The sequence below is a fragment of the Pinus tabuliformis genome, chromosome 3_2 (genome assembly GCF_031772625.1).
Source record: "Pinus tabuliformis cultivar Carrire ecotype Pingquan chromosome 3_2, CPIR1, whole genome shotgun sequence".
Classification (NCBI taxonomy): domain Eukaryota; kingdom Viridiplantae; phylum Streptophyta; class Pinopsida; order Pinales; family Pinaceae; genus Pinus; species Pinus tabuliformis.
In genome coordinates, this window is record NC_142302.1 from 878,092,820 (window position 1) to 878,669,535 (window position 576,716).

The window sequence follows — 576,716 nt, forward strand, 5'->3', positions numbered from 1 at the left end:
AGACGTCATATTCAATGAAAAGGCATTGTATAAGGATTAGATGTAGGGAAAGGAATAGGAAAAAGAAAACAAAGAATACACAATTCTTGATGAGATCAGAAAAAAAGTAAAGGATCCTAGAAATCATAATGATCAACAGCCACAACAACAACAACATCAACCACGACAACAATAGGAACCTCAAACACTTGAAAGTGGTGTTAGAATATCTATGAGGATAAGTAGACCCCTTGAATGATACCGTCCATTATATTATGTATTATTGATTGATTCTGGTGAACTAGAAAGATATGAAGAAGCAATGTAGGTAGAGACTAGGAAGAAGTGGGAGAAATCCATAGAAGAAATGGACTCCTTGATGCATAACCAAACTTGGGACTTAGTCAAGTTGCTTGTATGTAAAAAAACATTGCAGAGTAAATGGGTTTACAGGTTGAAGGAAGAAGATGGAGGTAAACTCAGGTATAACAATAGACTTGTGGTGAAGGGGTTTGCATAAAGGAAAGGTATAGACTTTGATGAAATTTTTTCTCCTATTGTTAAAATGACTTCAATCAGAACTATTTTAAGTCTAGTGGCAACAAAAGATTTTCATCTTGAGCAGTTAGATGTAAAGACAACTTTTCTCCATGGGGATTTGGAGGAAGAAATATATATGTAATAGCCACAAGGTTATGATATCAAAGGGAAGGAGAAATTAGTGTGCGGATTGAAGAAGAGCTTATATGGCTTAAAACAGGCTCCAAGGCAATGCTATCTAAAATTTGAAAAGTTTATGTCTGAACAAGGTTATACTAGATGTCATTTTTACCACTAATTTTATCTTAAAAAACAAAATAAGGACAACTATATTATATTTATATTATATGTAGATGACATGCTTGTTGCAGGGTCTACCATGTAGGAAATAAATGTGCTCAAATGAAAACTGGCAAATTCATTTGCAATGAAGGATTTAGGTGCTGCAAAATAAATTCTTGGTATGATAATAACTAGAGACGGGAAAAATTGCAAATTAACATTGTCTCAGAGTGAGTACATAGAAAAGGTGTTCAAAATATTTAATATGCATAATGCAAAACCAATTAGTACACGTTTGGATAGTCATTTATAACTAAGTAAGGAGATGTGTCCCAAGCCTCAGGAAGAGATGGATTATATGTGTAAAGTTCCATATGCTTAAGCAGTTAGAAGAATTAGGGGAATTTTGAGGTCTAAAATGGGCCTCCTAAGGAAATTATAGAATAATAGTGGAAATAATAAAATAATATTATATTACATCATCAAATTTTAGAGGGAGAAAAGAAAAAACTATTTTTTTCAACTCGTATTTTTAACTTATCTCCCTATTGGTTTACTCAAATTTCGAGCAACAACACTTGTTGGATGCAGAATTTGATTTCTCATCCCAGAACTACCAAACTTCCATACTTTTGATGGATCATACTACACTAAAAATGAGAAGGACATGAAAAAGGTGATTGCAATCACATTTTTTCATGTATTTCTCATTTTTCGTGTAGCAGGGTCCACTGAAAGTATGCAACATGGATACTCCTTGGATGAGGAATTACATTTTTCATCCAACGAGCACTCTCGTTCGAAATTTGAGTAAAACCTTAAGGATATAAGTTGAAAATATGAGTTGAAAAAGTAGTTTTATTATTTTATAATTTTTATAATTTTTACATTTTTACTCCTAAAATGGTGAATCATCCCCCATGGTTGACATCATCATCTTGAATCCTATTGGTTCTTATAAAGTTTATTTGGTTGTACATTTTTCCTAGGAGGCCCATTTTAGACCTCAAAATTCCCCTAATGAATGGACTGTAGAAGGCCTGATATTGCACATATAGTAGGAGTTGTAGGTAGGTATATGAACAATCTAATAAAAGAGCATTGGATGGAAGTGAAGTGGATTCTTAGGTATTTGAGAGGTACTACAAATCAAGAATTATGCTTTGGTGGTTCAAACATTGCTCTATAGGTATATGTTGATGCATATATGGAAAGTGATAGAGAAAACAAGAGGACCACCATAGGGTATGTGTTTAATATAGGTGGAACAACTGTCAGTTGAGTTTCAAAATTGCAAAACATTGTTGCACTTTCAACAACGGAAGTAGAGTATGTTGCTGCTACAGAGGCTTATAAAGAAATGATTTGGTTACAAAGGTTTATGTATGAGTTGGGCATGAAGCAGGGGATGTCTATGTTTATAGTGATAGTGAGAGTGCCATTCATCTTTCAAAGAACTCAAAATTTCATTCCAAGACTAAACATATACAACTAAAGTACCATTTCATATGGCGAGTGTTGGAAGATGGACAATTGGAGTTGGAAAATATACGCACTAGCTAGAATATTGTAGATATGTTAACAAAAGTTGTAACGAGGGAGAAAATGAGATTATGCTCAATTTCAATTGGTCTTCAAGTATGATGATGAATATGAGAAACAACCAGGTCCAAAGTGGAAGCATTGTCCAACAAATGAAGTAGCGGTGGAGTTGCTATAATTAGTCTCCAAGTGGGAGATTGTTGGGTGTGGAGCCTAATTATCTTCCTGATTCAAAGGTTTTACTTCAGCTAGGTGTATACCATAGGATGACTGTACACCCCTCCACGTGGGGGCTCGTAGGCCCCCGGAGGGGTTCTAGGGCAGGGCCTTTGAAGCTAAAAATAGATGTAAAATTGCCTTGTAAAATGTTGTAATTTCATACTTAATATAGGCCATTCATTAAGCAAATGATCTGATGGTAGAAGTTTTTTTAAATTAGGGTTTTTTACCCTAGAAGGAAACCCTCAGTTTATATGAGGGAATTGTATTGTGGCTGTGTATTATGATTCTAAGTGAGAGAGAGAGGAGGTTGTGTGAGAGAAAAGAGGAAATTATACAACATCTACTATAGGTTGTATCTCTTCATTTTGCTAGGTAATATAAAAGGAAGGACTGCTTGTTTCTCCATGGACATAGCCCAAATTTGGTGAACCACATATATCTGTGTCTCTCTTATTTTATGTGTTTCTATATTTGTGTTTCTACAATATTGTATGTGTTTCAATGCCCCATTAATTAATTTCTAACACTATGAAGCTGCTAGCGGGGCCAAAAACTGCAGAACCGAAGCTGGGCCAAAATTCCATAGTTGGGGGTTAAAATTCTATAACTGGGAACTTGTCAAATTTTTAGATTATTGCTAGGCTGAAGCTACTAGATAAGAAGAAACTACTAAATCATCTTTGAAGGTTGACTTGGTGGAGGAGGAAAGTTTGTTGGTCTAAGGTCTTATTCTATCTCATTTGAATCTACTGAAGGAATAGTTTCTAATTGGGTTTTCCATTATCTAAGGGTTTTTAGCCTTGGCTATGTGCCTACATTTGATGTCCATGATCTTCATGTTTTTTATTTGATAATTTCTTGATGAGAAGAAGATAAAATAATAACACAAGTAAGATAATAAGAAAATTAAGATATCACGAGTAATTATCATCATAAGAAAATATTTCTACCTTTCCGATTTTCTAAAATGGTATCAGATATAAGGTGAAGAAGAAGGAAAAATGAAGGTTGAAGATATATTGAGGAAAATGATATCAAAGAAAGGCCATTAAGGAAAAATGATCATATAAGGAGAGAATTCTAATATCTACAGGAACTATGTCAAATCGAATGAAGGGAGGAAACAAACTAGAAGGAGCCTCTAACTTCAACACCTGGAAAAGGAAGATAGATCTCATCCTCGAAAAGAACAAAGTTTTGGATCTTGTTCAAGGAGAATTCAAGAAGCCTATAGATGAAGTAGAGAAATAAAAGTTTAGAGAAACCAAAATATTGGCCATGAACCTAATAGTAGATGGCATAAAGGACAACCTCATCCCATACATATCCAACATAGATTCCGCTCAAGAAATGTATGAGGCTCTTTCCAAATTATTCATCATCAAGAACATTGGTAAAATAACAAGTCTAAAGAATTAATTAAGAAGTATTAAGATGAAAAAAGATGATATTGTATCATGCTACTTTATAAGGATATCTAGAATCAGAGATGAACTCCAAGTAATAGAAGAAGTTGTCCTCGAAAAAGAGCTCGTAATTACTGCTCTTGTAGGACTACCAAAACATTGGAGTTCCTTTGCATTAGGAATTAAAAGTTGGAAGGATAATCCAACATTTGAATAAATATGGAATGCATGCAGTCAAGAAGAAGATTGAGTATCGTTAGTAAACAAAAAGAAGGAAGATGAAGAAGAAAAAATCTCTAATGCCTATTCTTCTCAATACAAGAAAAAGGGAACCTTCAAGAAGTTCAAAGGGACAAAGAAGAAAGTTGACCTATCAAAGATTAAATGCTACAATTGTCATATGATGGGTCATTATAAAATTCAATGTCCTGAGAATCCAAGGAATAGGAAGAGAGAAAGAGAACATGCAAATGTTGCTGATGAAGGTCCACCAAAGAAGAACAAGGAAGAAAAATCTGATGTCAAAGACTTATTTGCTAGAGACTCTTAGGCATATTATCCCTTGCATATTATTCTATCTTAATTTTTGTATTTTTTCCTTTATGTTTTGATTTCTAGAGTTTGTAGGTCTAACATGTCTAGTTAGAACATTTTTGAATTATTTTGATAAGTTGTAGCTAACCCTCAGAAGGATTGGGTTAAGAGGGAGCCTTCACCATTTTACAAAAGATAAGTATTTTTTTTCTTTGTATCATATTTTCATTTTTGGTTTCCTTCTCACATAAAGACTTGTTTATATTGTATACTAATAACCTTTCTCTATATATTTCCTTGCTTAGAAAAGCTTTCTGAGTGCTCAAAGGTTATGGAGGATATTTCAAAGGATAGACTTGAAGAATGGTAGAAGTTCCATTGCAAATAAAATCTCTTCAAGAATTAATGTCCTACAAGGTTTGTTAAGGAACAACTCAAAGGTACATCTTAGAGTATAAGCTTTGTTATAAAGTTCTCTTCATATAAAAGGTACGATCATTCTTCTTTTAAAATTTTCTTTACATTATTGACATCGTTATGTATAGGGTTTTGAATCACAAATATTCTTGTTAGGGTGATTAATCATTAGATTGAATCTACCCTCATGATATTATTTGATCATTTTTGTGTAACCCTAACCTTTAGGCTTCAATATAAAACCCTAATCTATTTTGTTAAGGGTATGCCAATATTGATTATGAAACCCTAGTCTACTTAGGGTTGTTATTCTTTTGATGTTTAGGTTTTGATATTTTAGAAACCATAACCCTTTAGGGTTTGCTGTTAATGTCTAAATTAAGTATTGAAACCATAGAACTTTAGGTTTTTGCAAAACCCTTGTAATGACTATAGTAAGATCCTAGGAATGAAGCCCTAGGTGTATGCTTATATGTTTGATTGAAACCCTATCCTGATGAAAATTGTTCATGTATTGATGTTTATGTCACAAGTTTACCTAGTAGGTATGGATATTTATATGATATTCTAGTACATGATAATGTGATCCTATATATGTATATGCATGATGATCATGTTTTAGTTTATGAATTCTAGGGTATGTAGCAAAGCCCTAGTAGAAATTGATGTTCTAGGATATGATGATGTTTAGTTTTGATGATAAAATATAGGGTTTGTAACTAACCCTAGTAGAAGTATGACATGTAAAAGCATATTGTTGATGTAAATCACTATGATTGGATTGTTTTTTTTTTGAAATATAAGCCTTTGTGTCTCGAAGATGAAGTCTAAGATTTGTGGTAAAACCCTAGCAAGAAACTGGAGTCTAGTATGTAAAGAGATGTAACTTTTGTTGATTATGAACCTAACTAGGTGTTTAATGTCTAAAGTCAAAATGCTTCCATATGATTTTGATATAGTTAACTTCATGCTTTTGTATGTTTGTACTTGCTATTAAAAGTTTTGTAGGTACATAATCTTCAAGATGTTGAAGATGTTCGTAAGTAAATATGACTTGATAATATTGATAAGCATGATGAAGGAAGTTATGTGAATGATGATGATCAAGATAACCTTGATAATGTAAGAAGTAATAGAAGCCATGAAGGGTTCTCCAATGTTATAAAATAAGGAAGTGGGTGATCTCCCTAAGTTAAGAGGGAGCCTAGATAGAAGAAAGGGTACATCTCCCTAGTTAAGAGGGAGGACATAATATGAGAATGAATACCTTGAAGTAAGAAAATATACTATCAATGAATGTTCATGAAGTTCCAAGCAAAATAATTGAGAAAGATCTAAAGATGTATTTGGTGTTTCTAAAGAAATGAAAGAAGAAGAAATATTTTGACAAATTATATATAACTTGATGATGAAAGTAGCATCAGAATGATTGAGGACCCCGAAGGTTTGTATTTTCTTGTATGTATATTTGAAATTTTATTATTGATTGGGGTTTATGTTTGTACAGGTAAATCTCTCCATTAAAAGGTTGAACACTCTGAAAGCATGCTTGAACAAATGGATATATCTAGTTTGATAGGGACAGTTGAAGCATCTAGTGGTGGATGCTTTAGAGGACATCTTGCCGGCTTGTGTGTTGATGTACAAATCCCAAAGAGGGAGGGTGACATTTTCGATGGAGCTCCGACCTTGGATATACACCTAGATCGATGGGTTGATGCTTAGCTAGTAATCCTAATGGTACCTAGAATGGCTAAAAGTTTGAGTCCATCTTAGTGCCACCAAAATAGAATACCCTGGTTAGGTATTTAGCCTGCAACACTAAGTGTGCTAAAACTCTTCGTAGTTCATTTTGAGATCTTCCATGCACCTATATATATATATATATATATATATATATATATATATATATATATATATATATATATATATATGAATAAATACCTAGTTAAGAGGGAGTGTTGAAGAATGTAACTAGTGTCTGTCTTCATAATTTTATTTGATTCATAATGATATATATATTTGTCAAAAGAAAGAAAATAAATTATATTATTAAAGAAATTAACTTATTAAACATGGGTTTCATGCTTGGGGCAATTTTTTTTAGTTCAAAGCCTCCATTGAATTCCTCTTGGGTTTATGTCAGGTGTCCTTGTCCACATCATATTGTAAAAGACCCTTCTTGGTCTCTATTTTTCAAAAAATAAATTTATTTTATTGTAAAATAGGTCAATTAGGCCTCCTCCACCAAGTCAGCCTCAAATTGGACAAGTCATCCTAAATTGAGGGGCATAAACACCTATATAAATGCAAAAAATCAATCTCATTTGTCACTCACTCATCAATTTCAATTTGCAACTTCTAGGGCTAGAAAAAATGTGAATTTTAAGGAAAGAAGAGGAAGGGATAGTGAAGAAGAAGGAGGTATCTCTCAAGCATAAGAAGTCAAAATTATCTCTCTCTCTCTCTCTCTCTCTCTCTCTCTCTCTCACACACACACACACAAACACACACATGTGTGAAGTTGTAAAGATGTTGTAGGGGCCAAAACATGCAGAGCTGAAGCTGGGCCGAAATTATATAACTGGGGGTTGAACTTTTGTTGCTATGAAGTTGAATTTATGGATTATTGTTGGGCTGAAGATTCTAAATAAGAAGAGTTTCTAACTGGGTTTTCCCCTATATAGGGTTTTTAATCCTTAGATCAGTGCCTACATCTGGTGTCCATGATATTCAAGTATTTTCTTTGATAATTACTTCATGAGAAGAAGATAACATAAGAACACATGTAAGATAATAATAAAATTAAGATATCACAAGTGATTATCATCATAAGAAAATATTTCTTCCTTTATAATTTTCTAACAATTCTATCTCACTTTTGTTTTTAATTTTTTCAAATATTCGATTACCTATAGTGTTATCTGAATCTATTCATCAAATATTATGATAGTTATTTCATAGGAATTCATTTTATTTTTCTTTCCTTCTAATATAGTTTTCCAATACCTAGTTTAAATATTTACTCCTTTATCATTTGTATAGCTATATAATGTAATTATCTATATTTTGATTCTAGTTCAATGTCTTAGTTGTGTTTTACTTATAATGTAGGATATAAAAAAAACGTGTTGGCTCTACGCAATATGCCCCTTTTTCCTAATTTATATATATGTATATTTCAAACTCCAAATCAAACAATTCTTTGTTGCATTGATGTCACTTTTAACATTTGTTTCTTTGACATCATGCCCTGAGTTATTTCCCTTACTTAAGGTGAGTTTGAATACCTTACGATCAACTCCTCCTCCTCACTTTTAACTAACCCTATATTTATTATTCAAAATATTGCTAGACACTTTGAGCACTTCTAAGAGGAAGAGTGAATCAATAGTGTATCTTATCATATATTTCTACCAATTTTAACTTTAGTTGATTCATGCATTAACTAACCAAAAATACATTAGTAGATAAACACATAAGCATATACTCATGTGAGAAGCTAAACCGAGACAATCATAAGAGAAACAATGCATAACAAAATGATCATACACATGAGACACAAGGATATCTGATGGAAAACACTTTCAAGACAAAAACCACCCTTGCTGTTGCGACACTGCCCTAAATATTCTATTATGTGTCAAGAAAAATGAAAAATACAACTAGTTTGCCACCATGAACTATTATCTAGCCACCACTAGGTAGATACTACCCCTTACGCTACATTGTTTCTATCACCCACTAGCATGAAATAACTACTCCAACTTAGCAAGCACCCACTTGCTAGAGGCCACTCCTCCAAAACTCTATGTAGACCTCAATTTCATTCATTTTCAAACAATATCCACAAGACACTATTCTCAACAAGATTAAGCTCTGCTATAAAATCCCAACAATAAGAAAATATCAACAACTTAATAAAAATAAGCTCATCAACACAAAAAACCACCAACAATACTACTTCCCTCACACTCATCCATCAACAAAAACTGCAAAATACATAAAACCCTCAATATGTCAATTGCATAAAAGAAATATAACATTCAACCATATGCACCAATAACCATGCAAAACAAATGTCAAATAATGCAATAGATGCACTGCTCAATCCATTCTTTGTGTATTCTCTGTTATTAAATTCTAATGCATGTCCTCCATATGTACTGATAAGTAATCTCTTCTACATAACCATTAGCTATTCTCTGCAAATTTATATTATGCTTCAGACTCTACTGCCAGCTTTCGATATGCTCAATCCACTGCCATTTGCACTCATACGCTAAGGTATCTTTTCTCATCAATATATCTAGAGAATTCTGCCTCTCTGCAGATCTCCTACACTACAAATCACTCTAACCAACCAAATCTTAGATCCAAAAAGAGATATTTATAATGTGGTAAATTTCTCTTTTGGATTGAGTTCATAGGTGCAAAAATTTGACGAAATCCACCCATAACCATCACTACTTGTGCATTAAAGGAATTCACATGCAATTGATGGCTTATTCAAAAAAAAATGTGCTTACCCAATTAATTTAGAAGCTTCTAGGAATTTCCATTGATAAGCCCCAGTATTGCAACAAGAATGTTGCAACTCCTGTGGCTATCGACTTAAATTATCAACCCAGGGTTCGTACAAACTTAAGAGGGACTGACACTGTATGTGCAACATGCACCTTCCTCTTCCTAGTCTGACTCCCTTTGATGAAAATGAAAGAAGGCAATTAAAAAACTTCAAATGAGCAAAGATATAAGTAAACCTCCAATCCTAAGTTTCAAAAGGTAAATAATAATAAGTAAACCTATTATGCTTTTGCTAGAAAGTAAATGATAGAAAGGAAATCTATTCTATTTGAAAATATGTAAAGTACAATGAAAACCAATCAAATCTAATATATATTGTTTGAAAAATAAATGGAATTAAAGGAAATATATTCTATTTTGTAGGAAAGAAGAGTCCTAGATTACTTTTGCAAGAAGGAAAGCACACTTTGCTTAAAGTGAATTATGGAAAGGAAATCTAGACTAATTCCAGAAACCAACATTTAAGAAGCAACCAATGTAAGAGCTAAATGGTGACCTGACCAAGCCTCATATCAATCAAAGTGGTCTCAAATAATTCATAGGCTATAAATCTACTTCCACCATGAATTTGGAGTGAATTTGGGCAAGGAAGATATCAAAGACAATTTTCTAGAGGATTGCTACAAGATTTTTGTTTCTTGAGTTAATTTGTCGAATGCGCAAGAAAATCAAATGAAAATGAGAGGGGATTTTTTTATTATTAATTAGGATGTCCTAGGAATTCAACCCAAGTGGATTCACTCAAAATTACCTTTGTTAACACATTGAGCTAAAAAATAACAAAAAATTACAACTAGAAACCAGAAATTTTAGAGTAATGAACTAGTAAGTTGATCTAGGTGCCCAAATGCCTAGGCTAATCAAGTGAAAATTTTGTGGGGTAATTTTTTTATTAATTTATATGTTTCTAAGCTCCAATCCAAGTGGAATAACCTTGAAAGAAGCTCATTAATACGTGCTAAAAATTCACAGAAAATTACTACTATTTTGCTACAAGATAATTCTAGAAATTCCAAAATTGTGAACTAGTAAACCAATCCAAGTAGATCAATCATGAATATGAATTTGAAAGGTTGTTATAAATATGAATAATGCTTATGAATTCATAAATAATTTTTAAAACAACTCACTTCAATCATTTAACCAATATAACCTACAATAAATGAAACATGGATACAAAATGCAGAAATAGGAAAAGACAAGAATAAAATATGCAAGTAAAAACATTAAAAAAAGATAAATAAATTGTACAACAAGGCTCTGAGGCTCTTTGGGTGGCCAACCCCAAGGATACTGAGAATCATATGAAGGAAACCAAGCTTTAAAAGCTAAAACTGACACCAAACTTCGTTATTTGAATTAATCCAAGAACGTTCCTATTAGAAATGAAAGTAGAGTTGTTAAATAATAATTGTTCTCCACAACTATGAAACACATTCCCCTAGAGGAATATCCAAATTGGTACTCATAAAAATTGATGGGGTAGCATTATCCTTGACAAAAGGCATATTTCCCCTCCAAAATCCCTCAAAAAGTGGATATGGTTCCGAACACTAGGAATATGCATTAAATGACACAAAACACAATAATAGATTTTCTCAATCAATAGAGCTCCATAATATATTCAATAATTTGATCATATTATGTTCATTTATTATCCAATTGTTGTCACCAAAATGACCCTCCTTAGAACTAGGTATCCTCTGCAGGAGTTGCTTTATGTTTCCTTGTCATTTGACTCCTTATCATGCTCCTATGATTCAAATCGCTTCCTAAAATACAAAAGGGAAATCAATAGAAGAGATTAGAATAAAAATAAGTAGGGTTTGTAGCTAAGTGATGTTAAAGAAATGCCATATTATAAATATGCATATGAAGTACTTAATTATTATTATTGATTCTATATATGACATAAAAATCAAAATAGGAATGATTAAAATATTAAATAACACTAACTAGTACATGTGGCTAAAACATAATTAAATTATTATTACTATAACTAAGAACCCTAAAAATAAGGAAAGTGTTGTCCAAAAAATGGGGGAATTAGATATATAAACAAATTATTTATTATGCAAATCCTTTAATTCTTATATATTTGGGAGCATTGAATTTCCTAAAGAACGTATGTGATGAATATTTAAAATAGACTTTCATGAATGTAAAATATCTATTTTTTCCTCACATAATATCACCATTTATCTTATCATGAATTACTCGTCAAATTTTAACTTCTACTTTTACTTCTAGATATCTAAGCCCTAGGTGCAAATCAAGAACCAAATTTACCTTATGTTTTTTTTCGGATATACAATGCAGTATCACGTAAATACATTTAATGGAGGCTTTACTATTCAAATATTTATTAAAATGAAAACAAATTTTTAAAACTTTGTATTAGGTTTTGCGTAAAACTCATATTAAATATAAACTTTATATGAAGTTTTGGATAAAAATCATTGTAATATAAATACTATCATATTAAATATGAGGCCCTAATCACTTTTACTAAGGTCATCAGGGCGGATAAGGGAGGTTAACTCATCACCACCTTACCACTCGATGTGGAATGACCATCGTCCGATTAAATGAAGCTCACCGTAAGATCTCATCACTTTTAAAATGGTCATTAAGCCTCCCTCCAACTCTCCAAGCGACAGGAAGTATTAACCCTTGATTAAATATGGCTCTCATCTTGAGATAATTACATGCTTGTTGTAAAATTCAACGCCTTTCTAAATGTAATTCGAAATTGTTAGAAATAATACTGAGATGGGGGTGAATCAGTATTATCAGATCAATAATTTATTTCCTAAATAGATTTATATATGCTACTTCAGTGAAGTGAATTAGCGTGTACACGCAACTGTGTTTAGAGAAACTAACTTATATCCAGAGAACTTGTGATTTAGACAATTTATCATGTGTTGATATTAAACCAGTGCATCAGTAACATATTAGACAGTGCAGAAAAAACAGAATAAAGCATCACACATAAGCAACACACATGAACAACAAGATTTAAGGTGGAAACTCAATGTGGGTAAAAACCACCTGCTGCTGTCATCTCTGTCTTCTTTTAATAATAAGAAAATCTGTTTACAATCTTGTACTGGTGAAAAATCATACCAGTATACAGGCACCCAACTACAAAAGGCTACGACCTTCTCTCGTTTTCCACCTTCTACTGGAAGGGAGCTACAACCCACTTAGCTCTTGTACTAGTGAATTTGTTTACTAGTACGTAGGCATTGACCTACAAAAGGCTTTGACCTTCTTTCTTCCTCCAGGGACCACGTTTCATGAATTTTTAGACTAGATACTCCTGGAACACAACACCACAATTTGAAGGCCGCGTTTCATCCAATTTTCATACTGGACCCATCAACAACTTTTAAACTTAAACTGCATCAACCAACATTCAGTTAATCTAAACAATCATATCAATGACATCAGAACATTGTGCTGAACCCAGAAACCTGCATCATCATTTAGAACCAACTGTAACCTCAAAAACCATGCATCAGACTGTATACACTACTTGGCTGAACCCAAACTGCGTGTATACACTACTTCCATTAATAAAACCTGCATATACCTCCAAAACTACTGCAAACATAAACTTTTGAATCAAGTGATCCAGGTGGATATTGGTGGCCACCTACCAAGTCCACCTGGACCCCCACCATTGTTTCTCTCAGCATTTTCAGTTTCCTTAATTGTAGCACAACTTACTATTTTTAGCAATTTTTTGGGTCCTGAACTTCTCGAGCCGTTTTGAGACCCTAAATGACGTTTTTTTGGAAATCTGGGGGCAACATGGGTCCATGGACCGATGTTTCCCTTCCCAAAGTGGTAGTGCTCGGATAGATCTTTCTAACGAGCTATTGTACGTGTCAAACGGAGATCGTATGCCAAAGTTACGACCCCGGGAAGTTGATGTACCAATTTACCCAAACGGGGCCCACAGTTTGGCGTTCCATCTCCTAGGGTTGGGTTTTGGAATGTTAAGGGTTTTCCATTGTTTCTCAACAATAAATAGGCCTTCGAGCCTCATTGTAAGACAGTTCAGAGGTATGTAGCCACCACATCTCTTCTCAGAGATAAGCTACCATCGCCCTAGCTGGTTTATTTCCATTTCTGGTTGTAAGCATATTTCAGTATTTTCCATTAATGAAATGAAGTATTATTTCCACTGCATCTTTGTGTATATGGTTATCTCTGTAATTTGTTGCGTTCCTGTTTAAATCCAGATCAGTGTATCAGAGCGGTCTTCTTTTTCTCTTTTTTTCTTTGCATGTCCCCAACAAGGTCGGGATATAAGGAGTTAGGGCTTGAACTGGTTGAACCTTTGCAAGACCAGCCTCGTAAATCCCGACGGCCTCCCATGGCGGATGAGAAGAAAGACGAGGGGGCAGGAGATCCCATCAAAATCTTGCTCGAAGAAGCCCTCGAGCGACAACGGAACGCGATGATGGACAGCTTTGCCCAGATCCTTCAGGGGCTACCCAAAAGCGACACATCGGCTTCCAGCAGCTACTCTGGAAACGCCATGCCCTTTAAGGTACAAGTTAATTTTGAAATCCCCATATTCGAGGGTCAGATAGACGCAGATGCCGTAGATAAATGGTTAAATCTGCTAGAGGGTTATTTTTCTGTTCATGAATTTTCGAGTCGGGAACAGATTGTTTTCGCTCTTCTCAAAGTAGCCCCCCATGTCAAGGATTGGTGGGAAACCTACTGCGAGCAGAAGGATGAAAGTACTGGCTCACTATTTTCAGCCGCACCCACCTGGAATTCATTCCGGGATGCCATCAAGGAGCAGTACTACCCTGTCGGAAGCTATGAGGATGAATACATAAAGTGGACCACGCTGTGGCAGGGAAGGGACCAAGACGTGCCGGAGTTCACCAATCTTTTCCATACCCTTCGCACAAAGATGGGTATCAAGGATTCGGAGCAACATTTGATACTCAAATACCGTGGCTGCCTGCACAAGTACATCCAGGAAGAAATACAATTCCTGAACATCTCCTCACTCGGCGCAGCATACCGATATGCCGTCAAGGTCGAGCAGAAGTTTAAACAAAAGAAGCAAGACTTTGGATCTGCGAATCCAAAGCAGGGGAAAGGTGCCCCTAAACCATAGAACAAAGGACAAAGCCAAGGCGGGACAACCCAAGACAACCCGCCGAAGCTACAAGCAAAGAACAGTGCCGCGAAGCCGAAAAAGGACACTGGAAAATGGTGTGAGTTCCATAAGAGTTCCACTCACAACACAAGTGAGTGTCAGGCCAAGCAGTCACTGGTGGGAGAGCTAAAGGTTTCAGAATCAGAGGCATGTTCTGACTCTGAGTCAGAACCCGATAAGGGGAATGAAAAAGGGAAGCAGATCATTGATTCGGATCCCAACGCCACTGTTGCTACCGCCAAGATCCAGAAAAATGAACTCGAAGATCTAGAGGAGGAGGAGCGTCTCTTCCACTCCTAGATGTGGGTAAAGGGCTCCCCGATACAGTTCATTGTTGATAGCGGGAGTCAAAAGAACCTCATTTCGGCAGAGGTCGTGAAGCGGTTGGGCTTACCGACCACAGCACATCCACAACCATACACCATTGGGTGGCTTCACCAAGGACGAGATCTTCGCGTGTGCCAGCAGTGTCGCCTTCCATACAACATCAAGCCCTTCACGGATGAGGTATTGTGTGACATTGCTCCCCTTGAAGTTTGTGATGTATTATTAGGACAACCATACTTGTGGAAGCGACATGCTGTTTATGAATCAAGGCCCCGTGCTGTTATTATTACATAAGGAAATAAGTTGTACAGGATACCAGAGGTAGCACCACCTACCACCATCTCTTTGATTACTGCAAAACAATGTAGTAAGATCATTTCCAAAACTAGGAAATTTGTTTTCCTGATGATAAGCCCTCAAGGAAAGAAGAAGACAGTGGCCGCGACCTCCAAACGGGGTCCCTCTGCACGACAACTACAGATGGACAAGGTTATGGAGGAGTACGAGGACATCTTCACCTCCCCTGCAGGGGTTCCTCTGCACTGTCAGGTCAAGCACTCCATCGATCTGACCCCAAGTGCGCTGCTACCCAATGGACCAATTTATCGGCGCTCCATTCTGGAGAACAATGAAATCAAGAGGCAGATTCAGGAGCTCCTGCAGAAAGGTCACATCCGTCCGAGTTCATCGCCTTGTGGGAGCCCGATCGTGTTGGTAGAGAAGAAGGATGGGACGTGGAGACTCTGTATTGACTATCGGGCGCTGAACAAGATCATTGTCCATAATAGGTACCCGATCCCGCGGATTGATGACCTCCTGGACCAACTAAAGGGGGCGAAATATTTCAGCAAGATCGATCTGAAGTCAGGATATCACCAGGTACCAATCGAACCCTCTGATGTGTGGAAGACTACCTTCAAATCCAAGGAGGGCCTTTTCGAATGGTTGGTTATGCCTTTCGGATTGACGAATGCTCCTGCAACCTTCATGAGGCTAATGGATGACATCTTGCGGCCATTCACCAACTCCTTTGTACTAGTATACTTGGATGACATTCTGATCTTCAGCCAGAGTTGGGAAGAGCACCTCCACCACATCCGACAGGTTCTCCAAACACTGCGGCAACACAAGCTATGTGCCAATTTGGAGAAATGCACTTTTGGCATGACCCAGGTTTAGTATCTAGGATACATCATTGATGAAAAGGGGGTGCATTTCGATCCAGCCAAGATCCAAGTCATTCGGGATTGGCCATCTCCAACCACTCTAACAGAGCTCTGCAACTTTCTAGGTCTTGCAACTTCTACCGCAGGTTCGTGTTGGGGTTTTCTCATACTACTTGGCCCTTGAGTCAAGTCACCAAGGGAGGGGCGAAAGCAAAATTCTTTTGGTCTGAATCTCAACAGAAGGCATTCATGGAGTTGAAGGATCGCCTCTGCACGACACCAGTGCTCGCGTTACCAGATTTTCAACAACCATTTGAGGTCGAGACAGATGCCTCTGACTATGCTATTGGGGCAGTCCTTACTCAACATGGACATCCGGTGGCATATCATAGTGAAACACTTTTAGACACAGTCCGGAAGTACCCCACTTATGATAAAGAGATGTATTCCATTGTACAGGCCTGCCGACAATGGAAGCATTAAATTTTGGGGAAGGAAACGGTTATTCACACAGACCACCGACCCCTGCAGTTCATACAAACCCAAGGAAAATTGCAGAATGATCACCATCAGAAGTGGTCTACATACCTGCAACAATTCCACTTGAATATCAAGTATAAGAAGGGCAGCACCAATAATGTTGCAGATTGCCTCAGTCGACCACTGATCATGGCATTAACCACTGTGCTCAACTCTTGTGGGCACGAGACTTTTGATTGGCCACTTCTCTACAAAAGTGACCCAGAATTCGACCACACATACCAGACACTCTTGGAGGGTCGGCATGTTCCAGATTTTCACCTCCAGGATGCCCTGTTATTCCACCTGGGTCACCTTTGTGTTCCTTCAAGCGAGCGTGCCAAAATGATTTGGGAAGCACACTATAGTCGGGCTGCTGGGAATTTCGGGGTCAAGAAAATAGTGGCAGTACTACAAAATTATTTCTATTGGCCAAATCTTTGACATGATGTTGGGAAGTACATCAAATCATGTACTGCCTGTGCCATTGCCAAACCGACCATTAAGAAGCACAACCTCTATACCCCGTTGCCTACCCCTAGTCGACCTTGGGAATCCATCTCCATGGATTACATGTCAGGCCTTCCTTCAACTAAGCATGGAAATGACTGTGTTTTTGTGGTCGTCGACAGGTTCTTGAAGATGGCCATTATGGCGGCCTGCAAGAAGAATATCACAGCAGAAGCCACTGCTAAACTCTTCTTTGAACGAGTGTGGGTGCACTTTGGGATCCCACAGTCTATCATCTCAGATCGGGAGAGTCGGTTTCTCAGCACATTTTGGTCCAGTCTTTGGTCAATGCTCGACACCAAACTCACGAAGTCCACAGCCTTCCATCCTCAAACTGATGGCCAGATAGAGGTTGTCCATAGGATGATTGTGCACATTCTGTGCATGTATAACTCAAAGCATCCACGCACATGGGACGAGAGCCTCCCCTATGTTCAGCACAGCTACAACCGAGTTCTTCACAGCTCCACTGGCCATAGCCCTTTTCAGGTGAGTTTGGGATTCCAGCCACTATGCCCCATTAATGTGGCCATGCCACTTGCAGCTACTCACATAAATTCAGCTCATGTCCAGTCCGAAACAGATAAGGCCACCAGCTTCTTTGAGCGCATCCAACATATTCGCCAGTAGGTCCATGACATTCTTGAGAAATCAAATGCCAAGTACAAGCAACGACATGATCAACATCGAGTGCCACACAAGTTTCAGGTGGGCGACAAAGTCTGGTTGCATTTGCAAAAGGAACGCCTTACTGGAGCCTATCGGAAATTGAGACCACTCCGATATGGTCCTTACACCATTACTAAGGCCATGGGAGACAATGCATTTAAGCTCAGCATTCCCCCATTCCTTGGCTTGCACCCAGTGTTCAATGTGGACCGCCTTCGGCCATACATTCCACCATTGCTAGACACATCCCACATTGTAGAACAGCTCAAACCCACAAAATTAAATCCAGATTGCATGGAACAAGTTGCAACTGATTGGATCATGGACACACAGATCAAGAACACTCGCCAACAAAATATCCAACTGTATCGAGTTGTCAAAGCAGGCCAACTCCTTCAGCAGGGCAAGTGGCTCACCAGGGAACAAGTTCAGCAAAAGTTTCCTCATCTCATGGAGGAACTCAACGCAATGGGGACCATTGCTTCCTAAGGGGGGAGGAATGATCCAGGTGGATATTGGTGGCCACTTGCCAAGTCCACCTGGACCCCCACCATTGTTTCTCTCAACATTTTTAGTTTCCTTAATTGTAGCACAACTTACTATTTTTAGCAGTTTTTCAGGTCCTGAACTTCTGGAGCCATTTTGAGGCCCTAAACGACGTTTTTTAGGAAATCTGGGGGCAACATGGGTCCATGGACCGATGTTTCCCTTCCCAAAGTGGTAGTGCTCAGATAGATATTTCTAACGAGCTATTGTACGCGTCAAACAGAGATCGCATGCCAAAGTTACGACCCCGGGAAGTTGATGTACCAATTTACCCAAACGGGGCCCACAGTTTGGCGTTTCATCTCCTAGGGTTAGGTTTTGGAATGTTAAGGGTTTTCCATTGTTTCTCAACAATAAATAGGCCTTCGAGCCTCATTGTAAGACAGTTCAGAGGCATGTAGCCCCCACATCTCTTCTAAGAGATAAGCTACCATCGCCCTAGCTGGTTTATTTCCATTTCTGGTTGTAAGCATATTTCAGTATTTTCCATTAATTAAATGAAGTATTATTTCCGCTGCATCTTTGTGTATATGGTTATCTCTGTAATTTATTGCGTTCCTGTTTAAATCTGGATCATCAAGTCTGTACCAATCAACGATATACTGAACATCTACTGTCAACTTACAGAGCTTTACACAAGCAACAACAAAGATCACTTCTACAATCAACCAATCAAATATTAAACTCTTTATTCATTCAATTTTATATTCATATCTAAGAAGACTTCATTGACAAATATAGTAAAATAGCAGCATTTATCTGATAGATCAATCATCCTTGAACATCAAGCTTTTCTTTTGCATACACTACTTGGAAGAGCCAAACCAGCATGTATACACACCTTCACCAAAGTGAACCAATGTACAGATCTGCAAATACTTACTTCATAACTTCACTGCACATCCGGACTTCAGACAAACCTAGATCATGATATTTAAAGAATAAAACAGGTGTACATAATCAAATCTAGCCCAATATCAGATCATTCAATAATAAGTCATTCCAAGTCTCATGATCCTGATCCAATATTGAATTCAAGGTGCACAAAGTATTTCAGATCAAATCACAATCATATCCCCTACAACATAAAATATACTTCAGATAGAAGTATTCCTTAGAAACCCATACACTTGCACATAACACTTCATAAGATATTCATTACTTCGGTACTTATCCCTTGATCTTCTCCTCCTTATATACTTAGATCCTTTGTCAATACCTTGGACCAAAACCACATAGGACCAATACCTTAGACCAAAAACCTAGGGTCAATACCACAAACCAAATACCTAAGGTCAATACCACAGACCAAATACCTCGGACCAGGACCTTGGTTTTCCAACATGCACGCGTGTTTCTTCCTGTGGGAGTGCGTGTATATGTATACGCTCTTTTTGTTTTGTGGACCAGTGTGTATACACTGTTTTGACTAAGTGGACCTGCGTATACTTCTTAAATTGATTTTTATCAGCCTTTTCTTTTACCTTCTTTATTCTGATTAGTAGACCTTAGTTCCATCTTCCTGTTCTTCTGTACCACTGCCCTGTTACCTCTGAATATACCTGTTGTACTGTGAGTTGCCTTTTACCAAAATTGAATTGAGATATGAGTGAGTTTCCATCAAGGACAACACTTGTATCATAATGCCAACAAAAATTACAATCATTTTTGTAAAAGGTTTATATAGTCGTGTAAAACATTTAAGGTTTTCTTTACCTTAAATGAATTTAGGGTTTTCTTCACTTTAAATTAATTTCTTAGAAATATTTTTGTTAATGTTCTAGTTAACAGTTTATATTTACATGCCTGAATTGATGATGAGCCTCGGTATTGCAACAAGAATGTTACAACTCCCAAGGCTACCAACTTTAATTATCAACCCAAGGTTCGTACAAACTTAAGAGGTATCGACACTATATATGAAGCATACAATGTGTCCTTCCTTTGATGTCATGATGAACTGGGGTGAATGTAAGGAAATTAAATCCTAAACTAATTTTATAAATGGAAATTCCACTTTGGAAAAGAAATTAATCCTAAGCAAGAACAACAAATTGTAATTGAAATTCTAAGAGCATGAATTCAAATAAATAGGCCTAATCTACATTAGAAAAAGGCATGTCCTAATTGGTGTTTATTCTTCCTCAAGCATTGATTTAGAGCCTAGGGGTCATGATTCAACCCTAAGGGACCAAAACCAATCTTTTTGAGCAAATTTGGGCAAGTATATACACACTGGAAGAGTACTATAGGAAACAACAAATTTACTATAGGAAACTATAATTCACCGAATGACCAAGAAAATCAAATCAAAATTGGATTGGACAAATTTTGTTATTGACTAGGATGTCTTAAGTCTCCATTCCAATTTGAATCACTCAAAAAGACCTTTGTTAACCAATGCTAAAAAAATAACAAAAAATTACTAATCTAGAATATAGAAATTCGAGAACTAGTGAGCTAGTAAATCTATCAAATGCCTACCCTAATCAACCGCAAATGCAATGGGGTAATTTTTTTTTATTAACTAGAATTTGTTTTTGATTTAATTCAAGTGGAATCAACTCGATTGAAGCTCGTTAGCATGCTCTAAAAAATAGCAGAAATTTACTGTTATTTTCCACAAGGGACTTCCAGAAATCTAGATTTGGGAATAAGCAAGTTAATCCAAGTAGCTCAATGATTAATATAACCTTCCAAAGCTATTAAAATGATGAAATGATGCTTGTGATCCTGTAAAATAACTTACTTCAACCATTTAACCCAATCCTACAACAAGGAATCATTAATACTAAATGCCGAAATAGAAAAAGACAAGAATAAGAGATGCATGTGAATAAGAAGTGAAAGGAAGAAAATTAAACGATACAAAAGGTCTTTGAGGCTCCTCAGATGGAAAATCCCAAGGAAACTAAAAGTCCTATGAAGGAGACCAAGATTTTGAAGCTAAACATGACACCAATCTTGATTATTTCCATCAATACAATTACATCACTGCAAGAAATAACAATGGAGATGCAAAAATACGTGTTCTCTCCATAACAAGACTAATAAAAATAAACCCCTAGAGGAAAATTTGACTTGGTACTTATAAAAATGATTGGGAATCATTACCCATGAAAGGAGAAAGCTTTCCCCACCAAAATCTCTTGATTAGTGGATTTGGTTCCTAATACTAGGAATCTACATTAAATGGTAGGGAACACATTTTTATATTTTCTCAATCATTGGAGTTCCACAATATGTGCCATAATTCTAGAATATCTTGTTGATTTATTATTTAATATTGATCCTCCTGTAGTATGGAGCAAGTCCCTAGATTATCTCCTCCTCCAAATCTCCATAATTTGCCCAATATTCTCATAATATTCCACAAAAATAAATAACATTAGGCACAAATATACAATTATCCATAAACCTTATTAATGAACATATTAAAGTTAAAAATTCATTATCTAATGCAAAAGGAGAGGTTTAATGTGTTGAAGGATGGTCAAATGGGCCTTAATTTATATCTAATTTAGAGGCCCATCATACCCCCCTATTGAAAGTGTTGGTCATCCTTTGAGCAACTTAGTGAGCTCATTGTGCCTCATTGATGGCTCTGGTGGCCTCTATATTGTGTATTCCTCAGTTCTTTCTCTTAAGAATCTTGGCTGTAAGTTTTGCAAGGATAAACAAAAAAATGTAGTTATTCTTTTCATGATTGTTTAAGAGTCTTTCAAGCAAAAAAAACATAACTTTCATCTTAGAAAGTGAACTCTATTGGCTTGTAGATCCATTTCATTCATATCCTCTCCCTTGAAACCTTCATACCATTTTACTAATTTCTCCAAAATTGTTTGTGCACAGAAAAAATCACACTATTTCTTGAGACCATTAGCCTGCCTTCTTCCCCTTATTCAAGATGGGTTCTTGAATATTTTTTAGTTTGGAAAGGTCTTCCACATCCTTTTCCACCTTCTTCTACATTTTTCCACCATTTGGACATTTCTGAAACCTTTAAAACACCTTTAGATGAGAACTATGACATCCTGTAGTAATTCTTATACTAACTATAGGAAACCCTGTAGCAGTTTCTGTAGTACTACATGAAACCATGTAGTAGTTCCTCTAGTACTACAAGAAACACTGTTTAAATCTGTTTTGAGCAGAAATGATAGTATGAGCCTAGGGTAGGCCCTCAACTTGACTTCCATGCCTTTATCCCCTTTCTATAACATCTTTGAGGCCTTGGACAAAATCTAGAAAGAGATTAGAGACCTCTTGGAAAGCCTCTTTTCATCACTGTAGTTTGAGTTTTATTTTGATGGTAAATTCCTTCTTGCCTTTTGTTGCCTTCTTCTTCTGTTTTGTGTTCTAGATGGTTTCCTAATGGCCTTAGAGTTCTCTGTTGTGATTAGTTCTCTCTTAGGCACTGCCATTTTGTGTTTTAACACAATTTGTTCCTTTATTCCTTCTTGTAGCAACATTCTACCTTCATATAGCAGTCATTCCTTCTCTTTCAGGGTCTTCTAACTATATGGGAGTGATGAGAAATGATGTAGAGGGTTTGGAGGATGATGCTAGGGCTCAGAGGGAGTAGTTTAGGTTTTTGAAAATGGAGAGGATGTGCTTTGTGTGTTTTTTTCAAGAAATTTTTAGGGTGAGACAGAGTGTAGGGTTTGTCCTTGAAAAATATTATTTTTTTCTTATGAAATGGGATGGATTAATGATGGATAGATAGTGGATATGAAGTCAATGGAAGGCTTGAAGTGTTGTGGTGACTTGTCCTTTGCATAAATTTCTTGTTTTAACTGTTGTCCCCATTCCTCGAAATCATTGCCCTTCCTAATTTGGCTTTTCCACATTGCATGAGTGAAGGAGTGAGTTGAAATTAACTAGTTGAAGGTGGCCGAGACTGGTGACCCATCTTTAGCTTATAAAACCTCATCTCTCATGCATTAACAACAAATTTCTAACTTTAATATGCTCAAGAGAAGAGGTCAAGAATATTACATACCTATACCTACCTGATGATTGTTGGAGAGACATGCATGCTATTGCTGAGTTGATGATCAATCCATGGTCCTATGGAGGTGATAATTTCCTTTTTTTTCTTCTACATAGGTCTTCATAGCTTGGTGATTCTAAACCTCTGTCTTCCAGTTACCATGAGCAAGTTATCTTAGTTAAATCTGGCCTTCTTAGAGTGTTGGTCTTGGCCATGGGTGACGTTCACCTTCCGTATACTTATTCCACCATTAGACACCTTTCCCACATTTTACACCTTTCGTACCTTCCTATAATTTTCATCCTATTTCCTGTAGTAAACTAGGACTCTTGTAGTACTACAAGAAACAACATATTTGTCTTTTTTTGTCCATATCTCTCAAACAGTAGAATGGATTGACCTGAAATTTTCTGAGCATGTTGCCATCATCCTTACAAACCTCCCCATAAAAAAAAATTGGCCAATGGATGCATGAATCTCAAGAAAAATTAAAAATGGATGAAGTTGATGTGGGTCAATTTCTTGGAAATCATGCACTAAAATTCATTGAAATTGCTTGGGAATTTTACCATCGTCCATATGATTCTCCCCATGAAACAATGTTTTAAATGGATGCATGAATATCGAGAAAATTAAAAAATGGCTGTAGGTAATGGAGGTTGATTTCCTGAAAACTATGCACTGGATTTTTTTGAAATCGCTTGAGCATGTTACCATCATCCATATGCATCTCCACCTAAGATAGATTGACAAATGGATGCATGGTTTTCAAGATATGACAAAAATAAATTTATGCTCTATGTATTTCTGTTTCCTTTAGTAAAAACAGAGCATTCCTGCATTAGTTTAGGACAACAAGGAAAATGAATGGGAAAATCTTGGGAATGATGGGTGGATGGTGGAAATATATGAGGGTGATGGATTTACATGGCCTTGGCCTTTCTGGAGCATTAGGAGAAAATCCAAATTTCACTTTCATTGATTAGAATTTTGATCAATTTTTTCTTTTCTTGGTGCCAACTCATTTTTGTTGCTTGCAGATGTTGGAGAGCACCTACATTCATCATAGATATACATGGAGCAAAGATTTTTTATTTTTTCCTTTTTTTTTTCTTCTAGGCCTACTAGCTGCCTCAATGAGGTTTCCAACTCGTAGGTCTACCTAGGTGCCTCAAAGGAGGTTTTCACCTAAGATCTTTTCTTTTTCTGTTTTTAGTTTTTCCTTTTCTCCAACCCATTGACTGCTTCATGGAGGTTTTCAATCAATGAGCCAATCTCAGGTGCCTCAAAGGAGGTTTTCCCTTGAGATTTTTTTTTCTTTTATTTTTCATTTTTCATTTCTTTTTCTATCCTACACTACTTGAAAAAAAAACAAAATAATTTTCAAGTGTAGGAATATTTCCAATGTGTTATAGACATTTTTGTGCCTTACAGCTATAAGCATGAAATGTCCATAATTCAAGGGATCCAAAGTCCCTAAAGATGTTGTTAAGCTCCTAAAGGAACAAGGTCAACCAATGACAGCTTCTCCCAGAAGTTCTCCACCAAAAACCACTCAGAAATAGTCAATTCAAGATCAATTCAGAGGCTCCACTAGCTGCCTGCGTTGAAATGCAGAAGTTACACTGGCTAGGTGCACTACAACGCAGGTGGAAGCACTACCAGGGTGCGCTGAGCAGGAAATGACAAATGGCAAGCTCATTCAACGAGGTGGAAAGACCCTGGAAGCTTCCAGAATCTTCTCCAATGACACTTGCCTCAATGAATTCGACTAGTGATGAGTAAGAGGTTCCCAACCTCCAAGTGGAAGCAAGAACTGACAGAGAGAAGCCACAAGTCAAAACATAAGCTGACTCATCCTCTCTGCTTACATCTATATATGGATCTCTCACCCAGAGGTTCAGGAGGCTGGAATTTTGTACTTTGCAGAGAATTGCTGTTGGTTTGAGATTAAGATTAGTACATTGGGTGATTTATGCTTTGTTGGAGGAGAGAAAGGGATTCCTTTGCTGGGAGGTAGATGTTGGATCGGGCCTCACTTGGTTGTATCTCCTCTTGGACTTTATTACTCTATCAATAAACTATTTGAGTTTCTCCTACATGTTGTATACCAATGATGTTTTGTTATGCTTACATGTTTAGCTTAATCTGATCTTGAGCTTTTTATGAATGTATATCTGTACCTTCTTGTAGTTTCTCTCTCTTGTGATCTTGCAGGAATTCGGTGAAGCTGGGTCGGTGAGAGAGCTGGGAGCTGGGAGCTACTGAAGAGAGGAGCAATTGGATCAACAAACTAGCGAGAGACACAGGTTAGTTAGATCCTTTCTCCTCATTTACATTTCATAAAGAAGAAAACTCAATTAGTTTACCTTGTTTGTTGCTAAGGCACTATCACCTCTTAGAGTGGGATAGGGGCATTCCGAATTGGATACTTTTCCCAACAACAAATTGGCGACTCCGCTGGGGAACGTATCTTGTTGGTTTATTTGTGTTTCTATTGTTGTTCTTCTCATAAACTCAGGAGTGCCGAATCGAAATGCATTTGCCATTTTCAAATGCAAAGTAGAGATCTGCCACTCTAGTCCACTCACTGGACCTGTTTTTATGATCTGAACAAATTGATCCACAAGTGCTCTAACAGCCCTTTGTGATAGATCTTAGTCCTCCTTTAAATCATCCTCCTAATTGTACCTAATTGATAGCTTTGATCCGGCCAAAAACTGTAGATTTAACTGCAAATCGTAACCCAGAACCCAGAAACAACTCTCGTTTCTGCTTCAGCGCAGACTCTCTGAAGAGGTTCTGCATTTCAACGCAGGTCCCGTGAAGGATACCTGCAGTAAAGTTCAGTTTCTCTGTGCTGAGGGTGCGCTGATCAGCCCTTGCCTTGTGCAGTTGTGGTTCCCTGCTTCCTTTTGCTCAGTTTTATCTCTGTTTTTTGCAGCCTGTTATCAGTCAGTGTACCTATTTGAAACCCCTTTTCTTTGCCTCAATTCCGCCTTAGTTGTATAAAGAAACTGTATTTGTTCTTTGTGTATTTGTTACATCATTTTCAGTTTCCCATTACAAAAGTAAACTAGTCATACTTTCGCCCTTAGATCTAGACCTGTCGTAAGTGTCGTTTTGATCTTAGGAGTGGGTTTGTTTGCTATTCACAGTTGATTGAGCTTTTACTTTTGTCGTTTGGTTTGAATTTATGCATTTCTAGTGTCGAAACAAGTAAATCATAAAGTGTCGTAATCGTCTTTTTGATTTTGAAAAAGGAACTTGTTTATGTTTTCACTTGAAATCGAATTCAAATTTGTACAACAACTTTCTTTTTAGGCATCAATATTAAGAAAGCGAAAAAAAATAAATGCATTTGTGCATTTTCATTTTGATAGTTTGCATGGTTTGATTTAGGGAAAAGTGCATTACAGTGTGCTCTATGCTCTTTGAGAAAAGTTTGTGTCTTCCTTTTCCCCTTGTAGCTAGGATTTTCATTGTTGAAAAGATATAAAAGCTTGCTTATCATCTTTAGACTGCATTTAGGAATTGTATCATACATCTCGTGGTGATCCAAAAAGGCAAACTTCTAAGAAAGATCAACCTAAAATAAATTGAATGAACTTAACAACGCTTTGTAACTTAACGCACAACATAGAGGTCTAGGCTAGAGACGTGTTCCGGCGTCGTAAAACCTGGTGACTGTCAATCTCGCTGATGGTTCGGTGATTCCTCCTGAGAGACGATAGCGCCAGTACGGATTGTGCTCCCACGTACCGTCGAGTATATATTGGGAGACCCCTATAGGCATAAAACCTTTATCATTAGGAAGCCGTGTTGGCCGCCCTACTGATCGCAATGCACTGAACACAGCATTCGGGAAGATTGACCGTCCGTGCCTTAAAAAGTATTCTGCGGTTTTGCGAAAATTTTGGCACACCCTCTACCTAGAACTCCAGAGCAGTTCCTTTTGGCCTTTTTCAGACTCTATAACGGAAAAAGTCCATCCGAGAATTTGTCACTTCGGGCTCGTTAAAACATCGAAGGAGACTAGAGTCATCTTTAGCTTTTTCTCGACTCTTTAAAACTGAAAAAGCAAGTTGTGTCTGAAGCGTCGTTAAAATTTATTTTAAACGGAACAATCACCCCTTTTTCCTGCGTTGATCTTTAGGTTGAGAAAATGGAGTTCAGCAAAAGTTTCCTCATCTCATGGAGGAACTCAACGCAATGGGGACCATTGCTTCCTAAGGGGGAGGAATGATCCAGGTGGATATTGGTGGCCACCTGCCAAGTCCACCTGGACCCCCACCATTGTTTCTCTCAGCATTTTTAGTTTCCTTAATTGTAGCACAACTTACTATTTTTAGCAGTTTTTCAGGTCCTGAACTTCTGGAGCCATTTTGAGGCCCTAAACGACGTTTTTTAGGAAATCTGGGGGCAACATGGCTCCATGGACCGATGTTTCCCTTCCCAAAGTGGTAGTGCTCAGATAGATATTTCTAACGAGCTATTGTACGCGTCAAACAGAGATCGTATGCCAAAGTTACGACCCCGGGAAGTTGATGTACCAATTTACCCAAACGGGGCCCACAGTTTGGCGTTTCATCTCCTAGGGTTAGGTTTTGGAATGTTAAGGGTTTTCCATTGTTTCTCAACAATAAATAGGCCTTCGAGCCTCATTGTAAGATAGTTCAGAGGCATGTAGCCCCCACATCTCTTCTAAGAGATAAGCTACCATCGCCCTAGCTGGTTTATTTCCATTTCTGGTTGTAAGCATATTTCAGTATTTTCCATTAATTAAATGAAGTATTATTTCCGCTGCATCTTTGTGTATATGGTTATCTCTGTAATTTATTGCGTTCCTGTTTAAATCCGGATCATCAAGTCTGTACCAATCAACGATATACTGAACATCTACTGTCAACTTACAGAGCTTTACACAAGCAACAACAAAGATCACTTCTACAATCAACCAATCAAATATTAAACTCTTTATTCATTCAATTTTATATTCATATCTAAGAAGACTTCATTGACAAATATAGTAAAATAGCAGCATTTATCTGATAGATCAATCATCCTTGAACATCAAGCTTTTCTTTTGCATACACTACTTGGAAGAGCCAAACCAGCATGTATACACACCTTCACCAAAGTGAACCAATGTACAGATCTGCAAATACTTACTTCATAACTTCACTGCACTTCCGGACTTCAGACAAACCTAGATCATGATATTTAAAGAATAAAACAGGTGTACATAATCAAATCTAGCCCAATATCAGATCATTCAATAATAAGTCATTTCAAGTCTCATGATCCTGATCCAATATTGAATTCAAGGTGCACAAAGTATTTCAGATCAAATCACAATCATATCCCCTACAACATAAAATATACTTCAGATAGAAGTATTCCTTAGAAACCCATACACTTGCACATAACACTTCATAAGATATTCATTACTTCGGTACTTATCCCTTGATCTTCTCCTCCTTATATACTTAGATCCTTTGTCAATACCTTGGACCAAAACCACATAGGACCAATACCTTAGACCAAAAACCTAGGGTCAATACCACAAACCAAATACCTAAGGTCAATACCACAGACCAAATACCTCGGATCAGAACCTTGGTTTTCCAACATGCACGCGTGTTTCTTCCTGTGGGAGTGCGTGTATATGTATACGCTCTTTTTGTTTTGTGGACCAGTGTGTATACACTGTTTTGACTAAGTCGACCTGCGTATACTTCTTAAATTGATTTTTATCAGCTTTTTCTTTTACCTTCTTTATTCTGATTAGTAGACCTTAGTTCCATCTTCCTGTTCTTCTGTACCACTGCCCTATTACCTCTGAATATACCTATTGTACTGTGAGTTGCCTTTTACCAAAATTGAATTGAGATATGAGTGAGTTTCCATCAAGGACAACACTTGTATCATAATGCCAACAAAAATTACAATCATTTTTGTAAAAGGTTTATATAGTCGTGTAAAACATTTAAGGTTTTCTTTACCTTAAATGAATTTAGGGTTTTCTTCACTTTAAATTAATTTCTTAGAAATATTTTTGTTAATGTTCTAGTTAACAGTTTATATTTACATGCCTGAATTGATGATGAGCCTCGGTATTGCAACAAGAATGTTACAACTCCCAAGGCTACCAACTTTAATTATCAACCCAAGGTTCGTACAAACTTAAGAGGTATCGACACTATATATGAAGCATACAATGCGTCCTTCCTTTGATGTCATGATGAACTGGGGTGAATGTAAGGAAATTAAATCCTAAACTAATTTTATAAATGGAAATTCCACTTTGGAAAAGAAATTAATCCTAAGCAAGAACAACAAATTGTAATTGAAATTCTAAGAGCATGAATTCAAATAAATAGGCCTAATTTACATTAGAAAAAGGCATGTTCTAATTGGTGTTTATTCTTCCTCAAGCATTGATTTAGAGCCTAGGGGTCATGATTCAACCCTAAGGGACCAAAACCAATCTTTTTGAGCAAATTTGGGCAAGTATATACACACTGGAAGAGTACTCTAGGAAACAACAAATTTACTATAGGAAACTATAATTCACCGAATGACCAAGAAAATCAAATCAAAATTGTATTGGACAAATTTTGTTATTGACTAGGATGTCTTAAGTCTCCATTCCAATTTGAATCACTCAAAAAGACCTTTGTTAACCAATGCTAAAAAAATAACAAAAAATTACTAATCTAGAATATAGAAATTCGAGAACTAGTGAGCTAGTAAATCTATCAAATGCCTACCCTAATCAACCGCAAATGCAATGGGGTAATTTTTTTTTATTAACTAGAATTTCTTTTTGATTTAATTCAAGTGGAATCAACTCGATTGAAGCTCGTTAGCACGCTCTAAAAAATAGCAGAAATTTACTGTTATTTTCCACAAGGGACTTCCAGAAATCTAGATTTGGGAATAAGCAAGTTAATCCAAGTAGCTCAATGATTAATATAACCTTCCAAAGCTATTAAAATGATGAAATGATGCTTGTGATCCTGTAAAATAACTTACTTCAACCATTTAACCCAATCCTACAACAAGGAATCATTAATACTAAATGCCGAAATAGAAAAAGACAAGAATAAGAGATGCATGTGAATAAGAAGTGAAAGGAAGAAAATTAAACGATACAAAAGGTCTTTGAGGCTCCTCAGATGGAAAATCCCAAGGAAACTAAAAGTCCTATGAAGGAGACCAAGATTTTGAAGCTAAACATGACACCAATCTTGATTATTTCCATCAATACAATTACATCACTGCAAGAAATAACAATGGAGATGCAAAAATACGTGTTCTCTCCATAACAAGACTAATAAAAATAAACCCCTAGAGGAAAATTTGACTTGGTACTTATAAAAATGATTGGGAATCATTACCCATGAAAGGAGAAAGCTTTCCCCACCAAAATCTCTTGATTAGTGGATTTGGTTCCTAATACTAGGAATCTACATTAAATGGTAGGGAACACATTTTTATATTTTCTCAATCATTGGAGTTCCACAATATGTGCCATAATTCTAGAATATCTTGTTGATTTATTATTTAATATTGATCCTCCTGTAGTATGGAGCAAGTCCCTAGATTATCTCCTCCTCCAAATCTCCATAATTTGCCCAATATTCTCATAATATTCCACAAAAATAAATAACATTAGGCACAAATATACAATTATCCATAAACCTTATTAATGAACATATTAAAGTTAAAAATTCATTATCTAATGCAAAAGGAGAGGTTTAATGTGTTGAAGGATGGTCAAATGGGCCTTAATTTATATCTAATTTAGAGGCCCATCATAGCCCCCTATTGAAAGTGTTGGTCATCCTTTGAGCAACTTAGTGAGCTCATTGTGCCTCATTGATGGCTCTGGTGGCCTCTATATTGTGTATTCCTCAGTTCTTTCTCTTAAGAATCTTGGCTGTAAGTTTTGCAAGGATAAACAAAAAAATGTAGTTATTCTTTTCATGATTGTTTAAGAGTCTTTCAAGCAAAAAAAAACATAACTTTCATCTTAGAAAGTGAACTCTATTGGCTTGTAGATCCATTTCATTCATATCCTCTCCCTTGAAACCTTCATACCATTTTACTAATTTCTCCAAAATTGTTTGTGCATAGAAAAAATCACACTATTTCTTGAGACCATTAGCCTGCCTTCTTCCCCTTATTCAAGATGGGTTCTTGAATATTTTTTAGTTTGGGAAGGTCTTCCACATCCTTTTCCACCTTCTTCTACATTTTTCCACCATTTGGACATTTCTAAAACCTTTAAAACACCTTTAGATGAGAACTATGACATCCTGTAGTAATTCTTATACTAACTATAGGAAACCCTGTAGCAGTTTCTGTAGTACTACATGAAACCATGTAGTAGTTCCTCTAGTACTACAAGAAACACTGTTTAAATCTGTTTTGAGCAGAAATGATAGTATGAGCCTAGGGTAGGCCCTCAACTTGACTTCCATGCCTTTATCCCCTTTCTATAACATCTTTGAGGCCTTGGACAAAATCTAGAAAGAGATTAGAGACCTCTTGGAAAGCCTCTTTTCATCACTGTAGTTTGAGTTTTATTTTGATGGTAAATTCCTTCTTGCCTTTTGTTGCCTTCTTCTTCTGTTTTGTGTTCTAGATGGTTTCCTAATGGCCTTAGAGTTCTCTGTTGTGATTAGTTCTCTCTTAGGCACTGCCATTTTGTGTTTTAACACAATTTGTTCCTTTATTCCTTCTTGTAGCAACATTCTACCTTCATATAGCAGTCATTCCTTCTCTTTCAGGGTCTTCTAACTATATGGGAGTGATGAGAAATGATGTAGAGGGTTTGGAGGATGATGCTAGGGCTCAGAGGGAGTAGTTTAGGTTTTTGAAAATGGAGAGGATGTGCTTTGTGTGTTTTTTTCAAGAAATTTTTAGGGTGAGACAGAGTGTAGGGTTTGTCCTTGAAAAATATTATTTTTTTCTTATGAAATGGGATGGATTAATGATGGATAGATAGTGGATATGAAGTCAATGGAAGGCTTGAAGTGTTGTGGTGACTTGTCCTTTGCATAAATTTCTTGTTTTAACTGTTGTCCCCATTCCTCGAAATCATTGCCCTTCCTAATTTGGCTTTTCCACATTGCATGAGTGAAGGAGTGAGTTGAAATTAACTAGTTGAAGGTGGCCGAGACTGGTGACCCATCTTTAGCTTATAAAACCTCATCTCTCATGCATTAACAACAAATTTCTAACTTTAATATGCTCAAGAGAAGAGGTCAAGAATATTACATACCTATACCTACCTGATGATTGTTGGAGAGACATGCATGCTATTGCTGAGTTGATGATCGATCCATGGTCCTATGGAGGTGATAATTTCCTTTTTTTTCTTCTACATAGGTCTTCATAGCTTGGTGATTCTAAACCTCTGTCTTCCAGTTACCATGAGCAAGTTATCTTAGTTAAATCTGGCCTTCTTAGAGTGTTGGTCTTGGCCATGGGTGACGTTCACCTTCCGTATACTTATTCCACCATTAGACACCTTTCCCACATTTTACACCTTTCGTACCTTCCTATAATTTTCATCCTATTTCCTGTAGTAAACTAGGACTCTTGTAGTACTACAAGAAACAACATATTTGTCTTTTTTTGTCCATATCTCTCAAACAGTAGAATGGATTGACCTGAAATTTTCTGAGCATGTTGCCATCATCCTTACAAACCTCCCCATAAAAAAAAATTGGCCAATGGATGCATGAATCTCAAGAAAAATTAAAAATGGATGAAGTTGATGTGGGTCAATTTCTTGGAAATCATGCACTAAAATTCATTGAAATTGCTTGGGAATTTTACCATCGTCCATATGATTCTCCCCATGAAACAATGTTTTAAATGGATGCATGAATATCGAGAAAATTAAAAAATGGCTGTAGGTAATGGAGGTTGATTTCCTGAAAAATATGCACTGGATTTTTTTGAAATCGCTTGAGCATGTTACCATCATCCATATGCATCTCCACCTAAGATAGATTGACAAATGGATGCATGGTTTTCAAGATATGACAAAAATAAATTTATGCTCTATGTATTTCTGTTTCCTTTAGTAAAAACAGAGCATTCCTGCATTAGTTTAGGACAACAAGGAAAATGAATGGGAAAATATTGGGAATGATGGGTGGATGGTGGAAATATATGAGGGTGATGGATTTACATGGCCTTGGCCTTTCTGGAGCATTAGGAGAAAATCCAAATTTCACTTTCATTGATTAGAATTTTGATCAATTTTTTCTTTTCTTGGTGCCAACTCGTTTTTGTTGCTTGCAGATGTTGGAGAGCACCTACATTCATCATAGATATACATGGAGAAAAGATTTTTTATTTTTTCCTTTTTTTTTTCTTCTAGGCCTACTAGCTGCCTCAATGAGGTTTCCAACTCGTAGGTCTACCTAGGTGCCTCAAAGGAGGTTTTCACCTAAGATCTTTTCTTTTTCTGTTTTTAGTTTTTCCTTTTCTCCAACCCATTGACTGCTTCATGGAGGTTTTCAATCAATGAGCCAATCTCAGGTGCCTCAAAGGAGGTTTTCCCTTGAGATTTTTTTTTCTTTTATTTTTCATTTTTCATTTCTTTTTCTATCCTACACTACTTGAAAAAAAACAAAATAATTTTCAAGTGTAGGAATATTTCCAATGTGTTATAGACATTTTTGTGCCTTACAGCTATAAGCATGAAATGTCCATAATTCAAGGGATCCAAAGTCCCTAAAGATGTTGTTACAGCTCCTAAAGGAACAAGGTCAACCAATGACAGCTTCTCCCAGAAGTTCTCCACCAAAAACCACTCAGAAATAGTCAATTCAAGATCAATTCAGAGGCTCCACTAGCTGCCTGCGTTGAAATGCAGAAGTTACACTGGCTAGGTGCACTACAACGCAGGTGGAAGCACTACCAGGGTGCGCTGAGCAGGAAATGACAAATGGCAAGCTCATTCAACGAGGTGGAAAGACCCTGGAAGCTTCCAGAATCTTCTCCAATGACACTTGCCTCAATGAATTCGACTAGTGATGAGTAAGAGGTTCCCAACCTCCAAGTGGAAGCAAGAACTGACAGAGAGAAGCCACAAGTCAAAACATAAGCTGACTCATCCTCTCTGCTTACATCTATATATGGATCTCTCACCCAGAGGTTCAGGAGGCTGGAATTTTGTACTTTGCAGAGAATTGCTGTTGGTTTGAGATTAAGATTAGTACATTGGGTGATTTATGCTTTGTTGGAGGAGAGAAAGGGATTCCTTTGCTGGGAGGTAGATGTTGGATCGGGCCTCACTTGGTTGTATCTCCTCTTGGACTTTATTACTCTATCAATAAACTATTTGAGTTTCTCCTACATGTTGTATACCAATGATGTTTTGTTATGCTTACATGTTTAGCTTAATCTGATCTTGAGCTTTTTATGAATGTATATCTGTACCTTCTTGTAGTTTCTCTCTCTTGTGATCTTGCAGGAATTCGGTGAAGCTGGGTCGGTGAGAGAGCTGGGAGCTGGGAGCTACTGAAGAGAGGAGCAATTGGATCAACAAACTAGCGAGAGACACAGGTTAGTTAGATCCTTTCTCCTCATTTACATTTCATAAAGAAGAAAACTCAATTAGTTTACCTTGTTTGTTGCTAAGGCACTATCACCTCTTAGAGTGGGATAGGGGCATTCCGAATTGGATACTTTTCCCAACAACAAATTGGCGACTCCGCTGGGGAACGTATCTTGTTGGTTTATTTGTGTTTCTATTGTTGTTCTTCTCATAAACTCAGGAGTGCCGAATCGAAATGCATTTGCCATTTTCAAATGCAAAGTAGAGATCTGCCACTCTAGTCCACTCACTGGACCTGTTTTTATGATCTGAACAAATTGATCCACAAGTGCTCTAACAGCCCTTTGTGATAGATCTTAGTCCTCCTTTAAATCATCCTCCTAATTGTACCTAATTGATAGCTTTGATCCGGCCAAAAACTGTAGATTTAACTGCAAATCGTAACCCAGAACCCAGAAACAACTCTCGTTTCTGCTTCAGCGCAGACTCTCTGAAGAGGTTCTGCATTTCAACGCAGGTCCCGTGAAGGATACCTGCAGTAAAGTTCAGTTTCTCTGTGCTGAGGGTGCGCTGATCAGCCCTTGCCTTGTGCAGTTGTGGTTCCCTGCTTCCTTTTGCTCAGTTTTATCTCTGTTTTTTGCAGCCTGTTATCAGTCAGTGTACCTATTTGAAACCCCTTTTCTTTGCCTCAATTCCGCCTTAGTTGTATAAAGAAACTGTATTTGTTCTTTGTGTATTTGTTACATCATTTTCAGTTTCCCATTACAAAAGTAAACTAGTCATACTTTCGCCCTTAGATCTAGACCTGTCGTAAGTGTCGTTTTGATCTTAGGAGTGGGTTTGTTTGCTATTCACAGTTGATTGAGCTTTTACTTTTGTCGTTTGGTTTGAATTTATGCATTTCTAGTGTCGAAACAAGTAAATCATAAAGTGTCGTAATCGTCTTTTTGATTTTGAAAAAGGAACTTGTTTATGTTTTCACTTGAAATCGAATTCAAATTTGTACAACAACTTTCTTTTTAGGCATCAATATTAAGAAAGCGAAAAAAAATAAATGCATTTGTGCATTTTCATTTTGATAGTTTGCATGGTTTGATTTAGGGAAAAGTGCATTACAGTGTGCTCTATGCTCTTTGAGAAAAGTTTGTGTCTTCCTTTTCCCCTTGTAGCTAGGATTTTCATTGTTGAAAAGATATAAAAGCTTGCTTATCATCTTTAGACTGCATTTAGGAATTGTATCATACATCTCGTGGTGATCCAAAAAGGCAAACTTCTAAGAAAGATCAACCTAAAATAAATTGAATGAACTTAACAACGCTTTGTAACTTAACGCACAACATAGAGGTCTAGGCTAGAGACGTGTTCCGGCGTCGTAAAACCTGGTGACTGTCAATCTCGCTGATGGTTCGGTGATTCCTCCTGAGAGACGATAGCGCCAGTACGGATTGTGCTCCCACGTACCGTCGAGTATATATTGGGAGACCCCTATAGGCATAAAACCTTTATCCTTAGGAAGTCGTGTTGGCCGCCCTACTGATCGCAATGCACTGAACACAGCATTCGGGAAGATTGACCGCCCGTGCCTTAAAAAGTATTCTGCGGTTTTGCGAAAATTTTGGCACACCCTCTACCTAGAACTCCAGAGCAGTTCCTTTTGGCCTTTTTCAGACTCTATAACGGAAAAAGTCCATCCGAGAATTTGTCACTTCGGGCTCGTTAAAACATCGAAGGAGACTAGAGTCATCTTTAGCTTTTTCTCGACTCTTTAAAACTGAAAAAGCAAGTTGTGTCTGAAGCGTCGTTAAAATTTATTTTAAACGGAACAATCACCCCTTTTTCCTGCGTTGATCTTTAGGTTGAGAAAATGGAGCCCACCAACCAAGGAATTCCCCTTGGTGGAAATCCTAGTCCCTTCTCCTCTTGGGGAGATGTTGGTGCGCCCCATATGGCCACATTGTCGCTTCCAGGACTGGCAATTGGCTTGCCGGTCTGGCTCTTCTCAACCAATGTCATTTAGAACACCATTATTCCTGAACAGTCGAATCAACAGTTAGACCAGTCCAGAGTTGCCCACCATCCTTCTACTTACTATAATTCTTCCTCTCCTCCTTCCTCTTCGCTTGACGGAACTGGTAAAACAAAAAACCAAGTTCCTAAGGAGAAGAAGGAAAAGAAGAAGAAAGAGAAGAAGAAGAAGGAGCCAAAAGCGACTGGGGGCAAACAAGTGTCGTCTAACAAAAATCCACACACAGCACTGACTAGGCCTAAATCGCCATGTGTCATATGCAAGGGAGACCACTTCCACAGAGATTGTCCCTGCATCCCTCGGATACTAAGGGACTGGTCTACCCATTTGCACAATCAGGTGGCATCAACCTCTGATAGCCATGTTGAATGCATATCGTCAACTAGCGAAAGTGAAGTCCTTGGACAAAAAGGGAGAGTTAGATCCCCCTGTAGACTGTGCGAAGGCGATCATGCCATCCACCGTTGTTTCTTCTTAGACGAAGCAAAAAGAGTTTTGGATGATCGTCTGGTTTCACCGTTACGACTTCCTCCTGGATATAAAAAACTCTTGCTGAGTCCTTCGTTAGATGAAAATCCAGCTGGCCCGCTCAAGTGGTCAGCTGAAGCGCCGATCATTGAAGATGAACCAGCTAAATCCATACCTGACGAAAGTCAAAAGGTCGAGGCAGCAGTTGACCCAGTCTTGCCTTCAGAGGATTTATCTTCGAATGATATAGTCACTGAAGAGGATAAAGATGACACCATCCAAATTCTCTTCATCAACACAGACTCCGACGAGCACGGGAGCACTCCCCCCATTCCTTTATCGCAAGAAGGAAGTTCGTCAGAGTGATACCCGACCGTTTACTCGGTCCCACCACCAAGCAACCTAGTTGTCTCCTTCGACTGGAACCAACTAGGCAGACCCCGTTTGCCAGCAAGCATACCATTTAGAATTATCGTCCAAATATACAGAATGGTCATGGCTGGCACCATCATTGATGAGGGGGCATTTGTGAGTATCCTTTCCTCTATTGCTTGGAAAGCGCTTGGTTCGCCAGCGCTTTTGCCTGAAATGAGAAATCTGACAGGCTTTGATAAAGGAACTAGTCGACCTTTAGGGATCCTCCCCAATGTGCCCATAACATTGAGAGGGAAGACCGTTCAAATGAACGTGATGGTCGTTCAAGGACCCTTGGATTATAACCTACTCCTTGGACGAGACTATATATATTGCATGGGAGCCATCGTCTCCTCACTCTTTAGAGTAATGTGTTTTCCGCACGAAGGAAGAGTGGTCAAGCTCGTGGACCAGCTTTCATTTCCCGGATCACGCATCGCAAATAGTCATATACCTTCCCTAAATGGTCTCTTCACGCAAGAAATGTCTCAACCCATGGTTCATCCTCCCGATGAGTGCGAGTAATTCGGAAGGATATGACTGGAACCCAGGGGGCATGCATCCTGGTCTGCTTCGGCAGGAAAATTTTGGGTATAGGGTAGGTTTCCGTGGGAGAATATGACTAGTCTGTACCCTGCCCATGCTGGAAGAGGGTTATTCTAGAATAAGATTCTCTTTTCAAAGTTATGTGAGTTGACAGAACTGAGTCAATCACCTTTGTCTATCTCAGTAGACATTGCCGAAGAAATGTTTTGTTTGAAAGATTAATAGAACAATCTATGGGTGACCTGTAAGAGGTAGGCCTCTCTCGCTGAAACAAATGTTTTATCGGACTAAAGTAGGGGTAACCTTGAAACTCTGTTTTATACCTGGGGGCATGCAACCCTTTTGGAGTGCAAGCAAGGGGCGGCTATTTATTTTTAAAATCTTTAGGTCCTCCCTTTAAACCTGTAGGTCTAACCCTTTAAACTCGTAGGATTAGTCGTTTCTGAACTTGCATAAAGAAAGGATTCCAGGAGCATAGCTTTATGAGACGCAAGCTCCATAAAAAATGGGATCTTACATGAGACATTCTTATCATATGACTGGATAATCGAGCAGTTTTAGCACATAGTTCATGCTCGTTAAAAAATAAACATAAGACCGAGTAGTGTTTTTCCGCGTTTAAGCTCGTTAAAAAATGAACTATCCTCCGGTAAATAACCACCGTGAATGTAACATTATCGGCCACTAAAGCCTTGGTCGTGTTTGCACTGTCACCTCCACTTTTCCATTGGCCGATCATTCACCTCCATTTGATTGTTTACCCATTTTGAGGAACAGCTGCGAAGAGTGATTTCACTAGCCATCCTTGTGACACTGCCGTGATTGGAAAGTTCCAACCCTTACTTGGAATCAGCTGCTACCCGTTTTATCACTCGTTCCTCAAAAGACGAGTCTTCTTTAAGCTCTTTTCATCTGACTCGTAAAATATGAAAAGATTTCCGAGTTTTGGCCTTCCAGCTCGTTAAAGCGACCGAAAGTGCTATCCCTCCTTTAGATTTTAATCTTTTTGGACCTGAGGGATTATTGCACAAAAAGATCGAGCGCTTGTTTTGTTCGGCTCGTTAAAACTATCGAAAACTGATCCCTTCTGTATTGTTTCATACTTTTTTGGACTTAAGGGATTAGATGACGAAAAAGGACTTTCGGAGTTGACTTTACGTACCTTTTCAGACTCTCTTAAAATGAAAAGGGCCAAGTTATCTTTGTCGTTAGACTCGTTAAAAACATTAAATAGCGACAAACTTGTCTTTAGACGAGAACGAGTTTCACTATCGTTAGGCTCGTTAAAACATAGCGATGGGTTTGCCCGAAGGGAAAATTATAGAACAAGCATATGTTATCCTCCTCAAGCTTGAGAAAAATAAAGAGGTACTGGTCAGCAATGACTGGGGAAAAATTGGGAAGAAACTCAAAGAACTTTATTGGTAGCAAGTCGCTCTTGAACATGACACTTCCACTCCGTGCCTGAGTCGGGTTGGGTTGTTTCATTCACCGGTCACATCGCCATGGTTTCACCATACCATCCACCTTTGGGGTAAATGCTACCAATCCATCACACAAGTGTCGCCGATATGTTCAAGAGAAGTCATCCAGAGAAGTCAACCGTGTCCCATCCACTACCATACATTATCCTTCATTCTTTTCATGACTGCCACCCTGAACCATATATCATCAGATCGTTTTCACCTCCATCAAAATCATTTGCTCCGTTTCGTGTCACTGATGTGGGATACATCAAGGCCCTCCTTTGACGGATCGCTTCTTGTCGACATCAGCTCATTATCCAAGAAGTTGATCTAGGAACACCCCCCTCAGTACTTTGAAGCTTGCATGCCTCAATGGCAAGTTTCTCACTTCCGGCGATAGGTATACATCAATGACCTTCGACCGAAAGATTTTGCGTGGTGTTCGACGCCAAGTCCTTTATTCACACCACATGAATTATACTGCAGTACCTTGAGGGTCATTATCATTATCGGTGATTCCTCTCACGCTTGTTAACGGTTTACATCATTGACCGGTAATCAAGCGATGTCTTTCCATGTTCGACTTCATAACATTTCTCGCATGGATCGACTTGTACTTAGAGTGAAGATCGAACGAGTTTGAAGACCCCGGATCTAGTTTCATCCATCCAGGCTGCGATATATATTCAGGAAAAATAAAGACATTGACATGTACAGCATTGCAGCACAGATAATCATCCTACCAAAAGGATGATGATTTCATCAAAATCATCAGTCTACCATCAGACGATTGTCTGTCCTATGTACATCAAAATGAATTTATAAAGCTGAGCATGGGAATGCCCGCCTCAGCTAGATCATGAAAACAGTATGAAAAATAATGTATTGTATTGTATCTTATTACAGGTCTCCTCCCAGCATTGGAAGAACTTCGGATCCTCCTAATAAAGCATTTCACTCGATAAATGGCCTCATACTTTAGGGGGCAACTGTTATAGACATTTTTGTGCCTTACAGTTATAAGCATGAAATTTCCATAATTCAAGGGATCCAAAGTCCCTAAAGATGTTGTTACAGCTCCTAAAGTAACAAGGTCAACCAATGACAGCTTCTCCCAGAAGTTCTCCACCAAAAACCACTCAGAAATAGTCAATTCAGGATCAATTCAGAGGCTCCACTAGCTGCCTGCATTGAAATGCAGAAGTTACACTGGCTAGGTGCACTGCAACGCAGGTGGAAGCACTACCAGGGTGCGCTGAGCGGGAAATGACAAATGGCAAGCTCATTCAACGAGGTGGAAAGACCTTGGAAGCTTCCAGAATCTTCTCCAATGACACTTGCCTCAATGAATTCGACTAGTGATGAGTAACAGGTTCCCAACCTCCAAGTGGAAGCAAGAACTTACAGAGAGAAGCCACAAGTCAAAACATAAGCTGACTCATCCTCTCTGCTTACATCTATATATGGATCTCTCACCCAGAGGTTCAGGAGGCTGGAATTTTGTACTTTGCAAAGAATTGCTGTTGGTTTGAGATTAAGATTAGTACATTGGGTGATTTATGCTTTGTTGGAGGAGAGAAAGGGATTCCTTTGCTGGGAGGTAGATGCTGGTTCGGGCCTCACTTGGTTGTATCTCCTCTTGGACTTTATTACTCTATCAATAAACTATTTGAGTTTCTCCTACATGTTGTATACCAATGATGTTTTGTTATGCTTACATGTTTAGCTTAATCTGATCTTGAGCTTTTTATGAATGTATATCTGTATCTTCTTGTAGTTTCTCTCTCTTGTGATCTTGCAGGAATTCGGTGAAGCTGGGCCGGTGAGAGAGCTGGGAACTAGGAGCTACTGAAGAGAGGAGAAATTGGATCAACAAACTAGCGAGAGACACAGGTTAGTTAGATCCTTTCTCCTCATTTACATTTCATAAAGAAGAAAACTCAATTAGTTTACCTTGTTTGTTGCTAAGGCACTATCACCTCTTAGAGTGGGATAGGGGCATTTCGAATTGGATACTTTTCCCAACAACACAATGGAGCCATATGCACATCAAAATGACAGATAAGCTGATGTGTAGGCTTGCAATATATGATTTGACATGTACCTGAATTTCAGAGACCAAATGATTTGACTTTGAAAATATTAGGCATAGTTAAGGAAGAGAGTGATGCTCCATCTTGTTGATTTTCTAGAACCAAACCTCAATATAACTTTGATGCCCTTGGTTTGATTTATTATCTGGATCATTCTTCATGTTGTCTTCTACCATGACCTTCAAATTTGCCTCTTTTTGTTGATTTTTCTATTGAATACATGGAGTATTTTGTGGTAACCATGAGGGAGCCTTCTCAATCTTCGATTTTGATGTTTGCTCTCATCAAGTGTAGCCCATGATTCTTTGGTCTTCTTCTTCTTCTTCTTCTTCTTCTTCTTCTTCTTCTTCTTCTTCTTTCTGCATGTTGTCCTTCAATGACATCAAGAGAATCTCTTTTTTGTAATGTTCTTCCTGAGCTAAGATGAATACCATTGAGATCAAGAGGAGATATTTGGAAGTGTTGTAACTCAACATTGTAAGTGGGCTGAGCTACTTCATTGTGTGGGTTTGGAAATGGTGGTACAGGTAGTTGAGTGGGAGTGGATATTTGATATGGATGTGGTTGGGGTTGTGGTTGTGGTGGAGGTGAATGGTATGGATAACATAGAGTTGGGTATGGAGGATATTGAGGAAAATATTGAGGATATTGTGGATGGCTCCCATAAGTTCCTTGCGAACCTTGTTGCCAATATTAGTTTTGGGGTTGAGATAACCAATGTTGCCATGGAAAGGGTGTGTTCTAATTACTTTGAGGTGGATATGCATAACCTTGAAATTGTGAATTAGGATCTTGCATCATACTACGTTGACTAGGCTTCCATGGTCTTGTTGGAGCTACATAATATAGCTACATTGGTGATTGACTTGCTCCATTGTCCTCTTGGTAAACTTCCTTCAACCATGGTAATGAGGGGAAATATTTAACATTATGTGATTATGCATGGACAACGCAAATATAAACATATTAATTTTCTTCATCTTTCATTCTTAACATTTCTACTTGTTTGGTTAGATTGCTAATAATTTCTGTTTTAAAGTCATTAAACAAATTTCCAAGTTTAACTTGACTTATCGATCTTGATGCTGATTTACTTACTCTTACCCTTCCTCTTGATGTGTTTGCATGTTTCAAAAATTTCTTCAAATAATAATTGGTATATATCACCTCTACTCATGATATCAAGGAGATCAATCCACTCATCCCTAATTGTTCTAAGTAAGAGGGTTTTTAGTGTGTCAGATCCTAAATGATGTAGTTATTAACATTATAAATGAACCTCTCTATTAGTATCTCTATACTCTCATCTTTTTTTTGATTCATTCTAAATATTTCTTCTTTAAGATCATGATCTTTATATTTTTCTAGAAATATCTTTTGCATCTTACTCTTTGATATTATTGAATTAGTCCCTAAACTCATGAACTATTTAAGAGCTCTATCCCTCAATGTTGACGGAAACAATCTCAATTTTTTAGTGTTTAGTAAGTAACCATAAGATCTACAAAGGATTTTAAATTCAAATATAAAGGTTTCCAGATCCTCTAACCTTAGACCATGAAATTTGGAAGAAAAGATGGAGGGATGTTCTTCATATGAACACTGATATCAGTATCTTGAATGAGAAATCTAATAGGATCTTCTTCATTGTCATCATCTCCATCCATTTCTTCTATATTAGTTGTCATATCTTCTTCTTCTACCTGCAAAATTGGATGGTGGTGTGGCTTTTAGTACACCACGTGATCAAATGGGGGGTTGTTATTGAAGAAGTATTTTTTATTTATTTATAAAAAACTAGAATGAGAATTTTAATGCAATGCAATTTTCTATTCTTGAAATGAAAGATGCCTAATGCAATTTTTTGTTTTTGCAAAAAGTAAAAGAAACGAATCAACTAGGGAAGAAAACAATGCATACTTTGACGCCTCGCCAACAATGACGCCAAAAAGTGATGAGCCTCGATATTGCAACAAGAATGCTGCAACTCCCAAGGCTACCAACTTTAATTATCAACCCGGGGTTCATACAAACTTAAGAGGTATTAGCACTACATATGCAACATACAATGTGCCATTCCTTTGATGTCATGATGTACTGGAGTGAATGTAAGGAAATCAAATCCTAAACTAATTTCATAAATGAAATTTCACTTTGGAAAATAAATTAATCCTAAGCAAGAACAACAAATTGTAATTGAAATCCTAAGAGCATGAATTCAAATAAATAGGCCTAATCTACATTGGAAAAAGGCATGTCCTAAGTGGAGTTTATTCTTACTCAACCATTTATTTAGAGCCTAGGGGTCATGATTCAACCCTAAAAGACCAAAACTAATCTTTTTGAGCAAACCTGGGCAAGTATATACATGCTGGAAGAGTATTACAGGAAACAACAAATTTACTACAAGAAACTATAATTCACCGAATGACCAAGAAAATAAAATCCAAATTGGATGGGACAAATTTTGTTATTGACTAGGATTTCTTAGGTCTCCATTCCAATTGGAATCACTCAAAAAGATCTTTGTTAACCCATGCTAAAAAATAATGAAAATTACCAGTCTAAAATCTAGAAATTCGAGAACTAGTGAGTCAATAAATCTATCAAATGCCTACCCTAATCAAACGCAAATCAAATGGGATAATTTTTGTTATTAACTAGAATTTTTTTGTGCTCTAATTCAAGTGGAATCAACTCAATTGAATCTCATTAGCATGCTCTAAAAAATAGCATAAATTTACTGTTATTTTCCACAAGGGACTTCCAGAAATCTAGATTTGGGAATAAGCAAGCTAATCCAAGTAGCTCAATGATTATTATGACCTTACAAAGCTGTTAAAATGATGAAATCATGATTTTCATCCTGCAAAATAACTTACTTCAAACATTTAACCCAATCCTACAACAAGGAATCATTAATACTAAATGCAAAAATAGAAAAAATACAAGAACAAGAGATGCATGTGAATAAGAAGCGAAAATAAGAGAAGTAAATGATAGAAAAGGGATTTGAGGCTCCTGGGATAGCCAATCCCAAGGAAAATCAGAGTTCTATGAAGGAGACCAAGATTTAGAATCTGAACATGGCACCAATCTTCATTATTTCCATCAATACAATTACATCCCTGCAAGGAATGACAATAGAGTTGCAAAAATGCGAGTTCTCTCCACAAGAAGACTAATAAAAATCAACCCCTAGAGGCAAATTCGACTTGGTACTTATACAGAATGATTAGGAATCATTCCCCATGAAAAGAGGAAGCTTTCTCCACCAAATTCCCTTGATTAGTGGATCTGGTTCCTAATACTAGGAATCTGCATTAAATGGCAAGGAACACATTCCTAGATTTTTTCAATCCTCGGAGCTCCACAATCTGTGTCATAATTCCATAATATCTTGGTTATTTATTATTTAATATTGATTCTCCTGTAGTTGGGAGTGGGTCCCTAGATTGTCTCCTCCAAATCTCCATAATATGCACAATATTCTCATAATATTCCACAAAAACAAATAATATTAGGCACAAATATACAATTATCCATAAACCTCCTAATGAACATATTAAAGTTAAAAATGTTGGGTTGTGTTATATTCTTTCCACGACTAGCCCACGTAGTTAACCAGGGGGTTAGAGGGGGGGAAAGCCCCCCTTTGTTGCACCGATTGTGTAGCGGTGGGGGGGGGGTGTCACAGGGGGTTTGAGGCGTACCTGTAACCCCACTTTATGGGGTCTGGGGTAGCACCCCTGAAAATTTTGGTTTTGGATGCTATGTTAGGATGGGCAGACCCACCTATGGTTTTGTGCATGATTTTCACACATGTTTTTGGATGCGATGGTTTTCGGTCCATGGTATTGGACACGATGGTTTTCCGTCCATGGTATTGGATGCTTCGGCATGTATAAATATGTATTATAACATTGAAAGGAACATAATGAAAAATCAAGCTGGTAGTTTTGGTTTTGGGATCCAGGGGAAAATCTCTATGTATATGTGTTTTATGTGTTATGCTCTCGCATTTTTTATTTTGTGTTTTAGAATTCGTATGCCGGTAATTTCTGTACGAGGTTAAAACCTACATTTGGTATCAGAGCAGTTTTGGGTTCAAGGGGACACCTTTGTTGCTGAGGGGTTTCGCTCAAGCCTATGGTAGACCCTATTCAGTGGGAGATCTGTGAGATCGATTCTGGTGGTGAAAGAAGATGGCGAGCAATGGAAAGATAGAGATCAAGAAATTTAATGGTCAGAGTTTTGAGTTGTGGAAACTCAAGATGGAGGATCTGTTGGTGGGTAAAGATCATTGGATCGTAGTAGATCCGACTACTAAACCAACGAGAGTGTCCGATCAAGAATGGAAGAAGTTGGATCGGAAGGCAAAGAGCACAATACGATTTTGTTTCTTAGATTCAATATTGTTGAATGTATCAGGGGAAGCTATGGCGAAGGCTTTGTGGGACAAGTTAGGGACTTTGTACCAATCTAAGTCTCTAGTGAATAAACTGTTCCTGTGGAAAATGTTGTATAACCTGAGGATGAAAGATGGAGAATCAGTGATAGAGCATCTGAACACATTTAATACTGTGGTAAGTCAGTTAGCATCTGTTTATATTAAAATTTCAGATGAAGATAAGTGCATCAGTTTGTTGTGTTCTCCACCAGATTCATGGGATAGTCTGGTTATTGCAATAGGTAGCAATGCAACTTCCTTGCAGTTTGATGAAATAGTCTCATCCTTGCTGACGGAAGAGATGAGACAGAAAAATATGGAGAGCCAAAATGGTGATGCCTTGTCTATACGAGGACGGTCCCAGAACAGAAACAAAAATAAGTCAACGAGTGGGACATCTAAATCTAGAGGGAGATCTAAATCTCCAGGAAAACCTGTAAAGGTGGTGTGCTAGAAATGCGGAAAGGAAGGGCACTTCAAAAGGGACTGTAAATCTAAATATCCTGATAAAGGAAAGGGATTTGATGATGCTCCTTCTGTAGAGGCGAAAACCACCTTAGATGAAGGTGGGGATGTGTACTTGGCTTCTTCAAGTACACATGTAGATCATGAGGCATGGTTTACTGACTCAGGTGCATCCTTTCACTTCACTCCCCATAGAGAGTGGTTCTGCGAGTATGAGAAATACGATGGTGGTGATGTCTTCGTAGGGGATGATGGGAAGGATAGATTCATTGGTCGCAGAAAAGTAAAGTTGAAGTTGCAAGGTGGAAGGTTAGAGCACTTCCGGGTGTTCTGCATATTCCTGCATTGGCCAGAAATCTGATTTCTGTAAGCAAGCTAGATGATGCAGGTATAAAAACAAGGTTTGAGAAGGATACCTACAAAATGGTTCAGGGAGCACTGGTATTGATGCGGGGAGTTCGAATTGGAACTCTGTACAAGCTACAAGGTAGCACTGTTATTGATGGGTGCAACAGTTCTGTGGTTCCTAAAAGTGGAATAGAAAATCTAGTGGTCTCTGGAGAGAAGACCATGTGGTGGCATCAAACGCTTGGACATATTGGAGAGAAGGGCCTTCGAATACTTCATGGTAAAGGTATGGTAGAAGGTATGAGTAATAGCTCTCTGGATTTTGATTTCTGTGAAAATTGTGTATATGGGAAGCATAATCAGGTGAGTTTCCCCTCTAGTGGTAAGAGGGTGAAACATATATTAGAGCTTGTGCACAATGATGTGTTTGAACCTGTCAAGGTTCCATCACTGGGTAAGTCTGTGTACCATGTATCATTTATAGATGACTTCTCAAGGAATACATGGATATATTTACTTAAGAAGAAATCTGAAGCCTTTGATAGGTTTAAAGAATTTAAGGCTCTCGTGGAAAATCAGACAAAGAGGAAGATAAAGGTGTTGAGGACAGATAATGGTGGAGAGTTTTGCAGCAAGGAATTTGAAGAATTCTATAAGAAATTTGGTATAGCATGACAGAAGGCTACTCCATATACACCTCAGCAAAATGGAGTTACAGAAAGAATGAATAAGACATTGATGGAAAGGGCAAGAAGCATGCTTAGTGGTGCTGAGTTAGGACAAGAATTCTGGGCAGATGCAGTGGATATTGCATGTTAACTAGTCAACAAGTCACCTTCATTAGCGTTGGAGGATAAGACTCCACAAGAGGTATGGACTGGTAAGAAACCCTCTCTTTCACATCTGAGGGTATTTGGATGTGATGCATATGTACGTGTTCCAAAGGAGAAACGAACCAAGTTGGATAGTAAATCTGAAAAGTGCATCGTTATTGGGTATAAGGATGGTTTAAAGGGTTATAAGCTTTGGAACCCAATAACAAGGAAGGTTGTGTACAACCGAGATGTGGTGTTCAGAGAGGTGAAATATGTTATTAAACATGAAGTCCAACCAAAGGAACTTGAGAAGATAGAGTTTGAGCTAAAGGAGGAATAATCAAACTCTACAGCAGAGGAGGAATCAGAAGATGAAGAGCCACAAACTCCGACTGTGAGAAGATCAGTTCGAGAAAGAAGGCACCCAGAAAGGTGTAGTCCATCTACTTTCTATTCAAATTTTTCTTTGTCTATTACTGATGATGATCCTAGAACTGTGAAGGAAGCAGTAGATTTAGAGGATGGCAAACTCTTAAAAGAGGCTCTGGTTGATGAAATGGCATCTTTGCACAAAAATGAGGCTTGGGATCTGGTGGAGTTACTGTTACAGGGAAAAGTGTCTATATAGAACTGCTCTATCCCACTAAGGTGTGACAGCTGCCTTAGAAACAAACAGAGAAAAACTACTTTTGTCTTTCCTTTATGAATTATAGATAGAGAGGAACAGAAAGACCAACCTTTGTCTTGCGCTAATCCCTCGATTCGATCCCTCTCTTCTTTGATAGTCCTCAGATACCTGCTCCCTTGCACGCCTAGCTTCACAAAGTACCTATAATATCATAGAAGCATAGCACTATACAAAGAAATGGATCTATATTCATAAACAATCTAGGATCAGATGTAAATTGACCATACAAATGTAACAAGCATCAATGATACAAAAGCATGGAGGAAAACTCAAATAGTTTTTATTGATAAACAAGAAACGATCCAGGAGGAGTTACAACCAGTTGTTTCGACCCAGCATCAACCTCCCAGCAAAGAAGCCCCTCTTCACCTCAAACAAAGCATAGATCACCCAACAATCTGATGTTTGTCTCAAAAAACCAACAACAATTCCTTACAATATGCAAAATTCCAGCCCCTGGATCTCTGGGATGAGGGATCCATATATAGATATCTGTAAGGGGGATGAGTCAGCTTGTGATTTGATTAGTGTCTTCTCTCTGTCAGTTCTTTCTTCCACTTGGAGACTGAGGGCCTCTTACTCATCCTTCGTCAAATTCAGTGAGGCAAGTGTCATAGGAGAAGATTCTGGAAGCTTCCATTGCCTCTCCACCTCACGGAATGACACTGCCATTTGTCATTTCTCGCCCATCGAACCCCACAGAAGGGACTTTTGAAATGCAACGCACCCTCACAGTGTATTTAGGTGAGATGCAACGCACTTAGCCAATGGAGCAGCTGCAATGATCCTGTTTTGACCAATTCTGAGCAGTTTCTGGTGGAGAACTTCTGGGAGAAGCTGTAATCTGTTGACCTTGTTCCTTTAGGGGTTAGAACAACACTTTAAGGGACTTAGGAGCCCTTGGTTTATGGACATTTCATGCTTGGAGTTGTAGGGCACAAAAATGTCTATAACAGTTGCCCCCTAAAGTATGAGGCCGTTAACCTTTTGGTGTCGGGTGAAATGCTTTATTATGAGGATCCAAAGTTCTTTCAATGCTGGGAGGAGACCTGTAATAAGATACAATACAATACATTATCTTCATACTATTTTTCATGATCTAGCTGAGGCGGGCATTCCCATGCTCAGCTTTATAAATTCATTTTCATGTACATAGGACAGACAACCGTTTGAGTGTAGAGTGATGATTCTGATAGAGCCATCATCCTTTTGAGTGGATGATTATCTGTGCAGCAATGATGTACATTCAATGCCTTTATTTCCCTAAATATATATCGCAGCCCGGATGGATGAAACTAGATCCAGGGTCTTCAATCTCGTCCGATCTTCACTCGGAGTACATGTCGATCCATGTGAGAAATGTTCTGAAGTCGAACATGGAAAGACATCGCTTGATTACCAGTCAATGATGTAAACTATTAACAAGCGCGAGAGGGATCACCGATAATGATAATGACCCTCAAGGTACTGTAGTACAATTCACGTGGTGTGAATAAAGAACTTGGCGTCGAACACCACGCAAAATCTTTCGGTCGAAGGCCATTAATGTAAACCTGTCGCCGGAAGTGAGAAACTTGCCATTGAGGCATGCAAGCTTCAAAGTACTGAATGGGGTGTTCCTAGATCAAATAATGAGCTGATGTCAACAAGAAGTGATCCATCACAGGAGGGCCTTAATGAATCCCACATCAATGACACGGAACAGAGCAAATGATTTTAATGGAGGTGAAAACGATCTGGTGATATAAGGTTCAGGGTGGCGGTCATGAAAGAATGGAGTATAATGTATGGTAGTGGGTGAGACACAGGTGAATTCTCTTAATGACTTCTCTTGAACATATCGGTGACATTGATGTGATGGATTGGTCGCATTAACCCCAAATGTGGATGGTATGGCGTGACCATGGTGATGTGACCAGTGAATGAAACAACCCAACCCGACTCGGACATGGAGCGGAAGTGTCATGTTCAAGAGTGACTTGCTACCAATAAAGTTTCTTTGAGTTTTCTTCCCAATTTTCCCCAGTCATTGCTGACCAGTACCTCTTTATTTTTGTCAAGCTTGAGGAGGATAACATATGCTTGTTCTATAATTTGCCCTTCGGGCAAACCCATCGCTATGTTTTGACGAGCCTAGCGATAGTGAAACTCGTTCTCGTCTATAGACAAGTTTGTCGCTATTAATCTTTTTAACGAGTTTAACGACAAAGATAACTCGGTCCTTTTCAATTTTAGAGAGTCTGAAAAGGAACGTAAAGGTAACTCCAAAATTCCTTTTTCGCCATCTAATCCCTTAAGTCCGAAAAAGTATAAAACAATACAGAAGGGATGAATTTTCGATACTTTTAACGAGCCGAACAAAACAAGCGCTCGATCTTTTTGTGTAATAATCCCTCAGGTCCAAAAAGATTAAAATCTAGAGGAGGGATAGCACTTCCTGTCCCTTTAACGAGTTGGAAAGGCCAAGGACTCGACAATATTTTCATATTTTACGAGTCAGTTGAAAAGAGCTTAAAGGAGACTCGTCTTTTGAGGAACGAGTGATAACATGGGTAGCAGCTGATTCCAGGTATGGTTTGGAATTTTCCAATGATGGCAGTGTCACAAGGATGGCTAGTGAGATCACTCTTCGCAGTTGTTCCTCAAAATGGGTAAACAATCAAATGGAGGTGAATGATCGGCCAATGAAAAAGTGAAGGTGACGGTGCAAACACGACCAAGGCTTTAATGGCTGAAGTACTACATTCACGATGGTTATTTACCGGGGAATAGTTCATTTTTTAATGAGCTTAAATGCAGGTGGAAACATTTGCTCATGTCTTATGTTTATTTTTTAACGAGCTTGAACTATGTGCTAAAACTGCTCGATTAATCCAGTCGTATGATAAGAATGTCTCATATAAAACAGCAATTTTTAGAGTTTTGCCCCACATCCTTTCTTTATGCAAGTTAGGAGACGACCAATCCTACAAGTTTAAAGGGTTAGAGGTCCTATAAATTAAAAAAAAAAAATAGTTGCTCTTCTCTTGCACTCTAAAAGGTTTGCATGCCCCCAGGTATAAAGCAGAGTTTCAAGGTTACCCCTTCATTAGTCCGTTAAAACATTTGTTTTACCGAGAGAGGCCTACCTCTTACAGGTTACCCAAAGATTGTTCTATTCACAGCGCAAACAAAACACTTCTTCGGCGATGTCTACTGAAATAAACAAAGGTGAGCGGATGGTATGGCGTGACCGTCCTTGACATAACTTTGACAAGAGGATCTTGTTCCAGTCCAAATCCCCCTTCCAATCACGGACGAGAGTACGGAGGTCATATTCTCTCGCGGAAACCTACCTTATACCCGAATTTTTCCTGCCGAAGCAGACCAGGGTGCATGCCCCCTGGGTTTCAGTCATTTCCCCCCGAATCACTCGTGCTCATCAGGTGGACAGACTGGAGATTGAGACATTTCTTGCGTGAAAAGACCATTTAGGGATGGTATATGACTATTTGCTATGTGTGATCCGGGAAATGAAAGCTGGTCTACAAGCTTGACCACTCTTCCTTCGTGTGGAAAACACATCACTCTAAAGAGTGATGAGACAATGGCTCTCATGCAATAAATAGTCTCGTCCAAGGAGTAGATTGTAATCCAGGGGTCCTTGAACTACCATCACGTTCATGTGAACGATTTTCCCTCTCAATGTTATGGGCACATTGGGAAGGATCCCTAATGGTCGACTGGTTCCTTTATCAAAGCCTGTCAGATTTCTCATTTCAGGCAAAAGCGATGGCGAACCAAGCGCTTTCCAAGTAGTCGAGGAAAGGATACTCACAGAAGCCCCCTCTTCTATGATGGTACCAACCATAACCATTCTATATATTTGAACAATAATTTGGAATGGTACACTAGCTGGTAAACGGGGTCTGCCTAGTTGGTTCCAGTCGAAGGAGACAACTAGGTTGCTTGGAGGTGGGACCGAATAGACGGCCGGGTATGACTCTGAGAAACTTCCTTCCTGTGGTAAAGGAACAGGTAAATTTCCCCCATGTTCGTTGGAGTCTGTGCTTATGAAAAGAATTTGGACGGTGTCATCCTTGTTCTCTTCAGTGAGTGTATCATCTGAAGATGGAACCTCTGAAGGCAAGACCGGGTCAACTGACGCCTCGACCTTTTGACTTTCGTCTGGTATGGATTCATATGGTTTATCCTCCATGATAGATGCTTCAGCCGACCACCTGAGCGGGCCAGCCAGATTTTCAACTGGTGACGGACTCGGCAAGAGTTTTGTATATCCAGGAGGAAGTCGTGACGGTGAAACCGGACGATCGTCCAAAACTATTTTAGCCTCGTCTAAGAAGGGACAACGGTGGACGGCATGATCACCTTCGCACAGTTTACAAGGAAATCTATATTTTCCTTTTTGTCCTGGGGCTTCACTTTCACTAGTTGATGGTGTGTTTTCAACATGATCATCAGAGGTTGACGACACCGGGTTGTGCAAACGAGGAGACCAGTCCCTTAAGATTCGAGGGATGCAAGGACAATCTCTGTGATAGTGGTCTCCCTTGCAAATGACACATGGCGATTTAGGCCTGGTCGGTGCAGTGTGTGGATTTTCGTTAGACGACACTCGTTTGCCCCCATTCGCTTTTGGCTCCTTCTTCTTCTTCTCTTTCTTCTTCTTTTCCTTCTTCTCCTTAGGTATTTGAGTTTTGGCTTTACCAGCCCGATCAAGCGAAGAGGAAGGAGGAGAGGAAGAATTAGAGGAAATAGAAGGTTGGTGGGTAACTCTGGACTCGTCTAATTGCTGATTCGATTGCTTAGGAATAGTGGTGTTCTGAACGACAGAGGTTGAGAAGAGCCATACAGGCAAACCAATTGTCAGTCCTGGAAGCGACAATGTGGCCATATGGGGTGCACCAACATCTCCCCAAGAGGAGAAGGGACTAGGATTTCCTCCAAGGAGAATTCCTTGGTTGGTGGACTCCATTTTCTCAACCCAAGATCAACATAGGAAAGGGGTAATGAATATTCCGTTTAAAATAAATTTTAGATGCTTTGACACAACTTGTTTTTTTAGTTTTTAAGAGTCGAGAAAAAACAAAAGATGACTCTAGTCTCCTTAGATTTTTAATGAGCCTGAAGTGACAAGTGCTCAGATGGACCTTTTCCGTTAAGGAGTCTAAAAAGGAATGAAAGGGACTGCTCTCGAAGTCTAGGTAGAGGGAGTACCAAACCAATCGCAAAACTGCAGAATACGTTTTACGGTACGTCAGTCAATCTTCCCGAATGCTATGTTCAGTGCATTGCGATCGATAGGGCGGCAGACACGGCTTCCTATGGATAAAGGATTTAAGCCTATAGGGGTCTCCCAAAATATACTTGACGGTACGTGGGAGCACAAGTCCGTACTGGCACTTATCGTCTCAAAGTGGAGGAATCACCCAACCATTAGTGAGAACAACAGTTACCAGGCTTTACGACGCCGGAATACGTCTCTAGCCTAGACCTATAAATGTTGTGCGTTAAGTTCCAAAGCGTTGTTAGATTCATTGAATTTATTTTAAGTTGATCTTATTTATGAAGTTTGCCTTTCGGGTTCACCATGAGATGTAGATGTAATTCCTAAAATGCAATCTAAAGATGATAAACAAACTTTTTATCTCTTTTATGCAATGAAAATCCTAACTACTAGGGAAAAGAAAGACAAAATCTTTTCACAAAGAGCAAAGAGCACACTGTAAATGCACTTTCCTAAATCAAGCCAAACAGACTGTCTATATGCAAATGCACATGCATGTATTTGTTTTTGAATTTCTTAGTATATGGATGCTAAAAAGAAAGTTGATGCACAAATTTGAATTTCTTTTCAAGCGAGAAATATAAACAAGCTTCTTTTCGAAATCAAAAATAGAGATGATTACGACACCTTACGATTTTGAAATGAATACTTGTTTTTGACACTAGAAAATTATAAATTCAGACCAAAAGCAATAGTACCAGGATAATCAACCATCAACAGCAATCAAACTCTTTCCTATGATTGAAATCGACACTTGCGATAGATTCAAATCAAAGGACGACAGTACGATTATGCTACTTTTGTAAAGGAGAACTGTAAATGACTCAACAAACACACAAAAACATCTATAGTTATTTTGTACAAAGGAGGCGGAATAACAGCAAGGAAAAGGGGTTTCAAATAGACATATACTGATCACAGGCAGCAAAATTCAGGAATAGTATTGGAAAGAATGAACCACAGAAACCACAACTACACAGAGCTAGTCTGATGAGCGCACCTGTAACATAGAGAATCTGAAATGCAGCGCAGGTTGTCCACTCGGGAAGTGCGCTGAAATTCAGAATCTCTTAACAGTACCTGCGCTGGGCTAGAAACGAGACTTTGTTCGGGTTCCGGGTCATAGTTTGCAGTTCAGTTCTTGGTTTTTGGCCGAGTAAAAAGCAATCAGTAATTCAACAATCAGGGGTAGATCTAAGGAGGATCTAAGAGCTATCACAAGGGCAATCAGATTTTTTGTGAATCAGTTGTTTAAATCATAAGCAGATCTAGTGAATGGATTGAAGCAGTAGTTGTCTACTTTGCATTTGTTATGGAAAATGCAGTTCGAATGCTACTTATAAGTTTATGAAACAAACAAACAAAGAATGATAAACAAACAAACTAATTAATCTTCCCCAGCGGAGTCGCCATTTTGGTACAGGGAAAAGTGTCTATATAGAACTACTCTATCCCACTAAGGTGTGACAGCTACCTTAGAAACAAACAGAGAAAAACTACTTTTGTCTTTCCTTTATGAATTATAGATAGAGAGGAACAGAAAGACCAACCTCTGTCTTGCGCTAATCCCTCGATTCAATCCCTCTCTTCTTTGATAGTCCTCAGCTACCTGCTCCCTTGCACGCCTAGCTTCACAAAGTACCTGTAAGATCACAGAAGCATAGCACTATACAAAGACATGGATCTATATTCATAAACAATCTAGGATCAGATGTAAATTGACCATACAAATGTAACAAGCATCAATGATACAAAAGCATGGAGGAAAACTCAAATAGTTTTTATTGATAAATAAGAAAAGATCCAGGAGGAGTTACAACTAGTTGTTCCGACCCAGCATCAACCTCCCAGCAAAGAAGCCCCTCTTCACCTCAAACAAAGCATAGATCACCCAACAATCTGATGTTTGCCTCAAAAAACCAACAGAAATTCCTTACAATATGCAAAATTCCAGCCCCTGGATCTCTGGGATGAGGGATCCATATATAGATATCTGTAAGGGGGATGAGTCAGCTTGTGATTTGATTAGTGTCTTATCTCTGTCAGTTCTTGATTCCACTTGGAGACTGAGGGCCTCTTACTCATCCTTGGTTGAATTCAGTGAGGCAAGTGTCACAGGAGAAGATTCTGGAAGCTTCCATTGCCTCTCCACCTCGCGGAATGACACTGCCATTTGTCATTTCTCGCCCATCGCACCCCATAGAAGGGACTTTTGAAATGCAACGCACCCTCACAGTGTATTTAGGTGAGATGCAACGCACTTAGCCAATGGAGCAGTTGCAATGATCCTGTTTTGACCAATTCTGAGTAGTTTCTGGTGGAGAACTTCTGGGAGAAGCTGTAATCTGTTGACCTTGTTCCTTTAGGGGTTAGAACAACACTTTAAGGGACTTAGGAGCCCTTGGTTTATGGACATTTCATGCTTGGAGTTGTAGGGCACAAAATTGTCTATAACAGTTACCGGCTGGAAGGAAACCCATTGGCAGCAAATGGGTGTTCAAGAAGAAGACAAATGTAGAAGGAAAGGTGGAGAAATACAAAGCTCAGTTGGCAGCAAAAGGTTATTCCTAGGTGCTGGGAATTGATTTTGGTGATATTTTTTCTCCTATTTCCAAGGTAACTTCTATTAGATTACTTTTAACTGTTGCTGCTGCTTTTGATTTTGAGGTAGAATAGATGGATGTGAAGACAACATTTCTTCACGGGGATCTAGAAGAGGAAATATACATGAAGCAACTTGAAGGCTTTGCGGTGAAGGGTAAGAAAGAATTGGTATGCAAGTTAAAGAAGTCTCTGTATGGGTTAAAACAGTCACCAAGGATGTGGTATCAAAAATTTGATACATTTATACGGGGACTTGGCTTCACCAGAAGCAAAGTAGATCACTGTGTGTGTTTTAAATTAATTGTTGATTGTGTTATTTATCTGGTCTTGTATGTGGATGATATGTTGCTGGTTGGAAATGACAAAGAAATTATCCAAGATTTGAAGACCCAATTGTCCTCCAAATTCGACATGAAAGATCTTGGTGTTGCAAACTATATTTTGGGCATGGAAATTAAAAGAGATCGGGCAAAGAAGAAGCTCTGGTTAAACTAGAGGAAGTGTGTCGAGACAATATTGCAGAGGTTTAATATGTAGTATAGTAAACCGGTGAAGGTTCCTATTCTTGTAGGTGTGAGGTTATCTGTTGAACAGTGTCCAAAGACACAAGAAGAGGAATAGGACATGTCCAATGTTCCATATGCAAGTGCATTCAGTAGCCTGATGTATGCAATGGTCTATACTAGACCAGACATTGCACATGCTATGGGAGTATTGAGCAGGTTTATGTCAAAACTAGGAAAGGAGCATTGGACAACAGTGAAGCGGGTTTTCAGGTATTTGTGTGGTACTAGTGATTATGGTTTGTACTACCAAGGAAGACCAGGATTGGACAGAGTGTTGGATATTCATGGCTTTGTTGATGCAGACTGGGCTAGAGATCTGGATCAAAGAAGATCTACAAGTGGGTATGTGTTTAACCTATTTGGAGGTGCAGTCAGTTGGATGAGTAAGAAACAATCTATAGTGGCACTATCAATTGCAAAGGCAGAATACATGGCAACCACTCATGCAAGCAAGGAAGCAGTTTGGTTGCAGAGATTGTGTTCAAGTATGGGGTTAGTACAGGAAGCTATAAGGATAGATAGTGACAGCCAAAGTGCAATTTTCTTGGAAAAGAACCCTACATACCATTCAAAGACAAGGCACATTGATGTTCAATATCACTTTGTGAGGGATATGATAGAAGACAAAAGGGTGTTGCTGGTAAAGGTGGACACTTTGAAGAATACTGCAGATGCATTGACAAAATCTGTGAGCTCTGAGAAGTTCTCTTGGTGTAGAGAGACAATGGGCGTTTCAAGGCTAGAAAAATGACTAAGCTCTCTTGTGGCCCCCTGTGGAAAGAAAACAACAAGTGGGAGAATGTTGGGTAGTGTTATATTCTTTCCATGACTAGCCCATGTAGTTAACTAGGGGGTTAGAGGGGGCGCAGAGCCCCCCTTCGTTGCGACGATTGTGTAGCGGGGGGGTCACAGGGGGTTTGAGGCATACCTGTAACCCCACTTTATGGGGTCTGGGGCAGCACCTTGGAAAATTTTGGTTTTGGACCCTATGTTAGGATGGGTGGACCCACCTATGGTTTTGTGCATGATTTTCGCACATGTTTTTGGATGCGATGGTTTTCGGTCCATGGTATTGGACGCGATGCTTTTCGGTCCACGGTATTGGATGCTTCGGCATATATAAATATGTATTATAACATTGAAAGGAACATAATGAAAAATCAAGCTGGTAGTCCTGGTTTTGGGACCCAGGGGAAAATCTTTGTGTATATGTGTTTTATGTGTTATGCTCTCGCATTGTTTATTTTATGTGTTTTAGAATTCGTATGCAGGTAATTTCTGTACAAGGTTAAAACCTACAAAAAATACATTATCTAATGCAAAAAGAGAGGTTTAATGTGTTGAAGGATGGTCAGATAGGCCTTAATTTATGTCTAATTTAAAGGCCCATCAATTCATACATGCGAAATATATTTTAGGAACTAGAGCTTTATTTGTAGGTTGAGGAGGAGATAATGTTTTATGATTTGTTGAGGATTTATGGGGGTTTACTATGAAATCCAGAAGTAAATTAATTTCAGAATTTTGGATGCACACATATTAATCAATTCCTTTTAGTTGGAAATGGTTCCAAATAGATTTTACAAGATTTATCAGAATTTACATAGGGTTTAGTTATATTTTAGAAAACTTAACCAAGGTTTACTGTGCTGAAAAATATGAGGTACATAATGGTTTTCTCCTTAGATTTTCCTCCATTATTATGGACACAAATTTTGGGAATAAGATAGGAGAAATATGTTTCTTGCATTTACAATTTGTTATCTCATTACTTAAGAAACTAACTCCTATTTTCTTGTTACACATGTTACTCATTATGGAATGAATGTATTTCGGATAAACTACGATTATGGAAGACTATATTAACATAATGTTATAACCATTCAAGCCCATGTGCGTGGAGGTCCTAAGTTCAGGTAATGGGAAAAAATAATGTTTTAAACCATTTATGAAAGATGGGAAACTATTTGTAAATATTTTTGAAGATGTATTTGTTTAATATATAGTTACTTAAAGAAATTATCAATTCATTCGTATAAAACCCCTATTTTCTCATTCGGGAGGGAGCGAAAGGTTGGGTGATTCAGAGAGAAAAGGAAATTAACTATTATATGCATGTCTGTACTTGATGCATAGGCCAACAACTATTTTGAAACCCTTTATTATCTAATCTGAATTTGATATTTCTGTATTTTCCTTCTATTTCAATTTTTGAACATGTGTTGGGTTGAAACAATAGTTTAGATAATTGACGTGATCAATTATATGAATCGCTTTTATTATCTGATATGATTGCCTCTCTGATATGCATGTTATCATAGGTAAATAGACATAATTATTTACAAGTTTTATTATTGATAGAATTGCCCAATACTTTGACATTTATGTTCTATTACAATATCTCATGTAAATGTTATTTACAAAAGTACATGTTCTTTTTGTTCTTCTTTTTTGATTTGTAATCACAAAAAATTAAGTCTGAGGCTTGATCTTGTTTAGACATTAAATTCTTTAGTGTTGTGTTCTGATATCAATACTATCAGCTGTTGATTTGGGATAGAATCGGATTTGTTCTAAGCCTCAAATTTTGTAGAGAGGCTTGGGCACTTGTATTTCAAAGAACCCAGGAAGCGTTTTTGGAAATTCCACCTAGAAGTAATTTTATTAAAATAATTAATATTTTTAATGGGGTTCCTAAGTCTAAACTTGGGAAAATTAAAATATTAATGGGTATTAATCTAATCATGGGTGAAACTTCTAAAAAAAGACATAGGTCAAGCCAAAACAATTTAAGCCTTTGATTAAGATTTAATCTAGGTCGTTGGTTGTCCAACAGGAAGATATAAGAAGAGGTTTGAGGGTTATTTTGAAAATAAACTAAAAGCTCAAGAAAATTGATTTTCTGAAGTGAGAAGTTCTTAGGAGGAAAAATCAATTGAGGAGATCTTTTGTAGCAAAGGGGTAGTGAGAATCCGAAAGAAGAAATTTCTGGAGAGTCCAGGCAGAGGGAGGATAGAAAGACGTCCAGAGAGAGGTTGATGTTGGCCCAAGTAGTGCTGACACAAAGGAAACACAATTCTCGAGGGGAAGTCGAGTTTCCTACTAAGGGAAGTCAAGTTTTAGTTTCCAGAATTTGGGGTGTGAGACCAGGAGGCAGAAGATCGGTTTTCTCAGCCAGCAGAGGATCCAGAAGAGGGGAAATGTAATAACCAGCAGGGATGATGTTGTCAGGAGTGAAGAAGTTCTTCGTAAAGGCCACGAAGAGGGTGATGCATAGCCTCCAGTTCACCAGGATCAATCACCAATTCTCCGAGTGACAGGGTGAGATCATTTCACCATTCTTTTGTCCAGTATTCTCTATGTATCAAATTACTAGTTGAGCATCCTAGAATTGTACTTAGATTTTCTCTTGCATAGTAATAAAACTCTCATTGTTGTTACACCGGTTTTCCCACATTGGGTTTTTCCAGGGACTATTGTCCAAAAATAACAGTGTCCTATGTGTTTCTATTTTCCTTGCTCGGTTTCTATGTTTTAGAATCATATTTAATTTGGTGTAGGCTGCTTCAGTAATTTACTTCAATGTTTCAAGAAGAAATCTAAAATAAGTTTATACCGTAATTTACAATCTACGTGAAGTAGATTAAGATGGTTGCAGTAGGATTCCAAAGATTGTTAGATCTAGGAATTTTCACATCAGCACAATTATTGAATGAGATATCTTGAGTTATTCATGATGGAAGAATTATCTTTCATTGATATAATTCATGTTATATAGTGATTACAAATCTAGGTGTTATGTTACTATGTTGATACATTTGTTCTATCCTAAAAGTGTATATTTTTCTCTAAAATCCTTACATTTTACTCTTGCATGAATCTCGGTCATGATATATATTATTAACTCCTTTTCAACATATAGTGAAATGAATATGCTTACACCTGATGCACATGTTATGTTTTAAGTTTGGAGAATAGTTCTTACGATTTTCTTGTTTTTACCCTTTCTTTATTTCCTTTTCTTTTCATTTCCTTTGTCATTAACTTTTCATTTATCTCATATGCATATATCTCCAAATATGTGAACTAGATTATGCAGCGACTTGATCGCGGTTGTCTATTCGAAACCTATCTAGTGTCGAATTTTTTACCAATATATACACTATTGAACGATGATATTATCCTAGATACCCTTCTTTGTTGAGTGAATGATCAATAAGAATACATGATATTATATTGCATCGCATTTAGCACTATGATGGGTTACCATAAATGGGAGATAAGCATAACTAACATTTAATTGTTTTTCCTTTATCTCTAACCATTTATTTTCCTTTATTTTAGTTCTAATGGAATATTGTTTTCATGTTATATAATGAAGGTTACGTTTTAATATCATTCAGTAGATGTCATATAGGTCTCTCCCCACCTAGACCTCCATACCTTACACCTCTTTGCATCATATCTATAAACTGGCCTTAATTATTTTCCTAATTAGAAATATTTAATTTATAATATTCTACAATGACCATTTAATTTAAAGTATCACCAGGGATTACCCCCTATGGTGAAAGGGATGCCAACCCCTATCACCTAGAGCGGGGGGATCTAATATCCTCAGTGATGTGGTCTTAGGTTGTCCTTAGTTACCAAGACAATTTGTGCACCAACATTTTTTGGTACCATTGCTGGGGAGCGAAGGTATAGTTTTCATTTCCTTTGGTAACTTATTTAATGGTTAATTCTGTGATCCGTTGGTGGACTGGGTCACAGTTGTATGCACCTTATAGAATTTCAAGTTTATATCTTCCTTGTTTATTTGTTCACCTGGCAACTCCTTGTTTATAATTATTAATGGCTATTTATGGGATTGTGTCATGTTTTGTTCCTTTGGATTTCTCTCAGATTGTAGGGTTTTCAAATGAGTTACTAGTTAGAGACATATGCGACACCTACCTACCTCTTTTTCACGAAGATGAAGATGATGATCCAATTGAACACCTACTCCTGTTTCATGACTCCCTTCATAGGATGGGGGTCGAACATGAGGACATATAGATGGAATTATTTATGATGTAATTGGAAGGTAGAGCTCAACAGTGGTATTAGAAACTTCCTCCCGCAAGTATTTTATCATTAAAGGATTTCCATATAGTTTTCTATGAACACTATGCAACTTTGTATCCCTCTACTACACTTGTTGGAAATTTTTGTTGTTTACTAGATGAACATTGTGAATATTCTTAGTCAACATTGCAAGAAGATGAATCTTGTATTAATAATAAAATAATGAGTTGGAAAGATGGTGATTGTAATGAAAAAATCTTACCCTCTCTTGGTTTACCAAATGAAAGTTTAGATGGACTAGGATTAACATCTAATGTTGAATGTCAGGAGTACTTTTAAGAATCTAATCATTTAACCACCAATGGTAAATCCTATTTCTTTTCTTTTGATTCTCCTAAGGGTAGTGTTTATAAATTTTGCGAAGTAAATGATGTTAAAGGAGAAGTTATACCCATAACCATATCACCATCACACATTTATGATTACGTATATGAATCATCAATAGTCGAAGATTTTTTTTATCTAACGAAATGAAATGTAGTGATATATTTAGTAATTTTGATTCTTTTGTATGTGAGAGTTACGTCAAATTTTCAAAGCCACCCATATACGACACATATGAAGATGACTGATCAATTTCCTCTCACAATATTGAATTGGATAACAATCAAGTTACAAGAATAAATTGACAATCATGCTGTTATTTCAATTCTGTTAATACAAATGAATATGATGAGCATAATGATTTAACTAATTCAACATCACCGCACATTGCTGAATTTGTTCATGTTGATCATATGGTACAAAAGGAATACTATACTATAGATATTATGGTTGTTGATGTATTGAATTTTATTTCGATCTATTTATTTTTAAACTTCAACATGATCAACTCTGCAGCAATACAGGATATCCATGAAATATGAAAACATGAAAATATTTGTCACGGACATGTTGTTTATATTTCAATATTTTCTTCATTAGATGTTCATACATTCCTATAGGACTTCGTTGAAACATGGATGAGTGCTTACTTTGAAAATGTTTCTTCTTGTTTCCAATAAAATGCGAATATATTTCTCAATGTCTTAGTAAAACAATTTTTCCCCTGCTTCTTTCAACAGTTGAGTATGTTATTATTATTGATCAAATTGAGGCCTAAAGTAAATAAGTTTGCCACTGAAAATATTTGTGTTTGGTTACACTAGAGTTTTGACTTTTTTGATAAATATTGTCTTTAAAACACATTATATATAGATTATGTATATAAATAAACTTTTTATGCTTTGTAGGTTTAATGTAAAAATATGAAGGTTTTTTTTCATCTTTAAGAGTCTTTCGCGACATAGTAGAATGAAATACACATATATGAGTGCTTAGTATGAACTATATTAACAAGATTTTTAAACACATATTTAAAGATTCGTTTGTAAATCATGTTTAAGGGGTAACATCTTTAAAGGGCTCATATATTAATCTTTTAGTAATGTCACCTTCATTTTGAATATTCCTCACAACATTCCTCTTCCATATTACTTACACATAAATGATAAAGGATCACATTAAGTCAAAAGCGCTAGACTTATAACCATAAGATCAAGTTTTCATATATATATATATATATATATATATATATATATATACTTGAAGCTTTAGTAGGACTAGTTATTCACGTCACAACCATACACGAGATTTTCCTAATCAACATACTATCCTATGGATAGGAACTAATGGTATCTCGCATGGGGCATGTTGGTATCTCTGTTGGGGCTATAAATGCTCGTTGGAAACAGAGAAAGACCAGTAGCATTAGATATAATATAGTGTGTAATCCTCGAACTCATATTGAGGTGACTTTGATGGGGTATGCTGACATCTCCACCAGGGCTATGAACGCCTGCTGACAGTGGAGCAAGGTCAGTGGTATTGGACTAAATCTAGTGCATAATACTCCCATCCCGTGAATGTTATATTTACTAAATAAATTGAATGAAGAACCTCTAACGCGAAGAGAAAATAATATTCCAGAGAGTTCCTCATCTTAGGTTAGTGGATGACTCTGTCAGGGCTATGGACGCTCACTAGTAGTGGAGCGACATCCGATTTTGGAAACTCATGTTATGGACAAAAAAGGGAACCAAAATCCCTAACAACTAGCCTCCTTAGTTTCAATAAATTCAAAAAATGAAAGTCCCTTTTATGTACCTTAATTAGCTCCATGATTTATTTAAATTTCTTAATAATTATTTATAAGTAGGTATAACTTTTTATGGTATTAGCCTCAAGAGTTAGCTCAATCGGTCAAATCAAGTGCCTCGCCAATGGGAGGTCACAAGGTCGAATCCCGAAAGCTCTTGGGGTTAGGTCAGTAAATAGGCCGAGGGTGTTGATGCCTTCGGGTGCGTCCACTCAGTGTTGAACAACCCTGGATGTAGCGGCTACCCATTGACCCGGGTATCCGTGAACCAAAAATGAAAAAAAAAAAAAAACTTTTTATGGTATTAGATGTTCTTATGAAGTCACACACTTATAATTTTTATGATTATCTTCCCTAATCATTATTATAACTACCCTGATAGACTTAATATACAAAATATGTATTTTATGTATGTAAATAATCCTTGAACTTGTTAATATATACGTGTTAGGGCCTCGCATTTATTCTTGTTTCGTTCTTGCTGTCAATCGACTAAGCCTTTGATATGAAAAATATTTTATTTTCATTACTTTTTGTTTCTTTAGTTTCCTTTTGCAACTCCATGCTCAATACAAAGGCTTCTGGTCTACGTTCTTGATCCTCCACAGGGGAGCATCATCCCCAATCGGAGCCGAATGTTGTCACCAAAATGACCCTCCTTAGAATTAAGTCTCCTTTGAGGGTGCTTCTTTATGTTTCCTTGACATTTGACTCCTTATCGTGCTCCTATGATTCAAATAGCTTCCTAAAATACAAAAGGGAAATGAGTAGAAGAGATTAGAACAAAAATAAGTAGGGATTGTAGCTAAGTGACATTAAAGAAATGCCATATTATAAATATGCATATGAAGTATTCAAGTATTATTATTGATTCTATATATGACATAAAATTCAAAATACAAATAATTAAAATGCAAAATAACACTAACTAGTACATGTGGCTAAAACATAATTAAATTATTATTACTATAACTAAAAACCCTAAAAATAAGGAAACATTGTCCACAAAATGGGGGACTTAGATATATAAACAAATTATTTATTATGCAAATCCTTTAATTCTTATATTTTTGGGAGGATTGAATTTCCTAAAGAATGTATGTGATGAATATTAAACATAGACTTTCATGAATGTAAAATATCTATTTTTACCTTACATATTATCACCATTGATCTTATCATGAATTAGTGGTCAAATTTTAAATTCTACTTTTACTTCCAAATAGCTAAGCCCCAGGTGAAAATCAAGAACCAAATTCACCTTATGGTTTTATCAGGTATACAATGTAGTATCACATAAATACATTTAATGAAGGCTTAACTTTATATTAGGTTTTACATGAAACTCATATTAAATATAAAATTTATATAAATTTTTGGATAAAACCCATAGTAATATAAACATTATACTAAGTTTCAAATAAAACCAATATTAAATATAAAATACTATTGTATTAAAAATGAAGCCCACTCACTTGTACTAATGTCATTGGGGCAGATAAGGGAGGTTAACTCACCACCACCTTACCACAAATCACCATCGTCAGATTAAATGAATCTCACCGTAAGATTTCATCGCATTTCAAATGGTCATTAAACCTCCCTGCAACTCTCCACGCAATGGGAAGTATTAACCTGACTCTCATCTTGAGATAATTACATGCTTGCTGTAAAATTCAATGCCTTTATAAATGTAATTCGAAATTGCAATAAGCTTTCTAAAAGGTTTATAAAGCCACATAAAACATTTAGGGTTTTCTTCACCTTAAACGAGTTTAGGGTTTTCGTCACCTTAAATCATTTCTCAAAAATATCTTCGTTAATGTTCTAATTTAGGGTTTATATTTACATGCCTGAATTCATACATGCGAAATATAATTTAGGAACTAGAGCTTTATTTATTCATTTCTCAAAAATATCTTCGTTAATGTTTTGATTTAGGGTTTATATTTACATCCCTGAATTGATACATGTGAAATATATTTTAGGAACTAAAGCTTTATTTGCAGGTTGAGGAGGAGAGAATGTTTTATGATTTGTTGAGGGTTTACCATGGTTTACTGTGAAAGCCACCAGTAAATTAATTTCAGAATTTTGGATGCACACATATTAATTGATTCTTTTTAGTTGGAAATGGTTCCGAATAGATTTCATAAGAATTATCAGAATTTACATAGGGTTTAGTTATATTTTATGAAACTTAATGAGGGTTTACTGCAGTAAAAAATATGAGGTATATAATGGTTTTTTCCTTAGATTTTCCTCCATTATTATGTAAACAAATTTTGGGAATAAGTTAAGAGAAATACATTTCTCACATTTACAATTTGTTATCTCATTACTTAAGAAATTAACTCCCGAGAAATACGTTTCTCACATTTACAATTTGTTATCTCATTACTTCAGAAACTAACTCCCATTTTCTTGTTACACAAGTGATTCATTAGGGAAGGATTGTATTTCGGATAAACTACGATTATGGAAGACTATATTAACATAATGGTACAACCATTCAAGCCCATGTGCGTGGAGGTCCTAAGGGAAAACTTAATTTTTTAAACCATTTACAAAAGAGGGGAAACTATTTGTAAATATTTCTGAAATACGTATTTGTTTAATAGATAGTTACTTAAAACAATTATCAATGCATTTGTATAAAACCCTTGTTTTCCCATTCGAGAGGGGGCGAAAGGCTGGGTGATTTGGAGAGAGAAGGAACTTGACTGTTATACGCTTATCTGCACTTGATGCATAGGCCAACAATTATTTTGTAACCTTTTATTATATAATCTGAATTTGATATTTCTGTATTTTCCTTCTATTTCAATTTCTGAACATGTGCTGGGTTGAAACAATGGTTTAGATAATTGACGTGATCAATTATATGAATCGCTTTTATTATCTGATTTGATTGCCTCTCTGATATGAATACTATTAGAGGTAAATAGACAAAATATTTATAGGGTTTATTATTTACAGAATTTCCCAATGCTCGACATTTATGTTTTTTACAATATCTCATGTAAATGTTATTTACAATAGTACATGTTATTTCTGTTCTTCTTTTTGATTTGTAATAACAGAAAATTAAATCTAAGGCTTGATCTCATTTGGACATTAAATTCTTTAGTGTTGTGTTCCGATATTGTTATTATCAACATAATCACTGAATGAGTGATCTTGAGTTATTCACAAACAAAGACTTATAGTTCGTTGATATAATTCATGTTATGAGTGATTGCAAATCTAGGTGTTATGTTACTATGTGGATACATTTGTTCTATCCTAAAAGTGTACATTGTTCTCTAAAATCCTTACTATTAACTATTTTTCAGCATAGAGTGAGATGAATATGCTTGCACATGATGCACATGTTATGTTTTAAGTTTGGCGAACAACTAGTACGATTTTCTTGTTTTTACTCTTTCTTTCTTTCCTTTTCTTTTTGTTTCCTTTGTCATTAACTTTTCATTTATCTCATATGCTTATATCTCAAAATATGTGAACTAGATTATGAAGCAACTTGATCATGGTTGTCTATTTGCAACCTATGTAGGGTCGGTTTGTTGACCAATATATACACTATTGGATGATGATCTTATCCTAGATACCCTTATTTGCTGCGTGAGTAATTAATAAGAATACATGATATTATATTGTATCACATTTAGCACTATGATGGGTTACCATAAATGAAAGATAAGCATAACTAACATTTAATTGTTTTTCCTTTATCTCTAAAAATTTCTTTTCATTTATTTTAGTTCTAATAGAATATTGTTTTCATGTTAATATATAATGAAGGTTACATTTTAATATCATTCACCAGATGTCGTATATGTCTCTCCCCACCTAGACCTTTGCACCTTACACCTCTTCGCATCATATCTATAAAATGGCCTTAATTATTTGCCTAATTAGAAAATATATTTAATTTATAATATTATACAACAGCCATTTAATTTATATTATCACTAGGGAATACTCCTGTGGTGAAAGAGAGGAGAGCCCTTATCACCTATAGCGGGAGGATATAAGATCCTCAGTGATGTGGTCTTAGGTTGTCCTTAGTTATTGGGACAATCCATGAACCAACACCAATCTTGGTCCATCCTGTAGCAGGGAGAAAGTCCCTAAATTATTTTAGCCTTAAAATCTTCATAATATGCCCAATATTCTCACATTATTCTACAAAAATAAATAATATTAGGCACATAATATGCAATTATCTCTAAACCATTCTAATGAAAATATTAAAGCTAAAATTATGTCATCCAATGCAAAAGGAGAGGTTTAATGTGCTAAAGGATGGTTAGATGGGCCTTAAATTGTAGCTACTTTGGAGGCCCATCAACCATGTCAATTTTCTTTTGATGTGTGTGAGGAATGCGAAGAAAACCTCGTGTAATCCCACAATAGTAGGGACATAATTAGCAATTATTGGCTATAACTGAACTATTCACACTACATCCCAATGACTGAAAGGCTACAACCGTATTGAGGAAACTCTCTCCCAGCCATTGTGGTAGAGCATATGAAAAACATCAAATATTCTGCTCAAAACTTCTTCCAACTTCTTGCACATCTTCTTCAAAACTTTTACACACTTCTATGCCTCTTCCAAGCTCTGTGACACTTAAACAAATAGTCTAATTCATTAAGCAAGTTTCACTACCAAGTTGACCTAAATGCCAACAAGTCAATAAGTCAAGGGTTGACATTAGTGCCAACAAGTCCTCTACACTTCCTCAGACCTCTACATAACCATCAACACATCAGTAACATTATCATAACGCCAAACACTTCTATAACAAGTCATTAACATGAAGACCTAGTTTGGAAAACTCATTTCTCTGTCAAACCACATCAATGGCATCATCTAGACCATCATAAGGTTGACATCAATGCATCATCTATACCATCATAAGGTTGAAATCAATGCATCATCTATATCATCATAAGGTTGACATGAATGAAAACAAAATCCAACTACAACCATGAAAGCCATAATGCAAACAATCTCCCTCTTTAAGATTGATGACAACCACACACAATCTCAATACCTTCAATCGTTTCTTCTTCCTCTCCCCCATTGACATCAATGGGAAAGGGTCAAATACTTAGGATAATCTAGCAAGAGCATAAGCACTGTACAGTCTGATCTGTACACGGCTAGAAAATGATGCATATCAACAAATAACCATGATTTTCACTTCAGTAGCAACAAGCAACATAAAAAAACCAATCATCAAGCAGTCTGCTTTGAGTACATGTCAAACCAATCAATCTCCTGTAGCAATAGAAATATACACATGAGGCAACCACACATAGCACCAATGAGCAACATCAAACACAATCTAAAACAATATCCACATGAGGTACCAACCCATACTCTCCATAGTAACAAGCACATGTTAGTAGCACAATATGTTGGAGCAACACTTCTACAACAACCACCAACCATATCTAAATTCATATCTCCAATCAACAACATCAATCGCCATTATGAACTTATATATCCATATAATGAGGTCAAATAGCCCAACAAGAATAGCATAGCACCAAAAATGGATGGCTGAAATAAATAACAACACATAACGCTCCCCCTGAACACATGCCATCTCCAAAATTGTTTCTAGCCTGTAGTGAACCACTTCCACTATAATCATTTCTTCCTTGCCACAAGAAAGAAGCACAATGCTGACCATGACTCCATATGAATATGACTTATTGACACATAACATTGCAAATACATGGTTGTAGTAGTGAGACAAGACCTCATACATGAATATAACATGGCTTCATGACTCTCTTTTCTATCCACTAGAAAACCTAATGTTAAAAAAATTCAAGTACATGGCTTCATAAGCATTTTACATGGTTTTATCAATGAAATAAATTACTAATATAATCATCTCCTATGAACTAATGAACTAAAATCATAACATGATATGACTGATACAACATCATTAGCCCATACATATGGCTACAAGAAGACTTCATGAGACTCCAAAAACATGCATATCACCATGAAGACTCAACTCACTAATGACTAGACTCTCAACCAACATAATATGATGAAATAATAATAAATACATGGCTGTAATAATGAGTATATAACAACCCACACATGGTTGGTCCATGTCTCAAGTCACTCTATGCATGCCCATGCCACAAAGTCTCCAAGCTCATGTTAGGTAGCTGAAAAATAATCAATGATAACTACAACAAGGCTGATATAACATGTATTTCCACTCATAAACAATAAATACACCAACTGCAAGAAATATGAGTGAAGAGAAATAGAAATATAAATAACAAGCCTTGAAACCCTAGAGAAAATCATAGCCCCCCTGGCAAAATATACCTCATATGAGAATATTGACCCTGCTGATCTGAAAATGCATGAAGGCACTGGACCAAAACTCTATGCTATTGGTGCTCATCCATATGCCAATACTCCCCCTGAGACCATACCAGTCTCATACACACCTCTAAAGTTAGGTAGTTCTAACACGCAAGAATGGACTGTAATAGGGGTTGATATCTCTTACTCATAATTTAATGAGGAAGAGTCCTCCCCTAGTATATTCTTTCTCCTCACAGGATTCCTTTCAACACATACACATCATCTTGTGTCTCAAATCCTTTGGCAATCAATCTCTTTGACCCTTCTTTTCAAATGAAAAAAATGTTGGATTTACTGCTTACCAACACTCTTACTGGTTCATTACCTTCAAACACAACATGGCCGCTCTTGGTTTTCTTCAAGAAATGAAATATTCTCATATCTCTTGACATATGATGTGAGATTCGACTATAAATGTACCACTTACCATCCTAATCACTCAAGCAAAGAGAAATACCATACCTTCTGTTAGTGTCAGTCTTTGCAGCCTTGCACCAGTGACCAAATATGCTCTTATAAAGTGGTCTTGGGGTGTCCAAGTCAAATTTTTGTCATTTTAGTGAGTCTTCAAGTAAAATTTGGTCACTAGGTATTAGGTCTAGGATTGTTTTCACTCCTTCCAAAGTTTTCCAAGTATTGGTCCATGTCAGCATTCAGCTGAGTGTACCATCATTCAAAGAGTTGTCATCATTATTTCAGGTTCCAATGGGCAATTTTACACCTTGTTTGTTCTTCAATTGTACTTAGGTAAGGCTCATTTCCCTCTCCTAGGGTTTTGAAGGTAATTTATCTTGGATGGTCAAATCATCAAAAAAACTTGTATCGTGATGCTCATACACTTTCCCCCTTCCTTAATATACCTTCTTAAACACTTCCCATCACTGCTATCCCTCAAATTCATCATTTTCCCACAAACCCTAGCCTATTGCTACAATTTGACACTTTTCTAGCTTAGGCCTGTGTTTTTCCCTTTTGGACCCCTTCCCCTTACTCAATCCTTGAAATTCTACTTTCCCCTGCTTCCTAACATCCCTCCCTACTTTTAAAAATTTTCTCAAAAATTTAGAAGCCCCTCATCCCCTTCATTTCCCTTCATTTCTACAAATCCCCTATTTCACATACTGGGATAGTTTTGATTCAAATGATGTTTCTAACCAAGAAAATATGAATTTGACAAAAGTGAGAGAGGTTGTTGTCTATCATAGACCAAAGAAGAAAAACCTCCTTTAGTTTTTACACAGGTCTCATGGTTTGGGAAAAGGTCCAAAACATTAGAAAGTGGGTTTTTCTAATGAAAAAATCAAAATCTAATCCTATATAAGATGTCACATTCTATTTTCAGGCCTATCACTCTTATTTGAAAATGAATAAGATAAACATTGAGGGAGAAAGGAGAATTGGAGCAAATTCTTGGCCATGGAGAAGAGGCGTTGTGCTTAGGGAGATTGGTGCTGCGCACAAGGCAATTAGATGTGGCACTGCATATAAAATCTAGAGCAATGAACATAGGAAGGGAGCATTGCGCGTAGGGAAGTTTCCCCCAGTCAAAAACTGAACGGTGCTACGAATAGAAAGAGGCGCTACGCACCCATAGGTGGCGCTGCATGTAGGGACAACAAAGGCCAAAACACCATCCTGCCACACAAAAACACCAAATTTTCCTTCTTTGGTCCTCAAGCAAGTAAGTGTTTCCCTTAAACTTCACCCTTGGCGTTCAATTAATTCATTTGAGGTTAATTTGTTATGCTAAATGTGAAACCCTAGAATTTCCTCTACTTATGCCTTAAAACCAAAACCCTTTCTATACCTCCCATCACTCAATCCTAAAACCCTTTCTATCCCTCCCATATCTCCTTTCACCTATTCTCAAAACCCTAACCCCTTTTACATATCCCTCCATATCCCTTATTCCTTCATCCCCAAAGCAATATCCTAAAACCCTAGTCCCTCTCCCTCATTTTCATGGTCCATAACCTATCTGTCATTTTCATAGTCTATGTAGTCCACCAATACCACATAAGTTCATTTCCTCTTCCCTTATCCCTAATCACCAATACTCACTCCTTCCATACATTCTCTAGGGGTACACAACTTCAAAACTTGGCAAACATGGACAAAGAAGACATAGATTATGAGGAGGAGGAAAATAGTGGTAGTGACAGTTCGAGAGATGAACCTCAGCATCAGAGAAACTTGGCTTGATAGGGTCAATTTTCATTTAGAGAGACTGTTACAAAGGGCCAACATGGACAACCAAATCATCAGGCATATGGCTTAACATTATAGGACCCAGAACAAAATTTTTAATATAAGGATCAAGCAAATGAAAGCAAGGCTAAGACGAGCACTCAAAGGCAAAAAGGAGGAGGATAGGATTAGGTTTCTTGTTGAAGCTTCCTTGGATGATAAAGATACTTGCTAGTGGTATTTTCCACAAATTTTGAACAAATTTTGAAGACTTTTTTCCTTTTGACAAATTTTGGCAATTATGACACAGGAAATCTGGCTCTATGCGCAACGCCACTGGCGTTGCGCTTTTCCTAGGGACACCCAATGGACAAATAGTTTTCATTTTTGGATTCATAGTGATGAGTACATGCACCCTATGCATATGCTAAGATTTTGGAGTAGAACTATTCTACCAAAAGGTCAAAAAACACTCCAAAAATGACCTTTCTGCCCCTTTTTGGACACACAAAAGCAGTCTTCGGAGAATCAGCTTTTGAGGGGTCAAATGAGATTCAAATGAAGAAATTCAAGATGTTTTGGAAAGAAGACTTGAAGAGATTTCCAGTGAGCTAACATGAGCTCAATATGGATACCAGGAAGGTCTCCAAAAGGGACTTGCAAAAAGCGCTGCACATAGGGCTAGTGGCACTGTGCATAGGACAAAAATTGCACTGAATTGCCATTTCACTGTGCTTTGACTGTAATTTTGGATTTTATCTCATGGAGGGTGTTTTAATAATGTAAATGATGACTAGGCTTGTAATAATTACGGGTAATAAGTATTAGAAGGTAGATTCATTAGATTAAAGTCATTTTGAGCACAAATGAATCAGTTTCCTCACTTTTAGAGGCAAGTTGTTAGGATGCCTAGATTCCATTTTCTTATTCAATGTTGGTTAGATTAGCTCCTCATCTTATGGATTCGACCCCTGAGGATGGGAGGAGGTTGAATCAATGTCTATATCTTCTTATTCTTTCTCATTGTAAAGGGTTGGACTCAGTTGGATGCTTATGCCTTGATTGGACATCATTTTGTATCAGTTTAGCAAGAGATTAATGAAAAATTGCAGCTATTTCTTTGGGATCCCTATGACATGACGTTTAGTTTAGTTTCCTCTCTTGTGATAATATGTTAAAATGTTTTATGTACTTCATTAATCATTTCATTGCTTCTAAGTGGATGTTTTCAAGTTGATAGGTAGAATCCATAACATTAATGCTCTGCTTTGGCAAAATATTCATAGTTTATGTTTTATTTAGTTTAGGAAGGATCCATGGTGATCACATTCTATTCCTAGCTCCTCACCTATCTTGAATCACCTCACCCATAAAACTCTATAGTGTTGAGCCTTGTGCCTACCTTTTCCCATCGAGCACCCTGCAATTTTGACCTAATTTCCTTGCCCTAACTGGTTAGCTCCTCCTGATCCATCAAAACCCCTTCAAATCAAATCAAACACTGTGCTGATATACCTAGCCTAATATCATTTTCTTTGATCTAGTCATTTTGGCTGAGATCCTTACAGAGAGAGCCCTCTCCTGGCCTAGTAAGGCTAGCTACTTGGCTAAGTGTGATTTGTGGTTACCCTGGCATTACCTTCCTTTAGCCTGAGGTTCAATCCAGGTGATAACATAGTGGTGACCATACCGGGGAATGTAGTTTTATGTTCCTAAGCAAAATGTACCAAGTTCAAATCTGATTGTTGATGGTGGACAACGATCAAACATCGGAAGGCTGAAATCATTCACCTGCCGACTCTAAATCAGTTTCGAGATCAAATATAAGGACTCCACTGGAGGATGAACCCGACCAGCAGAAACATGAGAGGACAATATGGAAAGATTAGGTATTCAAGTTGGAATTTCATCCAAGACATTATGTTCTTTGTTATAAATTATTTCTTCTCTTTTTCTGTGAATGTCATGAAAGTTTTACAAAGTATATTGTATTTGAGAAAATATCCTAGACCTGCATTTGATTCTTTCCCTTTGAAGATTGTGAATACAAAATATTCGCATGCCTTTGATCTTGATCAAGACCCTTCTTCTAAATCTTATGATGACCGTCTTCAAACTAATGAGCCTCAAGAGATCAAGAATAATTCTACAACTTTCGTACATATTCCTATACCTTGTAAAATTCCAGATAGATACAAGCCTATGATTTTACCTCCTATATCCCATAATTTCCCTAAAAATCATTACCTATATCTACCAAGATTTGATGGTGAATGTGACAACATCATTGCTGAGAGACATGTACTAAATTTTGAGTCTTTTCTTGACCTTTTTGAAGTTGATGAAGAGGATGTCAGTATTAGGCTATTTTCTCTTTCTTTGCAAGGCAAAGTCAAGAGTTGGTTCAAAACCTTGCCTAATGCAAGCATCTCATATTTCCAGCAGTTTTTCAAAATTTTCCTTGACAAGTGGGTGGTCAGACATAACCATTTCTTGATTCTAGAAGAGTATAACCAGCTGAAAAGACAGCCAGGGGAGACAGTACAACAATTTTCTGCCAGGTTTAACCAAGTCTATTTTTCGATGCCTGTTAATATAAGAACTCCTCTTGATTCATCTCTCTTGCATTATCCGGAAGCCTTTGATCTGGAAATGGAGTTTCAGCTGAGAGAAAGGAACCTTACAACACTTGAAGAGATGCAAAACAATGCAGTAGATGTAGAGGCTAATTTGCTTATAAGAAACGAAAAGTTGAAGGAAGAAGAGATGAAGAACATAGATCCAGAGGAATCGACATATTTAGAGGTAAAGCTCGAAATTTTGGTAATTGTAGTGGAAGAGATTATGCAAAAGATCACCACAAGAAATGAGTATGATTTTCAAGACCATGGCTCGCTGATTGAAGAAAAACAAGTGGCTGATCCAAAACATTTTCTTTCTTATCCGTGTTGTCATAGATTTGATAATGATTGTTTTATGGATCAGCTTGGAGAAAAGAGATCTATTGATATGACATGTATGCTTGATGATGTGTTTTATATTGATTATTTTCTTAAGTTTGATCAGTATGATGATGATTATGTTCTCCAAACATAAGCTAATCTTGTAGACAAATCAACAGTTGGTTTGTGGAAGGAGGAAGTTCACTTTCAGCAACTCGAATACAGTGATCAACTGATGCATATCACTATGGAAGTGAGGAGGAAAGTGAAAAAAAATTTGAAGTAAGTGAAGGATCTTTACCTTTTTGTTTTACTTCGTTTCAGTTCATCAAAGACAACTTTCATGCAATCAGAAATCAATCATCGATAAGTTTTGATCTTGACCATCTAAAGGGCAATGAAATCCTTGCTCAAGACTTCTCATATCTAGATTTGCAGCCCCCGAATGCCATTGAATGTTAGGTTGAAGATGAATACTTGGAAGCTAGAACATATGATCAAATGATGCAAGATGATTCCGTACCATTATGTTTTGAATCATTTTAGTTTTTGAAGGGAAATTTGCATAGTATATCTTCAATAAAGGATGAGCATCCTGTAGAAAATCATGTAATCTCATTGAAACCAATAGAAAATGGGTTGCAACAGTCCTTTCAAGTTTTGCACGATCCAATAGTTGATGTGTTGGATGATATCTGCAGTCAAAGTCCTTCTCCATTAGCTAACTATAAGCTTGAAAAAAGTATTGATACGAACTTGATCCAGTAGCTAGTTTCTTTGTCATTTTTAGTAGGAGTCTCGTCACAAAGCTCAGATGAAAGTTTGCATTCATGGTATGAGGAGAAGCCAAGTAATCCATTAGATGAGCTAAGTCCCAGTGAACATGAATTTCAAGATCCTTATGCAGTATTTTTGGAGTCATATAGAGAATCTGTATAGTTCAATCTGGGAAAATTTTGATCCGTTTACAAGTTTTCATGGGAGTTTCATTTCGGTAGTTCTCTCTTGTGGCTCATCAGCAAGCACTTGTGGAGAATTCAAATAGCAGCCAGAATTCTTACTTGGTTGCATTGGTTGTTTTATTTCACTTGATATGGATCACTTAGAGTAAGGTGTGATTAACAAGCTCACATAAGTGAGCATGGTTGACTCAGTTTCAGAGCCAGTTTGTGTCGTCAAGTCGTCAATTTTAAGTCATGCATTTCAGTTTGAGTTTTTGACCGTATTGGCCCACATGGTTAGGCACTTGGTCTACGATGTTCTTGACACCTCCAAGGATCTTCCATCCCCAATAAGGCCAATGTTAGTGTCAGTCTTTATAGCCTTCCACCAGTGATCAAATATGCTCTTATAAAGTGGTCTTGGGTGTCAAAGTAAAATTTTTGTCATTTCAGTGAGTCTTCAAGTAAAATTTGGTCACTAGGTATTAGGTCTAGGATTGTTTTCACTCCTTCCAAAGTTTTCCAAGTATTGGTCCATGTCACCATTCGGCTGAGTGTACCATCATTCAAAGAGTTTTCATCATTATTTCAGGTTCCAATGGGTCATTTTACACCTTCTTTGTGCTTCAATTGTGCTTAGGTAAGGATCATTTCCCTCTCCTAGGGTTTTGAAGGTAATTTTTCTTGGATGGTCAAATCATCAACAAAACTTGTATCCTGATGCTCATACACCTTCTGCTCTCCTTAATATACCCTCTTAAACACTTCCCATCACTGATATCCCTCAAATTCATCATTTTCCCACAAACCCTAGCCTATTGCTACAATTTGACACTTTTCTAGGTTAGGCCTGTGTTTTTCCCTTTTGGACCCCTTCCCCTCACTCAATCCTTGAAATTCTACTTTCCCCTACTTCCTAACATCCCTCCCTACTTCCAAAAATTTTCTTGAGGATTTAAAAGCCCCTCATCCCCTTCATTTCCCTTCATTTCTACAAATCCCCTATTCCACATATCGGGATAGTTTTTATTCAAATGATGTTTTTGAGCAAGAAAATATGAATTTGACAAAAGTGAGAGACGTTGTTGTCTATCATAGACCAAATAATAAAAACCTACTTCAGTTTTTACACAGGTCTCATGGTTTGGGAAAAGGTCCAAAACATTAGAAAGTGGGTTTTTCTAATGAAAAATCAAAATCTACGCCTATATAAGATGTCACATTCCATTTTCAAGCCTATCATTCTTATTTTACAAAGAAGAAGTTAAAAATTGAAGGATAAAGGAGAATTGGAGCAAATTCTTGGCCAAGGAGAAGAGGCGCTACGCTTAGGGAGATTAGCATTGCGCACAGAGTAGTTGGAGGTGGTGATGTGCACAGAGGCTGGAGCGTTGCGCGTAGGAAGGGAAAGTTGCGCATAGGGCAATTTCCCCCAGTGCAAAACTAAATGGCACTGCACGTAGAAAGAGGCACTGTGCCACTATAGGTGGCGCTATGCATAGGGCCAGCAAAGGCCAAAACACCCTCCTGCCACCCCAAAACACCAAATTTGCCTTCTTTGGTCCTCAAGAAAGTAATTGTTTCCCCTGAACTTCACCCTTGGCATTCAATTAATTCATTTGAGGTTAATTTTCTATGCTAAATGTGAAACCCTAGAATTTCCTCTACTTATGCCTTAAAACCCAAACCCTTTCTATACCTCTCATTGCTCAATCCTAAAACCCTTTCTATCCCTCCCATATCTACTTTCACCTATTCTCAAAACCCTAACCCCTCTTACATATCCCTCCATATCCCTTATTCCTTCATCCCCAAAGAAATATCCTAAAACCCTAATCCCTCTCCCTCATTTTCATGGTCCATACCCTCTCTCTCATTTTCATAGTCTATATAGTCCACCATTACCACATAATTTCATTTCCCCTTCGCTTATCCCTAATCACTAATACTCACTCCTACCATACCTTCTCTAGGGGTACACAACTTCAAAACTTGGCAAACATAGACAAAGAAGACAAAGATTATGAGGAGGAGGAAAATAATGGTTGTGATAGTTTGGGAGATGCACCTCAACATTAGAGAAACTTGGCTTGATAGGTTCAATTTGCATTTAGAGAGGCTATTACAAAAGGGCCAATAGGGACAACCAAATCATCAGGCATATGGCTTACCATTACAGGACCTAGAACAAAATTTGTAATATAAGGGTCAAGCAAATGAAAGCAAGGCTAAGGGGTCAAATGAGCTTCAAATGAAGAAATTCAAGATGTGGTGGAAAGAAGACTTGCAGAGCTTTCCAATGAGCTATCATGAGTTCAATATGGATACCGAGAAGGTCTCCAAAATGGACCTGCAAAAAGTGCTGCACATAGGGCCAGTGGCACTATGCATAGGACAAAAATTGCACTGAATTGCCTTTTCACTGTGCTTTGACTATAATTTTGGATTTTCTCTCATGGAGTGTGTTTTAATAATGTAAATTATGAGTCTCATCACAAAGCTCAGATGAAAGTTTGTATTCATGGTATGAGGAGAAGCCAAGTAATCCATTGGATGAGCTAAGTCCCAGTGCACATGAATTTCAAGATCCTTATGTAGTATTTTTGGAGTCAGATAGAGAATCTGTATTATTCAATCTGGGATAATTTGGATCTTTTACAAGTTTTCATGGGAGTTGCATTTCAGTAGTTCTCTTTTGTGGCTCATCAACAAGCACTTGCAGAGAATTCAAACAGTAGCCAGAATGCTTACTTGGTTGCATTGGTTGTTTCATTTCACTTGATCAGGTGAGGAATGGATCACTTAGAGTTGGGTGTGATTAATAAGCTCACAGAAGTGAGCATGGTTTAGTTAGTTTTAGAGTCAGTTTGTGTCATAAAGTCATCAATTTTCAGTCATGCATTTTACTTTGAGTTTTTGACCATATTGGCCCATATGGTTAGGCACTTGGTCTACGGTGTTCTTGATACCTCCAAGGAGCTACCATCCCCAATAAGGCCAATATTAGTGTCAGTCTTTGTAGCCTTCCACCAGTGATCAAATATGCTCTTATAAAGTGGTCTTGCGGTGTCAAAGTAAAATTTTAGTCATTTCAGTGAGTCTTCAAGTAAAATTTAGTCACTAGGTATTAGGTCTAAGATTGTTTTCACTCCTTCCAAAGTTTTCCAAGTATTGGTCCATGTCACCATTCAACTAAGTTTACCATCATTCTAAGAGTTTTCATCATTATTTCAGGTTCCAATGGGTCATTTTACACCTTGTTTGTGCTTCAGTTGTGCTTAGGTAAGGCTCATTTTCCGTCTCCTAGGGTTTTGAAGGCAATTTTTTTTGGATGGTCAAATCATCAACAAAACTTGTATTGTGATGCTCATTCACCTTCCCCTATCCTTAATATACCTTCTTAGACACTTCCCATCACTAATATCCCTCAAATTCATCATTTTCCCACAAACCCTAGCATATTGCTACAATTTGACACTTTTCTAGGTTAGGATTGTGTTTTGCTCTTTTGGACCCCTTCCCCTCACTCAATCCTTAAAATTCTAATTTCCCCTACTTCCTTACATCCCTCCCTACTTCCTAAAATTTTATTAAGAATTTAGAAGCCCCTCATCTCCTTCATTTCCCTTCATTTCTACAAATCCCTTGTTCCACATATCCAAATAGTTTTTATTCAAATTGTGTTTCTAACAAAGAAAATATAAATTTGACAAAAGTGAGAGAGGTTTTTGTTTATCATAGACCAAATAAGAAAAACCTCCTTCAATTTTTACACAGGTCTCATGGTCCGGGAAAAGGTCCAAAACATTAGAAAGTGGATTTTTCTAATGAAAAATCAAAATCTACTCCTACATAAGATGTCACATTCCATTTTCAAGCATATCACTCTTATTTGACAAAGAAGAAGATAATCATTGAAAGAGAAAGGAGAATTGGAGCACATTCTTGGCCAAGGGGAAGAGGCACTACACTTAGGGTGATTGGTGCTACGCACAAGGTAGTTGGAGGTGGCGCTGTGCATGGAGGTTGGAGCGCTGTGCGTAGGAAGGGATCGCTATGCGTAGGGCAGTTTCCCCTAGTGCAAAATTGAACGACACTGCACGTAGAAAGAGGCACAGTGCACCTATAGGTGGTATTGCACGTAGGGCTAGCAAAGGCCAAAACACCCTCCTACCACCCAAAAATACCAAATTTGCCTTCTTTGGTCCTCAAGCAAGTAAGTGTTGCCCCTGAACTTCACCCTTGGCATTCAATTAATTCATTTGAGGTTAATTTTCTATGCTAAATGTGAAACCCTAGAATTTCCTCTACTTATGCCTTAAAACCCAAACCCTTTCTATACCTCCCATCACTCAATCCTAAAACCCTTTCTATCCCTCTCATATCTCCTTTCACCTATTCTCAAAACCCTAACCCCTCTTACATATCCCTCCATATCTCTTATTCCTTCATCCCCAAAGCAATATCCTAAAACCCTAGTCCCTCTCCCTCATTTTCATGGTCCATACCCTCTCTCTCATTTTCATAGTCTATATAGTCCACCAATACCACATAAGTTCATTTCCCCTTCCCTTATCCCTAATCACCAGTACTCACTCATTCCATACCTTCTCTAGGGGTACACAGCTTCAAAACTTGGCAAACATGGACAAAGAAGATAGAGATTATGAGGAGGAGGAAAACAGTGGCAGTGACAGTTCGAGAGATGAACCTCAGCATCAGAGAAAATTGGCTTGACAGGGTCAATTTTCATTTAGAGAGGCTGTTACAAAGGGCCAACAAGGACAACCAAATCATCAAGCATATGGCTTACCATTACAGGACTCGGAACAAAAATTGTAATATAAGGGTCAAGCAAATGAAAGCAAGGCTAAGGGGTCAAATGAGCTTCAAATGAATAAATTTAAGATGTGGTGGAAAGAATACTTGCAGAGCTTTCCAATGAGCTATCATGAGCTTAATATGGATACCGGGAAGGTCTCCAAAATGGACCTGCAAAAAACGCTGCACATAGGGCAAGTGGCACTGCGCATAGGACAAAAATTGCACTGAATTGCCATTTCACTGTGCTTTGACTGTAATTTTAGATTTTCTCTCATGGAGGGTGTTTTACTAATGTAAATTATGATTAGGCTTGTAAATATGATGGGTAATAAGTAATATAAGGTAGATTCATTAGATTAAAAGTCATTTTGAGCACAAATGAATCAGTTTCCTCGCTTTTAGAGGCAAGTTGTTAGGATGCCTATCTTAGGGATTTGACCCCTGAGGATGGGAGGAGGTTGAATCAATGTCTATATCTTTTTCTTCTTTCTCATTGTAAAGGGTTGGACTCAGATGGATGCTTATGCCTTAATTGGACATCATTTTGTATCAGTTTAGCAGGAGATTAATGAAAAATTGCAGCGATTTCTTTGGGATCCATGTGGTATGATGTTTAGTTCTGTTTAGGAAGGATCCATGGTGATCACATCTCTTCCTAGCTCCTCACCTGTCTTGAATCACCTCACCCATCAAACCCTAGAGTGTTGAGCCTTATGCCTACCTTACCCCATCGAACAACCTGCAATTTTGACCTAATTTCTTTCCCTAATTGGTTGGCTCCTCATGATCCAACAAAAGCCCTTCAAACCAAATCAAACCTTGTTCTACTATACCTAGCCTAATATCATTTTCTTTGATCCAGTCATTTTGGTTGAGCTCCTTATGGAGAGAGCCCTCTCCTAGCCTAGTAGAGCTAGCTACTTGGCTAAAAGTGGTTTTTGGTTATGGCATTGCCATCCTTCAGCCTGAGGTTCAATCCAGGTGATAACACCTTCCTGTTTGCTCCTTTTTCTTCTTCCATATGGTTCTTGGTTGGTTCTTTGGTTAAGAACTCTACTTTGTTTTCTGCTTTTGACCAAATGGCCTGAAGGATCTAGGCATCTTACAATATTTGGCCATGTGAAAAGTATTGGGACACACAAAACACTATATATGACCAAGATATGAATCCAAAAGATCTTATCTTTTGATGCTCATATCAGATCTCCAACTCCTCATGCTAGATCTATAATCAATGAACTTGTGTGCAAACAAGTTACAAGCATAAAATAACCATTAAATGAACTTTTATTCTTGAATGTGAGTTCTCTTCTTGGTTGTCTAGCTACTGCATAGAAGTGTACAATATTGTCCCACAGGTAGCCGATACATGTCCAAAATTGTGACAATTGAAGCGCTCGATCTCATACATCAAGGGGGGAAAAGAGTTTTAAATCCTCCTCTGAAATCTTCCACTATCAAATCTAGGAGTGAATGATCTTTTGGATGTGAAAGCTTATCTTGATTCTCTTCTTGGATGCTACTGATAGATCTTCTTTCTTTCTCCTTTCTTGCTTCTATTGCTGATCACATTCTTCACTGCAAGATTCTTTGGTTTCGCTTTGTTTTTCTTTCCTACTTTTGAACTAGACTCTCCCTTTTGAAAAACAAGACCTAATCTATCTAATCGTGATATTTGGTTTTCAGGAAAATTGTCCAAGGATATGGTGTTGTTTACTTGCTTCAGCTACTGGTCCTTTTCTTCAAGCCACTCTCTCAATATCGCAATTATAGCTTCAAGCTCTTCAATATAGCCTTTTTCCTCTTTTCGCTTGCTACACATAATTTACTCAATTCTTTTCAATTATGTAAACTGGTTCTTTAGATTGATGATCTTCTCCTTGAGATACTTCTTCTTTTCATCACAAATATACAATACCTTATCATGCTCTCTACATGCATATATTAGTCTACCAACTTTTATAAAAAGTTCTTAAATAACATCCATGGCAAATTCATCTTCAACTTTAAGGATCATAAAATGAAAACCATTAACTTCTTCACTAACCAGATCTCAATTATTATCATCACAACTATATAAAACATAACAACACTAAATCATTTCGACTTATACCTTCAGATCTTTTATCCTTTTGCATAACTAGTTCAACTGGAGCTTCTTCCTTCTTGGATCTCTTCTTCTTCTTATTTTTGCAGCTCTTCTCCACTTCTTCATCACTATTGTTACTATTGGCTCCATATAACATATGCATTCTATGAAAAATATCCCTAGCATATTTCATATATGTTATTTTGTTAATATATGTAGTATGGATATTCTCACAAATAATGCCCCTTGCTTGAGCATCATTTTACACCACACTTGTTGGCATGGAATTCTCTCCACATAATTCATGAACACATCTCAAATGTCAACACCACAAGCTTCCAATTTAGTTTTGACTTTAAATTCCCATACCTGGAATTTTGCAGCAGTTAGAATAGATACTCCTTGAGCATTCATCCTTAAAATAAAATATCAATATTTTCACCAAATATGTCTGGATCTACTCTCCAAATTAAGATGCAACCAAGAGCCCCGCTCTGATACCAATTGTTAAAAACCTTGAGCACTACTAAGAGGGGGGACAATCAGTAGTGTGTCTTATGATATATTTTTACCAATTTTAACTTTAACTATTTCATGCATTAACTGACCAGCAACACATTATTAGATAAACACATACGCAGATAATCGTATGAGAAACTAAAACAGGACAATCTTAAGATTAATAATGCAAAACAAAATAATCATACGCATGAGACACAATGATATCTAGTGTAAATCCTTTGAGGCAAAGAGACACCCTTGCTACTACGTTGCTCTGAATCTTCTATTATGTGTCAAGAAAAATGATGTCTTTTACATAGATTGATGGCACCCACCAGCTAGGAGACTTGACCTCAAACATAGTTTTCTGGTGACCACCATCTAGGAGACTTGATCCCAAAGTATAGTTAGTTCAGCACTATGAACTATTAGCTAGATACCATTAGGCAGAAGTGACCACTTCTGCTACACTGTTGCTAGCACCTAATAGCATAGATTCACTACTCCAACTTACCCACTTGCCAGTGGAAACTCCTCCAAAAATCTATGTAGACCTTAATTTCATTCATTTTCAAACTAGATCCCAAAGACAATATGGTCAACAAGATTCAACTCTGCTATAAAACCTCAACAACAAGACAGTCTCAACAACTCGATAAAAACCAACTCATTGACACTAATAACCACTAGAAATACTACTACTCTCACACTCAACCATCAACACAAAGTTAAAAATACATCAAACCATAAATATATTATCTGCATAAAAAAAAATATAAAATTCATCCATATGCACCAATAACCCTACAAAACAAATGTCAAATAATGCATTAGGTGCACTGCTCAATTTGTGCTCTGTCCCTTTTCTACCATTAACTTCTGCTCCATGCCTTGCATATGTACTAAAAAGTAATATCTACTACAATAGCATTAGATTTGCTTTGCAAATTGATATTTTTCTTTAGTACTCAGCTACAGGCCTTCGATATGCTTAATCCACTACCATTTGCACTCATACACTAAGGTATCTTTGCTCACCAATATATCTAGAGAATTTTTCCTATCTATAGATCTATTACACTCACATTCACTCTAACCAACCAGATCTCAGACCCAAAAAGAGATATTTATAATGTGTTGGGCAAATTCCTCTTTTGGACTGAGTTCATAGGTGCACAAATTTGCCTAAATCCACCCATAACCATCACTACTTGTGCATTAAAGGCATTCACACCCAATGTAGGAATTATTCAACCAATTTCATGCTTACCCAATTAATTTAGAATATTTTGGGAATTACCATGTCAAATTTCTTTTGATGTGCATGAGGAATGAAGAGAAAAACTTGTGTAATCCCGTAACCACAAGGAAAAAAATTGCAATTCTTGGCTATAGTCAAACTATGTACACTATATCCCAGATGTTGAAATGATACAACCACACTAAGGACACTCTCTCCCAGTGTTTGTGGTAGAGCATAAGGAAAAACATCATATCTTCCACTCAAAACGTCTCCCAACTTCCTTCACATCTTCTTAAACACCTGTACACACTTCCATACCTCGGCCAAGATCTGTGACAATGAAAAAAATATGCTAATTCATTAGAAAAGTTTCAATACCAAGTTCACCTAAATGCCAACAAGTCAACAAGTCAAGGGTTGACATTAGTTCCAAAAAGCCCTCTACTCTTCCTCAGACCTTTGCTTAACCTTCAACACATCAGTAACATCATCATAAGGCCAAACACTTATACAACAAGTCATGAACATGAAGACCCAGACTGCTAAACTAATTCACGCATCAAATCAAATCAATGCCATCATCTATACCACCATAAGGTTGACATCAATGCATCATCTAAAGCAGCTTAAGGTTGGCATGAATGCCAGCAAAAACTAGCTGCAACCATGAAAGCCATAATGCCAACAATATCCCCAATTAGCATTGATGGCAACCACACACAATCTCCAGAAATCAATGGCAAAGGGTCAACTCCTTTTGATAAGGGAGAAAGAGCATAAGCATTGTACAATCTAATCTCCACATGCTTGAAAAGTAATGCATATAATCAAATAACCATGCTTTTCACATCAATAACAATAAGCGACATAACAAACCAATAATCAAGCAGCCTCCTCTGAGTAACATGTAAAACCAATCAATCTCTGGTAGAAACAAAAATATACACATGAGACAACCACACATAGCATCAATGAGAAGCATCAAACACAACATGCAACAATATACACATGAGACAACCACACATAACATCAATGAGTAACACCAAACACAACATGCAACAATATCCATATGAAGCACCAACTCATACTCTCTATAGTAGAAAACACATGTCAATAACACAATATGCTGGAGAAGAACTTATACAACAACCACCAACCATATCTAAATGTATATCTCCAATCATCAACATCAACGACCATCATCAACCTCTCTGTTCATATAATGAGGTCAAAAATGCCAACAAGCATAACATCGCATGAGGCACATCATGAACACCTCCAAGCGGATCATAATACCAACAATGGATGGATGAAATAAATAAGAAATATAAGTCTTCCTCTAAACACATGCCATCTCTAAAGTCATTTCCAACATGTAGTGAACTACTTCTAGTGCAATCATTGTTTCCTTACCAACAGAAAGAAGCATGTTGTGGACCAAGACTCTATATGACCTTGAGGAATTAACATATACCATTGCAAATAGATGGTTGTAGTAGTGACACAAGACCCCATACATGACTATAACATGACCTCATGACTATCTTTCCAATAAACTAGAAAACCCAATGATAAAAATAAAACAAGTACATGGCTTCATAAGCGTTTTACATGGTTTTATTAATGAAATACATTGCTGCTATAATCACCTCCTATGAACCAATGACCCAAAAAGATAACATGATATGAATGATACAACATAATTAGCCCATACATATGGATGCAATAAGACTTCATGAGACTCCAAAAACATCCCTATCGCCATGAATACTTAACTCACTAATTACTGGACTCTCAACCAACATAAGTTGATGAAACAATAATAAATACATGGCTGTAAAAATGAGTATATAACAACGCACACATGGTTGGTCCATGTCTCAAGTCACTCTATGCATGCCCATGCCACAAAGTCTCCAATCTCATGCTAGGTAGATGAAAAATAATGAATGATAGCTACAACAAGGCTAATGTTGGCTTGAGCAGGCTTGGACCCAAGTTCAGAGTTAGTTGTGTTAACCAAAAAAGCCTTACACTACCAGCCCTTTTGGCAACAACCTGCGTAGTGCAGGCTAGAGTCTCACCCGAGGTAGTATTAGGGGATGCTAGAACATGTTTATGCATCAGAAGGGCTAGGTGATGTGTTTCTGTTAAACTCAGGGTTTATCCTGACCTTCGTGAACCCTAACCCTTAAAACCTAGAAATTACAGCAATTAACAGTTAGCATATCTAAGCCCTTCGCTGATTGCACTAAACATTTATAACGTCATATAAATAAGCATATATACTTATTCACGCATCTATTAAATATTTTTTTCAAATTAATTACATTCAATAATATCAGAAATGCAATAAATTCAAAGATAAACAATAATGCACAGATATGCGAATAACTCTCGAAAACAACCTTTGTTATGCTTAGATCTTCAATTACATACTCTTCCAACCCTATGTACACAGTTGCAGGACCCCGTGCACTAAGCTACAGACTTACCAAGGTCTTCGTGCACACAGCTGCAGGAACCTTCCCCTTCGCCTAAGTACATAAAAAAAAAACTTCTATCTCTTACTTAGATGATCAACTGATTCTTGTAATTCTTCTATGACTCCTTTTTATATCTTTCTTCATTACAATACCATGGTCCGCGAACCATGGGCGGGTCAAAAAACAACTTGATTCTTGTTAGCCTCTCTCACAAAACAATAATAAATCCAAAATAAATTAATTAATTAAATATTCTAAGTTAAGAATTTGTGCTTAACTCTTAGGTTGTTCCTCTAAGATAGGAGTTAGTTTAGGTAACTCCTATATTGGTGTATGTCTGGTGAGAAATTATCTCAACCAAAAGTGTCTAAGATAGCACGCACTATCTTGAGAACACTATCTCTCATCTATTTATTTGTAACACTATATTCAATTATTTTAAATGAATGAAAATGTGAGAGAGAAGCATGAGGCTTCAGCCTTTTTCCGCCACTATTTTGTGTCTGGTTTTTCTGTAGTCTGTTTGAGTTAATTTCATTTTCAATATGTGGTATCGGAGCCAGTGGGCAATCATCATCAGCAAACACGCTAGTGGGCGTTCATCAAATTGTGTCAGTGGACACCGGATGTTGTTTTCAAACAAAGGACAGTTGGATCCTTTTGCGGCTTTGCACGTGATGGAGTTGTCAAGCAACATTCAGAGATGAATCAGGCATGCAGCTGATTCATGTTCTCTTCAGATTTGAGTTTTTTCCAGCATCCAGTTTTGGCGGTTTTTTCAGGCAATGTTTTTGAGGATCAACATGAGAACTTGGAAGATGGTTCCTCATTCTTATTTTGGATTTATCATTGAGGGGGGGAATGTTAGCCTCTCTCACAAAACAATAATAAATCCAAAATAAATTAATTAATTAAATATTCTTCAACCAGTGGGCAATCATCATTAGCAAACACGCCAGTGGGCGTTCATCAAATTGTGTCAGTGGACACCGGATGTTGTTTTCAAACAAAGGACAGTTGGATCCTTTTGCAGCTTGGCACGTGATGGAGTTTTCAAGCAACATTCAGAGATGAATCAGGCATGCAGCTGATTCATGCTCTCTTCAGATTTGAGTTTTTTCCAACATCCAGTTTTGGCGGTTTTTTCAGGCAATGTTTTTGAGGATCAACATGAGAACTTGGAAGATGGTTCCTCATTCTTATTTTGGATTTATCATTGGGGGGGGAATGTTAGCCTCTCTCACAAAACAATAATAAATCCAAAATAAATTAATTAATTAAATATTCTAAGTTAAGAATTTGTGCCTAACTCTTGGGTTGTTCCTCTAAGATAGGAGTTAGTTTAGGTAAATCCTATATTGGTGTATGTCTGGTGAGAAATTATCTCAACCAAAGGAGAAATTATCTCAACAAAAAGTGTCTAAGATAGCACACACTATCTTGAGAACACTATCTCTCATCTATTTATATGTAACACTATATTCAATTATTTTAAATGAATGAAAATGTGAGAGAGAAGCATGAGGCTTCAGCCTTTTTCCGCCAATATTTTGTGTCTGGTTTTTCTGTAGTCTGTTTGAGTTAATTTCATTTTCAATAATTATTAACAAAATAAGGGGATTTAACCTTCCTAAATCCCCTTTTACCCTATCGACCTGCGCTACTCATGCTCTGCTCCTCAAAATGTGGAGACTTTACAATATTAACAAAAAATTTACAAAATTTAACCCCAAGGGACCCTGTCCCAATAGGCCCACAACACAAAATCATGATGCATCTCGAGTTACTCTGCTGGTGTTGCCTCGATCTTTGCCTACATACCGTTGAAATTTGTCTTCAATGCTTGAAGATCTGTTGCTCCCTACGTAGCAGCTTGATGAAACTCTTCAACCAGTTTCTTAGTTTCTCTGTGGTTGGACCTTTGACTATAAGGCCCATGGTTCTCTGTGTCTGTTGCATAGCCTTCAACTTGCTCTATACTATCTGTGTCAACTGGCTTGCCTCATCTTCCTAGGGCTACATCCTTGAGGATATGATGGAGGTCTTCCGACATAGCTCATCAATTTGGGTTTGCATGAACTTTAGCTCTTGCAATCTGGTGAAACTTTGCAGTGGTGCTAAGGTCGACACTATAGCCCTGATCTCGTTGAATTGCACCTATTTTTCTCAGATGTCTACTTCAATTTTATGCAAGTGTGGATCCTCCTGCAGTGAGGTCCACATCTCCATGGTCTACTCAAACAATTGGTTTTAATCCTTGATTGCAGTTTCTAGAGTAGTCATATCCACTTTAATAGCAGCCTCACACTACTCTCTGACTTCTGGATTAGTTGGTTGCAGCTTAAGTTGAAGCTCGGATATCTGCAGCTGTAGCTCAAAGTGGACCTTGCCAATTTCCTCCTTTGACTCCTTCACCACAACAACTAACTTCTTGATTTTCTCTGTGGAGGCTGCTTCTACTGGAATTTGGAGCTCGGGAAGCTCATTGCAGACCTGCGCTATCGCTACTTCCAGCTGCTAGCTATGCACAATGACATCTTCTTGTTCTTTGAGAACCTATGCCTTTTCCTCGAACATTTGCTGGTTGTTAGTTTTTATTTCACTGATAACCATAAAATGCCCATTGTTCCTGAACCCTGAGCTCATCTTATACTCCTTGTTGCAACTCATGGAATGTTTGAATGGGTAGCATCACAAGGTTAAGGCTCAAATTCTTCAGATGCAATAGGCGTGCCCTGTTCTTTGAAGTCTCAACATGCAAGGATCCCTCTGGTAGCTATACTACATGGAGGTATATGGTGATCTCTACTATTGAGGTTGTCACGCTCACTTGTCTGATGCTCGCTTGAATTACCCCTGTGTAGACCTTTAATTCCCTTAGGCCCTACTTGTTATAGACAATTTTGTGCCTTACAGCAACAAGCATGAATTGTCAATAATCCAAGGGATCCAAAGTTCCCTAAACATGATGTTCCTACCCCTAGAGGAACAAGGTCAGCGAACCAACAGCTCTCAGATCAGTTCTCCACCTGAAAACACTAAAAAACAAGCAATCCTGAAATCAAAGCAGGTGCTCCACTAGGTTTATGCGCTGAAACTCAGTTGCTCCATGGTGTACCTGCGTTGCAAAGCAAGTGGGACAAAGGCCACCTGCGCTGAGCGAGATGGGACAAGTGGCACAATGAGTCATTGCTTTGGAATCTTCCAAAAATGACACTTGGATCAGGGATTTCGCCTTGTGATGAGTCAAAGGCTCTGTTTCTCCAAGTGGAAGCAAAGTTCACCAAGTGGACTCAAGAACTGAAGATCAACTAAAGATTAACTGAAGAGAGAGAGGACACAAGGCAGCTACACATCAGTTGCAAGCTGACTCATCCTTTCTCAATTCATCTATATATTGAGCTCTCTCCTATGAGCTCAGGAGGCTGGAATTTGGTGCAAAGTAATGATATGCTGTTGGTTTCACTATAGAGCTATTGGGTGATTGTTTGAGAGAGGTGAAGAGGAGAAATTCTTTCTGCTGGGAGGTGTTGCTGGATTGGAGCCTTCAATGGTTGTAATACTCTCAGAACCTTTACTTCTTCATTAATAAAAGCTATTGAGGTTCTTCTATGTGCTCTTGTTTCAATAATATATTGTGATAATTGCATGTTTGGTTTACACTAATCCTTGAACTAGTTATGATTGCATGCTTCTTGTAGTTTCCTTCTTTGTTATTTTGCAGGATCTCATTGTAGCTGGGCCAGCAAAAGAGCAAGGAGCTGGGAGCAAGCAGCCAAAGAGAAGAGTTTGGATTCGACATTAAGCGCAAGGCAATGGTTAGTGCATTTCTCCATTCTCTTTTGCTTTCATAAAGAAGTAAACCTTAAGTAGTTTGTTTTACAGTTGTTGCTAAGGTACTATCACCCTTAGAGTGGGATAGGGTCATCCGAGTCGGATACTTTTCCCTACAACAAACTGGCGACTCTGCTGGGGATCGTATCCATTTGATTGTGTTTGTAGTATTTTGCTATTCATTTCCTGAACAAAAGAGTACCAAATCGAAAAGCTTTTGACTATATCAAAAGCGAAGTAGAGGGCAGCTACTCTAGCTCATTTCTGAGCAAGTTCATGATTTGAAGAGCTGATCTACAAGGATCCTTGTAAGCTCTTAATGATAGCTTTTCACCTTCCTAATCATCCCTTTGAGTGTGCTTGACTGATTGTCTCTGATTTGAGCAAAAACTGTGCATTTTTGAGAAAATTATGACCCGGAAACTGTGAAAACGCAAGTTTCGTTTTCCAAAGCAGGTAGTACACAGGCTACCTACTTTGCAACGCAGGTCCCGAAGGGGCTACCTGCGCTGAGAGCCAGATTGGCTGTGCAGCACCTGCGTTGGCCCAAATTTGCCTAGTGCATTTGGGGTTTCCTCACTTTCTCTTGCCTGTTTTCATTATTGATTTGGCTGCCAGTTACCAGTCTTGCACCTGTTCTGAAACCAATATTACTTGCCATCATTCTGCCTCTGTTATATAACGAAATTGTACTTGTTCTTTGTATTTCTTACTCATTTACAATTTCCCATAACGAAGAGTAAACTAGTCTTGCTTTTGGCCTCTTAGATCTGAACCTGTGTTAGGCGTTTTGCTCGTCTAAAGAGTTAGCTTGTTTGCTGTCCATAGCTGATTAGTCATTTTTACTTTCGTCAGTATGGTTTGATTTCATGTATTTCCAGTGATTAAGCAAGTAAATCTTAAGGTGTCTTTTGATTTTGGACAAACTTGTTTGTTTTCGCTCTAAATCGAAATCAAAGTTATATAACCACTTTCTTTTTGTAATCCATCAACATTAAGAAAGGGAAAAGAAAATACATGCATTGTGCATTTTGCATTTGAAAAAGTTTGCATGATGATTTAGGAGAAAGTGCATTAGTTTGTGCTGTATGAACTGTGTGAAAAGAATTTGCCTTTCTTCTCCCTCAGTAGTTAAGATTTTCATCAGTCAAAAAGATTTGAAAAAGCTTGCTTCTCATCTTAGGCTGCATTTAGGAATTTGTCATATACATCTCGTGGTGAACCTTGAAAGGCAAACTTTAAAAAGATCAACTTAAAATATACTGAATGAACCTAACAACGCATTGTAACATAACGCAAACATCTAGAGGTCTAGGTAGAGACGTGTTCCGGCGTCGTTAAACATAGTGACTATCGATCTCTACGAAGGTGGGTGATTCCTCCTGAGAGTCGGTGGCACTAATACGGAGTTGTGCTCCCACGTACCGTCGCGTATATATTGGGAGACCCCTATAGGCAATTATCCTTTATCCATAGGAAGCCGTGTCGGCCGCCCTACTGATCGCGATGCAGTGAACACAGCATTCACGAAGATCGACCACCCGTACCGTAAAACGTATTCTGTGGTTTCGCGAAAGGTTTGGCACACCCTCTGCCTAGATCTCCAGAGCAGTTTCTTTTGGCCTTTTTCAAACTCTATAACTGAAAAGGTCCAACCGAGCATTTGTCACTTCGGGCTCGTTAATACATCGAAGGAGACTAGAGTCATCTTTAGCTTTTTCTCGACTCTTAAAACATGAAAAAGCAAAGTTATGTTTAAAAGCGTCTAATAAAATTCATTCAAATCGGAAACACAAATTTTCCCCTTTATATTTTAGTTGATCGAGTAATCCGCAATCGTGGAAGAAAGTCAATTGAATATCCGTCGTTCTCGGAGGCTTGCGAGTCAACCGTCTTTGTCTCCGGAATCGAAAACAATCCGGGCAAAACGAACTCGTCGAACCAGTTCAAAATCTCCTTTAAAAGTTAGAACAAGTGTTCCAACAACATCTGAGATTCTGGTTACTCCAAACATTTCCGGAAACCCTGCCTCCATAGAAGAAGTTCAACTGCCACAGAGGGACAGTAATACTGATCCTAGTCTAGGGGCAAATACTTGTATGACTGAACCAGTTCCATCTGTAACCGGTCCAGAGAGTTTTGTTCCTCAAACATCTGTCGCTGTCGATACAACCCCTTCTTCGGCACCGGAAATCTTTTACGGACCTGACGGTCTTCCTCTTCCACCTGGTCTGATTGCGATAGAGGAAATTATAGAGGAACCGCAAGTATCCACTCCAATTCAATTTGGAGTAGGGGTCACTCTATTTCCTGCTACAACAGAAGTTTGTCCATCACCAGTGGAAGTTCCTGTAGAATCACTAGGCGATCAATTGGATAGACTAAAACTGTCTGAACAACCGTCGACATCTAGGACTGTGTCAAATGACACGGCGACGGCAGAATTACCTGCCGCAAATCCAACAATGTTCGTCGGCATACCATCTGTCCCAACTAGCTCTCAATCACTAGAAGGAGTCCACCAAGAGACTATCTCGACAGTATGGTCTGTTCCTGTTTGTTCCGGAGTAATGTCTGGTAACTCTCATGGTGAGACTCATCAAATTGACCCTTTTGGGAATCTAATTAGGCCATCCAGTCCTCCAGGACAATCAATTGCCTTGAGTTTTGGATTGCTACCGTATGGGGGGCAGTATGCCCTTTCATTACCCCCTCCGGGAGGGTACCCATACGGGAGTTCTCAACCTTATTCAAGTTATGGTGGAATTGCAACGAGTAGTTGGGTACCTATGCTATCCCAGCCACCAAGAGTTGTATATTCTATGCAATAGTGTATACCTGTGACAAACATCCCAACTACACCGGCTATTGTGACCGTGTCGCAAGTTCAAACAATGCCTGTTGTGTGTCAACCTCAGATTTCTCAGGTTCTCATGCAACAACCCCTTGACCCTGCGACCCAACCACAATCACCTACTGGTGGGGCAACACAAGTACAGTCGGGTACAACTACCCCACATCTTGGTCCAATGGTTAGTATAGCGCAACAACCCATGGTGTCGCAACCGTGGATAGTGCAATACCAACAGCCGCAATTCCAACAAGTGTACCAGGGTTCTGAACAGCAAATCTTTGCGAATACGGGACAACCATATATTCAAAATGGTCAAAATCAACCACTTTATAGTGGTCAAGTCCATCAACCGTATCAATCATACCAACATCAACTCCATTATGCTGGTATGCAAAGACCAACTGTTCAGGCGATTCCATCGTATCCTGGTTACGCTTCACCTAACTTGAATCAACAGTTACCATTCGTGGCGACTTTAGAGTTGCCTGATTTACATCGGTTAACCAATGATCCAATTGCTTACGCCCCATGGTGGCCAGTGATTCCACACAAACTTCCATCCGACATTCCTAAATTCAATGGAAATCCAGGTGAAGACCCGTCGAATCATGTGATGACATTTCATCTATGGTGTTCGTCGAACACTTTGAATGACGATTCGATAAGGCTTCGCCTCTTTCAGAGGACATTGACAAGACCAGCCGCAAAATGGTATATAGAATTGCCTAGAGCTTCGTTCGACAATTTTAGCTCCCTTGCCACGACATTCTTAACCCACTTTCAATTACCAATAAGGTATGAAACAGGAACAGAGATATTGACCAACTTCAAACAGACAACCGCAACTCATATATCAGATCATATACATGAGTGGCGACGTCGACGAAGAATGGTTAAAACATACGTTCTTGATCAGCTTTTAGCTGAGTGGTTTATAAAGTCGTTACTTCCGGCCATAACGGAAGATGTGGCAAAGGGAGGAGTCGTAACAGAAGAGCAGGTTATCGCTCGTGCACAATATTTGGACTTAGTATATACTCAGTCCGGCACGCTCTATGACAAAATACCAGACGCCCCTAGACCAGAGTTTTCAATCCCTCCTCCTCCTAAATCAAATAGTGACTCTCATGCCGGTGATGGCGTGATTGGCACGGCAAGCACGAATCCGAAAAATACCCATCAAAAGAAGGCCCGTAAGGATTCGAATCAAAATGCGCATGAAGAAGTTCTTGCTTCGGAAGTAAATGCCGTATCGACAGATAAGGGCAAAGAAACCAATCAACCAGGAAGCAAGAAGAAACAAAACCAGGGGAAGAAGAATAAACAAGGTGAGTCATCTCCTAAGAAAAATTCTTCAAACCCTCCTGGGAATAGGAAACGGTATCCATGTCAAATATGCGATGACAAAGATCACAACACTAAGGATTGCCCATTCAAAGCTGAGCTAAAGAGGTTCTTTAAAAGTCCTCATACCTCAACTGTGTCAAGTGATCAATTTCCTAACCCAGGTCAAAATCTGGTTGATAGTGGAAACGCTTCCCCATCTCAAGTGCTTATGTTGTCGGTTTCAAAACAGCAAAATGATGCTTTGATTTGGACAAGGAACAAAGATTACGGGAACACACAGGTGTCGAACGATAAAGGTAAAGATCAACCTAGCAGTTCGACAACAACTTCGACAGAAGTCGTACCCCCCATCACGCATGAATTAACAATAAAACCGCCAAAGGGAGTAGTGCACAAGTCGACCTTTAATCCTCGTGCCAGAGCGGCACAGCATTATAACATAGTAGAAGATTTGGCACAATCGCCATCTGCTATGTCGACTCTTGAAGTGCTACAACATTGCCCATCCCAAAGGCAGGCATTGTTATCAGCAATTGGTGGGGTGGATCCTAAAGATTCCAATCTGGTATCCTTTGATCACAAAGGGTATGATCCTCAGTTACCAGCTCAACTAGCTTTCCTCGTCCAAGTGAAAGCCCTCAACAAAACAGTTCACAGAACGATTATTGATGAAGGGGCATCGACATGTATTATGTCGATGAGTTGCTGGAAAACTTTAGGCTCTCCAACCTTGTCACGATCATCGACAACATTAAAAGCATTCGACGGAAGGATATATACCCCTTACGGTATCCTTAGTAACCTGAAAGTTGAACTAGGGGGCAAAACAGTAGAAATAGATGTTGAAGTCATTGATGGCAATCTTGACTATAACATCCTACTGGGAAGGCCATGGATTTATGCCATGCAAGCTGTTGTGTCGACTTATTTTAGGAATATCGCATTCCCTTTTGAAGGAGGGATTACGGTCGTCGATCAACAAAACTTCCTCCCTAATGGTTCACAAGTTACAGGAAGCGTTCCCATGATCCATGGCAGCGACCGGTCGATTCAAGATATTGGAGTAGGTCTGTTGAAAGATCCCACTATGATGGGAACTTTCGCGCTACCACCTCCTATTTGCATAGGAAATGTACCATTTGTGGCAACATGCAATATGGTATCCACCTTGAAAGTCACAGAAGGCAGAGTCGCTATGGATCACGCAATGGTTTTGCCACCAAGCCCCATTGAAATATTGTAGCAATCAATGTTTCATGCATGGGAGGCGAACCCAAATCAACGCTCGTCAAGCGTTTGGGTAGATAGATCTAGAGAATATGGTACCCCATTAGATCCTTGGTCGAAAGTACATGGGACTGACGAAGGAATCTTACAATCAATGATGATTGAGGAGGCACCATGGAATGATCACCACCATCGTTTCCTTCTTCCGGAATACGAAGAAGATACTCAGAAATATCTTTACCACCCTTTAGTCTTTGAATTCCTAACAAATACTGTAAACACGGTGGATTCCGAGCGAAACCTATCAAATATTGAAGAGACTATAGCCATAAATATCTCGACAAAACCTGATGTTGTAGAGAATATTCATGCTGGCAAAGGTTGTTCCCCTTCAGAACTGGAAATATATAACGCTCTCTTTCGCGAATTTAGAGATGTCTTTGCTTGGTCGTATGACGAAATGCCAGGCATCGACTCGAGTATCGTTGAACATGAAATTAAAATGTATCCTGATGTCAAACCAGTAAGACAACGGCTTCGACAGGTTCATCCTAAGAAAGCCGCTGCCATTAAGGCAGAAGTTGAGAAACTTCTCCATGCTGGATTCATCTACCCGGTTTCTCTAACCGATTGGGTATCAAATATTGTCCCTGTTATGAAAAAACAAGGGACGATAAGAGTGTGCGTCGATTATAGGGATGTAAACCAAGCTTGTCCGAAGGACAACTACCCTACACCCTTCATCGACCAGATAATTGATGAATGCGCCGGATGTGAAATCTTTTCCTTTATGGATGGATTTTCCAGGTATAATCAAATAAATATCCGCCCACAGGACCAGTCAAAAACTGCATTTATATGTCCGTGGGGCACATTCGCCTATCGAAAATTACCCTTTGGTTTAAAGAACGCAGGGGCGACATTTCAGAGGGATATGAATTATGCCTTCCACGACATCAAGAGCATTGTTCAACCATATCTCGACGATCTTCCGGCCCATTCGCGAAAGCGGACTGATCATCCGCAACATCTAAGAGCGATATTTCTACGTTGCCGACACTACAAGATAAGACTCAATCCACACAAATGTGTATTTTGCATCGGTTCTGGTCGTTTACTTGGCTTTGTAGTCTCCAAAGATGGGATTCGTCTCGACCCCTGTAAGGTTCAGGCAATCATTAATCTGCCTCCACCTTCGAATTTGCTTCAGATTCAGAAACTCCAAGGGAAAGCAAACTTTCTGAGGAGGTTCATTCCAAATTACGCAGAACTTGCTAAAGGTTATACACGTCTTTTGAAAAAGGATGTACCCTTCGATTGGGACCAGGTTGCGCAAGCTTCCTTTGATGCTTTGAAAGAATCCCTAGTAAAAGCATCATTAATGTACGCCCCAGATTATCTTAGGGATTTTAACCTGTATCTAGCTGCGGCGGATACAACCATTGCGATGGTTTTAGTACAAGAAGTCGATGGAATTGAACATCCTGTATATTATTTAAGTAAAAACTTAAATGATACAGAAAGTAAATATTCTTATGTTGAAAAGCTAGCGCTCGCTGCTGTTCAAGCGGTACAGAGATTTCGACATTATATCCTCTTTAGGAAAACTACCATTCTGTCAGATTGCAACCCCATGACTTACATACTGTCGCGACAGTTGCTGGGGGGCAAATATTCCAAATGGATAGCGATCCTTCAAGAGTTTGATCTGGAATTTGTGAAATCCAAGTCAAAGAAAGCTCTGGTATTCACAGAATTATTATGCGATCTCCCATCATCGTCCAACGACGAAACTTCCAAGGAGTCAATAGTGGATGAGACTTTATTTCTGATATCTGCAGGCGATGAATGGTATGGAGATATAATTATCTATCTCCAAACCCAAAAGTTTCGGCCTGACACCTCGCACTCCGAACAGAAACGTATACGATACCAAGCAAAAGACTACATGATCGTCGGTGATACTCTTTACCGTCGTGGTATCGATACCGTTCTGAGGAGGTGTCTCACCCATGAAGAAGCCGAAAAAGCCCTGAATGAGTGTCATTCAGGCGCGTGTGGGGGGCATCAATCAGGTTTCGCTACAGCCCAAAAGATATTAAGAGCAGGATATTTTTGGCCAACAATGTTCAAAGATTGCATAATCACAGTCCGAAGTTGTCATTCCTGCCAAATCTTTGATAGCAAAACCAGAAGACCACCCGCACCGCTGCAACCAATAGTTGCGGTTGGGCCTTTCGCCAAATGGGGCATCGATTTCATGCAATGTAACCCCACCTCGACCAGGGGGCATGGGTATATTATAGTCGCAGTTGACTATTTTACCAAATGGGCCGAGGCGATGCCTACATTGGACAATACTGGTGAAATAGTCAACTGCGACTATAATATACCCATGCCCCCCGGTCGAGGTGGGGTTACATTGCATGAAATCGATGCCCCATTTGGCGAAAGGCCCAACCGCAACTATTGGTTGCAGCGGTGCGGGTGGTCTTCTGGTTTTGCTATCAAAGATTTGGCAGGAATGACAACTTCGGACTGCGATTATGCAATCTTTGAACATTGTTGGCCAAAAATATCCTGCTCTTTATATCTTTTGGGCTGTAGCGAAACCTGATTGATGCCCCCCACACACGCCTGAATGACACTCATTCAGGGCTTTTTCGGCTTCTTCATGGGTGAGACACCTCCTCAGAACGGTATCGATACCACGACGGTAAAGAGTATCACCGACGATCATGTAGTCTTTTGCTTGGTATCGTATACATTTATGTTCGGAGTGCGAGGTGTCAGGCCGAAACTTTTGGGTTTGGAGATAGATAATTATATCTCCATACCATTCATCGCCTGCAGATATCAGAAATAAAGTCTCGTCCAACTGTTGGTCTTTGCATACCAGCATAATGGAGTTGATGTTGGTATGATTGATACGGTTGATGGACTTGACCACTATAAAGTGGTTGATTTTGACCATTTTGAATATATGGTTGTCCCGTATTCGCAAAGATTTGCTGTTCAGAACCCTGGTACACTTGTTGGAATTGCGGCTGTTGGTATTGCACTATCCACGGTTGCGACACCATGGGTTGTTGCGCTATACTAACCATTGGACCAAGATGTGGGGTAGTTGTACCCGACTGTACTTGTGTTGCCCCACCAGTAGGTGATTGTGGTTGGGTCGCAGGGTCAAGGGGCTGTTGCATGAGAACCTGAGAAATCTGAGGTTGACACACAACAGGCATTGTTTGAACTTGTGACATGGTCACAATAGCCGGTGTAGTTGGGATGTTTGTCACAGGTACACACTGTTGCATAGAATATACAACTCTTGGTGGCTGGGATAGCATAGGTACCCAACTACTCGTTGCAATTCCACCATAACTTGAATAAGGTTGAGAACTCCCGTATGGGTACCCTCCCGGAGGGGGTAATGAAAGGGCATACTGCCCCCCATACGGTAGCAATCCAGAACTCAAGGCAATTGATTGTCCTGGAGGACTGGATGGCCTAATTAGATTCCCAAAAGGGTCAATTTGATGAGTCTCACCATGAGAGTTACCAGACATTACTCCGGAACAAACAGGAACAGACCATACTGTCGAGATAGTCTCTTGGTGGACTCCTTCTAGCGATTGAGAGCTAGTTGGGACAGATGGTATGCCGGCGAACATTGTTGGATTTGCGGCAGGTAATTCTGCCGTCGCCGTGTCATTTGACACAGTCCTAGATGTCGACGATTGTTCAGACATTTTTAGTCTATCCAATTGATCGCCTAGTGATTCTACAGGAACTTCCACTGGTGATGGACAAACTTCTGTTGTAGCAGGAAATAGAGTGACCCCTACTCCAAATTGAATTGGAGTGGATACTTGCGGTTCCTCTATAATTTCCTCTATCGCAATCAGACCAGGTGGAAGAGGAAGACCGTCAGGTCCGTAAAAGATTTCCGGTGCCGAAGAAGGGGTTGTATCGACAGCGACAGATGTTTGAGGAACAAAACTCTCTGGACCGGTTACAGATGGAACTGGTTCAGTCATACAAGTATTTGCCCCTAGACTAGGATCAGTATTACTGTCCCTCTGTGGCGGTTGAACTTCTTCTATGGAGGCAGGGTTTCCGGAAATGTTTGGAGTAACCAGAATCTCAGATGTTGTTGGAACACTTGTTCTAACTTTTAAAGGAGATTTTGAACTGGTTCGACGAGTTCGTTTTGCCCGGATTGTTTTCGATTCCGGAGACAAAGACGGTTGACTCGCAAGCCTCCGAGAACGACGGATATTCAATTGACTTTCTTCCACGATTGCGGATTACTCGATCAACTAAAATATAAAGGGGAAAATTTGTGTTTCCGATTTGAATGAATTTTATTAGACGCTTTTAAACATAACTTTGCTTTTTCATGTTTTAAGAGTCGAGAAAAAGCTAAAGATGACTCTAGTCTCCTTCGATGTATTAACGAGCCCGAAGTGAAAAATGCTCGGTTGGACCTTTTCAGTTATAGAGTTTGAAAAAGGCCAAAAGAAACTGCTCTGGAGATCTAGGCAGAGGGTGTGCCAAACCTTTCGCGAAACCACAAAATACGTTTTACGGTACGGGTGGTCGATCTTCGTGAATGCTGTGTTCACTGCATCGCGATCAGTAGGGCGGCCGACACGGCTTCCTATGGATAAAGGATAATTGCCTATAGGGGTCTCCCAATATATACGCGACGGTACGTGGGAGCACAACTCCGTATTAGTGCCACCGACTCTCAGGAGGAATCACCCAGAAACGGCTGCCCTATTCTTTTTCAATCATGTAGTCGCCAGGTTCGGTGTACCCCAGGCTATAGTTACGGATCATGGATCGCATTTCCGCAATCACATGATGGTCGAATTAGCTGCCAAACTAGGGCTATCTCACGACAGCTCTACTCCGTATTATCCACAAGCCAACGGACAAGTTGAAGCAATCAACAAGGTCCTGAAGCGTATGTTGCAGAGGATGATCGGAGTTCATAAAAGAAGATGGCACCTAATCCTGTATGCAGCCTTGTGGGCCTACCGAACCTCGGTAAGAAACGCGACCGGTTTCACACCTTTCCAATTGGTGTACGGTCTAGAAGCGGTCTTACCGATCCAGTGTGAAATTTCGTCGCTTAAACTCGCAATTGATCTCCTCCCCGGAACTTCGGAAGAAGAGGCTCGTTTCTTGGAATTAATCCAATTGGATGAAACCCGTCGTGATGCCGCTTTGGCTAATGAAACCCATAAGAAACGAGTCAAGGCTCAGTTCGACAAAAATGTCAAACCCCGTATCTTCTCAAAAGGTGATTTGGTCTTGCTTTATGACCAAGAATCCGATAAATTAGGAGCAGGTAAATTCAATTCCTTATGGATGGGCCCCTATATTGTTAAAAGAGTGTTAGCAAAAGGAGCCTACGAGTTAATAGATTACGACGGAATTCCACTGGCGCAGCCCCGGAACGGGCTGTACCTCAAGTGTTACTATGCTTAAATAGTAACCTGCATGCTTTTGTTGTATTTCGTTTTCGCCAAAGTTCTTGTTCTGGTTGAGTGATTCCCTTTTTCATTCGATGCAGATGTCAAACCTTATGGAGACATGTGTTGGATATGCCGACGAAGCAAGTCGTAGTTTGCGGAACCTATCCTCCACAGCATGGGCCATTTTTTATCCAAGTGGTGAGTTAGTAAGTTTCAGAGGTGTATGTATCGGGCAATCAACGAATAACATCGCTGAATATAGCGCGTTGATAGAACTACTCTCTGATGCCATCACACGAGGCATACGCCGACTAATTGTCAGGCTAGACTCACAGCTCGTAGTACTACAACTCAATGGTATATATTCTGTTCGTAATCCAGCTATTTATCGCATGTTCCTAAGAGTAAAGATCTTGGAAAGACGATTTGATTCAATTCAATATCAACATATTTCAAGAAATCAAAACACATTAACTGACTCATTGGCAAACTACGTGTTAGATAGACATTTGCAACATTTATAAAGGACACATCATAAAAAGTGTACATATGAATCATCCAAATCAACCAGAATAAGACTCGAAAATCAAAATATGTATATAAGCTGTTCATAAAGTTCATACATAATGTTCTGTAACCAAGACAAAATTGGTCATACGACCTAAAAACTCAAAATGCTAGGGGGCACCCTAGCCTAGTGATGCTCCTGATAGTAAGCCACAGTCTGTGCGATCATGCGCAGAAGACGGGTCCATCGTCTAGGTACACCGATAGTATGCTGCTGCATCGGTAAAGGTAACTCGTCAATCTGTACGTCCGGAAGACCACGGGTAAGGTTCTCGACCTGCCCCTGCACAGCTGTAAGGGTCTCTGTGTCGCTAAGATCACGGATAATAACTCTCCGAGCAGGTTCCTCTGCCGGAGCAGTAACAGGTGGTCTTGGACGAAATGCCGGACGAACAGGACCGACATCTACAAGCGCACATGAGTTCAATTAAAGTCTTGAAAGAATAAAGCACAAGAACATTATGAATGAAAACAATGAACGGTAATATGGTTGAAGTTCTTACCAGTAGCATCCCACTGAGCACCGTCTGGCAGTACCATATCCGGATCACCCCGGAAATCCATACCAACATATGGGTACTCGGAAAAAGCCATCTCCTGGCGATCGAACCACCTAAAGAAAGCAGCATTAAAAGAAATCTGGGATTGACCTGCATGCCTGGACATGTGATCGACCCATCGTTGCATACGTGGCTCGGTAGGAGAAGGCACTCCGAGATCAATGTACTGAGGTTGCATCAGGGGGATCTTCTCCAAGGCGAAGGCAGTCAGAATCGAACCAAAACCAAAGTTCTTCAGCTTCCCGTCCTTCACCTTGTTCAATTGATTTTTCATCTGACTAAGCACTGCATCACTCCAGTTGAAGATTTTCGGTTGGAGACATTCCAAGGCATGCTGCATGTGAGACCTGTTGGCAACATGTAAAGATGCGCTACCGGCCATCCTACCAAGAGTATACAGAATGGACCTGAGAGGCCTGCTAGTAACATCACGGATAACCACCTTGCCGTCTCTGCTCAGCTGGGACCCTTCCCTGCAATACTGGCGAACATAATCTCTCACGGAATCGTTCCCCCGAACTGTACCTGATAAAGAAATGGGGGCACCCCACCTTGACAGGCCAGTCAAGAAGTAAATATCTGTCACAGTCAATGGAATAGGTTTGTTCCTGATCTGGAATACTTGGTTAACAGGATCCCAAGCATCAAGCAAATACTGCAGTAGTGAAATCTGTGCTCTCATGCTAGAGATATGGAAAAACTTCAGTAAACCACAGTCTCGTAATGCGCCCACCGTAACAGGATCATGAAGGGCAATCATATATTCTTCTTCATGTTCTCGTTCTCGCCATGTTAGGGCCATCTTGTTCAAGAATCCCTGCAAAACAAACAAGAGAATGAGTCAGCTCCTGAAATTGATGAAAAACTGGCGAAAATTTCATCAAAATCTGTAAAAAATTGTTGCTTTTATGCCCCAAAGCAGGTGCCCAGTGTACTACCTGCTGTTAGGATATTCCGACACATAGGATATAGTTAAGATCAACTTGGTCTAGTTTAGAGTTAGGTATAGAGTTAGGTAAAGTGTCTTTCTTTACCGTTGTACATATTGTAACTTACAATCCGACGGTCACGATATGTAGTGATCCGACGGTTCACTCTCACCTCGGTATTATCGACACTTGATCCGTGGCTTGACACCCGATTGGTCCATGAGTTCTATTTAAAGCGCATGGAGGGTCATTGTTCGGGTAATCCGTGCATGAGAGAAGCTTATGTAAATTTTCATTCTTTGATTAATAAATTGTCTGTACCCACGTTGGGACAGGCCGTGGACTGTTTCCCTCCTTGCACTCTGAGGGTTTTAACCACGTCAAAAATACTGGTGTATTGATTTGAGATCTGGTTGTGAGCGGTGTCCTTTTGGTATTCTTTCTGAGGAACTTACCCTGTAAATTCCTACATGGTATCAGAGCTATTTGAGGGCCGCGTCCGTTGGTGATCCAAATCTGAAGCCGGTAGAACTGCATGCGGCTGTCGTTTCCTAGATCTGTTGTTTCTGACTGCTTTCGGGCCGAGAGGACTGCTCTGTTGCGTTCGGAGCATCTGTTTCAGTGAGGAACCCCTTTCGTTTCACGCGAAAAGGTTTCCGGTAGCCCTAGCTGCGTCATTTTTCAGATCGGGAGGTATACAGTGTTTTTTTGCAGTTTACTGTCATTTTCTCTCTGCTTATTTTGGTTTCGGTTTATTTAGCCTTTTTTTTCCCGGATCTATACCTTTCATTTCTGCGTATGCTCTTTGCCCTGCGACTCTGTGCGATCTGGGCAAATCAGAAACAGAAAGAAAGGATTTTTCTCATGCGTATGCTCTTTTCCCTGCACCTTAGTGTGATCTTGGAAAATCAGAAACATTGAGAAAAATATTTAGTTTTTCGGTTAAAAGCTAACTTTGAGATTTTTTTTAAAATTCTAGTTTTTTGGCTAAAGCTAACTTTGAGCCGTAAGGTTCGTTTTTCTTTGCATATTCGTGTTGGGTTTTGTGTTTTGTGTTTTGTAGGGGAAAAGAGCCTTCCCAAGGCAAGCACGCAAATCGAGGCCCTACACTTTTTTGGCCTTCAAAGCCTTTGTTGAAAAACAATCTGGACATCAAATTCTTAAGCTACGAACTGATAATGGTGGAGAATATGTTAAAAACACATTCATCAACTTTTGCACTGAAAATGGAATTCAAATGCAACATACTGTTCCATACACTCCACAACAAAATGGTGTAGCTGAAAGGAAAAATCGCACCTTAAAGGAAATGGCTAATTGTATGCTGCAATCTAAAGGACTCAGTCTTAGTTTTTGGGCCGAAGCAATTAATTGTGCAAATTATATAATCAATCGCACTCCTACTAAGGTTCTAGAGAATATCACTCCAGAAGAAGCTTGGAGTTCCATTAAACCAGATGTAAGTCACTTTCGTGTGTTTGGAAGTGAAGCATGGGCCCATATTCCAGATGAAAAGCATAAAGCTTTAGAACCTAAGAGTGAGAAATGCACTTTTGTTGGATATTCTGAAGATGTAAAAGGTTACAGACTTATTCCATTTAAGTCCAAAAATGTTATCATTAGAAGAGATGTAAAATTTGATGAAAATAAATCGGCCTGCGAGCCTAGTCCGGCGGATGTGCCACCTCTTCCTATCTCTTCTACTTTTGAAAACATTTCTTCTTCAGATGATGAAAGTGAGGATGACAATCCTCCCCCACCTTCTCAGGATCCTCAACTTCCAAGATGGGTCCGTGCTACTCAAGATGCAGCAGGTGATCTTGCCGGTGATCCTACAGATCAGCGACGTACACGTTCTCAGTTTGAAAGAGCCTCTTCTTTACTGGCTCAAGCTCCAGTAAATCATGATCCTGACACTTTTGCAGAAGCTTCAGGCCATCCACATTGGGAAGCAGCTATGAATGAAGAATATCAGTCATTGATGACAAATGATACATGGGATCTTGTTCCTCTACCAACGGGACGAAAACTTGTAAGATGTAAATGGGTTTACAGAACCAAGTATGGACCAGATGGCAAAATTGATAAACATAAATCTCGTCTTGTTGCTAAGGGCTTTTCACAGGTTGAAGGAATTGACTACACTGAAACCTTCGCCCCTGTTGCCAAAATGAACTCTATCCACCTTGTTCTTTCCCTTGCTGCCTCTTTAAAATGGGAAGTCCATCAAATGGATGTTAAATCTGCCTTCTTGCATGGGGACTTGCAGGAAGAAATCTATATGGAACAACCCATTGGCTTCATACAAACAGACTCAAGCCTTGTGTGTCGACTTAAGAAATCCATTTATGGTCTCAAGCAGGCTCCTCGGGCTTGGTATGCCAAAATGGATAGCTTTCTTTTAGAATCTGGCTTTTCTAGGTGTCATTCTGACAATACTGTCTACACCAAGAAAGTGGGTGACTCTCTTATCATCCTTGTTCTTTATGTTGATGATCTTATCCTTACTGGTAGTGATCCCAACCTTATAAACCATGTGAAGTCTATCCTTAAAAAGAAATTTGAAATGACAGACTTAGGACACTTACACTATTTTCTCGGTCTTCAAGTCTTGCAATCCAAGGAGGGTATTTCCCTTTCCCAGTCCAAGTATGCTTGTGATATTCTTCGTCATTTTCACATGGAAGACTGTAAGCCAGCCCCTTCTCCCTTTCAGTCTGGAGTCAAACTTTCAGTCTCTTGTTCTTCTCCTGAAGTTGATGCTACCTTATACCGTCAACTTGTAGGAAAACTCTTGTACTTAACCCATACTCGTCCTGATCTTTCCTTTGCTGTTGGCCTTGTTGCTCGTTTTATGCAAAACCCCCGTGAAAGTCACTGGAAAGCAGCCAAAAGAATACTTCGTTATGTTCGAGGTACAGTACAGTTTGGGATTCATTACAGTGCCAAAGCAGCTCCTCTGTTAGTTGGTTTCACTGATTCTGATTGGGCTGGTGACCCTGATGATCGGAAGTCTACTGCCGGTTATGTCTTCACTCTTGGTTCAGGACCTATTACATGGGCTTGTAAGAAACAGGCTGCCATTTCTCTTTCGTCAGCAGAAGCAGAGTATCGTGGTGCCGTGGAAGCTAGTAAGGAAGCCTTGTGGCTTCGTCAGATCCTATCAGAGTTTGGCTTTGAGCAGCAGCATCCAACCTCCCTTTGGTGTGATAATCAAAGTGCCATTCAGCTATGCAAAGATCCAGTCCAGCATCAACGCAGCAAACACATCGAACTACACATGCACTTCATCAGAAAACTCATTCATGACCATGCTCTTGAAGTACAATATTGTCCAACAGATGATCAGATTGCAGACATCTTCACAAAGGCTCTCACAGAGGCGGAGTTCACTAAACTTCGATATATGCTTAGAGTTCAGGAAGTTGTCACTAAGGGGGGATAGGCTCTAGTGCCTCCTTCCTTCTCCTATTGTGTCATATTTGTAAATCCTTCAATCCTATCCCAAGTTGTTCTTAAGGGGGGATGTTAGGATATTCCGACACATAGGATATAGTTAAGATCAACTTGGTCTAGTTTAGAGTTAGGTATAGAGTTAGGTAAAGTGTCTTTCTTTACCGTTGTACATATTGTAACTTACAATCCAACGGTCACGATATGTAGTGATCCGACGGTTCACTCTCACCTCGGTATTATCGACACTTGATCCGTGGCTTGACACCCGATTGGTCCATGAGTTCTATTTAAAGCGCATGGAGGGTCATTGTTCGGGTAATCCGTGCATGAGAGAAGCTTATGTAAATTTTCATTCTTTGATTAATAAATTGTCTGTACCCACGTTGGGACAGGCCGTGGACTGTTTCCCTCCTTGCACTCTGAGGGTTTTAACCACGTCAAAAATACTGGTGTATTGATTTGAGATCTGGTTGTGAGCGGTGTCCTTTTGGTATTCTTTCTGAGGAACTTACCCTGTAAATTCCTACACCTGCATTGGGGGACAAGCTGCCTTCAAGCAGCTTGGATCCCAACGCAGTTTTTGAATGAGGAACCTGCGTTGATCAGAGGGCGCCCTGGCAAAACCCCAGAGGCTCAATAGAACAGAAAAACAGGCATAAAACAGGAAAATGAAACCATGAAAATGAAGAGCTAAGGTTTAGCTCCTACCCGGTCCAAACGGCGCCGAAAATCGTCCGCAGAATCTCCCAGAATCAGCTGATGAAAATCGAGGGGAAAGAGGCTCCTCCAAAGCTCCAACAAGCAAAATGCAAATGAAATGGTAAAATGAGAGGTAAAACCCTTTTTATTTGCTTTCTTACGTAATTCAAGGTAAATATTAATGTGTTAATCTCATTTTCAAGTAAATATTACCCATTTCTAACTAGTTTGTTGCAGCAAATTGAAAATGCAGTGCTATCAATGAAAAAGAGAAGATAATTATGGTAAAAATCAAAAGTAAACCATATAATTGAGCAGTTTTAGCAATGTTCATGCTCGTTAAAAAATAAACGCAAGAATTGAGCAGTTTTAGCAATGTTCATGCTCGTTAAAAAATAAACGCAAGAATCGAGCAGTTTTTGTGTAGAGTTCATGCTCGTTAAAAAATAAACATAAATTGTGAGCAATCTTTCCCTAGCAGTTCAAGCTCACTCAGAAAAAATGAACCGGTAAATAACCATTGAGAAAAGAAACCTTTGAAAGCCATATTAAAAGCCCTTGGTCGTGTTTATATGCCATCACCTCCATCTGTTCATTTTGGCCAATCTTTCATCTCCATATGTGTGTTTACCCATTTTGAGGAACAGCTGCGAAGAGTGATTTCACTTAGCCATCCTTGTGACACTGCCGTGATTGGAAAATTCCAACCTGTACCTGGAATCTGCTGCTATCCCTGTTTATCACTCGTTCCTCAAAAGACGAGTCTTCTTTGAGCTCTTTTCACTGACTCGTAAAATATGAAAAGTTTGCCGAGTTTTGGCCTTCCAGCTCGTTAAAAGGACCGGAAGAGCTATCCCTCCTCTAGATTTTAATCTTTTTGGACCTGAGGGATTATTGGACAAAAAGATCGAGCGCTTGTTTTGTTCGGCTCGTTAAAGAAATCGAAAATTCATCCCTTCTGTATGGTTTTATACTTTTTCGGACTTAAGGGATTAGAAGACGAAAAAGGAATTTTGGAGTTAACTTTCCGTACCTTTTCAGACTCTCTAAAAATGAAAAGGACCGAGTTTTCCTTGTCGTTAGACTCGTTAAAATGATTAAATAGCGACAAACTTGTCTTTAGACGAGAACGAGTTTCCCTATCGCTAGGCTCGTTAAAACATAGCGATGGGCTTGCCCGAAGGGCAGATTATAGAACAAGCATATGTTATCCTCCTCAAGCTTGACAAAAATAAAGAGGTACTGGTCAGCAATGACTGGGGAAAAATTGGGAGAACCTCACAGCATTAATGGTAGCAAGTCGCTCTTGAACATGACACTTTGTCCTCCATATCACATCGGGTTGGGTTGTTTCATTCACCGGTCTCATAACCATGGTCCTCGCCACACCATCCACAATTGGGGTAATGTTACCAATCCATCACATCAGTGTCGTTATATGTTCAAGAGATGTGGTTCTGCAAAGAGTCAACCGTGTCCCATCCACTGCCATACATTGTCCTTCATCCATTTCATGACCGCCACCCTGAATCATACATCACAGTTTGTTTTCACCTCATCACAATCATTAGCTCCGTTCCGTGTCACTGATGTGGGATTCATTAAGGCCCTCCTTTGATGGATCGCTCCTTGTCGACATCAGCTCATTATCCAAGGAGTTGATCTAGGAACACACGCTTCAGTACTTTGAAGCTTGCATGCCTCAATGGCAAGTTTCTCACTTCCGACGATAGGTATACATCAATGACCTTCGACCAGAAGATTTTGCATGGTGGTCGACGCCAAGTCCTTTATTCCCACCATGTGGATTGTACTGCCGTACCTTGAGGGTCATCATCCTTATCGGTGATTCCTCTCACGCTTGTTAACGGTTTACATCATTGACCGGTAATCAAGCGATGTCTTTCCATGTTCGACTTCAAGAAATTCTCACATGGATCGACTTGTACATCGAGTGAAGATCGGAAGAGATTGAAGACCCCAGATCTAGTTTCATTCATCCGGGCTACGATATATATTCAGGACATAAAGACATTTGATATGTACATCATTACAGCAGATGATCATCCTTGTCAAAGGATGATAATTTCAGCAGAGAATTATCAGTCTACAATCAGACGATCGTCTGTTCTATGTACCAAAATGTATTTATAAAGCTGAGCATGGGAATGCCCGCCTCAGCTAGATCATGAAAATGTATGAAAAATAATGTATTGTATTTTATCTTATTACAGGACACTTCTCAGCAGATTGAATGAACTTCGGATCCTCTCAATAAAGCATTTCACCCGATAAACGACCTCATACTTTAGGGGGCATCTGTTATAGACAATTTTGTGCCTTACAGCAACAAGCATGAATTGTCAATAATCCAAGGGATCCAAAGTTCCCTAAACATGATGTTCCTACCCCTAGAGGAACAAGGTCAGCGAACCAACAGCTCTCAGATCAGTTCTCCACCTGAAAACACTCAAAAACAAGCAATCCTGAAATCAAAGCAGGTGCTCCACTAGGTTTCTGCGCTGAAACTCAGTTGCTCCATGGTGTACCTGCGTTGCAAAGCAAGTGGGACAAAGGCCACCTACGCTGAGCGAGATGGGACAAGTGGCACAATGAGTCATTGCTTTGGAATCTTCCAAAAATGACACTTGGATCAGGGATTTCGCCTTGTGATGAGTCAGAGGCTCTGTTTCTCCAAGTGGAAGCAAAGTTCACCAAGTGGACTCAAGAACTGAAGATCAACTAAAGATTAACTGAAGAGAGAGAGGACACAAGGCAGCTACACATCAGTTGCAAGATGACTCATCCTTTCTCAATTCATCTATATATTGAGCTCTCTCCTATGAGCTCAGGAGGCTGGAATTTGGTGCAAAGTAATGATATGCTGTTGGTTTCACTATAGAGCTATTGGGTGATTGTTTGAGAGAGGTGAAGAGGAGAAATTCTTTCTGCTGGGAGGTGTAGCTGGATTGGAGCCTTCAATGGTTGTAATACTCTCAGAACCTTTACTTCTTCATTAATAAAAGCTATTGAGGTTCTTCTATGTGCTCTTGTTTCAATAATATATTGTGATAATTGCATGTTTGGTTTACACTAATCCTTGAACCAGTTATGATTGCATGCTTCTTGTAGTTTCCTTCTTTGTTATTTTGCAGGATCTCATTGTAGCTGGGCTAGCAAAAGAGCAAGGAGCTGGGAGCAAGCAGCCAAAGAGAAGAGTTTGGATTCGACATTAAGCGCAAGGCAACGGTTAGTGCATTTCTCCATTCTCTTTTTCTTTCATAAAGAAGTAAACCTTAAGTAGTTTGTTTTACAGTTGTTGCTAAGGTACTATCACCCTTAGAGTGGGATAGGGTCATCCGAGTCGGATACTTTTCCCTACAACACTACTATACCTTTTCCAAGGCCTGATGGTATTGGTCCTCAATGTGTCCTCAAATAGTCTCCATGGCATTGCAGACCACATCACCGATCTCATCCAGGTCCCCCTCCATGAGGACTAGTTGTGTCGTGCTTTTAGACTTGTCGGACTTCTGCTTCTTGCGAGGTCCCATGGAACTTCACTTCTTCCTCTTCTTGAGTATGAAGGGGGACTCTAAGTATGTGCCCCATTCCTCTTCATCCTAAGTCTCAACCTCTATATCGGTTCACTCTATTTTTGGCTCATCGAGGTCAATCGTGGCCTGTGACATGGTTGCAGCTTTCTCCTTCGGCGCTTCCGTCTCTTTTGTAGAGACCTTTTGTTTCAGTGCTTCTTTCTCCTTTGTAGAGGCCTCTTTTCGTTGTGCATCCTTTTCTTTTTGCACGACCTTTTATTTTGTAGAAGCCTTCTATGCTTCTTTCTTCTTGTCTTTCTCTGTTGCTATAATAGCTACGCTTTCTACAACCTTACTTGTTCCTGTGCCTACGTCAGATGGGGTGAGCGATTTGCTCAACCATTTGCTAATGACCCCCATAATGTCATCGTCCACGTCTAAGTATGGAAACTTATACCATGTGCTTGAAGCATCCTTCTTTGTGTGGATAGAAAGATTGTGAAAATCTGCCTTGAAGTTTGCAATGTTAGCATATTGCGCATGTAAGCTTGGTGATAAATGTAGCTGTTGGTTAATCACCATCTGCAACTATGACTTGAACAAGACCCAAAATATCTTTGTTTCCATGAAATGTTCAGGGTACTTTGTCACCCACAACGAGGTGAATTTCATAGCCTTGCATAAGTCTTGATCATGTTGTGGGAACTGGCTTTCCTCAGGCATTCTCCATGCCACCAGCACGATCAACAGAAGTAGCCACGTGTAGTGGAATTCCTTGCTATCATCCTGGGCTTTGTGGAAATCCTCCAGGAGCTCATGATAGATATACGTAGCCCAATTGTATTGTACTTCTTTGTTGCACTGCGCAACCAAAAATACTACTAGCACTAGCACTTTATCAGTGCGACACTTCCACATGATCTTTCCAGCCAAAATTTGTGTAGAAAACTACACAACGCCATCCGATATGGAGCTAATCACATATCCACGCGACTTCTTTACGAACCCAAAGTCACTCTTCATCTGTTCTACCAACTTATTCTCTTGTGATTCCCCACAAAAGCATCGATAGGGTTCACACCTTGATAAGGTAACAATGTTATTCGATGGATCAACATGTCGGTAATTGGAATGGGCCCTCCCAACCAAAGGCACCCATCGTGAACCAACGTCAATAATTAATGCACATAGATAATGTTAATGGTATTGTGGCTAAAATGTGGCACCCACAACATGTTGAGAAACCCTTTGCGCTCAATTCCGTCCACCCACTTCATTGGCTCAAGTCGTGTAACATATGACTCCTCATAGTAAACTTTCTTCAGATATTTTCTCGGTTCCAACTGTGGGAACTTCGCGTGATCACCCAGGTCCCAGTCCTCCATCTTCAAAAATGGTATCTTGGCCAACAAATTGCCCTCAAAAGGTACCTCCTCCAACAATAATGGTGTGGAGACCCGGAACTTTGTTGAATCTGGTTCCTTAATCACTTTGGCTATTGATTTCCTAAGGGGTACATAAGGTGGTAGCCGAGTAATCGACACTACTTCATCAGCATCAATCTCTTAAACCCCCATATTTAACTCTTCCTCATCTATGTCCAAGGGTTCCATCATCCTCTTCCTCTTATCCATCCAACCCTTCTGTCTGATCTCTGTGGGAATCTTGCACGACGATTGCTACACTGATGCTTTCTAGGGCTTCTTTTTCTTCTTCTCTCCTACCGCAGAGGCAGTGGGTCTAGGCCTTGGTGACCTAGGAATTATGGTAGGTACGAGTTGCATTACATTCATTCTCTCCAAGAATATTTCGCGCTGCCACTTAAGTAAATCCACCTCCCACCCAAATCCTTTTTATAAAAATTTCTCTCATGTCTCTTTCCAATCCCCTCTAGACATGCAACAATTTTCTTGGTGCAAATTAAAGTGAAAAAGCTCAAGGAAATTTCAAAGGAAGAAACGTGTTCGAATGTGGAGCAGGATGTGGAATTTATAGCCCAATTTGAATTCAAATCCATTTGTTTCCTTCAGTTATTTGTCATTAATTCTATCTTTGTGGCATATTTCCAAAGATATGCTCCTTAAATCCTCCCCCCCCCCCCCACCGCTCCCTTTAATGGAAAAATTGCCATCCAATCATCTACAGTGCTTCCAACGGTCACTTTTTGGCCAGGTTGCATGGGACCCAACATGGTAGCGCAACTCCTTCATCCCAGCTTCCCTATGTACCTTTCTTCCCATCATCATGCAACCCCTTCGCTTCGCCAAACTGTCCTTCTAGCAGTGTAGTTTATAGTCCCACACTTCCTTGCAATTGACTGAAGTACTAAGACTATCCTGCATCCATATAGTCATTGCATAGGGATGGGATCACCCCTGTACAAATTTAACCTACTCCCATTGATTTTTCCTGGAAATAGTTCCCTATTCAGCTTCACAAGCTGAACTACACCTCCATCTGTAATCTCCTTGATTATATATGGCCCCAGCCAATGCATTTGATAATTTCCTAGAAACTTTTTGAACTTGCTATCACACAACAATACTAAATCTCCACTTTAAAGGTGCACTGTTTAATGTGGCGACCATGCCACACCTTTTCTTGAGCCTTCTGCCCTTGCTGATGAAAACTTGCCAGGAAGCAATCTTCTTCTAACTCAACTATCTGCAAAAGGTGTTCTTCCATGGTATCCCAATCTACCATCTCTGTGACTGCAACATTTCTCAAACTTGGCATGATGTACTCCATTGGCATCAGTGCCTCTTATCCATAAACCAACCTAAACGGTGTCTGTCTAGTCAATTTCTTATAGGTAGTTCTATATGCCCAAAGAACAACTTGTATGCACACATCCCAATTGTTCCTATTTGAATTATATATCTTTGTTAAAGAATTCTCCAAGATTTTATTAAAGGCTTCAATTGTACCATTTTCTTGAGGATGATACGACGTACTTTTCTGATGATACATCTAGAATTATTCAAGAAGAGTAGTAATTGTTTCATTCAGGAAGTGAGAACCCCTATCGTTCATTAAAATCTTAGGACAGCCAAATCAAGATAAAATGTATTCAAATATGAACTTCGTAGTTGTAGCCATGTTGCAATCCTTCATGGGCTGCGCCTCAGCCCCTCTGGTCAAGTATTCGATCATTGTAATGATGAATCATGCTCTTGTCTTCTTTCCTGGTGGCTGAATCATTCCCACAAATTCTATTTCCCATTTATCTAATCCCTGTAATGACACTTGCGGGTTAAAAGGAAATTCATCCCTTCGCAACATCCTCCCTTTCCTTTGACAAGCATCGCATTCCCTACAATATTTTTTGGAATATTTGTGCACTGTGGGCCACCACAACCTAACTCATAGGATCTTTTGCACAGTCTCTCTTCTAGCATAATGTCCTTCAACCACTCCTCCATGTGCTTCAATGAGGATACTTTGTCTTTCATAATCTGGTACATACTTGCACAGAACTTCATCTAATCCCATTTTATACAAATGCCCTGCAATGACAAAAATCTCCACAGCATTGACCACCAACTCTTTCTTTTGTTGTGTCGTATACCCTTCAGAAGTTTTACTCATAAACAAAAATTGCATTATGTCTGCAAAATTTTCATCTGCAATGCACACAACAAAGAGATGCACATAAGGAAATACTTCATCAATACTTGTAGGTTATTCACCATTCTTAATTTGCGAAAGGTGATCCAGTCCAACATTTAATCTCCCTGGCTTCAAAACTACTTCAAAGTCATATTCCTAAATAGAAATAACCATCTACAAATCCCCCCCCAACAACACAGGCTTGTTGACCAGGTACTTTAAAGCGGAATGGTCTGTGTACATTTTGAAGTGAGCACCCAACAAATAATGCCTGAACTTCTGGAGCGCATACACCATCACCAGCCCCTCGCGCTCCATGGTTGAATAATTATTTTATGCCTTAGACAAATTTATGCTTGCAAATGCAATCGGATGGTCGATATCACTTGCACCTAGTTGGGTTAACACTAATTCTAACCTATGCAAGATGCATCGACATGTACATGGAATTATTTCTTCCAATTAGGGAACACCAGAATATGTGTTGTAACCATCTTTTCCTTCAATACATCTAAACTTTTTTGGCAATCATCATCCCAAAAAAATGTCGCATCCTTCTTCAATAATTTTTCCATGGGCATAGTGATCTACGCATATGCCTTGATGAATTTCCTATAGTATCATGTATGTCCCAATGTTGTGTGAAACTATTTGACATTCCTTGGAGGCTCTAGATTGATAATTACTACAATTTTGGCAGGGTCCACCATCAACCCATGCTTGAAAACAACGTGGCCTAAGAGTATCCCATAAGGTACGTAAAATATGCACTTCTTCAGATTAAGGGATATTTGATACTTCCTACAAGTATCTAGAATTAGATGAAGATTGGAAACATGCTTCCTGACTAACCCAAACACCATCCAATCATAAAATTAAATGTCCAAAAACTTATGAATAAATTCTTTAAAGGATGCGACTACCACCCTATAAAAGATCGCAGGGGCATTCTTAAGTCCAAAAGGCATAACTTTATACTAAAAACAACCCCATTTTGTGGTGAAGGTAGTCTTACCTCAATCTTCTGGCATGATCTGGATCTGGTGATGCCCTAAGAACCCATTTGTAAATGAGTAGGCTTCTTGAACACCAACGTTCTCCAATACTTCATTTTTGAACGTCATAGGGAATGGATCGTGTACACAAGAATCATTCAAATTCCTTAAATCTACGCAAATTCGGATTTTTCCCTTTGTCTTCTTCTCCTGAACCACCATAGGACTAACCCAGTCTGATTCTTGTAGGGGCTCAATAATTGCTACTGTAAGCATCTTATCTAGTTCTTCACTCACTTTTTCTTTGTACTTATGTTTCAACCGATAGGGGCACTGATTTATCGGCTTCGCATCTGGCTTTAGATTGATCTTCATAACACCCAGATCACCTACTATCCCCTTCAGATCAAAGAAATTTGTTGGAAACAAGTCTTGATATTCTCGTAATAACTCCGCGACTTTTTCAACTGTGTCCTCATCCTAATAGTCTCTTATATTTGCGAACTTCTGCTGTGCTTCTAACCCAATGTTCACTTGCTTGGTTTTCAATGGTTTTGAGATGTCAAGAAATTCTGCCTTAGGCCCTGTGACTTCATGTTGTCCCTCTGACTCAGGGATACTGATATTTTTGGGATCTTCCTCACCTTCTTTTGTGGTCACATTGTAGCATTCCAGAGAATGGCGCAACTATGTACTCCAGTCTAGTTGTACCCATGTGACAAGATCTTTCGACATCCTGAATATTGCAACCTTGATTTCCTATAATGCTTCATCAATACATTCAAATCCATCCTCAAAACTAAAAGTTAACAGAAACATCTCCTTCAAAACATCCCACTCTGCGGTTTAGTGTCACAACTTTGTTTCTAGATACCAGTTCATTGGAATAGTATCTGAAGTGTGGCAGAATATGTGTACCCATTTAGGCTGTGGTTCTTCTCCCCATGCTCTTGTGCAATGAGCCAGATGCTCACGCAAATCATCCTTCCATATATATTTTTCATTCATGCGGGTATTGACATATCTGAACCACAACTTCATTATCCTACGATATTCCTTCCAATCTGCAAAGTTGTTCTTAAGTGTACCCCACCATCTGGCAGGTATAGATCTCAATGCGATGTCTAATGCGTAGAACTGATGTTCCTCCATTACATCCCTTTCAAATTTATCTATAAATAAGTTTACATCATCTAAGCCATCATAATATGGTAAATTGCATACCTCAATTGATATACACCAAAATGATTTAGTTAGGCTGTTGCATTGCATCGTTGACACTTCATGCAATCTATTCTATCAATGCTTAAGCTCTTTATCTAAATCCGAGTTGCAGGAGTTGTCCTTTTCCCAAGTAATTTTCAGATCTATGGTAGGGTTGTTCCAATCGTGATCCCACACTATAAGCTTATGGATCTGTTCAATATCCTCCTCCTCATAATAATCTCATACTGGTTCAGTATACTGTGCACCCTCAGTTGGATCCAATGGAACAATGACCCTTAGTTCCTTCTTCTCGAATGTCATGATGTGATTCTTCAAGTTGATGACCACATTCATATCAAATTCCCAATCAATTCCAAGCAGCGTCAGGTAGGGATTACTATCATCCACTATGTCGATTACTTCAAAATCAACTATAGCATGTGCCCCTTCAATATCTATAGTTACTCCATGTAAGTGCCCCATCAGAATATTCTTCTGTTGGTTTGCCATTTGTAGCTAAATTGGGGACCACTGTAGCATCGACTTTCCCATCCTTTCCAAGGTTTGTTTAGGTAAAACATTCACATTAGATCCCAGATAAAGGATCACCTGGTCCATTTTAAATTCTCCAATTTGTGCAGTCAATCTCATATCTCGACCAGTTTGTTTCTTACCCTTGTCCACTTTGTTTCTTGCATGTTGCTCAGGCAGTGGCTTACCTTTGCCAGCGCAGTTGGTTATCAACTCTTGCAGTACCTCTACTACTTTCGGGTCCTTAGGAGCTTCATGCAGGTTTGTAAAAAATATGTTAACAACGAGGGATCTGTTTCCTATGTAGCATTGACTTCTTCAAGTTTCTCCATTCGTGCACCCTGATTTTTGATGTGGAAGCTCCTGAATCCGCAAAGCTCCTTTTCACCTCCATAAAAGTATATTTTTCCTTATTTAAATCGAATCCAACATCTTTTTTAGTAGCCTTGCGCACCCATACATTTTCCTCTTTCTGTTTCCCTTTATCCTCCTTGGTAGCTATACCATTCTGCGTAACGATATTAACACTTGGCCCATCTTCGCACGGTTTTAATCTCATCATCTAGATGTTCTGAGTAGGATGTTTTGTCTTCTTTTCTTGCATCTTTGCGATGAGCACAGTAAATTCCTTGATGATGTGATAAAATTGTCGAAAATATTGACAGGAGGGGTGTGTCAGGTTCTGACAATCCCGTGGAAAGCGGTCTAGTTCACCACAATTGTAACAAATGATGTGTCCTCAACTTCTTCCAACTCCTTTCCCTCGTCCCTTGAATTCTCCATGCATTGTAGGTGTTCCTTGTTCCTGCTAAGGACGTGTCTCAACCTTTACTCTATAAGTCAAAGTTTTGTCCATCATTAACTCATAGCTTCCAAAATTGTGCTCATCATGGCCTACAAACTTACAAAAATTACAGAACAGTTGTTGGGGAGTTTGTACAAACTTCTGTAACAAGTGACAATTGTCTGTCATATGTTTTCCTGTGATTTGGCAGATAGCGTACCAAGGCACTACACCAGTGCGCGTCCTACCGGCATTTTCCGGCTTCAAGGGGACAAGACCTCCCCCAATTAGATAGTTTTGAAACACCAAGAAATGATCCTTGTCATGCCCATAGCCTTTACACTTTAAGCACCATACTTCCACATAGGTCTCACTTTGGACCTATTTCCCCTTTTCAAGATCCTGCAACTCCATATACAGGCTAGCCAACTGCGACTAAATCTATTGTACTCCTAGATTCATATCTTGAATAGGTGATGCATCCAACTTCATAACATTTTTCACTGCTTCAGCTTGCATTCTAAGCTTCTGTTCTGACAATGGTAATCTCAAATGAGGTAACAATGAAGTAATATACCAATCCTTATGTTTCTCATCTGAGATCTGTAGATTAGCCTATTGTAGCAGAAATTTCAACCTATGATCAAAATCCCATGCATAATCATTTACCCTCTACTTGATTTCTTTGACCTCAGTTACAGACTGGGCTTGCGACTTAGGCTTCTTGAATTCATTATTCAACGCATATTTCATGTCTTTCAACGTCACAACTGGGTGAGTTGTACTATACTTAATATACCAGCTCAACACCCTATCTTGAAATGTTGTGACCAACTTCGCTTTCATTAGATCATCATTCATTATCTATTGTGACTTCCACACAACATCCACTACAAACCAAAATTGTTCAGGATCTTTAGTCCCTAGACCCTTGAATATAGGAATCTTCATAATTTTTGCCATACTCAATAGCAGAGGTGGAGGTGGAGATGGAGGTGTAGGTGTGTGAGGTGGAGGTGGTGGCAAAGGTGGAGTGGATGGATGTGGTATTCCCACAATACCCTAATTTACTGCCTACGATGCACCTTGAGGTGTCTTCAGACTCTTACTTTCATCGTCTCTATCATATGCTCCCAACACATGACTGTACTATGCACTTGAATCTAGATCCCTTCTGAATGGTTTCCCTATTCGTGTAGCTCCCGTCAAGTCTCGTCTAAACATTAATTTAATGGCATAACCCATTTTTCACACAATAGCATTTTAATCCAAGTTTTAAGAGACTTCAAATACTTACCTCTTAGTCCTTTGAAAAACCGACGTTCAACTTCACTATAACTGACAGACATGTCAATCATGAACTTAGTAATGAAGCCACCCAAAATAGTTTCGATCCAATAATCAACAATCTTCACGATCTTCTTTTTTTATCCTTCTAGACGCCTTCCTAACTCTGCAGTCCACACAATAGGATTATCTAGTTTCCAAGTACCTTGACCATCTGTTAATTTATCCAACCATTCGTATAACTCGCACGGGAAAGAGCAGAAGAAAATTTTGTGTTCTTCTGTATATAGGTATCTATTCAACCACTCTTCTTTCGACATACGCAGATTCATGTTTTCTTGGGCTGCAAAATCATGCAACTTCTAATCTATCCACTTTTCAATCTCCTTTTTAGTCGGTATCCACTTATGCCACATCACACATTCCTCATATAGATCCTGGTCCCGAAAAAAAAACCATTTGTTGGCTTGAGGGTGCTTGGACCTAGGTTGAGAGTTAGCTGCATTAACCAACAAAACCCTACACTACCGACCGTTTTGGCAACAATCTGCATAGTGAAGGTTGTAGTCTCACCCGAGGCAATATTGGGGGATGCTAGAACTAGGTTTCTGCATCCAAAAGGCTATGTGATGTGTTTCTTTTAAACTTAGGGTTTATCCCAACCTTCATGAATCCTAACCCTTAAAACCCATAAATTCCAACAATTAAGAGTTAGTAGATCTAAGCCCTTTTCCAATTGTGCTAAACATTCATAACATCAGATAAATAAGAAGATTTACTTCTTCGTGCATCTATTAAGTATTTTTTCATATTAATTGCCTTCAATTAAATTAGAAATATAGTAAATTCAGAGATAAACAATAATACACATATATGGGAATAACTCTCCAAAACAACCTTTATTATGCTTAGATCTTCAATTATAGACTCTTCCAACCCTGCGCACACAGTTGGAGGGGACTACGCACTCAACTGCAGACTTACCAAGGTCTCCACGCACATCGCTGCAGGAGCCTTCCCCTTCACCTAAGTACATAAAACATACTTCTATCTCTTACTTAGATCATTCACTGATTCCTATAATTCTTCTATGACTCCTTTTTATATCTTTCTTCATTACAATACCATGGTTTGTGAACTATGGGTAGGTCACAAAAGAAATTGACTCTTAGCAAAGTAAGGGGCTTTGACCTTCCTAAATCCCCTTTGACGCTTATTGACTTGCGCTACTCATGCTCCGCTCCTCAAAATGCAGAGACTTTACAATATTAACAAAAATTTTACAAAATTTAACCCTAGGGGGCCCTATCCCAACAACTAATATAACATGTCTTTCCACTCATAAATAAAAATACACAAATTGTAATAAATATGAGTGAAGAGAAATAGAAATATAAAGAACAAGCTTTGAAACCCTAGAGACAAGCATAGGCCCCCCTAAGAAAAATATATGTCATATGAGAATGTTGACCCTATTGATATGAAAATGCATGAAGACATTGGATCAAAACTCTTCACTGCTCGTACTTATCAATCTACCAACACTCCCCTTGAGACCATACCAGTCTCATGTGTACCTCTGTAGTCAAGTAGATCTAACATGCATGAATGGACTGCATTAGGGGTTGATCTCTCTTACTCAAAACTTGATGAGGAAGAGTCCTCCCCTGGTCTCTTCTTTCTCCTAACAGGCTTCCTTTCAACATATACACATTATCTATTGTCTTGAATCCTTTGGAAATCAATCTCTTTGACCCTTCTTTTTGGATGAAACAACCATTGGAGTTGAACACAACTTCCTTGCCCCCATCACTCATTTGGCTCACACTCAATATGTTATGCTTCAGACCTTCAATGAGGAATACATCATCTACATTTTTCCTCTTTTCACCAAGGTTTTCTCACCACTTCCCAACACTCTTTCTAGTCAATTACCTTCAAACACAACATGTCTACTCTTGATTTTCTTCAGGAAATTATATCTGTTCCTATCTCCTAACATATGATGTTAACATCCATGATAAATGTACTACTTATCATTCTCATCACACAAGAAAAGATAAATACCATACCTTCCTAGTTTCTCCTCCTTCTTCTTCCATATGGTTCTTCGCTGGTTCCTTGGTTGATCACTCTCCTTTGTCTGCTACTTTTGACCAGATGCCCTGAAATATATAGGCATCTTAAAATCTTTGGCCACGTGCCCAAAATTGTGACACACATAACACTCTATATGACCAAGATATGAATCCAAAGGATATGATCTATTGTTGTTCATGTTAGATATCCATCTCCTCATTATAGATCTGAAATCAATGGCCTTGCGGCGAAATATGTTACAAGCATAACAATAACCATTAAATGAATTTTTATACCTAAAGGTGGGTCCTCTTCTTGGATGTCCAAGTTGTTGCATAGATGTGTAAAATATTCTCCTATAGGTAGTTACAACATGTCCAAAATTGTATCAACTGAAGCACTCAATCTCATCCATCAAGGGGGCAAAGGAGTTTTGAATCCTGTGAAATCTACCACTATCAACTCTAGGAGAAAATGATAATAAAGCTATAAAATCTTATCTTGATTCTTGTCTTGGCTGCTGCTGATAAATCTAGTTCCTTTCTCCTTTCTTGCTACTATTTCTAAACACATTTTTTCTCCAGGCTTCTTTGGTTCCTCTTTGTTGTTATTTCCTACATGCGAACTAGACTCTCCCTTTTGAAAACCAAGACTAGATCTATCTAATGGAGATATTTTGGTTTTCAAGAAAATTGTCCAAGGATATGGTGCTCTTTACTTGCTTCAACTGTTGGTCCTTTTCTTCAAGTTGCTCTCTCAATTTGGAAATTATAGCTTCAAGCCCTTCAAAATAGACTTTTTTCTCTTTTTGCTTGTTACACATAATTTCCTCAATTCTTTTTTATTCTGCCAACTGGGTCTTTAGACTGATGATCTCCTCCTTGAGATCCTTCTCCTTTTCATCACAGATCTACAATATCTTATCATGCTCTCTACATGCATTTGTTAGTCTACTAACTTTTATAGAAAATTCTCCAATAACATCCATGGAAAATTCATATTCAACTTTAAGGAGCATAAAACTATGACCATTATCTTCTTCACTAACTAGATTTGAATTATTATCATCAAAAATATCTAAAACATAACAAAACTATGATCATTATGACTTATAACTTCATATCTATTTTCCTTTTGCATAACTGGTTCAACTGGATCTTCTTCCTTCTTGGATCTCTTCTTATTCTTCTTCTTCTTTTTTCTTCTCTTCTCCACTTCTTCATCATTGTTTCTACTACTGGCTCCATACAACATATGAAATCCATCCAAAATATCCTTAGCATATTTCATATCTCCCATTTCTTCAATATGTGTAGTCTGGAGATTCTCACAAATAATTCCCCTTTCTTGAGCATCATTTTGCATCACACTTGCTGGCATGGAATTCTCTCCACATCCTTCACAAACACATCTCCAAATGTCAACACCACAAGCTTCTAATCGAGTTTTGGCTTTAAATTCCCATACCTGAAATTTTGCAGCAGTTAGAATAGATACTCCTTGAGGGTTTATCTTGAAAATAAAATATCAATATTTTCACCAAATCTTTTAGGGTCTACTCTCCAATGATTAAGCTATAACCAAGAGTCTTGCACTTATACCAATTGTTAGAAACCTTGAGCACTACTAAGAGGGGGGGGGTGTGAATCAATAGTGTGTCTTATGATATATTTTTACCAATTTTAGCTTTAACTGATTCATGCAATAATTGACCAACAACAAATCAACATATCAAAACATAAGCATATAATCATATGATTAGATAAACCAAGACAATCATAAGAGAAACAATGCACAACACAACAATCATACACATGAGACACAAGGATATCTAGTGGAAACCCTTTCAGGAGAAAAACCACCCTTGTTGTTGCTACACTACTATGAATATTCTATTATGTGTCAAGAAAAATGATGTCTTTTACATACAATGCTAGCACCCACTAGCTAGGAGACTCGGCCTGAAACACAATTTCCTGGCGACCACCAACTAGGATACTTGATCCCAAAATACAATTAGTTCACGACCATGAACTATTATCCAACTACCAATGGGAAGAAGTGACCACTTATGCTATATTATAGCTAGCACCCACTAGTACAAAATCACTTATCCAACTTAGCAAGCACCCACTTGCCAAAGGCCACTCCTCCAAAAATATATGTAGACCTCGATTTCATTCATTTTCAAACTGGATCCCCAAGACACTATGCTCAACAAGATTAAAATCTACTATAAAACCCTAGAAACAATACATTCTCAACAACTCGATAAAAATCAACTCATTAACGCAAATAACCACTAGCAATACTACTACTCTCACACTCAACCATCAACACAAACTGTGAAATACATCAAACCCTCAGTATATCAACTGCATAAAGATAATATAAAATTCATCCATATGCACCAACAACCCTGCAAAATAAGTGCAAATAATGCATTAGGTCCACTGCTCAATCCATGCTTTGTCTCTTTTCTGCCATTAAATTCTAATCCATGTCCTCCATATGTACTGCAAAGTAATATTTGCTATAGTACCATCAGCTTTGCTTTGCAAACTGATATTCTACTTTATTACTCGGCTACAAACCTTTGATCTTCTTAATCCGCTACCATTGGCACTCATACACTAAGATATATTTTCTCACCAATATATCTGGAGCATTCTACATCTTTGTAGATCTCTTACACTCGCAATCATTCTAACCAACCAGATCTCAAATTCAAAATGAGATATTTATAATGTGCTAGGAGAATTCCTCTTTTGGACTGAGTTCATAGGTGCACAATTCCCATGGAGCATGTATTGTACTTCAAGAATGACTCTCCTCGACTATGATCAGAGCTTCTACTTCTAGCCATATCTTCCATTTAATTCTTCATGGCATGCACGGAAGAACCAAGGTGATTTGCTTCAGCTAAAGACAAACCCATTAAATCATCTTGCATAGTAGTGGTCCTTTCTTAACTTAGTGTCCTACCTTTGACAATCCCCATGGAATCCATTAATGCCTATGTGCATCGTGGTCCTTGTTTCCATACTAACTAGTTGTCAAATCATCCATGCTAGCATAATCAACTCATGGTGAGTAGGCAGGTTGGCCTATCTTCTAAATATGGCACACAGTGCTCAAAAGTTGTCGACTTGTGTAGTAATTAAACATATGTCGTTACCAATATGAAGGCCTGGATGCCATAGTGCCCATATAGTTTTCTTAAATAGAATTTATTAAGAGTTACAGTCTCATAGGCTTCTGACCTGGTCAAATTGACCTTAACACATTTCCTTTGGTGCCTTTACCTATTTTCCTCCACATGACTAGGTGTTGTGACCTCCAGCTTAGGCCTATAGGTGCTAAACTCTTTGCTAGCCTGCAGGGGCTTAATTTCCTTTATAATTTTTCTGTGCCCCTAGTTCTCTACTGTAGTATACTTGTGTCGGTGCTTTAGCTCATAAAGAGCTTTCAACCTATTCATCCCTTGAACATATGCCCACGGTGCTACATGATAAGCCCAAATGGGTGTACTCCCTGTGGTTGAGAATGTTTCTGCAATAAGCCCTTGGTCACCAATAACATAGGAAATGGTTTCTTAGACATTCATTTGACACCACTCATATGTGTGTGTGTGTGTGTGTATATATGCAGCCACTGAGTTAGAGCCCAGATGCTCGAATTCCCATAACTTCTTATAAATAAATTACATTAACCTTATAGGTTTGCGGGCTTCCAGCCCGACCCACTTGTGTGCACCACTGACAATGAAGACCTCCACGTTGTTCCCATTGGAAATGCTCGATTCTTAATCACAATTGGTTATGGGCTTCCAATCTTCTAGGAAATCTATGTTATGGGTTTCGTCGATTGATAGTTCCATCAACTGTTGTTCCTCTTGGCTGGCCCACTCCACAAGCCTAAATTCTTTAAATGGTTCTACCTGTCAGGTGTAGCCATCCCCATATAACACAATGTAAAAGAAAAAATTAGAGGCCCGCATTCCCATGACTTCTTATAAATTCTTAACTCTAAATTCTTCTAAGCTTCTGACTTTCCAAGCTTCCAAGCTTTCGGGTATTGTTCCCACTAGCTCGACTTTACACTATCTCAAATTTGATGTAAAATTGTGAAGTCTCTGCATTTTGAGTAGAGGAGTGTGAATAGCGAAGAACGTTAAGAGTCAAAGGGGCTTTTAGGCAAGTCAAAGCCCCTTATTTTGTAATGTGATGGGATGTTTTGATTTCTGCCCATGGTTCATAGACCATGGTAAGGAAGTCATCTAGGAGTCATTAGGCAACTTTTTGGAAGTGCATGAATGAGATTTTGAGTCTGTAATTCTAAATTATGGCAAAAGGGAAGGCTCCTACAGTTGAGTATATGGAGACCTTGGCAAGTCCATAGCTGAGTTCGTGGGCACCTACTGTTGTGTGCGCAAGGTCAGAAGAAGTGTATTCATTGAAGATCTGAAGTAATAAAGCATATTTGAAGCAATTCTGTGTGTTCTTTGTATATTTATATGTTTTTGTATTTATGCTCAGTTATGATTTGATTCTTTGTAATATTGTTTTAATTGCATCGCGAAGATCCAGATCTACTTTTGTATGATAACTTATGCATGTTAGAACACTTAGGTGAAGCTCATATATCTAATTAAGTAGAAATCACTTAAGTCTATAGATAATGGTTTGTGAAGCTCGAATTAGGCCCTAGATTGAATAACACCTTGCTGCTACATCACATATCCTTATAGATGTAGAAACCTGGTTCTAACATCCCCCAATACTTCCTCGGGTGAGACTGCAGTCTACGCTAAGAAGACTGTTGCCGAAAGGGCTGATAGTGTATAGTTTTGTTGGTTAGCGTAGTTAACTCTAAACTTAGATCCAAGACCCCTCAAGCCAAAAAATGGTTTTGTTGTGGGGACCATGATCTATCTGAGGGATGTGTGATGTGGTGTCCGTGGATACCAACTAAGAAATAACTTGAGATTGGGTAGATCGAAAGTTGAATGAGTTTGCAACTCAAGAAAATCAAAATCTACATTGGTCAAAGGATAGGTGGTTGCAGAGATATATCTACATAGAAGAGCATGAGATATTTTTTTCATCATTCACTAACAAACTACACGAGTGGCTTTCAAAGTTAGCAGACAATGAACCTACTTGGAAACATGAAAATCCTATTGTGTGGGCTCTTGAATTGATCTAGCATATTGAAGAGTTTGATTATAAGGCTGCAAGGGTTGTCGACTATTGGATCAAGAGTATTTTGGGTGGTTTCATCATGTAATTTGTAATTGACACATCTATATCTTATAGTGAAGCTGAATGTCGATTCTTTAAGGGTTCGAGAGGTAAGTACCTGAAAATGCTAAAAACATGGATTAAAATGTTGTTGTGTAAAAAGGGTGTTATGCCTATAAATTGATGTTTAAAATAGGTCAGACCAGATTTATGTGAATCAGAAAAGTATTCAGAGCCAATTGGGACAAATATATTGAGGGTGCATATAATCCATTATTGGGTGAATCAAACAACGAAGAAGAAAGGACCAACCCTATCACACCTGGCGGTTCAAGTGTCTAGTGTAGTATCTACCAATTGGCAGGACTACATCCGACAGATAGTTTTTATCTACTGCAAAATTTTGTGTAGCACCAAAGAAACTATTTTGGAAATTTTGTAGATAGGTTGGCCATGATGAAAGAGATTTTCGAAGCTATGACTTCATGATAAACAAAACACCAATGTATACGATGCAAGATGAGACCCACGTGCAGAATGATCAAGGCTCACCTTTGGCTCAGAGAGGATTCCAAGGACAGGGAAGAGGACGAGGAGGAGGGATTAGATGAGGTCGGGGCCAAATCATCTGCTACAATTGTGGAGAACCAGGACATTTTGCATGTGACTGTCAGAATCCAACTCATCCTTCTTTTCAATATTATAAATAATTTGATCGTGTTATAGAATATTGTTCTGTATTAATAGAAAATATATAAGAAAACAAGAACCAATAGCTCACGCAAAACATTTAGATGATGAGATTCGAGTTGTGCAAAGACAATCCTAGTGTTAATATAGTAACACAAAGCGGTATAGGCACTCGTAAAGACATGGTAGAAGGAAAATTAGATACATGGGCTTGCAAGGCTGGTGAGAAGAATGTTGGATTTGAAATAAAAAGAGAAAAGGAGACATTTATGGAGGCAAGAAAAAGTTTCATGGATCCAGGTGCTTCTACATCTAAAACTTAGAAACAAATAGTCCCACAAAAATAGAAATCTGAAGAAAGTACTGCGATGGAGAACTTTGATCCCAAAGTGATGAAATTGTTTTTGCAGACATGCATGAAGCTACTGAGGGATCATAAGGAAGTTGAAGTACTACAAGAACTGATAGATAACTGTGCTAGCAAGGAAAATATGTTACCAGAACAACACACAATGAATAAGGTGAACTGAAGCAAGAAGAGAACTGGTAGGGAGATGCGGTTGACAACACAAATTGGTGATTTTGACATGGAACAGATTATTATAGACTTAGGATCTGACACTAATGTACTGCAAAAACAGACTTGGGAATGTATGGGGCAACCTAAGTTGCAGTGATCGCCAATCCAGTTGCACATGGTAAACTGACAAAAGATAATTATGATGGGTCACCTGCATGGAGTGGTTGTAGATATTGAGGGAGCCAGTGTTCTTGCTGATTTTGAAGTTAATGAAATAGTAGATGACAGTAATATGTACCCATCATTTCTCGGGATTGATTGGGCTTTCAACATGAATGCTACTATTAATTTGAAGAAGAAAAGCATGGTGTTTGAAAAGAATGGCCTTAGAGTGATTGTTCCATTGGATCCAACTGAAGGTGCGTGATACATAGAGCTAGTCTGTGATGACTATGATGTCGAAGACATTGATCACACATATAAGCTCATTGCACGAGACGAAGATTGGATTAATCCCACTGTAGATGGAAGGATCAATTAGGAGAATGATAGTTCATGACAATTAGACTGAGATGAAGAATTAGAAAACTAACAGAATCGGATACATGAGGTCTCTACACTACGATGCAATAGGTTTACAAAGTCTCTACATTGTATATTAACTGAGGTATGTAAATTACCTTATTATGATGGGCTAGATGATGTCAATATTTTTCTTCACCATTTTGAAAGAGAGGTACCAGAGGAACATAGGTTCTAGGTTCTAGATTTGGCTTTAAGAGCTACACTTGCAAGATGGTGGGGAACCCACAAGGATAATATTGTTGATTGGAAGTAATACCATAGACTGATGAAATTAAGATTTGGCTCCACAACAATGCAACTCAGTGAAAAGTACACAAGTAAGAATGACCTGCGCGAACATTTGACTCAATGGACTAAGGCTTGGGGTGAGGTACCTCAACCAAAGTGGGTACATATATTTATTCATACCTTAGAAGCTATACCAATGAAATGGTATTTGGAGACGGAGCTACGACATGGGATTACTGATTAGGATGAAATGAAGGAGAGTTTCCTACTGAAATTCAAAGTTGAAGACAGGTTTGAATGCATTGATGGGATGCTTTAGGAGATTAATAAAGTGATCTTTCGAACACCAATAAAACCTATAACTTGGATGAAGCTTGATTGGAGTGCAAAACTACAACATGCTTTGGAATGATACAATGTTACTACGAAAGAAGGCGGTGAGGATCCATGAAATATCAATATTTTTTAGTCAGAGGGACTGTGTGAAGTTGTAGGACTTGATGTCAAGATCCCTGATATATCACAATTGGTAAAGATAAAGAAAGTAAATATTGGCTCAAAAGTAGAACCAAAGTTCGTGCATATTAGTGACTATTGGGATGAAGAATAGTAGGAAAGGTTGCTGAATTATTGCACGAATATTAGGAATTATTTCTGACAAAGTTCTCTGAATTGAAGGGTATAGTAGGTGACTTGGGTATGATGAAGATCAATTTAAAACCAGATGTGAAGCCGGTTAAGTAGTGCCCATATCGACTAAACCCCAAGTACAAGGAAAAGGTAAGAGAAGAGCTGGATAAGATGCTCATGGTAGGTATAATTGAGCCAATAGAAGAATCAGAATGGGTTAGTCTGATGGTGGTCTAGGAAAAGAAAACAAAGGGTGATATAAGGATCTGCATAGATCTATGAAAGTTAAATGATGCATGCATGCATGACCCATTTCCTACACCTTTTATAGATGAAGTTCTAGAAAACATTGGCAGACAAGAGGCTTATTCATTCACAGATGGATTTTTGGGATATCACCAAATTAAGATTGCGCCAGAGGATAGAAGCAAGACTACCTTCGCTACAGAGTGGGGTTCATTCCAATATACAATTATGCCTTTCGGACTAAAAAATGCCCTTGTAATATTTTCAAGGGTGGTAGTTGCAACATTCAAGGAATTTATTCACAAGTTTCTGGAGGTCTACTTCGATGATTGGACAATATTTGGGCTAGTTAAGAAACATGTTTCTAGTCTGCACCTAATGTTGGATACATGCAGGAAGTATCAGATTTCCTTGAATTTGAAGAAATGTATTTTCTATGTACCTTATGGAATACTGTTGGGACATGTCGTATGTAAGTAGGGATTGATGGTAGATCCTGCCAAGATCATTGTAATTATCAATTTGGATCCACCTAGGAATAATTAACGCACTGATAGAAGAGTTCCAAGTGCACCATCAGAAGTGTATACCATATCATCCCCAGACGAATGGAACTATTGAAGCTTTTAACAAAATAATGGATAAGGCCTTAACAAAGATATGCAATGTTAATAGGAATGACTGGGATGTATGCATTTCGATGGTTCTATGGGCATATAGGACAATTTGTAAGAAATTAATAAGGTAAACACCATTTAGACTGGTATATGGAAAAGAAGTAGTGATCCGGTGGAATATATAGTGCCCAACCTAAGGATCGTAGTAGTAACTCATATGGCAGATCACAACTCCATGGATCAATGCTTAACATAACTGCTTGTGTTGGAAAAGGACTGCTTTTGGCTGTTTTTCATTAGCGGGTGCAGAAATATAGGGAAAATGCATGGCATGATCACCACATTAAGCAGCGCAATTTTAGGAATGGAGATTTGGTCCTAATGTATAACAACAGGTTCGCAAAATTTCCTAGGACGTTTTAGATGCATTCTTTGGGACCCTATGTGATCAAGGATATTTCAGATGGTGGTGCAGTTCAGCTCACAAAGTTGAATGGGGAGTTGTTTCCTAGAAGGATTAATGGAAGCAGATTGAAGGTATATAGGGATGATCTTGCCCCTACAAGGATGCAATGACTATATGACAACAAGAAAGTCTTAGTGCTTCAAGTAGTTGGAAGGAAGCGCAAGACTATAAACTACTCTGTCAAGGAAGGATTCTGTCGAAGAAGGAAGGTTGCACGATGTTTAGGGAGATGGCGCATGTGGAGAAAGCTACAACAAGGTAGTTGCACCATAAGGGAGGGTCCAACATAGCCTGCCCCAAATGTGACCGTTGGAAAAGCTACAGTTGATTTGACCATGAATTTTACGTTAAAGGGAGTGGGGGAAGTGCATTTAAGGAACATATCTATGAAAATATGTTGCCAAATTCGCATTTATGAGGAGGATATGAAGGCATTCAAGGCATTCAAATTTGAATTTGGCTATAAATATGGCATCCTGCTCTACATTCGGACACTTTGCCTCTTCAATAAATTTGGTGAGATTTTGTACCTAAGTCTAAGCTGAGAGAAGTGTTGCATGTCTGGTGAGGATTGGTAGGATGTGTACTAGGAATTTCTAGAATGGGGGTTAACAAAAATCATGAATTCTACTCCTCCTATACACACCATAGCTCCTATATCGTCACGGCCGAAGCCCACATGTGTAGGAGAAACAACAACAATGATAGAACCATTAGAAGAAGGAACAATGAAGAAGTAGAAGAAACCACAGAAGCCACCAATAAGGCAGTCACCTAGGAAGGTGTTTGCTGAGTAGAGGAGTTGAAGACATAAGTGTTGATGAGGCCAAGCCAATTTTGTGGTTACCTCTAGATATTCCACCAAGAAAGTCAACTGCTAAGGTGAGAAAGGATCCTAATACAGTAAAATTTTCCATTTGCGCACCTTTGCTGCCTGAAGATGTGCCCTTTGGAGGAGCGTTGATGGCGCAGGTATGACAACTGTGCATGGAGGATTGGGATTTGGTGGACAGGGCCAAATTCCCTCATTTTGAGCTAATTAAATACCTGAAGATGGTATACTATGATGAGTCCGGTGTAACGAGAGTAGAACCAATGATGTGGGTGGTGAGGTGTTGGGCATGAGATCCCCCGTAGCATGTTTTGGGGCTCAAAGCCCAAGTTTTGGTCAATTAGATTGTAAGATTCCGTGAATTTCGGGTGCAGAGTGCGAAGTCTACAATCAGTCATAAGGTTGTCCGCCCTAAAATATTGTAATTTAATGTAAAGTTGTGTCGGCCTACCCATGGTCCGCAGACCATGGGATTGTATAAATAGAGTGAGGCTCTAAGTGTAAAGATAAGTAAGGATAGACAGAATAGTGAAGGCATGGTTCGAGGTTAGAGTTGAATCTGAAGTGTACTGGGTCATAGTAGTAGGAAGAGGCTCTGCAGCTGAGTGTGCAGAGGCCTAGTAGAGTCTACAACTGAGTGCGTGGACTCCTTCAGCTGAGTGCGTAGGGCGGAGTCGAGTCTATAATTGGGATTGGAAGTTAATAAAGAGAAGTTTACTCTGTGCACCTGTTCTTGAATTTGTATATTGATGTTATGCATTACTTTTACTTTGTTTATTTACTACGTGAAATTGATAGATACTTGTATGAATGCTTATTTATGAAAATAATCTAAGTAATCAACTAACAAAGCCTAATTAAGGAAGACTTGGGTAAATAACACAGCTTGCGTTGTGGCTAGAACTGCGTGAAGACAATATCGCAGGGCGCAGGGTGCCCGTGGGTGCACGTAGCATAGTAAGTGTGAAGGTTGGACCGCGTGCCAATCACCTCATATCAGACATCCCCAAGGTGCGAAAACCTAGTTCTAGCACCCTCCCATACTACTTAGGGTGAGACCTCAGTACACGCTCCATGGACTATTGCCGAAAGGGCCAGTAGTACCGAAATTTGCTTAGCTAAATCACTTCTGAACTTGGGTCAGGCCCCACTAAGCCAACAAATGGTTCTGTTGCCGGGACCGGGATCTATATAAGGGATGTCTGACGTCGTGCCCCTGGAACCCAACAAAGAAGGAAATTTAAGAGTGGTTGGACAAGAAGATTCACGAGTTCGTGGCAGAGGAAAACAAAACTCCCCAAGTATCTAAAGAAAAGTGGTTGGAGTGCTATGTGTATATAGAAATCCACGAGATTTTCTTTGCATCCTTTCCTTCTGAGTTGTATGAGTGGATCGCGAAGTTAGCCGACAACTAGGGAAGGTGTAGGCTCGACAAACCAATAGTGTGGACTCCATAATTAGTGTGCAGACTAGAGGCATCAGAAAATAAGATCACGTGAGTTGTGGACCATTGGCTTGACTGGATAATAGGGGGATTTATCACTGAGTTTGTGGTAGATACGATTGTGAGCTACAGCGAGGCAGAACAACGCTTTCTCAAAGGACCATGAGGTAAGTATATTAAATATTTGAATACTTGGATTAAGATGCTATTGTGTGAAAAAAGGGTCATGAAAATACATTAATGTTTGAGACTATGCGAAGTGGAAATATCTATAGGAGTAGTGAAGAATTAGAAAACAGACCCTTAATTTCACCCTCGTGAGAGAGTGAGGAAGAATTCGCTAAGTTTTCTCCGAGAAGCGTGGTTAGTTGGATAAGGCAATGCATTCCGCAGTTACCGCCTCCACCCACACCGCCACCTTCTTCACCTCCCTCACCTCCATCTCCACCCACTCCACCTCCACCACCTCCACAGTTCATTATGTCGAACACTATCAAACTACCAGTATTCAAAGGAGTAAGGAATGAAGATCCACACCAATTCTAGTTTGTGGTAAGAGTAGTATGGGAAGCACAAGGTGTCATGTAGGACAATATTAAGAAGGCTACATTGGTGAGTGCACTGCAGGATCGTGCATTAACATGGTATATCAAGCACTCTAACGACTGAACAGGGAATTTAGCAGGCCAAAGTCAGAAACACAATCAATCATCGACTTTAAAGAAATCACGATGCTCCCGGTTGAGACTCCCTAGGATCTAGATCAACGGCTAAAGACTATGGTCCACGAAGCCAATATGACATTGATAGATGGACAACATCGTGCATGGTTTGTAGCATCTCTGACACTGCAATTGAGGACAGCGCTATCACAGCAGAAACTTTCTACCCAGGCTGAAGCTTTGGAAATGGCGATGAGATTACATGAGACCCCGATACAAGACCCTAGGTTGGGAGTTCAACAAATCCATTCGCAACTACAAAATCTGTGTTTGGAAATGCAAATCTTGAAACATGATAGGGCACCGCGTCCAGAGGCGCACGAGGAAGTATGGTGCATAAAATGCAAAGGCTAGGGCCAAAACAAGGATCATTGTCCAGTGTTTGTGAACTACTTGGTAGGAGGAGGGACAATTCCATTGAGATCGGAGGCACTGGAAGGGCCGAGAGTGACACCTGCTTTATGGTGTGCGATTTTTCAGATAGGAGGGAAACACATGACGGATAATTGTCATTTGTTGCAGAAGTATACACAGACACCCCATCAATTGTTTTTTAATTTTTGCAAGTAAGTAGGCCACGATGAGCGCACTTGCCATAGTTATGAGCTAATGATGGATCGAACCCCTGCCTATAGGATGCAGACAGAAAAGCGAGCCCTCGACCCAGATGTGAGGATGGCATGTGCTGGATTTCAGAGGCGAGGTCGAGGATGAGGTGGAATGGGACGAGGAAGGGGCTGTGGACAATTAATTTGTTACAATTGCGAAGGACCAGGGCACTATGCCCGCAATTGTACCAACCTGATGAGGATATCCTGTTTGTATTGTGCTCAGTTTCATCATGAAACAATAGACTATCCTACGTTGATCATGAGGATGCACGAAAAAGGGGTATTCCAGCCTCCCTCGACTCAGAATATACAAATGATGAGGTCCGAATCGCACGAAGAGGACCCGAATGTAAACATGATGCTTAGAAGCGTATGGCCATGGGAGAGGATATGGGGAAGCAGCCAGAGGAAAGTATGTGGGTCCACAAGGCTCCTGCAAAGGAACATGAGTTTTACTTAGAATGCACAAAGGATACATTCATTGAAGCTAAGAAGAGATTCACGAAGGCCTCCACTTCAGTTAGTAAGGATCAACCAGAGCCAGGAATGGATCCTTAAATTCTCTCTACCTTTCTGTAGACATGCATGAAACTACTATGCGATAGCAAGGTAGTTAAAGGACTACAGGAACTGATCACCAGGTGCGTGGGGTCAGGAGAACCGCGCGTAGTCTGGAAATTGGGGAAGCATGCATTGCGCACTGGAAGGGAAATGAGGTTGACTGCACAGATTGGTGAGTATGAAATGGATCAGGTAATCCTAGATCTGGGTTCAGACGTGAATTTATTACCGAAGCAAACATGGGAATGCATGGGTAGGCCCGCATTACAATGGTCCCCTATTAAATTATGAATGGCGAACCAACAAAAGATTTTTCCCATGGGGAGGTTGCAAGGGGTAACAGTTGATATTGAAGGCATGAGCGCGCAGGCGGATTTTGAAGTAATAGAGATTGTCAATGACAGAAATCCCTATCCTACGTTGATAGGAAGAGAATGGGCCACTGATATGAATGGAGTCATCAACTTGAAGAATCGCAAAATGATCTTCGAGAAAAAGTCACTATGCATAGTAGTCCCATTGGACCCAACCGAAGGAGCACACTACACTGAACCAGTGCGTGATGATGATAGCAATGATGATATTGATTGTATTTACAAGATAACTGCATGAGACTAGGATTGGGTAAATCCGACTGCAGATGGGGGATCTCGTGGGAGCACGAAAGCTCCTGCACTTCGGATTCAAACGAAGAAGTAGAATGATGGCAGAATCGGTTGCACGAAGTGACAACGTTGAATTGCAACATGATGGTTATATCACTGCACTTCTTAACAATGGAGGCAAGAGAGTTGTCAACATATGATGGATTAACAATGGTAGATGAATTCCTGAGCAAATTTGAAAGCACAGTACCGGAACAGTAGTGGTTCGATGCGTTGAAGTGGGCACTGCGCGCAACACCCGCACGATGGTGGGGTACACATCAAGGAAATTTTGAGGACTGGCGCAGATGTAGAAGGATGATGCGCCTACAGTTTGGAAGCCCCCAGCTTCGAACAAGAGTTGGTCAGCAAGGATGGAGCAACTTGTGCACCCACCTGTCTCGATGGGTACAGACATGTGCTGTGTAGCCCACACAAGCACACCCCAAACTCAGGATCGAAAATCAGAACAGGACGCAGCAGCAGGAAAGGCGATGCGCACCACAAACGTTCCACATGGAAGCATTCAATAAGGTATGTGGAGTCTTGAACAAGGTTCACCAGGCGAAACAAATTGATTGGGACCTTCGTGTGCCAGTGATTCGATGGGCCTATAGGGCCATGTGCAAAAACCTGAGCGTGGAGACGATTCCAAAGCTGAGAAGCAAAGTCAAGACCATAATTTTGGAGGAAAGGAATCCTCATGCAATAGCTCCCACACTTGGGATAGTACGCAAGGACCAAGACGAAGGAATTATGCAGCTACGCAAGGGAAAACATATGCGGATTCAAGAATCCATTCGGTGAAGGAACCTTAAGCTTCGGGAACTCGAAGAAGATCGAGTATGACTAAGGAAGAAAATCATGTTAATGGATGCGGAGATCAAAAAACTAGAAAACGAAATTGTGCAAGCATGTCCCGTCGATAAACTAAGAATGACAAGACAAGATACGAACAACCATACTATTGCATTAGAAGATTGTCACTGAGAATTTGTGACTCTAATACCATAGCTACAACTGCACCTTACCAAACAAAGTAACCGAGGGAGTGCACCGCATAAGGAAGAACGCGCAGTGCTGACTATCGTGGGGGTAATTGAGGAGTGCCCGCAGACTAGGTTGGAAGGTGAATTGAAGTCTCGCACAGGTGGTGCGACCACCTGACTAGCCATAGGGAGCATAGTCTTAGCGCTCCAAGTAGTTGAAAGAAAGCACATGACTATAAAACAATCTATGGGGGAGCTGCATGATAAGGAGGTTGCGCGCAGGATCGACATGTCACAAGGGTCGCACCTGTGCAGAGGGGGTTGCACTGCCACGCGGGTAGGCTGGGAAGTGATTGTTGGTGTCACTGTTCATGACAAGACGTCCAATTTAAGACAAAAAGGAGCGGGTAGCGGGAAATTAAGACACGAATTAAGAGCTACATTTGGGACGATCTGACGCGAAGAAGGCATTAATGACTAAGAAGTGGGGGGAATGGTCGAATTCAAATTCAAAAGATTCTATAAAACCCCCAGGGCTAGCCATGAGACAACACTTGGTTGTTTGAGATTTGAGCAGTTACAGAGCATTGAGTGTCGAGCACTCTTACCACCTTTGAATACACGACAAAACATATCCTGTGTAAACACGATGACTTCTACCAGGCCAGGAGTGTGATTCACCGAAGATACCACTGGTGAGGCCGCGGAGCCCCATATGGTCCATGAGGAGCCCGAATATGCGGCGGTTGTGACAGAAGTTCCGAAATCGCCATGGACGCCGTGACTGAAGAAAGATAAGCAGACTATGGGACTAGTCTGCGTATCCCCAAGAAACCCACGGTTTGGAAAATTGTCAATGAAAGAAAAAGGCAAAGCCGTCACCATTGAATCAGATGAACATGAGGAAGACTTATAGGCTCTAATTGATCAAATAGAGGCGCAAGACGATGTGGAGGAGGATGTCCCACTAATTGCTTCCGCAACAAAGTTACCCACGTACGTCCCTCCGTGGAAAGGGAAAGTTAGGGCGGCCAAAGACCTGGAGGCCATGAAGAGTGCACTCCAAACCCCACTCCTCCCCGACGGCATTACTTTTGAAGGTCCAGCCCTCAGCCGGGTGCCTAGCCTGAAATTCGAAGATTGGGACCTCGCAGACACCGAGAAGTTCTCGCACCTGACGACAAAAAGCTTGATGAAATAGAAGTTGGATGGGCCAGTGATCACGTTGGAGCCACGAAAATGGTTGCGCAGTGTGGAGAAGGTTGGGTTACTTCATCTACAATGGATACCCCACTTTCATCGTGCGCCCATCACCATTTTCATCATCAGGAAGCTATTGTGCCTGGTGCATGATGGGTATCTATGGTTGGAGGAGCCTATTCCCACCACGGCAGAACTTATTCACAGGATTTCTTAGCATGCCTGTAAGGGAAGGGACCCTAGGGAAATAGCTGGTAGAAGCATCGATTTGCCTCTCGCAGAAGCCATGAAATCCAAGTACGAGCTAGAGAAGAAGAAGTGTGGCTATGCAGTTGCGAGTATCAAGGACAAAGGCATGCGCATAGCCACCCAACTCCTGGTCAGAAAATTAATGCAGAAGTGTCGTGTCGATGAAGTACCAGCGCCTATGGTTATGCTGGCCGAGTAGTGCATAGAGGGGGTCCAGTTCAACTGGGTTGACTTCCTATGTGAGGAATTTTTGATAAACTGTAAGGAGGCCCAGGAGCAAGGTAAGACCTTCCACTACGCGTGGTTTCTCTTATCCATTGTGCTAGTAGCAGGCGAACTACCGACAGATAGTCAATTCCCGCCTATCGACTAGGACCTTCCTGAGGCCGCGAAGTACGCTTCACTCTGGGCCACGAAGGACGCAAAGCGGATTCACACAGTCAAGGTTTTTTGGGTGCTAATGGAGGCGAGCATCTGGATGTGGATCAATAGAAGACCATGGTTGCTTCCCATAGTGTACGCCACTTTGTAAAGTTTAAAGTGGACATGCACAACATTCATGTCCAGGCGCAGAAGGATCCAGCAAAGGAATGGACAAAGCTTCCATTTATTGCTATTGATGACACCATCTTCACAACATTGGAAACATGGCCTCCGGAGTGGCATGCCCTAGACTTGGCAGGAATGGAGAAGGCCATAGCCCAACAAAGGAAGAAGGACGCAAAGTGGCGCATCACGCAACTAGCCGAAAAGAGGTGTCAGGAATAAGAAGCAGCTGCATAGCAGAAGACAGTGGATGTAGCAGCAGTGGCGCAGACAACAGAAACAACAACAACACCAATAAAAGAGGCTGAGGGGGGCCATGAAATGTCCACAGGGTAGGGGGCTGAGGACATCGACCTGGATGAAGAGCGCGTGGATCTAGAAACTACCTCGCAACAGTTGAAATGACCACGCGTCCTTGAGAAACCAGTCCCTAGAAAGAAGACGAAGGCATCCAAGACATCCATGGACCCAATCACACTTATAGAAGGTGATCTTATTGACATTGGTGAAATGGTTCATGACGTCACTAAGGACGCGCTCCAAGAAGTGATAATGGAGCAGAACATTGTGTTGGGGGCACTACGAACGTAGTTACAGGGACTACAGGTGCAACCTCCTCAGACAGGAATGATGGCCCCATATGTCGCAGCAGGTACGTCAGAAATAGAACAGATGCCACACGCCCACGTGACCAACACTTTCGTGTTCCCCGAGGGTGCGTTAGCAATAGAAAATGTAGTTGACCAAGCTACGGTGGCCAGGATTAAGAGGCTGAGCTTAAACTTGGCTACCCTTCTGTGTGAAACCCTGTACCAGTTACAAGATGGGGTCATAGCCGAGCTCCACGCCAGAGAAGGCCGTGCGCTACAGGTATTGAGCGAACAAAAGATCAATATGGAATAGCTCAGTCGGCAGCATGATGAAATCGTTGTGTAGACTCAAGGATTGTCGCAGGCAGTGGACGACGTCTATAAAACTATCCTGGAATTAGATATCCCGATAGGTCTACTAGTAGGAGTGCGAATTCACAAATTGGCCAGTGGATTCCACGAGACAAAGGAGGGAGTAATGAGGATCCAACTGGACCTCAAACTTCAGATTGATGAACTCTGATTAAAGGCATAGTCATCCATGCCCTCGAAAGTTAAGGAACAACGCGTTGGCTCTATCCAAAAAGGGCTGGAGGAAATAGGACAGGCAGTGCAGAACTGTACTACTATGTTGGAAGAATCTTTCAGGGTCCTCACGTCCTTACAGGAGGACCCCACCATACAGCACCTGGAAACAGAGGCACGGGAGCTTCAAGTGTGGTATGACAGTGTGCGCAGCATCACACAGATAGTTTTCCTGATCCAACAACTAGCGAATATACAACAGGTGAAGGCATTAAAGGAACAGGTGGATACCGCGTGACAGAAAGAGGTAGCACTTAAAGCACACATCCAGTCTTGGATTTTTGAGGCCTTCCTCATCACTACCGCTATCGAAGGAAAGCTCACACAGATGAAGGTGATGCATACCTTAAGACAGGGATTTGCCCCTAACAATGACCATTCAACCAAAAGAGTAGAGCAGATCCAGCAGACAACAAAATAGTGCGTTGTTGACCTTCACGCAGCATAGGCACAGTTGGAGGGGCTTTGTGCCAAGATCACCACACCAGCAGAGTGACTTGGGACGAGTCACGATGATTGTGTTGGGGGCCTATTGGGCATGGGATCCCCCACAACATGTTTTGGGGCTCAAAGCCCAAGTTTTGGTCAATTAGATTGTAAGACTCTGGAAATTGCGGGTGCGGAGCGTGAAGTCTAGGATGAGTCATAGGGTTGTCCACCCTAAAATATTTTAATTTAATGTAAATTTGTGTCAGCCTACCCATGGTCTGTGGACCATGGGATTGTATAAATAGAGCGAGGCTCTAAGTATAAAGATAAGTAAGGATAGACAGAATAGTGAAGGCATGGTTCGAGGTTAGAGTTGAATCTAAAGTGTACTGGGTCATAGTAGTAGTAAGAGGCTTTGCAGCTGAGCGCGTAGAGGCCTAGTAGAGTTCGTAGCCGAGTGCATAGACCCCTGCAGCTGAGTGCACAGGGTGGAGTTGGGTCTGTAATTGGGATTGGATGTTAATAAAAAGAAGTTTACTTTGTGCACCTGTTCTTGAATCAATATTTTGATGTTATGCATTACTTTTACTTTGTTTATTTACTGCGTGCAATTGATAGATACTTGTATGAATGCTTATATATGAAAATAATCTAAGTAATCATCTAACAGAGCCTAATTAAGGAAGAATTGGGTAAATAATACGGGTCGCACTGCAACTAGAGCTACGCAAAGACAGTATAGTAGGGCGCGGGGTGCTTGTGGGTGTGCATAGCGCAATAAGTGCGAAGGTTGGACCGCGTAACAATCACCTCATATCAGACATCCCCAAGGTGTAGAAACCTGGTTCTAACACCCTCCCATACTACTTCGGGTGAGACCTCAGTCCATGCTCTATGGACTATTGATAAAAGGGCCAGTAGTACCAAGATTTGCTTGGCTAAATAAATTCTGAACCTAGGTTAGGCCCCACTAAGCGAACACGAGGATTTAGCACGTTGATTTACTGAACATGTTGACTGTGCCTCATTTTGGGCGCAACGACATCAATAAAATATGTGTGCACCAGTTGCTGGCTTTGGTGCGTGACAGAGCCTTATGGCTTGGGGAAAGGATCCCAATTGATGCTATGTTGATCAGGAGGATCATCGCGTTTCCATGTGTAGAAGACCCTACCAGTGCTTTTGCTGGCAAGTCTCAAGAAAAGAAGCTTGTAGACTACGTAAATAAATACTTCAATGTTGTCAAGAAGTCATGAGGCTATGATGTAAGATCGATTTCTGATAAGGCTTTCTCCTTTTCCATGTCCATTCTGGTTTGTATTATTATGAGGAAGTGCAGGGCAGACGAGGAGCTAGCCCTAGTAATTCAGTTGGTTGCATAGTGCAACCAAGGGGTGCAGTTTAATTAGGTAGGATACCTCTGCCAGGAGTTTCCAAATGATTTTCACGAGGCCCAGAAAGATGGAAAACCATTCAATTATGCATGGTTGTTGCTTTTGATTTCTTTGACAACCTAGAGAACCCTCGATGAGTCATAGTTCCCTATTGTCGATCCAGAATTGTGTGAAGCTGCGAGGTACACCTCGTTATGGGCGTCGAAGGATCCCAATCGGGTGGTCGAGAATAAATTATTTTGGGTGTTGTTTGAGATGGATCTACACACTGTGGTTAGCCAGAAGCTACGAATATCACTGATGTTACATAACCAATATCACAGAATTACAAACTTCAAAGAAAACTTCCACAAAATATACATACACGCAAAGAGAGATGCATAGGGAATATGGTATGAGTTTCCCTATTTGGTCACATAGCAAGACATTTTTTTAGTAATATATAACTGGTCAAGTGTGTAGCTAGATCCCAGTGGGGAAGCTAAAGGAGACGAGGCATGTACCAACAAAATAATGAAGGCCACAATAGGTATGCCGAAGGAAGACACAGAAAAGGTGCCTCAAAATGTCACTATGGACATTGGGAAGAATACCATGCAGGAGCTAGAGCGCATAGAAGAAGATGAGCTAGACACAGAGGAACTAGAGTAGGGTGGAACAAACCCTTTTATAGAGACAAAAGATATTGAGTCTCCTTTCATCCTAAATAAGAGGAAGAAACCCACCACTAGAGGTGCACGAAAGAAGAAGAAGTTTGACAAGACCTCCAACATTGAATCGATGGTCCTCACTGAGGGGGACATCGATGAGATCGGTGACACTATGTGCTCAGTCACCGAGGACATGTGGGGACATATAGAGGATCAATACAAGTTAGTACTTTTGTAGGTCCAACATGGCCTCAAATAGCTAGAGGTACAAACCAGTGCGATTCAAGTGAGTGTGATTTAGGCGAGCGAGAATCAAGCGAGTGTGGGAACGACAAGTGTGAAACTAGCATTACCTTCGACATTGGTGGTAACCATAGAGGTCTACACAATGCCCATTATAGGAGGGTTGCTCCATTTTACTACCGAGGTAGATCAGGAAGCAACACCATATGGGAGGAATTTAGATCTAAAATTAGCGACATTCCATATTCAAGCATTGCATGAACTCCACTAGGGAGTGTCTGCCAAATTGAAAATTCAGGAAGACCAGACACTCTTCGTGATTAAAGACATCAAGAGACATAATGAGAAGTTAGCTAAGGAAGAATCCAGGGCCATCCAGGATAGGGACACAACCATTGCACGTAGGCAAGAGTTGGAGGACACCATTACCCAGACCTGCATTGTGCTTCTAGAGCTCCTCATACAGATTGAAGAAGCTTTCAAAGAGAAGCTCTATAAGATGGTAGGCACAGTAAAGGAGTCCAAAGCAAAGGTTGGATGAGTAAAGTTTGAGATGCAGATGAAGGTCGCAGAGCTACAGATGAAGCTAAAGCCAACAAAACCTCCAGAAGTTCGAGAGCAACGCGATGCTACTATTAAGGCAGACATGGAAGTACTAGGCGCTGCAGTTAAGGATTGCAACTAGATTTTTTAGAACACCATGGAGATGTGGACCTTGCTATAGGAGGACCCACATGTGTAGAGGATTGAAGCTAACATATAAGGAAAATAGTTGTAGTTTGATGAAATTGGGGCAACAACGCAGACCTTAGCACCTATGCAATGGTTCCCCATACTCCAGGAAGGGAAGGATATTCAGAATCAAATAGATGAGGTACGATGCAAAAAATCAATCATTTCAAAAAGAACACAACCTTGGGCTGATGTAGCTAGTCAACTCTCTCAGGCTGTAGAGAGTAAACTGAAAAGTATGTGTTGGGAGCAGGTCCCTTGAGGGTCAATTTTGGGGTTACAAACCTAAGTTTTGGGGCAGAAGGCCCAAATTTTTTATAAAGAATGTAAAGTCTCCACATTTTATGGTTACTGAGCGCGAAGATATCTACGTAAAAAATAGTTTTCCACCCTTAGTCTAGATAGGTTGTGTCAGTTTTGGAGATCCTCCCTTGGTCCGCAGACCATGGGATTGTATAAAAAGGAGTCTTAGAGAGTCTAAGGCAGTTCAGTAGTCATGAGTCATTGATGTCATAGGTTTGTGAGAGCTAAGAGTAGGAGCCTTAACAGAGGAAGAGGCTCTGCAACTGAGTGCACAGAGGCCTAGGGTAGAAGTCCATAGCTAAGTGCGTGGACCCCTGCAGCTGTGTGTGCAGGGCGGTTAGAGTCTGTATTGAAAATCTGAATCATCAATAAAGAGAAGTGTTCTGAACTTACTGTGTACTTTCCATCTGTTTAGCGTTATTTTACTGTTGTTATAAATGTTGCGATTATGTTATGTTGAATGCTAAGTTTCAGATATAATGTTAAGTTGATGCGTGAAAATATATGTTTCCATCTGTTGCATGAACACAAGTAATAATATATGTTTACACGAGGATAATCTTAATTTTATGGTAAAGTTGGCTAATACCTAAGACAAATTAGGAACCAAGTCAGTAACCTAGTTACAGAGGCGTGTAAGTGCCTGAATCATCATCTAGGGTTGTGCGAAGGGAAATCGGGTACCTTCACGGAGGTTCTGAAAGATAGAAGAAGAAGTACATCGATAATCCCTAAAGGCTTATCGATCTACTGTTATGAAACCAGCTCAAGAAAAGATAGAAAAGATAGATCAATGCCTTAGAATTCAGCCTCTTCGAGGGGGAAACCTCCTTTACATTACATAAATGAACAATTCTTGGATGATACAAATGAAAAGACCTCCTTTCTATATATAAGAGTCTAAGGGGTCATAACATAATCAGAGCCGACATAACAATAATAATGTAAGGGCACAATAATAACAATAGTGGGCTTCTATGGGGCACAATAGTAACAATATGGGCACTACATGGGTACATCAATATAATAGGTGGGTTGTACTAATAACAATAAGGGGTTACACTAGTAGTATAGGGGCCTAACATGCCCCTCTCCTTCAAAAAGTGTTGTCCTCAACGCTTGAGTAGTTCTTGATGATTCTATATAAAATTCTTGTCCTTCCATGTGGAATCTTCAGCGGGTAAGTTCTTCCACTTGATGAGATACTCTGAAATTGATTGATTTTCGTAGCTGTCGGGTTCTTGTTTCTGTGACTGCTCCAAGTTCCAATATGATTTTTCCTTCCTCTTCAATTTCTGGCAATATTGTTTGAATTGGGATCTTTTGCAACTTTTGAATAAGTGGCCATACTTCTTCGTCCTTCTTCCATTCATCCCTTGCTTCGTTTATCCAATCTAGTTGGATAATAGAAATAGCACAAAACAATGATTCCACATCCTCATCCTTGAAGAGTCTTCCCATTCGGTAGGGTCGCCATTTTTTAAGTGCATGTAGTATTCCCAACATTTCCTTCTCATAAATAGCTTGCTTGAGATTTAGCAGTAAAAATACCCAATCACCTACATCAAAACATTTTTCACTACGATGTTGATCTACCTGTTGTTTCGTTTGATTTTGCATCGAAGTGGCATTATCCTTTAAAAGTTGGAGAACTTTTTGTTGATGCTCGATGTGATCTTTCACTGCTTGAACCTTTTTCTTCTTGATATGTCCTTCTATCTCTAGAGTTTGAGGAGTGGTAATTTCTTCCAATCCTTTACAAGATATGGTCGGATTCATTTCTTGATGCTCGATGTGATCTTTCACTTCTTGAACATTTTTCTTCTTGATATGTCCTTCTATCTTGATAGTTTGAGGAGTGGTAATTTCGACCAATGAATTACAAGATATGGTTGGATTCATTTCTTCTTTCTCGATGTGAAATTTCACTTCTTGCACCTTTTCCTTCTTGATATGTCCTTCTATCTTGAGAGTTTGAGGAGTGGTAATTCTTGCCAATGCTTTACAAGATATGGTCTGATTCATTTCTTCTTTCTCTGGGGTGGGGTCCTGGCATATATCTTCTTCTTTTGATGTTTCTTGATCCTTTTCTTCCTACTCTTCATATTCTATGTAAAATAACTTCTTCTTAGCACACTTATGACCTTCAGTGAATTTTCTATCAGAATTGTAACAAAGCCCTTTTTCTCCTTTTTCTTCCAATTGTTGTGGTGTAACCCTTGTAGGTTGTGGAAGGCTAGGAGAAACAACACTTCCATCTTTATAGTTGTTAGGGGTATGCTTCTTGGTTTCCATAATTTTGCTTTCCACTATGTCACAAAGCCCTTTTACTCTTTCCAATTGTTGTGGTGTTGCTCTAAAGAAGGTGTTGCTCTTTGTATCCTCATAATGTGCTATCATTTCCTCCGTGAAAATTGACCACGTAACAAGTTGTTTACGAGAACAAAGCCCTTCATACCATAAAAATTGATCCAGTTCTAAATATGAAGATGAAATACATACCTTTTGTAACAGTGGTACACCATGTAGATCAAAATATTGCTCCATCTGAAGTATCGAATTTACCGGATCCTTGCCATCAAACTTCCTCATCTTGCTTTTTCTTGATTTTAGGAGATCGATCTTGAAATGACTGTAACTCTGTACTTTCGGATCTTTAACTTCTGAAATTGTGATCTGTAGTAGCCCTCTGTGTCCTCTTTCCAATGCCACCAGTCTGATCCAAATTGGATTCTCCAAGGAAGATTTATGCACAATCTCCCAAGATGACCTTATTATAGACCTTTCCAGAAGAGCGAACTTGTATGAAGTGCCACGTATAACTGTTTCGACCTTTGGCTCTGAAAAATATATACAAGAAACTATAGTTTGTCCTCTTTTTGTACCTTCTTACGAAATTTCAATCCGGTGCTCAGAGAGAAAGTTATGACGATTTTCCCTAGGTCAACTGTTTGGAACGTAATTCAGGAGTCTGCAAAAATACCAACTTCCTCAAATCATATCTCAGCAAATATAGCGCGAAAGGCTCTGAAATTCAGACCCGAGATTCAACGTGATGTCTTCTCAAATGGGTTTTTTTTAGCTTCTGAAACATCGTAGAAAAAACGTTATAGCAAAAATGCCACGATGACTTGTTTGGAGCAGCGAAACCCTAGAATCCAAAGCTCCGATACCAAATGTTATGAAACCAGCTCAAGAAAAGATAGAAAAGATAGATCAACGCCTTAGAATTCAGCCTCTTCGAGGGGGCAACCTCCTTTACATTACATAAATTAACAATTCTTGGATGATACAAATGAAAAGACCTCCTTTCTATATATAGGAGTCTAAGGGGTCATAACATAATCAGAGCCGACATAACAATAATAATGTAAGGGCACAATAATAACAATAGTGGGCTTCTATGGGGCACAATAGTAACAATATGGGCACTACATGGGTACATCAATATAATAAGTGGGTTGTACTAATAACAATAAGGGGTTACACTAGTAGTATAGGGGCCTAACATCTACACAATGATAGGAGTAAGGGTATAAAATCAGCATCACGACTATCTCAGGGTGCGGAAACTTGGTTCCTACATCCCCCCATACTGCTTTGGGTGAGACTTCAGTTCGCGCTTCGCGGATTGATGCCGAAAGGGCTAATAGTGTAGGTATTTGGTTCGCTGCTTAATGCTAAACCTGGGTCAGGGCCCCTCGAGCCAACAATATGCAATAGACATAGAGGACCATTGGCTTAGTAGTAGAGGGACCAACTACTGAGAAATTGGTCAAGGAGGTTTGGTAGGTCGCCACACAGTGAAGAACATAGTTTCAAGCATTGAAGATAGAGTTCAATGACCTTAAAGTGCGCATCGAGGACGTACTGGGAGAGTGACTTGGGATGAGTCACGTCTTTGTGTTGGGGGCCTATTGGGATGGGGTCCCGTAGCTTTAACTTTTGTCTCAATTTTGATGTAAAATTGTAAAGTCTCTACATTTTTAGGAGAGGAGTGTGAATAACACAAAATGTTAAGAGTCAAAGGGGATTTTAGGCAGCTCAAAGCCCCTTATTTTGTAAAGGAATGGACTGTTTTGATTTCCACTCATGGTTTGCGGACCATGGTAATGTAACGGAAAAGATGTAAAAGGAAGTCATCTAGGAGTCATTAGGAAGCTTTTTGGAAGTGCTTGAATGAGATTTTGAGTCTATAATTTTGTATTCTGGCAAAGGGGAAGGCTCCTGCAGCTAAGTGTACAGAGACACTGGCAAGTCCGCAACTGAGTTCACGGGCCTGTGCAACTGTGTGCGTAGGTTTAGAAGAAGTGTATTCCTTGAAGATCTGAAGTAATAAAGGATATTTGAAGCAATTCCATGTGTTCTTTTTACATTTATATGTTTTTGTGTTCATTCTTAGTTATGATTCGATTCTCTGTAATTTTGTTTTAATTGCATTGCAAAGATCCAAAACTACTTTTGTATGATAACTTAAGAAAGTTAGAACACTTAGGTGAAGCTCATAGATCTAATTAATTAGAAATTGCTTAAGTTTGTAAATAATGGTTCGTGAAGCTTGAATCGGGCCCTGGGTTGAAGAACAACTTGTTGCTACATCACATAACCTTCTCGATGCAGAAACCTAGTTTTAGCATCCCCCAATACTGCCTCAGGTGAGACTGTGGTCTGCGCTAAGCAGACTGTTGCCTAAAGGACCAATAGTGTATGGTTTTGTTGGTTAGCATAGCTAACTCTGAACTTGGGTCCAAGCCCTCTCAAGCCAATAGGGATGTAAGCAACTTATTTCCCCCTTACAATCACTGACTGTCAATGACAAAGGGTTTGGTTGCTAATGTGCATTGTTCTTTGCAGGCTTATCTTCTCAAGGGATGATATCTCTAATGAGGCACTTAAACTATGACATTCAAGATTAGCTACACTCATCATGGGAAAAGACACCTGCAAAATTAAGCACTAGAAAAAAAAACTCCTCGGACTTTTCTTATAGCTTTTTCTACTCTATAAACTGGACATATGTGATACGATCCCCTTAAACATATATTTCCTTTTCTTTAAATTCCCATCCAATTTTCGACCCCTTATGGTTTTTGGATGAGTATTGTTTTCTCCAATGAATCTTTTGTATCAATTAAGTAAACGGTTCCCAAATATAATTTCTCATGGTATTTCTACTGCATGAACATACTAGCCAATAGTGATGCATTTCAACTTACTCTTTAATGCTACTTCTGCTGCTAAGACTATGCTCACTTCATTTGAGCATCCTCATCAACCAAATCTTCTCCCCCTGAGATCATACTCCTCCAAATAGGGAGTGTTTCTTAATTAATACCAACTGTGCCAAAAAGTTGATACAAATTGGACAATGTACGAGGAGAAATTGTATAGTTCCTTCGAAAAATCAAATTTCCTTTTTCACAAAAGGGTTACCCCATATGAACTTGTGCCACCAATTAACATATCGATACCAATTAAAATTTAAGGTTCATTCAAATCTTGTAGAAATTGTGTTTCATGAACATAAGATTGTTAGGCATAATCAAATTCACAACTTAAATGAAATAAGGGTATTTCACCCAAGATGCAAACCTTTCATTTCCTATGCAATATTTCTTCCCGAGGCTGAAAATTATCATTACCTCTACTACTACTAAAGAAGATCCCTCTGAGCCAATTATCTCTCCCTTTTCTCATCTCATCGCATTTTCCTTCTTACATCTGCATGGGGGTTGATCCTATGGGCCTGACTCGACGAAAAGCCTCTTATCATTCCATACTTTTACTGCAACACTTCTTTTTTTAAAACATAAGGTGTTGTGAAGTCCTCTTGAAACCAAGCTAATTGCATTCTCCTCTCTCTTTCAATGCTGATACATTTTAAATAAACAAATTCATTACTCTAATTAACAAAGGGACTCAATCATACCTCCAAAATTCAGATGAATCATTTTGTATAAACTTTATTATGCTTGCATCTAACTTATTTGGCCTCCCTTGAGGCCACTCTCTTCCTTTGCTGAAGAGATACAAAGGATCTACTTCCCTTGAGCAGATTGTTCTCCTTCTTCTTCCAAACTTTCAAAGGTTGAGTCCCAATAGCAGCTTTACCTTCTGGATTCTTCTTTGCCCATATTTGGGCTTTCTCTTGGCTGCACATGGCTAGAGAGCACTCCTCTTTTCATTATTCTTTCTTTCTCCATATCTTATTGTTTCCTTCCTGCCTTACAGAGGGGTTTGCTACAAAAGTAAGAGGATCATTCTTCTCTATTTTCTTCTAATTTATTTCTCCTCTTTTCAACATGTTCCTTTGAAAGACAAACTCATATTCCTTTTCTCCTAAATTTATCTTCATATTCAGTGCCCGAGTTGTTGAAATATGTAACTAGGTTTGGTCTTCATAATGAAATATGTAATCATGGTTTTATGTATTTGATGTAAAGAGAAAAATAAATTTATTATTGTCATTCTTGAGGCATGGGTTTCATGATCAAGGCTATTTAATTTATAGGTCAAACACTCATTGAGTGCTCCTAGTGATTTTATTCAAGTCAATAAGTCATAAGAGTCGTTGTCATATATGGAAGTGCTTTCGGGCATATTTTATATTGTAAAGATTTTTTTTTTTGAGTCAAAATTAGATTCAAAGACCCTCCCAGACCTTTTCATCATGCAAAGAACAAGTTGTCTTACAAACATCAACAAGTCAACCACATGGACAACTATTCGATCTCCAAGGAAGACTGTATATATGGATGCATCAACCTCATTTGAGAGGCATCAATCCAGCTCACAAGAAGTTTGATCTAAAAGGAAAATAAATACCTAGAAGGAGCAAAGAAGAGAAGAATCCAATGAAGATAGAAATCAAAACTAAGAAGATTGTTTTAGGGCCAATATCTCTCACGTGTGTGGACTACAACTAGGGTTTCCATAGTGAAAATTGGACACCTCAAAATAAGTCGAAATCTAGCATCAAAAGATCATTCTTGCAAGCCAAATTTATGAGAAGAAAACTCCAAGAAAAGTTAAGGAGAGAAGCCTCTTAATTATGACCTAAACCACTCACATGTACGAAGTAACAGTCATTACAGGAAGCTAAAACTTATAGGCTAGAATTACAATCAAAGTTGCAGGTTTGAAATCTTGGTCAATAGAGAAGTGGAAGTTTCTTTGAGGCAAGTTTGACTTGGGTTGACTTTGTGAGAAGGAAGTGATTCAAGGAGAAGTTTGACTTGGCCTTGGAGGAGTCTTGGTCAAGGGTCACAGGTCATGGAATTCATCATTTGAAGTTCTATAATAAGAGAATAATTCTTGTGGATTTTCCTCTCAAGAGGAGAGGTATTGGACTTGGTTGATAGCTTGTATCTTGTGTCCTATTGTCTCATTGTTCTTTATGATTTGGTAGCTGTTTGATGATAGGAACACTAATTATAATGAAGTGAAAGAAGAATTTAATAAAGTTAAGTAAAAACACATCACAAGCAGTTATCAAGAAGAGAAATCACCTAATATAGCTTCCCCTAGATTTATCAACATGAGTTTCCTGACTTAGCCACATATTTTGAGAGAAATTACTTGTCCTCCCATATCTGTAGACCACTACCTTATGCCCAACATTTCCATAGTTGTATAAATCGACATGATATAAGAGTGGGACAAAAGGATTGATATACTTAGCAACATTCTTATCAAGGACCCTACTATTGCCAACATGCTTTCTCCTCCTGGTGCTCCACACACTCTATTTTCTTACATGCCATCTACAATCCATGGGTTTATGTCCAAAACTATTGCAAGAAAATAATATCAATATAAGGGCCTTTGAGGATTGAAGATACCTCTTATTTGAGGAATTTTTCCTTGAGTGGGAAAGGACCTCTGTTGGTTCTTCATGTGCCTTCCATGGTTGTCTGAATTGTTGCCTTACATTCTTTCTTTCTACTACTTGGCTCTCTTCTACTTCTCTCCTAATTGTTGCAACTTAACATTCTATTGTTGTCTTTTCTTCTCTTTTTGTTGCTTCTTTCCTCACTGCAGATGTTTTCCAACAACTTCTTTGTTGTTCTTGGAATCTTTAACTGCATTTGTTTGGGTTGTTGACCCTTCAACCTTTGATTTCTTGGATAGTGAATCTTATTTGAGCCCCAAACCAACCTTGATGAGGGGGGATACCTACTTAAAAACCATCTCATCCAAGGTATTGCGGCTCTACTCAAGCTTGTGATTTTGAGACAACTCCTTATTTTTATTTTCCAGTTGATGTCTCAATTAGTCTACTTCAGATTGTAGTCTCTCACTATAGGATTATATTTTATTCAACTGATTGATTAACATCCCATTCAATATGATAACCTATTCCTATTGAACATTTAAAACTATAACTATTTTGCTCAACTTCTCACTCTCAAGCTCATATTCATGCAACTGCTCATTTTGCTTGAGATTTTATTCTAATATCTCTTTGATGTGTTTTAGAGTAGAGATCAAATTCTTTTTGAAATATATCCTTTCATCTAGATCCATTTTATTGCTATCAGAGGTGCTAGCTGAGCTACAACAGAGGTCCAAATTCTTCTCTATGTCCATGAAATCTTCCACAGGTTTGAGGAGTATTCCATCTTCATCACTACCAAGGATACCCCTATTGTCTTCATGGTATGTACTCTCTTCTTCTTTAGAGGATCCTTCATTTACTATTGCTACTAATGTAGGTTTATCTTCACAACTACTAGATGTATGGCTATATCTATCTTCAAGGGATTCACATGAACATCTAGTTAATGCTTGACCTATTTCTTTGCATTTGTCACAAAGTAATAACATACCTTATGAGTAGCATGGATTCTTTTCTTGATCATAAAATAGAGAGTGATGACCAATATCTTTCTCAATGGAATAAAGATCTTCAGTCTTCTAAGCATCTTTCCTTTGAGATGCATTCTTCTTATTCCTCCTTCTCTTCTTCTATTTATCATTTCCAACACCAACATCTGCATGTTCTAGTTCACTACTTGAGCAACAAGGTTCTTCGACCTTATGTTGAGCCACATTTCTATCTCCTCCATATGGACATTTCAATTTGTCCAACATGTCCTTTTCTGTCTCACAATGACTTACTTTATCAACATCTGGCTTAGAAACAGCTTTCATGATGATTTCCTTAGCTTCTCTATTCAAATTACTCTTTTCTCCATTCAATAGGGAGCACCATACATCAACATACAAAGCCATTAAATAGGCTTCCATTCTAACTTTCCAGAGTACATACTCTACTCTATTAAAAATTGTGAATCCCTCTCGTATTAGCCAAATTTGATTAGACATCGTTTCCCTTTAATCTACCTTTGAGTGGTTAAGTTGTTCCTGAAGGAACCATTCTCTGATACAAACTATTGGAAATAATATTTAATATTGAGAGGGCAGATGAATTAGTATTAAGGCTAATTTAAACTTTTGTGCAAATTTATATACAAAATTCAAACTTGGAAACCATCCATATAATCATCAACAACATATCATGTGCGAGCAATATAAAATAAACACAGAAACACATGCACCATGAAAAAAATACATATGAGACACAAAGGTTTAATGTGGAAACCCTTCTGGGAGAAAAACCACCAGATCTTGTTTATTATTTGATGTAAATATGAGGCCCTACTATATTACATCAATTTTTTGTTTGTGAGCCACCACTCATAGGAAGAACCAACTTCCTTTGATTGTTTGCTAGCACCAACTCCCTTATTTTGTAGACACCCAATCAACCTACCAGAAGCACCAACTAAAGCACAAAATTCATGGATTTGTTGCAAGCACCAACTTGCAACTCCTTGGATTTATGCCAACACCAACTTGTTAGAGGCACCAACCCACAAGATTTATTTAGATTCCCATAGAGATGGAAGCACCAACTCCCTATATGTAGGATCCAACCCACACTGAATAAGGCAATCTATGCTCTCTGCAATTGGAAACCACCCTGCCTGATTTCAACTCTCTTTTCTCCTCTTCCCTTGGCCCTTTATTCTTCTCAACAACCTTCATTCATACTCATTAGCCTATACTCATACTCGACCCTTGCATCACTTTTCTCCTTGATCACTCTACTCATTCTAGTGCAACATACAATCTGATCATTCTTGGCTCTCTACACCAGAAGCACACTCAGTCCCTCTCAGTAGCTTAGGCACATACTTGGCCTCTCTTTGCAACACATGCACACTTAGCCTTCTCTTAGCAGTGCACACCCATAGATCTCTCCACTCAACTCACTCAATTATGTTGTTATCCTCAAATTACACAACTGCAATCCTTGGTTTTGTTCCTTTGCTGCACAAGGAATGATGTAGTCCTTATTTTCATTCACGTTTCTCAAGAGCGTACTCCTACATGAATCTCCATCCTATTGTTACATCAAAATTTTGGGCCAATGAAACTGCACTAAGCATAATAATGAGCACTTAATCATTCTCCATACTAAGAATTAAATCCCAGTCAACATGCACACATAACATGGCTCTCCATTCCTTCTTAATTTCCCACAGAGCACAAGTTGTGCTTTAGGCATGGCTCTCCTGGACTATGATAAGAGCTTCTACTCCTAGCCATATCTTCCATTTAATTCTTCATGGTGTGCATGAAATAACCGAGGTGACTTTATTCAACTAAAGATAAGCCCATTAAATCATCTTTCACAGTCATGGTCCTTTCTTAACTCAGTCTCCTGCCTTCAAAAATCCCCATGGAATCCATTAAATCCTTTGTGCATCGTGGTCCTTTGTTGCCTTGCTAACCAGCTATCAACTCATCCATGCCTACATAATCAACTCATGGTAGGTAGTCAAGTTGGTGTATCTTCCAAATGTGGCACATAGTGCTTAAAAGTTGTTGACTCGTCCAATCATTAAACACATGTCATTACCCAGATGGAGGCCCAGATGCCTTGGTTCCCGTATATTTCTCTTAAATAGAATTTCTTAAGACTTATAGGGTCATGGGCTTCTGACCTGGCCCACTTGACCTTAGCAACTTTCCACTAGTGTCTTTACTTGTTTTCCTCCACAGGACCAAGTGTTGTTGTAGGTTTTAACCCCGTACAGAAATTACCTACATACAAATTCTAAAAATAGAAAATAAACAATGGTGGGAGAATAACACATAAAACAAATATACACAGAGATTTTCCCCTAGATCCCGAAACCGGGACTACTAGATTGATTTTTCATTATATTCCTTTCAATGTTACAATAAATATATATACATGTTGAAGCATCCATAAATCCAAATCCATTAACCCTAGATTAGAACATAACTGTAGTCCCCTTGACTAGATCTACAAAATACCATGGGCCAAAAACCATCGCGCCCAAAACCATGTGTGAAATCCATGCACAAAACCATAGGTAGGTCCGCCCACCTAATATAGGGTCCAAAAAAAAAATACCCGGGGTGCTGCCCTGGAGCCCATAGAGGGGGGCTACCGCCCCCCTCAAACCCCCCGACAGGGGGGGTTACCATCCCCTCACTGCAACTAGTGCAACGAAGGGTCGGCTTCTCCACCCCTCTAACCCCCCAATTTAACTACTATGACTGGTCGTGGAAATAATATAACACAACCCAATAGTTGTGACCTCCATATCAAGCTTCTAGGCACTAAAATATTTGCTAGCTTGTGGGGGCTTAATTTCCTTTATAATATTTCTACACACTTGGTTATTTGTTGTAGTATACTCATGCCAATGCTTTACCCCATAATTCTAAAGAGCTATCTACCTGTTCATCCCTTGAACATATGCCCATAGTGTTGCATGATAATCCCAAATGGGTGTACTCCCTGTCGCTGACAACGTTTACCACAGCAGGCCCTTGGTCACCAATAACATATGAAATCATCGCTTAGACGTTCATTGAACCCCACTCATATGTCTAGATATATGTGTGTGTGTGTGTGTGTGTGTGTGTGTGTGTGTGTGTGCCACCACTGAGTTGGAGCTTGGATGCCTACATGCCCTTAACTTCTTATAAATAAATTGGATACACCTTATGGGATTGTGAGCTTCTGGCCTAGCCCACTTGTGTGCACCACTGATAATGAATACCTTCGTATTGGCCCCACTGGAAATGCCCGAGTCTCAATCACAATTACTTCTGGGCTTCCAACCTTTCGGGAAATCTTTGTTACAAGTTTCATCGATTGATGATTCCTTCAACAATTGTTCCTTTGAGCTGGCCCAATCCACGAGCCTGAATTTTTTGAATGGTTCCACATGTTAGTTGTATCCATCGCCATATAACATGACATAAAACACGAACTTGGAAGCCCTCATACGCATAACTTCTTATAAATTCTTAATTCTAAATTCTTTTGGACTTCTGACCTTCTGAGCTTCCAGGCTTCCAAACTCCTAGGTAGAGTTCCAGCTAGTATGACTCCAAACTGTCCCGGGTCACCTATTAATAAATTTCAAGGATTCCAGGCTTCTAGGTATTCTCTGTTATTTTTCATGTCTTCTGAGCTTCTGGGCTTCCAGGTATTCTCTAATAGCTATCATGGTTTCTAAGCTTTCAGACTTCTGTGGATTCTCTACTAGTTGTCTCAGATTTTGGGCTTCCGAATATTCTCTACTAGATGTCATGGCTTTTGAGCTTCTAGGAATTGTTCCCATTGGCGCTTGCTCGAGATTTTCCCTTGTCACTTATTAAAATATTTTCGTGCTTCCATGCTTCCGGGCTTTCCAACTTTGACCATGGGGGTCCTTACTTTGATCACCAATAACTTTCGATCCAAGAGGCCATTTCTAGACTTCAACAAACCATTGGAAATATATTTACAAGAACTAGAAAACTATGTCATTTCCAAGAGAATTTGAGCTAATAATCTAATGTAAAAGTGCCTCCAAATCCTGGGACTCCCAACCATCATAGTCATACAATTATACCTTCTCCAATAAGTCTTCTACTATGATGATTCTCTACAAGAGACTGAAACAACCATGGGACTCACCTTGAGCTCAACACACCATGCACACTAATTCCAACATTTGCTTCTACCAAGCTCATTACTAATCTAGTTGACATCAATTCCAACACACTTGCTGCCACTAGCATCCAGGCAATGCCAACGGTCCATCACCATTTCCTTTAACATATATGGTCCCAATAGTAATCAATCCTCATGATGGTCCCAAGTTACAAGTATTTTGCATCTTCTGTCATATATTACCTCAAAGGGGCTCATCTTTAAAGATGTTTTATATTCATTATCATAGGCAAACTCAACTAAATTTAGATATTCTTCCCACTTAGTTGGCATGTCCATAACATACATTCTTAACATATCTTCAAATATCTAATTGGTTCTTTATATTTGACCATCATTTTGAGGATGATAGGTTGTTCTAAAGTTTAACCTTTTTCCCATACTTTTAAAGAATCCCTTCCAAAATTTAGAAGTAAACTTAGCATCACTGTTTGAAATCATAGTTTTGTGCATACCATGGAGTCAAAATATCTCCTTCATAATGATTTATGCTATGTTAATAGCCTTAAAGGTAGATTTAACAGGAATAAAATGTGAAACTTTGCTAATTTTATCTACCACTACCATGATAGAGTCATGTTTCCTTCTAGTCCTTGGAAATCTAATAATGAAATCCATGGATATGGTTTCCCATTTCCATTCTAGAAGTTGAAAAGGTTGTAATAATTTTGCTGGGTGTTGATGGGAATCCTTCACCTATTGGCACTCTAACCACTTAGCCACATACTTCGTTCTCTCAGTTTTCATGCTAGGCAAATATAAATATTTCATCAAAACAATTATCGGTTTTTGATATCCAGGATGGCCAACTTGTAGTTTCTTATGTAATTCATCTAAAACAAATATTTTCAGTTATGGATCATTAGGAAGGTAAATTATTTTTTCATACAAAAATAGATCCTAATTATTTACTAAAAAATCAGTTCATCTTCACCTCACAGTACAATTTTATGCATTTTTCTTTTAATTTGCATATATTCTTCATCAAATTTTGTTGTTGTTTTAATATTTTCTATCAAGTCTATCATCCAACTGGTTCCTAAAATGACACAAATTTGACTTAATTTTCTACTCAAGGCATCAACACATTTTTTGTTTTTTCCCTTTAATGTGTATGATTTCAAAATTGTATTCATTGAGGAATGCCAATTATGTGACTTTCCTAGCATTCAAATTTGGTTGGTCAAAGATGTATTTGAGGCTAACATTGTTTGTCTATAGCTAAAACCGTCTTCCTATAATAAAGTGTCTCCACATTTTAAAAGCATGTATGATGGCTGCTAATTCTAAGTCATGTGTGGCATAGTTCTTTTCATGATCCTTTAGCTTCCTAGATTCATATTTCATTACATGGCCTTTCTACATTAAAACACCTCCTAATCCTTCCTTACAAGCATCAGTACGTATACAACAAAATATTTATTTGGATCAACTACCTTCACGATTGTAGGAATATTTATTAATTGCTTTAATTTCTCAAAACTATGCTCACACTTCTAACTCCATTCAAATTTTGTCCCCTTCTTTTGCAAGGAATTAATTGGATGCCAATTTAGAGAAACCTTTAATGAATATTCTGTAATAACCCATAATGCCCTTAAATGACGTGAAATCAGCTACATATTCAAGTATTGGCCACTCAGTAATAACTATAATCTCTTATGGATCCACATCAATTCCTTCTTTAGACACTAGATGTCTGAAATATTGACTCTGTTTATGGTAAAATGATCATTTTCTAAACTTAACATACAACTCATTCTCTCTAAGTGTTTGAAGAACAATCTACAAGTGTTGATCATCATCTTCTTTACTTTTAAATTAAAAAAGAATATCATCTATGAATATAATGATAATTTTGTCAAGAAAAGGACTAAGCATACTATTCATCAGGCACATGAAAGTGGTTGGTGCATTAGTGAGTCCAAATGGAAGCACTACAAAATCACAGTGTCCATATATTTTCCTAAATGTTGTTTTATGAATATCTTCATCCTTGATCATAATCTGATGATATCTAGAACTTAGATCAATTTTTAAAAATATTGAAGCTTCTTGGATTTGATCAAAGAAGTCATCAACTCAGGATATTTATTTTTGACGATCATTTTATTGAGCTTCCTATAATCTATAAAAAGCCGAAAAGTGTCATATTTCTTAATGAATAAAAATGGTGCACCATAAGGACATACACTATGTCTTATGTATTTATTATTTAATACCTCTTGCAATTAAATTTTTAGATCCTCTAGCTCAGGGGTACTCATTCTATAGAGCTTTGGATACCAAAATTGTTCTAGGCATGAGATCAATGGTGAAGTCAATATCTCTCATTAGAGGAAGTCCTAGTATCTCCTCAGGAAATACATCTTTATATTGTTCCAAAATAGGGTAGTCTTCTAGGGATGGATTTTTTTTGCTACCAGATAAATCTTCAATCTAAATTGCAAACATTTGAAAACCCTTATGTCCATACATTTTTTTATTTGTAAGGCAGAAATATACCTTACAAAAATATTTATTGGCACTCCATTTATTGTGCATGCTTCCCCTTCATCATTAATGCAAGTAAAAGGCTTTTCTAGGAAAATTAAAATCACTCTATATGTTTCCAACCAATCCATCTCAACAAGAACATGATATGACCCCAAAGGTAAAATGTTCAAATTTAAATGAGTATTCATTCCATTCATATTTAGTACACAATATTTGCTTATTTCTGTAACTTTCCTTTTTGTTCCTATGACCAATTGTACTAATCAGTGCTTATTCTCTTTAATTTCCTTTTTAAGTCCACACTTTTCAATTGTAGTAGGGGAAATATAAGTTAAAGTAGATCCAGGGTCTATTAATACTAAAACATTTTTCTCAGAAAAATTGCCTTGAACATCCACCATAGTGGACTAGCAATCTTCCTGTCTTCCATCAAATGCCACACTAATCCTTGGAATATTGCAGATGATAATTGATTGTAGGGGCCACTTGCAGGTTATTTACTGTTTCTATCTTGTTTGCTGGATTTTATGGATAGTATCTCAACAAATGGTTCTCATTGCAACTCCAACACTTGATTGGTGGTTTGATTGATTCTCAAAAAATTCTATTTCCTGCTCCAGCTCCTTGTCCACCTTTCTGTCCTAGATATTTCTGCTGATTTAAACTTATATTGTAATTCCCTCCTTGATTTCTTTTAAAAGTGCTAGAAAAGGTAGGTTTCGTTAACGCCTTTTCCTAAATACTGAACTTTTTATGTTTCTTGGCTATCAACTTTTAGAATTGTAACCATTCTTTTGATTATGATTAAAAAAAATCATTTCTTATAGTGTCATTCATGGATTTTGGATTGTCAAATTCAATTCTTTCTCTATATGAAAAAGTAAAACAACTAGTGAACCTTTTGTTGTGGGGAAAAATGCCTATGCAGGACGATCCTATCCACCTAAGGTGTGACAGTGCCTTAGCAACAAACAGAGACAGCTATTCTAGCATTCTTCCTTTATGAATTAAGAATGAAGAGAGATAGATGGACTAACCGGTGTCTTCCGTTTGTCCCTCGATCCGGTCTCTCTTCTCTTTGAGGGTTCCTAGCTACTTGCCTTCTCACTCGCCCAGCTTCAAGAGGTTTCTGCAAGATCACAAGAAGAGAACACTACACAAGACATGGATTCATATTCATAACTAGTTCAGGATTATAAATAAACTAAACATACTAATGCAATCATACATCAAAAATGCACCAGTATATAGGAGAAACCAAGATAGCTTTATTGATGAATAACAAGGTTCAAAAAGAGATACAACCCAGAGGGCTCCAATCCAGTATCTCCTTCCCAGCAAATGGAATTCCTATCTTCACCCCCTTCAAAGCATTAAGCACTCAATGATTCCAATCTCAAACCAACAACAATTCTTTGCAATAACAAAATTCCAGCCTCTAGATCTCATGGACGAGAGATCCATATATAGATGTTTGGAGAGAGGATGAGTCAGCTTGAGATCTGACTAGTGTCCTCTCCCTCTGTCAGTTCTTGATTCCACTTGGAGGTTCTTGCTTCCACTTGGAGATTGGGAACCTCTTACTCATCACTAGTCGAATTCACTGAGGCAAGTGTCATTGAGGAAGATTCTGGAAGCTTCCTGGGTCTTGACACCTCTTGGAATGAACTTGCCATTTGGAAATTCTTGCTCAACGCACCCTGGTAGTGCTTCTACCTGCGTTGCAGTGCAGGTAGCCAGTGTTGGCTTTGACATTCAGCGCAGATAGCTAGTGGAGCCATTGAATTGATCCTGAATTGACTTTTTTTTTAGCAGTTTTTGGTGGAGAACTTCTGTGAATTGCTGTGGTTTGTTAGCCTTGTTCCTCTAGGGGTAGGAACAACATGTTTAGGGACTTTGGATCCCTTAGATTATGGAAATTTCATGCTCAATGCTGTAAGGCACAAAAATGTCTATAACAGTTGCCCCCTAAAGTATGAGGCCGTTTATCGGGTGAAATGCTTTATCAGGAGGATCCGAAGTTCATCCAATGTTGGGAGGAGACCTGTAATAAGATACAATATAATACATTATTTTTCATACTGCTTTCATGATCTAGTTGAGGCGGGCATTCCCATGCTCAGCTTTATAAATTCATTTTTCTGTACATAGAACAGACAATCGTCTGGTGGTAGACTGATAATTTTGATGAAATTATCATCCTTTGAGTAGGATGATTATCTGCTGCAATGATGTACATGTCAATGTCTTTATCTTTCTTGAATATATATCGTAGCCCAGATGGATGAAACTAGATTCGGGGTCTTCGAACTCGTTCGATCTTCACTCTAAGTACAAGTCGATCCATGTGAGAATTGTTCTGAAGTCGAACATGGAAAGACATCGCTTGATTACCAGTCAATGAGGTAAACTGTTAACAAGCGCGAGAGGAATCATCGATAATGATAATGACCCTCAAGGTACTGCAGTACAATTCACGTGGTGTGAATAAAGGACTTGGCGTCGAACACCACGCAAAATCTTTCGGTCGAAGGTCATTGATGTATACCTGTCGCCGGAAGTGAGAAACTTGCCATTGAGGCATGCAAGCTTCAAAGTACTGAAGGGGTTGTTCCTAGATCAAATTCTTGGATAATGAGCTGATGTCGACAAGAAGCAATCCGTCAAAGGAGGGCCTTAATGTATCCCACATCAGTGACATGGAACGGAGCTAATGATTTTGATGGAGGTGAAAACGATCTGTGACATATGATTCAGGGTGGCAGTCATGAAAGGATGAAGGATAATGTACGACAGTGGATGGGATGCGGTTGACTTTTCTGAACGACTTCTCTTGAACATATGGCGACACTGATGCAATGGATCGGTAGCACTACCCCAAATATGGATGGTATGGTGAGACCATGGTGATGTGACCGGTGAATGAAACAACCCAACCCGATTGTGGTACGGAGGAAAAGTGTCATGTTCAAGAGCGACTTGCTACCATCAACGTTTTCTTGAGTTTCTCCCAATTTTCCCCAGTCATTGCTGACCAGTACCTCTTTATTTTTGTCAAGATTGAGGAGGATAACATATGCTTGTTCTATAACTTGCCCTTCGGGCAAGCCCATCGCTATGTTTTAACGAGCCTAGCGATAGTGAAACTCGTTCTCATCTAAAGACAAGTTTGTCGCTATTTAATGTATTTAACGAGTCTAACGACAAGGATAACTCGGTCCTTTTCATTTTTAGAGAGTCTGAAAAGGTACATAAAGTTAACTCCAAAAGTCCTTTTTCGTCATCTAATCCCTTAAGTTCGAAAAAGTATAAAATAATACAGAAGGGATGAGTTTTCGATAGTTTTAACGAGCCGAATAAAACAAGCGCTCAATCTTTTTGTGCAATAATCCCTCAGGTCCAAAAAGATTAAAATCTAGAGGAGGGATAGCACTTCATGTCCCTTTAACGAGCTGGAAGGTCAAGGACTCAGCAATCTTTTCATATTTTACGAGTCAGATGAAAAGAGCTTAAAGAAGACTCGTCTTTTGAGGAACGAGTGATAAAACGGGTTAGCAGCTGATTCCAGGTACAGGTTGGAATTTTCCAATCACGGCAGTGTCACAAGGATGGCTAGTGAAATCACTCTTCGCAGCTGTTCCTCAAAATGGGTAAACAAACATATGGAGGTGAACGATCGGCCAATGGAAAAGTGGAGGTGACGGTGCAAACACGACCAAGGCTTTAATGGCTGATGATATTACATTCACTGTGGTTATTTACTGAGATAGTTCATTTTTTAACGAGCTTAAACGCAGGTGGAAACATTTGCTCGATCTTATGTTTATTTTTTAACGAGCATGAACTATGTGTTAAAACTGCTCGGATCTTGCGTTTATTTTTTAACGAGCATGAACTGTGTGCTAAAACTGCTCGATCTTGCGTTTATTTTTTAACGAGCATGAACTGTGTGCTAAAACTGCTCGAATACCCAGTAATATGATAAGAATGTCTCATGTAAGATTCCATTTTTTATGGAACTTGCGCCTTACCAAAGCTATGCCTCGCATTCTTTCATTATGCAAGTTTGGAAACGACTAATCCTACGAGTTTAAAGGGTTAGACCTACAGGTTTAAAGGGAGGACCTAAAAATTTAAAAATAAATAGCCGCCCCTTGCTTGCACTCAAAAAGGTTTGCATGCCCCCAGGCATAAAGTACGATTTCAAGGTTACCCCTTCTTAGTCCAATAAAACATTTGTTTTACCGGGAGAGGCCTACCTCTTTCAAGTTACCCAAATATTGTCTCGTTAATCTTTCAAACAAAACACTTCTTCGGCGATATCTACCGAAATAGACAAAGGTGAGAGACTTCGTCTGTCAACTCACATAACTTTGACAAAAGAATCTTATTCTAGAATAACCCCTTTCCAGCAAGGGCGGGGTACAGACTAGTCATATTCTCCCGCGGAAACCTACCCTATACCCAAAGTTTTCCTGCCGAAGCAGACCAGGACGCATGCCCCCTGGGTTCCAGTCATATCCTCCCGGATTACTCGCGCTCATCAGGAGGATGGACCGTGGGTTGAGACATTTCTTGCATGAAGAGACCATTTAGGGATGGTATATGACTATTTGCGATGCGTGATCCGGGAAATGAAAGCTGGTCTACGAGCTTGACCACTCTTCCTTCGTGCGGAAAACACATTACTCTAAAGAGTGAGGAGACGATGGCTCCCATGCAATATATATAGTCTCGTCCAAGGAGTAGGTTATAATCCAAGGGTCCTTGAACGACCATCACGTTCATTTGAACGGTCTTCCCTTTCAATGTTATGGGCACATTGGGGAGGATCCCTAAAGGTCGACTGGTTCCTTTATCAAAGCCTGATAGATTTCTCATTTCAGTCAAAAGCGCTGGCGAACCAAGCGCTTTCCAAGAAATAGAGGAAAGGATACTCACAGATGCCCCCTCATCAATGATAGTGCCAGCCATTACCATTCTGTATATTTGAACGATAATTCTGAAGGTTATGCTAGCTGGCAAACGGGGTTTGCCTAGTTGGTTCCAGTCGAACGAGACAACTGGGTTGCTTGGTGGTGGGACTGAATAGACAGTCGGACATGACTCTGACGAAGTTCCTTACTGCGATAAAGGAATGGGCCAATTGCCCCCTTGTTCGTCGGAGTCTGTGTTGATGAAGAGAATTTGGACGGTGTCGTCTTTATTCTCTTCTGTGATGATATCATTCGAGGATAGAGCCTCTGAAGGCAAAACCGGGTCAACTGCCGCCTCAACCTTTTGACTTTCATCAGGTATGGATTCAGACGGTTCATCCTCAATGATAGGTGCTTCGGCTGACCACCTGAGCGGGCCAGCTGGGTTCTCAACTGGTGAAGGACTTGGCAGGAGTTTTTGATATCCAGGAGGAAGTTGCACTCGTAAAACCGGGCGATCTTCCAAAACTCTTTTAGCCTCGTCTAAGAAGGGAAAACGGTGGATGGCATGGTTGCCTTCACACAGTTTTCAGGGAAATCTAGCTTTCCCTCTCTGTCCTGTGACTTCACTTTCACTAGTTGACGGTGAGCTGTCAACATGGCTATTAGAGGTTGACGCTACCGAATTGTGCAAACGGGGAGACCAGTCCCTTAGTATCTGAGGGATGCAGGGACAATCTCTGTGGAAGTGGTCTCCCTTGCATATGACACATGGCGATTTAGGCCTAGTCAGTGCTGTGTGTGGATTTTTGTTAGACGCCACTTGTTTGCCCCCAGTCGCTTTTGGCTCCTTCTTCTTCTTCTCTTTCTTCTTCTTTTCCTTCTTCTCCTTAGGAACTTGGTTTTTTGTTTTACCAGTTCCGTCAAGCGAAGAGGAAGGAGGAGAGGAAGAATTAAATGAAGTAGAAGGCTGGTGGGCAACTCTGGTCTGGTCTAACTGTTGACTCGACTGTTCAGGAATAGTGGTGTTTTGAACAACATTAGTCGAGAAGAGCCAGACCGGCAAGCCAATTTTCAGTCCTCGAAGCGACAATGTGGCCATGTGGGGCGCACCAACATCTCCCCAATAGGAGAAGGGACTAGGATTTCCACCAAGGGGAATTCCTTGGTTGGTGTGCTCCATTTTCTCAACTTAAAGATCAATGCAGGAAGAAGGGGTGATTGTTCCGTTTAAAATAAATTTTAACGACGCTTTAGACACAACTTGCTTTTTCACTTTTAAAGAGTCGAGAAAAAGCTAAATATGACTATAGTCTCCTTCGATGTTTTAACGAGCCCGAAGTGACAAATGCTCGGATGGACTTTTTCCGTTATAGAGTCTGAAAAAGGCCAAAAGGAACTACTCTAGAGTTCTAGGCAGAGGGTGTGCCAAACTTTTCGCAAAACCGCAGAATACTTTTTAGGGTACGGGTGGTCGATCTTCCTGAATGCTGTGTTCAGTGCATTGCGATCAGTAGGGCGACCGACACGGCTTCCTAAGGATAAATGTTTTATGCCTATAGGGGTCTCCCAATATATACGCGACGGTACGTGGGAGCACAATCCGTACTGGCGCTATCGTCCCTCAGGAGGAATCACCCACCATCAACGAGATCGACAGTCACCAGGCTTTACGACGCCGGAACACGTCTCTAGCCTAGACCTCTATGTTGTGTGTTATGTTGCAAAGCGTTGTTAAGTTCATTCAATTTATTTTAGGTTGATCTTTTTAGAAGTTTTCCTTTTGAGGTTCACCACGAGATGTATGATACAATTCCTAAATGCAGTCTAAAGATGATAAGCAAGCTTTATATCTTTTCAAATTTGAAAATCCTAGCTACTAAGGGAAAAGAAAGACACCATCTTTTCTCAAAGAGCAATCAGCACACTCTAATGCACTTTTCCTAAATCAAGCATGCAAACTATCAAGATGCAAATGCACAATGCAGGTGTTTGTTTTCCGCTTTCTTAGTATTGATGCCTACAAAGAAATCTTTTTGCACAACTTTGAATTTGCTTTTAAATGACAAATACAAACAAGTTTACTTTTTCGAAATCAGAAAGGGTAGAAGAGATTACAACACTTAACGATTTTCGAAACAAACTCTTGTTTCGACACTTTAAAAGTCTAGACAAACTCAAACCAATAAGCAAAAGAAAATGTAGAATCAACTGTAAACAGCCAATGAACTCTCTCCTAAGATCACAATCAACAGATCTGAATCAAGGGCTACAGGATGATTATTTCAGTCATGCAAAGGAAAACTACGAATGATGCCACAAACATGTAAAAACACTCACAGTCTTTTTGTACAAAAGGAGGCGGAATTTAAGCAGAGAAAAGGAGTTTATCAGATTGGTACCTACGCTGGTTACAGGCTGCAAAAATCAGAGATCAAAACAAGGCAAAACAGAGCAGAGAACCCCAGCTGCACAAGGCCTAATTGGATCAGTGCAACCTCAACACAGGGGTTTTGACATTCAGTGCAGGTAGCCTTCACGGGACCTGCGTTGAAATGTAGAACCTCTTCACAGGGGTCGCGCTGAAGGAGAAACGAGAGTTTCTCACTGGGTTCTGGGTCACAGATTGCTGATTAATCTACAGTTTCAGGCCAAATAAAAGAAACAAGCAAGGTGCAATCAAAGGGATGCTTTGAGGGGGTACTAAGATCTATCACAAAGGAGCATCAAATCATTTGTGAATCCATTGTTCAGATCATAGACAAATCCAGTGATTGGATCAAAGCAGCAGCTGTCTACTTTGCATCTGAGAATAGCAGATGTAGTTCGATTGCTGTTGTTGAGTCTATGAAACAAACAATGATAGAGACACAAATAAAATGACTAAACAAATCTCCCCAGCGGAGTCACCAATTTGTTGTGGGGAAAAATGCCTATGCAGGACGATCCTATCCACCTAAGTTGTGACAGTGCCTTAGCAACAAACAGAGACAACTATTCTAGCATTCTTCCTTTATGAATTAAGAATCAAGAGAGATAGATGGACTAACCGGTGTCTTCCGTTTGTCCCTCGATCCGGTCTCTCTTCTCTTTGAGCGTTCCCATCTACTTGCCTTCTCGCTCGCCCAGCTTCAAGAGGTTTCTGCAAGATCACAAGAAGAGAACACTACACAAGACATGGATTCATATTCATAACTAGTTCAGGATTAGAAATAAACTAAACATACTAATGCAATCATACATCAAAAATACACCAGTATATAGGAGAAACCAAGATAGCTTTATTGATGAATAACAAGGTTCAGGAAGAGATACAACCTAGAGGGCTCCAATCCAGCATCTCCTTCCCAGCAAATGGAATTCCTATCTTCACCCCCTTCAAAGCATTAAGCACCCAATGATTCCAATCTCAAACCAACAACAATTCTTTGCAATAACAAAATTCCAGCCTCTAGATCTCATGGAGGAGAGATCCATATATAGATGTTTGGAGAGAGGATGAGTCAGCTTGAGATCTGACTAGTGTCCTCTCCCTCTGTCAGTTCTTGATTCCACTTGGAGGTTCTTGCTTCCACTTGGAGATTGGGAACCTCTTACTCATCACCAGTCGAATTCACTGAGGCAAGTGTCATTGAGGAAGATTCTGGAAGCTTCCTGGGTCTTGACACCTCTTGGAATGAACTTTCCATTTGGCAATTCTTGCTCAACGCACCCTGGTAGTGCTTCTACCTACGTTGCAGTGCAGGTAGCCAGTGTTGGCTTTGAAATTTAGTGCAGACAGCTAGTGGAGCCATTGAATTGATCCTGAATTGACTTGTTTTTGAGTAGTTTTTGGTGGAGAACTTCTGTGAATTGCTGTGGTTTGTTAGCCTTGTTCCTCTAGGGGTAGGAACAACATGTTTAGGGACTTTGGATCCCTTAGATTATGGAAATTTCATGCTCAATGCTGTAAGGCACAAAAATGTCTATAACACCTTTGTATTTTGGCTTTTTGTTCTTACAAATATGGTATTGTTGATGATGTTGGATTCCACCAACATACATGGTATCTCTGCGATGTGAAGTAACGATTAGACCACACACCATTTGGTGTAGGAGTCCAATCCGGCTATATGGTCTTACCACTATTACAAAGGTTTTAAAGGCGCACCTTGGTTACAACACATACACAAGAGATCAAAAACACTATTTTAGGTAAGGAAGTATGTAAGCTTTGTGTCACACCGAATGCTGAATGCACAAGAAACTTCCACGACTAGTAAAACCTTATATATATACACCACCATTGAGTTGGAGCGCGAATTCCTACATGCTCATAACTTCTTATAAATAAATTGCATACACCTTATGGGATTGTGAGTTTCTGGCCTAGCCTACATGTGTGCACCACTAATAATGAGGACCTCTGCATTGGCCCCACTGGAAATGCCCGAGTCTCAATTAAAATTACTTCTGGTCTTCCAACCTTTCGGGCAATCTCTATTACAGGTTTCGTCAATTGGTGATTCCATCAACTTGTTTTCCTCCAAGCTGGCCCAATCCATGAGCATGATTTTTTTAAATGGTTCCACCTATCAGTTGTATCCATCACCATATTAGACAATATAAAACACGAACTCGAAAGCCCACGCACCCGTAAATCCTTATAAATTCTTAATTCGAAATTTTTTCGGGCTTCTGACCTTCTGAGCTTCCAAACTTCTAGGTAGAGTTCACGCTAGCCTGACTCCAAATTATTCCAAGTCACCTATTAATAAATTTCAAGGCTTCCAAGCTTCTGGGCATTCTCTGCTAGTTGTCATGTCTTCCAAGCTTCCGGGTATTCTCTACTAGCTGTCATGGCTTCCGACCTTCCAAGTATTCTCTACTAGTTGTCATGGCTTATGGGCTTCCAAGTATTCTCTACTATATGTTTCATGCTTTTAGGCATTGTTCCCACTGACCCCTGCTGGAGACTGTCCCTTGTCACTTATTAAAAGAGTTTCACACTTCTAGGCTTTCGAGCTCTGCATCTTTGACCATGGGGGACTTTACTTTGACCATTAAGAACTTTCAATCCAAGAGGCCATTTATGGAATTCAACATACCATTAAAAATATATTTACAAGACCTGCCCAATTATGCCATTTCCAAAAGAATTTGAGACAATAATTGATGGCATCCTGAACCGCCAATGCTCTATTCCCAAATATTTTTATCTCCAAAACTGCTTAACCATACACTGTGCTTCTGAGTGAGGTTGGAAAATTCAATTTTTGGAGTCCTTTCCCTGGGTATTTTCTCAAGGTTGATGACTCAACAGAAAGTAGACACACAGGGCTACTTGACCAAACAATCAAAGTTCGAAATTCATTCCTAAAAGTTGATGAAACACACAATTCTGAAACAACGCGACCCTTCTACGGACTGACGCAACCTTTCTGTAAGCTAGTGTGACCTTTCTGCAATTGATGCGACCTTTCTGTAGGCTGGCGCAACCTTTTTGATTCTGACGTGACCCTTCTACTATAGGAGCGACTCACGATGCGACCCTTCTGTCTCCTGTGTGACCCTTTTGATTCTGGTGCAACCATTCTACTACAAGCACGACCCATGATGTGACCCTTCTGTCTGTTGCACGACCCTTTTGATTCTAGTGTGATCTTTCTGTTTCAAATGTGACCCATGGCATGACCATTCTGTGACTGAAGGTTTCCTTTCTCGGGGCGATTTCAAGCAAGAAAAAACATGGAAATTCGAGGATTATTTAGATCTATCATTGAGAAAACATGAAAATAGGATAAAATACTCACAACACTGATAAGATCTATAGATCTATCTTGTTTGGATGCAAAATTCTCAAAGATACACAGTACTCTAGATATCAATCTATAGGATTCCACCATTAAACTATAGCAGAATGTTTTTTCTTCAATTGAAGAAAACAATTTCTTGAGATAAGATGATGACAAATACACCATGAAACTCCATTGAATCAATTATGAAAAGAAAAATCACTACACAGAAAATTGTTTTGGCCCTTACTGACCTGATCTACATTCAACATCTCCCAAAAAAATGAGTTTTTCTCTTTTTTAATGCTCCTCTCTAAATTCGAATTTCTCAAACAACCTAATCCCTATTTAATTGGCCTAACACACACCTAAGCTAACAAACTCTATCACTTCACTCCTAATCTAGGCACTCCAATAACTTTTACAAACAAATAATAAATAAGAACATTTAAGAGGTCCAACCCTCTTTAGTAAATAATTTTGATCGGTCAGGTCAAAGGTAATTTATCTCATTTGATGCTCCTGCATCGATAATCTGATGTAAAGGTTCCTCCAAAGCCTAGGACTCCCAATCATCATAGTCATAGAATTATAACTTCTCCAATAAGCCTACTACGATGATGATTGTCTACAAGAGACCAAAACAACCATGGCATTCACCCTAAGCTCAAAATACCATGCAAACTAATGCCAACATTTTCTGCCACCAAGCTCATTACTAATCTTGTTGACATAAATGCCAACACACTTGCTTCCACTGGTATCTAGGCAATGCCATCTGTCCAACACCATTTCCTTTAACATATATGGTCCCAATACTAACCAATCCTCAGGATGGTCCCAAGTTATAAGTACTTTTCATCTTCGGTCATATATTACCTCAAAGGGGCTCATCTTTAAAGAAGTTTTATATCCATTATTATAGGAAAACTCAACTAAATGTAGATAGTATTCACACTTAGCTGGCCTATCCATAACATACATTATTAACATATATGATTGGTTCTTTATATTTGACCATCAGTTTGAGGATGATAGGTTGTTCTAAATTTTAACTTTGTTCCCATGCCTTCAAAGAATCCCTTCCAAAATTTAGAAGTAAACTTAGCATCACAGTTTGAAATCATAGTTTTGGGCACACCATGCAGTCAAAATATCTCCTTCATAAATATTTATGCTATGTTAATAGCCTTAAAGGTAGATTTAATAGTAATAAAATGTGAAACTTTTCTAAGTTCATCTACCACTACCATGACAGAGTCATTTTTCCTTCTAGTCCTTGGCAATCCAATAATGAAATCCATGAATATGGTTTCCCATTGTCATTCTGGAATGGGAAAAGGCTGCAATAATCCTAGCACTTAGCCACATACTCTGTTGTCTCTATTTTCATGTTAGGCCAATATAAATCATTTCCTCAAATTTGATTTAATTTTCTACTCAAGGCATCAACAATTTTGTTTTATTTCCCTTTAATGTGTATGATTTCAAAATTGTATTAACTAAGGAATGCCAATTATTTAACGTTCATAACATTCAAATTTGGCTGGTCAAAAATGTATTTGAGGCTAACATTGTTTGTATTTAGCTAAAATATTCTTCCTATAATAAAGTGTCTCCCCATTTTAAAAGCTTGTATGATGGATTCTAATTCTAAGTCACGTGTGGCATAGTTCTTTTCATGATCATTTAGCTTCCAAGATTCATATTTGATTACATGACCTTCCTGCATTAAAACACCTCTCAATACTTCCTTACAAGCATCTGTACATATACAACAAAATATTTATTGGGAACAACTACTTTTAGGATTGGAGAAGTATTTATTAATTACTTTAGTTTCTCAAAACTATCCTGCCATTTCTAACTCCATTCAATTTTGTTCCCCTTCTTTTGCAAGGAAGTAATTGGATGCCAATTTAGAGAAACCTTCAATGAATCTTTTGTAATAACCTATATGTCCCATAAATAAGCTGAAATCAAGTACATCTTCAAGTATTGGACACTTCATAATAATTATAATCTCTTATGGATCCACATCAGTTCCTTCCTCAGGCGCTACATGTTATCACCAAAAAATTATCACCTAGCCATTTCTCACTAGGTGGATCGAAATACACCATGTAGATTTAATTTTATCATAGTAAAATCACTTTCACTATGGAAAATAATTTAGTAAACCACCTTTATTAAGTTATTTTTTGGATTAAATAAAAAACCCCATGAGAATAATTAGATAAATCATTATTTATTTAATTTTCTCTAAATCATTATTATTCCTTGTCACATTTGACTAAATCCCTTAGGAATATTTAAATAAATCATTATTTATTTAAATTTCCTTATTTCTATTATTAGAATAATTATTAAATCACTATTTAATAATTATTTTGATTTCACACCTTTCTTGTTTCTTGTGAAATAATTAATAAATCATTTTATTTGTTAATTATTTCTAAATAAAGGTATTTAACCATTTTAAATATCTTTTCCCTCTCCAATAATTATGATAAAATATTCCAAGTAGTTAGATATGAATTTGGTTAATAATATTTTATTATTCTCCATTTTCGAGATTAACTCCATACTTTTCTATATAAAGGAGGGTTTTTCATTCATTCTTCACCATGATCATTATCATTATCAACATTATCGTCATTTTTCTTGATCTCCCATTTTGAGTTCTTCACCTTTGTTGCGTTTTTCATATATTGAGAGAGAGAACCAATTTATGAAGCATCAAGGATATCAAAATACCCATCCCATAGAGGGGCACTTACAAACCAATCTGTAGATCTCCTTCACTAAGTGTTATCAATAAAAGATTTATTCATTTAAAATAGTCTTTCCAAATGGGTTATTATATTGGATACTTTATATTGTTGTTTTCTGCTTTGGATATTATCTTCTTTTACTTCAGGTTTTCTATTTTGATTGTAGATCTGAATCGCTAACAACCATCAACTTGTTGTTAGAGTCACTTATCACCTAGTGACTTAAGTGAAGTATTTTTGGTACACCTTCCAAGAATTTTCACACTAACAAATGGTGACTCCACTGGTGTAATAACAACGTTATTGGGTGACTGAAGTTTCAGAAAATTTCAGGGATTTTTTTAGCTATTTTTAGCCTCCCAATTTCTATTTATAGTAACCCTATTTTGTCAATTTTTTGGATTCTTTTGGGTTTCTGGTCTTTTCCACAGGTCACAGGTACTAGCCAAGAAAGAGATGACAAAATTTGTACGAGATCTACTGATTGACACTCCCGGGAACGGAGCACACTTTTATCCCCATAAGTGAGTTATAGAGCACACTTTTTGGCTATAAAACTGTGTTTTCTTTAGAAACAAGTAAGTACCTGTGTTTTGTACCTTTTCTTGATAATTTTTAATTTTTTTTACAGATTTGTCAAGAGTACTATTTGCAGACTGATTTGGGTACTTCATCTCTATTTTTCCTCTAGGCTTGATCCACTTGATTTGTCTCTTTGAGGAAGGAAAAATCCCCCTAGCGTTTAGAGTACACCTGCACATTATTAGGAAGAGATTTTCTTAGTGAGTAGTCTAGGGTTTTCAACCTCTATTTTTCAGATCTGATCCATTATCTGTCAAATCTCTTGGATAGATTTCCTTTACCTTTTCTCCTGTTAGAGTTTGGGTTTTCCTTTCCCCCCTTAGGATCCCCTTGAGCATCCTGGGTCTTTGAGCTTCACACCCCTCCTTTGCAGCAATTTTCACCTCTAATTTTTATTGTTTGTCTACATCATTTACAAGAGATTAGAGTCTTTAGATCCTAGTCCCTTGACATTAGATCTTTTTGGTCTCTTTTTTTGTCTTTGAGTTGCTTGTTTTCCTTCTCTTTCTTAGAATCTTAGTAGCCCTTGTGGGTGCGGTTTTGTGTGCTTGATTGACTATTTACTTTTCTATAATTTTTTGATTTATTTATAGTATTTCAGCATTTTATTTTCAACAACATATGGCATCATGAAACATGATTAATTAACTCATCCACTTGACACATCACTTTCACACACTCACACCTTAAGCGAACACGAGCTTGGTTAACACCACCAAGCAAAGACTTGAAAAACTACAACTTAAGGTCATCAACACACATAGATTAATCCCACTTAGGCATCAGGACCAAACAATCTTTGTAGTGTAGGTGTAGGGTCAGTGGGATAGGCTTCCAATAACACCCATTGGTCACTTTCATTAAGACATATAAGTTGACATATTAGGGAGCTTAAAATCATTCACCATCCCCTAGTCAAAGCCAGAGTGCGTTAGAAACTCAATTCAAAGGGCATTAGGCTAGGTCATCGTGCAAGTAGTTCTACTCAGGGCTACCCAACCAGTGACAGGGAATTTAGTGTAGTGGCTGACTACCAAGAATATCAAGACTCGACCACCCCTGTGGGATGAAGGTAATTGTAGTGACCAATCTTAAGAAAACACCTTATAGGACTGGTTGTGGGAAGCAGTTGGTCCCCACCTTTCTCTAGATAACTCTGCTTGTGGGGATAAACTTCCATCAAGTAAGAAGTTCTTTGGAAGGCCATCTGAAATAATAGATCTAGGAATGTTTGAGGATTTAGATCACCTATAGGTTAGAGGTCTTTTTCTTTGATAGGACGCGTTTTCTTTTATTAGAGTAACATCATTAAAATAGTTAGTTTACACTTGGCACCACTGCACTAGGTGGTTTTTTGTTATTTGTTGATCTTTTATTCCTATCTTGCCCTTTAGTCTAGAAACCATAGCACCTCCAAGGAATTTTTCGCGTCGAATTTGAGTTCTTCACCCTCAGTTCCTGTTAGGACATATAACTCCTCCCCATCGAGTTAGAGTTCATCCTCCCAGTCCTTTATCGAGTCATCATTATGATTCTGATTATGATTCTGCTGATTCATCAAGTTCATCCTCTGATTCTGTGTCTCCTCAACTCCATCTCACCACCATGTTAGGCACCAATGTGCATGCGGGACCCTAGGGTGGTAACCTAGGTGCTAACCAGGGTATCCGCACTAGTGGAACCCTCACTGGTGTGGTCACTCCTTCTCCCTTACTTCCTTTTATGGCTGGTTTAAGCATCCCATATTTTAGCCAACTTATCAACGATCCTCTTCTCGATGATCCCATATGGTCAGCAATGCCTACTAGACTCCCTTCAAACACCCCCAAGTTTGAAGGTAATCCTAAAAAAGATCCAACTAATCATGTTCACTCCTTCCATATGTGGTGTTCATCCAATTCCATTACCGAAAACTCCATTCGTCTTCATTTGTTCCAATGCATGCTCATTAGAGTTGTTGCTAAGTAGTATGTTGAACAACCTATAGCAACCCATTCCACTTTAGCATCTTTTGCCACAACCTTTCTTTCATATTTCTAGTTACCTCTCCATTATGATACCAGTACCAAACTCTTGACTTATTTCCGTCAAACTTCTGGCACTCACCTTTCTGACCATGTTTAGGAATGGCATAGAAGGAGGAGCATCTGTAGAAATCCTGACTTTGAAGATTGAGTCTATATGGATTGGTTTCTTAGATATTTGTTGGCCCCCACTACAAAATATGTCGTGTCACACTTTCCTCAGTGTGAGGAAGAGGCACTCCAAATAGCTCTAAAATTTGAATTGATTTACACCCAGTCAAGTTATGTTTACACTGTCATCCTCGATCTTCCTCGGCATGGTGCTGCCAATACACTGGTGGCATCTCATGCCACAGATGGCATAGTTGAAACCCTTTCACACCCTCAACCATATGATCCACCTCAGATGAGTTATGGTCAACCTCAAAGAGGAATCAGTTCCATTTATAATTATCCCTCTCCCAATCCTCCTCAGGGCAATCCTTATTCAGGTCCTAGCACACCATATGCATATCCCCATCTGCATCAACAGATGCTAGGGCCAGCTATTTCTTCACCTTCTTATACCAATGTTTCCCCATCTCCTTATTATTAGTATGTGCAACCTAGTCCTCTAGCTCCTTCGGTACTAGCGCCCCAGACCCTCATGCATGCTCCCCCTCAACCGTAACAACCACCTCCTCCTCAAGGACAAGTGTATGCTCAGTAGAGTGGACCCAATCCCCTTAAATTGAAGAAAAGGAACAAGGGGAATGGTAATAGGAACCTGTAGCCTCAAGGTAATCAAGGCAACTAGGGTCCTCCACCCAATTCCCCTTAGGGTCCTCAACCTAATCCACCAACAGGGTAGTTAACTGAAGTAGAACAAGGCTCTTCATATGAAAAAACCTTGTGCTTGTTGTGGAGTCTATGGTCATTATACCCATGATTGTCCTCTTTTATTGTAGATGCGGAAAGTATGGGAAGCTCAAGCAACATTTCGAGGATCACAGCCCGTCACTCCTCCACCTCCTCTTGCTTCATCTAAACCCGTTGTTATCTCAAAATCAGACCCTGATAGGCTGCTGGTCAGGTTGATTCTAAGTAACTATTTCAAACCTACTTTAGGCTGAGGCTTAGCCTCCTCAACCTGAGAGGGCTCTCTCTGGGTGTAATAATGATTTTGATTGAAAATAACATGGCTAACTCTTGTAGAACAACTGTGACAAATATGAATGTTGGAAATACATTAAACAAGTATCCATTGGGCCTATGGAGTCAACAACACTTCAATATAACAAAGGTCTTGACCTTACATGGAAGTCAGGGCATTCTGCATTTGAATATTCAGAACATACACTCATATGGAACCACACAGTTTATAGATGCATACAGGAAATCAGAGCACATTCAGTGAATTCTGAGTGATTATACATCCATACCACTGTAAACAAAACTAAGAAAAAGACAACATCACACATTCTGAATATAAGAAATCCTTCATGAATCCTAAGAAGTAAAATCAAAATTATATTACTGAAAGTGACTCTTTACATAAGCCAAATACTATGCTCTGTTATAAAGTTTTCCAACCCCCATTACATTGCTATTTCAGCTATATATAGAACTCTTATTCTAACTGATCGAGATTCCTCCTCCAGCATGAGGGGAATTCGAAAACTACTTCTAATGACACCTATCAACCATTTAACTAACTAATAAATACAACAAAGTGCTGACTGGAGTTTTCTTAGAGGTCTAAATCAACTATGACTCTAACTCCATATTACATGCATGATGGCTTCTCCTCGTTCTTTGACATCTGGCCCTCTTTTAATTTAGCCGAGATGGATGTTTAATGCTCCATGTTGACCTTGGATGCTGAATCTTTTTAACTGCTCAGAAATATTAGGAGATTACCCTTGCTTCTCGGCTTCAGTTTTCCCCCAAAATATTCGAATGCACAGAAGCATGACCTTTAGCCTTTAATTACCCAAAATGTAGAAGACTGCCACGTCCTTGATGCGTTGTAATCTTTTCCCATGAACATGTGTGCAGGCAAAAGTTTCTTGCAGGCAAACCGTTTGATATACCCTGAACTGTGGTAAAGGTGTTCAATTTATGACAAAAATTGGATTTGAATATTAAACCTTTTTAAGCGTCCACCTGTCTTGACCTAATTGATTGTTGACAGCTTCAGATGATGTCTTGCATGCCCTTTGGACGTTTTCCTTTCAAAATTCCCGCTTGTAATTCAAACTGTTTGAATTGCGTAAAAATCATCACCTACAGCAGTTTCGTAGCGCGCTACGAAACTGCTGAGTTTTTTTAAAACAACTTGCTTTTGACCCGAGACCTTTATTAGCCAAGTATTTGATTGCCAAAACTCCCTTAAACTTTCTACATGTCGAACATGGTTTTATATTTCCTCAGAAAGATAAGATTAAACAAATTTGTCAAAATTTTGGAAACAAAACCTTACTTGAAATGAAAATTTATTTAGCAGGTAGCTGGCTTAGCTGTGCCTTCAGATCTTCAATTTGTTTCCTCATAGCTTTATTCCCAGCTCTCAATTGCATATTGATCCTTCTTATGTATTTGGCTTCTTTGATTGCTGGTACTGTCCATGTGTGAAATTGTGAATGGCCATCAACCACTGAATTCAGCTGAGCTTCTACAGCAGCATTTCCTTCCCATAAAGTTTTATAATACTTTGCATGTATAGCTGCATGTTTTCTAGCGGCTTTCTTTAATTTGGCAATTTCATATTTAGCTGATTCCAATTGTCTCTGTATGGCTGCTATATTATCTTCTTGAGATGCAATGATTGTTTTGCCCGTGTCTTTTTGTATCTCTTCCCCTGTTTCCTCTGTTCTTGGTAGTGCTTCCTGTACCTGCTGGAATCTCCTTGTCATAGGTCTTCTTGGTTTAAAAACAAACTCTTCAGCTAGCACATCAAATCTAAGCCTTTTTGAGGCCTTGGATTTCTTGGTGCTTTCTTGTTCTGACTGCATCAATTCGACTTGAACTGGTATAGACTGCTCAAATTCAATAGCCTGCAATAAATCATTTAAACTTGCCTTGGATACTGGGCTTTCTTCAACTGCTATAGCTTTACCTTTTTCCTTATTTATTTGACTTCTTGTTCTTACCCTTGAGACTGCTTCAGATGTGCTTGTTTCAGGTACAGTCTTTTTACTCTGATCCTTTTCCTTAGTTGATTGCTGAGCTTGATCTTGGATGATGAGTGGATTCAGTGGCTTCACTGGTTTTCTTACTTGTGATCTTACTTGTGACTTTGTAACTCTTTTAGCTCTTGCTTCTGTTTGGAGCTCAGCTATTGTAAAATCCCTGGCAGGTTGGGGAGTGAGGCCAGTCTGGCTTTTGAAGCCAGCCATAAAAATGAATGAATTCCAATCCCTGTCTATCTTTTGGAGCCCATCTAAAACCAGTAGTTTAATCAAACCATGATGAAACAAAGAGGTTTCACAGTCCTCTTTCCTCAGCTGTACCTTATCACACATCTTACTCAAACTACGGAACAGATAAAAAGGTAAGTCTATGGATACTTTCCCGGTGAAATGCAAAAGTAGTTTGAAATGGTAAGAATAAACCTTGTTATACCTTCCTTCACAAGTCAAATATTTATGTATGCAGGTGAGTAAGAGAGCATAATGTTCTTTGACATAATTCCTGGGCACTGCCTTACTTAAATCTTCATTTACATAATCATCCTTCAAAAACTCCTTGCAAGGATTCATGTCAAATTTGAAATTTTTGAACCATTCCTCTTGTCCTCTTGGGATCTCTGTCACAGCAGATATCACTTCTGGAGAAACCTGCACTTCTAACATGGCTACCTTTGAATTCAAACCAGTGAAGTTAAGTGAAAATTCCTTAGTTACCTGTGCATGTCCTCCTTGTAACTTTTTGCAAAAGTTCCAGCACCCGGCCTTTTTAAACGCTTTCTTCACCTCTTCATTTCTCAGCTCTATATCCAGGCCTTCAGGTTCAGTCCTTAGAGGTTTACCGGATCTGTGCTCTTTTTTCTCCATTGATTCTTTCAAATCTTCGCACACAAAGACTACCAGCTCCGGTTGGAATTGTGATTCAGCCTCGCTTGAATTTTCAGCCTCGCTTGAATTTTAAACTCTTCCGTTTAAAACCTTTCAAGATACAATCTTGCAGATTTGTCATTCATGCAGGACTTACGGCCATCATTATGGTTTATGCACGGTAAAATTTCTTGGGAATAATAACTTGTGCATATCAACAGATCTAGTGGTGGTGATAGTGGCAATGAGCGTTAAAATGTGATAAGAAAGGTATATGAGCTGACATGAGAAGACATGGCTGATGACTCACCTAATGGACTTGACATTTCGGGAAAGATTCGCTACGGAATGTACGAATCCATGATTTCGCAGCGCGGTTAGTTTTGAATTTTAATGATGCGCTGCGAAACTGCCTAGTTATGATTGCCCTACGAAATTGGCGAATTGGAATAGCGCTACGAAATCACGAAAAGGCACGGTGACTCACATAAGACAAGAGGTGGCTATAGAACAATGATGGGTAGCGGGGAACCAATGGGAGTTGAGAACAACTTGAGTTAAAAACTCTTTTAAAAACTCCAAATCCTACGGGAAGAAAATTAAAAATGAAAATTTGAAATTAAACTAGCACAGACCTTTGTCATCGGGCTAGGATAGAAAATTACATGTATCAATTTTTTTTAGTTCTAAGTGATAACACCCGTCATGCTTACCAATACTTTTCCTCACCAAGGATACATAACTGTTAAATATACACAAGGTCAAGTAGCCCAAAAAGCTCCGCTATTTGGTTACCATGATTATTAGATTCTAAGATGAATTTTGATGAGGTAAATACTGAGCAAGTCAACCTTCAAACTCAATCACGCCAATATGACAAGCCACTTGCTAGGTATGCCACTGAGTCCTAACCAAAAGTGTCCACTTAGCCTCTATCATCATCCAACTATACCTTACAGATCCCTCCGCCTAAGTTTGAGGTCATTCCCATGATCCACAAAGGTCCCTTACATCGAAATTCTACTTTACTAAAGCCACCCTTACATATAACATAGTAGATGATTTGGCATAGTCTCTTGCTGCCATGTCAACGTTGGAAGTTCTCCAGACATGCCCATCACAACAAAAATCTCTACTATATGCTTTAGGCACCGTAGACCCTCAATATGATTAGATGATTATCTTTCATGTTGACAAGTCAGAAAATCCTCCCTTACCTTCATCTATTGCATTCCAAATTCCAGTCTCCATTAGAAACACCACTATTTAGCGGTCTATCATTGACAAAGGAACATCCACTTGTGTGATGCCCGCCAATGTTTGGATGCAACTTGGTTCCCCTAACCCATCCCCATCCACCATCACTCTATGTGCATGGGATGGTCATCCTTCGCAGCCCCTTGGCTTATACTGCAACTTCCCAAACATAGTTGCTGGCAAGACCGTCTGTATTGACATTGAAGTCATTGATGCTCAGACTATAACATCATTTTGGGTCGTAGTTATACTTATGCAATGTAAGCTATAAAATATGTGGTTCACCGTAATATGTGATTTCCACACAATGAAAATATCATCACAATCGATCAGCTGGCGTACTATGATCCAAAAGCCCAGACTTCACCTCAGACCAACATTTCTTCCATGGCTGACAATAGGAATGTCTCGTATGTCTCTCTAGGAGTCTATAAATATTCCTCTTTTCTTGGTGTTTACTATGGCCCACCGCCTACTCCTTATGAGCCTATCTTGTCGAGTTGTTTTCATGCTCCAAGCATCGCGAGCCACCCACAAACGATCTGCTATGTCTTTAGCATAGTTTGCACCTCCACAACCTCCTGTGCCTGACTCAACTCTACCTACCAGTACAACTCCTCAAGAATCACTTCCTTCTCCTAGTATCTCTCCTAATCCATTTGCGCCTGGAACTATTGCCCTAGGCCTCAACCATTGCAGAGTAGTTCCTCCAGGTCACTATCTATTTGGTCAGATACCCTTCTTATTCCCACCTCCTAGAGTCTATTCTACACCTATCATGGCTACGTTGAGTCTATCCAATATTATCTTAGGGATCCCAGTCTGGTACATCAATCCCCCTGAAAACACTCCACCTAATCAATTGAAACCTTATACTGCTTTGACCTTGGTCCAACCAATTGTTCCTACCCCTACCTTTGCTCCAGTTCCACAAATAAATCAACACGAGCCTACTCCCATTGCAAAAGGATCTGGTGAGGGCTAAAAGCCTGAAAGAAGGGAACTCAAGACAAGGCTCTCCCTACAATTCCAACTCCTCCTAAGCCACCAAAGCCTCTTCCTCCTTGTGCTTTGTGTGATGTTCTCAGTCATGCCACCAATAATTGTCCTCAACTCCTTCATGTTAAGGATGTGGTCTCTAATACCCTCCATGATTATAACATTCCTGAGGTCCATGTCACCTTACCTGAGTCAGCTAAGAAGATACAATCATTACGTACAAACCACCCATGCGATTTATGTGATAACTATGGCCACTATTTCCATCACTGTCCCCATCTCTAAGATTTTTGCAATACAATGCAAGTGCTTCACAAATTAGAGGTTGCTCGTAATGAGTTCACCTCTCCTTTACCTATAGATTCTGGTCCCACTTCTACATCATAACATGAGGTCTCTACAACACCCCTTGTGATCCTTCCCCCTGATGTCGAGATGATGGATAGTTATGCTCCTATTCCCTACTTGTTTCCATTCATGAGATCGATACCTAAGAACTCCCTTGATGTCTCCTTTTGTGATTATGTTAAACCTTCTTTGTCTAACACATCTGTTTCAACATCGATATATATTCCATCTACTAGTCATATGTCTCCCACCTTTGACGACGTGTTTGTGAACATTGTTTCCCATGAAGAGGCTTCAAGTAGCTCTTCGCCATCATGTGGTCTTTATTCCTCTAGTTCATCCATCTTCCATTCTAATGAAGACATCATGGAAGCTATGACCACCCCTGATTACCCTTGGGATGATATGCACCATCGTGCATACTTCCTTCCACAACAGACCCATGACCAATATGTTGTGGAGTCTAAAGACTTCATCCATGGTGAGGTCGATTGGTTCAATAACCCCTTACTTCAAACCCATGAATTCAAACCACATCCACCTTGTGGCCATTACATTACCACTCAATGTTTGGGTAAGGGGGCATCCACTTTTGAGAGTCCAGGAGAATCAATTCTCCCCAACCCTCCTAGTGCATCTTCTAGTCTCGAGTCTAGTACCATTATTTTTCCCCATTTAGAAGAACCTCTAGAGTCTCATATCACTTTAGATCACTCTTGGGATGATCCACTTACTCATCCCTCCATATCACCTCAACAACCCAGTCCCTTAGACATTGTTATTGTTCAACCACCATGTTTTCTAAGTGAGCATAAGTTCATTATCTCTGAATCCACTCTTTGGCATAGTGACACCATGTATGTAAACCCATAAATTCAGTCCATTTGATTCATATATGAAGTACCAAACGAGATTGGTAATCCCCCATTTCCTTTCTCTAACTGTGTATACCCATTCTTCCCATAAGAAGACATCCATAAACAAATGGTGAACCACATCATCAAAATATGTTTGGAGTCCACTACTCTAAATACATTTGGTATGTTCATAGCATACTCCATCTATCCATACAAAATGGGGGGCACACATGCCCCCCCATCTCCTCATGATCCCCTGCAGGATCTTGTGCCAATAGGGACGAATGCTTGAATCTATTATTCGAGCACTTGGAACACAATGGCGTTCCAAAAACTCCTCCTGCTAGGGGGCATCATTCCCACATTTTCATAGAAAATCAGTCCCCTCCATCACCTATTATGGGGGGAATGTTATAGACATATTTGGGCACTGCAACCCCAATCACATATGCCCATAAACCAAGGGCTTCTAAGTCCCTAAAAGTGTTGTTTCATACCCTAAAGGAGCAAGTTCAGCTGATTACATCATCTCCCATAAGTTCTCCATTAAAAGCTACTCACAACTGGTCAAAGCAGGACCATACAGACTGCCCAGTGCTAAAGGTACAATGCATCTCACCTGCCACATGCAAAAAGTGCGATGCATACTAGAAAGCCCTTCTATAGGGTGCGACGAGCGAGAGCAGACAAATGGCACAAGCAGTTTGCTAGGTGGAAACCCAGAGAATCTTCTAGAAACTACTCATTTGACACTTGCCTCTATGAGTTTGCCCAGGGATGAGTAAGAGATGTAAAATCTCCATGTGGAACTAAGAACTATCAAAGAGATGACACTAATCAAAATCCCAGAAGTTGACTCACCCCCCTGCAAATATCTATAAATGGATCCCTCATCCAAGAGATCCAAAAGTTGGAATTTGGTAATTTTCAAAGAGGTGCTGCTGGTTTCTCTTTGAAGAAATTGTTGGGTGATCTTGCTTTGTGTGAGGTGAAGAGGGCTTTCAATCTAGGAGGATAGCACTGGGTCAGGCCAAGTGGTTGTGATCCTCTCTTCTACGACTTTTACTAATAAAGCTATTTGATTTTTCCTCCATATTCTTGTGTATCTCTAAACATTGTGTTGTTATGTGCATTTATATGGTCAATATATATCTGATCCTATATTGTTTACAGTGAATATCTCTATGCTTTGATAGTATTATGCTGCTGTGAATCTACAAGTGCTCTTTGAAGTTGGACAAGTAGGGAAGCAGTGGTGGGATTCTGTCAAAGGGGAAAGGAAACAAGCAAGGAGTCAAGTGGAAGACTGAGGTTGGTACTCTCTGCTTCTTTCTCATCTCTCTCTCGTAAAAGAAAAACAAGTGACTTTAATCTATTTGTTTCTAAGATAGCTACCCATCTTAGTGGGACTAGCAGCTCTGAATAGACACTAGATTTCTTGATAACAAAATGGCGACTCCACTGGTGAGCGATTAGTTTGATTGCTTGTCTCTATTTGTTTGATTCATAAACCACAGACGGAGCCTGAAGTTAGGCCAGCTAGCCTTCGAACTGCATTTGCTATGCAAGTGCAAAGTAGATCAACGCTACTTCAGTCAATCTCTGGGTTTGTTTATGAACTGAACAATTGACTTGCAAACATCCTAAGTTCCCTAGAGGTAGCTTGAGTAACCTCATTAGATGAGCCCTATACTTTGTAGTTACTGACTATCATTTTCTTAGCCTAAATCCCTAAACTAAACTACAAACTGTGACCAAAAACCAAGTTAAAGTCTCGTTACTTGACCATCACACCCTGTCTTCTTGGCAATTTGGATGCATCACACCTCCCATGTGCAATAGGTGGGATGCATCCCTATTTCCTTGTGTTACAGGTGCGATGATCAAACAAGACTAGATCTGCCTCTAGATTTTGGTTTTTTCTTCACTCTCTTCAGTTTTATTCAGGACTTTTGTTGTCTGTGATCAATAGACCACTGTTGAAACCCCCTTCTTTGCATCATCCAACCTCTATTGTACAAATAATTGTGAATGTTTTTTATGTATTGTGCGCCATTTACAGTTCTCTTTTACAAAATAGTAGCTTAATCAAATTTTCGTCTCTTGATTTGGAAGTGTCGCAAGTATTGTTTTCAATCAAGGAAAAGAATAGTTCTCTTGTTGATAGTCGATTACACTGTTACTCTTGTATTTGATCTGAATTAGTAGTATTTCAAGTGTCGAAAGCAGTTTTCAATTCAAAATCACAAAGTGTCGTCTTGCCTTCCTGTCGTTTTTTGAAAAGAAAATCGTTAGTACTGTCGCTTTGAAAGAAGAAATAATTCAGATTTGTATTTAGCATTCTTTTTGTCATTCACACATTAAGAAAGCGGAAAAAAAATACATGCACGTGCATTTGCATTTATACTGCTTGTTGATTTTGATTTAGGACAGTGCATCTAGTGTGTGCTCTCTGCTCTATGTTGAAAGGATTTCATTTCTCTTTCCTTAGTAGCTAGGATTTTCATTGCAAAAAGAAGAGTAAATGACTATTTATCATCTTAGATTGCATTTTAGGAATTGTATATCTACATCACGCTGTGAACTTGAAAGGAAAATTTCTTAAGAAAGATCAACTGTAAAATAAATTTAATGAACATAAAAACGCTTTGGAACCTAATGCACAACATCTAGAAGTCTAGGCTAGAGACATATTCCAGTGTCGTAAAGCCTGGTAACTGTCGCTTTCATCATAGGTTGGGTGATTCCTCCTCTTTGAGACGACAAGTGCCAGTACGGACTTGTGCTCCCACGTACCATGAGTATATATTTGGAGACCACAATAGGATATATCCTTTATCCTTAGGAAGCCGTGTCTTCCGCCCTATCGATCACAATGCACTGAACACAGCATTCGAGAATATTGACTTCCGTACAGTAAAAAGTATTCTGCATTTTTGCGATTGGTTTGGTAATCCCTCTATCTAGATTTCCAGAGCAGTCTCTTTCGTTCCTTTTCAGACTCCTTAAAGGAAAAGGTCAATCTGAGCACTTGTCACTTCAGGCTCATTAAAAATCGACAGCAACTAGAGACATCTTTAGCTTTTTCTCGACTCTTAAAAATTGAAAAAGCAAATTGTGTCAAAGCATCTAAAATTTATTTTAATCGGAATAACGTCATTGTTCCCTTGTTGGTCTTAAGTTGAGAAAATGGAGTCCACCAACCAATGATTTCCCCTTGGGGGAAGTCCTAGTCCTTTCTCCTCTTGGGGAGATGTTGGTGCACCTCATATGGTCACATTGTCCCTTCCAGGTGTTATAGACAATTTTGTGCCTTACAGCAATAAGCATGAATTGTCAATAATCCAAGGGATCCAAAGTTCCCTAAACATGATGTTCCTACCCCTAGAGGAACAAGGTCAGCAAACCAACAGCTCTCAGATCAGTTCTCCACCTGAAAACACTCAAAAACAAGCAATCCTGAAATCAAAGCAGGTGCTCCACTAGGCTTCTGCGCTGAAACACAACTGCTCCATGGTGTACCTGCGTTGCAAAGCAGGTAGAACAAAGCCCACCTGCGTTGGGCGAGTTTGGACATATGGCACAGTGAGTCATTGCTTTGGAATCTTCCAAAAATGACACTTGGGTCAGGTATTTCGCCTTGTGATGAGTCAGAGGCTTTGTTTCTCCAAGTGGAAGCAAGGTTCACCAAGTGGACTCAAGAACTGAAGATCAACTGAAGATTAACTGAAGAGAGAGAGGACACAAGGCAGCTACACATCAGTTGCAAGCTGACTCATCCTTTCTCAATTCATCTATATATTGAGCTCTCTCCTATGAGCTCAGGAGGCTGGAATTTGGTGCAAAGTAATGATATGCTGTTGGTTTCATTCTTGAGTTATTGGGTGATTGTTTGAGAGAGGTGAAGAAGAGCAATTCTTTCTGCTGGGAGGTGTTGCTGGGTTGGAGCCTGCAATGGTTGTAATCCTCTCAGAACCTTTATTTCTTCATTAATAAAAGCTATTGAGGTTCTTCTATGTGCTCTTGTTTCAATTATATATTGTGATGATTGCATGTTTGGTTTACACTAATCCATGAACCAGTTATGATTGCATGCCTCTTGTAGTTTCCTTCTTTGTCATTGTGCAGGATCTCATTGTAGCTGGGCGAGCAGAAGGACAAAGAGCTAGGAACAAGCGGCCAAAGAGGAGAGTTTGGATTCGACATTAAGCGCAAGGCAACGGTTAGTGCTTTCTCCATCCTCTTTTGCTTTCATAAAGAAGTAAACCTTCAGTAGTTTGTTTTACAGTTGTTGCTAAGGAACTGTCACCCTTAGAGTGGGTTAGGGTCATCCGAGTCGGATACTTTTCCCTACAACAAACTGGCGACTCCACTGGGGATCGTATCCGTTTGATTGTGTTTGTAGTATCTTTGCTATTCATTTCCTGAACAAAAGAGTACCAAATCGAAAAGCTTTTGACTATATCAAAAGCGAAGTAGAGGGCAGCTACTCTTGCTCATTTTCTGAGCAGATTCATGATTTGAAGAGCTGATCTACAAAGATCCTTGTAAGCTCTTAGTGATAGCTTTGCACCTTCTAAATCATCCCTTTGAGTATGCTTGACTGAATGCTTCTGATTTGAGCAAAAACCGTGCATTTTTGAGAAAATTATGACCCGGAAACTGTGAAAACGCAACTCTCGTTTTCCAAAGCAGGTAGTACACAGGCTACCTGCTTTGCAACGCAGGTCCCGAACTAGCTACCTGCGCTGAGAGCCAGTTTGACTGTGCAGAGCCTGCGTTGACCCAAATTTGCTTAGTGCATTTGGGGTTTCCTCCTTTCTCTTGCCTGTTTTCACTTAGTTTTGCTGCTAGGTGTCAGTCTTGTGCCTGTTTTGAAACCAATATTACTTGCCATCATTCCGCCTCTGTTATATAACGAAATTGTACTTGTTCTTTGTATTTCTTACTCATTTACAATTTCCCATAACGAAAAGTAAACTAGTCATGCTTTTGGCCTCTTAGATCTGAACCTGTGTTAGGCGTTTTGCTGGTCTAAAGAGTTAGCTTGTTTGCTGTCCATAGCTGATTAGTCATTTTACTTTCGTTCGTATGGTTTGATTTCATGTATTTCCAGTGATTAAGCAAGTGAATCTTAAGGTGTCTTTTGATTTTGGACAAGCTTGTTTACTTTCGCTTTAAATCGAAATCAAAGTTATATAACCACTTTCTTTTTGTATCCATCCACATTAAGAAAGGGAAAAGAAAATACATGCATTGTGCATTTTGCATTTGACTGTGTGCTTGACGATTTAGAAAAATTTGCATTTTAGTGTGTGCTCTATGATCTGTGTGAAAAGATTTGCCTTTCTTTTCCCTCAGTAGTTAAGGTTTTCAAAGTTGAAAGATTGAAAAGTTTGCTTCTCATCTTAGACTGCATTCAGGAATTTGTTATATACATCTCGTGGTGATCCTTAAAGGCAAACTGATAAGCAAGATCAACATTAAAATAAATCCAATTTACATAACAACGCTTTGTAACATAACGCAAACACATAGAGGTCTAGGTAGAGACGTGTTCCGGCGTCGTTAAACATAGTGACTGTCGATCTCTACGAAGGTGGGTGATTCCTCCTGAGAGTCGGTGGCACTAATACGGACTTGTGCTCCCACGTACCGTCGCGTATATATTGGGAGACCCCTATAGGCAATTATCCTTTATCCATAGGAAGCCGTGTCGACCGCCCTACTGATCGCGATGCAGTGAACACAGCATTCACGAAGATCGACCACCCGTACCGTAAAACGTATTCTGTGGTTTCGCGAAAAGTTTGGCACACCCTCTGCCTAGAACTCCAGAGCAGTTTCTTTTGGCCTTTTTCAAACTCTATAACTGAAAAAGTCCATCCGAGCATTTGTCACTTCGGGCTCGTTAAAACATCGAAGGCGACTAGAGTCATCTTTAGCTTTTTCTCGACTCTTAAAACATGAAAAAGCAAGTTTGTGTCTAAAAGCGTCGTTAATAAAATTTATTTTAAGCGGAACAAAATCACCTGTTATTCCCACGTTGATCTTTCAGTTGAAAAGTATGGAGCCCACCAACCAAGGAGGCAACCTTGGCGGAAGTCCAAATCCCTTCTCCTCTTGGGGAGATGTTGGTGCGCCTCATATGGCAACATTGTCACTTCCAGGATTGACAATTGGCCTACCTGTATGGCTCTTTTCAACTAATGTAGTCCAGATCGCCACTAATCCTGAGCAGTCGAATCAACAGTCAGACCAGTCTAGGACTACCCACCAGCCTTCCACTTCTTACAATACTTCCTCTGATCCTTCATCTTCGCAAGGTAGAGCTGGCAAAAGTCAGCCTCCCAAGGAGAAGAAGGAAAGGAAGAAGAGAGAAAAGAAGCAGAAGGAGCCTATGGCGAAGGCGACTGGGGGCAAGCAAAAGACAGCTGACAAAAACCCACACACTGCACCGACCGGGCCTAAATCGCCATGTGTCATTTGCGAAGGGGCCCACTTCCATCGTGATTGTCCTTGTATTCCCCGGATACTAAGGGACTGGTCCCCAAGATTGCACAATCCGGTAGCATCAACCTCTGGCAGTCATGTTGATTGCAGTCCGTCAACTAGCGAGAGTGAAGGACGAAGAGGGAGACCAAGATCACCCTGTATATTGTGTGAAGGCGAGCATGCCATCCACAGATGTCCATTCTTAGATGAGGCAAAGAGAGTTTTGGAAGATCGTCCGGTTTCACCGTTACGACTTCCTCCTGGATACCAAAAACTCGCGCCTAATCCCTCGATAGTTGAAAATCCAGCTGACCCGCCCAAGTGGTCAGCTGAAGTGTCGGTCATTGAGAATGAACCTACTGAATCCAGACCAGACGAAAGTCTAAAGGTCGAAACGGCAGTTGACCCGGTTCTTCCTTCAGAGGTTTCATCGTCCAATGACTCCGTCATTGAAGACCCATCTTCAAATGACACCCTCACTGAAGAGGATAAGGATGACACCGTCCATATTCTTTTCATCAACACAGACTCTGATGAGCATCAGGGCAATGCGCCCATTCCTTTATCGCAGGAAGGAACATCGTCAGGGTCGTATCCGGCCGTATATTCGGTCCCACCACCAAGCAACCTAGTTGTATCCTTTGATTGGAATCAACTAGGCAGACCCCGGTTACCAGCCAGTATCCCATTCAGAATCATAGTCCAAATCTACAGAATGGTGATGGCTGGAACTATCATTGATGAAGGGGCATCTGTGAGTATCCTTTCCTCTGTTGCTTGGAAAGCACTGGGTTGCCCGGCGCTTTTACCTGAGATGAGAAATCTATCAGGTTTTGATAAAGGAACCAGTCACCCGTTAGGGATTCTCCCCAATGTTCCGGTTACATTGAAAGGGAAAACAGTTCGCATGAACATCATGGTCGTCCAGGGACCCTTGGCATATAACTTACTCCTTGGACGAGACTATATATATTGCATGGAGGCAATAGTGTCCTCACTCTTTAGAGTCATGTGTTTTCCGCACGAAGGAAGAATGGTCCAGCTCGTAGACCAACTTTCATTTCCAGGATCACGCATTGCAAATAGTCAAATACCATCCCTTAACGGTTTATTCACTCAAGGAATGCCACCGCCCCCGGTTCTACTTCCCGATGAATGCGAGTAATTCGGAAAGAAAGAACTGGGACCCAGGGGGCATGCACCCTGGCCTGCCTCGGGCAGAGAAAACCTTAGGTATAAAGTTAATTTCCGCAGAAGGATGGACTAGTCCGTACCCCGTCCGGCAGAGGAAGAGAGGGTTGTTCTAGGATAAAATTCTTTTGTCAAAGTTATGTGAGCGAAGCAATCGCTCCCTTTGTCTAAAGAAGTGGGCTCTCCTAAGGAGGGGGTCTATTTGTGGCAGCAAGAAGCCACCATCTTTGAATGTCAAGCCTCACCCATTAAAACAAGCTGTTTTGAAGGATAAGTAGGGGCAGTCTTCAAAGAAAGAGATGAAATTGCTGCAACAAGTAGTCACCATCCTTAGCAACCTAATGATAGACATCGCCGAAAAGAGAGTTTAGTTTGCGGCAGCAAACAAAACCATTTTTCGGATAATAAGTAAGAGATGGCAGAATCTCGAAATTATACTTTATACCTGGGGGCATGCAAACCTTTTGGAGTGCAAGCACGGGACGACTATTTATTTTTTTAAATTTTTAGGTCCTCCCTTTAAACCTGTAGGTCTAACCCGTTAAACTCGTAGGATTAGCCGTTTCTAGCTTGCATAAAGAAAGGATGAAGGGCAAAAGTTAAAACCTGCCAATTTGGAGTAATTAGTGAGGTATCGCTCCTTAAATAAGATTACCTCACCTAAAGCATTCCTTGTATTAAGACTGGTATAATTCGAGCAGTTTTAGCAATGTTCATGCTCGTTAAAAAATAAACGCAATCATCGAGCAGTTTTTGTGCAGAAGTTCATGCTCGTTAAAAAATAAACGTAAATTGTGAGCAATCTTTCCCTAGCAGTTCAAGCTCATCCAGAAAAATGAACCGGTAAACAACCTCGAGAAATGTAACCTTTGAAAGCCATATTAAAAGCCCTTGGTCGTGTTTATATGCCATCACCTCCATCTGTTCATTTGGCCAATCGTTCACCTCCATATGTTTGTTTACCCATTTTGAGGAACAGCTGCGAAGAGTGATTTCACTTAGCCATCCTTGTGACACTGCCGTGATTGGAGAATTCCAACCTGTACCTGGAATCTGCTGCTATCCCTGTTCATCACTCGTTCCTCAAAAGACGAGTCTTCTTTGAGCTCTTTTCACTGACTCGTAAAATATGAAAAGTTTGCCGAGTTTTGGCCTTCCAGCTCGTTAAAGCGACCGGAAAGCTATCCCTCCTCTAGATTTTAATCTTTTTGGACCTGAGGGATTATTGCACAAAAAGATCGAGCGCTTGTTTGTTCGGCTCGTTAAAGCAACCGAAAATTCATCCCTTCTGTATTGTTTTAAACTTTTTCGGACTTAAGGGATTAGATGACGAAAAAGGAATTTTGGAGTTAACTTTTCGTACCTTTTCAGACTCTCTAAAAATGAAAAGGACCGAGTTTTCCTTGTCGTTAGACTCGTTAAAATGATTAAATAGCGACAAACTTGTCTTTAGACGAGAACGAGTTTCCCTATCGCTAGGCTCGTTAAAACATAGCGATGGGCTTGCCCGAAGGGCAGGTTATAGAACAAGCATATGTTATCCTCCTCAAGCTTGACAAAAATAAAGAGGTACTGGTCAGCAATGACTGGGGAAAAATTGGGAGAACCTCACAGCATTAATGGTAGCAAGTCGCTCTTGAACATGACACTTTGTCCTCCGTAGCACATCGGGTTGGGTTGTTTCATTCACCGGTCGCAGAACCATGGTCCTCGCCACACCATCCACAATTGGGGTAATGCTACCAATCCATCACATCAGTGTCGTTATATGTTCAAGAGATGTGGTTCTGTAAAGAGTCAACCGTGTTCCACCCACTGCCATACATTATCCTTCATCCACTTCATGACCGCCACCCTGAATCATACATCACAGTTTGTTTTCACCTCATCATAATCACTAGCTCCGTTCCGTGTCACTGATGTGGGATTCATTAAGGCCCTCCTTTGACGGATCGCTCCTTGTCGACATCAGCTCATTATCCAAGGAGTTGATCTAGGAACACCCCCCTCAGTACTTTGAAGCTTGCATGCCTCAATGGCAAGTTTCTCACTTCCGGCGACAGGTATACATCAATGACCTTCGACCAGAAGATTTTGCATGGTGGTCGACGCCAAGTCCTTTATTCCCACCATGTAGATTGTACTGCCGTACCTTGAGGGTCATCATCCTTATCGGTGATTCCTCTCGCGCTTGTTAACGGTTTACATCATTGACCGGTAATCAAGCGATGTCTTTCCATGTTCGACTTCAAGAAATTCTCACATGGATCGACTTGTACATCGAGTGAAGATCGGAAGAGATTGAAGACCCCGGATCTAGTTTCATCCATCCGGGCTGCGATATATATTCAGGACATAAAGACATTTGATATGTACATCATTGCAGCAGATGATCATCCTTCTCAAAGGATGATAATTTCGGCAGAGAATTATCAGTCTACATCAGACGATCGTCTGTTCTATGTACCAAAATGTATTTATAAAGCTGAGCATGGGAATGCCCGCCTCAGCTAGATCATGAAAAATGTATGAAAAATAATGTATTGTATTGTATCTTATTACAGGACACTTCTCAGCAGATTGAATGAACTTCGGATCCTCTCAATAAAGCATTTCACCCGATAAACGACCTCATACTTTAGGGGGCATCTGTTATAGACAATTTTGTGCCTTACAGCAACAAGCATGAATTGTCAATAATCCAAGGGATCCAAAGTTCCCTAAACATGATGTTCCTACCCCTAGAGGAACAAGGTCAGCAAACCAACAGCTCTCAGATCAGTTCTCCACCTGAAAACACTCAAAAACAAGCAATCCTGAAATCAAAGCAGGTGCTCCACTAGGCTTCTGCGCTGAAACACAACTGCTCCATGGTGTACCTGCGTTGCAAAGCAGGTAGAACAAAGCCCACCTGCGTTGGGCGAGTTTGGACATGTGGCACAGTGAGTCATTGCTTTGGAATCTTCCAAAAATGACACTTGGATCAGGTATTTCGCCTTGTGATGAGTCAGAGGCTTTGTTTCTCCAAGTGGAAGCAAGGTTCACCAAGTGGACTCAAGAACTGAAGATCAACTGAAGATTAACTGAAGAGAGAGAGGACACAAGGCAGCTACACATCAGTTGCAAGCTGACTCATCCTTTCTCAATTCATCTATATATTGAGCTCTCTCCTATGAGCTCAGGAGGCTGGAATTTTGTGCAAAGTAATGATATGCTGTTGGTTTCATTCTTGAGTTATTGGGTGATTGTTTGAGAGAGGTGAAGAAGAGCAATTCTTTCTGCTGGGAGGTGTTGCTGGGTTGGAGCCTGCAATGGTTGTAATCCTCTCAGAACCTTTATTTCTTCATTAATAAAAGCTATTGAGGTTCTTCTATGTGCTCTTGTTTCAATTATATATTGTGATGATTGCATGTTTGGTTTACACTAATCCATGAACCAGTTATGATTGCATGCCTCTTGTAGTTTCCTTCTTTGTCATTGTGCAGGATCTCATTGTAGCTGGGCGAGCAGAAGGACAAAGAGCTAGGAGCAAGCGGCCAAAGAGGAGAGTTTGGATTCGACATTAAGCGCAAGGCAACGGTTAGTGCTTTCTCCATCCTCTTTTGCTTTCATAAAGAAGTAAACCTTCAGTAGTTTGTTTTACAGTTGTTGCTAAGGAACTGTCACCCTTAGAGTGGGTTAGGGTCATCCGAGTCGGATACTTTTCCCTACAACACCAGGACTAACAATTGGCCTGTCGGTATGGCTTTTCTTGACCTTTGTCGTTAAAAGCACCGTAATTCTTGAACAATTGAATCAGAAACTAGATGATACCAGAGTTTCCCGCCAACCTTCTACTTCGTTTGTCTCTCCCTCTCCTTCTTCCTCTTCGCTTCGTAAAGATAGTAAAACTAAAAGCCAAGTAACTGAGAAGAAGAAGGGGAAGGAGAAGAAGAAGACGGAGCCAACGGCAAAAGGGAGCAACCGTACATCGTCTAGCGAAAATCCACACACTGCACCGTCCAAACCTAAATCTCCATGTGTCATCTGCAAAGGAGACCACTATCACCGAGATTTTCCTTGCATCCCACGAATCCTAAGGGACTAGTCTCCCCGCTTGCACAATCCAGTGTCGTCAACCTCTGACAATCATGTTGAAAGTACACCATCAACTAGTGAAAGTGAAGTCACCGGACAAAAAGGAAAATCTAAATTTCCTTGCAGATTATGTGAAGGTGATCATGCCCTCCAGTGTTGTCCCTTCCTGGACAAAGCTAAAAGTGTCTTGGATAATCATCCTGTATCACCGCAACAACTCCCTCCTGGGTACAAGAAACTCTTGTCGAATCCATTGCTAGTTGAAAATTCGACTGACCCACCTTTGGAGTCGGTCGAATCACCTATCATTGAAGATAAACCCTCTGAGTCCACATCGGACCAAAGTCAACAGGTCAAGATGGCAGTCGATCCCATCTTGACTTCAAAAGATTTACCTTCAGATGATACAGTCACCGAAAAGAATGAGAATGACACCGTTCAAATTATTTTCGTAAACACAGACTCCGATGAACATGGGGGCAATTTTCCCATTCCTTTACCGCAGGAAGAAAATTCGTCAGAGTTATATCCGGCCGTTTATTCAGTCCCACCTCCAAGCAACCTAGTTGTTTCCTTCGATTGGAATCTACTAGGTAGACCCCGTTTACCATCTAATGTACCATTTCGAATCATAGTGCAAACTTATAAAATGATCATGGTTGGTACCATCATAGATAAAGGGGCTTCTGTGAGTATCCTTTCCTCAACTGCTTGGAAAGCACTTGGTTCGCCATTGCTTTTGCCTAAGATGCGATATCTAATAGGCTTCGATAAAGGAACTAGTCGGCCATTAGGGATCATTCCAAGTTTGCCTATACCTTTGAGAAGGAAAACCATTTATCTGAACGTAATGGTAGTCCAAGGACCTTTATATTACAATCTACTCCTTGGGTGTGACTACATTTATAGCATGGGAGCCATTGTCTCCTCACTCTTTCGAGTAATGTGTTTTCCGCATGAAGGAAGAGTGGTCCAGCTTGTAGACCAACTTTCATTCCCCGGTTCACACATAGCTAATAGTCAAATGCCATCCCTAACAGATTTTTTTGCACAAGGAATGTCTCATCAATCTCCAGTCTGTCCACCTGATGAGCACGAGTGATTCGGTGGTCAAGACTGAAACCTAGGGGGCATGCACCCTGGCCTGCTTCGGTAGGAAAACTTCAAGTATAGGGTAGGTTTCCATAGAGGATATCTGACTAGTCTGACACACTCGTCCGTTTAGGAAAATGGGATTAGACCGGAATAAGATACCTCTATTAGAAGGTAGGACTTTCCCGATAGAACAAATGTTTTGTCTGCAAATTGAAGGGTAACATGGAAAGGTAGGCCTTTCTCGATAGAACAAATGCTTTGTCTACAAATTGAGGGGTAACCTAGGAAACTCTACTTCGCTATACCTAGGGACATGCAAACTTTTTGCGTGAAAGTGAAAATTGACCATTTATTTTGTTAGTTTGTAAGTTCTTAACCCTTCAAACATGTAGAATTGGTCATTCCTAGCTTACATAATGAAAGGAGTCAGAGCATAATTTCAAATGGTGCAAGCCACCTAAAAAATGAACCTATCGATGAGACATCCTTATTATATGACTGGCACGAGCAGTTTTACGCGAAGTTCAAGCTCATTAAAAATTAAACCTAGCAATGAGCATATGTTCCACCAGAGTTTAAGCTCATTAAAAAATGAACCCGCCTCCGGTAAATAACCATTGTGAATGCATTATCATCAGCTTTTGAGCCTTGGTCATGTTCTTACCATCACCTCCACTCCGTTGTTGCCGATCATTCACCTCCATTTGATTGTTTACCCCTTTTGAGGAACAACTACGATGAGTGATCCTATTAGCCACCTTTTTACACTGTCGTGATTGGAAAGTTCCAAACCTTATCTAGAACCAAATGCTATTTGAAAACATCACTCATTCCTCAAAAAACGAGTCTCCTTTAAGCTCTTTTCATCTGACTCGTAAAATATGAAAAGATTGTCGAGAAATTGGCCTCTCCAGCTCGTTAAAGTGATTGGAAGTGCTATCCCTCCTCTAGATTTTAATCTTTTTGGACCTGAGGGATTATTACACAAAAAGATCGAGCGTTTGTCTTGTTTGGCTCGTTAAAACTAACGAAAAGTCATCCCTTTCGCATTGATTTATACTTTTTCGGACTTAAGGGATTATGTTACGAAAAAGGAACGTTGGAGTCTTCTTTCCGCCTATTTTCAGACTCTCTAAAATTGAAAAGGACTGAGTTATCCTTGTCATTAAACTCGTTAAAACAATAGCGACAAACTTGTCCATTCAGACAAGAATGAGTTTCACCATCGCTAGGCTCGTTAAAACATAGCGACGAGTTTGCCCAAAGGGAAAATTATAGAATAAGCATATGTTATCTTCCTCAAGCTTGACAAAAATAAAGAGGTACTGGTTACAAATGACTAGGGAAAATTGGGAAGAAAACTTGAAGAAACTTTATTGGTAGCAGGTCGCTCTTGAACATGACACTTTCACTCCATCACCATGATTGAGTTGGGTTGGGTTATTTCGTTCACCGGTCATATCACCATTGGTCCACCGTACCATCCACTTTTTGGGTTAATGCTACCAATCCATTTCAGTGTCGCCGATATGTTCAAGAGAAGTCGCTCAAAGAATTCACCTACCCAGCTTGTGTCTCATCCGCTGCAATACCTTCATGCTTCATTCTTTCATGACCGCCATCCTGAACCTTGTATCATCATATCGTTTTCACCTCTAAATCATTTGCTCCATTCTGTGTCGTAGATGAGGGATCCATTAATGCCCTCCTACGATGGGTCACTTCTTGTTGACATCAACTCATTATCCAAGAAGCCAACCTAGGGACAACCCTTCCAGTACTTTGAAGCTTGCATGCCTCAATGGCAAGTTTCTCACTTCCGGCGACAGGTTTACACTAATGGCCTTCGACCGAAAGATTTTGCGTGGTGTTTGACATCAACTCATGTATTCACACCACATGAATTGTACTACAGTACCTTGAGGGTCATCATCATCACTGGTGATTCCTCTCGCATCTGTTAATAGCTTACATCATTGGCTGGTAATCAAGCGATGTCCTTCCATGTTTGACATCAGAACATCTTTTCACATGGATCAACTTGTACTTTTGGGCAAAGATCAAATGAGTTTTGAAGACCCCGGATCTAGTTTCATCCATCCGGGCTGCGATATAATCAGGAAAAATAAAGGCATCAAATGTACATCATTGCTGCACAGATAATCATCCGAACTAAGGGATGATGGCTCTACCAGAATCATCAGTCTGCACATAGACGGTTGTCTGTCCTATGTACAACAAAATGAATTTATCAAGCTGACCATGGGAATGCCCGCCTCAGCTAGATCATGAAAATATTATGAAGATAATGTATTGTATTGTATCTTATTACAGGTCACCTTCTAGTGCGAAAAACCTCGGATCCTCATTATAAAGCATTTCACCCTACATCAAAATATTTACGACCTCATGCTTTAGGGGGCAATTGTATAGACATATTTGGGCACTGCAACCCCAATCACATATGTCCATAAACCAAGGGCTTCTAAGTCCCTAAAAGTGTTGTTTCATACCCTAAAGGAGCAAGGTCAGCTGATTACATCATCTCCCAGAAGTTCTCCATGAAAAGCTACTCAGAACTGGTCAAAGCAGGACCATACAGACTGCCCAGTGCTAAAGGTGCGATGCATCTCACCTGCCACATGCAAAAAGTGCGATGCATACTAGAAAGCCCTTCTATAGGGTGCAATGAGTGAGAGTAGACAAATGGCACAAGCAGTTTGCTAGGTGGAAACCCAGAGAATCTTCTAGAAACTGCTCATTTGACACTTGCCTCTCTGAGTTTGCCCAGGGATGAGTAAGAGATCTAAAATCTCCATGTGGAACTAAGAACTATCAGAGAGATGACACTAATCAAAATCCCAGAAGCTGACCCACCCCACTACAAATATCTATAAATGGATCCCTCATCCAAGAGATCCAAAGGTTAGAATTTGGTAATTTTCAAAGAGGTGCTGCTGGTTTCTCTTTGAAGACATTGTTGGGTGATCTTACTTTGTGTGAGGTGAAGAGGGCTTTCAAGCTGGGAGGATGGCGCTGGGTCAGACCAAGTGGTTGTAATCCTCTCTTCTATGACTTTTACTAATAGTGCTATTTGAGTTTTCCTCCATATTCTTGTGTATCTCTGAACATTGTGTTGTTATATGCATTTATATGGTGAATATATATCTGATCCTATATTGTTTACAGTGAAATATCTCTATGCTTTGATAGTATTATGCTGTTGTGAATCTACAGTTACTCTTTGAAGCTGGACAAATAGGGAAGCAATGGTGGGATTCTCTCAAAGGGGAAAGGAAACAAGCAAGGAGCCAAGCGGAAGATTGAGGTTGGTACTCTCTGCTTCTTTTTCATTTCTCTCTTGTAAAGGAAAAACAAGTGACTTTAATCTGTTTGTTTCTAAGATAGCTACCCATCTTAGTGGGACTAGCAGCTCTGAATAGACACTAGATTTCCCGATAACAGGGAAGTATCACATTCTTAGGGGCATGATGACCTTGACCACCTTCTCATTTGGTTAACATAAGTCTCAGCCTAGACCACAATGATGTAGGGATGGTCGATTATCCTTCCATTCCTTGGATAGTTTGTCCTACTGGCGAGCAATATTCACATCACATATTGTCGATCATTGATACCATGATTTCAAACAATCTAATCTATGTGATGCCACATTTACCATCTAGTCCCCACATTTGAATTGGTGGGTAGGGATGATCCTAGACCTTCTCTAGTACTTCATTCCTGTATCCCTTCCTTACCTTGGTTCTTGACTACGAACCATATTTCCATGAAGCATTAGGGCCATTTTTAGAAAACTAAGGCCACCTACCTGAAAGTCGCAGATCCAAATTCTGATGGTCGATTTTTCTGCTATGATATTCATAATATTTAGGGCCTTATCCTCATCTCCAAATTCTCCACATCTCACTATGAAAATGAATTGGATTTGGAGGCAAAAATCCCTTTTATAGGAAAAACCCTAGTTTTTTTCGTCACCGATTGCGACCAAATAATAGCTCCATTTGATGAAATGTCAACACCATTGGAAATCTCTCACCGAGTTCTATAATGGGTCTCTATCTATTTTTGGTAATTTGAAATTTCACCCCGAAGCCATTTTTTCCATGAGGTCTCACTTTACTGCCTCTTAAAACCAAATCTCTTCATCTGAGCCATCCATACTCTGGTACCACTTTACCTTTTCTTTAGTTGACTCATGCATCGATTTTATTCATGAGTAACCATCACTTACTCAATTTTTCATGGTTCCCACCAGGCCTCTCCCATGTGGCAACATGATCGAGTCACCCTTGTTCAGAGCATCTGAGATGTGTCACCCTTGTGCTTATGGAGTATGTTCCGAGTCCCCATTTGAGTCTCATTACAATGTTTCATTCATCATTGTGTCACATTTATCTCATTTTACTTATATTTGGCCTCCAGTCCTTTTGCTCTGTCTTTGCCGACCCCCCGTTTGAGTCATTGACCATCCCCTCTGGAATCGAGTCACTCACTGCTAGGTCCACCAATTTTTATTATGCTCTAATGAAGGAAGTTGTCAGTTCTCCATCCATCTTGTTTCCTTCCATCATTATCCCTGGTGCCATTCCACCAGTCACTTTACTATGTTCCCTCATGCCTTTGTTGAGGATCCCTCATTCCCTTAACTCTGGCGGGCTCTCTTATGTTTACCTCAACACATTTATTCTAGAAGAGTGGTATAGAGGGTGGTGTATCTTGGTTCTAGATTCCATATTTTTTCGGTGCCTCAGATCAGGAAAAATGACTCATTACTACCCTTTGACTTGGTTGTTTCTCACGAGCTCAACATCAACTCCTTATCACACGATTGAGATTCATACATTTGACGGTTCAGTGATATAGAAAATTGTCCCCATGATTCCCGAGTGTGTGTGAGATGTTTCAGAACTCATGAGGGGGTGGCCCTTTAGGTAGCCCTCACATACCTGGATGACCACAGATGTTGATCCAACCTTTGATGCAGTTCTACAGATTTGATGGATTCAGTTTCTGCCGCTTGCAATGCCCGCAACATGCATGTCTCCTCCAGATGATCCATTCAGATCTTGAGAGCCCTTTACTATTCAATCAGGCTCCCTTCATTGTGATCCCCCCTCCTCATGTCAGTTTGAGGGGCATTATATCTCATGTACTCAGATGCTATTGTATTCAGTCCTAACCTCTTTTTTTTTCCAATCACATTATGTATATGGGTTCCATTGTATTATTTTCTAGCCCATTTATGCCAGTGTATCATGTCTCATGTATTATGTATCATGTACTTTATAGCTCAGTACCATGTTGCTGGGCTCACCATTATTCTTTGTACGTGATTATTCGGCATGTATGGGTATGCCTCCCCTGCCTCATTTGAGATCATGTACTACCACGTAAAAGAAGACTTCTATTAGTTTTATAGGTCTTCCCCCTCCACTATTTGTCCATCCTTGACTTTCTTTAGTTCTCTCTCTTTATTTGACTCCCCTTTTAGTGTCTCATGGAAGTATAATCTACAACGTATTTCGATCATACGATTTTCTCCTAAGACTCATACGTGTGGGGGAAATATGTTATCACCAAAAAATGATCACCTAGCCATTTCTCACTGGGTGGATTGAAATACACCATGTCGATTTAATTTTACCATAGTAAAATCACTTTCAATGTGGAAAATAATTTAGTATACCACCTTTATTAAGTTATTTTTTGATTTAAATAAAAAACCCCATGTCAATAATTAGATAAATCATTATTTATTTAATTTTCTCTATGAATAATTATTAAATCATTATTTAAATAATTATTCCTTGTCACAATTGACTAAATCCCTTAGGGATCATTATTTATTTAAATTTATTTATTTATGTTATTAGAATAATTATTAAATCACTATTTAATAATTATTTTGATTTCACGCCTTTCTTGTTTCTTGCGAAATAATTATCAAATCATTTTATTTGTTAATTATTTTTAAATAAAGGTATTTAACCATTTTAAATATATTTTCCCTCTCCAATAAATATAATAAAGTATTCCAAGTAGTTAGATCTGAATTTGGTAAATATTATTTTATTATTCTCAATTTTTTAGATTAACTCCATACTTTGCTATATAAAGGAGGGCTTTTCATTCATTCTTCACCATGATCATTATCATCATCAACATTATTGTCATTTTTCTTGAGCTCCCATTTTGAGTTCTTCACTTTTGTTGGGTTTTTCACATATTGAGAGATCAAATCAATTTATGAAGCATCAAGGATATCAAGGGACCCATCCCACAGAGGGGGACTTATAGACCAATCTGTAGATCTCCTTCACCAGGTGATATCAATAAAATATTTATTCATTTAGAATAGTCTTTCCAATTGGGTTATTATACTAGATACTTTAGATTGTTTCTTTCTACGTTGAATCTTATCTTCTTTTACTACAGGTTTACTATTTTTATTGCAGATATGAATTGCTAGTAGCCATCAAATTGTTGTTAGGTTCACCTGTCACCTAGTGACTTAAGTGAAGTATTTTTGGTACACCTTCCAAGAATTTTCACACAAACACTACATGTCCCACATATTGAATCTATTTATGTTAAAATTAACATTTGCTAAACTTAAAATACAAATCATTCTCTAATTGTTTGAAGAACAATCTACAAGTGTGAATCATGTTCTTCTTTACTTTTAAAATAAAAAAGAATATCATCTATGAATATAATGATAAATTTGTCAAGAAAAGGACAAATCATACTATTCATCAGGTACATGAAAGTGGTTAGTGCATTAGAGAGTCCAAATTGAAGCACTACAAACTCACAGTGTCCATATATTGTTCTAAATGTTGTTTTGTGAATATCTTCATCCTTGATCGTAATCTGATGATATCTAGATCTTCGATAAATTTTTTAAAATATTGAAGCTTTTTGGACTTAATCAAAAAAGTCGTCAATTCAAGGCAAAGGATATTTATTTTTGACGATCGTTTTATTGAGATTCCTGTAATCTATACAAACCCAAAGAGTGTCATCATTCTTAATGAATAAAACCGGTACAGCCTAAGGAGATACACAATATTTTATGCATTTTTTATTTAATAGTTCTTGCAACTGAATTTTTAGATCCACTAGCTCAGGGGTACTCATTCTATGTGGAGCTTTGGATACCAAAATTATTCTAGGAATGAGATAAATGGTGAAGTCTATATCTCTCATTGGAGGAAGTCCTAGTATCTCTTTAGGAAATACATCTTTGTATTGTTCCAAAATAGAGAAGTCTTCTAGGGATGGATTTCTTTTGCTACTAGATATATCTTCAATCTAAATTTCAAACATTTGAAAACCTTTATGTTCACACTTTTTTTTATTTGTAAGGTATAACTATACCTTACAAAAATATCTCTTGGTCCTCCATTTACTATACATGCTTCCCCTTAATCATTAATGCAAGTAAAAGGCTTTTCTAGGTAAATTAAAATCACTCTGTATGGTTCCAACCAGTCTATGTCAACAAGAACATCAAATGACCCCAAAGGTAAAATGTTCAGATTTAAATGAGTATTCACTCCATTTAGATTTAATACACAATCTTTGCTTATTTCTGTAACTTTCCTTTTTTTTCCTATGGCCAATTGCACTAACTAGTGCTTATTCTCTTTAATTTCCTTTTTAAGTCCACACTTTTCAATTGTAGTAGGGGAAATATAAGTTAAAGTAGATCCAGGTTATATTAATACTAAAATGTTTTTCTCACAAAATTTTCCTTTAACAGCCACCATAGTGGACTGGTGATCTGCCTGTATTCCATCAAATGCCACACTAACCCTTGGAATATTGTAGATGATATCATTAATTATAGAGGCCACTTGCAAGTTACTTATTGTTTCTCTTTTGTTCACTGGATTTTGTGGATAGTCTCTCAACAAATGGTTCTCATTGCAGCCCCAACACTTGATTGGTGGTTTGATTGATTCTCCAAAATTTCTATTTCCTGCTCCATCCCCTTTTCCATCTTTTTATCCTAGAATTTTTTGTTAATTTACCCTTATATTGTAACTCCCTCCCTAATTGCTTTTAAAAGTGTTAGAAAAGACAGGTTTCGTAAACCCCTTTTTCTACGTACTAAACTTTTTATGTTTCTTGGCCATCAAACTTTTAGAATTGTAACCTTTCTTTTGATTAAGATTTAAAAAAAAAAATCCTTTCTTATAGTGTCATCCATGGTTTTTGGATTTTCTAATTTAATTCTTTCTCTATCTAAAAAAGGAAAATAGCTAATGAACCTTTGTATTTTGGCTTTTTGTTCTTACAAATATGGTATTGTTGATGGACTTGGATTCCACGAACATACATGGGGTCTCCCTAATGTGAGGTAAAATTTAGACAACACACCATTTGGTGTAGGATTCTCATCTGGCTATACGGTCTGAACACTATTACAAAGGTTTTAAAGGTACACCTTGGTTACAACACATACACAAGAGATCACAAACACCTTTTTAGGGCAGCAAGTATGTAAGATTTGTGTGACACCGAATACTGAATGCACATGAAACTTCCACGACTGGTAAAACCTTATATATATATATAGATAGATAGATAGATAGATATATAGATATCTCTCTCTCTCTCTCTCTCTCTCTCTCTCTCTCTCTCTCTCTCTCTCTCTCTCTCTCTCTATCTATCTATCTATCTATCTATCTATCTATCTATCTATATATATATATATATATATATAGATATATATATGTCATCACTGAGTTGGATCCCAGATGCCTGCATGCCCATAACTTCTTATAAATAAATTGCATACACCTTATGGGATTGTGAGCTTCTGGCCTGGCCCACTTGTGTTCACCATTGATAATGAAGACCTCCACATTGGTCCCACTTGAAATGCCCAAGTCTCAATTACAATGACTTTCAGGTTTCCAAACTTTTGGGCAATCTTTGTTACAAGTTTTGTGGACTGACAATTCCATCAACTGTTGTTCCTCCGAGCTGGCCCAATTGAGAAACCTACATTTTTTAAATGGTTCCACCTATCAGTTGTAGCCATTTCCATATAACACAGCAAAAAGCATGAAATTGAAAGCCCACGCACCCTTAACTTCTTATAAATTCTTAATTCTAAATTTTTTCGGGCTTCTGACCATGTGAGCTTCTAGGGGTCCAAACTTCCAGGTAGAGTTCTCGCTAGCCCAACTCCAAACTATCCTGGGTCACCTATTAATAAAATTCAGGGATTTTGGGCTTCTGAGTATTCTCTGCTAGTTGTCATGTCTTCTGGCTTTCTGGGATTCTGGGTATTCTATACTAGTTGTCATGGCTTCTAGTCTTCTAGGTATTCTCTACTAGGTGTCATGGATTTCAGGCTTCCAAGTATTCTCTACCAGATGTCATGTCTTTTGGGCTTCTAGGAATTATTTCCACTTGTGCCTACTCAAGATTGTCCCTTGTCACTTATTAAAAGAGTTTTCAACTTCCAGGCTTTTGAGCTCTGCAACTTTAACCATGCGAGGCCTTACTTTGACCATCAATAACTTTCAATCCAAGAGTCTATCTATGGACTTCAAAATATCGTTCAAAATATCTTTACAATAATTACCCAAATTTTCCATTTCCAAGAGAATTTGAGCTAATAATCTGATGTAAAATTGCCTCCAAAGCCTGGGACTCCTAAACATCATAGTCTTAGAATTATAGCTTCAACAATAATCTTTCTACTATGATTATTATCTACAAGATACTGAAACAACCATGGGACTCACCCTGATCTCAACACACCATGAACAATAATTCCAACATTTGCTGGCACCAAGCTCATTACTAATCTAGTTGACATTAATGCCAACAAACTTGATGCCATAGCATCCAGGCAATGCCAACTGTCCAACAACATTTCCTTTAACATGCATGGTCCCAATACTAACCAATCCTCAGGATTGTCCCAAGTTATAAGTACTTGGCATCTTCTGTCATATATTACCTCAAACAGGCTCATCTTTAAAGAAGTTATATATCCATTATTATAAGAAAACTCAACTAATTGTACATAGTCTTCCCACTTAGTTGGCCTGTCCATAACATACAATCTTAACATATCTTCAAAGATATGATTGGTTATTTATATTTGACCATCAGTTTCAGGATGATAGGTTGTTCTAACTTTTAACTTTGTTCCCATACCTTCAAAGAATCCCTTCCAAAATTTAGAAGTAAACTTAACATCACGGTCTAAAATCACAGTTTTTGGTATACCATGCAGTCAAAATATCTCCTTCATAAATATTTATGCTATGTTAATAGCTTGAAAGGTACATTTCATAGTAATAAAAAGTGTAATGTTTCTAAGTTTATCTACCACTACCCTGGTAGAGTCATGTTGCCTTCTAGTCCTTGGCAATCCAATAATGAAATCCATGGATATGGTTTCCCATTTCCATTATGGAATGGGAAAAGGTTGCAATAATCATGCTCGGTGTTGATGGGAATCCTTCACCTATTGGCACTTTAAGCACTTATGCACATACTCTGTTGTCTATGTTTTCATGTTAGGCCAATATAAACATTTCCTCAAAACAATTGTCAGTTTTTTATATCAAGGATGGAAAGTTTCTTATGCAATTCATCTAAAAAAACATTTTCAGTTGTGGATCATTAGGAAAGTAAATTATGTTTTTGTACATTAACAAATCCTAATTATTTACTAAAGATTCAGTTTCATCTTCACTTAACAGTTCAATTTTATGTAGTTTTCTTTTAATTTGCATTTATTCTTCATCAAATTCTATTGTTGTTTTAATTTTTTATATCAAGTATGTTTGCCAACTAGTTCCTAAAATGTCGCAAATTTGATTTAATTTTCTACTCAAGGAATCAACAATTTTTTTTCTTTCCCTTTAATGTGTATGATTTCAAAATTGTATCCGCTAAGGAATGCAAATTATCTAACCTTTCTAGCATTTAAATTTAGCTGGTCAAAAAGGTATTTGAGGCTAACATTATTTTCCTTTAGCTAAAATATTATTTATATAATATAGTATCTCACATTCTAAAAGCATGTATGATGGTTGCTAATTCTAAGTCATGTGTGGCATAGTTCCTTTCATGATCCTTTAGCTTCCTACATTCCTAGCTGATTACATGACCTTCCTGCATTAAAAAACCTCCCAATCCTTCCAATCTGTACATATACAACAAAATATTTATTGGGATCAACTACTTTCAGGATTGGAGCAATATTTATTAATTGCTTTAGTTTCTCAAAAATATCCTGACACTTTTAACTTCATTCAAATTTTATCTCCTTGTTTTGCAAGGAAGTAATTGGATGCCAATTTAGAGAAACCTTCAATGAATCTTCTGTAACAACCTATAATTCCCATAAATGGCCTGAAATCACCTACATCTTCAAATATTGGCCACTAAGAAATAACTATAATCTCTTATGGATCCACATCAATTCCTTGTTTAGACACTACATGTCCCAAATATTGAATCTGTTTCTAGTAAAATGAGCATTTGCTAAACTTAACATACAACTCATTCTCTCGAAGTATTTGAAGAATAATCTACAATTGTTGATCATGGAAATCTTTACTTTTAAAATAAAAAAGAATATCATCTATGAATATAATGATAAATTTGTCAATAAAAGGACTAAGCATACTATTCATCAAGCACATGAAAATGGTTGGTTCATTAGAGAGTCCAAATGGAAGCACTACAAACTCACAGTGTCCATATATTTTCCTAAATGTTGTTTTGTGAATATATTCATCCTTGATCATAATGTGATGATATCCGAATCTTAGATCAAGTTTTTAAAATATTGAAGCTTATTGGACTTGCTCAAACAACTCATCAATTCAGGGAAAAGGAAATTTATTTTTGATGACCATTTTATTAAGCTTCTTGTAATCTAAACAAAGCCAAAGAGTGTCATTTTTCTTAACGAATAAAACCGGTGCACCCTAAGGAGATGCACTAGGTCTATGTATTTCTTATTTAATAGTTCTTGCAATTGAATTTTTAGATCCACTAGCTCAAGGGTACTCATTCTATATGGAACTTTGGATACCAAAATTGTTCTAGGAATGAGATCAATGGTGAAGTCTATATCTCTCATTGGAGGAAGTCCTAGTATCTCTTGAAGAAATACATCTTTATATTGTTCCAAAAGTGTTAAAAAGAAAGGTTTCATAAACCCCTTTTTCCAAGTACTGAAATTTTTATGTTTCTTGGCCATCCAACTTTTAGAATTCTAACCTTTATTTTGATTGTGATTGAAAAACAAATTTTCCTTTCTTATAGTGTCATCCATGGTTTTTGGATTGTCAAAATCAATTATTTCTCTATATGTAAAAGGAAAACAACTAATTAACCTTTGTATTTTGGATTTTTGTTCATACAAATTGTTGGGCCTCTAAATTAGACATAAATTAAGGCCCGTCTAACCATCCTTCAACACATTAAACCTCTCTTTTTGCATTAGATAATGTATTTTCAACTACTTTATTTTCATTAGGAAGGTTTATGGATAATTGACTATTTGTGCCTAATATTATTTATTTTTGTGGAATATTATGAGAATATTGGGCAGATTATGAAGATTTGGAGAAGATAATTTAGGGAATTGCTCCCTACTATCGAAGGATCAATATTAAATAAAAAATCAAGAAGATATTCTGAAATAATTGCATAGATTCTGGAGCGCGAATGATTGAGAAAATCTAGGAATGTGTTCCCTGTCATTTAATGTAGATTCCTAGTACTGGGAACCAGATCTACTAATTAAGGGATTTTTGTGGGGAAATGATCTGTATTTAAATATGAATGCAAAAAATTATAGATATAACCATAAATAAAATAAAAAGATGTAATATAAATAACACTTCATTTCATTAATATCAAATACTGAAATATGCTTACAAACAGAATGGAAATAAGAATAGCTCAAGCGATGGTAGCTTATCTCTAAGAAGAGATGTGGCGACTGCATGCCTATGAACTATGTTACAATGAGGCTCAAAAGATTATTTATTAGTAAGAAATAATGGAAAACACTAAACATCCAAAAACCTAATCCTAGGAGATGAAGCGCCAAACTATGGGCCCCGTTTGCGTAAATTGGCACATCAACTTCCTGGGGTCGTAACTTTGGGATACAATCTATGTTTAACGTGCAAAATACCTCGTTAGAAATATCTATCTGAGGACTACAACTATTGAATCACCAACATTGGTCAATGCCCCTTGTTGGTCCTAGGTTTCCCAAAAAACATCGTTTAGGGCCTCAAAATGACCCCAAAAGTTCAGGATCCGTAAAACTGCCAAAAATAGTAAATTGTGCTACAATAAGGAAACTGAAAAATTGAAAGAAACAATGGTGGGGGTCCAAGTGGAATAGGTGAGTGGCCACCAATATCCACCTGGATCATTCCTCCCCCCTTAGGAAGCAATGGTCCCCATTGCATTGAGTTCCTCCATCAGATGAGGAAACTTCTGCTAAACTTGGTCACTAGTGAGCCACTTGCCCTAGTGAAGGAGTTGGCCTACTTTGACAACTCGATATAGTTGGATCCTTTATCGTCAGGTGTTCTTGATCTACATGTCCATGATCTGATCGGTTGTGGCTTGTTCCATGCAATCTGGATTTAACTCTATAAGTGTGAGTTGTTCTACAATGTCTGATGTGTCTAGCAATGGTGGGAAGTATGGTCAAAGGTGGTCCACATTGAACACTAGGTGCAGACCAAGGAATGGGGGAATGCTGAGCTCAAATGCATTGTCTCCCATAGCCTTGGTAATTTTCTAAGGACAATATCAAAGTGGTCTGAGTTTCTGATAGGTTCCGGTAAGGCATTCCTTTTGCAAATGCAACCAGAGTTTGTCACCCACCTGAAACTTGTGTGGCACTCGATGTTGATCATGTCGCTGCTTGTACTTGAATTTTTATTTCTCTAAAATTTCATGGACCTACTGGTAGATATGTTGGATGTTCTCAATGAAGTTTTTTTCCTTATCGACTTCGGACTAGACATGAGCCGAATCTACCTGAGTAGCTGCAAATGGTATGGCCACATCAATGGGACATAGTGGCTGGAATCCCAAGCCCACCTGAAAAGGGTTGTGGCTAGTCTAGTTGTGGAGAGCCCAGTTATAGCTGTGTTGGACATAGGGGAGGCTCTCATCCCATGTGTGTGGATGCTTTGAATTGTACCTCTGCAAAATGTGTGCGATCATCCTGTTGATGACCTATGTCTAGCCATTAGTTTGGGGATGGAAAACTATGGACTTAGTGAGCTTGGTGTCAAGCATCGACCAAAGACTGGACCAAAATGTACTATGGAACCTGCTATCCTGATTTGAGATGATAAACTGTGGGATCCAAAAATGTACCCACACTCATTCAAAGAAGAGTTTAGCAGTGGCTTCTACTATGATATTCTTCTTACATGCCGCCGTAATGGCCATCTTCAAGAATTTGTCGATGGCCACAAAAACATAGTCATTTCCATGCTTAGTAGAAGGAAGGTATGACATGTAACCCATGGAGATAGATTCCCAAGGTCGACTAGGGGTATAAAGGCCTTACTTATTGATGGTTGATTTGGAAATGGTGCAGGCAGTGAAGGATCTAATGTACTTCCCAACATCCTATCGAAGATTCAGCCAATAGAAATACTTATGCAGTACTGCCACCATTTTCTCGACCCCGAAATGCCCAATGGCCTGACTGTAGTGTGCTTCCCAAATCATCTTGGCACGCTCACTTGAAGGAACACAAAGGTGTCCTAGGTGGCATAACAGGGCATCCTAGAGGTGAAAATATGGAACTTGATGACCCTCCAAGAGAGACTGGTGTGTGTGGCTGAATTCTAGGTTGCTTTTGTAGAGAAGTTACCATTCAAAAGTCTCATGCCCACAAGAGTTGAGCATGGTGGTTAACACCATGATCGGTGGTTAGTTGAGGCAGTCTGCAACATTATTGGTGTTGCCCTTCTTATATTTTATATTCAAATGGAATTGTTGCAAGTATGTGGACCACTTCTGATGGCAATCATTCTGCATCTTCCCTTGCATCTGTATGATCTACAAGGGTCGGTGGTCTATGTGGATGACCATTTCCTTCCCAAAAATGTAATGCCTCCATTGTCAGCAAGCCTGCATAATGGAATGCATCTCTTTGTCATAAGTGGGATACTTCTGAACTGTGTCCAAAAGTGTCTCACTGTGATATGCCACTGGATGCCCCTATTGAGTAAGGACTACCCCAATAGCATAGTCAGAGGCATCTATCTCGATCTCAAATGGTTGTTGCAAGTCTGGTAATATGAGCACTGGTGCAGAGCAGAGGGAATGTTTCAACTTTGCAAATGCCTTCTGTTGAGATTCAAACCAAAATAATTTTTCTTTTGCTCCTCCCATAGTGACTTGGCTCAAGGGCCAAGTGATATGAGAGAATCCAAACACAAATCTGCGGTAGAAATTTGCAAGACCCAGAAAGTTGTGGAGCTCTATTAGAGTGGTTGGGGCTGGCCAATCTCGAATGATTTGGATCTTGGCTAGATCAACATGCACCCCCCATTCATCAATAATGTATCCTAGATACTGAACCTGGGTCATGCCAAAAGTGCATTTCTCCAAATTGGCACACAAATTGTGTTTCCACAGTGTTTGGAGAACCTGTCAGATGTGGTGGAGGTGCTCCTCCAAACTATGGCTTAAGATCAGGATGTCATCCAGTATACCACTACAAATGAGTTGGTGAATGGCTACAAGATGTCATCCATTAGTCTCATGAAGGTTGTAGGAGCATTCGTCAACCTAAAAGGCATAACCAACCATTTGAAAAGACCCTCCTTGGCCTTGAAGGAAGTCTTCCACACATCAAAGGGTTTGATTGGTACCTGGTGATATCTAGACTTCAAGTCGATCTTGCTGGAATATTTTACCCCCTCGAGTTGGTCCAGAAGGTCAGAAATCCATTGGATCGAGTACCTATTTTGGACAGTGATCTTGTTCAGCACCCAATAGTCAATATAGAGTTTCCAAGTCCCATATGTCTTTTGTACCAACATGATCATGCTCCCACAGGGCGATGAACTCGGTCGGATGTGACCTTTCTATGACACCTCCTTAATCTACCTCTTGATTTAGTCATTCTCCATAATGGAGCACCGATAGATTGTCCATTGGGAAACAATGCACCTGGGGTTAGATCGTTGGAGTGCTTGACCTGATAGTGCAAAGGCACCCCCGCGGGGGAGGTGAAGATGTCCTAGTACTCCTCCATGACCTTGTTGTTATAGAAATTTTTTGGCACCGCAACCCCAATCATAAATGTCCATAAAACAAGGGCTCTTAAGTCCCTAAAAGTGTTGTTCCAACCTCTAAAAGAACAAGGTCAACTGATTACATCTTCTCCCAGAAGTTCTCCATGAAAAACTGCTCATAACTGGTCAAAACTGGACCATCTCACCTGCTCCATGGTCAAAGTGCACTGCATCGCACCTAAATACACATAGTAGGTGTGATGCATCTTGGAAAGCCCTTATATGGGGTGCAATGGGCGAGAATGGACAAATGGCAGGGTCAATCTGCAAGGTGGAGGATCATGGAATCTTCTAGAAACTTCTCCTGTGACACTTGCCTCTCTACATTCGCCCAGGGATGAGTAAGAGATCATCAATCTCTATGTGGAATCAAGAACTATCAAAGAGAGGACACTAATCAAATCTCAAAAGCTGACTCACCTCCCTTGCAAACATCTATATATGGATCCCTCATCCCAGAGATTCAGAGGCTGGAATTTTGTATCTTGTAAGGAAGTGTTGCTGGTTTCTTGATGCAATATCATAGTGTTGGGTGATCTAAGCTTTTCATGAGGTGAAGAAGGGCTTTCTTGCTGAGAGGATGATGCTGGGTCAGAACAATTGGTTGTAATCCTCTTTGCTCTTTCTTGATTATCAATAAAGCTATTCAAGTTTTTCTCCACATTCTTATATAATTGATGTTATGTGCATTTGTGTGGTCAATATATATCTGATCCTATATTGTTTATGATAATATATCTATGTTCTTGGATAGTGTTATGCTGCTTTGATTCTACAGGTGCTCTGTGAAGCTGGGTAGACAAGGAAGCGAGTAGCAAAGATCTATCAGAAGGGAGAGGAATCGAGCAAGGAACCAAGCGCAAGACAGAGGTTGGTCTCCTTATTCCCCTCTTATCTATTTCTCATAAAGGAAAACGAAAGTAGTTTTAGTTTGTTTGTTTCTAAGGTATCTACCAGCCTTAGTGGGACTAGCAGCTCTGCATAGACACTAGTTTTCCCGATAACAAAATGGCAACTCCGCTGGGGAGTGAATAGATTGTTTGTTTATCTGCATTTGTTTACTTTATAAACTTACAGACGGAGCCTGAAGTTAAGCTAGCTAGCCTTCGAACTGCATTTGCTATGCAAGTGCAAAGTAGATCAATGCTGCTTCAGTCTATCTCTGGGTTTTGTTTATGAACTGAACAATTGATTTACAAGCTCTCTAATTGCCCTTGTGGTGGCTCTAGTAACCTCTTTAGATCTACCCCTGTGATTGATTTACTAATTACCACTTGCTCGACCTAAATCCCTGAACTGAGCTGCAAACTGTGACCCGGAACCCAGTAAAGTCTCGTCCCTGGTCCAACGCACTATCTCTTCTATGAATTCTAGATGCATCACACTTCCTGAGTGTAGTAGGTGTGCTACATCTCCAGTTCACGTGTTACAGGTTCACTGATCAGACAAGGCCTTTCCTGCTCCTAGATTTGGTTTCTGTGTTCACTCTTTTCAGCTCTATTCAAGATTTTTGCTGCCTGTAGTCAGTACACCTCTGTTGAAACCCCCTTCCTTGCCATTATTCCACATCTATTGTGAAAAGGACTGTAAATGTTTTTATGTATTTTGAGCCATTTTCAGTTCTCTTTTACAAAGAAGTAGTGTAATCGTACTGTCGTTTCTTGATTTGAAAGTGTCGCAAGTGTCGTTTTCAGTCATAGAAGAGAATCTGATTGTTCTTGATAGTCGATTACACTGTTACTCTTGTATTTGATTTGAATTAGTAGTTTTTCAAGTGTCGAAAGCAAGTTTTCATTTCCAAATCGCAAAGTGTCGTCATTGTCCTCATTTTGTCTTGAAAAGAAACTTGTTAGTAACTTCGCTTTGAAAAATAATTCAGATTTGTGCTTATCTTTCTTTTTATCATTCACACATTAAGAAGGTTGAAAACAAATACATGCACGTGCATTTGAATTTAGACTATTTGTTGGTTTGATTTAGGACAGTGCATATAGTGTGTGCTCTCTGCTCTATGTTGAAAGAACGCCATCTCTCTTTCCTTCGTAGCTAGGATTTTCATTGCAAAAAGAAGATTAAATGACTATTTACCATCTTAGATTGCATTTTAGGAATTGTACATCTACATCATGCGGTGAACCTGAAAGGCAAATTTCTTAAGCAAGATCAACTGTAAAATAAATTTAATGAATCTAAAAATGCTTTGGAACCTAACGCACAACATCTAGAAGTCTAGGCTAGAGATGTATTCCGACGTCATAAAGCCTGGTAACTGTTGTTCTCATTGTTGGTTGGGTGATTCCTCCACCTTGAGACGATAAGTGCCAGTACGGACTTGTGCTCCCACATACCATCGAGTATATATTGGGAGACCAAAATAGGCTTTATCCTTTATCCATAGGAAGCCATGTCTGTCGCCCTATCGATCGCAATGCACTGAACACAGCATTCGGGAAGATTGACTGCCGTACCGTAAAAAGTATTCTACAGTTTTGCGATTGGTTTGGTAATCCCTCTGTCTAGATTTCCAGAGCAGTCCCTTTCATTCCTTTTAAGACTCCTTAAAGGAAAATGTCCATTTGAGCACTTGTCACTTCAGGCTCATTAAAAATCGAAGGCGACTAGAGTCATCTTTTGTTTTTTCTCGACTCTTAAAAATTGAAAAAACAAGTTGTGTCAAAGCGTCTAAAATTCATCTAATTTGGAAACATACTTCCCCTTGATTTTTATTTGATTGAGTAATCCGCAATCATGGAAGAAAGTCAATTGAAACCCCGTCGTTCGCGGAGGCTTACAAGTCAACCATCTTTGTCCCCAGAATCGAAACTGTTACGAACAAAGAAAACTCATTTAACCGGTTCCAAATCCCCTGGTAAAGTTAGAACAAGTGTTCCAACACCATCGGAGACTTCGGTTACTCCAAACATTTCTGGTATCCCTGCCTTTACAGAAGAAGTTCATCAGCCACCAAAGGATAGTAGAATTGATCCTAGTGTGAAGATAAACACTTGTATTACTGAACCAACTCCATATACAGCTGATTCGGAAGGTGTTATTTCCCAAACATCTGTCGCTGTAGATTCTATACCTTCTTCGGCACCAGAAATATTCTACAAACCTGACGGTCTAGCTCTTCCACCTGGTCTAATTGCTATAGAAGAGATTGTGGAGGATCCTCCATCTAGTACTCCATTGCAGTTTGGAGTCGGGATCACCCTATATCCTTCTTCATCATAAATTAGTCTACCGTTATCGGAAGCTCCTATAGAATCGCTAGGCAATCTTTTGGATAGACTAGAAATGTCTGAACAACCGTCGACATCTAGGACTGTGTCATCCGACACAGCGATGGCAGAACTTCCTGCTGTCACTCCAACAATGTTCGTCGGCATACCATCTGTCCCAACTAGCTCTCAATCGCTAGAAGGAGCCCACTTAGGGGCCATTTCGACAGTATGGTCTGTTCCTGTTTGTTCATCCGGAATAGTATCTGGGAACTCTTATGTTGAGTCTCAGCAAATTGATCCTCCAGGGTGTCAATTTGGGCAGTACGGTTCTCAAGGACAAACAATTCCTTTGAGTACTGGATTACTGCCGTATGGGGGGCAGTATACCCTTTCATTGTCACCTCTAGGAGGAAAACCATATATGATTTCACAACAAAATTCAGGTTATGTTGGAATTACATCTAGCAGTTGGGTGCCAATACTGCCTCAACAACCAAGAGTTGTATATTCAATGCAACAATGTTTACCTATGTCAAATATACCAACTACGCCAGCTATCGTGACGGTGTCGCAAGTACAAGCGTTGCCTGTTGTATGCCAACCTCAGGTTTCTCAGGTTGTAATGCAACAGCCTCTTGTCCCTGCGACTCAACCATAATCGCCAACTAGTGGAATGACACAGGCCCAAACAGGTACAATTACCCCTCATCTTGGTCAAACGGTCAGTATTGGAAAACAGCACATGGCTTCGCAACCATGGCTGGTGCAATACCAGCAACAGCAATTCCAACAAGTATACCAAGGATCTTAGCAACAAATCTTTGCAAATAGTGGGCAGCCGTATATTCAAAACGGTCAAAATCAATCATTCTATAATGGTTATGCCCATCAACCTTACCAAAGTTACCAGCATCAAATGCATTACGCTGGTATGCAAAGAACAACTGCTCAGGAAATTCCATCATATCCTGGGTATGCTTCGCCAAACCTGAATCAATAGTTACCCTTCGTGGCAACTTTAGAGTTACCATATCTAAATCGGCTAACAAACGATCCAATTTCTTACGCCCCTTGGTGGCCAGCGATTCCGCATAAACTTCCGTCAGATATTCCTAAGTTTGATGGAAATCCGGGTGAAGACCCATTGAATCATGTGATTACATTTCATCTGTGGTGTTCATCAAACACCCTAACGATGATTCGATTAGGCTTTGCCTTTTTCAGAGGACGTTAACTGGTCCGGCAGCAAAGTGGTATATCGAATTACCCAGAGCTTCGTTTGACAACTTCAGTACCCTAGCCACAACCTTTTTAACCCATTGTCAGTTAACGATAAGGTACGAAACGGGAACAAAACTTCTTACCAATTTCAAGCAAACAACGGCCACTCACATATCCGATCATATTCATGAGTGGCGACGTCGTCGTAGAATGGTAAAAACGTACGTTCCCGATTAGCTTTTAGCTGAATGGTTTATTAAGTCATTATTACCTTCCATTACAGAAGATGTGGCAAAAGGAGGAGTCGTCACTGAAGAGAAGGTTATTGCTCGTGCACAATATTTAGACTTGATTTATACTCAATCTGGCACGCTCTACGATAAAATCCCTGACGCTCCCAGACTGGAATTTTCCGTCCCTCCTCCTCCTAAATCGAACAATGACTCTCATGCCGGCGATGGCGTGATTGGTGCGACAGACACGAAATCGACAAAGGCTACATCTAAAAAGGCCCGTAAGATTTCCAGTCAAAATGAAAAAGAAGAACTTCTCGCCTCGGAAGTAAATGCCGTCTCGACTGACAAAGGCAAAGAAACCAAGCAACCAGGAGGCAAGAAGAAAAACAAAGGGAAGAAGAAGAAACAGGAGGAATCCTCACCTGAAAATTCTTTTGCAAACCCTCCTGGAGATAGGAAACCAAAAAGTCCATGCTTAATATGTGATGAGGATCATTGGACAAGAGAATGTCCACATAAAGCTGAACTTAAAAGATTCTTCAGGAATACAAAAACCTCGACGGTATTGACTGATCCGTTTCCAAATCCCGGGACAAATATGGTTTCTAGTGAAAATGCTTCCCCGTCCCAAGTGCTGATGTTGTCGGTTTCGAAACAGCAAAATGATGCTTTGATATCGACAAGGAATAAAGATTACGGGAATCCACAGCTATCGAACAACAAGGATAAGGATCAACCTAGTAGTTCGACAACAACTTCGATAGAAGTTGCACCACCCATCATTCCAGAGCTAACAATAAAATCACCAAAGGGAGTAGTACACAAGTTGAAGTTTAATCCTCGTGCCAGAGCAGCACAGCATTATAACATAGTGGAAGATCTGGCCCAATCGCCATGTGCTATGTCGACACTTGAAGTACTACAAAATTTCCCATCACAAAAGCAGGCTTTATTATCAGCTATAGGTGGGATAGACCCAAAGGATTCTAATCTTGTGTCCTTTAATCACAAAGGATACAATCCTCAATTACCAGCTCAACTAGCTTTCCTCATTCAGGTGAAAGCCCTCAACAAAACTGTTCATCAAACAATTATTGATGAGGGGGCATCTACATGTATTATGTCGATGAGTTGCTGGAAAAATTTAGGATCTCCAACCTTGTCATGATCTTCGACGACATTAAAAGCATTTGATGGACGAACATATACCCCGTATGGTATTCTAAGTAACTTGCAAATCGAACTAGGGGGGAAAACAGTAGAAATAGATGTCGAAGTAATCGACGGAAACCTCGATTACAACATCCTACTGGGAAGACCATGGATATATGCTATGGCTGCGGTTGTGTCGACCTACTTTAGAAAGATTTCATTTCCCTTCCAAGGAGGAATTACAATCGTCGACCAACAAACATTTCTCCCCAACAGTTCACAAGTTACGGGAAGCATTCCAATGATCCATGGAAGCAATCATTTGCTTCAAAATATTGGAGTAGGCCTCCCAAAAGACCCTGCCTTAATGGGTAATTTTCCCTACCGCCTCCAAGTAATCTAGTGGAAGTGGCCACAGTGGAAACCTGCAATATGAAATCTTCTATATCTAATGGATTCGGAAGATTCCTAAACATTTTGTCAGCATGGATCATTGCCATTTTAGAAATATTGTAGCAATCAATTTTCTTGGCCTGGGGGGCAAACCCAAATCAACGCTCATCGATTGTTTGGATAGATAGGTCTAAGGAATATGGCAACTCTTTAGATCCTTGGTCGCATGTACATTCTACAAATGAAGGAATTATTCAATCAATGATGATAGGAGAGGCACCATGGGAAGATTACCACCATCGATGCCATCTTCCGCATTACCACGAAGATCATTCCAGCAACCTTAATCATCCTTCAGTTTTTGATTTTCTATCAAATACTGTAAATACGGTGGATTTTGAGGATGGTTCTTATCTCGTGTCGACCTCGTTAAAAAATGAAACAAGGATTCATGAGGATAGTTCTTTTACTGTGTCAACCTCATTAAAAAATGAAACGACTCCCTTTCCAAATCGAGTCTTTGATTACGATCTCGTAGAATCAAAGTTGAGTCTATAGAATATCTCGAAGGTAAACCTTCATTCCAACTGTTAGTGTCGGTCATGATGCCCTCCATCGGTGATCAAAAGCTCTTTGCATTATGCATAGGTAGGTGTCTCATCAATGTCAGTTTTGCATTTCGTTAGGCATGCCATAAAACTTATGGAAGAGCTGGTCCTTGTTCCCTTCTTGGCTTTGCTGGATCAGGTCATATCAGTTAATGAGCTTGTGTCACATTTGTTTTGCTTTGTCTTGAAGTCCAAAGTCTTAGGTCTAGGGTTTCGGTCAAAAGTCTTTGCAATGTCATGAGTCAAAAGTCCATGAGTCCCCAGCAAGCCAGAAGGAGGTATGTAAATATGTTTCATTGATATTTTCATTAGGTACAACTCATTTATACCTTGGATTTAAAAACCCTGTTTTTAAAGCCAAGGTCATGTCAATTTTGCAAAAAAAAAGGAAATTTAAAAAATTCTTCAAAATGTCGGAAATAGCCCTGGTCTTCTCGCCAGAGTCCATCAGATGGTCTACCTGCAAAAAGAACGGAGTTAAAGCACTCAAAGAGCCAAATTCAGGACAAAGAAAACTCAAATCAGTGTTAAAAGTGAATGCCAAAACAAAACATTAGAAAGTGGGTTTGGTAAGTAAATTTTTTTTCAAATTGGGCCTATAAAGAGTCAAATTCCCTCTAAAACACCCTCATTGTGCATCTAAGAGCTTGCAAGGCAAAGAGATAGGGCGAAGAGGCGAACGAAGGCGAAGTGCAGAGAAATTGGTCGTTTTTCAGGTGTGCGACCTGTCAGGGACTGTGCGCAACCTGTTGGGCGGTGCGCGACCTGTCAGGCGCCTCTCCGCAGTGCAAAAACATAACGGGCACGACCTGTCAGCCCGTGCGTGACCTGTCAAAGCCTGTGCGCGACCCGTCAACCTGTCACTCACAAAACCGCTTCAAAATTTGCTCAATCGCCCTCGTGCTTGCCAAATCAATCGAGGTAGGGTCTTTTAACGTGTTGGATGCTTGAATCAAGGATGTTGGGCTTGTGCTTATATATATTTTTGCTACCAAGAATGTAAAGAGAAATGGATTTTAGTTATTGCTTGTTCATGTAGGCATAGTGCTAGGGTTGGTGTTTTTTCAAGGTTTTTATTCCCATTTATATTCCCTCCATTTTTTCCCATTGATTTCGCAATTGTCATTATACATCTCCATCATATGTCATTTGCAAAGAAATTAAAATTTTCCTATCTCCAAATGTCAAACCCTATCCCTCCCTAAACATATTCCCAAAACCCTAATACCCTCCATTGTGATATAAAAACACACACAGCAAAAGAACAAATTTCTATGCAAGAAAAACAAAATGATGTGCAAAAATAAAAAGGCAATATGATGGAAAAATGACAAAACTAAGAGAAAAGCAATATGGTTGTGCATAGTCATTACAAAACAGAGAACATATTGCTGTGTATATTCAAAGCAAAAACAAAGACAATGCAGTTGTGTATATTTATCAAAAAGACATATTGCTTTGAGTATTCATTACAAAAATAATGTTGCTGTGTCTCCCAAAACTAAACCCTGTTTTCCCTTTTCCCTTCTATCCCCTAATATCCTTGTTTCAATACAACTCTTTTCCCTTTTGAAGTTTTCAATGAAATCCCTTTTCCCCTTTTGACAAAAATGTAAATAAAGCCCTCCTTCCCCTATGACAAATGTAAAAGAATCCCTTGTTTCCCTTAGCATCAAATGTACATGAATCCCTTGAAAAACAGAGTATGCCTTATAATGTACAGTCAAAGGACAAAATCAAAGAGCAAGTTGTTGATGCTAGTGATCTATGCTGCCCCATACCCCTGTTATACATGCTGTCCCTTACCCCCTGTTGAGCATGTATATCCTTTCCCTTGGTTATTATCATCCATGTTTCCCTAATAAAAACATTTCTTAGCAAATGATTTCCCGGTGATTAAGATGAGATTGTATGTTTGACAGTTTGTGAATTGTCCCTTAGAAATTCCCTATTTTTATATGTTTCCCTTTCCTTATGAAAAATCCCCTCCCCTAACATTTCCTTCATGATTTTGTTCCCCTTGAAAACAGCATACAACTCAGCATTTTTGCAGGCAAGGGCAGCAGTCTACTTTATCTATTTTCTCCACTTTGCTCAAAAGCACCATGTCAACCACTGAAACCTATGAGCAAGGTGATGACCGGTCTTCTTCCACAGAGGTTGAGGTACAGCGGAGGCCTCGTAGGGGTGGCAAAGGTGGTCATCATAAAAGAGAGGAACCCACCTCTTTGGCAGAGTTGCAGGCCTGTCCTATGGCAGTGAAATGTTTCCGTTATATGTCATGTTTTTAGTTCTGTGAGAGGCTTGCCCAGATTCAGCACCATGGGGAGTTGGCCCGCTTATTTGTTTTGCACCTTCATGATGGGCAGGTCACTCTTGCAGGGGTGAATTTTGTGCTATCTCCGGAGGTGATTTCAGAGGCTACCGGGATACCAAATGTGGGTGAGGTGTGGCCCAAGCGCAAAATGCTAGATTATGTTTATTTTGAGCCATATGTCAGGCCAGCATTCATGAGCCACTTGTCGGGGGTCTTTCCTTTCAGATTCCTCCGGGGAGAGTATGCTCTGATCATGCGGCTTATCATGCATTACTTCACATGTGAGGGGAGATTTTCACAGGTCTTCTCTTATCACATTCACCTGTTGATGCACTTTACCCGAGTGAGGATGATGAACATCCCGGTTTTCTTCTTCCAGGACATTTAGAGGATGGTGTCCGTGTTTTAGAGGCGGTCCCCAGCTCAGCAGTATAGGAGTTTGTGTCATCATGGTCTCATCCATCTCATTGTTTCCCATCAGTTGAGTCAGCAGGGCATTCCATGGGCAGACTTCATTTCTCATGAGTTCTTTACAGTGCCACCACAGCCAGAGCCAGAACCAGAGGCCATTTATGAGGAGGGAGGTCTGTCACACCAGCCTGAGATCACTGTTCCGAGACATGTTGCTTCCTCACCTCAGCTCACTTATCAGAAAGGCCCGAGGGCCTTTTTTGCAGCAGCTCGGCGAGTACTATCTCCACAGCAGGTGGAAGGGGTCTCGCCATCATCATCTATGATGAGCCCCAAAAATGTACAATTATTTGGGCTCATTCAACCTCCTAATTTGGCTTAGTCCACCATTCTCATTTGTTTATTGCATGTTTTTGATTATTTTTATGTTAATAGAGTGGATTTGGTTAGTCATTATGCCAACAAGTCTAATGGGTGCTTTGTGTAGCCTTTTTGGTCAACTTGGAGACAAAATTGAAGGTCTTAATGAGCACTTGGCAGCCAAATTCGTGGGAGAACAAGCTAGAGGATTTGTAGGAAGGTGTCCCCCTCATTTATGGGCCCTTACCTCGAATTCTCCGCCATCAGCTCGGAGTTCAAGGGCCACCGAATCAATCAGCTCAAGGGCAGCCAAGCAAGTCAAGTTGGACTGCTGTTAACTACAAGTCTTGGGCAGCCAAGTCCCTAAATTTTAGGAGGACTGTTGGGTCCTCAAATTGTATAAATAAGAGGGCTCAAGACCTCATTTGAGTTAGTCATTTTGGGGTTAGCTAGTGGTTAGTCATTTTGTAGCCAGTTAGTCATTTTGTTTTAGCCATTAGTTAGCTAGTTTGTAGTTCGATTTTTATGCAGTAGATTAGCTTTGCTTTCAGCTCATGCTCAAGTTCTTCTTGTGGACAGTTTTGATGTAACTTTTCATTTCTTGATTAATAAAGATGGATCTAGCTTTGCACCAGCTCTAAATCTCTCTTGGGAGGCTATAGTTCTTGGGGTTGGGCCCATCTCAAGCGCCCAGTACCTCCCTTGTTTATATTTATGTGTTTGCTGCGTTCTTGAAGTAAAATCTGCTCTTTAGATCTTGCTTTGTTATTGTAGTTAGTTTTGATGGGTAACGTAGCTTTTTATGCTTAGAATCGATTGGTAGGAGTTTGTATGCATTTAGATCTTTTGGCATGTTCTTTCTCATGTGATGTATATGGTTCTCTTTTCAAACAAGGCTGTTGTTTACTCATTCATTAACAGTTGGATTGAGTTAGCTGGGACTTGGTTTGTTTGCAAGAATTCATTGATTTGTTTGAATAAGCATTGTGCAGGGCATCTCTATCACCTTCATCACCTCCTCGTTCATCTAAGCCTCGTTCAGGTCAGCTCCTCCATCACCAAGTCTGTTTCTTCATCTCCCATCTGCTCTTTTGCCACGTAACCCTACCTTCTTGCTTTTCCATTGCCTAAACCTTCGTTGATGCAAGTCAGCCTTCCACATCATCTCACCACTCCATCCATCAGTTCCTAGGTCACTTCAGACCCCCATCCTACCTCCATAACCATCCATGCATCTTCCATCAACCATCCATCCTTAAAAATCCAATTCGTAAACATCCTGTAGAAGAATTATAGAACATCCTGTAGAAGCCCCTGCAGACTTCCTGTAGAAGTTCATGAACACGGTTGCATGTCATCCAGACTTTGTGAAACTCTCAGAAAGAATACTGGGGATCCCTTAGACCCTCTCTGTACCATCCCAACCTTTCCCAAAGCATTTCATCCCTTGATCCATCCCTGCACAGTGGAAAACTAGTTAGAAGCACATGCATGATAATTTCAACAACTTAATCAAAAATACAAAAAGATGTTTTCTTTAGATAGTGATAACTTAGACACATGCATTTTACCTTCCTAGAAGTAATGGCATCTCTTCTCATAGTTTGCATTCTCATTTTTTCATCAGTAAGACTAGTTGGTAGAATTAGGGTTTTCTAGGGTTTGCTAGGGTTTGTGTTTCTTTTTGGCTTTCAGTTTCTTTCCGCAAGTAGATTAGCTTCCTTTGAGTTAGCTTTCATCCATCAATTAAAAAGCTTCTTCTAAGAGCTCATAGAAGTTGGCTTGAGCCCCTAGCGGACTTGTGCCAGCTGACCAAGTGACAGCTGCGGCAAGAGCTAGTACTTGTGCATACAGCACCGTCGCTTCCAAGTTTGTTACGAACTACCGGGTTGATAAAATTAAAGAAGGGAGTTCCAGGAGTTGTAGCATTATTGCTACAATACTGGAGCCCACCAATCTACAGGTCAGCAAGTGTTATCTCCACACCAGGTGGAAGGGGCCTCGCGTTCTCCATCAGCAGTACGGGAGGGCAAGCAGCCCATGGTTGAGGATGAGAGAGCCGGTGATACACATGATGATTTCATTGACCTTGATGCCCGCTCTCCTTCTTCAGATTTTTATGAGATTATCAGACAAAGAGAGGAGGAGAACCTCGTGTTGCAGCAAAAGCTCCAAATGGCTCAATGGACCATCACTTATCTGGAGCAGTGCAACAAACAATTAGAAGAGGAAAAAGAACTTGATGAGCTATGGAGGATCCGCAGTGATCGAACTTTGAACCGTAGGAGGCCCGGTGACCCATTGCCTGCTGACCGGGAGTCTTTGCTCATTCAGGAGAATGCTCGCTTGGAGAGGCTGTTGGAGAAGGCTAACCAGGACAAGAGGTTGCTACGGAACATGAAGAATCATTACTGGGCGAGGATGCATGTTTGCAAAGCAAAGATGAAGATATTCCAGAGGAGGTTGTCCGAGGCCCGCAAGACGAAGAAGAAGACCAACCCGCTCCATATCTTGGCCGAGGCCTCTCTCACTCACCATGATACTCATTAGCATCCTCCTAGTAGCAAACCCAAGAAATTTTGAGAGTTTTGAAGCATTTTTGGCATTTTTGGGAATTTTACAGGTTTTGGCCATTTGACGGGTCTCACCCCGCGCGTGACCCTACATGGGGGCAACTCAGAACGGGGAAAACTCAGCATTTTTGGAATTTTCATGCAAAAATACACTTTCATATGGATGGTTTTCAGATTTTATGGAGATTTGGGCTTCCAAAAGCTCAAAATACATGCAAATTTTGACTTTCTGCCCCTATTTTGAGTTGCAGAAAGCTGTCTTGGGAGAAATGACTTTTGAGGGGTCAAATCAACTCCAAATTTAAACATTCCAGTGGGGTTGGAAAGTAGACTCGCAGACCTTTCCAACGAGCTATCTTGCACCTGATTTGGACACCGGGAAGGCCCTCAAACAGAGCTGTGGATGTGCACGACCTGTCAGAGTGATGTGCGCGACCTGTCAGGGAAATTTGCCTGTTTTGACCAGTTCGGCCAGCAAAACACTGTTTTCATCTTGGTTGACTTTTGAGGCATGTAAATGATGGATTTTTGTGTAATTTTCATGGCACTTAGATAATTTTACTCTCCTTCATCACTTCTAGAAGATTCTTTGATGTAAATGGTAAATATTTAATGCATGGATAGGTTTCCTAAGTTTTAGAGGCAAGTTGTTTTGACTGCCTATTATCTAGTGCTCAGTTTAGAATTAGTTGAAATAGCTCCTAGGAAGCTGAGCTCGACCCCTAGAGGTGGGGAAAGGAGTTAGATCATCTATATTATGCCTTCTCTTGTTCATTTTCATGGTTGGACTCTTGAGGGAGAAGCTCCTATTGTATATTTTGCTTGTATCTCTGCAATTTTTGGCTAAGGAAGACCAGGGTTTTGCAGTCATCTTTGGGATTCATGTGGACTCAGGTGTTGATGGTGTGTTCCTTCATGTTATTGTAAGCTTTTTTATGTGATTCATTTCATTTCTATACTGCTGCATATTAAACAAATGAAGTGATAAAGTCAGAATTCATGTTTGCCATGCTCTACTTTTAAATTTGTTTAATTTCTATGTTTTCTGCTGTCTAAAGAGAATTCAAATCCATTGTTTGCTCTCTTTAGCCTTCTTTTATTTCTTCCTAATCATCCATTTCAGCTAAAGACATCAATACAGCTTCCTACCTTGCCCCAAAGACCCCCCTGCAGAAACTGTGTCCAATCCCCGCACCCTAAATTGCAGTTCCTCAATTTGCCACCAAAAACCCAAAAAACCCCCAAATCAACCTTCAAATCAGTTTACTAGCCTAATATCAGTGTTACCTTGATTGGTCATCTCTTCCTATTGAAAATTTACCGAGATTGACCGGAGAGAGCCTTCTCCTGCCCCGTAGGGCTAGCTACGAGGCTGAATGGTTTGATGTAGCTTTGAAATTTGCCTTTCTCAGCCTGAGGTGAAATTTCAAGTGCTAACACCAACCACCGATATGAATGCAATGAATCTTGGGGGGCATGCACCTCGATTTGCATTATTATGCTGGGGGCATGCAAACTTATCACGAGCAGTGTTACCGCAGGGTTAAAGCTCGTTAAAAAATAAACCCGCATCGAGCAGTTTTAACGCGGAATTCAAGCTCGTTAAAAAATAAACATAAGCAATGAGCAAATGTTCCCCCAGAGTTTAAGCTCATTAAAAAATGAACCATTCTCTGGTAAATAACCATTGTGAATGTATTACCATCAGCCTTTGAAGCCTTGGTCGTGTTCTCATCATCACCTCCACTTTTTTTTGGCCGATCATTCACCTCCATTTGTTTGTTTACCCTTTTTGAGGAACAGCTATGAAGAGTGATCCTGTTAGCCTTCCTTGTGACACTGCTGTGATTGGGAAATTCCAAACCTTACCTGGAATCAGCTGCTACCCAAATTTATCACTTGTCCCTCAAAAAACGAGTCTCCTTTAAGCTCTTTTCAACTGACTCGTAAAATATGAAAAGATTGCCGAGCGATTGGCCTCTCCAACTCGTTAAAGGGACCGGAAATGCTATCCCTCCTTTAGATTTTAATCTTTTTGGACTTGAGGGATTATTACACAAAAATATCGAGCACTTGTTTTGTTCGGCTCGTTAAAAGTACCGAAAATTCATCCCTTTTGTATTATTTTATACTTTTTCGGACTCAAGTGATTACATGACAAAAAAGGATCATTGGAGTTTTCTTTACGTCCCTTTTTCAGACTCTCTAAAATTGAAAAGGACTGAGTTATCCTTGTAATTAAACTCATTAAAAACGAATAGCGACAAACTTGTCCATAACAGACAAGAACGAGTTTCACTATCGCTAGGCTCGTTAAAACATAGCGATGGGTTTGCCCGAAGGGAAAATTATAGAACAAGAATATGTTATCCTCCTCAAGATTGACAAAAATAAAGAGGTACTGGTCAGCAATGACTGGGGAACATTGGGAAGAAAACTTGAAGAAACTTTATCGGTAGCAAGTCGCTCTTGAACATGACACTTTCACTCCGCATCCAAGTCGAGTTGGGTTGTTCCATTCACTGGTCACATCACCATGGTTCCATCACACCATCCATATTTGGGGTTAATGCTACCGATCCATCATGTCAGTGTCGCCGATATGTTCAAGAGAAGTCGCTCAGAGAATTCACCTGTGTCTCACCCGCTGCAATACATTCACGCTCCATTCTTTCATGACCGCCACCCTGAACCTTATATCACCAGATCATTTTCACCTCCATTAAAATCATTTGCTCTGTTCCGTGTCATTGATGTGGGATTCATTAAGGCCCTCCTATGACGGATCACTTCTTGTCGACATCAGCTCACTATCCAAGAAGTCGATCTAGGAACAACCCTTTCAGTACTTTGAAGCTTGCATGCCTCAATGGCAAGTTTCTCACTTCCAGCGACAGATTTACATCAATGGCCTTCGACCGAAAGATTTTGTGTGGTGTTCGACGCCAAGTTCCTTATTCACACCACATGAATTGTATTACAGTACCTTGAGGGTCATCATCATTATCGGTGATTCCTCTCGCGCCTGTTAACAGCTTACATCATTGGCTGGTAATCAGGGGATGCCTTTCCATGTTCGACTCCAGAACATCTCTCACATGGATAGACTTGTACTTTGAGTGAAGATCGAACGAGATTGAAGACCCCGGATCTAGTTTCATCCATCCGGGCTGCGATATATATTCAGGAAAATAAAGACATCAAATGTACAACATTACTACATAGATAATCATCCAACCTAAGGGATGATGGCTCTACCAGAATCATCAGTCTACACTCAAACGATTGTCTGTCTTATTTACATGAAAATGAATTTATAAATCTGAGCATGGGAATGCCCACCTCAGCTAGATCACGAAAATATTATGAAGATAATGTATTGTATTATATCTTATTACAGGTCACCTTCCATCTTGAAAAAACTTCAAATCCTCATGATAAAGCATTTCACCCGACATCAACAAATTAACGACCTCATGCTTTAGGGGGCAATTGTTATAGAAATTTTTGGGCACCGCAACCCCAATCATAAATTTCCATAAAGCAAGGGCTCTTAAGTCCCTAAAAGCGTTGTTCCAACCTCTAAAAGAACAAGGTAAACTGATTACATCTTCTCCTAGAAGTTCTCCATGAAAAACTGCTCAGAACTGGTCAAAACTGGACCATCTCACCTGCTCCATGGTCAAAGTGCGTTGCATCCCACCTAAATACACATAGTAGGTGCAATGCATCTTGGAAAGCCCTTCTATGGGGTGCGATGGGCGAGAATGGACAAATAGCAGGGTCAATCTGCAAGGTGGAGGATCATGGAATCTTCTAGAAACTTCTCTTGTGACACTTGCCTCTCTACATTCACCCAGGGATGAGTAAGAGATCATCAATATCTAAGTGGAATCAAGAACTATCAGAGAGAGGACACTAATCAAATCTCAAAAGCTGACTCACCTCCCTTGTAAACATCTATATATGGATCCCTCATCCCAGAGATCCAGAGGCTGGAATTTTGTATCTTGTAAGGAAGTGTTGTTGGTTTCTTGATGCAATATCATAGTGTTGGATGATCTAAGCTTTTCATGAGGTGAAGAAGGGCTTTCTTGCTGAGAGGATGATGCTGGGTCAGAACAATTGGTTGTAATCCTCTTTGCTCTTTCTTGATTATCAATAAAGCTATTCAAGTTTTTCTCCACATTCTTGTATAATTGATGTTATGTGCATTTGTGTGTTCAATATATATTTGGTCCTATATTTTTTATGATAATAGATCTATTTTCTTGGATAGTGTTATGTTGCTTTGATTCTACAGGTGCTCTGTGAAGCTGGGTAGACAAGGAAGCGAGTAGCAAAGATCTATCAGAAGGGAGAGGAATCGAGCAAGGAACCAAGCGCAAGACAAAGTTTGGTCTCCTTATTCCCCTCTTATCTATTTCTCATAAAGGAAAACGAAAGTAGTTTTAGTTTGTTTGTTTCTAAGGTAGCTACTAGCCTTAGTGGGACTAGCAGCTCTGCATAAACACTAGTTTTCCCAATAACACTTGTCCATCTGTTGTTGTCATGTGGAGAGGCCCTGTCTGGAGGTCGTGGCCACCATCTTCTTCTTTCCATGAGGGCGTATCATCAGGAAAACAAATTTGCCAGTTTTGTAAATGAGCTTACTACATTGTTTTGTAGTAACCAAAAAGATGGCAATATGTGGTGCTACCTCCAGTATCCTATACAACTTATTTCCCAAAATAATAATAACAACACGAGGCCTTGACTCATACACAACATATTGCTTCCACAAGTATGGTTGACCTAATAATACATCACAAGCATCAAGGGGAGCAACGTCACATAATACCTCATCCATGAAGGGCTTGATGTTGTATGGAAGACGACATTACTAGCTCACTCGAAGATCCCATCCTTCGTGAAGCCACTCAACGATGTACGGTTGTGGGTGTGTTATGGTCAGTAAGCCCAGCCGCTTCATGACCTCTACCGAAGTGAGGTTCTTTTGGCTCCCACTGTCAACAATGAACTCTAGCGGGGAACCCTTTACCCACATCTAGGAGTGGAAGAGGCGTTCCTCCTCCTTTGGATCTTCGGGTTCCTCATTTTGGATCTTTGTGGTGGAAATAGTGGCATTGGACTCTGCATCAATAATTTGCTTCCCTTTGTCATTCCCCTTGTTAGGTTCTGACTCAGAGACAAAATATGCATCTAATTTTGAAGCCTTCAGCTCGATCACCAGTGACTGCTTGGCCCGACACTCACTTATCTTATGAGTGGAGCTCTTATGGAACCCACACCACTTTCCCGTGTCCTTTTTTAGATTCGTGGTGTTGTTCTTTGCTTACAGCTTTGGCAGGTTGTCTTGGGCTGCCCTACCTTGGATTTTTCCTTTGTTCTGCAGCTTGGGGGAAACTTCCTCTTGCTTCAGATTCAAAGATCCAAAGTCTCACTTCTTTTGTTTAAACGTTTACTCGATCTTGACGACGTATCGGTATTTCGTGCTAAGTGAGGAGATGTCCAGGAACTCCATGTCATCCTGGATGTACCTATGTAGGCAACCACGGTACTTGAGTACCAAATGCTTCTCAGAATCCTCGATACCCAAATTTGTGTGAAGGGTATGAAAAACATTGGTAAACTCCAGCACATCTTGGTCCCTTCCCTACCGCAGCGTTGTCCACTCTATGTATTTATCCTCATAGCTCCCGACAGGGTAGTACAGCTCCTTGATGTCATCCCAAAGCAAGTTCCAAGTGGGTGTAGCTGAAAATAGTGAGGTTGTACTTTTATCCTTCTACTCACAGTACGTTTCCCACCAATCCTTGACGTGGGGGGCAACTTTGAGAAGAGAAAAAGAAATCTTTTCTCGACTGGAGAAATCTTGAACAGAAAAATATCCTTCTAGCAGATTTAACTATTTATCTACGGTGTCTGCATCTATTTGGCCCTCAAATATGAGAATGTCAAAGTTTAATTGTACCTTAAAAGTAGTGGAGCCTCCAGAGTGGCTGTTGGATGTGGAAGAACCACTTGTGGGCAACCATTGAAGGATCTGGGCAAAGTTATCCATCATTGCGTTCCTTTGTTTCTTGAGGGCCTCCTCAAGCAATATTTTGATAGGATCTCCTTCCCCCTCGTCTTTCTTTTCCTCCCCCATGGGTGGTCATCGGGTTTTGTGAGGCTAATCTTGCAAAGGTTTAACCAGATCGATCCCTAACTCCTTATATCCCGACCTCGTTGGGGACATGCAAAGAAAAACAGAGAGAGAGAAGACCGCTCTAATACCACTGATCTAGATTTAAACAGGAACACAACAAATTACAGATATAACCATAAATACAAAGATGCATTAGAAATAACACTTCATTTCATTAATATCAAATATTGAAATATTCTTACAAACAGAATGGAAATAATACTAGCTCAAGCGATGGTAGCTTATCTCTAAGAAGAGATGTGGCGACTACATGCATATGAACTGTGTTACAATGAGGCTAAAAGGCCTATTTATTATTGAGAAATAATGTAAAACCCTAAACATCCAAAAACCCAACCCTAGGAGATGAAGTGCCAAACTATGGGCCCCGTTTGGTAAATTGGTATGTCAACGTCCCGGGGTTGTAAATTTGGCATACGCTCTCCGTTTGATGTGCACAATACCTCGTTGGAAATATCCATCCGAGGACTACTTTTGAATGACCAATATTCAATGACCATTCTTGGTCCTAGTTTTCCCAAAAAACATCGTTTAGTGCCTCAAAATGGCTCTGGAAGTTCAGGACCCGAAAAATTGCCAAAAATAGTAAATTGTGCTACAAATAAGGAAATTAAAAAACTGAAAGAAACAATGTTGGGTGTCCAAGTGGAATAGCCGTGTGGCCACCAATATCCACCTGGATCATTCCCCCCCCCCAGGAAGAAATGGTCCCCATTGCGTTGAGTTCCTCCATCAGATGAGGAAACTTCTGCTGAACTTGGTCCCTGGTGAGCCACTTGCCCTCGTGAAGGGGTTGGCCTACTTTGACAACATAATATAGTTGGATCATTTGTCGTCGGGTGTTCTTGATCTACATGTCCATGATCCGATCAGTTGTGGCTTGTTCCATGTAATTTGGATTTAACTCTATAGGTGTGAGTTGTTCTGCAATGTATGATGTGTCTAACAATGGTGGGAAGTATGGTGGAAGGTAATCCACATTGAACACTGGGTGTAGGCCAAGGAATGGGGGAATGTTTAGATCAAATGCATTATCTACCTTGGTAATGGTGTAAGGACCATATCAGAGTGGTCTAAGTTTCTGATAGGCTTCGGTAAGGTGTTCCTTTTGCACATGCAACCAGACTTTGTCGTCCACCTGAAACTTGTGTGGCACCCAATGTTGATCATGTCGTTACTTGTACTTGGAATTTAATTTATACAAAATGTTGTGGATCTACTCATGGATATGTTGGATGTGCTCAATGAAGTTGTTTGCCTTATCAGCTTCAAACTGGACATGATCTGAATCTGCCTGAGTAGCTGCAAATGGTATGGCCACTTGAATGGGACATAGTGGTTGGAATCCCAAGCCCACTTGAAAAGGTCTATGGCTAGTCGAGCTATGGAGAGCCCAGTTATAGCTGTGTTGGACATAGGGGAGGCTCTCATCCCATGTTCGTGGATGCTTTGAGTTGTACATGGACAAAATGTGTAGGCTAATCCCGTTGACGACCTCTGTCTCGCCATCAGTTTGGGGATGGAAACTTATGGAGCTAGTGAGTTTGGTGTCCAGCATCAACTATATACTGGACCAAAATGTACTGAGGAACCTACTATCCCAATATGAGATGATAGACTATGGGATCCCAAAGTGTACCCACACTTGTTCAAAGAAGAGTTTACCAGTGGCTTGTGCTGTGATATTCTTCTTGCAAGCCACCATAATGGCCATCTTCGAGAATCTGTCGATGACTACAAAAACACAGTCATTACCATGCTTAGTAGAAGGAAGGTCAGACATGTAATCCATGGAGATGGACTCCCAAGGTCAACTAGGGGTAGGCATCAAAGTATAGAGGCCTTGCTTCTAGATGGTCGGTTTGGAAATGGCATAGGCATTGAAGGATCTGATGTACTTCCCAACATCATGTCGAAGATTCAGCCAATAGAAATACTTCTACAATACTGCAACCATTTTCTCAACCCTAAAATGCCCAATGGCCCGATTGTAGTGTGCTTCCCAAATCATCTTGGCACGCTCACTTGAAGTATAACAAAGGTGTCCCAGGTGGCATAATAGGGCATCATGGAGATGAAAATCTATAACTTGCTGATCCTCCAAGAGCATCTAGTTTTTGTGGCTGAATTCTGGGACACTTTTGTAGAGAAGTGGCCATTCAGAAGTCTCATGCCCACAAGAGTTGAGCATGGTGGTTAACGCCATGATGGGTGGTCGACTGAGGAATTCTGCAACATTATTGGTGTTGTCCTTCTTATATTTGTTGGAAATAATACTGAGGGGGGGGGGGGAATCAGTATTATCTAGCAATTTACCAAATCTTCCTTATTTGATCTTTTGAAATATTCTTGCATATCAGTACCATAAAACAATGAGCATGAATAAAGAAAATAGACAGTCACACCAAAGAACACAAGATGTAAGGTGGAAACCCAATGCGGGAGAAAAACCACCTGCTGCAATAATGTCTCTATCTTCTTTCAAGAAATTCTTTTTACAATGATTTTGTACTGGTGCAGTCCTTTACCAGCACGCAGGCTGCAACCTGCAAAGAGCTACAACTCTTTCTTGTTTTCCAGACTTCTCCTGGAAGGGAGCTACAACCCCCTACTTCTTTTTCAAAATGATCAACAAGTATACAACAGATACAGTCTACTACAGATATCAGATCAGTAATTACAGAAACAACCCAGAACACCTTATGAACAGAAATATACAGTTAACAGATCATCTTGAGACAGGGACGCATATTTTCTTTCTGTGGCCTGCGACTGGACGCAGTATACCTTATGCTGTTCTGCGTGCAGACGCACTGTTACTTTTGCTTGTCTGCGACCGACGCACACATCAACACTATCGCGCCGCGTCTTTTGCTTCAGAGACGCACCCAATACCACAGTCGCGCCGCGTCCTTTGCTTCAGAGACGCACCCAATACCACAGTCGCGCCGCGTCCTTCGCTTCAGAGACGCATCTGATCCTTTACTGTACTGCGTCCCGGCGCACTTTCCCTTCACTGAATCTGCGTCCTTTTAGATATAGAAGATAAGAGGACTTCAGAACCAACCCAAACACTCAGATCCACAGATCTGATCATGCGCCATATAGATCGTAGTCCATTAGAAGATTTACCCTTAAAGATATGGACTAGATCACACCAAGAGATGATCAACCAAGATGATGCATAATCCAAATGAACTCCTTTGCTTTATATAGGCAAGCTTCTCCCCAAAGCGTGGAACAATACCACGAGCCGACACCATAGAAACACGCAACCGTCGGCTAGATACCACACAAGAAGCCCCCACGAGCTTTTCTCTACCTTGAAATGTGTGCACTGGGCGGACGCACCTTCTGAACGGCTGGCCAGCGTCCCTGGACGCGGGTTCTGTATGGAATACCTGCGGGGACGCACTTGCTGAACAAAATTTCCTGCGTCCTTCTTGATTTACCATCTGAAAGAGTTTGCCATCAAGTACAACACCTGAATCATAATGCCAACAAACTCCCCCTTTGGACTTGATGGCAACCACATAATCTTCAGCTTCATCATTCTCCCCCTTTGACATCAAGAGCAAAGGGTATGCTCCCCCTATGCTCATGCTTCTCCAGATTTGTAACCAGAAATCCATCATGAAGGAGACAGAGACATATTGCAGCTATTTCCAAGATCTCCTTCTCCATAATGCCAACAATGCATTATGTGCTCCCCCTGAGCCTATACCATCAATAGGAAGATGGTCAACAGTGAGATGATGCATCAACAACCCCCAGCTTTTGCCTGAGGTATTCAAAAGTGTCCCTGGGCAACGGTTTGGTGAAAATATCAGCAACTTGTTCCTTAGAAGGAACATACTCCAACTTGACCTTCTGTTCAAGTACTTGTTCCCGGAGAAAATGGTACTTGATTGGTATGTGCTTGGTTTTTGAATGCATAACCGGATTCTTTGAGATGCTGATTGCACTTGTGTTGTCACATAAGATAGGAATAGGAGGTGTACAAGTGATTTGATAATCCTGCAAAGTCTGCATCATCCAAAGAAGTTGGGTGCAACAAGATGCAGCCGCAACATATTCCGCTTCAGCTGTAGACAAGGCAATTGAACTCTGTTTCTTGCTGAACCAAGATACCAGTCTAGAACCCATAAAGAATGCACCACCACTTGTGCTTTTCCTGTCATCCACGCTTCCGGCCCAATCTGCATCTGTATAAGCATGAAGAGTGAGATCTGTATCTCTAGGATACCATAGGCCATAATTTTGAGTCCCTTGAAGATATTTGAAGATTCTCTTTACTGCTTGAAGATGAGTCTCCTTTGGATTTGCCTGAAACCTTCCAACTATTCCAACTGCATGCATGATGTCTGGTCGGGTACCTGTCAAATATAGTAGACTTCCAATCATAGATCTGTAGGTTGGTTGATGAACTGCTGCAGATTCGTCATTTGCACTGAGACTACATCCTGTAACCATGGGTGTACATACTGGTTTTGCATCTTCCATGCCATATTTCTTCAAAATCTGCTTGAGATACTTGGTTTGAGATAAAAGGATTCCTCCTTTCTTTTGTTGGATTTGCAAACCAAGAAAGTATGTCAGTTCTCCTAGCAAGGACATCTCAAATTCTTTCTGCATGACTGAGGCAAAGCTTTGACTCATAGCTTCTTCATTACTGCCAAAAATAATGTCATCTACATACACAACAAGTATTAGTAATTTGTCATTTTCAACTTTTATATAAAGATTGCTATCTGCTGAACCTTTTGAAAAACCTTGTTGATGAAGATATTTGTCCAACCGGTAGTACCAAGCCCTTGGAGCTTGTTTGAGACCATAGAGAGCCTTTTTTAATCGGCATACAAGATTTGGATCGTTTCCAAGAATGAAACCATCTGGCTGTTCAATGTACACTTCTTCATCCAAGTCTCCATTCAGAAAAGCTGATTTCACATCCATTTGAAATACTTTGAAGTTCTGACAACTTGAGAGAGCAAGAAACATTCGGATGGCCTCAAGTCTTGCAACAGGAGCAAAAGTTTCTTCAAAGTCTATTCCTTCTTGCTGTGCATACCCTTTACAAACAAGTCTGGCTTTGTTTCTAATTACTTCTCCATTTTCATTCAATTTATTTTTGAAAACCCATTTTGTTCCGATAACATTCTTATCCTTTGGTCTAGGAACCAGCTCCCAAGTATTGTTCTTTTCGATTTGCTCAAGTTCTTCATCCATTGCTTTCACCCAACATTCATCTTTGCATGCTTCTTTCACATTTTGTGGTTCAGTAGAGGAGAGTAATGCCAAATAACTTGAAGCTTCTGCAACTGTTCTTCTAGTTTGTATACCTGCTTCCTTTTGTCCCATGATCTGAGATTCTGGATGGTTCTTTTGAACATATCTGGATGGAGTCTTTTCTTCTATTCTTGTTCTTTCTTCTGCTTCTTCGTGAGGTCCGTCTTGAAATTGTTCTTGCGGTTCTTCTTCTTCATCATTCTGTCTTTGAGGGTAGCTTTCATCTTCTTCAATGTCTTCACGATGTATTTGCCTAGGAATGTATCCTTTCTCATCAACCACTACATCAATGCTTTCAACAATTCTGCCAAGTCTTTTATTGTAGCATTTGTATGCTTTGCTATGTGGAGAGTAGCCAAGAAGAATTCCTTCATCTGCTCTAGGATCAAGTTTGCCAAGCTGCTCCTCAGTATTTTTGATATAGCATTTGCTCCCAAAGATTTTGAAGTGCTTTACTGAAGGAGTTTTACCACTCCAGAGCTCATGAGGAGTTTGAGTGCTGTTCACTCGGACATTTGTCTTGTTGAGAATAATAACTGCCGCATGTGCAGCTTCACCCCAGAAGGTTGCAGGAGTTCCTGATTCATCAAGCATAGCACGAGCCATTTGCTGGACTGTTCTGTTCATTCTTTCCACTACTCCATTTTGCTGAGGAGTTCTAGCTGTAGAAAATTCTCTCCTTATTCCATGTTCATCACAGAAATCGAAAAATTCATTTGAAGTAAATTCTCCACCTCTGTCGGATCTGAGGCACTTAATCTTGTGACCTGATTCATTTTCAGCCAAGGCTTTGAAGGATTTGAATTTTTCGAAAGCTTCATCTTTGTGCTTCATAAGTCCTAACCAAACAAACCTGGAGAAATCGTCAATAAATAATATCAAGTATTCCTCTCCTCTAGGTGTTCTTTTTCTGAATGGTCCACATACATCTGTATGTACTAGCTCAAGAGGCATACTGGCTGATCCTTCTTTCTCTGGAAAGTTAGTTCTAGTCTGTTTTCCAAACTGACATGATCTGCACATGGTGTTGTCAGGAATTTTGATATCTGGAAGATCGCGAACTGCCTGATATTTGCAAGCTTTCCTTATTTGTGAGAAGCTTAGATGTCCCAATCTTCGATGCCATAACCAGTGCTCTTCATCCTTGCTTAAATAGCATTGTTGTTGTTCTTCATCAAAAATGTATAGATTATTTGAAGTTCTTTTTCCTTTGAGAACTGTTTTACCTGTATCAAGATCACGAACAAGACATCCATTTGATCTGAATATAACCTCGGTTCTTTGATCACACATCTGGCTTACACTTAGAAGATTATGCTTTAGTCCATCAACAAACAAAACATTTCCAGCCTTAACATCTTCTTTTAAAGGAGCAATACCTTTTCCTTTTATAGTTGCAGGAGTATCATTTCCAAAAGAGACTTTCTTTCCCTTTTCTAAATTAGAATAAGATTCAAGTTTTTCTTTATCACCTGTCATGTGCTTTGAACATCCACTGTCAATGTACCATAGATTTTCTTGTCCTTCTGCATAGAATGCTATCCCACATCTTTCTGTTTGAGGTTCCTTTATTTTCCATGTTTTGGTGCCTGAGGTTTGTTCCCTTTTTTGTTCTTGTACCTTTCTTTCCGGAAACCTGCTTCTGCATTCAACATCTTCATGTCCAAAATTATTGCAAATAGAGCATTCAACTTCATTTTCAAGAGCTGAAAAATTGTTATAGGTCCTTTTTGTATTCCCTGTCATGCTTCTTTGTTTTTGAGCTTCCCTAGTCATGATTGTTTTATACGCAACACATTGGGCTGCTTTGTGACCAAAGTTATGGCAAGAAAAGCATTGTCCATTGAAGAAGTTTCTGCGATTATTGAATCTACCAGCCGACTGATTGTAATTTCTATTTTCATCTATTCTTGAACCAAATTGAGAAGGTTTTACCTGTGGCTGGTTGTGGCTTTTGTTCACCCTTAAGCTGGATTGCCCCTGATAGTTTGAAGTTTGTCCCTGCTTTACCTGATGATCTTCCTTGTGTTCTTGCTCATTTCTTCTTGCTGCATCAAGATAACTTTTTGAAGTGGAAGCTTGAGAAGTTTCTCCATTGTAGCCCAGACCTGTCTTATTTAGAGGAGATCGCTGCACACTGATAATCTCATTCAACGTTTCAGATCCTTTGACAAACTTGAGATTAATAGTTTTTGTTTTCTCAATTTCTTTTCTAAGACCAACAATTTCACCTTCTAATTTTTCAAGATGTTTTTCCTTTTCATCAATCTGAAATTGTAGAGTATCAATAATCATGTTCTTTTCTTCTATACATCTCTTGAGTCTAGTAATTTCATCATAAAGGTTATCCACATCTATAGCATCCTCATAATTATCATCTTCAAATGCCATTAACAATCTATATTTGTTACCTTGTTCATCTTCATCACTGTTTGATAAGCCATCGCTATCTTCATGGGTGTAGTAGCTTTTCTTATTTGTACCCTGTTTCTTGTTCCATCTAACTGGTTCCTTTCCTTTATCCTTATAAGAGCATTTTGCAGCATAATGACCTACTCTTCCACAAGCAAAACATTTGAAAGGTAGCTTACCTCTGAACCTTCCAGAACCCCTTTGAAGATTTCTGACAAAGTTTGATTCTTCTTCCTCTTCTTCTGGAACATGACATGCTTCATAGTGATCTTCTTTGCCTGATGCTTTAAAAGCAGCTTCCCTTCTGTCTGATGGACCTCCCTTTCTCATTTCATAAGCAGTTAGAATTCCATGCAGCTGAGACATAGTGAGAACACGGAGATTTTCCTTTTCTTCTACTGCAGATACTTTAGATTCAAACTTGGGAGATAAAGATCTTAGAATCTTTTGAACTACTATAGTCTCTTTTATTTCTTCACCCAAATTTTTCATACAATTAACAACCTCATCTACTCGAAGAAAATAATTAGCCACACTTTCATCATTATACATCTTGAGAGTCTCATATTGAATCCTGAGAGTTTGAAGTTTAGCTTCTTTTACCTGTTCATCTCCTTCATAGCTAGTGATCATTTTGTCCCATATCTCTTTTGCTGATTTGAAGTGCATGACCTTCATGAACTCTGTTTGAGATATACTTCCTAATAGAGTACTGACTGCTTTTGCATTTGTTTCATACTGCTTTTTCTCAGCTGGATCTGTAGGAGTAACTGAAGGAAAGGCATAGCCTGATTCTACAATGTTCCAAACTTCTGTACCAAGAGATTGAAGATATGCAGTAACTCTTACCTTCCAATAATTGAAGTTTGTTCCATCGAAGACGGGTGGCCTGATTGATGCTTCTCTCTCGTAGTTGCTCATGATGAACGATCTACCTTCAAGCGATCAAGCTGTTCTGAAGGACCTGCTCTGATACCAATTGTTGGAAATAATACTGAGGGGGGGGGGGAATCAGTATTATCTAGCAATTTACCAAATCTTCCTTATTTGATCTTTTGAAATATTCTTGCATATCAGTACCATAAAACAATGAGCATGAATAAAGAAAATAGACAGTCACACCAAAGAACACAAGATGTAAGGTGGAAACCCAATGCGGGAGAAAAACCACCTGCTGCAATAATGTCTCTATCTTCTTTCAAGAAATTCTTTTTACAATGATTTTGTACTGGTGCAGTCCTTTACCAGCACGCAGGCTGCAACCTGCAAAGAGCTACAACTCTTTCTTGTTTTCCAGACTTCTCCTGGAAGGGAGCTACAACCCCCTACTTCTTTTTCAAAATGATCAACAAGTATACAACAGATACAGTCTACTACAGATATCAGATCAGTAATTACAGAAACAACCCAGAACACCTTATGAACAGAAATATACAGTTAACAGATCATCTTGAGACAGGGACGCATATTTTCTTTCTGTGGCCTGCGACTGGACGCAGTATACCTTATGCTGTTCTGCGTGCAGACGCACTGTTACTTTTGCTTGTCTGCGACCGACGCACACATCAACACTATCGCGCCGCGTCTTTTGCTTCAGAGACGCACCCAATACCACAGTCGCGCCGCGTCCTTTGCTTCAGAGACGCACCCAATACCACAGTCGCGCCGCGTCCTTCGCTTCAGAGACGCATCTGATCCTTTACTGTACTGCGTCCCGGCGCACTTTCCCTTCACTGAATCTGCGTCCTTTTAGATATAGAAGATAAGAGGACTTCAGAACCAACCCAAACACTCAGATCCACAGATCTGATCATGCGCCATATAGATCGTAGTCCATTAGAAGATTTACCCTTAAAGATATGGACTAGATCACACCAAGAGATGATCAACCAAGATGATGCATAATCCAAATGAACTCCTTTGCTTTATATAGGCAAGCTTCTCCCCAAAGCGTGGAACAATACCACGAGCCGACACCATAGAAACACGCAACCGTCGGCTAGATACCACACAAGAAGCCCCCACGAGCTTTTCTCTACCTTGAAATGTGTGCACTGGGCGGACGCACCTTCTGAACGGCTGGCCAGCGTCCCTGGACGCGGGTTCTGTATGGAATACCTGCGGGGACGCACTTGCTGAACAAAATTTCCTGCGTCCTTCTTGATTTACCATCTGAAAGAGTTTGCCATCAAGTACAACACCTGAATCATAATGCCAACAATATTTGATATTCAAATGGAATTGTTGCAGGTATGTGGACCACTTCTGATGGCGATCATTCTGTAACTTCCCATATGTCTGTATGAACTACAAGGGTCAGTGGTCTGTGTGGATGATCGTTTCCTTCCCCAAAATGTAATGCTTCCATTGTCAGTAGGCCCGCACAATGGTATACATCTCTTTGTCATAAATGGGATACTTCTAGATTGTGTCTGAAAGTGCCTCACTATGATATGCCATTGGATGCCCCTATTGAGTAAGGACTACACCAATAGCATAGTTAGAGGCATTTGTCTTGATCTCAAATTGTTGTTGCAAGTCTAGTAATGTGAGCACTGGTGCGGAGAAAAGGAAATGTTTCAACTTTGTGAATGCCTTTTGTTGAGATTCAGAACAAAATAATTTTTCTTTCACTCCTCCCTTGGTGACTTGGCTCAAGGGCCAAGTGATATGAGAAAATCCCAACACGAACCTGCGATAGAAATTTGCAAGACCCAGAAAGTTGCAGAGCTCTGTCAGAGTGATTGGGGTTGGCCAATCCTGAATGACTTGAATCTTGGCTAGATCCACATGCACCCCCCATTCATCAATAATGCATGCTATAAATTGAACCTAGATCATGCCAAAAGTTCATTTCTCCAAATTGGCACACAACTTGTGTTGCCACAATGTTTGGAGAACCTGTCAGATGTGGTGGAGGTGTTCTTCCCAACTCTAGCTGAAGATCAGGATGTCATCCAAGTATACCAATACAAATTAGTTGGTGAATGGTTGCAAGATGTTATTCATTAGTTTCATGAAGGTTGTAGGAGCATTCATCAACCCAAAAGGCATAACCAACCATTCCAAAAGGCCCTCCTTGGCTTTGAAGGCAGTCTTCCACACATTGAAGGGTTCAATTGGTACTTGGCGATATCTGGACTTCAAGTCAATCTTACTGAAATATTTTCCCCCCTGAGTTGGTCCAAAAGGTCATCAATCCATGGGATTGGGTACCTATTTCAGACAGTGATCGTGTTTAGCGCCTGATAATCAATATAGAGTTGCCAAGTCCCATCCTTTTTTTGTACCAACATGATCGGGCTCCCATAGGTGATGAACTCGGTCAAATGTGACCTTTCTATAGGAGTTCCTCAATCTGCCTCTTGATTTCATCAGTCTCCAAAACGGAGCACCGATAGATTGGTCCATTGGGAAATGACACACCTAGGGTTAGATTGATAGAGTGCTTGACCTGACAGTGCAGAGGCACCCCTGCGGGGGAGGTGAATATGTCCTCGTACTCCTCCATGACCTTGTCCATCTGTTGTTATCATGCGAGGGGGCCTTGTTTGGAGGTCGTGGCCAGCTTCTTCTTCTTTCAAAGAGGGCATATCATCAGGTAAACAAATTTCCCAGTTTTGGAAATGAGCTTACTGCATTGTTTTGTAGTAACCAAAAAGATGGCACTAGATAGTGCTAACTCCAGTATCTTGTACAACTTATTTCCCAAAGTAATAATAAAAACATGAGGCCTTGACTCATACATAGCATGTCGCTTCCACAAGTATGGTTGGGCTAATAATACATAACAAACATCAAGGGGAGCAACTTCACATAATACCTCATCCGTGAAGGGCTTGATGATGTAAAGAAGATGGCGTTGTTGGCTCATGCGAAGATCTTGTCCTTGGTGAAGCCACCCGATGGTGTACGGTTGTGGGTGTGTTGTGGTTAGTAAGAACAGTCGCTTCATGACCTCTACCGAAATGAGGTTCTTTTATCCCTCGTTGTCGACAATGAACTATAACGGGGAACACTTTACCCACATCTGGGAGTGGAAGAGGCATCCCTCCTCTGGATCTTCGGGTTCCTCATTCTAGATCTTTGTGGTGGAAATAGTGGCATTGGGTTCTGCATCAATAATCTTCTTCCCTTTATCATTCCCCTTGTCAAGTTCTGACTCAGAGTTAGAACATGAATCTGATTTTGAAGCCTTCAGCTTAGCCACTAGTGACTCCTTGGCCCAACACTCACTTGCATTGTGAGTGGAGCTCTTATGGAACTCACACCAATTTCATGTGTCCTTCTTCGACTATCGGTGTTGTTCTTTTCTTGCGGCTTTGGTGGGTTGTCCTGGACTGCCTCACCTTGGCTTTGTCCTTTGTTCTATAGTTTGAGGGCACCTTTCCCTTGCTTCGGATTCATGGATCCAAAGTATCTCTTCTTTTGTTTAAACTTCTGCTCGATCTTGACAGCGTATCGGTATGTCGTGCCAAGCGAGGAGATGTCCAGGAACTCCATCTCATCCTAGATGTACCTATGCAAGTAGTCGCGGTGCTTGAGTACCAAATGTTTCTCAGTATCCTTGATACCCAACTTCATGCAAAGGGTATGAAAAACATTGGTAAACTTCGGCACACCTTGGTCCCTTCCCTTCCACAACGTTGTCCACTTTATGTATTATCCCCATAGCTCCCAATAGGGTAGTACTACTCCTTGATGGCATCCCGGAATGAGTTCCAAGTGGGTGTGGCTGAAAATAGTGAGGTCGTACTTTCATCCTTTTGCTCACAGTAGGTTTCCCACCAATCCTTGACGTGGGGGGAAGCTTTGAGAAGAGAAAAAGTAATCTTTTCTCGGTTGGAAAAATCATGAACAAAAAAATATCCTTCTAGCAGATTTAACCATTTATCTACGACATCTACATCTATTTGGCCCTCAAATATGGGAATGTCAAAGTTTACTTGTACCTTAAAAGGAATGGAGCCTCCAGAGTGGTTGCTGGATGTGGATGCACCACCGGTGGGTAACCATTGAAGGATCTGGGAAAAGTTATTTATCATCGTGTTCCTTTGTTTCTCGAGGGCCTCCTCAAACAATATTTTGATAGGATATCCTAACCCCTCGTCTTTCTTTTCTTCCCCCATGGGCGGTCATCGAGGTTTGCGAGGCTGATCTTGCAAAGGTTCAACCAGTTCAAGCCCTAACTCCTTATATCTCAACCTCGTTGAGGACATGCAAAGAAAAAAAGAGAAAGAGCAGATCGCTTTGATACCACTTATCCGGAATTACACAGGAAGGCAACAAATTACAGATATAACCATAAATACAAATATGTAGTAGAAATAACACTTCATTTCATTAATATTAAATACTGAAATATGATTACAAACATAATGGAAATAAGTTTAGCTCGGGCGATGGTAGCTTATATCTGAGAAGGGATGTGGCGACTACATGCCTCTAAAATATGTTACAATGAGGCTCAAAGGCCTATTTATTATTCAGAAATAATGGAAAACCATAAACATCCAAAAAAAACCCTAGGAGATGAAGCGCCAAACTATGGGCTACATTTGGGTAAATTGGTACATCAAATTCTCAGGGTCGTAACTTTGGCATACAATCTCTATTTGACATGCACAATACCTCGTTAGAAAGATATATCTGAGGACTACAACTTTTTCATGATCAAAATTGGTCCATCATTTTTTATAGTCCTATTTTTCCCCAAAAAATGGTCGTTGAGTGCCTCAAAATGGCTCCAGAAGTTCGAGACCCGAAAAGCTGCCAAAAAAAGTAAATTCTGCTACAAATAAGGAAACTAAAAAAATGAAAGAAACAATGGTGGGGGTCTAAGTGGAATAGGTGGGTGGCCACTAATATCCACGTGGATCATTCCTCCCCCCTTAGGAAGCAATGGTCCCCATTGTGTTGAGTTCCTCTATCAGATGAGGAAACTTCGGTTGAACTCGGTCCCTGGTGAGCCACTTTCCCTCATGAAGGAGTTTGCCTGCTTTGACAACTTGATATAGTTGGATCCTTTGTTGTCGGGTGTTCTTGATCTGCATTTCCATGATCTGATCAGTTGTGGCTTGTTCCATGATATCTATATTTTACTCTATAGGTGGGAGTTGTTCTACAATGTCTGATGTGTCTAGCAATGGTGGGAAGTATGGTTGAAGGTGGTCCACATCGAATAGTAGGTGCAGGCCAAGGAATGGGGGAATGTTGAACTCAAATGCATTGTCTCCCACAACCTTGGTAATGGTGTAAGGACCATATCGAAGTGGTCTGAGTTTCTGAAAGGCTCTGGTAAGGCGTTCCTTTTGCAAATGCAGCCAGAGTTTGTCGTCCACTTGAAACTTGTGTGGCACCCGATGTTGATCATGTCACTGCTTGTATTTGGCATTTGATTTCTCTAGAATGTTGTGGACCTGCTAGTGGATATGGTGGATGTTCTCAATGAAGTTGTTTGCCTTATCGACTTCGGACTGGACATGAGCCGAATCTGCCTAAGTCGCTGCAAATGGTATGACCACATCAATGAGACATAATGTCTGGAATCCTAAGCCCACCTAAAAAGGGTTGTGGCTATTTGAGTTGTGGAGAGCCTCGTTATAGTTGTGATGGACATAGGGAGGCTCTCATCCCATGTGCATGGATTCTTTGAGTTGTACATGCACAAAATGTGTATTATCATCCTATTGACGACCTCTGTCTGGCCATCAGTTTGGGGATGGAAAGTTGTGGACCTAGTGAGCTTGGTGTCCAACATCGACTAGAGATTGGACCAAAATGTATTGAGGAACCTACTTTCCCAATATGAGATGATAGACTATGGGATCCCAAAGTGTACCCACGCTTTTTCAAAGAAGAGTTTAGCAGTGGCTTGTGTTGTGATATTCTTCTTGCAGGCCGCCATAATGGTCATCTTCAAGAATCTGTCGATGACTATAAAAACGCAGTCGTTGCCATGCTTAGTAGAAGGAAGGCCCGAAATGTAATCCATGGAGATGGATTCCCAAGGTTGAATAGGGGTAGGCAGCAGAGTATATAGGCCTTGCTTCTTGATGGTCGGTTTGCAAATGTTGCAGGTAGTGAAGGATCTGATGTACTTCTCGACATCCTATTGAAGATTTGGCCAATAGAAATAGTTATGCTGTATTGCCACCATTTTCTCGACCCCGAAATTTCGAACGACCTGACTGTAGTGCGCTTCCAAAATCATCTTGGCACGCTTGCTTGAAGGAACACAAAGGTGTCCCAGTTGGCATAACAGGGTATCCTAGAGGTGAAAATTGGGAAGTTGTTAACACTCCAAGAGTGTCTGGTATGTGTGGCCGAATTCTTGGTCGCTTTCATAGAGAAGTGGCCATTTATAAGTCTCGTGCCCATAAGAGTTGAGCACGGTGGTTAACGCCATGATCGATGGTCGACTGAGGTAGTCTGCAACATTATTGGTGTTTCCCTTCTTATATTTGATATTCAAATGGAATCGTTGCAGGTATGTGGACCACTTTTGGTGGAGATCATTTTGCAACTTCCCTTGTGTTTGTATGAACTGCAAGGGTCAGTGGTCTATGTGGATGACCATTTCCTTCCCAAAAATTTAATGCTTCCATTGTCGGCAAGCGTGCACAATGGAATACATCTCTTTCTCATAAGTGGGATACCTTTGGACTGTGTCTGAAAGTGTCTCACTATGATATGCCACTAGATGCCCTTGTTGATTAAGGATTTCCCCAATAGCATAGTCAAAGGCATCTGTCTCGATATAAAATGGTTGTTGCAAGTCTGGTAATGTGATGACTGGTGTAGAGAAAAGGAAATGTTTCAACTCTGCAAATGTGTTCTATTGAGATTCAGACCAAAAGAATTTTTCTTTTGCTCCTCCCTTGGTGACTTGGCTCAAGGGCCAGGTGATATGAGAAAATCCCAACACGAACCTTCAGTAGAAATTTGCAAGACCCAGAAAGTTGTGGAGCTCTATCAAAGTGGTTGGGGTTAGGTAATCCCGAATGACTTGGATCTTGGTTGGATCCACATGCACCCCCTCATTCATCAATAATGTATCTTAGACACTGAACCTGGGTCATGCCAAAACTGCTTTCCTCCAAATTGGCACACAGCTTGTCTCACCATAGTGTTTGGAGAACCTGTCGGATGTGGTGGAGGTGCTCTTCCCAACTCTGGCCGAAGATCAGGATGTCATTCAAGTATACCACTACAAATGAGTTGGTGAATGGCCGCAAGATGTCATCCATTAGTCTCATGAAGGTTGTAGGAGCATTCGTCAACCCAAAAGGCATAACCAACCATTCGAAAAGGCCCTCCTTTGCTTTGAAGCTAGTCTTCCACACATCAGAGGGTTGGATTGGTACCTGGTGATATTTGTATTTCAAGTTGATCTTGCTAAAATATTTTACCCCCTTGTTTTTGTCCAGAAGGTCATCAATCCATGGGATCAGGTACCTATTTTAGATAGTGATCTTGTTCAGCACCTAAAAGTCAATACAGAGTCTCCAAGTCAAAACACGATCGGGCTCCCACAGGGCAATGAAATCAACCAGATGTGACCTTTCTATAGCAGTTCCTGAAACTGCCTCTTGATTTTGGCATTCTCCATAACAGAGCGCCGATAGATTGGTCCATTGGGCAACGATGCACCTGGGGTAAGATCGATGGAGTAATTGATCTAACCATGCAGAGGCACCCCTGTGGGGGAGGTGAAGATGTCCTCATACTCCTCCACGACCTTGTCCATCTGTTGTTATCATGTGGAGGGGCCCTTTCTGGAGGTCGTGGCCACCGTCTTCTTCTTTCCCTAATGGCATATCATCAAGAAAACAAATTTCCCTATTTTGGAAATGGGCTTACTACATTGTTTTGTAGTAACTAAAGAGATGGTGGTAGGCAGTGCTACCTCCAGTATCATGTAAAACTTATTTCCCAAACTAATAATAACATCACGAGTCCTTGACTCATACTCTACATGTCATGTCCATAAGTATGGTTGGCCTAATAATACATCATAAACAGCAAGGGGAGAAATGTCACATAATAACTCATCTATGAAGGGCTTGATGTTGTATGGAAGATGGCACTGCTAGCTCACATGAAGATCCCATCCTTGGTGAAGCCACCTAATGGTGTACAGTTGTGGGTGTGATGTGGTTAGTAAACCCATCCGCTTCATGACCTCTCTCGAATTAAGGTTCTTTTGGCTCATACTATCAACAACGAACTATAGCAGGGAACGCTTTACCCACATCTGGGAGTGGAAGAGGAGTTCCTCCTCCTATCGATCTTCGGGTTCCTCATTTTGGATATTTGTGGTGGCAACAGTGGAATTGGGCTCCTCATCGATAATATGATTCCCTTTGTCATTCCCCTTGTCAGCTTCTGACTCAAAGTCAGAAAATGCATCTAATTTTGAAGCCTTCAGCTCAACCACCGGTGACAGCTTGGCCTGACACTCACTTCTATCATGAGTGGAGCTCTTATGGAACTCACACCACTTTCCCATGTCCTTCTTCAGCTTCGTGGTGTCGTTATTTTCTTGTGGCTTTGGTGGGTTTTCCTGGACTAGCCTACCTTGGCTTTGTCCTTTGTTCTGCAGTTTGGGGGCACCTTTCCCTTGCTTCAGATTCGCAGATCCAAAGTCTCGCTTCTTCTGTTTAAACTTTTGTTTAATCTTGATGGCGTAATGGTATGTCGTGCTGAGCGAGGAGATGTCCAGGAACTCCATCTCGTCTTGGATGTACCTATGTAGGTAGCCGCGATACTCGAATACCAAATGTTTCTCGGAAACCTTGATACCCAACTTCATGCGAAGGGTATGAAAAACTTTGGTAAACTCTTGCACATCTTGGTCTCTTCCTTGCCATAGTGTTGTCAACTTTATGTATTTATCCTCATAGCTCCTGACAGGGTTGTACTTCTCCTTGATGGCATCCTGGAATGAGTTCCAAGTGGGCACAGATGCAAACAATAAGGTCGTGCTTTCATCCTTCTGCTCAGAGTAGGTTTCCCACCAGTCCTTGACATGGGGGGCAACTTTGAGAAGAGAAAAAGTAATCTTTTATCGGTTGGAAAAATTATGAATAAAAAGATATCCTTCTTGCAGATTTAACCATTTATCTACAACGTCTGCATCTATTTGGTTCTCAAATATGAGAATGTCAAAGTTTACTTGTACCTTAAAAGGAGTGGAGCCTCCAAAGTGGCTGCTGGACATGGATGCGCCGTCGGTGGGTAACCATTGAAGGAACTAGGCAAATTTATCCATCATTACATTCATTTGTTTCTCGAGGGCCTCCTTGAGAAATATTTTGATAGGATCTCCTTCCCCGTCATCTTTCTTTTCTTCCCCCATGGGTAGCCATCAGGTTTTGCAAGGTTGATCTTTCAAAGGTTCAACCAAATCAAGCCCTAACTCCTTATATCCCGACCTCATTGGGGACATGCAAAGAAAAACAAAGAAAGAGCAGACTGATCTGATATCACTTATCCAGATTTAAATAGGAGCGCAACAAATTATAGATATAACCATAAATACAAAGATGTAGTAGAAATAACACTTCATTTCATTAATATCAAATACTGAAATATGCTTACAAACAGAATGGAAATAAGACTAGCTAGAGCGATGGTAGCCTATCTCAGAGAAGAGATGTGGCAACTACATGTTGGAAATACTGAGAGGGGGGTTGAATCAATATTTCTTTTCAATTGTTATTTTTTCCAGTCAAAACATTTATATTCAGAACACAAGATGAACAACAAGAATAAATGATTTTATTAATATAATCTTTGCAATAAAATATATATATGTGTGTGTGTGTGTGTGTGTGTGTGTGTGTGGTTCCAATCTGTTGCCAAGCACCAACTTGGACTTTTGTGAGGCTCCAACCTCCAGAGCACCAACTCTATTTTGTCAAGGCACCAACCTTAAGGGCTCCAACCCTCTGTTGTCAAGGCACCAACCTTGGATAGAGGAGCACCAACCCTAAGGACACTAATCCTTCCAACTTGTAAGGCACCAAACCCAAGGGCTCTGACCCAATATTTTCAAGGCAAGTTTGATAGTAATGTTCTGCTCCCAAAACTCTTCTTTACTAAATTATGTCTATTTACAGCTTCACTGTAGTCTCCATGCTATAGCATCAATGGAAACCAGTCTTCATATGAAGAAGTCTTTACAACTCTTCATACTGTCCACACATAGTCTGCAAAAGTTATCTCATTATGATATCAAATAGCCATCATGATCTCTAATAATGTCTCCACACAGCTTTACTAAGTCTACTATTAGCTGCACTAATCTCTGCACAAGAACCAACTTTCTATTTCAAGCCTTTGTTCTCACTGTCATGGTGAATGCTTTTAGCGTGACTACTGTGCACTGTTCTTGCTATTGCAATCTCTTACTTCCCAGAAACAAATTCAAATACCGGTGTTGGCTACTATTCCCTTCAAGCGATATCAAATCAAACTTTATTTATCTTTTCACAAAATTGTTCTTCAGGTTGTGTTATGTACCTGATTAATTCATCAACGGTCTAAGCCTTTCACAGGTTAGCCTGATCAACAGAGTTGCTCGTCCGTTGACTTCCTCCTGTCCTACTAGACCTTTAGCTTCCTCCTGTCCTGCTGGACCTTCGACCCTTTTCTATCCTACTGGACCTATGGCTTGCTCCTTTCTTCCAGTTTGCCAACAACAACTGCATAAAGACAATTCTCCGTTTTCTTATCTTGATACGCCTGACCTTTGGCTTCCCTTTTGCTTGCTTGAGCTTTAGCTTCCTCAACGCTTGCTCGACCTTCTGGCTTCCCTTCTCCAGTCGCTTTAGCTTCCTCTGCGTTCGCTTGACCATCTATGCTCGCTTGACACTTTAGCTTCCCAATCCATGGCTTCCTCTATCTATTCGAGTGTTCCAATACTCACAGGACATGTTCAGAAGGAAGAGAGGCCGAAATACAAAGAAATGTTGCTTATTAAAAAATATTAGAGAGGTGATTTTTCCTTTAATAATATTCATACATTAGACTTCATTATTTATAGAGGATTTCATTGGAGATACTGTACCAACAGGGAGTTCCCACATGCCACATCACAATCACAATTGCAATTGACGGTTTGACATCCCTTAGAGACTAGCGATACAGCGAATGTGATATTACATTTAGTCATGTTAAACGGTGCATTCGAGTCCGTAATATATATCGCAATCGACAGTACGGTGGTGTCAATTCTTTTAAACATTGCGATTCAACAGATGCGATATTTCAATAGGTCGTATTATAATGTTGCAGCAGGTCCGCATACATATCGCAATCAGTGGTTCGGGGGTGACTACCATTTATAACTTGCGATACATATCTTTCGATGTGGCAAACACGATATTACAATAGGGCATATTACAATGGAGCAGCGGGTCCGCAGTATTATCGTAATCAGAGTTTTAACATGACAAGGCCTTACACACTGCAATACATAACTCTCGATATGGCAGACGCGATATACCATTAGGGTGCGATATAATAGGAATCCTTGTTCCGCACCGTCGATTTCTTCTGTATTAGATCTGACGATCAACACAATCCATCGTAAGCTTGCTATGCCATAGATCTCTTCTCTTCAGATCTAACGGTCTCGACTTAACCCTTAACCACATATATATAACCTTCCCACTCTATAACATTGGTTATATAGAATTCAACCACATGAAATCCTTATTTCCGCGCTATTTCCATTATAATGTTTATATAATAGAAATACACAATAATCATGCATAACTTACCTTTTCCGCCTTTTTACAGCCTTTGCACATTTTCCGATGTTTGCCTTTCTCGGATCAATCCTCCACCATAGATATTACCATCCCATCCGACAGTTGATATTACACCAGACCAACAAAGAGGCTCAGTGATCCTGCACCATAGATCAAAACCGCATTTGATCCAATGCTTGACAACGATATCGGATGAGCTACATGCACGAGAATTACCTACCAGATAAAGCGGTTTCCTCTCTCCTCCGACGTGCGACATGTCAATTGCTTAATGGAATCGGGTGACTCCCTCCTATTACCACTTACTGCTTATTCTCAACCTGATAAACCATTTCCACTTATAAACCCGCCTTTCTCTTTGACTAACGCCTAAGCTATTTAGCGCCCGATGATCATAGATCTTCTACCATCAACGGCTGTGACAACTCCTCCAATTTCCTCATCCACTAATACTTAAATTAATCTCTGTCGTTCATTTCTTTAACATTACGTTGTGCGACTTAATCTTGGTCGCTCATTACAAACAATCTCGTCTATTGATCTCCAAGATCCAGCAGTTCCTGTGCGTTCAAACTTCATCTTCAAAGACCCATTATGATTCCTCTGTCTCTTCTTCTCCTCTCTGTTCTTCTTGGGCATATATTACACGCGATACTCCCGATATGGCTCCTCCTCAATCTCCCACTCTTACACTTACTTGGCTTTCCTGTGGCTTCTGATACCGCTCCAATACCTCTTCTCTACTTTGATAGTTGTGCTCTGGTAGCTCCTATGACTTCTGATATTCTCTCCAATGGCTTGATTGTCTTGGCTTTCCTTTGGTTTCTCCTCATGGCTTCTTGCTCCTGTTTCTTCACGGATCTACTCTACTTCTCCTTGGCTTCATATCATCATTTAGTATCCTATAATATTGCCATATTGACATCAATGACAATCTAGGTCAACAATCTCCCCCTTTGTTATTGATGGCAATATTCTTCTTCTCTCCCCCTTTGACATCAATGGCAAAGGAGTGCTCAGGGACTCCCCCTATAAAACTGATTCTATTCTTTATGAATAGTAGATCTTTATGGGTATGTTACTCCCCCTATAATAGTGCTCTTCTTTTAACTGAAGATAGAAGGATTGATGCTTTATCATCAATTAGCACATTATCTCCTCTTCATGTCTGAGAACTACTTTATCGTGGCTTCAACAATGCTTAAAGATGCTCCACTTCAATGCTTTCAAACATATTGCAAATATCCACACACCAAATGTTCAAGTCCAAGATTTTATGCTTCAATCCATATTATATTGTTTCCACAGTCAGAATTACGAGGTCTTCATAGTCCGAATCAAAAGGAAAAAAATGCCACTGAAATTGATATCTTTCTTCAGATCCAAGTTCCTTTATATCTTTGTGCTTCTCACAACATTCTCCTTTCTATAGTCTTTTAATGAGCCATCTTTTCCTTGAGTTCTTGTAAAAGTCCCTGCAAGTTATCTCCACTAGCAGATTTTGATATCCAAACTATGACTGACTTTCAAATTCTTTTCGCTGATTTGCATATTTTTGCAATGCTTCAGTTTTGTTTTATGCTACCAGCTGCTCTTACTTCAAGCTTCATTCCCAAATGTACCTGTTTGTTTGAAGGTTGCCTCTATTTGTGTCCATAATCTACCTGTTCTCACATCAAATCCCTGAGTCGAGACATAAACTTTTGTAATAACATAAACATGGTTATTTCTCTAATTTCTCTAGTATTAGATGACATTCTCTGTTGTTCCAATTTCTACTTAGTGATCAAGTGGAAAACATCTTCAACACTAGTCCAAAGAATAGTTAAGAGATCAAGTTCTTCAATGGAGTGCTCCTAAGAAATGTTATTTATCAATGAATTATTGTTAATATAGCTCAACAAGGATTTCATAAGGACCCTTTCACTAATAGCTTCTGCAATAATGATCAAGAATCACAAGCTCCCCCTAACTATATGCATCATCTCTTTTGGTAGAATCTTCCTATCAAATGCTCAGATTGTCGAAGATTAGGTCAACAACATGTGTTGTTGGCTGGAGAGTTCAAGGGACTTTTAGATTGTATTTTCCTCCTTCTCCATACTTGTGTAACTTTCTTCTTTTGCATGGTTCTAGCTTGTGTAAGAGCCCAAGTTAAGTTACAATCACGTGCCATATGACCAATGTTATGACACTTGAAGCATTCTACATTGTTCATGAATAAGAATTCATGATTTCTTCTAGAAAAACTCTTCCTCAAAGATTGTTGGGGACCATAATATCTATATTTATGATATGCTCTACAATCTTTTTCCATGTGTCCAAAATTTGTACAAGAATAACAATAACCAAGAAATAAACTTTGGTACCTGGGAGATGGAGATTTCCTTGATGTACTTCTAAAGTCTTTCTGTCTTGAGATCCTTTGATGATAACCATTGCTTCTAACATCCTTGACATTATCTACATTTCTTCTTGGAGCAGGATTTCTTCCATTGTTGACTTGATTTTTCTCCTTGCCTTTGCTGGAACTAGGAGCATCAACATTTATTTCTAGCTTCCTCACATCCATTTTGCTTAAAACATTACCATTCTTGTTTGAGGATTCACCTGCATCCCCGAGACTTGATTTATCAAATGGACAAATTTGATGGCTGAGCATGTCATCCAAAGCTTGAGAGCTCTTCAAGGTTTTGTTCATCCCTTCAATCTTTTTCCTGAGGAAGACAATCTCTTCTTCCAATATTTCACACTCATTATTCTTCTTAGCAAGTTGTTTCTCAGTTTCTTCCTTGATATGAGCAGCTTCATTTGCTTCTATTTTAAGGGAGATGATATCTGACTTCATTTTGAAGATTTCTTCATTTTCCTTTGCTAGACTTCTCTCCATTTCTTCCTTGATCCTTGTAGCTTTACATGTTTCAGCCTTGAGAAGTTTGATGTTAGATTTTAATTTGAATATTTCTTCATCCTTTACTTTTAGTTGACATATCATGGTGTTTCTCTCCTTTTCTGCTTCATTGACCCGTTCTTCTATGATTTCCAATGTTTCCATTGTCTTATCAGCTCCTTGTGCTAACTTTCTTTCTTCTTGTAGTTGAGATTTGAGAGAGGAGACCTCTACCTTGTACTGACCAATCCCTTCTTCAAGTTTGTTCAAGCTATTGTTCCTTTGTTCAAGTTGACTTGACAAGGTATCTTCCTGTTTCTTTGCTTTATCCAATTGATTTGTCATGGATATTACTTCTTCATGATGCTTTATTTTGCTTTGATGAAATTCCTTCTTAAGCTTGAAAAGCTCTTCATCCCTTTCCTGTATTTGAAGCTAGACAAGGTCAACTTTCTTCCTTGTTTGGTCTTGGTCACCAGCTAGTGATTTCTTCTTAAGTTCTTTGCTTTCCTTTTTCAAATTGATAATCTCTTCCATGGAAGCTGTAAGTTGAGCAAGGAGATATTCTACGAAATCTTTTTCATTCTCTTCATCTTCTAGGTCTTCTTTAGCATTGATGTCATCATTCTCATTTTCAGCTTCTATGATGGGTTCTGGATTTTCTTCTTGATTTCCATCATCTTCTTAACTGATAGTCATGGTCAATGCTCCTTTTGAGTGAAGGTCATGAAGTTTGTCCCATATACCCTTTGCTGACGAAAAATTTCCTAAATTGTTCTTTATAGAATCAGTTAGCCCATTCAAGATTTCCTTCATTGCTTTTTCATTGTACTCCTTGGATTCTCCATCCATCATGCTATCAACAATTACTGATTTCTGCTCTGATAGCTCCTATGAATTCCACTATTCTCTCCAATGCTTGACTGTCTTGGCTTTCCTCTGATTTTTCCTCATGGCTTCTTGCTCCTGTTTCTTCACGGATCTGCTCTACTTCTCCTTGGCTTCATATCATCATTTAGTATCCTAGAATATTGCCATATTGACATCAATGACAATCTAGGTCAACACTACATGCCTCTAAAATGTGTTATAATTAGGCTCAAAGGCCTATTTATTATTGAGAAATAATGGAAAACCCTAAACATCCAAAAACTTAACCCTATGAGATGAAGCGCCAAACTATGGGCCCCATTTGGGTAAATGGTACATCAACTTCCTGGGGTCGTAACTTTGGCATATGATCTCTGTTTGATGCACACAATACCTTGTTAGAAAGATCTATCTGAGGACTACAACTTTTTAATGACCAATATTGGCCAAACATCCCTATTGGTCCCATTTGTTCCCAAAAAAAAAAAAAAACCTAGTTTAGGGCCTCAAAACGACTCCAGAAGTTTAGGACCCGAAAAATTGTCAAAAATACTAAATTGTGCTACAAAAAAGTAAATTGAAAAATTGAAAGAAACAATGGCGGGGATCCAAGTGGAATAGGCGGGTGGCCACCAATATCCACCTGGATAAAGAAAGCTTCCTCCTTTCAAGGGGAATGTTTCCTAATCATTTTGTATAAGTACCAAGTCAGATTTTCCTAAAGGGGTGGATTTTTATTAGTCTTATTGTGGAGAGAACTCATATTTTGGAAGCTCCGCTTTCATTTCTTGCAGCAATGTAATTGTATTGATGGAAATAATGAAGATTGGTGCCATGTTTAGCTTCTAAATCTTATTCTCCTTCATAGGAATCTAAGTTTCCTTGGGCTTGGCCATCCCAAGAGCCTCAGAGCCCTTTTATATCATTTACTTTTCTTCCTTGGACTTCTTATTCACATGAATCTCTTGTTCTTGTTTTTTTTCTATTTCTACGTTTAGTATTGATGATTTATTTTTGTAGGATTGAGTTAAATGGTTGAAGTAAGTTATTTTTCAAGATAAAAGGAAAAATTTCATCCTTGGAACAACTTTTGAATGTCATAGTAATCATTGAGTTACTTGGATTAGTTTGCTTATTCCCAAATCTAGATTTCTGGAAGTCCTTTGCGGAAAATAACAGTAAATTTCTGCCATTTTTTAGACCATGTAAATGAGCTTCATTTGAGTTGATTCCACTTGCATTATATCACAAAAAAATTCTAGTTAATAAAAAAAATTACCCCATTTCATTTTCATTTGATTAGGTTAGGCATTTGATAGATTTACTAGCTCACTAGTTCTCAAATTTCGAGATTTTAGACTAGTAAGTGTCTGCTATTTTTTATCATGGGTTAACAGAGGTATTTTTGAGTGATTCCACTTGGAATGGAGACCTAAAACATCGATAAAAAAATTGTTCTATCCAATTTGGATTTGATTTTCTTGTTCATTCAATGAATTATAGTTTCCTGTAGTAAATCTATAGTTTCTTGTAGTAACTACAAGATCTCATGTAGCAGCCTTCCAACATGTATATACTTGCCCAGATTCATTCAAGAAGCTTGGTTATTGTCCATTAGGGTTGAATAAAGAACCCTATTTTCTAAATCAATGATTAGGGAAGACTAAATACCACTTAGGACTTTCCTCTTTACCCATGAAAAAAAATTCAGCAATTTGGACTAATAGACAAATTTATGAAATGAATAATACAATGATGATTGCCACATCTAATGAACTCTATTAATGGACCTAAAATCTTTGAAACATAATGATTTACATTTACTTCATGAGATTTACTTTATGCAGTTATAATATGTTTCTCTCCTTGTATTTTCTTTCTTGCAATAGGTTAAGGTTTCCATTTTGAGCATTTCATTTTCTGCAATTAGTTTAGAATTTGATTTTATTACATTCACTCCATTACATCATGACATCAAAGGAATGAAACATTGTATGATGCACATATAGTTTTAATACCTCTTAAGTTTTTAAGAACCCCGAGTTGATAATTAAAGTTGTTAGCCTCGATAGTTGCGACATTCTTGTTGCAATACTGAGGCTCAACACGTTTTGGTGCCATTGTCAGGAAGGTGTCAAAGTATGCATTATTTTCTTCCCTAGTTGTTTCATTTATTTTTATTTTTTGCAAAAACACAAAAATTACATTACGCATTTTGCATTGCATTAACATTCTAATTCAATTTTTTATTTATAAAAACAAAAAAAATACTTCTCCAACAATAACCCCCCCCCCCCATTTGATCATGTGGTGCAATAAGAGCCACACCACCATCCACTTTTTTAGGTAGAAGAAGAAGAGATGGCAAGGAAGGTAGAAGAAATGGATGGAGATGATGACAATGAAGATGATCTTGGATTTCCCATTCAAGATACTGATGTCAATGTGCATGTGAAGAGCATCCCTCTATCTTTCCTTCCAAATTTCCATGGTATGAGGTTAGAGGATCTAAAAACACTTCTCTTTGAATTTGAAATCCTTTGTAGATCTTATGGTTACTTACTAAACACTCAAAAATTGAGATTGCTTCTGGCAACATTGGAGGATAGAGTTATTAAATGGTTCATGAGTTTAGGGACTAATTCAATAAGATCATGGAGTGAGATGCAAAATATATTTCTAGAAAAATATAAAGATCATGATCTTATAGAAGAAATATTTAGAAGGAATAAAAAAATATGAGAGTCTAGAGGATCTAATAGAGAGGTTCATGTATAATTTTAAGAGGGAAAAACTACATCATTTAGGATCTGACACACTAAAAACTCTCTTACTTAGAACAACTAGGGATGAGTGGATTAATCTCCTTGATCTCATGAGTAGAGGTGATGTATATCAATTTTCATTTGAATAAATTTGTGAAACATGCAAAGACATATCAAGAGGAAGGGCAAGGGTAATTCAATCAACATCAAGATTGGTAATTCAAGCTAAAATTGGAAATTTTCTTGATATCTTTAAAACATAAATTCTTAGCAATCTAAGTGAACAAATAAAAATGTTAAGAATACAAAATGAGCAAAAAGAAGATGTTGATATTTGTGTTGTCCATGTAGAATCACATGATGTTAAATATTGCCTCTCATTACCAAGTTGAAGGAAGTTTACCAAGAGGACAATGGAGCAAGTCAATTGTCAATGCAACTATGTTATGTAGCTCCAAGATGACCATGACAACCTATTCAACCTGATATTATGCAAGAGCCTAATTCACAATTTCAAGTTTATGGACATCCATCTCAAAGTAATTGGAACGCACCCTTTCCTTGGCAACCTTGGCCATCTCAACCCGAAAACCAATCTTGGCAACAAGGTTAGCAAGGAACTTATGGGAGCCATCCACAATATCCTCAATATTTTCCTCAATATCCTCCATACCCAACTCCATGTTATCCCTACCATTCACCTCCACCACAACCACAACCCCAACCACATCCATCTCAAATATCTACTCCCACTCAACTACATGTACCACCATTTCCGAACCCACACAATGAAGTAGCTCAACCCACTTACAATGTTGAGGTACAACACTTCCAAACATCTCCTCTTGATCTAAATGGTATTCATATTAGCTAAAGAATAGTGTCACAAAAAATAGATTCTTTTGATATCATCGAAGGAAAACATGCAGAAAAGGAAGATTCAAATGAGAAGACCAAAGGATCATGGGCTGCACTGGATGGAGAGAAGACATCAAAATCAGAGATTGAGACACTTCCATCATGTTCACCAATATATCCTCGATGTGTTCAAGAGAATAATCAAAAAAAGAAGGAGGTTTGAATTTTATGGAAGAAGAAGACATCCAAGATGATCCAAATTAGCAAGTGGATGCATCACAACTATATTGAATTATGGTTCCAGATAGTCATTAAGTTGCAGCAACACACTCTTATTCAACAATTCCTAATCTCATCCTAGTCAAAGCATTTGGTCTCTTACATTTAGGTACATTTCAAAGAATATGTTTCGAGCCTACACATGATTTTATCTGTCATCTAGTTATGCAAGTGACTCCATTGGAAGTATTCCTACACTTGAAAATGATTTTGTTTTTTTCAAGTAGAGTGGGATAGGGAAAGAAATAAAAAATTAAAAATAAGAGAAAAAAATAAAATCTCAGGTGAAAACCTCCTTTGAGGTGCCTAGTATTGGCTCATTGATTGAAAACCTCCATAAGACGGTTAATGGATTCGAAAAAAGAGAAAAAAGAAGAAAAAGAAGAGATCCTAGGTGAAAACCTCCTTTGAGGTGCCCATGAAGACCTATTAGTTGAAAACCTCATTAAGATGGCTAGTAGGCCTAAAAAAAAAACTTTTCTCCATGTATCTCTCTCATGAATGTAGGTTCTCTCCAACCTCTACAACCAACAAAAACAAGTTAGCCACCAAAAGAAAATTTGATCACAAGCCTAGTGAAAAGAAGTCAAATTTTCACTTTCTCCTCCATACCAACCCACCAACCTCATCTATTTCCACCATCCACTCATCATTCCCAAACTTTTACCACTCATTTTCCTTGATATCCTGAAATACTACAGAGAATCTTGTAGTTACTATAGGAAACAGAAATACATAGAGCATTAAATTGTTTTTGTCATATCTTTAAAACAATGCATCCATTTGCAAAGTTCTTTCATGGGGAGATGCATATGGATAATAGTAACATGCCCAAGCAATTTCAACAAATTCCGGTGCACAATTCTCGAGAAATCAACCTCCATCACCTACAGCCATTTTTAAATTTTCATGATATTCATCCATCCATTTGCAAATATGTTTCATGGGGAGATTCATATGGATTATGGTAACATGCCGAAGCAATTTCAGCAAATTCTAGTGCACATTTTTCGAGAAATCGACCTCCATCACCTACAACCATTTTTAATTTTCTCGAGATTCATGCATCCATTGGCCAAAAGTTTTTTATGGGGAGGTGCATAAGGATGATGGCAACATGCTTAGAAAAGTTCAGGTCAATACATTCTACTGTTTGCGAGATATGGACAAAACAAGTCTGCTACAAGAGGTTGTCGTGAATTACTACAAGAAGATCATGTAGTACTACAGGATGGCTGAGAAGAATTTATAGGAGGCAATCGAATTGGAGAAAGGGGTCAAAAAGTCATGTATTCTTTAGGGAAGGTTAATATAGGACCCAAAACACCACTTTTATCACTCATCCGCTCAATATAACCAAGATCCATCTTCAAATCCCACTCTGCCTTACATGAAAAAATCAGAGAAAAACTTTGTCATCAACTTTTCCACCACCTACACAACCTCCTGATGATTTTAACATTGTCCTTATACCTCCTATGGCATTCCATCAACCCCACATGCATCAATGATGTTAGAGGAATTAAATGACTACTACAGGAAGAGGATTCCTCATGTAAGCAACCTACATAGCTACAACAAAACTTAGCATCAAATTTTTTTTCACTCATACAACAGAAGATCTAGCCATCGTGTGCAGCATGAAGCCATTTATGAAGATTGAAAAGGGGGCAAACCCTCCTTAGGAAGCAGTCCATCCACTCCACCAGCAAAATATTGAACACTTGAAAGAAAATTTCACACAACGACCTTATCAGTCAAAGAATCGACAAGCTATGAAGACTTGTGTAGAAGGAAGCAAAGAAAATTAACACTTCCAGGGAAGTAGGGATCGATTGTCAACTCAGCAGCAACATGCATGCCTCTCCAAAAACCATTAGGTAGGTATAGGTATGAAATATTTTTGACCTCTTCTCTTGAGCATATTATAGTTAGAAATTTTTTGTCAATGCATGAGAGGTGAGATTTTATAAGCTAAGGATGCGTCAACAGTCTCCGCCACCTTCAACTAGTTAATATAGCTAACTCCTTCACACATGCAATGTGGAAAAACCAAATTAGGAAGGGTGATGATCTCTAGGATTGGGGACAACAGTTAAAAGAGGAAAGTTGTGTAAAGGCCAAGTCACCACAACACTCCAAGCCCTCCATCCACTTCATATCCACTATCTATCCATCATTCATCCATCCCATTTCATAAGAAAAAAATAATATTTTTCAAGAACAAACCCTACACTCTGTCTCACCCTAAAAATTTCTTGAAAAAACACACAGAGCACATCCTCTCCATTTTCACAAACCTACGCTACTTCCTCTAAGCCCTAGCATCATCCTCCAAACCCTCTACATCATTCTCATCACTCCCATATAGTTAGAAGACCTTGAAAGAGAATGAATGACTGCTACAGGAAGGCAGAATGTTGCTACAAGAAGGAAGAAATGAACAAATTGTGCTAAAACCCAAAATGGCAGTGTCTAAGAGAGACCTAATCAAAACATAGAACTCCAAGGCCATTAGGCAATCATTTAGGCCACAAATGAGAAGAAGAAGGCAACAAAAGGCAAGAAAGGCATTCACCATCAAAATAGAAATCAAACTACAGTGTTGAAAAGAGGTTTTCCAAGAGGTCTCTAATCTCTTTCTAGCTTTTGTCTAATGCCTATAAGATGTTATAGAAAGGGGAGAAAGGCATGGAAGTTAAGTTGAGGGCTTACCCTAGGCTCAGACTATCATTTTTGCTCAAAACAAGTTTAAACGAGTTGCTACAGGGTTTCCTGTAGTTACTACAAGAATTACTACAAGATGTCCTAGTTCTCATCTAAAGGCATTTTGAAGGTTTCATAGGTGTCCAAATGGTGGAAAATGGTGGTAGGAGGTTGGAAAAGGACGTGGAAGACCTTGCCAAACTGAAAAATATTCAAGAACCCATATTGAATAAGGGGAAGAAGGTAGGCTAATGGTCTCAAGAAACACTAAGATTTTTCTATGCACAAACAGTTTTGGAAAAACAAGTGAAAATGGTATGAATGTTTCAAGGGAGAGGACATGAATGAAATGAATCTACAAGCCAACAAATTTCACTTGCAAAGTGGAAAGTTATGTTTTTTTGCTTGAAATACTTTTAAACAATCATGAAAAGAATAACTACATTTTTGTGCCTATCCTTGCAGAACTTACATCCAATATTCTTAAGAGAAATGAGTGAGGAATGCACAATAGATAGACCACCAGGGCCATGAATGAGGCACAGTAAGGTCACTAAGTTCTTCAGAGGATGAGCAACACTTTCAGCAGGAGGTATGATGGATCTCTAAATTAGACATAAATTAAGGCCCATTTGACCATCCTTCGTCACAATAAACCTCTCTTTTTGCATTAGATAATGAATTTTTAATTTAAATATGTTCATTAGGAAGGTTTATGGATAATTTCATATTTCTGCCTAATATTATTTGTTTTTGTGGAATATTTTGATAATATTGAGCAGATTATGAAGATTTGGAGGAAGAGATAATTTAGGGAATTTCTCCCTACTACAAGAGGATCAATATTAAATAATAAACCAAGAAGATATTTTGAAATAATTACACAAATTCTGGAGCTCCAATGATTGAGAAAATCTAAGAATGTGTTCCCTGTCATTTAATGCAGATTCCTAGTATTGGGAATCAGATCCACTAATTAAGAGATTATGGTGGGGAAAACTTCCTCCTTTCATGGGGAATTGCTTCCTAATTATTTTTTATAAGTACCAAGTCGAATTTGCATCTAGGGGTGGATTTTTATTAGTCTTCTTGTGGAGAGAACTCGTATTTTTGCAGCTCCACTTTCATTTCTTGCAGGGATGTAATTCTATTAATGGAAATAATGATGATTGGTGCCATGTTCAGCTTCTAAATATTAATATACTTCATAGGACTCTAAATTTCTTTGGGATTAGCCATCCCAGGAGCCTCAGAGCCCTTTTGTATCATTTACTTTTCTTCCTTTCACTTCTTATTCACATGCAACTCTTGTTCTTGTTTTTTTCTATTTCTGCATTTGGTATTAATGATTTCTTGTTGTAGGATTGATTTAAATGGTTGAAGTAAGTTATTTTTTAGGATCACAAGCATCATTTCATCCTTGGAACAACTTTGGAGTGTCATATTAATCATTTATTTACTTGGATTAGTGTGCTTATTCCCAAATCTAGATTTCTGGAAATCCTTTGTGGAAAATAACAGTAAATTTCTGTTATTTTTAGACCATGCTAAAGAGCTTAAATTGAGTTGATTCCACTTGAATTATATAAAAAAAAAATATTTAATAAAAAAATTACCCTATCACATTTGCACTTGATTAGATTATGCATTTGATAGATTTACTAGCTCATTAGTTCTCAAATTTCTAGATTTTAGACTAGTAATTTTTTGCTATTTGTTAGCATGGGTTAACATATATTTTTTGAGTGACTCCACTCGGAATGGAGACCTAAGACATCCTAGTCAATAAAAAAATTTGTTCCATCCAATTTGGATTTGATTTTCTTGGTCATTTGGTAAATTATACTTTCTTGTAGTAAAGCTGGAGTTTCTTGTAGTAACTATAGGATCTCCTGTAATGGCCTTCCAACATGTATATACTTGCCCAGATTCACTCAAGAATATTGGTTATTTGTTGGAATATAATCCTAACATCTACATTTATTTTTTAGCCTAATTATCCTTGACTTAGCCACATGCACTAAAAATCGTGTTCACACTTGGTTTTTGGTAAACTAGCTCGGTGGACCAACTTTCCCTTGTTTTTTGTCTATAAATGCTTAATATTATGGAAATATTGGCCCAACCACTTTCCTAAATCGTTTAGACATCTAAGTGCATGTTCACACCTAACCACAGCTCATCCACTTGAGTTATTTGAGGATTGGCACCTCACATGAAGATTTCCCCTTAAATCAAGGGATTTGGTCCCCCGGACCATTTTAGCATGTTTTAAAGTTCCCTTCCTTCGGAAATGCGCCCCTCCTCATGCTTTCTTCGTGGCTGATAGTTGGCATAGGTTGTCTTGAGACATTGTTGCTATTTTAGGCCTCCCTTTAGCTTTTCTTAGTCTTTTCTAGTTTTTTACTAGTTTTTTAACAATGTAAACTTTGAAATGGGAACCCATACTATTACCCGTTTTGTAGAGATAGCAAAAAAGTGACCCGATTTTGAAAAGGGGTGATGCGGAACACACATGTGTTTTTTAGAGCTTAGTTTTTGGCACTATAAATTTTTTTATGTACATTGCGTTTTATAATGGTAGTGTTTTTTATGCTGATTTAAAAATGTGGTAATTCTACACCATGCCCTTTTTTTAAAAGGTTTTTTTTTTCCTATTGTATGAAATGTAAATAATTATTTTGTAAATTTAATAATTTTTGAAGTGGTCTTTTTCTTCATATTTTTTTGTTTTTATTTTAATTTTAATTTTTTTGTAGTGAGGTTTTTATTGTTTCGCATATTTAAAGAAGAAGGTCGATATTTTGAAATTTCGATATTCTACATATTTATACATCGTTAATTGATTTTTCAATTCACATGAAATAATTGTTTCTAAAAAACAATATTTTTTAACAATTGACATAAAAATAGCTATTTTTAACATAAATATAATTAAAAAACTACACGTTTTGATAATTTTTTGCTACAATTGACATGTGAAAATCACAATTTTTATACGAATATTTTAACTAAAAATAGTTAAATAATAGTTTTTTTTATGAATTTCATGTCAGAAAAATAATAATAATCACTTTTTTTTTCAAAAAATAATGATTAACTTAAAATGCGAAAATCACATATTACAAATATTGAAATCATAACAACCTTAATTGAGTGTATATTCTTCTCATAAAATGTCAAAGTCAAAACATTGCAAGTATAACTACTTAATAGTTACAAAAAATGAGCTTGATTTCCAAGCATAACTTAAATTTAATCAACAATGTCATGTAATCCAAACTCTTTGTCCTCTAGAGTTTCATCATTGTCTTCTTCCACAATATTTTCTGCTTCCTTTTTCTCATTTTCGTCTTCTAATGGATCTTTGATGTCTGCGAATCTCCCAATGTATGTCTTTCCAAACATCCCATGTAATGGTGGTTGAGGTTCCTTTGCCTTTTTTGCCACACGTGATTCACTAAAGTCCCCTTTCTTCAACCCAATTTCTTGCATTGCATCTGGAAGAAATTGAAGAGCATTAATTCTTTGCTGAATGAAATTGCACTGTAATGGATCTTTTTCAATTGCAATGCAATTTCTTCCTTTTTGAAGGCAACATGCTTGTGTTGTATCTAATTATCAAGCACAAAAGAAATAATGAAGTAAGTCAGTACAATGACATATTAATTAAAAAAATAACATATTGAACTTCAATTCTATATAATAAAACTACCTGAGCCAGAAAATAAATCCAGAACCCAATCTTCTTCATTTGAACATATGTTTATAAGATAGTTAATCAATAATTGTGGTTTTTGATAAATCTTAACTATCTCTCCTTTTACTTCTTTGTCTTCATATGTTAGTTTTCTCACAACAACATCATAAGTCAGTATTTGGCTATGACTCTTTCCTTCCACCCGATTAAAAATCATAGACATATAGCTATCATCTTTTGCCCAACTATCAATATGAATGAACTCACAATCATTTATAAATACTTGATCGTCACGATTAAGAAGATTTGACTTTTCCTGTAACATGAAATAGTAAAAGTTCAATCAACTTGTACATAAATGAATTTTTCGACATTAATCAAATATACATTTTAAACGTCTTACCATGTAATCTACATCCTTGAATTTGTTTTCCCTTTGAAGCTTGACAATATCATTGCCAATTGTGTGTCTGAATGAAATGTCACAAATCTCCATAATGGTGATGATGTGACTTCTACAAATCCCGCAACCACTTTACTAAGAGCTTGATAAGTATAAGGGTCACTATCATAGTCAATGTTTGGAATATTGAAACCATGGGGAATATCTGCAATAACTAGGGCATACTCCCTTTTAGGTATGAGTTTAGCAATGTCTTCATAGTCGCCTTGTATTACTTGATATTGAACAGTGTCTAGCCCATTCCAAATGAAATGAGTAAGAGTTGGATCAAGTTCAACATTCTTAACACGTTGCTTCCTCAGTCTTTCGGTCTTTATTTTTTCAATAAAGGTTCTGAAGCTAGTTGGTGCTCCATTATCATCCTTCTTCATCTTTTATAAAATAAAAAAATATATGTGTAAGTTATAAATTAAAAATAGTACACAGATGAATAAAAATGAATGTGTAAATCAAGACACCTTTTTAAATGCAAGATAAAAAGTTTTTAATGTTGATGTAGAACTTGAATCTAGATAGTTGCATACAACATCATCCCAACTATCTTCATTCAACAATCTAATCACTTGTTCTTGAATTTTGATGTAAACTTTGTGACTGCATAGATAAAGTAACAAAAAGTCAATATAATGATATGTATAACAAATACTACCAAAAACATGTTTTATTTAAAAGAAAATTATAATCTAGAAATAAATAAAAATAATTCAACAAACTTACTTTTGAAATTCCTAAGATATTTCCTCCAATGATAATTCCCCTGACTTCACACGAGATAATATTGTTTTGACAATTTTTTTATCTTTCACTCCTTGCATTGCTCTCCAAGGTGTGATAGTCATATCTTCTGGAAGCTGCTTCAATCCAGGACCTGATTTACTGCCGCCATATATCAATGGCTTAGACTTTTTGACCTTCTAGTTTTTAATGCCAATGTTTTCCCACATGCTAAAAATCTCATCAATCAATTTCTAAACATCTTCAGTTCTAAAAGCCAATTGAAAAATGTTATCAACACCTCTGAATATATCACTAGAAAGGTTGCGTTTTCCACCTTTTGAATTGGGTTTATCTTCAATTTGATAGTCTATTGCCATACAACATTCCCTTCGGAAATCTGCAGTAACATTTATCCTATCCCCACCACATTTTTCTTGAAATTCACTATGAATAAATCTAACCCTTTGGATGAAAGTCATAGACATCTTATATTCATTATCTGAATTATGATCCCATGCCACTAACTTTGCTTCTGTATCTGATAAACCAACATAAATGATACATTTCGTTGTTTCAAAATGTGGGTTATTGGGATATTCCTCAATTAATTGTCTTTGAGCTTCTACAAAATGGTTCCCCCCAAGCAAATAATAATTGTATTCAAAACATTTTGACTTATCAAATGCTTCTTTGTTGGGAACTTGAACTGGATCAACAAGAAGCACATAATTAACCACATGAGCATATGGATTGTACCTCATCAATGTCTTCAAGTTGTGAACATGCAAATGGTGTGGCTTTCTGACTTGATATTGACATTGTTCTTCACTTGCCTTATAGGTTTGTCTGACATTAAGCTGAAATGTACGACCACCATCAATTAAGTTTTTTTTTGTCAAATTCTGTCGAATGGAATTTTGTTTTGTTTTGATAATTCCATCCTCTAAATCAGCTCCTGGTGTAACGATTTCTCTGCTTTCTTTTGAATTTTCACTAGGTTATTGACTACTGGTAATGACTACTTCAAAATCTTCAACTTTACTTTTCTTCATCATAACATTCTCAACAGATTTATTCTTGGGCGTTGTTACTTTTGGTCTTTTATGGCTTTTCTCAGTTCCAATGTCATCTTCAGCAACGGCAACATATGCTTCACTATCATTTTCAACTTCATCGTCCTCAAAAGTAACTTGTCTACCCTTGCTAGATTTATCCACTAGAGGCCTTTTTTTCTGATCCTTTGGATGTAGTTTTGTAGCATCATTAACTACTACATTTTGCTTGTTTTCCATATCTTCTTCTGACACTAAGTAAAAATTGCTAACAACTTTCATGATATCATGCTCTATGAAATGAATTCCTCCCAACCTAATTGAACAACTTTCAACAAAATTCTGCCAGACAAAATATCGTATGTCAATAAAAACAAAATTAAAAAAATATAGCGAGACACTTTCAAGAAAGAAAAATACAAATATAAATAACAATACTTACGATGTTTTGTTTCATCTCATTTACGATTTGTTTACACAACTTTGTAGATACCTCTCTCATGTCATATAATGAATATGTTAGTCGATATTTAATCCTTTCATGTGACTTGGGAGCTTTTGTAAGTATGTAAACAACTTTAGTGTCTGGTACCGAACACATATCTATGACTCTTCCCATCAGCTCAAAAATTCCATTTTCATTCGGTATATCAATATATAGATATATGTTCACATTTTGGCTTTCTCTTTCTTTCACATACCAGATTCTTGATGGGAATTTCAACTCTTTTGAATTCTTCTAGTCTGAAATCTTTCTTTTATCATTTGAGGCACTTGAAAGATTTGTAGCCATGAGCTCAGGTGGAGTTCGTTCACCAATGTTTTTTGAAGATGCACCTTTAAAAGTCTTTGGTCAAACATATTCACAGAAATCTTCTTTGATGCCATTTTCCTGAAAAATAGAAACACATAAATCAGTAAATAACGAAAACATATTAACTTAAATCCACAACGAAAATATATCATAAATTTTTAATTTGTATAATCAGATAATTGAAATTAAAAAAATATTAACACTAAGAAATGGCAGAAGCCCACTGACACCACCCCGTCCATCCGTGGAGTGGCAGGCGATTTCCCCACCCCCTACCCCCCATACCCCCCTACCCCTCTTCCCCCCCAACCGACCCATGCCACGCCACCCCGCAATCAGATGGCCATCCAACCCCACCCTTACCCCCCTTCTACCCCTCCCCCCTACCCCCACGCCCCCCTCCACCCCCTACCCCCCATCCCCCAACCTCCATGCCACTCCACCCCCTTCCCCCCTACACCCTAACCCCATAAAGCCTACCCCCTTCCCCCCCCAACTGAGTTGCCCTACCCCGCAATCAAACGGCCAGCCCAGCCCACCCTTACCCCCCTTCCACCTATTCCCCATACCACTCTCACCCTCACCCCCAACCGACCCACCCCTCCCCGCAATCGGACGGCCACCCCATCCCACCCTTACCCTTACCCTTACCCCCCTTCCCCCTAACCCCCCTCATCCCACCCTCCTACCCGCCTCCTACCCCCCATCTCACCTACCTCATACCCCCCTCTCCCCTACCCCCTCAACCCCCCTACCCCTACCCCATCTCCCTTAGCCCTCCCTCTTACCCCCCTTACCCCCCCCTTCTCCTCCGGTGCTCACTCCCACCCCTCTTCCCCTCTACCCCCCTAACCCACACCCCTTCCCCCCTACCCCCCTAATCCACCCCCTTTCCCCCTCTCCGTCGGTTCTCCCTCCTACGTCCCACCCTTCCCCCCCCTTCCCCCCAAACCCCTTACCCCTCGGCTCCCCTGCCCTACCTCCCCCACCCGGCCCTCACCCACACCCCCTCCCTTTCCCCCTACCTGTCGCCCCTACAACTCTTCGCCCCCCCACTCCACCCCCTACCCCCCACCGCCCCCCCCCCCCCCTTGACCCCCTCACCCCCCTCGACACCCCGCCTACCCCCCTACCTGGCCCCGCCACCCCATCCCCTTAGCCCCCTTGACACCCACCCTACCCCCTTACCCGACCCCTCCATCCCACCCGCTTACCCCCCTCGGCACCCCCACCTACCCCCCTACCCGGCCCTCCACCCCACCCGCTTAACCCCCTCGGCACCCTCACTCGACCCCCCTACCTGGCCCCCCTTACTCCCCTTGGCACCCCAACTCGACCCCTACCCGGCCCCCACCCGCCCCCTTACCCCCCTACCCGACCCACGCACCCAACCCCCTTACCCCCCTCGGCACCCCCCTACGCGACCAACCACCCCACCCCCTTACCCTCCTCGGCACCCACCCCACCTCCTACCCCCCCCCTACGCGACTGCCCACCCCAGCCCCTTACCCCCCTCGGTACCCACCCCACCTCCTACCCGGCCCCCCACCCTTACCCCCTCAGCACCCCCACCCGACCCCCTTCCCCCTTGGCCTTCCCTCCCTACCCCCCTTTCCCCCTCCCTCCTTGGCTCCCCCACCCTTCCCCTTACCCAGCCTCGACCTGCCCCTTACATTCCCCCTCCCCTGGCACCCCAACCCGACACCCCTACCCAGCCCCCCACTGAACCCCCTACCCCCTACTCGGGCCCCCTCCTTTCCCCCTCCCCCCTCGGCCCCACTCCCTACCCCCCTAACCCCCCCCCCTACCTGGCCCTCACCCACCCCCCCACCTTCCCCTCCGCCTACCCAACCGCCCTCCCTCCCCCTCTTCACCCGCCCCCCCTCGGCCCCCTTCCCCTCCTCCCCTCGTCCCCCCTCCCCACAGCTCCCCTGCCCTCCCCCTCATCCCCATGCCACCCCTCCCTTCCCCTTCCCCCCTCCCCCTCCCCTATCCCTCCCCCCGCCCCCACCCATCCCTCCACCTCCCGCCATCCACCCCCTTGGCCGGCCCGCACCGTCGCCGCCCACCCAGCGGCCTGCCCGCGCGTGCTGCCGCCCACCCCGCACCACCCCAGCGGCCTGCCCGCGCATGCTACCGCCCACCCCGCACCACCCCAGCGGGTAGGCGGGCCGCCGGAGTGGGCCCCCACCCCACGCCATGCCGGTGGCCCGCCCGCCCGCCCGCCCAGGTGGCTGGCCGAGGGGGCAGAGGGTGGGAGGCGGGAAGTGGAGGGACCGGTGGGGACAGGGGGAGGGGGGCCAGGGGGGGGAGGGGGGGACGAGGGGGGGAGAGGGGACGGGGAGGGGGCAGGAGGGAGAGGGGGTGGGTAAAGGGAGGGTGGGGAGGTGGAGAGGGGGGGGACGAGGGGGGAGGGGGGTGGGGATAGGGGGAGGGGGGTGCGGGGGGGGCCGAGTAAAGGGGTAGGGTGAGGGGGGAGGGAGGAGGAGGGGATAGTGGGGTGGGGAGCGGGGGGTAGTAGGGGGGCCGAGTAGAGGGGTAGGGTGGGGGGGCGAAGGGGGTGGGGGTGCCGAGTGGGGGGTGGGCTAGGGGGGCAGGGTAGGGGTGGGGGGGTCGTGGGGGTAGGGAGGTGGGGTGGCATAGGGGTTGAGGGGTGGAGGGAGGGTTAGGGGCATGGAGTGGGATGGGGGTTGAGGGGTGAGGGGGGAGGGTAGGCCGTGGAGGGTAGGGGGTGGACCGTGGAGGGTGAGGGGGGTAGAGGGGAAAAAGGTGGGCAGGGGGGTAGGCATGGGGTTGGGGGGTAGCTGTGGGGGGAAAGCAGGGTAGGGGGGAGGACATGGGGGCAGGGGTTAGGGGGAAGGTGTGGATGAGTTTGGGAAGGGGGCCAAAAGGGTGTGCAGACAAGGGGGGAGGGGGGTGCAGGGCGGGGTCGGGTAGAGGGGTAGGGCAAGGGGGGAGGGAGGAGGAGGGGATAGGGGTGTGCAGAGTGGGGGGACAGGTGGGGGGGGGGTAGGGGTGCCGGGTAGAGGGGTAGGGTTGGGGGGTGAGGCGGGCGGGGGTGCCGGGTGGGGTGTGGGCTGGAGAGGGGGGCATGAGGGGGGGGGGAGTGGGGGGGGGGGGGGGGAACGAGGGGGGAGGGGGGTGGGGGGGGGGGACGAGGGGGGGAGGAGGGTGGGGGCTGGAGAAGGGGGGACAAGGGGGGAGGGGGGTGGGGGGGGTGTAGAGGGGTAGGGCGAGGGGGGAGGAGGGGATAGGGGGGGTGGGAAGCAGGGTGGGGGAGGTGGGGTAGGGGGGCCATGTAGAGGAGTAAGGTGCGGGGGCAGGGGTGCCTGGTGGGGGGTGGGATGGGGGGCCAGGGTAGGGGTGAGGGGGCAGGAGGTGAGGGGTGGGGGGAGGGTTAGTGGGGTGGAGTGGGATGGGGGTTGAGGGGGGAGGGGGGAGGGCAGGCCGTGGAGGGTAGGGGGTGGACCGTGGAGGGTGGGGGGGATAGAGCGGAAAAAGGTGGGGAGGAGGGTAGGTGTGGGATTGGGGGGTAGCTGTCGGGGGAAAGGGGGGTAGGGGGGAGGAGGTGGGGGCAAGGGGAAGGGGGGAAGGGGTGGATGAGTTTGGGGAGGGGGCCGGAAGGGTGTGCGGAGGGAGTGGGTGGCTGGACGATTGCAGGATGGGGGTGCCTCGAGCCCACCATGCTCACGGCGGAAATATTGGTTAATTTTGCTGACAAAAAATCTTAAGTTCAAAAAAAAAAATCTACTTCGTTAAACTAATTTAATATGAAAATTTTCAAGGAAAAATTTAACTGACCTTTCAATTGCAAGAATTCTTCATTGAATATGTTGTTGATACCAATGTAGCTACTCCACAAATTCGCTCCAAGTCTTTCAATGAACCTCATAAAACCTTGATGTAATGTGAGTAATAGTGATAATGGAATATATAGGTGAAATTACGGAGATGTTTTACCGTACGGTGAATGCAAGATTAATCAGTTTTAATAAATTTTAACATGTTAATTTTTTTATGGCGATGAAGGAAAATATGATAAATCAAATATTATGGAATTGTTTTACAGCGAGGTGAATGTGGGATTAAGTTGTTTCAGAATGTATTATAAAAGTTTTAAAAAAAAAACATTCAATTGTTTAGTAAATATTATATACTTTGACTATTAAAATAATTTAGGTAGAAGTTGTAGTTTACAATTTTAACTTTAATGATTTATTTCATAAAAAAATTAGTTTACATTTTTCATTAAATTGTAGAATAAAATAATGAAGAGAAATAAATCTCACAAACTTTTAGGAGGGAAATATTTTCGCGAAATTTTTTGGGAGGAAAATTTTTGGAGGGAAATATTTTCGCGAAATTTTTTGGGGGGGAATTTTTGGAGGGAAAATTTCATTCTCTAAGCTATATAATATCTTTAGGAGACTCTCCATTTGTATCATTCAACATCTTCTATTTGAAAGGGATGGATTTTCCTGATAGTGAAGTTTCGATTTATACAGCATCAACATCTTCATCGCGTTACAACTCTATTCATATGGATGAATATAGCGGGAATTCTTCCACTATGAATAGAAAGTCAATTCTTCCACTCAGTCTTGATCCTAAGGACTATTAGAGCATCACTGATGAAAGAGGGGATGGAGAATTTCAAATAAATAAAGAGTCACAGATTCCACTTAGTCTGAATTCGAAGGACTATGAAAGCAATAGTGATGATGAGCTTGATGACAAATTTCAAAAGAATGGAGTGTCACGGTGTCCACTTAGTCCTAATTCTAAGGACTATGAAAGCAACAGTGATGAAGAGCATGATGGTGAAGTTCAAAAGAATGGAGTGTCACGGTGTCCATTTAGTCCTAATTCTAAGGACTATGAGAGCAACAGCATTGAAGAGCATGATGGTGAAGTTCAAAAGAATGGAGTGTCATGGTATCCACTTAGTCCTAATTCTAAGGACTATGAGAGCAACAGTGTTGAAGAGCATGATGACGAATTTCAAAAGAATGGATTGTCATGGTGTCCACTTAGTCCTAATTCTAAGGACTATGAGAGCAACAGTGATGAAGAGCGTGATAACGAATTTGAAAAGAATGGAGTGTCAAAATGTCCACTTAGTCCTAATTCTAAGGACTATGAGAGCAATAGTGATGAAGTGCATGATGATGAATTTCAAAAGTATGGAGTGTCACGGTGTCCAATTAGTCCTAATTCTAAGGACTATGAGAGCAGCTTTGATGAAGAGCAGGATGATGAATTTCAAAAGTATGGAGTGCCACGGTGTCTAGTTAGTCCTAATTCTAAGGACTATGACAACAGCAGTGATGAAGAGCGAGATGATGAATTTCAAAAGAATGGAGTGTCACGGTGTCCACTTAGTCCTAATTCTAAGGACTATGAGAGCAACAGTGATGAAGAGCGTGATGATGAATTTCAAAAGAATGGAGTGTCACAATGTCCTCTTAGTCCTAATTCTAAGGACTATGAGAGTAGTAGTGATGAAGGACAGGATGATGCACTTAGTCCTAATTCTAATGAGTATAAAGGTAGCAGTGATGAAGGATAGGATGATGCACTTAGTCCTAATTCTATGGACTATGAGAACAACACTAAAAATGCACATTAATATCCAATAAACATCGAGTCAAATTTTCCAGAGTCCAAATTCTAAGGACTATGACAGTAGCACTGAAGAAGGGGAAGATGAAGAATATCCTCCAATTTAGTATTTGAAAAGCACAGTTGATCATAGTGTGGATAACATTCCTCTTAATGATGATGAAAATCCTTATACAAATGATGATCCAGTGATGGATATGTTGCCAAGAAATATTGTATCAAGGAGTAGGAGCAGACCTTTTCATATCAATGCAAGATGTTCTAGTTATACAAGGGGTAGAGCAGAATATCTGACGAGAAGAAGTTCTATCAGCGCACTCATTTCAAGTGAATGTTGCCAAAAAGATTGCTTGAAACATATGTATTTCAAATTTTCATTAGAGAGCAAGAAGAGATATTTGTCAATGAATAAAAGCATGCAAACTTCATATTTAGTTGGGTGCATGCAATCTACATTGTCAGGTTATGATTATCATATTAGGACTTTATTTATCTATTGAAAAGCTTTCAAAATGTTTCATTCGATTAGGAATTTTTGTCCCTCGAGAATTCAAGAAAATTTGGAAAAGGATCCCACATTTTATTCTGAAGTACGTCATAAAAGACAGTTTGGGCCATTATCAAATACTGCAATGTCATGGATGAAAGATTTATTTTCAAAGCATGGAGAGTGTATGCCAAATAGAGAGAAAATACATATTCCAGATAATTTTTCAAGATGAGAAATCTACAACTTATACAAATAATATGCAGAAGGTGCTGAGGGACATGGCCGGTTTATTACATATCAATATTTTGTGAAGGTATGGAAGAAAGAATTCAACAATGTCTATATTCCTAAGAAGACAAGGATGGGGATTTGCAGTACATGTGCTTCTCTTAAATAAAAAAGGGACAAATGTGAAGGGTTAGAAAGAGGTAGGCGTTCATAACTTCAACTTTTAAAATTGTATATTCATCAAGTATGAAAACATATTTCTTAATGGCTTTCTTTTATGTTGTGTAGATTCAATTGTCAAAGAAATTCAGGAGCATCGCGAACAACAAACAAATGAAAGGAAAAAGTTGTACAAGCATAGAAAGAAGTGTTATGACAATCCGAATAAATATTTGGGTTTGATAATTGATGGTATGGACCAGAAGAAAACACTTTTACCACATTTTGTTCGCACACCCAAAAATTTACAAGAGGAAAATTTTATTCAGTATCACTTGGTCGGTTGTATGGTCTTCAATGGGAAAAATGGTGCCAAAGGTGTACTTCAAAGCTCCAAATATTCATAATGATGCAAATCTAACCATAACCATAATTCATGATGTGCTTTCTCATTGGTCTGGTAATCTTCCTGAAGTTTTGTATCTACAATTGGACAACACTTGCCGTGAAAACAAAAATCAGGTTGTTTTCAGATATCTAAACATGCTTGTTGAATTGAGAATTTTTCAGAAGGTAAAGGTTGGTTTCCTTCTTGTTGAGCACACTCATGACCATATTGATCAGATGTTCAGTCGTTTTTCAGTCACATTGAGGAGGAATGAAGTTGGGAGCTTGCCATCATTAATTGAATGTATTAAGAAATCATACATGTGAGAGCCTACTTTTGATGTGTTGGAAGAAACTGTTGACATGCGAAAGTTTATTATGGGATCATATGGTGAGGGGAAATGCATTGAACAACTCAATGACATTAGCTTCCAACATCAATTTCGTATCAAAAAAATTGATGGGAAAACACTAATATGGGGCAAGAAGTATTCAACTACTGCAAAATGGGCACCATCATCAGGTTTGCAATTTTTGAAGTTTATTCCAGATCATCCAATATTTGCATCAAAAATATTGTTATTACAATCAGTTGGTGAAGTTCATAATGCACGCAAACAAAATAGAGATATAAATTATTTTGATTGCCTAGAAGAAATTAAAAAATGTATTAGATATACATATGAGTACTTTGATGTTGCTGATTCAGCTTGGTGGGAGTCATTTTTCAATAATCAAAGTGATATCATTTCAACAACAACAAATGAAGATATGACTTTGAAAAATCCATTTATTTGGCCATAAAATGTGTCGAATGCACATGAGGAAATAAACATTGTTGAACAGAAACAATCTCAAGGTATTATTAATTCTTCACAGGCAGAGGAAAGAGAGATGTATATTGGTTCTAGAAGATCTCGTGCACAACGTGAAGCCATAGAAGACCTTTACAGGCGTTCAGTATAGGATATAAAGGAGGGTTGCATGATCACAGTGCTAGAAGATGGAGATCCCAATGGCTATCCATTCTGGGTTGCTAAAGTTATAAAGGTCTTTACAAAAAATGACGATGTTACAAGTGTTGAAGTACATTGGTATGCCACAAATACACACCCATTCAATGGTGTGTATAAGCCAGAGATGGTAGCTGACAAAAAAATGGCGGAAAGAGAAAAAGAAAGGGCACAAATATAAATCGTCACCGCACAGACATATTGAAATTGGAGTATATTGACATACTTGTTTATGACTTCAATTTAACAAAGAGAGGAACTCTTCGCTTCAAGATGATAGAGATTCTGAAAAGGTTGTTACCAGAAGGAGCAGTGTTGAGATGGGAGTCTATTGAAACCTGAAATGATGGGCATGCATGTGGACTCAGATGGGGCACTAGTTGATGAAAGAGAAGAATATGGAACATCTTTGTCAGCATCTAGTCACTCATTTGAAGATGTGAATTCTGATGGTGTGCAAGAAAATATGGGTGATTTTGAATAATTGTTTAAGACAGTTTATCTAACTGATGTATGCATGGTATCTTGAAATAAAATTTTTGATTTCCATATGGTGTTAAATGAGAAGTTATGAGTCATTTTTATGTTTTTGGATCATTTTACTTGCATTTTTATTTTATTTTGAAGATTGACCCTAAAAACAAATTCATCGTTCCAGTATAATCACTTTTTCGTTTTCAAGCTGTATTTTGCACGAAAATTTTGTTTTCATTGCCATTTTTAAAACATGTTCAAATTGTCCCTAAAAAAAACATCGTTCCAGTATACACACTTTTCGTTTTTAGCACTGTTTTTGATGTTTTTTTGGCGTTTTTTGGCTAGAGTTCCCGTTTTGAGTTTATAGTTCCCATTTCAAAGTTTACATTGTTTTTTCCTAGTTTTCTAGATTCAGTACTTTCTATATAACCACCTCCCTTTGGGATTAGAGGTTTGGTTTCTCATGTCTTACTATTGTTTATTAATTTAATACATTGATTTTATGGAGCAAAGTCTTTTTCTCCTATCTTGAATATCAGCAAATTACTTGTGTTTAATTTAACTAGAATTCTAGATGTATCGAAGTTTCTACAGGAATTATACATGGTATCAGAGCTAGTTTGAATCTAGTGGATTGTACATGGTTTTATTTACAGGTATAGATCATCAGGAGGCTTAGAAAGCAGCAATGGATCATCTCTCTCAGCCCACAAAACTCATTCTACATCTTTTCAATTACTTCGAATGGAAGACAGAGATTACTCTTCTCCTCTGAAGCAAAGGGCTTTACAAGGTAACAATGGGAACGGAGACTGAACCAACTTCTGCAGCGGAGAAGATAAAGTATTTCAATGAATTAGATGAATAAATTGGGCTGGGATGCCTATCAATTTCCAGATAACTCCTCTTTCATGTCAATGGAGCCACTACTCCTGATGTGGTATGGACCACATTGCAAGGACTATTCGGCAATTAGGATGAAATGAGAGTGCATCAACTAGAGAATGAACTCATATCCCTCAGTCCAACTCATTTCAGCAACCTACAAGAATACGTCACCAATTTTAAATCCCTCTTCGTTGAACTTGATGCATGTGGAGTCAAGAAAGAGGAAGATCAACTCACCCTTTCGATTCTCTCGAAATTAGGCCCTGAATATTTTGTATTTGTATCGGCTTTTCAAGCATCTAAATTGACTCAGGAAAAGTGGAAAATGCCTCCATTGAATGACTTCATTGTAGCATTGACTCAAGATCAAGCTAAGTTAGTCCAAATTGGTGTCATCAAGCATTCAAAGAGCCAAGCACTTGCGGCTACTAATGCTCCAAAGGGCAGTGGAAGAGACAAGCAAAAAGGGAAGGGTAAATTTAATGAATTGAATAAGGAGAGACCCATACAATCTTCAGAGGGCTCTTCTTTGCCTAAGGGTAAGAATAAGAAGGAAAGAACACTTTGCAGCTATTGCTCCAAAGGTTTTCATCCCAAAGAAAATTGCATGAGGAAAAAAATCGATGAGATGGCTAAGCAATTGCAGCAGCACAATCTCATCGTGACTGAGAATGCAAAGAAGAAGGATGATAACATAACAGGAGATGGGAGAGGGAGTGCACAAGATGGTCATGCTTTAATGGATGTCACATCCACTCCATTAGCTTGGATCCTTGATTCAGGTGCATCAAACCATATGGATGCATCAAAATATGAATTTTCCTCCATCGAAGAAAGCACCAGATCCCTAATTTACTTGGAAGATGCCACACCCGCAAAGGTGTGCGGAGAAGGAATTATAGACCTTGAAGGGGGTTGCTTCAAAAATGTGTTTCATGTTCCCTCGCTGTCCGCAAATATTCTCTCTATATATCAGATCACTCATTCCGCTCTGGAAGGAAGGTGGATTTCACTTCGGACTCTGTAGTGATTACCGACATTTCCACGGGCTCACAACTTGCACATGGAATTGCAGATCACGGTTCTCGTTTGTATTCATTCTCCCACTTTGTTCCTAAATATACTAGCATTGTATTTATGTCACAATCTAATGATATCAGTAGGTTATGGCATGAAATATTTGGCCATCTAAACTATAAGTACTTGTATCAACTCAGCAAGGAAAACATTGTAGAAGGATTGCCTACTATTAAATTCACAAGCGATGTATGTCAAGGATGCATTCTTGGCAAGCATCCTGAGCAAAAGTTTGATAAAGGGAAGGTACAGAGAGCTTCTTCACCTCTTGGGCTGATTCACAGTGACATCACGGGCCCATTCCCGCAGCCTTCAATCAATAAGGCTCGATATGTACTCACCTTCATAAATGATTTCTCTCGCTTTACTTGGGTATTTTTTCTAGAATTAAAATCAGAAGTATTTGAATGCCTTATAGAATTTAAAGCACTTGCTGAGAATGAGTTTGGGTGTAAGATTAAGATACTTCGTACTGATAATGGTGGGGAGTATGTCAACAAATATGTGCAGCAAATTTGTATTGATGCAGGTATACAACTACAAAACACAGTGCCATATACACCACAACAAAATGGTGTCAAGGAGAGGAAAAACCGGTTGTTAAAAGAGATGGCCAATTGTATGCTACAGTCCAAATCATTAGCTCATAAGCTATGAGCTGAAGCTATTACTTGTGTATCATACATTCAAAACCACATTCCTCACAAAGCACTCAAAGGCACCACTCCATTTGAATGTTGGACCAGTAAGAAACCAAAAGTGTCGCACTTTCGAATTTTTGGTTCACGAGCATGGGCTCACATTCCGACAGATAAGAGGAAGGCTTTAGAGCCTCAAAGTGTTGAATGTATCCTTGTTGGATATCTTGGCAGTGTCAAATGATATAGATTGCTAGACTCTCACACTGAAAAGTTCCTTCTAGCTTGAAGTGTGAAGTTTGAAGAAGAATCACTGCATGATTTTTCAGCAGACCCTACCGAGGAACCGCTTGTTGCCACTAATGAGGAGGAGTTTGAAACTTCTTTGAGAACTTCAGAGCAGCCATCAAAGAAGCCTCTTCAGTCTGATTCAGAGGATGATGGGCAAGTCATGGCTGCTCCAACTCAACTGCCAACTTGGGCAGAGAAAACCCTGCAAGATGTGGGTGAACTAGTCGGTGATGTTGCGGATGCGAGAAGGACTAGATCACAGTTTTTTAGGGATCCTCAAGCCTTGGTTGCCACTGAACCATTACTTCCCATACATTTTTATATGACACTTGATTCATACTCACAGTCATGCTCTGAGGCTACTAGAAACCCACTTTGGGAGGCTGCCATGGATAAAGAGTACTCTTCTCTTATGGAAAACAACACATGGGACTTGGTTCCACTTCCAAAAGGAAGAAAGCTTGTTCGATGCCGATGGATCTATCGAACAAATATTGTTGCATATGGTGAGATCAGAAAGTACAAATTTCAACTTGTTGCAATAGGATACTCACGGGTACATGGCATAGACTACACAAAGACATTTGCACCTGTTGCAAAAATGGACTCCATTTGACTAGTTTTAGCCATTGTTACTTCCCGCAGATGGGAAGTTCATCACATGGATGTGAAGAGTGCATTTCTTCATGGAGATCTCGAGGAGGAGATATATATGGAGTAGCCATAAGGATACATTCAGAACTCTTCCCTCGTTTGCAGATTAAATAAATCTTTGTATGGCCTAAAACAGGCTCCCAGAGCCTAGTATGCAAAGATGTATTCTTTCCTTCTTTCCATTGGTATCATTCGATGCAAATCTGATCTGAATGTTTATTTTATGCAACATGATGATTCCCTTTTGCTAATAGAACTTTATGTAGATTATTTATTGATGACGAGGAACCTTACTTCAGCTATTGATTTGGCAAATTCATCATTGCACGATCGAATTTCCATGATAGATTGGGGACTGTTGCACTACTTTCTTGGCCTTGAAGTTTCTCAAACTACTTCAAGGATCAAGATGGCATAGTATAAGTCTGCATCAGATCTACTTGTCCACTTTCAGATGATAAAATGAAAGCCAACAGCATCTCCCTTTCTTTCAAGGATCAGATTTGGGGATGTGGGTACTACACCTTTGGTGGACTGTACATTGTATTGACAGTTGGTTGGGGGTTTGTTGTATCTTACTCACACCCAACCTGATATATCTTTTGTAGTAGGAGTTTGTTTTAGATATATGCAGGAGCCCCATGAGCTTCACTGGAAAGCTACAAAGAGAATCCTTAGATATGTGAAAGGTACTTCCAGTTTTGGTATCTTTTATGCTGCAGATTGCCTGCTTTCACTGATTGGGTACACAAATTCTGCTTGGGCTGGAAATGGTACAGACCGCAAGTCCACCTCTGGTTATGTTTTCAGCTTTGGTTCAGGGTCTTTTTTCTAGTATAACAAGAATCAATCCACGATTGCTTTATCTACACCTGAGGCAGAGTATAGAGGTGTAGTAAATGCAACTACACAGGCTATTTGGTTGTAGGGGCTTCCCTCCAAGTTTGGTATTCAGTATCCACTTCTGACTTTCATATTTTGTGACAATCAGGAGTCAATTCAGATATCTATTGATCCAGTTTAGAGGCAGAGGACCAAGCACATCGAGATTCACATGCATTACATTCGCGAGCTTATCCATGACCAAGTCATATCACTGCAGTACTGCCCCACTGAGCAGCAGGTTGCAGACATCTTCACCAAGTCTTTCACTGAAAAGAAATTTTTAGAACTGAGAGCTATGCTTAGAGTGGTGGGGATAGCTGAGTAGGCCCATCTGGCCACTTAGCCCTTTTTTCCTCTTTTGTGGGGGGTTTTTCCCATGAGGTTTTCCCTCTTTCTTCATTTTATGAAGATCTTTATTTATTGTACCTGAGTACCTAACATTGCATCCTGGACGAGACTCAGTTTAGATAAGTGAGTTAGGATGAAGGGGGGTGTTGGAATATAATCCTAACATCTACATTTATTTTCTAGCCTAAGTATCCTTGACTTAGCCACATGCACTAAAATCATGTTCACACTTGATTTTTGGTAAACTAGCTCGATGGACCAACTTTCCCTTGTTTTTTGCCATTAAAGGCTTAATATTATGGAAATATTGGTCCAACCACTTTCCTAAACCATTTAGACATCTAATTTCATGTTCACACCTAACCACACCTCATCCACTTGAGTTATTTGAGGATTGGCGCCCCACATGAAGATTCCCCCTTAAATAAAGGGATTTGGTCCCTTGGACCATTTTAGCATGTTTTAAAGTTTCCTTCCTTGGGAAATGTGCCCCTCCTCATGCTTTCCTTGTGGCTGATAGTTGGCATAGGTTGTCTTGAGTCATTGTTGCTATTTTAGGCCTCCCTTTAGCTTTTCTTAGCCTTTTCTAGTTTCTTACTAGTTTTTTCCTAGTTTTCTAGATTCGGCAATTTCTATATAACCACCTCCCTTTGGGATTAGAGGTTTGGTTGCTCATGTATTAATATTTTTTATTAATTTAATACATTTATTTTATGGAGAAAATTATTTCTCTCATCTCTTGAATATCAGAAAATTACTTATGTTTAATTTAACTAGAATTCTAGATCTATCGGAGTTTCTGCAGGAATTCTACATTATTGTCCCTTATGGTTGAATAAAGACCCCTAGGCTCTAAATAAATGATTAGGGAAGACTGGAGACCACTTAGGACTTGCCTCTTTACCCATGCAAAACATTTCAACGATTTGGGCTAATGAACAGATTTATGAAATGGATAATACAATGATGATTTCCACATCCAATGAACTCTGTTAATGGGCCTAAACTCTTTGAAATGTAATTATTGGCATTTACTTCATGAGATTTACTTTATTAAATTATAATAGGTTTCTTTTCTTGTATTTTCTTTCTTAAAATAGGTTAAGGTTTCCATTTCAAGCATTTCCTTTTCAATAATTAGTTTAGGATCTGATTTTATTACATTCACTCCATTACATCATGACATCAAAGGAAGGACACATTGTATGCTGCACATATAGTGCTAATACCTCTTAAGTTTGTATGAATCCCAAGTTGATAATTAAATTTGGTAGCCTTGGGAGTTGCATTCCACCAACATACAAGGGATCTCCCTGATGTGAGGTAACAATTAGACCACACACCATTTGGTGTAGGAGTCTCATCCAGCGATATGGTTTGACCACTAATACAAAGGTTTTAAAGGTACACCTTGGTTACAGTGCATACACAAGAGATCACAAACACCTTTTTATGGTAGCAAGTATGTAATTTTTGTGTCACATCGAATGTTGAATGCATAGGAAACTTCCACGACTGGTAAAGAGAAACAAGCCTACAATTAGGGAATTAGTAGTACTATCCTAAGAGGGACTCACAAGAAGAAGGGAAAGACTTGTTGATTAACCTACAAATTAGTTCATAGGATAAACAACAACTATAAAAACATAACAACATTCATTCAACAATATCCATATCTAAGCAAAAAAATAATTCATTAGTCTTAGTATGTATTACACCAACATTTATCACAAACATATCAAGAATAGGCTTACTACATTTACGATACATACATGAAGAAGTGATGGCTCGAAGAGCTTCTGATTATTAATGAAAGGTTCCATGTACACTATTACATAGGTGAAACACTAGATTCAATAGTGGAACAAGAAGCCACAAATTGCATCTCCAAAAATGACTTTCCTCCTATGTAATACAAGAGAAGCCAAAGAAATACTATATTGTTATCTATCATATGCTCTTGTATTTGTGTCAAATGGTCCAATTTTCATCCGTAGTGCAGATAAGGACAAATGCAATCAATCTAGGTTGGTGAAAGGGATAGAATTTGTCTCTAGAAGTGTACAAAATTCCCTCGAGCAAAATAAATAACGGAAAATATTTCCTTCGGCAAAAAGCTGAATGAGAAATTCAAAATTTGGAAGCTGAAATGAGTAGCTGAAAGATGAAAGGGAAAGCCAAAATTTTGGAAGCTGAAATTTAGAAACCTAAATCCAAAAGGGAAATCAGAAATCCAAAATCTAAAATATGAAAGGGAAGTGGGTCTGCATTTAAAGATGGAGTAGGTGTTAGATCAAATCGACACTCATCATGGCCCGACCAACCCTTGGAAGGCATTATGGGGGGGAGACTGGCACTACCGAAACATCGATGCCACCCCTCGAAGTTGAAAAGTCAAAAAACAAATTGACGACCTGGATCAACTCCAAGGGGTCTCAGCTTAATCCTACCTCTGACTCGTTGACCTGTCAGAGAGAGATGGGGAGCACACTCACCACATGTTGAGTCAGTGACAATGCCAACAAATGACCATCGAGATAACGGTAAAGTATTTCCCCAGTGCCCACATGTCACCCTTCCAATCAATTTCCGACACATGTCCTCCCCTCATGACCTCACTTGATGTTAGATGATAGTTTTCTTCCACTTATAAATGCCCAACCCTTTAGTAGTTTGAATTCAAATTCATATCTCTTGCATTCGAGTTATCCCACTGTTCCACTAGTCTACGACGTTGTTCACATGTGAAATGGATCCAAAGATCCCACCGACGCCATTCCTCGATTCTCACCTAGTCAACCAGGTGACACGCAAGCCTTCTAACTGTATATTCTATCCTCCTGCTCAAAATGAAGAAACTAACGCCCAAAACTCCAAAAGTGCGAGAAGCCAAACCCTCATCCAACATTGAGCTGCTCATGGATAGGGAGTCACAAATATTCGATCCAATATGGTCCTACCACCTGTCGGACCTCTGGTTTGACATGTATGACTGTTATGTCAAGTGAGAAGACCCTTTCAGAGTAGTGGATTCAAGGTTATACTACCAAATTGCACCATCTTTCTATCACTTTCCAAAGTTTATTTCATGGCTCGCCTTGTCTTATGTCGAGGAGAAAAAATATTTCATATCATCCACTAGTGTAGAAATCCCAGACATAACTCTGGAGATGATTCAAAAGGCTATGGTATACCCAATTTCTTCTAAACTAACAAAATTTACTGATACAACCCTATTTTACAGATATAACTCCCTCCCAGTTGGGGAACATCAAGCCTTTTTATAGATGATTTTGGCCCCAGGCTACCAAGCCATACCTGTTGCTGATACTTTTCTAGTACCCACCTTTAAAGAGGTTGTGCAACCTATCCTTACTGTAATTTCCTATATGTTTGGGAAGGATGATGCCAATATTCTCACCAAAGCCACTATATGGTTTTTGAGAATGATGATGTAACAAGATAATTTTTTCAAGATACCTTCTTTCCTAGTTGAATCCATCAAATTCCAACTACATCATTTTTTTGTCACTTCATTTTTTAGATATTACTCCATAATGTTTTATTTGTTCCTATATACCCATGTAGATGAGTTTGAAGGTCAGAGAAAAGATGAAACAACAATTGGCATCACATTTGGTCTCCTATCAGATCAGACTCCTAGCTGTTATGGACCCAGAGAGGAACCAAATGAAGTTTTCACTACATCACCCCTCGTCATAGTCCCTCCCATCAAGCTCACAATTGAGGATGGTGGATTTATCTCTGGAATTGACAAGCATCCCTTTTCCAAAGAAAATAAATTTCCATAGGTAGGTGGGAGAAATGTTGTATAGTGAATTAAACCAGAATTCCATGACCATTAGAAAAGATTAAAAGATGTTGGCGAAGGCTATAACAAAGCTAAAGTAGGAGAAATCCAACTCTAGAGCTATGAACTTTGGTGAGCTCCAGTATTGTAGCAATAATGCTACAACTCCTGGGGCTTCCTGTCTCTCATTTTATCAACCCGGTAGTTCGTACAAACTTGGAAGCGACGGTGCTATATGCACAAGTACTAGCTCTTGTCGCAGTTGTCACTTGGTCAGCTGGCACAAGTTCGCTAGGGCTCAAGCCAACTTCTATAGGCTCTCAGAAGAAGCTTGCTAATTGATGGACGAAAGCTATTCTCAAAGGAAAACTACTCTACTTGACAAAATGGACTGAAAGCAAATCAAAGCATGTAAACCTAGGAAACCCTAATTTAACTAGTCTAACCTCTATAATGCAAAGAATGTGAATGAAACCTCTACCAATGCTGATGTTACCTCTAATAAGTGGAAATGCATGGATCTAAGCTACTTGCATCATAAAAGACATGTTTTTGTATTTTTTCTTTAAGTGGATGGAGTGATTGTGATTTTGTGCTTATTAGGGTTTGGTTGTGCAGATGTGATGCGAAAGGAAGGAAAGCTTGGGAAAGGTTGGGGAGGCTAGGAGAGGTCCCTAGGGATCCTTAGCATCCATCCACAGAGGTTCCTCGCATTCAGATGCTCAGCAACCGAGTGAGTGGCCTCCTACAGGATGTCTGCAGGGGATCCTACAGGATACGCAGAGATTTCTACAAGATGTCTACAAATTGCTACAGGATGACCTACCGTGAGTGTTTGAAGTGATGGAGGAGGGGTGAGAAGGACAAGACTGTTGCCACCATGGAACGAAGTCAGTTTGCAAATCATGAAATATATTACCTGTGAGGGTCGTCACAGCATTGTGTATGCATATCACTTCCGGCTGCTCAGTGAACTAAGACACCGGATTGATCTTCCTGCAGAACAGAGATTGAGCATTCCTTACTTTCTACTACAGTCCTTGATGGAGTGCGCTACAAAGCTCAAGGACGGCATTCCGGATCAGGTAGCACACCATGGGCTGATCAAGCTTCTTGTAGGAGACGCGCTCCACTCACAAAAGGTTCCCCTCTCGTGGGAATCCTTCCGGAATTTAACTCGAGAAGGAGACATAAAAATGTTGATGGAAGAAACGGGGTCGTCTAGCAGTGAAGAACAAGGAGCAGAGGCCAAAGAAAAGAAGGAAACTAGCCCAAGTACCCCGACTACCATGCAGGAGAAGCAGCACGAAGAAAAAGATGCTGAAGAAAAAGCTAACTCCCCCATCCTGTAGAAGCCTTCGTCTGCTTTCCTGTAGGCGTAGTTCTTGGGCTTCCTGTAGAAGCCTGCTTTTGTTTTCCTGTAGGTGTTGCTTCCGGGCTTCCTGTAGAAGCTGTTTTCGGGCTTCCTGTAGAAGCCCGCTTCTCCTTTCCTGTAGTGAAATGTGTCTTCACTCTCGCTTGCTTTGCTGCAGGGGTTTTACCTTTTTGTTTGCTTGTGAGTGCTGGAGAGGTAATTGGGCTGACATGGCCCGCCCCAACTTTGTCCCTTCTGCTCTTTGACCTCATTTCCCTTGCTGACAGGATGGGGGAGTCAGCTTTTTCTTCAGCATCTTTTTCTTCGTGCTGCTTCTCCTGCATGGCAACGGCGCCAAAAAGATGGTGAGCTCCAGTATTGTAGCAATAATGCTACAACTCCTGGGGCTTCCTGTCTCTCATTTTTATCAACCCGGTAGTTCGTACAAACTTGGAAGCGACGGTGCTATATGCACAAGTACTAGCTCTTGTCGCAGCTGTCACTTGGTCAGCTGGCACAAGTCCGCTAGGGCTCAAGCCAACTTCTATAGGCTCTCAGAAGAAGCTTGCTAATTGATGGACGAAAGCTATTCTCAAAGGAAAACTACTCTACTTGACAAAATGGACTGAAAGCAAATCAAAGCATGTAAACCTAGGAAACCCTAATTTAACTAGTCTAACCTCTATAATGAAAAGAATGTGAATGAAACCTCTACCAATGCTGCTGTTACCTCTAATAAGTGGAAATGCATGGATCTAAGCTACTTGCATCATAAAAGACATGTTTTTGTATTTTTCCTTTAAGTGGATGGAATGATTGTGATTTTGTGCTAACTAGGGTTTGGTTGTGCAGATGGGATGGAGAAGGAAGGAAAGCGTGGGACAGGTTGGGGAGGCTAGGAGAGGTCCCTAGGGATCCTTAGCATCCATCCACAGAGGTTCCTCGCATTCAGATGCTCAGCAACCGAGTGAGTGGCCTCCTACAGGATGTCTGCAGGGGATCCTACAGGATACGCAGAGATTTCTACAGGATGTCTACAAATTGCTACAGGATGACCTACCGTGAGTGTTTGAAGTAATGGAGGAGTGATGGAATGCTAGGGGGAGATGTGTAAGGTAGGAATAAGGCTGGTGATGGCTCAGAAGTGGAAGAATAGGATAGGGAGTGAGTGTAGGGAGTAGGTTGGAAGATAGAGGACTAGGTCAACGAAAGGGCTAGAGAATGAAGCTATGTGAGGAGTGAAAGACTTTGGGAGACAACAGGGCAGAGCAGGGGTCAACGATGTGTTTGCATGCGTGATCAAGAAGGAGAATGAGGTAATGGAACGAGAGAGAGCAGTGTAAGTGAAACAAATGCTTATGACTGTCACCAAACCGAAAATGCATCAACCTAAACTACCTGTGCGTATAAATTCAATGAACAACAATCCAAAACGCGAAGGAGAATGTGCATGAAGCTGTGATGAAGGCGTGTGTGCAGGTGTGAATCATGTGGAAAGATCTATCATAACGAGACTATGTTGCAACATGTATGAAGTGAAGAACTGCGTGTTTTTGTGGCTGGTATAGGCTGCACTCCAATCTCCAAACGGAGATGGCAGTGGAGACTTCCTCAACCTTTTTTTGCTGGAGCTCCAATGTATTATCAACCTGCTAATCTAACTAAACAACCGAAAGCAATTCAACCATAAACTAGTCCTATCTATGCTCATGAAAAAGACTAATTCAATGACCTGTAATTCAAATTGCATGTGAAAATGAAAACTCAGAGTGCTGAAACGAAATGCAAACAACACTACAGCAGAGGGGATCTATGGCTCTCAGGTTGGGCCCTAACCTGAGAGCTATAGTCTCCTTAAGAAAACTCAGAGCTAGCTCAAAATCTGCCTTCTTTATTCATAATCTGATGTTATGCCAAAACTGGCTTACAACAAGAACTAACACCAAGCTGTGCTCAAAAATTACAATAGTAATGCGAAAGTTTCAACAACCTATCAAAGGCTACGGCCTCTATACTTATGCAAAAACGATCATCCAACAGGTCTCCTTGATTTTAGGAACTCGGCTTTCCAACTGAAGTTTAACTTGGTGATCCTGTAGAACAGTTATGACTGTTGTTCCTGTAGAACAGTTGGTTGCCTCTATGCTCGGTGCTCTATGCTCGGTGGGGAGATTGGTTGGAGCTCGGAGCTACGGTGGGAATCACGAGGAAGGTCCCCAAGACTGTGGACATCCTCTCCTAAAAACCAGCAGTGCCACCTCATTGTCCCCTTGTCTCCTTTTTCGTGTCTTTTCTCCCTTTAAATGCAAAAAACCTGAAAGCATCATGCATTAGTCACATAGATAATATGTCTACCCTTCTTCCTACAAACAACACGAACAAACTAAGAAATGCATGCATAAGCAATAAAATATGAATGGTTTGAGCAAGTAGAATAGGCCAAAATGAGCCCAAATTGTACCAAAATTGGGGCTCATCATCACCTCCCAGCTGAACCATTTGCTCATCCTTGAGCAACCTTGCTCCTGCTCCTTGTCCTTGGCCGAGGACTCGAGACCGGAACAGGCTCTTTCTTTTCCGCTTTTGATGGCCCTGCCTTCTCTGCCCCTGGTGGTGACGAGGGTGGAACTTCTTCCCTCTTTCCTGTTTCTTTGAGCCGGGCTTCGGAAGGCGATTGGCCTATCTTTCGTCTCCAAGAGGTGACCTACGGGCTTCCTTTATCGGGGGTGGCCGGTGTCTTAGAGGGAGTTTTCTCACTGGGTGAAGTAGGAACACTCCCTAAAGTGGTTTGGCTGCTGGGAGGAGGCTGCGACATGTCCCCGGCAACGGCGCCAAAAATATGGTGAGCTCCAGTATTGTAGCAATAATGCTACAACTCCTGGGGCTTCTTGTCTCTCATTTTATCAACCCGGTAGTTCATACAAACTTGGAAGCGACGGTGCTATATGCACAAGTACTAGCTCTTGTCGCAGCTGTCACTTGGTCAGCTGGAACAAGTCCGCTAGGGCTCAAGCCAACTTCTATAGGCTCTCAGAAGAAGCTTGCTAATTGATGGACGAAAGCTATTCTCAAAGGAAAACTACTCTACTTGACAAAATGGACTGAAAGCAAATCAAAGCATGTAAACCTAGGAAACCCTAATTTAACTAGTCTAACCTCTATAATGCAAAGAATGTGAATGAAACCTCTACCAATGCTGCTGTTACCTCTAATAAGTGGAAATGCATGGATCTAAGCTACTTGCATCATAAAAGACATGTTTTTGTATTTTTCCTTTAAGTGGATGGAATGATTGTGATTTTGTGCTAACTAGGGTTTGGTTGTGCAGATGGGATGGAGAAGAAAGGAAAGCGTGGGACAGGTTGGGGAGGCTAGGAGAGGTCCCTAGGGATCCTTAGCATCCATCCACAGAGGTTCCTTGCATTCAGATGCTCAGCAACTGAGTGAGTGGCCTCCTACAGGATGTCTGCAGGGGATCCTACAGGATACGCAGAGATTTCTACAGGATGTCTACAAATTGCTACAGGATGACCTACCGTGAGTGTTTGAAGTGATGGAGGAGTGATGGAATGGTAGGGGGAGATGTGTAAGGTAGGAATAAGGCTGGTGATGGCTCAGAAGTGGAAGAATAGGATAGGGAGTGAGTGTAGGGAGTAGGTTGGAAGATAGAGGACTAGGTCAACGAAAGGGCTAGAGAATGAAGCTATGTGAGGAGTGAAAGACTTTGGGAGATAACAGAGCGGAGCAGGGGTCAACGATGTGTTTGCATGTGTGATCAAGATGGAGAATGAGGTAATGGAACGAGAGAGAGCAGTGTAAGTGAAACAAATGCTTATGACTGTCACCAAACCGAAAATGCATCAACCTAAACTACCTGTGCGTATAAATTCAATGAACAACAATCCAAAACGCGAAGGAGAATGTGCATGAAGCTGTGATGAAGGCGTGTGTGCAGGTGTGAATCATGTGGAAAGATCTATCATAATGAGACTATGTTGCAGCATGTATGAAGTGAAGAACTGCGTGTTTTTGTGGCTGGTATAGGCTGCACTCCAATCTCCAAACGGAGATGGCAGTGGAGACTTCCTCAACCTTTTTTTTGTTGGAGCTCCAATGTATTATCAACCTGCTAATCTAACTAAACAACCGAGAGCAATTCAACCATAAACTAGTCCTATCTATGCTCATGAAAAAGACTAATTCAACAACCTATAATTCAAATTGCATGTGAAAATGAAAACTCAGAGTGCTGAAACGAAATGCAAACAACACTACAGCAGAGGGGATCTATGGCTCTCAGGTTGGGCCCTAACCTGAGAGCTATAGTCTCCTTAAGAAAACTCAGAGCTAGATCAAAATCTGCCTTCTTTATTCATAATCTGATGTTATGCCAAAACTGGCTTACAACAAGAACTAACACCGAGCTGTGCTCAAAAATTACAATAGTAATGCGAAAGTTTCAACAACCTATCAAAGGCTACGGCCTCTATACTTATGCAAAAACGATCATCCAACAGGTCTCCTTGATTTTAGGAACTCGGCTGTCCAACTGAAGTTTAACTTGGTGATCCTGTAGAACAGTTATGACTGTTGTTCCTGTAGAAAAGTTGGCTGCCTCTATGCTCGGTGCTCTATGCTCGGTGGGGAGATTGGTTGGAGCTCGGAGCTATGGTGGGAATCATGAGGAAGGTCCCCAAGACTGTGGACATCCTCTCCTAAAAACCAGCAGTGCCACCTCATTGTCCCCTTGTCTCCTTTTTCGTGTCTTTTCTCCCTTTAAATGCAAAAAACCTGAAAGCATCATGCATTAGTCACGTAGATAATATGTCTACCCTTCTTCCTACAAACAACACGAACAAACTAAGAAATGCATGCATAAGCAATAAAATATGAATGGTTTGAGCAAGTAGAATAGGCCAAAATGAGCCCAAATTGTACCAAAATTGGGGCTCATCATCACCCCCCAGCTGAACCATTTGCTCATCCTTGAGCAACCTTGCTCCTGCTCCTTGTCCTTGGCCGAGGACTCGGGACCGGAACAGGCTCTTTATTTTCCGCTTTTGATGGCCCTGCCTTCTCTACCCCTGGTGGTGACGAGAGTGGAACTTCTTCCCTCTTTCCTGTTTCTTTGAGCCGGGCTTCGGAAGGCGATTGGCCTATCTTTCATGTCCAGGAGGTGACCTTCGGGCTTCCTTTCTTGGGGGTGGCCGGTGTCTTAGAGGGAGTTTTCTCACTGGGTGAAGTAGGAACACTCCCTAAAGTGGTTTGGCTGCTGGGAGGAGGTTGCGACATGTCTGCTTTCATCCTCTGACTTCTCCTGGTTTCGGAAGGTAGAGGGATCTCCCTCTCCCTCTTTTCTGTTGGTTTCGCAGGTGTACTGAGGGCGGCCAGCGCAGCTGCCGCCTCCTTCTCGAGAGGATCAGCTTTCTCTCCCTTGCTTTTTACTTTCCCGGTGCTCCTTGTGGAAGGCCCTTCCCTTTCTATTTTTCAGGCTTCCTGTAGAAGACCCCTCTTTATCCACTTTCGGCCCTCCTGTAGAAGACCCTTTCTTTACGAGTTGTGGGCTTCCTGTAGAAGACCCCTTCTCTGTTTTTGGGCTTCCTGTAGAAGCCTTCGTCTGCTTTCCTGTAGGCGTAGTTCTTGGGCTTCCTGTAGAAGCCTGCTTTTGTTTTCCTGTAGGTGTTGCTTCCGGGCTTCCTTTAGAAGCCCGTTTTTGCGTTCCTGTAGATGCAACTCTCACCACCTTTTCTTGCTTGGCTGCATGGATTTTGCTTTTGGCTTTGACTGCAGGAGCTGACGAGGTGCTTGGGCTGGCAGGGACCACCTCGGTTTTGACTGCCCTACTTTTCAACCTCTTTTCCCTTGCTGACAGGATGGGGGTGTCCTCTTTTGATCTGCCATCCTTTCCCTCCTCCTTCTCCTTTCGTTCTTTCTTCTGTGTTGGAGTCGGGATCTTTTGGCTTTTCCCTTTCTTATTCTTGGCTACTGGCTCTTCTTCCGCACCGCTAGAGGACCCTGTTTCTTCAAGAAACATTTTTATGTCCCCTTCTCTTGTTAAATTCCTAAATGATTCCCATGCAAGGGGGACCTTATATGAGTGGAGAGCATCCTCCACAAGAAGCTTGATTAGCCCATGGTGTGCTACCTGATCCGGAATGCCGTCCTTGAGCTTTGTAGCGCACTCCATCAAGGACTGTAGTAGAAAGTAAGGAATGCTCAATCTCTGTTCTGCAGGAAGATCAATCCGGTGTCTTAGTTCACTGAGCAGCCGGAAGTGATATGCATACACAATGCTGTAACGACCCTCACAGGTAATATATTTCATGATTTGCAAACTGACTTCGTTCCATGGTGGCAACATGATTATCCTTCTCACCCCATTTTTGTCCTCTGTGAATGATTCTTCAGGTGGGAAGAACTCTTTCTTGGCTTGCTGGCTTAGCTTTCGTTCTTCTTTATCCCACGGGAGACCCATAGGAAGCTCAGTGATTCTGCTGATAGACTCCGGGGTGATCTTGAAGCTTAGGCCTCTGAAATTGACTGTGGCCAGCACCTTGGATTTTGGCCTCATGGCCTGCAAGAATTCCTCGGCCACTTCCTCATCGTACCCTTGCAACTTATCACAAAAAGACATCCACTGTGCTCGTGTAAAAAGCTCTACCACGACCTGATTTCTCCTCAATTTCTCTGAATCTGTGGGTTCTCGCCTGATAAATCCACCCGGCATGATGCACAATTTTCTTAACCGAAGGTGGTGATGGTGGAGGAGTGTGAAGTTTCGGTGACAGAGTGCAGAACAATGCGTATAATCCACAAAATTTTACAACACAGTCTAACTACTTCAACAATCCTGTAGAATGACAGTATAAGTCTACAGACAGCAATTTCACCACTTTCTCTATACCCAGACAGTAACTGACAATTCTACCACCTTACATGACCATTTGCATGAGAAGTCCAGGGTTACCTCATTACTCGGCCACCTTTTTTTACGTGAACACCCGCGTTCCTGTAGAAGACTGCGTTCCTGTAGACTACGTTCCTGTAGAACTGTGTTCCTGTAGGAGCAGTGCGCAAATTTTCGGGAGGACTGAAATTGGACCGCGGTTGAGGTGCGCTTCACCGGTGTTCTGGTAGCCAACAGCTCGGCGTATCAAGGTGCAGAGACGATCGTAATAGCCACTCGAGTTCGAAGTGGTGGTTGATTGAATGTATGTCAAAATATAGCTGATTAGATTTTGAATCGGCGCGATCCGTGGCGCGGGGGACAGCTCATCCCCCGCCGGACCATTGAGCGACGTCATCAACCACTCACCGGCGTATTCACTTGCTGCCGCATTCATTCCCACAGATCTGCCGCCGCCTTTTTCTGCTGAACTCATTCCCACGGATTCTCACGTGCGTGCTGCTGATTTTTTTGTGGCCGCCACCCGAACATTCAACTATACCATAACTCGCCGACGTGGCCAGTCTACTTGGCCATACGGCTGCTCAACCATTCACCTTTACGCCATGCAAACAAATCAAAGTAATATTCATGCGATTTGATGGAAGGAATGGGTTAGACGCTTACCTGCGTGGCTGCACACGATTTTTCCAGTTTTTCGATGATGGTGAGCGGATCTACCTGCTGCATGCGCACTCACACAGACCCGGAGGCTCATGGTTACAGGTTGCTGACGATGGAGGGAATGCTGTGGTTGCATGCGCTCGCATTACCTTGGAGATGGCGATGTTGTGAACGGTATCCACTCCAGCAGGTTGAACTGTTACAGGATTCCCGCGGGTGTCTCGTACCAGTTCTTCTTCCTTGGGTGTATGCTGCACGGCGGAGGATCTGGTCTTTCAATCCCGCTTCCGGAGCTTCTGATGCCTGTGGGGTAAGATCTCCGCGCTTGTTTATCTTTGAAAATGCCTTTTTTCGCAAGAACTCATTGATCTGTTTTGTTGGTGTTGGGCTAGAGAATGAAGCTATGTGAGGAGTGAAAGACTTTGGGAGATAACAGAGCGGAGCAGGGGTCAACGATGTGTTTGCATGCGTGATCAAGATGGAGAATGAGGTAATGGAATGAGAGAGAGCAGTGTAAGTGAAACAAATGCTTATGACTGTCACCAAACCGAAAATGCATCAACCTAAACTACCTGTGCGTATAAATTCAATGAACAGCAATCCAAAACGCGAAGGAGAATGTGCATGAAGCTGTGATGAAGGCGTGTGTGCAGGTGTGAATCATGTGGAAAGATCTATCATAACGAGACTATGTTGCAGCATGTATGAAGTGAAGAACTGCGTGTTTTTGTGGCTGGTATAGGCTGCACTCCAATCTCCAAACGGAGATGGCAGTGGAGACTTCCTCAACCTTTTTTTGCTGGAGCTCCAATGTATTATCAACCTGCTAATCTAACTAAACAACCGAAAGCAATTCAACCATAAACTAGTCCTATCTATGCTCATGAAAAAGACTAATTCAACAACCTGTAATTCAAATTGCATGTGAAAATGAAAACTCAGAGTGCTGAAACGAAATGCAAACAACACTACAGCAGAGGGGATCTATGGCTCTCAGGTTGGGCCCTAACCTGAGAGCTATAGTCTCCTTAAGAAAACTCAGAGCTAGATCAAAATCTGCCTTCTTTATTCATAATCTGATGTTATGCCAAAACGGGCTTACAACAAGAACTAACACCGAACTGTGCTCAAAAATTACAATAGTAATGCAAAAGTTTCAACAACCTATCAAAGGCTACGGCCTCTATACTTATGCAAAAACGATCATCCAACAGGTCTCCTTGATTTTAGGAACTCGGCTGTCCAACTGAAGTTTAACTTGGTGATCCTGTAGAACAGTTATGACTGCTGTTCCTGTAGAACAGTTGGCTGCCTCTATGCTCGGTGCTCTATGCTCGGAGGGGAGATTGGTTGGAGCTCGGAGCTACGGTGGGAATCACGAGGAAGGTCCCCAAGACTGTGGACATCCTCTCCTAAAAACCAGCAGTGCCACCTCATTGTCCCCTTGTCTCCTTTTTCGTGTCTTTTCTCCCTTTAAATGCAAAAAACCTGAAAGCATCATGCATTAGTCATGTAGATAATATGTCTAGCCTTCTTCCTACAAACAACACGAACAAACTAAGAAATGCATGCATAAGCAATAAAATATGAATGGTTTGAGCAAGTAGAATAGGCCAAAATGAGCCCAAATTGTACCAAAATTGGGGCTCATCATCACCCCCCAGCTGAACCATTTGCTCATCCTTGAACAACCATTACCTCCTGCTTCTCCAAGGCAACCTCAAATGCCTGCTCAACCGAACCCGAACCCCAACAATAGACAGGCCCAGCAGGTATACACTGGGGAGACCTCATGCCCTACCTATGCTGTGGAGATCCAGGAGATCAATCTTAGATCTGGAAAGACTCTTCCAGATCGCCAGCCTCCTCCCCCAGAGGATGAGGAAGACCATCAGGAGAGTGAACCAAAGCCTATTCCACCCTTTCCTGAAAGACTAACAGCCACCACACAACCTAACCCAGAAGAAGATGAGCTTTTGGGTGAGCTCAAGCAGTTGTGTGTAAAAATCCCACTTCTCCAAGCCATCAAGGATGTGCCAATATATAACAAGCTGGTTAAGGAGAAGTGTTTCAAACACCCCGGCAACGGCGCCAAAAAGATGGTGAGCTCCAGTATTGTAGCAATAATGCTACAACTCCTGGGGCTTCCTGTCTCTCATTTTATCAACCCGGTAGTTCGTACAAACTTGGAAGCGACGGTGCTATATGCACAAGTACTAGCTCTTGTCGCAGCTGTCACTTGGTCAGCTGGCACAAGTCCGCTAGGGCTCAAGCCAACTTCTATAGGCTCTCAGAAGAAGCTTGCTAATTGATGGACGAAAGCTATTCTCAAAGGAAAACTACTCTACTTGACAAAATGGACTGAAAGCAAATCAAAGCATGTAAACCTAGGAAACCCTAATTTAACTAGTCTAACCTCTATAATGCAAAGAATGTGAATGAAACCTCTACCAATGCTGCTATTACCTCTAATAAGTGGAAATGCATGGATCTAAGCTACTTTCATCATAAAAGACATGTTTTTGTATTTTTCCTTTAAGTGGATGGAATGATTGTGATTTTGTTCTAACTAGGGTTTGGTTGTGCAGATGGGATGGAGAAGGAAGGAAAGCGTGGGACAGGTTGGGGAGGCTAGGAGAGGTCCCAAGGGATCCTTAGCATCCATCCACAGAGGTTCCTCACATTCAGATGCTCAACAACCGAGTGAGTGGCCTCCTACAGGATGTCTGCAGGGGATCCTACAGGATACACAGAGATTTCTACAGGATGTCTACAAATTGCTACAGGATGACCTACCGTGAGTGTTTGAAGTGATGGAGGAGTGATGGAATGCTAGGGGGAGATGTGTAAGGTAGGAATAAGGCTGGTGATGGCTCAGAAGTGGAAGAATAGGATAGGGAGTGAGTGTAGGGAGTAGGTTGGAAGATAGAGGACTAGGTCAATGAAAGGGCTAGAGAATGAAGCTATGTGAGGAGTGAAAGACTTTGGGAGACAACAGAGCGGAGCAGGGGTCAATGATGTGTTTGCATGCGTGATCAAGATGGAGAATGAGGTAATGGAACGAGAGAGAGCAGTGTAAGTGAAACAAATGCTTATGACTGTCACCAAACCGAAAATGCATCAACCTAAACTACCTGTGCGTATAAATTCAATGAACAGCAATCCAAAACGCGGAGGAGAATGTGCATGAAGCTGTGATGAAGGCGTGTGTGTAGGTGTGAATCATGTGGAAAGATCTATCATAATGAGACTATGTTGCAGCATGTATGAAGTGAAGAACTGCGTGTTTTTGTGGCTGGTATAGGCTGCACTCCAATCTCCAAACGGAGATGGCAGTGGAGACTTCCTCAACCCTTTTTTGCTGGAGCTCCAATGTATTATCAACCTGCTAATCTAACTAAACAACCGAAAGCAATTCAACCATAAACTAGTCCTATCTATGCTCATGAAAAAGACTAATTCAACAACCTGTAATTCAAATTGCATGTGAAAATGAAAACCCAGAGTGCTGAAACGAAATGCAAACAACACTACAGCAGAGGGGATCTATGGCTCTCAGGTTGGGCCCTAACCTGAGAGCTATAGTCTCCTTAAGAAAAATCAGAGCTAGATCAAAATCTGCCTTCTTTATTCATAATCTGATGTTATGCCAAAACTGGCTTACAACAAGAACTAACACCGAGCTGTGCTCAAAAATTAGAATAGTAATGCGAAAGTTTCAACAACCTATCAAAGGCTACGGCCTCTATACTTATGCAAAAACGATCATCCAACAGGTCTCCTTGATTTTAGGAACTCGGCTGTCCAACTGAAGTTTAACTTGGTGATCCTGTAGAACAGTTATGACTGTTGTTCCTGTAGAACAGTTGGCTGCCTCTATGCTCGGTGCTCTATGCTCGGTGGGGAGATTGGTTGGAGCTCGGAGCTACGGTGGGAATCACGAGGAAGGTCCCCAAGACTATGGACATCCTCTCCTAAAAACCAGCAGTGCCACCTCATTGTCCCCTTGTCTCCTTTTTCGTGTCTTTTCTCCCTTTAAATGCAAAAAAACTGAAAGCATCATGCATTAGTCACGTAGATAATATGTCTACCCTTCTTCCTACAAACAACACGAACAAACTAAGAAATGCATGCATAAGCAATAAAATATGAATGGTTTGAGCAAGTAGAATAGGCCAAAATGAGCCCAAATTGTACCAAAATTGGGGCTCATCAAACTTACAAAATGAGAGCTTCAAAGAGGCATTTGTAAAACTAGTAATCATCCCAGAAGATAAATTTGTTGTAGAAACTCTTACCCAGAGTTCACAAGCTGAGATCCAAAAACTGAGGCACATGCTAAAAATGCATGCTAGTGAACATGTGCAGTCCAAAGAACTTGCACAAGCGGAGGAAGAGAAAGAGATTCTAGCCAAGGAGCTTATAGACCGAAATAACAAAGTGGTGGCCCTCAAGCAATAGGTAGCGGAGCTCCAACAAAAAATTGACTCTCATGTTTATGTAGTGCTTATGCCAGAGAATCCTTAGAATCCCACAGGGAAACTCACTAAGGCCCTTACCAAGTTGCAACTCTCATAATGAGAACTCAAGAAAATCGATATGGATTTAGACAATGCCAAGAAGACCCTTTCTCAAAAGGAGAAACAACTGGAAACTGCGAAGACAAATGCAGAACTGATCAGTAAAAATCTACAAGAAGTGAACCAAGACATCGTTAAACTGAAAGACAAGCTGAAAGGTAACATGTACCTCCTTTGGGATAAAAATGATATGGGATGAGATAATAACATAGATGAAGAATAATTGCGAGTATCTGACCATGATGGTAAATAAAAGGTTGTCGTCATGGACTATAAGTTCTTTATCCTATTTTCCAAGGAAGAGGATGAAAATAATGTTGAGACAACAATGAGATTCATTCAGTATGTCAATGAAAAATCACTCAGTGGGTTGAGTGGCATAGATGTGGTAGATCCGGTGACTACAATCATGGAGGTCTCTAAGATGATCCAGAAGGAAGCAGTTAGGTCCAAGGAAGAGGAATGTTTGGAAAGGGTGTCGAAGGACGTTATTGTTTTTAACTCAAAATTCAAGCAGAGGGCTAAAGATAGACTTCCTAGCTTTTGGGACCTCATAGGAGGATTGATCCCATGGGAGAAATATAATTAGATGCTTGTAGAGGCTAAGATTCAGGAGAATTCCTCTCACAAGAAAACCTCCTCCTTAAAGGGAAGGACAATTGTGAACTATCTAATGATAGATTTCCAGATGCTATGGCTAGTGAGGACTTTATCTCAATTATAATGCATTGGTATTATATTTGAAAATATCTCATACAGAATCCAAGCCCAAGGCCGCGCACTGACTAGAAAATGGTGAAATTTTTCCTATATGTCATGTGGTGATGTCACCATGACATATGCTAACAAATATAATATAAGGTCCATAAATTACTTGCTAGGAATATAAGAGCTATGATGCAACAAGAGGATAATGAGAGGGGACCCTATACCATGGCCCAATTATACAAGGGTCACTAGTCTTAATATCACTTATCAAAACTTCTTTCGCTCTCCTCTATCGAGCAAAACACTATGGAAAAAATGTGATGAATTTCTAAATCCTCTACAACTCCAGATCATCGACCCAAATACTCTTGCTCCATAACCTCCCCAACGGAGATGAAGATATTTTCTGATCATGTCAATCATGACATGTTACTATTTTATATTTTCTGTAAATATTCTATTTCAAGAAATGAAGTCAAGTTAGTTAGGGTTTAGCTAGTACAGTTGTGCAATTTTCACGCTCCCATCATTTTGTTTTGATGAATCATTGGAAAATCCAGAAGGAATATTTTGTAAGGGGTACTTGTCCCGAGACCCTATAAAAAAAAATCGATACATTTTGAAGGGTTTCAAATTCTATTTTCATAGAGAGGTTCCAAATTTTGGTTTTCAAAGAGGCTTTGGAACTATTAATGGAGAAATTGAAAATGTATGCTTTATCTATAGATTAATAAACAGTTTTTCTTGATTCTAGCTCACATGAGTTTGTAGTATGTATTCTCTTCTATGTTCCTTTCATTTATCTTTGTTTTCTTCTTAGATGACATGTAATAGTAGTTTCTAGATGTATTTTTATGAAATCGTGGATTCATCTATGTCTAATGTTGATCTAAGATGTTCGTGACTAATAAGATCTAACATCCTTAATATTCGCTCCATGTAATATGATATGTCATTCAATGTTTCATTTATCCATTTTATTTCTGAAGTTTGATGAATTGGATTATATTGTTAGCCCTGTGTAGTTTATTACATTTCTTAATATTCTTCTTTCACACTTACTACAATAACCAAATGAAGTATGTGCTTCTGTAATTTGGCCATCAGAGCTGGATATTAAGTCTTTTGTGAGGTTGTTTTTTTATATCAATTTCCATGTTGGGTTCTAAATATGTCATATCATTCAGTATATAAAGTATCCATTCATAAGTTGTATTCTCACATTTATGACACTTTCCATAACAATTATACCACCAACTTTCACTAAATGTACTTCTTTTACCTTGTGGTTAATTATGATGGATTTCTTATCCTTTTATGGTTAAATGTGTTTTTAGCATAGTTTTATCAATGATGGTTTTATAATGTGGTTATGTGGCCAAGAAGCATGTTTGAATATGAAAATTTCTATTTCTCTACCAACTTAGTAACAATTTGGAAGTTCAGTACTTGGTTCAGTACTAGTTCAACAATTCAGTACTTAATTCTGCACCTACACGAATGGAAAAAAGTCAAAATTATAAAATATGTTTTTGTTCCTCAAAGCATGACATATTAGGTGCCACATGGGCTTAATATGTTGGTACATCCATTGGAATATACCCATCTCACGGATCCTAACACATGATTTAAGCTACAATAAAAAATAGGGAACAATTTTAAAATTGTCATCTTTTGCCTTGATTTACGTGCATATGGTGGCAAAAATCAAGAATAAGAGAAAGTGGTTTTTTCAAAACATAGTGATTTAATTGTATCTCAAATAATTTCCCAAAATTAAATATTGTTTCAAGGTACAACTGGTTGTTTGAAGCAGTTTTGTATAGAATTTCCGCAAAACCCAGATTGGCAAAAGTATTTAAACAATCAACTTCATGCACGATTTATGAGGCCATGGAATCGGATCAAGAAATTCCAAGAGAGGTTTTTATTGAAAATATGGAAAATTAGATGCAAAAGAAACATATTTCCAAAATACATCATGTTCGAGAATATATGGTTGGTTCTTTAACACTAATTTGTATAAAATTACAAAAAAACCAGATTTCTGAGATTTTCCTCTAAAGTTGTAAATTTGTTTCTGAGTTTAGGGGATTGGATCTTATCCTTACCCACTAGTTTTAGTGTATAAATAATACCTCACAGGTCTAAGGAAGGGGATCATGAGTTTGTAATTGAATATTTTGTGAGGGAGAGAAATCATCATTTGGAATTATTGGTAAATTGTATTTTTGTTGAAGATTAATAAAAGTCACAGTTGATGATTCATTGAGTTTCTAAAGAATTTAAACCTATAAGTTCTTAGATACCTTGTTGGTGTTAGAAAGGGACCACTGATCTAGCTTGGTAAGTTATTTTCCATGATTAGTTTAGATATCTTTTTTGTACTTGTTCTATTATGTATGCTAATATAGTTTTCTGATTTGGTACCTATGTTATAGTCAAATTCATATAGTGAAAGCAAAGTGTCAAATGTTTATGGTTAATTATATTTGTATATATATGATGAATTGGTTCTCTTATATGATTGATCTTGTGTGAATTTAATAGGTGTGTGGTGCACCAATTTTCTTAGGCCACTACAAGAAGCATTATTTAGGGTAGTTTTATAAATTTATTGAGGTCTGTTTTTTTTAATTTCTAGAATTGTTTCCTTTCCAATCCCTTGCAGAATTTCTTTGAGATTTATGTTTCATGTGTTTTTCTATAATAACAATTCAAGTTTCCATATTTCGTACTTCATGAGCTAGTAAATGGAAAGTCTTGAAATGATTTAGTTAATTTGTATATACATAATAGTTTCTAGATTGCATGTTATTCATTGGATTTAATTCCTTGAGTAGTGTTATTTAGTATTGAAGGGTGTGTGAAGAATAGAACAGGGATATTTCAACTTCTATTGTGATTGAAGGATTTACCTTTGAACCTATTTTACATTATATTTTAGATCTAAGAATGTGACTAGTGCTTGGTTAATTTATTATTTAATAGACTTAGAATAAAATTTCCTTTCAAGCTTTTAAAATTTGTTTTGTATTCTCAACTAGATTAACTTAGGCTCTAATCCTGCATTTCCTTTGTTTCTATATCTAAGTGTTACAATCCTATATTGATAATTAAATTTTTGAATTAGAATACATATAATTTTGGCAACATTTTTGGCGTCATTTCCTGGGAGGTGTTAAAGGGATTAGAGAATAGTTTATTTCACAAGTTTTTGCATGATATTAATTGCAGGGCAAATAGAGGGCAAAGATAGATGGTAATACGTGAGTGAATATCCATGCATACGCTTTGGTTTGGGGTCGCTCCAAAGTCTGGTTGTCTCTAATTGATTTTCTAGTTTCTTTTTCATATGCATAGAATTAAAGGTAGGATCCAAAGCCTCATTTTTATTAGTTTTTATTTTCAAGTGTGTTTACCTTTAGATTGATCCATGAAAAGAAAAGAATCCTAATTTGTGTGAACATATAAATTGGTGAGAACAAGATCCTAGTAACATGGTGGCACTTCAAGTACATGATTCGCTTGCTTGCATTTGTTTTAAGTATTTTTTCTTCTTATTTATTTAGGAATTTTAATATGAATTCCATACACTTATCCATGTGCAGGACAGGGATTAGGATCCAGAAAAGTAATATTCAAGGATGATCAATATTTTGTGAGAACTCTCTCAAATCCTAGCAGCAGCTGGGATCTCTACTTCTTAAGAAGAACAAATATTGACAATAGTCAAGAACTTAGTTGCGTCCCTAGAAGTGATAGAAGAGCAACAAGTCCATGAACCACGTCCACAGGAAGATCTTCACCCTTGCAATATTTTCGAATAAACTAAAGAATCATGGACCACATCTAATGGAGAGAAACAATTAGAACCTGACACTGAAGAATTTTTGACATGCCTATCTACGGATCCTTTGAGCACACAAGAGGATAATCATCTAAAGCTAGAAGATCTACATGGCGTGGTAAAGGAGGATATGCTAAATGAGCCAAATAAATAGGTAAACCAAGAGCATTTTGATTTTTTGAAATTTGGTTTCAAGCAATTATAAGACCATACCACTCCTTTATTCTTCCTTACTTCTTGATATCATCAATAAAATAGTTGGATATTCATACTCAGGTATGCATTGAAGAATATATTCTAAACATGAGTATGAATTCATTTTTATACCTGTTACACACATGGTTATATTGGAAATACTCATATGCTTGAGGAGAAAAAATTATTTTTCTTAGGTAGCGTAGGATAATATAATAATTGTTGCATATAATAATTATCTTAAGTTCTAAAATATAGTGCAACATCTTTATCATTGTTTTGTATAAGTGGGGATGTTAAAAGCTAAAAAGAAACTAGTTGAAAATAAGAGATATGTGTTCCTATAACATATTTCTATTGAGGTTTCTTTCAACTACATATTGTTTTACCACTTAATCTTATTTCAAACATCATCATGGTTCAACTATTACATTTCTCTCCCACTTGTTATTTCTTTCTGATATTTAGATTTTTTTCTAGTTTTTCTTTTGAATAAAGTAAGCTACGACCATTATGTTTTGAATATAATGTGAAGTTGGAAATGATTGCATTGCAACATTGTGTGGTATTTCATAACAATTGTATGGTTCCTTTTTTCAGCTAATCAGTACCCATAATTTTGGTACCAATTTGTTATTTTGCAAGACAAAGCAGGATATTTTTCATTTGGGATGCTTAAAGGCTAGAATAATATTTTCAAAAGTGGAAAAGACATCTTTGTCAATGGAATAAAATACTTAGGTGAGTATTTGATGACATATTTCCTTTTTCCTTAAGTTGTTAAAAATTATGCATTCAAGCTTTATCATCAAGACCACTATTTCACAAAGATGATCAAATAATTAGTCTTCTTTATAAAAGTTTATTTAAATGATAATTCCAAACTATTCATAGCTGATATATCTTTTATGTTTTAGAATTTCATTTTTCTTATTCATATAGATTTCTGATTATCAATACAAAACAATTGCTCAAAATATAGTTACCAAACATACTAAGGGGATCAAAACAAAGTTAAGAGGTCCATACAATGATACCAATGAAAAAAAATCAACTTGAATACTATAACCATAACACCAAAGAATGATATCTGAGAATCTTTATTAAGACACACAAAAGAGTTATTGAAGTCTCTACTCATGGCGGAACACTACTTTAAAATTGAATTCATAAATGGAAACTATGATTAGTGGGAATTTAGGTGTCTTTGGTTATTCTTTAGTAGCCTCATCCATCTCACATTAAAAATGGCTCATTCATACTATGTCCTTTGAGTACCTATAAGTACCTTATACGTCCAAGGCATTATGTGGGTAATCTAAGTCACTATGAAAGGTGTCATCCTATGACTTTTGTTAGCTCAGTTGGGCTTGACCAAGTTCAGCTTGGACTTCACACCAACAAAACAACAAAACCCTCATACACGAACCCTTTCAACACCAGAATCCCGGTTGATCTAGTTTTGTCTCATCCACAGTTCTCTTCTAAGCCTTTTCCTTTGTCACTGGGGTCTCAATCTCCATTTCTGTATCAATAGGTCAGGAATAAAAATTAGCTTTCTAATCAACTTCTGGCCTGGGTTCATGATCATAGGCTAAGGCATTAATACCTTTCCTTCTCTTAGATACAGTACCATGAAGGTCATAATGCCAAATATTCCCCATTTCAAAGTTTAATTCTTTCAACATATTTTCGACATACTAGAGAGCTTGCTTGGCGTTTACAACAAAGGGACCTATTGGCTTTCCCAACTTCAACAAATAGCCTTTATTTGCAGGAACAAAGTGGATCTGATCTACTTGTAGGCTCTGTCTAATGAATTCCAAGGCTAATATTATTTTGGCATAAAAACAGGTAAATGGTAGGGAGGGAACTCACACCCATAAACCTAAATTTCAGTGTATTCCTCAAACAGGTACTAATCACTCACCCTAATGTCCTTACTAAGCTAGAGGATTTATTTATGTTGAGGTAGAATCCTTGGGGGAGACATTGTGGATGATTTTGAATGCAATAGCGATATAAGTGTATATCAATTGAGAATGGATAATTTATATACTGAATGATATATCACCTTGTGGTTAATTATGATAGATTTCTTATGTTTTTAATGGCTAAATGTGTTTTTAACATGGTTTTATCAATGGTGGTTTACTAATGTGGTTATGTGACCAAGAAGCATGTTCGAATATGAAAATTTCTATTTCTCTACCATCTCAGTAATAATTTGGAAGTTAAGTACTTGGTTCGATACTAGTTCAGCAATTTGGTACTTAATTTTGCACCTACAAGAACAGAAAAAGTCAAAATTATAAAATATTTTTTTGTTCCTCAAAGCATGACATATTAGGTTCTAGATGGGCTTAATATTTTGGTACATCCATTGGAATATACCCATCTGACACGTGTGGGATCCTAGCACATGATTTAAGCTACAATAAAAAATAGGTAATAGTTTTGAAACTGCCATCTTTTACCTCAATTTACATGCATATGGTGACGAATCTCAAGTATCCAAGAAATGGGTTTTTTCAAAAAATAGAAATTTAATTGTAGCTGAAAACATTTCCCAAAATTCGATACAATTTCAAATTTACACCTGGTTCATGGAAGCAGTTTTGTACAAAATTTCTGCAAAACTCAGATTGGCAAAATTATTCAAACAATCAACTTCATGCATGATTTCCAAGGCCATGGAATCAAATCAAGGAATTCCAAGAGTGGATTTTGTTGAAAATATGACAAATTAGACTCCATAGAAACATATTTCCAAATTATGTCATGGTAGATAAGATATGGTTTGTTATTTAACACCAATTTGTATAAAATTACAAAAAAAACAGATTTAAGAGATTTTCCTCTAAAGTTATAAATTTGTTTTCTGAGTTTAGAGGATTGGATCTTATCCTTATCCACTAGTTCTAGTGTATAAATAATACCTCACAGGGTTAAGGGGATCATGAGTTTGTATTGAATATTTTGTGAGGGAGAGAAATCATCATTTGGAATTCTTTGTAAATTGTATTTTTGTTGAAGATTAATAAAAGCCACAGTTGACGATTCATTGAGTTTCTGAAGAATTTAAATCTGTGAGTTCTTAGATACCTTGCTAGTGTCAGAAAGAGCCCATTGATCTAGCTTGGTAAGCTATTGTACATGATTAGTTTAGATTTCTTTTTTTTTTACTTGTTCTATTATGAATGCTAATATAGTTTTTTTATTTGGTACCTATGTTACAATCAAGTTAATACATTGAAAGCAAAGTGTTGAATGTTTATGGTTAATTATAGTTGTATATATGTGATGAAGTGGTTTTTTTATATGATTGATATTGTGTGAATTTAATAGGTGTGTGGTGCACCAGGTTTCTTAGGCCATTACAAGCAACCTGCTTTAGGGTAGTTTTATAGATTTATTGAGATTTTTTTATTGAATTTCTAGAATTGTTTCCTTTCCAATCCCTTGCAAAATTGCTTTGAGATTTATGTTTCAAGTTTGTTTCTATAAGAACAATTGAAATTTCCATATTTCGTACTTCATGAGCTAGTAAATGGAAAGTCTTGAAATGATTTAGTTAATTTGCAGAAACAGAGTAGTTTCTAGATTGCATGTTATTCATTGGATTTCTTTCCTTGAGTAGTGTTATTTAGTTTTGAAGGGTGTGTGAAGAATAGAACAGGGAGATTTCAGTTTCTACTGTGATTGAAGCATTTACCTTTGAACCTATTTTACATTATATTTTAGATCTAAGAATGTGACTAGTGCTTGGTTAATTTATTATTTAATAGACTTAGAATAAAATTTCCTTTCAAGATTTTAAAGTTTGTTTTGTATTCTCAACTAGATTAACTTAGGCTCTAATCCTGCATTTACTATTCTTTCATTCTAAGTCTTATGACCTCACGTTGATAATTAAATGTTGGAATTAGAATACCTATAATTTTGCCAACATACCTCTACCCTCTTGAGAGAGATTATGAACCAATTTTGTTTTAAAAAAAAAAATTAATGTTGAATGTAAGTGAAAATATTCATCAGATATTAAAAACACTTCTATGATGTCCTAGGCACTAACCTCTCCTCAACCTGGGGATTGTCTCTAGGAGCCACAACATCTTCAAGCATCGTTGTCGGGGATGAATCAGAACATTCTCCGTTGGTACGACACTTGTACACCCCTTAATTAGGTGAGAAAAAGGGGGGGTGTGGGTTGAATATCTATCACCTTGGAAACTCCATTGTTTAAAGCTTCGCTTGATCATCCTGGCTTTCAAAAGGCCTCATACTCTCTCCAACACTTCTCAACATAAAACCCCCCTTTATTCGACCCATAAAAAAAATCATATATAGGAGGGTTTGGAAAGAGAGAACTCCCATTACTCCAGATCTTGTGATCTCTTTTCCCAAAGTGTTAATTTCAAGCTCTCATAATGCCGGTGTAAACTACTCCGAGTCCTCTTCCAAAATCTTGGAATATTCTGAAGAACGATTCCCACTGTTTAGTTTACTTTCCTCAAGAGTAAAAACAAAAGAGGCTTATGTCAATTCACCCCATTTCACATTCCACACCTTCCTAGAACCCAAAGAAGTCAAAGATATCCTCATAAATAGTCTGAATCAAAGCACTGTTAACATTCCATCTCAGCTCCAAATAGTCATAATCCATACAACTCCTTAACCAGGCCCTATGATAAATATCCTACCACCTCCATTGCAAAACATGGTTGTCCTTCGTTTTCTCCTCAATAAATATGCTCCGCTCAACTTGCAACAACCCCTAAACAGGATGCTACAATATTACCTTAAACTCTTACCAAGATTCACTAGAGATGATGATATCTCAACCCATAAGCATATAGAAACCTTTGTGCATTTGCAGAGAATCTGAATGTAGAACATTTGGATGTACTATTAAGGCTCTTTGTTCATTCTTTGGATGGATAGGCCAGGAAATGGTTCAATGTTCTACCAAATCCTTCAATTAATACCTTAGAGGAGATGGAAAACTCTTTCATGCATAAATGGTGGGAGAAAAGGGACCATCAATATATTCTTACAGAATTTAGCACAATGAAGAAAAAACCTAATGAAGATGTCTTAGAATTTATAAAGATGTTTAATAAATTGTATATAGGTCTTCCTACTGAAATTAAACCTCCACAGATTGTTACCAAAGTGGTTTTTATTGGAGCTTTTGAGACAAAGTTTTTGTTTACCCTCAGAGAAACAAAGTCTCGTACTCTGGATCAAGTCCAAACATATGCCTTGGAATTTTAAGAAAAATTCACCTTCACTAAAAAGTGGAAAGGGAAGGTTGAATATGGTGATAGGAGGAGGGGGAAGGAAGAATCCAGATCTTCAGGCCACATAAAGGAAACTCAAGAACAAAAGTTAGATGAGGTGAACAAGCTGATAAGGATTTTTTCTAACAAACTTCTAAAACTAGAGTTGGGAAAGAAAAAACCCCCTCAACAAATTCAACCAACTCCTAACAAAAAATTTAATCCCTAATATAGAAGGTTGCCCTTGCATCTCTTGCAAAGGGAGAGAAAGGATCAACAAGATCATATCTAACCTCCTTTGTGTTTAGAAGATGACCCTGAGGAGAATGTTGAAGACACTATAGAGGTTTAAGAAAACTAGATCTCTTCTCTTTCTGAGGGAGAAAATGAAATAGAAGCACATGAAGAAGAAGGGGATGATTTGGATGCCCCACTGGATGATGATGAGATAGATAATTATTGTAAATAATTTTTTGACTTCATGTAGACCCAATTACATAGGAAATATGATCTCAGGTCATCTAGGAAAAGGTCCAGAATACAGGATCTGAATGAGGAAACTCTTCCCCCAAGTCCCCATAAGCCAACAAATAAAGGGAAGAAACCACTGAGCCTGGTCCACCAACCAAAAAAGAATCCTCCAATCCCATTCCTAATGAGCCTGGAGCCTCCAAAATAAAGCAATTTCCATCACAAGTAAAGGTGACCTATAATTAGGATAAATAAACTACTGACATTGTTAAAGTTGATAGGAATCCCTCTGCCTTCAATCTTCAAAAAGAGCTAGAAAAGGTTAAGATAGTTGTCTCTTTGACTGAATTATTGAGACAAACAAGTTATAAATCTCAAGTGTCTCATTTTATGAACTCACCCACCACTACCCTCCTTCATGATAACCTTAACCTAAAATAAGAAAGGCCCATGGTTGGATTTGGACCACATGTGGATAAGCAGGACCCTTCCACTCCTCCCTTCTATGTCACTTTAGTCATCCATGATATGCTACTACATAACTATATGCTTGACTCGAGAGCATATCATAAATTAATGTCATTATCTGTGATGGAATAATTGGGACTGCAGATAGAAACAACATAGAAATATCTATATTTCTTTGATTCCAAGAGAGTAAAGTGGTTGGGAATGATTAAAGGTCTAGTGGTTAATTTGGCTCAAATCCCAACAAAAAGTGTGGTCATGGATATTATAGTTGTTGACATCCCTGCAAGATCTGGTATGATTTTGTCGAGGTCATGGGGGATGAAAATTGGGGAGTCCATTAAACTATACCTGACATATGCTACCATTCTAGTATTTGGTGGAGAGGAGAATTGATAATATAAGGAATAATGACCCTCCCCTCAACCACCAAAAGCTATCACAATAAAAAAAAAGCTCGCCACCTATGTATAACAATGAACACTGGTGGCACAATGGTAGAGCGGTCAGTTAGTTTGTGGGAGGTCGGAAGTTTGAAAACTGCAAAGTGTTGTTCAGTCGACCCAACCAACTCTGGCCTCATCTGGAGTGCCACATGCTGCCTTATGATTGGGCCACATGTTACTTCATGATTGACCCATACCAAAACACCTTCAACCAATAAGAGCACATCAATTATCCACATACAACTGGGCCATGTGTTAGGTTTTGATTGGCTCCATACTGCTCAATATTCTTACAGATGCCAGCAACATGTCAATGTAAATACTACCATGTGGCATTTGTACAATTCCCAGTCAAGCCTGCAAGTTGGCTTTTTAATATTTTCCAAAATATTCAAAATGTGATAACTTCCTTATACAATGTTAGATTAAGACGATTCAAGCGTCATTGGAATTCGAACGATGAGATCTATGATTTGGTGCTAGTTTTGGGAGAATTTGAGAACTTTAATTTTCAAGCATATTTTTTATCCCCTGGATCATTCCTCCCCACTAGAATCTATTGGACCACCATAATTTTATTTTTACTCAGTAAGTGAGGGTACAACTCCCTCACTTTCACGAACTCTAAAGATCTTGATTTACTTGGATTGATACCTTTGAGCCCCACTCAAAGATACTCCACATTACCTTTGCATGAAATCCTTATCCTCCTATAAAGAATTGAGTCTTCCTTCAACTCATTTAAATATTCAGGAGAAACATATTCTATATATGGAATGTAAACATTCTCTTCTTGATCATCAATCATAGGAGGCTCATATAATCTCAAATTTTCCACATTCAAAAAAAAAATCATGTAAGGTGAAAGTCTAATCAGAAAGAGTTGTTACCAATCTTCTCCAAGATTTTGAAAGGACCATATCTAATTGGCTTTAGCTTTTTGCCTTCGCCTTATAGTCTTTCCTTTCTGATGTACAAAGAAACTTGATATCCCACTTGGAAATCATGATCATCCTGATGTTTTTCATGTATTTCTTTGTACTTGTCTTTTCTTTTCTCCTACTGTTCTTGTACCCTTTGATGCACTAGATTAATTTGTTCAATAAACTGCTTGGATTTTTCCACATCAATATGTCCATATACTACAATATCTTCACCAAATATGAAATCTAAAGGAGACTCTGGAAAATAACCCAAACAAGCTTCAAATGGAGATACTTGTGTATATTAATGCTTCACATGATTGTAGGCATGATGGATGTAATGAAAATGCTCATCCCAAAGTTTAGGATGCTTACCACAATATCCTCAAAGGATATGCACTATTGCTATGTTTACTACTTTTGTCTAGTTATCATTTTGTGGATGAGATGTTGTTCTGTTCTTCAACTTTATATCCACAAGTTCCCATAAACTTAACAAAAACTTCTTGATAAACCGATAATCTCTATTATAAATAATTGGAATAGGTAACTCAAAATGAACCCATACATTTTAGAAGGACATTTTTTTGGTATTTTCATCTGTAACCTATTTCTTACCTGGCATCAACACACATATTTTTCTGAAATGATCCACTACAACATATAGATAATCATGACCTTTCCTACACATGGGTAGTCCCCCAACAATATCCATAGAAATACTTTCCCAAAGGTGAGAAGGGATACGAAGTGGAGTATACAAACCCAACTCCCTATTTCTTGGCTTTCTAGTAGCACACATAGAACATCCTTTCAAATACCTTGATACAGTTTCACTCATGCGAGACTAATAACAATACCCTTGAATTTGAGAAAATGTTATATCTACACCAAATTGGACAACAATAAGAGGTGTGGGATTCCCCTGTGACTTTGACTCTTTCACCTTGTGGTTCACGTAAGTTGCCAAGTTGATACAATAACTTGTTATGAACATGATAATCCAACTCTTCAACATGATTTCCTTGACACAAAATTGCATAAACAAATTTAAAATCTTCATCTTGAGAATATTGTTCAATAAAACTTTCATGCATAATTGAGTTATGCTTAAGAATAATAGATGCATTAAAAATAGGCCTTGATAACATATATATAACTTTGTTGTATATACCTTTATTATACCTAATTACTATATGAAATTTTTGTAGGAATCCCATCCATCTGAAATTTTTAGGTTGTTGTAGCTTGGTTTGCAATTGTAAATATTGCAAATGTTGATAATCAGTGTGAATAATCATTTCTTTATCCATCAAGTAATGCTTCCATTTATTCACTGTTTGTACCAAAGCATACAACTCTATATCATAAGTTGCACAGTTAATTACTACATTGGTAAAGGTTTCAGAATGATAACATATTATCCTACCATGTTGCATCAAAACTGCTCCCATAGCATATTCTCTTGCATTGGTTTGGATTTCAAATGGTTGCGTAAGATCTAGAAGTGCTAGAAATACTGATGTACTCATTTTCTCTTTCAAAGTGTCAAAGGCTTTCTGCTTCTTGCCTCCCAACTGAAAGACTCATTTCAAACTTGTCAAAGCATGCAATGGTGTAGCAATGAACGAGAAGTTAGTGATAAATTTTCTCCAATATTGGGCTTCTCCCTAAAAGTTCCTAACTTTTGTTACATTGTTGGATTTAGGCCAATTCACAATAACATCAACTTTTGATGGATCAATCTTCAATCACCCCCTCCTACAATATGAACCAAATAAACCAAAGTGGTTTTCCTAAATTCACATTTAGACATCTTCAAATACAATTTTTCCTTTTTCAAGACATCTATAACTTGTTTCACATGCTCTTCATGAGTCTTAATAAAAATTAGAATACCATCTAAGTATACTATGAAACAATTATCAAGGAATGGTCGCAATACATCATTCATAACTCTCATGAATGTGGCAGGTGAATTACAAAGCCCAAATGACATAACTAACCATTCAAACAAACCTTGTTTTGTCTTGAAAGAAGTTTTCCAAATATCATCTCCAACAATTCTTATCTGATGATAATCGCTTCTGAAATATAACTTAGTAAAATAAATAGCTTCCTTTAACTGATCTAGAAAATCATCAATGCAAGGAAGAGGATAAATATTCTTTACCATGATCTTGTTGAAATCCACACACATGCACCATGTACCATATTTATTTGGAACCAAAACAATAGGAGACCCACAAGGAGATATGCTAGGCCTGATGGCCCCTTTGTCAAGTAACTCTTGAATTTGCTTCTTAATTTCCACATTCTCCAAAACTGACATTCTATACATGCCAATATTCTGAAGTGGTGCATCTTGCTATAAGTAAATCTCATGTTGGATTCCCCTTTTTTGAGGTAACCCTACAGGTTCCTAAACATATTGTCATAAGTGTTAACAACTTCAACCAATTCATGCTTGAGTTTAGAATCGCATATTGTTAAAGCTTTAGATGCATCAATATCTTTGGCTTTAATCATCAACAACACAAAATTCTTACTAGCATTTACAAGCCCTTTCATTTGACCAACACTAACAAGAAATAATTTCATCTTCTTGCAATGTTCTCTAACAATATACTCAACTCCATATTTAAAACAATGATATTTGTGATAGAATATTTCTTTTCATTCATATAAGTATGGAATCCCTAAAACAATCCTGCAAATATCAAGTGGTGCAACATCGAGCTCTACCTCATCTATAAAATTAGTACTGATGGTGAATTTGAGTTTACATTTTCTTGTCACTTGTAATTTGGAATCATCACATACCCAACCCAAAAGGTAATATTTTGCATGAGGTGTAGTTTCTAAATTAAGTTTCTTGACAATTGTTTTAGAGATAAGGTTGACTTGGGATCCATTATCAGATTATGTATCAACCTTTGTATGTTTTGTAATGCCCCTGATATGGAAAATTTCGCTTCTTTCTTCATCATTTTGAGATTCAATAGGCTTACTAGAATAACTAGTACTTGCATTAGAAGATATACCTTTCATTCCCATGGATATGCTTTTGGTTTCATCATGTAAGTCAGATCCTAGATCTTGTTGAGTAGTAGCAACAATATTTTCCCCCCATTGTTATTGAAATTATTTGGTCTCAATTCTGAATGCAATTTCCAACGGTGGTCTTCATCATTGCCATCTTTTGAACAATGTTTACAGGTAAGTTTCTGTCCCTCTTTATGGATAGTAGAATTCTTCTTCCCTTTGCCTTTAAACTTCCCCTTTCCTTTGTCTCCAGATTCAAAAGGTTTCTTGTTGGTCCCTTGAGGAACATTATTAACTATTGATTCTAAATGAGTTGCCTGAAGACATACTTCATCTAGATTGGTGGGATTAAAAATAAGTACAATATATCTCAAATAACTATGTAATCCACCTATATATTTAAGGAGAGTATCTTGTGAACTCAAATCAACACCCAAGATTAAAGATCTTCTTCTAAATTATTGTGTGTAACTTTGGAGACTCTGACATTTAGCTTGTCTAAATTTTCTCCAATCCATATTACTTTTTTCATGTAAGATAATGGATAAAATTTCCTTCTTATGCAGCTATAAAATTATTCCAAGAAGAGATAATTTTACAACTTTTCCTCAATTTTTCTTGAGTTTTGGCCTCCCACCAGATGAGGGTTACACCTTCCAAGAAAAGAGAAGCAAGTTGGATATTTGTGACATCATCATCAATCTTTTGAATCCTGCAATAGACTTCAATTTGATGAACCCAATTATCCAACTTTTCATCATTTACTTCCCCATTGTACATAGGCAATTCAAAATTGACATCAAGCTTAATAAAAGGAGACTTAGCATGTCATTTTGGAGATGGAGGAGGAGTAGGTCTATGGGATGAAGGAGGTGAAGAAGGTGGTGAGGATGGAGGTGTAGATGGAGGTGAAGGAGGAGGTGGAGGTGTAGACTTTATCCCATCACCACCATTACCTTTTGGTTGATTAGACCTTTCTCCTTGTAACATTGTTGTCCTCTCATTGTACAACACTTTCACCATCTCAGGCATATCATAGAAAACATTTCTAAAATCTCTCTAATCCTTAGACATCAACTATGGCCCTTGTCCTTATTCATGTGCCATGACTTGTGGAGTTTGTGGCCTCCATGAACTAATTTGAGGGTTTTGTTGTTCAAGCACTCCTTCTCCTCTTCTCAATTTAGACCTTGTAATCATTCAAGAAAAACACTTCCAAAATATGTAAAACCTTCATGAAAAACATGATGTGATACCAAAATTATCTGAAATTAAAAATGAAGGTTTCTTGAAAAGTTTTGCAAGCTAGTCTATGTATTTTAGGAAAGAGATCATGATTGCAAAATAACACAAACCAAATTAAAATTTTCATATTTTTAACAGTTAAAATGGACAAAGAAACATCAAAACACAACAAATTGATGATGGAGTTCACCCCTCCTAGGTTACATCTCCAGGTCCAACTTCCAATGGTGGCCCTTTATATTATATGTTCAAATGTTATATTACATCAAAATACAATGCTCAAATTGAAAAAATAACAGTGCATTACATACAAAATGCCCAAAAACCCCTGTGTAGGCTCTTCTTGAAATCAAAAACACTGAAAAATGGCTAACTTACACCTCTTTCTCCATTATACCTGAAAAACCCTCTACAAGTTGTCTTTCTCTATAACTTGGGAAACAAACTAGCCTATTGGTGTGTTGATATGATAGATTTTTATCATTCTGGAGGTCCCAGGTTTGACCCCTGGTTATTGGCGTGTTTTTTGTTATATATATATATATATATATATATATATATATATATATATATATATATATATATATATATATATTAACGAGCCAAGCCCCCCGCTGCTATCTTCGCCCCTTTCTCGATCACATGGCACAATAGGTGACTGTGGGGCACAGGCCATAGGCCACACACCTCCTGGAGCCACTCCTGGTCATCCTTCAATTAACAATACCTGGGTCTTGTTGTACCTCTGAGATAGTAGTAGGTCAGCTACCAATTCCAGAGCATCTAAAATAATTGTTTTGGGGTTTTGTTGGTTTTAGTTTTGGAAGACTAATGAATGAAGATAGATGTAGAATTGAAATAATTAATCCTTTGGATAATATTAATATCTCAGCAAAGGGCTGCTATAAAGCTTTACACAGTAATATAGATCAAATAGTGGTGACAAGAAGACAGAAAATAATATGATTATCACAGTTTCTAGACTGTAAAACAGAACAATCATAAGTATGAAAACCTTCTAAACTATGTTCCAAAGATTTAAGGCAATATACTTAAGCTTACAAAAGATACTAATGATTTATTGATTATAGGGGATTAGCTAAACAGACAGTTCATTAATCCATTCTCTTAATAGATGATCACTTCAGGAGTTTATAAGGAATAAATTGAGACACAATTATTCCTACCTAGATATCTCTATAAGTCATAAGCATATGAAGAAAAACATAATGATTGATAATTGGAAAAACTTACAGGATAACACAAAATGTGTAAAACCAAATTCAGAATCCTCTACTTTGTATTAAGGTTCCAGAAAGACTGAGTACAACAAGTGTCTATAAGAGATTCCTTCAAAGGTGCAACAAGGTTCAAAGTAGAATGAGCAGTCACGACTTAACAAACAATGAACAATGAACCTTCAACCATTAACAACTCAAGAAGATAGTTATGTATACATTATGAAACCAAGAAAATATCTTTAAAATGATTAAGATTTATTCTAGGAAAGGAAATATCTTCATGCAAGAAGATAGGGGTAGCTATTGAATTGCTTCTTGCTATCCCTTTTATTCAAGTTGTGTTGGCTTTGTTGTTTGATATTTTTCCCTTTAAGCAACTTGACTGTTTGTATCCTTTATGCTGGTTGATTCCTTCATTTTATCTTTCATCTGATACTCTTTAAACTCTGTGAATATCCTTTGACCCTGCTGAGTAGCCTTTACTGTGTTCTTTTTACCTTTACTGTGTATTTCAGGTTTTTACTGTGTTTTTCAACAGTAAATTGTTTTAGACTTTATGTTATAGAGTAAAGTGATTTGATATGATCTTCGTATTTGTCTTCTAACTGTATGCAGGCTTTTTTCTTTATAAGCCTGAAATAGGAATTTTTACCTGCAAAACATAGAAATTGTTAAGAAAAACATAGGTGACAGAGAAGGTCGTCAATGGCTTTATTGAGCTCGAAAGGATATTGGAAGGAGTCCAGAGCGTATCGAAAGGTAAAAAAATGGTTTTATTGGTCGCAGATGTTTATGGAGGTTTCACTGTGTAAATGGGCGAAACAAAGCAAAATGGTGATTTTTACGTTTAAAAGGAAAAACAGTTTACTTTTTGAATTATGGCGCAAAGTGGACAGTGGCCATTTTATCATCATGCAGGAGGTGGTTTTGGTTTTCATCACACCACTTATGAAGCGCGGGTGATTTTTGGGAAGGGTCACCTGATATAGTTTAGAGCCTGACACATAGCAAGGGGAGGTCGGTGGAATACTACTTTTTCGGGCGGGTAATGCTCGAACAGAGAACCAACTCGAAATCGTTGAGGGTCATTGGATTTGAATGCATTTGATCGACTGTGGTGGAGCGAAAGAGCAGTGCGGAGGTAAGAGAAAATAGCAACGAAGGGGCCCAATGATTAATCATGGTGGTATGGGCTTTATTATGGGTTAAAAACTGAGATTAGCAGGGTTTTATGGTTAAATAGAGGTTTAAGTTGGTTCTTTGTTTAAATCATAAAAACATTTTAACAAATAAATCCTTTGCAAAACAAGGTATGGCAGACTTGAAATAGTATGAATTCGGACGGATAAATGACGTCGGGTCTGAGTTCATTGCATATCACAATCGCAGTTTAGTGAAGGAAGGACCATCGCAAAGGAATGCGATAGGGGTCGGATGCGATGTGGAAAATAATTCATGGATAATACTGCGATCGATTCTGGGTTCCCATCGCATATCGAAGATTGCCATGGCGGAGGGTGTATGTTTCATCTGGGACTTGCGATGAGGGGCGGACGTGAAATGGGCAATGAATTTTGAAATATATTTGCATCGGGTCCAGGTCTATCGTGCATCGCATATCACAATGCGGAGGAGAGTGCATACATGTTGAAAATTTTGCAATCTACCGATATGTGATGTGTTATGGAATACATAGTTTTATAATAAAACTTATGGTTTCGAGATATTTAGTAAAAGGAGTTAATGATATACGGGAAAGGGACTTTGAGGGGTTTAATACTCTAAGTTAGCGTTAATATGAAACATGAGCGGAAAGGGGAAATACACTAAGTATAACTTATTTTCATGAGCTATTTTCTTTTTACATATATACATCAATACTTAGGCTAAACATCTTTTGTGAGTTTTTTGGGTAAAAGGGGATTTAACATGGGGTTTTCAATTTTCCTAGGCAAAAAGGATTTTAACCTTAGGAAAAGGGGTTTTTATGGAAAATAAATGAATATGAACTGTATGAAGGTGGGAAGGGGAAATTAATAAATATAGGCATGAATGGGATGAGGGAAGTTAATTAATTGATCTTGTAGACCTCATTTGCTTTGTGTAATTGTCTCATGGACATAGAAACATATAGTAAAACATGATAAATGTACATTTTGTCCAATCAATCATCATACTTCTGCAACCTTTCTTCTACTTACCCTTTGCTTATCCTGTCATTTTTTCTTCACTTAATGGGTGCATTTAAGCTAGCAAACCCTTTTCCTTTCTTTTTATTTTTTTTTAAAAGCAAACTATCTAATTCTAACCTTATAACATCCAAGAGCTCAAATTAAACTAATGAGCACCTTATTATTCTCTACCTAACTACTTACCTGCCAAGATTAAACAATTTGGCCAGATCTTTATTCTCTAATTATAACATCAAATTTAAAGCATGAAGCAGTCAAGATTAAACTATTTGACTGTCATGGGTTGTGGCATTTATGACAAGCTGCACACAACTATCATTTTGTGGAAAAAATAGTAGTGGCATTTAAACTTGCTCACTTTCAAAGTTTATTTGTTTTCTTTTCTTTCTAAACTAACATTTTCTTTGATATGGACATCATCATCAAGATATTTTCAAAAACATTTTATTCAATATTGTTATGTCCATATCCTAACTTAACATTTTTTCAAAATATTTTATTTTATTTTTTTGACTAATTTATTCTATCTTATCAAAACCAAAAAAATGCTACAACATTGGCTCCATCTAGGGACTAATTTCTCCTGTAGAATGCAGAGAACTTGCAGATCCATGTGCCTTCTCCTCGGGCTATGGAGTCCTTGCTATAAAAAAAAATCACACTGACATCTTGAAAAGTAAAAGAAAATAGGAGTGTTAACAATGAAAACTATTTTAGCTTCTTAGTACTGAATGTAATGTTTGAGAAACCTTCCATTTACAGGATAAGTGGAATATAGCCCCTCAAGATTCTGCAACATAAAAGTTTTGTTACCCTTCACTTCAGCAATTTCTAAAGGTCCAAACCATAGATTGTCAAATTTGCCATGCTTTCCTTTCTCTTCTCTCCTAACATCCCTTCTTAGAACTAGATCGCCTTCCTTAAAGTCCCTTTCCCTGGCTCTTCTGTTAAACAGGGCCTTCATCTTATTCTGATATTTCTTTAATTTGTGTTGAACTTCATCTCTGTTTTCATTAACCTTCCTTAAAGTCCCTTTCCCTGGCTCTTCTGTCAAATAGGGCCTTCATCTTATTCTAATATTTCTTCAATTTGTGTTGAACTTCATCTTTGTTTTCATTAAGTTCAATAACTTGATTTATTCTTCTTGAAAAATCATCAGGTTCATCTGTTGAATCCTGCAGGAATTTTAAAACTGGGAAGGACAAATTGGTAGGGAAGATTGCATCTTTCCCATAGACTAATTGAAATGGAGATTTTCAAGTTGATCTCTTTGGAGTAATTCTATTTTCCCATACTGCATAAATCAAATGTGAATCCCAACTCTTTTTATGATCAGCTAGAGTCCTTTTGATTACCTTTACTAGCCTTTTGTTTGATGACTCTACAAAGCCATTACCTTGAGGGTAGTATGGAGTTGAATGATGTAATAGAATCTGATATTGTAGGTTTTAACCCCGTACAGAAATTACTTGCATATGAATTCTAAAACACAGAAAATAAACATTGCGAGAGAATAACACATAAAACAGATATACATAGATATTTTCCCCTCGATCCCAAAACCGGGACTACCAGCTTGATTTTTCATTATGTTCCTTTCAATGTTACAATACATATTTATACATGCTGAAGCATCCAATACCATGGACCGAAAACCATCACGTCCAAAAAACATGTGAGAAAATCATGCAAAAAACCATAGTTGGGTCCGCCCAACCTAACATAGGGTCCAAAACCAAAATTTTCCAGGGCACTGCCCTAGACCCCATAAAGTGGGGTTACGGGTACACCTAAAACCCCCTATGACCTCCCCCCCTCTAACCCCCAGTTAGCTACGTGGGCTAGTCATGGAAAGAATATAACACAACCCAACATTTTCCCACTTGTTGTTTTCTTTCCACAGGGGGCCACAAGAGAGCTTAGTCATTTTTCCAGCCCTGATGTTATGCCCCTATACCAATAGGTGTCATATATCATAATTGACTTGGTTTAGCTTTGAAATATGTTCATACCTTTACTTGTTGCAAAGGTTTCCCACATTTGTAAAAAATCAAAAAATCAAAAAATTAAAAAATAAAAAAGAGGTCAAAAAATGAAAGAAAATAAACCCCAACAAAAATAAAAGACCAGGAAAGTGTGCAAGTCTAAATGCCACTACTTTGTACTTTTGTATAATAAAAAATTGTGTGCAGCTTGTCACTTATGCCACAATTTATGAATAGTCAAATAGTTTAAACTTGACTAATTCATATTTTCAATTTCATGTTGTAGAAATAGAGAATAAAGATCTAACCAAACAGTTTAATCTTGGCAGATAAGTAGATAGGTAGAGTGAAAAGGGAGCTCAATAGTTTAATCTGAGCCCTTGGATGTAATAAGTGTAGACTTAGATAGGCATCACTATGTAAAAGAAAAGAAAGTTTGATAAGGGTTTGCCAGTCCAAGTGCACCCTAATAAAGAAGTGAAAATGCTAGGATAAAGTAGGTAGGGTAAGTAGATGATGGTTGCAGAATAAATGTGTGATGAATGACAAGTTTAAATGTTTAAATCTTTTACTTTCATCACTAAGCAAAGGCATGTATCACATGGAAAGGCACTTCAACATTCAAAGTCAAAATAATTAACTTCCCTACTCATTCCCCTAAAAATCTTCACTAATTTCCTAAGTACTAAAGGTAATTATCAAAGTTAGAGGGGCTCAGAGCATTTCTCTGACTTTTGGAGGGACCGGACCCTTGGCCCAATAATTTATAATGCCTAAGTGCTTAAGCCCCTTCATCAATATTCACCCCCCTTCATAAGTTATTCATTCCCCTAATAAAGCTTTTCCTAAGTAAAATTCTATTTTACTTAGGGAAAATAAAATACTCTCCATATAAACCCTCATATTCACTTAGCCTAAGTTTTAAATGTGTATGATGAGAATGTTTTAAACTTAGCGCACATTTCACATTCCATAAAGTCATATTAACCACTAATTAATAATATTATTTATTTCCCAAAAACATACTACCTGCCCCCGTATTAGTATATAAATCCCAAATATTACATATTCCATCCAGCGGTTAAATATAACCATAATAAAGTCCATAAATGGAATTAATTAACCAATCCGTGGTTAATTAAGAACCTGACCCCCACCATGCTAAAACAAGGATTAATTAATCCCCACGATTAATTAATAACTTTTCGGACCAATCGCTTTACCCCCCGATATGATTAACACTTTAATTAATATTGGGCCTGCCCTCCGTTAACCTTCCACCACTCCACCTCCCCGACAACCATCTGATCAGATCCCGCAGATCCGACGGTCATCGCGCATATCGCACGAGCCTCCACGGTCGACATTTAGCGTGCGATGGTGAGCAGTTTCATGAATAGTACCATTGCTACGTGTCAAGCAATGTATGGAATTGCGCGGTCTCGCCCAAATACCACTTACCCTCCACTAGCATTGCGATGAAACCTGCTTACTGCCTCCCACTAAAGACAAAACATCAAATCACCTCCTTGCTGACGCCATCTGTCTGAATCCTGAACCCACCAAAAGCTTTGACTTTGCATAAAAACAAATTTAAAACAGTTTTTCGTCCTTATTTTGAAAGCGCATGCATGCAACCTGAATGTTGAAGTCGACTAGCTTGTACACCAACCGTCAACCACCCTGAAACTCACAGTCCAACGCCACTCTAGTCCACCATTTGCACCCAGTGAACCTGCTCTCCATTGCTCGTCACTGAAAAATAGGTACTTACCAGTTTCCTTCCATAAACCCCGTAAATACTTGATTTCCTCTGCAATTACTTTGAAAAAACCCAAAATTCATTATAATTCAGTTACGGAATTTAGAATTGAAGACTCCCAAGACCCTCTGCTTTCACCAACTCCACTTAAAAACCCCATTTTCCTATCTGAATCCACAAGAACTAGAATGGAAACCCCTGTGGCCCTCAGTATAACCCCTATCACTACCCCTCATAGAGATTTGGATTATCTACCCTTAGCAGATAAAGATTTTCAAATAAAAGACCTTGTAACTGAAGAAAGCTCCTTGAAAGTATTTTGTCAATGCCGGGACAATTACCTGAATGGCTCCGATCCCATAGGACTTTGGGAATCAAATCTCCCAAGATACATGCTCCCCTCTATTCGCATTTTCCCTAACATTATCCATCAATGTCACGCCAATTATAATCCCACCCTCAAAGCAATAATGTCCCCCAATCAAACTGTTCTCTTCACAATTACTGTAGATTCAATCAATGAAATGCTTCAGTTTCAGCCCAGTCAAGACCTCACCCCCATTTCCCTTGGAGAATTACTAGAGAAATCATCTAAATTGTCCCAGTCTGAACTCAGTCGCCTTTGCCAGACTTTTATGGATAAACAGCATCAACCCAAAGATCCTCCTCCCTATGTGGCATCTTTCTTCACACAGATAGGCAAAAATATAGTCAATATGGTAGTTGTAGTCATGGGTTTCAATACAAGTGAATATGTGGATGAATTGACTCTAGTTTTAATGTCCATTTTTACCCCTGGTCAGCCTCCTACTGTCAAGTATAACTATGCTGCTTTCATTGCTGAGAAAATCCATGACCAATTCATGAGGTTAGAAAATGAAAAGGTGTTCAAGTATTCTACAGTCATATATCACCTTTTCCTTTACTATCAGTCTGACAAGTTTCCATTCTCTGTCAATAAACTTGATACAAAGGGTAATCCTAGATCAGTCATTTTTTGGACTTCTATCTTCCACGATACTTGTCCATATTCATACAATGAATTCATTGACCAGTTTGTTCACCCTGTGACCACCATGCTGACAGGAAGTCCCCCTCCTAGGATTAGTGATGAAATCAAAAGAATCCTTCAGCTCTCAAAACAGTACAAAATAGGTGACTGGTACTTATACTAGAATCACATAGAAATCTGAATTTATGGTTGTGAACTCCCTCCGTTCAAACTGCCAAAGTATGTTCCTATGAGGTTGTTTTCCTTGGAATATTATAGGCAAATGTTAAACTCTGATCAAACTCATTTCACCAAGGCTAAGAAGAAAGCACAATTGAGAATTAAAGACCACTTAGGCCCATTTTTCTGTAATAATAGAGAAGCAGGCAAAAGAGCCTAGAAAAAATGAGATTAAAGGTAAGCTTTGCTTGGAAATATGATCCACAAGGTTTCATTTGTGATAGGAGAATGAAACATAAGTTGTCACCATATATCCATCACAGAATCCTTGAAATAGAGCAGTATGCAAATATGGATGAATGGAGGGAAGGAACTCTAGTTGAAATGGATAGTGATCAAGTTGAGGTAGAAAATGTGATGAAAGACTTAGAAAAGAGACTTGACCTAGACTCTTGTGAATAGGTACCAGTTGAATCTACTCAAAAGCCAACACCAGAGCCTAGTGCCTCTACAGCAGAGACTTCTCAAAGGCACACATAGGAAACTAGTGCACCCCTAGCAGAACCACCATAGGAACAAGATCAAGGAACAAGTACTCCAGCATCAGAACAACCAGAGATGTCAGAGCAGCCTGAAATCTCTGAAGAACAGGCTCCACCATAGCCTCATCCAACCTAGGTTAATATGGGAAATCCCCCGGTTTTGCAGACTCCTCTGAATGAGGAAAAGAACTTGAAAAGAGATAGGGAAGTAGCTACCCCTGCCAGTGGTCCTTCAGACCAGCCTGGTGCTAAGAGGCATAGGCTAAATCCATATTCAGAGGAAGAATTCTTTGAAGAAACAACAGGGAGTTTGAGGAAAGAAGGTGGGGATAGTCTACATACATTCCCAATAGGTGGGACACCTTCCAATTCACAAAGACAAGAGCTTGAAAGACAGCAGAGTGTCGAAGTTTCATCTTTCAGATCTTCATCTGAGAAGTTCATAGACATAAAAGGAAAATTCAAGGAGATAAAGGCCAAAAATGAGCAGCTAAAGGCCCAAGCCTATACTCAATACTTGAAGATGGCCCCAACCAATCAAACCAGATTGATGTCAGCTTATGACATCAAAGAAGGAAAAATGTAGATGAGCTTTCTAAAGCCCACAATACAGTAGCCCAAGTCAATTGCAGACTACCTCAAAACTGATTTTGAGGTCTTAGCTAAAGATATCCACCCCATAGATCAGATAGAACTGCATAAACAAACACGGGAGATGGTTTATTCTACACTGAAAAGCAAGGAAATGATGGCACATAGGTTGGAAAATTCACTAAACAACACTACTGCCCAATTGCAACTAGAAAAGGCCTCCTCACAGGCGAAGGACAACATAATTAAAACATTGGAGGATTTGATTATTGAGTTGGGCCATAACCCAAAGGATATCAAAGCTGCAGAGAGCCTAATAAAGAAAAAGAATGAAGATATAGCTGCACTGAGAAAGCAGTTGAAATTGCCACCACTCATGCACCCACAGACTGCTAAAGTGATTGAGAAGAAGAATGAAGAAGAGCTTATGGACTTGGTCCTTAAGCTAAATGAGCAACTAAAAGAGACAGAGCAAGAATTAGAGAAAACACTACAAAGCAGGCAGAGTGAGTCGACCTCTCAGCCTCAAAATGTAGTGCCAATGGTTTCTACAGCAGTCCCTTCTACATTAGCAACTGCTCTAGCACCAAATGTCCCTTTGGCAACAACTGAAACTATAGAAGTGACAGCTACAGGTACATCACAGGTAGGAAGCTCAAATTAGAGCACAGAGGAGTTGATCAAGTCCATGGAGGAAATGAAGCTCTAAGTCTTTGAACTGCAAAAGGTAAAAGAGAAATTCATTACTTTAGAACAAAAGTATGATGTGTCAAAATTCAATTTTGCCAAAGAAGTGAGAAAAAACAAAGGCTTGACTCAACATGTTAAAACACTAGAAAAAGATCTTACATTTGAAAAGCCTTTGACTGATATCAGAAAGATATTATGGACCAATATCATTGAATCAATCAATGATATTTGGTCATCAATTCAAATCATTTTTGAACAAATTGACTTAGTGAAAGTTGCTCTTCAAGAGATTGAAAAAACCAAGGAAGAACTAGGAGGGAAGCCTAAAGAAGCTATCAGGTTAATAAACTTTCTAAACAGTAGAAACAGGTATCAGTTGGAACAACTAAACATTGAGGATAGAATTGGTACCATCCTCAAAATAAAGAAAGTATTGACCAAAAGGAGTCTAATGCAAGGCCTAGAACGCAAATGTCAAAATATGCAAGAAGACATAGATGAATTTATGGGGAAATTTGGCATCTTACAAAATAAAGGACTTCCAAGTCCTTTAGTCATCAATGACAAGCTAATGAGGTAGGATGATTATATCAACAAATTATATCAGCAAGCTAACAATCAAGCTAGTTCATCTACCAGTTCATCTGCACCCAAGGCATTGCCCACAGGGAGAGTTCTCTATGATAGTTTGGAGAACCTTTTTTATATTGAGCATGAAGTGAGGCACTTGTTTCCAGTGCAACCAAATTTTGTAAAATACACAGAAGCAGATGAAATCTTCAGAAAATTGACAAGGACAAGAATACCGAGAGATGATTGGTGGACCAACATGACAGACATCTTATGATTTACCATGGTAAAAAGTGAAGTAAATTGAAGTATTTACCATAGTCAAATTTGGTAAAAAAGGATGAATGATGGTAAAACAGGTAAAGAGTATCAGTCATAGGTAAAAGAGTATCAGTGAAAAGCTAAAATCAATCAGCCAGCACAGAATTACGAGCAAGACAGCAAGATGCATATTCATAGGACCTACCTCCAGCTCCTTCAACAAAAACAGGGACAGCAAACAAGCTGTTCACATTCAGTTTCTACTTTTGAGACCATCTGTCTCTATATTCATGTAAAAGATATTTAGTTTTCCTAGAATGTATCTCTCTTAGTTAGGAGATATTTTGATGTAAATTTTGTATAAGTACTTCCTCATTCGAAGTACTGGGGGTGGATTCTTAGACATTTCTGTAGACACTTTATTTTGGAATAGAAGTGTTGTTGAACAACTATTGTATGGTTGGCTGGACAAAGTAATAAAGCAAAGGACTTTTACAGGATACTTGTGTCAAACGAGAAACAAATAAGTATTCTATATCTTATGTTTTTACAGTTTTCTTGTTTAAATATTCATATGTGTTTCATATCTGAATGATAAACGAAAAATTATATTTCAGAAAGAGCTTTACTACATTCTGTCTTTAAAATCGTTTATATTCTTAATGTTTTCTTCCAAGCTATCATAGGTAGGGAATTCTTAATTGCTCCCTACTTTTTAGTTTACCATTGTGACCATTTAACAAAGAATTCTTAATTGCTTTTTGTTAATGAGCACCCACTTTCCCTCATCTTGAACTTTGTTGAAGGATTCTTAATTGCCCTTCCTCCCTTTCAAGACCACTTCACCCTTTTAAGCTATCATTTGTCTCTTGTTTAGCTATCTTTCCCTATGAAACCACCCTTTGTTAAATCAACTTGATCCAGTTAAGCCATTTTTAGTTGACTCCATAGCCCAATGGCCTGAAATACCTTGTTCTATCCATCTGCTCTCGAATTCCACCACCAAACAAAATCAAAACCCCCAAGCCTTCATAACTAGCCTAATATCTCACAAAACAAAGCTAAATCACAAAGAGAGAGCCCTCTCTGAGTATAGATTGGCTAGATTATGTACTTAAAAGATTGGTTTGTGGTTACCTTGGACCCTTTTCCTTCTTCTAACAACTTCAAGGAAAATCTGAGTGATAACACCTGAAACGCCCATTGTCTCTCTACACCAAGAGAACTTCTCAGAGCTCACAGATTTTGTCAATGCATTTGCAGTATTATTCAAATTGTCCACCTTTACCAGTAACATCTTTTTGTCTTCTATCATATCCCTCACAAAGTGATACTGAACATCAATGTGCTTTGTCTTTGAATGATATGCAGGGTTCTTTGCCAAGAAAATTTCACTTTGGCTGTCACAGTCTATCTTTGTAGCTCCCTGTACTAACCCCATACTTGAACACAATATCTACAACCAAACTGCTTCCTCGCTTGCATGAGTGGCTGCATGTATTCTGCCTCTCTAGTGGATAGTGCCACTACATCTTGTTTCTTACTCATCCAACTGACTGCACCTCCAAATAGGTTAAACACATACCCACTTGTATATCTTCTCTGATCAACCCAGTCTGCATCAACAAAGCCATGAATATCCAACACTCTATCCAATCCTGGTCTTCCTTGGTAGCACAAACCATAATCACTAGTGCCACGCAAATACCTGAAAACCTGCTTCACTAATGTCTAGTGCTCCTTCCCTGGTTTTGACATAAACCTGCTCAATACTCCAACTGCATGTGCAATGTCAGGTCTAGTACAGACCATTGCATACATCAGGCTACTGACTGCACTTGCATATGTAACACGGGACATGTCCTATTCCTCTTCTTATGTCTTGGTACATTGTTCAACAGATAACCTCACACCTACAGGAATAAGAACCTTCACCGGTTTATTATCCTGCATATTAAACCTCTGCAGTATTGTCTCGACATACTTCCTCTGGTTTAACCAGAGCTTCCTCTTTGCCCGATCTCTTTTAATTTCCATGCCCAAAATATAGTTTGCAGCACCAAGATCTTTCATGTCAAATTTGGAGGACAATTGGGTCTTCAAATCCTAGATAATTTCTTTGTCATTTCCAACCAGCAACATATCATCCACATACAAGACCAGATAAATAACATGGTCATCAATTAATTTAAAATACACATAGTGATTTTCTTTGCTTTTGGTGAAGCCAAGTCCCCGTATAAATGTATCAAATTTCTAATACCACATCCTTGGTGACTGTTTTAACCCATACAGAGATTTCTTTAACTTGCATACCAGTTCTTTCTTACCCTTCACCGCAAAGCCTTCAGGTTGCTTCACGTAGATTTCCTCTTCCATATCCCCGTGAAGAAATGTTGTCTTCACATCCATCTGTTCTACCTCAAAATCAAAAGAAACAGCAATAGATAAATGTAATCTAATAGAAGTTACCTTGGCAACAGGAGAAAAAATATCACCAAAATCAATTCCCGACACCTGGTAATAACCTTTTTCTACCAACCGAGCTTTGTATTTCTCCACTTTTCCTTCTACATTTGTCTTCTTTTTGAACACCCATTTTCTGCCAATGGGTTTCCTTCCAGCCAGCAACTCCACCAGATCCTAGGCCTCATTTTTGTGCAAAGATGCCATTTCATCAACCATGGACTCTTTCCAGAGTTTTCCATCCTCTAAATCCACTACTTCCTTCACAGTTCTAGGATCATCATCAGTAACAGACAAAGAAAAATTTGAACAGAAAGCAGATGGACTATACCTTTCTGGCTACCTTCTTTCTCGAACTGGTCTTCTCACAGCCGGAGTTTGTGGCTCTTCATCTTCTGATTCCTCCTCTGTTGTAGAGTCTGATTCTTCCTCCTTTAGCTCAAACTCTATATTCTCAGGTTCCTTTGGTTGGACTTCATGTTTAATAACATATTTCACCTCTCTGAACACCACATCTCAGTTGTACACAACCTTCCTTGAACTAGGTTCCAAAGCTTATAACCCTTTAAACCATCCTTATACCCAATAAAGATGCACTTTTCAGATTTAATATCCAACTTAGTTCTTTTCTCCTTTGGAACATGTACATATGCATCACATCCAAATACCCTTAGATGTGCAAGAGAAGGTTTCTTACCAGTCCATACCTCTTGTGGAGTCTTATCCTCCAATGCTGATGAAGGTGACCTGTTGACCAAGTAACATGCTATATCCACCACCTCTACCCAGAATTCCTGTCCTAACCCGGCACCACTGAGCATGCTTGTTGCCCTTTCCATCAACGTCTTGTTCATTCTTTCTGCAACTCCACTTTGCTGAGGTGTATATGGAGTAGTCTCCTACCGTGATATACCACACTTCTTACAAAATTCTTCAAATTCCTTGCTGCAAAACTCTCCACCATTATCTGTCCTCAGCACCTTTATCTTCTTCTCTGTTTGGTTTTCCACCAGAGCCTTAAATTCTTTAAACCTATCAAAGACTTCAAATTTCTTCTTAAGGAAATATATCCATGTATTCCTTGAGAAGTCATCTATAAATGATACATAGTACACAGACTTACCTAGTGATGGAACCTTCACAGGTCCAAACACATCACTGTGCACAAGCTCTAATATCTGTTTCGTCCTCTTACCATCAGAGGGGGAACTCACCCGATTTTTCTTCCCATATACACAATTTTCACAGAAATCACCATACCTTTACCATGAAGTATTTGAAGACCTTTCTCTCCAATATGTCCAAGCCTTTGATGCCACAGCATGGTCTTCTCTCCAGAGACCACTAGATTTTCTGCTCCACTTTCAGGAACCATAGAACTATTGCACCCATCAATAAAAGTGCTACCTTGCATCTTATACAGAGTTCCAATCCAAACTCCCCGCATCAATACCAGTGCTCCCCGAACCATTTTGTAGGTATCCTTCTCGAACACTGTTTTTACACCTACATCATCCATCTTGCTTACAGAAATAAAATTTCTAGCTAATGCAGGAATATGTAGAACACCTAGAAGCATTCTAACCCTTCCACCTTGCAAATTCAACTTTACTTTTCCGCGACCAACGATTCTAGCCTTCCTGTCATCCCCCAAGAAGACATCACCACCATAATATTTCTCATACTTGCAGAACCACTCTCTATGGAGAGTGAAGTGAAAGGATGCACCTGAGTCAATCAACCATGCCTCATGATCTACATGTATACTTGAAGAAGCCAAGTACACATACCCACCTTCATCTAAGGTGGTTTTCGCCTCTGCAGAAGGAGCCTCATCAGATCCCTTTCCTTTGTCAGGAGCTTTAGATTTACAGTCCCTTTTAAAGTGGCTTTCCTTTCCACATTTCCAACACACCACCTTTACATGTTTTCCTGGAGATTTAGATCTCCCTCTAGATTTAGATCTCCCAATTAATGACTTATTTTTGTTTCTGTTCTGGGACCCTCCTCTTACAGACAAGGCATCACTATTTTGGCTCTCCATATTTTTTCATATCATCTCCTCTGTCAGCAAGGCTGAGACTATTTCATCAAACTGCAAGGCAGTTGCATTGCTACCTATTGCAATAACCAGACTATCCCACGAATCTGGTAGAGAACACAACAAACTGATGCACTTATCTTCATCTGAAATTTTAATATCAATAGATGCTAATTGACTTACCACAGTATTAAATGCATTCAGATGCTCTATCACCGAGTCTCCATCTTTCATCCTCAGGTTATACAGATTTTTTCGTAGGAACAGCTTATTCACGAGAGACTTAGATTGGTAAAAAGTCCCTAACTTGTCCCACAAAGCCTTCACCGTAGCTTTCCCTGATACATTCAGCAATACTGAATCTAAGAACACAATCGTATTGTGCTCTTTTCCTTTCGATCCATCTTCTTCCATTCTTCATCAGACACTCCTGTTGGTTTAGTACCCAGATCTACCGCAATCCACTGATCTTTATCCACCAACAGATCCTCCATCTTGAGTTTCCACAACTCAAAACTCTGACCATTAAATTTCTTGATCTCTATGTTTCCACTGCTTGCCATCTTCTTTCACCACCAGAATCAATCTCGTAGATCTCCCACTGAATAGGGTCTACCACAGGCCCGAGCGAAACCCCTCAGCAACAAAGGTGTCCCCTTGAAGCCAAAATAGCTCTGATACCATATGTAGGTTTTAACCCCATACAGAAATTACCCGCATACGAATTCTAAAACATAGAAAATAAACAATGCGAGAGAATAACACATAAAACAGATATACATAGAGATTTTCCCTTGGATCCCAAAATCTGGACTACTAGCTTGATTTTTCATTATGTTCCTTTAAATGTTACAATACATATTCATACATACCGAAGCATCCAATACTATGGACCGAAAACCATCACGTCCAAAAAACATATGCGAAAATTATGCACAAAACCATAGCTGGGTCCACCCAACCTAACATAGGGTCCAAAAACAAAATTTTCTAGGGCGCTGCCCCAGACCCCATAAAGTGGGGTTACGGGTACACCTCAAATCCCCTGTGACCTCCCCCCCTCTAACCCCTGGTTAGCTACATGGGCTAGTCGTGGAAAAAATATAACACAACCCAACAGATATTTCTAGCAAAATTCAATCATTTTAACACTAGAAAAAGTTGTTGCATTATCAGTGACAATTTGAGTTGGGCAACCAAATCTAGATAAGATATTCTCCTCAATAAACTTAATTACTATTGAACAGTAGCATTTCTGACTGGAATTCCTTCCACCCATTTAGTAAAGTATTATGTTGTAGTGAGGATCCATCTAAGCTAATTACTTGAAGTGGGGTGAATCTCTCCAACAAAATCTAATCCCCATTGAGAAAAAGGAGTTGAAACTATTGATGGAACGAGTGGAAGAGCTGCTAATTTTTGTTTACCAGCAAACATTTGACAAGGAACACAACCTCTAACCTTTGCCCCTACTTGTAAGAAAAATGTGGGTCAATAAAATCCTCCCCTCATAATCTTGTATGTTGTTGCTCTCCAAGCATAATGTGTAACAGCCCAAAATAAACATGTAATTAATCACGTAATGTATATTCAAGTTCAAAACTATGAGTAGGACACTTACCTGTACCTGTTATTTTTGGTTGAATTTTGCTGACAGCAACAATGTGTAGGGGATGACTCTCCACCCAACCGTAGGCTCAATTGCGCAAGGTCTTGCTACAACTAACCACCCCTGAGCCCTCAATCAATGTACTACTGCCAGTGGATCCTCTGTCTTAGAACACTATTCTCCCAAGAGAATGAACGATAGAATCTTGGAATGATGGAATGCATCCCATCTTCCTCACCATCTAATAAATAGAGAAAACATTGGAAGGGGAACCACATGCACACACTCCATGTGTCTACATGCAACTTTATTACTTTCTTGTTTTATTTCTTTTTGATAGCTTTACTGTTTTTTTACTGTTTTCTTGTTTTATTTCTATTTATTTTTATTTTTTGATAGCTTTACTGATTTTTTACTGTTTCTTGTTTTATTTCTATTTATTATTATTTAGAGCTTTAGTATGGTTATTTATTATTTATTACTATTTTTATTTTTATTATTATTCATTGTTTATTATTTATTTTCTTGTATTTTTTTTAATATTATGGTTATTTATTATTTTTATTATTATTATTATTATTATTTTATTATTTTATTATTTATTATTTATTATTAAAGGGGGGACATTACATAATGTCTCCCACAAAATCCTGTATGAAACTAATCAATCATTCCTTCAATTTCTGATTCCATTAAACATAATAACAAAATATTCAGTGGATCTTTCCAGTATAAATTTGCATTTATAATGTAGTACTTGATTGATTTTAACTTAAGGGTTTTACACTGGGTTTTGGAGAATGATGTTGGACACTCAAAATGGATCAAGAAATTTACAATATCTTAATACCAGTTTGACAACAAGAATTTTTCATCAATGTGTATAGGACTGATCTGCTCTGAAGGTAGAGGTTCTTGTGGGTTCTATTCTTTAGGATGAAGGGAAGGTCCTTATGGATTCTCCCCTTCTGCAAGGAAAAAATGTTCTTGTGTATTCTTCCCTTGTATTTCTAAAATAGAATTGATTCCAAGTACTTTGCAGTTGGATTCAACTAGAAGCTTGGCTAATCCTTGACCTTTTACTAGCTTGGTAGTCTTGATAGTTAGATCAAACTCCATAATTTGAGTGATCCATCTACCTCTTTTCCCATCAGTGTCTGGTTGGGTTAGGACAATTTTCACAGCACTATTAGGGACATAAGCAGTAATAGGTGAATGTAAGACATACATCCTGAATGATTTCAGGGCTTGAATGAGGGCATAGGCTTGCTTCTCAATGATGTCATACTTAAGCTCAGCATATCTCATAACCTTGTTCAAAAATGCTATGGGTTGGTTAGGGCTGGCTAAGGTGGGAGCTTCAAAGATAGCATTTTTTATTTGTTCAAATGCATGCCTAGAAGAGTCAGTGCATTTGACTTCATGGTCCTTTCAGAGCATGTCAATTATATCTTTTACAATCTCTGCATAATTTGGAATAAATCTCCTTGGAAAATTAAGCTTGCCTAGAAAAGCTTGAATCTCCTTCTTGTTTCTAGGTAAGGTGAATGTTTCAATGGCAGATACTCGTTTGGGGTCAATTACTATTCCCTCCTTTGAAATTATATAGCCCAACAGTTTTACTTCTTTGACAGCAAACAAGGACTTCTTAGGGTTCAATGATATTCCAAATTTTCTACACCTATCAAAAACCTTCATCAAGTGCTTTAGATGTTTCTGATCAGATTTAGAAAAAACAGTTATGTCATCAAGATAAATAACCACAAATTTATTTACCTGACCCATAAAAGCTACGTCCATAGCTCTCTGAAATGTTGCTTCAACATTGGTTAAGCCAAATGGCATCCTAGTGTACATGAATGTACCCCAGGGTGTAGTAAAGGTTATCTTCTCTCTGTCTGTTGTATCAACATTCACCTTATTGTAACCTGAAAAACCATCAAGCATAGAAAGTCTTTATGCTCCTGAAACCATTTGAAGTAACTGATCCATTTTGGGCAATGGATAATTATCTTTTAATGATGCCTTGTTCAAATTTCTAAAATCCACACAAAGTCTTATTTCTCCATTTTCTTTCTAACAGGAACTAGATTTACAACCCAATTAGAATATCTAAGAGGGAGGATGATCTGAGCATCTAGAATTTTCTTAATCTCCCTTTCTACAGTTGGTAGAATGGCTAGATTTATCCTTCTAAGTTTCTGTTGATAAGGTTTTGCTTCTGGCTTCAAAGGAATCTTATGTTGTATTAATGAAGTATCATAAGTCTTTAGATCAGCATAAGTCCAAGCAAAAACATCCTTATAATTTTGCAGTAACTTAAGATATTGAGCTTTGATCTCAGGGTCTAGAGATGCACATATTTTGATGTTTTTGATATCTTCATCAGTTCCAATGTTAATCTCTTCTATGTCATCTTTTGAAGAAATGGACTGAGGGTTTCAGAGGACATCATTTTGATCAAACAATTTTTCTAAAGGAATGAGTCCTTTTGGAATAAAACTATTAGATAATTGAATAATGTCATGATTAGAAATTTGGGTTTTAAAATCTGAAGGATCATTTCCATCTGCATTTTCATTTATTTCAATTCTATCTTCATCAATTTGTAGAAATGAAAAATCATTTATTACTTGCAGAAATGATTTCAAATGTTCATCATCTTCAAATATTTTCCAATGTTTCAAATTATCTGGGATAGATGGCCTATATTTGACTTGTATCTGATAGAGTACATCAGTATGATCAAGAATTTTAAAAGAGCTAGTAGAGACAGCTAAGGCATCTGCATGAATATTCTAATCTCTGGGAATATGAGTCAAATTAAAAGCAACAAAGAAGTTTTCAACTGAATCCCATACTTCATTTTGGTAGGACCTAACTCTAGGGTGCTTTGTCTGGAAAACATTTCTTACTTGCTTAACAATAAGTTCTGAATCAGTAAAAACACTTAAGTTTTGAACTTTTAAGCTTTTGGGTAATTGCAATCCTAAAAGGAAAGCTTCATATTCAATGACATTATTTGTAACTTCGAAGTCTAATTTACATTATTGGGTTATGTTTTCTTTTTCAAGTGAAATTAAAACTACTCCAGCTCCTACCCCATGTTTTGTGCAAGAGCCATCAAAGAACAATTTCCAAATATCAGTTTGGTTTGGTTCAAGACTTTCAACTACCTCTTTAATTTTGACTTGAGTTTTATGTTGGTTTGAAGTGAGTTGAAAACAACCAAAGTCTTGATCTATTACATAAATTGGATGGTTCCTTGGTTGGTCAGTGTTACAAACAGTATGTACAAATCTTACCTCTCTATACAATCTTAATTGCTCTCCTCCATAAACAGGAATAGTAGAATATGACATATCCATCTGTAGAGTTCCCCCTAATTTGGCACAGCAAGACCTAGAAAGGAGCATTCCAAACTTGGGAAGGATATCTGTGACAACAATATCAAGTACTACACTTTTCACTGGAATTTGGGCAAGGGTAACCACTAGATCCTTGATCAATCCCAAACAGGGAACCCTTTTAGAATAAAAGGTGTACAGGTCATGGTAGGATCTAGTTATGTCGAGTTTCAAATGGTCCATGATAGGTTTTGGCATAAGGTTGTGTGATGCTCCTGAATCAAGCATACAATTATACAACATGGAATCATTTGTTTTAAGAGTTACATAGAAAGGAGGCACTATCTCATCTATCATGTCTGAACTAGGGCAAAAACAACTACTGGTTTTTCATCTTGCAGACTTTTGACATCACCTTCAGCATCAACTGAGGTATTTTGTGTCCATTTTGTGACTTGTCTTTTGTAACCATGGTTTTTAGAAAGTTTTGACAGTGGAATTGGGATCTTAACCCTCTCTAATTCTTTTTCAACATTAAATGTAGTCAAAAAAAATTTATCAGTTTGGGTAGTATCAATTGATTGATCTAAGGGTTGAATAAGAGTTGTTTGAGCTTCAGCAGTTTTGGTACATGGTTCAATTATTGGAGATTCCTTTGGAGGTCTCCCAGGACTAGGCCTAGGCCTAAGATCATACCTCTTGTTTAACTCTGCAATTAAAAATTCAGAGAAAGCGTGATATTTAGATACCCGTGAAGCTTCCTGATCTCATTGAACCTGATTTTGTTGTGAGAGAGGAATGATCACTGTTTGATTGGAAGAAGAATACATACTATTGATATCTTCAGTAATTGTCATAGTATTATCATCAGGTTTTTGGTCATCTATCAATAGAGGAGTAGGAACCTGTTGATCATTGCTAGGTCTCTGAAGAATTTTTAGTGGTGGATTTCTTTTATACTGACTTGATTTTTGTTTTGGGGTCTAGTAACTATTTGTTGTATTTTCCTAGGTTGGGTCTCAATCTTTGAAATCCTATTTGATAGGTTTCTAAGAAGAGATGTTATTTCATCTATTTTTGAGTCTTCTGATTTAGTCTTAGAGGAACTAGAGGCTTCTTAAACAGATTTGAGTTTTCTTTGGGCCTTTTCTTCCTTAAGTTTTAAAGAAGTTGACACTGCACTACTTGCTTCTACTTCTATAGTGTTTGTTTGCATATCTTCAAGAGTTCTTGAAGATCTCTCTCGTAGCATAACAACAAAGTCATCATCAAAGGCTTTAGAAAATCTAGACTTAGCTAGTGCTACAGGGGGCTTACAATTAGTAGGCATTTTGTGATAGAGTTTATTGAATCTTTTGATAAAATCTGATACTGGTTCACCAAAGTTCCTTTTAAGCTCTTCAAATTCTGTGAGGAAGTAAAGAGGATCCTTTTTCACACCCCATTGATTTTGAAATATGGTTGTAATTTCTTGTCAATTTCTAATGGAAGCTGTTGGTAACTACCGAAACCAATTCCTCACATTTCCTTCAAGTGGCTGTACAAACAATCTCATATAAACGTTTTCTTGTTCAATATTTATGTTGTCTACAAAGTCTAGAAAAGCTTGAAGATGGTCCTCAGCTGAGGGACCAATTTCTCTATTGTACTTGGGAAGGTATTTTAAATATCCAGCTGGGAATGCATCAATGTTATTAGGTAAGACTAAGGCAGCATATCTAGCCTATACAATAGGTCGGAAAGACATGACAGCAGGTGGTGTATGAGGTGCTTGAGGTGTATGAGGTTGTCCAGGTGGAGTATGTGGTGTTTGTGTGGATGTAGAGGATGAAGAAGAAGTAGAGGAAGAAGATGGTGATTCAGGGGTTGATGAACTAGTTGGAGGTGAAGGAGGAGGAGATCTACCAAAAGACTTCAAAGGAGTCTTAAGAACTAACTTCGGGACATGTAAAGGAATACCTTCTTTTGTTTCAAAGAGAGGATTGGAATATATAGAGAATGTCTTCTCAGCTTGTTCAGAAGAAGAAGCTTTAGGTCGGTCAAAAATGGAAGGAAAATGATAGGTGGTAGGGGATATGAAATCTGTGGGTTTATATTCTGGTAGATTAACACCCAAATTAGATTCATTTTTAGGTGATCCTAATGGTAGTGTGGTTATTGGATGAGATTCTAATGAATGAATAAGGTAGGCTGACTTAAAATCAACTCCTTTATCTAGAAGTTCAGCAACCCTAGGTGATAAATGGGAGTAATCAGGATCAGATGGAATATTACTATAGGGGTCAAATGATTCTAATTATTCAGACTATAGGACTGAAGAGGAAGAATAAGATGGTTCGTGTCCCCTTTTAGAACTGACTTTCCTCAAAATCCTTTCAGGATCTGACAGATGACTAACTATGTCATCTTCTGAACGAGATCTGGTATGTTCAAAAGGTGCAAGCTTGGGAGTGTGGAGTCACCTAGGTGAATGATTTTAACCTTTCTAAACCCTTTAATCACCTTAAAGGAAAAGAATGAATGAATATCGTTGTCCCCAGGGAAACTTAAAATAACTTCGAATCCCCGGCAACGACGCTAGTCTGATGTTGTACCTCTGAAATAGTAGGAGGTAAGCTACCAATGCCAGAGCATCTAAAATAATTGTTTTGTAGTTTATTGGTTTTAGTTTTGGAAGACCAATCAATGAAGATAGATGTAGAATTTAAATACTTAATCCTTTGGATAATATTAATATCTTAGCAAAGGGTTGCTATAAAGCTTTACACAATGATATAGATCAAATAGTGGTGAGAAGAAGACAAAACAATCATAAGTATGAAAACTTTCTAAACTATGTTCCAAAGATTCAAGGAAATATACTTAAGCTTACAAAAGATACTGATGAATTATTGATTAGAGGGGATTAGCTAAACAAACAATTCATTAATCCATTCTCTTAATATATGATCACTTCAGGAGTTTATAAGAATAAATTGAGACACAATTATTCCTACGTAGATATCTCTATAAGTCATAAGCATATGAAGAAAAACATAATGATTGATAATTGGAAAAACTTACAGGATAACACAAACTGTGTAAAACCAAATTCAGAATCCTTTGCTTTGTATTAAGGTTTCAGAAAGACTAAGTACATCAAGTGTCTAGGAAATCTTCCTTCAAAGGTGCAACCAAGTTCAAAGTAGAATGAACAGTCACGACTTAACAAACAATGAACAATGAACCTTCAACCATTAACAACTCGAGAAGAGAGTTATTTATACAATAATGAAACTAAGAAAATATCCTAAAACTGATTAAGATTTATTCTAGGAAAGGAAAGATCTTCATGCAAGAAGATAGGGGCAGCTATTGAACTAATTCTTACTATCCCTTTTATTCAGGTTGTGCTAGCTTTGTTGTTTGATATTTTTCCCTTTAAGCTACTTGATTGTTTGTATCCTTTACGCTGGTTGATTCCTTCATTTGATCTTTCGTCTGATACTCTTTAAACTCTGTGAATATCCTTTGACCCTGCTGATGTTATAGACATTTTTGTGCCTTACAGCATGAAGCATGAAATGTCAATAATCTAAGGGATCCAAAGTCCCTAAACATGTTGTTCCTACCCCTAGAGGAACAAGGTCAGCAAACCACATCACTGAAAATCAGTTCTCCACCTGAAAACACTCAAAAACAAGCTATTTCTGGATCATGTCAGCTGCTCCACTGAGCATCTGCGCTGAATGTCAACTGCTCCACTCTGTACCTGCGCTGAATGTCAAAAACAATGAAGGCCACCTGCGTTGGGCGAGATTGGCCAAGTGGCACAGTCATTCTGCAAGGTGTCAAATGCCCAGGAAGCTTCCAAAATGACACTTGGATCAGGGAATTCGCCTTGTGATGAGTAAGAGGATCTAGATCTCCAAGTGGAAGCAAGAAAATCCAAGTGGACTCAAGAACTGAAGTATAACTGAAGTGGGAGAGGACACTAGTCATCTTCATGCCAACCTTAAGCTGACTCATCCTTTCTCCAAATCTCCTATATATAGAGCTCTCTCATGAGGTCTATGGAGGCTGGAATTTTGTGAATGTAAGGAAGTGCTGTTGGTTTGTGCATAGAACTATTGGGTGATTGCTTTGAAGGAGGTGAAGAGGAGATTTCTTTCTGCTGGGAGGTGTTGCTGGATTGGGCCTCTTATGGTTGTAACACTCTCAGAACTTTACTTCTTCCATTAATAAAGCATTTGAGGTTCTTCTATATGCATGTATCTTAATGGTGTATTGATGCTTGTATATTTGATTTATTCTAATCCTTGAATCAATTATGGATGTATGCTTCTTGTAGTTTCCCTTTCTTGTGCTTTTGTAGGATCTTTGTGTAGCTGGGCCAGTGAAAGAGCAAGGAGCTGGGAGCAAGCAGCAAAGAGGGAAGATTGGATCAACCATTAGCGGAAGACAACGGTTAGTGGATCCCTTTCTCCTCTCTCTTACATCTCATAAAGAAGTAATCTTGAATAGCTTTGCATTCAGTTGTTGCTGAGGTACTATCACCCTTAGAGTGGGATAGGGTCATTCCGTATTGGATACTTTTCCCAACAACAAATTGGCGACTCCACTGGGGATCTTATCTTGTTGGTTATTTGTGTTTTTGCTATTCATTTCATAAACAAAGGGAGTACCGAATCGAACTGTATTTGGATCCTTCAAATACAAAGTAGAGGGCAGCTACTCTAGCTCAGTTTCTGGGCAAGTTTATGATTTGAAGAGCTGATCCACAAGGACTCTAATGAGCTCTTAGTGATAGCTTTTCATCCTCCTTGACATCCCTTAGTGTGTCCTTGACTGATAGCTTCTGATTTGAGCAAAAACTGTGAATTTTTGAGCAATCTGTGACCCGGAAACCAAGAGAAACGAAAGTTTCGTTCTTCAGTGCAGGCTGTACAAAGGTTGTTTGCATTTCAGCGCAGTCCCCGAAGGGGCTACCTGCGCTGAAGGTCAAACAGGCAGTGTCCCACCTGCGCTGGGCCAGTCTTGCCTTGTGCTACTGGGGTTTCCTGCTGTTTCTTGCCCTGTTTTCAACTTTGTTTTTGTTGTTTGTTACCAGTCAGTGTGCCTATCTGAAACCAACTTTCCTTGTCACTATTCCACCTCGGTTGTATAAAGAAATTTTGTTTGTTCTTTGTGTATTTCTTGTACATTTACAGTTTCCCATAACGAAAGTGAACTAGTCTTGCTGTGACCTCTTAGATCTAGACCTGTGATAAAGTGTCGTTTTGATCTTAAGAGTTAGTTTGTTTGTTGTTCATAGCTGATTGAGCTTTTACTTTCGTCATATGGTTTGAATTTATATATTTCTAGTGTCGAAACAAGTAAATCTTAAGGTGTCTTTTGATTTTGGACAAGCTTGTTTGCTTTCACTTGAAATTGAATTCAAAATTATACAACAGCTTTCTTTTTGTATTACACCAACATTAAGAAAGAGAAAAGAAATACTTGCATTGTGCATGTGCATTATGACAGCTTGCATGTTGATTTAGGAAAAAGTGCATTAGTGTGTTCTCTATGATCTGTGTGAAAAGATGTTATCTTTCTCTTCCCTCAGTAGTTAAGATTTTCAAAGTTGAAAGATTGAAAAGCTTGCTTATCATCTTAGACTGCATTTAGGAGTGTTATCATACATCTCGTGGCGATCCATAAAGGCAAACTGCTAAACAAGATCAACCTTAAAATAAATTGAATTTACATAACAACACATTGAAACATAACACAAACACATAGAGGTCTAAGCTAGAGACGTGTTCCGGCGTCGTTAAACGTGATATCTTAGCGTTGAGTGGTTGGGTGATTCCTCCACGGTGAAGCGATAAGTATCAATACGGACTTGTGCTCCCACGTACCGTCGTGTATATATTGGGAGACCCCTATAGGAATAAAGCCTTTATCCAATAGGAAACCGTTTCGGCCGCCCTACTGATCGCAATGCAGTGAACACAGCATTCACGAAGATCGACCACTCGTACCGTAAAACGTATTATGTGGTTTTGCGAAAAGTTTGGCACACCCTCTGCCTAGAACTCCAGAGCAGTTTCTTTTGGCCTTTCTCAAACTCTATAACTGAAAAATTCCATCCGAGCATTTGTCACTTCGGGCTCGTTAAAACATCGAAGGAGACTAGAGTCATCTTTAGCTTTTTCTCGACTCTTAAAAAGTGAAAAAGCAAGTTGTGTCTAAGCGTCGTTATAAAATTTATTTTAAACGGAACATAATCACCTCCTATTCCCGCGTTGATCTTAGGTTGAGAACATGGAACGCCCCAACCAAGGAATTCCACATGATGGAAATCCTAGTCCATTCTCTTCTTGGGGAGAAGTTGGTGCGCCCCACATGGCCACATTGTCGCTTCCAGGACTGACAATTGGCCTGCCTATTTGGCTATTCTCAACCAATGTAGTTCAGACCACCATGGTTCCTGAACAGTCGAGTCAACAGTTAGATCAGTCTAGGGCTGCCCACCATCCTTCTACTTCCTATAACTCTTCCTCCAATCCTTCATCTTCGAAAGGTGAGGCTGGCAAAAGCCAAGCTCCCATAGAGAAGAAGGAAAAGAAGAAGAAAGAGAAGAAGAGGAAGGAGCCTAAGGCGACTGGGGGCAAGCAAAAGACATCTGACAAAAATCCACACACAGCACAAACTGGGCCTAAATCGCCATGTGTCATATGTAGAGGAGACCACTTCCATAGAGATTGTCCCTGTATTCCCCGGATACTAAGGGACTGGTCCCCTCGTCTGCACAATTCGGGAGCATCAACCTCTGATAGCCATGTTGATTGCTTACCGTCAACCAGCGAAAGTGAAGGTTCAAGACAAAGAGGGGGAGCAAGATCCCCTTGCAGACTGTGTGAAGGCGATCACGCCATCCACCGTTGTCCCTTCTTAGACGAAGCGAAGAGAGTTTTGGAAGATCGCCCGGTTTCACCGTTGGGGCTTCCTCCTAGATACAAAAAACTCGTGCCAAGTCCTTCGTTGGTTGAAAATACAGCTAGCCCGTCCAAGTGGTCAGCTGAAGCGTCAGTCATTGAAAATGAACCTACTGAATCCAGACCAGATGAAAGTCTAAAGGTCGATACGGCAGTTGACCCAGTTCTTCCTTCAGAGGTTTCATCCTCAAATGACACCGTCACTGAAGATTCATCTTCAAATTACACCCTCACTGAAGAGAATAAGGATGACACCATCCAGATTCTTTTCATCAACACAGACTCTGATGAGCATCAGGGCAATGCACCCATTCCTTTATCGCAGGAAGGAACATCGTCAGGGTCATATCCGGCCGTGTATTCGGTCCCACCACCGAGCAACCTGGTTGTGTCCTTTGATTGGAACCAACTAGGCAGACCCCGGTTACCAGCCAATATACCATTCAGAATCATAGTCCAAATCTACAGAATGGTAATGGCTGGAACTATCATTGATGAAGGGGCATCTGTGAGTATCCTTTCCTCTATTGCTTGGAAAGCACTGGGTTCCCCGGCGCTTTTGCCTGAGATAAGAAATCTCTCGGGTTTTGATAAAGGAACCAGTCGACCATTAGGGATCCTCCCCAATGTGCCTGTTACATTGAAAGGGAAGACCGTTCAAATGAACGTGATGGTCGTTCAAGGACCCTTGGATTATAACCTACTCCTTGGACGAGACTATATATATTGCATGGGAGCTATAGTCTCCTCACTCTTTAGAGTAATGTGTTTTCCACACGAAGGAAGAATGGTCAAGCTCGTAGACCAACTTTCATTTCCGGGATCACGCATCGCAAATAGTCAAATACCAACCCTGAATGGTCTATTCACCCAAGAAATGTCTCCACCCCCAGTCCTCCTTCCCGATGAGTGCGAGTGATTCGGAAAGATGGGACTGGAACCCAGGGGGCATGCATCCTGGTCTGCTTTGGGCAGAGGAGACCTTGGGTATAAGGTAGAATTTCCGCGAAAGAATGTGACTAGTCCGTACCCCGTCCGTGGATGGAAGAGGGGTTGTTCTAGAACAAAATTCTTTTGATAAGGTTACTTGTCTGACAAAGGTCATTCACCATTATCTACTTCGGTAGACAGTGCCGAAGAAAGAGATTGATTTGCGGCAGCAAATAGAACCATCTTTGGGTAACCAGGAATAGGCAAGCCTCACCCTTTAAAACAAATGTTTTATCGGATAAGTAGGGGCAGCCTTGAAATTATACTTTATACCTGGGGGCATGCAAACCTTTTGGAGTGCAAGCAAGGGACGACTATTTATTTTTTAAATTTTTAGGTCCTCCCTTTAAACCTGTAGGTCTAACCCTTTAAACTCGTAGGATTAGCCGTTTCCAAACTTGCATAAAGAAAGGATATGAGGAGCATAGCTTCGTGAGATAAAGCTCCATAAAAAATAGCTATCTCACAGAAGACATTTCTTATCTTATGACTGGTATTATCGAGCAGTTTTACCGCAGAATTTATGCTCGTTAAAAAATAGAAAAGCAAAGATCCGAGCAGTTTTAACGCGGAATTCATGCTCGTTAAAAAATAAACATAAGCATTGAGCAGTGTTTTGGCGCATTCAAGCTCATTAAAAAATGAACCCAATACCGGTAAATAACCATTGTGATCGTAAATTTATTAGCCATAAAAGCCTTGGTCGTGTTTTGCACCTACCACCTCCATTCCAGTTGGCCAATCGTTCACCTCCATATGATTGTTTACCCATTTTGAGGAACAGCTGCGAAGAGTGATTTCACCTAGCCATCCTTGTGACACTGCCGTGATTGGAAAATTCCAACCTGTACCTGGAATCTGCTGCTATCCCTGTTTATCACTCGTTCCTCAAAAGACGAGTCTTCTTTGAGCTCTTTTCTCCTGACTCGTAAAATATGAAAAGTTTGCCGAGTTTTGGCCTTCCAGCTCGTTAAAGTGACGGAAAAGAGCTATCCCTCCTCTAGATTTTAATCTTTTTGGACCTGAGGGATTATTACACAAAAAGGTCGAGCGCTTGTTTTATTCGACTCGTTAAAATTATCGAAAACTCATCCCTTTTGTATTGTTTTATACTTTTTCGGACTTAAGGGATTAGATGACGAAAAAGGAATTTTGGAGTTAACTTTCTGTACCTTTTCAGACTCTCTAAAAATGAAAAGGACCGAGTTTTCCTTGTCGTTAGACTCGTTAAAATGATTAAATAGCGAAAAACTTGTCTTTAGACGAGAACGAGTTTCCCTATCGCTAAGCTCGTTAAAACATAGCGATGGGCTTGCCCGAAGGGCAGGTTATAGAACAAGCATATGTTATCCTCCTCAAGCTTGACAAAAATAAAGAGGTACTGGTCAGAAATGACTGGGGAAAAATTGGGAGAACCTCAAAGCTTTAATGGTAGCAAGTCGCTCTTGAACATGACACTTTGTCCTCCGTATCACATCGGGTTGGGTTGTTTCATTCACCGGTCTCATCACCATGGTCCTCGCCAAACCATCCACATTTGGAGTAATGCTACCGATCCATCACATTAGTGTCATTATATGTCCAAGAGATGTTGTTCAGAAAGAGTCAACCGTGTCCCATCCACTGCCATACATTATCCTTCATCCACCCATGATCGCCACCCTGAATCATATTTCACAGATTGTTTTCACCTCCACTAAAATCATTAGCTCCGTTCCGTGTCATTGATGTGGGATTCATTAAGGCCCTCCTTTGACGGATCGCTTCTTGTCGACTTCAGCTCATTATCCAAGAAGTTGATCTAGGAACAAACCCCCTCAGTACTTTGAAGCTTGCATGCCTCAATGGCAAGTTTCTCACTTCCGGCGACAGGTATACATCAATGACCTTCGACCAGAAGATTTTGCGTGGTGTTCGACGCCAAGTCCTTTATTCACACCACGTGAATTGTACTGCAGTACCTTGAGGGTCATTGTCATTATTGGTGATTCCTCTCGCGCTTGTTAACGGTTTACATTATTGACCGGTAATCAAGCAATGTCTTTCCATGTTCGACTTCAGCGCAATTCTCACATGGATCGACTTGTACTTAGAGTGAAGATCGAACGAGTTTGAAGACCCCGGATCTAGTTTCATCCATCCGGGCTGCGATATATGTTCAGGAAATATAAAGACATTTGTTATGTACATCATTGCAGCAGATGATCATCCTACTCAAAGGATGATAATTTCAACAGAGAATAATCAGTCTACCATCAGACGATCGTCTGTTCTATGTACCAAAATGAATTTATAAAGCTGAGCATGGGAATGCCCGCCTCAGCTAGATCATGAAAGCAGAATGAAAAATAATGTATTGTATTGTATTTTATTACAGGGCACCTCTCAGCAATTGAATGAACTTCGGATCCTCCTGATAAAGCATTTCACCCGATAAACGACCTCATACTTTAGGGGGCAACTGTTATAGACATTTTTGTGCCTTACAGCATGAAGCATGAAATGTCAATAATCTAAGGGATCTAAAGTCCCTAAACATGTTGTTCCTACCCCTAGAGGAACAAGGTCAGCAAACCACAGCACTGAAAATCAGTTCTCCACCTGAAAACACTCAAAAACAAGCTATTTCTGGATCATGTCAGCTGCTCCACTGAGCATCTGCGCTGAATGTCAACTGCTCCACTTTGTACCTACGCTGAATGTCAAAAACAATGAAGGCTACCTGCGCTAGGCGAGATTGGCCAAGTGGCACAGTCATTCTGCAAGGTGTCAAATGCCCAGGAAGCTTCCAAAATGACACTTGGATCAGGGAATTCACCTTGTGATGAGTAAGAGGATCTAGATCTCCAAGTGGAAGAAAGAAACTCCAAGTGGACTCAAGAACTAAAGTATAACTGAAGTGGGAGAGGACACTAGTCAGCTTCATGCCAACCTCAAGCTGACTCATCCTTTCTCCAAATCTCCTATATATAGAGCTCTCTCATGAGGTCTATGGAGGCTGGAATTTTGTGAATGTAAGGAAGTGCTGTTGGTTTGTGCATAGAACTATTGGGTGATTGCTTTGAAGGAGGTGAAGAGGAGATTTCTTTCTGCTGGGAGGTGTTGCTAGATTGGGCCTCTTATGGTTGTAACACTCTCAGAACTTTACTTCTTCCATTAATAAAGCATTTGAGGTTCTTCTATATGCATGTATCTTAATGGTGTATTGATGCTTGTATATTTGATTTATTCTAATCCTTGAATCAATTATGGATGTATGCTTCTTGTAGTTTCCCCTTCTTGTGCTTTTGCAAGATCTTTGTGTAGCTGGGCCAGTGAAAGAGCAAGGAGCTGGGAGCAAGCAGCAAAGAGGGAAGATTGGATCAACCATTAGCGGAAGACAATGGTTAGTGGATCCCTTTCTCCTCTCTCTTACATCTCATAAAGAAGTAATCTTGAATAGCTTTGCATTCAGTTGTTGCTGAGGTACTATCACCCTTAGAGTGGGATAGGGTCATTCCGTATTGGATACCTTTCCCAACAACAGCTGAGTAGCCTTTATTTTGTTCTGTTTACCTTTACTGTGCATTTCAGGTTTTTTTACTGTGTTTTTCAACAGTAAATCATTTTAGATTTTATGTTGTAGGGTAAAGTGATTTTATATGATATTCATATTTGTCTTCTAACTATATGCAGGCTTTTTTATTTATAAACCTGGAACATGAATTTTTACCTGCAAAACATAGAAATTGTTAAGAAAAACATAGGTGACAGAGAAGGTTGTCAATGGATTTATTGAGCTCGAAAGAATATTAGAAGGAGTCCAGAGCGTATCGAAAGGTAAAAGAATGGTTTTATTGGTCGCAGAGGTTTATGGAGGTTTCACTGTGTAAATGGGTGAAACAAAGCAAAATGGTTATTTTTACGTTTAAACGGAAAAACAGTTTACTTTTTGAATTATGGCGCAAAGTGGACAGTGGCCATTTTGTTGTCATGCGGGAGTTGGTTTTGGTTTTCATCGCACCGCTTATGAGGTGCGGGTGATTTTTGGGGGGGGTCATCCGATATAGTTTAGAGCCTGACATGTAGCAAGGCGAGGTCAGTGGAATACTGCTTTTTTGGGCGGGTAATGCTCGGACAGAGGGCCAACCTGAAATCGTTGAGGGTCGTTGGATTTGAATGCATTTTATCAACGGTGGTGGAGCAAAAGAGCAGTGCGGAGGTAAGAGGAAAGAGCAATAAAGGGTCCCAATGATTAATCACGACGGTATGGGCTTTATTATGGGTTAAAAACTGAGATTAGCGGGGTTTTATGGTTAAATAGGGGTTTAAGTTGGTTCTTCATTTAAATCATAAAAACATTTTAACAAATAAATCCTTTGCAAAACAAGGTATCGCAGACTTGAAATAGTATGAATTCAGGCGGATAAATGACGTTGGGTCCGAGTTCATCGCATATCAAAATCGCAGTTTAGCGAAGGAAGGCCCATCGCAAAGGAATTCGATAGGGGTCGGATGCGATGTGGAAAATAATTCATGGATAATACTGCGATTGGGTCCGGGTTCCCATCGCATATCGGAGATCGTAATGGCGGAGGGTGTATGTTTCAGTCGGGACTTGCGATGAGGGGTGGATGTGAAATGGGCAATGAATTTTGAAATATATTTGTATCGGTTTTGGGTCTATCGCGCATCACATATTGCAATGCAGAGGAGAGTGCATACAAATTGAAGAATTTTTTATCCGTCGATATGCGATGTGTTATGGAATACATAGTTTGATAATAAAACTTATGGTTTTGGGATATTTATTAAAGGGAGTTAACAATATACAAGAAAATGACTTTTAGGGGTTTAATACTCTAAGTTAGCATTAATATGAAACATGAGCGGAAAGGGTAAATCCACTAAGTATAATGTCTTTTCATGAGTTATTTCCTTTTCACATATATACATCAATACTTAGGCTAAACATCTTTTTGTGGGTTTTTTGGGTAAAAGGGGATTTAACATGGGGTTTTCACTTTTACTAGGCAAAAAGGATTTTAACCTTAGGAAAGGGGGTTTTTATGGAAAATGAATGAATATGAACTGTATGAAGGTGGGAAGGGGAAATTAGTAAGTATAGGGATGAATGGGGATGAGGGAAGTTAATTAATTGATCTTGTAGACCTTCATTTCCTTTGTGTAGTTGCCTCATGAACATAGAAATATATGGTAAAACATGATAAATGTACATTTTTTCCAATCAATCATCATACTTCTGCAACCTTTCTTCTACTTACCCTTTGCTTATCCTATCATTTTTTCTTCACTTAATGGGTGCATTTAAGCTAGCAAACCCTTTTCCTTTCTTTTTATTTTTATTTTTAAATCAAACTACCTAATTCTAACCTTATAACATCCAAGGGCTCAAATTAAACTAATGAGCACCTTATTATTCTCTACCTAACTACTGATCTACCAAGATTAAACAGTTTGGCTAGATCTTTATTCTCTAATTATAACATCAAATTTAAAGCATGAAGTAGTCAAGATTAAACTATTTGACTGTCATGGGTTGTGGCATTTATGACAAGCTGCACACAACCATTATTTTGCAGAAAAAATAGTAGTGGCATTTAAACTTGCTCACTTTCAGAGTTTATTTGTTTTCTTTTCTTTCTAACCTAACATTTTATTTTTGTCTTGATTTTTTTAGGGCATCTAACCTAACATTTTCTCTGATATGGACATCATCATCAAGATATTTTAAAAAACATTTTTTTCAATATTGTTATGTCCATATCCTAACTTAACATTTAAAAAGAAAAATTATTATTTTTTTGACTAATTTATTCTATCTTATCAAAACCAAAAAATGCTACAACAAGTCTCATGCTAACAATCGCCCCTTTTCCTATGCCCCCACCGCATGTCCACTTGTGGTCATCACTTCCAACAAAGAACCCTGGGTTGTGGTGTGGATAGGGTGCCACACACCCCACCCTTTCCAACATTTTCGTTTGGTCACAAAGTTATAAGAAAACATGGGTTTGGGCTGGTGAGGGAGCCTACCAGCAAGACCCTCCACCAAACAAGAAAATATTATCACAATGAATAAAAATTCGTCGCTTATGTATAACAAAGAACACTGTTGGATTAATGGTAGAGTTGTCGGTTAGTTCATGTGAGATTGGAAGCTAGAAACCTGTGGAGTGTTGGTCGGTTGACCCAACCAGTTTTGGCCTATTGACAGTGTTGGACCCACCAACATCCAGTAGTTTTGGTTTCGCAGCTCGCTTGATGAATTGTGCAATGTTGGTCGGCAACACGGATGTGTAGTAATCAACAGTGATGGAGTCATGAGGTTTGGTGTCTGCTCCAAACTGATTCAATATGCATGTAAACCTCTGATTGAATTCTTTTACCTTTTCTTTCCCCTCCATCTTCAGGCTTCCCAATTATTTTAGTAGCATGGCTGGGGTCTTGTCATCAAAAAAAATTTCAAGAAACATGCATTTGAACGCACCCCGGTTCTGTATGGAGTTGTCTGGAAGGCTATGACACCATGAAGCTGCAAAACTGTCCAAGGTACATGGAAATAATCTACATGCTACGTCGGCGTACAATACTTCAAGGCTCTGTAGCTACAGGTAGAAGTTGTCCAAATGATCTTCTGCCTTCACTGTGTTGTCAGGGTTGAAATTGATGTTCATTCTCTCTGCTCGCTTCGACATCTTATGCGAAGCAACTGGGAGAGCCAATGGTCCTTGAGTCATACATTCTAGACTTTGGTCAGCCATCTCTTCTTCTTCTTCATCCTCCTCCTCTTCTTCTTAATCTGATGGTTTTGGCTCTAAGTCAGTTGGTACGTCTTTGCCTCCACCTCCTCAGTTGCCTTCCCCTTCGCCTCCTATACCAAAGTCTAAGCCCAAGATCATGAGGGTATCTCGTTCCCCCATTCGAAAGACAAGAGGTTTCTCTCCGTCTTCAATAGCTTCTATCAAACCTTCAAGAGTGGCAAGAACTGCTTCTTCCACTAATGATACAACAACCCCTGTGGGAGTGTTTTTTCGCTTTCTTGATGCATATGGAAGATGTTTTATGCTTGGGATCAGTCCAACTACTTTCATGAACTAGTGGGTGATAGGACAGATGGAGCGAATGTGATGATATGGAATTTCATGTTCAATCCTGGTTGGTGAGAAGTAACCAACTGTAGAGTCACACGTAGGTGAGAGGGAGTGCGAGTTATTTCCTTGACCAGATGGTTGATGAGTGAGTGTGAGAAGACTTTCATCTATAAACAATTGGCGTCCCTCCTTCTAGTGCCAGAAATGTTGACGGCGATGGACCCATCAACATTCAGGGGATCACCCTGGTATGAAGTCCCAACTTGACCTCACACCGTTTGGTGTGGGAGTCCCATCTGGTACGATGGCCCATTTGCCACTATCTTAAATGTTTGCCTCAGCTCTTACTTGTCAACACATGAGAGTGGTCTTCTTTGTCTTTGAGTAGTGAGGTTCGCACGCCTGGTGATTTCGAGTGTTACTTGTGTCAATGGTTCTTTCACTGTAGAGGCAAAGGGTGAGAGTGAGTCCCAAGTCGGATGGGAGGAAGCCCCAACTTTTTTAGGCACACACAGCACAATAGGATGTGTGCAGCTTCCAGAGGATTAGTCCACACGGATGTGGAATTCACAACACACAAGGAAAGGTAACACATTCAACACACAACGGAGGAGTCCATGAGAGTGTGACGATCATTATAGAAAGTTTACATGAAAGGTATGTCTGATGTCTGGGTAGGTAACCAACATGACCAGGGCAATGTTCACAGCTCATAAAACACATTTTCATTAATATATATGTATTACAACAATTGAATGAGTTCAACTGTTAAACATAGGTTAAAGCAACATGTATTACAAGTGTTTAAGATTAGTCTTACAATAATTACAACACGTGTGAAAACGTGTTGGCCTATTAGCAGGCTTTTGAATTAAGTGAAAGTTCCAAGACACATCATTACACCATACATCACTAACCTCGTGGGTGGGGTGTTGGAGCCACTACTTACTCCTCAAAGAAAATATTACAGACTCTCAAGGCTATGTGGGAGGAGCCAAGGTGAAAATCCCTTCCATGTAAAAATGAGGTGGTATTTATAGCCAAGGGTGAAACTAAGCCTTCTGGTTGTTTGACTTCCCTCATGACTGTTTGACTTCCATGACCTTTCAACTTTACATGAATTCTCATATGACAAGTGGGTCTCTTCGACTTCCACGTTACATTACATTGATTGACAATATGGTCCACAGTAGAGATGTGGACAACATGACTCATCACAAGACTTTACATGACAGTGCTGGTATATTCATGTTTCTGCTGGTGTGCATGTTGAGTTGTAGTGTTGTTGGGTGATGGATGTCCTCATGGTGTGTCACAGCTTCACCTCTGAATAAGAAAGTGCATGGAGTCTTCAAAGGTCATTGGGTTCACTTAATGTTGCATTTGCATGTTGCTCCTTGCTTGTATGTTGGCATGCTTGACAGGTTCGTTCATTTGCGAAAAGTGCATGTTCATCCTTCCTTACGTGTGTGAACACATCTTCATATGTTCGTCTATTCATCTGTGAAGACAAATTTGCATGATCGTCCAGTCGTGAGCACATCTCTTTTCATGCATCGTATGTCTGTCCATTCGCGAATAGGTCCTCTTGCGTGTACTCCCCTTGTTCATCCCATCCGTCTTTAAGCCATGTTTTCTTTTGTACCTGTATCTAAAGTCACTCATGATGAGACAACCTCAAATCCATAAATCTCCTAGTATACAATGATGCATGATCATTTCAAATGTAGGTGACTCGGAGAGGAGACAAGGTTGCAAAACTGCGCAAGGCAAGCTTCGAGCTAGGATGGAGGCATTGGGCACTGCTAGTGAAAATTGCACATGAATCACTGGGAGATGGTGATGGAAATCTAGATTGACAGTGACTGTCTGTGGGGTCTAGCTCAATTGGAGGACAAATCTACGCAATTTTTGGGAGGAGCAGTCCACGCTGGGGGAAGGATGGGCAGACAAAAGATGCACAATTTTTGGAAGGAACAGGCAGTGGGATCTTGGAAGCCAAATCTACGAAATTCATGGAGGGAACTGGAATTTGGTTGCTGGGACCTTGGCAGAAAAAACTGCACAATTCCTAGATGGAACCGGCAGTCAACTGCTGGGAACTTGGCAGCAAAAACTGCACAATTCCTAGAGGGAACTGGCAGCGGGCCGTTGGGAGATGCTGGTGGGAAAAACTACGTTAATGTTAGGAGGTTGGCCTCCTGACCACCTCTACGTAGTTTCTGAGCTGAGCAGACTACTGGGAGGTAGAGGGCTTGCTCATGAAATCTGTGAAGTTTTCTGGGTGAGCATCCAGTTGGTTGACTAGTGGTTGGCTGGAAAAACTACGCAATTTTCTGAGGGAGGCCGGGATGGGCACTGGGTTTCTGTCTGCCCTATGTGTGCAATTTTCTCAGTTATCGGAGCGGGTAAGGTCTGCATCCACTTCGAAATTTTTGAGGGGAGTTAGTCCGAGGGTGACTGCCATGTCAAATCCTCTGGTTGACTAGCAGGAAGGTTTATTAATTAGCTTGTAGGCAAGGCAGCTTGAAATGGCTCTCTTGGTGCTTCTGTGCTATTTTGGGTGATAGTTGATTGAGTCGATGGTGGGGTTAAGGTCCGGCTGTCATAGGGGAATCTGGTCGTAAGAACTTCAGCAAAACGACTAAGTGTGTGAGCAAGTGAAAAGGTGTATACGTAACTTGAAAATAGACACTTACATGACTTGACAATGAGATGACTCAAACCATCTAGACACACATGCTTAACATGATTGACCAATAGTGTGAGCGACAAGTGCGACATTATATATGCCTCCATGTGTGAGCGCAACGGATATTTACATAGCGAACACAACATGGTCGCAAGCATGAAATTGACATCCACACACAAAAGTTGTCTGTCGAACGATCAAGAAGTTTGGGTGCGAAGACTCACACAAGCTCACGATGTGAACCTGAGTGTGTGTAGACATCAAGTAAAACTCTCAAAGGAGGCTCTGAAATTGGATGTGGGCCAATACTTTGGAGGATGTTGCAGCCGCTACAACACTTGGTGACACACTAGTAGAACTCCAACTTCTCAGTTTTGGTTCATTGACAGCACAAGGCCTTTGTCTTTTTGGGAGTATTGAATCATTGTGTGGGTTACTTCAGTTTCCCCACTTATCCCATGGACATACATGGTTCACCTTTTGCCTACTTAGTCAAACACAAAAAAAAGTCACCTTGATCACAGTGTTTCGAAATAGAGAAGGGTAGTTTAGCTCGCGAGTTGAAGATTTTCATAGTATAAGTTTTCATCTCTGGTGTTGCTCTGCTGACAGTAGGCCTAGACAGTACCCCGGCGAAGTCACACAGGAACACATGCATTTCTCCACTACCAGCAAGCCTGGTCAGTACCTTAGTGGAGTTGCATACCTCACCTCTCTCCGTAGGAATCCTTTCTCTTCTTTTGCCTTTGTATTTTTTAAGAGGACTGTGCATAGGAACTTATTTATTTTTGGGGCGGAAGAGGGATCCTGACTTATTGAGAGCAGAAGAGGTTGTTCCTTCAGAGAATCATGTAATACCTCTGACATAGGCTATCTCATTTATATTTTCCCCATCTCTGTTTCTTCTAGTTGGATGAGCTTGAACACACATAGTAGAAAGCTAAGTACAGGCATGAGGCTTCCTAGCGTGGACACAGGTTCATGGCTAGACCAAAAAGCTCCATGTAGACGACTTGTATTTTTCGTCAAGACTTCATCGGCCGAAGGTCAAAACCAAGCACAAAGAAGACGAACACAAGACTAGCCAAGTGTTTCAGTGTCACAAGTCTCTTCATATCTCCGCCACATACTCATTCAAAATCCAGAACGTAGTAGATGGCAGCACTTATTCCAGAAAACAAAAATAGTAAGGTATTAAGCAAACCAAACAAAATGAAAACAAAAATAGTAAGCAAGGTAAACATAATGAAAATAACAAGAAGCAAGGAGACTATGTACATGGCGTGGGGCGCGGCCCAGCCTACTAGAAGTAGTGCTTGAGATCTTGGGCATTCATAAGAAGGTTGTCAATCCTCCCGTCAAGTGATTGCAGACAATACGTATGTGGGCCAAGCTTCTCATGGAATATATAAGGACCAACCCACAGGGATTGGAACTTCGTATGCTTGCCTTTGTCTTCATGGGACTTATCCCATTTCAAGACCAAGTCACCAACACCGAAGTTAGCCTTCCCTGCAGACTTCTTATCAAATCATCTCTTGATATGGTTCTGGTGGAGTGTAAAATTTTATTTTTCTTTCATCCTTTCTTCATGAAGCTTGTGGAGTTAATCCATCCTATGCTCAACTAATTGGAAAGGCTTGCCTTGGGATTCTTGGGATAGCTGAAGTGTAGGCATGTAGATATTAGGTGGAAGGATGGCTTCTTTCCCATAGACCAGGAAGTACGGAGAGGTATTCAGAGAGGGTGTTATCACTTAGAACTAAAATTGATATATGTAACTTTTCATCCTAGCCCGATGACAAAGGTCAGTGCTAGTTTATTTTTGTTTTAATTTTCTTCCCTTAGAATCTGAAGTTTTGAAGAGTTTTTGGAGTCAAGTTATTCTCAGCTCCCATTGGTTCCCCTCCATCTACCATTGTTTTATAGCCACCTGTTATCTTATGTCAGTCACCGTGCCTTTTTGTAATTTCGCAGCGCAATCCTGATTAGGTAGTTTCGCAGCGCATCATTCAAATTTAAAACTGACAGCGCTGCAAAATCATGGATTTGTACATTTCGTAGCGAATCTTTCCCGAAATGTCAAATCCATTAGGTGAGTCATAGGCCGTGTCTTCTCATGTCAGCTCATGTACCCCTCTTATCACATTTCACCACTCATTGCCACTATCACCACCACTAGATCTGTTGATACGCATGAATCATCATTTCCAAGAAAGACCACCGTGCATAAAACTTAATGATGGTCGTAAGTCTTACATGAAATGACAAATCTGCAAGATTACAACTTGAAAGATTTTAAACGGCAAAATTTAAAATTCAACTGCAAAGATAATCAAGCGAGGCTGAATTCAAATAGAAGCTGAATCACAATTCCAACCGGAGCTGGTAGTCATTGTTTGCGAAGATTTGGAAGAATCAATGGAGAAAAAGGAGCACAGATCCGGCAAATGTCTAAGGACTGAGCCTGAAGGCTTAGATATAACGCTGAGAAACAAAGAGGTGGAGAAAGCATTTAAAAGGGCCGGGTGCTGGAATTTTTGCAAAAAGTTACAAAGAGGGCACGCACAGGTAACTAAAGAATTTGCACTTAACTTCACAGGCTTGAATTCAAAAGTAGCCATGATAGAATTGCAGGTTTCGCCAGAAGTAATATCTACTGTGACAGAGATCCCACGAGGACAAGAGCAATGGTTTAAAAATTTCAAGTTTGACATGAATCCTTGCAAGGAGTTTTTGAAGGATGAATTTGTAAATGAAGATTTAAGTAAGGTAGTGCCCAGGAGTTATGTCAAAGAATATTATGCTCATTTACTCACCTGCATACAGAAATATCTGACTTGTGAAGGAAGGTATAACAAGGTTTACTCTTACCATTTTAAACTCCTTTTGCATTTCACTGGGAAGGTCTCCATAGACTTACCTTTTTATCTTTTCCGTAGTTTGAGTAAGATGTGTGATAAGGTACAGCTGAGGAAAGAGGATTGTGAAACCTCTTTGTTTCATCATGGTTTGATCAAACTACTGGTTTTAGATGGGCTCCAAAAGGTAGACAATTGGAATTCATTCATTTTTATGGCTGGCTTCAAAAGCCAGACTGGCCTCACTCCTCTACCTGCTAGAGATTTTACAATAGCTGAGCTCCAAACAGAAGCAAGAGCGAAAAGAGTTCCAAATTCACAAGTAAGAAAACAAGTGAAGCCACTCATCATCCAAGATCAACCTCAGCAATCAACTAAGGAAAAATTTCATGGTAAAAAGACTGTACCTGAAACAAGCACATTTGAAGTAGTCTCAAGGATAAGAACAAGAAGCCAGATGAATAAGGAAAAAGGTAAAGTTGTAGCAGTCGAAGAAAGTCCAGTGTCCAAGGGAAGTTTAAATGCCTTATTACAGGCTATTGACTTTGAGCAGTCTCTACCAGTTCAAATTGAGTTGATACAGTCAGAACAAGAAAGCACCAAGAAAGCCAAGGCCTCAAAAAGGCTTAAATTTGATGAGCCAGCTGAAGAGTTTGTTTTTAAACCTAGAAGACCTATGACAAGGAGATTCCAGCAAGTACAGGAAGCACTGCCAAGAATAGAGAAAACAGGGGAAGGGACACAACGTTGGCTAAAGAAAAACACAGGCAAAACAGTCATCACATCTAAAGAAGATAATATAGTAGACCTGAAGAGCCAATTAGAATCAGCTAAGCATGAGATTTCCAAATTGAAGAAAACTGCTAGAAGACATGCAGTCATACAAGCAAACTATTATAAAACTCTATGGGAAGGGAATGCAACTGTAGAAGCCCAGATGAATTCAGTGGTTGATGGCCATTCACAATTTCACACCTGGACAGTACCAGCAATCAAAGAAGCCAAGTACATCAGAAGGATCAATATGCAACTGTGAGCTGGGAATAAGGTTATGAAGAAACAAATTGAAGATCTGAAGGCACAGCTAAGCCAGCTTAAAGGACCTACTAAATGAGTTTTCATTTCAAGTAAGATTCTATTTCAAAATTTTGATAAGTTTGCTTGATCTTATCTTTCTGAAGAAATCTAAATCCCTATTCGGCCTTTGGAAAGTCTAAAGAAGTTTTTGGCAATCAGGCACTCGGTTAATAAAGGTCTCAGGTTAAAAACAAGTTGTTTTAAATAACTCAGCAGTTTTGTAGCGCGCTACGAAACTGCTGAAAGTGATGATTTCAACATAAATCAAGCAGTTTTGAAGTTGAAGCGGGAAAATTTTGAAGGACAATTGTATGCAACGAGAACACCTGAAGTTACAACAGCCAATCAGACTAGCACAAGTGGAAATAAATAGTTTGAATCAAAAAGTGGCATTTTGTCATATCATAAGGAAATTGAAGCGTGTATCAGACAGCTTGAATACGTTTTCCTTTTTGTTTTCGAAACAGTGGATGACACATCATCAAATCAGTTTTCATAACAGCGAACAACACATCAAAATGTGGCCACCGTCATATTTTGAGGGACAACAATTAAAAAACCGACTTATGAAGATTCGAAGATCATACAGCCGAGAAGCAAGGATAGTCTCCTAATTTTTCTGGCCAGTGAAGAAGATACAGCATCCAAGGTTAACATGGAGCATTAAACACCCATCTCAGCCAAACTGAAAGAGAACCAGATGTCATAGAAAGGAATCATATTAATTATAGTCATCATGCATGTAATATGGAGTTAGAGTCATAGTTGATTTAGATCTCTAAAAACTCCAGTCAACACTTTGTTGTATTTATTAAGTAGTTAGAGTTTAAGAGTTGTCAGTAATAGAAGTAGTTTTCGAATTCCCCTCATGCTGGAGGAGGAATCTCGATCAGTTAGAATAAGAGCTCTATATATAGCTGAAACAGCAATGTAATCAGGGTTGGAAATTTTTATGGAAAAGCTTGTATTTGGCCTATGTAAGACTCATTTTCAGTAATACATGCTTGACTTTACTTCTCAGGATTCATGAAGGATTTTTTATGTTCAGAATATGTGATGTTGTCCTTTTCTTAATTCTTACAGTGGTATGGATGTATAATCACTCAGAATTCACTGAATGTGCTCTGACTTCCTGTATACATTTATAAATTGCGTGGTCCCATATGAGTTTATGTTCTGAATGTTTAAATGCTGAATGCCCTGACTTCCATGTAGGGTTGAGTTCATTGTTATATTGAGGTGTTGTTGACTCCATAAGCCCAATGGATAGTTTTGTTTAATGTGTTTCCACCATTCATATTTTTCACAGTTGTTCTATAAGAGTTAGCCATCTTATCTTTAATCAAAATCATTAATCCATCAAGAGAGAGCCCTCTCAGGTTGAGGAGGCTAAGCCTCAACCTAAAGTAGGTTGAAATAGTTACTTAGAGTCAACCTGACCAGCAGCCTATCAGGATCTGATTTTGAGATAACATTTTGGTGCGTCTGCCGGGAGCCTGAAGTCTATTCATTCCCAAAATTAAGAGACTGAACTTCTGAAGGTAGCAGGAGCTCAAACATCTTTTTGAGGCTGCAAAACTACCTTGGCGACTCCACACATCGAATAAGAAATTGGAAGGTGACTCCACTGCTAGAAGATCAGTAGCTTGATGAAGTTTCAAGATGAATTCCACTGCAAGAATGAATGCCAGGTATGCTCCTATGAATCGGTCTCATATCCCTGGTTTTCCAAATCCTATGCCAAAGGTTGATTGGTTAGAGGATCTTCCGATATTCAAAGATGAAAAGAAAGACAATGCTACTCTTCATTTGGTTAGGTTTCATATGCATGTACGTAGTCTTAAGGTTCATTTCCTTGAAGATTGTCTCATGAGGATGTTTATGACCACTTTAGAAGAAAAAACATGGTCTTGGTATAAAAGCTTGGAAAATGGTTCAATATATTCGCTAGCTAGTTTTCATGATGAATTCTATGAGATGTATAAAGAGTGTCATCCCTCCTTATTGCTGGTCAAAGATTGTTGTAAACATTCTACGAGTTTTATTCAATATTTGGAGGATTGTTATGATGATGATGAAATTATGGATAAAGAAATTTTAGAGGCTCTTCATAACAATGCATTTCAACACCAAGAAGAAAGTATAACATCTCATGAAACGCAGCATGAAGATCAGCAGGGGTTTATTTGTGAAAACCATGTTTCGTCCTTTGATATGAATGAAAAGATGCAGCAGATTTGTCAGTCTTTTGATCATAAAGAATATGAAATTGATTGCAAACACCAAGAAGAAATACTGGAAGAAATTTTTTATAATCCTCAGGCAGAAGAAAAGGTTGTTCATTTTTGTGATTCCTTGCAGCAGCTTACATCAAAGAATGATCACAATAGTGAGGAAAATTACATTGTTATGGAAGATCAGTTTGCACAACCAGAAAGTTACGAGAATCACCAAGCTAATCATGTATTTTGGGATCCTATAGCTAAATACATGGAAGAGTTTTACTCTCCAGTGTTTCAGTTTTTCTATGAAGATCAGAGGCAATTTTAGTGGCAGTGGTCATCACAATATCATAGTGACTTTGAACTCCAATGCAATCAAAAAACTCAAATATCAGATAAGACAAATGATTGGCTACATTGGAAATTTCACATTGATTGAGCTGAAAGAAGTTTGAATTGATAGGGTAGGTAGGTAGGAAAATGCAAATAAGCTCAAGGTCAACTGAGCATTTTTCAGTAAATATAGATTTATTTCTCCTACAGTGGTCATCAAGCTTAAGCCCGAGGTGAAGGCTCAAGAAGCTTAAAGGGAACACTTGTCAAGCAAATTTTAGTTTGTCATAAAAGGATAAAGCACTGAACCTGCGAGTTCTTAGTGTACTACAGGAGCACACTATCCCAAGTGGAGCCACTGTTATCACTTAGAACTAAAATTGATATATGTAACTTTTCATCCTAGCCCGATGACAAAGGTCAGTGCTAGTTTATTTTTGTTTTAATTTTCTTCCTTTAGAATCTGAAGTTTTGAAGAGTTTTTGAGTCAAGTTATTCTCAGCTCCCATTGGTTCCCCTCCATCTACCATTGTTTTATAGCCACCTGTTATCTTATGTCAGTCACCGTGCCTTTTTGTAATTTCGTAGCGCAATCCTGATTAGGCAGTTTCGCAGCGCATCATTCAAATTTAAAACTGACAGCGCTGCGAAATCATGGATTCGTACATTTCGCAGCGAATCTTTCCCGAAATGTCAAATCCGTTAGGTGAGTCATAGGTCGTGTCTTCTCATGTCAACTCATGTACCCCTCTTATCACATTTCACCACTCATTGCCACTATCACCACCACTAGATCTGTTGATACGCATGAATCATCATTTCCAAGAAAGACCACCGTGCATAAAACTTAATGATGGTCGTAAGTCTTGCATGAAATGACAAATCTGCAAGATTACAACTTGAAAGATTTTAAACAGCAAAATTTAAAATTCAACTGCAAAGATAATCAAGCGAGGCTGATAATCAAGCGAGGCTGAATTCAAATAGAAGCTGAATCACAATTCCAACCGGAGCTAGTAGTCATTGTTTGCGAAGATTTGGAAGAACAGAGAAAACAGGGGAAGGGACACAATGTTGGATAAAGAAAAACACAGGCAAAATAGTCATCACATCTAAAGAAGATAATATAGTAGACCTGAAGAGCCAATTAGAATCAGCTAAGCATGAGATTGCCAAATTGAAGAAAACTGCTAGAAGACATGCAGTCATACAAGCAAACTATTATAAAACTCTATGGGAAGGGAATGCAACTGTAGAAGCCCAGATGAATTCATTGGTTGATGGCCATTCACAATTTCACACCTGGACAGTACCAGCAATCAAAGAAGCCAAGTACATCAGAAGGATTAATATGCAACTGAGAGCTGGGAATAAGGTTATGAAGAAACAAATTGAAGATCTGAAGGCACAGCTAAGCCAGCTTAAAGGACCTGCTAAATGAGTTTTCATTTCAAGTAAGATTCTATTTCAAAATTTTGATAAGTTTGCTTGATCTTATCTTTCTGAAGAAATCTAAATCCCTATTCGACCTTTGGAAAGTCTAAAGAAGTTTTTGGCAATCAAGCACTCGGTTAATAAAGGTCTCAGGTTAAAAACAAGTTGTTTTAAATAACTCAGCAGTTTCGTAGCGCGCTACGAAACTACTGAAAGTGATGATTTCAACATAAATCAAGCATTTTTGAAGTTGAAGCGGGAAAATTTTGAAGGACAGTTGTATACAACGAGAACACCTAAAGTTACAACAGCCAATCAGACTAGCACAAGTGGAAATAAATAGTTTGAATCAAAAAGTGGCATTTTGTCATATCATAAGGAAATTGAAGCGTGTATCAGACAGCTTGAATATGTTTTCCTTTTTTTTTTCGAAACAGTGGATGACACATCATCAAATCAGTTTTCATAACAGCGGACAGCACATCAAAACGTGGCCACCATCATATTTTGAGGGACAACAATTAAAAAACCGACTTATGAAGATTCGAAGATCATACAGCCGAGAAGCAAGGATAGTCTCCTAATTTTTCTGGACAGTGAAGAAGATACAGCATCCAAGGTTAACATGGAGCATTAAACACCCATCTCAGCCAAACTGAAAGAGAACCAGATGTCATAGAAAGGAATCATCTTAATTATAGTCATCATGCATGTAATATGGAGTTAGAGTCATAGTTGATTTAGATCTCTAAAAACTCCAGTCAACACTTTGTTGTATTTATTAAGTAGTTAGAGTTTAAGAGTTGTCAGTAATAGAAGTAGTTTTCGAATTCCCCTCATGCTGGAGGAGGAATCTCGATCAGTTAGAATAAGAGCTCTATATATAGCTGAAACAGCAATGTAATCAGGGTTGGAAATTTTTATGGAAAAGCTTGTATTTGGCCTATGTAAGACTCATTTTCAGTAATACATGCTTGACTTTACTTCTCAGGATTCATGAAGGATTTTTTATGTTCAGAATATGTGATGTTGTCCTTTTCTTAATTCTTACAGTGGTATGGATGTATAATCACTCAGAATTCACTGAATGTGCTCTGACTTCCTGTATACATTTATAAACTGCGTGGTCTCATATGAGTTTATGTTCTGAATGTTTAAATGTTGAATGCCCTGACTTCCATGTAGGGTTGAGTTCATTGTTATATTGAGGTGTTGTTGACTCCATAAGCCCAATGGATAGTTTTGTTTAATGTGTTTCCACCATTCATATTTTTCACAGTTGTTCTATAAGAGTTAGCCATCTTATCTTTAATCAAAATCATTAATCCATCAAGAGAGAGCCCTCTCAGGTTGAGGAGGCTAAGCCTCAACCTAAAGTAGGTTGAAATAGTTACTTAGAGTCAACCTGACCAGCAGCCTATCAGGATCTGATTTTGAGATAACAGAGGGTTTGGGTGTTACACGGTCAACCCATAATGCATTCGTCAGGGTGGAATGCTAGTTGCGCCGCTTAGAGTAAACAATATTTTTTATTATGCGAATGAGGTTTTTGTTCATGGATTCTACAAGACCGTTTCCCTGTGGGTAGTAGTTAGATGAGTGCTTCAGCACAATACAATTTTGTAATGCAAAATCATAAATTTTCAAATATAAAAAGTACATTGCATTATCAAAAAAAAGTGATACCGGAATGCCGAAGAGTGAGATAATGTTTTGTTGGAGGAAGATGATGACCTCATGATCATTCGCTTGTTTGAGCAGAACTACTTCTGTCCACCGCATGAAGTAATCAATTGTTGTTAGAATGTAGCGGTGTTATTTTGATGAATGTGGGAAAATTTTCTAAATGATGTCCAAGCCCCATTCTTGGAATGGTTCAGTCACTGCAACAGGGTGTAATGGGGCTGCTGACCTTCGTGTTTTGTTGGCGCATCGCTGACAGACTGGGCACTTGCGGCATAATGGTGTGCATCCATGAATAATGTGGTTTAGTAGAAACCGGCTCGCATAACTTTGTGTGCAATGGTGTTTCCCACAAAGTGACACCCGGTGGGTCCATCATGCAGATCTTGTAATAACTTCTCTGATTCATGTGCCTCCGGGCACCTAACCAAAACTTCGTTGATGTGCTTCCTATAAAGCACTCCCTGTGCCAACTGATATGTTAAAGCTTTGAGGCGCAATGCACTCTTTTGTCTGATGGAAAAGTAAGAGGCTACAGTGTCGTGCTCGAGGTACTAGCGCGCATCTACATACCAAGAGGTTCCATCTTCAGTGGGTGTTGCTCACACTACATCATACATCTCAACTTCCTACTCCCATCCAGCAAGCTCTTCTTTCTCCTCAGCTCGTGTACTGCTCCAGCTGCAAGTCTGAAAAGTCCATGTCCTTTGACCGTGTGAACTGGATTGATGTCAAGATCATCTTATTGCAAGCCTGTCATCCAGTTCGCATGTCATTCACCCAGTTCTTGTTATACAAGAAGTGTACGAACTATTGGGTGAGGGACGTAGACTATGCAATGGTTCTTCAGCAAGTAGGGTCTGAAATGTTTCACCGCCTTGTAAACTGCATAGGCTTGTTTTTCAATGGTAGGGTAGTTGAGTTCTGGTCCCTGCATTCTTGCGCTCATGAAGAAGATGGGACGGTCTTCGTTCATCTCGTCCTTCTAAGGGAGTATTGCAGCGAGTGAATTATCAGAGGCAGAGGTGTATAGTAGGAAATCCATTTTTAAGTCTGGGATGTAGAGTGTGGGTGCTTCTGCAATAGCCTACTTGATACGGGTGAATTCATACTTTTCCCTCTTGCCCCAGCTGTAGACTGCCTCATTCTAGATCATGTTTTGCATGGGTTTGACTTTCTACTCACAATCCGAGATGAACTTCTGGAGGAAGTTTATCTTGCCCAAGAAGGACTGCATGGCTTTCTTGTTGGCTGGGTGAGGGATCTGTGTAATAGTTCGGACCCAGCTTGGATCAACCTTGATCTAGCTTTTGGCAACAATGTGTCCAAGAAGGTTCCCCTCAGACACTGTGAATATTCTCTTTTTGGGATTCAAGGAAATCCTGTATTTACAACATCGCTCAAATAGTTTCTTCAGATTTTGTATGTGGTCCTCACGCCTCCTTAAGAACACAGTAACATCATCAAGGTATATCACTATGCTCTGTCCGATGAGTCTATGAAAAGCGATGTCCATGGCATGCTGAAAGGTTACGCCTGCATTCACAAGCCCAAGCAGAATTCGTTTGTATGCAAACGTACCCCACTTGGTACAAAAGGTAGTCTTGAGTTTGTCAGGTTCTTCTACCAGAACCTGACTATATCCTGAAAAACCATCAAGTAGGAAAAACATATGAGCCCTAGATACTGTTTGCAGAATGTGGTCCAAGGATGGCACGGGGTATTTTTCTTTGTCCGAGGCACGGTTCACGTTCCAGAAATCAACACACAAGTGGATTTCCCTGGACTTCTTGCATATAGGAACAAGGTTTGAAACCCAGGTAGAATGAAAAACTTTGTATATGATTCGTGCATCCAACAACTTGGTGAGATCTTTCTGTATGAGGGGTTCAAGTGATGGATGTATTTTCCTCAGCTTCTACTGATATAGTTTGACCCCTTCTTTGATCAAAATAATGTGTTGTATTATTTGTGTGTCATAAGTTTTTAGATCATCGTATGTCCACATGAACACATCCCGGTACTATTTGAACAAGTGGACAAAGGCTTGACGCTCTTGATGTGTGAAACACATGATGAGATTGATGAACTTTGGATATTGTTCTATTCCCAAGTTCATCAGTCTGTGCATCATGGTGGAACTTTGGGTTTTGTTGTTCCTTGGCCCCTGAAAACGTTCTTACAAGTTGTAAAGCTTCTCTAATGATGCCACATCCTTTGTGATAAGGTGGCCTTTCCTATTACCAGCTTCTGCTTGCAGAGACCGCTCATGCTCGTCATCATCTATCGTTACATCTTTGAAGACGTCAACTTTGGCCATGAAATGTAGTATCTGTTGATCATCATTAGATACGCGTAAGTTAGTTATGTTATCCAGGATAGATGTTTTGTATAAAATTTCAATAATAAATCTATCCCTAATCAGTCACATTCTAGAAGCTGCATTGCGCGTATGTGGTACAACAGTGATGTTAAATGCTTGGAATTTAGAGATCAGCCACCATACCTCTTGCTGGTAACTTTTGAGATGCAGTGACAAACAGTGAATGGTGTTACATACTTTTTTTACCACTATCTCTAAATCACCTACCACTTTGAGTGTGACCACATTGAGACTGATGACTTTTTGCAAGCCCAACATGAGTGCTTCATACTCAGCAACATTTTTCGTGCACTCAAAATCCAAGTGACTTGAAACCAAATGCTTCCTATTGTTTGGGTCAATCAAGACACACTCGGCTCTTGAGTTGTCTTATGTCTTTGATCCATCGAAGTAAATGGTCCACAACTCGTCTATACACAGACCGTTCAACACGCTTGTACTACTGCTACTGTTGTTGCTACTGCTACTGCTACTATTGGTACAATGTACTGTACATGATTCATTACCATCAGTTGGGCAAGGAAGGAGACCCAACTACGTGTCTGGTGGGGTTGGAGTTGGCCATGCAGGATAACACCCCAGCATTGTTTCCAGGAGGCAGTTGCCAAACATGAGTTCTGCGAAGGCCAACGGTTCATTCTTTCCATTGATGGGAGTGACATTGTGCCTCATATACCTCTTGGATATCACTTGGATTTGATTTTTTTTTCCCTTGTACAAAAGCCACATGTGCGACCAATCCATAGCAACATATCCATTCAGATTATTGGACCAGTCTCTGCTGAGTAGTAAACTATATGCTTCTGGTATGTCCACAACAACGATGTTGATGCATTGGTGGACTTGATTGTCATGAGATAGTCGAATGATCACATCTCGAAGTTCACCAATGGATGGTACAGGTGTTTGATAAAGTTAGATGATTTATGTGGATGTCTTGCTCCATTATGCATTGATCTTTTTAGTAATGGAGAGTGGCATGACGTTGGCTGCCGCGCCAGAAGCAACCAAGAAGTTGTGAATATTACAGTTGAAAATTTCAAATGAGAGCAGGAATGGAGGGCAACATGAGTTTTCTTCTTCCATCCGGAGTGTGTTTAGCATAGTTGAAAGTGATCCGGGAGGTATGATTGCTCCCTTGTTGGTATAGGTTGTGTTGTTCATTACTGTCTATCCCGATGCGCACAGCAGGGTGTCTTGCTGACTTTGGATCTTAGCTAGCTCGAACAAACGGATGTTCAAGCGAGTTTTCTTCATTTCCTCCACAATGTTGTATTCCATAGGGGGTAGACTTATCGAGGTGTCCAGGGTAAGATTGATGTCCGTGTGGTCCGGAGGAGTATTCTGCATTTTGTTGCTCATGGGTGTACTCTTCTCCATTGTTGTCTTCCCAAACTTCCTTTGAATTTTTTCTTTGGGGCAGCTGGTGGATCAACCTTCCTCATCCGCAATCTCATCTTTTCTTGTGCTTTCCCAACTATAAGGGGAGCCCCTTTACTACAAAGATTGTAACTATCATTTTTCTTTGGGGGCTATTTCTCAGTGTTCGTCTTCAATGCTGCTTGTGAGCATTGATACATGTTCACCACATGCCCAGAACTAGATGCCTCATCACGTGGAACATATTCATCATTATCCATGTCTTCTGGTTGTTCCTGCATATTGTTTTCTGTGTCAAATGTACAATTGCATACAGAGCCTACAACTCGCTTCCAGTCTAAACAAGAATTCTCTGGGTGACGATCTTCATGGAATGAACAAAATTTAGGATTTGCGCACTGATCGAGCTGGAACACAAAGCTCTGCACAATTTTTACAGGGTACCAGTTGCTTCCTGATGACATGCTTCCTTGTTTCTACCTGGGTAGATGGTTTCTTGCAGATGTGTCTGTTTTCCATTGTTTAAGCTCAGACACCTCCGTTGTCAAGTTCTTGACAAGGCCAGTGAGGATTTCAATATCATTTATTTCCTTGTCTCTACCTTTTCTCGCCACCGCCTAGCACTTCCCACTCACATATTTGGAGTCCTTTGCTCGTTCATCATCCTTGATGACTCCAATCATGCGCAAATATTTCTCAATAGAAATAGCCTCTTTGCAGTTTTCCAGTAGTGTTGGTGTTGCATCTCGCTTGACGAATTGTGCAATGCTAGTCAGCAATGTGAACGTGTAGTAATCAACAGTGATGGAGTCATGAGGTATGGTGTCTGCTGAAAAATTGTTCAATATGCATGTAAACCTCTGATTGAAGTCTTTTACCCTTTCTTTCCCCTCCATCTTCAAGCTTCCCAATTCTTTGAGTAGCATGGTTGGGGTCTTGTCATCAGCAAATTTTTCAAGAAACATGCATTTGAATGCACCCTAGTTATGTATGGATTTGGCTAGAAGGATGTGATACCAGGTAGTTGTGCAACTGTCTAAGGTACATGGAAACAATCTACATGCTACGTCGTCACACCGTACTTCAATGGTCTGCAAGCTGCAAGTAGAAGTTGTCCAAATGATCTTCTGCCTTCACTGTGATGTCAGGGTTGAAGTTGATGTTCATTCTCTCCACCAGCTTCAGCATCTTGTGCAAAGCACCTGGGAGGGCCAATGGTTCCTGAGTCATCCATTCAAGATTTTGGTCAGCCATCTCTTCTTCTTCTTCGTCCTCCTCCTCTTCTTCAGAATCTGATGGTTCTAACTCTGAGTTTATTGGTTTGTCCCTGCCTCCACCTCCTTCGTTGCCTTCCCCTCTTCCTCCTATACCGAATTCTGAGCCCAAGATCATGAGGGTGTCTCTTTCCCCCTATCAGAAGACTGAAGGTTCCTCTCTATTTTCAACAACTTCTACCAAACCTTCAAGAGTGGTAAGAACTGCTTCTTCCACTGACGATACAAAAACCCCTGTGGGAGTGGTTTTTGGCTTCCTTGATGCGTATGGAAGATGTTATATTCCTAGGATCAGTATGACTGGTTTCATGAACTGGTGGGTAATGGGATAGACAGAGCGAATGTGATGATATGGAATTTCGTGTTCAGTCCTGGGAGGTGAGAAGTAACCAACTACAGAGTCGCGCGTAGGTGAGAGGGAGTACAATTTACTGCCTTGACCAGATGGTTGATGAGTGTGTTGAGATTGCAACAAGATGATGGAGCTTAGTGAAAAGAGTCACCTTCACTAAGTGGGCCCGCAGGCAAATTATGGGGCAAGTTCTATTTTTTATCACAGTGTGGATGATCACAGTGTGGGTGATCACAGTGTGAGTGATCACAATGTAGGTGACCAAAGTGTGGGTGACCACAGTGTGGGTGATCAAAGTCTATTTTTAGACTGGCTGTCAAAAATAGAAAAGTCAAATATTATTGTCTCATAATAATATTTGGACTATAAACTTGATCTTATTCTCTTGGAGCACTTCAGTTTGAGCTACAGATGTGGCCCATCCAGTTGTCAGAAGGAAGTACGCTTTTCTTATGAGTCAGTTGAGTTGTTGCATGCATGACTTCAGTTAGAACTCAATCAGTTGAGTTTGGTGGAGTTGATTGTGGAGTTGATGGAGTTGTGTCTAGTTTGACTTGGTTAAACTAGTTGTAGTTAGTCTAACTGCAGATAGGCTAATGATGAGTTGTTAAACTAATTATTAACTCATAATACAACTATAGAATACATCAGTTAACTCAGTTGCATGTCAGTGCATGTTCAGTTCAGCAGGGACAGGTGTTAGAGAATCAGATTGCTATCAGTTGTGACTATAGTTGTGCATCAAATATTGCACAATCAAAGGATTGAGTATGCCAATGAGTTTGCTCATGTATTTTCCCAGTTTGTAGCTTCTGCTCACGTCTTACACCTTGTGAGTGATTCTTTGGAGGTTAAATATGAGTTTGGTAGACCATTCTCATTCATTCTTGAGAAAGTATTGAGCAGTGGAGGCAGGCAAGCAATGGAATAGATTTGGAGATCAGATCTTAGCTGTATTGTGTGTAACAGGTGGAGCTGGTACTGGATTGCTTGTGATAAGCATTGTACTTTGTAATGTTACATGGTCTCAATCATTAATATACAGATAGTGTGGGGTTTTTAGCAAGATGCTTTCCCCGGGTTACATGCTGTGTTAATGTGTGAATGCTCTTGATGTTTTATTGTTATTGATGTTGCTATATTGATGATCAATGTAGAGGAGCTTATGTATTGTGTATGTATTCCACAATAGTACATGATCAGGATAATCTCTGTTGAATATGTGTTAAATTATTCAAAATTTCTACATGGTATCGGAGCTAGATGATTTGTAGAAAAAGTTTCTACATGGTATCAGAGCTATTGATCATCAAATCTACTATTCAGGAAGTGTTTACATTCTATTTCTTCAGACAGAGTCTGTAATCGGGCCAGGTAGCCTCTGGATTCATCCTTCCTTTGGAAGGTGAGATATCTGGTGAATGCCCATACAGTCAATCTCTGTACGAGAAATATTGTGTTCTCACGAATCTTAAATCCGAGGCGGTTGAGTTGGTTGCTGGTGGAATTCGAATTTGCAGCAGTGTTTTCTTGGTGACAACGCAACAATGTCTTTCAACGGATTGCGATTGGAGTATGCTCTTGAGGGCAACTCAAACTATATTGCATGGAAGGACAGGATGGAAGCAGTATTGGATGATAACGGGCTGAAGGAGTTCATAGATACAGATATCCCAAAGCCTACTGATGCTGCCGAGGCGGAAGTTTGGCAAAAGAAGAACGCAAAATGTCGAAGGATTCTGTTGGAGGGCGTGAAGGATCACATTGTGTCCAGCCTCCATGGAAAGGCTACTCCATATTTTATGTGGAAATCATTAACAGAATTATTCCAAAGCAAGAGTGATTAGAGGAAGCTGGCGCTCAAAGATAAACTTAGAAACATCAAATGCGAGAAGGGTGACAGTATTCCCAAGTATCTCACGAAGTTCACTCAGTGTCGAGATGAGATGGGAAGTGTGGGGGTTACTGTCGATGATGAGGACTTGGTGAGCTTGGCTCTCCTTGGTCTTCCGAAGAGTTGGCATTCCTATCAGGACTCTATCAATGGTCAGGAGAAATTGCCAGGATGGGAAAGACTATGGTCAGATCTTGTGCAGGAGGAGATCAGGCGGAGTACCAGGGATGGATCTTCGTCAAAGGGAGCTGATGAAGAGAATTGTGCTTTGGCTGCCAAAGCAAAGAAAGGGAAGAGCAAGAAAGCTTCTCAGTCTGGTGCGAAAGGCAAGAAGCAGGATATGTCCAAGGTGAAGTGTTTTCACTGTCACCAGCACGGACACTATGCCACTAATTGTCGCAGAAGAAGAAGAACAAGCAGGTTGCTGGATCTTCAGCAGGAGAGGCTCTAGCCTCACAGTTTGAGCTTGATTTTTCATTGATCGCATGCTTGGTTTCAAGTGTGATGGGATCAGTGTGGTTCTTGGACAGTGGTGCGTCTTTTCACATGACGGGAGATAGAGATTTGTTCTCTGATCTGGAGGACAAAGATCTTGGAGTGCACATCGAGATGGGCGATGATGGTAGATACAGTGCGACCAGTATCGGTACCGTTTCCTTTGATAGGGAGTCTGGTAAACCCTTCATATTGAAGGAAGTCATGCATGTTCCAGGATTGATGAAGAATCTCATCTCAGTGGCGATGTTAGAAGACAAGGGGTATGATGTTGTTTTCAGCGAGGGAAAGGCTTTCCTGCGCAGCAAGACAACTGGTGAGACCTGGAAGATAGGGGTTTGAGTGAGGAACCTTTATTAGTTGCATGTAGATGGATGCGCAGCAATGGCGGGCAAGGCAGAAGGATTGGTGAGTCGGGATGATGGCGAGTTGTGGCACAGGAGATTGGGTCACCTTCACCATGGAGCCTTGAAGATACTGCAGCAGATCACTACAGGGCTTCCTAAAGGCACACTTGCGCAGTCAGATCAGTGCAAGGGGTGTGCTAGTGTCAGTCTTTCCAGCCTTCCTCCAGTGATCAAATATGCTCTTACAAAGTGGTCTCAGAGTGTCAAGGTCAAATTTTGTCATTTCAAAGAGTCTTCAAGCAAATTTGGTCACTAGGCATTAGGTCTAGGGTTTGCTTTCACTCCTTCTAAAGTTGTCCAAATTTCGGTCCATGTCATCATTCAGATGTGTCTATCATCATTCATAGGGTTTTCCTCATCATGTCAGGTTCCATTGGGTCATTTTACACCTTGTTCATGCTTCAGTTGCGCCTAGGCAAGGTTCATTTCCCTCTCCTAGGGTTTTGGAGGTAAATTCTCTTGGAGGGTCAAATCATCGGAAAAAATTGTATCCTGATGTTCATACACCTTCCCCTATCATTAATGTACCTTATTAAACACTTCCCATCACTGAGATTCCCCAAATTCCTCATTTTTCCACAAACCCTAGTTTCTTGCTACAACTTGGCAATTTTCTAGGTTGGGCCTGTGTTTTGCCCTTTTGGACCCCTTCCCCTCACTCAATTTCTGAGATTCCACTTTCCCCTGCTTCCTAACATCCCTCCCTACTTCCCAAAATTTCCTCAAGAATTTAGAAGCTCCCTATCTCCTTCATTTTGCTTCATTTCTACAATTCCCTTGTTCCACACATCGGGATAGGTTTCACTCAAATGATGTTTCTGAGCAATCAAAGATAAATTTGGGAAAACTGAGAGAGGTTTTTGTCCACAACAGCCCAAGAAAGAAAAACCTCCTTCAATTTTTACACAGGTGTTATGGTTTTAGAGAAATGTCAAAAATACAATCGCCTCGGGAGTTTGAAAGCAAAGGTAAAGAGAGCTTCAAGGAGGCAAAAAGTGGATGAAGGACTCTAGATATTGGCTGAGGCATCCTTGGCTGATCATTTCCCTTGATGAAGAACCTTCAGTCCAAATTTCAAGGAATTTGGAGAAAATTTTGTCAATTTTGAATTTTTGGCTCTAAAAACAGGTTTTTTGGCTCAACGCATAGCACGTCGCGCACGACCCATAAGATTGGGAGGTCCAAATCACAAATGGTTTGCATTTTTGGATTTTTCATGATGCAATATACATGCTCAGCTATTTCCAAGGCATTTCATCAAGGTTTGGGTCCCCAAAAGGTCAAAAAACATGCAAAAAATGACCTCACTGCCCCTTTTTGGACACACAAGAAGCAGCCTTGGGAGAATGCACTTTTGGAGGGGGAAATGGACATAAAATTGGAAAATTCCACTTGGGTTGGAAAGTAGACATCTAGGGCTTTCCCAAAAGCCAACCTGAGCTCAATTTCGATGCCTGGAAGTGCCCCAAATGCAGGTGGAAAGGCGCGCGGTGCATCAGGATTTTTTGCAAAGTTTTCATCTTCAGCTCAGGAAACGAAGCCAGCTTGACCAGTTTTGACTTTTGATGGGATTTTTCACCCTTCTTGATGTAATTAATGGAACTTTATGTTGACATGACATTTATTTACTTATTCTAGATGATTCATTCATAAAATAGCAAAAATTTAATGAATGAATTGGTTTCCTAGCTTATAGAGGCAAGTTGTTTTGACTGCCTAGATTGTAGTGCTTTGTTTAGAATTGGTTGAAACATCTCCTAGGATGATGAGCTCAACCCCTAGAGGCAAGTGAATGTGTTATCTTGCCTATATTATGTATTTTCTTAGTCATTTTCAGGGTTGGACTCTTGGGAATAGCTTGATACACTATTGTACATATTTTATCTGCATTTTTGGCAAAGGATAGATCAGGGTTTTGCAGCACTGTTTGGAATTCTTGTGGCTTTATGTCTTGATGGTGTGCTTCTTTCAGTACTTGTAATTTTGTTATTTGTATCATTTTCCGTCTCTCATCTTCAGCAATTGAACAAATGAAGTGTTAAGGTAGAATTCATAATCTGTAATGCTCTGCCTTTAAATTTGTTTGATATCCTATGTTTTCATCTGTTTAAGGAGAACTCTTGAGTTTTTCTTGCTCTCCTTAGCTCCTCACCTGTCTGATCTATTCACCTCATTGCTTTTAAAGCATCAAAACAATTGCCTACCTTGCTCCAATCAGACCTCTGTGGAAACTGTGTCTCATTCCCGCACCCAAAATTGCTTTTCCCTTTGATTCAACGAAAACCCCAAAAAAAACTTACCTTTGAACTTCTGCACTTAATACCTAGCCTAAGATTAGTTACATTTTCATTCATCTCGAGCTTCTTTGATTACCTTTTTCCGAGATTGACTCGGAGAGAGCCTTCTCCTGTCCTCGTAGGGCTAGCTACGAGGCTGAGCGTGGTTTGATGTTGCCTTGAGTTTTGCCTTCCTCAGCCTGAGGCAAATTCGAGTGCTAACAGGGTGTACTTTAGGGAAGTTTGTGAAAGCCACCTTTCACGAGAAGGATAGTCACGCCATGACGATCCTTGAGAGAATTCACACAGACGTGTGTGGACCTTTCTCAGTTGCTTCGACAGCAAAACACAGGTATTATGTGATTCTTGTTGATGATTTCTCTCGTAAGTGCTAGATCTTCTTCATGCAGAAGAAGAGTGAGACATATTCAAAGTTCTGTGAATTCTAAGCACTGGTCGAGAAGGAGTCGGGGAAGAAGGTGAAGTCTCTTAGGAGCGATAATGGTGGTGAATACATCTCGGACGAGTTCAAGGATTTCTGCAAGGCAGAAGGGATTCGTAGAGAGCTCATAGCTCCCCATAACCCATAGCAGAACGGGGTAGTTGAGCAGAAGAACAGAACGATTGTGGGTGCTGCACGAGAAATGTTGCATGATCAGGGCCTACCCCTTCACTTGTGGGCGGAAGCATGCAATACAGCAGTTTATGTGCAGAACTATTGTCCTCATAGGATACTTGGCATGAGTACACCTGAGGAGACTTATTCTGGTAAGAAGCCTGATCTTTCTCATTTGAGTATTTTTGGTGCTAACGTTTACATGCATGTGACGAAGGATGCCAGGACGAAGTTGGAGCCGACCGTAGAGGTTGGGATATTTGTGGGGTGCACTGATACGCCCCACAACTATCGTGTGTATTTGCTAGACAGTGGTAAAACTGTTGTGCGACGGGATATAAAATTTCAGGAGGAGAAAGCCATGAAGTGTTCGCTTGAGAGGGAGCTACACTTACATGCAGATGAGGAGCTATTAGTTCCTAAGGATGAGCTTCAGGACGTGGATCAACCACGGGATGAGGTTCATGGAGTGGAAGAGACCACTCATGCAGCACCAACCATCAGAGGGCGAAAGCGCTTGACAGAAGCTGCGACTGGCTCAAGATGCAGAGAAAGTTGTAGGACCACCTACATCCCAATGCAGGTAGAGGCAGTCACCTGATCGGTACACTGGATACATGGCTCTGATGAGCAAGTGTGTTGTGACTGAGCCATCCTCTTTCGAGGAAGTTGTGGAGGATCCCACATGGGTAGACGCCATGGTGGAAGAGTATGATTCTATTGTCAGAAACAGTGCATGGGATATTGTTCCTAGACCGGAAGGGAAATCAGTGGTGGGTTCGAGATGGATCTACAAGGTCAAGCAGGCAGCTGACGGGAGTGTGGAGAAGTACAAGTCAAGATTTTTTGCCCGAGGCTTTTCACAGATAGAGGGGATCGATTATGAGGAGACCTTTGCACCTGTCACAAGATATTCTTCCATACGGGCGATTCTTGCTCTCTCAGCGCAGATGGGATGGCACATTCATCAGATGGATGTGAAGACTGCATTCCTCAATGGAGTCAGTGAGGAGGAGGTGTACATTGAGCAGCCCGAAGGCTTTGAGGTCTTCAGCAGCGAGTCGCATGTGTGCAGGCTCAAGAGAGTGTTGTATGGGTTGAAGCAAGCACCACGTGCTTGGTACACACGGATAGACAGCTATTTCACAAGACTTGGATTCTCCAAGAGCGAGGCCGATCCTAACCTATACCAGATTGTGGTGGAGGGTAAGTTGCTTATCATTGTACTGTATGTTGATGATTTGATTCTAACGGGTGATGAGCTGTTGATACTGTCATGCAAGAAGGATCTTGCTACAGAGTTTGAGATGAAGTACTTGGGCCTCCTTCACTATTTCCTAGGATTGGAAATATGGCAGCGCAGTGGTGGACTGTTTGTTTCTCAGGGCAAGTATGCTCGGGAGATATTGGAGAAGTTCAACATGCATGGCTGCAAGCCTGTTGATACTCCTCTTCCTAGAGGTTGGAGGAAGGAGGATGCCAATTCGGGAGAAGAAGTGGATGCCACTGTTTATCGACAGTTGGTGGGGTTGCTGATGTATTTGGTCAATACACGACCTGATATATGCTATGCACTTAACCAGCTTTCACAAGCTATGGTTAAGCCTACCAAGCTCTTCTGGAAGGCAGGCAAGCATGTATTACGCTACTTGAGAGGCACATTAGGATATGGTTTGTGGTACAGACAGGAGGATGAGGTGAAGCTATGTGGCTTCATGGATGCAGATTGGGCAGGGAGCCCAACGGACAGAAAGAGCACATCAGGAGGGGTCTTCAGTATTGGATCGACAGCAGTTTCTTGGTACAGCAGGAAGCAGAGATCCGTGGCACTCAATTCAGCGGAGGCCGAGTATATGGCAGCAAGTTTGGCTGCATGCGAGGCTATGTGGATGAGGAAGATCCTGGTTGGTTTGTTTGGTTCCCATTTGGATCCTACTGTGATTTACTGTGATAACTAGAGTTGCATTAAACTCTCGGCTAATCCTGTATTTCATGATAGATCTAAGCATATTGACATCAGGTACCATCATATCAGAGATTGTGTGCAACGGAGGATCATGCTGCTTTCATACATTCCAACGGAGGATCAGGATGCTGATATTCTGATGAAGGCTCTGACCAGGAGCAAATTCGAGTACCACCGAGGCAGGATAGGGGTTGCTGATAATCCATATCTTGTCGAGAGGGAGTGTTGAGATTGCAACAAGATGATGGAGCTTAGTGAAAAGAGTCGCCTTCACTAAGTGGGCCCGCAGGCAAATTATGGCACAAGTTCTATTTTTGATCACAGTGTGGATGATCACAGTGTGGGTGATCACAGTGTGAGTGATCACAATGTGGGTGACCAAAGTGTGGGTGACCACAGTGTGGGTGATCAAAGTCTATTTTTAGACTGGCTATCAAAAATAGAAAAGTCAAATATTATTGTCTCATAATAATATTTGGACTATAAAATTGATCTTATTCTCTTGGAGCACTTCAGTTTGAGCTACAGATGTGGCCCATGCAGCTGTCAGAAGGAAGTACACTTTTCTTATGAGTCAGTTGAGTTGTTGCATGCATGACTTCAGTTAGAACTCAATCAGTTGAGTTTGGTGGAGTTGATTGTGGAGTTGATGGAGTTGTGTTCAGTTTGACTTGGTTAAACTAATTGTAGTTAGTCTAACTGCATATAGACTAATGATGAGTTGTTAAACTAATTATTAACTCATAATACAACTATAGAATACATCAGTTAACTCAGTTGCATGTCAGTGCATGTTCAGTTCAGCAGGGACAGGTGTTAGAGAATCAGATTGCTATCAGTTGTGACTATAGTTGTGCATCAGATCTTGCACAATCAAAGGATTAAGTATGCCAATGATTTTGCTCATGTATTTGCCCAGTTTGTAGCTTCTTCTCACGTCTTACACCTTGTGAGTGATTCTTTGGAGGTGAAATATGAGTTTGGTAGACCATTCTCATTCATTCTTGAGCAGGTATTGAGCAGTGGAGGCAGGCAAGCAGTGGAATAAATTTGGAGATCAGATCTTAGCTGTACTGTGTGTAACAGGTGGAGCTGGTACTGGATTGCTTGTGATAAGCATTGTACTTTGTAATGTTACATGGTCTCAATCATTAATATACAGATAGTGTGGGGTTTTTAGCGAGATGCTTTCCCCGGGTTACATGTTGTGTTAATGTGTGAATGCTCTTGATGTTTTATTGTTATTGATGCTGCTATATTGATGATCAATGTAGAGGAGCTTATGTATTGTGTATGTATTCCGCAATAGTACATGATTAGGATAATCTCTGTTGAATATGTGTTAAATTATTCAAAATTTCTACAGAGTGAGTGTGAGAGGACATTTAGCCATAAACAACTGGCGGCCCTCCTTCTAGCGCCAGAAATGTTGATGGTGCTAGACCCACCAACATTCAAGGGATCACCCTGGTATGAACTCCCAAGTAGACGTCACACCATTTGGTGTGGGAGTCCCATCCGATATGATGGCACAGTTTCCATTATCTTAAATGTTTGCCACAGCTCTTTCTTGTCAACACAGGAGAGTGGTCTACTTTGTCTTCAAGTAGTGAGGTTCGCATGCCTAGTGATTTCTAGTGATACTTGTGTCAATGGTTCATTCACTATAGAGACAGAGGGTGAGAGTGAGTCCCAAGTTGGATGGGAGGAAGCCCCAACTCTATTAGGAACACACAACACAATAGGACATGCACAACTTCCAGAGGAGAAGTCCACATGGATGCGGCAATCGCAACACACAAGGAACGATAACGCATACAAGACACAGTGGAGGATTCCGCTCGAGTGCGACGGTTGTTATAGCAATTTTACGTGAAAGGTCTGTCTGATGTCCGGGCAGGTAACCAGCATGGGCTAGAAAAATTTAACAGCTCATACAACACTTTTTCATTAATATACATGTATTAAAACAATTGAATGAGTTCAAGTGTTAAACACAGGTTAAAGAAACATGTATTACAAGTGTTCAAGACTAGTCTTACAACAATTACAACACATGTGTGAAAACATGTTGGCCTATTAGTAGGCTTCTAAATTAAGCAAAAGTTCCAAGACACATCATTACACCATACATCACTAACCTCATGGGCAGGGCGTTGGAGCCACTACTTACTCCTCAAAGAAAAGATTACAGACTCTCAAGGCTATGTGGGAGGAGCCGAGGTGAAAGTCCCTTCCATGTAAAAATGAGGGGGTATTTAAAGCCAAGGGTGAAACTGACCCTTGTGGTTGTTTGACTTCTGTCGTGACTATTTGACATCCATGAACTTTCAACGTTACATGACTCTTCATATGACAAGTAAGTCTCTTGGACTTCCAAGTTACATTACATTGATTGATAGTATGGCCCGCAGTAGAGATGTGGACGACATGACTCATGACAAGACTCGACATGACAATGCTGGTACATTCATGTTATTGTTGCTGTGTATGTAGAGCTGTAGTGTTGCTGGGTGATGGATGTCCTCATGGTGTGTCACAGCTTCATCTCCACATGGAAAAGTGTGTGGATTCTTCGATAGTCGTTGGGTTCACATAATGTTGCATTTGCATGCTGCTCCTTGCTTGTATGTTGGCATGTTTGAAAGGTGCGTTCATTCATGAAAAGTGCATGGTTGTCTATCTTTCCATGCTCAAACACATCTTCACATGTTCATCTGTTCATCCGTGAACACAAATTTGCATGATCGTTCATTCATGAGCACATCTCTTTGCATGCATCGTCTGTTCGTTCATTCGTGAACAGGTCCTCTTGCATGTACTCCCCTTATTCATCCCATCCTTCGTCAGTCATATTTGCTTGTGTACCTTTATCTATATCCACTCATGATGAGACGACATCAAATCCATAAATCTCCTAGTCTACCATGATGCATGATCATTTCAGATGCAGGTGACTGAGAGAGGAGACAAGGTTGCGAAACTGCGCAAGGCAAGCTTCGATCTAGGATGGAGGCTCCGGGCATTGCTGGTGAAAACTGCATAGAAGTCACCTAGAGAGGGTGTCAGGAAATCTGGATTGGTAGTGACTATCCGCAGTGTTTGGCTCAGCTGGAGGACAAATCTGCGCAATTTTTAGGAGTATTCTAGGTTGCGAGAAGGCTGGGCAGACAAAATTTGCGCAACTTTTGGAAGGAATGGGCAGCGGGAGCCTGGCAGCCAAAATTGCGCAATTCTTGGAGGGAACTAGAAAATGGTTTTTGGGACCTTGGTAGCAAAAACTACGCATTTCCTGGATGGAACTGGTAGTCGCCTATTGGGAACTTGGAAGCAAAAATTGAACAATTCCTGGAGGGAATTAGTAGCGGGCGCAAGGAGCTGCTGGTGGGAAAAACTATGCTGATACTGGGAGGTTGGCCTGCTGATCACCTTTGCGTAGTTTTTAGCTGAGTGAACTGTTGGGTAGTGGAGGGCTTTCTCATGAAATCTGCACATTTTTTTGGGTGAGCAGTGGGCTAGCTGACTAATGGGATGGCTAGAAAAACTACACAATTTTCTGAGGGAGACAGGGATGGGAACTGGGTGTCTGTTTGGCCTGCCTCCGCAGTTTTCTGAGTCAGTGGAGCGAGTAAGGTCTATAGCCTCTGCACAAATTTTTAGGGGAGTCAATCCTAGGGTGACTACCAGGTCAAATTCTCTAGTTGACCAACAGGAAGGTTGATTCATCAGCTTGCGGGTAGCGTAGCTTGAAATGGCTTGCTTGTTGCTTCTGCACTGTTCTGGGTGATAGTCAATCGAGTCGATGGCGAGGTGAAGGTCTAGTTGCCAGAGGGGAATCTGGTTGTAAGAACTTCAGCAAAACAACTAAGTGTGTGAGCTGGTGAAAAGGTGCATACACGAACTTGAAAACACACACTTACATGACTTGATGATGAGACGACTCAAACCATCCAGACACACATGCTCAGGATGACTGACCGACAGTGTGAGTGACAAGCGCGACAGTGTATATGACTCTGTGTGTGAGCACGACAAATGTTTACATAGCAAACACAACATGTACACATGAAGTAGAGACCTTGTGTATGACCAGAACATGGTTGCAAGCATGACATTGACATCCACATTCAAAAGTTGTATGTCGAACGATCAAGCAGGGGGGGTGTGAATACTCACACGATCTCACGAGATGAACTCGAGTGCGTGTAGATATCAAGTAAAACTCTCAAAGGAGACTCTAAAATTGGATGCGGGCCAAAATTTTGGAGGGTGTTTCATCCACTACAACATGGCCTCATCCAAAGTGCTATGTGGTTCCCTGTGATTGGGCCACATGTCACTTTGTGATTGGCCCATACCAAAACACATTCATCCAGTAAGAGCGCACCAATTTTCCATGTACGACTAGGCAATGTGTCAAGCACTAACTGGATCCATAATGCTTGTTCATCCTACTGACATCAGCAACATGTCAGTGTACAGACTACCACGTGGAATCCGTACGCTTCCTCGTCAACCCTGCAAGTTGACTTTCTTTCCTGTTTGCCAAAACCTTCAAAACGTGATAAATTCCTCATATGATGTTGGATTGAGGTGATTCAAGTGTCGTTGGAATCAGAATGACGAGTTCTATGATTTGGAACTAGTTTTGGGACAATTTGAGCACTTTAATTTTTAAGCATATTTTTGATCCCCTGGATCAGTCTGATCCTCAAGGATTGGAATTTGATGTGTTTACCTTTCTCTTCATGGGACTTATCCAACTTCAATACTTGGTCTACCACACCAAACTCATTGTTCCCCACATAATTATTTCCAAACAAACACTTGACATGGTTCTAATGGATAAAAAACTTTTCTTTGGTCTTTAGCCTTTCTTCCTCTAACATCAAAAGGGTGTCTATCCTAATCTAAACAACAAGACATGGTTTACCTCAGGATTCTTGAGAAAGTTGAATGTCCAGGAGGTAGATATTCATAGGAAGGCTATATTCTTTTCCAAACATGAGGAAGCAAGGGGAAGTCTTCAGAGAGGGTTTTGGTGTGACACAGTCAACCCGCAAAGTATTTCACAATGCATTATGGTAGTTCCTTTGCTTAGAGTAAACAATTTCATTTATGATGCAAATTAAATTCTTATAGTAGATTCAACTAAACTGTTTCCCTAACAGTAGTAATTATTTGAGTGCTTTAAAACAATACCATTCTCTAATACAAAATCATAAAGTTTCAGTGATGAAAATTAAGTTTCATTATAAAAAAAAGTGATGTAGGAACACAAGACTTTGTGATGATATTATGGTTAAGGAAACCGATGGCTTTCTGGTCATTCATTTGTTTCAACGGAACTACTTTAGTCCATCAAGTAAAATAATATGTAGTATAATGGTGTTCCTTTGATGAATGTTGAAAAATTTCACCAATAATATCCAATTACCATTGTTGAAAAGGTTATTTAATGACAATGGGTCGCAATGGGGAAATTGATTTCTTTTCATGACCAACACACCTTTGACAAATGGGACACTTACTAGTGTAGGCATGAGAATCCTTAAATAATGTGGTCCAATAATAACCAACCCACATGACTTAATGTGCAGTAGTATTGCCTGCATAGTGCCCACCTACTAGCTCATCGTGAATATATTTCAATACCCTTTCTAAATTTTGTGCTTCCAGGAATCTAAGCAGGCCACCATCATTGTGCTTCTAAAAAATTTACACCATGTACAAGCTGATATGATTAGGATTTAAGTCGAATATCCATCTTCTGTTAGGCTGATAAGTGTGAGGGTAAGGTACCGTGCTCTAGCTATTATTTCACATTAGTTTGTTGAAGAATCTAGGGAAATTAGGTGTAGTCCGATTCTTCTTGACTTAATAACAATTTGTGGAGTATTTTTACTTTTCTTGTTAGCTTAACCTTCTTCTTCTTATTAATGCATGTTTGTGTACTTCATCAAACTGCTACCAAAAACATAAGAACAAGAACATAAGATGTTGGCTCTCTGCCAGGGCCAAAACCTCTCTTCTCTTGAGAGGAAAACCCTTTGGTAAGTTTTTTCTTATTAAAGCTTCTTTCTTGATCAATGACAAATCCTAGACCCTTGACTAGAAGATCATCCAAGCACAACTCAAGTGCTTTCTTTCTATGCACTATGTTTTCCCGGTACTTTGTTCACCTCCTTCTAGAACTTCATTCCTTGGAACTTTGTCCTTTTTCCGACACTTCATTCTTCCTTAGTGTCACAACATTGTAGCCCTAATTCTCGCATGTGTGAGATGTACCCTAGAGAATTAGGGTCCTTTTCCTTCGCTAGAGAGATAGTCTTCTTAAATTGACTTGGGAGGCCTTGCAGGCCTAGTTTCAAACCCAATCAACACTAGTTTAAGGATTGTTTGTCCCTATTGTCATACCCGTAAACTTGACCACTCTTTCTTCGCACGTGTGACTATTTCTAGCCCTAGAAATAGTCCTCTTCACTTCAACTTTTCTCCTCCTTCCTTCGCTGCACTAGGAGACCTCTTCTTCGTCCTGCATTACCCATTTTCTAGCCTCTTCTCTTCACAGATTTCAGAGCTACTTGGTTGACGTTGTAATGGAGTGGACAACCTCTATTTATAGAGTCATGTCCCTCCTTTTAGGTCGACTTGTAAATAGTTTGCAAGATGACTTGTTATGCTTACTTTGGATGGTTTCTTTGGTGGTGTCACGTGCTTGAAGGAGACTCTTTTATGGTGTCTTTGCATAGGAGGGGACTTGAATTTGCTTGGAGGAGTATTACTTGACTTTTATACAAATATATACATGGTGCAACATGCCCTTAAGGTCTTCAACATTTTCTTTTAACTATTTGACTCACCTATAACACTTTAACCTGTGCTAGACCTATTTCAATGAGAAAGAAACTCATTGACATATATTATAAAAATAATATTTATTTTCTTGAATAAATACAAATATAAAAATTACATTTATGAAGACCAACACTAGTTACATTTCCTTCAAGATGCTTGGCTATGTTTCAATTTCTGAAGAATTCACATAAGAGAAACCGGATTTGAAATCCATCTATTATACCATCATAATAACAGACATTGTTTCTACATCAAGGCCTTGACTGACATCTCTATCTCTCAATAGATCAGAGCAGAATGTTGGAGAGACCAATGCCTTATAGACACCTTAATCATTGTCTCTCAAGGTACATACCCACCTGGGTGTTCACTGAGTATGACCTTCTAGGACTATTCTTGTCTTGGGTCCCTGCCCTCAAAGAATAGCGGTCCTCTTGCCTACTCTTGTCTTGGATGCCCTACACATACTAAAAGAGTATCAGATGCCATATGATAACCTAATCCTCCCATTCTTTCTTCCCAAGTGAAGACAAGAATGTTGTATCTATCTTGTGTCTATTTTTCCATTCATGGCCTTCATCTAGACTTATGGTTGTTAGTCATGGTCTAGTGCATGATACATGAAATTGAAAACACAATTGTCACTCCTTTTTAATTAGGGGTGATCCAAAACTCCCTCCTGATCAAGGACCCATCATAACTCCCTCTTAACTAGGGACACTTTCATTCATCAACAACTTCTTCTTCATGGGTTCTTCAACTTCTTGAGGTTCTTCAGCTTCTTGATCTCCTTCCTTTCTTTGATGTCATGAAGTCTTTGTTCTAACTTCTTCTAGGTAGGTCACCATCCATTGATCTCTTTCCTTCCTAGTTTGTCATGTCATTGCTTCCTTCATGGAAAGTGGCTTTCTTGTCATACATCATGTTTTCTTATCATCTGGCTACTCCTTTGTCATCTTTCCATGCTTTGGAATACTCTTCTCATGGATGCTTCATCGTACTTGCTTGTTTACATGCTTCAACCTAGTAGCCTATCATGAATTCATCCTAATATTGCTTCAACATTTCTTTTTCTTTTGCTAGATAGCATCTTCATCATGACATATTTTGTAGAGTAAAATCAATTATCTATACTTTTCATATCTCCAAGGCCTTCATAGGTGTCAAGGGTCCTTCATTCCTTTGTCAGAGTTGTCCTGCCTTCTTTCAGGAGATATCTTCAAAGTATCTTGTCAGATAGTTATTTTCGTTGATCATGGTGTTCCTCAAATGCTTAATCTCTTTCTTCATTTTCTTCTCTTTGGATAAATTGGTCAACCACCTTATGATCCTTGTGAGAGCACTTCTTCATTGGTTGCTTCCTGGACTAGCCAGCAGTTCTTCTTACTTCTTATTCAACAATCTTATACTCCTTATGTGAGCATATCATTTTGTTGACCTTTATTGCATTGTAGTACATGCCTTTGAGCATGTCATTGTTGAAAGATATTCTTTCCTACTTGATCATGTTATAGTACTATTCCCATGACTCAATAATATACAAATGATAACATGAATAAACTTTGATGCATACATACCTCATCTTGATTCTCCTTCGATCATCTTAACTTCATTTGGTTGTCCTTGGTGTGGCCCTTCTTTCTTCATATTAGCTTGCCTACATATAATTCTTTTCTTGAATCCCATGAATGGGATTCCAATGGGACATCTTCTTTGGTTCATGAACCTTCTTTTGAAGATTCCATCATAGGATCTTAAAGACACTTGATTTGCGAATGTTTCTTTTCTTTTGATGATGGAGGTTTTCTAAGATTCTTAATCATGATCAATTTTCTTTCATCATGGATGAGGTCCTATACTAGGTATGCTCCTTCTACATGAATATCTTGAGCTATTTCTACCTTGCTCCTATATTCTAGAAGATAATTCTAACCATGCATTTTGTTCTTATTAGAAATGCTACTTCTTCATGAGTATCTAGAACTCTATGTACTTCATGCTTCTAGATTCTAGAATAAGTTTCTAGCCATGCAATTTTTATTTTATTCCTACCTGCTCCTATCCTACTCAAAACCTTGAAACAAGACTTGAAGTAAAGAGTTTGATTTAGTCATAATAGAGATCTAGATGATCTTCCTTCTTTTGCTTATTTTCTTCTTCTTTCACCTCTTGAGTCATGTGAGCTTCTTCCCTCTTTCTTTTGTTGTTGTTGAACTTCTTAAGCTTAGGACAATTCATTTTGTAGTGTCCATATTCTTGGCATCCATAGAATTGGATTTTGGACATATCTTTGTTTGTTCTTCGTGGACCAAATTTTCCCTTTCTCTTGGCCATGGTAGCAAATTCTTGCTCCTTTGATCCCACATCTTCTTTTTCTTTAAGTCTGATTTCCTATGTCTTGCATAGAGACCACATTTCACTGAGTGTGGTTGCCTCCTTCTTAGCATATATTTTTGATGTGAAGTTGCCCCAATCCTCGGGTAGATCATTGAGTACTACAATTGTCATTTCGCTCTCAGACATGACTTCCCCAAGCTCTTTTAGTTTATCCCCTATCTCAAAGATCTTCATGAAGTCGGGAGTTATTCCTTTCTTTGATATATTCATCTTGTACAATTCATTTCTTAGAGATATCACTTCTCTGACTGTGGATACCAAGAATAGATCTATTAGCTTATCATAAATTTCTTTTGATGTCTCCAATTTGGAGACATAAGGAATGGGAGAGTCCTTGATATATTCTATTAGAATGCTTTGAGCTCTTGTCTCATCCTTATTTTATTTGGCTAAGGCTTGGGTTTGTTCCTTAGCAGGGATAGTGATATTCCCTTTGATATGTTCTAGAAGTTCATTCTCCTTGAGAAGTAAATCAGTCCTCTTCTTCCATGCAAGAAAGTTATTGGTACCTACCAATTTGTTGCTTTCCTTGCAAAAAGGCATTGATGTATATTCAAAAGGAGACATATAATTACTTGATAGATTCTGAAATCTAGTTGACTTATTTTCTCCTTGAAGTCTTAATGATCCTTGAATCTTTATGTTCCTCAAGATGTCTTATCCAAGTGGGCTTGCTTGATGATTTGTGGCTTGATGTAGGTCCCTCTTTGATCTTCTCTTCTTTGTAGGTGCCTTTATATAAGGCTATTCTTCTAGCTTAGTAGTCTCCCCTGATGAATGATAGATGATAGACCTTCTTGTCCTTAATGTGATAGAGACTTATTGGCTTCTTGCTTCAACTTTTGTATATGTCCTTCCTTGATGAGTGTTATTGAGATGCCCTTTCCTTGATGTGTCACCTTAGCTTTGATACCATGTTGAAGAATCTAGGGAAATTAGGTGTAGTGTGATTCTTCTTGATTGATAATAATTTGTCGAGTCATTTTACTTTTCTTGTTAGCTTGATATTCTTCTTCTTATTAATCCATGTGTGTGTACTTCATCAAACTACTACCAAAAACATCAGAACAAGAACATAAGATGTTAGCCCTCTGTCAGGGCCAAAACCTCTCTTCGCTTGAGAGGAAAACCCTTTGATAAGTTTTCTCTTATTGAAGCTTCTTTCTTGATCAATCCCAAACCCTACACCCTTGAGTAGAAGATCCTCCAAACATAAGTCAAGTGCTTTCTTTTATTTGCACTATGTTTTCTTGGTACTTTGTTCACCTCCTTCTAGCACTTCCCTCCTCGACACTTCATCCTTTTTCTTGCACTTCGTTCTTCCTTAGTGTGACAACACTACATCCCTAATTCTCGCACATGTGAGAGGTACCCGAGAGAATTAGGATCCTCTTCCTTCGCTATAGAGATAGGCTTCTTCGCTTGGCATGGAGGCCTTATAGGCCTAGTTTCAAATCCAATCAACATTAGTTTATGGATTGTTTGTCCTTGCTATCATACCCGCAAACTTGACCACTCTTTCTTCGCACGTGTGACTGTTTCTAGCCCTAGAAACAATCCTCTTCACTTTGGCTTTTCTCCTCCTTCCTTTGCTGCACTAGGAGACCTCTTCTTCGTCCTTCGTTACCCTTTTTCTAGCCTCTTCTCTTCGCAGATTTTAGAGCTACTTGGTTGACGTTGTAATGGAGTGGACAACCTCTATTTATAGAGAACTATCACTCCTTTTAGGCCGACTAGAAGGCAACTTGTAGACTGTTTGCAGACCAACTTGTTATGCTTACTTCAGATGGTTTCTTTGGTGGTGTCACATGCTTGAAGGAGAATCTTTGATGGTGCCTTTGCATAGGAGGGGACTTGACTTTGCTTGGAGGATTATTCTTTGACTTCTATACAAACATATACATGGTGAAACATTCCCTTAAGGTCTTCAACATTTTCTTTTGACTATTTTGACTCACCTATATCACTTTAACTTGTGCTAGACCTATTTCAATGAGCAAGAAGCTCATTGACATATATTATAAAAATAATATTTTTTTTCTTGAATAAATACAAATATAAAAAGTACATTTATGAAGACCGAGCCTAGTTACATTTCCTTCAACATAGTTTACCAAGACGTGGTTGTGTTTGTAGGGGTAACTTGTTCAATTTTATACATTTTGATTTCTTTTTCCCATCAAGAAGATTCCTCTTCTAGTGAATTTACCTCTTCTGCTACAAGTAGACAGAGACCATGGCCTTTTATTGTATGAAATGGCTTGAATTCTATATCATACTTGTGGTAGTGTTTTGTGGAAATGGTGTACCAAAAGACACCTCTTTAGCAGTTGATTGTTCCCTGCAAAGGATCACAGGAAAAATTGGTGTTGTTAGTGGACAGACTTAAATAAACACAACATTGTAAACAGTGGAAACATACATACATAAACATAACAAAGAGGTAAATACACAAACAATATTGCGCAAATGGAGTAAACAAATCAATAAAATAATGGAAAAAACTCCCTTTATTGACTGTTGGTAGTAGATGTTAAATACAATAGATGAATCTTAGACACTTGAAGAGAATTATTTGAGATATGGTGCTCAAAACTCCTCAACAAGGGGGTTTATTTTCCTCAATATATTTGCATGCTTATCCTCTCTTTCAAAGAAGTATGAAGACTCTCCAATGGTGGATTACTCTTTTCTCACTAGGATAATGGATTGCTTAGAAGAAATATAGACAACATGCTAGTGCTCTTCCCTTATTTGGCTTCAACAATGTAATGGTGGTTTTCTCTAATAGCAATTTGTCCAGCATAACAATGTCTACTATTTTTTCTCTCCCATGGCCTGTTTATATAAAAAAAATTGAATCCATCTTCCCCCTCTTGGTTCATGCATGATAATGACACATGAGTAGGAAAATATGATTCCATTTAGGGTTGCAAATCTTTAGGGCGACTCGAATTCGGATGTATCGGACTAAGATCATGTCATAGAATCGACCCCAAGTGTGTGGAGTGGTCACAAATCGTTGAGTCATCCTTTTCTGCAACCTTGCAACTTTTGAATCATATTACGCACACATGCGTTTATCGAAGAAACTGTTGAAGAAAGTGTAGCTAGGTTCAATCTTCATAATGACATGATCTTTCTATTTGATGTAATAAAAGGAAATAAATTATTTTTGAAATCTTTCTACATGGGTTTCATGAACAAGAAGTGTCTCTAGGTAAAATACTTCTTCTTGATGTCTTTAGGATTTATTTATATGTCAAGGATTCATGTCATGTGTATAGAAACTCTTCATTGGTTCATGTAAATATGTACAAGTCTTCAATGTTGTGTATGTTATACAACAAATTGACCCCCTCATCAGCTCAAAGGGGAAAGACATGATAGCTTAAGAAGACCAAGATCACATGCCTTGTTTCCACACTAATTCTGGCTGTGCACTGACAGCCTGCTTTATAAAGCTTCTCTGCAAGCCTAAGGGTGCGTTAGTGACCCAACTAACTCTGGTTGCTAGTTTGGGAACAGTGTTAGTGGACCCTAATGAAGTTCTAAGGGTCAAAGGAGTGAATTGACTCATAAATGTCTAGATATTTGCTCCTAGATCTACTCAAGAAAAGCAAGGAAACATCCCAAGTTCGACCTATTTGGGGGATTTCTAATCCTAATGAAGGAGGCAAATGGGAAAGAGCTAAAAGGCATGGCAACTGGATTGTTTTTACCCTAAAGAACTCATGGAGGAACTTGGCAAACCTAACTCAATTGCTACATAAGCAAAGCTAGGGATATGGTGATAGAGGTCAGATCATTTGAAAGGATAGCATACTTGATTGTTGAGCATTATCTCAAATCATAAGAAGTCAGTAAGAAGAGAGAGAGAGAGAGAAGTTGGAGGGGTAAGGGAAGGCTGATGCAATAGATGGTTGTAATCACTCTTCCGACATTAATATAGAACTGCAGTTGTACTGTCTACTCTATGGTGTTGGTACTATCATTCATTCATTTGTTTGTCCAATGCCTTTTAGCATGAGTAGCTTAGTTATGTGTAACTAGATGTTCTTTTATGTATTCATGTATTAGTTATCAGATTTCTATGTTGTGATTATGCTTGTCTCTTCTATGTGTAGAACTTGATTTGGAGCCGTCTCAGGGGACTTCCACCTAGCTACATTGCACTCTCCAGCAAATCTAGATGGAGGTTTGAGGTAATCTATTTGTCCTACTTTGATAGTTAGTTATTGTTTATGAACATGCATGTAACTTTGTGATGGTTGTAGATAATCTTACAGTCTGCCAAAGGTCTCGAGAAGACCTTTGAGGGTATCTCCATTCTCCATACACCGTGCATTTGATCCTACAACAGAATTGACGACTCCACTGGGGACTATACATCTAGTTCCTAGTTTACCTGGACAGTTCTCAGTTTCCTTCTTCTTCTAAGACCTCCCTATACTTTTGCATTCCCTTTCTGACCCACAAAAACCTTGATGCATCCTGCTTATACATATTCATCATTGAATCTGATCCAAGAAGCCCTATTTTGAAATATTTTCCCACACTAACGCAGGTTATCAGACTACACAGTGCTTTATAAATCATTGTGTCTGCACACACAGAGTGCTAGTGGACCTAGCAACTCTCTGCAGCCACTGCTACAGAGCGTTAGTCTCCCAAAATCTTGATTTCCAGCTGTGTCTGCAAACCCAAGGGGATAGGAAGCCTGTTCATGGACTGAAAGAGGATCTGCTACTGCATTTTGTTAGCAAGATAGGTGTCCTAAAAGTTTTTTTTAGGAAATAAGTTGTTTTTTCTTTCTTGAAAAAGTTTTTATCAAAGAAAAAATCATCAATTCTTTTATTCATTCTTCTGTTTAGTTGGTTAAAAGATTCTTTATTTTGGTTTCAAGTAGTTGTTAGGAAAGCATTGGAAATATTTCTGTTGGTTATGCATGTGTTATAATGACTAAGATGCATGGAACAAATATGAATATGTGAAAGACTCTCACCTATAGAATATAGCTTGTTTTCATCGAATTGAATATTTTTTAAAGCATTGTCTTGTGCATGATTTTTGAGTTAGAGTCCCATCACATTTCATATGTCAACTCCCCTACCGAAGACAATAAAAAAGTACACATAAAATTTACCTAAAATCAATCAGTAACTCTTTATTGAGAAAACAAACATTAGTTCAGGCTAGGATCTTGGGATAGGCAGTGTGAGTAAACTGCCCAAGATCGAAAACCAAAAATAGTGTCATTAAAAGAGAGAAAATTCCTTCTGCACTCATACTATCAGGACCACTCTAGTCAAAGTGGAGCTAAATACGAGACAACATCGGACTATAAGTGAAGGTAGCCCGCCTTCGCTTGCAAATCCTTTGGGTATTCTATGTATTGGGGATCCCTTTGGGGATTTCGGAGTTGAGTCGGGGACTCAGGTATCCTTCCCACACAGCGTACTGTCTCTGACTATGTCCCCCCCGGTAGTGTCTGTGATCTGAAGTATCCTTAGTGGCCAAGCTTTTAGGGACTTACACAAGGTGATTGGGGTGGGCTGCCTTGGTACCTGACATAGACGAACCTACTCTGTCTTCAGTTTTTGGGAGGGTGCTCGTCTTCACGAGAGTACTTGGCCCCTCAATCTGAGGTTCGGGTGAAGCTCTAGAGTAACCGTAACTATACATTTGGCCGGCCCTCTCTGTGATTCATTGTGATATTGGGTTTCATCTCCAGTTATCGATGCTTATCAGATAGGGTCATTTCCCTCTATTTGTTGATTGATCAACTTAGTGTATTTTTTATATTTTTTTAGGTACCCGTGTGCTATCTGTTACACGGTAATTTGTCACTGTTTGTCACCGTCCCTGTTACCCCTCACCCGCACACTGGAGGACTTATTCCGGGACCTGTGAGAAGTGACATGACCTGAAACCACTTGCATCATATTCCTCTAAGTATGAGCTTCATATGCCCTGAAGACATCTCCTGCAGAATACCCATGAAAACAGCTCTTTTTGCATTAGCGCGGGTCCACAGTTTACTGCCCACGCCAATGGGGGAAATCCTCTAAAGAGGGCGCGCTATTGGCGCTCTGTCTCAGAGTCGCACTCGCGCCAACCGAATTGAGTAAAGTTTTCAACCAACAAGCTTCCGAAGGTTCTCCTTAACCCATTCACCAACTGAACCTATGTTGAGCTAGGATGGTTTGGCTTCGAATCTCCATAGAAGGGAAGTGGTTTGCCACCTTTCATGGAAGTTTCTAAGTGATAAAGCCAATCCCATGAATAACGTGGTTGATCCTATCTATTTACTCTCTATCTATAAAAGCTTGTCTCCATGCCTTGAGAAAGCTAGTTCCAGTTCCAGCATAGTGATAGAGAATACCAGGAGTTCAAGAGTTTGAAGCTGCAAGAGCCTTCTTTGCACCCATAAGGCCAAATCTAAGTGAGGAGATTCTTGTCACCCAAGAGAGAGAGGCTTGTTTCCCATCCCAACAAGCTTTGCAAGACTTGTGTAGCTGATTACTCAGCCAAAGGAGGATTTGACGTCAGAACTATGGTTGTATTCTTCTTTGTTGTTTATCAATAATAGATGACTATCATTATGGTTCCACTCTCATTGTCCTTTGTAATGATTGATGTTGAGTTATATCTTTTCTGACTGATATATAATTGCATCTATTGGATTTTATGCTTGTATTTGTGTTGTTCTTTGCATGTGCAGGTGTCCCATCACGGAGATCGTGGGGATTGTGACCGGCCGAAGCAAAGGAACGAGAGCAACGTCTCTTCTACGAATATTAGCGTTGGAATCCAAGTAGGTTCTCATCATCCACCTTTAATTTTCAATTAGGAACTTGCATGATAGCATTGTTTGATTGTTTCTAGACCCGGTCTGGGCTAGTAGGGATCGTCTCTGTCCGCAGAGAGGATTTACCTCCACAACAATTTGGCGACTCCGCTGGGGAGGTAGTCAAACGACTCCAGTCGAAGGAAACGACTGAACTACTTGGTGGGGGAATCATATGATTGACCCCCTGCTCTAAAGGAACTGAAGCATGACTCTTAGGAGAAGCTGGGACAGGAGAGTCATTTCCAGACTCAGGATAATCTGAGGAGACGAGAAGAACACCTAAATTGTTGTGGAGGTAAATCCTCTCTGCGGACAGAGACAATCCCTACTAGCCCAGACCGAGTCTAGCAACAATCAAACAATGCTATCACGAAAGTTCCTAATTGCAAATTAAAGGTGGATGATGAGAATCTACTTGGATTCCAACGCTAATATTCGTAGAAGAGACGTCGCTCTCGTTCCTTTGCTTCGGCCGGTCACAATCCCCATGATCTCCGTGATGGGACACCTGCACATGCAAAGAACAACACAAATACAAGCATAAAATCCAATAGATGCAATTATATATCAGTCAGAAAAGATATAACTCAACATCAATCATTACAAAGGACAATGAGAGTGGAACCATAATGATAGTCATCTATTATTGATAAACAACAAAGAAGAATACAACCATAGTTTTGACGTCAAATCCTCCTTTGGTTGGGTAATCAGCTACACAAGTCTTGCAAAGCTTGTTGGGATGGGAAACAAGCCTCTCTCTCTTGGGTGACAAGAATCTCCTCACTTAGATTTGGCCTTATGGGTGCAAAGAAGGCTCTTGCGGCTTCAAACTCTTAAACTCCTGGTATTCTCTATCACTATGCTGGAACTGGAACTAGCTTGCTCAAGGCATGGAGACAAGCTTTTATAGATAGAGAGTAAAGAGATAGGATCAACCACATTATTCATGGGATTGGCTTTATCACTTAGAAACTTCCATGAAAGGTGGCAAACCACTTCCCTTCTATGGAGATTCGAAGCCAAACCATCCTAGCTCAACATAGGTTCAGTTGGTGAATGGGTTAAGGAGAACCTTTGGAAGCTTTTTGGTTGAAAACTTTACTCAATTCGGTTGGTGCGAGTGCGACTCTGAGACAGAGCGCCAATAGCGCGCCCTCTTTAGAGGATTTCCCCCATTGGCGCGGGCAGTAAACTTTGGACCCGCGCTAATGCAAAAAGAGTTGTTTTCATGGGCATTCTGCAGGAGATGTCTTCAGGGCATATGAAGCTCATACTTAGAGGAATATTATGCAAGTGGTTTCAGGTCATGTCACTTCTCACAGGTCTTGGAATAAGTCCTCCAGTGTGCGGGTGAGGGGTAACAGGGACGGTGACAAACGGTGACAAATTACTGTGTAACAGATGCCCCCTAAAGCATGAGGCCCGAGGGAGAGAGAGGGGTGTAATGCTTTACAAGAACATGCGTAACTGAAACACGGCCGCCAGAGAACCTGCGTAAAGGAGTACAAATGATATCTCAAGTACATGATATATGTGGTATGGGCGCAGCCATCTGTAACAGAGTACATAACAATCTAGATCCAAGGTATGGGCGCAGCCATCTAGAGAGGATCGATAAATAGACTCAGGTATGGTCGCAGCCATCCAGTGAATGAGTCATGTAATGATCATAATAAGCCACAAATCGTAGCCTGGATTCCAACAAACAAAATCCAGGGTCTTGCGCTCCATCTCGACCCAAACAGAGTACAAGTTCAGGCATGCAAATACATGGGTTGAAGTCGAACATGCATGAACATCGTCTGATTACCAGCCAATAGTGAAAACTGTTAACAGACGTGAGAGGTACCACCAATAATGACAATGGCCCTCAAGGTACTATAGGTACAATCTACGGTGTGCGAATGAGTGAGCTGGTGTTGAACACCCGTAGAATCATTCGATCGGAGGCAAATGATGAAAACCTCGCGTCGAACATGAAGAACCTGCCATTGAGGCATGCAAGCTCCAAGGCACCGGAAGGGAGTCTCTAGATCAGCTCAATTGTTGTGGAGGTAAATCCTCTCTGCGGACAGAGACGATCCCTACTAGCCCAGACCGGGTCTAGCAACAATCAAAAAATGCTACCACGCAAGTTCCTAATTGCAAATAAGAAGTGGATGATGAGAACCTACTTGGATTCCAACGCTAGTATTCGTAGAAGAGACGTCGCCCTCGTTCCTTTGCCTCGGCCGGTCACGATCCCCATGATCTCCGTGATTGGACACCTGCACATGCAAAGAACAACACAAATACAAGCATAAAATCCAATAGATGCAACTATATATCAGTCAAAAAAGATATAACTCAACATCAATCATTACAAAAGACAATGAGAGTGGAACCATAATGATAGTCATCTATTATTGATAAATAACAAAGAAGAATACAACCATAGTTCTGACGTCAAATCCTCCTTTGGCTGGGTAGTTAGCTACACAAGTCTTGCAAAGCTTGTTGGGATGGGAAACAAGCCTCTCTCTCTTGGGTGACAAGAATCTCCTCACTTAGATTTGACCTTATGGGTGCAAAGAAGGCTCTTGCAGCTTCAAACTCTTGAACTCCTGGAATTCTCTATCACTATGTTGGAACTGGAACTAGCTTGCTCAAGGCATAGAGACAAGCTTTTATAGATAGAGAGGAAAGAGATAGGATCAACCACATTATTCATTGGATTGGGCTTTATCACTTAGAAACTTCCATGAAAGGTGGCAAACCACTTCCCTTCTATGGAGATTCAAAGCCAAACCATCCTAGCTCAACATAGATTCAGTTGGTGAATGGGTTAAGGAGAACCTTCGAAAGCTTGTTGGTTGAAAACTTTACTCAATTCGGTTGGCACGAGTGCGACTCTGAGACAGAGCGCAAATAGCGCGCCCTCTTTAGAGGATTTCCCTCATTGGCGCAGTTAGTAAACTGTGGACCCGCGCTAATGCAAAAAGAGTTGTTTCCATGGGTATTTTGCAGGAGATGTCTTCAGGGCATATGAAGCTCATACTTAGAGGAATATGATGCAAGTGATTTTAGGTCATGTCACTTCTCACAGGTCCTGGAATGAGTCCTCCAGTGTGCGGGAGAGGGGTAACAGGGACAGTGACAAATGGTGACAAATTGTTGTGTAACAGATGCCCCCTAAAGCATGAGGCCCGAGGGAGAGAGAGGGGTGAAATGCTTTACAAGAACATGCGTAACCGAAAACACTGCCGCCGGAGAACCTGCGTAAAGAAGTACAACTGATATCTCAAGTACATGATATATGTGGTATGGGCGCAGCCATCCATAACAGAGTACATAACAATCTAGATCCAAGGTATGGGCGCAGCCATCCAGTGAGGATCGATAAATAGACTCAGGCATGGTCGCAGCCATCCAGTGAATGAGTCATGTAATGATCATAATAAGCCACAAATCGCAGCCTGGATTCCGAGAAACAAAATCCGGGGTCTTGTGCTCCATCGCGACCCGAACAGAGTACAAGTTCAAGCACGTGAATACATGAGTTGAAGTCGAACATACATGAACATCGTCTGATTACCAGTCAATAGTGAAAACTGTTAACAGACGCAAGAGGTGCCACCAATAATGACAATGGCCCTCAAGGTACTACAGGTACAATCTACGGCATGCGAATGAGTGAGCTGGCGTCGAACACCCGTAGAATCATTCGATCGGAGGCCAATGATGAAAACCTCTCGTCGAACACGAAGAACCTGCCATTGAGGCATGCAGGCTCCAAGGCACCGGAAGGGAGTCTCTAGATCAGCTTCCTGGATAATGAGCTAAAGTCGACAGGAAGTGACCTTGATCAAAGGTGGGCCATAATGTTTCCCACATCATTGACACGAGACAGAGGAAAGATGTTGTGGTGAATCAGAATTATGTGAGGTATCAGAGGGAGGTTGTAATTCTGCAGAGGTCAACTTCTCTTGAACATATCGGCGGCACGACAGTAGACTTGGCAGTATTTGACATCAAATGAGCAGAGGTCATGGTGACAAGGCAATGAGCAGATGAGAGGTCAAACAGGATAACCCAAACCCATGGAGGCTAGTGTAAAACAAGATGAGATGTCCCCACCTAGACACGAATGCAGACAAGTGCCATGTTTAAGAGCGACATACTGCCAACACGACAACAATTATGGGTCCATTTTCCCCACCATTTCTGGCGAGTACCCCAATTATTTTGATGACAAGCTTGACGGGGATAGCATATGATTGGAAGTTGTCATTATGACAGAATCTGATGTCATTAAGTTTTAACGAGTCTGACAAAGGAAGAACTCGGCGTCTTTTCCTGTTTAGAGAGTCTGAAAAGACAGCAGAAAAGAAAACTCCAGGGGGGTCCTTTTTCGTAAAGTTGTGTCTCTCGAGCTCGAAAAAGTATAAAACAATGCTCGAAAGAACCGCCCGATCATTACGATCGAGGACTACTTTTCATATGTAGTGACACCGACCTGAAAAAGTAAAAAAGCGATCGATATCACATCGTTTCGTAACCATTAACGAACCTGAAACGACAAGGGTCCAATGATCTTTTCATTTTTTACACGGTCGGAAAAGAGTTTAAAGACGACCGCCTCTTATTTATGTTTAACGAGTCAAGAGGGGTAACTCGGCGATCTTTTCATGTTTAGCGAGTCAGAAAAGAGCTGAAAGATGACTCCACGGTGACTTTTTCGTGTATTTACCGAGTCCGAAAAAGTATAAAATACAACTCATTTCACCATCGAAGTTGCGTAAAAGACCTGTCGCTGCACAAGAAGTAAGTGTAAAACCCATTCTCGACCAAAATATATTAAAATATTCAAAAAATAACTTTTTTAAACCTAAAAATAAGTCAAAAAGTCTATAAATATGGTGAAAATGTAAAAAATAGAATCACTTTTACTTTTTACCTCTTGAATAGTAGGAGTGGTCCATTTGGGGAGCAAACTTTGGACGGTGATTTCAACCAATCTGTGCAACCATTCGGGATTTCGTCGGTTCCAGGTAAGAGGCGCTTTCCTTAGCTCCATTTCCGTACCTTTTTTACGCGTTTTGTTCCCTGATTGAGCCTCTGCAAGGAGGAATTTAAAATTTAGGGCCGCGCCCCATTGGCGCGGGTATCCGGCACGGATCCGTGCCAATGGGGTTATTTTCCCAAAGGTGTCGCGCCATTGGCGCGACTGTTTTAGAAACAGTCGCGCCAACCGCGCGACCTAATTTTTACGTGGAATTTTGTCATTATTTTTAAAATTTGTCCGGTTTGTAAGCTCACCAGAGTTCTAATAATGATTTATTCATCCTTGTGGGTGCAGGAAACAAGCAAAAATGGTGGTGGAATGGAAAGAACAAGAACATGATGCCGTAGATGCCTTGGCCATAGAGGATGAGGGATGCATGAACGCTTTGAGGGACTATGGCCTCAAGAAATTCTTCCTCACATCTTACCTGCGAGCTCAGCCCGAGTTATTGCAGTTCATAGTTGATGCTTGGGATGCTGATGACCAAGTATTTCGCTTACGGGACCAAACCTTAGAGCTGGACGTATCTGATGTGTATTTCATTACTGGGCTATCACGGAGAGGGGCGAACCCTATTTTGACCGGAAGCAGACCTTCCGGAGAGAAGATAAGTGAAGTGAAGGCCCGAGTGTGTCCAGAGGCACAATTTGGGAGAAACAGTGCCAAGGTGGATATCGCCACCATCCAAGACTTGGTTCTTAAGGTGATACTATTCACCATCATGCATGCAGCTGGGGTGCAGGTGCCCCATGAGGCAAGCAAGAATCATATGTTACTAGCGACAGAATGCCTCAGCCCCACCATCTTTGATTGGGCTACAGCGGTGACTACCAACATCAAAAGACAGCTTACAAAGTGTAAGCGCGGAGGAGTGAAACAGTTCGGGTATGGCTCAATTGTGGTGTCGTTCTTCTTGGAACGATTACCCCTCTTTCAGATTCAGGGAGTTGTAGTGGCTGATCCATTGCCACGAGAGCCTAGGATGACCCGCTGGCAGCATTGATGCCCAGAGGAGGAGGGGGCCAGCAGATGTCTTGGCGGCCCGAGTTCTTCATATGGCTCCGTCGTCAGCTGATTATAGTGGAGGATTGGCCATACACGGGGACTAACTTCATCAGGGATCCAGACCTCCCACTGCCAGAGGGAGAGGAGTGGGACGAGGAGTTAGGTATGATTTCTTCATTTTCGATGTTTTATGTATTTTCATTTTTTTTGTTAATACATGCATGTTCTGATGACAATCGTATGTATATGCAGATGTAGGCCCAGAGCGACCAGCTGGCTTGTCTCATATAGCGCGGAGGGGCCAACCCGTAGCTGACCCTCAGGCAGGAGGTGCCGTAGGGGAAGAGCTGGTGCAGAATCTCGAGTGACTCACCCAAGGGATTCCGGGTTACGCTAGATTGGCGAACGTGCCTTTTGCATACCAGAGGCACACAGTGGGGGTGCCGACTCGCATTCATCGTCTGTTGAGATGATTGGTGTGCACGGTGACGTGCTATCATGAACACCACCGCGACTAGACTTCTAGGCTTTTTCATGCATATCTTTTGAGGGACATGTCGTCCCAGGATGTATCAGGATGAACATGTATTATTTTTTGGCTTTTGTAACGCACGCGGTGCAAACATTATGACACACACATATATATACATATGCCTATGGTTTATTATTGTGCTTTTATGTGCTTGCTTGTATGATGTTTTGATTATAAATTACGCAAATTTCTATCTAATACATGATTGACCAATGCATCAGATAATGTGTTTAATCATCATGGAATATGCTGATATGTGATAAATTCAAAATTCCTTTCTAACAATTTAACACGTAAGTACAACCTTAAAATGTGACGGTCTCTGACGGAATATCGCCCATTGAGCTGATGGATGACAAGTTGAGAGTCTAGGTTAACAACCAATGTACGAATACCGAGATTAATTTCCTCAGCTAATAATTCAATAACAGCACTATATTCAGCAACATTGTTTGTAGTACAGCCTAAACACACACCTTAAAGATTTATCAACTCACCGTGAGGATCGTAGATCACCCACGCCGCAGAGGATGAATTGCGAGTGCTGCGGCAGGCACCATCAGCGAAACCAACATAAGGTGCACTTGACATCTGCACAAGAAGCAAAAACACAATAAGGGGCAATCCCACCTTCACACCAAGCCAAAAACATGAAAACGCATACACACACACACACGCATGTACAAATTGAAGTGCATGAATCACGCATAGTACTTTTTCAAGTACATCCCATTGCGGGGTTTATCCAGAGGATTACCTTCGTAGTCAACTAGCTCATATGCCACCTTCTGCAAGACTCTCTTTACAATATAAGGGCCTAGCCACATGGGCTTGAGCTTACCTACCCCCAGCTTGTCATTTGCTTGGTCGTATAGCAGGACTAGGTCTCCCTCAACAAAGGAACGAGGATGGATGGTATGGTCGAAGTGAGTTTTAACTCTCTTCTTTTGAGCTTCGATAGCTAGAGAGGCTAGGCGACGGGTCTCGTCCAACCGTTCTAGATAAAGAAGCCATTCCTCTACTGGAGTAGTGTTGGGAAGCAACTCGACTGTTATTTTCAACGAAGGAATTTCACATTCTATAGGAAGGGTAGCCTTCAGTCCATAAACTAGCTGAAATGGAGTGAAACTGGTGGCATCCTTCACAGAGGTTCGGTAGGCCCACAAGGCAGGAAACAACATCAGATGCCAATTAGACTTATGCATGTCAACAGTACGTTGAAGCATCATAACTAAAATCTTGTTAACGGCTTCAACTTGTCCGTTGGACTGAGGATAGTACAGGGTCGAACTATCATGCCATAAGCCTAGTTGGGTTATTAGTTCAGTCATCATGTGATTACGGAAATGCTTTCCGTGATCCGTGACAATGGCTTGTGGAACTCCAAATCGCGTGATAACATGATTGAACAAAAATTGTGCCGCTGTGTGACCGTCTTCAGTTAGTGTGGGCATCGCTTCGGCCCACTTTGTAAAGTAATCGACGACCAAAGGCAAAAGTGCCCCAAGGACAGATAAAGGTCGTCTTATGCTGATCAGCGAACGCGATGTTGATCTGGTTATACCCAGAAAAACCGTCCATAAACGAGTAGATTTCGCTTCCTGCACATTCATCAATGAGCTGATCGATGAAGGGTGTGGGGAAGTTATCCTTAGGACAGGCGCGGTTGATATCACGGTAATCAACACAGACTCGAATGGTGCCCTGCTTTTTGTTCACAGGGACTATATTAGAAACCCAATCCGTAAGTGGAATGGGGTAAATGAAACCAGCCTTGAGAAGCTTTTCGACTTCGGCTTTAATGGCTGCAGCCTTTCAAGGGTGCACGGGGCGTAGTCGTTGACGAACGGGCTTAGCACCCGGATACGTAGGTATCTCATGCACCACTATGCTAGGGTCAATTCTGGGCATCTCTTCGTAGGACCAAGCGAAGACATCACGAAATTCGCGAAACAGATCTGTGTAGAGTTGAACTTCCTCTGGAGTGCAAGTGACTCCAATGTGAATGTGCTCGACAATCCCTGGTTTCACAGAGATGTCGATGGGTTGGGTCTGCGTAATGTTTCCCATATTGCCTTCAGAAGAGACTTGATAAATATGAATAGGTGTTTGAAGGGGTTGAAATGGGATACAAGAAGCAAACCGTTCGAGACAGGCGATCATTTCCTGATGGGCAGGGAGGAACGAGGAATGGTGGTGATAATCCGACCAAGTGGGTTCCTCAAGAGACATGGTATCTATAATGGCTTCATCGGAAGGAAATATTTCGTTTAATGGATCTGAAGTAGCATCATCTCCAAGCCAAGGGAAATGAACGTACGAGTCGGGAACGCTACTCGAAGGAGCAGGTTCAGAAGGGAGAACCGATGCAGCAATGATTTCGACGTAGTTGAGCTCGGCAGGGCTCAACAGCATCATATCGCCCCAATATTCTATCTGATCGGTGGGAGGAAGGACCCACGGATCAGAGCGCACGGAAATCATGTTAATAGGAGCGAGATTAGGAGGTGGGAGGGGAAAGACACCCATCAGGGCAGGGTCTTTAAAGAGTCCGGCTCCCACGCTCTCACACGATTTAGAGGTATGCTCCACGAAAGGCACGTTGCCTTCAGAAGAGGAGGCGAAGAAGGAGAGCTGGTCCACAGTGACAATCTTCCCTTGAAGGGGGAAACAAATGACACGGAAAAGAGAGGAGGCCACGGCTTGCATGGCATATGTCTAGCTACGTCCGAGGAGGAGGTTGTAGGTAAGATTAGCGTCGACAACTTCAACCTCCACTTCTACCGTCTTCCCTTCCAAAGAGATGGGCAATCATTGGAGGATACCATAAGGATGGGACTCTCTTCCGTCGAAGGCTTCCAATGTTGTAGGAGACTGGCTTAATGTCGGAGAACCAATAGCTTTCCAACAGACATGATGCAAGTTGAGGCACCTTCATCAATGACTGTACGATGAATAGTTTTAGTATTGATAATGACCTGTATGAGGAAAGCGACTTGGTGAGACAGTCTCGACGTATGGCCCTCGAGGTCAAAAGAAATTAGATCCGAGTCAGCCGGGTCTATGCCACCAATGGCCGATAGCAAGGACTTCCTCTAGGAGGGGCAGCTCTGGAGTACTTCTAGAGCGGACATAGTAGACGGGGCCTGAGCTAAGTCCTCAACGATGCTGTAGTGCTGGGTGGCACGAGCATTAGGGTTGTAAGAAGACTTTCGGAGTACACCTTTTGGAGGGGGTCGGATAGTCGTCTCAGTGCTAGGTCTCTCGATGTGGAGTGGACCAGAACTGGACAGAGGAGCGCTGGAGGGGACCTTAGGCTCTTTCCCGGCGTGAGATGGATATTCTTTTGCTCGAGTAGTGACATGTACGGGAATCGTCCCAGCCATAAATACTTGAGAGCCGAACGAAGAAGAGGGTTGCGATGGATCTGCCACCATTTGAGTTTGCTATGAAGGGAAAGGTTCTTTAAGCACAGCAGGGGTCCCAGGAGCACATTTCAACAATCAACTAACTTTGGACCGCCTCGGGCAGTCCTTGGTATAGTGATCCTTGTCACAAATAAGACAAGGATACTTAGGTTTACGTTTGTCTCCCTCCTCGGGTGGAGGTTTAGGGGAGTCCTGTCTGGGCTGTTCTGATTTATTCTTGGCTTTCCCTTTCTTTTTCCCTTTCGAGGATTTATCCGCCGTGGTGGACTGGACGGCGTTAACCTCGGAAGTGTTTCCAGAATTAGATTGACCCTGGGAAGTATTTTCGCTAGAAGCTTTCGGCTTTTGCTTCCCAGGGTTCACGGATGATTTCTTTGAAGATGCGTTTATAGAGCCAATAACCCCGTCAACAAATGGTTTTGGCGGAGCTTTGGATGTTCCGGGTCTCAGGGCATCTGGAAAATAATCATATAAATTACCTGACTGAGAATAGACTAAGTCGAGGTACTGAGCACGCGCGATAGCTTTCTCTTCAGTCACACAAGCTCCCATGGCAATGTCTCGCGCAATCGCAGGGACAAAGGAGGTCGTGAACCAATTGGTTAGGAGCTGATCAAGAATCCAGAATTTGATCAAGCGATGAGGTCGTCCCCATTCATGTATATGATCGGATATATGCGTGGCCGTGTCCTATTTGAGAGACGTAAGGAGATGTGTCCCTGTCTCATACCGAATGGGTAACTAAAAATGAGTTAGGAAAGCCATAGCCAACGAGTTGAAATCTTGAAATGTTCCGCGATTCAACTCAATATACCACTTAGCGGTCGAGCCGATGAGAGTCCTTTGGAAGAGGCGGAGCCGGATGGAGTCATCAAGCCACGAGTTGGATGAACACCAAAGGTGATAGGTCATGACGTGGGCTTGAGGGTCCTTGCCAGCTTTGCCATTGAATTTCGGGCAGTCACCGGGTATCTTAGTCGGAACTGGTGGCCAATATGGATTATGAAGAATGGGATCAGTTGTCAACTTAGACACATCTGGTAGTTCCAATGTCGCTAAGAAGGGTAACTGAGGATTAAAGGACATTTGTGGCCGTGGAAGAGAGGTAGTACCAGGGTTCCAACCAGGTGGTGGTTGCCCCCATGGACTTTGTCCGGACAAGCCTGGCCCGTAAGGGTTCTGCCCATAGGGATTTTTCCCATAGGGGTTCTGTCCATAAGCAGACAGTTGACCCTGGATCTGCCCCCAAGCACCCCATGGATTAGCATTTTGACTTGCAGGTGCAACATACTGTTGCTGATAATTCTGATAAGGGGTGACCTGCATTTGTTGATAATTTTGATAAGTGGTAAACTGAGTTTGCCCCTGGGGTTGCTGGTAACCGTACGGTTGCTGAGCTCCATACTGAGCCTAGTAAGAAGGCTGCGCTTGGTAAGAAGGTTGGGATTGTAACCCACCTTGCATCTGATAACCAATTTGAGTTTGGGGCCCAGAAGGATGTCCTTGAACAGGTTGAGCTTGGACCATCTGGCCGGAAGGTTGTCCTGGTTGGGTTTGGGACGGACCCATTTGCCCAGAAGGATGAGCTTGCTAGGTACCAGGTTGTCCTTGTGCAACCAAGGGTTGTCCTTGCGGAATAGATGGTTGAGCGGGCTGGACGGCCGGTTGACCTTGAGGTTGGCCAGCTTGTCCAGAAGGATGACTAGGCTGGGCAGTGGGTTGGCCCTACTGTACGGAAGGCTGACCCCCTTGCCCAGAAGGATGACTAGGCTGGGCAGTGGGTTGGCCCTACTGTACGTAAGGCTGCCCCCCTTGCCTAGAAGGGTACCCCTGTTGGACTTCCGGTTGACCTTGTTGAATATAAGTTTGTCCTGCTTGTCTAGAGGGATAACCTTGCTGGACACCAGGTTGACCTTGTTGGATGTAAGGTTGTCCCGATTGTCCAGATGGGTAACCTTGCTGGGTACCAGGTTGCCCCGGATAACTAGAAGGTTGATTCAGATAATTAAAAGATGGACCACCAGTGGCCTAAGGTTGTCCCTGATAGGGTTGTCCTTGTGGGCCCCCAGGTTGTCCTAGGTAAGACTGGCCGTAATATTGTTGCCCTTGGGGGGTTTGCATATAAGAAGGCTGGCCTTGGTTAGGCGGTCCCTGAAGCTGTGCAGGCATTGCTTGGCCCCCATGGAAAGTGGTGGCATTCCAAGCAACGGATAATGGTACCGAGACCTCAACAACATGTTGGGTAGGCAAGGGTCTGGAAAGATAAAGGAACTGACCAGTAGAATTGTAATAATAGAAAGGACCTTGCACGTTCGGATCCTAAACAGCTTGCCCATACTGATCATATGGCCCCCCTCCTGGAATGGGAGCAGAAGAGGGTGGTGTACTTTGTGCAGGGTGAACAACTTTGGGTGTGTGTGCCGGCTGGCCGCTACTCACTTGACCGTGAGGGGGACCAGCACCAGTATCCAGAGCTGAAGATGCGATAACGGCACTAAAAACCGAAGTTGAATGTGCTACACAAACAGTTGGATTCGTTGGAACTGAAGTGACAAGTGTACTGTGGGCTCGCGAAACAAAAGATTCCGTAGTGAGAGTGATATGGGGGTCCCACATACTCGAAGCAGGGATCCTGGCACTTATATTGTCTCTCAACGACTTATAGTGTGAGGGTACCGGAGAAGTAGCCGGGATGGGAGTGTCGATATTCGACAAAACGGGTGTCTCACTCACTCTAGGAGATGTCTCATCCATGTGAGAGGTAGACATTGGAGACAAAACACCAGGGGGGTAAAAGGAATATCGTCCTCTTCAGGCTCCCAGATGGGGTTCCAATGAATTTCGTAATCCTCATCGTCCGGGGCACAAGAGTTGATCGGTTGGATACTCGGGATAACAGGAAGAGTATCACTCACAACCGGTACCTCAAGAGCAACGGAAGACGGAGACCCTTGATCACTTGGAATGGGAGTCGACGATTTAGCCAGGATGACAAACTTCAAACAAAACCTAAGGGAATCTAACGATAAAGGACCCTACTCAAACTAATGCACACAAGATCTAACCAAGTAATGTTAATCGCGACCAAAATAAATTTTAAGATGAAAGGACACAACTTGACCTTTTCATGTTTTAAGAGTCAAGAAAAGGACAAAAAGGTGACTCTAGTCGCCTTCGAATGTTTTGTGAGCCCGAAGTGACAAACTGCTCAAGTGAGCCTTTTCTTTTAAGGAGTCCAAAAAGGATCAAAAGTGACTACTCTGGAGAGACTAGGCAAAGGGTTTACCAAACAAATCCGTAAAACTGCATATACACCTTGGCAGTCATATGAAAACCAAGGACTTCCCGTACGGCAGTCAATCTTCCTGAATGTTGTGTTTGGTGCGTTACGGCTTGTAAGGTGGCAGACACGGCTTCCTGTGGATAAAGGATGATAACCTAGTGGGGTCTCCCCTATATACACGATGGTACATGGGAGCTCAAGTCCGTGCTAGACCACTATCGAGTCACAAAAGGAGGAATCACCCAACCGTAATGTGAAACAACAGTGACTAGGTTTAACGACGCCGGAGCATGTCTCTAGCTTAGACCTCTAAATAGTGAGCGTTATGTTCCAATGCATTTTTAAGTTCATTCAGTTCATTTTATGGTTGATCTTTGATTAGGTTTCGATTTCCAGGTCCTACCGTATGTAATCTCTCACAATTCCCTAAATGCAAGCTATATGCCAAAGAATATCATTCCATTCAATGAACACTAACTACGAGAGAGTTGAAAATTTTTCAATCAAACAAAATGACCACAAACAATCAAGAACCACTCTAATGCAGCTAATGGCAATAAATGAAACTTTTCCTTTTTCCAAAATCACTAATCAATGAAAAGCTCTAATTTCCATTAACTAATTCAACGCAAAAGAGACTTGTTCGTTTTCTTTCCAATGGAAAAGTGCACTAAACAAATTTTGAGAGATAACAACACCAAGTAAAAGAAACAAATTTCACTCAATGAGAACACAATCAAATCCCTAAAACACCAAGACAGTCCTTCAAACCAAGAAGAAAGCACAAAGACCTCTATGAGCTATGTGATCTAAGCCCAAACAAAGCCAAGCGAAACCCAAGCAAAAGAGAAGTAAATCACTTGAATAACAAGAAAAAGCTTTGACAACTACTGAGCAAATGCAAACGAGTAATCACAAAGTTGACTGGACGATCAAAGAACCTAAGACTCCTACAGAAGGCTCAATACACAAGGCCACTAGATGCCCTAGGGTTAAAATGTGAAATCGATAGAAAGAGGCAAACACCCGAAGGATGGAGGTCTAAAACCAGTCAAACAAGGATCAAACACACTCCAGTAATTGAAAAAGACGTAGCAAGATACAAATCCAAGCTCAGAGGGCTCGAAAACAAGCAAACTGGAAAAGTTAACAGGCCTGGCGCGACTGTCAGGCTGTAACTCGCACTTATAGGGGATTGGCGCGGGTTGTCTTAGAGCAACATGCGCCAATTGGCGCGACTGTCAGGCTAAAAAGCGCGCTAATCAAGCTTGCTAAGCCAAAAATAAAAACGAGCAGTTCAGGGCTTGGTTAACAGTATCCAGGTAGACCAGGAAGCAAGAGACAGCAAGAAATCCAACCCAGAAAGCTATCTAAGCAATCAAACAAGAGAACCAAAGAGACAAGACTAACTCCCCAGCGGAGTCGCCAAATTGTTGTGGAGGTAAATCCTCTCTACGGACAGAGACGATCCCTACTAGCCCAGACCGGGTCTAGCAACAATCAAACAATGCTACCACGCAAGTTCCTAATTGTAAATAAGAAGTGGATGATGAGAACCTACTTGGATTCCAACGCTAGTATTCGTAGAAGAGACGTCGCCCTCGTTCCTTTGCCTCGGCCGGTCACGATCCCCACGATCTCCGTGATTGGACACCTGCACATGCAAAGAACAACACAAATACAAGCATAAAATCCAATAGATGCAACTATATATCTGTCAGAAAAGATATAACTCAACATCAATCATTACAAAAGACAATGAGAGTGGAACCATAATGATAGTCATCTATTATTGATAAATAACAGAGAAGAATACAACCATAGTTCTGACGTCAAATCCTCCTTTGGCTGGGTAGTCAGCTACACAAGTCTTGCAAAGCTTGTTGGGATGGGAAACAAGCCTCTCTCTCTTGGGTGACAAGAATCTCCTCACTTAGATTTGACCTTATGGGTGCAAAGAAGGCTCTTGCAGCTTCAAACTCTTGAACTCTTGGAATTCTCTATCACTATGCTAGAACTGGAACTAGCTCGCTCAAGGCATAGCAACAAGCTTTTATAGATAGAGAGGAAAGAGATAGGATCAACCACATTATTCATGGGATTGGGCTTTATCACTTAGAAACTTCCATGAAAGGTGGCAAACCACTTCCCTTCTATGGAGATTCGAAGCCAAACCATCCTAGCTCAAGATAGATTCAGTTGGTGAATGGGTTAAGGAGAACCTTCAGAAGCTTGTTGGTTGAAAACTTTACTCAATTCGGTTGGCGCGAGTGCGACTCTGAGACAGAGCACCAATAGCACGCCCTCTTTAGAGGACTTCCCTCATTGGCACGGGCAGTAAACTGTGGACCCGCGCTAATGCAAAAAGAGCTGTTTCCATGGGTATTCTGCAGGAGATGTCTTCAGGGCATATGAAGCTCATACTTAGCGGAATATGATGCAAGTGATTTCAGGTCATGTCACTTCTCACAGGTCCTGGGATGAGTCCTCTAGTGTGCGGGAGAGGGGTAACAGGGACAGTGACAAACGGTGACAAATTGTTGTGTTTGTGGAGGTAAATCCTCTCTGCGGACAGAGACGATCCCTACTAGCCCAGATCAGGTCTAGCAACAATCAAACAATGCTATCACGCAAGTTCCTAATTGAAAATTAAAGGTGGATGATGAGAACCTACTTGGATTCCAACGCTAATATTCATAGAAGAGACGTCGCTCTCGTTCCTTTGCTTCGGCTGGTCACAATCCCCACGATCTTTGTGATGGGACACCTGCACATGCAAAGAACAACACAAATACAAGCATAAAATCCAATAGATGCAATTATATATCAGTCAGAAAAGATATAACTCAACATCAATCATTACAAAGGACAATGAGAGTGGAACCATAATGATAGTCATCTATTATTGATAAACAACAAAGAAGAATACAACCACAGTTCTGACGTCAAATCCTCCTTTGGCTGGGTAATCAGCTACACAAGTATTGCAAAGCTTGTTGGGATGGGAAACAAGCCTCTCTCTCTTGGGTGAGAAGAATATCCTCACTTAGATTTGGCCTTATGGGTGCAAAGAAGGCTCTTGCAGCTTCAAACTCTTGAACTCCTGGTATTCTCTATCACTATGCTGGAACTGGAACTAGCTTGCTCAAGGCATGGAGACAAGCTTTTATAGATAGAGAGTAAAGAGATAGGATCAACCACATTATTCATGGGATTGGCTTTATCACTTAGAAACTTCCATGAAAGGTGGCAAACCACTTCCCTTCTATGGATATTCGAAGCCAAACCATCCTAGCTCAAGATAGATTCAGTTGGTGAATGGGTTAAGGAGAACCTTCAGAAGCTTGTTGGTTGAAAACTTTACTCAATTCGGTTGGCGCAAGTGCGACTCTGAGATAGAGCACCAATAGCACGCCCTCTTTAGAGGACTTCCCTCATTGGCACGGGCAGTAAACTGTGGACCCGCGCTAATGCAAAAAGAGTTGTTTCCATGGGTATTCTGCAGGAGATGTCTTTAGGGCATATGAAGCTCATACTTAGAGGAATATGATGCAAGTGGTTTCAGGTCTTGTCACTTCTCACAGGTCCCGGAATAAGTCCTCCAGTGTGCGGGTGAGGGGTAACAGGGACGGTGACAAATTACTGTGTAACAGATGCCCCCTAAAGCATGAGGCCCGAGGGAGAGAGAGGGGTGTAATGCTTTACAAGAACATGCGTAACTGAAACACGACCGCCGGAGAACCTGCGTAAAGGAGTACAACTGATATCTCAAGTACATGATATATGTGGTATGGGCGCAGCCATCTGTAACAGAGTACATAACAATCTAGATCCAAGCTATGGGCGTAGCCATCTAGAGAGGATCGATAAATAGACTCAGGTATGGTCGCAGCCATCCAGTGAATGAGTCATGTAATGATCATAATAAGCCACAAATCGTAGCCTGGATTCCAACAAACAAAATCCAGGGTCTTGCGCTCCATCTCAACCCAAACAGAGTACAAGTTCAGGCATGCAAATACATGGGTTGAAGTCGAACATGCATGATCATCGTCTGATTACCAGCCAATAGTGAAAACTGTTAACAAACGCGAGAGGTACCACCAATAATGACAATGGCCCTCAAGGTACTATAGGTACAATCTACGGTGTGCGAATGAGTGAGCTGGCATCAAACACTCGTAGAATCATTCGATCGGAGGCCAATGATGAAAACCTCGCGTCGAACACGAAGAACCTACCATTGAGGCATGTAGGTTCCAAGGCACCGGAAGGGAGTCTCTAGATCAGCTTCCTGGATAATGAGCTGTTGTCGACAGGAAGTGACCTTGATCAAAGGTGGGCCATAGTGTTTCCCACATCATTGACACGAGACAGAGGAAGAATGTTGTGGTGAATCAAAATTATGTGAGGTATCAGAGGGAGGTTGTAATTCTGCAGAGGTCAACTTCTCTTGAACATATCGGTGGCACGATAGTGGGCTTGGCAGTATTTGACATCAACGGATCAAAGGTCATGGTGACGAGGCAATGAATAGATGAGAGGTCAAACAAGATCACCCAAAACCCACGGAGGAAAGTGAAAAGCGAGATGAGATGTCCCCACCTAGACATGAAATCAGACAAGTGCCATGTTCAAGAGCGACATACTGCCGACACGACAATGATTATGGGTCCATTTTTCCCACCATTTCTGGCGAGTACCCCAGTTATTTTTAACAAGCTTGACGGGGATAGCATATGCTTGTGAGGCGTCATTCCGACGGGATCTGATGTCATCAGGTTTTAACGAGCCTAACAAAGGAAGAACTCGGTGTCTTTTCATATTTAGAGAGTTTGAAAAGACAACAGAAAAGTGAACTCCAGGGGGGTCCTTTTTCGTAAAGTTGTGTCTCGCGAGCCCGAAAAAGTATAAAACAATGCTCGAAAGAACCGCCCGATCATTACGATCGAGGAGTACTTTTCATATGTAGTGACATCGACCTGAAAAAGTAAAAAAGTGATCGATATCACGTCGTTTCGTAACCATTAACGAGCCTGAAACAACAAAGACCCCAAAATCTTTGGTTTTTTACACGGTCGGAAAAGAGTTTAAAGACGATCGCCTCTTATTTCCATTTAACGAGTCAAGAGGGAACTTGGCAATCTTTTCATCTTTAAACGGTCGGAAAAGAGCTGAAAGCAGACCTCCATTTTTATTCTCCTTAACGAGTCAAAAAGGGAAAAATACTCGGCAATCTTTTCATTTTTTACGAGTCAGAAAAGAGCTTAAAAGGAGACTCGTCCTGGAGGAACGAGTGGTATAAAGAGTAGCAACTGGTTCCGGTAATGGTGGAACTGCTCAAAACATGTAATGGTCAAGAGGCTGGCTAATAAAACCACTCATCGCTGCGGTTCCTCAAGAAAGGAAAAACAACCAAGTGAAAGCATATGATCGGCCAAAGAGATGGCGGCAATGGAATGAAAACAACCCAGGCTCATCTAGTAGAATTTAGCAGATAAAGACAACAATCACGAGATGTAAAACGAGTATGGGTTCATTTTTACACAAGCTTGAACCATGGAGAACTCTGCTTGGATTCGGTTTCATGTTTACACAAGCTTGAAACGAAAAACTATGCTTGTTATAAGCTCGCATGCCCCCAGCATAATGACGCAAATCGAGGTATGTGCCCCCCAAGCTTCATTGCATTCAACACAGTGGATGGAATGAAGGTTCACTTTCGAGATCTTGGAAAGACTCGACTTGGATTTTACGAGATCTTAATCAAAGACTCGATTGGGAAAAGGGGTTGTTTCATTTTTTAATGAGGTTGACACAGTAAAAGAACTATCCTCATAACCCTTGTTTCATTTTTTAATGAGCTTGACACAAGATCAGGAACTATGCTCGACTCCTTGTTTTGTTTTTTAACGAGGTCGACACAAGATCAGAACTATCCTCAGGACTCTTTGTTTCATTTTTTAACGAGCTTGACACAAGACAAGGAACTGTGCTCCGACACCTAGTTTCATTGTTTAAGGAGCTTGACACAGGGAAACGAACTATGCTCCACCAAACCTAGTTTCATTTTTTAAGGAGCTTGACACCGGGAAGGAACTATGCTCCACCCGAACTTCATCATAATGAATAGAAAGTCGGGGCTTCAAAGATTGCCACTCTCGGTGGAAGGGAAACATCTTGGAAGTCAGGGCCCAATGCCCCCAGGACACTATGCACAATGGCGGCATCACTAGATCTAGGCATGGGATAGGTGGCCATGTAGTTGATCTGTGGTGGGGTAGATGCAACTGGTGGTTGAAAACGAGGAGGGGACGACAACGACGCAGGAGGCATCGAGGGACTAACGAATGACACTTGATCGATAGTCACAATTCTTCCATCGTGCGGAAAGCAAACCACACGGAAAAGCGAAGAAACGAGGGCCCCCATGGCGTAAACATAGTTGCGACCAAGGAGAATACTAAAGTCTAAAACACCTTGGGTAACCAAGACGTCTATATAGACGGTTTTTCCTCCCAGAGTAATAGGGAACTTCGAGAGAACTCCTAGAGATGGACAGGATCCTCCGTCGAAGGCCAACAGATTCCGAGTGACTGGTCCAAGCTGCGGGAACGGAAAGCTTGCCAAGTAGTGTACGGCATAAGACTGACAGACGCCCCTTCATCCAAAATAGTGCCAGGTACTGCCTTAGCACAGGCATGTACTGTGATCTGGAAAGGCATATGGGATGGAAGGCGACTGGTAGTCAGGCGATTCCAATCAAAGGAAGCGACCAGACTACTTGGTGGGGGAATCGTATGATCGCCCCCATGTGCTAAAGGAACCGAAGGAGAACCTTCGGGAGCAGCTGGGTTAGGAGAGTCATTTCAGGACCTAGGAGAATCTAAAGAGACGAGAAGAACATGGGCATGATGCTCTTCCGAAACAGAGTGATCGACAGGTGGTGAACTCGAGTCGACACTCTTTCCGACCAATAGTTGGTCTGGAACAGGCTGGGCACAGCCAGGTTCGAGAAGAGGAGGCTGGACAAGAGAAGAATATGAATCAATCTCTTTGTCAGCAGGGGAATGATCTGCGGCTACAGAGAGACGTTGATAACCAACGGGAAGTTGGGGTGAAGGAGCTGTAAGACTTTCCAAGACAACGGAGGCTTTATCCATGAGTGGACAAAGGTGAAGGGGATGATTGCCTTCACAAAGTCTACAGGGGATTCGAATCTTCCCTTTTCCCTTACCATTCCCAACTGATAAGGTAGCATCGCCGTGAGCTTCAGAGGATGATGAGGGGCGGGCCAGATCGTGAGACCATACTTCTAGTACCCTGGGAATGCCAGGACAATCGCGAAGAAGATGGTCCTCTTTGCATAATCAACAAGGAAACTTGACCTTCCACGGAGGAGCGGAAGGGGGCCCGACCTCAGGTGTACTCGAGGGGGTAGCTACACTTGTAACCTCTCCCTTAGGAGCCTTCTTCTTCTTCGTCTTCTTCTTCTTCTTCTTAGCCACCTGGTTACTCGAATTGAGACTTTCACCAGGTGAAGTGGAAGATGAGGATGTAGAAGTGGGCGTAGAAGGGGAGAGATCCACCTTAGAATCAACATGATGTTGTTCAGGTGGAGGGACAGATTGACTAGACGGTGAGACGACAGGGACCAAAGAGGTTGAGAAAAACCAGACCGGCAACCCAATAGTTAACCCTGGGAGGGACAACGTCGCCATATAAGGAGCACCAACATTTCCAAAAGGAGCGAAATGACCAGGGTTCCCGTCAGAGGGGATCCCTGGGTTGGTGAACCCCGATCGAGAACGAAAAGAAGCCTACTCAAGCTAACACAAACAAGATCTAACCAGGTAAATGTGAACGCGGCCGAATAAATTTTAAGACAAAGGAACTGAACTTGACCTTTTCATGTTTTAAGATTTGAGAAAAGGACAAAAAGGTGACTCTAGTCACCTTCGAATGTTTTGTGAGCCTAAAGTGACAAGTGCTCAAGTGAGCCTTTTCTTTTAAGGAGTCCGAAAAGGATCAAAAGTGACTACTCTGGAGAAACTAGGCAAAGGGTTTACCAGACAATCCGTAAAACTGCATATACACCTTGGCAATCATATGAAAACCAAGGACTTTCCGTACGGCAGTCAATCTTCCCGAATGCTGTGTTCGGTGTGTTACGGCTTGTAAGGCGGAAGACACGGCTTCCTGTGGATAAAGGATGATAACCTAGTGGGGTCTCCCCATATACTCGATGGTACGTGGGAGCTCAAGTCCGTGCTAGACCACTTGTTGCGTCACGGAAGGAGGAATCACCCAACCTTAAGTGAAACAAAAGTGACTAGGTTTAACGACGCCGGAGCACGTCTCTAGCCTAGACCTCTAAACAGTGAGCGTTATGTTCCAATGCATTTTTAAGTTCATTCAGTTCATTTTACGGTTGATCTTTGATTAGGTTTCGATTTCCAGGTCCTACCGTATGTAATCTCTCACAATTCCCTAAATACAAGCTATATGCCAAAAAATATCATTTCATTCGATGAATGCTAACTACGAGAGGGTTGAGAGCTTTCACACAAACAAAAATGACCATAAAACAATCAACAATAACTCTAATGCAGCTAATGGCAATTAACGAAACTTTTCTTTAAAGTCACTAATCGCTAACAAAAACGAAAAGCTCTAATTTCCATTAACTAATTCAAAGCAAAAGAGATTGTTTGTTTTCTTTTCAATGGCAAAGTGCACAAAAAAAATTTTGAGAGATAATAATGACGAGTAAAAGATACAAACTTCACTCAATGAGAACACAATCAAGTCCCAGAAATACCAAGGCAGTCCTTCAAAACGAAGAAAAACACCAAGGACTTCAATGAGCCATGTGATCTAGGCCCAAAACGAAGCCGAGCAGAATCCAAGTGAAAAAGAAGTAAATCACTCGAATAACGCAATAAAATACTTAACAACCACTGAACAAGTGCAAGAGAGTAACCAAAAAGTCGACTGGAATGATAGAAGACCAAAACTCCTAAGGAAGGCTCGATGCACAAAGCCACTAGATGCCCTAGGGCTAAAATGTGAAATCGGTGGAAAATGGCAAACACCCAAAGTATGCAAATGTAATCTATGCACACTTTTCATTCATATCCTGAAAATGAGAATTCTAATTATGCAAGTGTGATCTATGCAAGAGAATTCTCAAACACACGATGATTCTAATGTAATCTAAGAACCAATCAAGTGAAAATCAAGAAAAACGGGTGTGAGTTCCAAAGATCATAAACTAAAAACACTCAAAGGTGATTAACACTCATACACAAAATTGTGAAAAGACTGAGACAAACCTCCAAGTAATGATCAAAGGAAATCAAATTAATAATTTGCCAAAAAAACTCAAAACCAGTCAAACAAGACTCTGACACACTCAAGTGATTGAAAAAGGTGTAGCTAGACACAAAACCCAAGCTTGGAAGGCTGCAAACAAGCAAATTGGAAAAGTTCACAGGCCTGGCGCGACTGTCAGGCGGAAAACTAGCGCCAATTGAGGATTGGCGCGGGCTATACACTCGCAAGTGGCGCCAATTGGCGCGACTGTCATGCAAAAAAGAGCGCCAATAAAGTTTGCTAGCTTAAAAATAAAAACAAGCGGTCCAAGGCTTGGTCGACAGTATCCAGATAGACCAGGCAGCAAGAGACAACAGAGCATCCAACCCAGAAAGCTATCTAAGCAATCAAAACAAGAGAAACCAAAGAGACAAGACAAACTCCAAGTTGTTTAGTTCGTAAACCAAACCGGAGATTGACTGAAGTGGCGTTGATCTACTTCGCTAATGCAAAGCAATAGCGTTTCGAAGGCTATCTGGCCGTACTTCAGGCTCCGTCTAAAGTTTACAAATCAAACAACAAGCTAACTCCCCAGCAGAGTCGCCAAATTGTTGTGGAGGTAAATCCTCTCTGCGGACAGAGACGATCCCTACTAGCCCAGACCGGGTCTAGCAACAATCAAACAATGCTATCACGCAAGTTCCTAATTCCAAATTAAAGGTGGATGATGAGAACCTACCTGGATTCCAACGCTAATATTCGTAGAAGAGATGTCACTCTCGTTCCTTTGCTTCGGCCGGTCACAATCCCCACGATCTCTGTGATGGGACACCTGCACATGCAAAGAACAACACAAATACAAGCATAAAATCCAATAGATGCAATTATATATCAGTCAGAAAAGATATAACTCAACATCAATCATTACAAAGGACAATGAGAGTGGAACCATAATGATAGTCACCTATTATTGATAAACAACAAAGAAGAATAGAACCAAAGTTCCGACGGCAAATCCTCCTTTGGCTGGGTAATCAGCTACACAAGTCTTGCAAAGCTTGTTGGGATGGGGAACAAGCCTCTCTCTCTTGGGTGACAAGAATCTCCTCACTTAGATTTGGCCTTATGGGTGCAAAGAAGGCACTTGCAGCTTCAAACTCTTGAACTCCTGGTATTCTCTATCACTATGCTGGAACTGGAACTAGCTTGCTCAAGGCATGGAGACAAGCTTTTATAGATAGAGAGTAAAGAGATATGATCAACCACATTATTCTTGGGATTGGCTTTATCACTTAGAAACTTCCATGAAAGATGGCAAACCACTTCCCTTCTATGGAGATTCAAAGCCAAACCATCCTAGCTCAACATAGGTTCAGTTGGTGAATGGGTTAAGGAGAACCTTCGGAAGCTTGTTGGTTGAAAACTTTACTCAATTCGGTTGGCGCGAGTACGACTCTGAGACAGAGCGCCAATAGCGCGCCCTCTTTAGAGGATTTCCCCCATTGGCGCGGGCAGTAAACTATGGACCCGCGCTAATGCAAAAAGAGCTGTTTTCATGGGTATTCTGCAGGAGATGTCTTCAGGGCATATGAAGCTCATACTTAGAGGAATATGATGCAAGTGGTTTCAGGTCATGTCACTTCTCACAGGTCCCGGAATAAGTCCTCCAGTGTGCGGGTGAGGGGTAACAGGGACGGTGACAAACGGTGACAAATTACTGTGTAACACTATCATTGAGACTTTAACAAATATCACGATAAAATTTATTGATAAAAATTAACAGTCACCATCGCTACATCTGACCCTCGTCGTCAATCTAGATGATTGTTAGGACTTCCTCCGCTCATTGTGGAAGATCCACCGAGCTCCAGTGAATCAGATTCCCCATCTTCGGGGAATCAGTCTCCTCGATCTCACATGGAATCTCTTTGGACAACCGATGATTCAAGTTTGCCGAAGGATTTCTTTACCAAAGGATTTCTTCCTCACTTTAACCCTCCACTCACGAATCTGTTGGACCCACTTTTGGTTCTAGTGGGACCTGTACTCCCTATTTCTATAGGTGGAACATTTATATCCATCCCATCGATGACTAATGGGTCATGGAACTTTGTGGACACTTTTGGTCCTCCACCACTTCCCCAGTCGACAGTCACCACCACAGCATTGATGTTGAACCCTGCTATCCCATTTGTCCCAAGTACAACCACTCACATGACACCCTCCATGATTGGAACCCAGTCGATGTCAGGTTCCACCCCTTTAGTGTCAAATTGTATACCTTTGACAAATTCTACATACAACGCTCCATATAACACCCAATATAGCACTTTTAGCACGGTTCTCGTCCACCAACAATATGGTCAGCAGCCATTGTACAGTTCAATCCCCCAGATTCAATTATTTTGGGGCATTCCTAATATGCATGTACTGGTCGGGAGCATAACAATTCCCCCTCCATTCTCAGGCATGCATGGTCAGCGATTGATTGACATGAGTGTTCCTTATGTCAATCAAGGACATATGGTTAGTTCTGTGGTGGGCGGGAATCCTCAAGGAGGTCCCAACCAATCCATTGGGGCACCCTACTCACAAATTAAAATGAGTCAAGGGGACACTGCTTATCCTAGGGGCAATTCTATACCCCAACATCAGATTCCCCATGGAAACCCACACTACAATGCCATACCCCAAGGCAACTACTATACCACGCAGCCTATGTATAATATTGGGACTCAAACGATGGGAGGACCGCAAGGTTCCTCAAGTCATATGTCATCGCCTTGGTCCGAGTCAGGGGCACTACACACTTTACCTTTCTTGGAAACGTTGGATATCCCTGACTTGTACAAACTTACAAATGACCCCATCTACCACAACTTACTTTGGCCGCTGATCCCGCATAAGATACCAACATACATCCCCAAGTTCAAAGGGAAACATGGGGAGGATCCAGACACTCACATCATCACCTACCATCTTTGGTGTGTTTCCAACTCCATGGTGGACGATAGTGTCCGGTTACATCTTTTTCCCTGCACCCTCACTAGCAATGCAGCTAAGTGGTACATTGAGTTATCACACGCATCAGTAAATACCTTCGATGCTCTAGCGATGGAATTCCTAAAGCACTTCCAACTACCCATTTTCTATGATACTGGGATAGAGCTCCTCACTTCACTACATCAGGATACCGCCAACCACATCTCTGATCATATACATGAATGGAGACATAGGCGAAGGTTAGTTAAATCTCCCCTCCCAGACTATCTCTTAGTGGACTGGTTCTGCAAGTCCCTACTCCCACAAATCATTAAAGATGTCGCTTTAGGTGGTGCGGTCACAGAAGACCAATCCATACGTTGTGCCCAACACTTAGATCTGATATATTCACAATCTAGCACTCTTTACGACGTAATCCCCAATCCCCCTCGTAACTCCATTGTCTCCGCTACTCAGCAACCCAGAGTGCGCACTGATGGGATTATCGCCACAACCACTAGGGCTACTGTAAGACAACTCAGTGGTCACATTTCCCAGATGTGAGTGGACCCCTCTACCAAATCAACTGCTTTTCCTACCACCACGATAAAATCTATGCAGTCTATTATCACTGAAAAGTCTGTTGTAAAAATTTTTTAGCCTAGCTTAAAGACAGGGTGTTTTCGCAGCGCATAAATCCGTTAGCAGTTTCGCAGCGCCATCTGTTTTAGTGATTTCGTAGCGAAAACACTGACCTTGCATTGGCTGCGCTGCGAAATTGGGAAGTGACAGATATTTAAGGTGAATTGATGGAAACACTGCAGGAAACGAGGTTTATCAAACTGTTATATGTGGGCCTGTACTTCATTGAAGGAAGGGGATGATATGGTTCGTTTGCAATATGCATATTCTCATTGTTGTCACTTCATTGTTTCTTGCAAACGCTGGGGCTATAGCTTATGGGATTTCTGATTATATTGTCACTTCATACTGAGGAGATCATGGGACCATGCTTTTCGGGAGCGCTTGCTAATTGACCCAAAGGAGCATCCTATATTGCTAGCTGAACCATCCTCCAATTCACGACAACAAAGGGAGAGAGCAGCAGAGCTTATGTTCGAAAGTCTCAAGGTGCCAGCCCTATTTTAGCAAAGAATGCGGTATTAACTTCCTTTGTTTCAGGACATCCCACTTCTTTAGTTGTTGACTATGGTGTTATAGACATTTTTGTGCCTCGCATCATGGAGCATGAAATGTCAATAATCACAGGGATCCTCAGTCCCTAAATATGTTGTTCTTACCCCTAAAAGAACAAGGTCATCAAACAACAGCACTTCCAATCAGTTCTCCACCTGAAAACACTTCAAAACAGGCTTATTTTGGATCATGTCAGCTGCTCCACTGAGCTTCTGCGCTGGAATGCAACTGTCCCTCCTTGTACCTGCGCTGGAAGTCAAAGTTAATGAAGGCTACCTGCGCTGGGCGAGATTGGCCAAGTGGCACAGTCATCCTGCAAGGTGTCAACTGCCCAGGAAGCTTCCAAACTGACACTTGGTTCATGAGATTCGCCCTGTGATGAGTAAGAGGTACTTGATCACCATGTGTAAGCAAGGATCTCCAAGTGGACTCAAGAACTGAAGATTAACTGAAGAGGGAGAGGACACAAGGCAGCTTCATGTCAGTCTCAAGCTGACTCATCCTCTCTTCTTCTCTCCTATATATAGAGCTCTTCTATGAGGTCTAGGGAGGCTGGAATTTTGTGTAAAGCAAGGAGGTGCTGTTGGTTTACAGTCAGAGCTATTGGGTGATTGTTTTACTAGAGGTGAAGAGGAGAGTTCTTGCTGCTGGGGAGGTGCTGCTGGATTGGAGCCATCATTGGTTGTAACCTTCTCATAACCCTGTTACTTCTATCAATAAAGTTTTGCATGTTCTCCTATATACTTGTATTGCATTGATGTATTGTATTTACATGTATATTTGATTCATCCTAATCCATGCTTCAGTTATGAGTACATGTATCTTGTAGTTTGCTCTCTTGTTTTGTGCAGGATCTGTGTGTAACTGGACCGGCAAAGAGAGCAAGGAGCTGGGAACAAGAGACAAAGAGAGAGGGCAAGGATCGACTAAGCGAAAGACACCAGGTTGGTTAATCTTTCTTCATTCTCTCTGTACTTTCATAAAGGAAATCATCAAAACTTTACTTTCAGTTGTTGCTAAAGACTGTCACCTTTAGAGTAGGGATAGGGTCATCCGCATCGGATACTTTTCCCCACAACAAACTGGCGACTCCGCTGGGGAACCTAGTATCTTGTTGGTGTTTGTAGTATTTTGCTATTCATTTCTTGAAGAAAAGAGTACCAAATCGAAAAGCTTTTGACTATATCAAAAGCGAAGTAGAGGGACTGCTACTCTTGCTCATTTGCTGAGCAAATTCAAGATTTGAAGAGCTTATCTACAAAAGACTCTTTACTCTTTGTGATAGATCTTCATCCTCTTGATCATCCCTTAGCCTGTACTTGACCTATAGCTTTTTATTTCAGCAAAAACAGTGCATTTTTGAGCTTTTTATGACCCGGAATTCTTTGTAGACGAAACTCTCGTGAGTCAGTGCAGGCTGTCCACAGGCAGTCTGCATTACAGCGCAGGTACTCCCTTCGGGAACTGCGCTGAGAGTCAAACTGGCAGACTAGAACCTGCGCTGGTCCAGTTAGCCATTGTCTTGCTCAGTTTTCCCATTGTGTCTTGGCCCTGTTTTCACTGATTTTTTGCTGATTGCTTGCTGGTCAGTGTACTTGCTGTAGACCACTTCTCCTTGACATTATTCCGCCTCAGTTGTGTGATGAAGCTGTGAATGTTCTTTCAGTATTTCTTGTTTCAGTTACAGTTTCCCATTGTGAAAAGCGAACCAGTATAGCTGTGACCTCTTAGATCCTGAACTGTAAAAGTGTCTTTGTGATCTTATGAGCTAGTTTTATTACTGTTCATGGCTGTTTGAGTTTGTTTGCTTTTCGTTTCATGGTTTGAATCTATACATTTCCTGTGTTTTAAACAAGTCTATCATAAGGTGTCTTTTTGATTGTGGACAAGCTTGTTTATTTCTACTTGAAATTAGATTCAAAATTATACAACAGTTTCCTTTCTGTCTAGCATCAACATTAAGGATAACGAAAAGAAATACATGCATTGTGCATTTTGCATTTGACTGTATGCTTGACGATTTAGGAAGATGTGCATTTTAGTGTGTGTTCTTTGATCTGTGGAAAAAGTTGTGTCTTTCTTTTCCCTCAAGTAGATTAAGGTTTTCAAAGTTGAAAGATTGAAAAGATTTGCTTCTCATTCTTAGATTGCATATAGGAAGTTGTATATATACATCTCGTGGCGAACCTGAAAGGCAAACTGTTAAGAAAGATCAACATTAAAATAAACTCAATTTACATAACAACGCTTTGGAATTTAACGCAAACATCTAGAGGTCTAGGTAGAGACGTGTTCCGGCGTCGTTAAACATAGTGACTGTCGATCTCTACGAAGGTGGGTGATTCCTCCTGAGAGTCGGTGGCACTAACACGGACTTGAGCTCCCGCATACCGTCGCGTATATTGGGAGACCCCTATAGGCTTTTATCCTTTATCCTTAGGAAACCGTGTCGGCCGCCCTACTGATCGCGATGCAGTGAACATAGCATTCACGAAGATCGACCACCCGTACCGTAAAACGTATTCTGTGGTTTCGCGAAAGGTTTGGCACACCCTCTGCCTAGATCTCCAGAGCAGTTTCTTTTGGCCTTTTTCAAACTCTATAACTGAAAAAGTCCAACCGAGCATTTGTCACTTCGGGCTCGTTAATACATCGAAGGCGACTAGAGTCATCTTTAGCTTTTTCTCGACTCTTAAAACATGAAAAAGCAAGTTTGTGTCTAAAAGCGTCGTTAATAAAATTTATTTTAAGCGGAACATAATCACCTGTTATTCCCACGTTGATCTTTCAGTTGAAAAGTATGGAGCCCACCAACCAAGGAAGTAACCTTGGCGGAAGTCCAAACCCCTTCTCCTCTTGGGGAGATGTTGGTGCGCCTCATATGGCTACATTGTCGCTTCCAGGATTGACAATCGGCCTCCCTGTATGGCTCTTTTCAACTAATGTAGTCCAAATCGCCACTAATCCTGAGCAGTCGAATCAACAGTCAGAACAATCTAGAACTACCCACCAGCCTTCCACTTCTTATGATACTTCCTCTGATCCTTCATCTTCGCAAGGTAGAGCCGGCAAAAGTCAGCCTCCCAAAGAGAAGAAGGAAAAGAAGAAGAGAGAAAAGAAGCAGAAGGAGCCTCTGGCGAAGGCGACTGGGGGCAAGCAGAAGAAAGCTGACAAAAACCCACACACTGCACCGACCGGGCCTAAATCGCCATGTGTCATTTGCAAAGGGATCCATTTCCATCGTGATTGTCCTTGTATTCCCCGGATACTAAGGGACTGGTCCCCAAGGTTGCACAATCCGGTAGCATCAACCTCTGGTTGTCATGTTGATTGCATTCCGTCAACTAGCGAGAGTGAAGGACAAAGAAGGGGACCAAGATCACCCTATCTATTGTGTGAAGGCAATCATGCCATCCACAAATGTCCATTCTTAGATGAGGCCAAGAGAGTTTTGGAAGATCGTCCGGTGTCACCGTTACGACTTCCTCCTGGATACCGAAAACTCGCACCTAATCCCTCGATAGTTGAAAATCCAGTTGAACCACTCAAGTGGTCAGCTGAAGTGTCGGTCATTGAGAATGAACCTATTGAATCTAGACCAGACGGAAGTCTAAAGGTCGATACGGTAGTTGGCCCGGTTCTTCCTTCAGAGGTTCTATCGTCCAATGACTCCGTCATTGAAGACCCGTCTTCAAATGACACCGTCGTCGAAGAGTCATCTTCATGCGACACCCTCACTGATGAGAACAAGGATGACACCATCCAGGTTCTCTTCATCAGCACCGACTCCGATGAGCATCAGGGCAATGCGCCCATTCCTTTATCGCAGGAAGGAACATCATCAGAGTCATATCCGGCCGTATATTCGGTCCCACCACCAAGCAACCTGGTTGTATCCTTTGATTGGAATCAACTAGGCAGACCCCGGTTACCAGCTAGTACACCATTCAGAATCATTGTCCAGATCTATAGAATGATCATGGCTGGTACTATCATTGATGAAGGGGCGTCTGTGAGTATCCTTTCCTCTGTTGCTTGGAAAGCACTGGGTTCCCCAGCGCTTTTACCTGAGTTGAGAAATCTCTCAGGTTTTGATAAAGGAACCAGTCGACCATTAGGGATCCTCCCCAATGTACCTGTTACATTGAAAGGGAAGACCGTCGAGATGAACGTGATGGTAGTTCAAGGACCCTTGGATTATAACCTACTCCTTGGACGCGACTATATTTATTGCATGGGAGCGATAGTCTCCTCACTCTTTAGAGTAATGTGTTTTCCACACGAAGGAAGGGTGGTCAAGCTCGTAGACCAACTTTCGTTTCCGGGATCTCGCATCGCAAATAGTCAAATACCATTCCTAAATGGTCTGTTCACTCAAGATTCGCCTCCACCCCTGGTCCTCCTTCCCGATGAGCGCGAGTGATTCGGAAAGAAAGACTAGGACCCAGGGGGCATGCACCCTGGTCTGCTTCGGGCAGAAGAAACCCCGGGTATAAGAAAGAATTTCCGCAGAAGAATATGACTAGTCCGTACCCCGTCCAAAGGAAGTGGGGTTGTTCTAGAATAATAATCTTTTGTTAAAGTTATGTGTTTGACCAAAGAGTCATTCACCTTTGTCTAAAAAAGTGGGCAATGCCCAAGTAGGAATTCCCTTATTGCAACAAGTAGTAACCATCTTTGAATTCAAGCCTCGCCCATCGAAACATATGTTTTGAAGGATAAGCAGGGGTAGTCTACGAAGAAGGAGACCGTATTGTTGTGACAGAGGGTAACCATCTTTGGACAACCCAATGATAGACACCGCCAAAGAAAGAGATTGATTTGCGGCAGCGAATCGAACCGTCTTTGGAATAATAAGAAAGAGGCAAGCCTCCCTCAATAATGCCAATGTTTTATCTTTGAGTGGTGTTCTTCTATTGTCACAAATAGCTGTTTGTTAAAAGTGGGCCGACGGGAAGCCTGAGTACTGCATAAGACCCCTTAGAATAACGAGAAGACAAGTATCGTTAGCATTAGATTGGCAAGATGACAAGTAACTGTGAACACCCAAAGAAAAGCAGAGGTAGGGGAGAGGAGGGGCAGCCTCGAAATTCTATCCTATACCTAGGGGCATGCAAACCTTCTGGAGTGCAAGCTAGGGACGGTTATTTATCTGGTTTTAAGATTAGCCGTTTCCAAACTTGCATGAAAGAAGCCTGTGGGGCAAAAGTAAAATTTGCCAAAAGTGAGCATAGCTGTGGTAAGGCATAAGCTCTATAAAAATTGGTCCTTACGGGAGGCGTTCTTTTTATGACTGGTATATCGAGCAGTTTTAGCATATAGTTCATGCTCGTTAAAAAATAAACGCAAAATTCGAGCAGTTTTATGACTGAATCTATGCTCGTTAAAAAATAGAAAAGTGTGAGCAAAAGTTTCCCCCAGAGTTCAAGCTCATGGAAAAAATGAACCGGTAAATAACCTTTTGAGATAGCAAATTCATCAGCCATAAGAGCCTTGATCGTGTTGTCATCCATCACCTCCACCGTTCATTTGGCCGATCATTCACTTCCATTTGTGTGTTTACCTCTTTTGAGAAACAGCTGCGAAGAGTGATTTCACCTAGCCATCCTTGTGACACTACCGTGATTGGAAAATTCCAACCTGTACCTGGAATCTGTAGCTATCCCTGTTTATCACTCGTTCCTCAAAAGACGAGTCTTCTTTCAGCTCTTTTCACTGACTCGTAAAATATGAAAAGTTTGCCGAGTTTTGGCCTTCCAGCTCGTTAAATGACCGGAACGCTATCCCTCCTCTAAATTTTAATCTTTTTGGACCTGAGGGATTATTGCACAAAAGGATCGAGCGCTTGTCTTGTTCGGCTCGTTAAAAGTACCGAACAGCCATCCCTTCTGTAGTGTTTTATACTTTTTTGGACTTAAGGGATTTGCTGACGAAAAAGGAATCATGGAGTTGACTTTCTGTACCTTTTCAGACTCTCTAAAAATGAAAAGGACCGAGTTTTCCTTGTCGTTAGACTCGTTAAAATGATTAAATAGCGACAAACTTGTCTTTAGACGAGAACGAGTTTCCCTATCGCTAGGCTCGTTAAATCATAGCGATGGGCTTGCCCAAAGGGCAGGTTATAGAACAAGCATATGTTATCCTCCTCAAGCTTGACAAAAATAAAGAGGTACTGGTCAGAAATGACTGGGGAAAAATTGGGAGAACATCAAAGTTTAACGGTAGCAAGTCACTCTTGAACATGACACTTTTCCTCCGTATCACATCGGGTTGGGTTGTTTCATTCACCGGTCTCATCACCATGGTCCTCGCCAAACCATCCACATTTGGGGTAATGCTACCGATCCATCGCATCAGTGTCGTTATATGTTCAAGAGGGGTCATTCTGAAAGTGTCAACCGTGTCCCATCCACTGCCATACATTATCCTTCATCCATTCATGATCGCCACCCTGAATCATATGTCACAGTTTGTTTTCACCTCCATTAAAGTCATTAGCTCCGTTCCGTGTCATTGCTGTGGGATTCATTAAGGCCCTCCTTTGACGGATCGCTTCTTGTCGACTTCAGCTCATTATCCAAGAAGTTGATCTAGGAACACCCCCATCAGTACTTTGAAGCTTGCATGCCTCAATGGCAAGTTTCTCACTTCCGGCGACAGGTATACATCAATGACCTTCGACCAGAAGATTTTGCGTGGCGTTCGACGCCAAGTCCTTTATTCACGCCACGTGAATTGTACTGCAGTACCTTGAGGGTCATCGTCATTATTGGTGATTCCTCTCGCGCTTGTTAACGGTTTTCATTATTGACCGGTAATCAAGCGATATCTTTCCATGTTCGACTTCAGCGCAATTCTCACATGGATCGACTTGTACTTAGAGTGAAGATCGAACGAGTTTGAAGACCCCGGATCTAGTTTCATCCATCCGGGCTGCGATATATATTCGGGAAATATAAAAGCATTTGCCATGTACATCATTGCAGCAGATGATCATCCTACTCAAAGGATGATAATTTCAGCAGAAAATTATCAGTCTACCTTCAGACGATCGTCTGTCATATGTACCAAAATGTATTTATAAAAGCTGAGCATGGGAATGCCCGCCTCAGCTAGATCATGAAAATAGAATGAAAAATAATGTATTGTATTGTATTGTATTACAGGGCGCCTCCTCAGCACTGGAATGAACTTCGGACCCTCTAGATAAAGCATTTCACCCGATAAACGGCCTCATACTTTAGGGGGCAACTGTTATAGACATTTTTGTGCCTCGCATCATGGAGCATGAAATGTCAATAATCACAGGGATCCTCAGTCCCTAAATATGTTGTTCTTACCCCTAAAAGAACAAGGTCATCAAACAACAGCACTTCCAATCAGTTCTCCACCTGAAAACACTTCAAAACAGGCTTATTTTGGATCATGTCAGCTGCTCCACTGAGCTTCTGCGCTGGAATGAAACTGTCCCTCCTTGTACCTGCGCTGGAAGTCAAAGTTAATGAAGGCTACCTGCGCTGGGCGAGATTGGCCAAGTGGCACAGTCATCCTGCAAGGTGTCAACTGCCCAGGAAGCTTCCAAACTGACACTTGGTTCATGAGATTCGCCCTGTGATGAGTAAGAGGTACTTGATCACCATGTGTAAGCAAGGATCTCCAAGTGGACTCAAGAACTGAAGATTAACTGAAGAGGGAGAGGACACAAGGCAGCTTCATGTCAGTCTCAAGCTGACTCATCCTCTCTTCTTCTCTCCTATATATAGAGCTCTTCTATGAGGTCTAGGGAGGCTGGAATTTTGTGTAAAGCAAGGAGGTGCTGTTGGTTTACAGTCAGAGCTATTGGGTGATTGTTTTACTAGAGGTGAAGAGGAGAGTTCTTGCTGCTGGGGAGGTGCTGCTGGATTGGAGCCATCATTGGTTGTAACCTTCTCAGAACCCTGTTACTTCTATCAATAAAGTTTTGCATGTTCTCCTATATACTTGTATTGCATTGATGTATTGTATTTACATGTATATTTGATTCATCCTAATCCATGCTTCAGTTATGAGTACATGTATCTTGTAGTTTGCTCTCTTGTTTTGTGCAGGATCTGTGTGTAACTGGACCGGCAAAGAGAGCAAGGAGCTGGGAACAAGAGACAAAGAGAGAGGGCAAGGATCGACTAAGCGAAAGACACCAGGTTGGTTAATCTTTCTTCATTCTCTCTGTACTTTCATAAAGGAAATCATCAAAACTTTACTTTCAGTTGTTGCTAAAGACTGTCACCTTTAGAGTAGGGATAGGGTCATCCGCATCGGATACTTTTCCCCACAACATATGGTGGTGGATCGACAACTGTTGCTGCAGTCCATGATGGTTATGTTGTTCAAAGGCTGTGGTGTCTTCTCCTATTGGCGGTGAGGTTTTAACTGACTGCCTTATGAGGTTTTTGGAGAGTAAAGGGATTTTGGTCAAGCCTCGATATTCATTCAAGAGAAAGGAGGCTCGATCGGGAGAATTTCAAATTGTAGATATTGATTTTCCTAATACAACTGCAAGCTATAAAAGATACGCACAGTTGTTTATTGTAAATGATTTCAAGGAAGTTGTCTGCCGTGTATCAGACACAGTCTTTGATGAATCTTCTTATTCTAACATTCCAACAACAATCTTATGAACTCCAAGATGGACAGGGCATTCACTTCGCGGGCTTCCCCAGATGGTTATCGAGAGTATAAACAAGTGTAATGTGGATAATTTAGTGCTTCGTTCAGATATGTGTTAATACGCGGGTTTATATGCGAGCACCACTTTCATATCATGGCCGGTGGAGATTTCTTTCCGCTGTGGGTGGAACCGATTATTGGCAGGTGGCAAATTCATGAAATAGTATTTATGTCTTGGGCGCAAGTGTTTGATGAAGTGCCAGAGAGAGAGATGTAGTTCATTATCTTTGTAGCTTAGCTCCACAAGAGTTCTTTTTCCACGCAAACGGGTGGCAGAGAGGCAATGACTATGTCCCAAAGAATTCGAGATAAATCGGTGAATGAATGGTTGGAAGCTTTTTATGCTTCATGGCCGCGCTCAAAGAACTGGATTGACCTCTTCGATGCCATTTTTGTCAAGGTTCATTTCATTGGAAATGTTCGGTATCTTCCCATTTCTCGGATAAATTCAGTACATGTTTACCTGTTACAAGTGCCACGGTGTTAAGTGCTAAAGAGTAAGCCCGAAGTCAGAGTGTAATCAAAGAAAACGATTTTGTCAACTTGCAAACGGTGCAGAGGAAATTGGGAAGGTTCAGAAATCCCCAGAAGAAGTATACAGTTTGCATGGCGAGCTTCTGTCGAAATGGCAAGAAACTGAAACAGAGAAAGGCAGAGGGTTTTGAGATCGATTCACCTTACTTGCACTACAAAAGTGATCAAGAAGACTATGAGGTTGTGCGAAAAGGGAGCAAGTACACAGGGCAGACAGTTGCTATGAAGTTTATCTTAAAGCATCGAAAGAGTGAAAAAGACGTTGACAATCTGAGGCAGGAAATTGAGATATTCCGACAGCTGAAGTCTTAAAATATTCTTATTGGTGCTGGAGGTGTTGTCAAGCTTTGCGACTTTTGGATTTGCAAGAGCTATGTCTTGCAATACAATGGCGCTTCGTTCAATCAAAGGGACCCCGCTTTATATGGCTCCTGAACTAGTACGCGAACAACCATACAATCATACAGCAGATGTCTTGAATTTGTCTGTTGCTGCACGCCCAGGAGATAATAGATAGGATCCCGAGAACTCATTTCATCAAGTGTTTTGCAAAGTTGGGTTGTATTTTTTTTCATGCACATAGAGTAGGATGGGGGAGAGTTCAAGTAGCAGACAACAGAGGTGGTCACTGCATGGTATGACGGCCCTAGTCATTGGCGGTACAAAAGAAATTGGACGTGCTATTGTGGAGGAATTAACTAGTTCAGGAGCTGCTGTTTATACATGTTCGCGTACAGAGAAGGATTTTAATGAATGTTTGACTCAGTGGAAGGAATCTGGGCTGCAGGTTGATGGTACAGTCTGTGATTTACCATCTCGTTCAGCACGAGAGGAGCTGATTGAAAATGTTCTTCGTTTTGCAATGGGAAACTCAATATGTGGATTAATAATGTCGGTACAAATATGAGGAAGCCCACTATGGGTTATACAGCTGAGGATTTCTCATTTCTTATGTCTACCAACTTTGAATCAGCTTATCATCTATCGCAGCTGTCACATCCTCTACTAAAAGCATCAGAAAAGGGAAGTATTGTTTTCATTTCATCTGTTGCTGGTGTTGTAGCTATTTTCTCTGGTACCATATATGCAGCCAGCAAAGGAGAAATGAACCAACTCACAAAGAATCTTGCATGTGAGTGGGCAAGTGACAACATACGTGTTAACTGTGTGGCACCATGGTATACCAAGACATCACTCGTGGAGAAGCTCTTGGAAGACAAAGAGTTTGTAGAGAAGATACTTGATCGTATTCCTTTAAAGCGTCTTGCTGAGTCTCATGAAGTTTCATCCCTCGTAGCTTTTCTTTGCCTACCTGCAGCTTCATATATTACTGGTCAGGTTATTTCCGTTGATGGAGGAATGACAGTAAACGGTTTCTATATATGAGATCAGAAAGTAAGGCTTAGTGTTGTGTCTCTCTAAAATACCAAGGGTCTTTTGAACAAGGTTTCACAGAATAAATTGACTTGGCCTGCACTTTTGGAGCACCTATTTGTACAAGAGAGCCAAACAGAGATAGAAGTTGGAGAAGCACGTGCTGCAACTGCTGCTGCAAGAGGATGTGATGCAGCTTGGAGGGGTGAAGTCAATATTGTGACTTCTGCAAATGACTTTGTGATACTGATCATTCCAACAGTATTATCCTTAAAAAGAACATTTCTGGATCAAGAAACTTTTGTGGAAGCATTATTATTACTTGAAGTTTGGGCTAGACAGAGAAGTTCTATCAATGGACCTGATTGTTTGAATGGATTCATTATAGCTATAACTTTAGCATACTTAAAAACAGAAGGAGGTGGAAAGCGCATCACAGGCCAAATGACAAGGTTTCAGGCCTTTCGTGTTGTCATAGACTTCATTGCAATTTCCAGTACTTTAGAGAAGGGTATTATCATGCAATCTCAGTCTGTAGGCAATGTGTCATTGGAGCTAAAGAGAAGGCTTCTACAATTCTTTGATGTTGTAATATGCGTTTCAATTGGATATCTTAACCTGGCATTTCGAATGACCGAGAGTGGACTGTTGAGCTTGTGGATGAGGCAACACGGTACCCTGAGATACATCGACAAATGCAAGGACAAAGGATAAGACAGGGATAAAAATATGTAAAAAGGGCATCGATTTTGTTTGCTTCAGTTCTCAATAATCATGTTAGGCCTAAGCTTGAGGTGATCTTTGATGAGGAAAAGAAGGTAACCCACTCTAACCTTATGAAGGATACAGAGAATGTGATTCTGAATCCCAGCATAGCAAAGGTGAAACTGAAGAATGGCAACAACAGCTATTCAATTTTGTGAGGAGTTTAAAGGAAGACTGTGTTTTTAAATCACACAGCAGTTTCGTAGCGCGCTACGAAACTGCTGTAGGTGATGTTTTCAATGCAGAATAAACAGTTTGATCGGGAATGTTAGAAGAGAGACACCTATACATCAATACAGCCTACAGCTCATCTGGAGACATGGTATTTGGTAGCAGCGTTCAATACTTTGAGTTATTAAAGATTTGGGAACATGCTGCTACATTTTCGGAGAATGTTGGGAGACAGAGACCGTATAAACAGAGCACATCTTTTAGTCAATTAATGAGCCATCAGCGCTTTCAAGCATCCAAGGTTAGCTGGTTTATTGCATCTTTAGCTCAGCCATCTCAGCCTAACTGAAGGAGGACAGCTGTCAAGAATCCAAGAAGAATCATGTGACGAGGAGAATGGAATTAGTGTTTTAGTTTGATTAGGATTTTGTGTAATTACAACTCAGCACTTTTGTAATTAATGAATTAGTTAAATAACATATAGGAGTAATTAATAGAGCCTTTGAGCTCGCTCTAGAGAGGGAAGAATGTATTCCTATAAATGGATCAGACTAGGATGTAATAGGGGTTGGAGATTTATGAAAAAACAGAGTTTTTATCAGCTTATGTAAAAAGACTTTTTGACAGTAATATAAGGATTACTTTTTCTTCCCAAGATTCATCATGTGTTCAATGCTCAGAATATGTGTGGTTTTGTCATTATTCTTTATATATTTTACAGCTCACTAAATATGCAATCACTCTGAATTCACCTAGTGCTCAGACTTCCTGTGTATATTTATGAGTTGAGGTTCTTTTTGAGAGATGTTTTGAGTGTTAAACATTATATGCCTTGGCTTCTATGATTGAGTGGTTTATAGTTTACTGCAGAAGTATTTGACTCCATGAGCCCAATGGAAGAGATGTTATTTTGTTGTTCCAACCAGCTTGTTTTCATAAAATGTTTGAAGAATTAGCCATCTTTTCTTGTAATAATTCCTATTACAAATCTGTGAGAGAGCCCTCTCTGACTAAGGAGGCTAACCTTAGTCTAAAGCCTGGTCTGAAGTAGTTACATGAAATCTAACTGGTAGCAGCCATCAGTACATGATTTTGTGATAACATTTTGGTGCGTCTGCCGGGAGTCTGAAGATTACTCATTCCCGAAATTATGAAGCTGAACTTCTGAAGGTAGCAGGAGCTCAGAAGGTTTTTTGAGGCTGCAAATCTACCTTGGCGACTCCATTGTTGAAGAATTCAAAATTCATACATTCATGGTGATTCCACTGGAGTTATGAAGGACTCAGAAGCTACCATTCTTAGTTCAAGGTATGCATGCATAGATTTTTCAAGAATTCATGGTTTCCCAAATCATTTTCCCAAGGATGCATATTTTCTAAGGAATGGTCCCAAATTTAATGGAGAAGATTTGAGTTTAACTCTGAAGCATATCTCAGATTTCTGTCATTTTGCTGGGCTTCTTAGAGTTAAACATGAAGATGTTTGCATTATGTTATTTTATGATTCACTTCAAGGGAAATGCAAACAATGGATTGAAAGCTTTCCTGCCAAATCCATTAAGTCATTTCAAGACCTTTGGCTCATGTTTTTGGAGGAATGGATAGATAGGTCAGAGTTGGTGACAGACTCTCCTTCAGTTGAGGGTTTCAAACAATGGAATGATGATCATATTAATGAAGAAATAGGTGAAAATTTTTCTTTGTCCTTGTCCTCGTATCTAAAGTCCTTTGACTGCAAGGCAGAGGATAAGATGAGCTTTTTGGATGAATTTGCTGCGGACATTGAGAAAGAAATTGAAGGTTTAGAAGGTCAAATTCAGGCATATAGTTTCCATAATCATGATCATTATTTTCAGAAGCTTTCTATGACAAAACACAAGGAAAGAGTGCTGGTTCCTTTCTCTTTTACGCTTGAGGAAATGCACACTGCTGTTGAAGATCAGTTTGCACAGCCAGAAGGTTACAAGAAGAATCAAGCTGTTCATGTGTTCTGGGATCCTATAGCTGATTACATGGAAGAGTTTTACTCTCCAGTGCTTCAGTTTACTTATAAAGATCAGAGACAATTTCAGTGGCAGCGGTCATCACACTGTCAGATTGGCTCTGAACTCCAATGCGGTCAAAGAAATAAAATATCAGATAAAACAGAGGATTGGCTACATTGGAAATTTCATATTGATTGAGCAGAAAGAAATTGAAATTGTTAGGGTAGGTAGGTATAGGTAAATGCAAATAAGCTCAAGGTCAACTGAGCATTTTTCATTAGAAGTAGCTTTCCTTCTCCTACAGTCATGCTTGTCAAGCAAATTTCTGTTTGTCAAATAAATTCTATAAGGCACTGGAACTGCAGGTTCTTAGTGCACCACAAGGGCACACTATCCCAAGTGGAGCCGCTGTTATCACTGAAAAGTCTGTTGTAAAAAATTTTTAGCCTAGCTTAAAGACAGGGTGTTTTCGCAGCGCATAAATCCGTTAGCAGTTTCGCAGCGCCATCTGTTTTAGTGATTTCGTAGCGAAAACACTGACCTTGCATTGGCTGCGCTGCAAAATTGGGAAATGACAGATATTTAAGGTGAATTGATGGAAACACTGCAGGAAACGAGGTTTATCAAACTGTTATATGTGGGCCTGTACTCCATTGAAGGAAGGGGATGATATGGTTCGTTTGCAATATGCATATTCTCATTGTTGTCACTTCATTGTTTTTGGCAAACGCTGGGGCTATAGCTTATGAGATTTCTGATTATATTGTAACTTCATACTGAGGAGATCACGGGACCATGCTTTTCGGGAGCGCTTGCTAATTGACCCAAAGGAGCATCCTATATTGCTAGCTGAACCATCCTCCAATTCACGACAACAAAGGGAGAGAGCAGCAGAGCTTATGTTTGAAAGTCTCAAGGTGCCAGCCCTATTTTAGCAAAGAATGCGGTATTAACTTCCTTTGTTTCAGGACATCCCACTTCTTTAGTTGTTGACTATGGTGGTGGATCGACAATTGTTGCTGCAGTCCATGATGGTTATGTTGTTCAAAGGCTGTGGTGTCTTCTCCTATTGGCGGTGAGGTTTTAACTGACTGCCTTATGAGGTTTTTGGAGAGTAAAGGGATTTTGGTCAAGCCTCGATATTCATTCAAGAGAAAGGAGGCTCGACCGGGAGAATTTCAAATTGTAGATATTGATTTTCCTAATACAACTGCAAGCTATAAAAGATACGCACAGCTGTTTATTGTAAATGATTTCAAGGAAGCTGTCTGCCGTGTATCAGACACAGTCTTTGATGAATCTTCTTATTCTAACATTCCAACAACAATCTTATGAACTCCAAGATGGACAGGGCATTCACTTCGCGGGCTTCCCCAGATGGTTATCGAGAGTATAAACAAGTGTAATGTGGATAATTTAGTGCTTCGTTCAGATATGTGTCAATACGCGGGTTTATATGAGAGCACCGCTTTCATATCATGGCCGGTGGAGATTTCTTTCCGCTGTGGGTGAAACCGATTATTGGCAGGTGGCAAATTCATGAAATAGTATTTATGTCTTGGGCGCAAGTGTTTGATGAAGTGCCAGAGAGAGAGATGTAGTTCATTATCTTTGTAGCCTAGCTCCACAAGAGTTCTTTTTCCACGCAAACGGGTGGCAGAGAGGCAATGACTATGTCCCAAAGAATTCGAGATAAATCGGTGAATGAATGGTTGGAAGCTTTTTATGCTTCATGGCCGCGCTCAAAGAACTGGATTGACCTCTTCGATGCCATTTTTGTCAAGGTTCATTTCATTGGAAATGTTCGGTATCTTCCCGTTTCTCGAATAAATTCAGTACATGTTTACCTGTTACAAGTGCCACGGTGTTAAGTGCTAAAGAGTAAGCCCAAAGTCAGAGTGTAATCAAAGAAAACGATTTTGTCAACTTGCAAACGGTGCAGAGGAAATTGGGAAGGTTCAGAAATCCCCAGAAGAAGTATACAGTTTGCATGGCGAGCTTCTGTCGAAATGGCAAGAAACTGAAACAGAGAAAGGCAGAGGGTTTTGAGATCGATTCACCTTACTTGCACTACAAAAGTGATCAGGAAGACTATGAGGTTGTGCGAAAAGGGCGCAAGTACACAGGGCAGACAGTTGCTATGAATTTTATCTTAAAGCATGGAAAGAGTGAAAAAGACGTTGACAATCTGAGGCAGGAAATTGAGATATTCCGACAGCTGAAGTCTTAAAATATTCTTATTGGTGCTGGAGGTGTTGTCAAGCTTTGCGACTTTTGGATTTGCAAGAGCTATGTCTTGCAATACAATGGCGCTTCGTTCAATCAAAGGGACCCCGCTTTATATGGCTCCTGAACTAGTACGCGAACAACCATACAATCATACAGCAGATGTCTTGAATTTGTCTGTTGCTGCGTGCCCAGGAGATAATAGATAGGATCCCGAGAACTCATTTCATCAAGTGTTTTGCAAAGTTGGGTTGTATTTGTTTTCATGCACATAGAGTAGGATGGGGGAGAGTTCAAGTAGCAGACAACAGAGGTGGTCACTGCATGGTATGACGGCCCTAGTCATTGGCGGTACAAAAGAAATTGGACGTGCTATTGTGGAGGAATTAACTAGTTCAGGAGCTGCTGTTTATACATGTTCGCGTACAGAGAAGGATTTTAATGAATGTTTGACTCAGTGGAAGGAATCTGGGCTGCAAGTTGATGGTACAGTCTGTGATTTACCATCTCGTTCAGCACGAGAGGAGCTGATTGAAAATGTTCTTCGTTTTGCAATGGGAAACTCAATATGTGGATTAATAATGTCGGTACAAATATGAGGAAGCCCACTATGGGTTATACAGCTGAGGATTTCTCATTTCTTATGTCTACCAACTTTGAATCAGCTTATCATCTATCTCAGCTGTCACATCCTCTACTAAAAGCATCAGAAAAGGGAAGCATTGTTTTCATTTCATCTGTTGCTGGTGTTGTAGCTATTTTCTCTGGTACCATATATGCAGCCAGCAAAGGAGCAATGAACCAACTCACAAAGAATCTTGCATGTGAGTGGGCAAGTGACAACATACGTGTTAACTGTGTGGCACCATGGTATACCAAGACATCACTCGTGGAGAAGCTCTTGGAAGACAAAGAGTTTGTAGAAAAGATACTTGATCGTATTCCTTTAAAGCGTCTTGCTGAGTCTCATGGAGTTTCATCCCTCGTAGCTTTTCTTTGCCTACCTGCAGCTTCATATATTACTGGTCAGGTTATTTCCGTTGATGGAGGAATGACAGTAAACGGTTTCTATATATGAGATCAGAAAGTAAGGCTTAGTGTTGTGTTTCTCTAAAATACCAAGGGTCTTTTGAACAAGGTTTCACAGAATAAATTGACTTGGCCTACACTTTTGGAGCACCTATTTGTACAAGAGAGCTAAACAGAGATAGAAGCTGGAGAAGCACGTGCTGCAACTGCTGCTGCAAGAGGATGTGATGCAGCTTGGAGGGGTGAAGTCAATATTGTGACTTCTGCAAATGACTTTGTGATACTGATCATTCCAACAGTATTATCCTTAAAAAGAACATTTCTGGATCAAGAAACTTTTGTGGAAGCATTATTATTACTTGAAGTTTGGGCTAGACAGAGAAGTTCTATCAATGGACCTGATTGTTTGAATGGATTCATTATAGCTATAACTTTAGCATACTTAAAAACAGAAGGAGGTGGAAAGCGCATCACAGGCCAAATGACAAGGTTTCAGGCCTTTCGTGTTGTCATAGACTTCATTGCAATTTCCAGTACTTTAGAGAAGGGTATTATCATGCAATCTCAGTCTGTAGGCAATGTGTCATTGGAGCTAAAGAGAAGGCTTCTACAATTCTTTGATGTTGTAATATGCGTTTCAATTGGATATCTTAACCTGGCATTTCGAATGACCGAGAGTGGACTGTTGAGCTTGTGGATGAGGCAGCACGGTACCCTGAGATACATCGACAAATGCAAGGACAAAGGATAAGACAGGGATAAAAATATGTAAAAAGGGCATCGATTTTGTTTGCTTCAGTTCTCAATAATCATGTTAGGCCTAAGCTTGAGGTGATCTTTGATGAGGAAAAGAAGGTAACCCACTCTAACCTTATGAAGGATACAGAGAATGTGATTCTGAATCCCAGCATAGCAAAGGTGAAACTGAAGAATGGCAACAGCAGCTATTCAATTTTGTGAGGAGTTTAGAGGAAGACTGTGTTTTTTAAATCACACAGCAGTTTCGTAGCGCGCTACGAAACTGCTGTAGGTGATGTTTTCAATGCAGAATAAACAGTTTGACCGGGAATGTTAGAAGAGAGACACCTGTACATCAATACAGCCTACAGCTCATCTGGAGACATGGTATTTGGTAGCAGCGTTCAATACTTTGAGTTATTAAAGATTTGGGAACATGCTGCTACATTTTCGGAGAATGTTGGGAGACAGAGACCGTATAAACAGAGCACATCTTTTAGTCAATTAATGAGCCATCAGCGCTTTCAAGCATCCAAGGTTAGCTGGTTTATTGCATCTTTAGCTCAGCCATCTCAGCCTAACTGAAGGAGGACAGCTATCAAGAATCCAAGAAGAATCATGTGACGAGGAGAATGGAATTAGTGTTTTAGTTTGATTAGGATTTTGTGTAATTACAACTCAGCACTTTTGTAATTAATGAATTAGTTAAATAACATATAGGAGTAATTAATAGAGCCTTTGAGCTCGCTCTAGAGAGGGAAGAATGTATTCCTATAAATGGATCAGACTAGGATGTAATAGGGGTTGGAGATTTATGAAAAAACAGAGTTTTTATCAGCTTATGTAAAAAGACTTTTTGACAGTAATATAAGGATTACTTTTTCTTCCCAAGATTCATCATGTGTTCAATGCTCAGAATATGTGTGGTTTTGTCATTATCCTTTATATATTTTACAGCTCACTAAATATGCAATCACTCTGAATTCACCTAGTGCTCAGACTTCCTGTGTATATTTATGAGTTGAGGTTCTTTTTGAGAGATGTTTTGAGTGTTAAACATTATATGCCTTGGCTTCTATGATTGAGTGGTTTATAGTTTACTGCAGAAGTATTTGACTCCATGAGCCCAATGGAAGAGATGTTATTTTGTTGTTCCAACCAGCTTGTTTTCATAAAATGTTTGAAGAATTAGCCATCTTTTCTTGTAATAATTCCTATTACAAATCTGTGAGAGAGCCCTCTCTGACTAAGGAGGCTAACCTTAGTCTAAAGCCTGGTCTGAAGTAGTTACATGAAATCTAACTGGTAGCAGCCATCAGTACATGATTTTGTGATAACACAGTCTACGCAAAAACCTAGTGGTAAGAATAAGAAGAATAAGAAAAAGATCGCTCCTTCTGAGGAGCAGTCAACAAAGCAGAAAAACCCCAAACAGAAGGTTGTTGCACCTCCTGACGATGGAAAGCATAAACCTGCCAGATTCCCTTGCCAAATTTTTGTTGAAGACCACATGATATATCTATGTCCGCATCTTTAGGAATGGACAAATTTCATTGCTCAAAAGGATACTGGTAGGACCCTGCTATCCTTAATAATCCTTTCCCCGCTTAGCAGTAGCAAAACCTTATTGCAAACCAACCCCAACCCCCGCAAGGGGTAAACGGTGGTTCACAACATCCTACAACTGGTGAAGTATCTTCTACCGTTTACACCTTTAAAATGGTAGATCAACAAACAAGAGCCAAATCCTATGGAGCTCCTGTTGCTCATGTAGAGGAACCTTCCTCAAGTCAAAACCCACTGTCGCCCAACGATTTGCATATTGAAAGGTCAGTTGCTGACCTTGTAATTCGCCCCCCCAAAGGGGCACTTCGATGCACAACGCACAATACATCTGCACATGCTGCCCAAAACTACAGCATTGTAGAAGACTTGGCACAAGCACCGTCAACTATTTTGGCGCTCGAAGTATTACAAACATGCCCAGCACAAAAGAAAGCTTTGCTTTTGGCTATTAGTAGTATCGACCCACAGGATTCCATGCTTGCAGTTTTCGACATGGAAAAGTGTAAACCTCCACTTTCCCACTAGCTTGCATTTCAAGTGTAAATTTTTTCAAAAGGTAAAGGTATACACAGAACTATCATCGATGAAGTTGCTTCTACCTACATCATGTCGGCTTCAAGTTGGCTCGCTCTGGGTTCTCCAACCCTATCCCCACCGTCGAATTCCCTTAAAGCTTTCGACAGCCACACTTTCATCCCAAAAGGTTACCTAGCTAGTTATCCCATCACCTTGAGTGGGGAAACGGTAATAGTAGATATTGAAGTCATGGATCATAAACTCGACTATAATTTTCTTTTGGGACACACTTGAACTTATGCCATGAAGGCCATTGTGTCTTTGGTCTTTCGTATCATCCTCTTTCCCTTGGATGGAAATATAGTCACAGTGGACCGGCTGTCTTTTTGCACCCTAGATTACTCTCCGTTACCTAGCAGCTCTGTACCCTTAGTGGGTGGTGTACCTGACTCTTATGTCAGTAACGGTACTAGTCTACTGAAGGGCTCTTCCCTGATGGGTTGTTTCCTTCTTCCACTACCTACAATTCCACAAACGGTCTCTATGGTTTCATCCATTCCTCACGAACGACTGATCCTTGGATCCTACCGGCCCTTTCAGACATTGACACTTACAGAGAACCAATTTCGCTGTCACTAGCTAAATTGGCCTACCAAGCCATTCAATCTACATTCGAATCTCCGGTCACTTTGGTTACGGCCAATGGTGCCACTGCCCCTCCCATAAATGCTCCTTCTTTTGATCCTCTCAATCAAGTCCTACCTAAGGATGAAACTATTAGAGAGATCATGAGTTTAGAAGAGAGACCTTGGGAGGACTCACACCATCGTGTCTCGATATCTGATTCGAAAATGATGCCTCTTCAAATCCTGTCATCTAACGCACCTGAAATCGTTTCCTCACCATAGATGACTATCCAAACTTTGGAGTCAGAAGGAAACATGGGTAAACTTTCAAAAACATTGCCCATCAATATTTCAGTCAAGACAGGCATCGTGGAAAACATACGGATTGGAGCCAATCGCAATCCTGAGGAAATTACGAGCTTCACCTACCCATTAAAAGACTTCTGTGATGTTTTCCCTTGGTCTTATGAGGAAATGCATGGCATAGACCCTTCTATTTTCAAGCATGAGATCAAGAAGTGTAGGGAATTCTTTTTACGATATTCTTCTTGCTCGTTAATCTGAAAAAACCTCTAGTCTCATTCTTCGAGCTCATTAAACTACCACGAAGAAGAACGAGCATTCTTTTTATGGTATTTTTCTTGTTCGTTAATCCAAAAAACCTCGAGTCTCCTTATTTGGGTTCAGTAAACTACTACAAAGAAGATATGAGCATGTTCTTTTATGGGATGTTTTCTCGCTATAAAACTGAAAAATCTTCGAGTTTGTCATTGTTGGGCTCATTAAACACATACGATGACGATCTGAGAAACTCTTTTTCGCACTTTTTTTAGCTCATTAAATTGAAAAAGACCATTAGAGCATTCTTTTTAGGCGCTTTTTTCTCACTCATAAAACTAAAAAAATCTCGAGTTTTGTCTTTAGGCTCGTTAAAGATTTATAAAGATGACCCGAGCATTCTTTTAGGTAATTTTCTCACTCGTTAAACTAAAAAATCCCAAGTTTTTGTCACCAAACTCATTAAAAATCTATGGCAGCAACAAGAGCACTTGCTTTTTTGGGACCATTACTCACTCTTAAATCGAAAAAACCCTGAGTTTTTCCCCTTCTTCGGGCTCGTTAAATCTATGAAGAAGGAATGAGCAATTCTTTTACCTCTTTTTCCTTGCTCAATAAACTGAAAAAGATACCTTGAGTTTTCTTCATTTCAATCGTTAAAATTTGATGAAGGTATTGAGTTTGTCGTCGTGTGACTCATTAAAAATTCACGACGAAAAATGAGTTTAGTCCATCACCTCATACTCGTAACAAAATGAGGTCGACATCTATTGAACATAGGTTTCTCTTTATCTGGATTCAATAGATTAACTCAGAAAAGTAACCGATCCGGGTATACTATTAACCTTTAGTCGCACCCGATTAACAACTATGACAAAGGGACCACCATGGAGTCATTCTTTACAATCTTTTCAGACTCTCTAAATATGAAAACACCACCAAGTTGTCTAGTCTAGACTCATTAAATTACACAGACGAGATATAGAGTCGCTCTTTTTACGATCCTTTTCAAACTTTGAAAACATGAAAAGATCGACGATTTTGCTTGTTTGGACTCATTAAACTAATCAGATAGGGCATAGAGTCACTCTTTTCGAGGTCCTTTTTAGACTCTTAAAATATGAAAATATCGACGAGTTTACCCGTCTGGACTCACTAAACTACTCAGACGAGGAAAGTAGACAATACAACTACATTTAGTATTAGAAAGCGTGGTTTGGCAGCAGTCGTTCCCTTGAACATGGCACTCCCTCAGATAAACCTTCCTTGTGACGGCCTCTCAATATGAATTCTACCATCCTATGAGTTTAGCCTAAATACCCTAATGTTCTTGCATCTTTGTAACCTAACACTGTTTGGTGTTCATGAGTCTAGTGCTGCATGGTTAAAACCATTGTCGTGCCTTCACCCATCAAGCATATCCTTTCATCATGCACTCTGTTGTTTAGACCCAATGCTCAAAGATTCCTCAAAAAACAAATCATTCTTGTCTCGTTTCGTGTCGATTGATGTAGGACACATTATTGCCTACCTTTTGACAGGTATCTTCCTATCGACTTCAACACTCTATCTAGGAAGACAACCCAGAAACACATTCAGTGCCTTGGTACTTGCAGACATTAGTGGCAAGTTGCCTTGTGTTTGATCAGGGGTTCTCATTATTAGCTCTTGGTTAAGTGATTCTACAGGTGTTCGAAGACAAAAACATATTTCACACTCGTTAGATTGTACTGTGCATCTTAGAGACCATCGCCATTATTGGTGGCCTTCCTCACGTCTGTTAACGGTCTCCATTATTGACTAGTAATCAAATGATTTCATACATGTTCGAAATCAACGCATATGTTCACATGTATCAATATATGTTGTTCGGTGAAGGAGAAATCAAGACCTTGGGTAGAGGCTTGCATCACTCAGCCTTGTTTCCTCTCCCAAGTTGCGTATATTGGTTTTGGAGACAGCTAATTAGGATGATTCTATTATAACACTGGATCCGCATTATGCTTATCAGCAGCCAACATCATCATATCTCTTTTGAGAAAATCACTCTGACATAGCTACTGAGCATGGGAATGCCCAACTTAGGACATGATTTTAGTAGTTTTATATATATGTGTTGTATCAAGTTTCCCGTACCACCTAAAGCTCCGATCCTCTCTCTCTTTTTTTCAAAGAAGGAAAATTACAGTTAAGTAAAGTATTTAGTCCATCATCGTAGCCTCTAATCTCACACTTTAGGGGGCATCTGTTATACAGCAAATTGACCCCCTCATCAGCTCAGAGGGGAAAGACATGATAGCTGAAGTAACGACCAAGAACACATGCCTCGTTTCCACACTAACGTTGGCTATGCACTGACAACCTTCTTTATAAAGCTTCTTTGCAAGGCTAAGGGTGTGTTAGTGACCCAACTAACTCTAGTTGCTAGTTCGGGAACAGCATCAGTGGACCCTAATGAAGTTCTAAGGGTCAAAGGAGTGAATTGACTCATAAATATCTAGATATTTGCTCCTAGATCTACTCAAGAAAAGCAAGGAAACATCTCAAGTTCGACCTATTTGGGGGATTTATAATTCTAATGAAGGAGACAAATGGGAAAGAGCTAAAAAGCATGGAAACTTCATTGCTTTTACCCTAAGGAAGTCATGGAGGAACTTGGCAACCCTAACTCAATTGCTACATAAGCAAAGATAGGGATATGGTGATTGAGGTCAGATCATTTGAAAGGATAGCATACTTGATTGTCGAGCATTGTCTCAAATCATAAGAAGTCAGTAAGAAGAGAGAGAGAGAGAAGCTGAAGGGGTAAGAGAAGGCTGATGTAATAGATGGTTGTAATCACTCTTCCGACATTAATATAGAATTACAGTTGTACTGTCTACTCTGTGGTGTTGGTACTATCATTCATTCATTTGTTTGTCCAATGCCTTTTAGCATGAGTAGCTTAGTTATGTGTAACTAGATGTTCTTTTATGTATTCATGTATTAGTTATCAGATTTGTATGTTGTCATTATGCTTGTCTCTTCTATGTGCAGGACTTGATTTGGAGCCGGCTCAGGGGACTTCCACCTAGCTACATTGCAGCAAATCTACATGGAGGCTTGAGGTAATCTATTTGTCCTAATTTGATAGTTAGTTATTTTTTATGAACATGCATGTAACTTTGTGACAGTTGCAGATAATCTTACAGTCTACCAAAGGTCCCGGGAAGACCTTTGAGGGTATCTCCATTCTCCATACATTGTGCATTTTATCCTACAACAGTGTAACAACCCTCCAATATCAAGATCAATGCCTCAAAAGAAAGCCTACCAAAGTCTGCAAGAAAAACAACAAGGGATCTTCAAGTCGGCTAGAAAATATATTAAATTAAATAAATGGAAGTAACGTCGGCTCAGAAGAATACTCACAATGGTTCATAATTTTATGTCGGCTTGTATATATGGAATAACCACTATAAATACCCATGAAGGGTCAGTGCAAAAAGACACAACAAAAATTTGGATGCCTTTGAGATTTCGTATGGAGGAGCAGAGCCGCAGGTAGGGTTTGACTGCACCTCGTTTGGGGTTTAGGTGTAGTCAAGACCTCGGATAAATGGAGAAGAATGATCTCAGGTAATAGACGCAACAGTGATGTGAGGTCTGGACATTCTCGGCATTTCTATGAATGGAAATCTCAGCATTACAGTGGTAAACTAACCTCGCATGGCCAGGAGCAGTCTTGACATCAGATCTCGGTGGTTCTCCTGTAGCAGTCTAGGCACATTGGACAGCAGTGATAGATCTCTCACTCGACAGTCTAATGATGAAGATGATCCAAGTGATGTCTCTATTGCAGCCTCGACATAATGAAAACAGTGCTCAGGATTACACGAAGTGACAAGGGTTACATTCTTGGCATCTCTGTCCTAGTATACGGATCTGTCTATATTGCAACAAGCATAATGTAATGGTCTTGATGTTATCATGATGATGAAATAAATCTTTGTAAGGATAGTGGTGCTCGATATACTTGTGAAAGGAAATATATAGTCACAATGATATCACAGTACTTAGATCTGCCCTCTAGTGATCTCAATGTGAACATATATCTCAGATGCAGTCCCAAATATGCAGTAATAAAAGAAACAGTGATTACCACAGTGTCTTTTGAGCCACCTAAGATCGTTCCCTCGATCTATACGACTATCCAAACTATGGATTCAGAAGGGAACTTGGGCAATATTTCAAAGACTATGCCCATCATTATCTCAGTCAAAATAGGTATCGTGGAAAGAATTCAGATTGGGGCCAACTGCAATCCTGAGGAAACTACGAGATTCACCTACCCTTTTAATGACTTCTGCGATATTTTCCCTTGGTCTTATGAGGAAATGCATGGAATAGAACCTTCTATTGTCAACCATGAGATAAACAAGTATCGAGCATTATTTTTATCATATTTTTCTTGCTAGTTAATCCGAAAAAACCTCAAGTCTCCTTCGGGCTCATTAAACTACTATGAAGAAGCCCGAGCATTCTTTTTATAATATTTTTCTTGCTCGTTAATATCGAAAAAACTAGACTTCTTTGGGATCATTAAACTACTACAAAGAAGATATGAGCTCTTTCTTTTTTGGGACCTTTTCTCGCTCTTGAAATGCAAAATCCATGAGTTACTTCTTCAGGCTCATTAAAATCTTATGAAGATGCTCTGAGCATTCTTTTTAGGAACTTTTTCTCGCTCATAAAAATGAAAAAGCCCTAAGTTACTGTCTTCGGGCTCGTAAAACTCCTACGAAGATGATATGAGCACTTTCTTTTTTGGGACCTTTTCTTGCTCTTGAATTGAAAAATCCTTGAGTTATCTCCTTCGAACTGGTAAAACATTTATGAAGAATACATGAGCAGTTCTTTTATTTTTTTCCTTGCTCATTAAACTGAAAAATACATATTGATTTTTCTTCATTTGACTCATTAAAATTTGATGAATATCTATTCAGTTTTTCTTCAAGTGACTCATTAAATTTCATGAAGAATATTGAGTTTACTCTGTCTCCTCGTACTCATAACAAAATGAGGCAAATGCCTATTGAGCATAAATTTATCACTTTATCTGGACTCAATAGACTAACTTACGGAAAAGGAACTGTGCCATGTATATTATTAAACCTTTATCGCACCCGGTTATCAACTATGACAAAGAGACCCCCATCAAGTTTCTCTTTAAGATCTTTTCAGACTCTCTAAATATGAAAATACTACTGATTTTACCTATCTGGACTCGTTAAACTTAATCATATGGGGAAAAATTGGACAACATAGTGGCTCTATGTCTATATTCGGAAATATTTTTTAGCAGCAGTCGTTCCCTTGAACATGGCACTCCCTCAGCAAACCTATTTTTTGTCAGCCTCTCAGATGAACCTTACCATCCTATGAGTTTACCCTATATACTCTGATGTTCCTACATCCCAGTATCCTAACCTACAATTTTAACCCACAAATGGTCAATTTGCAAACATTTTCACAAAGTCTCTTATAGAAGAATTTTTTTCTAAAATTTCATCTTAGTTAGGAGTTCAAGAAGTTTTCCTTAAGAGCAGATAAGCTATAATGCCTCCTTCCTTCTCCTATTGTGTCACCTTTGTAAATCCTTCAATCCCATCCAAAGTTGTTCTTAAGGGGGAACACTTTGACTAGAAGAAAACCCTAAGTTGTAGGCCCATTCACCAGGGTAACGCACCCCAGAAATAGACAAGAAGCATTCAAACGCTACCTATGACCCAGTAAGGGGTGTTAATCCCTAGGTTAACACTATGCTTTTCCTGAAGGAAAGTGTTACTGGATTTTTATGAGATTGTGTAGGTCAGAAGGAAAGTGTTACTGGATTTTTATGAGATTGTGTAGGTCAGAGAGAAAATTGACTGATTGACACTCCACTTTTCACTCAAATGTCAGCTCAAAAGGATAAAAACATCCCACCTTAGTCATTTCTAATGAAATTACTAATCCTAACAAGAACCTAGAAAGTGGATGATCTGAACTTAAACAGGAACACAACAACTAACCATAAATATAGAGATGCAACAAAAATAACACTTCATTTCATTAATATCAAATACTCAAATATGCTTACAAACAAAAAGGAAATAAAACTAGCTCGGGCGATGGTAGCTTATCTCTGAGGAGAGATGTGGTGACTACATGCCTCTGAACTATGTTACAATGAGGCTCAAAGACCTATTTATTATTGAGAATCAATGGAAAACCATAAACATCCAAAAACCTAACCCTATGAGATGAAGTGCCAAAACTATGGGCCCTGTTTGGGTAAATTGGTAAATCAACTTCTTAGCATCGTAACTTTGGCATACAATCTTTGTTGATGCGCATAATACCTCATTAGAAATATCTTTTTGAGGACTACAACTTATTTTTCCCAAAAAATTTCATTTAGGGCCTCGAAATGGCTCTGGAAGTTCAGGACCTGAAAAACTACCAAAAATAGTAAAGTGTGCTACAATTGAGGAAATTGAAAAACTGAAAGAGACAGTGGTGGGTATCTAAGTGGAATAGGCAGGTGGCCACAAGTATCCACCTAGATCAGTCCTCCTCCCTTAGGAAGAAATGGTCCCCATTGCGTTTAGTGCCTCCAAGAGATGGGGAAAGTTCTGCTAAACTTGGTCCCTGGTGAGTCACTTGCCTTGGTGCAGGAGTTGGATATCTTTGACAACCTAATATAGTTGGATCTTCTGCTCGCAAGTGTTCTTGATCTATGTGTCCATGGTCCGATCAGTTGTGCCCTGTTCTATGCATTATGTTAGCCTCCTGTTGCGACAGGTGTTCATTTTTCATGATTGACATTTTACATGCCAAATATGTCATACTTTGCATGCTGCAATGTTCCATATTTCCAGAAGAGACCAAAGAAGAAGCCATAAAGTGTGCTAGTCCGAATGCCACTGCTGAATTCCAATTTTGATGACTTAACCATTTAAAAAAAAAAAATGTTCTATAAAAGGGAGAGGCCAAATAGCTTAACCTTGGTCTCCCTAGGTTTCAATTTCCTGTTTTAGAATATAGAGAATGATATTTGTCCAAACAGCTTAATCTTGGCAGATTTGTAGATAGGCAGAGAATCAAAGGAGCCCAATCGCTTAATCTGGGCCCTTGGCAGAAATAAGTGTAGATTTAGATAGGAGGGCAATCAAAAGAAAAAATTGTAAAGCTGGGTCTGCAAGTCTAAGTGCACCCAAACCAAAAAGAAGAAAAAACGTTAGGAAAGTAGGCTGGGTAGGTAGTTTTTGAGATTGCAGAATGATGATTCATGATCAATTTTGTGTTTCTAAGTGTTATATCTTTTCAGATCACAGTCATGATGTATTTTTTCATCTAGAGGAACTCAAACTGGACATAACTAACTCCCCTTTCTTCTTATTCCCCAAATCACTCACTAATTTTCCCAAAGAGGTCAAGATCTGCTTGAGCCTCTTAGTCTCATCATGTTCCATAACATTGGCCTTGGTGAAGATCTGCTTCACTCAAGGATTTCCATTCTTCTTTTACAAAGTTATATTCCCCCAAAATAGCCTAAGGTTCCTTACCTTAGCGCTTTCTCATCATCTTCATATTAACCACTGACTCTATTATGTAAATCCCTATCTATTTTCCCCTTCCCCTACTAAATCTATGTTAATAACTCCCCTATGTACATACCCCACCTTATAGCACTATAGCTATGTATTTTTTCAGTCCTGGGACATAGTAGTCCACTTGGGACTATTATGAACCCATCCGTGTCATGAAACTGGGATTGGTCTAAACCTCTCGTTAGACCAAGAACCTTTACCCACCTCGCTGTCCTCAAAACCCTGTAACTTTACCCCTCCGCAATTGTTTGAACAAAGATAATGTTTAAAGGTTTTAATAAACATTAAGTTTTGTTTTTCCCCACCTGTATAAACCCATAAAACCCACAAAACCAAAGTTTAACCCTCCCCGTGGTGTTTATGAAGATCCGAATATTCACACAGATCCCCCGTATAAACGCCAGCTCCGTCTCCTGTCAACCCTCTGATCCGCCACTCCCAGATCCGACGGCTCTCGGCGATTTCTGAGCCATCCCGTCGCCCGACCTTTAGTGCCCGATGGCTTAGCGGTTTTTCCGTCGTACAGGAGGACGCGCGTCCGCCTGTGATTGCATCAAAGCCACTCTAACAGTTACCGCCCTCGTACAGAAGGTGGTCCGATGAAAACCACAAATCGCCTTCTGTCCCTCCCCGTGACGACTGCACCAGGACACTGCTACGTCATCTGCACACATCGGCCTCCTGCCGAGTCACCCTTGCGATGTCGCTGCCACCGTGTCCCTGCCACATCATCCAACATACATGCTGATGTCACCCTGCTGACATCATCCTGCCACGTCACCCACCGTACCATGGTCCCACCCGCTGATGTCATGCTGACGTCATCATCAATTTTTGGCACGAGAGGCGAAAATCGTGCTTAGGAAGCCCGGATTCAAATTCTGAGGCAGTTTTTCATGCGCGAAAAGGGCCGAAATGGAAAACCCCTCATTGCGCAGCCCCCAGCAAGCCCAAAAGGCGCCGAATGACCCGTTTTTCTTCGCGAGGCATGTAGAAAAGATCAAAAGATAGTTCTAAAGGAAACAGAGGGCTGAACAGCGGCCATTAAGTTTTGATTTGACCCACAGCGAAAGAGAGAACCGGCCCGATTCATTTGTCAAAGAGTATCAGAGGAAAGATGAAGCGGCAAAGAGTATCAGTTAAATTTTCAATGGAAATATTCAGTTCATAAAGCAGGTCAACATTGAATGGCCTCCAGCAAAGTCAAATCAGATGGTGTAAGCCCATCCCAACTCTCAAATCACAGTTAAAGCACTTAAAGCCACCGAACTACAATGGAGCAGAAGTCCATGCACAGTTATTGCAGAAGCACTGCACCAAGCCACTGAGGACAATGCATTAATTCAATTTTGATACGGCTGCCCTCAGAGCAGCCCCTAGATATTTTCTTGCATTTATTCCTGATAGGTTTAGGTTAAAGTAATCTTTTACTTTCAGACCTGTTTAGGTCAAAGTTGTAATAAACAATTTTGGAGAATTTTTTCTATATATACCACCCTCTGTATTGTTTCAAGGGTTGGTCGATTGATAACTTTTCATTAGAGACTCGCACTATATGTCTGATACTTTTTCTTTAATCAAAGATTGCTGAAGAGATTGGAGGAATGACTGTCTGATGTGTTGTTAATGGTCTCTGGAGACTGAATGATGGAATTCTTGTGCTACAACATGAATCAATAAGTGCCTCTTACCTCTGTTTTCATTTTTCACCATCTAAATAGCAAAAAGAAAGATTAGCTTAGAACTTGTTTAACTGCACTCTAGGCTCAATTTCTGTTGTTTCTTTATGTTTTCATCTGAAATGAATTGGACATGAATATGAATTCCCCGTGGCTCATATTTACCCTAATTCACATGTGTTTGACAGTTATCTAGGGATTCTTTACTGCCCTTAGATAGAGCTCATCCACCCTTCTCTATTAAGCTGACTGAGAGATTCTTAATTGCCTCTCCTTCCTTAGCATTCTTTCCATCCTTTAAACTTGAAAAATTGTTCCATGTGCAGCTACCTTGCTCCTTATTCCTCCTGTGACCAAGAAAACGCACCAGCAGTCTTACTCCTTGACTCCATGCCCAATGGTTTGAAACTTTCACACTATACCTGACTCTTTACTTGAAAACATCAATCTTCCCACCAAAACACAAACAAAAACCCCTGAACTCGATAGCTAGCCTAAAATCATCATCAACAGAGCTAAATCAGAAAGAGAGAGCCCTCTCTGATTGCAGGTGGGCTAGAACCTACAGTCCAAAGTTGGTTTGTGGTTACCTCGGCCGTATCCCTTTACTCCAACCTGAGGGACAACCTGAGTGATAACATAATGGCGACTCCACTGGGGACCTCCTCAGTTAAATTCACAAAACAGGTTGGAAGAATCCACTGAGAAATCAATTTTCTAATTGTTGTATATTCCTTAAAACTACAGATGAAGCCTGAATGTCAGCCAGGTAGCCTTTGAAACTGTCTTTGCTTTGCATTGGCAGAAGTAAATAAAAGTTGCTTCAGTCAATCTTCATGCTAGTTTTAAGCTATAGATAGCAGTTCCAAAATTTGATCAGTTCCTTGCTAATTCTAAAAACATTCCCAGAAAAATACCAAAACAGTTCAGAAGCTGGCTCCCAAGAAGAATCCACGATATACAAGGTCAAATCCCGACCCAAATCCCCCAGCTGCTTTTGAAAATCTGAACTTAATCCCAAAGATCCTCAGGAAGCAAGGGCAAAGAGAAGATTTTGTTGATTTGAGTCCTGAAGCAGCTCTCCCAAGTTGTGTTCCAACTCCTGTTAAGGTTTTATTTCGTTCAACCCCTACTTCCCCTTGTTCATCATCCACATCTCAAAGCACTCCATCCACACCTCCATTCACTGCACATACTACAAATACCACTACTGTTGTTCCAGTTACTTCTGTTATCCCTGTTATCCCTGTTGTTCCATTTATCCCCGTTGTCCCACTTATCCCTGCCAATATGGCTAATAGATATGCACCCCTGCAATTGCTTGCTAATCCTGGGGCTTTACCTCAGGAGTACCAATCTAAAATTACCTATTTTGACAGTATCGGTCCTTTCACAGCCCTTCAGCATACCAAAAAGATGCAAGACTATTTTGAAAACTATGAGATAGACGATGATAGCGTGAGAATGAGAATTTTTGTTCAAAGTTTAAGTGGTGATGTAAGAATTTGGTTTAGATCACTTGTTGCAAATTCCATAACTACTCTGGATGATCTTTACCAATCCTTTACCAACAGATGGGAGAAAAAGAAAGACCCTTTGCACATACTAGTTGAATATGATACAATTAAAAGAGGTCCTCAGGAGATTGTTTTGGAGTACTGTGCAAGGTTCAACAATGTCTATAATGCAATACCACAGAACTTAAGACCCCCACCTGACCTTGCCTTGTATAAATTCCCTGATGGATTCGACCCGGATATGGCATACCAGTTAAAAGAACGAGCTCCTCAGACCCTTGTAGATATGCAAAATGTTGCTGTTAGCGTAGAGGCCAACCTAATTGTCAAAAGAAACAGGGCCAGAATGGAAAGAAGAACCACCTTTAAAGAAGAACCCTCAGCCTTTGATCAAAAGCTTGATGCTATTATCAGTGGCCTACAAAGGCTGGGAGAAAGAGTAGAAAGCGTTGAGAGGAGATCATCATGGGAAGGACAACAGTCCAATACCATAAGGAACCCAAATTTTAGGAAATCGGAGAATACAAATGCTAGTAGGTCAAGCCCAGACCATGACATAAGACCCCCTTTTCAAGATAACTATGTTGAAGGATCTACTTCTAGTGAACCCTTAGAAGACACTCATATGAACCTAATGGATCTAAAGGGTGAACAACAAACTTTCCTGAGCCAAGAAGACCAAGATGAGCATAACCTAAGTCAATTTAAGACTAAGTCTGGTGAGTCTTTTGATTTTAAACAAGGTTATGATACTTCTGTGTATGAAGTACACAAACAATATAAGCTGAGAACTAGGACCATTGACATTTCTGAACCTGGCAAAACAAAGGATGGCAAACAGCCTAACAAGATTAAGAGCAAGGCTGTCATAACAGAACCAGCTAATACAACTATCCCAAACCCACATCAAGTGACTGTAGAAGACATTACAGAAGTGAAACCTTCTGTAGATCAGCTTTTGCCACCTTCTTCCTCTGAGCAAAACTCGAACAGCGTTCCAAAAAGCCCTCCTGAAGTTGAAAAACCGCAAGCAATCAATTCCCATAATGCTGATAAACAAGAACAAATAGCAGATAATTCAAATGAAACAGAAAAACTGCCATTATCAACACCAAGACTCCATTGGAAAAGCCATTTAATTTATAGGTAGAAATAGCTAAGTTGAAGATATCCATCCCCCTCTCAGAACTTGCCAAGCACGATGTATATAGGCAACAAATTCAAAGATCACTTCAAATACCAGAGAATAAGGATGATGTAAATGTTCTGGATGATACCCCTGAACTGTTGTTTGGCCCAGAAGTTAATGTAAAATCAATATATTGACCTATTCCACCCTTTTATGTCAGCTTGCATATACATGACAAAGTTTTGCACAATGCTATGTTTGATTCAGGAGCATCACACAATCTGATGCCCAAAGCAGTTATGGAAAAGCTGAACCTTGATATTACAAGACCCTACAAAGATTTATACTCATTTGACTCAAGTCAAGTCAAGTGTTTAGGCCTCATCAAAGACTTGTGTGTCTCCTTAGTTCAATATCCCAACAAGACCATCCTCATGGATGTGGTGGTGGCTGACATCCCACCAAAATATGGTATGCTCCTGTCAAGATCATGGGGAGCAAAGCTCCAAGGATCCCTTCAACTAGACCTCTCCTATGCTACTATTTCAGTCTTTGGGCAACCAAAGAGATTGTACAGAGAAACACTCATGAAATATGTGGTAAGTAGTGAGAGTAAGCCTGAAAATTTTCCCATTTACTCAATCCATTCTGATATGGATTCTTTTATTTTGTTTAATGATAATACAAATTCTCTAACTGAGGATGAGCCTTTGGCTCTATAACAACAAGCACAAATCAACGAAGAACCGGTGGTAGATACCCATGAGACTGTCACAACAATTAATGCAACCAGCATGCTAGAAGAACCTTCCCAAAAAAAAAATTCAAATCTGCCCACTGCAAGAATGACTGAAACTCTCAGTACTAAACACAAGCAAGAAATCACATGGTATTTAGAGTTTGATGGCTCGGTCAACAAGTTAGGAGCAGGGTCAGGTGTATGGATTCATAATACACATAACAATCATGTGGAAGGTCATGCCTACAGACTGAATTTCAAATGCATAAATAACATGGCAGAGTATGAGGCTCTGCTTTTAGGCCTTAAACTGCTCAAAGCTCTAGCAGCTGCAAAAGTGTCTATTTTAGGGGACTCTGACTTAATCATACAGCAGATGAAAGGTAATTTTGTAACCAATGACAATAGAATGAGGGCCTATAGGACTGCTGCCACTAATATACTCAATGCGTTCACAGAATTCAAGCTGGCCAAGATTTCAAGAGAGCATAACATTCACGCACACAGCCTAGTACATGTAAGCTTCCTTTTGAGCCAAACCATCACTTTACTGCTGAAACAAAACATAGGCTTGCTGTCCCAAATAATGTTAAAGATTGGCAAGTTTTTGAAAATGACGCCCATATCAACAATTTCCTCACCCTTGAGCATGAGTTTTCGAATATTAACATTGACATGGATGCTATGAAGGATGCCCAACAGCAAACAAATGAAAACCAGTAGGCTGTAACAACTACAACAACCAAACAAATCCTAAACCCGACTGTTTTTGACAAAACAAACATAGAACAGCTGAAACAAATGCATTTGGAAGAAATTGCCAAAACAGAGGCAGAGATCATTGACTTAAAGGACAATTTTCTGCCTGCTGGCCTAACCCCATTAGAAGACCTTTTTGATGCTAATGATGTTCCCAGAAAGCCAAAATTACAACCATTGAACGCTGCTATAGAAGAACACAACATTGGGACAGCAGAGAATCCCAAAATGATCAAATTGTCCAAAAATTTACCACCTGATCAAAAGCCCAAGTACATTGATTTGTTTAAAGAGTTCCAAGATGTATTTGCTTGGAGTTATGAGGACTTGAAGTCCTATGACACTTCAATAATTCAACACACCATTCCCTTAAAACCAAACCAGAAACCTTTCAAATAGAAACTTAGAAGAATTAACCCTATGCTTCTTCCCATGATTGAGAAGGAAGTAAAGAGGATGTTTGAAGCAGGCATAATAGCACCCATCAGATTTTTTGAATGGGTATCCAATCTTGTTCCCACAAGAAAGAAGACAGGTGAGATTAGACTTTGTGTAGATCTGAGAAATTTAAACCAAGTCTCCCTAAAAGACCACTATCCTTTGCCCAAAATGGATCACATCCTACAAAGAGTAGTGGGGTCATCTAAAATCTCTTTGCTAGATGGCTTTTCAGGTTTCAATCAAATACTTGTTCACCCAGATGACCAAGACAAGACAGCCTTTACCACACCGTGGGGAACATTTAAGTATGTCAAGATGCCATTCGGACTTAAAAACGTTGGTGCTACCTTTCAAAGAGCAATGGATATTTCTTTTGCCAAAGAAATACATGACTTCCTAGTTGTCTATCTTGATGATCTTACCCCATTTTCCAAATCTGATGAAGAGCACCTCAAGCACTTGAGGCAAATATTCATGACATGTAGGAAATATGGCATTTCCTTAAATCCCAAGAAGTCCCTGTTTGGCCTTGAAGAAGGCAAACTACTTGGCCACATCATATCAAAAGATGGGATTAGAATAGATCCTGAAAGAATCCAAGCCATCCTCCAAATCCCATATCCCAGAAACATAAAAGAGCTGCAAGCATTCCTTGGAAAAATCAACTTCTTAAGAAGATTTATCCCAAATCTAGCTGAACTGATATGACTGTTAAGCAATATGTTAAAAAAGGATGCCAAGGTAAAATGGTCTCTTGAAACCAAGCAAGCATTTGAGAGTATCAAAACGGCCTTAACCCAAACCCCTGTCCTCACCAGCCCACAATTTGACAAAGATTTTACAATTTTTTCTTTTGCATCTGATCATACTGTTAACACCCAGGTTGTTCCCTTTGACTCCCAAGGGAATAAGGCTGGGGTAACCACTAACCAAGCTTTGGATTATAGGTCCTAGCCTACCTATAATCAGAGAGGTCTCTCTCTTTAAGTTTTAGCTCTGTTTGTGAAAATTTTAGGCTAGTTATCAATTCAGCTTTTGTTTTTAAGGTTTTGGTTGTGAACTGTTGTTTTGAGAAGGGCATGAAATGTTTGAGGGATTTTTTAGTCCATTGGGCACATGGAGTCAGAAATTGAGTAGGTCCTGATGTCTGTGATGGAAAAGAATTCCCGCAGAGCTAGAAAGCTATTCATGATACAATTTTTGGTTTATAAATGAAACAGAGTGAGATGGAAACTGATACACAGTGTGACTATAAGTCGAAAAGGGCAGATTATATTCAGTAGCCTCTAAGAATTACTGCACAGAAACTGTTAAAGATTTATAGTAAGTTGGAGCATTTAAGAATTCCAATTTAACAGATAAACCTGAAGAAAACATTTATAACAAGGAAAGATTGAATTCAGGGTGTCTCCATGGACAAATCCTGAGTTATTCTTCTACTTTCTTGTTGAGATTATACCACATACATGAGAAATGAGATAAACAAAAATTAAACACAGACAGAGATAGAGAAACTTATTGTATCAAACTATAGCACTAGAATTCTGCAGCATTCAATGGTTCCAACACAGCATGCATCAGAAAAACAATCTCTGAAATCCCGAAGCTTCTTTGTATTAACTCTCAAAAATACAGCCGAGTTCTCTTTCTGAGCAAGTAACAACAACCCCTACAAGCTTATGCGAGGGGGAATATATACAATCGGTTCTACAAAAATATCTGAACCGCTGAGTCACTTGAGAAGTAAATATGTTTACCAACTTTACAGAATAACAGATAAGGAAGTTATTGCTGCTCTAAATACAAAATGAATGCTTTTTAATTCTGTCAGAAGACTTTTTGACCTTTGGAGGCCACTGAGTCGGTTGAGCGTTCTGCATAAATGCTGAATGATGTGTCTTTATGCTTTGTCATGTTGTAGCTTTCTCGGCCCTGTCATTTGCAGCTGTCAGTATTGCTTTAGTGGCCGAATAAGTTTGCTGAGTTGGCTCAGTCCATTCTTCTCCATACATACTGAATGCATCAAATTTTCTTGTACGTGATAACTTATGTTTTTTGATGAAAAAACTTGATGAGAGGCTCTTTTTCACAGTATCAACTGTATCATTTTGGTCCACCATTCCTATGTGGGCAATTGATGTCTCAAAATTGCATCTAAGGTCTCATCTGCCTCTGTATATTTGTAGAAGTTTGGAGGTACTTCAAAAAAATGTTTGATCTCATTCATAATGAAAAATAAGTTCTCTACTCTATTATAGAGACTTTGCCCAGATGCTAGCCATGTTTCTTCTGAGGTACTTGGTCTTTCAGTGATCTGATTGGTAGCAAATGTGTTGACCCTTCTAGCATAGTTCTCATGTGAAAGTAGTCTCTCTGCGCTGTTCAGTAAGCCAGGAAGACCTCTGCTTTGTAATGCTGCAAACTTGTCCATAAATCTGTTTACTTTTGTCTGCATGTCCTGGCTTCTTCTTTCTAGTGTTTGTACCAGGCTTCTCAATGTAAGGACCCTCTTTATCAGCTGGATGTTTCAGTTCTACTGGGAATCCCAATTGCTGCCAGCTGAGGACCTGTACGGTTATTGAGCACGTTAATCATTCTATTGGCTATCTCAGGCATATTTCCTAGAGATGCCCTTGCTCTCTGGACTTCCCTGTGTTCCTTGGTTATGAGCTCCATTTTCTCATGAATGGTCTCTATATGCTGCCACTGATCTGTGATTGATTGGCCAATGTTGGCCCATAAAACTGTCTTGAGCTGAGCCACCACTTTGTCAAGGGTAAGCTCTTTCTCCAGCTCCTTTATCTTCTCTTTGAGAGCCTTCACTTCTCTTCCCTTTTCAGCTATGCTTTGCTTTGACTTGTCATATTTTTCATTGAGCTTAGCCAAATTCTCCCTGGCTTCATTTAACTCTGCCATTTGGGCTTCTAAGGCCTGAATTTCATTCTTCAGCTTCTGCATATCAAGGCTTGGAGCCTGCTCTGTTGTTGGTGCTGGTGCTGATGTAGATGGCGCTGTTTGAGCTGTCTGCTCTGTAGGAGGAGCAGTAGTTTGAGGAGATTCCTCAAGGTTGATTATTTGTGGAGGGGGCTGTGATGTTTGGCCTCCTTCCTTCTATTGTAGGGCTGCCTGCAGCGCAGCCTCTGACTCTCCCAATTTCTCCTGTGTCTGGATCAGCTGTTTGTATAATGATACCAGCATAGCTGCTGCATCTTGGTCATGCCTTAGCTGGGCAACCTCTTCTGTCTGAGGATGAAGAATTGTTGGGATCTTGATCATTTTTCTCAATGCTGCCATATCTGCATCTCTTAATTTCAACAGTGCTTGTACAACGTTGATGTCCTTGGGATCATGCCCAAGCTCTATGATGATATCCTCCAACGCTTTGATTCGGTTGTCTTTTTCCTGGGAGGATGCTTTCTCCAACTCAAGTTGGGCAGTTGTGTTATTTAGGCTATTTTCCAGCCTATAATTCACCAATGTTTTGTCTGCAAGGGTGGCATATACCATCTCACCCGTTTTCTTGTGCAATTCAATCTGATCCATGGGGTGGATGTCTTTTGCCAGGACCTCAAGGTTGGTCCTTATGTAGTCTGCAGCTGACTGTGGCTGCAGCATAGTTGGCATGAAATGACTCATTACCATTTTGCCCTCATGTACATCATATGCAGACATCAACCTTTGTTGGTTTGTAGGAGCCATTTTCAACAAGTGATTGTAGAGATGTATCTTGAGTGGCTCATTCCTCTTTTTGATATCAATAAATTGTTGTTTGATGCCTGCTTCAGCTCCTCTTTGGTGGCTTGAGGAGCTGACTTCTCCTCCAACTGTCCTTTCCTGTTCCTGCTGAAAGGAACTTGCAGATGCTTCCATGCTTGGTGGGCCCATGCCCAAAGATTGCCCAATAGGCATTTCTTCCTCAGAAAGGGGATTCATTCTATGCCTTTTCTCCCCTTGATTTGAGGATGTGGTGTGGGGAGTCTCCTTTTGTGGAGTTTGTAGCACTGAGGCCTCCACTGTCTTTTCTTGCCAAGGAGGCACATTCTCTTGAGCCTGTTGCTCAGTGGATATTGGGGCTTCTGCTATTTGTTCTTGCTGCACTGGCTGCCCCTCCTTTTGCCTTTCTTCTTGTTGCTACTGTACTTCTTCATGAGGTGGCTGTTCTGGCTCCATCTGTTTCTCTTTGCCTTTGTCGGATGCCTGATTAGTAGCCTTGGCTGCTTGCTGATGTGTTGTAGAAGATGAGGCAGATGCTCCAAGTTGCCTTTGATATGAGGAGGAAACCTTTCCACAAGTTTCGAAGTCAGCCTCTTTTTCAATATTCTTTGCCTCTCTTTGAATCATTTTCTCTCTAGTAACTGCCTCTTCTAGGGTGCCCTCTTTCCAACTCAATAAGTTGGCATACTTCTCAATGTGAGGCAATCTGACATGAGCATAGCCACCCAATTTATGTTTTACCCTCCTGAGAGAAATGAAATGATTAGGGTCATAGGGTACCCAGCGAAAACTGGTTTCCAATCTGAGGGCCTCTAGCATGCCATCTGCTTCCTTCCATCCCTCCTCCCTTATGTTGTAAAGAAAAGGGCCTAGTTGGTTCCTGACCTTCAATTGCACCTTCTTGTTTTTAGCATGGAAATGGATCATGTCTACATTTCCAAATTGCCTGAAATACTCCAAGGCAAAGAGTCTCATAGGGACATACCTTGGCAGTCTATAAGGGTCCAACTCACAGCCATATATTCTAATTACTGTGTGGTGTTGGTAAAAGTACCAATCACCAATGCTGTAGGCCTTAGAGAGATGAAGAATTCTTTGCATTTCATCAGTCAATCTTGGAGGAGGAACACCATATAACAAGGTCAAAGCTGGATGAATGAAAAGGTCTATGAATTCACAGTATGTGTATGGTGAATGGGAGGTGCAATGAAAAACTGAGGTCCAGAATACTACAGACCTTGGATTTCCCTGGGCATCAAGTTTCTTGAGAGGAATAGGGAAACTGTCTGGTTGATAAAATAGGAACATATGATATATGTATGAGGTGTATCTAAACACCTTTTCCCTTTCTAGGTTCATCAGTTGCTCATGAAACTTGTTTGCAATGTATTCGGCATAGTCATAGTGCACAGCAGGAGGCATCCCAGGAGAAAATATGGACAGCATAGCCATAATGGTGTCATCAACATCCTCAACTCCCTTGTAGCCCAGAACGTAGCTAATCAAATCTACAAGCATTTTTCCCAAGTCATTGAGGTATGGATTTTCAATAGGAGGCATTCTCACAGCTTCAGAGCTTGGCTTAATAAATAACTGATTAATTTTGATGATTTGGGCACTGGACAGGTTTCCCCCCTTCTTTAATAAGTCCAACATGGAGAGAGGAGTCAATGGTCTTGCAGAGTGAAAGTGCAGCATCTCATTTATGGCCTCAGGGGTGATGTGGAATAAGACTGAGCCTGTGGGACTAAGAACAGCTCTTTGACATGGATCATAGCATTCACAGCATCTATGGATCAAGTCTGGAATGGATCTGACTTGAGGAAGGTTAAAAAAGGGCAAATTGGAGTCCCAAATTCCCAAGATATCAGCTCCACTGAGGTGTTGGGCTTTTAACTCATTCAGCATATGGATGTTAAATTTGGAGTTCATTGGAAATGAGTCTATCATCTGATAATCCTTATCCCCCAGGGCCTTCCATTCTAACTCTCTCTATGGGGCATTGAGAGGTGCTATATTTAATGCTATTGGTGTTTCCATGGCTAATAAGGCCTCTGATTTGTATGTGAACTGGTGTTACTGAACAGAGCAACACAGAGGGGCATTTCAGGAATAGAGAGGTGAATTGCAAAGGAACAGAGGGTAACTGGTAGTGGCAGCAACTGAAAGACTGCACAGAGTACTGATAGAGCGAATGCCGGGACTAGTAAACTCTCTCCAAGGTGAATTAGTGGAGCTCGGGTCTTTAATTTCACGAATGCGCGAACTAACTGTGAATTTACGTAAATTTGGCTAAATGTAGGTTCTGCAGATGAATTTCGACCCAACAATTTGAAAATAGGCACTGGTTACTGGGATTTGCTGGCAGATACAGTGTTCTTCACTCTTTTTAAGCTGTGTTTGAAGAATTATGGACAAAACCAGGTAGGAAGGGAATGATTCGGATAAATACCTTGTGAATTGCCTGTAATGATTACAAATGCAGGTATACTGGACACGCGCACGGTCTTTGTAGCGATTTCAGCAGGTTGGCGACGGATTGGTCGTAAAATACATGTAGAGCAGAGCAATAGTCTTTTTGGCGAAAGTGACAAAAACACGGTTTTTTGGCGAAAATATGGACTTTTTGGGATATTGGCGCTTTTTTTGGATGACGTCAGCATGATGTCATCAGGTGGGGTCAGGGTCGGGTGACATCAGCATGACGTCATCGGGTCACGTGGCGGCCTGTGAGTGGTCCACAGGGATTGCATAGGTGGCGGACAGGTCAGAGCATTGTCGGACGGGGGCGCTAATGCGGCAGCGATGTGGCATGACGTGTGCACGATGTGGTGGTGACGAGGACGTGACGCGAGCGCGACTAGTCAGCGGTAAACGGTAGGCGGTAAATGGTTTTCTCGGACCGCTCCGGATACGGAAGTAGTATTGTCAGAGGGCGACCCGAGAGAATATGGGGGTGACGCGTGGCAGAGGCCTGACGTCACCCTCTGACAGTTTCTCGGGCGATAACGGTAGTACATCGGGACCGACCCGATATGGATCTGGGCCGTCGGATGGGAAGGCCCAGATCCGACGGTCGACGGGTCATCAACTTGTCAGGGCGATACGGCAGCGGGCGGGAGAATAAAATAATATTTTTTGTGAAAATGCGCGCCCGGCGGAAACTTTAGAAAAGTGGGTTTTCAAGCTGTGTTACGGGCAAAATGTATTATGCGCGGGTTTATTAACAAAGCCGGATTAAGGTTATTAATCCAAGCGGATCTTGGATTAATCCCAGGATTAATATATGAGCGCTCTTTGGGTCGCGTTCTAATGTTTTAGCGCTCAAATCATTTAAAACCAAACTTAGAGCTATAATGCTCAGGGAAGGGGATACATAGGTATTTCAGGGTTTTTTGCATAATTTACATAGTAATAGGGGGACTAGGGGGTATAGGGAGTTAAATAGTAGAAGTTAGGGGTTAATATGAGTGAAAGAGGTGGATGAGGAGTGGAAACACTAAGTTTTATATGGAATCAACTTAGTTTTAGGAAGTAGATCAAAATGAAAAGAATTTTACACAAGAAATGTGGCTTTTGAAGAAACAAGAACCACCATAAGACCTTGAATTTCTTTCATGAACATAATTGGTAATGGGATGTTAATAATGAATGTGAGGGGGGGAAAACAGGAAGTTACACATGCTCCCTTGTATTGCTGCAAGATGATGGAGAAGAGGAACTCCTCAATCCACTGATGTTTCCTTTATGTAGACCAGCAAAATTCAATTGAAAGGAATGACATTTCTGCAACCTCCTCTACCTACCCATTAACTTGCCTAGCATTTTTTTGTTTCTTCATGGAGGGTGCACTTAGACTTGCAGACCCTCATGTGCCTTTTCTTTTCTTTTGGCTTTTTCTTTTGATTTTCTATCTAGAACTACCCTTATTGCTTCCAAGGTCCCAAATTAAGCAGTTGGGAACCTTAATTCTCTACCTAACTACTGGTCTGCCAAGATTGAACAGTTTGGATAGACTTCTTTCTCTATTCTACAACAAGAAGTTGAAACATGGCATGATCCAGATTAAGTTGTTGGATCACCCATCCAAAATTTAGTCAACATCAAGCTATGTACACTGTTAGCTACCTATACCAATAGGTTTCATATTTCATGATGGCTATAGAAGTTCCAAATATGCTCTGCTTTGATTATGCAAAGATCCCATATTTCCAAAGGAGTACAAGGTGTGTAAATAGCTTAATGTGTCCCAATTTTGATGGATGGTCCAACAGTCTAATCTGGATCATTCCATGGTTTAAATTTCCAGTTGTAGAATAGAGAAAGAAGTCTGTCCAAACTGTTTAATCTTGGTAGACAAGTAGCTTAGGTAGAGAAATTAAGGTTCCCAACTGCTTAATCTGGGACCTTGGAAGAAATAAGGGTAGAAGTAGATAGAAAAACAAAAGAAAAAGCCAAAGAAAAGAAAAGGCAAGTAAGGGTCTGCAAGTCCAAGTGCACCCTCCAAGAAGAAACAAAAAATGCTAGACAAAGTAGCTGGGTAAGTAGTTGGGGTTGCAGAAAGGTTATCCTTACCATTGTAGGTATGTTAACTTTGTTTACTAAAGCAAAGTCAAAACAATTGAGAAGGTGTCCTTCTTCATCAAGTTTCAGCAAGCAGGAAGCATCTCTAACCTCCCTTCTTCCCCTTTTCCACTTCATTGCTAACACTCCCCCATCAGCTGAGATTCATGGAAGAAGATTATGGTTTCATGGTGGTTCTTAATCTTTTAGAAGCCACATTTCTTGTCTAAAAATTCTTTTCATTTTGATCTACTCCCTAAACTAAGTTAGTCTCAAACAAACTTAGTGTTTTCTCCCTTCACTCAATTCCCCCATATTAACTCTAACTTTACTATGTAAATCCCCTATATTACCTTTCCCCTACTAGTATTAACACCATGGTGTATAAACCCCAAATTTTGTATAAATATCCCTCCCCTGGTATTATAGCCAATAAGTTCTGTGTCAGGGATCAAATGACACCTGGTCATCTTGATGAACCTAAGTCCAACCCCCTTCCCTCTTCTGAAGTTATTTGGCCCCTTAGAAAACTTCATTTGCCAAAAGAGCCTCATAAATGACCTTGTTTTACCTATACCCGCTTCATTTGCAAAAATAACCCAAAAAAACCACCTTTTGGCACTTATCCAAAGTTTCTGCGCGCACAGTTGATTTTTTAAATTACATTGAAAAACCTTACAAAGCACCATACCCCGATGGTCTTCCGCCTAAGCGCGCATCCCGAAAATAAATATTAAATAATACCGCGCCCGCATCCGTATCCACCTATCATGTCATCATCCCGTCAACCGTCGGATCGGACCCACGGGATCCGACGGTCCTTATTGATATCGGAGCGGCCCCCACGACAGAGGTTTAGCGCCCGAGAAAATGACGTAGCGATACGTCAGGGCGCGGCCACGCGTCACCCGTTCAGGACTCTCGGAGCGCCTTCTGACAAGATCTGGTCCGTATCCAAACCGCCCCGAGAAACCATAACAGCTAGCGCTTAACCGTAACCGTCAGAGCATTACCGCCCAGTTTGCCAGTGCCACGTCATGCCCACGACATCTCCGTCCTGCCATCGCATCAGCACTTTTGTCCGCTTTTGGGCCAACTCACCTGCCACAGCATCATCCACATGGACCAACAGTAGCCCGCCACCTCACCTGATGACGTCATGCTGACGTCATCCGAGCTTGACCCCACCCTATGACGTCATGCTGACGTCATCACAGAAAATGCGCCAAATTGCAAAAAATCCATATTATGGCCAAAAATCGCGTTTTTTCATACTTTCTGCTTATTTGCTATTGCTTCTTCTGCATGGTGTTTTACGTTCAAGACTGCGCCACCCCGCTGGAATCAACCTGAAGACTTCCAGAGCACCAATTCCACCCACATTTACGACCACTGCGCGCTGTTTCCCAGGTTCCCCCCTCATATAAAAGGCAACTCGGAGCAGCTACTTCATCATCAACAACACATCAGCAAGCTGCCGGGAATACTGCACAGACAACCAGCAATGGCAAAGAAAAGCAGGTGGAACAGCCACCTCCTTTGACAGAAGAACAAGTGGAAACATTGCTACAGCAACAAGAAGAGATGGAACAGCAGCAAGAAGAACAGCAACAACAGAAAGAACAAAGGCAGGAACAGCCTGCCCAGCAAGAAGAAACAGTGGAAAACCCCAAGACCACTGAACAGAACATGCCTCCAAGGCAAGAAGTTTCACCTGATGCAACAATCCTCCAAACTCCTCAAAAGGAGGATACATTTATTTTCAGAAAAAGGGACAGAGAGACTCCCCTGACAACATCAGCAACTCATGGGGAGAAAAGACAAAGAGTCAATTCCTTCTCAGAAGAAGAGATGCCAATGGGAAAATCTTTTGGTATGGGCCCACCCAGTAGAGAAGCTTCAGCCAGTTCCTGCCAGCAGGAACAGGACAGAACTGTGGGAGGAGAGGTCAGCTCCTCCAGCCAGCAAAGGGAAGGAGAAAAGAGCATCAAGCAGCAATTTATAGACATTAAGAGGAGAAATGAGCCCATCAAAATACAACTGTATAACCACCTGTTAAACATGGCTCCCACCAATCAACAAAGACTCATGTCTGCCTTTGATGTGCAGGAAGGCAAAATGATCATGAGTCATTTTAAGCCAACAGCAGTACAGCCCCAATCTGCCTCTGACTACTTAAGGACTAACCTGGAAATCCTTGCCAAAGATATCCACCCAATGGATAAGATAGAACTGCACAAGCAAACAGGTGAGATGGTCTATGCTTCCTTAGCAGACCAAACATTGGATAACTACAGGCTACAGAATAGCCTTAATAATACAGCCTCTCAACTAGAGTTGGAGAGAGCATCATCCCAGGCAAAGGACAACAGAATAAGGTCCTTAGAGGATATCATCATAGAGATTGGGCATGATCCCAAAGATATCAAGGGCATACAAGAGATACTAAAGCTGAGGGATGCAGACATGGTAGCTTTGAGGAGAAAGATTAAACTTCCAGCCACAATTCACCCTCAAACAGATGATGTTGCCCAGCAAAGACATGATCAAGAGGTAACTGCTTTGTTGATGACTCTATACCGTAACTGTCAGAGCATTACCGTAACTTAACCGTAACTGTCAGAGCATTACCGCCCGGTTTGCCAGTGCCACGTCATGCCCACGACATCTCCGTCCTGCCATCGCATCAGCACTTTTGTCCGCTTCTGGGCCAACTCACCTGCCACAGCATCATCCACATGGACCAACAGTAGCCCGCCACCTCACCTGATGACATCATGCTGACGTCATCCGAGCTTGACCCCACCCTATGACGTCATGCTGACGTCATCACAGAAAACGCGCCAAATTGCAAAAAATCCATATTATGGCCAAAAATCGCATTTTTTCATACTTTCTGCTTATTTGCTATTGCTTCTTCTGCATGGTGTTTTACGTTCAAGACTGCGCCACCCCGCTGGAATCAACCTGAAGACCTCCAGAGCACCAATTCCACCCACATTTACGACCACTGCGTGCTGTTTCCCAGGTTCCCCCCTCATATAAAAGGCAACTCGGAGCAGCTACTTCATCATCAACAACACATCAGCAAGCTGCCGGGAATACTGCACAGACAACCAGCAAGGGCAAAGAAAAGCAGGTGGAACAGCCACCTCCTTTGACAAAAGAACAAGTGGAAACATTGCTGCAGCAACAAGAAGAGATGGAACAGCAGCAAGAAGAACAGCAACAACAGAAAGAACAAAGGCAGGAACAACCTGCCCAACAAGAAGAAACAGTGGAAAACCCCAAGACCACTGAACAGAACATGCCTCCAAGGCAAGAAGTTTCACCTGATGCAACAATCCTCCAAACTCCTCAAAAGGAGGATACATTTATTTTCAGAAAAAGGGACAGAGAGACTCCCCTGACAACATCAGCAACTCATGGGGAGAAAAGACAAAGAGTCAATCCCTTCTCAGAAGAAGAGATGCCAATGGGAAAATCTTTTGGTATGGGCCCACCCAGCAGAGAAGCTTCAGCCAGTTCCTGCCAGCAGGAACAGGACAGAACTGTGGGAGGAGAGGTCAGCTCCTCCAACCAGCAAAGGGAAGGAGAAAAGAGCATCAAGCAGCAATTTATAGACATTAAGAGGAGAAATGAGCCCATCAAAATACAACTGTATAACCACCTGTTAAACATGGCTCCCACCAATCAACAAAGACTCATGTCTGCCTTTGATGTGCAGGAAGGCAAAATGATCATGAGTCATTTTAAGCCAACAGCAGTACAGCCCCAATCTGCCTCTGACTACTTAAGGACTAACCTAGAAATCCTTGCCAAAGATATCCACCCAATGGATAAGATAGAACTGCACAAGCAAACAGGTGAGATGGTCTATGCTTCCTTAGCAGACCAAACATTGGATAACTACAGGCTACAGAATAGCCTTAATAATACAGCCTCTCAACTAGAGTTGGAGAGAGCATCATCCCAGGCAAAGGACAACAGAATCAGGTCCTTAGAGGATATCATCATAGAGATTGGGCATGATCCCAAAGATATCAAGGGCATACAAGAGATACTAAAGCTGAGGGATGCAGACATGGCAGCTTTGAGGAGAAAGATTAAACTTCCAGCCACAATTCACCCTCAAACAGATGATGTTGCCCAGCAAAGACATGATCAAGAGGTAACTGCTTTGTTGATGACTCTATACAAGCAGCTGATCCAAACTCAAGAGAAGCTGGGAGAATCGGAGGCTGAAAAAACAGCACTACAGGCAGCCTTAAAACAAAGAGAAGAAGGGCAAACTTCCCAGCCTCCTCCTCAGATCATAAATCTTGAGGAAACTGCCCCCATTACTGCTCCTCCTCCTCAACAGACTAAACAGACAGCAACATCTACTTCAACAGCGCCAACAACTGCAGAGCAGGCCCAAAGCCTGGATATGCAAAAGCTGAAGAATGAAATCCAAATCCTGGAAGCTCAAATGACAGAGTTAAATGAGACCAGGGAAAAGTTAGCCAAAGTCAATGACAGGCATGATAAATCAAAGAGAGAAGTGGCAGAAAAGGGCAGGGAAATCAAAGCCCTTAAAGACAAGATCAAAGAGCTAGAGAATGAGCTCAAGTTGGATAAGGTGGTGGCTGAGCTTAAAATAGTGTTGTGGGCTAACATTGGTCAATCTATCAATGAGCAATGGCCATATATTGAGACAATCCATGAGCAATTAGAGCTCATTCCAAAGGCACAAAAGGAGGTTCACAGATCAAGAGCTTTATTGAGCAATATGCCTGAAGTGGCCACCAGAATGATCAATGTACTTAACCATAAAACAAGTTCTCAGTTAGCTACCATGGGAATTACAAATAGAACTGAGACTATCCAAATGGTCAAAAGGGTTCTCACACTGAGAAACTTAGTGCAGACATTGGAAAGAAGAACCCAGGATATGCAGACTGAGGTGAAGAGGTTCATGGATAAATTCCTGGTGCTGCAAAACAGAGGACTCCCTAGCTTACTGAACAGCGCAGGGAGATTGCTCATTCATGAGCAGTATGCCAAAAGAGTGAATGCATTTGCCACAAACGAAATCAATGAGAAGCCCAGCAACTGAGAAGAAACAGGGCCAGCCACAGGACAGACTATCTACAACAAGGTAGAACATCTATTTTTTATAATGCATGAGATCAATCACCTGTTTGAGGTGGCTCCCAATTTTTTCAAATATACAGAGGCAGAGGAGACTATGGATGCAATTCTCAGGCATCAACTCCCTACACAAGACTGGTGGACAGATGCAATACAGAAGATTTTGTAAACAAGGAGCCACTCACCAATTTTTGTTTCTTAAAAAAATATATCAGTTGTCATGCAGGGCACAGTTTAACAAAATCAGCATGCATTGTGGATTAAAGCTGAGCCAACTCAGCGGATGTATCGACCAACAAAGCAGAAATAGAAAACTACAGGTGGCAGGGCCAAGAAAATACAGCGCAGCAAGAAATAAAGACGCGTTATTCAGCATTAAAGCAAAGCAGCTCAATCGACTCAATGACCTCCAAAGGTCAAATTATCCTCTGACAGACATAAAGAGCATTTATGCTGCATTCAAAGTTGCAATAACTTCTTTTCTACTTTCTGTACGAATCTATGAAGATATTTTCTCTCTCAGATGACTCAATGCCTGAGATATTTTGTATAAACATTCCTATAAAGTCCCCTTCGCATGAGCTTGCAAGGGTTGTTGTTGATTTCTCCTGAAGAAGTTCTTATGCTGTAATCCTTTCAGAAGTTAATAAAGAAAGTGATGGAATTTCTCGGATTTCTGAAGTGTTGAATGCGTACTGGTGTCTGTTGGAAACTGCTGGATTCCTGTGTATTTCGCCATACAATAAGTCTTTGTAACTCTCTCTGTTATGTATTTTGTTTGTTAAAATCCATATGTTATCTCACTTTAAATATCTAGCAACAAGGAAAAAGAATAACTTTCAGGATTTATTCAATGAATACCCTGAGTTCAATCTGCGTTGTTAATGAATGTTTTCTTCAGATGCAATCTTGATAAGTGTAATTCTTAACTGCTGCACTTTCAGAATACATCTTTCACAGTGGCCTTTGTCACAGGAATTCAAGTTTGCTCCTGTGCAGCGTGTCTCACTTTCACCTCACCAGCTTAATAGAAAATTCTTAATTGCTTTCTATTGGTTGACATACATAACCATTTAAGCTAAGTTTGTTTGTCTAAGATACACAATAGGCCCTGCAGTTTGAACACCACCAATCCTGCATATCAAATCATTTCACAACTCCAGACTCCATTGCCCAATGGTATTTCACTCCTTAAACACTACATCGTAAGACCTGAAAGAAATCCTTCAACCAAAACATAAACCAAAACCTGAGCATAATAGCTAGCCTAAAACAACATCATAACAGAGACAAATCATAAAGAGAGAGCCCTCTCTGATTACAGTTTGGCTAGAAGCTGTGATCCAAAGATTGGTTAGTGGTTACCCCGGCCGTATTCCCTTGGGAGTCATAGGGAACAACCTGGGTGTTAACATAATTGGCGACTCCACTGGGGAGTGCTTGAGTTTTTTCAATTACCATATATTTTCATAGCTACTATCAAGCCTGAAATCAGCCAAGAGGCCTTTAATCTGTTTCTGTATCACATTAACAGCTTTAAGGAGGAGCTTGTTTAGGGAATCTTCATCTTAGCTCTGAGAATATATAGCCATTCTAAAATCTCCATTCAGTCCTTGCAGATATAAAAGCTTCCCACAAAATCCTAAAAAAAAAAAAAAAAAAAAAAAACAGTTAGAAACTGGCTCCTAAGAAGAATCCACGGCACACTAGAGCAAATCCTGACCCTAATCCACCCATCATTGTTGATAATCCAAATACCATCCCTAGAAACATTAGGAGGCAGCAAAGGCAGGAGCAACCTGCTGATTTGACTTCAGAGTCAGATCATCCCAGCCTCATCCCTACTCCATGCAAGGTCCTTTTCCGGTCTACCCCTAGTTCCCCTAGCTCACCGTCCACATCTCAAACTCCTCCTCTCACATCCTCATCCACTGCTCATATCCCCTTGACCAACACTCTAGGTTCATCCTCACTTGTCACCCCTGTCGTACCCGCTGTTCCTATTATCCCAGCTGCCCCTGTCAATCCTCTAAATCCTGTAAATATGGCTAACAGATATGCACCCTTGCAGATACCAGCTAATGCTGCAGCTTTACCTCAAGATTACCAAAGCAAAATCTCATATTTTGACTCCAATGGCCCTCTGACAGCTGTCCAGCATGCGAAGAAGATGCAAGACCATTTTGAGACCTATGAAATAGATGATGACAGTGTCAGAATGAGGATGTTTGTTCAAAGCCTAACCGGGGATGTAACAACTTGGTTTAGATCCTTGAATGCAAACTCCATTACAACTCCTGATGAACTGTATCAAGCCTTTACTACTAGATGGGAAAAGAAGAAAGATCCTCTGCACATACTTGGTGAATATGAAACAATCAAGAGAGGTCCTCAAGAGACCGTTCTGGAGTATTGTGCTAGATTCAACAATGTGTACAATGCAATACCACAAAACCTAAGACCTCCTCCTGATTCGGCTTTGTACAAATTCCCTGATGGATTTGATCCTGACATGGCATATCAGTTGAAGGAAAGACAACCTGAAACCCTTGAAGATGCTCAAAAGGCTGCTGTCACAGTGGAAACAAACCTGATTGCCAAAAGAAACAGGGCAAGGTTGGAAAAGAGAAACATATACAAAGAAGAACCTACAGCCTTTGACCAAAAACTTGATGCAATACTTAATGGTATGAAAAGGTTGGGTGATAGGGTAGAATCAGTTGAGAGAAAAGCATCATGGGAAGCACCACAAAACAATCCTCCTAGGAATCAAAATTTTAGGAGAAATCCAAACCCAAACATTGGCAAGGCCAGTGCTGACCAAGACATAAGACCCCCTTTCCAAGAAAATTATGCAGAAACTTCCACATCAGCTGAGCCCAATGAAGATCCTGAGATTAATTTAATGGGTCTAGATGGTGAAAGTCAAGTTTTCTTAACACAAGAGGATCATGAGGATGATGAAATCAAACTATTCCAAACTAAATCAGGTGAATCCTTTGACTTCAAACAAGGCTATGACACTGCTGTTTATGAAGTCCATAAACAATACAAGCTGAGGAGCAGAACTGTGAATGTTAACCAGCCCGAAAAGAAAAAGGATAATCAGCAGCCCGAAAGAGTTACAGTCATAGAACCTAATGACAAAATGACTTCACATACAGAAGAAGTGATTGTTGAGGAGATCACTAAACCACTGTCCTTAAAACAGCACCCTATGGTCACTCCCCCTGCTCATCCTCATTCAACTCTTTCTCCTCAAGAGATGAGTAAAAAGGATAAGTCCCAAAATCAAGATAAAAATCAAGAAGAATATTTAATGAATAAGGAGAGGACTGTCACCTATAACCCCAGGACCCAATCTGAAAAATCCTTTGATCTAGAAACTGAAATTGGCAAAATAAAGATAGCTATTCCTCTCGTGGAACTAGCCAAGCATGACATCTATAAGCTACAGATCAAAAAGTCCCTTCAACTCACTAGTAACAAATATGATGTCAATGTGATGGATGACACCCCAGAACTCCTGTTTGGCCTAGAAGTGGATGGAAAAACAGTAGTCACAGGGGTACTGCCTTTCTATGTCAGTTTACATATTCATGATAAAATATTACACAATGCAATGTTTGATTCAGGTGCTTCTCACAACCTCATGCCAAAAGCAGTCATGGAAAGACTGAATTTGGACATAACAAGACCATACAAGGACCTGTTTTCCTTTGATTCCAGCCAAGTCAAGTGCCTAGGTCTCATAAAAGATTTATGTGTGTCTTTGGTTCAATACCCAAACAAGACAATCCTAATGGATGTGGTAGTTGCTGATATCCCACCTAAGTATGGGATGCTGTTATCAAGATCATGGGGGGCCAAACTCCAAGGTTCCCTACAATTAGACATGTCATATGCCACCATCTCTGTTTTTGGGCAACCAAAAAGACTGTACAGAGAAACACTAATGAAATACATGGTCAGCAGTGAGGAAAAGCCTCAAAACTTTCCCATATATGCTATCCATTCAGACATAAACTCATACATTCTCTTCAATGACACCACAATGCCCTCAAAAGATGAGGATGAAACCAAGATATTCATACAAGAGAAAGACTCAAGGGAAGGTTTCACCACCCATGAAACAACAGCCAATCAAACACTAGATGTTGCTGCTGCCCTAGTTGTCCAGAACATCCAATCAAATGATGAGACTGTCCTAGAAGACAAGCTAGAGAAAAAACCACAATTGCTACTCACATTACCAGCCCATGAACATATCATCAAATCTCCTTTCCACCAGGATATTCTATGGTTCCTTGAATTTGATGGTTCAGTTAACAAATCAGGAGCAGGAGCTAGAGTTTGGGTACACAATAAAGAAAATAGCTATGCAGAAGGCAGAGCCTATAGACTGAATTTCAGATGTACTAATAACATGGCAGAATATGAAGCTCTTTTACTAGGCCTCAAGTTAGTAAAGTTCTTAAAAGCTGCCAGGGTTTCAATCATGGGTGATTCAGATTTAGTTATCCAACAAGTGAAGGGAAACTTTGTCACCAATGACAAAAGACTAAGGACTTATAGGTCTGCTGTTGCTGATGTACTAAACTCCTTCTTTGAATTCCAAATCACCAAGATTTCTAGGACCCACAATCTACATGCTCATAGTTTAGCCACCTTTGCAAGTACCTGCAAGTTGCCCTTTGAGCCCCACCATTGTTTTACAGCTGAGGTAAAACACAGACCCTCCATTCCAAACAATATCAATGATTGGCAAGTATTTGAGGATGACAAGCAAATAAATCATTTTTTAACTATCCAGCAAGAATTTGCAGGACTAAATATTGACTCTGAGACAGCAAGTCAATCACAAATACTTGAGACAGCAAGTCAATCGCAAATATTTGATGTAGCAAGTCCATCACAAATACAGTTTCAACTGACTACTCAGCCAATATCACCCAGAACTGCAAAACTAATGCTGAGTCCAACCATTTTCAACAAGGAAAACATTCAGCAAATTCAACAAATCAACTATGAAGAGGTGGCCAATGCTGAAACTGAAATCATAGAGCTGAAAGACAATTTCCTACCAACAGGCCTAACTCCACTAGAGGACATCTTTGATTCAAATGATATTCCCAGAAAACCAAAAATGCAGCCCCTAAATGCAGCCATTGAAGAATGTAACATAGGTACAATTGACAAACCCAAGATAATTAAATTATCTGCTTCCTTACCTCCTGATCAAAAGCCCAAATACATTGACCTCTTTAAAGAGTTCCAGGATGTTTTTGCATGGAGCTATGAGGACCTAAAGTCCTATGATACCTCTGTAATCCAGCACACTATCCCTCTCAAACCTGATCAAAAGCCCTTTAAACAAAAACTGAGGAGAATAAATCCTATGCTCCTCCCAGCGATGGAACAAGAGGTACAAAAAATGTTTAAGGCAGGCATCATAGCACCTATCAGATTCTCTGAATGGATCTCCAACTTAGTCCCTACAAGAAAGAAGACTGGTGAAATTAGGTTGTGTGTGGATTTGAGGAATCTGAACCAAGTATCCCTTAAAGACAATTACCCCTTACCCAAGATGGATCACATTTTGCAAAGAGTAGTGGGGGCTTCCAGAATTTCTCTACTTGATGGATTTTCAGGCTTCAATCAAATCCTAGTTCACCCTGATGATCAGGACAAAACAGCATTTACAACCCCATGGGGAACTTTCAAATATGTAAAGATGCCTTTTGGATTGAAAAATGCAGGGGCAACATTTCAAAGAGCAATGGATATTGCTTTTGCGAAGGAGATTCATGATTTCCTTGTCATTTATTTAGATGACCTCACACCTTTTTCCAAATCTGACCAAGAACATTTGAAGCATTTGAGACAGATCTTCCTAACATGTAGGAAATATGGAATTTCGTTGAATCCCAAAAAATCCCTGTTTGGTTTAGAGGAAGGTAAGCTATTGGGCGATATCATTTCTAAAGATGGCATTAGAATTGACCCAGATAGGATACAAGCTATCCTACAAATGCCTCACCCAAGAAATGTCAAAGAGTTGCAAGGATTCTTGGGAAAAATCAATTTCTTAAGAAGGTCTATCCCAAACCTAGCAGAACTAATCAGATTATTGAATAACATGCTAAAAAAGGATTCAAAAGTCAAATGGACTGTTGAAGCCAATCAAGCCTTTGAAGGTATAAAATTGGCCCTTACCCAAACTCCAGTCTTGACTAATCCTCAGTTTGACAGAGAATTTATCATTTTCTCTTTTGCCTCCCAACACACTATTGCTGCTGTTCTATTACAAAAAGATGACCAAGGAAATGAAAATCCAATTGCTTTCTTTAGCAGAGCTCTTAGAGATGCACCTTTAAAGTATCAAATCATGGAAAAGCAAGCTTATGCTTTAGTCAAAGCCATTAAAGACTTTAGGATTTATATCCTTTATTCCCATGTTATAGCATATGTGCCAAGTCCAATTGTCAAAGACATTCTCACTCAAGAAAACTTAGAAGGCAGAAGAGGAAAATGGATTGCCAGCATCTTGGAATTTAACATTGAGATAAAACCTACAAAACTAATAAAAGGGCAAGGCTTGGCCAAATTAATGACAGATACAAATTTTCAAGCCTTAGACATCAATCAGCTGGACAGTGAACCGGAGCTGGCGACTCCAAAGATCAATGTAGCCTTTGAACAATCTCCGTGGTACTCTGATATCTGTTATGTCTTGCAAAACCTGTGTGCTCCCCCAGGACTGTCCAAAACTAAGTGTAGGTTCTTGAAAATGAAAACATCAAGATTTTGTGTGATGGATGGAAATCTGCTTTGGAAAAACCATGAAGGTATATTGCTGCACTGTTTAATTGAAAATGAAGCTGACAATATCATAAAAGAATTTCATGCAGGTGACTGTGGTGGACACTTGTACTGGAAGTCCACTGTGGACAAGATACTAAGGGCTGGATACTACTGGCCCACCATGTTCTCTGATGTCAAGAAATTCATCACCTCATGTCATAAATGTCAAGTGTTTGAGGGAAAGAGACAGTTGTTGCCACTTCCTTTAAGGCCTATTGCAACAGAGAGACCTTTTCAACAATGGGGATTGGACTTCATTGGGGAAATTCATCCCTCATCTTCAGGCCAACACAGATGGATTTTAACAGCAACAGACTACTTCACTAAGTGGATTGAAGCTGCCCCATGCAGACAAGCAAATGATTCAATAATTATTCAGTTCTTGGAGAACAACATATTGGCTAGATTTGGCTGCCCTGACAAAATAATTACAGACAATGCTGCTGCTTTCAGATCTAAAAAGATGGTGAATTTCTGCCACAAATTTCACATTACCTTGGGTCATTCTACTGCCTACTATCCCCAAGGTAATGGCCTTGCTGAATCATCAAACAAAAGCCTTGTAAACATTATAAAGAAAGTACTGGAAGAGAACAAAAAGAATTGGCATAAGAAACTAGTCAATGCCTTATGGGCAGATAGACTAACAACCAAAAGATCAATTGGGACCAGCCCTTATGAGTTGGTTTATGGACTAGAAGCCAAATTTCCCTCATCACTAGCAGTGCCTGTTATGAAACTTCTTCAAGAAAGCCAAGCTGAACCAAATGACATGCAAAGAAGGATAAATCAAATCATATGTCTGCAGCAGACTAGAGACCAAGTTTTCAGCAGAGTTCAAGTTCTACAAGAGAAACTAAAGAAGGCCTTTGATAGAAGAACCAAAGCAGAAGATTTTAATGTTGGCGATAAAGTCCTCAAGTGGGATGCAAGGAGAGAAGACAAAGGAAAACATGGAAAATTTGATTCCTTATGGAGAGGACCATTTGCTGTCCAAGCAGTGCAAGGAAACAACACTTACTTCCTAAAAAGTCTTAGTGAAACTGACTTGGATGAAGGTCCTGTGAATGGCAGGATGCTGAAGCATTATTTTGACTATTACCCATGAATACAGCCTGAGGTTCCCTTGTATATATGCAGATGTATATATTGTTTTCTGTTTTAGATTGTAAAAATGCAGTTTTACAAGTTTATTGACTGCCAGCAAAAGGCACATAGAATCAGAGATAAACCAAGAAGGAAAAGCACAATTCTGGCATTTCAAAGCAGCATACGGCAAGTTTTGGATAAAACATGTCAAGGGCCAAGGCAATCTGACCTGCTGTTCTTGGTCTTTCAAATGAAAAACCATCCCCATGTGGAGCCACTGTTAGCTACCTATACCAATAGGTTTCATATTTCATGATGGCTATAGAAGTTCCAAATATGCTCTGCTTTGATTATGCAAAGATCCCATATTTCCAAAGGAGTACAAGGTGTGTAAATAGCTTAATGTGTCCCAATTTTGATGGATGGTCCAACAGTCTAATCTGGATCATTCCATGGTTTAAATTTCCAGTTGTAGAATAGAGAAAGAAGTCTGTCCAAACTGTTTAATCTTGGCAGACAAGTAGCTTAGGTAGAGAAATTAAGGTTCCCAACTGCTTAATCTGGGACCTTGGAAGAAATAAGGGTAGAAGTAGATAGAAAAACAAAAGAAAAAGCCAAAGAAAAGAAAAGGCAAGTAAGGGTCTGCAAGTCCAAGTGCACCCTCCAAGAAGAAACAAAAAATGCTAGACAAAGTAGCTGGGTAAGTAGTTGGGGTTGCAGAAAGGTTATCCTTACCATTGCAGGTATGTTAACTTTGTTTACTAAAGCAAAGTCAAAACAATTGAGAAGGTGTCCTTCTTCATCAAGTTGCAGCAAGCAGGAAGCATCTCTAACCTCCCTTCTTCCCTTTTCCACTTCATTTCTAACACTCCCCCATCAGCTGAGATTCATGGAAGAAGATTATGGTTTCATGGTGGTTCTTAATCTTTTAGAAGCCACATTTCTTGTCTAAAAATTCTTTTCATTTTGATCTACTCCCTAAACTAAGTTAGTCTCAAACAAACTTAGTGTTTTCTCCCTTCACTCAATTCCCCCATATTAACTCTAACTTTACTATGTAAATCCCCTATATTACCTTTCCCCTACTAGTATTAACACCATGGTGTATAAACCCCAAATTTTGTATAAATATCCCTCCCCTGGTATTATAGCCAATAAGTTCTGTGTCAGGGATCAAATGACACCTGGTCATCTTGATGAACCTAAGTCCAACCCCCTTCCCTCTTCTGAAGTTATTTGGCCCCTTAGAAAACTTCATTTGCCAAAAGAGCCTCATAAATGACCTTGTTTTACCTATACCCGCTTCATTTGCAAAAATAACCCAAAAAAACCACCTTTTGGCACTTATCCAAAGTTTCTGCGCGCACAGTTGATTTTTAAATTACATTGAAAAACCTTACAATGCACCATACCCCGATGGTCTTCCGCCTAAGCGCGCATCCCGAAAATAAATATTAAATAATACCGCGCCCGCATCCGTATCCACCTATCATGTCATCATCCCGTCAACCGTCGGATCGGACCCACGGGATCCGACGGTCCTTATTGATATCGGAGCGGCCCCCACGACAGAGGTTTAGCGCCCGAGAAAATGACGTAGCGATACGTCAGGGCGCGGCCACGCGTCACCCGTTCAGGACTCTCGGAGCGCCTTCTGACAAGATCTGGTCCGTATCCAAACCGCCCCGAGAAACCATAACAACTAGCGCTTAACCGTAACCGTCAGAGCATTACCGCCCAGTTTGCCAGTGCCACGTCATGCCCACGACATCTCCGTCCTGCCATCGCATCAGCACTTTTGTCCGCTTTTGGGCCAACTCACCTGCCACAGCATCATCCACATGGACCAACAGTAGCCCGCCACCTCACCTGATGACGTCATGCTGACGTCATCCGAGCTTGACCCCACCCTATGACGTCATGCTGACGTCATCACAGAAAACGCGCCAAATTGCAAAAAATCCATATTATGGCCAAAAATCGCGTTTTTTCATACTTTCTGCTTATTTGCTATTGCTTCTTCTGCATGGTGTTTTACGTTCAAGACTGCGCCACCCCGCTGGAATCAACCTGAAGACCTCCAGAGCACCAATTCCACCCACATTTACGACCACTGCGCGCTGTTTCCCAGGTTCCCCCCTCATATAAAAGGCAACTCGGAGCAGCTACTTCATCATCAACAACACATCAGCAAGCTGCCGGGAATACTGCACAGACAACCAGCAATGGCAAAGAAAAGCAGGTGGAACAGCCACCTCCTTTGACAGAAGAACAAGTGGAAACATTGCTACAGCAACAAGAAGAGATGGAACAGCAGCAAGAAGAACAGCAACAACAGAAAGAACAAAGGCAGGAACAACCTGCCCAACAAGAAGAAACAGTGGAAAACCCCAAGACCACTGAACAGAACATGCCTCCAAGGCAAGAAGTTTCACCTGATGCAACAATCCTCCAAACTCCTCAAAAGGAGGATACATTTATTTTCAGAAAAAGGGACAGAGAGACTCCCCTGACAACATCAGCAACTCATGGGGAGAAAAGACAAAGAGTCAATTCCTTCTCAGAAGAAGAGATGCCAATGGGAAAATCTTTTGGTATGGGCCCACCCAGTAGAGAAGCTTCAGCCAGTTCCTGCCAGCAGGAACAGGACAGAACTGTGGGAGGAGAGGTCAGCTCCTCCAGCCAGCAAAGGGAAGGAGAAAAGAGCATCAAGCAGCAATTTATAGACATTAAGAGGAGAAATGAGCCCATCAAAATACAACTGTATAACCACCTGTTAAACATGGCTCCCACCAATCAACAAAGACTCATGTCTGCCTTTGATGTGCAGGAAGGCAAAATGATCATGAGTCATTTTAAGCCAACAGCAGTACAGCCCCAATCTGCCTCTGACTACTTAAGGACTAACCTGGAAATCCTTGCCAAAGATATCCACCCAATGGATAAGATAGAACTGCACAAGCAAACAGGTGAGATGGTCTATGCTTCCTTAGCAGACCAAACATTGGATAACTACAGGCTACAGAATAGCCTTAATAATACAGCCTCTCAACTAGAGTTGGAGAGAGCATCATCCCAGGCAAAGGACAACAGAATAAGGTCCTTAGAGGATATCATCATAGAGATTGGGCATGATCCCAAAGATATCAAGGGCATACAAGAGATACTAAAGCTGAGGGATGCAGACATGGTAGCTTTGAGGAGAAAGATTAAACTTCCAGCCACAATTCACCCTCAAACAGATGATGTTGCCCAGCAAAGACATGATCAAGAGGTAACTGCTTTGTTGATGACTCTATACAAGCAGCTGATCCAAACTCAAGAGAAGCTGGGAGAATCGGAGGCTGAAAAAACAGCACTACAGGCAGCCTTAAAACAAAGAGAAGAAGGGAAAACTTCCCAGCCTCCTCCTCAGATCATAAATCTTGAGGAAACTGCCCCTATTACTGCTCCTCCTCCTCAACAGACTGAACAGATAGCAACATCTACTTCAACAGCGCCAACAACTGCAGAGCAGGCCCAAAGCCTGGATATGCAAAAGCTGAAGAATGAAATCCAAATCCTGGAAGCTCAAATGACAGAGTTAAATGAGACCAGGGAAAAGTTAGCCAAAGTCAATGACAGGCATGATAAATCAAAGAGAGAAGTGGCAGAAAAGGGCAGGGAAATCAAAGCCCTTAAAGACAAGATCAAAGAGCTAGAGAATGAGCTCAAGTTGGATAAGGTGGTGGCTGAGCTTAAAATAGTGTTGTGGGCTAACATTGGTCAATCTATCAATGAGAAATGGCCATATATTGAGACAATCCATGAGAAATTAGAGCTCATTCCAAAGGCACAAAAGGAGGTTCACAGATCAAGAGCTTTATTGAGCAATATGCCTGAAGTGGCCACCAGAATGATCAATGTACTTAACCATAAAACAAGTTCTCAGTTAGCTACCATGGGAATTACAAATAGAACTGAGACTATCCAAATGGTCAAAAGGGTTCTCACACTGAGAAACTTAGTGCAGACATTGGAAAGAAGAACCCAGGATATGCAGACTGAGGTGAAGAGGTTCATGGATAAATTCCTGGTGCTGCAAAACAGAGGACTCCCTAGCTTACTGAACAGCGCAGGGAGATTGCTCATTCATGAGCAGTATGCCAAAAGAGTGAATGCATTTGCCACAAACGAAATCAATGAGAAGCCCAGCAACTGAGAAGAAACAGGGCCAGCCACAGGACAGACTATCTACAACAAGGTAGAACATCTATTTTTTATAATGCATGAGATCAATCACCTATTTGAGGTGGCTCCCAATTTTTTCAAATATACAGAGGCAGAGGAGACTATGGATGCAATTCTCAGGCATCAACTCCCTACACAAGACTGGTGGACAGATGCAATACAGAAGATTTTGTAAACAGGGAGCCACTCACCAATTTTTGTTTCTTAAAAAAATATATCAGTTGTCATGCAGGGCACAGTTTAACAAAATCAGCATGCATTGTGGATTAAAGCTGAGCCAACTCAGCGGATGTATCGACCAATAAAGCAGAAATAGAAAACTACAGGTGGGAGGGCCGAGAAAATACAGCGCAGCAAGAAATAAAGACGCGTTATTCAGCATTAAAGCAAAGCGACTCAACCGACTCAATGACCTCCAAAGGTCAAATTATCCTCTGACAGACATAAAGAGCATTTATGTTGCATTCAAAGTTGCAATAACTTCTTTTCTACTTTCTGTACGAATCTATGAAGATATTTTCTCTCTCAGATGACTCAATGCCTGAGATATTTTGTATAAACATTCCTATAAAGTCCCCTTCGCATGAGCTTGCAAGGGTTGTTGTTGATTTCTCCTGAAGAAGTTCTTATGCTGTAATCCTTTCAGAAGTTAATAAAGAAAGTGATGGAATTTCTCGGATTTCTGAAGTGTTGAATGCGTACTGGTGTCTGTTGGAAACTGCTGGATTCCTGTGTATTTCGCCATACAATAAGTCTCTGTAACTCTCTCTATTATGTATTTTGTTTGTTAAAATTCATATGTTATCTCACTTTAAATATCTAGCAACAAGGAAAAAGAATAACTTTCAGGATTTATTCAATGAATACCCTGAGTTCAATCTGCGTTGTTAATGAATGTTTTCTTCAGATGCAATCTTGATAAGTGTAATTCTTAACTGCTGCACTTTCAGAATACATCTTTCACAGTGGCCTTTGTCACAGGAATTCAAGTTTGCTCCTGTGCAGCGTGTCTCACTTTCACCTCACCAACTTAATAGAAAATTCTTAATTGCTTTCTATTGGTTGACATACATCACCATTTAAGCTAAGTTTGTTTGTCTAAGATACACAATAGGCCCTGCAGTTTGAATGCCACCAATCCTGCATATCAAATCATTTCACAACTCCAGACTCCATTGCCCAATGGTATTTCACTCCTTAAACACTACATCGTAAGACCTGAAAGAAATCCTTCAACCAAAACATAAACCAAAACCTGAGCATAATAGCTAGCCTAAAACAACATCATAACATAGACAAATCATAAAGAGAGAGCCCTCTCTGATTACAGTTTGGCTAGAAGCTATGATCCAAAGATTGGTTAGTGGTTACCCCGGCCGTATTCCCTTGGGAGTCATAGGGAACAACCTGGGTGTTAACATACACATATTACCTTCTCTTGAAAATATGGGATCTTTGCATCACCAAAGCAGAGCATATTTGGAACTTTCTTTGCCAATCATGAAATATGAAACCTATTGGTATAGGTATCTAACAGTGGCTCCACATGGGGATGGTTTTTCCATTTGAAAGACCAAGAACAGCAGGTCAGAATGCCTTGGTCCTTGACTTCGTTTACCAAAACTTGGAGTTTTCCTCCTTGAAATCTCAAAATTGTGCTCTGTCATACTTGTGGAACTTGCTGAACTAAAGCCTTTTCCTGATTCTGCAGGACCTTTCAAACTGAGTTATTCACATGCTGAAAGAAAACATTATATACAACAGATTATGTACAGGGGAACATCCATGCTATGTTCATGGAAAGTAGTCAAAATAGTGCTTCAACATCCTGCCATTCACAGGACCTTCATCCAAATCAGTTCCATCCAGATTTTTTAGGAAGTAAGTGTTGTTTCCTTGCACTGCTTGGATGACAAATGGTCCTCTCCAAAGGGAATCGAATTTTCCATTTTTTCCTTTATCTTCCTTTATTGAATCCCACTTGAGGACTTTTTCACCAATGTTGAAATATTCAGCCTTAGTCCTTCTATCAAAAGCTTTCTTTAACTTTTCTTGTAAAACTTGAACTCTGTGATAAACTTGGTCTCTAGTTTGCTGCAAACATATAATTTGATTTACTCTTCTTTGTATATCATTTGGTTCAGCTTGGCTTTCTTGAAGAAGTTTCATGACAGGGATCCCTAGTGATGAAGGAAATTTGGCTTCTAATCCATAGACTAACTCATATGGGCTGACCCCAATGGATCTCTTGGTTGTTAGTTTATCTGCTCATAAGGCATTCACAAGCTTCTTATGCCAATTCTTCTTATTTTCTTCCAACACCTTCTTTATGATGTTTACAAGGCTTTTATTTGATGATTCAGCTAAGCCATTACCTTGGGGATAGTATGCAGTAGAGTGGCCCAAGGTAATATGAAATTTATGGCAGAAATTCACCATCTTCTTGGATCTAAAGGCAGCAGCATTGTCTGTTATTATCTTATCAGGACAACCAAATCTAGATAATATGTTATTTTCCAAAAACTGAATGATTGTTGAATCATTTGCCTGTCTACAAGGGATGGCCTCAATCCATTTAGTGAAATAGTCTGTGGCTGTGAGGATCCATCTATGTTGGCCTGAAGATGAGGGATGAATTTCCCCAATGAAATCCAAGCCCCATTGTTGAAAAGGTCTCTTTGTTGCAATAGGCCTCAAAGGAAGTGGCAGTAACTTTCTCTTTCCCTCAAACACTTGGCATTTATGACATGAAGTGGTAAATGTTTTTACATCAGAGAAAACAGTGGGCCAATAGTAACCAGCCCTCAGTATTTTATCCACAGTGGACTTCCAATATAGGTGTCCACCACAATCACCTGCATGAAATTCTTTCATGACATTGTTAGTCTCATTCTCAATCAAGCAGTTTAACAATATACCCTCATGGTTTTTCCAAAGCAAATTGCCATCCATGACATAAATCTTGAAGCTCTCATTTTTAGGAACCTACATTTAGTTCTGGACAATCCTGGGGGAGCACACAGGTTTTGCAATATATAATAGATATCAGAATACCACAGTGATTGTTCAAAGGCTACATTGATCTTTGGAGTCGCCAGCTCCGGTTCACTGTCCAGTTGGTTGATGTCCAAGGCTTGGAAATTGTTTCAGACATTAATTTGGCCAAACCCTGCCCTTTTATCAGTTTCGTAGGTTTTATTTCAATGTCAAATTCTAAAATGTTGGCAATCCACTTTCCTCTTCTGCCCTCTAAGTTCTCTTGAGTAAGTATGTCTTTCACAATGGGACTTGGCACATAAGCTATAACATGGGAGTATAGGATATAAATCCTAAAGTCTTTGATGGCTTTGACCAAAGCATATGCTTGCTTTTCCATGATCTGATATTTCAGGGGTGCATCTCTGAGAGCTCTACTAAAGAAAGCAATAGGTCTCTCATTTCCTTGGTCATATTTCTGTAATAAGACAGCAGCAATAGTATGCTGGGAGGCAAAAGAGAAAATGATAAACTCTTTGTCAAATTTAGGATTCGTTAAGACTGGAGTTTGGGTAAGGGCCAATTTTATCCCTTCAAAAGCTTGATTTGCTTCTACTGTCCATTTTACTTTTGAATCCTTTTTAAGCATGTTATTGAGTAATCTGCTCAATTCTGCCAAATTTGGGATAAATCTCCTTAGGAAGTTGATCTTCCCCAAGAATGCTTGTAATTCTTTGATGTTTCTTGGGTGGGGCATTTGCAATATGGCCTGTATTCTGTCTGGGTCAATCCTAATGCCATCCTTTGAAATAATATGACCCAATAACTTGCCTTCTTCCAAACCAAACAGGGATTTCTTGGGATTTAAGGAAATTCCATATTTCCTACAAGTTGTGAATATCTGCCTTAGATGTTTTAAATGTTCTTGGTCAGATTTTGAGAAAGGTGTGAGGTCATCTAAATAGATGACAAGGAAATCATGAATTTCTTTGGCAAACGCAATATCCATTGCTCTTTGAAAGGTAGCTCCTGCATTTTTTAACCCAAAAGGCATTTTGATATATTTGAAGGTTCCCCATGGGGTTGTGAATGCTGTTTTGTCCTGATCATTAGGGTGAACTAAGATCTGGTTGAAACCTGAGAATCCATCAAGTAAAGAAATTCTTGAGGCCCCCACTACTCTTTGCAAGATGTGATCCATCTTGGGTAAGGGGTAATTATCTTTTAGGGACACTTGATTTAAGTTCCTTAGATCAACACAAAGCCTTATTTCACCAGTTTTCTTTCTTGTAGGGACCAAATTTGAAATCCAATCAGAAAACCTGATTGGTGCTATGATGCCAGCTTTAAACATCTTTTGTACCTCTTTTTCAATTGAAGGGAGAAGCATAGGGTTGATTCTCCTCAATTTCTGTTTAAAGGGTTTTTGATTGGGCTTGAGAGGGATTGTGTGTTGGATAACAGAGGTGTCATAGGATTTTAAATCCTCATAACTCCATGCAAAGACATCTTGAAACTCTTTGAAGAGGTCAATGTATTTAGGTTTTTGATCAGGAGGTAAGGATGCAGACAATTTAATTATCTTGGGTTTTTCAATAGTTCCAATGTTGCACTCTTCAATGGCAGCATTAAGAGGCTGCAATTTTGGTTTTCTAGGTACATCATTTGAGTCAAAAATGTCCTCTAATGGAGCTAGGCCTGTTGGAAGAAAATTGTCTTTCAATTGTATAACTTCATTTTCAGCATCAGCTATTTCCTCAGAATGTAATTGTTCAAGTTCTCGTATTTTCTCCTGGTCAAAGTTTGTTGGACAAAGCATTTGATTTGCTGTTTTGAGTGAGATATTTGTTTGGTGTTGTTCACCTAGTATTTGTGAATCACTTGCAGCCTCAGTATCCATGTTTAGTCCTGAAAATTCTTGCTGCAAAGTCAAGAAATTGTTTATTTGTGTATCATCCTCAAACACTTGCCAATCCTTGACATTGTTTGGGACAGAAGGTCTGTGTTTTATCTCAGCTGTAAAGCAATGCTGGGGTTCAAAAGGTAGCTTACAAGTGCTTGCAAATGTAGCCAAACTATGAGCATGAAGATTATGGGTTCTAGGAATTTTGGTAATTAGAAATTCAGTGAAGGAATTTAGTATTTCAGCAGCAGCAAACCTATAAGATCTCAATCTTTTGTCATTAGTGACAAAATTCCCCTTTACTTGTTGGATAATTAGGTCTGAATCTCCCATGATTGAAACTTTTGTGGCTTGTAAGGATTTTACTAGTTTGAGGCCTAGTAAAAGGGCTTCATACTCTGCCATATTGTTGGTGCACCTGAAGTTTAGCCTATAAGCTCGGCCCTCTGCATGATTGCTTGGTTCATTATGTATCCACACTCCAGCTCCTGCCCCTAATTTGTTGACTGATCCATCAAACTCAAGGAACCATAAGATCTCCTGTTTTAAGGGATTTTCCACATTCTTCCTATAATTTGGGATCATAAGTTGGAGTTCTTGTTTGTCATCTGGTTTATCTTTTAGGAGTGACTCATCAATTGGTTTCTCAATTTGGATCTCTTGGGGACTCGGTTGCTTACTCTCATGCATGTTTTGTTCAAGTGTGACTGATTTATTATCACTCTCAGGACTTGTATCATCATTGAACAAAATAAAGGAATCCATATCTGAATGGACTGCATAAATAGGGAAATTTTGAGGCTTTTCTTCACTGCTCACCATGTATTTCATAAGTGACTCTCTATACAGCCTCTTGGGTTGACCAAAGACTGAGATTGTGGCATATGACATGTCTAATTGCAGGGAACCTTGGAGTTTAGCCCCCCATGATCTTGATAACAGCATTCCATATTTGGGTGGTATATCAGCAACTACAACATCCATTAAGATTGTTTTGTTCGGATACTGGACCAGGGATACACATAGATCTTTTATCAATCCTAAACACTTAACTTGGCTGGATTCAAATGAGAATAGGTCCTTATAGGGTCTTGTAATGTCTAAGTTGAGTCTCTCCATCACTGATTTAGGCATAAGGTTATGAGATGCACCTGAATCAAACATTGCATTGTGTAATATTTTATCATGAACATGCAAGCTGACATAAAAAGGTAAGATCCATGTAACTGTTGTCTTCCCATCAACCTCTGGACTGAAAAGTAGTTCTGGGGTATCATCCAACACATTGACATCATCTTTATTGTGGGTAAGTTGAAGGGACTTTTTGATTTGTTGTTTGTAAATGTCATGCTTGGCTAGCTCTGAAAGAGGAATGGCTATCTTCAATTTTCCAATTTCGGCTTCTAAGTCAAAGGGTTTTTCAGATTGAACCTTGGTATTGTGGTTGACAACCCTTTCTTTGTTGTTGAAATTTTCTTCCTGGTTTTCACTTTGATCTTGAGGCTTGTCCTTTCTACTCATCTTCTGGGAAGTAATGCTTGGATTAGGCTGCAAGGGTGATGTAGCCATTGCTTGTTGATTTGGGGAAGATGTTTCAGTTATTTCTTCAACTGTTACTTCCTTTGTAATTGAATCAGTTTTGTCAATTGGCTCTGCGACAATGGTTTTCTTAGGCAATAGAGTGTCCTTTGTTTTCTCAGGCTGTGTCACATTTATGGTTCTGCTCCTTAGCTTGTATTGTTTATGAACTTCATAAACAGTTGTGTCATAGCCTTGTTTAAAGTCGAATGACTCACCTGACTTGGTTTGAAACTGTTTAATATCATCATCCTTATGATCTTCTTGACTTAGGAAAACTTGTTGATCATCATTCAGGCCCATCAGGTTAATGTGGGTGTCATCTACTTGTTCATTAGAAGTGGATGCTTCTGTATAATTTTCTTGGAAGGGAGGTCTAATCTCTGGTTCAGAATTAGCTTTACCAACATTAGGATTTTGGTTTCTTCTGAAATTGGGATTCCTAATAGGATTATTCTGTGGTGCTTCCCATGATGATTTCCTCTCAACTGATTCTACTCTGTCACCTAATCTCTGCATACCAGTGATTATTGCATCCAGTTTTTGATCCCAGCCTGAAGGCTCTTCTTTGAAGGTGGTCTTTCTCTCAGTTCTTGTCCTATTTCTCTTGGCTATCAGATTGGCTTCCACACTTACTGCTATATCTTGAATTTCAGCTAAAGTTCTGGGAGCCCTTTCCCTTAATTGATATGCCATATCTGAATCAAACCCATCAGGAAAGGTATATAAGGCTAGATCCGGTGGGGGTCTAAGATTTTGGGGAATAGCATTGTAGACATTGTTAAACCCGGCACAGTAGTCCAAGACAGTTTCTTGGGGACCTCTTTTGATAGTATTGTATTCAGATAATATATGGAGTGGGTCCTTTTTCTTCTCCCATCTGTTGATAAATGTTTGATAGAGGGCTTCAGGGTCAGCTATTGAATTTGGTGCAAGTGACCTAAACCATGTTCTTACATCCCCTGTTAAGCTTTGCACAAAAATTTTCATCCTAACCCCATCATCATCTATTTCATAGTTTTCAAAGTAGTCCTGCATCTTCTTAGTATGTTGAAGGGCTAGATATGAGCCAGTACCATCAAAGTATGAGATTTTGCTTTGGTACTCTTGAGGCAGAGGAGCTGGATTGGCCGGTAACTGTAGTGGGGCATATCTATTGGCCATGTTTGGTGGGACAATAGGGAAAACAGGGATGAATGGGACAAGTGGAGGAAATGGGATGAAAGGGGTGTGTGTAGTTGATGGAGTGGTTGAAAGGATACCTTGTGAAGTGGATGAAGAACTAGGAGATTGTGGGCCAGTTGTATGAGGATGTAGAGAAGATTTAGCAGGGGTTGGAATGTCAGTTTGGAAACCTGCTTCCGAACTTGAGTCTGATAAAGTTCTTTTTGATTTGTGTCTCTTGAGGATTCTTGCAATCAAGTTTGGATTTTGAAACTCAGGTGTTGGATCAAGATCTGGGTTTGATCTTGTATAACGAGTTTTCTTCTTGGGAGCCAGCTTCTATAACTTTCTTTGTGAGAATTTCTAAGGAGGTAGTGACCTTTGACAAGGACTGGTCAGTTGTAGCACGGCTATATGAGAGTTAATACTGAATAAAGATTGACTGAGGCAGCTTTTATATACTCCTGCAAATGCAAAGCAGAGGTAGTTTCTAAGGCTGTCTGGCTATCACTCAGGCTTTATCTACAGCATTAAGAACCAGATAGGAGGTTGCAAAGTTTATCAAGTTCCCCAGTGGAGTCGCCATTTATGTTAACACCCAGGTTGTTCCCTTTGACTCCCAAGGGAACACGGCCGGGGTAACCACTAACCAAGCTTTGGATTATAGGTCCTAGCCTACCTATAATCAGAGAGGGCTCTCTCTTTAAGTTTTAGCTCTGTTTGTGAAAATTTTAGGCTAGTTATCAATTCAGCTTTTGTTTTTAAGGTTTTGGTTGTGAACTGTTCTTTTGAGAAGGGCATGAAATGTTTGAGGGATTTTTTAGTCCATTGGGCACATGGAGTTAGAAATTGAGTAGGTCCTGATGTCTGTGATGGAGAAAGATTTACTGCAGAACTAGACAGCTATTCATGATACAATTTTTGGTTTATAAATGAAACAGAGTGAGATGGAAACTGATACACAGTGTGACTGTAAGTCGAAAAGGGCAGATTATATCCAGTAGCCTCTAAGAATTACTGCACAGAAACTGTTAAAGATTTATAGTAAGTTGGAGCATTTAAGAATTCCAATTTAACAGATAAACCTAAAGAAAACATTTATAACAAGGAAAGATTGAATTCAGGGTGTCTCCATGGACAAATCCTGAGTTATTCTTCTACTTTCTTGTTGAGATTATACCACATACATGAGAAATGAGATAAACAAAAATTAAACACAGACAGAGATAGAGAAACTTATTGTATCAAACTATAGCACTAGAATTTTGCAGCATTCAATGGTTCCAACACAGCATGCATCAGAAAAACAATCTCTGAAATCCCGAAGTTTCTTTGTATTATCTATCAAAAATACAGCCGAGTTCTCTTCCTGAGCAAGTAACAACAACCCCTGCAAGCTTATGCGAGGGGGAATATATACAATCGGTTCTACAAAAGTATCTGAACCGCTGAGTCACTTGAGAAGTAAATAATGTTTACCAACTTTACAGAATAGCAGATAAGGAAGTTATTGCTGCTCTAAATACAAAATGAATGCTTTTTAATTCTGTCAGAAGACTTTTTGACCTTTGGAGGCCACTGAGTCGGTTGAGCGTTCTACATAAATGCTGAATGACGTGTCTTTATGCTTTGTCATGTTGTAGCTTTCTCGGCCCTGTCATTTGCAGCTGTCAGTATTGCTTTAGTGGCCGAATAAGTTTGCTGAGTTGGCTCAGTCCATTCTTCTCCATACATACTGAATGCATCAAATTTTCCTGTACGTGATAACTTATGTTTTTTGATGAAAAAACTTGATGAGAGGCTCTTTTTCACAGTATCAGCTGTATCATTTTGGTCCACCATTCCTGTGTGGGCAATTGATGTCTCAAAATTGCATCTAAGGTCTCATCTGCCTCTGTATATTTGTAGAAGTTTGGATGTACCTCAAACAAATGTTTGATCTCATTCATAATGAAAAATAAGTTCTCTACTCTGTTATAGAGACTTTGCCCAGATGCTGGCCTTGTTTCTTCTGAGGTACTTGGTCTTTCAGTGATCTGATTGGTAGCAAATGTATTGACCCTTTTAGCATAGTTCTCATGTGAAAGTAGTCTCCCTGCGCTGTTCAGTAAGCCAGGAAGACCTCTGCTTTGTAATGCTGCAAACTTGTCCATAAATCTGTTTACTTCTGTCTGCATGTCCTGGCTTCTTCTTTCCAGTGTTTGTACCAGGCTTCTCAATGTAAGGACCCTCTTTATCAGCTGGATGGTTTCAGTTCTACTGGGAATCCCAATTGCTGCCAGCTGAGGACCTGTACGGTTATTGAGCACGTTAATCATTCTATTGGCTATCTCAGGCATATTGCCTAGAGATGCCCTTGCTCTCTAGACTTCCCTGTGTGCCTTGGCTATGAGCTCCATTTGCTCATGAATGGTCTCTATATACTGCCACTGATCTGTGATTGATTGGCCAATGTTGGCCCATAAAACTGTCTTGAGCTGAGCCACCACTTTGTCAAGGGTAAGCTCTTTCTCCAGCTCCTTTATCTTATCTTTGAGAGCCTTCACTTCTCTTCCGTTTTCAGCTATGCTTTGCTTTGACTTGTCATATTTTTCATTGAGCTTAGCCAAATTCTCCCTGGCTTCATTTAATTCTGCCATTTGGGCTTCTAAGGCCTGAATTTCATTCTTCAGCTTCTGCATATCAAGGCTTGGAGCCTGCTCTGTTGTTGGTGCTGGTGCTGATGTAGATGGCACTGTTTGAGCTGTCTGCTCTGTAGGAGGAGCAGTAGTTTGAGGAGATTCCTCAAGGTTGATTATTTGTGGAGGGGGCTGTGATGTTTGGCCTCCTTCCTTCTGTTGTAGGGCTGCCTGCAGCGCAGCCTCTGACTCTCCCAATTTCTCCTGTGTCTGGATCAGCTGTTTGTATAATGATACCAGCATAGCTGCTGCATCTTGGTCATGCCTTAGCTGGGCAACCTCTTCTGTCTGAGGATGAAGAGTTGCTGGGATCTTGATCATTTTTCTCAATGCTGCCATATCTGCATCTCTTAATTTCAACAGTGCTTGTACAGCCTTGATGTCCTTGGGATCATGCCCAAGCTCTAAGATGATATCCTCCAACGCTTTGATTCGGTTGTCTTTTGCCTGGGAGGATGCTTTCTCCAACTCAAGTTGGGCAGCTATGTTATTTAGGCTATTTTCCAGCCTATAATTCACAAATGTTTTGTTTGCAAGGGTGGCATATACCATCTCACCCGTTTGCTTGTGCAATTCAATCTGATCCATGGGGTGGATGCCTTTTGCCAGGACCTCAAGGTTGGTCCTTATGTAGTCTGCAGCTGACTATGGCTACAGCATAGTTGGCATGAAATGACTCATTACCATTTTGCCCTCATGTACATCATATGCAGACATCAACCTTTGTTGGTTTGTAGGAGCCATTTTCAACAAGTGATTGTAGAGCTATATCTTGAGTGGCTCATTCCTCTTTTTGATATCAATAAATTGTTGTTTGATGCCTGCTTCAGCTCCTTTTTGGTAGCTTGAGGAGCTGACTTCTCCTCCAACTGTCCTTTCCTGTTCCTGCTGAAAGGAACTTGCAGATGCTTCCATGCTTGGGGGCCCATGCCCAAAGATTGCCCAATAGGCATTTCTTCCTCAGAAAGGGGATTCATTATGTGCCTTTTCTCCCCTTGATTTGTGGATGTGGTGAGGGGAGTCTCCTGCTCTCTATCCCTCTTCTTTCCTTTTTCTTCCTTTTGTGGAGTTTGTAGCACTGAGGCCTCCACTGTCTTTTCTTGCCTAGGAGGCACATTCTCTTGAGCCTGTTGCTCAGTGGATATTGGGGCTTCTGCTGTTTGTTCTTGCTGCACTGGCTGCCCCTCCTTTTGCCTTTCTTCTTGTTGCTGTTGTACTTCTTCATGAGGTGGCTGTTCTGGCTCCATCTGTTTCTCTTTGCCTTTGCTGGAAGCCTGATTAGTAGCCTTGGCTGCTTGCTGATGTGCTGTAGAAGATGAGGCAGCTGCTCCAAGTTGCCTTTGATATGAGGAGGAAACCTGTCCACAAGTTTCCAAGTCAGCCTCTTTTTCAATATTCTTTGCCTCTCTTTGAATCATTTTCTCTCTAGTAACTGCCTCTTCTAGGGTGCCCTCTTTCCAACTCAATAAGTTGGCATACTTCTCAATGTGAGGCAATCTGACATGAGCATAGCCACCCAATTTATGTTTTACCCTCCTGAGAGAAATGAAATGATTAGGGTCATAGGGTACCCAGTGAAAACTGGTTTCCAATCAGAGGGTCTCTAGCATGCCATCTGCTTCCTTCCATCCCTCCTCCCTTATGTTGTAAAGAAAAGGGCCTAGTTGGTTCCTGACCTTCAATTCCACCTTCTTGTTTTTAGCATGGAAATGGATCATGTCTGCATTTCCAAATTGCCTGAAATACTCCAAGGCAAAGAGTCTCATAGGGACATACCTTGGCAGTCAATAAGGGTCCAACTCACAGCCATATATTCTAATTACTGTGTGGTGTTGGTAAAAGTACCAATCACCAATGTTGTAGGCCTTAGAGAGATGAAGAATTCTTTGCATTTCATTAGTCAATCTTGCAGGAGGAACACCATATAACAAGTTCAAAGCTGGATGAATGAAAAGGTCTATGAATTCACAGTATGTGTATGGTGAATGGGAGGTGCAATGAAAAACTGAGGTCCAGAATACTACAGACCTTGGATTTCCCTGGGCATCAAGTTTCTTGAGAGGAATAGGGAAACTGTCTGGTTGATAAAATAGGAACATATGATATATGTATGAGGTGTATCTAAACACCTTTTCCCTTTCTAGGTTCATCAGTTGCTCATGAATCTTGTTTGCAATGTATTCGGCATAGTCATAGTGCACAGCAGTAGGCTTCCCAGGAGAAAATATGGACAGCATAGCCATAATGGTGTCATCAACATCCTCAACTCCCTTGTAGCCCAGAACGTAGCTAATCAAATCTACAAGCATTTTGCCCAAGTCATTGAGGTATGGATTTCCAATAGGAGGCGTTCTCACAGCTTCAGAGCTTGGCTTAATAAATAACTGATTAATTTTGATGATTTGGGCACTGGACAGGTTTCCCCCCTTCTTTAATAAGTCCAACATGGAGAGAGGAGTCAATGGTCTTGCAAAGTGAAAGTGCAGCATCTCATTTATGGCCTCAGGGGTGATGTGGAATAAGACTGAGCCTGTGGGACTAAGAACAGCTCTCTGACATGGATCATAGCATTCACAGCATCTATGGATCAAGTCTGGAATGGATCTGACTTGAGGAAGGTTGAAAAAGGGCAAATTGGAGTCCCAAATTCCCAAGATATCAGCTCCACTGAGGTGTTGGGCTTTTAACTCATTCAGCATATGGATGTTAAATTTGGAGTTCATTGGAAATGAGTCTATCATCTGATAATCCTTATCCCCCAGGGCCTTCCATTCTAACTCTCTCTGTGGGGCATTGAGAGGTGCTATATGTAATGCTATTGGTGTTTCCATGGCTAATAAGGCCTCTAATTTGTATGTGAACTGGTGTTACTGAACAGAGCAACACAGAGGGGCATTTCAGGAACAGAGAGGTGAATTGCAAAGGAACAGAGGGTAACTAGTAGTGGCAGCAACTGAAAGACTGCACAGAGGACTGATAGAGCGAATGCCGGGACTGGTAAACTCTCTCCAAGGTGAATTAGTGGAGCTCGGGTCTTTAATTTCACGAATGCGCGAACTAACTGTGAATTTAGGTAAATTTGGCTAAATGTAGGTTCTGCAAAGGAATTTCGACCCAACAATTTGAAAATAGGCACTGGTTACTGGGATTTGCTGGCAGATACAGTGTTCTTCACTCTTTTTAAGCTGTGTTTGAGGAATTATGGACAAAACCAAGCAGGAAGGGAATGATTCGGATAAATACCTTGTGAATTGCCTGTAATGATTACAAATGCAGGTATACTGGACGCGCACAAGGTCTTTGTAGCGATTTCAGTAGGTTGGCGACGGATTGGTCGTAAAATACATGCAGAGCAGAGCAATAGTATTTTTGGCTAAAGTGACAAAAACACGATTTTTTGGAGAAAATATGGACTTTTTGGGATATTGGCGCTTTTTTTGGATGACGTCAGCATGACGTCATCAGGTGGGGTCAGGGTCGGGTGACGTCAGCATGACGTCATCGGGTGACGTGGTGGCCTGTGAGTGGTCCACGGGGATTGCATAGGTGGCGGACAGGTCAGAGCATTGTCGGACGGGGGCGCTGATGCGGCGGCGATGTGGCATGACGTGTGCACGATGTGGCGGTGACGAGGATGTGACGCGAGCGCAACTGGTCAGTGGTAAACGGTGGGCGGTAAATGGTTTTCTCGGACCGCTCCAGATACGGAAGTAGTATTGTCAGAGGGCGACCCGAGAGAATATGGGGGTGACGCGTGGCAGAAGCCTGACGTCACCCTCTGACAGTTTCTCGGGCGATAATGGTAGTACATCGGGACCAACCCGATATGGATTTGGGTCGTCGGATGGGAAGGCCCAGATCCGACGATCGACGGGTCATCAACTTGTCAGGGCGATACGGCAGTGGGCGGGAGAATAAAATAATATTTTTTGTGAAAATGCACGCCCGGCGGAAACTTTAGAAAAGTGGGTTTTCAAGCTGTGTTACGGGCAAAATGTATTATGCGCGGGTTTATTAACAAAGCTGGATTAAGGTTATTAATCCAAGCGGATCTTGGATTAATCCCAGGATTAATATATGAGCGCTCTTTGGGTCGCGTTCTAATGTTTTAGCGCTCAAATCATTTAAAACCAAACTTAGAGCTATAATGCTTGGGGAAGGGGATACATAGGTATTTTAGGGTTTTTTGCATAATTTACATAGTAATAGGGTGACTAGGGGGTATAGGGAGTTAAATAGTAGAAGTTAGGGGTTAATATGAGTGAAAGAGGTGGATGAGGAGTGGAAACACTAAGTTTTATATGGAATCAACTTAGTTTTAGGAAGTAGATCAAAATGAAAAGAATTTTACACAAGAAATGTGGCTTTTGAAGAAACAAGAACCACCATAAGACCTTGACTTTCTTTCATGAACATAATTGGTAATGGGATGTTAATAATGAATGTGAGGGGGGGCAAACAGGAAGTTAGACATGCTCCCTTGTATTGCTGCAAGATGATGGAGAAGATGAACTCCTCAATCCACTGATGTTTCCTTTATGTAGACCAACAAAATTCAATTGAAAGGAATGACATTTCTACAACCTCCTCTACCTACCCATTAACTTGCCTAGCATTTTTTTGTTTCTTCATGGAGGGTGCACTTAGACTTGCAGACCCTCATGTGCCTTTTCTTTTCTTTTGGATTTTTCTTTTGATTTTCTATCTAGAACTACCCTTATTGCTTCCAAGGTCCCAGATTAAGCAGTTGGGAACCTTAATTCTCTACCTAACTACTGGTCTGCCAAGATTGAACAGTTTGGACAGACTTCTTTCTCTATTCTACAACAAGAAATTGAAACATGGCATGATCCAGATTACGCTATTGGATCACCCATCCAAAATTTAGTCAACATCCAGCTATGTACACATATTACCTTCTCTTGAAAATATGGGATCTTTGCATCACCAAAGCAGAGAATATTTGGAACTTTCTTTGCCAATCATGAAATATGAAACCTATTGGTATAGGTATCTAACACATACTATAGATGTTGTCCCTTTGCAAAAGGATGAACAGGGAGCGGAAAAGCCAATTGCATTTTTCAGCCGAGCCTTAAGAGATGCCCCTTTGAAGTACCCAATCATGGAAAAGCAGGCCTATGCACTCGTTAAGGCCATCAAGGATTTCAGAGTGTACATTTTATATTCACATGTGATTGCCTATGTCCCACACGCTGCTGTAAAAGACATATTGACCCAAGAGGGATTAGAAGGCAAAAGAGGCAAGTGGATAGCAAACATCCTTGAGTATGACATAGAAATAAAACCAACCAAGCTGATAAAGGGACAAGGTTTAGCCAAACTGATGTCCGAAACAAATTTTCAAGCCTTAGACATTAACCAACTGGACAATGAACAGGAGCTGGCGACTCCACAGATCAGTGAGACCTTTTTGCAATCTCCATGGTATGCTGATATATGTTTTGTACTGTTAAACCTGTTTGCTCCCCCAGGATTGTCCAGAACCAAGAAAAGATTTTTGAAAATGAAGGCTTTAAAGTTTTGTGCCATAGATGGTGCATTATTTTGGAGAAATCATGAAGGTATATTGCTTAATTGTTTAAACATGAATGAAACTAACAATGTCATGAAAGAATTCCATGCAGGTGACTGTGGAGGACATCTATATTGGAAGTCCACTGCTGATAAAATCTTAAGGGCTGGTTTCTATTGGCCCTCTCTTTTTGCAGATGTAAAGAAGTTTGCCATGTCATGCCACAAATGCCAAATCTTTGAGGGCAGAAGAAAGCTGTTACCCTTGCCCTTGAAACCCATCTCAACCGAAAAGCCTTTTCAACAATGGGGTCTTGACTTCATTGGAGAAATCCATCCCTCTTCCTCAGGCCAGCACAAATGGATTTTAACAGCCACCGACTATTTCACTAAGTGGGTTGAAGCCATTCCATGTAGGCAAGCAAATGACACCATCATTATCCAATTCCTTGAGTGCAATATCCTTTCTAGATTTGGCTGCCCTGAGAAAATCATCACTGACAATGGCTGCCTTTAACTCCAAAAAGATGATCAATTTTTGCCACCAATTTCATATTACCTTGGGCCACTCTACAGCCTATTACCCTCAAGGTAATGGCTTGGCCGAATCATCTAACAAGAGCCTCATCAACATCATAAAGAAAGTGCTAGAAGAGAACAAGAAGAACTGGCACAAAAAGCTGGTAAATGCCCTATGGGCAGACAGACTTTCAACTAAGAGGTCCATTGGGATGAGCCCTTATGAGCTAGTATATGGCATGGAGGCTAGATTTCCTTCATCCTTGGGCATCCATACTATCAAGTTGTTACGGGAGATTCAGGCTAAACCAAATAATATCCAAAGAAGAATTAATCAGACCATTCATCTTCAGCAAACCAGAGAGCAAGTTTGTGACAGAGCTCAAATTTTGCAAGAAAAACTCAAAAAGATATTTGATAAGAGATTTAAAGCTGAGGATTTCTACATTGGTGACAAAGTTCTAAGGTGGGACTCATGAAGATAAGACGAGGGCAAACATGCAAAGTTTGATTTTTTATGGAAAGGGCCATTTGTTATTTCTGTTGTTCAGGGAAATAACACTTATTTTCTCAAATCTGTAGAGGATAGTTCTGCTGAAGAAGGCCCTGTCAATGGCCATATGCTGAAAAATTACCATGATCCCTTTTAAGGGATACAGTTCAGCTTTGTATATATCTTTTGTACAGTAATATTTGTATATATCAACGTTTTGTTTTATTTTTCTAAATGTTAGAGGAGCAGCAATAAATCTTGTGAAGACACAGCCAATACAAGTGTTCCAGTTTTAAAAGCTTTTTCTCTGTACTAATTTCAACAAAACAGCAAGAGTGGCATAGTCACATCACAGCAATTCATGGTAAAGGGGAGCTATTTGCAGTATTCAGTCAAAAATATCAAAACAGAGGAGTTTTTTTAGTTTTATATCTGCACCCTTGGTCAAAGAAAAATAAAGCAAACACATCAGTTTTGATCCATGTTTTGAGAATGTTTCAAAGGCAATGCTCAAGCAACATTCTACAAAATAGCAAGCACACAGAAGAAAGCAGGCAGTGCTATGCATTTCACAATATTTCAGTTAAGGAGAAGGTTGTTCATATTACAAAGTTTCAATTATTTAATAGCCAGCATAAAGAAGTTCTTTCAATCCACAGCAACCACAGAAGATCAAGGCAGTCTGACCTGCTGTTCTTTGCTTTTCACAAGGAAAAGCCATCCCCAAGTGGAGCCACTGTTAGCCTCCTGTTGCGACAGGTGTTCATTTTTCATGATTGACATTTTACATGCCAAATATGTCATACTTTGCATGCTGCAATGTTCCATATTTCCAGAAGAGACCAAAGAAGAAGCCATAAAGTGTGCTAGTCCGAATGCCACTACTGAATTCCAATTTTGATGACTTAACCATTTAAAAAAAAAAATGTTCTATAAAAGGGAGAGGCCAAACAGCTTAACCTTGGTCTCCCTAGGTTTCAATTTCCTGTTTTAGAATATAGAGAATGATATCTGTCCAAACAGCTTAATCTTGGCAGATTTGTAGATAGGTAGAGAATCAAAGGAGCCCAATCGCTTAATCTGGGCCCTTGGCAGAAATAAGTGTAGATTTAGATAGGAAGGCAATCAAAAGAAAAAATTGTAAAGCTGGGTCTGCAAGTCTAAGTGCACCCAAACCAAAAAGAAGAAAAAATGTTAGGAAAGTAGGCTGGGTAGGTAGTTTTTGAGGTTGCAGAATGATGATTCATGATCAATTTTGTGTTTCTAAGTGTTATATCTTTTCAGATCACAGTCATGATGCAGTTTTTCATCTGGAGGAACTCAAACTGGACATAACTAACTCCCCTTTCTTCTTATTCCCCAAATCACTCACTAATTTTCCCAAAGAGGTCAAGATCTACTTGAGCCTCTTAGTCTCATCATGTTCCATAACATTGGCCTTGGTGAAGATCTGCCTCACTCAAGGATTTCCATTCTTCTTTTACAAAGTTCTATTCCCCCAAAATAGCCTAAGGTTCCTTACCTTAGCGCTTTCTCATCATCTTCATATTAACCACTGACTCTATTATGTAAATCCCTATCTGTTTTCCCCTTCCCCTACTAAATCTATGTTAATAACTCCCCTATGTACATACCCCACCTTATAGCACTATAGCTATGCATTTTTTCAGTCCTGGGACATAGTAGTCCACCTGGGACTATTATGAACCCATCTGTGTCATGAAACTGGGATTGGTCTAAACCTCTGGTTAGACCAAGAACCTTTACCCACCTCACTGTCCTCAAAAACCTGTAACTTTACCCCTCCACAATTGTTTGAACAAAGATAATGTTTAAAGGTTTTAATAAACATTAAGTTTTGTTTTTCCCCGCCTGTATAAACCCATAAAACCCACAAAACCAAAGTTTAACCCTCCCCGTGGCGTTTATGAAGATCCAAATATTCGCACAGATCCCCCGTATAAACCTGCCGCCAGCTTCGTCTCCCGTCAACCCTCCGATCCGCCACTCCCAGATCCGACGGCTCTCAGCGATTTCGGAGCCATCCCGTCGCCCGACCTTTAGCGCCCGATGGCTTGGCGGTTTTTTCGTCGTACAGGAGGACGCGCGTCCACCTGTGATTGCATCGGAGCCACTCTGACAGTTACCGCCCTCGTACAGAAGGCGGTCCGATGAAAACCACAAAACACCTTATGTCCCTCCCCTTGACGACTGCACCAAGACACTGCCACGTCATCTGCACACGTCGGCCTCCTGCTAAGTCACCCTTGCCACGTCGGTGCCACCGTGTCCCTGCCATGTCATCCACCATACATGCTGACGTCACCCTACTGACGTCATCCTGCCACGTCACCCGCCATACCATGGTCCCACCCGCTGACGTCATCATCAATTTTTGGCACGAGAGGCAAAAATCGTGCTTAGGAAGCCCGGATTCAAATTCTGCTACGGGAAAAGAGCCGAAATGGAAAACCCCTCATTGCGCAACCCCCAGCAAGCCCAAAAGGCACTGAATGACTCATTTTTCTTCGTGAGGCATGCAGAAAGGATCAAAAGACAGTTCTAAAGGAAACAGAGGGCCGAACAGCGGCCATTAAGTTTTGATTTGACCCACAACGAAAGAGAGAACCGGCCCGATTCATTTGTCAAAGAGTATCAGAGGAAAGATGAAGTGGCAAAGAGTATCAGTTAAATTTTTAATGGAAATCTTCAGTTCCCAAAGTAGGTCAACATTGAATGGCCTCCAGCAAAGTCAAATCAGATGGTGTAAGCCCATCCCAGCTCTCAAATCATAGTTAAAGCACTTAAAGCCACCGAACTACAATGGAGCAGAAGTCCATGCACAGTTATTGCAAAAGCACTGCACCAAGCCACCGAGGACAACACATTAATTCAATTTTGATACGGCTGCCCTCAGAGCAGCCCCTAGATATTTTCTTGCATTTATTCCTGATAGGTTTAGGTTAAAGTAATCTTTTACTTTCAGACCTATTTAGGTCAAAGCTGTAATAAACAATTTTGGAGAATTTTTTCTATATATACCACACTCTGTATTGTTTCAAGGTTTGGTCGATTGATAACTTTTCATTAGAGACTCACACTGTATGTCTGATACTTTTTCTTTAATCAAAGATTGCTGAAGAGATTGGAGGAATGACCGTCTGATGTGTTTTTAATGGTCTCTGGAGACTGAATGATGGAATTCTTGTGCTGCAACATGAATCAATAAGTGCCTCTTACCTCTGTTTTCATTTTTCACCATCTAAATAGCAAAAAGAAAGATTAGCTTAGAACTTGTTTAAATGCACTCTAGGCTCAATTTCTGTTGTTTCTTTATGTTTTCATCTGAAATGAATTGGACATGAATATGAATTCCCCGTGGCTCATATTTACCCTAATTCACATGTGTTTGACAGTTATCTAGGGATTCTTTACTTCCCTTAGATAGAGCTCATCCACCCTTCTCTGTTAAGCTGACTGAGAGACTCTTAATTGCCTCTCCTTCCTTATCATTCTTTCCATCCTTTAAACTTGAAAAATTGTTCCATGTGCAGCTACCTTGCTCCTTATTCCTCCTGTGACCAAGAAAACGCACTAGCAGTCTAACTCCTTGACTCCATGCCCAATGGTTTGAAACTTTCACACTATACCTGCATCTTTACTTGAAAACATCAATCTTCCCACCAAAACACAAACAAAAACCCCTGAACTCGATAGCTAGCCTAAAATCATCATCAACAGAGCTAAATCAGAAAGAGAGAGCCCTCTCTGATTGCAAGTGGGCTAGAACCTGCAGTCCAAAGTTGGTTTGTGGTTACCTCGGCCGTATCCCTTTACTCCAACCTGAGGGACAACCTGAGTGATAACACATTCTATTTTTAGCTCTTTTGGTCTGAGCTATTTTGCAATGTCTGATGTGTCTAGCAATGGTGGAAAGTATGGTCAAAGATAGTCTACATTGAACACTAGGTGCAGACCAAGGAAAGGTGGAATGTTGAGCTTGAAGGCATTGTCCCCTAAATCCTTAGTGATGGTGTATCTCCCATATCAGAGCAGGTGAAGCTTGCAATGGGGTCCAGCAAGCCGCTCCTTCTACAAATGTAGCCAAACTTTGTCTCCCACCTAGAACTTGTGAGAAACCCGATGTTGATCATCGTGTTGTTTGTACTTAACATTGGCTTTGTCCAATATATCATGGACCTGATGGTAGATGTGTTGAATGCACTCAATGAAGTTGTTAGCCCTGTTGGCTTCGAACTGGATGTGAGTCGAATTTTTCTGAGTGGCTACAATAGTATGGCCACATCAATGGGACATAATGATTGAAATCTCATCCCTACCTGAAAGGGGTTGTGGCCTGTTGAGCTATGGAGAGCCCTATTGTAGTTTTGTTACACATAGTGGAGGCTTTCATCCCATTTTTGTGGATGCTTCGAGTTGCACATGCGCAAAATGTGTAGAATCATCCGTTTGACAACCTCTGTTTGGCCATCAGTTTGGGGGTGGAAAGTCATGGACTTACTAAGTTTGGTATCCAGCATCGACTAGAGACTTGACCAAAATGCACTTAGGAATCTGTTGTCCCGATCTGAGACAATGGACTATGGGATCCCAAAGTTTACCCACACTCGCTCAAAGAAGAGCTTAGCAGTGGCCTCTATTGTGATACTCTTCTTTCAAACCGCGATAATGGCCATCTTAGAGAATCTATCGACGACCACGAAAACACAGTTGTTGTCATGCTTAGTAGAAGGAAGGCTCGACATGTAATCCATGGAGATTGATTCCCAAGGTTGACTAGGAGTAGGAAGAGGAGTATATAGGCCTTGCTTGTTGATTCTTGGTTTAGAAATGGCATATGAAATTTATGATCAAATGTACTTCCCAACATCCTGACGAAGGTTCGGACAATAAAAATATTTTTGCAGTACTGCCACTATTTTCTCTACTCCGAAATTTCCAGCAACCCGATTGTAGTGCACCTCCCAAATCATCTTGGCATGCTCGCTTGAAGGAACACAAATGTGTCCCTGGTGGCATAACAGTGCACCCTGGAGGTGAAAATTTGGAACTTTCTTACCTTCTAGGAGTGTTCGGTATGTGTTGTTGAATTATGGATCGCTCTTGTAAAGATGTGGCCACCCTGAAGTCTTGTTCCCACAGGAGTCGAGCATAGTGATCAGTGCCATGATTGGTGCTTCCTGTATTATACTTAATGTTCAAATGGAACTATTGCAGGTATTTGAACCATTTCTTATGGTGATCTTCTGAAACTTCCCTTGTGTTTGTATGAACTACACGGGTCGGTGATCTGTGGGTGACTGTTTCCTTCCCCAAAATGTAATGCTTCCATTGAGGGCAGGCCTGCACAATGGAATACATTTATTTGTCACAGGTGGGACATTTTTAGACTGTGTCTAAAAGTGTCTCACTATGGTAAGCCACTGAATTCCCTTGTTGAGTAAGAACTACACCAATAGCATAATCAGAGGCATTTGTCTCAATCTCAAATGGTTGTTGCGGGTCTGGTAATGTGAGCATTGGTGCAGAGAAAAGGTGATGCTTCAACTTGACAAACACCTTATGTTGGGTTTCAGACCAAAAGAAATTTTCTTTCACTCTTCCCTTGGTGACATGACTTAAAGGCCAAATGATATGAGAGAACCCCAATAAGAAGCTACAGTAGAAATTGGTAAGACCCGGAAAGTTGTAGAGCTCTATTAGAGTGGTTGGGGATCACCAATCATGAATGACTTGTATCTTGGCTAGGTCCACATGCACAAATTTCTCATCAATGATGTATCCCAGATGTTGAACCTCGGTCATGCCAAAAGTGCATTTCTCCAAATTGGCACATAACTTGTGATGTCGCAGGGTTTGGACGACCTGTCGAATATGATGGAGGTTCTCTTCCCAACTCTGGATGAAGATCAAGATGTCATCTAGATACATCAACATGAAGGCATTGGCGAAGGGTCACAATATGTCATCCATCAATGACATGAAGGTTGCGGGGAAATTCGTCAACCCGAAAGGCATGACCAACCATTCGAAAAGGTCCTCCTTGGATTTAAAGGAAGTCTTCCACACATGGAAGGGTTCGATAGGAACCTCATGATAACCATACTTCAAATCAATCTTGCTAAAATATTTGGCCCCCTTGAGCTAGTCCAGAAGGTCATCAATACATGGGATTGGGTACCTATTTTGAACAGTGATGTTTTTCAGTGCCCAATAGTCAATACGAAGTCTCTAGGTCCCATCCTTCTTCTGTACCAATACAATCAGTCTCCCACAGGGTGATGCGCTTGGTCTGATGTGCCCTTTCTACAACAACTCCTGAATTTGCCTCTTGATCTCATCGTTCTCTAAAACAAATCATTGATAGATCAGTCCATTGGGTAATAGCACACATGGGGTTAGAATAATGGAGTGCTTGACCTGATAGTGTAGAGACACCCCTGTAGGTAAGGAGAAAATTCCCATGTACTCCTCCACGATTTTGTCCATCTACTATTGTTGTGTGGAGGAGACTTGTCTATAAGTCGTGACCACAATATTCTTCTTTCCCTAAGGGTCAATCATAAGGAAAATAAATTTTCTGGTCTGTTAAATGATCTTACTACATTGCTTTGTAGTGATCAAAGAGATGGTAATGGCGGGGCTACCTTCGATATCCTATACAACTTATTTCCCAAAGTAATAATCATAGAGCAAGGTCGAGAACCATATATAGCATGTTTCTTCAACAAGTATGGTTGTCCTAATAATACATCACAAACTTCAAGAGGGGAAACATCCCACAATACCTCATCCATGAAGAGCTTAATTATCTAGGGAAGGCAGAACTATTGGCTAACACGAAGATCTCGTCCTTGGTGAAGCCACCCAATGGTGTACGGTTACGGATGTGTTGTAGTCGATAGGCCTAGCCTCTTCATGACCTTTGATAAAATAAGGTTCTTTTGGCTTTTTCTGTCAAAAATGAACTGTAGCAAAGAACCCCTCATCCACATCTGTGAGTAGAATAGGTGTTCCCCCTCCTCTAGATCTTCAGGCTCATTCTTCTAGATCTTGGTGGTGGCCAAGGTGGCACTAGGCTCCGCATCAATTATCTCCTTCCCTTTGTCATTTCCCTTGTCAGGTTCTAACTCAGAGTCACAATATGCATCTGATTCGGAAGCCTTTAGCTTTGCCACTGGTGATTGCTTGGCCCGACACTCACTAGTGTTGTGAGTGGATCTGTCATGGAACTCAAACCATTTTCCCGTGTCCTTCTCTGTCTTCGTGGTGTTTTTATTTTCTTACGGCTTCGGTGAGTTGTCCTGGGTTTCCCCACCTTGGATTTTTCCTTCTCTCTGCAGTTTGGGGATGCCTTTCCCTTGCTTCAGATTCATAGATCCAAAGTCTTGTTTCTTCTGTTTAAACTTATGCTCAATCTTGATAATGTATTGGTATGCGGTGCTAAGCGAGGGTATTTCCAAGAACTCCATCTCGTCCTGGACGTACCTATGTAGGAATCCATGGTACTTGAGTACCAAATTTCACTCAGAATCCTTGATACCCAACTTCGTGTGAAGGGTATGAAAAACATTGGTAAACTTTGGCACGTCTTGGTATCTTCCCTACCACTGCGTGGTCCACTTATGTATTTATCTTCATAGCTCCTGAAAAGGTAGTACTACTCCTTGATGGCCTCCCAGAGCGAATTCCAAGTGGGTGCAGCTAATAATATTGAGAATGTACATTCGTCCTTCTTCTCATAGTAGGTTTCACACCAATCCTTAATGTGGGGGGCGGCTATGAGAAGTGCAAAAGTAGTATTTTCCCAGCTAGAAAAATCATGAACAGAAAAATATCCTTCTAGTAGATTTAACCATTTATCTATAGCATCTGCATCTATCTAACCTTCAAATATGGGGATGTCAAAGTTAACTTCTACTTTAAATTGTGTGGCGCTTACAGAGTAGTTGTTGGAAGGAGATGTGTCACCTTTGGGCAGTCGCTAAAGGATCTGGAAAAAAATTCCATCATCGCGTTCCTTTATCACTCAAGGGCTTCTTTGAGCAATATTTTGAAATGATCTCCTTCCCCCTCATCTTTCTTCTCTTCCTCCATGGGAGGGCGTCGGGATTTGCAAGTCTGGTCTTGCAAAGGTTTGACCAGTTCGAGCCCTAACTCCTTATATCCTGACCTCGTTGGGGACATGCAAAGAAAAACAGAGAAAGAGAAAACCCCTCTGATGCCACTGATCTGAACTTAAACAGGAATGCAACAACTAACCATAAATACAAAGTTGTAGCTGAAATAACACCTCATTTCATTAATATCAAATATTGAAATATTCTTACAAACAAAAAGGAAATAAAACTAGCTCGGGCAATGGTAGCTTATCTTTTAGGATAGATGTGGCAGTTACATGCCTCTAAACTATCTTACAATGAGGTTTGAAGGCCTATTTATTATTAAGAAACAATGGAAAACCCTAAACATCAAAAAACCTAGCCCTAGGAGATGAAGTGCCAAAACTATAGGCCTCATTTGGGTAAATTAGTACATCAACTTCTCTGGCTCGTAACTTTGGCATATGATCTTCATTTGACACACAAAATACCTCATTATAAAGATATATCTGAGGATGTAAACTTTCTAATAAGAACATGACTTAAAAATTTATGTTTACCTGGTTTTCCGAAAAATCATCATTTAAGGCCTCAAAACGGCTCTAGAAGTTCAAGACCTGAAAAACTACCAAAAATAGTAAACTTTGCTACAATTGAGGACACTGAAAAACTGAAAGAGACAGTGGTGGGGGTCCAAGTGGAATAGGTGGGTGGACACCAATATCCACTTGGATCAATGGAAAATAGAAATAAAGCAAGGCAACATCTAGCTTTTGCCTCAATGGAAATTATGAATAAATTGGCAAGGATTGATCCTCTCCTCATCTATAAATTAGAGGCTAGGCCATTGATACAAAGATCATAATTTGAGCATTGTTGTGTTTTCAAGAATTTGATCGAGAGAGAGAGAGAGAGAGGAGCTAAGGAGATAAGGGAAGACTTGATTCAGAAACCATGGTTGTAATCATTCTTCTCTCATCTGATAATATAGATCTGCTCTTGTTTTGTCTACTTGATGATGTTGACACATTCTTTCTTTATATGTTGGTTCAATGGCAATACTAAAAATTATCTTATATGGATTCTACTTTTATATATTTTTCTATGTTGATGTTCTGAATCATTAAAGTTTCATATGAGGTGAAGGTTACTTCGTGTCTTTTCTATGTGTAGGTCCTAATCTAAGAGCTAGTGAAGGATATTTCCCTTGTCACACTGAGAACTCCAGCAGATCTACACCAAGGACTAGAAGGTAATCCTTCTCTTTTACTTTGTCAATTCCTAGATTAACATGAGTATTTGCATGTATCTCTGAACAGTTGTAGGTCATCTCATTCTATCTACCTTAAGTCCCAGGAGACCTAAGAGGGTTTTTTGTCCACAACCACCCATGCATTAATTCCTACAGCAAAATTGGTGACTCCACTGGGGAATGCCCTTAGTTCCGAGATTTGATCTCCTAGTACCCAGATCTATCTTTCTCTCCAAGTATTTATGTTCTTCTTGGTCTGAATTCTGATCACCCTGTATGCTTCTTGACCTCTTCTACTACTCACAACTTCTACTCATACCCTGATTAGACCCTTTTTGCACCCTAATCCTCTGTAACGCACCCTCCTAGTGTTGTCAAGAGTGCTATAATGCTCCCTAGCTTCTTGGACATAGCATTAACCCTACTTCTAACACTCTTCTTGTCCTTTCGGGTCATGTTACTAAACCAATATCTTGACATCCACCTAGTCCTATGGATTCTTGGGTTGATAAGTTTCCTATGGTCTGTTCTTGGGATCTACAACTATGATATTTGTTTGGTTGGAAGTTTGCATGATAATTTTTCTTTTGAAGAATATCTTAACTGCATTTAATTTTCGGAAAAAGGAAAATGAAAAAATATCTTTAGCTTTCTATTTTTAGCTAGATTTGTTCTGTTATATTGGGTTAGTTGTAAGAGCATTGTATGTCTACATTTATTTTCATGTGTTTGGAGTGCATTTGGATGTGTAATTTCTAAAATGATGTATAGATACTCTCTCCATATAAGAAATATTTTTCATTGAATTAAAATCTAAAAGAATTTTTCTTGCATGGTTTGAGTCAGAGTCTCACTGAACTCCATACGTCAACACCCCTTTGGATACATTAATCAAGTTCACATAGAATCAATCGCTTAATTAAAGTAATTAGCATCTCTCTTTTTAGCATACACACAGATTAGTTTAAGCTAGGATCTTGGGCTAGGATGTGGTGAGTAAATTTCCCAAGATTTCAAAACTGAGACTAGTGTCATTAATGAGAGTCAAGTCTTGTCTCACTCATACCATATGGGACTGCTCCACTTACAACGGAGTTAAGTGTGAGACAACATCGAAGTGTGTGAGAAGATAGCCCACCTTCAATTGTATTTTCAGTGGGAATTCAGTGTAATGGGGATCCCCTCAAGAATATCAGAGATGATTCAAGGGCTCAGGTGTCCTACCCACACAACATACTATCCACGACCATGACTACCCCAGTGGTGTCTATGATTTGAGGTGACCTTAATGGCCAGACTTTTTAGGGATGAACACAAGGTCTCCATCCCTTTTGTGTCAGTGCCTAGACTAATGCCTATCACTCCTAGTAGTTTTGTTAGCACGGTCACCTTCAACAATCCTTTTGGTTGGATCCCATTGTTGTGTTCTAACCCTCAACCTTAGATGCCTGGAGGTAATATCTCTAACATGTATATACCTATCGGGGGCATTCCTATTCCCCTACCACTTATAGTACAACCTAATTCTTCGTTGATCGACTTGTTTCCTCCAAGTGGACACTATGCCAGTGTCAATCACACACCTATTGAAAACTATGTGGCTAGTAGTATACCTCCACCTAGTCTTGCTACATCCATTTGGACACCCCCTCCTCAACCACAATTGAGCCAAGGGGGGAATTTCTATCCAAGGGGAAAACAACCTTTTTCCACCCAGTCTAATATCCCATATCGCCCGCCACCTTATATGACCAAGCTGCCACACCCAGGAAGTTATTATCCGATGCATAACATGTATCCTATTGGAAAAAACTTGAAGGGGAGACTTTCTGGTCCATCAAGTCATGCTTACACCACCTTGGTCTTTCTTAGGAGAACCTACACCTTTTTATTTCTTGGAAACTCTAAACATTTTGGATCTTTATAAGTTGACTAATGACCCCATCAATCACAACTTACTCTGGCCTCCAATCCCATAAAAGATACCCATAGACATTCTGAAATTCAAAGGGAAACAAGGGGATGACCTGGCTATGCATGTCTCCACTTACCATTTATGGTGTGTATCGAACTCCATGGTTGATGATAGTATCCGGCTCTAACTCTTCTCCCATGCCCTTACTGGAAATGATGCCAAGTGGTACATTGAGTTAACACATGCGTCAATCAATACCTTTGGTGCCCTAGCAATGGAATTTCTAAAGCACTTCCATCTTCCTATCTGCTATGAAACTAGAACGGAACTCCTTACTTTACACCTAGACACTTCCACCCACATCTCTGATGTAATTCATGAATGGAAACGTAGACAGAGGCTTCTCAAAACCCCCATTCTGGATTACCTCTTAGCAGATCGATTATGCAAGTCTCTTTCACCCCCCCTCCTAACTGCCAAGGATGTTTCCATGGCTAGTGTGGTTATGGAATACCAATCTATTCGTCGTGCCCGGCATTTAGATTTAATATATTCGCAATATATCATGCTTTATGATTTTCTCCCTAATGGCCCCCAAACTTCCAATGCTCTCGCTACTCATCAACTCAGTGCACATGCTGACAGTGTCATCGACACTACCTATAGGGCTACTATGGAACAAATGAGCGAGCAAGCTACCCATTTATATGTTGTTGTTGATGCCGATCCTACTATCCAATTTGTTTCTCCTCCATTGGCTGTGATAAACTATGTGCAGTCAACACAAAAACCCAACAGTAAGAACAAGAAGAATAAGAAAAACAGCTCTCCTTCTGAGGAGCATCCCGCTACCTAAAACAATCCCAATCAGAAAACTGCTAATAAATCTAAGGGAAGGAAAAAATGATCAATTTCCCTTGTAATATATGTGTTGAGGACCATATGACCTATAAATGTCCTCGTCTTCTATAATGCACCGACCTCCTTGCACAAAAGGACACTGGTCAAACCCCTGTGGTCCTCAACAACCCATTTTCTGCTTAGCAGCAACAACACCTTGTATCAAAACCACTGCAACCCCCACAAGGGGACAATGGTGGTTTGCATCTACCTCCTTATGGTGAAGGATCATAAACTATTTACAAACTTGAAGCAGTTGATCTACAAACACGAGCAAATAATTATGGAAATCCAATCACTAACACTCTGAACGTTACCTCGAGTTCTAATCTACTACCGCCTAACAATTTGCATATCGACAGGCCTATGATTCATCCCCCCAAAGGGACACTTCGTCGCATGACACACAATACCTTTGCATGTGCTACCCAAAATCTACAACATTGTAGAATATTTGGTGTAAGCATCGTCTACTATGTCAAACCTCAAAGTATTACAAACTTATCCAACACAACAGGAAGCTTTGCTTTCGGCCATTGGTGGAATTGACACTCAGGATTCCAATCTAGCAATTTTTGACATGGGAAACAGTAATCCTCACCTCTCCCATTAGCTTGCATTTCAAGTGCAGCTCATAGTGAAAGTCAAAGTTATCCATCAAATTGTCATTGACCAAGGTGCTTCAACCTACGTAATGTCTACTTCATGTTGGCTCACCTTGGGTTCTCCCACTCTTTCACCACCATTGAATTCACTCAATGCTTTTGATGGTCACACTTTCATCCCAGAAGGATACCTTTCTAGCCACCCCATCACTCTGAGTGGGAAAATTGTAACGATGGATATTGAAGTCATAGATTGCCATATCGACTATAATCTACTTTTGGGCCGCAATTGGACTTATTCCATGAATGCCATTATTTCTTCAGTCTTTTGAATCATCCTCTTCCCTTTGAATGGGAAAATAGTCATAGTGGATCAGAAATCCTTTTGTACCCCAGATTACTCCCTGTTACCCAGTGGCAGTGTGCCCTTAGTGGGTGCCATACTTGACTCTTATGTCAGTGTTGGTACTGGTCTTCTAAAGGGTTCCTCACTTTTAGGTTGTTTTCCTCTCCCACCACCCGAGGTTCCACAGATGGTTTCAATAGTCTCTACCATTTCTAATGGCCCTACCGATCCCTGGATCCTCCTGACCCCTTCAAACCTTGATTCCTATGGAGAACAGATGTTGTTGTCACTAGTTGAATTGTCTTACCAATCCATTCAAACTACATCCAACTCTTCTACTTCTTTGGTTATAACTAATGGTACCACTTCCTCTCCCACCACCTCTCCTTCTACTGATATCCTCAATGAAGTCTTGCCTTTGGATGAAGCTATCTGGGAGATCATGTCTTTAGAAGAGCAGCCCTGGGATGATTCTCCTCATCGTGCTTTGATATCTGATTCATACACGACATCTTTACAAATCCTTCCTTTTGACCAACCTGAGATTGTTCCTTCGAGTTATACAACTATCCAAACTATGGATTCGCAAGGTAACTTGGGTAACATTTCCAAAAATTTACTCATTGATATCTCAGTCAAAACAGGTATCATGGAAAACATTCATATTGGAGTTGACCACAGTCCTAAGGAAATTGTGAGCTTCACCTACCTTTTTAAGGAATTTCACGATGTCTTCACTTTGTCTTATGAGGAAATGCCTGGCATAGACCCTTCTATTGTCGACCATGAGATCAAGAAGCTCTGAGCATTCTTTTTGTGGTATTTTTCTTGCTTGTTAATCTGAAAAAACTCGAGTTTACTACTTCAAGCTCGTTAAACTTACATGAAGAAGAAATGAGCACATTATTTTTTGTGAATTTCTCTCTCTCTTCAAATGAAAAACTCCCAGGTTATCTTCTTCGGGCTCGTGAAACTCCTACGAAGAAGATTTGACCAATTATTTTTATCTCTTTTTCTCACTCCCTAAAACTGAAAAAGACACATCGAGTTTCCTTCGTCAAACTCGTTTAAATTTCACAAAAAATATGGAGTTTACTTCATCTCATTGTATTTGTGACACAATGAGGAAGATGTCTATTGGGCATAAACTTTATCGGACTCAATGGACTAACTTACAGAAAAGGAAATTTGTTGGGTATATTTTTAACCCTTTGTCACACCTGGTTATCAATAATGACAAAGGTACCCCTTGGAGTTGTCTTTACGATCTTTTCAGACTCTCTAGAATTGAAAAGACCACTGAGTTTACCTCTTTGGAGTTGTTAAACTTAATCGTATTGGGAAAAATTGGAAAATACAGTGGCTCAATATCTATATTCTGAAGGATCTTTTGGTAGCAGTATTCTTATCACTCTCTTAAACATGGCACCCCCTCAGTAACTTCCTCTTTTGTCAACTTCTCATTGAACCTTACCATCCTATGAGTTTAGTCTTGATACTCCAATGATTCCTACGTCCTTGTACCCTAACACTTTTTGGTGTTCTTGAGTCTAGGATGCCTGGTAGCCTTGATGTCGTGCCTTCTATTATTCAAGGCAATTTCCTACTCTTTGCTTCCTGTAATAACCATACAATCATATGCCTATAGCTCCCTCATTTTTTTCCCCATTTCTCTAATCTATTTTTGAAATAATCATTCTTGTCCTGTTTCACATCAACTGATGTAGGACACCTTATTACATACCTTTTACGTATCTCTTCCTATCAACTTAGCATATTATCTACGAAGAAGATCTAGAAACATATCAATACCCTGGAACTTTTAGTCCTCAGTGGCGGTTTACCCTACATTTGATTGGGGATTTTCACTATTGGCTCTTGGTTGAACGAATCTACAAGTGTTCGATGCCAACCACTTTTATTCACACTCGCTATATTGTATTGTGCATCTTGGAGACCATCATCCTTATCAGTGGTCATCCTTGTGTCTGTTAACAGTTTTCATCATTGACTAGTAATCAGGCGATTTCTCACATGTTTGACTTCAACTCCATTATTCACATGTGCATAAATATGTTCTTCGTAGTAGTGGCAACCAAGACCTTGGGTGGAGGCTTACATCACTCAACCTTGCTTCCTCTCCCAAGCTGTGTATATTGTTTTTGGAGATAACTCATCAGATTGATCATATTATGAAAAAGCTTCCACATTGTGCCTATCGGTGGACATGACAGTCATACCTCTCTTGAGAATCACTCTGATTCAGCTACTAAGAATGGGAATTCCTGACTCGAGACATGTTCTAATATTTCTGACATATGTTTTTGTTTTCAGGTCTCCCTTGGTTCCACAACTCCAATACTCTCTCTTCAGCTACGGTTTATAAAGTATTTTGGTCATCATCTTCTTCTTTGACATCACTCTTTAGGGGGCATATGTTATACACAAAATTACCTCCTCATTAGCTTTGAGGAGAAGGAAACTTTGACTCGAAAAAAACCCTAAGTGGCAAGCCCATTTTCCAAGGTAATGCACACCAAAAACAAACAAGAAGCATTCAAAAGCTATCTATGACCCAATAAGGGGTGTTAATCCCTAGTTTAACACTCTATTTTGCCTAAAGGGGAGTGTTACTAGATTTTTATGATATTCCAGAGGTCAAAGCGTAAGTTGATTTACTGAGACTCCACTTTTCACTCAAATGTTAGCTTAAAAAGCTAGAAACATCCTGCCTCAGTCCTGTCTAAGGAAATTGTTAATCCTAACAAGAACATAGAAAGTGGGAAAGAGAAATAAATCGAGGCAACATATATATTTTGCCTCAATGGAACTTATGAAGAAATTGGAAAGGATTGAGCCTCTCCTCATCTATAAATTAGAGGCTAGGCCATTGAAACAAGGATTGGAATTTGAGCATTGTTATGTTGTCAAGAAGTTGATTGAGAGAGAGAGAGGAGCTAAGGAGCAAAGGGAATAATTGATTTAGCAACCATGGTTGTAATCATTCTTCTCTCATATGATAATATAGATTTTCTCTTGTCTTGTCTACTTGATTATGTTGACACCTTCTTTCTTTATATGTTGGTTCAATGGCGAGATTGAAAAATATCTCAGATGCATGATATTTTTATATATTGTTATATGTTTATGTTCTAAATTGTTAAATTTTTATATGCTATGAAGGTTATTTCATGTCTTTTCTATGTAGGCCCTCATCTAAGAGTTAGTGAATGATCTTTCCCTTGTCACACTGAGAAATCCATTGGATCTACACCAAGGTCTGGAAGGTAATCCTTCTCTTTTACTTTATTGATTCCTAGATTAACATGAGTATTTGCATGTATCTATGAACAATTGTAGGTAATCTCATTATGTCTTCCTTAGGTCGTGTGAGAGATGAGATGCTTTTCTATCCACAACCACCCATGAATTAATCCTTATAGTAGGGGGATTTTAGTATATTTAGACACTTACGAGTTAGTTAAGCTCAACTCGGTTGAATATTTATATTAGGTAAAAGTGTGTTTATTTAGTATGCAATAGTTGCATTTTAATTTGATGCTCACGATATGTTCTCCACATAGAGTGATTTGATGAATCATATTCTCCTCGATACTAACAACTATTTATACATTGTTTGACACTTGATTGATCCATGATATTTATTTAAAGGGCATATAGTGTCATGGTTGATGATCGATTGTAAGAGCTCTCTTATGTAAAACATTTTCTTTTACGTTAATAAATTTTCCTCAAGTGGCCACATTGGTTAGGGCCATGGACTATTCCCTTCTCAGAAGGTTATAACTAGGTAATTATGATTTTTTATATGGTTGTGTGAGTGGTTACTAAAGTTTTTCATCCTATATCGACAACCCTAGTTACCTAAACAAGACTCAAGGGAGTCAAGTGTCAATATCAGTTCTTATTCCCACCACTAGATGATAAACTCTAAGCATGGTCCCTTCCACTACTAGAGAATGAAAAATGATCTTTTATCATAAAAGGGATAGAGTGAATTGATACTAGACTATAAATTAATAAAATAATAATATATTTGTTGTAATTCTCTATTAGTCGATTCAATTTGACTCAATGGCTATTAATAAGTGTGATGTATAATTTGAAATATAATACATTTGTTGTGTGTGCATTTCATATTTATGGGGAAATATGATTATCTTATTGTGATATTTGTTTGTATTGAAATTTAAATGGGAAAAAATGAATATACTTTGTGCTTTTTAATGTTTATCAAGTTTTTCCATCAATTTCCTAAAGTCGATTCCCTAAAATGATACCCTCAATAGTTTTTTTTCGTCAATGTTTAGTTTTACAACATTGGTTTTGATCAAGCCATAATATGCTCATCATTATATCCAATAATTTAAATACCAAGAATAATAGGTTTTGTCTAGCAAACAATTAAAATATAGTTGTTTAACCAAATTTCTTTCCTTATTTCTTTGTCAACTACAAGCAAGATTTTATTATTAAATATATAGGTTTTTCAAATTTTCAATAATATAATCTATGCCTATGATTTCAACACAAAGGAACTAATCAATCGTTATCTAAGCTTGGGTCTCACTAACTATAAGACAAAATTCTCATATGGGTAGGTGTTATCGGGAAAACTAGTGTCCATTCAGAGCTGCTAGTCCCAATAAGACGGGTAGCTATCTTAGAAACAAAAAAACTAAAGTTACTTGTGTTTTCCTTTATGAGAGATAGATGAAAGAGAAGCAGAGAGTACCAACCTCAGTCTTTTGCTAGTCTTCTTGCTTGTTTCCTCTCTCCCTTGATAGAGCTTTCACCACTCCTTTCTCACTTGTCCCGCTTCAAAGAACACCTGTAGAGTCAAAGAAACAAAATACCATCAAAGCATAGAGATCTATCACCATAAAAAATATAGGATCAGATGTACATTAACCATACAAATGCATATGTAAATACAAGATTCAGAGATATACAAGTATATGGAGGAAAACTCAAATAGCTTTATTGATAGAAGTAGTAGAAGAGAGGATTACAACCAAACTGTCTGATCCACCATCATCCTCCCAACATGAAAGCCCTCTTCACCTCATAAAAAGCAAGATCACCCAACAATACAATGTCTCAAAGAGAAACCATTAGCACTTCCTTACGAATTACAAAATTCCAGCCTCTTGGATCTCTAGGATGAGGGATCCATATATAGATGTTTGCAGAGGAGTAAGTCAGCTTTTGGAATTTTGATTAGTGTCATTTAATTGATAGTTCTTGGTTCCACTTGGATATTTCATGATCACTTACTCATCCCTGGGCGAATTCAGAGAGGCAAGTGTCATATGAGCAGTTTCTAGAAGATTCTCTGAGTTTCCACCTAGCAAACTGCCTCTGCCACTGTCTGCTCTCGCTCATCACACCCTACAGAAGGGATTTTCAGTATGCATCGCACCCTTTGTGTGTAGCAGGTGCGATGCATCGCACCCTCAGCATGGAGCAGTCTATATGGTCCAGTTTTGACCAGTTCTAAGCAGTTTTTCAAGGAGAACTTCTAGGAAATGATGTAATCAGTTGACCTTGATCCTTTAGGGTATGAAACAACACTTTTAGGGGTTTAGAAGCCCTTGGTTTATGGACATATGTGATTGGGGTTGCAGTTCCCAAATATGTCTATAACAGTTGCCCCCTAAAGCATGAGGTCGTAAAGCTTCTGATGTCGGGTGAAATGATTTATCATGAGGATCCGAGGTTTTTCAAACTGGAAGGTGACCTGTAATAAGATAAAATACAATACATTATCTTCATAATATTTTCATGATCTAGCTGAGGCGGGAATTCCCATGCTCAGCTTTATAAATTCATTTTCATGTACATAAGACAGGCAATCGTCTATGTGGCAGAATGATGATACTGGTAGAGCCATCATCCCTTCACTTGGATGATTATCTATGCAGCTACGATGTACATTTGATGTCTTTATTTTCCTGAATATATCATAGACCGGATGGATGAAACTAGATCCGGGATCTTCAAACTCGTTCAATCTTTGCCCGAAGTACAAGTCGATCCATGTGAAAAGATGTTCTAATGTCGAACATGGAAAGACATCATCTGATTACCAGCCAATGATGTAAGCTGTTAACAGGTGCGAGAGGAATCATCGATAATGATGATGACCCTCAAGGTACTGCAGTACAATTCACGTGATGTGAATACATGAGTCAATGTCGAAAACCACGCAAAATCTTTCGGTCGAAGGCCATTGATGTAAACCTGTCACTGGAAGTGAGAAACTTGCCATTGAGGCATGCAAGCTTCAAAGTACTGAAAGGGTTGTTCCTAAGTCAACTTCTTGGATAATGAGTTGATGTTGACAAGAAGTGACCCGTCGTAGGAGGGCCTTAATGAATCCCACATCTATGACACGGAATGGAGCAAATGATTTTGTGGAGGTGAAAATGATCTGATGATACAAGGTTCAGGGTGGCGGTCATGAAAGAATGGAGCATTAAGGTATTGCAGTGCATGAGACGTTAGCTGGGTTGGTGAATTCTCTAAGTGACTTCTCTTGAACATATCAGCGACACTGGAATGGATTGGTAGCGTTAACCCCAAAATGGATGGTACGGAGGACCAATGGTGATATAATCGGTGAACAGAATAACCCAACCCGACTCAATCATGGTGATGGAGTGAAAGTGTCATGCTCAAGAGCGACCTGCTACCAATGAAGTTCTTCAAGTTTTCTTCCCTTTTTCCCCAGTCATTACTGACCAGTACCTCTTTATTTTTGTCAAGCTTGAGGAGGATAACATATGCTTGTTCTATGTTTTAACAAGCCTAGCAACAGTGAAACTCGCTCTTGTCTGCATGGACAAGTTTGTCGCTATTGTTTTAACGAGTTTAACGACAAAGATAACTCAGTCCTTTTCAATTTTAGAGAGTCTAAAAAGAGACGGAAAGGAAACTCCAGTAGTCCTTTTTCGTAATATAATCCCTTAAGTCTGAAAAAGTATAAAATAATACGAAAGGGATGACTTTTTGATAGTTTTAATGAGCCGAACAAGAAAAGCGCTCAATCTTTTTGTGTAATGATCCCTCAGGTCCAAAAAGATTAAAATATAGAGGAGGGATGGCACTTCCAATCACTTTAACGAGCTGGAGAGGCCAATTGCTCGGCAATATTTTCATATTTTACGAGTCTAAAAAGAGCTTAAAGGAGACTCATTTTTTTAGGAGCAAGTGATGGTTTTTGGATAGCAACTGGTTACAGGTAAGGTTTAGAACTTTTCAATCATGGCAGTGTAAAGAAGGTGGCTAATAGAATCACTCTTCGTAGTTGTTCCTCAAAAGGGTAAACAATCAAATGGAGGCGTATGATCGGCTAAAAAAGAGTGGAGGTGATGGTAAGAACACGACCAAGGTTCAAAATCTGATAGCTATGCGATCGCAAAGGTTATTTACCAAAGGTGGGTTCATTTTTTAATGAGCTTAAACTCTGGTGGAACATATGCTCATTGCTAGGTTTATTTTTTAACGAGCTTGAACTTTTTATAAACCTGCTCGTGATAATAGTCAGAGATGTTCAATTTCACCATTAACACTATGTTCTTTCGACGGTTGTACTACCTGTTCAATTGCTCCATCAAACTGATTAGAAATGTAAATACATGCTTGAAAAATGAGTTTAAAAAAAAAACAATACCTTACTTGAATTACATGAACAGTAACATAAAAGTAGTTTTTACCTCTCATTTTTACCATTTCATTCAAATTTGGGATTGGTGGAGCTCTCGAGGTGTTTTCCCCCTCAATTTTCATCAACTAATTCTGGGAGATTCTGTGGACTATTTTTGGCATCGTCTGGACCAGGTAGGAGATAACCCTGAGATCTTCAATTGCATTCTTTCCTTTTCTGATTCTGAGCATGTTTTCCTATTTTTCTAGGCCTGTGGGATTTGAACAATTCGTTCTTTCCCCATCGCACCTAGTATACATCGAAAGGTGCGATGCATACTAAGCTGGCCATTGGCCAATCAGTATGCATCCCACCTAGTACACAGCTGGGGTGCGATGGGCGCAAAGAGGAAAGTTTATGCACTATTTTTTCATGGAAATTTTGCTTGTTTTTGCCTGAATCAGGATCCTAATCTTTCTCTTGTTTGTTTTTTCAGAGATTCATCGGATCAAGATGGTCATTACATGGTGTGAATGCGAGCATGAAGAAGAGGATATGATTTCCTTACATGATCTGGGTACGGTGACTGCATTGCGGAACTGTGGCTTGCTCAAATTCTTCCATATATCCAGCATGAGGCAACAAATCAATTTGTTGCAATACTTTCTCGATGCATGGGATCCTACCAACCAAGTGTTCCAGATTCGAGGTAAATCCATCCCTTTGACAGTTGAGGATATCTACTTCTTGACCAGTTTATCGAGGCGTGGTGTTCCTCTCTCACTATCAGGATCTGCCCGTGGGAGTGAATCCATGAGGGATTATATTCATCAGTTCTATAGAGATGATTCTCAGCCGAGTAGGGATGGCAAGATCAGTATTCGAGATGTCACTGACCGGTCCTTGAGGACTATCTTATTCACCTTTGCTAGATTGGCTGGTAGTGTGGCTCTTCATTTGGCCAACAGGTCCTATATGCAGTATGCTCTGGAATGCCTTGAACCAAAGGTATTCAACTGGTGTGATGCAGTACTTTCAGTTATAAAAGAACAGCTTACCAAGGTGAAGAACGGAAGATCCAAGAACTTTGGTTATGGTTCTATTCTAACCACTTTCGCCTTGGAGAAAATCCCACTGATGTAGCCACAGTACATTTCACTCGGAGTGCTATTGCCGACAGAACCACAGATGTAGAGATGGGTTGATCTTATGGCCAAACAGGCTGCTCAATCGCAGGTTTCATTCTCTGATGCCTTCTTTGAGTGGTTCAACCGTTAGCAGATGGTCTTTGCCGAGTATTCATATGCTGGGATGGATTTCCGGGGTGACCCAGATTTGGTGCTGCCGACTGGCGAGCAGTGGGGTGTTATAGGTAAAAGATATGACCATATCTCTATTTATTGCTTTTATAAAGTTCTTGTGTTTTTCAAATGTTATCAAGACTAATCAAACCCATATATTCGTGTAGACATTGGACCAGTGCAACCAGCAGTGCGCCCGAGGGTAGCAGCTATCGTTCCAGCAGGAGAGGATGTAGGGAGGGCTATCCTTCGTGATCTAGACTTAGCCGAGACCCTTGCAGTATTACAGGATCAGATCGAGGGTCTCACCCTTGGTATTTAGGATGTGAGGACCGACGAGTTACCTCTGAGATTACAGCGCCATACCACTGGTGTGCCGAGTTGATGGACTAGGCTCTTACGTATGATCGCACAGGTAGTGACTTGTTATCACCAACACCATTAGTCTAGGGTGCTTTTCCCGCATTTTTGATTTTTTGGGTCATATGACCAATTTTTTCCTAGACACAGAACATTTTGAAAAACTATAAACAGTTATATATATTTTTTATTTTTGGAGCTTTATTTTGGTTAAGTTATATGATCCTGATGCAAATGTTGATTGAAATGCTTTCTTTTCTAAATGTTGCAAATGTCTATCTAACACATAACTTGCTAATGAATCAGTTAATGTGTTTAGGTTTCTAGAAATGTGTTGATATTAAATAGAATCAAACTGCCTTTCCAAAATCCTGACCCTTAGGAACATACGATAGATAGCTAGATTCCGAACGGAATAGATGCCAGTAAGCTGTAGGATGACAAGTTGTGAGTCTAGCTTGACAATAAGTCAGTGTATGCCATGTGTGATGGCATCAGAGAGAAGTTCTATCAACGCGCTATACTCAGCGATGTTGTTCGTTGACCGACCAATACATACCCCTCTGAAACTCACTAACTTGCTGCTTGGATCAAAAATGGCCCAGGCTGTAGAAGATAGGTTCCGCGTACTACGACTAGCTCTGTTGGCATATCCAACAAATGATTCCAATAGGTTTGACATTTGCAACAAATGAAAAAGTGGATTACCTAACCAAAATGATCACTCTTGATGAAAACAAAAATGTAACAAAAGCATATAAAGAGATCACTACACTTAGTCAAGCATAGTAACATTTAAGGTACAACCTGTTTCGGGGTTGTGACAGTGGAATCCCATCGTAATCTACTAGCTCGTAGGCTCCTTTTGCTAATACTCGCTTAACAATGTAGGGACCCATCCACAATGATTGGAACTTACCTGCTCCCAATTTATCGGATTCCTAATTGTAAAGTAAGACTAGGTCACCTTCTGATAAGACACAGGGTTTGACATTTTTTTCAAATTGTGCCTTAACTTGTTTCTTATGAGCTTCGTTAGCCAAGGCAGCATCACGACGGGTTTCATCCAATTGGATAAGTTCCAAGAAACGAGCCTCTTCCTCTGAAGTTCCGGGGAGAAGGTCGACTGCGAGCTTGAGAGATGAAATCTCACACTAAATCGGTAAGACCGCTTCCAAGCCATACACCAGCTAAAAGGGTGTAAATCTGGTTGCATTTCTTACCAATGTCCTATATGCCCACAAGGTTGAGTACAGGATTAGGTGCCAACTCTGTTTGTGGACTCCAATCATCCTTTGCAGCATGCACTTTAGGACTTTGTTGATGGCCTCAACTTGTCCATTAGCTTGCAGATAATACGAAGTAGAACTATCATGGGACAGTCCTAATTTGGCAACCAATTCAACCATCATGTGATTGCAGAAATGTGATCCATGATCTGTGACTATAGCTTGTGGAACACCAAATCTAGAGACTACATGATTGAAAAAGAAAAGAGGAGTCGCCACTGTTGTTTAATGTAGGCATCGCCTCGGCCCATTTTGTAAAATAGTCAACTACAACTATGATATACCCATGCCCCCTGGCTGAGGTGGGGTTACATGTCATGAAATCTATGACCCATTTGGTGAATGGCCCAACAGCAACTACTGGATGCAAAGGTGCGAGTGGTATTCTAGTTTTGCGGTCGAAGATTTGACAAGCATGGCAACTTTTGACTGCGGTTATGCAATATTTGAACATTGTTGGCCAGAAGTAACCTGCTCGTAAAATCTTTTATGCCGTAGCGTAACCAGAGTGATTCCCCCCACATGCACCTGAATGACAATCATTCGGGACTTTTTCAGCCTCCTCATGGGTAAGGCACCTTCGCAGAACTATATCAATACTGCGATGATAAAGTGTATCACCGACAATCATGTAGTATTTTGCTTGGTATTGAGTACGTCGTTGTTCTGAGCGAGAGGTATTAGGCCTATATGTTTGGGTTTGGAGATAGATGATTATATCTCCATACCACGGATCACTCGACGATATCAGAAACAAAGACTCATCCACGATTAATGCTTTGGATGTTGAATCGTTGGACGACGATGGGAAGTCGCATAGTAACTCCGCGAATACTAGAGATTTCTTTGATTTTGATTTTACGAATTCTAGATCAAACTCTTGCAAAATAGCTATCCATTTTGAATATTTTCCCCCAAGTAATTGACGTGACAGTATTCATAGGGCTGCAATCTGACAAAATGGTAGTTTTGTGAAACAGGATATAATGTAGAAATATTTGTACTGCTTGAACAGTTGCAAAGGCCAACTTTTCAACATAGGAGTACTTGCTTTCTATATCATTTAAGTTTCAGCTTAAATAATAGACAGGATGTTCGATTCCATTGTCTTCTTGAACTAAAACCATTGCGATGGTTGTATCTGACGCAGCTAGATACAGGTTAAAGTCTTTTTGATAGTCAGGAGCGTACATTAATGATGCTTTTATTAGGGATTCCTTTAGAGCATCAAAGGAAGCTTGCGCAACCTGATCCCGGTTGAAGGGTACTTCTTTTTTCAAAAGACGCATATATGCTTTAGCAAGTTCCACGTAATTTGGAATGAACCTTCTCAGAAAGTTTGCTTTCCCTTAGAGTTTCTAAATCTGAAGAAAATTTGAAGGTGGAGGCATATCAATGATTGCCTAAACCTTACATGGGTCGAGTCGAATCCCATCCTTCGAAACCAAAAAGCCAAGTAAACGACCTGAACCAACACAAAACACACATTTGTGCGGATTGAGTCGTATCTTGTAGTGTCGGTAACGTAGAAATATAGCTCTCAAATGCTACGGATGATCAGTCTACTTTCGCGAATGAGCCAGTAGATCATCGAGATATGGTTGAACGATGTTCTTGATGTCATGGAAGGCATAATTCATAGCCCTCTGAAAAGTTTCCCCTGCATTCTTTAAACCGAAAGGTAGTTTGCGGTACGCGAATGTGCCCCACGGACATATAAATGCAGTCTTCGACTGGTCCTGTGGGTGGATATTTATTTGATTATACCCGGAAAATCCATCCATAAATGAAAAGATTTCGCATCTGGCGCATTCATCAATTATCTGGTCGATGAAGGGTGTAGGGTAGTTGTCCTTTGGAAAAGCTTGATTTACATCCCTGTAATCAATGCACACTCTAACCATTCCTTTCTTTTTCATTACAGGAACAATGTTTGATACCCAATCAGTTAGTTGAACTAGGTAAATGAAATCAACATGTAAAAACATTTCAACTTCTACCTTGATGGCAGCAGCTTTCTTCGGGTGCACCTGCCAAAGTTGTTGTCGTACCAGTTTAACAACTATGCTCAAACTGGTTTGACAACTATTTCATGTTCAACTACGCACGAGTCAATGACTGGAGTTTCTTCATATGACCATGCAAAGACATCTCTGAATTTGCGAAAGAGAGCACAATATATTTCCAGTTCTGAAGAAGAACAAGATTTGCCAACATGAATATTCTCTACAACATTAGGTTTGGTCGAGATATTTATGGTGATAGTTTCTTCAATATTGGACAGATTTCGCTCGGAATCCACCGTATTTACAGTATTTGATAGAAAATAAAAAACTGAAGGATGATTAAGGTCATTGGAATAATCTTCGTTGTAATCTGGAAGATGGGAACGATGGTGGTAATCTTCCCATGGTGCCTCTCCTATCATCATCGACTGAATAATTCCTTCGTCTGTAGAATGTACATGTGACCAAGGATCTGAAGAGGTGCCATATTCATTTGACCTATCTATCCAAACACGTAATGAGCATTGATTTGGGTTTACTGCCCAGGCCAAGAAAATTTTTTGCTACAAAATTTTTATCGGGCTTGGAGGCAATACCTGTTGATGATCCATGCTAACAAAATGTTCGGAAATATTCTGAATGGAAGATATCATATTGCGGTTTCTACTGTGGCCACTTCCTCCAGATTACTCAGAGGTGGTAGGACAAAAGTACCCATTAAGGCAGGGTCTTTAGTAGGCCTACTCCGACATTTTGAAGCGAATGAGAGCTTCCATGGATCATTGGAACGCTTCTTGTAACTTGTGAACTGTTGGGGAGAAAGGTTTGTTGATCAACGATTGTAATTCCTCCTTGAAATGGAAATGCAATCTTTCTAAAGTAAGTTGACACAAAAGCAGCCATAGCATAAATCCAGGGCCTTCCCAGTAGGATATTGTAATCGAGGTTTCCATCGATAACTTCTGTTAGAGTCGGTCTTGTCAGCCCTCCGTCAGAGATCAAAACTCTTTGTGCATTTCAATTTTAGGTGTCCCGCTCCATTCACTCAGCTGCATTCCACTAGGGGCATGCCATAATCTGACGGAGAAGGTCATGCTAGTCATTTCCCCTCATGTCTGGTTACTGCTGGCTTAAGTCTTTGTGTCAAATAATCAAAAGTCCATGACAGTCAAGGTCTGGTCCTTTAAAGGACAAAAGTCATTTTCTATGTTTAGGTCTAGGAATTCATCAATTTGGTCTTTGAAACATGCCCAGTAAAGCCATGCAGGCCAGAGGGAGGCCCGTACATAGCTATGGTTCAGAGAGCTTCATCGTCATGTGGATAGACTTCGACTCTTCTTCAAAACTCCGTTTTGAAGAAAAGTCAAACAATGTCATTTATGACAAAATTTTCCAAAAAAGTCGCCAGTTGATTTTTTCAGATACAGTCATGGTTTCCGTGGCCAAATGTCCTGTCATACAGTCCCTACAAAGGGTGTCAAAAATTTCATCATTTGAGCCAAAATGTCAAAGGGAAAGTGAAAATCAGTGTGTTTTAAAGTTAGTGAAAAAGTGCAAAACACAACATTAGAAAAATGGGTTTTCAAGGAAGCAAAAATTAAACCCATCTCTTCCAAGGCTATATATACATTTTTTTATCCAAATCAAGGGCATTGTGCTATTACAAGCCTTGGAGAGACGTTGCAAAGGTGTGAGTGCAAGATTGTGAGCGTTTGAGTGAGTTGAAGCTGGTTTTAGAGGGCGCAGCGCATATACCCAGGAGCGCGGTGCACACAGAGGGCGCGGCGCACACGCGGCCTGCCTGCAGTTGAAATTTTCCACAGGCACGGTGCATACCCAGCGCGTGGCGCACTGGGCTTTGCGCGCAGCGCACTGGGGCAGAACGCCCGAAACCTTGCCAAACCACCTCAAATCTTTTGGGGAGCTCGTCTATTTGCAAGGTAGGCTCTACACACCACTTGTGCATCAATTTTTAAGGGTGATATAAGGGTTTTTATGCGTGTAATCAAATGAAAAAAAAAAATATTTATAAAGCAAACAAAGGAAGACATCAAGAAAAACCCTGATGCTAGGGTTTGTGCTACAGTGATATTGTTGCCAAGGTGTTTTTCCTACCCTACCCCTATTACTCATTTCCCTATGCCATTTTCCCCTAATCAATACCCTGACACTACCAAAATAATACTCCTTTTCCCCCCTCCTCCTATTGCTCAAAAAACCCAAACCCTACCTTGCCAACAACACAAACCCTACCCCATCAACACAATACCCAAACTCCTCCCAAGTCCCTAACAAATTCTCCCTATAACCCCTGTTCCCATTTCATCATTCCCCTCCTAATACTCCCTTGTTTAATTGTCCCCTTGGTGGCAGATTGTCAAAGCAAACTCCAGCTCCACTGTAATCAAAGGGCAGCCTAAATTCAGTTTACAAACAGCAGTCATGGCATCTGAAGTTTCATCAGAATATGAGGAGGAGACCCACAGTGACACAGCTTCAGGAGAAAGGGCCCACAGGAGACATCACCGGAGTGGTAGACATCTTAGAGATGAGCCAAACTCCCTCACTGAGTTGCAGGCATGCCCTCTTGCTATGTCTTGTTTCCAGCACTTAGCATGTTTTGAATTTTGTCAGAGGGTGGCAAATGTCAGAGTTCATCATGAGTTGGCCCGTCTTTTTGCACTTCACCTACATGAAGGACAGTCTATCTTGGCTGGGGTCACTTTCACATTGACACCCAAAACCATATCAGTGGCAACAGGCATACCAAACATTGGAGAGCAGTGGCATAAGAAGAAGAAGGTGGAGAGGCATCATTATGAGCCTTACATTAAGGACAGCTATTTGAGCCATCTCACGAGAGTTTTTCCATTCAGATTTTTGAGAGATGAGTATGCTCCGCTCATGAAATTGATCATGAAGTACTTCAGTTGTGAGGGGAGGTTTTCTCGCCTTTATGCCTATCACATCAGGTTGCTCATGCACTTTACCAGGGTGCGGATGATGAACCTCCCATTTTTCATCTACGGGAACATAGAGAGGATGAAGAATTTCATGCAGCACAAGACCCCTCGACAGCAGCTCAACAGTGTTTATCACTTTGCCCTTATCCGGATTTTGGTGGACCATCAGTTGGGATTGCAGGGTATTGCTTGGGAGGACTTCATCTCCCGTGACTTCTTCAGCACTCCACAGGTGGTATCAGAGGTAGAGCATGAGATAGGGGGGCAATCTCATCAGTATGAGTGACATGAGACTGCTACTATGCTAGTATACATCACCTATCAGAGAGGTAGTAGACCCTTATTTGCAGCAACAAAGTGAGTGTTATCTCCACCGGGGTGGAAGGGGCCTCGCTTCCGACATCGGCATCACATGAGCAGGGCAAGGGTAAGGAGCTAGTGTAGGAGGAAGGGCCATCAGGTGAAAAAGAGACCGAATTCGTTCTCCTTCATGATGATGAGACAGACACAGAACCAACAAATGCGGAGCTTACAGAGATCATCCAGGAGCAGCAGTCAGTGATTGAGTCCTTATCCCTTGACTTGGAGAGGGCCAAGTGGAACATGAAGTACCTGGAGCAGAGAAAAAGCAGCTTGAAGACCAACAGATGATCATGGAGCTACGAAACATTCGTGAGCATTGCCAAGCTGCTCAAAGAAGAAGGGTTGAGCTCACATCTTTGGAGCAAGAAATCAATGAAAATCGGGAGGCCAATCTCGAGATGGTCAACATGCATTTGGAGAGGCTACTGGACAAGGTCGACTAGGACCTTGCTCTACTGAGACATATGGCTTTCCGTTACAGGGTGCGAAACATGAGTGCACAGGCCCAGATAAGGAACTTGAAGGCAAAATTGAGGAAAGCAACAAGAAAGGCAAAAAGGGAAAAAGAGAAAGATCGGCTTTGAATCTTGGCTGAGGCTTCCTTGGCTCAGCATAACACCCCATAGGGAACCTCCAGCCCAAATTTCAAAAAATTTGGGGAATTTTTGGTCACATGGTAATTTTTTAGGAGAAAAAAGGGATTTTCTCCCTGTGCGTCGCGCCACTGGCACGACGCTAAAATTCTAGAGCTCCAAATGAGGAATGGCTTGTAGTTTTGGATTCAGCATGGAAAATTACGACTATTGGTGTCCGAGCAAGAAATTTGGGCAAGATCTGAGTCTCCTAAAGGTCAAAAAACACCCAAAAATGGCCACTCTGCCACTTTTTTGAGCACCAAATTTGAAAATTCCAGTTGGGTTATAAAGTAGACAGGACAGGCTTTCCAGCAAGCCCACTTTGGCACATTTTGGACACCTGTAAGTGCCCCAAAACAGGCCCCAAAGTAGCGCGACGCAGAGAGAAAATGGCGCGGCGCACAGAGGGAAAATTGCCAATTTGCTTCTGTTTCGCGAAATTTCGGTTCGCGACTTCTCCAAGTGGACCCGCTCATCTACACTTCGGTTTTTTGGCACCAAAGGTGGCATATAAAGAGTTTTTTCTCCATATTGGCTTCTATCCAAGTGGCAAAGGAAGGCAAATGGTCACCCAAAGCCAAATGTCATGTTTGTAGCACTGCACCTGTAGCTGATGGTTGGCTCTCCATCTCCATTTTGCAATGATTTGAGTAACTCCCCAACCCTTGGGCGTTCTATCTCTTCCTCACACATTCTATATATTGTATGCAAGTTATTTGCAAAGGGTGGGTTGGCTTGTAACTTCTGGGAGACTGTGGGAAAGAAACTTTGTTTCTTCACTGTGTATTTTTGACAGAGAATTAATGAAAGGCAGCAGCTCTGTTTCATGAGATTCTTGTGGTTGTGAGTGTAGCAAATGTGTCTCTTATGTTTTCGTATGTATTTCGTTATGTTTCATAATTCAATTCATGTTCATTTCCAATGAAATTTTCTGAGTGAGATTAGGTAGAATTCAATTTTATTGCTCTGCCTGTGGGAAAATTTCATGTTCAGTGTTATTCTTCTGTTGAAAAGGATTCATGTCACTATGCCCTTTTCACTTTCTTCAGCAATCTATTCATGCCGCGGTACTTCAAACTAAAATTGTTACATTTTCCGCCTACCTTGCCTCACAGAATAATTTGTGCCTTTGTATTAAATTCTATGTTCTTTGCTGACCGTTGGTCCCATAACATCCCAGAAGCTCGGTCATTCATGAAAATTGTTTCCCGAATCCCTATTCACTTACTAGCCTAAGGTAAATATTTCATTGTAAGTCATCTCAGATCGTTTTCGATTATCTATTCACTAAGTGTGACTCGGAGAGAGCCCTCTCCTGCTCTGGTAGGGCTAGCTACCAGACTGAGCATGGTTTGCGGCTACCCTAATTTTTGCCTTCCTTCAGCCTAAGGCAGATTTAGGTGCTAACAACTTCGACGTCAATTTCTACTGTCTTACCCCCCAGTTCAACTTGCAAGTTACTTAAAATCCCATACAGGGTGTATGTTCATCCATCGAATGCTTTTAATGTTGTTGATGATCTTGACAAGGGTGGTGAGCCTAAATTTTTCCAGCAACTCATTGAAATAATGCAGGTAGATGCCCCCTCATCAATAATTGTTCGATGAATAGTTTTGTTGAGGGCTTTCACTTGTATGAGGAAAGCGAGTTGAGCTGGTAACTGAGGTTCATATCCTTTATGATTAAAGGCCACAAGATTGGAATCCGCTGGGTCAATCCCACCTATTGCTGATAATAGAGCCTGCTTTTGGGAGGGGAAATTTTGCAGTACTTCAAGCGTTGACATAGCGAATGGCAATTGGGCCAGATCCTCTACTATATTATAATTTTGTGCTGCTCAGGCATGAGGATTAAATGTCAATTTGTGTACTACTCCCTTTGGTGGCTTTATTGTTAGCTCAGGAATGATGGGTGGCACAACTTCGGTTGAAGTTGTTGTCGAACTACTAGGTTGATCTGCAGCCTTGTTGTTCGACAGTTGTGGATTCCCGTAATCTTTATTCCTTGTTGATATCAAAGCATCATTTTGCTACTTCGAAATGGACAACATAAGCACTTGGGATGGGGAAGCATTATCGCTAGCAACCAAATTGGTTTCTGGGTTTGGAAACGGATCAGTCAATACCGTTGAGGTTTTTGAACTCTTAAAGAACTTCTTAATCTCAGCTTTATATGGACAATATCTCATCTAATGGTCTTCATCACATATGTGACATGGCCGAGGAGGTTTCTTTTGCCTAGAAGGGTTTTCAGAAGATTTTTCAGGAGATGAATCATCCTGTTTCTTCTTTTTGCTTTTCCCTTTCTTCTTACCCCCTGGTTGCTTCGGTTCTTTTCCTTTGTCGGTCAACACGGCATTAACCTTCGAGGCAGGAAGTTTATCATTTTCCTTTTTACTGGAAACTGCAAGGGATTTACTAGGTGAGGCCTTTGCAGTTTGCGTACTTGAGGTTCCAATCACACTATCACCGGCATGAGAGTCCTTATTTGATTTAGGAGGAGGAGGAACATAAAACTCTGGTCTAGGAGCATCAGGAATTTTGTCATACCCAAGATAAGATGGGATCGCCTGAGCAGTGGGTCTTTGCATACCAGCATAATGTATTTGATGCTGATAACTTTGATAAGGTTGATGGGCATAACCATTATGATATGATTAATGGTAACCGTTTTGAATATATAGCTGCCCATAACCCACAAAGCTTTGTTGCTCAAGTCCTCAATAAGCTTACTGGAATTGCGGTTGTTGATATTGCACCAGCCATGGTTGTGAAGCCATTTGTTGTTGTCCAATACTGGATGTTTGACCAAGATGAGGGGTGATAGTACCCCTTTGAGCCTAAGTCGCTTCAATTAAGGAGCCACTAATCAGTGATTGTGATTGAGTCACGGAGACAAGAGGTTGTTGTATCACGACTTGAGAGATTTGAGGTTAACATACAACAGGCAACGCTTGTACTTGCGACACCATCACAATAGCCGGTGTAGTGGGAATATTTGACACAGGTTGATTTGGTTGCATTGAATATACAACTCTTGGCTATTGAGGCAGTATTGGCATCCAACCACTGGATGCAACTCTAGCTTGACCCGAATTCTGTTGTGAACTCTCATATGGTTGTTCTCCTAGAGGGAACAATGAAAAGGCATACTGACCCCCATATGGCGCCAATCCAGTGTTCAAAGGGAAAATTGGTATTTGTAGACTGGACTACCCAGATTGATACTGTTATGAAGGATCAGTTTGCCGAGACTCAACATAAGAAATTCCAGATAATATTCTGGACAAAAAAACAGGAACAGCCCATGTTGTCGAAGCAGTCCCTGAGTGGACTCCATCTAGTGGTTGAGAGCTAGTTGGGACAGATGGTATACCAACGAACATTGTCGGAGTTGTGTGTTAGCTTCCAAAGTGTTTTTATATTCATTGAGGTTTATTTTACAGTTGATCTTTCTTAAGAAGTTTGACTTTAAGGTTCACCGCATAATTTAGATATACAATTCCTAAATCATGCAATCTAAGATGATAAACATTCGTTTACTTTCTTTTAGCAATGAAAATTCTAGCTACTAAGGAAAGAGAAGTAAAATTCTTTCAACATAGAGCAGAGAGCGCACACTGGATGTACTTTTCCTAGATCAATTTCCACATGTAGTCTAAATGCAAATGCACATGCATGTATTTGTTTTTCAGTTTCCTTAATATGAGAATGACAAAAAGAAAACTAAGTACAGATCTGAACTATTTTCTTTCAAAGCAACAGTACTAACAATTTTCCCTTTTCGAAATGAAAGGAAGAATAAGACGACACTTTACGATTTTTAATTTAAAATTGCTTTCGACACTTGAAATACTAGTAATTTCGAAATCAAGTACAATGGCAAAAGCGTAATCAACTATCTAAAAGAGGAAGACTTTACGACACTCTTTTTCATTGACTGAAAATGACACTTGCGACACTTTCAAATCAAAAGACGACAGTTCGATTAAGCTACTATTTGCAAAGGAGAACTGTAAACGATGAAAAATACATAAAAAAAAAATCAGAATTCTTTATCAATGGAGGCTGAATAATGCAAAGGAAGAAGGTTTCAACAGTGATGTATTGATCATAGACAACAAAACTACTCAATAAATCTGAAGACAATGAAGAAAAAACCAAAATCTGGAGGCAGAAACAGTCTCATTCAATCATTGCACCTGTAACACAGGGAAACAGGGATGCATCTCACCTACAAAACACGGGAGGTGCGATGCATCCAGATTTCCAATGAGAGACAGTGCGATGGTCTAGGGACGAGACTGAGCTTGGTTTTCACTCACAGTTTGCAGCTAAGTTTAGGGGTTTAGGCTGAGCTTTTGATAGACAATAAACACAAAGTATAGGGGCTGATCTAATGAGGTTATTTGAGCTACCACCAAGGCACTTAGGATGTTTGCAAGTCAGATGTTCAGTTCATAAACCACCCAGAGATTAACTAAAGCAGCATTGATCTACTTTGCAGTTGCATAACAAAAGTAGTTTGAAGGCTAGTTGGCTTAACTTCAGACTTCGTCTATAGTTTATAAAGCAAACAACAGTAACAAAACAAACAAACTATTCGCTCCCCAGCGGAGTCGCCATTTTGTTATCAGGAAAACTAGTGTCCATTCAAAGCTGCTAGTCCCACTAAGATGGGTAGCTATCTTAGAAACAAACAAACTAAAGTTACTTGTGTTTTCCTTTATGAGAGATAGATGAGAGAGAAGTAGAGAGTACCAACCTCAGTCTTTCGCTAGTCTCCTTGCTTGTTTCCTCTCTCCCTTGATAGAGCTTTCACCACTCCTTTCTCACTTGTCCCACTTCAAAGAACACCTGTAGAGTCAAAGCAGCAAAATACCATCAAAGCATAGAGATCTATAACCATAAACAATATAGGATCAGATGTACATTAACCATACAAATGCATATGTAAATACAAGATTCAGAGATATACAAGTATATGGAGGAAAACTCAAATAGCTTTATTGATAGAAGTAGTAGAAGAGAGGATTACAACCAAGTTGTATGATCTAGCATCATCCTCCCAGCATGAAAGCCATCTTCACCTCATAAAAAGCAAGATCGCCCAACAATACAATGTCTCAAAGAGAAACCAACAGAACTTCCTTACAAATTACAAAATTCCAGCCTCTTGGATCTCTAGGGTGAGGGATCCATATATAGATGTTTGCATAGGAGTGAGTCAGCTTCTGGGATTTTTATTAGTGTCATTTCACTAATAGTTCTTGGTTCCACTTGGAGATTTCATGATCTCTTACTCATCCTTGGGTGAATTTAGAGAGGCAATTGTCATATGAACAGTTTCTAGAAGATTCTTTCAGTTTCCACCTAGCAAACTACCTCTGCCATTTATCTGGTCTCGCTCATCGCACCCTACAGAAGGGCTTTTCAGTATGCATCGCACCCTTTGTGTGTAGTAGGTGAGATGCATCGCACCCTTTGTGTGTAGTAGGTGAAATGCATCGCACCCTCAGCATGGAGCAGTCTGTATGGTCTAGTTTTGACTAGTTCTGAGCAGTTTTTCAGGGAGAACTTCTAGGAAATGATGTAATCAATTGACCTTGATCCTTTAGGGTATGAAACAAAAATTTTAGTGGTTTGGAAGCCCTTGGTTTATGGACATATGTGATTGGGGTTGCAGTGCCCAAATATGTCTATAACAATAGGCCATGCCCTCTCCTTAGGACATGAAAAGATAAATTAATGGGATTTTACTATTATCCATTCCTAAAAAACAAGTTTGGGTTATTATCCATTCCTAAAAAGAATGGGTTCATACCTAGAAAAGGTAATTTGAAGCATGTCTTAAGTGATAAGATGTATGCCCTTGTTACAATGCATAACTAGTGCAAGCCTCTAAAGCTATTAAGACAACATAGGAACATAATAAATGTAGAAATATTTCCATCTCAATATTATTAACAAACGAAATAATAATGTAAATAAAAATTATAATCCCTTTTATAAAATCATTTCACACTCATTTCCCTAAGCAAAACCACTTGAAACTTAGTGTGCACAAAATAATGTAGCTTTATCAATGGCATTTTCATCCTCCTAGTATCATGAGATCAACATTGTAGATAATATCAATATGTAAACGAGTAATTTGATTATGGTCACCAAATAGGTAATGATTTCAACATCAAACTCTACTAAACCCTATCTTTCCTCTAGAATATAGTTGCAAAAAAATAATATAAATGGCATAGACTTAGCTTCCATGTTATCCTGCAAGGGAATTGGACCTCCTTAAAAAATGAAATATAATCCCCAAACTTTAAAAAAAAATGGCTTCCCCTCGTAAAAATCAATATAAAGTTCACTTTGCTTCACTAGAATTTTTTGCAAGTATGTCAAAGATGAGAAACAAAGAAATTTGGTGATAAAATCCTCTATTACATCCTTGAGGTCCCTGCATGAAATGGTAAATAAATGGCACATATTAAACCTTCACGCTATTTTCTAAAGAATTTGGACCTCCCACAAATTCCATGTATCTACTTCCAAGAAGAAACTAGTTCCCTTCTCTAAAACCATCTAAACTACATTTATCCTTCCAACCTATGGATATAAGAAATAACCAATAAATTACTTCAACCTCCTATGGTTTAGGGTAGCACTACTAACAAAAGAGGTGAGTTAGATCTCCTCTCCTTTTCCATCCTTCATCCTTTATAGATTTTCTTGTTGTAAACAAGGATTTTAAACCCCCTCCTAAGGTATTAAATTTTATGGTAGAGTTTAATTGATTAAATTTATTTATTTTTAATAATATGATCTTTTAGTAAAAGTAGATAAAAATAATATCGTGAATGATCAAGTACAATTCCTAAATACAAACCAAAATCCCTAAGAATGGATAAGTTTTGGAGCCATGGTAATGGTAATCTAAAAATCCACAATTAGATGACTATACACCTCTTCCACAACCAAGTAAACTAAGAAATTTAAGAGCAAGAAATAAATCCCATGGTGATATGGTCAAATTTTACGCAAGCCAAAGAAAATTGAAGGGAAAACTCTAGAGAACTCAAATTCAAATTTATTTGATGAGCTATCAAATTTTCAATTAGTGAAGTCAAGAGAATTGGACAAGAGAAGTTAAGAAAGACATTTTTTGAATGGTGAAAATAAAGCATACTAAATGAATTGGACAAGGAGAGTTAATAAAGATATCTTGTGAAGGATGAAGATAATCATATTGAACCTTGTCCAACACTGAACTACAAAGTGGTGTCTATTGTAATTTAGCTACCTAAATCTACTAGTAGATGCATTGCACCATTAGAGAAATTAGAACAATTTTTTTAGTGCTTACTGAGGCATACAATTACTAGATGCATATGTTGAGAACGCAAAAAATCACACTTGGGAATGAAGGAAAAATTCAGGAAGAGGATGAAATTAGTAATATTTTATTTCCAAAGCCTTGATCTACCAAAGTAAGGTCACAACGTTTATACTTTTAATGTCCAATAATGAAGTTAGATCAAGGAAATTTGATCCATAAAAATTGGACTTATAGCCCTCATGTTTCACCAACACGGGTCTTCTATAGAAATAAAATTTGTGTTTTTCTAGGTAATCTATACACAAAACAACTAATTGACATTTTCTTTGAAAAAAAATTTGCATTTTCCTTCTCTTTCATTAAACCTTGATTAATTGTTGAATTTCACTTAGGTAGTGATTCTTACAACCATTTTCCATAATATCCAAAAGGTTATAGGAAACCAATCTCTAGATCAATGAGATTTATATCTGCTTCTCTACAACATGGCTCTCAGTTTTGGATCCTAACTACAACTCTAGTTATGGTTCTGGCTCTAGCTATGGCACATGGCTCTAGCTATAGCAACGGCTCTAGCTCTAATTGCTAGCTACATTCGTTCCACAATGTGCAAGTTTTCCCATTGATTCTATATCCTTAGCAATCTTTAGATCATAACTCTTCAATCAGAATTCATTCCCATCTTACACATGCAAGTACCTTCCATTCTTAAACTTGGAGATGTTCCATCTTTGTAGAGAATGCGATCCAAGCCAAATTATAGGCTTATTTTGTTTAGTGGGATCCCAAGAAATATATGGCATCATGTAGCAATTCCACAAGACGAAGTGTGGATTTTACCCTTTCATTGGGATCAATAGAATTCAACATGGAAAAAATTCTCATATGCTTTCACATGCTTACAAGTTGTTTATCTATGCAAGAATGCAATCTAGATGAAAACCTTTGTGTGTGATCTCGACACCTTATTCTACCCCAAACAATTCCCAATTCTTCCAAATGCATGGTTGTAATTGTTTTCCTCATCCATTATCATGGAGTTCCATGGGACCCCCAAAGTCACTAACTTCCATGCATCGATCTCTAGTGCATCTCCAACAAAGGGTTATGTTGTTGCAACATCAGAGGAAATAATTGGATCGTGGTACCCTTGATGTTTTCATCAACCAATTGTCCACATTATTAATGACACAAATATCTTGTGCTTCTATAACTAATTATATAGCTTGTGTTGCTTGGGTTGGAGATATGGTGAGCTCTTCATCTCCTTTAGACTTTATTCTACACACACAAATCTTAGATATGTGGTTTCTAGGGTGAAGCTATTAAAGAAGATTCCAAAACTATACTTCCAAATGTCTACTAAATTTGTGGCAAAAAAAAAACAAAACAAAACAAAAAACAATTAGCACTACATGGGTTGCTTCACATCCTTCTTTTCTCTAGGTGTCTCTAAACGTTTTATATTATTGGGAAAATTTTCTTGCAAATATTCCTCTAAAAATAGCTTATTTTGTGGCATGTAGCTTGATTCTCTCTTCCAATATGGACATACGTCATAGTACCAACAATGGTTAGTTCTATGAACTTTCTTCTTGCAATAATAACAAATAAGGGAAGTCTTGCTTGATGTGTACCTCTTAGTCTTCTTCTACTTGATCCAACTGATTAGGTTACTACTTATTCTAAGTGTTGGTGTAGGTTGAGTCTTTAAACTTTCCTCATTATTTCCCTTCTACAATTTTCCACAAAAAGGACGAAGTGACATTATGTTGCCACTTTAATTTGTTTTTTCTCTTTATTTTGATTAAAAATCCAATTCTACCATTTATTTTTCCTTCGCAAATGTGATCTTGGTATTCATGGTCTTTTCCTCTTTACCACTGAAACCTAGATCTTCATGCTTGACCCCCAATTCAACTACAACAGGGTTAATGATGCCTCAACTTCTCTTGCCTAAAAATTGTCTATCATAGCCCATCTACCTGAACAATTTTGAACCACTACCCCTTCCCTGTTTTTCAAAATCACCCAAAGGTTCTTGACAAAAGGCCTATAGGAGGTGAACTTACAATGCTTGTCATGGTCATGGTGTTAGATATTGGAATCATAATGGGGGGGTTCCTTACTTCATTCTATTATTTGAAAACTACTTATATCTTTTCCAATGCTTATTATTCCTTCTCTACCAACTCTTAGTGTAGTTGAGTCATCATCTAAGTGAGCCTCTCTTTGTGAAAATAAAAGAAAACAATAGAATTTGTGAAGTACTTAGAAATCTACCCTGGCGTTGTAGCGGCTACAATCACCATCCAAAATTTTTGTTATCACAAAAAATTGATCATCTAGCCATATTGTACTAGATGGATCGAAGTACACCATATAGGGCCAATTTTACAATAGCAAATTGCTTAATAAACCACATTTGTTAAGTCATTTATAATCAAACACATGAAGAATAATTAAATAAATCACTATTTATTTAATTATCTTCTAGGAATAATTAATTAAACCATTGTTTAATTAATATTTCTTGTCACATTTGACCCAATTATGATAAATAAATAGATAAATCATTAATTATCTTATTTTTCTCTAGGAATAATTAATTAATCACTAATTAGTTATTATTCCTTGTCACGTTTAACTAAATCCCATAGAAATAATTAAATAAATCATTATTTGTTTATTATTCATTAACCCTATTTCTTGAGATGATAAATAAATCATTTATTTATTTATTATTCTAAATAAAAGTTTAAATACTTTTTCCCTCTAACCAAATATAATAAAATATTCCAAATGGTTCATTCTAGAATGGGGTTAATAATTTTTTATTATTTCTCATTATTTTAGGATAACCTAATATTTTGTTATAAATAGAAGGGTTTTTCGTTCATTCTTCACTTTTGATTATTTTCATTGTTGCACTCACTGTTGCGGCTCTGATTATTATCACTGTCGCTCACCATTTTCTTTTCTTTTTGAGTTCTCATTGAGCTCAAACATTTTTTTTGTTGGGTTTTACACATTCTAGAGGAGAGAGACTCTACAAAAGTTGAAGACATTTGAGAATAGCTAAGATCCAATCCCATAGAAGGGGATTGGTAACATTATTTGTTCCTTTCACAGGAGTTGTTTAATAAAATGTATTCTTTATATATCTGGTTTCTATTGGATTATTGGAGTTATTTGCGCTTATTTTACTATTTCATTTTGTTGTTTAACTATATATGTTTCATATATCAAGGCTTTGGCAGGTTTTGTTTCTATCACTTGCTGTAGATCTACATTGTTTAACATCCATTTATATTTTAGGGTTGCTTGTCATCCATAGCCTAAAGTGGTTTTTTTTCATACACCTTCGAGAAGAAAACACAATAACAAATTTGGCTTGCATGCAAATTTCGGAGCCTACCTTGGATCCTACGATTAATTATTCCTTGGTCGCTTCTTGGTAATTTTATGATCTCAAGCTACCCTCCTTGATCTTAAGAGTTGTTCATGTTCTCATGTTTATACAGCATGTGTCATCATTGGGCATAGGGATTGTTGTTTGTCATGAAAAGGGAATGTTGTTTTGCTTCAAGTGAAATCTTGTGTGTATGAGTTGTTTCCATTACATAGACATGTTTCACACCCTCTTCACGCACTCTTGTCGCAAAGGTTGTAGCGTCAAGTAGAGTATGTTTTATAAATTTTGGATGTTCTACATTATATCACTAAGTGTTTGTGTGAGATCATAGTTGAGCCCTATCACTGTTTACATATGTTCCCTAACCTCACACTTAGCCATTTCCCAAGAAACCTAGTCACATCCAACTTCTCAGAACTGTGCACTTTGCTTCTACTACCCTCAAGATTTTTCCCTTGTCTGCTATAACTGCGTAGAGACCCCGACAGCCCTTGGCATCCAAAACTGCGCAGTGGTTTCCTCCAGTGTCCTTCCCCCAGCCGAAACCCACTGTCATAAGAAATTGTGCAACGTTGTCCCTCAGCTACCTAGCGAGCACTACTCTCCAGAAATGCATAGAGAAGTCAGGCAGCCAGCACTGCTCTCCAGAAATGTGTAGAGAAATCCAGCTACCCTACATTAAGAAACTGCACAGAGGTGTCCTCCCAATACCCCATCTCACAGCAGTGTCTTTCATCTCAAAATTGTGCATTGTTGTCCTAATTGCTTAACAACCCTGCTCCCAAAAAAAGTGTAGATCATCCCATCCTTGCTCTGGAAAACTGCACAAAGTAGGCCGGCAGCCTTGCTCTCAAAAATTATGCAGAGCAGGCAGCCCATCCTTGCTCTAGAAAACTGCGCATATCATCTTGGTAGTAGTCATTGTCTGTTGAAATTACGTAGATCTATCTCTCAGTGATTACAGGAAAAGATGACATGCTGCATCACTCTCAAGGAGTTGAGGAGAAGGAACAAGAAACCAGGTTAGGATCAGGACCTCATGCAAACTTCATCGGATGCATGATCATCTCGAGGGTAAGTATGGTAAGTAAATAATATATTTTGAAGTACATCTCTTAGTGAAGCTTGAAGGACTACTTGTCATTATCATATCATTCTATCTTCGATAACATGCATTTTTGAAAGCACAAAATCATTTCATGTGTTTCCTCTACGTGTCCTGCTTCCTTTTTGCTTGTTTGACCAACTATATTCTTTGGCATGTTGAACTATCACATCCTCCTACCCCACCTGCTCTTGATCTCTGCGCAGATATGGTTGACGAAATTATTGGTTTTCATGTGGACTTGTTTCCTCAACCTCCATCCCCGCGTTCTGTTGATCCTCCAGATTATACTGTGTTGTGTTCTCTCGTTCCAAACTCCACACTTGTTGTTCATGAGGATCAAGTTGTTGACAGAGTTGGTGTCGTGCAGCCAGTTGTCATTCATGATGAGTGTGTGTGGAAATATAAAGAAGAACCTGCGGTGAAGGATGACCCCCTTATATCCACGCCTCATTTGCTATATCCTAACATCCCTTGTGATTCTGCCATTTTTTATTTTCCTTGTGAAAACTTATCACCGGATGTTTCGATTTATGATCATTCACAGGACACACCGAATGACAGTCTGTCATTGTATTGCGGTGAGGACACAACTTTCTCTGAAAATTCACTTAATCTTTCATCTATCATTTCTGAAAACATGGAGGGTGAACATCCTTGTTTCTTATCACCCCCTCTGCATGATTCATCAGATCATGAGGATGCTAATCAACATCTCGAATTTTCTGATCGTGGCCATCGTGATCTCTTCACTCCTTCATTTGATCACGATGTTGATTCACTCATTGTTAATCTTTCTAAGACACTGGTCTGTAATAATCTACCTTCTGATGAAGTGGAAACCCCTCAAGCAATTAAGGCACTTCAGCATGTGCTGATGGTTATGCTAGGCCCTCGCTGTCTTGAGGTTAGTTCCACTTTCGGTCAGAAATTCATTGAAACACCAAAGACTCCTTGTCACTCTCCTGTGTCCATTGAAAATCAATCTAGTTCTCAGATTTTTCTTCCTCCATCCGAAACACATGATCCCATCACTCGCACATTGGAGGAATCATACACAACGGTCACTCTTGTGAGATGCAAGTTGTCTTTCTTTCTCATGTTTGCTTGTTTTTCACGGTCCAAAGATTCTACATTTTCATCGTTTGCACGCAGTTTGTCCCATCACCATGATATGTCTTCAGAATGCTTATCCTGCACGTTTACTCTTTTCTTTTATGTGGACGCTTCTAAACTCGAAGCGTGTTGGTCGTCGTTGTTGTATCTTTCTTGTTTTTTGGTTTACACGTTTATCTTTCTTGTGAACCATGCCTTCACCAACATAGACCAACCAATGTGTCGGTGGCTGCATTGGAAATATCACTTTCCATGAGCAGGCCCATCCATTGTTTAGCGTAGGAGTAGGAGTATTTTCTTTCTTGCTTTGCTTTTCTTTTTGGTTTGCATGTTTGTCTTCTTGTTGACTTGGTTTGGTTTGCTTGCTCGCTTACTTTGCTTACTTGTTTTTATTTTGCTTTACTTCTACTTTTTTCTTTCTTTGCTTGCTTTTATCCGTAGGTTAGCCTCACATGAAACCGTGTTTGGCTCTCGAGACAAGCCGGGAAAATCTAAGAGGACTTATACAGCTATCAACATCTGGTTATCTGTTGTCCTCTCTCTTTATGAAGATATTTTTTCTTCAATCTATGATACCTTGATGGAAAATACGTTCGGTCTAGAGTGAGTCATGGTGAAAACACAACGCTTGCACTATTGACTAGTACCGCCTACTCTATTTGGTCCTTTGGGTTAACCCTTGTCAACTTAGTCAAGTAGATTAAGGTGAGGGGGGAAAACTTAGCAAGTATGTCTGAGGTATATATAACATACTTCTTTGAAGGAAAAACCTCTTCTTCTCTCAATAAGTCAAGATACCTCTTCCACATCTAAAATAAATAAGTGCCTATGCACAGTTCTTTGAAAATGAAAAAAATGGAAAATGGAAAAAATAAAATAAGGCGAAAGAAGAGAAAGACTTCCTACGTAGAGAGGTGATGCAAGTAACTCTATCGTGGTACTAACTAGGCTCGATGGAAGTGGAGTTATGCTTGTGTTCCTGTGTGACTCCACTGGGGTACTATCCAGGCCTACTGGCAGCGGAGCAACACCAGAGATGAAACTTAAACTCTGACAGTTATATTACTTGTGCACCCTTATGCTCCTCATCCCCAATCAAAACAACTTTGTTGACTTGGCTTGGAATGTGTGTTGACCGATCAAGAGAATGGTAAGTACTACATCTTTCACATAAGCTAGTGAGGAAGCCATCATGATCAAAGTATCGAACAATACTTCAGAAGAGCTTAGACTCGCTTTTCACGAAACAAGGTCCATACAGAGAGCTAGAGTTCTACCAGTGTGTCGCCAATATTGTAGTGGCTACAACCCTCCAAAATTTTGGATCGCATGCAAATTTTGGAGCCTACCTGGGATCCTACAATCGATCGTTCCTTGGTCGCTTGTTGGTAAGCTGATGATCTCTAGCTCCCCTCCTTGATCTTAAGAGTTGTTCATGTTTTCATCTTTATGCAGCATGTGTCATCGTTGGGCATAGGGATTGTTGTTTGTCATGCAAAGGGAATGTTGTTTTACTTCAAGGGAAATCATTTGCATATGAGTTGTTTCCATTACATAGACATGTTTCACACCCACTTCGCACACTCTTGTCGTGAAGGTTATTGCATCAAGCAGAGTATGTTTTATAAATTTTGGATGGTCGACGTTGTATCACTAAGTGTTTGTGTGTGATCATAGTTGAGCCCTATCATTGTTTACATATTTTCCCTGATCTAACACTTAGCCATTTCCTGAGAAACCTAGCCACATCCAGCTTCCCAGAACTGTGTACTTTACTTCTACTACCCTCAAGCTTTTTCCCTTGCCTGTGGGAATTGCGTAGAGACCCCAACCTCCCTTGGAATCCAAAACTGTGCAGCGGTTTTCTCCAATGTCCTTCCCCCAGTCAGAACCCATTATCATTAGAAATTGTGCATTGTTTTCCCTTAACTTCCCAGCCAGCACTACTCTCTAGAAAAGCACATAGCAATCAGTCAGCCAGCACTACTCTCCAGAAATGCCCAGAGTAGTCCGGTTGCCTTGCATTAAGAAACAGCGTAGAGGTTTCCTCTAAGGACCCCATCCCGTAGTAGTGTCTTGCATCTCAAAACTGCTTAGTGTTGTCCTAACTGCCTAGAATCTCTGCTCCCATAAATTGCGCAGAGCAGCCTAGCCTTTCTCTGGAAATCTGCGCAGAGCAGGTTAGCAGCCTTGCTCTCAGAAATTGTGCAGATCAGGCAATACAGCCTTGCTCTGAAAATTTGTATAGATCATCCCGACAGTAGTCACTGTCCGTTGAAATTGGGTAGATCTATCTCTCAGTGATTACAGGAAAAGATGACATGTTGCATCACTCTCAAGGAGTTGAGGAGAAGGAACAAGAAACCAGGTTATGATCGGGACCTCATGCAAACTTCGTCGGATGCATGATCATCTCGAGGGTAAGTATGGTAAGTAAAGAATATATTTTGAAGTACATCTCTTAGTGAAGCTTGAAGGACTGCTTGTCATTGTCATATCATTCTGTCTTCGATAACATGCATGTTTGCAAGCACAAAATCATTTCATGTGTTTCCTCTATGTGTCTTGCTTCCTTTTCACTTGTTTGACCAATTGTCTTCTTTGGCATGTTGATCATTATGTCATGCTTGCGAGTTTGTTCTGGAAATTTTGAAGGTTTTTCTTTGTGTGTATGAGTTGTTTTTGCTCTGTCGACATCGGTCACACTCACACACAAAGTTGTAAACAATGTCGTGCAAGTGTCGTCATGGTCATTCGAAGACATATTTCAACTATTGCACTTGTCGCTCTCAATCTTCGATTCAGTCTCACTAAGCACATTATGTCTTGTTGGTTTGAGGTGTCTTGTCATCGAGTCATGCTAAGTGTGTGATCAAATTGTCATGTATGCATGAGTACACTTGCTTCCAAACTTAGTCAATTTTCCTAAAAATCTATCGATCGGAAAACCCTCCATCAACTGGACCCGATCTCATTGTCCTTGCACTGTTGCCCAGAAATGTGCAGAGCTTGAGGCTATACTTCGGGCAGCTTACACTGCACAATTCTAAAAATGAGCCAGTTCACTGACTCCCATAACTGCACAAAAGTTATCCCAGAAGCTGATCCAGTCTACGGTTCGCGCAGGACCTCCCATCAAGCCTCCTGCTGATCAACCAGAGAAAGAACTTGAGTTGTGACCCTGGGCTGTACTAAGCTCCAAAATTATGTAGAGCTATCCTTCCCTGCCGATCTTACCTATTCTGCAACTAGCCCAGGAATTGCACAGAGATATCTTGTCCTACTAGCCCTTCTTCCCTGCTCTATAACCAGCTCAGGAATTATGCAGAGTTGTCATGTCCTACCCTTCCTTGCTACTCTGCAACTAGCTCAGGAATTGCACAGAGTTTTCCTATCCATCCCTTCTTCCCCACTCTACAACTAGCTCAAAAACTACACAAAATTGTCTGGGCCCAGACCGTCTCTTAGGATTCCGCAATTTTGACCAGCAGCTCTCACAACTTGACCTTGTGCTCTTCTCAAAAATTTCACATATTTTTATGCCAATGCCTCTTGTTTCCCACACTATCTTCCCCGAATAAATTGCACAGATCCCAGCTAGATGACCTACCCGGTGCTCCCCTGGAAAAATTACGTAGATTTGCCCAGCCACTCACCGACATCCCACTTGGCCTTCCTCCAAGAAACTACGGAATTCTGCCTCCTAGCTAGGTTTTGCCTCACACCTACCACTATTGTCTCGAATCGCCAAAATCTGTCTCCCATTGACATCTGCACATTTTTTCCCAATAGTGCTCCAAAGCCTTGCATCTCGTCCTGTGTTGTGCTCTCTGCAATCTCAATGCCTTGTCCCTCTCCCAGCCACCTGCATTGAAATGGAAAATAATGCATCATGGTAGAATAGGATATTTTTGGATTTAATGTTGTCTCGTCATGAGTGATTGCATGAACAGGTACATCAATGAAACATGGTATGATGATGAATGACATGGAAAAGAGGTGCATGCTTGAAGACTTGCTTTTGGTCGAACAAACACATGAAGCACATTGAGAAAGCAAGCGAAGGGGGCACATTCACATGCATTTTCAAGCAAAGACTAAGACCATCGAAGACCCCACACACCTTTCCATGTGGAGGTGAATACATGTTACACCGAGATCATATCATCACTCAGTAGCATAGCAGCTCGTCACGGACACCATAGTTGGCCAATACATGTCAGCAGTGTCATATCGGGTTGTGCCATGAGTTGTCTCGACCACATCACTACTACATGCCATATTTGTTGTAATCAATGTAATGTACAGTAGAATTCCAAGAGACCCAAATATGAAGTTGAAGAGTCATGTAAAGTTGAAAAGTCATAGGAAGTCAAACAGTCATGAGGGAAGTGTTATGAAACTAGCTCACAAAAGGATAGAAAAGATAGATCAACACCTTAGAATTCAGCCTCTTCGAGGGGGCAACCTCCTTTACATTACACAAATGAATGATTTTTCGATGATTCAAATGACAAAACCTCCTTTCTATATATAGGAGTCTACGAAGTCACAATATAACACAGCCAACCTAACAATAATAATATAAAGACACAAAAATAACAATAGAGGGATTCTATGGGGCACAGTAATAACAATATGGAGACAATAGGGGCACAACAATATTAATAAGGGATATAACTACAATAGTAATGGGGTAATCACTAGTATTATAGGGACCTAACATGCCCCTCTTCTTCAAAAAAGTGTTGTCCTCAATGCTTGAGTAGTTCTGGATGCTTCTCTATAAAATTCTCATCCTCTCATGTGGAATCTTCAGCGGATAAGTTCTTCCACTTGATGAGATACTCTGAAATTGATCGATTTCGTAGCTATCAAGTTCTTGTTTCTGTGACTGCTTCCAGTTCCAATATAATTTTTCCTTCCTTGTCAAGTTCTGGAAATATTGTTTGAACTGGGAGCTTGTCGCCTATAACCTTCTTTAAACATGAAACATGGAAAACTGGGTGCACTCGAGAAGCTACAGGAAGCTCCAATTTGTATGCCATAGTACCAATCTTTTGCAACACCTTGTACGGACCATAATACTTTGGTGATAATTTATTATCCTTCTTAGATTGCTTGAGGGACATTTGTTTATATGGTTGTAGCCATAGGAATACCCAATCACCTACATCAAAACTTCTTTCGCTGCAATGTTGATCTACGTGTTGTTTCATTCTATTCTGTGCCAACACAATGTTATCCTTTAAGAGTTTGAGGAATCGTTGTTGATGCTCGATATGATGTTCCACTGCTTGAACCTTATAATTTTCTCTTAAATATGATGTGATGGATGGTGGCTGATATCCATAAAGTGCCATAAATGGGGTCATTTTTGTTGCTGTATGGAAGGAAGTGTTATACCACCATTCAGCCAGAGGCAACCATTTGACCCATTGTGTCTGTTTATCATATGCAAAGCAACGAAGATATCCTTCCAAACATTTGTTTACTATCTCAGTTTTCCCATCAGATTGAGGATGATAAGATGAGCTATGAGCTAACTAAGTACCGAGACAAGAAAATAATTGTGTCCAAAAATTTCCAGTGAAAATGGGATCTTTGTCACTTACAATAATCTTTGGGTTTCCATGTAGCTTTTGAATTGTTTCCATAAATGAAGTAGAAACTATACTGGCTTTAAATGGATGTGATAATGCACAAAAGTGTGCATACTTGGTAATTCTATCAACTACCACCATGATGACACTCTTTCCCTAAAACTTGGGTAAACCTGTGATAAAATCCATTGAAACCTCCTCCCAAAGTTGGCTTGGAATGGATAAAGGTTGTAATAGACCCGGGGTCTTAATTGTTTCTACTTTATTTTGTTGGCAAACCAAACATTCTGCCACAAACTTTTGAATATCTGATTTAAGGCCATCCCAAAAAATTCCTTCTTAACCCTGTGGTAAGTTTTTAAAAATCCTGAGTGCCCCCCTAAGGGAGAAGTGTGCAATTCCATAAGAATCTTTTCTTTGAGTTGGGAATTCTTACAGAGGTATAAGCAATCTTTGTACCATAACGAATCATTTTGTCAGCTAAATGCATCAGATGTACTGGAATCTTGTTGTAACTTTTGAATAAGTGCCCACACTTCTTTATCATTCTTCCATTCCTCCCTTGCTTCATTTATCCAAGCCCACTAGGAGTCAGGGGGCTTAGGAAGGTCAAAACCCCTTAGTTTTTGTATCGTTTTTAGATCCTCCCATGATTTTCGGACCTTGGTCGAAGAAGTTTGATAGGCAGCAATACAATGCATGGAGGTGCTTCACCCAATGAAGTCCTCATTCAGTAGCTTAAAAGAAAAGTTCCAGAGCATACGAGCAGAGTGACTTGAGGACAAGTCACATATTTGTGTTGGGGGCCTATTGGGACGGGCTCCCCTAGGTCAAGTTTTGTTAAAATATTATAAATATCCGCATTTTGAGGAGTAGAGTGCGAGTAGCGTATGCCACTAGGAGTCAGGGGGCTTAGGAAGGTCAAAACCCCTTAGTTTTTGTATTGTTTTTAGATCCTCCCATGGTTTCCGGACCATGGTATTGTAATAGAAAAGAGTGTATAAAAGGGTGTCTTAGTGAGTCTAAAGATAACTTAACAGTATGGGATTTTGATTGTTCTAAGTCTGTACTATATTTCTATGTTTTTGGCAAAGGGGAAGGCCCCTGTAGCTGAGTGCACAAAGACCTTGGTAAGTCCACAGCTAAGTGTGTGGGGCCCTGTAGTTGTGTGCGCAGAATCAGGAAAGTTTGTATAAGGAAGATTTGAAGTAATAAAGGATATTTAAAGCAATTTTGTGTCTACTTTTATATACTTGTGTATTTTCTGTATTTACGTGCAATCGAATGACATTTATTTGTATTTTGTCTTAAGTACTCCACGAAGATATGGATCTACTATTATATGTTATTTTATGCATGGTTAGACATTTACGCGAAGTTTATAGCTTTGTTAACTAAAAATCACTGTAAGTTCGGAAATTTCATGAATAAGGGTTCGTGAAGGTAAGATCAGGCTTATAACTAAAGAAATGCCTTAACCCCACATCACATAGCATTATGGATTCAGAAACCTGGTTCTAGCATCCCCCAATATTTCCTCGGGTGAGACTACAGCGTGCACTACACAGGCTGTTACAGAAAGGGCCGGTAGTGTAGGGTTTTGTTGGTTAGCGCAGCTAAATCTGAACCTGGGTCCAAGCCCCCTCAAGCCAACACATCCCATACATCATTCTTCTTAATCAATTCATATTCCTCGGTCTTAGCATCTTTCCAAACTTGTTCTTTTACGGCTTCTTTGAATGTAGAAGGTTTGGATTGAATCATACTGCTCATGGCTAGAACATATCCCTGACACCTACATGGTTGCTTCCTTTCTCTAAATGATGTTTGAATGGGAACATGTCTCTTAGCCTCCTACAAAGTGTCACGGAGCCAAAGTGGTCTCTTCCTAGTCAGAGGATCACTTGGAGGAGTATCTAAGGGATCCATAGGCTCCATGGGATCTATTGTAGCTTATATTGTGTTTAAGCTTATTTATCACTTTTATCACAATGTGTGGTCTAAAAATCATTGCAGGGATTCAACCTTAATGAAGCTATCTTATTTTCTTTACATCCACAGAGTCTAAGGGAAATGAAGTATTTTGTTTATTATACATTGAAATCGCAAAAGAAAGAATTCTAAAAGAATCGACCCCAGTGTAGCCAAGGTTGATATACGAACAAATCAAATCGCTATATAAATGGTTATATGGAGCTAGACCCGATATATATATGTGTGTGTGTGTGTGTGTGTGTGTGTGTGTGTGTGAGAGAGAGAGAGAGAGAGAGAGAGAGAGAGATAGCTGCATATTGAAACAAGAAAGAAACAAAGTAATATATCGGATTCCAAAAGAAACAAGTGTTAAAGTGTTTAAGATTTGGACCGAAAATATATATATATTGTGTTTTATAAAGTTTGGCGGGTCCGCAATGTTATGGATGATTGGTTCCGCTGATAGCGCCGAATGCGATTTGCGATTATGGGCTGGACCCGAAGCATATATATATCTATATTAAGTTTTATAAGCCCCGACAAGTCCGCGATTATCGCATAACACTTTGCGATATGCGATGGCCAGACCCGATATGGTATATATTATGTTTTATAACTTCGACGTGTCCGTCATATTGCAAAGTGCCTTTGTATATGTATATGGTCCTGCCGACTACGATTTGTGATAAAGACTCTGAACCTGATAGTTTATATGCTTTGTTTTATAACTCTGGTGCGTCCGTCTTGTCACAGTTTATTAAGGATTGGGTTGATATAACAATGGAAAGCACCGATTGCGATTTGCAATGGGAAGTCAACAGAGCACTGAACAGGCGGATCTGATAGATTTATTAAATAGAGTTAATTCATTTCAGTTCCACTTTGCGTGTTTTACGTCGATTTCGATGTGTAAATGGAAAAATTAATGTTAAAACCGAATCTTAAGAGGAAGGAAATTGGGTGTATTTTCTGGTGTTTTGTCCAATCAAAACGCATCCAATACATATGTAAGCCCAGGTTATGCACAAGTCAAACACAGTTTATTATGATTAAAGTGGATTAATTATTATTAAGGCATATATAGAGGAACTCGGCAGCAGATTAACAAAGCCAGTTGTCATTGTCATGTTCAGTTATTTTATGTTATTTTATGTTCTTTGAGATGTCTTTACCCTCTGTGTAATGTTTTTTAATAATTCTTACTTCAAATAGTTAGAGAAACAGTTTTAGTAGTTTGACAATTTCAAAGATCAACAACTGTTTCACAATGTATAAAAAGAGTAAAATTTAAAAGAAGGGGTTGGTTGGTAGTTGGAATTTTGGAGAACTGGGAGACTAAGCCACTGTATTCCTGATATAATTGTTGATTTATGAAAGAATCAGAAGTTTCCACAAATTGTTAGGTATAATTTTGTAACTTTTCTGTCATGTGCATATTATGTTTTCTTCTTTCAAGTATAGTAATGACGCTGCAGGTCTTTATTTTCTTATGTAGATAAAGTTAAAATTTCTTAAAAGAGCACTCCTATACTTGAAGTTTTCATCTTTCTTTCTAAGTTATAGATAATAGTTTCTGTGTAAGGCAGCATATTATCTTTAACTTCTCCAAGGGTCGCAGATAATATTTTCTGTGTCAAGCAGCATATTGTCTATGATTCAGTTCTCATTTTCATAATTCTTCTAAGTGACAGATAGTAGGTTCTGTGTTAAACAGCATATTATCTTAAACTTCTCCTTCAAGCTTTCTTCATTCATCATTTATATCTAGAAACAAATGGCATTCTGAGATTTTCCGGTCACATATGTATTAAGGGTTAAATACCAAGTTTTCCAGGCCCTTCATTTAAGAATACAACAAACAATAAAGTGACAAATAAGTGACAACAAACAATAATCATTAATGTCTTAAGCACAATTTCTCCACGACTAGGAAATTGGTTTCTTAAGGTACAACATTAATTGGTGTCGTTGCCGGTGAGAGAAGACAAGAACACTTTTCCCTGGGTTTTTCAATATTTTCCTCTGGTTGTTCAGTGAGGAGGGAATATTTGGCTATTTTGAATCAAAGCAATTAAATAAGAGCACTTTTCCTTGGGTTTATTAAGTTTGAAGTTGATTCTTGAGAATGACAATTTTCAACAGTTGGTTGTACATTCACACCTGTGATTTTCACTTACAACATTGATTGGCGACTCCACTACACTTTGAAGTTTTCTTTTCTGGGTTTTAATGGCTCTCCCTACATTCTTAGTCCATAAATTTGATCTATTTTATTTTACTGTGATCACCGGCTATCCTCATGACATGCCTTCATTTTATGCGTGGAATGAGTATCTTCCAAAATTCAGTAGAAAGGAATATGAAGATCCATCTCAGCACCTCCAAGAGTTTCATGAATGCATGGAGCAGCAAGGCATCATTCATGAAGATGTGAAGATGAAGTTGTTTTTGTTTTCTTTGGACCAAGAATCTATGGTTTGGTTCAGGTCTTTGCCTCATTCAAGCATTTCATCTCTGAAATATTTCCATTCAGTATTCAATTCTTATTGTAGAACTTATTATCCACACAAGTTTCTTTTTTAAGGTTGTTGTGAATATTATGATTTTAAAGAAACTTTAAAAGCTCAAGATAATCCTGTTGAGGAAACTAATGATCTTGTTGATAATATATCAAGCATTCAGAGGAGTTATAACCAGATTAACTATAAGCAAGTCTCTAAAAGCAAGGAACTATCATTTTCTCAAAATGATGTGGAGGAGTTTATAAAGCATTTCTCTTCAATAATTTCCCAAGCAGAGAAGTGGTTGACTATGTTCCAAGCAGAGAAGTGGTTGACTATGTTCCAAGCAAATCGAGCATCATTTTCTCAAAATGATGTGGAGAAGTTTATAAAGCATTTCTCTCCAATAATCTCCCAAGCAGAGAATTTTTTGACTCTGTTCCAAGAAAATCAAGAGAGTATTCAGATGGAGGAAAATTCAAACATGCATCAAGAATTTCTTCTCAGTATTCGAGAAGAGGAGAAATAATTAAGTTGCAAATAAATCCCTAGAGTTCCTATTTTGTTAAATTTGATGATCCTCCTATCTATAATGAAAATGGTTTAGATGGGGAGTAGGGTGAATCTCTTCAAGTTCATTAGTTGGGTGTTGAACCTACAGGAAGAAACCAACAAGTGGGATATGTTGGACAGCAATATATTGAGCCATATATCATAGCAAAAGAGGCTATCTTATGTAAAAAGAAAGCTGATAAAGAGATTGTATATCATTGCATTGAAGAACATAATTATGCTCATGGATCAGAGGTAAACAATCTATTTGAAGTTGATCATATGTCGTATAGTAATGAGAAAAAAATTCTTTTTCTTCCTGAGGTTAGAATTACAAATTCTTTTCAATCAAAGCTTAGAGATGAAAAGTGGAGACATGAAAGTGACATAGATAATTTTCTTAAAGATGTTGTTGATTTTTCTGTTGAACATATTATCCCAACAGAAGGTTTAATCGAGCAGGAAACTTCATACATAGAGAATTTCTTTTTTGGAGCTGATCAAGAACATATTTTTTATTATACTTTTGAAGATCCTATGGCAGATTACATGGAAGAATTTATCAGCAGTCTACACATATCATTTTGTGGATATACTCCTAATTTTTGTTGTGAGCTGCTTTTATGCATAATTTAGTTTTTGTTCAGGATGAATTGCATTTTCAAGATTCATTGGTAGAATGGTTCTAGATTAAGCACTCAAATGCTAACTTGATACCATTGGAATATTGACTTCACCTGATGGAAATCAATCATATACATATGTAGGAACTTGTACATAAATAAGCTCATGTGCTGAGCATTTGGTTTCCAGTTGCAGTTCTTCAGTTTAATCATTAGTTGATGAATAAGGGTGACTTTCCCAGTTGGAAACTGGTTTGCAAAGGTTTCAGACTTCAAGATTGTCAGGTTCCAATTTGTCAAATTTCAGGGTTTTCACAATTTTGGACACCATGCTCAACTAAGGCTACTGATATACGATTCTCAATATTTTGCTATCAAAACACAAGCATCCTATCACTGCAGATATTGGCATGGGTTCACTATACAAATTTTTACACAATTAAGTTTAGCGAAGCAATGTATGACTCCATGCCCGAGGAGAAGGCACTAATATGCGGTTCTTAGTGCTTCTGTGGCAAAAGCACTATCCCCAAGTGGAGCCATATGTTGTAGCTTATATTGTGTTTAAGCTTATTTATCACTTTTATCACAATGTGTGGTCTAAAAATCATTGCAGGGGTTCAACCTTAATGAAGCTCTCTTATTTTCTTTACATTCGCAGAGTCTAAGGGAAATGAAGTATTTTGTTTATTATACATTGAAATTGCAAAAGAAAGAATTGTAAAAGAGTCAACCCCGATGTAGCCAAGGTTGATATACGAACAAATCAAATCGCTATATCAATGGTTATATGGAGCTAGACCTGATATATATATATATATGTGTGTGTGTGTGTGTGTGTGTGTGTGTGATAGCTGCATATTGAAACAAGAAAGAAACAAAGTAATATATCGGATTCGCAAAAGAAACAAGTGTTAAAGTATTTAAGATCTCGACCTAAAATATATATATGTATAGATATATATATATATATATATATATATATATATATATATATATATATATATATATATATATATATATATATATATATATATATATATATATATATATTGTGTTTTATAAAGTTCGGCGGATCCACAATGTTATGGATGATTAGTTCCGCTGATAGCGCCGATTGCGATTTGCGATTGTGGGCTAGACTCGAAGCATATATATATATCTATATCTATATCTATATCTATATCTATATCTATATATATATATATATATATATATATATATATATATATATATATATATATTATGTTTTATAAGCCCCGACGGGTCCACGATTATCGCATAACACTTTGCGATATGCGATGGCCGGACCTGATATGGTATATATTATGTTTTATAACTCTGGCACGTCTGTCATATCACAAAGCGCCTTTGTATATGTATATGGTCCCACCGACTGCAATCTGCGATAAAGATTCCAGACCCGATAGTTTATATGCTATGTTTTATAACTCCGGTGCATTCATCTTGTCGCAGTTTATTAAGGATTGGGTTGATATAACAATGGAAAGTACCGATTGCGATTTGCGATGCGAAGTCAACGGAGCGCTGAACAGGCGGATCCGAAAGATTTATTAAACAGAGTTAATTCCTTTCAGTTCTACTTTGCATGTTTTACGTCGATTTTGTTGTGTAAACAGAAAAATTAATGTTAAAACCAAATCTTAAGATGAAGGCAATTGGGTGTATTTTATGGTGTTTTGGCCAATCAAAATGCATCTGATACATACGTAAGCCCAGGTTATGCACAAGTAAAACATAGTTTATTATTATTAAAGCAGATTAATTATTGTTAAGGCATATACAGAGGAACTCGGCAACAGATTAACAGAGCCAGCAGTCATTGTCATGTTCAGTTATTTTCTATTATTTTATGTTCTTTGAGATGTCTTTACCCTCTGTGTAATATTTTGTAATAATTCTTACTTTAGATAGTTACAGAAATAGTTTTAGTAGTTTGACAGTTTCAGAGATCAGCAACTGCTTCACAATGTATAAAAAGAGTAAAATTTACAGAGAAGGGGTTGGTGGTTGGAATTTTGGAGAACCAGGAGACTAGGCCACTGTCTTCCTAATATAACTGTTGATTTATGAAAGAATCAGAAGTTTCCACGAATTGTTGGGTATAATTTTGTAACTTCTTTGTCATGTGTCATATTTTGTTTTCTTCTTTCAAGTATAGTAATGAAGCTGCAGGTATTTATTTTCTTATGTAGATAAAGTTAAAATTCCTTAAAAGAGCGCTCCTATACTCGAATTTTTCATCTTTCTTTCTAAGTTATAGATAATAGTTTCTGTGTAAGGCATCATATTATCTTTAACTTCTCCAAGGGTCATAGGTAATAGTTTCTGTGTCAAGCAGCATATTGTCTATGATTCAGTTCTCATTTTCATAGTTCTTCTAAGTGACGGATAGTAGGTTCTGTGTTAAGCAGCTTCTCCTTCAAGCTTTCTTCATTCATCATTTATATCTAGCAACAAATGGAATTCTGAGATTTTCCGATCACATATGTATTAAGGGTTAAAGACAAAGTTTTCCAGGTCCTTCATTTAAGAATACAACAAAAAATAAAATGATAAATAAGTGACAACAAACAATAATAATTAATGTCTTAAGCACAATTTCTCCGCAGCCAGGAAATTGGTTTTTTAAGGTACAACAGGATCATCAACAATATCAGTCTCGAACTCGGGCATGGAAGGACCATCTAGAATATCCCTGTCATCATTCTTCTTCTCGAGAGGATGAGGTGGAGGAAGGTCTCTTGGTTTTCCAAGAGCAACATCTTCGTCGAATGTTTCATCCCTACCAATTTCAACCTTCCTTTGACCAGGAATATATATTCTATATGCTTTAGAATTTTCACAATAACCAACAAACATGCCTTTTCTTCCTATAGCTTCCAACTCATTCCTATTGTCCTTCGACACATGAAAATATATAGGGCATCCAAAGATATGAATATGGAAAATGTTGGGCTTGACACCTGTGAACACTTCTTCAGGGGTCTTATTTTCCAAAGCTTGATGAGGTACCATGTTTTGAAAATATACAGCAACATGATTTGCTTCTCCCTAAAGGAACTTTGGCACCTTTTAATCATGGAGAACTGAAAAGGAAGCTTCTAATATAGACATATTCTTCCTTTCCACTAATCCATTTTTCTCGAGTGTATATAGCACAATTGTTTCCTTTCTGATTCCTTCTTTCTTGCAAAATGCTATGAATTCATTTGACATGTATTCCCCACCATTGTCGGACCTGAATACTTTGATTTCCTTCCCTGTTTAATTTTTGATCAAGGCTTTGAACTCCTTAAACATTTTGAAGGCTTAATCCTTTTGCTTCAAATAGTATATCCATGTCTTTCTTGAAAATGCATCAATGAAGGTGATGTAGTAGAGATGACCACCAATAGAATGCATAGGCATTCAACCACATATATCAGAATGAATGAGATGGAGGATGTCATTTTTCTTTCTCTCACTAAAGGGGAGTGTCCCCTTGTTTTCTTCCCACTCACATAACCTAGACATACTCCATCGTGATAGGATTAAAAATCAGGAATACCTGAGACCAAATTCCTCATTTTCGAAAGAGCATCATAATGTAGATGAGCCAATATTCGGTGCCACAACTCACTCAGATGATTGGTATTATGAACCAATGCTAGAAGTGGTCTTCCAGTGACTCTATAGAGTCCTTCAAATCTTGATCCTAATGTGAATGCATCTCTCATAGGTGAACCAACAAACCAACTCAGAACTTTTCCTTTGATGAAGGTGACCCTCATCCCTTTATCTTCCAATGCAGATATAGATACCAAATTATTCATTAATCCCATCATATACATAACATCATGTAGCAAAACCGATTCCCCAAAATTAAAATGAAATTTGAAGGACCGAAAACCTTTCACAGGATGAGTGGAGTTGTCTCCAAAAATAATCTTCAGCTTAGTCTCCCTCTCTACTAGATTAGAGAGAACTTCCTTATATCCAAATAAATGATGAGTGACCCCACCATATTATCCCATGAATCCAAAGGAGAAGAACTAGTAAGGGCAGAAATAAGAATGTATTCATATTTATTTACAGCATTACTTTCCTACCTAGGAAATCTTGACTTCTTTTGAGGATGATGATCTTCTTCACGGTCACTTGAGTTATCTCTTCTTCTTCTCTCATATTTTATATCATAGTTATTTCTTCAATCATCTTTCCTTCTTTGATTATTGTATTTTTTTTTGTTTCCTATTGTGTTGTAACGTGGTCCTTTTCTCTTCTCGAGACAATCTCGACTATAATGACCCTTCTTGTGACAATTATAGCATTCAATATGAGTAGATGATATATCTTTCCTTCCTTTTTCATTTTAAGAAGGAGGATTCCTTGATGATCCTCATTTTCCTTTCTTCTTATGAGTGATATATGCAGTAGGTTCTCCCTCTTCATGCTTTTGAATTCTTCCTCTTGATACCATCCCTGATTCTTCTTGGGTAAGATTTCCAACAATTTCATCAAATGATGAGAGGACATTGTTGTTGCTTATCATAGTAATGAAAGTTTCCCAAATAGGAGGGAGACCTCTAAGAGTCACAATCACTAATTCCCTGTTAGGCACATTCTCCCCAACTCTTTGCAATTGATCTCTAAGATAAGATATCCTCATTATATAGGATTGTACAGCTTCTCCTTTGTTCATCTTGGTGTCTTTGAATTTATCTTTCAAAGTGATAATATCATTCAAATCATTGATTTATACATGTTGGCTATCTTATCATACATGTCTTTAGACTTCCTTAAATTCCCAACATATGCAAATAAATTATCTTGTAAACAATCATCTATAATTTTATTTGCTTTGGAATCGCCTTTCTTGTACCTATTTTTGAGGGAAGCAAAAGCATTTTCTGGAGGCTAGGCATTCTTCCTTGAATTTATTCCAACACATTATTATTGTCAGCTATGATCTCCAACCTGACTTTCCATGTAGCAAAGTTTGATGCATCACCCAACTTTTCATGTTCCTTCAAGGTAGAGGAAGACATTTTGACTTTGACTAAATAAGCTCCTTCATCTTTCCAAAGAAGATGACTTCAATGCTTGTCTCCTTTTGGGCTTGTCCTTCACCTTAGCTCTGATACATTGTTAATTTTTCAGATTGTCTAATATTTTTCAATTACTTCAACCCAATTCAATTCTTCATTAAGAAATACATCCAATTATTAACAATGTTTCCAATCATAAATAGTAACTAAAGATAGAAAAATATATGCAATGACAAAGGAGACAATAGCACAACCACAAGAGACACCAGATTGTTCAAATACCAAAGAAACCCCAATAGGAGGAAACCATTTCAAATCTTCTTATTATTAGATTGTCATACAATGTTTCAACAAAGAGTACAATGAGCCCAATACATAATCATCTAGTAGAAATTTACCCAATACAAATCAGAAGTAGACTTTCAGAAGTATTGTACAACGGAGAGAAACCTTTCAGCCTTTAGACATCTATGGTCAACTGTGGTCAAATGTCAAACCCTAGCTCAGAAGCATGGTCGCACTCATCAATATATTCCTTGAGTGACTCTAACTTCATGGTCGCTCCTTAAGACATTATATGCGAGAAATTATGACTTTTTCAGTCTCTCCCTTAAGAACAAAAAGTGAGCGACTAAGGACAAATTTACCTAGACCTGTCTTAGACCCCATTCGCACACTTCAGGAAGATATGTGAGTGATTGTGCCTTCACAATCGCACTCTGAAACATTGTGTGCTAGTGGTTGTGGTCAGATCAGCCCAAATCTTCCTTAGAGCCTCAGTCGCACCCTTATATTTGATATATGAGCGATTATGGCTTCTCAGTTGCACTCAAAGACACTGTGAGCATGCCACTGCAATTGGATTTGACTTGTGGCAATCATGTGACCGGAAAACGGAAACCCTAATTCATGCGAGCCTCTAGCCAGAAACTTCAGACCTTGATCGAGCTTCCTCCGACGAACCTGTGTAAGCCAAAACAATATATGAAAATAGAAGAAGATGTCTAATGATGATAATCAAATGAGCTTGAGTACTCCTATATTTATAGGTTTTGATGAGGGTCAACTTTATGTAAAGGTTGACCTATCAATTGAGGGTCAACATAACCCAATGTACATAAGTGGCTTCATAAATTCAAAAACCAATTTCTTCATGTCCAAATGTGATGATCTATAGGCCGATTTTAGTCCTCTAGAAAAGAGGAATTCAATGCAATCATCATCTCTTCCATCTAAGCTATCCAAGGTGGAATTTGACCCTAGTTTCACAAATTAACACAAATCATATTCTTTCTTGTCGACCATCACAACTAGGTCTGAACCCCAATTTCAAGGCCTACCACAACCTAAGTCAATGCTAAATAAAAGAAATCACTCAGACGAAGGTATTCTAGAGGCCATGATGGAACCCGAATGTCCATGGGATTCCCATCATTCATTTTTCTACCAAAAAAAGAATTTGTGCCTAATAGCACACCAACTCGCGATATCTATGCCATAGTGTTACAGATCCATTTGGGCACATCAAATCCCAACATTCGGATCAATGTTTTAGAGCTCATCAAACCATAAATTCAGTTGTTTCATGCCCTAAACAAGTCAACCCTTTGAATTCCTCCTTCCCAAACAATTTCATGACTTGAAGACATCAAGAAATTACCTCTAGAGGGACCAGCACAGTTAAGCCCTTATGAAGGTGTGCTACAAAGTAGTTGAGTCCACTTCCAGGGTGCTCTGCAGAGCACTTAGGCTTCCTTTCACCTACATTGGGTAAGAATGAGTGAAATTCACATAGGGTTTGGGGAATATTCTTATCTTTTGGAATCATTTAGAAGTTTCCTTGTCTTATCAACTCCTATGAGCTCAAAAATGGAGGAGGAATGAGTTAAGTAGCATCCTATCCTCTCATCCCTTCCTCCATGGAACTAATTCTAAGTATGGAAGGCCATTCAATGTCACCATTAATGACAAAACCTCCTTCATCTTCCTATAAATTTACCACTCATCTAAGTGATCAGGGGCTGGAATATGTTGAATTGTAAGGAGATAATGCTACTATGAGACTTGACTTTGGAGTAAATGATGTGATGCCACAAGCTTCTCTTGCTTTTGATGTGATGTGGATGGGATCCAAGCTGGAGGAATGACTTTGAATCAGACACTGATGGTTGTAATAACTTCTTCTATCTAATAAAGTGTTTGAACCTTTTTACATATGTTGTGTTCTTTCATAATTCTTATATGTATGAATTGCTTCTGATTCCTTTAATTTATATTCAATGGATCGTATGCTTTGATCAGTTTTTGTCTTCTATTGTGTTTACAGGGTACTTCTCAAGTGGATTAAGTACGAGAAGGAGTGACGAAATCGATACAAGGGAGACAAGAGGAAAGCGGAACTACAGGTAGGCCTTTTATCCTCTCTTCTTATCTATTGCTTATAGGAAAAGTCTAAAACACTTTAAACTGTTATTCTAGGCACAACTACTTGTCTAGTGAATTAGTGTTTATCCGTAGATGCTAAATTCTCCAAAACAAATTGACAACTCCACTGGGGAAGAATCCTCTTTCCTAGTAGCTTATCCACCTCCTAAGACATCCTTGTAGACTTTATTTGTGTTCATCGATTGTAATTCAGTTGTTTACATTGAAAAATTGGTCAAAACTATGTCAAATTGCCTCTTGAAATGGCTTACTATCACCAGTGCAGGCTTGTGAGGGACACAATGTGCTGCAGAGCATCCCTGGCTTAGGGACAGTGCTCTGAAGCGCACTGTCTCCCACTTTGGGCTGTGCTAATCCTCCTAGGATCAGTTTCCCACCTTTGGAAAGAGTTTTTGGCCAAATTTTCTCTGTTTAACTATTTGTTGATTGATCAATGAATGTTATGTCTTAGAAAAAAAAGTTTTATCTCCTAGTCTAGCCCAACTTTGATAGGATTAGTTAATGTTTCTTCATGTTTTCTTTGTCATTATCGATCAATAGTCAAAGTTAGGATATAATTGATTAATCTTCATTCGAAAGAAAGTGTCGTAAATTCTTCTTTTCCTTCGAATTTGAACTGTCGTAAAAGTCTTCGTTCATATGAAGGATTGATTGATTGTATGTGCATATTTCCTTTTCGTTCATATTCACATCAAGGGAATTGAAAAGAAATACATGCATGTTGCATTGAAAAAGTTTGTGTGTTCAGATAGGAATAGTGTAAGGAAATTGCATTTAGATTGTGCTCTTTTCTCTTTGATCAAAAGAAACATGATTGCTCTATCCCTAAGTAGCTAGTATTTTCATCGTTAAATTGAATGGAAAGAATGTTTATCATGATAGTTGCATTCCTAGGAACTTGAAAGGCAAATTCCTAAGCAAGATCAACTTAAAATTTGCATCAATTTACCTAATGGAGCATTGTCATTAACGAGAACATTTAGTGGTTCTAGGCTAGAGACGTGTTCCGACGTCGTAAAACAAAGCAGTTGTCACTAAATTGTCTGCAATATGTCCCGAATGTGATACCTCATTCCACGTACATGAGTATACCATAGCTCATCCACGTACCTTCAGGTATATAGGGCGGTGTTACAGTACGTAAAGTATATGGGAATGCTCTCACTATGCGGTTTTGCATTAGACAGCACTTATACGAACTGGGCCTCCACGTACCTTCGGGTATATATGGGAGGAAAACTCTAGGTTGATATCCATCCTTAAGTAACCGAGTCAGTCGCCTTGTAAACAGCGATACACCGAACACAGCATTCGGGGAGATTGCCTGTCTATACTTCTTGGTTCGCCAGGAGGTATTCTCCAGTTCACAGTTGCTTGGTAAAACTTTTGCCTAGTATACGCCTTTTTGTTTATTTCTTTTTTGATAATAAAATTAATCAACAATCGTGGAGGAACATCAACCCCTACCCTGTAGTTCACGAAGAACAGCGAGCAAATCGCCTTTGCCTCCTGAAGCGACACCAATTCGGGAAAAGCGGGCTCGCTTAACTGAGTCTAGTACATCAAGAACTCCTAGTTCTTCATCTGATTACCTGAATCATCAATTTCGGTAAGTATTGATACTCCAGTTACTCCAACTATTTATGGCCCATCTGTTTTTGAAGAAGAAGTTTCACAATTACCTGAGGACATTAGCATTGATCCTAGTGAAATAGTAACCGAGGTTGTTCAACAACAAGTTGATCCTCACCTTGAAATTGCTCAACAAGAAAGTACTTCTGAACTTGAATCAGTTCAACCAGAAGTTAATCCAGAATCTATCCCAGTTCAAATAGAAGTTACATCTAAACCTGAAGTTGTTGAGGAACCTCTTTCTAAAACTATTGTTCATTTACCCAAACATCTGGACTTTGAATTTGAACATTCAGAAGTTGTTACTTTACCGGAAGACGATCAACCGGTTACCCCTCAGACATCAGTAACTACTGAAACTTCAATTTTATCAACACCGGGAATCTTTTACGGACCTGACGGTGAAGTTCTTCCACCAAGTTTAGTTGCTATAGAGGAGGAATTGGAAGAAGATTCCACACCTGGAACCCCGTTTCACTTTGGAAATGGGTTTTATCTTTACCCTCATACTCCTGATTTTTCCGCTCCATTTGATCCTGCTTTTTTTCAAGTACCCGTCGATTCTTTAGGATAACTTTTGGGTCAGTTAACTATGGTTGAACAACCGTCAACATCTCAGACTATATCATCTGATGCAGCTGCAGCAGAATCTTCTGTTGCAACCTCTTTGATGTTTTCTACCACCTGAGTCGCACCTGTATGGTGAATCGTCCATCCTGGTTAGTTACCAATCATTATTTGGAACCCACTCAGGGGTTGCTTCTACACCATGGTCATCACCCATGTCCTCAACCAGAATTTTAGCTAGTCCTTCTCTAACAGGAAGTCAACAGTTTGATCCTGCATATCAGTATCAAGCTGGGTAATCTGGTCAACAAAAGCCTATGTATCCATTAAATACTAGATTGCCACCATATGGAGAGCAATATGCTTATTCACCGTATCCTCCTTATTCCAGAGGACTACCATACGGTAATATCCCGCAGTATTCAGGTCAATCTGGAATTAGAGTTTGTCAATAGCAACCAACAATGCCAGTTCAGCTGATGCTTGTGTATCCAACACAACCAATGCACACTGTGTCAGCTATTCCTACTACCCCTGTTGTTACTACTGTACCACAGTCACAAGTTCAAATTGTTGTTTTTCAACCAGTACAAACTAATCCTTCTACCTTACAACCACAAGTTTCGGGTCAAGAAGTTCAAGTTCCTTAGGTTGTTGTACAATAACCACTTGTTTCCGGGGTTGAGCAACAACCTCAAGTTAGTATACCCTTATCTGGACTAACCCAGGCTTACACTGGTATAGTTTATTCACAACCTGGCCAACCTTTCATTTCTTGACAACAACAACCATTATATCAACAACAGTTGTACCAACAACAACAACAGTTGATTCAACAACCGTGTCAGCCTCAATTTCAACAACCCCAATTCCAGAAATTCCAACCCCGGTTTGGACTTGTTCCACAGGCCCAACCTGGTTTTGCTCAATCTCAAGCTTACCAAGGTCCTAGTCAACAAGGCTTTGTCGGTTATGGACAACCACACATTCAACCTGGTTATCAACAACCACCTTATACTGGTTTTATTCAAAAAAAACCATACCAAGGTTACCAAATGCAGATTCCCTATGTCGGTATGCAAAAACCTATTGCTCAGGCAATTCCATCATATCTTGGGCATGTTGAACCTGACTTGAATTGACAGTTTCCATTTGTAGCAACTTTAGAATTACTAGATTTAAATCGGCTCACTAATGATCCAATCTTATATGCACCTTGGTGGCCGATAATTCCACATAAGTTACCATCTGACATTCCGAAATTTAACGGAAATCTTGGAGAAGACCCATCAAATCATGTCATGACCTTTCATTTGTGGTGTTCATCAAACTCCTTAAATGATGATTCGGTTAGACTTCGTCTTTTCCAAAGAACACTTACTGGTCCAGCTGCTAAATGGTACATTGAGTTACCAAGAGCTTCTTTCGATAATTTCACCACTTTAGCCACTACATTTTTGACCCACTTCTAGTTACCCATCAGATACGAGACTGGAACGGAACTCCTAACCAACTTTAAATAGACTACTGCTACCCATATATCAGATCATATTCATGAGTGGCGACACTGTCGTCGAATGGTTAAGACATATGTTCCCGATCAGCTTTTAGCTGAATGGTTCATAAAATCCTTGTTGCCATCAATCGCCGAGGATGTGTCAAAAGGTGGAGTTATCACAGAAGAGCAAGTTATTGCTCATGCCCAATACTTGGATTTTATTTACACACAATCCGGCACGCTTTATGATAATATAACAATGCACCTCTACCAGCTTTCACTGTTCCCCCTCTTCCACAATCGAGTAAGGACTCTCATGCCGGTGATGGTGTGATCGATTCTTCAAGCATGCAAACAGCAAGAAGACCATCTAGTCAAACTCTTGATATTTCCAATCAAACTACCAATGCATCAAAAAATACTCTTACCTACGAAATTAATGCCACGTCATCTGACAAAGGAAAAAATCCAAAGCAACCAGGGAGCAAGAAAAAAGGGAAAAACAAAAAGAAACAAGATAATTCCCCTCCAGAGAAATCATCTGATTCCTCTACTTCGGCAAGGAAACCTCGTTATCCATGTCTAATCTGTAATGACGAGCATTTTACAAGAGATTGTCCACACCGCTCCGAGGTCTCTAAACTTTTAAAGACTTCAAACACATCTACAGTGTTGACTGATCCGTTTCCAAACCCAAAGACACATTTTGTTGCAACAAACCATGCTTCCACATCCCAAGTACTCATGTTATCCATCACAAAACCACAAAAAGAAGTTTTGGTGTCAATGAGAAACAAAGATTATGGAAAGCCATCATCATCATTGAATAATCAGGCCACTGATCAACCTAATCCTTTGACTTCGACTTCATCGGAAAATATTCCACCCATTGTACCTGAATTCACAATAAAACCACCAAAGGGAGTTGTGCACAAATCGACATTTAACCCTCGGGCTCGAGCATCTCAAAATTATAACCTAGTGGAAGATCTTGCTCAATCACCTTCTGTTATGTCGACACTCGAGGTGTTGCAAAACTGTCCCTCCCAGAAGCAGGCTTTACTGTCAGCAATAGGTGGAATAGATCCTACGGATTCAAATCTTGTGGTTTTTAAGCATGCGGGATATACACCACAGTTGTCGGCGCAATTAGCTTTCCTAATTCAAGTAAAAACTCTCAATAAGAATGTTCACCGAACTATTATTGATGAGCAGGCATCTACTTGCATTATGTCTATGAGCTGCTGGAAAACACTTGGTTTACCGTCATTGTCACGATCACCAACCACGTTGAAAGCTTTTGATGGAAGAACATATACTCCATGTGGGATTTTGAGTAACCTGCAAATCGAACTAGGGGGAAAAATAGTTATTGTTGAAGTTGAAGTAGTTGACAGACCCCTCGATTACAACATTTTACTGGGAAGGCCTTGGGTATATGTTATGGCTGTTGTGGTTTCCACGTACTTTCATACTATTGCATTCCCTTTTAAGGGTGGAATCACAGTCATTGATCAGCTAGCCTTCTTTTCCAATAGTTCACAGACTACAGGAAGCATTCCGTTGGTACACAGACCCCCAATGTCACTTCAAAGTGTTGGAGTAGGTTTCTTTAAAGATCCTTTCCTAATGGGTACTTTTACCCTACCATCACCATCTGATTTGGCGAAAGTGGCAAGAGTAGAGACTTGCAACATGATTTCCTCCACCTCATCTAATTTAAGGAGGATTACCAACAAAGTTGAAGTTGATAGTAATATAGAGGTGATGCCATTAAGCCCCATTGAATCATCATAGCAATCAATTTTTCAGGCTTGTGCGGCAAACCCAAATCCGCACTCAACAATTGTATGGGTAGATCGGTCGTTAGAATATGGTACCTCTTCGAATCCTTTTTCACGTATACATTCTACAGACAAAGGAATCATCCAATCAATGATGATAGGAGAGGGACCATGGGAAGATTATCATCATCGTTCCCATCTTCTAGATGACATTGAAGATTATTCAAATGAACTAAACCACCCATCAGCCATTGATTTCCTATCGAATTCATTTCTCATAGACACAATCAAATCTGAGCGAAACCTATCAAATATTGAAGAAACGATTTCTATTAATATTTCGACCGAGCCTAATATTGTAAAGAACATTCATGTCGCAAATTGTGTTCTCCATTGGAACTCGATAATTATCATACTCTCTTTCGTGAATTTAGAGATATTTTTGCATGGTCTTACGAGGAGATGTCAGGCATTGACTCTAGTATTGTTAAACACGAAATTAAAATGTACCCTGATGTCAAGTTAGTTCGATAGTGGCTTCGACCTATTCATTCAAAGAAAGTTGATGCAATTAAAGCAAAAGTTGAAAAACTTTTGCTAGCTGGTTTCGTTTACCCTGCTCCTCTTACTGACTGGGTTTCCAGCATTGTTCCTGTCATGAAGAAACAAGGAACAATACGAGTGTGCGTTGATTATAGGGATGTAAATCAGGCATGTCCAAAGGACAATTATCCTACTCCTTTTATCGACCAGATTATTGATGAATGTGCTGGATGCGAAATATTCTCATTTATGGATGGATTTTCCAACTACAATCAAATCAATATACACCCACAAGACCAACCGAAAACAGCTTTTATTTGTCCATGGGGCACATTCGCCTATAGGAAACTCCCATTCGGTTTGAAGAATGTTGGGGCCACATTTCAGAGGGAAATGAATTATGCCTTCCATGACATCAAGCACATTGTTCAACCTTACCTTGACGATTTACCTGCTCATTCACGAAAGCAGACTGATCACCCGCAACATTTGAGAGCAATATTTTTACGGTGCCGACACTACAAGATTCGACTCAATCCACACAAATGTGTGTTTTGTGTTGGTTCTGGTTGCTTGCTTGGATTTGTAGTGTCTCGAGAAGGGATTTGACTGGATCCATTAAAGGTTCAGGCAATTCTGGATTTGCCTCCACCTTCAAATCTTTTACAGTTACAGAGACTCCAAGGGAAAGCCAACTTTTTGAGGAGGTTCATTCCTAATTACGCTGAAATGGCTAAAGGTTTTATGCGTCTTTTATAAAAGGAGATACCCTTTCGTTGGGATCAAGTTACGCAAGCTTCCTTTGATGCTCTTAAAGATACCTTGATTAGAGTTTCATTAATATATTCTCCAAATTACCAAAATTACTATTACATGTGTCTCGCTGCTATAAATACAACCATTGGCATGGTTTTAATCCAAGAAGAAAAAGGGATTGACAATCATATTTATTACTTGATCCGTAATCTCAACGATACAGAAAGTAAGTACTCTTATGGCGAAAAATTAGCTTTGGCAGTTGTTCAAGCTTTTTAAATATTTCGCTATTATATCATGTTACGGAAAACAACCGTCATTTCAAATTGCAACCCGATGACATACATTTTTTCACGTCAATTGTTGGGGGGAAAATATTCAAAATGGATATTTATTCTATAAGAATTTGATTTAGAATTCATCAAATCTAAATCAAAGAAATCTCTAGTTTTTGCTGAGTTACTATGTGACCCTCCCTTGACCTCCATCGATTCAACATCTAAACCATCAATTTTGGATGAGTCTCTATTTCTAATTTCATCATCTAGCACCTGGTATGGAGACATACTAATTTATCTCCAAACCCAAACTTTCCGACAAGATACCTTTCGTTCGCAACAGTGACGTATTCGTTACCAAGCCAAAGATTATCTTATCATTGGCAACACATTTTACCGTCGTGGTATCGATATGGTTTTACAAAGGTGCCTCATGCATGAGGAGGCCAAGAAAGCATTGAATGATTAGGATTCATGTGCCTGTGGTGGACACTTATCTAGATATGCAACTGCACAAAGGATTCTTTGTGTTGGTTACTTCTGGCCAACTATATTTAAATATTGTATTATTACTGTCAAAAGTTGTCATGCATGCCAGATATTTGACCGAAAAACCATATTACCACCTACATCATTGCATCTATTCATTGTTGTTGGCCCATTCACCAAATGGGGCATTAACTTTATGACATGTAACCCCACCTCGGACAGGGGGCATGGGTATATTATAGTCGTCGTTGACTATTTTACCAAATGGGCAGAGGCAATGCCAACATTGAACAACAGTGGCAAAATGGCTGCTCTTTTCTTTTTTAACCATGTGGTTGCCCAGTTTGGTGTACCACAAGCCATAGTTATAGATCATGGGTCACATTTTCGCAATCACATGATGGCTGAGTTGACTGCTAAGTTAGGACTGTCACATGATAGTTCTACCTCGTATTACCCGCAAGCGAATGGACAAGTTGAGGCCATCAACAAGGTCCTGAAGCGTATGTTGCAAAGAATGATAGGGGTTCATAACAAAAATTGGCACTTAATCCTGTACTCTTCCTTGTGGGCATATCGAACCTCAGTGAGAAATGCAACTGGAATTACACCCTTTCATTTGGTGAATGGTTTGGAAGCAATCTTACTGATACAATGTGAAATTTCATCGCTCAAACTCACGATTGACCTGTTACCCGACACTTCTGAAGAAAAAGCGTGTTTCTTGGAATTAATCCATCTGGATGAAACTCTTTATGATGCCGCATTGGCTAACGAAGCGCATAAGAAATGTATTAAGGCGCAATATGATAGGAATGTCAAGCCTCGTATCTTCTCAGAAGGAAACCTGGTCTTGCTTTACGATCAGGAAGCTGATAAACTTGGAGCAAGGAAATTCGAACCAATGTGGATGGGTCCTTATGTTGTCAAACGTGTTCTGGCAAAAGGAGCCTACGAGTTAGTAGATTATGATGGGATTCCATTGTCGCAGCCTCGAAACACGTTGTACCTCAAACGTTACTATGCTTGATTAAGTGTAGTAAAACTCATTGTATATATGCTTTCATTGCATGTGTGTGTATGTCTTTTAGAAATTTTTATATGGTTAGTAATCCGCCTTGCATTTTTTGCAGATGTCGGAGTCTTCGAAACCTTTTGTTGGTTACGCCAATGGTGCTAGTCGTAGTACACAAAATTTGTCTTTTGCAGCATGGGCCATTTTCACTCCAAGTGGCGAGTTAGTGAGTTTTTAAGGAATTTGTATCAGTCGATCGACAAACAATATCGCTGAGTATAGCGCGTTGATTGAACTACTCTCTGACACCATTTCACTTGGAATTCGCCGAATCATCGTTAGGCTGGACTCGCAACTCATTGTACTACAATTAACAAACGTTTATACTGTCTGAAATCCAACAATTTTTTGTATGTTGCTTAGAGTTCGTATTTTGGAAAGACGTTTTGAACACATTCAATATCAACATATTTCCAGAAATCTTAACACATTAACTGATTCTTTAGCGAATTATGTGTTAAATAGACATTTGTGACACATGTAAAAGTAATATTTTCAATTCACATCATCAGTTGAATAGGATTGCATATAACCATAAAAACTCTGAAATTAAAATAGATAGGTGTTTTAAAAGTTTTTACAAAATTTGTGCCTAAGACACATTTGGTCATCTGACCCAAAAACTCAAAATGCATACAAAATATCCTAAGTAGATCTAGTGGTGCTCATGGTAACAGGTTGCAGCCTATGTTATCATGCGCAAAAGCCTAGCCCAAAGGTTAGGAACACCAATAGTGTGGCGCTACAGCCTCATAGGTAACTCCTCGATCCGGATATCTAGAATACCAAGGGTTAATCCCTCTATGTGATCCTGCAACTCTGCTAAGGTCTCGGCCAAATCCAAGTCCTGGAGAACTGCTCTCCCGATGTTTCTCTGCGCTGGCCCACCTGCAACTTGTTGGCATACCGCAGGTTGAACAGTACCCACATCTGTATGCATAAGAGTAATTTTAGTTTAGTCTTGGAAACATTAAAAAACACAAAAAACATGTAGAAACTTGAAAAATCAAAAAAATACTTTGGTCAAACAACTTATCCATATCACCCCATTGTGCTCCAACTAGTAGAATCAAATCTGAATCTCCACGATAATCCATCCCTGAGTATGGATGCTTCTCGATAACAACATGTTGTCGCTCAAGCCAACTGAAAAATGCAGGGGAGAAAATGATTGTTGACTGACTAGCATGTCAAGCCATCAATTCAACCCACCTCTGCATACATGGATCTCTAGGACCAGCCACACCCAGTGATACATGTTGTGGTTGCATCAATGGGATTTTCTCTAAGGAAAAAGCAATTAAGATCGAACCATAGCAGAAATTCTTCGTCTTTCCACTTTTTACCTTAGTCAATTGTTCTTTCAGCAGTGAAAGTACAACCTCGCTCCAATTGAAAACTTTTGGCTCTAGACACTCCAGTGCATACTACATATAAGATCTGTTCGCCAGATGTAGTGTCACACTGCCAACCAATTTTGCGATCGTGAAGAGGATCGTTCTTAAAGGAAAATCACTTACATCCCTGATATTTATTTTCCCATCCTTGCTAGGCTATGTACCTGGCCGACAAAACTATCTGATGTAATCTCTCACCGATTCACCTCCACGGGAAAATCCAGAAAGTGAGATGGGGGCACCTTGCCTTGACAGTCCGGTAAGAAATTAAATATCCTCAATAGTAATAGGGACCATCTTGTCCCTAATGTGAAATGTCTGATCTGTCGGATCCCATGCACGAATAAGGAACTGCAATAGTTCTATTTGTTGCCTCATTTCGGACAACTTAAAGTATTTGAGTAACCCGCAATTCCTAAGGGCCTCAACTATACCCGGGTTGTTTAGGGAAACCATGTCTTGTTCTTCATTCTCTCTTTCTTGCCATGTAATTGACATTCTGATCCGATGAAAGCCTAAAACACAATCATAAGCTAAATTAGGATCCTTTCCATGCAAAAAATAGGACAAATTTTGGAGCTAATAGCTAAAAAAAACTTGGGAAACTCACCCAGCATAGCCTAGGCACAGAGACAGTGCACTGCAAAGCATCTAGCCTTCTATCTGGGTGCTCTTTAGCGTAGTTTTCGATGTGAAAGCCTGCACTGATCCCAAGGCAAAAAAATGAAACCCCAGGGGCCCCAAAAAACCCTAAAATTTGCATGAAATGACAAAAGAATGGATTGAAAAGAAAGTAGAGAGGTTTAGTTCCTACCTGGTCTAAACGGCTCGAGAAATGGTCCACAGAATCTTTCGTAATCAGCTGGTGAAGTTTGAGGTAAAAACTGAGCTCAGAGCACAAAACTAGATGGTAAGTTCCAAATGGTAAAAATGTTATGGTAAAAACTTGTTTTATGTTTATTTCATGTTAATTAATCGACTAAACATTAGTATTTGCCTATTTTTTCCTATGAAACAGATATTTTTAATCCATTTGGTGATGTTTTGAGCAGGTTTTACAACTAATTTGCAGAATTCAACGTGCTCGATTATAAGTTGTACTTTTGACCACAAAGCACACTTTTATCTCTTTTTCGAGCTTTGTTAAAAACGAAAAAGGAACCCCCCTAGAGTCCTCTTTAAGCTCTTTTCAGACTCTCTAAATATGAAAATATCGTCGAGCACTTGTCCTTTCCAACTCGTTAACGGATTGGAAAAGATATCTCTCTTGTATTATTTTACGCTTTTTTGGACATGAGAGATTAATTTACGAAAAAGAACTTGTGGAGTTTTCTTTTGTACCTTTTCAAACTCTCTGAACATGAAAAGTACCGAGCTATCTCTATTGTTAAACTCGTTAAAAAACATCAAACAGCGACAAACTTGTCCATCTAGACAAGACCGAGTTTCACCTTCGCTAGACTCATTAAAACATCAGATAGCGATGGATTCGCCCGAAGGGTGAAATTATACAACAAGCATATGTTATCCTCCTCAAGCTTGATAAAAATAAAGAGGTATCAGTCAGCAATGACTTGGGAAAATGGAAAAAGGGGAAAACCACTTTATGGTAGCAAGTCGCCCTTGAACATGACACTTTCACTCCATCACCGTGACTATCTGAGTTGGGTTATTAGCTTGATGGTTATCACATCATTGTTCTATCATACCATCCATCACTTTGTTTTGGGTCAATGCTACCAATTCACTTTAGTGTTGCCGACATGTTCAAGAGAAGTCACCCAGTCAAAATCCATCTTTTGCAATACCATAAACCTTCATTTTCATGACCGCCATTCTTGAACCTTGTGTCCTCAGTCAAATTTCATCTCTAAAATCACTACACTCGTTTCGTGTCGCTGATGTGGGATACATCAAGGCCCTCCTGCTATGAGTCGCTTCTTGTCGACATCAACTCATTATCCAAGAAGTTGACTTAAAAACACCCATTCAGTTGATGCTTGCATGCATCAATGGCAGGTTTCTCGCTTTCGGCAATAGGCATACACCAATGGCCTTAGACCAAAAGACTTTGTATGGTGTTAATACATCAAATCATCCATTCAAACCATGCATAATGTATTGTAGTACCTTGAGGATCATTATCATTATCGGTGATTTCTCTTGCATCTGTTAACAACTTACATCATTGGCTGGTAATCAGATGGTGTCTTCCCATGTTCGACTTCAGATCACATATTCACATGGTTAGACTTGTACTTGAGTGAACAATTGAACGATATTGAAGACCCCGGATCTAGTTTCATCCATTCGGGCTGCGATATCAGGAGTACTAAATCATATGTACAATGGATTTACATTGATAGTCATTCTGATCATGGGTCTATATCTGTAGACGACTGTTTATGTACATGTAATGAAAGTTTATAAGTTGAGCATGGGTATGCCTTCCCTCAGCAATTCATGTAAAATCAAATATCATGATATATGTATTGTAATTGATGCAAGGCACCTTCCACTTCGATACCTCCTCATCACATCGTAAAGCATTTCATTTGACATTGGCATTTTTCCAACTTCATGCTTTAGGGGGTAGCTGTTACAGATCCATTTGGTAACATCAAATCCCAACATTTAGATCAGTGTTTTAGGGCTCATCAAAGCCTAAATTCAGTTGTTTCATGCCCTAAACAAGTCAACCCTTTGAATGCCTCCTTCCCAGATAGTTTCATGACTTGAAGACATCCAGAAATTTCCTCTAGAGGGACTAGCGCAGGTAAGCCCTTATGAAGGTGCGCTACAGAGCAGTTGAGTCCACTGCCAGGGTGCTCTGCAGAGCACTTAGGCTTCCTTTCACCTACGCTGGGCGATAATGAGCAAAATTCACATAGGGTTTGGGGAATATTCTTATCTTTTGGAGTCATCTAGAAGTTTCCTTATCTTATCAACTCCTGTGAGCTTGAAAATGGATGAGGAATGAGTTAAGGAGCATCCTATCCTCTCATCCATTCCTCCATGGAACTAATTCTAAGTATGGAAGGCCATTCAATGTCACCATTAATGACAAAACCTCCTTCATCTTCCTATAAATTGACCACTCATCTAAGTGATCAGGGGTTGGATTATGTTGAATTGTAAGGAGATAATGCTGCTATGAGACTTGACTTTGGAGCAAATGATGTGATGCCACAAGCTTGTCTTGGTTTTGATGTGATGTGGGTGGGATCCAAGATGGAGGAATGACTTTGAATCAGACACTGATGGTTGTAATTCCTTCTTCTATCTAATAAAGTGTTTGAACCTTTTTCCATATGTTGGGTTCTTTCATAATGCTTATCTGTATGAATTGCTTCTGATTCCTTTCATTTATATTCAATGGATCGTATGCTTTGATCGGTTTTGTTTTCTGTTGTGTTTATAGGGTACTTCTCAAGCAGATTAAGTACAGGAAGGAGTGACAGAATCGATACAAGGGAGACGAGAGGAAAGCAAAACTACAAGTAGGCCTTCTATCCTCTCTTCTTATCTATTGCTTATAGGAAAAGTCTAAAACACGTTAAACTGTTGTTCTAGGCACAACTACTTGTCTAGTGAATTAGTGTTTATCCGTAGATGCTAAATTCTCCAAAACACATAGAGTCAAAGGATTTCCTACCACCAGGAAAGGTTGATTGGTTCAAAAATTCCATCCCAACACCCGACGCATTTGAGGAAGGGAACATGTCAAATATATCGCCTACCATCAAGGTGAATATTTTGAATAAAACTGGAAAAGTCGAAGAGATCTCCCTTGGGGTAGCATGCTCTTTAGAGGAAATAACTACATACACATCCTTGTTCCAATAATACTGGGATATTTTTTTCATGGGAATACTCTGAGATGGCAGGCATCAGTCCCACCATTGTGGAACACCATATTAACACATGGCCTGATGCCCATCCCGTTAGGCAGAAAAAAATGTCAGTTACATCCTTCTAAGGCATAAGCAATCAAACAGGAAATCGATAATCTCCACAAAGTTGTATTCATCTATCCAATCACTTACACGTCTTGGGTTTATAACCCTATACCTTTCATGAAAAAATAGGGCACCGTCTGCGTTTGAACTAATATCTGAGATCTGAACAAAGCTTGTCCCAAATACAATTACCCTACACCATTCATCGACCAATTCATCAATGCTTGTGCCAATCACGAGGCCCTATCCTTCATGGATGGGTTCTCTAGGTATAAACAGATCTAGATTCTCTATAGAGATCAGTACAAACCACATTCATAACCCCTTGGGGTACATTCGCATACCAATTTATGCCATTCAGTTTAAAAACATTTGAGCCACCTTCTAGAAAGCCATGAATTACATCTTCCATGATTTAGCTCATCTTATCCTCGCCTATTTGGATGACCTTATAGTATGATCCAAGAAGCGTGCTAACCATTTGGAGGATCTCTGCATGGTTTTTCAGAGATGTCAACAATATAACCTATGCTTGAACCCTCTCAAGTGTGTATTTTGTGTCAATTCTGGAAGACTACTGGGATTTATAGTTTCCTAGCAAGGTATTAGAGTTGACCCTCTCAAAGTACAGGCCATTAAGGAAGTACCACCTCTAAGAATATTGAAAAAGTTACAAAGCTTGCAGGGTAAGGTCAATTTCTTACGACACTTTGTCCCCGATTATGTGACTTGCACGCAAGGTTTTCTGCACCTCCTTTATCATGATATTACCTTCCACTGGGATGATTAGGCTCAAAAAAAATTTGAAGCTTTAAAAGTTACATTATCTCAAGCTCCCTTTATCAGCCCATCCTACCACAATAAGGACTATACCCTATATCTATCAGTGTCATATGTAGTTATCGCTAGGGTATTAGTCTAGGATGGACCATATAACAAGGAGCACGTAATTTATTATGTCAGCAAGAACCTATCTGGCCCTGCATTTAAGTATGAACTAGAAGAAAAAATTGCCTTAGCCCTAGTACATTCAATTCAAAAGCTTTGACATTATATCATCCTTTGGACCACTACCGTAATAGCATCTATTAACCCCATGTGATATATGCTCACTCGCCATATGATGAACCACAAATACGCTCGATGGATTGTTATACTGTAATAATTCGATTTACAGTTTAATTCTCCTAAAAGAAAAAAGGTGCTCATCCTCACCGAATTCATCATTGATCTCCCAATAGAGACCCAAGGATCTCCCATTAATGATGCTCTTCCCGATGAACATCTATTTTTAGTATCAACGGACAACCCCTAGTATGGTGATATCCTCCTCTTTTTACAAAATCAAAAGTTCAAACCCCATCTTACCCATGACGATCGGAGGCGCATATGCCACCAAGTCCCTCGTTACCTTCTTATGGGGGATGTCCTCTATTGATGGGGCATCGACACTATCCTTCATCGGTGCCTCACTCACAAATAATTCGAGCAAGCCCTAAATGATTGCCATAGCAGAGCTTGCGGCGGCCACCTCTCAGGGATGGCCACCGCTCATAAAATCCTTTGTGTCGGTTATTTCTGGCCCACCATTTTCCATGATTGCATAAAGGCAGTCAAAATATGTGAGCGGTGCCAACGATACACTTATAAGGCACGAGCCCCTCGGCCCTGCCTGCCTACATCCGATCATTGTTATTGACCCCTTATTCAAATGGGGCATAGACTTCATGACCTATAACCCCCCATCATCAAGCAACCATAAGTACATTGTGGTTTTCATTGACTATTTCACCAAATGAGCAAAAGAAATGCCCACATATATTAACACCACGGAAACCATTGCATAGTTTCCCAAAAAGTTGGTTTCTGACCATGGTAAACATTTTGAAAATGAAATCTTTCAGTGGTTATCCCAACACCTTGGTTTCTCTCATGAGTTTGCTTCCCCATACTATCCTCAATCCAAAGGTTAGTTAGAAGGTAAACAAATTTCTCAAAACAATGTTGCAGCATATGGTGAACAATCACAAAACCAATTGGCACCACATGGTGTTTTCCTCCCTATGGGAATACCGCATAATAGTCAAAGAATCTACATGGTTCATACCATTTCAATTATTATATGGGGTTGAAGTTGTACTCCCCATTGAGTGTGAGATCCTGACCTTGCACTCAACCATCGAACTTCTCAGTGACACCAAACCTTTGGAACAAAGGTTGATACAACTGGATTTGGCCGATGAAAGTTGAAGAGAATCTCCCCATCATAACGAAGCACACAAAAAGAGGGTCAAAGCCTCATTTGATCGCAACATCACCCCTCGTACATTTACTGAAGGTGAGTTAGTTCTTCATTATGATGTTTCCCAAGAGGCGGTAGGACCCGAGAAATTCGAGACATTATGGAAGGGTCCATACATTATCAAACATTTCCTCCTCAAGGGGGCATACATATTATCATAGCCCAATGGGACTTGCCTAAAAAATCTCGTCAATGGACTCTACCTCAAAAAAATTCACCCATAAGAATGCTCAAGTAGCCCTAGAATGTACATGTATGCACCATGACTTATTTTTTATGATGATCACCTCATCATGGACCCACTCTAAAATCACTCTCTCATCATGTGTCACAGATGGATCATCCGCCAGTCTATCATTACAGATTTGTTGATGGTGCTTCTCGATGGTCACAAAACTTCGTTGTTGCAGCCTAGGCCATATACTCTCCTAACTAGACACCCTATCTCTTCAATGGAATTTGTATCGGGTCAGCCACCAACAATCAAGTTGAATACGACGTTGTCATAGGTCTCTTGGTCGATGCCTCCCACTTAGGTATCCATCACTTGCATGTATTCCTTGATTCCCAGCTTGTTGTATCACAGTTGAACAAAACCTTTCAAGTTCGTGATCCACACCTTTTTCAGAAGTATCTGCATGCACAAAGGTTAGCTCGAAATTTTGATCATATCACATTTACACATATACCAAGGGATCAAAATCATATAGTTGATCACATAGATAATCAAGTCCTAGACTAGCATGCATCACATATATATAACCATCAAGATACATAAACCATAAGCATAATATCCATCTCAAAAAATGCAGAAATACATCAAATGTATAGAAGCATAAGACACATCATAAGAGCCGCCAAAAAATATCATCTTGTATATACATATCAAAAAATATATATGAGTACAAAAAATAGGTTGTACATCCACTGGCTCATGGCCAGGTAAAATAAGTCCTCAAAAACAGGGGAGCATCCTCATAATGGGTGCTTTCCCTGGTACATACATATGACACTCTACATCTAGGGTCAGGCCCTCCCCCCCTCTCTTGAGGTCTAATCTCTGCATCATGTGACAAAATAGGACTGGTGGTGGCCACCACCATCATGATACGTTGAAGAACTAGTCGGTGTGCCCAACCACATACCATCGTTGTATCCACCACCACCTCTCCTAGTCATACCCATCCATCCTCAGGAATCCCCTTGTTCAAGGCCTCAGTAAGGCCCCAAACATCCTCATAGTCTCGGAGTCATGCCGTAAAAGTTGTTCACCGAGCCTTTTCTTCCTCAGCATGCTCTTGCAGT

The 576,716-nt window shown here is 39.9% G+C and overlaps 2 pseudogenes; both read left to right on the plus strand.

Moving 5' to 3' along the window:
• The first annotated feature begins 430,380 nt into the window (after positions 1-430,380).
• LOC149183422 (tropinone reductase homolog At5g06060 pseudogene) lies at positions 430,381-431,187 on the plus strand (annotated as a pseudogene).
• Positions 431,188-436,592: 5,405 nt separating this feature from the next.
• Positions 436,593-437,429, plus strand: LOC149183423 (tropinone reductase homolog At5g06060 pseudogene; annotated as a pseudogene).
• The last annotated feature ends 139,287 nt before the right edge of the window (positions 437,430-576,716 follow it).